Source organism: Rhipicephalus microplus, chromosome 1, assembly GCF_043290135.1.
Source record: "Rhipicephalus microplus isolate Deutch F79 chromosome 1, USDA_Rmic, whole genome shotgun sequence".
NCBI lineage: Eukaryota > Metazoa > Arthropoda > Arachnida > Ixodida > Ixodidae > Rhipicephalus > Rhipicephalus microplus.
In genome coordinates, this window is record NC_134700.1 from 135,185,635 (window position 1) to 135,762,350 (window position 576,716).

The following is a 576,716-nucleotide window of genomic DNA, read 5'->3' on the forward strand; positions in this document are numbered from 1 at the left end:
ATTCATGAATGTTGCCGTACTCTATTGGCTAGTCTACAGATCCCTGCCGCTAAATGCGCACTGTAAGTCTTGGACATACTAAAACCAATTCTTGCCGGACTTCAGTAACAAGATGCCGCACCATAGACCACATCAGTCTTTTCGAGAAGAAGTCAAGCGTACTTCTATAATTAAGTGGAACGCTAGAGGTCTACAGTCAAAAATTCCTGAGTTTCGACAGTTCGTTTTCGAGAATCAGTCTCCCATCATCGTCATTTGTGAACCGCATTTTTCGAAAATACCACGACTGTCGGGCTATGAATCCTTCGTTTCGTCACCGTGCATTGAGCGAAGTCAAGTTGCTGTGTACATCCGTAAAGAACTCACTTATGTTCGCCAAAGAGTAGAGTCTCATAATGAAAATCACTACGTGTGCCTATATGTTAAAAAGAAGAAATTGTCGTTTACGCTGATAGACGTATATATAGTGCCGTCACATCGACTGGATCAACAGATAATTATGACATATCTGCAACGACTCCTGAACCTCGGATATTGATGGGTGACTTCAATGCCCACCATCCACTGTGGGGAAGCATCAGGACAAATCGAAAAGGCACAAACCTAGTTGATCTCGCATCAGAGCACGGGCTTCAGGTGCTGAACGACGGCAGCTCTACTTATCTCCGAGGAGTAACTTATAGCAGTTGCCTGGACTTGACATTAGTGTCACATAGCATTGTCACGAGAGTCCAATGGTTCACGGATATTGAAACCCACGGCAGCGACCATATCCCCACGTACGTGACAGTCAGAGGCCTGGACAATTCTTCTTCCCCTGGACACTCAAGTGCAAGTGCATGCGCGAACCACCGGAATACATTGAAGAAGTGATTTGTTGTGCGATGGAGACTTTTACGAAGATATGTCTGAAAGAATCGAGGCGATCCGCACTTGACCAAGAGTTGGAACAACTACGAGCGGTCTGCCGACGTGCCGAAAGACGATACATACGCACGAAATCTATGACCTTGAAGAATCCAGACGCATTCACAAGAAAATCCAGCGTCGAATGCACAAACTCCAGGAGGAACGATGGAAGAGTTTTTGTGACTCACTAGACCAGCGAAAGCCTTTGTCGCCCGTATGGAGGACTCTTCGAGGTATTCATTCACATCCGCAACAGCATCATCGCTTCGGCGCTCTGGCGCTACATCAACGTCGCTCACAGCTTGATGTTTCTGGTGAACTTTGTGCAAAGATCGCTGGCGACATCTTTATACCGATCGATCTATTGCCACAGGACTCTCCCGTCACACGAGATTAGCAAATGGAGGTTGCATTCACTATGAAAGAGCTTCATGCGGCATTGAACGTATGCAGACGCTCATCGTCCCCAGGTCCGGATGAAGTTACCTATACTGCCCTACGTCACCTAGGCCCGCAGGTCCAGCGCTGTCTCCAGGACATTTTCAATAAGTCTTGGCATGATGAAATGGTGCCTTATGAGTGGAAGTGTAGTCGACTGGTGCCTTTGTTGAAGCCCGGAAAGTCTCCATTACTTTAGGCATCATACCGGCCTATAGCACTAACAAGCTGCGTCGGCAATGTCATAGAGAGGATGCTGCTTACACGCATGAAATGGTACCTGGAACGTTATAACATCTATCCTGATGCTATGGAAGGCTTTCGATGAGGTCGGTTCTCTATTGATAGCGTCATTGACTTAGTGCCCTCTGTTCAGCAACAGAAAGCTAAGAAGCGGCTGTCAGTAGCTCTGTTCCTAGACGTGAAAGGTACCTATGACAACGGGACCCTTGAGGCTGTTCTCAATGCTCTTGAAGCAGCTGAACTTGGAGGTCGTGTCTTTGTATGGGTAAGAAGCTAACTTACAAAGAGATCAATGTTTGTTTCTAACTGAAGATGGGCCTACGAATAAGCATTTCACAAGTTGTGGGGTGCCACAAGGCGGCGTTTTAGTCCGACTCTTTTCAACCTGGTTCTGGTGAGGCTCACCGAAATGCTACCACAGACAGCTTATATATCTCTCTGCGCTGTGATATATGCATTTGGGCGTCCTGCATGACACGGCCTCAAGTGCGCGCAAGGATACAGAAAGCGGCAACGATGACATCGACATACCTTTGCCAGCAAGGGTTGACTACCGCCACAGAAGAATGCGCAGCGGTGGCATTTACACGCAAACCGATGTCTTTTTACCCATTGTGCATCGATGGCAGAGTGATCGCATATAAGAGCAGTCATAGATTCCTAGGTGTCATCGTAGATCGTGACCTAATCTGGAGCCCGCATATCGCACACCTGAAGAAAAAGCTCATTGGCATTGAGAATGTATTCAAGTTCGTCGCCGGAAAATCATGGGACCCATCCGTGCACTCCATGTTACAGCTTTATACAGCCCTCTTTCTCGCAATTCTCCGGTACAGCCTTCCTGTCCTGTCCAACACGTGCAAGACAAACATCCATGAACTACAAAGCGTACAAGCACAAGCACTTCGGACATGTCTTTGCCTTCGAAGATCCTCATTGACTGTGGCAACTATTGTCATCGCACAAGAACAGCCGGTCACAACGCATATCATTGTCGAGACGCTGAGAGCATACATTCGGCATTTATCACGGCTACCATCACATCATTTAGCGTCTTTGATAGTGCGAAGGCCCCATAATTCGTTCTGCGGTATTGTGACAAAACATCAGGACATATTACCGTCTGGCTTCAAACTTGCGACGCATCCAGCAGCTGCGTTATGAAGTATCCGTCAACCTGACGTGTGCTTATCAGTTACTGGAATCGTTAAGAAGGCAGGCATGTCACCTCTAGCCCTGAAGGATTTGACTTTGCGACCGTTGGACGAATGGTACTTCGACCGCATACATGTTTACACCGATGGCTCCACTAATTACAACATCTCTACAGGAGCAATGGTTTTTCCATCTGATAATATATTGCTTCAATACAAGTTCTCTCACACCACGACGTCGACAGCAGCAGAGCTCGCAGCGCTTCAAAGGGCAGTAAAGTACATTGTTCGGCAGCAACCTAACCAGTCGGCCATATTTTGCGACTCGTGGTCAGCCTTACAGACACTACGGTTTGCTATGCAGCACGGGTTACACGAACAATTCGTATATCAGATAAGACGCAACTACCACGGAGCGCTCAAGGAAGGTCGCGATATTCCAATTCAGTGGTTGCCAAGTCATTGCGGAATTGTCGGCAATGACCGCGCGGATGAAGCTGCTCGATCGAGTCATGACCAAGACCTGCGTACGCCCATACCACTCTTGAGAACTGACGCTGCAAGACGACTACAATAACTTACTCGCCGTACAACTCTCGTACAATGAAATACACCGGGTTTCTCCAACACGGACCTGTATTCGATCGACCCAAACTTGCAACTTCGTTTGCCATACGGGCTCCCACGATGCGCTGAAACTTTACTGTGTTGCATGAGGTTGGGCGTGGCATTTACGAATGCGTACTCTTGTCTCCTTGGAATGGCGAGCACTTCGGCATGCAACATCTGCGCCTGCGAGGAAATGCTCGAGCACATTCTATGTCATTGCCCAGCATACCAGTCTGAACGACGTATTATGGAAGGAGAGCTCCGTCAGCTGGATTCACGGCCGCTTACAAAAGAGAAGATCCTGGGACCATGTCGGACAGTCTCCCATACACGCAAAGCCACGAAAGCCCTCTTGCACTTCTTAAGGACCACCAGACTTCACGACCGCTTGTGAAAGAACAGTGTGACACCATGCTGTGTAGTCTCGAGCTGACTATTCATCCTTCTATTTCTTACTCCTCTTCTTTTCTATTTCCTTTCTATTATTCTCTCTTTCCCCCACCCCAAGTGTAGGGTAGCCAACCGAGCGAAGCTTGGTTAACCACCCTGCCTTTCCTCTCTATTTATCTCTCTCTCTTCTTTAAGTTTTTTGCATTTTGTTAGTTAATTGAGACAAATACACGAATGCAGTTTATTAGGAAACGCCTTTGTCTCTTACACAATCACATTTGCTGTGTTTAGAGGTTTTTTATTAGAGATAATGTTGAATGTATTCATCACTGCAAAGTTCATACAAATTGGCACGTTTATATTAATCACAAGAGTAATGTTACAAAGCTATATTCCCGATAGGTATTGATTTTCGTATACTAAAGACCATATGTTTGATATGCCTGCCTGATATAGATATGCTCGTGATGCACCGATTTATCCGCGAAATTATCTACCTTTTCATACTATATGACATTTATCCTACGAAATATAAAACACACTGTTTTCTTTACAAAATTATTGCGTACGGTATCCGCGGCTTTACCAATATTTCACGCTAACAGGCTTAGCATGGCTACCAACCATGTCATTTTGAAATAAGTTGCTGAAGGTTCCATGTGTACCGACACCTACTTCGTTTTCCAGGGGTTTATGGGGTATTAGTGACTAAAATATACAAGAATTGTTGCATTCTTATCCCGTTTGCTTGGCCTTTACCATTTTAATAAGGCCTCTAGTAGCGGAGTCCGTGTAACAGCTGCTACTAACTTGCAGAAAGTAACAAAATATATTGTTTAGCAAACCAGTGCAACGACTACCAAAATGTTTTGTCAGGTGATAAGAAGAGTTTATTAATATTGATGTGGTCTGAATATGTGCAAGTTAGAAGGGTGAAAAATACTTTTCATATAGGGCAAGTTGATTAATCATCTATGATATTTATAAATCGTGCAAACAGTTCAATGCCTATCTGATTTGTACTTAGCACTATCAGATCACACCTAGGAAATCTCCTGGACGAGAAAAGTCTTCCTATGCAATTCTTAGTATTCAATAAACGATAAAATTGTCCTAATTTTTTTACTGATGTGAAAAAATTTGTAAATATTTCTACGAGAATATGGCGGTCCTCTTATGCGCCGCACACACTCTGCAAAAATGAGAAGCCTTGCCTGAAGTTACCTTCAGGCAAGGCTTGCTGTTCAAGTACTTGCTGTTCAAGTACTTGCTGTTCTCTTCCAGTGTCGCAATGCGACACCGGAAGAGAACAGCAAGTACTTGTGCAGCAAAATACCACTTTTTGTCGGCAAGATCAAAAAATCTCGTCAAGACAGCACCGCTTTTTTTCAAGAGCGCAGCGTCGGTCCTCTAGAAAAGAAAGGTCATTGCAAACTGCACACGTCTAGAACATTGTTGAGGTTAAAAAGTAACGATGCACACGTGTTGTGCTGTCTGTGCTTCTCAACAAGAAAAAAGCGAGACACACATAGCTTAGACGTTCGACTAACATTTAGAGGGTGCCAGACTCCTTCCTGAGGCGCCCTCATGAATAATGTATATAAGTAGCCCTCTGCCGGGAAAGCAGAATATCAGTGGTGCGAACAAGGCAGCAGAAAGATATATACAACTAGCAATACAGAAATGTTGATGTGCAACCTCTGCCGAGCATCTAGAACACATCAAGAAATTCAAAACTCCGAGCTCGTCCGTCCTACTCGATAAAAGACGTAGGTGATCGACACTGTCCGAGGTGTCGCTCACACTTTCGAATGTATGTCGCAAATCTGTCTGACCGTAAAATGTCCACGTTTCCTACATATCAACACTGCTTCATCGAGATCCCTTTTTCCCTCCTTGAAGCTTTGTAACTATTGTATATAAGTATAAAGACATGCAATGTTCATCACTGAATGGAACTGAGTGCAATTTTATTGTTTCGTCACAATACATTATGATTCGAGGTGAAGGCAAAAATCAATTGAATATCACTGCTGTTTGATTGCGTGCCACTGGTGTAAATAAACTACGGTCGTAATCAATACTGCGTTAAAAAATAAAGCTTGAGAAGACAAGCACAGTTACCAGCGGACGTGTTCGGTAAACACAAACTGTTCGGCTCTCCTCATTTAAGAGCTCAAGGCCAATGGTCTTACTTACGAAATGCTGTAACGTCCTGTGTTCATGCATGTTACTGTGTGATTAATCCGGATAAACTTACTCATAAAACAGTCAAGACATAAGGCCTAGGTAATAACTTTATCCTGCTGCTTTGCCGTAGATCTTGTTGCAGGCAGTTGGTATTCGCTAGAGAAAAAAAAGCGCCTTTATAAGTTCTATAAAACAAACGCAAAAATATATCCTTGAGATTCTCATATTGTTCTTCCCCAAAAAGAAAAACAAACGCCTAAAAAAGCCGAGCATTTTAAAAACAAAAAAAATTCCATTTTCACACGCACGATCGGACACTTTGGAGCCAAGAGCTCTTTGAAGAAATGGAAGATAAACGCCAGGCATGCGTGTTAGGCGCAGCACATTTGTAGCGAAAGGTGGAAGAGCGGCCTTTCAGAGCCTTTCTAAACAGCCATTGCGTACCTGCCGCAAGCACACTTCCTGCGTACCCACTACGGCATTATTAATAATAATTTAAGGGTGTTAAACTGGCATTCCCTACGCTGTCCTTCGTCATTCTTCTGAGAAACGTGGTGTCCACTGACCACTTGGAACAAATATTGTGCCAATAATTCTTGCAGTGGCGGACGACGATGAGAAACTATGTCTGAAGTGAGTATGCAGCACAGTTAACAGCTGAACAAGAACAAGCTTTTATGGTGGGTTGTTGCATTGGACGAACCACTCGTTACGCAATTAAGATTTGCAGTTCTGAAACGCTTTATAAGTCGCATTAACCATGATTGCTTTCCTTTCCTGAGACGTCCTGCGGAGTGTTTTTTTTTTAACGTTTGAATTTGAACTCTCATTGCATCCGTTATCTTTTACCACCTAAATCGTTTTTTCTTCTTTTTACTCTTCTCAAGTATCGTCTATCGGAGCACCAGTTCACCCAAATCAAGTTATTTTTAGTTCTGTGCATTTATCGCGGGCTTTCTCAGCATGCAAACTTCATTGACATCTAAATTTTACTAACTTGCTGAATAAATGTTATATAAATGAGTAAACGAATGCAGGAATGAGTAGCTTTATTTCTCCCTTATTAAACGAAAGAGGTCAATGTGAAAAAGGACGAAGCGAAACTTCTTGGAGCACGCCTCCTCGACGCTCTCAGGCCACTCCAGGATGGCCTACTGAACGTCAGGCCTCGAGCTACGCAAGGCTACCTCCCACTGTTCTTCATTAGAGATTAGGTGTTTCAGAAAAAAAAGGAAGAGGATGTTGGGGGCAGCGCCACGTGGTGTGGTTTCTGTTTGCCCTGTAAGAGACACAAATTACAAAGAGAGAGAAAGATAACTGTTGTATTAATGCGGTGTAGGAAGCAAGGGGAACAAAAAGTGCGAGCATACATCACTTTTCTAGGTAGAAGTAGATTCTACGTAGAAGGTGGTATAAAACTGCGCGTGAGTTGATGGAAGCTTTTTACATTAAAAAATAGAGAAAGGTGTATCGGTGACACGTCGGTGACGTTGTCTATATCGGAGAAAAATTTGTTGGATAGCTGAATAGCATAAGGCTGTATGAAGACTGTGCATGTCTGTATGTTGTTTCTTAAGCATTGATTTGCGCTCGGTCTACTTGAGTAGAAAGTGCCACTTGTGCTTGGCAATGTGAAATCCTTCACTCTGTAATTTTGATATTTGCGGCCAAATTATGTCGATAATTAGGTGTACAGCAGTCGCCCCGGAATTTCGTACCTGCGTGATGAGTCGCGTATCAGTGGCGGAATAGTTAGAAGCTCTAATTGGTAGTGTGTGCAAATGTCACAGAAATAACTAGGTTAATCTCGTGCTGTAAAAGGCGCCTTCTACATGAAAGAAGATACGGAGTGTAAATCTTCGGCCACTGGCACGAGCCGCCTCGTTCGCGGCAAGGCCCGATCGCGCGGGAGTCTAAACTATTCCTATGTTTTATCGAGGGTATGGGCAAAAATCAGAGGCAGGCTTTGCTTACAAACCCTGTCTGCTCCGAAATATTATCTGATGGTAAAGAGCTAACTTCTCCAAAATCATCGCGTCAGTCGTTGTGAGAATGATAGAAAAATCAAGGATGGTGAGAGTACATTTTGTAATAAATAGTTTTAATTCTACGTGAGAGTCTTACCCGGGCGGCCTGTGTGGCAAGCATATGCGCTACTGCAGAGTCGCGTCATAGCTAGGAAAGGCTTACCGAAAACTACGGTTGTTCCCTCCCATTGTGGGATTCGATGTCATGCGAAGAATCTAGCAAATTCGAGCGACACGTTTGTATTTTAGGCAAATGATGTCATCCATGTTGTAGCGTATAGGTCAATATATGTCAGATGTTTTTCATGCAGGCATGCATGTACAATCTGAAATACACCATGATAGTTTAACGCGCATTCTGGTTTGCACAATGAATGGCCTGCCATTTGCGTTCTTAACGCATTCATGTCACGTCTTACCAATTTACTCAATGAAACGCCCACAAGAACACTGTGAACATCACAGGCGAATCAAGCCGGAAATGCCATTCGCGTCCTAACTTCATGCCAACACTTGTCATTCTACCTCGTCATACAATCACACCACAGAATACCAGTTCTGTTGTATAATAATCCAGTGAGGGCCGCAAGTGCACTATTTGTCACATGCAAGTCAAAATATTGGCGCCTTGTGTTGTGAGCCGGCAAGCCGTGGTTCGCCAAAAAGGGCGAAGAGGACAAAGACAAAGGTGTGTTAGATCTTCGCTCACGATACACGCTCGTGTCTTTCTGTCTCGCTGTTCTCGTCTTGTCTCTACAGCCCTTAGTACGTGACAAACAGGTGAAGTTGCCGGGTATTCTACACACCTTACCCCTCCGAATAGCAAGAACTCAAGCGTCGTACCAGTGGTCACTCCTGTGACAACGCCAGCAGAAGACTTTATTTATTTATTTATTTACTTATTTATACATACTGCAGCCCCTATTAGGGCTATTGCAGGAGTGGACATACAAATGATCAGGTGATAACAAGCAGAAACAAAAACATGAGCATATGGCACAAATTTGTGGTTCATAGTACTACACAAGGTACAGAATGAACAGAGCAAGAGCACAGAAAGCAAAAGAACATGGAAATATCTACTTAACACGCATGTGATATTGCACTCAGAAACTGCTCCAAAGGGAGCCCGCGGGTATCGCCGGATAGCAAGTTCCAGAGCGCAATAGTGAAGGGAAAAAAACTATACTTAAACAAATCAGTTTTGGGGTGAAGTGGCGTAATATTTAGCGCATGTTGACTCCTGGTGTGAACAGAGGGTGGTGTGGCAAACTGCAGATACCTATGGAGCGAGGGCAAGCGCGGCGAATTAATCAAGGTGTACAGGAGGTTTAAGCATTCTGAATGACGCCTGGCAGATAAAGGAGTTAAACCCAAAGGTGCTAAGTTGGACGTAGGCGAAAAATCCCGGTCATATCTTCGGCAGATAAAACGGACGGCTTTTTTTGTATGGATTCTAGTTTTGCAGTGTCGGACGCTTTGTGTGGATTCCACACGACACAACCGTATTCGAGTAATGGCCGTACTAACGTTTTAAATGTTAAGAGCTTGGTTTCTTTTGGTGCTAACTGGAGACGGCGCTGTAAGTAACCTAATCTCTTCAGGGCTTTATTATACGTAATATCAATGTGTTTGGACCAGGACATGTTGTGAGTGAAATGAAGGCCGAGGTACTTATATTCCATTTTTCTTGTTAAATGACAACCATCGAATGAGTAGGGAAATAGATGAGCGGATGACCGAGTAGAAAATGTCATGCACACAGTTTTTTGGAAATTTACGTTCATTTGCCAGGCTTGGCACCAAGTGCAAAAACTGGAAAATGAGTTGTTCAGTTTCTCGTGATCCTCAGCAGAAGTGATTTTTTGATAAATCACGCAGTCATCGGCGTATAGCCTAATCTGAGACGTTATGTTACCGGATATGTCATTAATAAATAATAAGAAAAGAAGGGGTCCAAGTACTGAGCCCTGCGGAACACCTGAAGTTACATCAGCGGTACTGGATGCCGTTTTTTTTTTTTTTTTTTTTTTTTATTCAAGTACCCTAAAGGCCTGGGTAGGCATTACATAGGGGAGTTGTAGCACAATAAAGCTGTTACAATTACAGTGTATAATTTGAATAACAAATACAAACGATTGATATAAATATGCACATACATATGTAGAGATATTATTACTTAACAGTACAGAGATGCTCCAGCATGCCAAGTCCAGCATGCCATGAAATAACTGGCTTTTAAGCGGGATTATCAGCCATCCAGTCAACTTTCCCGCATTTCGTATGGTCAAGCTTTGTGGCGACTGGTTACAACTGCAATTCCGCAGCCCACCGTGGCCCCGGCCACACTGAAGACAGTTCCATCGGCCCCATGTTACAGCGTACCTCGCCTAGCCTCGCGGAAATTGGATGTGGGCGTGTTTCAGATCAACGTCCTCTCTGCTTACACTGTGGCGAAGCCGGGCATATATACCGACATTGCTCTTAACGACAACTCAGACTACATGGATTTTTGACGAACTCACCGCCACCCTGGTTCGGTCAGCAGCGCGGACCTTTGTCATTCTAGCTTGTACCAGTCACGCTCCCCATCATCACGTCAATTTTTTTCTAATCGTCGTACCTAATAGAGCGAGGCTTAGGGTTTGTCACCCAGCCCACGCCGGGAAAACTAATCACAGCGACCGTCGGGGGCCAGGCCACTCATACTAGCTCAAAGTACTGCCATCGACGCATCCGCGAATCGACGACTCCCCGCAACGACGACACCAACTAGTTCCGCAAAGATTTCGTTAGACATTCGAGTGCTACTAGACGGTCGCAAAGCCGGTGCTTCAGTGAACATGGTTCGAATTTTTCTATAAGTGAAAAACAGGCCACCCTCCTGGCTCCCTGCTACTACTACTACGACGACGACTACTACTACTACTACTACTACTAGTACTTTCGCGGACGCATGACCCACGGCTCAAGAAGCTTCGCAATTAAAGAGAACTCCGCATAACACTACTACATACATCGGAACGCACGGCCCACAGCATAAGGAGCTTCGCCTCTAAAGATTTCTGTAGTGGAAGCTACCACAATGCTTTGGCGGCAATATTAATGCCACATTTTGCCCTCCAAATGTCTAAGAAACAAGCTATTTTCAGAAGGTGCCCATTTAGACATCAAGTGGCTTTGACCAGCCACACTGAAGGCTACGTTAATCGTAAATGGAAAGATAGTTCTTTCTGAGGAAATAACTGACAGTGATGAATATCGGTGTCTTATTCTCCAATAGCACTTGCCATGAATTCATCACTTACTTAAAAAAACTAGAAACAGAAGGACGCATTGTGATCATTTTTTGACCAGCAAGACTTGCCACGGTAAAATTGCTGTGCGTGTGAAGAAATAGCTCCTTCTTAATTGCCGAACGCCAGGAGTTCATCATGGCCCCAGCAAGATGCTGCCACAGTCGCGATTTTACGGTGGGTACGGCTTCACTCTTTGGCAATAATTTGCACTCCAGCAATATTTTAGGGTCGAAGCTCCTTATTGCGGCATCCGTTCGTCCCTCGTAATCGTAGTAGTAGTCGTAGTGTGTAACCAGTCTTACCTTTTGACCTCCAAGGTGGTGCCGGTGAGAGATTTCTTCTGTGCGTTGTTGAACAATAAAAAAATTGGCAGCATATCCACGGAGTGAATAATGGAGAGTGGGGCGAAGCATTCGTCCGTCCATTCGTTTTTGCTTCCGTCCTTCCATGCGTCCGTCTGTGTGACCGTCCATGCGTGTCATGTTCTCACATGACACGCATCTATCCTGTTTGCACCAGTCACATACCTTCGTAATCCATTGGCGTCACGTAATACCACACTTGGTATATGTGAGGCTAGCGAAACCGCCGTGAGCGCATGATCAGTGTGGTATGTAGTAATGTTGTTACATGACACCATGTCATGATTATCATGTCTGCATCTGTCATTTACCTATATCGCTCGTTCGCGTCGCGTAATACCGAGTTTGGTATATGGGAAGCTAGCTAAACAGCCGCGAGCCCATGATGAGCGTGGCATGTAGTGATGTTGTTACACTATATGCATCTCATGATTATCATGTTTGCACCAGTTACGTACCTTCGTAATCTATTCACTTACTGTAATACCAAGTTTGGTATTTGTGACGCTAGCGAAATGGCCGTGAGCGCGTCATGAGCGTGGCATGTAGTCATGTTGTTACATGACACGCAAGTCACGATTTTTATGTTATAGTCTGTCGCTTGTGTTCGTCATGTAATCATGTCATACCATACCTGTTTCGCAACATGTTATGTGAACGAGACCACCGCTAGAGCAGCAAGACCATGAAATGTAAATCATAACATTCATGACATACATATCATGATTTTCATGTTATGACTAGTCAAATATGTTTTTTATACAGTCATGTTATGCCATACCAAGTTTGCTATCGATACCATTATCGAAACGACCAGGAGAGCTAAAAGTCGTACGCGGCTAGATAGATAGATAGATAGATAGATAGATAGATAGATAGATAGATAGATAGATAGATAGATAGATAGATAGATAGATAGATAGATAGATAGATAGATACGCTCAAAGTCACCGAAGTTCACTAAGAAATGATTCGCATTTAGAACAGAGGTTGCTAGGGAAACCAGTCTGTAGGGGCTCAGCTTCCCCACACTGCTAGGTGGAGTCCCTATTCAAGTACCCCATTGGTCATCGCCGCTGTCCTGGCACGCTGTACCGTAGCTCGTTGGGCCGGAAGGTCCTGGCATGCCTGCCAAGCTGGGCTACCTCCCAGTCTTCTCTAGTTGGATTTGAGTTCGTGGCTAAAGAAAGAATGAGCTGACATGTCCATACCAGGTGGTATGGTTCAGCCACCTCCGCACAGTACTGGCAGTAGCCGGAAAAGGAAGAGTCAAACCCTTACGGACGCAGCCTCTCATTGCGAATGGCTGGCAGGCTGCGTGCGTACGACTGCTGCGGACGCCTAACTAAATCCGTCTAATGACTTAAGTGTCTGCAGACAGTTTTGGCGTCTCTAAATGAAGGAGAACAACGAGGCCGACCCAGTATACAATGAAATCTATGAAATTTTTGTGCCTTTGCGTTGTTTTTCGGATTGCCCAGTTCTTAGTCGCACGAAAACGTACAATTTCGCGTAGTAACGCGTGCAGAAGCTCTATCCATCTAGCTTTGGCTGTGCTGCCTCAGAGGGGTCACGAAGCCGGTTTCGCCGCGCTTCCTTTTTCTTCAGTCTCTTTCTTCAGCAGTAGCTTTTAGGGGATTTGAATAGCCACGGCAACTCTGCCACCCGCACACTCTGCGCTCATCCTTTTCCCTGGAAAAGTCACGATAAAGAACAAATCAGGAAATAATCCCTTGCAAAAGTATAAAGCATTCGTCACAGTAGCATTCTGTGGGGATGCATGCGAAATCGAGGCGTTGCGTCAAGCACTGGCGTCGACTTCAACGTCTGCATGCGTGTGTGTGAATGCGTGCGTTTATATGTGCGAGCTAATGTTGCGTGCTTTTAGCGACGAGCGCTGGGCATTGGCCCACTCTTGATTATTCACTTTGCGGAGATGAATGAATGGAGGAACTTTGTAGTTCTGAGAAACGTGACTATCGCGCAGTGGGCGTCTCCCGTGTTAGGACGTGCAGGCTAAGGTGACTAGCACATCTGTTGACGACCCGAAGCTGATTCTCCTTGTTGGGGCTTCTGTTGGCAGAGTACTATTTCGCATGGTTGGCCGTATTGCTGCCCAGTAACGATGGGCATCACCAGAGCATATGCTGTAAGTTAGCTGCTTACGCACAAAGGGGGCATGAGAGAGGGAGAGAATAAAATGAGGGAAAAGCAGGGAGGTTAAACAGAAAATGGAGCATCCGGTTTGCTACCCTGCACTGGGGGAAGGGGGAACGGGGAAGAAAGATGGGAAAGAAAGCGAAGAGGGAAATAGACGCGCGCAAAAAGAGGGGGGGGGGAGCTGGGGGGCTACAGTCTATACGATAGGCCGCTGCCACGCAAAAAGTTCAAGAAGGCCTTCACTGATTTTCTGTGAGCACACAAATCATGTAGTCTTTCCGGCACTGATTGTTCAGACAAAGGTCTGTCGTCAAGGTGAGCTAACGCAGCAGCTTGTTGCCATCTTTCAACGCTGTAACGAGGGCAGTGACAGAGAACGTGCTCTATAGTTTCATCGCTGCCGCAATGGCCGCAAGCAGCACTGTCTTCAATGCCAATTCGGAAAGCGAAAACTTTGGTGAAGGCGACACCAAGACGAGACGTGTCCAGTCTATGCAGTCGCGTGTGCCGGAAGCACTCGGCGTTCTACAGTGATTTTAATTCTTTATTAGCGATTTTTCGGATTGTCATTGCAGCATCAGTCCTTGAAAATCGTATAGATTCTTCTTCGCCATCTTCGTGTGCTGATCGAGCAGCTGCATTGGCATGTTCGTTGCCCAATATGCCGCAGTGACTTGGAAGCCACTGAAACGTGATTCTGTGTCCTTCGTCAAAGAGGTGGTGAAGCAGCTCTCTAATTTCCAGCTCTAGTTGTTTATGAGGTCCCCGGCGTAAGACGAATATTAAACACTGTAGTGCTGCCTTAGAGTCCGTGAACACGCTCCATTTCTTGGCTTTCTGCTGGTAATTGCCTTGAATTGCGCTACGTAGAGCAGCAAGTTTCGCAGCTGTCGATGATGTGTGGTGGGATAACCGAAACTTCACCGTCGTCGCTGTTGCAGGAAAGATCACTGACCCTGCAGACCCATCCGCTTTAGTTCAAGCGTCAGTATATAGATGAGTATGCTCACTTTACTTCTCATATAACAAGAGAACAGAAAGCTGCTTTAGCGCTGAAGACGAGAGCCGGGCTTTTGGCCCTATGCCTGGAACAGTGAGTTCAACATTTGCATAGGTCATACTCCATGGGGGAGTTGAAATTCTGGATTGAGTTGTTTATCCCGTAGGAATGCGTGTGCGATATGACAAGACTGTCTGGCCAAATGAGGCCCAAGGTCGGGCTTCTGGCAGTGAAGCTAGATGATGGGCAGGGGCACGAGTAAGATGCCTCACGTGTGCTCTGAGCACATCCATCATGATTTGCGTCTTCAGCGGGTAGTCATTAGCGATCTCGATTGTCTCAGCTGTAGATGAACATCGCGGTAGCCCCAGACAAACTCGCAGAGCCATAGCCTGGATGCTTTCGAGAGTCCAAATGCTGGTTCTACAGGTATTGGTCAACACAGGCAAACTGTAGCGCAAATAGCCAAGAAAAAGCGTCTTGTACAATTGCATCACTGCATGTACTGAAGTCCCCCAGGTTTTTCCTCCAAGATACTTGAATAAGTTAGCAATTTATGTCAGCCTCTTCTTCAAGTGGGCCACATGTGGGCCCCATCAGAGGTCTCTATCAATGAATACGCTTAGCAATCTGTGCGTCCAGACATATGGTATGACTTGGCCGTCGATAGATATAGCGTATGGTATCATTGGCTTTCGACTAAAAGCAATCAATACGCATTTCGCTGGCGAGATTATCCGACCCTGGTCCTTGAGGTACACTGATACCAACGTCACAGCTTTCTGAAGTCTTGCGCGTACCTGAAGTCTTGTCACGCCAGATGCCCAGACGAAGATGTCGTCAGCGTACTTAAATAACTTGACCACACTTGGTAGTCGTTCTACCAGACCAATGAGAACGAGGTTGAAGAGGGTTAGACTCAAGACGCCACCTTGTGGAACTCCACGATGCGTTGGGTGTTGGGGGGTCGGGCCATCTGCAGTGTTCACAAATAAGGTCCGCCCTTGTAAATAACTGCGTGTCCAACAATACAGTTGCTCGCCTAGGCCCACTGACTCAATGGGTTCGAGGATGGCGTCATGTAGAACGTTGTCGTATGCTTCTTTAATGTCAAGGAACATGGCAGCAGATAGTCGTTTACATGCATTTTGTTGCTGGACTTATGTGACGAGATCTATAACATTGTCGATTGAACATCGGTGACGACGAAAACCAGCAATGGCGTTCGGATATATCTCATAGTATTTCAGGTACCATTCAAGCCTGGCCAAGATCATTCTCTCCATTACCTATTCTACGCAACCCGAAAGTGCGATCGGTCGGTGAGAGGCAATGTCCAGGGGAGATTAGCCAGGCTTAAGAATCGGTACCAAGCGGCTAGTCTTCCAATCTTGCGGAACGACGCCAGCTTGCCAGAAATTGTTGAAGACGTTAAGGAGTGCTTCTCGTGCCCGTTTACCAAGGTTGCACAGCGTCCTGTATGAGATGTCATCCGGGCCAGTCGACGACGACTTATTACACAACAGGAGCGCAGCATCGAGCTCCTGTGATGTAATCGGTAGATCCATGCGTGGGTCCCGTGAGTGAGGGTTATGATTCACTGTATGTAGGCTTGTGTACGCTGTCTGGCCCACGGTCATAGCGCAGAAATCTTCTGCTACCTCAATATCGTGCTGGCGATAAAAAAGTGCAAGTGCTTTGAAGGAAAAACGATGAAAGAGTGCAAGGGCTTTGAAGGGAAAACTCTGCTCTGGAACAGAACGTAGGCCTCGCACAATTCTCCATATCTGAGACAGTGGTTTATGAGAATCTAGCGACGCACAAATTTTGCTCCATCGTTGGGTGCCTAATTTGTCGAGGCGCCGTTCTATCTTCTTTTGGATGCGCCGGGCTGTTCGTAGATCGTCGGTGGAATTATCGTCGGTATCGTCTTTCGGCACGACAGCGGATCGCGCGAAGTCGCTCCAGCTGGCATGAGCCAGCTGGAGCGACTCCAGGGGGCATGAGCTGGATGTGTAAGTGTCGGGGTAAAGCTTATGTAAGAAGGCCTGATTTCGATATACATCTGTTTATAAGAGTCTAAGCGTTATGGCCTGTACTATTTGCAGTTTTCTTTGAGGAGTCTGGTAGAGCCTCATTCTAAGGAAAAGAGCTTCGCTAACTCATTGTATGGGGTGCGCTGACCTCTATTGTATAAAGTTGTGGGCTGGGTAGAAGCACCGTGGGCGTGGAATTTCAATTTTCACGCTTTGATGTGGACCAGCTCATAGAGGTTGGTGGGGCCCAGTAGATGGCGTAATTTTTTTTCTAATTTGAATGCTAATTTCTAATTTGAATTTGAATTTGAATTCAACTTACCTTCTTTGAAGCTTTGCTGTAGCGTAAAATTGTTTCCTTCATCTCTGTCTAATCATAAAAAAGCACCATCTTTAAACTTATGTATTTCGTGAATTCAGAATACCTATGATAATGTAAAGAGACAATGCTTCAAGAGCAAAAAAAAAAATCAAAGTAGTTCAAGTCCATTTCAATATGTTATCAACACGAGCACGAACAGCTTTAAGTTCTGGCAAAGCAGCATTTGATGAGAAGTACAAATGAGTAGGCAGTGGGTTTCATGTAAACGTCTCTACCATTTTTGCGTGCTTTTAACACACCCATTTGATACATGAGCATGGATAAGAGCCTAAGTAGGGCTTTCGAAAAATTTTTGTAGAGCGCATATAGTCTATTTTAATGTTTTAGCCGAAATGCCCACAAAGGCACATATTTATTTATTTATAAAATAATTTGATTATTTGTTTTTCAGAAGTATTGTGCTTTGCAAAAAGGCACGTAGGCAGGGCGTTAAAGCTTGGAAAAAATCTTTGTTATTACAAAATAGACGTATATTCTATTAATTTAGTGTCTATAATAAAGAAACTTATCATGAAGCTTACCATGATTTGGGATGTAGATTACTGTACTTCATGTTATTGGACAACAATGTTTCAAAACTTGAGGGCTTCTACTTCGTTCCCTAGTTCCACCAGCACCCGTAAAAGTGCTGCCTTCTCTTGAAAGTCGTACCTAACCAATAGTTCCTTGCTTTGTTCTGTTAATATGTACGCCCCGCAGTGCCCATTCATTGGATGTTTATTTTTTGTACTGAATGGAATTGCCATGTATATTGTATTTTGTTCGTGTGTTATATTGTACTGTGTTCCCGGAAGTGGTACTTTTGTAATTCACTGCTCTGTTTTTTTTCACCCACTCCTGCTATAGCCTTTAATGGGCTGCAGTATGTGAATAAAATAAAAAAAAATAAAAAAGAACTGTTAGGGGCCGCGAAGTCAGATGTGCCGGCTAGCATGTGCCGCTGCGCTGTCCTGGCAGGAGCAACCAGTTGGCCTAGGGAGCCTTCATGTGCGCGCCAGCTCTGGAGGCGGGCGTACATGAACGCTTCTTGTTGGTGACTATAAAATTAAACCACAGGGATTTGACAGGGGACAAGATGTGAAGAGCGAATGAAGGAAAGAACATGCGAAGTTTAAGTGGCTTTTCTTGTGTTCGCAATTTTCTTTTCAGACTGTTGACTGTCAGGAATGAGCGGGATCTACGCGATTCAACTATCGAATTCATCAGTGAGTCGATGTGTGTGGCCGGCACGGAATGTGCCTGCGGGCTCTTGCTTGCAATGTTTTCTAGCTGTGAGGTCGCGTTGTATTTGGACCCCTTCGCCGACGCCATGGGGATTTGTTGGTAGAGGCTGCTAGAAAGCGGTGGCAGAATTTTCCTAATTATTACCCCGATAGTTTATGTTAGAAAGCTGATTTATCACAGCGGAGTTTCAAGAAGGTCAAGTGGACATCGCAGTCCATGGTATATTGCCGCAACAACCGAAAAGCTTAGGGAAATATTGGGTTACGTCTGCCGGCGGTATGGAAAACGCGTGTGGTTCTGCCGAAAGAAGGCATTCAATGAATTCTTTCGCTTCTTGTTCAGAAAGAAGGGGAACGTACGCGCCACTGGGATGATTGTTTCTCCACGGAGCGTAAACAGGCGTTCGGAAAACTGAGTGAGAGATCGCTGGACGCAAACGAAGGTGAATGCCGTGGTAAATAAACGCTGGCTTCAACAAGACTCTGGCACTTCTTTCGCGTTGCCCACAAGCACTTGATCATCTAGAGGCTGTCGACACCAACAACCAAAAATAACCTTGTAGAGGGCGAGAGTAGAGACGTGAGACGACGTCGAAGGTGGCTAACAGGGCTTTGCTGACATTGCCACTATATATCAGGACAGAAGTGGAGCCACGGCGGCAGCCGGCGTCCGACACGTTAGGCGTGGGAGCTCGTTCTGTTGTCCCGCAGCTCGAGCTATGCTCAGCAGCGCGAGAGGCGCGGCGGTGAGGAAATGATTATGATGATAATGGCACTACCGGGCTCCCCCCCCCCCCCCCCCTAGCGTTTTGCGCAATTCGAAAGTATATGCGAAAAGAATGAGAGCGACAAATACTATATACATGAACGGCAATCCGTAAGGTGTCCATTGAGAAGTCCAGGTTGTCAACGTGGGTAAGCCTTTGGCTACTAGAGGGTCTCTGGTGGGTGGGTCTGGGAATGGCGCAGCGAACGAGGGCCATGACGAAAGCATGGTGTCGTAAGGAGCGAGCGAAACGGATTGCGTGGAAATGATCCATGGGCCGAGAAACTTCGCAGTGCTGCGCAATGAAATGGGTACACACACAAGCTCATGCGGTGCTGGCGATTCTTGCACACACTTCGGCCAAGATGTCGAGAAAAAAGACTGGCACGTTTGCATAGCACGTCTAGGCCAGATGGTTTAGCATGGCGTCGGTGCAAACGTCGCCGAGAGTGGTGGGCGACGCAGGTAGCATGTCGACGGTGCTGGTAACAGCCCTGGTGATGGCAGATTACTGGCTACTGTTTTTATCTTGTCTGTCGCGTGAGCAGGCGAGCTGCAAATACCCAAGAAACACGAAATGTCGCAAAAGCTTCTCAATACGACTACAAAGGTATACGGATACCTAGGTATATTATGTGACGTTGAACAAGCATTTTTAACAAGAAGTTTTTAGAAGATGTTGAGAAAACGTTCGGTAAATGAAGTCTTTTTCAAAATTTATTAAACGTTATTTGCTAGAACTCTAGGTATAATTCATGGATGAAGACTCGATTTTCCATACCACTTACGCAGGGTGTTTTCTACGTTTATTTTTTAAAGCAAAATAATATTTGCTTTACATATTTATGTAAAGTATATTTTTACATAATTTTACAAATTTTTAACTGTTATAACAAAGCTCTCTGGTCAGCATTAAGAAATTAAGATGCGCAAATGCGGTGTGCGTCAGCGCGGCTAGAACAATTTTACTTGTTTGAATTGTTATCCGTGGTCAAGCCCGCTTCTCGAAAGGTTGGGTTCAATTTCTCTCATGTTTTAGGTTCACTTGCGCTTTGTTTTCGTGTTTTGTGTTCTGCCAGTGCTGATTGTGAAGATGCGGTATACTCAAGTGAGGACATGTGGCTTCGTATCGTGGAGCTCTCGCCAGGTATGTACCACAGTGCTGCAGTCAACGCTTTGTTACTACCTCGTTCACGATGCTTTTCCTGCCATGTGCACGATGAGTGAGCTTTTGTTTACGTGGCAACACAGCTTTAAATGCGAAGCATTTCTTAGCGAACTTCGGCGAATTTCAGCGTATCTATGTATCTATCTATCTATCTAGCCGCCTACGACTTTTAGCTCTTCTGGCTGTTTCAATAATGATACCGATATGGTATGGCATAACATGACTGTATGAAGAAGAGATTTGACTAGTCATAACAAGAAAATAATGATATGTGTCGCGAATGTCATTACTTATATAACTGATATGGTAAGGCATGATTCAATGGTGAACACAAGCGACAGAGCCTAACATGAAAATCATGACATCCGTGTCATGCAACAACATGACTACTGGTCACGCTCATGATGTGCTCGTGGCCGTTTCGCAAGCGTCACATATACCAAATTTGGCATGACAGTACGTGAAGGGATAACGAAGGTATGTGACAGGTTGAAACATGATAATCATGAGATGCATGCCGTGTAACAACATGACAACATGCCGCGCTCATAGTGCGCTGGCGGCCCCTTTCGCTAGCTTCACTTACACAACATTTGGTATTGCGGGACGTGAATGGATGGCGAAGGTATGATACTGGTGCAAACATCATAATCATGAGATGCGTGTCATGTAACAACATGATATATAAGCTACGCTCATGATGTGCTCGCGGCCGTTTCGCTAGCTTCACATGTACCAAACTCGGTATTACGTGACGCGAACGGACGACATAATAAATGACACATCCAAACATGATAATCACAAAGTGCGTGACATGGAACAACATGACTACATGCCACACTGATGATGCTCTCGCGGCCGCTTCGTTAGCATCACATATCCCAAATTTGGTATTACGTGACGCCAATGGATGACGAAGGTATGTGACTGGTGCAAACAAGATAATCATGAGATGAGTGTTGTGTGAGAACATGACTGCATGCCACAGTCAAGGCACCAATACATTTCAACGTGACGTGTTGCCCGTGTTCGCCAGCGTTCATTTCGTCGTGTCAAGCTGGCGTTGCAACGCCAGGCGCTGGTCCTGCCATTTACTCAATGGCGGGCTCCGCGCTGAGTTGCTTTGACGCATGCGTGCGCAAGTGCATACTCTTTCAAGTTTCTTATGTGCGTCGTAGCGAGCTATACTAACTCAAGCAAGTTCCAGCCTCGTATAAGCGATAACTTTGACATAGGTGACTGTGTTAGCCCAAATCAGCGCATTCTCGAAAGAGCAGCAACGCCTCCGGTATTCATCCACTTTTTAGCTGTGTTTGAAACGTAGTAGGCATTGAAATTCTCCACCCTTACAACAGGCGCAAAAGGGCACAAATGTTTCTGCGTGAAATAGGCTTGCAGTGACGCGTGATGCCGGGGTAATTGAATTTATTTCGTAGATAAAGCATTTATAGGTCTGAAACCGCACGTGCCACACTTCAGAACAAGAACATTATCATAATTATGCATATAAGGTACATTAAAATCGAGAAGTGAAGATTATGTTCATTATAATGAGGTCCTAATCTCAATCAATTATTCACGAGTGAGGACAGCTGCCGCCACTGAGTGCACGAAACTGCATTTTCACGCCATTAATAATGCACAGAAGACTGTTAACCGAGCGAATTATCTCTTGATAGAAATACTGTGGGCACATTCATCATGGTGACAAGCTCAGTGTTTTTTTTTTATTTTTCTCAGGTTCATAGGGCAATTAGGGCTTCATTTTTGTGCTTTGAGGAGCAAGCATGACCTAAGATGCCTTTTTTGTGTATGTATTAGTGCCGTGTGTGCACGTGAGAGAGTATTAGCCGTAGTAGTTTCTATCTGACGTGAACCGATAATATATGTAACATGAAATAGAATAAATTTTGCTTGGTTCAATAGGACAATATTGTGCTTCAGTCATTAGTCAGTTACAACCTATAATAAACACGCGCTCCGCCCAGTAATACAGCATGTCTGTCATTTACCTGTGCAAAAAAGCAATGAATGCTGATTTTCGCTTCAATAACAAGCCCATTTTTGCTAATAATGAAAATAGTACGCCTATTATGAATTAAGACTTCGTCGTTTCTTGATAGCATGTTACGTTTGGCTGTGCAGTGAAGTCAGAACTTTTGGTGAAGTTCGTCAAAAAGTGAATTATCACGTGTATGCGTGGCCAAATCATACGCCTGAAATTTGTGAAAGGTCCTTCCTGATGCCACGTAAGTAAGCCATTACAATTAGTGGGAAGTCTTTTGATGATTCTGCCTGGGTGGGATGGTGACCACAGTCGGCGGAGCTCACACTTATTCTTAGGCTGTTACCAGCTACAGTAATGACATTAAAGTGGTGCATGCAGTGGCTATCTTCTAACACGTGTTTGGATATATAAGAAGTTTCCATGCTTACTAGATATTTCATTGAGATTGGGAGCCTACGTCTTCCGTCTAGCGCAATGTAAAAGTGAAAGTGTTCGTGAGGATTCTGGTGGAACTGCCTATGAAAAATAAGTGCTAGGAAACACAAATATCGAAGGCCGCCGTTGTTGTGTACTGGGAAAAGTGAGAAGTGAAATATTTATGACGTCCGTTGAGAGTGTATACAATGAGCACGGAAACGTCGTGGTATTGAATTACGGACATCTTGCGAGGACAAAGTTTTTGTTAGTTTTCAGTCCAGCTGTTATAGTTGAGTTTTGCTGTGTACCGTAAATACCGAATATCACCAGCACGAGCTGGCGTGAGCTCTATCACCACCCAAGCGCTAGGTGTGTATGATCGGTCTTTCCAGGCCAAGAGACTCCCTAATGAATTGTCAATATTAATGGCGAGCTAGTGAACACCTGGGTAAAAAAAATCACAGCATATCCACGAAGTGAATGTTGATGAGTCGGGCGAAGCGCTGAAGGGCTATATATAAAAATACTGTACATATTTCTGCAAGAAATTCTACAATACGTAAGTGGTAGCTTTACGTCGCTTTCCTTCTCTCTTCATTTTAACGGCGTTATGGTTGTTGAAGGGGTCGATCGGTGATGGGGCATAGTGGGATGCTTCGGAAGACGAAGTAGTGGGCAGTATACAAAGGTGGAACTATAGGTGGTCACGTAAAAACAATGAATGGACACTGTCAGACAATTTATGGTTCTTTAGCGCAACCTGGGTACAATCAAACAACCACCTTGCATTTAATAACGGCTACTTCTCAACAGTAATTGCTTCATGGTCGGTGAAGTGGTGGATGGGTGATGAGGCGTAGTGGGATGTTTGCAAGGACGAAGTACTGGGCAGCTGACAAAGGTAGAACTATAGGCGGTCACGTACATACATACATACATACATACATACATACATACATACATACATACATACATACATACATACATACATACATACATACATACATACATACATACATACATACATACATACATACATACATACATACATACAAGGAATGAACTGACCCACGCTTTTAGGAGCTTCGTCCTTAATGATAAAATCACTCTAACTACGCGACCGACCACGAGTCATGGTCATTTTTAGGGGTGAAGCTTCTTATAGCGGCACCTGTTCATCCCTCGTAGTCGTTGTAGTAGTGTGTAACAAGTGTAACATTTTGACCTTCAAGGTGATGCCGGTGTGAGATTTCTTCTGTGCGTTGTTGAACAATAAATAGTGCTCAATGTACATGCCAATGGCTGCTAAGGAGGAATGAGAGACAGGAGAATTCGGCTTTCGGTTAACGCGTACGCTGCAAATTTTTTATGGTTCAAAAACGCACAGAATACAAGAAAGGGTTGCTACGTTATACTCGCTGGGCGTAACCTCCTAGGTTTTAGAAAGGTTTAGCGAGCATTGGGCCGCAGTGCCATGAATACAGTGAACTAGTGTATACTATGAACTCGAGGTGGTTAAAGGTGGGAAGTAGACACGAAGCGCAAGCCATAAAAAAGTGTGTGTGTGCATCCTCTCGTTCCGTCATTGGAATGTCCGCTGTATGGCAGTTCTTCTATATGAGGAATATATAATGAAAAGATGCTAATTGGTGGTACTTAGAGCGTCGTATACGTGGACGAACGGACACACAGACAGATGCATGGATGGACGCATGAACGGACGCAGGGGCGGATGCATGGACAAACGCAGGGACGGACGCACGGACAGACGCACGCATGGAGGGGCGGATTGACGCATGGACGGTCACACATACAGACGCATGGACAGACGGAGGCAAGAACGATTGGACGGACGAATGCTTCGCCCCACTGTCCATCATTCACTCCGTGGATATGCTGCTAATTTTTTTTTCTCAAACTCGCTCAAGCAGTCAAGCTATGACGTATCCAAGCCGCCCAACTATGGGTACGCCTGAATTGTCATGCGTGATTTGTCGATGACGTGTCAACGCGTCGTTTCGTTTTCAAAGACTTAGCTTACCTCGACTTGGCTGAAGTCGAAAAAGCGACATGTGCATGGCCCAAAGTACTTGCATAAGAAGCTCTGGAAACGTGCTTTGACTTTAGTAAAATAGTTTAGTGTGCTAGAAAGCAGTGGTACGGCACTGCAGGCTTAACAAACACAACATTGTATTTCTACTAAAGGCAGCCCTTTTCAGTACGGCTGGCGTTAGACTAGCTTATATAGGCTATCACGATCACAGCCACTCTTTAGAGCCTGTCGTACAGGCTCTACAGGCTCTGTCGTACGGACGCACAGATGGCTGCACGGACAGATGAACACATGGACGGACACAGGAGCAGATGCATGGACGAAAGCAGGGACGGACGCACAGATGAACGTGCAGACGCATGAACAGACGCATGCATGGACGGGCGGATGTACGCACGGGCGGCCACACATGTGCACGCAAGGATGGATAGAAGCAAGAACGAATGGACGGACGGATGCTTCGCCCCACTATCCATCATTCACTCCGTGGATATGCTGGCATTTTTTGTTTTATTTTTTAGCTTGGTTTCAAGTTAGGAAAATTCAGGTCGTTTCTTTTGTTTCATTTTTTTTCGCTCGGTTTTAAGTTAGGACAGATACAGTGACCACCTGGCGAAGGTTGTGTGTTTTCGGCAATTGCCGAAGACAATGGTGTCCACGACAATATTCACCCCCACCTGAGTGAAATGTGACCACCTCGAAATCGTTAATGCTATAAAGGAATTAAAAATCATTTGAGACAGAATGGTACCCGCAGTTCATGGCATTGAATCCCGGCTTCGGTGGCTGCATTTTAAATGGAGGTGAAACCTCTGCAAGCCCGTGTGCTGAGATTTAGGTGCACGCTGAAGAATCACAGGTGGTCGAAATTTCCGCAGCCCAACACCACGGTGTCTCTCATATTCATATGGTGCTTTTGAGACGTTCAATTTCACATACCAACCAACGGATCAATCAACCGAGTGTGTTTGACTTTCTCTCACTCTAACGACCAAACCAACTTACATCCGAATTTGTACGTTTGCATTTGGTGGACCAATATCCACAAATTTCACCAAGAAGTAGCTTCAGTGTGAAGTGTTGTGTAACATCAAGAAAACATTGCGCAGAACAGTGAAGCTAAATGCAGACTGCACTGCGGAGTTCACTGATATTTAAAATTTAATGTTAAAAACAGTGGACATAGGGCACAGTCGAGGAAGACTTCGGATTTTGCATTGATCTAAAGGTTCCTGGTTATAACCCGGGTTTCGGCATCAATGTAAAATCTGAAGACTTCTTTCGTAGAAAACTGGCTTCAAAGGACTAATATGCCTGGAGGTGAAGAGCAGAGCGTCTCGTCGTTCGTCCATTGCGGCACAGATCCAAGAACCACCTCACGTGCCACGCCCATCCCTCGTCTTTCTCTTCCTCGACTGCGCCCTATGTTCACTGGTTTTAACAGTCCCGGCCCACGAATTGCTGCGGACGCAATTCTAGGAAAGACAAGTGTTGAATGGGTCGCCTTACAGTTTTGCCATCTGCTAGCTTTAGGCGACATGCACGAAGAATGCCATCGTGTCCCGTACTGTTCTTCAAAACGCGTGCGAATTTCCAACACAACTTGGGCAGAGCATCATCGCGCACTATCACTATATTGCCTTACGCAATACTAGTAATAAAGTTTCAGACTAACCACTTATTATGAAGGAGTACAACTTTTCTTGACTCGTCGGCGATGCTAAGGAGCACACTTATAAATGAAAATTGAAGAAGACAGGCCTTTATCAAAGCGGCCATATTGTCGTGTTGCCCATCACTCACATAACTTGTAATGCCCCAGATTCACGCAAACTGTCAATAACGCTCCATATTCATTTCAATCTCTTCCATATGCCTACTCATTCTCCTCTATGGTGGAGAAGCATAAACCTTAAGGGATCACCACTTTATTACTACCATCGCCATCATTCCGCGCCTTTATGTCTTCGCACCTATATACTCGTTTCGTGCACCTGCCTCACGTAGCCTTTACGAAGCGACGCCCTCCATCGTTATTGTTCTATAGGCTACAGACACGCCACACATGCTTTCTCTCGTGGAGGCTCATTAGCAAACTATGAGTCATATTGCGTTATAGCATACTGTCGGGTATGAGTAAAAGCTAAATGGAACCCAACTAGGAAACATGATGAGTTTCTTTGGCAGTGCTTTCATGAACGGCTTAGCAAAGAAACGCCCAAGAAACGCATATGCATGCAGTAAAGCCTGCTCGAGCGAGATACTTCATCACACAGATATTTATACGAGGAAGGTATTATACGAAACCGCCATTTGGTATTTGGACTTGTTGCTAAGTAGGTCGCACGAGCCTCCTCAAAAAAGAAGTAAAATGAAGATGCATATCAACCTGAAAGGCAACACAGAGGCTGAAATAAGAAGTTTTTTTGCTTTAGGCGCGTACATATATGTTATATTTCTAGCTGAGCTCTGGATTTAGGCATGAAATAAAAAATGCTGCTTTGTTTTAATATGGAAGCTGTTTGGGAATTCAGGCGGAATATGAGAGGCACTAGAGTGATAGCAGCACAAATGATTCACTCGTATTATTGCTTTCTCTTCTCTATGCACATGCATTTTCTGGTAAGCATACAGTCTTTATGTTTGTCAAAACTTGGGCATTGCACGAAACTATATAATTCATCAGTCTATGTTCTTTTTAGGCAGCTCTCGTCCGCCTATCCTCGCAGTTTGTGCGCCTTATGCACTTACGTTTTAACCATACCTTCAACATTAGGTGTAATGTATAGTACTGTTAAGGTTTTTTTTTTAGTGCTCCTTGAGGCTATTTGTTTTCAAGAAGAATCCCACTGCACTGTTAGTCAAAAAGCCTCATGTTTTGCCAATTCTTACGATATAATATATGTGCCACAATGTGTGTTATCTTTTACGGACTAACTTCACTGAGTTTTGTATTCAATATTTACCCGTAATCTCTATGTTTCTGTGTTTGCAACATCGCTTATTGCGTTTATAGTGCCTGGAATGCTAAAGATAATCAACGTAACACCCACCGACGACAATTCTTCCAGAGCGCACATCTTCGTTAGATAAAAAAAGCTCCTCTAAGCGAATGCATTTCGCTGTATGGCCTACATATAGCTGATTGAATACATTTTAGAATACATCATTATTCTAAAAAGTACGGTGAAGCAGTTTTGCATTAACGTTTTCCCGGCGAAATGAACAGTATATTTTGAGAGAAGCACAACCTTGCCGACTTCTTCTTTCGTCATGCCTTTAATTAGTACAACGAGTCTGCAAGGTAGTGAAGTGTTCCATCTTGCGCCGTCCCGACGCGTTTTTTATCAGTCTTTTATCATGCACGCTGAGCCATCTCCGACACGTGGGGATCACGTACCGACGGCTGCCACGACAAGCATCAGCGCATACCGAAGAAGTTCGCATACATTTTAGCACACGAGCGGAAGCAGAGGAAGAGGTACCCATCAGTACACAATAGTCTGAGTAGAGAACAAGCGGTGATATTGAGAATACTACAAGCCGGAACTTACCCGCACGGAACATTTATGCACGCCATGTATCCAGGAACATTCAGGCGGGACTGCAAGTTTTTCCCTACAGACATGCGCAACACTTTGCGCCACATGGTGCTAGAGTGTAGCAATAATCTGCACATACCATTTTCGTCACCGCCAAGTGCAAACGCGAACGAAGAGAAAGAAACGGATGAAGAGGAAGCATTCGAAGACCAGTGGGAGGCTTTGCTCGTGACGCAGGACTCTGACAACGAGCTACGATTGCTGAACCGGGCTCGAGCGGTGGCAGCAAGCCATGGCTACCTAGACTGAAAAGGCCACCCACCTTTCGGCTGAACTACAAAGAAGCAGGTTCAAATAAAGTTGATTTCCTTTATTCATTGTGCCAATGCTCCTACGCATCCCATGTTTCTGCAAAAACTGATATACCTATGGACATTTTCTATCGGCATATGAAGGAGAATTTATTTCATGATAATTTTTTACTATTATAGTTCAAGTTCGTTATTGTTATTTCTATCACGCATGGGCATTATATTCGCTTCTTTCAGAAGGAAAGCAAACTCCTTCCACCGCATGCATTTTATTCAGTAGTCACATACACTGACAACACAAAAACGTCACATTATCGCCGCAATGATCAAACAATGAATGCGACAGCAATCACGTGGAATGTTACGCTGAGAACGGCAAGCAGATCAAAACATGCAGAGTGCTGCTCAGGCACAAACGATGAACGAAAAGACACATAGTACGAGAGCAAAGCATGGCCTCCGGGACAACGGGTGCGTGGCGAGTTTTTCTCCAGTCGTCCAACGTTTTTAGGTACTGTTGCGGCCGTCCCAATTGCATGGAGAGAGCGTGTTTCCTAAGGTGGGCGTGGTACGCTCTTTTCTCTCAACCGCGGCGTTGCTTCCCAAGGTAGAAAAGGCTGCCGCGCTGTTGGCGAAGCTTGCGTGTGACGAGAAAAAAAGTGGTTTTGTGCTTTTATAAAACTTCGCACTCATTTGGGAATGTCAGGACAAGGCGTGCGATGGGCCATGTCAATGCTTGGACGCATTAATTCTGAAATAGACATTTTTTGTGGTAGAATTGCGCCGTCTATAACAGAAAACTTACAACTGCGTAGCCTCTGCAAGAGATCCGCATGTACCAAAAACTTGCAGTACTTCGAAGTTTGCAGGATGTATAGTTTCGAGGGCACTGGCGAAGAAAAAAATGACAGCGCAATCAACAGGCGAAGTCAGAAGAGTGCCTCGTTCTACGATTACGGGTTACACTCGTTTAAAGGGGTCGGTTTTTTGTTTGCTTTCATGAAACTCGCGCTGCTTTACATTGTAATGCCGTTTCAAGAATCGTCTGTCGAGGCACAAAAGGAAGACACAAGAAGGAGGATGCAGGGGGTCGCCATGTATCTAGACCATGTCAAAACTGAACGTCACTGGTTCGGCGACAACCACGATCTGATTACAGGCCCGTTTCAGTCACCTATGGTCACCCATTCCCACTGAGAATTTTACGGTGTTAAGTGGATACGTTTGGCAATATAAAAAAGAAAATATAAATGTTTTGCTTCTTAAACAAGTCCGCAACACGCGTTCAGAGCTGGATGTACCTAGTATGAAACAACGCGGTATTGCATAGCAGTGACAGTTTGCTATTTTTAACTGTAGTGCTTCAGTTGACCATCTCATAAATATAAGTACGTGATATAATAGTGAATTCTTATTCATGGTACAACAGCAACACAATGAAGTAACGATACTTACTGCACTTTTCCCCATACAAATCTCCAGAGAAAGGGAGTAATACTACAATAATACTTGAATCGTTCATAATATTTGAATCGAGGTATTTAGTACCGAGACAAAACGTACTGTAACGAAACAAAAACGCAATACTGCCACTGACGAATTGATGCCTCCTTACTGCACCTAACAAGAAAATGAACCTATCAGAAGAATGCAGCAGTTCCCAAGATTTTCTTCGTAAATTGGGCCAATAAAAATTGCAGCCTCAGTACGAAAAACTCTTTCCATCAGTTCAGCCACAAGATCCTGCTGTGACTCTCATTTGTAAGTGAAAAAAAAAACTGGCAGTGGCTTAGCTCAGCTATGCAAGGATAAACGCAGCGTTAGCAAAGGTTCACCTCATTATTCTTAGCTTTCCAGGTATCATGCTTACAGCTGTTCCAATGACACACACACGGTATACGTATTATGTGGCACATGTATATTTATTTTGCTGGGAAACTACTTCTGGATCCGATGGGTTAAGCTTCTCCGCTCTACAGCACCGTTGAGCAGCATTTGCACTCTCCTTCTCCATGGCTATACCACAGTGGCAAACGTCAGTCAGGGGCGCTATCAAGCGGCTCCAGCGCAGTGTCAGATTGCGACTGCACAGGCAAGGCGCGCGCGTCGGCATCCATATGTCTACCAAGGCTATAACCCTCTGAAAAGCGTACACCGGCGGCGGCGAGTCGCGCGCGGCCGCGGCCGAGTGCGAGCGAGGTGCCGGCTCCGGTGCGCGACACCACTGATCGTCGGCGCAGCGCATCAAATTGCGCGCACACCGGCGGCGATTCACGTGTGGCGGCGGCGGATTATCGTTGCGCATGCGCAGACCAGTGCCACGCAAAATTGGCTCAGCGAGGCCAGTGTAGCTAACGCTACAAAAAAGCAAAAAACCATGCGCATGCCGGAAGCCCGTGCGCTCTGCTCTATTCCATGGTCTGAGCTACCGGTGGAACTCTCACTCAATGCGTCCTCTCGCGGTAGCTGGGTGCATGAGGCGATACTTGTTGGTTTTGCGGGGAAGCACGGTGATTGGGACGGCTGGAAAGAAAGACGCTGCACTCCCGCCATCTCGGAGGACATGAGCAAAGTAATGACGTTCACCGCTCAAACCTTAACGTGCCGCCCAAACAAAAATGGCGCTCAAGACGTAGTCAGAGGTGCAGATGAGTACAAGCTACCAAGTCTCTCTGATGTTATACTTCGCTCTATATAAAAAGCACGCTCTTTTCACAACGGCATCTGCGCAGCGAGAAAAAGTGACCTTTGTGGGCTCGGCAACTAACGCCATCGTTCCTGGAAAAGCTGAAGACACACGATTCTCTATACACCCAAAGATAAGAGCGCGCGCACGCTTACAACTTCCCCTCTTCAAGCGTACGGCAGAGGAAGCGTGTGTCCGCGCATTGCAATAACCTAGGGGCTGAGCACGGGCGGCTTTTTTTCTCTCTTAATTTTTAATAAATACAAATACGTATACATATACGTTGAATGACGATCGCGCAGACGGTGACAGCGAAAAACCAGCTGAAACTGTCCTTATATTTGCTACTGCGATAAAAAGGGCAGATATAAATTATCTTTGTAGCAACAACTCACTGAAATTCGCCGACATTTTCCCAGTTTACCGCCCTGGGCATGTGTTGTGAAGCCTCAATATAAAACTATAAATGCGTATACGTATACATATTTATAAATTTATTACGTGTACACATACGGTGAATGATGGTGGTATCGACGGTGACAGCAAAAAACCAGCTGAGACTGTCCATATAATTGCTATCACAACAAAAAAGGGCAGCTATAAATTTTCTTTGTAGCAGCGTATCACTGAAATTCGCAGTCTTTTTCCCAGTTTATCCGCTTTGAGCACATGTTGTGAAGCCTCAACATAAAAATGAACATCGTACAATTTTAAAGCATGACAAGAGGAAAGGAAAAATAGGCCCCTCCATTTCCTTTGGGTCGCGGGTCCCACTAATTACCGAGCTATATTCTTCAATGAACCCTGAACAATAGCGTAAATGACGTGAGTTTTTATCTAAACTTCACTAATTACACATGCTGTTTGGTTGCACCATAGATTGATTTTTCTTTGAAACGACTCCTGTAAGTATGAAAGAAGGACTGAAATGTAAAATGAGGGATCATTTCTCTTTGTTAGACACAGTATTATGAGAAGTAACAGTCAACAACGCCAAAGAAAATTAAGGGGATGTTGTTAGAAGTGATTGCAGTGTAAATGTGAAGAAAAAAGTTGGACAAAAAGATAACTTTCCGCCAGCAGTGACCCAACCTGCAACTCTCGAATAACATTTGCGATGCTATACCACTGAATTCTGTTGACGGTCGTCCCTGCGTCCTATTTATACAAGCAAAAAAACGTGGGAGCAGCCGTCTCGGTGCCAGTAACCTATATGGTATACTTTTTTTCCGCCCCTCGGCGACACGTAGCGGGTGATCTTATTATAAGCTGGCAGAATGTCAAATGCTCCCTCGCTACTTCCTGAAGGTGAACGTGCTCTGCCAGAACGAGGATTTCGCTATGAATGAAGAAAATAGGTGCAAATTTAAGCGGTCACATTCTTTGTTAGATATTGAATGAGAGCTGACACACAAAAGGAAAGGATGTCAAGGAGAGAAACGGAGATCTCTCTCTTTTCTTCGCAGATACATTATGATTACTTCTTTTACACTCGCCATATGAGGGCTACTGGGGTGCTGACTGATGGTACCACGTTTAAAAGCACATATATGCACGATGGAGTGCACGCTGGGATGACGGTGGCCGTAGCTCAATAGTAGAGCCTCGAACAAGCTATTCGAAGGTAGAAACTTTGGTTTCAACTTTCCAACGTACGGTTTCGAGTTCTTCGCCATTGATATCTAGCATTTCAATATTAGCATACTATGATTCAAGCTGCTTTATCGGTATTGTGCAAAAGAATATCTATTTAGTGTACTTGATAAGTCGGTCCTCATGCAGTTCCAGCCATTGCTGTCAATTTGTGGTAACTATTGTACACGTGTTTTTTTTATTTACATTCGTCAGGTTAACCTAGCCAATGTCAGCTTTTTCTTGATGGTCACGCGTTAAAAGTACCCATTCGTGTTTCCGCCGTTGCTGAGTAGATATGAAGTATGCACGTTACATACCGGCATACCAGTGGCACATACTCCACCACGTGTGTGTGCAACTGTCTGGTGAAAAGCGTGTTTGGCGACGCACGTGGCGGGATTGGGACGTATTTTATGTCATTACCAAATTTCGTATTGGTGAAACTATCTCAGCATTTTATACTAATTTTTACTTACCTTAAATTAAGAGGGCGGGGGGTCGTGCGAGTGCCCCGACTTGGAGATCTAGTTAGGTAAATAAAGAAAGAGAGAGAAAATAAGGAGAAAAGCGGAGAGGTTGATCAGGGCTAAGGTGCCAAAAGTGCTTGCAGTACGCAAAAAATGCTTAGCATTTAAAAATAAATTGAATTAACTTGTATTGAGCCCTCTCGTCGTACCGAAACACATATTCAGATGGTGCTTGTTACAGATAAAAGTGGAATGTGGTAACTGCGCAGGCAAATTAATGCACGCAGAATGTGTAACACACGCTACCAGTTTTCCTAAATTCATTTCATGTATGCGAATAACATCTGCTCGAGCACTGCGCAAAGATTTCATTTGGTCCTCCTACGCTATGTATGAGAGTAATATCTTGCTTTTCCAGTTTTTTATTCCTTGTGTGCCCCGGAAGGAAAACCAATTCTTTCTTGATTCTTGTGTTACCAATTAGGTGTGTTTAAACTTTAACATTTTTTGTTGGCTATCTAGAACACATTTATATATTTACATTTCCAAGCCATGTTTGTAAAATACCAATATTTGCCTACGTCCCGCAACAAACTATAGTATGCTGTCGGGAAGGAATGATAATCACCTAAAACAAGGTTCCAGAATCTACCTAAGTCAAGATATGACAACTATAAGAGCATATAGCTTAGAAGCTTTTTAGATCCAATTTTATAATTGTTGAATTTGCGATAAAAACATTTTATGCTAAATTGGGAGCAGAGAAGTTGTGCAGACACTACATTAGGTTGACATCTTATGAAAAAATTCGTGACCAACCTATGGTGTACCATACGGAACCCATAAGTGAGGTTATGATATAGTGGAAGAATTCGTGACGAACTTATAGTGTACTATACGGAACCCATAAGTGTGGTTATGATATAGTCTTCGCGTGTGAACTCTTACGTTCTGATCGCAGCAGTGTGACCCAGTTAAGCGACAGATCATTCCGAATTCTCCACGGCGGAAAACATATTCTTCTTAATTAGTGGCCGTGTCGACGACACCCGAATTGTTTGGAAAAGCGATGGCGCGTCGTTTCCCAGGCTGGATAAGTTTGGCTTCCTAATGCGCACCGCAAGATTAATGAATGGTGTTCCGGCCTCCGTGAGAGACAGCACGCCCCGGGCATCTGTAACATCTCAAGCCATTACTCTTTTTTTTTACGAGGACATCTTCTATGCAGTAAATTTACGACTGCAACACAAATGAGCTCCCCCACAGCGGTGCTCTAGTGGGTACTCGGCTGCTGACCCGCAGGTCGCGGGATCGAATCCACCCGGCTGCGTGACTGCATTTTTGATGAAGGCGAAAATGATGTGAGCCCATGTGCTCATGTTTGCGTGCACGTTAAAGAATCCCAGGTGGTCCGAACTTCCGGAGCCCTCTGCTATGGCGTCTGTCATATTCATAAGTTGGTTTTGGGACGTTACACCCCCCATTTGAATCAACACAAGTAAGCTCGCTCCAAATTATGGCTTTCTTCAAGACGTATTCATTAAGGCATAAGCCTTAGATGCCTCCATAAACGCGAAATTGACAGCCGGTCAACACCACGAGGCTTTCAGCAAATGGTCACCACGCAATTATGTTCCATAACGGGACGTTACTGGATGATGGATTCAAACGACATTGTCACCAGGTTAATGGTACGATGATCGCACAGGCTATTCGAAAGCAAATAAGAGGCAGGAAACTTGCAACGCCTCCAATCTTGGAGGCCGTGCAATAGCATATTAAGTACAGAATACTTTCGGAAGGGGTAGGGAGCGCTGAACACATAGACTGAAAAGGAAAAAAAAAACGAATAGTCAGGCTTCCAACATTTCCTTCTTCTCAGGCGATGTGAGTGTTTTTAATTACGCACTCTTGAGATATATATATATATATATATATATATATATATATATATATATATATATATATATGTATAGTGGGAGTAATAATTCAATGGGCCAGTTAGTCTTCGTGAAGGTATGGGATATGGCACAACGGGAGCGTTGTCAACAAGGATAAATATATTTATTTCCCAACAGTTTCGGGAGGGGACCTCCCTTCATCAGGGGATGAGTTATACTGTGTTCATAACTCATCCCCTGATGAAGGCAGGTCCCCTCCCGAAACTGTTGGGAAATAAATATATTTATCCTTGTTGACAACGCTCCCGTTGTGCTATATATATATATATATATATATATATATATATATATATATATATATATATATATATATATATATATATATATATATATATATATATATATATATATATATATATATATATATATATATATAAAGATGCAAAGAAATGCAGGGAGCTTAACCAGACGCACATCCGGTATTCTACCCTGCACTGGGGAAGGGATAAAAGGGGGAAAAGAGGTTGTAGAGAGATAAGAAGGTACACACAATCACGAGCACACTCGGGACTCGGGGGAGCACACACAGTCTACAGGCCGTCGCTCAGGTTTGTTGACCTTAAGTAAAGTAGGAGTGCTTCAGTCGCTTTCTGCGAAAGTTATATCTTTACTATAGATGTCAACTATACGGTGTTCCTCTACGGCAACATAGGAGTAATAATGCGATACATCTGTTTATTTTGAGTGGCAGAGTAGTATATACAAATATAGCTCGTTTTGAAGGAAATAATTGACTAACTTGAGTTTTCTTAAGCTGCTGTGCAATTTTCATTCTGGTAAATGAAGCTGATGAGCTTCCATACTACCAAGAAGTGAATGCGAAATGACTGAAAGTCGCGAATTTCTCTTCCTACGACGTTAATTGAGAAAGAGAGACAACATACAGATGAATGAAAAGCGTATTACTGATGTAAACGAAATGAGCAGTATACTAAGCGATAATCACATTCCGGTGTTCTTTTGAATTAACTTACTAGCATAAATCAGACGTTGCATGAGTTGTCCATGTACAGTGTGTTAGAGTGTGTTTGTTTCCTGAAAAGAGATCTTCCCATCAATACAAACATTGCATGTCTTCTTTTCGCTGACTGTGTTTCGAATAAAATTTAGAACTTCAACAAAATATAAACAAGTTATGGTTGGAGTTCTCTCCCATCTTTTATACACCACTTTGCTTCATCGCACGAAGATATTTCTGAATGTATATCTTTGAACATATTTTGATTTCGATCAAAATACACAGCAGAATTCTACCGTTTCAGTATGATGCATCGTGTGCGGTAATCACGAGGATGTGGCAGTGTACTGTGTTCATGAAATTTCTGGTAGGCACAATGCGATTATTGCTGTACAATAAACTTGACAAGTCAGGCTTGTATTCCTGCTCTCACTCCCAATAGTGAATCAGCGGGTGGTTCTTGGTGGTTCCCTGCCGCGACGCCCCTTTTCCCGTGAGAGCGAAAGGGTGTAAAGCCATGTGTTCAGATTTAGATGTGTGTTAAAAACGCCAGATGGTGTAAAACTCTGTAACCTCACACAATTGCGTCAGTTAACCATCATATTGTTGTTTCAGGGACGTAAAACACCAACAGTTGATGATGACGATGATGATGCCTCAACCATGACCTAACGTTTTTATTTTTTGTGTTAATATATTGTTAATATCACTATCATTGCTGTCTTTATTAAATAATTCAATCTGGTTTTGCATTCCTGAAAATGATAAACATTGCTTTCCGTGGTAAGTTCGTCTACCTCATGTTTATTTATTTATTTATTTATTTATTTAATTATTTAACATACCTTACAGGTTCTCGTTAGAGCATAGGGTAAGGGGGGCTTACAGAAAAAAAGAAAGAAAAATGAGAACGTATACAGTTCAAATATACAAATAAATGCAACATGACAGTGACACTAATCACAGTAATAGTACAATGAAAATATAGTCACCAAGTATATGCACCTCCATACAAATGCCTATGAAGTGATGCTAGATGTAATGAGAGAGTAGTTTTTCGCGAAACGCGTTGTTGTTAGTGACTGAAACTATCTCGTCGGGAAGATCATTCCACAGTGAGATTACCTGTGGCAAAGCAGATAAGTTGAACGCGCGTGTTCTGCCGAAAATACGCTTAAAGCTGCGCTGATTTCGCATGCGTGCAGACATGCGATCCGGTGTGTGTAGAGGGAAAGTGCATTGATTTCTGCTATTAATGTACTTGTGAAACAATACAAGGAGGGCTATCTTGCGGCGGATATCCAATGGTTGTAAACTGATCTCGCGTTTAATTTGAGGTACACTGCTGTGACATTGGTAGTTGCGAGTGATGAAGCGGGCTGCCCTGTTTTGAATGGCTTCGATCATCTGTATTAAATAGTTTTGATAAGGTGACCAAACTGGTGAGGCATATTCTAACTGTGGACGTACGAATGTTAAATAGGCTAATTTGCGGACGCTCGATGTGGAGCATTGGAGATTTCGACGTAAATAACCTAGTGTTTTGGATGCCTTGGAACAAATGGAAGTTATGTGGGAAGACCATGAAAGTTTAGAGTCAATAATAACACCTAGATATTTGTATGATGTGGTTCGAGATAGTTCACTATTTTTAATTTTGTATGAAAAAGTGGAAATCGAGGTTTTTAGGGAAACCGACATTATTTTACATTTTGAAGTGTTCAAGCTCATTAACCACTTATTACACCAACTGCAAACGAAGTCTAGGTCACCTTGAAGGGCCTGATGATCAGAGGGAGATGTTATGGTTCGATAAATGACACAGTCGTCCGCAAACAGGCGTATACGGGATGAAATGTTAATCGGCAGATCGTTGATGAAGATTAAAAAGGGTAGAGGACCAAGGACGCTACCCTGCGGCACTCCTGAAGTGACTTCTGCGATATCTGAATAAGAATCATTTGCGAATGTGAGCTGTTCACGAAATGAAAGAAAATTTCGAAGCCATGGTAGCGTTAAGCAGTCCAATTTAAGAGAAGACAGTTTGGAAATCAGACGACAATGGGCGACACGGTCAAAGGCCTTCGAAAAATCGAGGAAAGCGCAATCTGTCTGTGTGTTCATGTCTAAGTTAGTCTGTAGATCTGTCCTGAATTCAAGTAGTTGTGTATCGCAAGAGAAACCTTTCCTAAAGCCATGTTGGGTGGAACTAAAAAAATTGTTTGATTCAAGATTACTGTAAATGTGAGAAGCAATGATATGTTCAAGTAATTTACAGCTGATAGAGGTTAACGAGATGGGACGATAATTTTCAACCTGATCTTTACATCCTGCTTTAAATATGGGAATAACTTTTGCGACTTTCCAGTCCCTAGGAAGCTGACCGGTACACAAAGTCTGTCTGAAAATGTGAAATAATATTTGAGAGGACATGGGAATTGTATTTTTAGTATCTTTGAATTGATATTATCTAGACCACTAGAAGTAGAAACTTTGAGGTTGCTGATTAGTTTAGTGATGCCCTCAATGTTAATATCTATGGGTGCCATGAAAGGGTAATCAAGTTCCGGAAACTCAGGAATGCTAGAATGATCTTCCCGTGTGAAAACAGAAGAAAAAAATGTGTTAAATGCAATCGCACACAGGTCTCTTGGGAGAGGTAATTGATTTTTGCCTTTCAAAGTAGTATTTGTCACAGCAGAAGCAGGTGATAATTGTTGCCAAAATTTTCTGGGATTGCATTTTAATAATGATGGTAGGTCATGTATAAAATACTTGTGTTTAGCAGTGAATAACGCCAAAGTATAACTTTTAAGACATTCCTTATATGAATTCCAAGCAGAGGCACTGCAAGCGTGCATCGCAGTCCTATACAGCCTTTTTTTTCGATTTCTCAAAGCTCGCAAATATTTGTTAAACCATGGGTTTCTTTTATCATTAGCTATGGCAATTTCAGGGACGTATTTGTCAACTAATAAGGTAATCTCCTCTGTAAACAATGACCCATTATCGTCAACGGTACGACTTGACAATGAGGGCAAGAATGTGCTGTGATAGAATTCTTTCAAGTCAGAATTCCTACAACTATAATTGGCCTTACTGTAGTCTCTAATAACTTTTGTAGTTTTACCCGCAACTTTGAGAGGAATGTTTATTGTTAATTGAATGAGCTCATGGTCACTAAACCCTTCAAAGCAAAACATTTCACCTACATTATCAGGATCTGAGGTAAGTAATAAATCCAAAATATTATTGCGCCGTGTTGGCTGGTTGAATATTTGAGCGAAATTAAAATCAAGGGCAAAATTCACAAAGTCGAGAGACATTTTTGAAGTGGATGAACAATTGATCCAATCAATTTGTGGTAAATTGAAGTCACCAAACAGATAGACATTATTAGTGCGGCATTTCTCAATAGCTAATGTGGTGCTGCTGCGAAGTTGATCTATAAATGATGGTTCAGAATCGGGAGGACGGTAACATACGCCTACTAGTATTTTAGTGGCACAAATCGTGCACGTGACCCAGACAATTTCTATGTTTGAGTTTGTATTGATGACAAAAGTAGGTATAGATTTTTTTATAACAATAAGGACACCTCCCCCACGTTTGCTTTGACGATCACGTCGGAAGACGTTATAATCGGCATTCCCGTGAAGAATTTCACTCTGATCAACATCCTGAGTAAGCTACGTTTCAGTGAGCAGGAGGACATCAGTTAGGCTATCTTCTAAGAATGAACAAATGAGATCACGCTTGTGCAGTAAACTGCGAATGTTAGTAAAGGAAACACATACAGCCGGTGCAGATTTACTCCGAATTTTTCTAGAGACATGCGCACGCCTATGTCTCAGCTATCTAGCAGACAGCTTGACTGCGTGAGTAGCACTATCATATATGTACGTTTTATCGCCCATGCGCAGACGATCAACGACGAGCTTGTAGGGCTTGTTTTCACTTTTGGCAAATTCAATTAGCTTTCTTCTGGCTGGTAGCGTGGGTAAAGAGAAATCTTCGCGTACTGAAAATGTCGATCCCTTTAGTTTATGAGCTGAAGCAAGAACGCTCTGCTTATTTTTGAAAAAAGCAAATTTTGCTATTATAGGCCGGTATTTGCCAACAGTAAAGCGACCCAGTCTGTGAACTCGTTCAAATTGCGTGGCACTTGTATTCTTCTGTAGTTTCTCCGAGCAAAATTTAATCACCTTCTGCTCAGATGCATTCCAATCCTCATTTTCATCATCTTCTATTCCAAAAATAGCAAGTTACAGAGTTTGTTTTCCGTGTCACCACATCGGGATGTGATTTCCACGAGTTTCTTAGAGATGGAGGACATAGCGGAACTCGAAGTGGCATCTGTGGTATATGAGGAGTGTAGACTACCTTCTAGCTTCGACACCCTCTCTGAAAGAAGCTTTACCTCAGCGTTCGTGTTTATATGGCCTTGTTTTATGCCCCTGACCACCTCAAGTAAAGCAGTTTGAGTAGCTTCAATTCGACGCACTGTTTCGAGTACCGCACTATCGATTTGGGCTCAAATGTAGAAGAACTGGTATTACCTTCGAGTACTGACACTCTCTCCGATATGCCTTTCAAATCAGCTTCTATGCGCTGTACAGTCGACAAAACACTACTCAACATATTTTCCATTTTGGCTCCAGGCCCGGGATTTAACTCGACGTCACCCGACAACACAAGCAACAACCCTAAGTACGCTGAGTGCACAATTGACAGGCAAGATAACACTCGTTTCATAGCACTGCAAAGTTCAGGTACCCACAAAAGCGTTTGGAGGGACCCTCCAACTCTTTTCACGACCTCATTGTTTTACATTTTTTTGTAGCTGGTTGCCTACACCTAAAGCACTAGAAGATAAGTACACTAGAAAAAAAAGTGCCGCTAGAACGGCAGCGAAAGGGGTAAGCAGCTCATTGATATTCACTGTATTCATGTCAAAATACAATGAAATGAATGTCTACCCTGAACTGAGTTTTTGCGGGGTCATCTGACCGTCCTCCTCTCACCCTGTGACGTCGGATGGCTGCCCAATGAAATGAACTGCAAGCACTACTAAGACCGTAGGTTAAAAAAAATCTTGATTTGTTATCCTGCCACCGTGGCTGTGGGCTATACAGGAAGCTTGCATGCCGCATATCTCGTTATTTCCAACCTTCCCGCGTGTTTCCAACGTATTGAAGACGCCGTTCAGAATGTAACAAATAACGGGGCACTTGAAGTGTGAACGGAACATGTGAAACGAGGCAGCTCGCGAACGCATCTATAATATTTTGTAGCTCTTACATATTTTTCTTTTAAATGCGAAGCGTTTCTCAGTGAACTTCGGCGACATTGAGATTATCTATCTATCTATCTATCTATCTATATATTTATCTATCTATCTATCTATCTATCTATCTATCTATCTATCTATCTATCTATCTATCTATCTATCTATCTATCTATCTATCTATCTATCTATCTATCTAATCTATCTACGACATTTAGCTCTACTGGCCATTTCAATAATGGTATCGATACCAAACTTGGTGTGGCATAACATGACTGTATGAAAAACAAGTTCGACTAGTCATAACATGAAAATCAAGGCACGTATTTCATGAATGTCATAATTTACATTTCAAGGTCCTGCAGCAATAGTATTGCGGTGGCTTCGTTCACGTGGCATGTTGCAAAACTGGTATGGTATGACATGGTTGCATGGCGAGAACAAGTGACAGACCCTAACTAGAAAACCAGTACATGCATGCCATGTAACAACATGACTACATGTCTCGCTCATGATGCGCTTGCGGCCGTTTTGCTAGCGTCACATATACCAAATTTGGTATAACACTACGTGAATGGATGACGAAGATATGTGACTGGTGCAAACATGATAATCTAGAAACGCGTGTCATGTAACAACATGACTACATGCTACGCTCGTGATGCGCTCGCAGCCGTTTCGCTATCTTCAGATGTAACAAACTCGGTAATACGCTACGTGAACGGATGACATAGGTAGCTGACACATCAAAACATGATAATCACGACATGCGTGTCATGTAATAAAATGACTACAAGCTATACTGATGATGCGCTCACGGTCGTTCCGCTAGCTTCACATATGCCAAGTTTGGTAGCACGTGTTGCAATAGATGACGAAGGTATGTGACTGGTGTGAACTTGATAATCATAAGACTCAAGTCACGTTAGAAAATTACTACATGCCAAAGTCAAGGCGTTAATACATTTCGACTTGACGCTGCGCACGTGCTCGCTGGCGTTCATTTCGCCGCGTCACGCCGGTGTTGTCACGCCGGGTGTCGGTCCTGCCATATACTTAGGCGCAGGCGCGCGCTGCGTTGCGTTGCTTTGACGCATGAGCTTTTCAGCGCGTCAGGCGTCCCTCCGTCAAGAAAAGAGAGAGACGGAGTGTTGTCTGGGCAACGCATTGGCGAGAAATGCAGCATGTCGCATTTCACGCCGGTTGCCGTCAGGCCGCGCAGACGGACGTAGGTCGCGCCTGGCGTAAGACTATTGAGTGCCCAAGATTTGCTAACGTAACGTCGCTGTGCCCAGCGTGCGCGCACGTCAACGCTACATTGGAGTATATTGGGCACTTCTTGATGCGATCGTGGCCGTTTTGCCAGCTCCACATATACGAAATTTGGTGTAACGTGAAGTCAGGTGATGACTAAATATATTACTCGTGCAAACATGATAATCCTGACACGCGTATCATGGCCCCGCCGCGGTGGTCTAGTGGCTAAGGTACTCGGCTACTGACCCGCAGGTCACGGGTTCGATTCCCGGCTGCGGCGGCTGCATTTCCGATGGAGGTGGAAATGTTGTAGGCCCGTGTACTCAGGTTTGGGTTCACGTTAAAGAACCCCAGGTGGTCAAAATTTCCGGAGCCCTCCACTACGGCATCTCTCATAATCAAATGGTGGTTTTGGGACGTTAAACCCCTCAAATCAATCAACACGCGTATGATGTAACCACATGACGACATGCCACGCTCATAGTGTGCTCACGGCTGTTTCGCTAGCTCCACATATACTAAATTTGATATCACGTGACATGAATAGATGAAAAAGGTATATGACACAACCAAACATGATAACCATGACTTGGAAGTCATGTAAAGCGTCATTTACATACACCTTCTAACGTTGCGCTAATTTTAAAGTGACATATCAAAATATTTCAATCGTGCTTCGCATTTCATCGGTTCCCACTGCACGTGGGATCTGCCAATTTTTTAGTTTCTTTAAACAACGGCGCCTGGCACAGCCTCGGCGTATTTCGTGCAGCACCATGGCGATCAGCGCACTTTTTTAGCGCCTTCAAGTTTTCAAGCTGAAGGGGTTGGATGGGTTTATTTTCTTCAGCGTTCCGTGAAAACCATGAGAAAGAAAAAAAACCAATAGTAATCCCTATTTTGATAGAATGCCGTGATTAAATTCAACGTTACATTTATCCAATGAAAGTCTTGCGCTCTCCGGCGTCGTATCCACTCACAATAATTCTGGCTTGAACCAATGGTCAGTCAACACCGATGGTTTGAAGCGTTAGAGGGCCCCTTTTTATGAAAAACGAATACTCAGAGGAACACCAGGAAAACTTTGCTTCGGCCCACGTCATTGCAAAACATGACCAGTAATACGGCTTGCGCAGTATCGATAAAAATATGATAAAAATATGTTAAGTAAGCTAACTAGTGTAAGAAAAACCACACGGATATGTTCAGGAGCACAATGGTTTTCATAAACTTTTCAAAGACACCACCATGCCTGATGGAATTATCTGACGTAATTCACCACCTCTTCATTTTATTTCACACCATAACCTCGCTTGAAAGAACTGTTTGAAGAACCAGGGGGGTTCGCTTCATTGCCGCGATCCTCATATGAGTGCAAACGAAGCTAAAGGTTAACGTAGCATTCAAGCATTAATTGCACGGGTGCTCTCGAAACAGCCTTCAAAAGAACTTTGTATCAGCTGACGAATTCTGCGTTCAAGCTCTCATGCCCATCTACCGTGACTTCACCGGAGGAATGGCGGTCGTTCCGTGCATGATTAGGCAGGATGTTTTTCGCACGCGCATTTCAATGCAGATAGCAAGCGACGGTTAGATTTCTGAGGCTCAGAATAGCACGCTCGAGTTCAGTCTTCGAGACGTCCATTTGAGACCCGTGTATATAAAGAGGACTCAAAACTAACTGACGCTTCATAAGTTCGCATTCATCAACCTGGATTGGGCCTGAGTGCCGGTCGTATTCCCTTCACGTTATCATCGAATCTGGTTATGGCAGAGCGCATTTCGCTCGATTTGCCAGTTTCATCTGTTTCAGTGCTACGTGAGACCGTATGCGCGAAAGTGCTCGCAACAATAAAAATAAGCCCCCTTTAAAGCAGTAAAGGTGGTGCCCTGAGAGTCGCAATTTCACTGTGGGTGTTCAGGACGCACGCATTATCCGATGGAGATTTATGGCATGCTACGCATCGTGGCGTAAGCTTCCGAAGACCCGTGCTTGCACACACGGAGAACTCAGGAGTTCGAAATAAATGACATTTCTGTGCCCAAATTGCGTAAAATTGTGCTAATAAAAATATGTGATGTGAACACAGTTTATTTAATATATAAGGTGGTATTTACATTGTTTCTGCGATAACACTCTAAAAATTTTCGAGGTGACAAACTTCCGCTTCCACTCTGCCAATCACTTTCATTGGGTGTTTGTCAAGTGCATATTGATGCCAACAACAACCCTGACAACTCATTTGCGGTCTGTACTGATGTACCAAATATTAATTGTTTCTTTTGGAAGGTATCCAGCTGCAACAAATGACAACTAAAGCTCGAAGGCTTTTTTGAGTGAAACTTAAAGTATAGAGCCAGACATTTTTGTAAAATTATCTCACTTGATTTCACTTTTGCGCATCTACAATATCATGCAGGTCGGTGAATTACTGGCTTTGGAAGTATATGAATTTCTGAGCAGGTCGAAATTTTCCATCCTTTCAATTCCGACAGAGAGTATGCTATTAAATCATAATAATCCCTTTGACTACGCCCACTTTAAGGCCATAGCCTCTGCAATGATCCGCCTGTTAAATCCAGCCGTGCTTGATGCGGCTACGTAAGTCCAGCAAATTTCTTAACATCCTCTTTCCCCCTAACTTTCCACCTGCATTTCTCGTGATTATCTTCTGGAATCCAGTCCGCGCTCATGATCAGCAGCAGCTATCTTGCCTTCAACCTACACACCTCGCCAGTGCCCGTTTCCTCATCTCGATTTCACTAACATTTCCTTAACAGGCATTCGTCTTCTGATTCAGTCCACTGTCTCCTTGTCTCATAGGATAAACTTATGCTATCTTTTCGATGGCTAACTGCATGTTCTCAATGCATGTTTAACCCTCATCAATAGCCCTGAGGTTTCTGTCCCGTAGGCAAGTACCAATGGCATATGGAGTTGATTTATATTTTTCTTTTGCGATATATTGTAAAAAGGGTATTCATGATTTGAGAATGCATCCTAAATGAAAAAACTCCATATGGCGGATTCATTTGATATGTGTTCATGTTGATATTGCTGATCATGGAGGGCTCCGGAAATAGCAATGTGCACATATTCTTTCTGAATGATACATCTTTTGGAAATTAACACAAAAGACCAGACGAGAAAGCTAAAAAGCTAAAAGGAACAGGGCCCGTTTTCAGAAAAATAACGCTTATTGCAAAAGTGTTTGAAAGACAGAAAGAAAATTGCATCATCTCTCGCTAAATGGAACCATGTGTAGATAGATGCAAAGCAGTAGGCGCTGACCCTTGCCCTGGTGGCGATATTGACGTTGGCGCTCATCGCGGCTTTGCGTAGTATAGAAACCTGGGAGGCGCCAGGCACGCAATGTTAGACCGGTGTGTCCCATTGGAACATTCCAATCGCTACTGATCGGCAATGACAGAAAGAAGATTCCGATCAGGCACAGAGACGCGCAGTATGCTTTTGGTTAAAGTGCACGCGGCGAATTTTTATTGTTAAACAACGCACAGATGTAATCTCTCACCAGCATTACCTTGCCCCGCCGCGGTGATCTAGTGGCTAAGGTACTCGGCTGCTGACCCGCACGTCGCGGGTTCGAATCCCGGCTGCGGCGGCTGCATTTCCGATGGAGGCGGAAATGTTGTAGGCTCGTGTACTCAGATTTGGGTGCACGTTAAAGAACCCCAGGTGGTCGAAATTTCCGGAGCCCTCCACTACGGCGTCTATCATAACCATATGGTGGTTTTGGGACGTTAAACCCCACATATCAATCACCAGCATTACCTTAAAAGTTAAGATCAAGTGCCACTACATAAGAGGAGGCCAAAGAACGATTGCGCTGCATGACCAGTCGGTTGAATAAATCAGGAAACTCGCTGGCAGACGCCCCCTGCATTGATGTTGTGAGGCGAGAGAGGGGTGGACTGCGCATGTGCAATGGGAGTATTAATAGACAGTTATAGTTTAACGTTGCATAATAGCGTAGGTTAAGGGAATGACGTTACCGTGGAGCAAACGTTCATTGTGGGAAACGTCTTATAGTTTAGCGGTATAGCGTTTACGTGGTTTACGTGCCGCAGCTGGGATGGTGGCGCCACCTTTTAAATGGTTAATAAGATAAACAGTGAAAATAAAAAGAAAACGAGAATGTTTGCCTATGCCACCGCGTGAAGCATTGTTAGAAGTTTATTTTATAGCTAATAAAAGTAAATAAATATAAACCATGCACCAAACGCGAAAACATCTTTGTTGCTGATTTGTTTACATCGATATTGTAGTTAGGCATAGGCTCGTTCGAAATTGGAAGCTATCTCAAAAACTACGCCAACTTATCCGTAATACTCGGTCATCGAAGCTAACTGAAGGCAAGCGAAGCCACTTTAAAGAGTCGTTTGTGGCGGACAAGGTGAATCTTTCAACAACTCCGCCAAAATCACTTCGAAGCGGGCATTCGAAAGCGCCCTTATGTTTTCGTACACTACGTACACCTACGCTACTGCGGTAACGTGAAATCTAAAAATACCGCACGTACGGGAAGCTGTACGGTTGACGTACGTATCTGTGCATGTGCACTTCGATTTCGGTATCACGGTACACCCGGCAACCCGGTAAACCCGGTATACTAGAACTCTTTATAACCGCTAGAAGAAATGCCGAGAGGAGAGAGAGGGCCAGCGAGCATAGCAGAGGAAAAGGGGGGGGGGGGACGTGCATGCGCAAAAAGGGTGGTCACTCCACACACTGCGCTGAGCTCAACCATCAGAAGCTTCTCATCTCTGAACACTCGAAAGAACCACGTGCCTTGTGAATCAACATTATGTCAAGCATGCGAAAAGAAGGTGACCATGTTGTATATTTTTTTCTGTGATATGTTCTGAAATGACCCTAAATATGTATAAAAACGTTACACACACAGGCATAAGTAGAGCAGTTGCAGATGTTAATATTGTTGGTCTTTTATGCGCAGACGAGCAAACTGCCGGGCTTCTTCTGCTCGCTGAAGGTAGGCGGCCACGTCTAGGTTGTTTTCATCGGTGACATTAGGCAGCATGGCGTGCAGGGTAGTAACGGCATCCCTCCCATGGACGAGATTAAATGGTGTCATTTTAGTGGTCTCCTGCACCGCGGTGTTGTAGGCGAAGACCACGTAAGGCAGAATTAAGTCCCAAGTCTTGTGTTCTGTGTCCACGTACATAGCGAGCATATCGGCAATGGTCTTGTTCAAGCGTTCCGCGAGACCATTTGTCTGCGGATGGTACGCAGTTGTTCTTCGGTGATCTGTATGACTGTAATGTAAGATTGCCTGAGTAAGATCAGCCGTAAACGCTGTTCCCCTGTCTGTTATTAGTACCTCAGGTGCGCCATGACGGAGGAGAATTGATTCGACAAAAAATTTGGCAACTTCGACGGCTGTGCCGTTCGGGAGGGCCTTAGCTTCAGCATATCGGGTAAGGTAATCAGTGGCCACTATGATCCACTTGTTACCGGATGTTGACGTGGGGAAAGGTCCAAGCAGGTCCATACCAATCTGTTGGAATGGTCTCGACGGGGGTTCAATTGGCTTGAGAAATCCAGCTGGTTTTGTTGGAGGTCTCTTCCGGCGCTGACATTCGCGGCAACTCTTGACGTACCGCGCAACATCTGAGGAGAGGTGGGGCCAGTAGTATTGTTCTTGAATTCTGTGGTGTGTGCGTGTAAAACCGAGGTGGCCTGCAGTGGGTTCGTCATGTAACGCTTGTAAAATTTCTTCTCTGAGGCTGCTTGGGACGACAAGAAGGTAAGCTGCCTTATTCGGTGCGAAGTTCTTTTTAACTACTACCCCATTTTGCACACAGAAGGAGGATATCCCACGCTTGAACAGTGCAGGCGGTATGGAGGCCTTTCCTTCGATGTGGTTGATCAACTATTGTAGGATCGGGTCGGAGCGCTGCTGTAATGCAAATGTGCTGCTGCTGATAGGCCCAAGAAAGGCATCGTCGTCTTCATGGCTTGGTGGTGCGCCGACAGGGGCTCTTGAGAGGCAGTCTGCGTCGGAGTGCTTACGACCAGGTGTGTAGACTACCTTCACGTCAAACTCTTGAAGCCGTAGGCTCCATCGAGCGAGGCGGCCAGAAGGGTCTTTCAAACTGGCCAACCAGCACAACGCATGATGGTCCGTTACGACCTTGAAGGGTCTGCCATATAAGTATGGGCGGAATTTCGAGGTGGCCCATACTATCGCAAGACACTCCTTCTCAGACGTGGAATAGTTCACTTCCGCTTTCGACAGTGAGCGGCTTGCATACGTGATGACGCGCTCGCAGCCCTTGTGCTTCTGAACGAGAACGGCACCTAAGCCGATGCTCCTGGCGTCTGTATGTATCTCAGTTTCGGCATTTTCATCAAAGTTACCCAGCACAGGCGGCGACAGTAAACGTTGTTGAAGTTCTTTGAATGCCTCACGTTGCTCAGCTTTCCATTCGAAAGGGGCGTCCGACTTGGTGAGCTGCGTCAAAGGGGCAGCAATGTGTGAGAAGTTCTTGACGAAGCGTCGGTAATAGGCGCACAGTCCTAAGAATCGGCGCACTGCTCTCTTATCTTGCGGTTGAGGAAACTGTGCGATAGCGGCTGTCTTCTCGGGATCTGGTCTTACGCCATCTTTGCTTATAACATGGCCAAGGAACTGTAGTTCTTCATAGGCAAAATGGCATTTTTCTTGCTTCAGTGTCAGCCCTGATGACTTAACTGCGTCCAGTACCGTCCGGAGCCTTTTCAGGTGGTCGCTAAAGTTGGAGGCGAAGACGACCACATCGTCCAGGTATACGAGACATATTTGCCACTTGAGACCTGCCAGTACTGTGTCCATTAGACGCTGGAAGGTTGCTGGAGCGAAACAAAGTCTAAATGGCATCACTTTGAACTCATACAATCCATCCGGCGTGATGAAGGTGGTCTTTTCTCGGTCTCTTTCATCAACCTGATTTTACCAATACCCTGTCTTCAGATCAATGAACGAGATGTACCTTGCATCACTAAGACTATCTAGGGTATCGTTGATCCTTGGTGAAGGGTACACGTCCTTCTTGGTTACACTATTCAACCGTCGGTAATCGACGCAAAACCGAAGACTTCCGTCTTTCTTTTGGACAAGGACGACTGGTGGCGCCCATGGGCTTTTCGATGGCTGAATTACATCGTCGTGTAACATTTCCTCAACTTGCTCCCAGATGGCCTAACGTTCACGTGCCGACACACGATAAGGGCTTTGATGGAGAGGGTGGATGTCTTCTTGTGTTATGATTCGATGCTTTGCCAGAGAAGTGTGTCGGACCTGTGAAGAAGTGGCGAAACAGTCGTCATAACGTCGAAGGAGGTTCTGGAGCAGTTGCTGCTTGCATTGAGGCAAGGAAGGGTTAATGCCGAATGACAGCTGCGAGTTGTGGGTCTGTGGGGTGATGGTCGCTGGATTCGAGAGGGCGAGGGTGTCACTGACTTCTGCGATTTCATCGAGAAAGGCAATGGTCGTGCCTTTGGCCAGATGACGGTGTTCTTGGCTGAAATTTGTTAGCAGCACTGGGCCCTGTCCATTCCGGAAGTCCGCAATGCCTCTTGCGATTGCGATATCATGGCCAAGCAAAAGCTGTGTGTTACCTTCGACGACGCCATGAGCATTTTCGGTAGTACCAGTTGTTACGGGGATTAGGGTTGTTGATCGGGGTGGGACGCTCACGTCATTCTCGAGCACACGGAGGGCTGCGCGATTATGTGGTGCCGAGTGTGAATTTATGGCTTCATCCGAGGAAAGTGATGGATCTGGACGCCAGGTCAATAACCGCGTGATGTTGAGTCAAGAAGTCCATGCCAAGAATGACGTCACGGGAGCACTGTGGGAGCACCAAGAAAGTGGCAAGGTATGTGTGACCATCGAATGTCACCCTTGCAGTACATGGCCCCGATGGGGTGAGGAGGTGGCCTCCCGCTGTGCGGATCTGCGGGCCGTCCCAAGCCGTCTTAACCTTCTTCAGTTGTGCTGTCAATGGCCCGCTGATGACCGAGTAGTCAGCTCTTGTGTCAATCAAGGCAGTTACCGGGTGGCCGTCGATAGATACTTCAAAATCGGTGGCACGTGGGCTGGAGTTGCGCGTTGGTTTTGGGTTCGGGTCACGGCTTCGTCTTGTTGCTTCGTTTTGCTTCGTCTCGCGGCTTGGGTTGTTGTGCGTTGTCGTCGTCGTAGATAATGTGCTGTCGTCATATATGGTCGTCGGTGGAGGGTCTTCAGCTTTTCCTCTTGAAGCAACCTCACCTCCAAAGGTTGCTGGTTTTAGTTTCCCCCACGGGGGCTTGGGGACCTTCTTCGTTCGTTGTTGCTGCGGTTCGGTGACGTGAAGCGTGGGGATGGCGGTGATGGAGAACGGCTGGACAAGTACTCTGTATGGCGCAAGTAGTCTTCGATTGCCGGAGGTCGTTGTCCAGGGCGTGGCCGTGGTGCCTGAGATGAGAAGCTATGCAGTCCCATCCGCCTGTAGGGGCAGTGTCGAAGAATGTGGCCGGCCTCACCGCAGTGAAAGCATAGGGGACGGTCGTCGCATTTTCTTTGTCTCGGACGTCTCTCGTATGTAGGGTGGGCGGGTAAGGACGGACGGCTATTTGGGGCTGCAGCGTACCGTCGAGGACTGGGCTCGTTTCGTCGGGGTGGCCTAGTGTTCACTGCAGTGGCGTAAGTCATTGCTTCGGCCTCTGTTCGAGTCGTCGCTGATGAAGAGCCAAGCGCCTGCTGAACTTCATCACGCACTATGCCCAAGAGAGATGCTCCTTGGGGGGGTAGGAGGTAGCAATCGGCGTAGTTCTTCCTTAACCACTTCTCGAATAGCTTCCCGCAGATCGTTGGTGGTTAGCCCACCTCGAATCGGTTCTGGGTAGAGCGAGCTGAGCTGAAACGGGCGGTTGTATTGCCGAGTCCGGGCGTCCAGGGTCTTTTCTATGGTGTGCACTTCTTCAGTAAATTCGGCGACTGTTTTAGGAGGGTTCCTTATGAGACCGGCGAAAAGCGACTCCTTCACCCCTCGCATTAGGTACCCGACCTTTTTGTCTTCGGTCATGTCTTGGTCCGCTCGCCTAAAAAGACGTTTCATTTCTTCGACGTACACGTTTAGGGTCTCATTGGGCTGTTGGGTCCTTGATTCTAGCAGCAGCTGGGCCCTTTCTTTTTGCATGATGCTGGTGAAGGTCCTGAGCAACTCATTCTTCAGAAATACCCAGGTGGTCAGTGTGGTCTCATGGTTTTCATACCACGTTTTGGCGGGACCATGCAGGGAAAAGTAAACGTATCGCAGCTTCATTTCTTCATCCCACCTGTTTATGGTAGCCACGCGCTCGAATTGGTCAAGCCATTCTTCTGGGTCTTCAGCGGCATAACCATGGAAAGTTGGGGGCACCCGCGGCTGCTGCAGCATGACAGGGGTAGGTGATTGCTGAGTGCTCATGGTGGCTGTGGAAGCGTCCTTTCGTGGTCGCGTGGGGTCCGGTAGTGGTCCCAGCTCAGGTGGCAGGTTTCGGAGGCGGCGACTGCTTCGAGTATCTGTGTCTTCAGCGTCCTCCTTCTCTGCAGTGGCTGTTTTAAGGTCGTTTTTGTGCATTACCCCGCACCTCCACCAGAATGTCACGTAAGAGTGAGGGTAGCCCAAAGACAGGAGACCGGGAGGTTAGTTGAAATAGAAGGAGATCCGTTTATTTGGCGGACTTGCGCCCACTAAAGGAAAACAGACACACCGGCTTAGCGGGAGGCGAACAGCGCGTTCGACGGCCGTCGGGTAACAGAAAATGTCCCACTGGAACGCAAGGCGCGTTCGACGGCCATCGGGTAACAGAAAACACGATAGTTCTCCTTTTAAACGCCCGTCACACAGCTGTTAGTAATATCAATTAGATATAAAAGCTAGTGGTAGATATAAATAGCTTGCCGTTTGAAAGTTGAAACACCTACTATCAGTGGCTAACGCCTCGCCTTCACGACGCGGAGGTACGTCTCACATTTGATTCCGCGCGCCGAAGTCTTTCTCAAAATTTTCCTTTCTTACATATATATATCTTTATATGTATATATACATATATATAACTCATCCCCTCATCCCCTGATGAAGGGAGGTCCCCTCCCGAAACTGTTGGGAAATAAATATATTTATCCTTGTTGACAACGCTCCCGTTGTGCCATATCCCATACCTACATATATATATATATATATATATATATATATATATATATATATATATATATATATATATATATAAAGACAGGCTTGGTGGTTGAGTGGCCGTAGCGTTGCATATAGTCAAGTAGATCCTCCGTGAGCGGTCACAACGTTGTTTATTTCGATGTTTCGGCCTAGAGTCTGGCCTTCATCTGGATCTGGCCTTCATCAGGAATCCCCATGAAGGCCAGACTCTAGGACGGAGGATCTACATGACTATATATATATATATATATATATATATATATATATATATATATATATATATATATATATATATATATATATATATATATATATATATATATATATATATATATATATATATATATATATAGTCAAGTAGATCCTCCGTGAGCGGTCAAGAAAAAAAGAAACATTTTGAGAAAAAAGACTTCGGCGTATATATATATATATATATATATATATATATATATATATATATATATATAGTGGGAGTAATAATTCAATGGGCCAGTTAGTCTTCGTGAAGGTATGGGATATGGCACAACGGGAGCGTTGTCAACAAGGATAAATATATTTATTTCCCAACAGTTTCGGGAGGGTCCCCTCCCGAAACTGTTGGGAAATAAATATATTTATCCTTGTTGACAACGCTCCCGTTGTGTCCCCTCCCGAAACTGTTGGGAAATAAATATATTTATCCTTGTTGACAACGCTCCCGTTGTGCCATATCCCATACCTATATATATATATATATATATATATATATATATATATATATATATATATATATATATATATATATATATATATACGGTCGGTGAGTGACGGCTACGTCGACGTGAACGCCGACGCTGGCGGCAATATTCAGCCGTGATTGTTTATATATTTGCTATTGCTATAAAAAGAAACTCGGCCAATTGTGTTAGAGGGCCTGTTGTTAGTTAAGGTATCCCATAGTTATCCAAAAGTACTTTTCAACGGGCAGCTGTGATTTCGGCCCATAGGGCACAATTTCTGAGAAATGTGTTCTACAAAACACTATAAGGAATATTACCACGCACGTGTGACAGATTTCGACGGATTGTCATTACGGCCGCTTTTTTACCGTTTCCAATATGTTGAAGTTGTTAACCCTCGCTATTCATTTATTCGTAAATATTTGGTGTTGACAAATATCATAATAATCGTCGAATAAGCAGCATGTCATTTTGCCACTCCAAGGTATACGGTTAGCAGACAAAAAAGTGTAGGTAGAAGAGAGAAGTAAGGCGAAAACCGAGCACTTGTACTGCCTCTTCATTATGTCTGCGCCCTGTTTTCTGTTGTGCTATCATCTAAAACCAACTCCTCAGCTTCAAGTTTAACATAGCTCCGTTGCATTGTAAAGGCTACATAGTTTCATATTTCGCACTGTTGTCGCGCATGCGGCAAAAATCTATGAAAAAGTTCTGCCTCTGAAAACGGTAATTGTTAGCCATTACACGCCCGGGTTTGAGTCCTTTAATGTATGTTTAACCGAAATTCCAATCACAGGGGTCATACAGGCCCTCGGCAGCTTGTGATGGAGTGACACGTATTAGTGGCCATTGCTGTTTGCGCAGACCTCACCCGTTGTCAAAGGCCTACATGCTGCAATGCTATACGTCTGTCTTCCTTCAAAGAATCTATTGAAAGGTAGCATCTGCGCCTACCTTTCTACTTATATTTATGAACCATTTTTTTTAAAACGTCCATCTGAATGTCTCGGAAGAACGTGGTAGCTGTGCTCTTCTGCGTCTCGGTTTTAGTTTCAGCGTTCTATTTTAATGAATCGCGTTACTTCGCATTTAACACTATAATCGAAAGCAACGTGAGAAGTCCAGACAGGCTCCACTGCGCTCTTTGACGTTGTGTTTGTTCTCTCCTGTTCTCTCTTTCTCTCTTTCTTTACTCTGATTTCACTCTCCCTATCTAATCCTCCTGCGCAGGTGGCATGCCGGTTATGCCAAACTGGTTAAATTCCCCGTCTTTCATTCCTTTCTTGCTTTCTTTCATTATAGCGTTTATTTTTTTACTATGCCTAGCTTTAACGTAGAGCCATTATTTGGGCCTTCGTGGTTCGGACAATACGGGCTGTTTCAAGAACTGTGTCCGGAAGTCATTAAATATCCAGAAAACGCACTACCGTTTTTCTGCCTTCGAAATTGCTGCTTTAGATTTTAGGGACACGCCTCTTAAGGATGTTAATTAAATCGTTCGGCACAGTAACAAGGATCCCTACAGTACTTAACTGCCTGATTGGTGGATTTGTATGCTTAGGTATAATAGAATAATCGTTAAAAAGAAACTCAGCCAATTGTGTTAGTGGGCCTATTGTAAGTTATATTGTAAGACGTATATTGTAAGACGTATATATAAGTGTATTGTAAGACATATGCGAATAACCCATTGCAGCTTTGAGTGTTCGAAAGGCGGCCCGTGGCCCTTCTTCTGGCACAATTTGATGCAACCGAGTTCAATGACTGAATAAAAACCGAGGCACGGATCAGCGTTACATAGAGACACCTAGACTGCCGTCACTGTTCGAGCAGTAATTATGGAGGTATAGATGCTCTCTGTCAGTCTAGAAATGTGCGCTCTGCGCGCTATAATCGGAAGTGCAGCCAGCGCATGCGCAGGAAGAGAGTTCGTCGTTGAGATAATGATGCTTGTTCATTCTGGGTGGCTTAGTTGCGTTCTCTTGCGTTCTTGTTTCGGTTTTGCAGCTAAGTTCAGGTGCATTTCATTACTTCAAAACTAGTGCTTGCGGACGCTTTTTAAATGATACAATTGGTTCTTGGCATTAAGAAACTACATTTCTCACATTGGCATAACCACCTTACTCCTTCAATGCCGACTACTATAGGTTTCTTAATTACTTTGGAAGTGATGTATTTATTTTATTAAGATGCCACCAGCTACAACAGAAGTTTTTGTAAAGCCCCGAACAAGCATCGCGTTTGCCTAATTATTGAGGATTTTTACGACGCATAACCTAAAACACCCTCTACAGGTAATTGAAAAAAAAAACAATGTCCAAAATTTTTTTCCTGTTCATGAGCATCGTAGAAACCTTCCTGAGTGGCTCAAAAAGGCCTGAAGCGTCTCAATTACGCACGATGTTGGAAAACATTAGGCGCCGTAATAAAGAAATAGTGATGAGCACGCCTTCCCGAAAGTGTTTTTTTTTTGTGCCCGATTTTATCTGTGGTGCTTCAAATTTGCAGCTTTCTGTGACCTAGACGTTGAGAACGACACTGAGTGGCCTTGCAGACATCTTTCAAGCCTAAGTGAATTTTTTGTTGTGTGTCCTTCAGACGTCACATTGTTTAGACTTAGCCGGGAGAAAACGAGACGCATGATAAAACGAGACATTTTGACGTACTTGCTACTGACAACGAAACTGATTTTCTTCCAGTCTTTATTTAACCGAAATGTGGCGCCAGTCGGTTCTTTTCTTTTGATGAAAAAATACCTCTGAATTTTTTGGAAGAGTTTGGAGTAAGAGTTCGGAAGAGTTTGGAAGAGTTTGGATGTAAGGTTGTGTTTTTTTTGAGAGGGAGAAGACGACCCGCCATAAAACTGAAATATTGCTTTCAGAAATTTCCGCAGGCTGGTACGAAGGTACTCCTGCATCAGCAGAGCGAAGTAAGTATTCATGTTGTTGTGGCGCTGTCCCCTATATTCTGCCAAAAATCATAATAGTAAGTGCAGTTGGTTTTATAGGGGCCAAACGCAAAAAATGGCGTCGAGACACCGCAGCGTTTGCTAAGAGAATTGTCATTACGTTGGAACTACGAGTAGAATTTTTTTATACGCCGCAAATGTACTATGGCAAAATTTAACAATATTTGGAATAACAGCGCAATGAACAAAGTCCTACATTCCATTCATTACCGCAATTTAAAGTTGCAATTTATTTATATTAGGAATTCCATCTAAAATCTAAACATTGGCAGATCCTACGTACAGTGGAAATCGATGATATGCGAAGAACGATGAGAAATGTTGATATGTCCTATGTGAAATAAGCACAACGTTACAAAGTGGAAGTAAATAATGCCGTACATGACTTCCGTGTCATGATCATCATGTTTGGATGTGTCGTATACCTTCGGCATCCGCTCACGTAACATGATACTATATTTATTATATATGGAGAGCTAGCGCAATGACCGCAAACACGCTATGAGTGTGGCATGTTGTCGCGTTTTTACATGACGTGCGCTTCGGAATTATCATGTTCGTACCAGTCATACAATTTGTCATCTATTGACTTCACGTAACACCAAATTTGGTACATGTGAAGCAAGAAAAAATTGGTAGATGCCACGTACTGTAGGAATCAATCATATGCGAAGCATGAATAATAAAGGTTGATGTGTCACTCTAAAATCAGCACAGCGCTACAAGGTGGAGGTAAATGATGCCATACATGACTTCCATGTCATTATTATCATGTTTGGACGTGTTGTTTACCTTCGTCATCTATTCACGTAACGTGATACCGAATTTAGTATATGTGAAGCTAGCGAAACCGCCGTGACCATGCTGTCAGCGTGGTATGTCGTAATGTTCTTACAGGAGACGCGTGTCAGGATTATCATGTTTGCCCAAGTCATATAATTTGTCATCCATTGACGTCACGTAGCACCAAAATTGGTATATGTGTAGCTAGCCAAACAGCCGTGAGCGCATCATGAAGTTCCCAATATACTCCAATGTATACCGTTGACGCGCGCGCATGCTGGGCACAGCGACGCTACGTTTGCAAAACGCGAGCACTCTATAGTCGGACGCCTGGAGCGACCGGTGCGACCAGCATCCATCGGCGCGGCCCGACGGCAACCGGCGCGAAATTCGCACCGATGCGTTATCCGATGCGTCTCCCTCTTTTCGACACTCAAGGACGTTGGCCAAGCTGAAACGCGCATGAGTCAAACTCAGTGCGGCACACGCATGCGAGTATATGGCAAAACCGGCGCCTGGCGTCGCAACGCCGGCGTGATGCGACGAAATGAACCCCGGCGAGCACGCGCAACACCTCACATTGAAATGTTTTGGCACCTTGACTGTGTCATATAGTCATGTTCTCACATGACACGCATCATATGATAATTTTGTTTGCACCAGTCACTTACCTTGATTTGTGGGGTTTAACGTCCCAAAACCACCATTTGATTATGAGAGACGCCGTAGTGGAGGGCTCCGGAAATTTTGACCACCTGGGGTTTTTTAACATGCACCCAAATCTGAGTACACGGGCCTACAACATTTCCGCCTCCATTGGAAATGCAGCCGCCGCAGCCGGGAATCGAACCCGCGACCTGCGGGTCAGCAGCCGAGTACCTTAGCCACTAGACCACCGTGGCGGAGCCCAGTCACTTACCTTGGTCATTCATTGACGTCACGTAATACCAAACTTGGCATATGTAAAGCTAGCGAAACGGCCACCAGCGCATCATGAGCATGGCATGTATTAATGTTGTTAAATGACACGCATCTCATGATTATGTGTTCACCAGTCACATACATTCGTCATTCAATACTGTAATACCAAATATGGTATTTGTGATGCTAGCGAAACGGCCGCGAGCGCATCATGAGCATGGCATGTGGTCATGTTGTTACATGACGCGCATGTTATTATTTTTTGTTATAGTCTGTAGCTTGTGCTCGCCATGCAATTATGTCATACCATACCAGTGTTGCAACATATCATGTGAACGAAACCACCCCAAGACCTGCAGGACCATAAAATGCAAATCATGACATTCATCGCATACGTGTCATGATTTTCATGTTATAACTAGTCAAATATTTTTTCTCATACAGACATGTTATGCCATACCAAGTTTGGTATTGATATAATTATTGTAACGGGCAGGAGAGCTAAAAGTCGTAGGCGGCTAGATAGATAGATGCGCTCAGTCGCCGAAGTCCGCTAAGAAATGCTTCGCATTTAAATATTGGCAGATCGCACGTACAATTAGAGTCAATGATATGTGAAGCATGAATGAGAAATTTTTATATGTCCCTTTGAAATGAGCACAACGTTAGGAGGTGGAGGTAAATGATGCTGTACATGACTTCAGTTTTATGGTTATCCTGTTTGGGTGTGTCGTTTATCTTCGTCATCTATGAAGGAAGACGAAGTTTTTCCTGAGTGGAACGCCAGTTTCAGTCTCTGGTATTTTTTCTCGCTTTTCACTGGTGCTTGTGAAAGGCGCCTTTCTTCTGCCTGCGGAAATGGATGTAGAATCACCAGGGCCTCCACCCCTACCTTCCGCGTTGTCTGTGGCCACTCTAAGAAAGCGCTCCGGCCACCCAAGGGACGTCGACAGTGAGGAAACGCTGATATACTCTATGGCCAGTGATGAGAGCTCTGACGAAAGTGACTTTGTGCCCGTGGCAAGACGCAAGGCGAAGAGGAGGCTGCTTACGACATCTCCTTCCCAAAGTAAGCCCACCGCGAATATTCAAGAGTCACCGGTTCAAACTATTTTGTTTGTCCCGATGAATGCCGCTGACAGCATGAACCGACTTAATCGCCAAGCCACGTCTATATCACTTCAGGCGCTCGTTCCGGGACGAAACAGACGTGAGGATCAATGACCGCAAGAACGTTCTGGCGATAGACGTTACACAACGTACTGCTCTCGACGTATTGACCAAGGTGAATATGCTGGGGAACATCAACGTATGTTCTTTCATACCAGATGGCAAGGACTCTAGGACAGGCGTTATCTACGACGTCGACACTTCTATCAGCGATATTGATTTTCCCATTCTAATCAAACCAGTGACGGAAGCTACTATAATCTTGCAAGCCCGCCGTCTCAGGAACTCACGATGCGTTAAACTAGTTTTCAAGAGTGACAGTCTCCCAACTCAAGTAAGAGTTGGTCATTTTCGACACACAGTACGGCCGTTCGTGCCGAAACTTCTTCAGTGTTGGAAGTGCCGTGAAATAGGACACGTGAGCGCTGTTTGCACAAGTTCTGCTGTGTGCTCCCGATGCTTGGAGTCGCACAACACAGAAGCCTGCCATGCAGAGCATCGCAAATGCGGCAATTGCCAAGGTCCTCACGAGGCGTCATCAAAGCAGTGCCCAAATGTGAAGAAGGAGATGCAAGTGCTGAGGCAGATGGTCAGAGACAGTTCCACCCACTGGGAGGCTGCTGCCAAAGTGCGACGTTGGTGTTCGCGCCATTAGAATACTCCTAGGGCATCCTCTGCCAAGGCCAGGGATACACCGCTACCCAGTATCACGCACTCACCACCACAAGCATCAACTAGTGCCAACAACTACCATCCTCAGAAAGACACAAGAAACTTTGACCCTGACGCGTGGCCAGCGCTGCCGTCCGTGACATCGCCAGTAGAGCCACAGCATCGCGCGCTGAAAGCTACTTCAGAGCGAGTAAGTCGTGACAGTTAAGATAACGAAATAATAGACGTGATTAAGACCCTCATGAAGACAATTCGAGTACTCCTGAATAAGATTCAGACTCCAGCTTCCCACAGCGCTCTTCAAATGTTGAACTCTTTGAAGCCGGTGCTATCAAATCTATAGAAGCACCCTGGCTTTTTCTCTGCAGCCCTTTTTCTCTGTGCCTCTGCTCGCAAGTGCACTCGCCCGTGCTCCTGGTCGGGTAATGCGACGACCGGCCACTGAAGGCGGCAAGTGGTACTGGTTGAAAGTCATGCCGCCTTTTCTGTTTCTTATAAGATCACTGGCGCTTGCTTCCTAGTCGACACAGGAGCCCAGGTTAGCGTCATCCCGGCCTCGTGTGCAGATCGCCGTCGCGACGAACAGACCTGCCCACTCCAAGCGATCAATAATCCCGCCAATCGCACATACGGCCAACGCTCTCTTACACTTTACCTTGGACTACGCCGTACGTTCCGCTGGATTTTCATCCTCGCTGACGTCACGCAAGCTGTTCTTGGAGCTGACTTCCTCAGTTTTTTCAACCTTGCTGTGGACAAGCATGCTCATCGCCTCATTGATCTCAACACCCGCCTCTCCATCAATGGTGTACTCTGTACTTCCTCGCCAACGAGACTGCGAGCTCTCACACCTGTTCGCCGTATGCAAAAATACTCGACGACTTTACCAGCATCACGAAGCCGCACACCAGAGAGTCACCAGTGAAGCATTCCATCACTCACCACATTGTGACCACTGGACTTCCCGTTTTTACACGACCCCGTCGACTATCTGGAGAACGCCTCGCCACCGCCCGCCGTGAGTTTGAGCACATGCTTGAACTCGGCATTCTGCGGCCTTCCTCCAGCAACTGTGCGCCGCAACTCCACATGGTGCCGAAGAAAGATCCTGGTGACTGGAGACCATGTGGGGGTTACCGTGCTCTCAATGCCCACACCTTAGCAGACCGCTATCCATTTCCTCACATACAGGATTTCACATCAAATTTGGCTGGGTGCACAATCTTCTCTAAGATTGACTTAGTGAAGGCTTACCATCAGATTCCTGTAGAACCCACCAACATTCCGAAGACAGTCATCACCACTCCATTTGGTCTGTTTGAATATGCTAGGATGCCTTTTGGATTGCGAAACTCTGCACAGACCTTTCAGCACACTATCAACAAGGTCACGCGCGGTCTCGATTGCGTATTTGCCTACCTTGATGACCTCCTTGTAGCAAGCTCATCCGGCCCTGAGCATGAAGCCCACCTGCGCACCCTGTTCCACCACCTGGATGATTACGGCCTCGTAATTATTCCCAATAAGTGCCTCTTCGGCGTCGCTACAATAGCGTTCCTAGGCCACCTTGTCGCTCCAAAGGGTTTCCAACCACTTGCCAGCAAAGTGAAGGTTTTCAAGACTTTCCACCCCCGACTTCACTAAAGAGACTCCGAGAATTTCTGGGTCTACTAAACTTCCGTCGCCACTTTCTTCCAAAGTGCACCACATTCCTAAAGCCCTTGACCGACCTATTGGCTAAAAAGAAAGACCCGGCTGTGCCACTGGAGTGGCCCAAGGACGCTGCATCTGCCTTAGGCACTGCCAAGAAGGCTCTGGCAGACGCTACCACGCTCATACATCCCGTCCCTGTTGCCCCAATTTGTCTCATCACCGATGCAACAACCGTGGCAGTTGGCGCCGTTCTCGAGCAACACGTATCCGGTTGGCAGACCCTTGGGTTTTTCTCGCAAAAACTGAAGCCACCGGAGACAAAATACAGTACGTTTGCCCGAGAACTCCTCGCGGTATACCGCGCCATCAAACATTTTCGTCATTTATTGGAGGGCCGCGACTTTTACGTCGTTACAGACCTCAAGCCCCTGACGTTTGCCTTCCTTCGCAATCAAAGCAATTATACTGCTTGGGAGATCCGTCAACTATGCTTTATTTCCGAGTTCACTGTGGATCTCAGACACGTACATGGGCTGGAAAACGCTGCTGCTGATGCACTATCCCGCATCGATGTCTTGTCGACCCAGCCACCACTAGACATGGAAGAGCTAGCAGCTGCCCAAAGCAACAATCCTGAGCTGCATCGTCTTCGCTCTTTATCCACGTTTCTATCGTTCACGGAGTGCCCGCTTCCATTTTCTACCTCATTGATAACGTGCGAAACGTCTACTGGTGTTCCTCGGCCTTTCGTGCCTTCAGCTTTTCGTCGTGCAATTTTTGATCAATTGCACAGCATGAGCCATCCTGGTATTCGTGCAACCCAGAAGCTAGTCGCATCTCGTTTCCTTTGGCCAAGCATCAAAGCTGATGTCCGACGCTGGGCGCGAATCTGCCTTGAGTGCCAGCGCGTTAAAGTTCACCATCACACTGTCACGGCAACATCCTCGTTTCGGCCTCCGGACGCAAGGTTTTCTCACGTCCATCTCAACATCGTCGGTCCTCTTCCGTCATCGCATAGAGCCTGTTACCTGCTGACATGTGTGGATCGCTTCACCAGATGGCCGGAAGCGTTTCCCATTTCCGACATTACACCACCAACAGTTGCCAAGGCTTTCACAAACAGCTGGGTGTCGCGCTTTGGATGCCCTTCTGTCGTCACCACTGATCGCGGTCGTCAGTTTCAATCAGCCCTTTTCACCGCACTTGCCAATATCCTGGGCATTCGACACATCCACACAACTGCCTACCATTCTTTCGCCAATGGCATGGTCGAACGGCTTCATCGACAACTGAAAGCTGCCCTCACTGCTCACCAGCCAAGGGAACGTTGGCTCGACTACCTCCCCTTCGTATTTCTGGGCATCCGATCAGCATTGAAAGTGGATCTCGGCTGCTCATCAGCCGAACTAGTCTATGGCGTTTTCCTGCGTCTTCCAGGAGAATTCTTCGAGCCATCATCGCCACCTTCCACTCACGATATGCCTCCACGTACATTCGAGAGCTGCGCACCACGTTTCGGGACCTTGCTCCTGTGATTCCTGCCGACCGACACCACCCAGTCTGTCTTCGTCACTCAGGATCTGCATTACTGCAGTCACGTCTTCGTTCGGCGTGACCAAATACGGCCACCACTAACACCAGCCTATGATGGCTCATTCCGCGTACTCCATCGTACACCTAAGACGTTCACGCTGGACATCAATGGCCATCAAGACGTTGTGGCTGCTGATCGACTGAAACCTGCGTATATCGCCGCTCTCGCGGCCGCGGGGTTTCAATCTAAAGCCTGGATGCCAACATCCAAGCATGTTCACTGGGCAACTTCTCTGGTGATTCCTACGGCTCTCGCTCTATGGGAAGGGGGGGGATGGGAGCCCTGTATCGCCTCAATGCGCCGCTCGTCAAAGAAGAAGCTGGCAGTTGGGCCGCGCGGCGGGTGCAGCGCGATAATAAAAAAATCAGTTCAAAAACTGAACGCTGTCAGGGCTGGATCTTTCCCGTGTTAGCTCCGACAGCCGCATCGCGCTTGCCAGCTGTTTAAGAAAGGTGATGGAGAGAATGGTGCTGACTCGCCTGGAGTGGTACCTGGAACATAATATATACCCGATGCTCTGACCGGCTTCGGAGTGGACGGTCTTTCATAGACAATTTTGTTGATCTTCTCATGTCTGTACAGCAGCAGAAAAGCCTAAAGAGATTATCAGTGGCACTTTTCTTGGATATAAAGGCTGCGTATGACAATGTACTACATGAAACCATTCTGGACGCCTTGGGCAGTATTGGATCGGGAGGCCGCGTTTACCATTGAATCTACAGCTATTTGAAGGACAGAACCTTCTTAGTTCAGACAGAAGATGGTTCAACAAGGTACCATCCTACCTACCGCGGCGTACCTAGGTGGGGTCCTAAGCCCCATATTTTTCAACCTTGCGCTCATCGGCCTCGCTGACGTCCTGCCACACTCCGTGCATCTGTCGATATACGCAGACGACATCTTCATCTGAGCATCAGGAGTCACGCGTCTACACGTAAGAGCCTGGCTTCAGACAGCGGCTACACTGACGTCAAACTACCTTCAAGGACGAGGACTGGAGCTGTCATCTGAGAAATGCTCCCTGGTTGCGTTCGCGCGCAAGACAATGACGCCATACCACATCAGAAAAAATGGACACACGATCAGCTATCGGCAGACCCACCGTTTTCTGGGATTAATAATAGATCTTGACTTGTCTTGGAGCCCTCATATCGCTCACATGAAGAAGGAACTTATCATGATCACCCACGTCCTAAGGTTTTTTGTGGGAAAACCATGGAGTGCATCGGTACGAGCCATGCTTCAACCAACGTTGCTAGATACTTTTTTCAGTTTGCAAACTGCGGCGCCGCGAGTGTCACCCAACGTGTCACCCTTCCCTGTACCGGTCAAAAAGCCGCAAGCGCGCCCCCTCTCGGCGGTGCCGTCTGACAACGGCACCGACGCTGTCAGCGTTGGCGTGATCTGCATGGTGCCGGGTGTTTTTTAATGTCTTCAACTCAGTCATCGCTTTCCCTGTGAGCTACGCAGCTCACATGTGTCATGTGACGGTTCTTGAATGTGAGAAAGCATGCCTCGCTGCTTTGTGACTGGTTGCCGAAGTGGGTACGATTCAAAAAAATCCGCAGCCGAAAAGAGACATTTTTAGATGCGAAGCATCTTATACTCGCGCCTTGTAGTGCGCCGTCCGCACCGCTTCTCGAACATTCGACAGCTGACGCGCGCGCATGCGCCGTCGCGCCGTCGCCCACTCTTCCACCATCTGTGCATCCCTTCCTCCTCTACACACCGCGCGCGCTTCACTCCTCCACCATCTGTGCACCCTTCCTCCTCTACACACCGCGTTCGACATCTACAATTCTCCTGATTCTCCAGTGGACGCGCATGTGGCGTCGCGCTTCGAGAACATTCAACAGCTGACAGTGCATGCGCCGTCGAGCTGTATATATACTCAAGGTCGGCGCTCGCTCGCTCAGTTGCCGCTCGCCCCGCCGCGGTGGTCTAGTGGCTAAGGTACTCGGCTGCTGACCCGCAGGTCGCGGGTTCAAATCCCGGCTGCGGCGGCTGCATTTCCGATGGAGGCGGAAATGTCGAGGCCCGTGTGCGCAGATTTGGGTGCACGTTAAAGAACCCAGGTGGTCAAAATTTCCGGAGCCCTCTGCTACGGCGTCTCTCATAATCATATGGTGGTTTTGGGACGTTAAACCCCACAAATCAATCAATCAGTTGCCGCTCGTCGGTTGGTTTGTACGGCGCGTCGACGTCCAAGGTCGCGGTGAAATGCATTCCAACGAATCCACAAACACAATGATCGACGTCCCTTCGACCAGCGCCACCCTTTCGCATACGTGTGTACGTGTTCACTCATTTAACACCCCCTCCTACAACCACGTTAACCAATTTAGCCATCGACCCAAGTAAGTCGCAATTTAACACCCCATTTCACAACCACGTTAACCAATTTAGCCATCGACCCAAGTAAGTCGCACTTTAATACCCCGTTAACCAATTATATGCTCCGCATCCTCCTCAGTGTTCCCCCGAGGGAAGCTGCGGGCAATTTTTTTCATGCCTATCGCTGACGAGGTGCGCCTTCAGAGATTTCAACCATAAATTAGAAAGCAAGGAAAAGGTGGCTGTAGCAAACAAAAAAGCACGTCTCCTGTAACTCTGGCTCTTGCCTTTGAATAAAAGTGGCTTCCAGTTTTTTTGTTTCAGTGTTCAGTAAATTGTGTTTAATTTGACTTTGTTCAGTGTTCAATATATTGTGTTTATTTGACTTTGTGTTCTCGTCATCTCGCGCATTTTATAGCCTTAAAAAGGCCAAATTTTTATTGAAGTAGCTCGGTATCTTTCTTCTAAAATAATGCGAATCAAACGATTCAGTTATCTGGAACGAACAAGTCGTTCTGGGCTTTACACTTTAACATATCCGCCGTCATTAGATGGCTGTAGTACGTGGCTCATCGTACAATATTATCGAAGGTTCTACGGGCCAAAACCACGATATGATTATGAGGCACGTCGTAGTGAAGGGCTTTGGAAATTTTAACCACCTGGGGTTTCTCTAACGTGCACCTGAATCGAAGTGCATAGCATAGAAAGATACTGAACTACTTCAATATAAATTTGGCCTTTTTAAGGCTATAAAAAGCGCGAGATGACGAGAACACAAAGTCAAATTAAACACAATCTATTGAACCCTGAACAAAGTCAAATTAAAGACAATTTACTGAACACTAAAACAAACAAACTGGAAGCCACTTTTCTTCAAAGGCAAGAGCCAGAGTTAGAGGAGACGTGCTTTTTTGTTTGCTACAGCCACTTTTTCTTTGCTTACTAATTTATGGTTGAAATCTGTGAAGGCGCACCTCGTCAGCGGGAGGCTTGAAAAAATGTCTCTTTTCGGCCGCGGATTTCGTCGAATCGTACCCACTTCGGCAACCAGTCACAAAGCAGCGAGGCATGTTTTCTCACATTCAAGAACCGTCACATGACACATGTGAGCTGTGTAGCTCACAGGGAAAGCGATGGCTGAGTTGAAGACATTAAAAAATACCCGGCACCATGCAGATCACGCCAACGCTTACAGCGTCGGTGCCGTTGTCAGACGGCACCGCCGAGAGGGGGCGCGCTTGCGGCTTTTTGACCGGTACAGGGAAGGGTGACAATCGCGGCGCCGCAGTTTGCAAACTGAAAAAAAGTATCTAGTAATGTTGGCTTCAACTGTATGCTGCACTTTTGCTTGGCTTCATGCGCTACAGCCTACCTGTGCTTGGCAAGGCCCACATAACAAACGTACGCGTCCTCCAGTCATTACAAGCTCAAGCACTGAGAATATGTCTCGGGCTTCCGAGATGCGCATCCTCAGCAGCGACTGTCGCAATCGCTCATGAACACGCTATCACAACCTACATTCGTGTCGATGCTTTAAGAACGCACTTAAGACATTCCACCCGGATTCAATCGCATCACCTCGCCTCCCTTCCAACTTCCAGGCCACGCTCTGCGTTCTGCTCTATTATTGCCTCACATCACACGGTGATTCCCATGAACTTCATGCACGCAGCAAGAGCGTCGTTACCATTGTGGTGTCTACATCCACTGAAAGCCCTGATAACCATCCCCGGAATAAAAAAGAAAAATTTGTCAAATTTGGCCCTAAAACAAACAACATTACTGATTCTGCATGAGAAACACAGTAGAAGCATTCACATTTACACGGATGGGTCGGTCACTTCAACAAGTTCAACAGGCAGAGTGGTAATTCCGGAAAAAATCCATCACGATAAAGTTCAGGACCTCGCATCTGACATCATCCACGGCGGCAGAACTCGCCACTATTCGTGCCGCTCTGGAGTTCCTAGTAGAAGAACCGCAGCAGACATGGTCAATCTTCTCCGACTCCAAAGCAGCCCTCCAGGGCGTTGCCTCGCCGTATCGTCATGAACCAAACAAACAGCTGATTGCTGAAATACGACTGCTTCATCACCGTGCTATAGAGAAACAACATGACATAGCGTATCAATAGACACCAGGCCACTGCAGCATTGATGGAAACGACCGTGCAGATTAAGCAGCCCGATCCGCTCATGAGGATGCCCCTCTTGCAGCTATACCATTATCAAGAACGAACGCCGCTGCAAGGCTTAGATCACTTGCACGAGAACTCACACTCACTCAGTGGAATTCACTGACATTCACCAACGTCCGCCTTCATAATTTGGACCCACACCTACAGCTCCGTCTTCCATCAGGATCAACCTGAGCTGAGGAGGCACTTTTGTGCCGTCTGTGCATTAGGCTGGCCTTTACGAATGCTTATTCGTTTCGAACCGGAATGGCCAGCAGCCCGACATGTGACAACTGTGGCTGCGCAGAGATTTTCTCCCGTATTTTCTGCAAGTGTCCTCGCATCAGTGTGCCAAGAAAAGAACTGTCGAAAGTTTTAGATAGACTACACAATCGCCAATTGTCGGAAGAAAGGGTATTAGGACACTGGCCGAGACCGTTCTCTGCACGCAAGACATTGAGATCGTTGTTGCGCTTTCTGCGGGCAAGTGGTCTTAGAGACAGACTCTACGCAGCTTCGTGGATCGTCTGATGACCTTCTCTCTTCTTTTTTTTTTCCTTCGACGTCTCTTTTCTCTCATCTTTTATCCCCCTTATCCCCCTTCATGACTTCTTTGAGCAAACACGTACACGGACACAAGGAAAAGAGGCAAACAACACGGGCGCATGCTTGCCTCTTTTCCTTGTGTCCGTGTACGTGTTTGCGCAAAGAAGTCATCAATGAGTACGAACTCGCCCAACTTTCAGTAATGTTGCCCGTTATCCCCTTCCCCAGTACAGGCCAGCCAGCCGGTCTGACAACTGGCTAACCTCCCTCTTCTTCCTCTTTCAATCCTCCTCCTCTTCCTCTTTCAATCCTCCTCCTCCTCCTCCTTCGTCATCTATTCACGTCCCGTGATACCAAATTTAGTACATGTGAAGCTAGCGAAACGGCCATGACCATGCTATTAGCGTGGTATGTTGTCATGTTCTTACATGATACGCGTGTCAGGATTATCATGTCAGCACCAGTCATATATTTCATCATCCATTCACGTCCCGTAACACCAAGTTTGGTATATGTGTAGCTAGCAAAATTGGGGTGAGCGCATCTTGAAGGGTCCAATATATTCCAATGTAGCGTTGACGCGCGCGCACGCTGGGCACTGTCAGGCTACGTTAGCAAAACGCGAGCACTAATAGGGAGACGCAAGGCGCGACCAGCGTCCGTCGGCGCGCCTGAACGGCAACCGGCGCGAATGCGACACGCTGCATATAGCGCCAATGCCATAGAGTAATGTTATTTTATGCCTATGCTTTACCCAGACAAAACTGCGTCTCGCTGCTTTCGTGACGGACGGACGCCGGACACGATGAAACGCGCATGCGTCAAAGCAACGCAGTGCGGCGTGCGTGGCGAGTACATTGGCAGGACTGGCGCCTGGCGCGACAACACCGGCATTACGCGACAAAATGAACGCCGGCGAGCGCGCGCACCATGTCATAATGAAACCTAATGTGCCTTGACTGGGGCATGTAATCATGTTCTCACATCACACCCATCTCATGATTATCATGTTTGCACCAGTCACATACCTTCGTCATCCATTGGCACCACGTAATATCAAATTTGGCATATGTGAAGCTATTGAAACGGCCACGAGCGCACGATGAGCGTAGCATGTAGTCATGTTTCATGACACGCATCTCGTCTTTATCATGTTCGCACCAGTATCATACCTTCGTCATCCATTCACGTCTCGTAATACCAAATTTGGTATAAGTGAAGCTAGCGAAACGGTCGCCAGCGTATCATGAGCGTGGCATGTGTTCATGTCGTTACATGACATGTATCTAAATATTAGCATGCTTGCACCAGCCACATACCTTTGTCATCCGTTCAAGTTCCGTAATACCTAATTTGGTATATGTGACGCTAGCGAAAGAGTGGCGAGCGCATCATGAGTGTGGCATGTAGTCATGTTGTTACATGACACGAATGTCATGATTTTCATATTAGGGTCTGTCGCTTGCGTTCGCCAAGTAATCATACCATGCCATACCAGTTTTGCAACATGCCATGTGAACAAAACAACCGCAAGAACTTCAGGACCATAAAATGTAAATCATGGCACTCATGATAGACATGCCATGATTTTCATGTTATGACTAGGCAATTATGTTCTTCATACAGTCATGTTAAGCCATACCAAGTTTGGTATTGATACCATTATGCAAACGGCCAGTAGAGCTAAACGTCCCAGGCGGCTAGATAGATAGATAGATAGATAGATAGATAGATAGATAGATAGATAGATAGATAGATAGATAGATAGATAGATAGATAGATAGATAGATAGATAAATAGATAGATAGATAGATAGATAGATAGATAGATAGATAGATAGATAGATAGATAGATAGATAGATAGATAGATAGATAGATAGATAGATACGGTCAAAGTCACCGAAGTTCGCTAAGAAATGCTTCCCATTTAAAAAAAAACGTTTTCAGTTCTAGTAAAAACTCGCAATATGTCGGAGCAGGTAACTGCCCGTAGTTCTTGCAGCATTATCATTATAATGTCATAATTCATCATCATCACGACTCCACCATTTCTCATACAAGGATTATCGATGTCACCTAAGAGGTTTCCCTGAGACGCTTGGCTTGACGTTTGAAACGTGAAGCAATCTGTGGGTTGTGACGGTTCCCATGCGTATTTATCGAACTATAATTAAGTTTCACAAATACGCATTGCAAGAGGAACGAAACGTTTCGTCGACCAACAAATAGCAGATGCAGTGAATAAAAAAAAAATTTCCAGGTCTTGATCTCAACGCAGTTGCGGACCACCACAGTGCCAGGCTCGGCTAGCTTTGTATGGGAGAAAGCGTGAAGGGAAGGTCCATGAAGACATCGTGGGCGTTTATAGAGTTGGTTGGATAGCTGCTTACTCGACAACTTGGTGCAACCCACCTCGGGGGGCAGGCCATGAGTCTGGCAGCGTCAAGCTTATAAAACTAATTCGCCTAATGAAGGAGCTTCAAGTGCGTATAAGCTTGACACTTTCAGTTGCTTGTCTATGGCCACGCGGTGATTCTTTTTAACGCAATACAGGGAAAAAGCTCGTTTCGCGGGAATCGCGAAGTTGGCGTAAGTGTCACCGCTGTGTTTATTTGTTTATTCATTTGTTTCTTTATTATTTGATATTTTTTAGTGCAACCAGCATCGTACAAGTGGGCCTTTTCTTGGGGGTGGGGGTGAAAAAAATCCCGAGCATTTCCCCGAGGGTGAACATGGTTAAGTGCGAGAGCACGGGGTGATGCTATGAGGGTGAGTAAAGTTAAAATCCGTTGGCATTCGCCAGTGAATTAACGTAAACTCTCCCGTGTTATCACATTGTGATTCCCAGGAACCATTAGAGTCTCTCGGGAATTCTTGGTGAGTTTACGCGTATATGTGAGAGTAAATTCGCAATATAATGATGCTTATCTCCGCGGCCTGCTTTGCCCGCTTTCGCTTGGCCTCACATGCTCTTTGCCGCGCTGCCTTGTCTTCAACTGGCGCGACATCTTCAACGACGCGTGCAATGCTCGCATTCGATTGCGTTGTACTCATTGTTGGAGGTATCGAAGTCAAGGTTGATGCCTGCGATGGATCCATACCTATGACGACTTGCCGATCTCGAGCAAGTCGTGGCTGCGCGGGCGCGCGGAGCCACGGAGCGGAGGCCGGAGCGCGCGCAATCACGTGGTGTGTGACGTCACTGCGCCGTTGCTACAGACGCTCTTCTTCGCTCCTCAGACCGTTGCTAGGGGAGAGGAGAAGGCGCACCACGGACGGCGGATTCAGGGTTGCTTATAAAGTGCATTCGCACTTGAAAAACACTGTTATAGGCACTCAGCAATGTAGTTTGCAAGAACCGATGGTATAGTGCCAAACCTCACAGCCTAGCGAGTAGACACAGCAAAACCGGGCCCGCCACGGCGTAGCCAAAGGAGTAGACGCAGCAAAAGTGAACTTGCCAGGGTACATTTTTTAGAGGCGAAGCTCCTTAAAGCGGCACCCGTTCGTACCTCGTCCAAGTACGTAACATGTCTTACGCTTTGACCTGCAAGGTGGTGCCGATGGGAGATTTCTCCGGTGCGTTGTTGAACAATAAAAAACTTGCAGTGTGCGCGTTAGCTAAAAGCCAAGTTCTCCTGTCTTTCATTCCACATTAACAGCCGTTAGTATGTACGTTGAGCTCTATCTGATAAGAAAAGGTTGTTACATTATACTCGCTGGGCGTAACCTCCTTGGTTTTAGAAAGGTTTAGCGAGTGTTTGGCCGCAGTGCCATGAATACAGTGAACTAGTATATACCACGAACTCGAGGTGGTTAAAGGTGGGAAGTAGACACGAAGCGCAAGCCGTAAGAAAGTGTATGTGTGGCACCTCTCGTTTAGTCCTTAGAATGTCCGCTAGATGGTGGTGCTTCTATATGCGGGATATATGATGAAAAGATACGAGATGGTGGTACTTGGAGTGTTGACTAGATGACCAACGGACACATAGACAGATCCATGGACAGACGCACGGATGGCTGCACAGACGGATAGACGCATGAACGGACGCAGGGGCCGATGCATGGACGAACGCAGGAACGGACGCAGAGATGGACGTGTGGACGCACGAACAGACGCACGCACAGACGGTCACACAGACAGACGCACGGACGGAGGGAAGCAAGAACGAATGAACGGACGTATGCTTCACCCCTTTCTCCATTGTTCACCCAGCGGTTATGCTGCCATTTTTTTAAGTTGTCTACAGGGGGGTCATGCATGACTATGGGAGCACCCAGGAAGCGTTCTTTCGAAACGTGCCAAAAAGGGCACTGACACTTCAGCATGTCGATGTGCTCAGAGAGAGTTTTATTTTCATGGTATAACTGGTGGTCAGTATCAACAATGCAGAGGCAGCCCAAAAGAGCTCCGTCGCGCCCTCTGGTCCAGTGTCGGGTGCCTATACAGTTGAAAAAATAGTACAACCACGGCGTACTGCAGGGTGAGTGCATAGGCTCTACGGACAACATAATCGTATTGTTCAGCAGCTCTCATAGACCCAGAACTGTGTGCTACGGACCTAGGCTTGTCAGATTCTCCCTGACCATTCATGCTTATCTTTCTTACTCCTCTTCTTTTCTATCTCTTTCCTTTCTATTATTCTCCCTTTCCTGCCCCCAAGTGTAGGGTAGCCAACCGAGCCAAGCTTGGTTAACCTCCCTGCCTTTCCTCGCTATTTACCTCTCTCTCTCTCTCTCTGTCCCAGACGCACATCAATGCGTGCTATGAGTGTGGGAGGCTGGGACATTGATTCGACGTGTGCCCCAACCCTAAGGCCAAGATTTGCTGTTGACGCGCAGGCAACAACTCTCATCGTTACCATCTATATGAGCCGCAGTCTCAGCTGTGTGGCAAGGGTCACTTCACGGCAGACAGCAGCTGCAAGGCGAGACATACAAGACTCCGTACATAGGCGTCGCCAACTATAGAGCGAAGACGACGAGAACAGGAAGCGGCCGAAGTGGTCGGCAGTGGATATAAAAGCAGCTTCAGCCCAGGAGGCGACGCAGGTTACTATGATCATTGACCAGCGTTGGACAATATTCCATGCAGTGAAAGCACAACAGGTCGCTCCACTAGCCGAGATGTGAGAGGTGGCCGGGAGAACACCTTCCCCGCTCTGCCAGCCGGACACCGACGCTGAGAGGCACGTCGAAGACGCGTGGTCGCGCCCATCTACGTGCCACAGCTTTGAACCATCAACAAAATCAGAAAGAAGCACACGTGGCGACAGTCGCAACAAGGGCACATAGGCCCCGAGCAACAGGTGAGAGGAATGGATGTATAGCTGCTTTTCCCGCTGGCAGCGTCGCTTTCGCGGATCATCGTCTTGGTCCTGCCGTGGGTGACTGCGGTGGAAGTGAGCTTCTGCACGCGATAGAGAGAGCGCTGGAACAACGCTTAAGACCGTTAGAATTGATAATTGCCGAGCTACTATAACGCTGTCCTTATGGAAAAAATCTCAATTGAAAGATGAGGTTTCACGCCCGCAACATTCGCAGCAACACTTGATGCTGTTGCCACCTCCGTTGCCTCGATAATACGATAGCCGTTCGAAAAAGGGACAGAAGGCCGCTACGATTGCCCACGTACCGCAAAAGGATTGCACTGTATCATGCAAGACTCGAACCTCCTCAGCGCTGCAGCCGTTAAAGAAACTACTGATAGCGTAATCGGGTCTCTAATGGAGAGGCGATTAAGCTGTCGCGATCTGCACTTGAAGATGAAGCTCAAGTGTCCTCTTTTATTTTCAAATTAAAAACAGGGCGAACATGGGCTTATATAAGTACCGCAAGCGACATACGCAAAACAAAAATGTTGTTGTTTGGTTTGGAATACACAGTAAAAATGAATAAATATCAATTGATAAACACGTTTCAAGTCATTGCATTACACGACTAATTATTTAACAGTGCCAGCCTAGTCTACAGGGAAGTGTAACCTAGTTTACAGTATCAGGCACAAGAAAGCCTCGGCCCATGTTGAAAGTACGCATGAAATACTGCTTTCACATCAAATATATCACATGGGTGACACTTCATGACGTGCATCTGGGCAAGCCCAACGAGTTCGGCAGTGTTTCAATAAATCGACAGCTTGCATTGTAAGGAACGTGATGCAAAAGGTGAGTGACATCCTCTATTTTTCTCACTTGTTGTCTGTAGTGATTAATAAACACAAGTCGAGGTTTTGAGGAAACGTCCGAGATTGACAGTGCAGGTTATGAACGTGTCTGCATGCTGTCTATTGTTTATCTAAAAAATTTCTTGATTTTTCAGCTGAAACAACGCGTGGCGATTTCCTTTGTTCTGCGTCAATATATTTTTGCTTAAGAATTATTTACACTTGATTATGCATTTTTACAATCTACAATATGCGTGAGTTTCAATTTAGCCCCTCTGCAGTCTCCGTTTCGCACTCTGTTTTTATCGCTACGATTTCTGCGGGGAAAAACGCATGCTATAGGCAGTTTATTTACATCAAACCAGAATTTCATAATGGATTACCCGGACAGAACCCCCGTTCAAGAGGAATATTAAATAGCGGACAGCTAATAATTTAGGTCACGGTTGTAAGAGCTTTCTTCGGCGTATAGCTACCACTGAGATTGCTGTTTCGCACCGTCAAACCGTCTTTTCAAAATCCAACATCGATTCACAAACTTCTGCTTGCTGAAAACGCGCGTGCTAACCGCCTTCGTGCTGGGTGGAAAAACTAATGCAAGCCACCTCATGACAGGCAATGGCAAACTAATTGTAGGACCATGCGGAACGCTCACCACTCGCTTTATTTATGTGAAGTGAGCCCAGGTGAAGCCCTTTTCTTTCTATGAACCAGTCAAATCGGCACTACTTGGCCAAGATATAATATGTATTGTCAGACTAGGCAATGTTGTTGGTTTACTAATAGTGCAAACTTGATTTATACGGTAAACAGCCGCAATGTTTGATTGACCTTTTTTTTAAGCTGCGGATTGCAACCGCTGTCTTCTCTGATAGTGACGCAAATTACAGGTCCGGCCGCACAGAACAGTGGCAGGACCAAACTATTGTACATCATTCTTATTTTCAATATGTGCATATATTGGTGCGTGTTGAATGGGGCAGTGTAGAGCCCCATGACAAGCCGTGCGGTACTATAGACTACTACTAATATATTAGTAGTAGCCTATACTAACGCACGGTGAGCCATGGAACCTATATTATAATATTGGTTCCGCCTAAGTTATTTTGCAAGCGTATTCACTGTGCCATAGAACCTCATTCTATAGCCAGCAATACTTGTCGCAGACTGCTATTCAGTAGTCTTACAAACGTATTGTTCTGTCAAACGGCACTGCCTCCATTACAACTCCCTGTAGTATTTAGAAATACGTTGCGCCAATAAAAGGGTTCCAGAAAATTTCCGCCGTTGTGGGCGAAAAGGATATCGAATTTTCTCTGACCGCCACTGGTCGATAGTGTGTTTGTTGATGTTTTGAAGTGGCGGAGCCTCTTCCGCAATAATAATAGTGCTTAGATGGGAAAAAAAAAGACTAGTTGAATTTCAAGGGGAACTTGGGAACGGCTGGCAGTTATATCGAATTACTTGGTATAGAAATTTGATAACTTTTGCAATTCTTTTTAGTCATCTTTATGAAACATGCTTACATCTCTGGTGCAGACGTCTTGCTTCAACCACCACGGCGGGAGTGTGTTACTTAAAAAAAAATCACCGCCCAAGCATTTCGTCGTAATGGTTACCCAGCGAAAGCTGAACCGTGTGGTCCCGGTGTTTAACAATAGGTTCAACGTGACGTTATAACGAAGCGTTTCACAGTTACTAGTTACATGTTCATGCTTTTTAAATAAATTAAACAGCCGTTCCATTGGATTTAGCACAATGTTTATTTCACACGCCGCACATTGTTTCTCGCAAGAGAATGGTCATGGAGAGATGTAATCAGTGGTTAAAAGCTTTGGCAGTGTCTTAATCGCAATGGTTGTTCCCGAACCACAAACGCCGCAGTCAAAGCCATTAGGCCGCTGAAGAAACTCCCCCCGAAAACGGTGTTTGCCAGGACGAACGCCGAAAATATTTATTGATTACTTCCATCTTGCGGGAGAAAACGGTTTGGGTCCTAAAGTACAGGCCCGTTGAACTGTGCGCTCGAGGGTCTAGAGAGGCCCGTCGTAGGCAGAGGGCATCACCCCGCAGTATTTTGGTGTGGAAAAGAGACAAGCTGAAAAGGAGGGGAGGAAATTTTGCGGCACCATCCAACATGAAGTGGAACAAAGTAAGGGGTCCGCCACAGTGCAGGCTAGAGATCACATAGTGGTCTCGGTACTCGATGAAGTTAGGACAAAACATGCCTTCTCGACGCGTCGTGAAGAAAATGTTGACATTCGCAAAAAATCTGAAATTGTAAATGCATGTGATTATCTTCACTAGTACTGTAACACTACCAGTGCTCCCAGACGTTGCACTGCGTTGCCAGGACCGTGCGTCAAGCACTGCTGACACTTCTTATTCAAGAGCGGCTAGCGAACGCCAGTAGTGTTTCAGTGCCTTCATAATCCTGCTTGGTTATGGTGGAGTGCCGTAATCTGTCTTCTCAGTGTACACGTACCTTGAAAGGACAGGGTAAGCAAAAATGTTGCAAGAAGTAATTCTTTAAGTTGTTTGAAATCTGGTGCATTTTAAATGCCAAGCATTACTTAGCGAACTTCGGCGACTTTGAGTCTATCTCTCTATCTAGCTGCCTAGGATGTTTAGTTCTTCTGGCCGTCTCGATGATGATATTCATACACGAATTGGTATGGCACAATATGAATGTATGGCGAGCATATAACACAAGTGATAACAAGTGATAACATGAAATCATGACATGTATGTAATAAATGTTATAATTTACAATTCATGGCCTTGCTGCCGTTGAGGTGGTTCCCTTGACATGACATTTTGCAAAACGGATATGGTATGACATGACTGAATAGCGAACATGAGTGACCGACCCTAACGTGGAAATCGTAACATACATTTCATGATTTTCGTGTTATGACTAGTCATGACTACACGCCACGCTCATAGTGCACTCGCGATTGTTTCGCTAGCTTCACATATACAAAATTTGGTATGTCGTGACGCGAATGGCCGACGAAGGTAAAGGACACGTCTAAATAAGATAATCATGATATGCGTGTCATGTAAAACATGACTACATGCTACGCTCAAAGCGCGCTCGCAGCCGTTTCACTAGCTCCCATATACATTTGTTATCAGGTGACGTGAATAGACAATGAAGGTAAATTGCACGTCCAAACATGATGATCTTAATAGGCGTTTCATGGGGAAAATGATTACATGCTATGCTCATAGTGTGCTGGCGGCTGTTTCGCTTGCTCCACATGTACGAAGTTTGGTATTAGGTGACATGAACAGACGACGAAGGTAAATGACACATTCAAACATAATAATCTTGGCATGAAAATCATCTATGGCATAATATACGCCCACCTCATAACGTTTTGCTCCTTTTTATGTGACATATCAAGCTTTCTCATTCGTGCTTTACATATCATCTACTCCCACAGTTGGGGGATCTGCCATTATTTTGTACCAGATTCACTCATTACTTTGTTTCTTCTAAAAACTTTTCTACGATTTTTTATCCCAAAATGACATATTTCAAAATTTGTGTGGTGGCCTGCCGTGCCCTCCCCCCCCCCTTTCCTACATATATATCAATGAATTCTTTCCAATTCAAGCTTATAAACGTAAAGACAAGTTGCATACAGTTTGCACACTGTGGTGCATTTGGCCCATACAGAAGAGAATGTGCCCTGAACTACGAAATTGAAAGAAAGCAGAGGCATCAGGCTTTCTGTCAAAAAATCTGTATCTGGTCGGGGAGTGTTTGGTGATGTTATCATTGACAAGCCCCAAAAGAATTATGGTCGCGTCATTTAAAAATGGAGGCAGCTTTGAGGACATGAGAAGAGCTCTTCGAGGAAAATAATTTCTCATCGCATCCATTGTATACCAATCAATACCACGGGCTTTGCTTGAAGGGCACTGAAGCATAGTTTTAATTCAACAAAGCCCAGTTGATTGGTGAACCATTCGGTCACCAAGAACACTTTCCAGCGTCTGTTATTGAGTAAGGCTGTTCAGCCAACTTATCTTGCACTAAGTCATCCAGAAATACTTGCTCAATATCTCCGTGAGAAAACTCAAACGATAACAAGTAGTTGCATTGTCGTGTGAGAAAACGCTCCAAATAACGCTTTTCTTTAGCATGAGACACTCTAAATATGCACTTTAGGTGCTGTGCTCATCTTTATTGATGGCAGTATAGCTAGCGTGAATGTACTGAACTCTTCTGGAACTCCGACTGGGCACTGCACAGCCCAGGGCTTACACAACCTCGAACTGCGTCGATAATATGGTGCCGACACGGCTGCATAGCAAGCGAGAAATGAGGCTTGCCAGGCACCTCACTTCAACGCAATAATAATAATAATAATAATAATAATAATAATAATAATAATAATAATAATAATAATGTTGACGTTTATTTTGCTGGTGCCCATTGAATAGGTCCGTCGATTGACTGTTATTTTGTTGTACTTTTTAAATGATAGAGATTTTGAACACTAAATTTGATTATCTCAACCATGCTTTTTTACACTTGTGTTTCTTTTTCTGAACAACCAAAGTATCTAGAATCTTACATTTCGGCCAATATTCAGATAACCTAATATGGGATATGATGAAGCATATATATTGCTGTGTGACGAAGCACTCTTCTGCAACACATCTAAAGCTATTATGGAGTGATAATTAGGCAGCTGAAACAACAAATTCCCAAAAAACGAGCATTACAGTATTCAGTGCTAAATCTACTTCAGTAAGTAGAAGGCTCATGATCTCAATAGTAGTAAGATAAATACTGTATGTTGCATGGTTATGGAGGAAAGATACATATTGATTGATATGTGGGGTTTAACGTCCCAAAACCACCATATGATTATGAGAGACGCCGTAGTGGAGGGCTCCGGAAATTTCGACCACCTGGGGTTCTTTAACGTGCAACCAAATCTGAGCACACGGGCCTACAACATTTCCGCCTCCATCGGAAATGCAGCCGCCGCAGCCGGGATTTGAACCCGCGACCTTCGGGTCAGCAGCCGAGTACCTTAGCCACTAGACCACCGCGGCGGGGCGAGGAAAGATACATAAACTTCACCTAAAATACCTGGTGGCCATATGGCTTGCCCTGTTTCCTTAAGCAAATTATCACAAGCATTTGTGCCAGTGGCGCTTGTGCACCAATCTGGGCAAGCTCATAGGTGCGCCTTTTATCAGGGGCCGAGCGCCACTCTAGTCGGCACAACACGCACATCTCACCTATTTTAGACCCCTCGTTAACACGCTAGGAATGAAATGCTCATACTGAAGTAATTATTCGTTGAATTTCACCATCCCAAATTGCGAAGTGCAAACTGACCTCTACCTGCGGTTTTATTCGCATGTATCTAAAATTTTCGCTCATAATCCACGCTGCTTCCGCTGACACCGTGCTCACTGTAGCGTTATGATATGTTTTCCACTAGATGGACATAGCTGTCCATTTTAGGGGCGAAAATCCTTATAGCGGCACCCGTTCGTCCCCCGTAGTATGTAACAAGTATAACATTTTGACCTCCAAGTTGGTGCCGGTGAGAGACTTCTGTGCGTTGTTGAACAATAAAAATAGTGCTCAATATACATGTCAATGGCTGCCAATGGGGTATGAGAGACAGGAGCATTCCGCTTTTATTTAACGCACAGGCTGCGATCACCATTAGCAGCCGTTGGCATGTACATTGAGCACTATCTGACAAGAAAGGGTTGCTACGTTATACTCGCTGGGTGTAACTTCCTTAGCTTTAGAAAGGTTTATCGAGCGTTGAGCCGCAGGGCCATGAATACAATGAACTTGTATATACCATGAATGAACTCGAGGTGGTTAAAAATGGGAAGTAGATACAAGGCGCAAGCCGTAAGAAAGTAAAAGCCGAATTCTCCACCTCTCATTTCCCATTAGCAGCGATTGGCATGTACATTGAGCACTATCTGACTGAAAAAGTTTGCTACGTCATACTCGCTGGGCGCAACCTCCTTGGTTTTCGAAAGGTTTAGCGAGCGTTCGGCCGCAGTGCCATGAATAGAGTGAACTAGTACATACCTTGAACTCGAGGTGGTTAAAGGTGGGAAGTGGACCCGAAGCGCAAGCCGTAAGAAAATGTGCTTGTGCCACCTCTCGTTTAGTCCTTGGAATGTCCGCTGAATGGCGGTGCTTCTATATGGTGAATATATGATGAAAAGATGCGAGATGGTGGTACTTGTAGTGTTGAATAGATGGACGAACGGACACATAGACAGATGCATGGATGGACGCATGAACGGACGCAGCAGTGGCTGCATGGACGAACCCAGAGACGGACGAACGAACAGATGCCCGCACGGACGGGCTGATGGACGCATGGAGGGCACGGACGGACGCATGGACAGACGGAAGCAAGAACGAATGGACGGACGAAATCTTCGCCCCACTCTCTATCATTCACTCTGTGGATATGCTGCCATTTTTATTAGAACTGTTTGAAAGTTCCTGTGTGTTTTTGGCGGCGATGGCTGCCCTATTTTAGCCTTTTTCGATGTAGTTTTAGGCCTCACAAATGCGCCTACAAATCTCCGAATGGGCTTGTTTTCCTATGAACACCTGTCGAACAAAATGCATTATTGGGCCCTGAAACACTTTTAAAGTAACAGTGGAATGAATTCACTAGAGGAGCTGTTTGCCTCACGAATTCAACGCTGGAAATTTTTTCAGAATCCGTCCCGTGCGAATGTAATGACAAAAGTTTGTCGCACGCTGCAATTGCATTTTACTTCTTTCGTCCCATCGAAAGCGCTGGAAGCTAAGCAGGGAAGGGTGGCTGGAGCAAAGAAACTACGTCACCCATGCCTCGTGACCTTGAGCCCTTTTTTTTCTTTTTTTTTAATGCGCGGTTTTTTCAGTGTGATCGCGCGTGCATGCGTGCACAAGTAGCAGCCTCCCGCGGCGCTTTTTGCTCACTGACGAATAGAAGAAGGAAGGAAAACAGGCGGAAAACAACGCCAGGGAGGTAACCAGCCTATATGCAGCCAGTCCGCTACCCTGCGCATGGGAGGGAGATGAGGGAGATGAAAGATAGAGAGCAGAGAGGGAAGAGCGATAAACACAGCACATTCGGCCACTCAGTCATTCGGCCCCTCAGGCACACTCAGTCATAGTCCAGTCTTGTCTTTCGCGGTGTGACACATTGCTTTTACAGCCGCTTGTGCAAGTCCGTGTCATGTAGGAATTTCAACAGAGCTTTTGTCGCCTTCTGTTGCAATGTCTTCTCTCTGCTCACTGACGGTTTTTCACTCACAATCAGCAGATGCGACGCCAACGGCGGAATTTCTGCGACACAAGCTGTCTAACGCTATCGCAATAAAATGAGAAAGGAGAAGACTGTGCCCTTTCCGTCAGCTAGGCCACCCGTTGCTGTCTCCACCATTTAAACTGATTTTAACACGCGTCCGGTCATCAAAGTGTGCTGATTGCTCAACTTCCTCGAAAGCGTGTGCCTGTGTGTGCGGGACTGTGATCCCGGCGCTGGACGTGAACGGCATTTAGTGATGGCAGTGAAACATTCCTTACTGTGAACGCGTTGATTCCGTTATTGGTGACTCGAGCAAACTTGCTCCTGCATGACTGAGTGCCCGCTGAACACTTGTTTCGACACAGCGGGAAATCGAATGGTAAGTGTTGCTTCTCAGTTTCGAGTCGCCCCGCCGTGAATTTTCAGGCGAAGTGCAGCAAGCGACTAACTTGCGTTCGTAGCTGTTGCCTCCGCTCCTTCTCGCCCCTCGCGCAGCGATCATAGAAGTTGGATTGCACTCAGTTACTTCGATCGGTTGGCGTGTCAACTACGTGAAAGATAAAGAGGGCAAGTTTGGACGGACCGAGACTGGAAGCCGTAGTGAGCTGCGCCGGACAAGTCAACCATGCATTCTGTCGATGATGACTTAATCGGGCAACACATGTTTTGCGCAGCTCTGCTCTGTGCTAACACGGGCATTTCAAGTTGCGCAAAATTTTTTCAGCGTTTTCCTAAGGCAACTGGTGAGCACAAGAATTTCGACTCATTATTTGGGCAGGTATTGATTTTGCATGTGTAACATATGAATAGACCCTGTTTTCTGCATACTTGACTGGACTGACAGAAGTTCAGTGTCACTTGATTAATTGGTGAAGACAGCAGCCAAGCTACTGTAAAGAAAATTCGTGTGTTGAAACGCTTGATTTCGAGTTGGCTTGGCTACATAGTTTTAGATTCTTTTATATCCGGTCTGTAGGTTAAATGATGTCAAGTTATCTTAGGTTGCTTCCTGCTCATAAAATTCTTGTAGCAGCAGTTTGAAAATTTGTGAGTCTTTACTTCTAATAGTGTCACTAAAGTACACGTGATGTAATAAATGCCTGTAAAAATTATTACACAGATTGTCGTGGACCCATTGTTTTGACAAATGAGCTTTTTTTTGTCAAGGCAACGCTGCGGCTCTCACGAAGACAAGTCATTTTGTCAAAACACTGTTTTCGGTGACGTTCTTTCTCTAAAAATTTTTAATTGTTCGAAGCCTCTCCGTTCCTCTGAACTTTAGTTTCGTTTGGTACTCATGTTCTGTAAAAAAAAAAACTATGCCCATCGACATAACAAACACGATTGAGTCGAATACAACGTCTCCTACTCGCGATTGTTGATTTTCGCATTGTTCGGATATTCTGGAAGGTACGTTTCGTCATTATTTCCCTATGTCACTTGTAAATTAAAACTTCTTTTATAGATTGACAACTTCACACTACGTGCCTGTCTGTTTTTGATACAAAACGTCCATAAAAAAGTTCAAATTATGTGTGCCACTCGAGTTTCGTCTTACTGAGAAATCAGTCAGCCTAACTTTCGCCTCTTCAAAAAACACGAGCATAATTAAAGTTAAAAAGATTAACAAAATTTTACGAAAGGCCACCTCTCCCGATCGGCCAGCCGTCCTGAACGAAGGCATCAGGGCATATCGCTGGCATGCGAAGTGGCAATGGAGGGCTTCTACGTCAATCCTTCTTCTCTTGACTTTTCGACCTTTCCCTCTACTTTTGGACGTCACCACTGAAGTCATGAAGTACATTTTCGGTTTCCGATATATTTCTAGTATGATTCCCGGCCACCGCCAGTGATAAATACGGCACTGCCGCTTCCGAGAGCGAATACTTGTGTCGTATATGAAGTTTCCGCTCTATTACCCAGGCGTGTACTAGTGCGCAATGTGTCACCTGGAAAGTATAATAAATAGCATTAGGCGAACACACTTGTGATGCCTGAAGCGCGTTTAAGAAGCTTTTGTGAAGCCACAGGCGTCACACGGCCAGTCTGTTGAAGTGCGAATGTGCCACGATAAAGAATGTTTGTAATCGGTATTTGCTTCCCGAGAAGCTTCAAGTGTGGGAGAGTGCTTTGAGAAAGTATACACTGTAAGAATCTCCTTGATTAATATGCGAATTAAGGCCAAGTTTGGTCACATTTAAATCGGTTCATACGTGCCCACCTCAGAACGTTGTACTATATATGGTTACGGTGTTCGGCTGTTGAACCCTGTCCGTAGCGAGTCACGAGTTGGGCCGCGGCCGCCATTCGGTGGAAAACAAAGGCTGTAGAAGCTCTTGTAATTTGCGGTATGGCGTTGAAGAACACCAGACTACCAGATTAATCTATTAAAGTGGGTCTCGTAGTAGAGTTTTGGTAAATGGATGCCCACATTTTTATGTTATTATTAGTTGTCATACTGAATTTCTTTGTGCTTTTCTTCAGTCCTAGTGCCGACTTGGCGCATTTTCAGCATGTGGCATTACTGCAAAGTCTTGCTTTCTAAACTTCTTGCTTGATACAGTGATGAAGTACCATAAGCGTCCTCGTTCTGCTGCCTTAACAGGAATGAAAACTCATCGAGGCAGAAAATATTACTCAGGGTACTTTCAATAATAGTTTTGCATTACACACTTTCTCCATGTCTGTGACGAAAAATAACTTACCGGGGTCTAATCATGTTATTAGGTTGCATTTAACTGACAACTGCCAATGAATTTTGCTACAGAGATATGGTTATGGCGATAAGTGACAGTTCTCTGCTACGTGACAGCGGGTATCGTGAAGCACGGACATTTTGCGGTGTTGCTACTTAATTAGGGACATATATGAGAAGTTGCACGTTCCTGTATTCCATGGGAATAGTGTCAGCCATTGGAAGATGCGGGGGCTGTACTAGGTTAATTCAGACATACTAGTGCAAATCAGCTCAAGATAGTTCTTATGGCAGACGGATTGTAAAAAAAAGTTACTAAATTTATTTTTTTAATTATTATATTTATTTGGGCATATTCACAAAATACCCACGAAGAGGCAAAAGATAGAATATATCGTGACATGGCCCACTCTTCGTGAGGCACCCTCGGCAGGTAGATCAGAACAGTACATAGAAATATTCAACAACCTACGTACACTCCAATAAATAAACGAGAAAATCTACGAGCAGACGAATACCAGTTAAATAATAAAACAAAGCTGTTCTTTAGCGAATTATGCATAGGTATTTCATTGTGAACACGATTGACATATATTGAAATACATACGAATGAAGTGTATTAGAAAAAGCAATGATGAAAAAAACAATCATTTTGGTAAATATGTTAATTACGTTACCTATCTTCTGCACACGCACCTTACAAGTGGGTTTAGATTAATGCATTCGTAGTTCGCTTCCTGAGTTTTGTCACGTTTCTGGTCTCCATAGCGTTTTCAATTGCTTCAGGAGTGTTGTCGCACAGTAGAACAATTTGGTATTATAAGGCTGAAAAGGAAAGCTGCACAACCAATGAACATTATTACCATCAAAGAAAACTAGTGTTCTGCAAGGACATAACACAGTTAATCTCTTATTGTGGCTTACTTCTGTAACCCACTATTAGGCTTCTCGCCTTCACCTTGTACACGAACGTAGAAATAATGAGTTTATAGTACGAGTATATATATATATATATATATATATATTACCCGTAATACATTCATACCAACCGGCCCTGTTGAACATGATTGCATTACTTATTTTTCTATATGGCTGCAACTGATCTGGGAATTCGTTACACCGTAAAATACATCTAAGGTTTTACGACTCAACACTGCGTATCATTAAGAGGTATTCTGGAGTGTTTGGTTCTAAAAATGTTCACTTGTGCCATATTGTGCTATATTGACGTGCACTGACATTGCACAGAACACGGGTGTCTAGAATTTTGCCTCAATCGAAATATCATCACTGCGGCCAGGATTAAAATTGGAGCATTCAGGTTAGCCACCGAGTACTGGAACTACTGTTCTATCTAGGTGAAGAATTTGTTATGAAGTAAACACTGATGCACGATGATGTGGTGTTTGAAAGCACGTTTCTCGCCATATCACAAGACTCTCGACTGAATTTCCACGTCCCAAAGAAAAGGAGAGCTCTGTTGCGAATTATGTAATTTTATGCTATACATAGCTTCACATAGGCATATATGCGTCTTACAGTGCCCCACCTTGTCGGCACTTAGTATGTACTTCTTTTCGATAAGAACGCCCTGGAGCTGCATGTGCTGATGAAGTTATTCTAGACAGATTCATAGATAGCTGCCTCGTGGGTGTAAAAACGTACAGTACGAAGCGGCAGCTTTGAGCGATGTCTTTCATTATGCAGCTTACAATATCTGGAGAAGCTTTGTCTGCAGGCAGCCGGCTCAGCTTATTATTCTCAAAGAGAATCTTGGCCCTCCTTTTTTTGTTCAGACAAAGATACATCAGCCCTAAATATATAGGCAACGACTACTGCACTGAGATGAGATTCACGTTCCTACCTAACAATAAATGAAGATAAGTTGCAGTGCATCAAAACAGAGAGTAATGATTACTATTATCCAGCTTAGCGCTGTCAGTCGCATTTTGATTCTTTTGAAAAGTATCGTTTGGAAATTAACAGTTGCTTCTTTTGGTGTACACTGTCAGTGGCAGGTGCCCCATCTTATAAGCTAAAGAATATTACCTTCCTAAATGGTAATAGTTGCAGAGATGTTCAATGTTTGTGAGATCAATATTGTTGAGGATGCTCAGCACCCCAGGTAACCGTAAGCTTCTGCACATAACGCACCTGCTCCGTTTGCATAAAAAATACAAACAATGAGTTATTAAACGGAGGTTATTAATTGCTAGGGGCGCCTCATTTACGTCCTAACTTCCGTAGCAGTCTCCAGCGAAGACGCTTCAATGGTATACAACACAACACCTGATATCACACTGCTAAGAAATTTCAAAGCAAACTGACGTTAACTGACGTAAATATTAACACATTTCACGGCAATAATTATTCGATAAATACGTTATTTAACATCGTATCATTCAGGCCATGCCCCTTGTCTTGAGTCTTTCATGCGGAAGATAAGGAACGAAAAGAAACTAGAAGAACAGAATAATGTAAGAGGGCACCAGCGAGTATTTCTTGTACTCCGAGAGTGGCAGAATAATGAGACAGTCACTGGAGGAGACAAACATTTGATGTTATGCCAGCAAAGCAAGTTAGATCAAACACGTTCTCATTGCTAATTCAATATAAGCGTCATTTTAAATGGTATTTTAGCACAAAGCACGACCAAGATCGTTATAAGTTTTCTTTACTTCGAAAAGCACCTTATCAATATTTCGGTTTTAGCTTATGGTATGAGTCAATAATGGTGATAGACCGAGTTATATGCTACAACTACGTTTACCTCGATTCGTCTAGCGAAAAGCACAGTTTTCAGTGGTCCCCCAACATTTATTATTTTTTATATGGAAAGGCGACTGAGTAGGCATTTGCTACATAAACAAGTTTCACTTCTTCGCTGCCTTCTGAGTGACCAGTCAGCCAGCACTAAACCCTGTTAAACTATCTGATAAACGAATAGAAAAATGTCTGTAAACGCGTTATATGTGCACACGAATAGTAACGAGAGCCTTTTTGTAGACTTGGGAACATGCAGGAACCCTCACGTGCTGAGACTATACCCAAACACTAAAGCTCGCTTTCAGGATAGCAGGAAATACGTGATCAGTCAGGTCTTTCATCAGCTAGTTCTTACCGCGGTTCATAAAATAGTATATCTTAAACTTAGCCTACTATAAAGTGTTGAAAGTTTGTTACGTGTTTAGAGCCGTCGCTGGCTAACCTCGCAGTGATTGTCCCGGAAGTTGCCCACTGTCTACACGCAAAGCTACGTGCGTTTAAGGCACGCTCAAACAAACTGCTGCCGGTCTGGTCAAAGCACGGTTCGCTCAGTGGTTTTCTGCGCGGCCCCGGCGCTCGGCGCTTAACAAAGGATATCTAGTGCATGAACGTTAAATGGTGGCACACTATTCACAACTCACAACGCACACGCACGTCGTAGCCTCGGCGCATGGGAGTGTCCGTCGGTGATAAGAACGCTGAAAGGTACGTGAGGACACACTCAGAAAAGTTGCGAGCCCTGCGCCACTCCTTTGACGCTCATCTCAAAAATGTGGTTAACGTTGCTTCAGGCAGCCTTGTGTACAGATTGTCATTGTGAAGTTTTTGGCTGAATGCAGGGTATTTTCGTTATTCTGCCTACAAAGACGCCACATTTGACTTTGATGTCATTTTACAATAGACTGAAAAAAAATACTTCGCTCTGTAATACGAAAGTTGCAAGTCTAATGAAATCAGCAGTTGTAAGTATAGCGGCTTGAGTCACTTATGCGAGCTTCAGTCACAGGGTAGCTTCCCAGTGGTTCAACGAAACTGCGAATGGTGACGATTCGCAAACTTTGAAAAGAAGTAGTATTCTGATAGACATGAACTCTTATTGACATTGCTGTAAAAAAATTGCTAAACGCACTTCAATTTTTATAGTCTGAGTTCATGTGGAACTTTAAATAATTGAAGTTTCGAAAGGCAGACGAGTAGGCGTGACTAATTCTATTTTTTTCCTAAGAGACCCCGTAGATGCATCATATACTGTGAATTGATTGATTTATGTTTAAAATTTAACGTCCCGAAACCATTATATGATTATGAGAGATGCCGTAGTGGAGGGATCTAGAAATTTGACCACCCGGGATTTTTAACGTGCACCGAAATCTGAGCACACTGGCCTAGAGAATATTTGCCAGCATCGAAAATTGAGCCGCCGCAGCCGGGATTCAATCCCGCAAACTGAGGGTCAGCAGCCGAGTACCTTAGCCACTAGACCACTGTGTCAGGCCCACTGTACATTTGTCCCATAAAGTTATTCAGCTGCGATAAAGAAATAATTGACACCCCTTTATTTAATGCCCAGCGAAGTTGACTAGGATGCCAGAACTAAAACATGCACTTCTCATGAACTAAATGAAGTTTTTTCGGTAAAGTTCTTTCTTGTTCACCAGCGGAGCGCATTTTTTTCAAATGCTTTTCACTTGAGACGCGGCCATGTTATTCACTCACAAACTTCAGTAGATTTTGGTTAGATGATAATCTGGTGATTGCATCTTTCTAGACTTCAGTAGGGCTTTCGACAATGTTTATTACTGACAACCAATATTCAAACTGGATCTCTATAAATCAGAACAGAGAGCTACTGAAATGAATGTAGTGTTTTTATATAACCCAGTAGAGAGCATTGCAGCTAACAATAACAATACATCAGCTGCTGTAGTTCAGGCAGGGAACCCCAGTGTCTATTCCTCAGCCCACTTCTATTTCTAACTAACGCTAACTGACGATAGTGACCTCACGTTCTCATTCTTTTGTATATTAATATTTTTAACAAATGATTGCGTTGGTTTTTGTGGGAAAAGAGACGATAACGACAATTCAAGGCTCCATTGTGACCTTGACACGATATTAGCCCAGGGCATCTCTTGGCGTATGGATTCAAATATCGGTAAATGTAAAGTAATTTCTGTGGCAAGAGTTACGGACATGTCGTTAACACTCGTGCACCAGGTAAATAACGGCCCGCTTGATTTCTTCAGGTCTTTTAAAAATACTGTGGTATTCTTATTACATCAAACCTGTGTGAGGCAACGCACATTGAATACGTTACTGCCAATGCCTATCGAATGTTGAAACAAAGTTGTTTCCGCGCACGGCATGCTGGCTACATACGTCTTAACTTCTCAAATCACCATCTGCACTAAACTGCTCTTGTGTGCAACATTACTACATGTTGTAAACAAGATTATTACACGTTGTATACATGTTGTATACATGTTGTAACCACCGCCGGACGACAGCGTACCACCCACAGACCAACGGCCTCACCGAGCGGCTAAACAAGACGACCGCCGACATGCTGGCAATGTACGTCGATATCGAACACAAGACGTGGGACGCCATTCTTCCGTACGTGACCTTCGCATACAACACGGCGGTGCAGGAGACGACGCAGATATCTCCATATAAATTGGTCTACTGAAGGAGCCTGGCAACGACGCTCGATGCTTGTTACCCAACGTCATCAACGAAGAAAACCTCGATGTGAGTGAGTACCTTTAACGCGCCAAAGAAGCCCGACAACTCGCGCATCTCCGTATCAAGAATCAACAGACGACCGACAGCTGCCGTTACTATCTTCGAAGACGCTTCGTGGAATACCAGCCCGGTGAACGTGTTTGGGTATAGACGCCGATACGCCGACGTGGACTAAGTGAAAAGCTTCTGCGACGGTACTTCGGACTATACAGGGTGGTTCGACGTCTCGGCCCACTTGATTACGAAGTTGTTTCCGGCGGCATCACGAACTCTCAACGACGTCGATCGCGACCTGAAGTCGTCCATGTCGCGCGCCTCAAGCCGTTTCATGCGCGTTAACAAACTGAAACAGTGTTTTTTGTATTATTATTATTGTATCGTAATTTCTTCATTGTACTTTCTTGCATTATTGTTGTACCTTAAACTTTAGTTAAGCATCGGGATGATGCCTTTTTCAAAGGGGGGCAATGCCACGTTCCGTTTCTCAAGTTTTGTTATCGCCCCAAAACACTACACAATTCTCAGCGCAAAACGCGCGTGCAGTTTTCGAGAAGCTTTTGGACTTCAGTAAATCATTTTGATAAGATCACGCCCACTCTGCAAACTGTACAGATTGCTCTGGAACCTATGCCACCGCCAGCGATAACGCTAGAACATTCGATGGCAAGAGTATAAATGCTGACGCACTTCGCTGCTTGTCAGTAGTTGATCGACGGCCGACGCTCCGGTCACTGCTATCTGGTGCCGGGGCATTCGCTTCTCGGCTTTTGGATTTCACGGTCAGACCAGGTCCTGTCGGCTACGCCGCTTCGTGCGAGCGACTGCCACCTTTGGGTCTCGGGCCCTCCAGCCCGGAGCCCCCAGCCCTATGCCAGGAGGAGCACGGTTGCCGGTCCACGCTACCTTCCCGGAGCCCGCCTGCAGCCCACCCGACTCCACCTGATCCCGAGCGGCGTCTCCCCAGGCTTAGCCGCAGATTTACCAGAGTGCAGCTCGACTGCACGCTACTAGTTTTCTACAAGTCACGCCCCCTTCTGCTGGCGATGGCCCCTCCAGAATGGTGGCCACTACCGACCTACCAGTACGGGAAAACTGCTTCCTCTTCACAGCGCCAGACGGCGACGTATCCCTTGATGATCTTAAAGACGCTATTGAATTAGAAGCTGGTGATGATAGTGTTTTTGTTATGCAGCATATGGGCGGGGCCAAGTTTCTCGTCTGTACACGTAACGCCAGCGAGGCAACAAAGTTAATGGTGGCGGAAGGTTTCAAAGTTAATGAAGTAAGCGTACCGGTTGAGGCCGTTGGGCCTCCGGTCACGTACGTCAACGTCTACCGATACCCCGCCTACCTGTCTGACGAGATAATTGGCAACGCCCTAGCACAGTATGGTAAGGTGCGGGGAATATCGTTTGCCACTGTGGCCACCCGCCAAAATAATTGAACGGTGTCAGAGTCGTAAAAATCGAAATGAGTAAGCCGGTGCCCAACTTTGCGACCATTGCGGGGCACCGGGTCATGTTCGAATATAGAGGCATGAGGCGGGTGTGCGCGCGATGTAGTAAGGTGGGCCACATGGCGACCGCATGCTCCGAACCATACTGCAAACGATGCGGAACTTTCGGTCATGAAACTGAGGGCTGTTCAGCCGAATGTAAGCGTTGCGGGGGTTACCACGGAACGAAAGAATGTTTTAGGAGGCGCTCTTACGCGTCAGCCGCTCGTGGGTTCCCCTCGGTATCGGACCTCGCGTCTAACTCGGTCCAGCCGAGTGGCTCCCCGTCGCAGAAGCCAGGCGAACCCCCCTCTCGCTTACTAGTGCTCGTACCCAGGACCACGACCCGCGCCCCCCCCCAAGGCCTCCCTCCCCCCAAGGCCGCGAAACGGATGCCAGCTTGCTCACAGGAAGCACTGCGGCGGATTCATCCGCCAACGAGGAAGACAAGACGGAGAAGACTGACGATGCCGCCGCCATGTCATCGGAAACGGAATCGAACGACCTCGAATCGAAACCGTCTCGGCCCAATCGTCCCCGTCTATGCCATTCGTCCCCCCGTCAGACCAAGATGAAGGCCGCAACTTCCCGGTGCTTGCCGAAACTTCAAAGCGAAATGAGCCCCCCCCCCCCCAACCGCCTGCCAGACACCCGTTAACGTGTTGGGCCGAGTGTGCGCCCAGGACTTGGACGACGCTACCAATGACCCCGCCAGGGACGAATTGCCCGTCGTTAGCCGCGTGTATTACGCGCTCCCTGACAACCAAGACCGTGCTCAACTAAACCAGCCCCTCTCCTTTGAGCCCCCCTCCGGTAAACCGTCGCCCTACACAGACCGCCAACTTGACCCACTCGCGTCCCAGCGGGTGCCAGGCCGAGAGCAGAGAGCTTGTTCACGCTCGAGCCGACGCCAGAGAGAGAACAGGAAAGAAACGAGAGGGAGAGCCACAAGCAGAGAGGCGCGACAACGCCGAATATGGCCAGAAGCGACGGCGAGCGACAGCGATGCCCCTCCAAAGGCGAAGACGCAGAAGCTCGGCCAAAGCGCCGCAGGCAAAGGGGAACCGCCCCCTAAAGCCAGCGAGCCGACCTGATAACACCTTCGCTTCGTTACAGATGGCAGTGCCCGTGCGCGCCGGCGCCACCGTTTACTCTTTCCTGTTTCACTCCTCCATGCGCTGCTTCCCCTTGCCCCCACCCCTCTCTTCCACACATTCACGTACCCCCCTCGCTTCCACTCCACCATAGTGCGACTGATGGCTGACCGAATCCGTTTCGCCACTTGGAATGTTCGCGGTTTCCGCGACACGACGAAACAAACCGAGGTTGTTTCCTTTGCGAAAGCCCGCAGCATCGACTTGTTGTTCGTCCAGGAGACAAATTTCCGATTCCCCCTCGACGTCGCTCGTTTCCGCAGCCTCTGTCACGTCGAAGCCTTCTTCTCATTGACGAGGACCAGGTCATGCGGGGTTGGGGTTGTGTTCGTCACCGGGAGGTTTAGGCAAAAAGCCCATTGCGTGTTTGACGCTGACGGTCGCACATTAATGCTTGACATCTTCATCGATGGGCAGAAATTCCGGTTTGTGAACGTGTACGCGCCAGTAACTAGATCGGAGACGAACCCCTTTTTCAGGGAGCTTGGCGAGTACCTGCTGGCCCCCCTCCCGCACGTAGTCCTTGGAGACTTTAATTGTGTGGTCGACACTGCGAGGGATATGCGGGGACCAAGTTGCGGAGGCTCAGCCTACCGTGCAAAAGAACTGATCAAAGTTCTCGAACGCCTCCGACTTTCAGACACATGGGTCCGCCTCCACGACGACTACTTCGGCCCCACCCGCTTGTCGAAGGTCACCGCTAGCCGGCTAGACCGCGCGTACTTACTGGAGCTCCTACTTCCATCCTTAACAGCGTGCGATGTGGTCCCGTTGCCACCCCCTCTGGCCGCTCTGTCTGATCACGCGCCACTGCTAATAACCCTCCGTGCAAAGCCTGGCCCCAAACCAGCCGACGCATCGTGGTGCCTGGATTCTGCCCTACTAAAGGATCCGGTGTCTGCACCACAGATCGAGACGCTCATAGAGGCCTCGATTAGAGCGTCCCCCCGCGTAACATCGACTACCTGCGACGACCTCAAGGAGGCCTGGAAGGTGCTCCTCCAAGACGAAGGCCGTAAAAGGAAAAAAGCGCTTGACGTCCTAGATGAACGAGTTACTGCGCAGAATGCGTATCATTCAGAGTGCTGACACCCTCACCTCCTGTACACGAGATTACCTAGCCTCGCTCAAGGTGCAGTACGAACGGCTTCTTCGGGCAGCTACTGGCGAAAAGCGCGCGACTTGGGCCGCCTCGAACGAGCGGCCAGAGGTAGTCTCGCGCGAAGTAAGGGGAATCGGCTCTGCGCGTATTGCAGAACTAAAGCGCCCAGATGATACCCTCGCGACAGACCCTGTCGAGTTCGAGGCGTTGTTGAATACCTCTAGGGCGTCCTCTCCGGCAACGCTGAGCAGGAGTTCTGTCTCGGCTGCCCCCGACCTTGGTTCTTTCGACGGCTCCGTGGTCTGCAGAAACAGCTCGAACCTCTGCTTGAAAAGGCTCCAGTTCTTTGCTGTACTTCCCGAGAGCACCAATGGCTGCGGTGGCTTCAGTAGTTCCATCATGGAGGTGCACGGTGACGCCCCTCTGCCTGTTGTCACTGCTTTGGCGAACGCGATCCCACTTCTGACACCATGTTCCGGTGTCCAGCAGTAAACCCGCAGCCTTGAAGCAACAATGAAGAAAAACCTTCATTTGTGGCAGCGTGCCGATATATATATCGTGGGGCAGCTGCATTATCACAGCCAAGCGGTACAGAACAGTGATAAGCAAAAGGCAGATACAAAAAGGCGCATGCGCAGGCAGCTAACACGATACAGGAACCGCCAACGCAAACGCATCATAAAAAGTACTAACATCCGTTTTTTGGTATGTTAGGCTAGCATGCATAGCCTGAAATGTGATGCACGAAAACAACTTTACTTTTAAGAAATACCGTATAACTGGAACAGCAAGTTCACATTATATAGTCACTATTGTGTTTCAGTCCTCCGCTTTACACAGTTTACATTTCATAATCAAGAGTTTTGGTTGGTCTCATATTCCGTTTTTATTCTGTAGTTTTTGTACGTCTTTTAAATGTAGTCACTCCCCTATAGTCTGCCACATGGCCCACAGGTAAATAAACTAATTAAAATATAGGTTACGGCAAATCTAACAGCACCATAGCCATAACACTGAGCAGCTGACATGAATTTCTACCTGAAATAAAACCGGCGAATCTGTTTCTAGCTCTGGTTTGAGCCATCGACCAATATTTCTTAATCAACATTTCAAAACGTCTCTGAATACAATAAAATAGCCTTCGTTTCAGCGAAAAGTCAAAATGTTCATGGAGGTCCCTGTTCGTATTTGATAAATCGTATAAAAACAGAATTCGATATGTTCACTTCAGTTTGGAATGTGCTGCCATCAGAATTTGTTTCGTGATGCTAAAAAGACTTTAAAAACCGCACCTTATTTCAGTGAAGCACTTGGCACCGGCCAGTTTGAACTGTGGCAGAAAACTGCCAATAAAACAATACAGCAGAAAGTGAAAGGCTGCAAGCAACCGCGGGAAACATGCATGCCCCTGACTCCGTGTACACAGGCACAAACACAGGCACATACAGACATGCTCCTGCACTAAAACGCATACACGTACACGCCCATACAAACAACCACTTGCGCGTGTGCACTCACGCACAAACATACAAACGCACAAACACGCACTTGCACACACTTCTGTGTGGCCATGTTCAAGTGTGCCTGTGACGCTGGCGATCGAACAAGTAGGCGGTGGAAAACCGCCTATACATATGGAGTAGTTTATACGTACATGACAGTTTTTATAACTTTGACAGTCTTTGTTTGCTGTTGCATGACTGTCTACGGTAAGAGTGACAGATAACTTGTCTGGTGCCTTCCACAATCGCGGTAGGCGGTGCTGTCAGGCATCGAAAAGCATCAAACAAAGCTGTATTCCTTAAGAGTGCTAAAGAAACTTAAGTGGTGGCACATTTGTGTCGATTTTTCGTATTGCAGATGATGAACTAGTATTAAATTTGATGCATCGAAACAATAATGCCGTAAACGTGGCATGTTCCGCATAGCACTTAAAAAGTATATAAATGTTCATCAAAGACAAACGAACAAATAAATAAATGTGTGCACGGAGAGTCAGAGTAGGTAACTTGTACTTAAATAACAATTTATTAGCAGCAACTATCGGTAGCAAATACATGCGCAAGTACTTAAGCGAAATACAGTGCACAAACTTGACAGGTCATGTGTGTGTAGTTGCAGGTTGTTTGCCTTATTCGGCTTGTCTCGTAAGATTCATGGACGACAAGTCAACATCACTGTATTCGTATTTCTTGTTCATTTGCAACAGAGATATGGTTGGCGGAAATTCATTTCTATCGTTTAAAACGTCAGAATGCTATTTTAATTTTATTGCTTCTTGACAGCCCACCTTCAAAGCCGTTTTGTGAATTGTCTACAGCAAACAGTTCTTCATATAAGAAACCGTGCTGAAGGAAAAAAAAAACGAGTTAGACGAAAGGTATGGATGTTAACTAGTTTGACATAACTGCTATGCTACCCTGCGCAAGGAGAAACTGCGCACTCTGATGAAAGGGCCCAATAGTCTTTTGTAACTACGCCTTCAAACAAAACATTTTTATAGTGACAAGTGCATTAAGGAAATAAAAACCAGTATGTTTGTTGCCATCACTTTATCATGCAGAAACTGGATTCCATCCTTTATTGAAAAGCCTTTATTGGAAAGCCTTCTAGTGCGTCTCTTTTCGTATGCGAGTAATCATTGTTCTACTTTCAAGGCAGCGCAGTAACGTTTTTTTTTCTTTATTTGCACTTGTTTATAGCACAAACGTACGTTCGCGTCAATGCATCAACCAACGCACACTTATTTACATGAGGTCTGTAGTGAACACGCATGTTATTTTATTTTGTTTCTTATTTTCATTCGCCCTCTTCTGTGTGTGTGTTTTTTTCTTTTTTATCTGAGGGTGCTGATTGCAGACACACAAGCAGCTTTTCAGGTCACATTAGTGCGGAAAAGCGCTTAGAAAAATTTCTGAGCAAGTCTGTTTCGCCCGAATTACCATTACAAGGCAACGCAGAGCAAGCGCACGAGGCCCTCCAAAGCTCGTTCGGCACCTTGTTCCAGCGAAAAAGAGCAGAAAAAAAAAATACGCCGACAATGAAAGGCTGCAATTTGTAAACCTGTGTAAACAAGCACGGCTACATGTATAGTTGAGTACTGACAAAATACTTCCACCAATCACGTGAAAGGATCGAGTTGACTAGCATAAAAAAATGAAACGGGTGTTTTCAAAGTGAGTGAGAGCAAAATATCAGAGATGTTTGTGTTTACCGAACACCTTCTGATGGTTCGATACCATGACTACGTTCTTATTGTACTCACAGAAGAATTTCTGGGTGCCGTACGGTCAGCATTCGCTATAAAGATGCTAAGCACTTTTTTGCGTACTGACTGCAATTTTTTGTATCTGTCTTTCTGTCTGTCTGTCCATTCGCCTGTCTGTCTCTCCGTCCGTCCGTCCGTCTGTCTGTCTGTCTGTCTGTCGGTCGGTCGGTCGGTCGGTCGGTCTGTCTGTCTGTCTGTCTGTTTGTCTGTATGTCTGTCCGTCCGTCTGTCTGTCTGTTTGTCTGTCCGTCCGTCCGTCCGTCTGTCCGTCTGCCTGTCTGTCTGCCTGTCTGTCTGTCTGTCTTTCTGCCTGTCTCTCTATACATTTTTCCGTCTGTCTGTCTGTCTGTCTGCCTGTCTGCCTGTCTGTCTGTCGCTCTATATATTTTTTCCGTCTGTCTGTCTGTCTGTCTGTCCGTCCGTCTGTCTGCCTGTCTGTCTGTCTGTCTGTCTGTCCGTCCGTCCGTTTGTCTGTCTGCCTGCCTGCCTGTCTGTCTGTCTGTCTGTCTGTCTGTCTGTCTGTCTGCCTGTCTGTCTGTCTGTCTGTCTGTCTGTCTCTCTCTATATTTTTTCCGTCTGTCTGTCTGTCTGTCTGTCTGTTTGTCTGTCCGTCCGTCCGTCCATCTGTCTGTCTGTCTGCCTCTCTATATATTTTTCCGTCTGTCTGTCTGTCTGTCTGTCTGTTTGTCTGTCTGTCCGTCCGTCCGTCCGTCCGTCTGTCTGCCTGTCTCTCTGTCTGTCTGTCTGTCTGTCTGTCTGTCTGTCTGTCTGTCTGTCTGTCTGTCTGTTTTTCTGTCTGTCTGTCTGTCTGTCTGTCTGTCTGTCTGCCTGTCTCTCAATATATTTTTCCGTCTGTCTGTCTGTCTGTCTGTCTTTATGTCTGTCTGTCAGTCTCTCTGTCTGTCAGTCTCTCTGTCTGTCTCTTTATTTGCCTGTCCATCCGTCTGCCTGCCTGCCTGCCTGCCTGCCTGCCTGTCTGTCTGTGTGTCTGTCTGTGTGTCTGTCTGTCCGTCTGTTTGTCCGTCCGTTTGTCTGTTTGTCTGCCTGTCTCTCTATATATTTTTTCTCTCTGTCTGTCTGTCCGTCTGTCTGTCTGTCTGTCTGTTTATATATTTTTCCGTCTGTCTGTCTGTCTGTCTGTCTGTCTCTCTATATTTTTTCTGTCTGTCCGTCCGTCTGTCTGTCTGTCTGTCTGTCTGCCTGTCTGTCCGTCTGTCCATCTGTTTTTCTGTCTGCCTGTCTTTCTATCTGTCTGTCTGTCCTCTGTCCGTCCGTCCATCTGTCTGTCTGCCTGCCTGTCTCTCTATATATTTTTTCCGTCTGTCTGTCTGTCTCTATCTATCTATCTATCTATCTATCTATCTATCTATCTATCTATCTATCTATCTATCTATATATTTATTTATCTATCTATCTATCTATCTATCTATCTATCTATCTATCTATCTATCTATCTATCTATCTATCTATCTATCTATCTATCTATCTATCTATCTATCTATCTATCTATCTATATGTCTGTATATCCACCAATCTATCCGTCCAGGTTCTCTCGTGGTCACCGCATTAACTTTCAGTAAATAAAAATTGCTGTGGGTGGGAGGGTAACATGATTTCACGTACCTGGCTCACAGTTCATGTGTAATAACATTTTAATGTGCCAATCCTAGAAGTACTATTTGGGGTTTTACGTTCTAAAACTAAGAGCGATGATGAGAAACGACGTAGCGGAGGACTCTAGAAATTTGGACCATCTGGTTCTTTAACATGCCCTGACATCGCATACTAAACAGGCATCTACCATTTCGCCTTTATCAAATGCGAACGCCACGTCTGGGATCGACCACATGACCTCTGGGTGAACAGCAAAACAGCCTAACCACTGAACCGCCTAGTTGTAGAGATGCGCCATATCTTGAAATTTCGAGCAATAAAAAATATTTTTTTTCATGCTTCCATTCGAGATTTTGAAAAAAATAGAAAAGAACAACACTGTCGAAATTTGGGCTTGTTGGTGCATTGTGACGACAGAAAATAGCGCAAATAAACGGCGACACAAGACGAGGACTTTTAGCGCCTGTGCCGTGTGTCCTCGTCTTGTGTCCCCGTTTCTTTGCGCTATTTTCTGTCGTCAGAAAAGAACAAATTTCTTTAGCATATGTCAATAATTAGGCACCTTTAAAAGCAATTGCTTGTTATTATTTACATAAGAAAAATCAAATGCTTTATGTCTTTTCATAAATGAATCCGGCATTTGACAGAGCGAAGGTAGGCCAAAAACATAACTGCGTACTCATTTAGCCCTCTGTGATAGGTGCAGCTTCCTAATATTGCTATGGCAGTTGAAACAGAAAATCCAAAAATGTCTATTTTGTCATGGCGTCGACTATGGAAACATTGTTAAATATGGTAAAAATATTAAGTACAAACCCTTATTCAGGGTCAGCATCACTGGCTTCAACTTTAGATTTCTTCATAGTGTTAAGTTTTCGCATTCAGAAGAGCGTTCCTGCTGTTGCATTGCTTACAGACAGCGAGTCCTCGTTTTTCGCCAACGATGTCCCCGACCACTAAGTGCATCCACATGTCAGAACTTTGCCTAACCATTGTAAATCTGCTTGCACGCGGATTCATAAGCGGACTTTCGCGACAGGTCACAAAAGTGTACAAGAAAAAGTCAAAACTTAACATTGACGGGTAGCAAAACATCAGAAACCATCCCAAACAAGCCCGAACACCCCTCGCCCCCCCCCCCCAAAAAAAAAACGAAGCTTCTTTGTGGACTCAAGCTAATCTGGCGCTGGAGGTGACTTTGTGTGATGTCGACGGCAACCGGTCAGCCGTGGTTTTGTGTTCAGCATGGTGTTCTGGTGTCATGTGTGACGTTTTGGGTTCACGTTCAACGCTGGTTGTTGCCATTGCTTTATTTCTGTACGTTTTATCCTACGAAAATTTTGGCAAGTTCTAGGGGCGAAGCTCCTTATAAGGCGTGGGTCTGTCCATACGTTGTATGTACGTAGTCGTACGTCGCCACCGGTAGCATATACCCGCTCCAGAGCGGGTATGTGCCACAGGGGATGCGAGATGAGAGATGGTGGTACTTGGAGTGTTCACTAGGTAGGCTCATGGAAGGACGGACAGACAGACTAGCAGACGGACGGATGGATGAATAGACGCACAGACGTACGGGCAGATGGACGCATGAACAGACCGAGAGATGGACGGACCGACTCATAGACGGACGCATTCACAAACTGACGGACGCATTGACAGACAGACGAACGCATGAATGAACGCACAGATGGTCGCACGGATTGATGCAAGCAAGAACGAACGGAAAGGCGGAAGCACGAACGGGCTGAAGGATGCTTCGCTCCATTCATCATCATTGACTCCGTGGATATGCTGGGATTTGTTTTCTTTGTGCACCAAAAAATTTTGCTAAAAACCATTTCTTTTAGAGTTTTTCGTTTTTTTCCTCAATTAGCATATCTACCTAGGCGGACAATGTGAGAAGCCTGGAGCGTACGTTGTCAATTTTTTTTTTGCTGCTGGACACGTATGGCACATACCCCTATACTTGTGGCGGATATGTTTCATGTGTATTTGACAGTTTATGTTTGCCTACAGAGAAAGATTGAGCCTATACATTGGTAAACTCGTTGCGAGAGCGTTGAAAAACTAACATTCGCAGTGTGTCCGAAAAATGCGAACAATGAATGTTATCGTTTCAGCAAGAATGGAATCCAGTAGGCTTGGGCGAGTATTCAAATGCTTCGAATATTCGAACGAATAGTTTAGTATTCGAACTCGCTTCGATTCGAATTTAAATCATCGAATATTTTCGAAGTATTCGTAAAGAACAAATAAATGTATTAATCTGCATGGCACCGCTTGTAAAGGTGGTTTCTTTGCAATGTGAAAGTGCTGAACCATGAAAACATTTAGTCAGGGGAAATTTGCTTTGCCGCGAAGCCCCCTAAAAATTTAAGGGGACCCTGCAACATTTACTGAACATGGTCAGAAAACGCCGCCGATCGGTAGTCGAGGCTGCCGAGAACACGCAAGGTAAATATAGCGCAGCCTGCTGCTTGTCATTGACAATAAATATTCAAAGCTAGAAATTGCTTTCTTTCCTCGGCAATTGACACTACAGGCTCAAAGTTCACTTGTCACAGCCATGAAGGAATATTCAGCTCTGGTCACAGCCATTGGCCGATTTGAGCATGCTGCGCTGTCGTTTCCGGAACCGCCGCGGGAGGTCGCCGCTTGCCTGCGAGTACTTGCGCGATCGCACTGAAAAGCTGCGTATTCGAAGAAAAAAAAAGAGTTGCTCAAGGTGAAAAGGCGCGCGTGACATTTTTTTTCGTCACAATCTTTTTTTCCGTGCCATTCGTCCCTGCTTAACTTCCAGCTATTTCGTTGGGACGATGAGAGAGAATGCAATTGCAGCGTGCGACAAACTTTTGGAACTCCGCTCGTACTGGACTGATTCCAGAAACTTTGCGGCGGTAACTTTGTGAGGCAACAAGCACATTTACTGGCTCCATGGCTAGTTGAAGAAGTGTTGCAGGGCCCCTTTGAAAAAACATGTTACCCTCAAATAAATTCTTCATTTTATTAAGCTTGTTATGACGGCGTATATATTCCAACTATAATAAATTTTAAAACCTTAAGTATCTCATTACTCGCATCCTACCTAAACAACTACTCAAGGTTGTTTAGACTTCCTTTGAACAATAAAAATGGCGTTTGCGTAGAGCCAATATTTCAATTCAAAAGAAATATTGTGCAATTTAGTTAGGTCATAATAAATATTCTTTTTTTATATGTCATACCTATCATTCGAATTCGATTCGAAATTATTCGATCAAAATCACTATTCACTTCGAATTCGCTTCGAACCTAAAATTGACTATTTGCACAAGCCTAGAATCCAGCCATTCTGCGTGATAATGAAGTGCTCTACCACAGTGTAAACCAGGTCTCGGAACTCCTTTAGAAACAGACCTTCTGCAGGGTTATTGCTTATGAAACGTCAATTGGGTTGCACTGCAAGCTATCCAATTTCATAAATAATGCTTATGTACTCATATAATAACAGCCGTCATGTCGGGTTAATGCCGATAGTTAATAGGCGTCCACCATTGATGATTTATGTAGCATTTTCAAGGCCTACTGTTTCCTAAATATCAGCCTACGGCTTCTGGTGTTGCCAAAACCAATGTTGTTATTGTAATCTATACACAAAGTAAACAAGTGTTTATATAAAACATCACCGACTGTTCAAAATAAATCTATTCGTACATGTGTACTTGACATTAGCACCTATTTGGTAAAGTTTCACTAAAACACTTGCACTATCTCCCGCTAATTAGAACCATGCGTGGATGTGAAGCAGCGGGCGCAAATGATTCCATTGGTGGCGGCGTTGACGCAAGCGCTCATGGCGACGTTGCCCAGGAGTGAAACCTGGGGAGGTGCAGAGCATGCAATGGTGGTGGACTAGTGTTCCTTACTGGAACATGACGATTGCTGCTGACGAGCAACAAAAGATAGAAGACTCCGATCGGACAAGAAGACCAGCAGTCCTCTATCAGTTAGGCACACGGTGCGAAGTTTTATTGCTCAACAACGCACAGGAGAAATAGCCCAATGGCGTATACTTACTTAAAAGTCTTTTTTTTTTCAAATTCAGCGCGTATATATGCGGCGTGGTTAAGAAAGCTATGCAGAGCAAGAAGCTCCGAGCCGAGAGAAGGGGGCGCATAGGAAAGAAAAAGATGGGATGGGAACGCACAATAGGGAGAGGGGTGGCGGGGAGGGGGTAGACGCTGCAGGATAAGGGACCCATGCCATAAGCTGCTTGGCATCTAAGCAAATACAATACAGTCGCCTTCTCTCTACATGCTTCGCATAACATTGATTGCCAAGGTACACGAGGGATATCTGCCGAGTTTTAAAGACGATGGTCTTTCTTGGGGTAATTCGAGGCAAAAATTTTGGTCTGTCTGTCTGTCACTCTTTCTGTCTATAATATTGTCTGTTTGTCCACCGAAACGATACCCCAAACAGCCAATATCTAACCCCATCCGCAGGGTCCACAAATACTGCTCACGTTTTAGCGTTCAAACTTAAGGAACTGTCAATTAAAAAGCAATTTTCGCGCATATCTGGAAGGTCAATCCAAACAAACTGGCCAGTGAATCTGCTGTTAAAGAAAAACTGCAGTTGTTTTGGTTCCTTCTTCTTCTTGTTTTGTTATACTGATCAACTTTGTTGATTATATATTGAAAATGCATCATTCTTTTCGACTACCCATTAGAGTATGGAATAAAGTCACAATACTGCGTTTTAGGAATGTCATAGAATTCTTGAAATGTCTTAGCAATATGGCGAATGGGATGGCTGGTAAATCAAGCCTCATCAGCAAACAGTGCGGTACCATCGTATTCCTAAAGACCTCATTTAAAAACAGTTGCAATGAAAACTACATAAAAGCTGACTTACAGTTTTCTTAAAACGCTCGCTACTTTCTGAATACTGAAAATGAGTTCTCTAAGCCTGTCTAGCTTTCACCGGCTTTATCTTTGACACGATGAAGGTTTTGGTAAGCAAGAGTGATAATATTCGAAATGTTACAGGGAATGAAACTGAAATGTGTACTTTAGCAATGGGAGACTATCGAATTCGTAACAAAAGTATCATTCCATGTGTGCTGCTTTAATGTTGCATATATTTTACTGCACTTGCAATATGGTACTTCATTTCTCGTCGTAGGCGTCACGCATTTTTTCGTGTTTGCGTTTCGCTTTTTATTGGTGCAACGCCGTTTCATGTTTTCTTTTTCTTGTGTGTTGTTCTCCCGCTTGTTTGGTGAGGGCCAACGATGTGGAAGAAAACGCGCCGTGACACTAGATGCGCCGACAGGAAATGTATGTGAAAGCGCCGAACGCCTTCGACGCGCCACTCTCCCCTCATTTCTATGCATGCCGAAGCCGTGCACGACGAGTCCTGTAAACAAAGGCGTGAAAAAGTGAAGTTGCCTCTTGAACAATGGTTGGTGTGGTAAAAAAAAGAATGACCTTGAGTACAGAATCACTCATATATGTATAATATGATCGAATTGATCTCAAATAAAAGCAATATCGGTGTTATCTCAAGGAGCCCGGTGTGAAGGTGACCCACGCGTGTAGTCTTCCAGGGGCCGCCCCAAAGCTTGTCTTTCAGAGTACTTCGGGCATTGCGCTGATACGACACCCTTGCTTCTTATACTTTTTTTTCATCAGCCGTAGAAGATGCACGTGCCTTTGCTGTGTATGGCGCTACGTCACACCGAAACTGACCACGGGGACAGATAAAGGGTGTGTGCTCCCCCTTTCAAAATAGGGCCGAAGCTGCCTAAATCACTTCCAGTAGTCCGTGGAGTGGCTGAAAGAAACAGACTCGCTGCCTTCATGCAAAGAAACAGAAATGAACTGAAATACAAATAAATGACACGGAAGCCATTCTTTATTTCCCAAAGCAAGCAGCCTTGTGGGGTGCTTGGATGACAAGTCGATATCTGCGCCGACCAGGAACGGCCACTCTTAGGTGTATCAACGAGAACCACTTTTCCTCGACTCATCTTCCGATAGTTTCTTCTTACGCTTGCTTATTTTTACTGCGTAATATTGCAGAAAAGTCACTGTTCATGCCAGAAAATAATGAAAGCACAGCTTAATATAACATGCGTCATAGTGATGCAGCGTAAAACTAGATGGCCTCCTTCAAAGCACAGCACTAGATGTGATGTGTTTAATATAACGTTCTGAGGTTCCTTGACAAAATTCAACAAGGACACAATCAACATAGGTCAGATTAACCTTAACCTAGTTACATTCACTTTCCATTCCTGCAGGATTTCTAGACATAACATGTCAAGATGGCCTCCTTCAAAGCAGAGTACTAGGTGTGATGTGTTTTTTATAACGTTCTGAGGTTCCTTGACAAAAATCAATAAAGATACAATCATAAATGGTCAGATAAACTTTAACCTAGTTACATTCACTTTCCATTCCCAGGATTTCTAGACATAACATGTCGCGCCATTTCTCGGTGGCGGCCGGTCACTCCACCGTAACGGAACGGGACGCACACACACAAAAAAAGATCATAAGTCATGAACGAGACGCGATATTGTAAACGACTCCCAGTTTATGATACTAGAGAATCACCAAAACAATTTAACGTAACTTTAACAACGTGCCACTAAGTGCCTTCCTTCCCAGACAATCTGAATATTTTTCTACACAGCGTATGGGAGCGGCAACAACTTAGGCACACATTGGCTCCTTTATACTTCGATTTAAAAGTTTAGAAAAAAATATTTCAAAAACAAATCCCGGTTTTGAATTGGCCGATAAACGCTCTTTCAAATTATACTCTAAGTTACTGTGTAGCTAAAGCTACGTAGCTTGCTCAATCTTTTTTGTCGGCCGTATAAACCATTTTCGTAACTATAGAGCTGGCTGTTTTGCAATGCGCCCTGCATATTAGAGAAGCCAGCTTACAATCAGTAAACACCATATTGCGTTGTTTGCTTACGCTCTGACATGGAAAACGCATACATCTGTAAATAGGACCTCATTTCCACTTAAAAGAACGGCAGGTGCAGCCATTAGGAGGGCGAATCTGCACTGCAGGGAAACAAATTACGGATTACGAAAAGGGCCTATTTGTTGTTTTCATGGGCAACATCTGCATCGGGATGTTTGAGAACGGCTTGTGACTCTCACGATTTTTTAATTGCATTTACTTTGTCTCAAGTTTACATTATCACATATCACCCGTGTAAAAAATCACGAGGTTGGAACTGCAGTTCATGGATCAGATAGGGGACTAAGGATGGCTGCAGGAAAAATAGAATGGTTCGTGAGTAATGTCAATCGGAAACACCGTATCATGCAAGAATAGCTTAAATGTAAATTATTTTTATTGAATTTCAGTGACTTTGAGCGTATCTGCCAATCTAGCAGCCGGCAACGTTCTGTTCTCCAGATCATATCATTCATGACGTTTGTATCAAAATTGGTGTGGCGTAACGTGACTGCATGACGATCATTAATGACAGGTCATTGTAAAATCACTACTTGCTTGTTACGAACACCGTTGTTTTTATGTCATGGTTATGGCGCTCTAGCGGCCGTAACGCTTACTTTATATTTACCAAAATTGATGCAATGATACATTTGTGCATGACTTACATGAATGACAGGTGTTAACGCCAAAATTGAGACGTATACGTCATGTAACATGACATAAATACCATGCACATGTTGCGAACGTGGTCATTTATGTATCTTGACATGTGAAATTTGAAATTGGGTGACGTGATTGTATAACAATTATTGCAGGCGTTATCATGATAATCATGACATCTATGGGATATAAAACATGATTTGCATGCCATCTTCATGGTGAACTCACGACCACGTCGCTAGCTTGTACATCAATATCCATACTGCGTGATATGACGGTAAGAATACATGTCTTACTATTATGTCTAGACATGTATATTATAACATACATGTTATATAAAACATGACTTAGTCCTTTCGGGCTGCTTTTCATTACACCAGTGGGGTATGCGTAAACAAAAAAAAGCCAAATACGTTACTTGTTACTCAAAGATAAACTAAAGGCGTTACCGCCCTGCATTACGTGCAAAAAAAAGTAGCGCGTAACCGTTACAGTTACCAAAAAAAGTAATGGACGGTTACCTTTGCCGTTGCTCCGCAATTATCACTTCTAAAATGGGTATTTGCGCGAAGATCTCCAATGGAAATTTGTAAAATCAAATTCAGGTTTCGTATAAACTTTCTAAACTAAACTAGATTATACCTGAAATGCTCACTTGGCGACAAAATTTTGCAGAGATGTACCGAAACGTAGCAATGTTTGGTTGCCTGTAGAGGTAAAAGTTCAAGCGATGGCTTTTCGCTCCACGCCATTTTTCTCAAGGTAGCCTTATGCACAATGGGAGATACATTCAGATATCCAAAAGAAAGCATCATGGAACTCTCAAGAAATTTACTGTAATCGGTCTTTTCTGATTCATAACAGCACACTCACTGGAGATCACTCTGATATTTTCCACCAGACGCCGTAGAGACAATCAGAAAGGCCTGCATTGGCACCTTCTATTATTTACTTTTTTTAGGTGGAAAGTTTGTACTGGTAAAGTATATGCATAAATTTTGTAGAAGTGAAAAAATGCACTTATTGACATATTTACAAAAAGGTATGTGCGTAAACGTTTTGTGTTCATTTCAACTTTTAGAGTTACCACGAAAGCTTGCGATGGTTCCTGATGAGGTGTTCAACCCTCAGCTTGTGCTGAGGAGTTCAGTAACCAAAAACGTAGCTGCCGTCAGAGAGACCAATAAGTAAAGTTTCTTTTGAAAACAAAGATGGCAAGTCTAATCAATGCTCTATGAACTATAACGCATCAAATCTAACGAAACAGTGCATATTTGAACATTTTTCAAAATAATTTTCTGAGCTTTACAAGTTCCAAACAACTTTATTTGCTGCTTGCTGTGCATGCATTTAATGCACAAAAGGTGTTCCTTGTAACGGTAACATTTGCGTTTTATCGATCGTTATTATGCATAATATATTAAACATCAGTGGTTAATCTTTTCTACAACATATTTTCAATCAATCCTAAAACGACACTCCGGTACGCTAAGCTTACCACATCAATTTGACGTTTGTGACGTCTGGCTAGCTCTTGGCATAAGTGGCTGGTAATACGAAAAACGAGCGTGACCTACAGAGATTCGTGTCCAGCGCTTCACCATTTGTCACTCTGGGATATCTGTTCTTTTCGCCCTTGACACTCAGCCGTACCTGAGAGTAAAGAGTCAGTTTTTTTATAAGCATAACTTGCATTGACGTCAAGTTGCCACAACGTTCAGCTACCAGTAAGTTTAGCTTCTCGGTGAACTCTTGCTCGACCACCCGGAGCAAGAAACAGTGACATGAGATTAGTGCCACTGCGCCTCCTAGTTCTGTGTGTACCCCTTTGGCGTTGCTGGCTAGCGCACGAAAGTAGGGAAAGCACAAAAGAATGCAAGAGGTGAACGACTCACTGTCGTCCTATGCACTGGTGCTCTCCAATTCGATAATAAGTCATGGTGACCGCCATCTTCTAGCACTCAGCTCAGAGAACCTGTCTGTGACGTCACGTGTAAGTTATGTACGCGCAAGGCGCGCTCGGTGCACATGCAGAGTAGAGTTCCTGCATATGCCACAGTAACTCTAGTGCGGAGCGTCGAATCACTTGCCTAACAGTCGTGGTCGCAGATTTAGTAAGGTGTGCGTGCGAAAAATGAGTAATAAAAATTGCTTGTGGAATGTTGGTACCTACAATCTGACGTATTTTTTTTGTCGGCAAAAATTTTACGCGGTCGTTGGAATAGTTGCGGCAGCTTACGCACATGTGGCATCTGGATCCTGTCTGACAACGTGGAAAATCTGGTACTTGTGCATTGTAATTTATTTCATAAGTGTGAGATGCATCTTTCAAACTTGGAACGCTAGATGCTAAAGAATTTGAACGCTATTCTAGGAAGTCTTTAACGCTGTCAGCTTAATAAGAGAAGTGCTTTTGTGTACACTCGACAAATTTCGATAAGTCAAGAGCAACTCCGAACTGAAGAAAGTACGGCCAGCCTTAATCGCACCATCTAGAATTTTTGTGTTGCAAATGATTTAGTTTCCTGGGTAAGCAATAATGCAAACTGACGAAAGCAGAATGTTATCCTAACAATAAATAGGTTCTTGTTCACAAGTGTAATGTTCATATAAAATGTTTGTATCAAATGTTTGCTCACAACTAGAAAAGCTAAAATGACGCGTGAAATGCTTGCAGTGAGTTTTGAAATTCCTGCAGTGTGTTTTTAAAAGCCTCCCATCCTTCTCTGGAATGTAGAAGGGTGAATATCCTTGGAGTTATAAAAGCAGTTTAGGAGCTCGAGGTTTTGCTAAACAAAAACATGCTCGTGGGGACGTTTATTCAAAGCCTACGTAAGAGGCCACTCGCTATTTGGCAGTGTACATTAGAACACCATAGAGTTCCCTGTAGTTACTGTCGACTGTTTCAGGTATAAGTGCCTAGATACCAGTGCTACAATAGTGCGGGGCTATCATTCCTGCTTGACTTGAAGACAATGTCCAGGTTGCGATTAGAGACCATGACCACCACTCACAGCGCAAAAGCGAGAGTTTACTGACCCCCTTCCCCTACTCCATTTTTTTATAGCGACACTCAAGGCCATGTGTGGCCTGCTTGCTCGGCGGGGTGTACGAAATCCCGCTTAGTTGCAGTATGGTTTATATGGGCCAAACAAGCCGCTGCATGAATGACAGAATTAGGGAGCGTGAAGTTTCTGCGAAAAGTAAACTTTCGGCATGTTTAGCTGTGCACTGGGGTTCCTGCAAGTGTGCGTTTTCCAGTGTATCCGTTTCACATATCAGTCACATATAAACCTTCCTCATTCGTGCTTCGCATATAATCGATTCCCAATGTACGTGGGATCTGCCAGTTTATTTCTTTTTGAAATCTTGAACAGAATGCGACGAGAACAAGGCTGTTGAAAAAAAAAAAGGTGCAAAAACGTTCTAACAATGCACAAAGCCGGTGGGACCTTCATTTGGGCAAAATACTTTATGTTCAACTATATTTAGGTTACGCAGACATTTTGTCAATTCGACATTCCAATGTTTTGCTACTTCATTTTATACCATTTCAATTTCCAGTTTTTCTTAAATTCGGCTTTTCATGGTGTTTTAAAATTAAGCGTTCCGATAATTCGTTCTTTTGAATTTCGTCGTTTTGAATGCCGATCAAAGTGCTGAAAATCCGAATTATACCGAAGGCTGAACTATCAAAGGGCCGATGGTCAGAACACACGAAAATATAACGACTTATAAACAAAATGCCGAAAAATCAAAACGCCCAAAACACATAACGCTGAAGACCCTGTGAAATTTCATTATTGATTTAGAGTTTCATTAGTTTGGAGAGAAATGTATGAAGATGTAGTGCGATGTGCTCCCAAAAATGAAAAGCAAAAACTTTCAAGGACGCTTGATTTTCGCTTCCCAAGGTAGTAGGCTGTAGCGTAATCAGGCCCCATGCACATCACCTTCTCAACTGCTAACCTGGCCTACGTTTTCAGTCCGCGCCTCAACCATGCTGTGACAAAACGAATGAATGCGCCCGTGACATTGGCGTTTCAAGCTATCCTATAGAATGCCTACAGCGAGTACAGTTAGGTGCACGCGAGAATTCATATGGCGAAATAGTGAAGGACCCACTACGCATCCTTAAGGTAACACGCTCACCTACGCAGCTGATTACTTTGCTGATGCTTTAGCAGCTGATGATGTATAAATAAGCCTAAGTTTAAAATAAACGCTCTTTAAAGCACCCTGTCATTGTACAATTTAGTTTTTTGACACCCATGGCGAGTCTACGCTTCTGCGAGATAACACTAGAGGCGTTAAGGGGGCTCGTTTTACAAAATCACAATTTAAAAACAGGCAGACAGATGTGGGTGCTGTGAGGCCATGAACTGTAGATTTCGGTGGAAGCTATTTATGCTGACAGGATTTTCCTGCGTGCTTGGCATTTTACACTTCGCTCATGCCCACTGGAGGGATTGGCCATTAAACCGGTGGTTGATATAAAGAGTAAAAGTTAACCAGAATAGGTGTAACTATCTTGTGCATGGGGCGTCATTGTCTTCTCCTGGTCCAATTCTTGTAATCCACACTAGCGCGCTACACATTTGCATACCGTTTCCTTTATTCAAAAGCAGTTTCAAGACATTTTGTGGCTGTGTGGTAGAACACCCGTTTGCCAGAAAGCCTGGGTTTGATTATCACTCAATGGCAGTCTTTAAATGCCTATTTTATTTATTTTATTTTTCTAACTTCTTCGATCGTGGGCGAGAAGATGCTTTGCTCACAACCAAATATACCGACACCTTAGTACTGCGAACCGAGCAGACTGATGCCGTCGCGTTAGACTTCTTTGGCAGCTGCTCTGTTCTATTGGGAAAATGCGAAAACCTAAGAAGGCGACAACCAAAAATAAATTATTTTTTTATATCATGTACAGCCCGTATAGCCCAATAAGTGGGGGTCGCCGTGATATATGCTCACTGCGTCTGCGCACCATTGCGCTTATATTTTATTGCTACTTTTGCAATAAATCAGTTAAAATCGGTGCCTGTCTGTTCTCTGTCTCTCATGTGTGTACGTCTTTTGTAGCGCCAAAATTGATTGATTGAATTGTGGGGTTTAACGTCCCAACACCACCATATAATTTACGTCCAGATTGTAATGACGTGCTTATTTTGATTGATATGTAGGGTTTAAAGTCCCAGACCACCATTTGATTATGAGAGACGCCGCAGTGGAGGGTTCCGAAAATTTCTATCACCTGGGGTTCATTAACGTGCACCCGAATCTTAGCACACGGGCCTACGACATTTCCGCCTCCATCGGAAGTGTAGCCGCCGCAACCGGAATTTGATCCCGCGACCTGCGGGTCAGCAACCGAGTACCTTAGCCACTTTACCACCGCGGCGGGGTGTGTGCTTATTTTAAAGCGGCATATCATCATTCCTTACTTTTGCGTCACTTGCCATTAATTCTCACTGTACGTGGGATCTGCCAATTTCTTTTTATTTCGACTTCCTCTTTTTCTGCTCCATGTCAACTGCTGGGGCACCAGAAGCTTGACGTCGATCTTCGTTATTACAGTGTATTGATCAGGGGCGCAAATAACGTAGTGGAGTCCTTGAGCTCCCCCCCCCCCTACACGTGCCAGCTCTTCTGGGGAACTTTGACAAAATTTAATTTCATGTTGTCATTAAATAAAAAGTGACCTTGTTGGTTTGTGAGCATTTTTAACTCGTATTTTAAAGTACTATATGAGAAAACGAGAAGACGACCACCGATTACGGGTGATATTGGTTTTGCAGAGTATTGACAGCACGGTCAAAAGAATATTTCTACAATATGTAAAATAGAGCAAGTAAAGTATTGATTAAATGGAGAAGAAAGAACAGGAGTAACGAGAAGAAGAAGTGAACAGTTAGTGTGAACGAGCACAATACGAAGTCGTAATTATAGTTCACAACCACGGATGTAGTCCGGTCGTGCTGAAGTAGCACGATGAGGCTTTCGTTGTCTCATAGGCATATGAAATCGAGTGCCATGGTTCTGCAAGCGTTCTCAATATGAACGGGCTTCTTATATAAAAAAAAAAACTCGAGCACAAAGTAATATTATTTGACAACACGACAACACGATATCATGGACAACACGGAGTAGCAGTCTCTGGAAATAGGTGTATACCACGAGGCAGCTGAACGCACATTAAATTTGCATTCAAACCAAGTATGCGAAATATTGCATGGCATATGAGCACATTCTTCTTCTCGCTCTTTCCATTAAAATTCACTGAAAAAATCGTATCAAAATTTCCTGAAAACTTTAATGTTTAGAAACCTGTTCGTTGTACTGAACCGCACCACTCCTTGAGTAGGTTAGTAACATCTGCTTTCTTGTTTTAATCATGCTTGGCTGCTTCTTATATTGCTCGGACTAAAAGGGTACCACCGATGATACGTTCAACCTGCTCGTTTTTACCAACGTAAACACCGCCAACGTCGTAATTAAGGACTGTCGCCGCCTTAAGCAAGCGAAGAGTCGGTGCATTCCACAGCACTTATATTGTCTCCCCAACCCCTCCGACGCGTCTTCTTGCGATGAAACTTCTTAGTCGGTCGTCTACATCTGAATATGTCATGCGCATTATCCAGGTCGAACACGAGGCTGTGTGACCGGCTCACAACAAACAAACGTTGACCGATATACTGGTGCCCTCTGTCTCCTTCACCCAGGCCGTCGTCCGCCTGGAATTCGCTAATTTGGGTCTGTGTCTGAGTTTTTTTGCGCCATGAACAATACTTATGCTCCCGTTAGCCTCTGTAGAGCCAACACGCCGCCGTAGATACCCCCCTCGTTCCAGAAACCCATCTGCATGGCGTACACCAAATTATAATCAAATCTGCTTCCGGTGTGGTCGTGCAGGCCACAGTGCTCGTTACTATCGTAGCCAGTGGTGGTTTACGTCTTTTAACCCGTGTTCCACTCCCAACGACCCCTTCCGCCGAATGCAGCACCGTTATTCGTACCGCACCGAGTCTTTGGCGTTCAACACTCCCGAGAACTACGGCCACACGTCCTCGTCACCAGGGACTCCAAGCCGTCCACCTCGTATCCCACACCTCCACCTAAATTGTTACATCGCAATAACACTATCAGTCGCGAGCCAAAAAAATAAAAATTGGCAGATACCACGTACCTGGAAATCGACGCTATGCGAAGCACGCGGAAGGAAGGTGACCATGTTTCAATTTTTCTTATTGAGCGACACGGCATGAAATGACGCTAAATATATCTACAAATTTTACATGCACATACATAGGTTGAAGAGTTGGACACGTTCAATTAACCGGTTGTTCGCACTTGCACAACGATGTCAACTGCGACAAGCGTATTAGCAACTCCATAAGCTGATATAAAGCGCTGATCCTCACGAGAATGTTGGCCCTGCACATTGTTACATAAATCAATATCAACGCATGGCAACTAACCACAATTTATGTTCACGCGCACTTACGACTGTATCAAAAGAGTAAATATGTAATGCTAATAAAATTGGGTAAGCAGCACTGCAACCACTGTTGACGTTTCACGAAGATTAGCGTCCATTTTAAAAGTAGTTCTGAGACCTGGCGTAGCTCTGTGGTAAAATGCATTATTGCGACGCAGAATGTTTGGGTTCGATTCCAGCTGGGACCCTGACATGCATTCTTGCATTCGTCGGGTTGACGCTATTGATGTCGAATATTTCGTAACGCTCGAGCCTTAGAATTCCCAATGTGTGTTCTCATCGTTCCTGGGTAGATACTAAGTGTCAATCACTTGTGGTACATACCAACATACCAGTGGCACATACCCATTCATATGTATGCGCCTCTGTCTGACGGGAAGTGTTTAACGACATACGCAAGGGGATTGTAACATTGTTCATGTCTTCACCAGCGCGTCACATTCGTCAGACCATCTTATCCTCCCATGCTAATTTTGGTTCACGCCAAGTTAAGGGAGTGGCCACGAGAGCACCCAAACGTAAGCGGCTAGATAGATAGATAGATAGATAGATAGATAGATAGATAGATAGATAGATAGATAGATAGATAGATAGATAGATAGATAGATAGATAGATAGATAGATAGATTCGCTCAAAGTCGCAGAAGTTCGATAAGAAATTCTTCGCGTTTATTACAGCAAAGCAAACATCTTCAACTTTCTACTAGGCGCGTTTTAAGGTATGTTGTTTCACTACACAGTGATAAAGTCAGTGAGACCACGTAACAATATGAACATCATGTGAGATATATAAAATATATATATATATATATATATATATATATATATATATATATATAGATATATATATATATATTATGTGTGTGTGCGTGTGTAAATTAACATGCGCCACTTAACACGCTTTGATGAAATTTAGTGTCAAAATAGTGTTTGCTCGGTACAACAGGTACATGAAATGCCTAAAATAGGTGTGGCGGTACTAACACACCACCGTTCCTCAAAAGAGAAAACCGAAAGCATCCTGCAAGGTTAGAGCAAGCTCACGGCCAGCGTAAGCGATTACGTGGAGCGCTAAAGAAGGATGCGCTCAGCAAGAAAGCCTACACAACTCCCTTGTACAGTGCGTATTCTGAGAGCATTCAACATGGGTGAATGCCACCTGCAGCGATCGGTGAAAATGGGATCTCGGTAAGGACGCTGGTGCTATAAATTCCCGATGGTCGGTCACTTTGGCCTGGAGCTGCGAGAACTCGTGCTGCCATATAACCGGCCACGTATATCTACAACCTCGTGTGATCACCTCCAAGCAGTAGAGAACTCTCAGACTATTCATCTTCCAACCCCGGAAGTCTGGATCGTGATCTTTTTTTTTTCTTTCTCTTTTTCGTGTCTGTCTATTGAATCGGATCAGAAAGAGGCTCTGAAACACAATACCGCTGGCATAAAAAAAAGGGGAGGGTTCTGCGAAACAAACCCACAAAAGTCAGTGGTCATCTCCTGCATTTATCAATACAGGAAATGCTTCAGGATTGTGCGAGATGTTTAGAAGGCATGTTTGTTTGGTTAGATCTCGAACCGTTTTGGAAAATGCATTCAAGTCAGAGTCGCTGCACTGGGCCTGATATTTGTGTGCAAATGCACCCGTGCAACCCGGAAAAGTTTTTTCGTGCTGTTTAGAAGGTATCGTGCGAAATATATTGCTAGTATTGATGTTTCGGGATCGATGCTGGCCGTTTATAATAGATACAATGAAGTGGTTTAAAACAATATTAGTTTTAGAGTTTAGAGTCTCGAAAACCACCAAACATATATCAGAGACGCCGCAGTGGCGAATACGGGAAATTTTGAGCACCTGAGGTTCTTTAAGATAAACATAAATCTATATAAGCAAATAGGACGCAAGCATTTTCGAATCCATAGAAAATCTGGCTGCCATGGCTGGGATTCAATTCCTCGAACTGCGGTGGGTCAGCAGCCGAGCGCATTAGCCACAAAACCATCGTGATGACTCTAAGTGGTCCAATGAATGTCGCCTTTTTCGCAGTGCTGCTGATTACTCCTCACATTCGCGTCCAGAAGCATAAATGTCTAGACTACGTTTACATTCGCGAGTAGTGGTATAGCCTCGATAATCTTCTGCACATTCCAACTGATTAACGTCGCGTGAGATTGCACTTTGCTTTATTTAACCTAAGGTCGCAAGCATGGTTGCTGGTTGTGATTTACCACTTTCTGGTTGCCACCCCACTCCAAGCTCAATATTTCTTTAAGCTTGAAAATTCGTAGCATAGCACCACGTACGAAACACACGCAGTAGCTCGCGTGCCTTTTTAAACGTGAAATAAAGACGATTAGTCTTTCTTGCGATACTTCAACCCAGAAATTTCTGGGTCTGTCTGCCTATCTGCCGGTTCGGTCACACAATGCAGCCATGAAAGCGAAAGTTTAACCCCTTGCTGAACGACCACCCATCTTGATCTCCTCGCCATGTTCATACTAGTGAACATTGTCAATAAAAATAAATAACACGATGGCCTGGGGAGCCATAGCTGGAAGGCTTGTGGCAGATGCAGTGGTCATGACGACAGGTCGAGTCCGGCTTCGCAACTTCATAATTGCAAGAAGACCCAGCACCTCCACCAATTATAATAAAGAACTGAGACAGTCAGAACTCTTATTCGAGACCAGGTAGGAGCGTAGGCCTAGTTAGCGAAATCAGTGACAACGTCCGGGCTGAGCGTCTCGTGCTTAGAACTGAAAATGTGTTTGCCGAGCTTTGCGTGACCCACTACACTCATCATTACAATGACGCATATTTGGGGTAAAAGAATATGGGGGCATTACGTAGTGTGGTAATTTATTTCTAAAATACATAGATACGTAATTTCTAAGGCTGCAGTGCTTATTACGCAGTGCTGGCAATGCGACGCTATGACCGAGAAAACGGGTGTTTCCTACGCTTCAATAAATCTACATGGTGCTTTCACCTACCAGTGGCTTTGCATTCGATAGAAACTTCGTTTCTTCAAATTACTGCTAGATGAGGTCCATATCTTATGCAATGCCCACTCACCAATTTTGTCGCGCAGAATTTCGCATAAACGTTTTATTCTTTCTCTCCAGACAGAGACTATCATCTTTCAAAGTCCTTTGCCAGCGAAGCACACCGATACGCAGCCATTGTTTTGTTTTCTAGAGGATAAGGAGGGTTGTGGATTGTTGACACCCACGTGAAAGTCATTTTGCAGTCAGTAAGCTGCCAACATGTCATGTATACAATATACAAGACGTGGTTGCTTTTGCCGTATGTGGCCTGTGAATTATCAGAGAGGAGACAATGGAAAAAAAAATTCAACATGTATTCATGACTGCATAAGCTAAGTTTTCGTATAGCTCAGTGTAGTAGACACAAGAACAACTTTATTGAGGCAAGGACAACGTCGTTTTTACAATGCTACAGTGTATAACACCAGTGCGTATACTCTCATACACACGGATAGAAGAAACACTGGAATGAGCAAGAACGTGTAAGCTTTTTTTGCTATTTTTGACTCAGCCTCATAAGTAACCGTGACGAAATTCGGATCGAAAACAAATGTCCCCACCTCCCCAAAAGAAATCGTGAGGAAATGCGAATACATTTATTGTGCGGAAAAAAGGGTACCGGTTTCGTTAGATATTTGCCTCTACTGACTTCTGCCATTGCTTCGAGAGGCGTCCAGCCTGGGTACGGTCGAGGCTGAAGAGTGACCAACGGAGGAGTGCGACGCCAGTATTCACGGCTCGGCATTGGCAAGCACATATTTCCGGGTGTTCTTGAGAGGTGCCCAGGCAGCGAACGGTCTGGAGAAAGGCACGAGAGGATGGCAGAGGGTGGCGCAAAGAGGAGAGAGGGTGAACGGCGAAAGAAGAAGACGCGAAGCACAGCCTCTACCCTCTCCTGCACTTTCTTAAGCCACTTGCTCCGTAATCTAGGGGTGAGGATAAGCGCGCGCTCCCACATCTGTTGGTATGGGAGAGTGAATAGAGCGGAGAGATAACATCTGCCGGTGCGGGGGCACCACCGCGGGCAACGCCGGATGCCTGACATAGAAATGCATGACGTAGTTATAGCACGAGAACACAACGACGATAAAGGGACAAGTCATCGTTCTGTTCTCGCCCCAATTTCTCACACTTCTGAGTTAAGATAGTAATGCATTCGCATTTAAAACTTAGGCCTAGGATCCTACTGCATGCATTCGGAATCCGCCTAAGCAGTGGCAGCAATCCTTCCCCCACACGCTATTAAAAGAAAAAGCTACACTCATGAAAATTATCTTAACGAGTCCACCTCCTTATTATTAGATGCCCACTCTTGATGATGATCTTTTGTACAAGACTCATCAGATTACGAGAAAAAAGCAGGCGAAGCCATTTCCTGTTCCAGACAAAGCCAACCCGCAGAAGCCCCTAAATCAACGATCTGATTGCGCGTGTGGAGCACTGTGTCAACCTGATGGGACCGTGCTTACTAACCTAAGTACCACTAAATCGTTATCAATTACTCTTTTAGTACCTCGCTCCTTTTGCTTGCCGCTTCTGCTACGGCGTAGACCAGCGTGTACACCCCTGTTGCCACTGTGTACACTTCTGCGGTCGCGCTCAAGCTGGCCTCTCCGGGCATCTGGTGATTCCAATAATGCTCATAAGATGGCGCATCGCACCCAAGGCGCATAGAGTTCTTGTATATGCTACCTTTAGGTAGCAGAGTTGCTCCAAGGTGCCATCTTGGGTTCAAATGTCTTGCGGGAAAGCCGCTCACCACCAGCGTAGGAGTAGCGTTCACGCTTCAGAGTACCAGCGTTGCTTTATTTATTATTTTCGCTTTCTTTTCTCTCCATTTTTATAAAAGTTCAAGTAAAACTCAGTTGCTCTGGTCACGCCTGGAAGTTTTGATTTTATGTTGACGTTTTTGGCACGTAATAATGAAAAAAACGTGTGTCAGCTTGTTGAACCAGTGATACATATTTACATTTATTGTAGGCCACATGTTAGCTTCGGCTTCTTTTGCGCTGCTTTCCCATTTACACGTATAAAATTATTTTTCACACTTGATCGCTATGAGGGAGTTAGGGATACAATATTTTCATTGCATTGGGCTCGTTCGTTAATTGTGTGAGCTAACCAGCTAAAGCTATGTAGTCTCCAACTGAATCGAGCTGGATAGCGATCGAGAGTGGCCGTGCGACGCCCGCCTTACGAGCGACTCTCGTATTACGCTCGTATTACAATCGCGGATCACGACAGTTGATGTGAGTAGTTCTTCAACAACGCTGTCGTGTCCAACATTCTTTTCACTTAAGGTTTCAAAGCTACATTCAATTCACGAGTTAACCGAGATGTGGCTATAAGAGGGAAAAAAAGAGAAAAGTGAGCCCTGTAACTGCCTGCATCAGGTGCGACACCTCAACAGTAGCTCACAAGCGATGGGGGTGAGGAGAGATTAAAAGAACAGAATGAAAGGTATATATATATATATATATATATATATATATATATATATATATATATATATATATATATATATATATATATATATATATATATATATATATAGAGAGAGAGAGAGAGAGAGAGAGAGAGAGATGCGCTGGGACAGCGAGCGAGGACATATCGAGGGGATATGAGAGAAAGGAAAGATGGAAACTCGGTAGCAGGAGTCCGAGGACGGGGCACCACTTGCAAGAGCTCTTGTCGGCGTCAGGAGATGACGTAGGGCACGTCCAGTAGGTCAGAGCTGCGCTGTCGTCAGAGATTGGCGTCAGGATATGACGTAGGGCCAGCCTAGTCAGCCAGAGCTACACTGGCGTCGGAGATCGCGAGGGCACAACCGGTCGGCACGGAATCCAGCGAGCGGGTCCCCACGACCTCTAAAGGTGCAGAGAGGGACAGGTGGAGGATTGGAATGCCTACAAAATCATCACTGGAGATCTACCAAACTTTATAGCAGCAAATTGCAAAAAAAAAGTTTTACGATAATTTTCAGGGTAGTTCTCTGCTGTTTGAGGCCATAACGGGAGTATTGCGGACTAAGACGTACCATGCCAAATACGAAAGCACAGACACGGTATGTAGTGCATGTGGAGAAGAGGAGTAAACGGGTGAACATTGGATAATGTTCTGTAAAGAGCTCCACCCTAAAGTCCAAGATAATAACGTGGAATTTTTCAAAGAATTTGGGGCTTAGGGACAGTGAAGGCAAAATACACTTTAAATTGGTAGAAATAACCAGGAGAAGGCTAACTGATTGGTGGCTACAATCAAGGCACGAGTGAAATTCAATCCTTAAACACAAAGTGAGAGTACTTAACTTTATAGATAGGTGGCATGATCTAAAGGGCACAGCCGGATACATCCATCTATCCAACCATTTCGTTGGATAAATGGATGTATACGGTTTTCGATCACCCACGCGCTCGCCTCCTTGAAGTTGCTTTGTAATACAAAAAGGTGAGGAGAAAAGTGTGGCGGCGTAACTGTATCTCATTGAGGTTGTCACCTCGACAATGCCACATGGTGTATGGGTTGTGGGAAAGAGAAAGGAATGGGAAGTAGAGCAAAATAGAAGACTGTCAGTGCTGTCTGGCCTGGCCACACGTGAACACGTGCCACCTCCGAGCCGGGAAGAGAGAAAAAACTGTCAGACAGGCTGGCAGGGCTAGGATGGTAGTTTTATAGGCACAGCAGCACGTGACAAGTTCCTACGATGAGTATTACGAGCGAGTAACATTGTCCTGCCAAGTCGCCTCACCTGCCTGCTCTCAACTCTCCTGAAGAAGGCTTGATACTGTCAAAATTCGGGCTTGTTGGTGCATTGTGACGACAGAAAATAGCGCAAAGAAACGGGGACACAAGACACAAGTGCCGTGTGTCCTCGTCTTGTGTCCCCGTTTCTTTGCGCTATTTTCTGTCGTCAAGGCTTGATAGTTCCAGGTCTGCCATTTATGAGCGTTAGTAATTTGACGCACAGCAGCAGCCAGTGTCGCTAAAGAGGCAGGTGGTTAGCGTACTGATCGACGTGGCCAAAACTGCGAAGTGGTGGCAGTGGAACGTGCCCAACAATGCTGTCTTCGACGCACCTATCATGCGCCGGCTTGTTAACATGCATTCCTTTAGAAATGGTCTTGCCAAGAAAATGTCCCATGCACCTCAGAGGAAGCTCCTCATATAGCATTTTGGAGATTTGGCAGTAATTTTTTCCCATGTCCTTCCTACAGGCTAGAGCATACTATCGGTCGGATCAACCTCTCTGCCTTTCTGCGAATAAACCTCTCCCTCTGTAGAAACAGAGCACGTCAATTTATTTGTGATGCAAGACGCCTGTACCTGGTTGCGTTATTTCTCTGAGTCCAAAAAATCTTGTGAAATAGTTCTCAAAAAATCACGTCCCTACATGCACCGAAAAACAGTTATCATCCGCCGTCATACGTGTTCGGACACTTAAATCAAAGAATGGTGTCGCCATTCGAAAGAACGCAGCAGCGAAGGTTATGGCGCATAAACACGACACAATACCAGTTCAAGCAGGACAAAGTCTTTTAAAGCCAAAGAGCAATATTTGCCTTGGTCCAGCCTTTCATGCCCAGCATTCATGGCAGCACTTGTGGGAATTGCGTATGGGTGTGCACCGCCGACATTGAGTAAATGTCACTGTTCACTACTAACCTACTAAAACGAAGGCAACAGCCAGCTGAACAATCAGGTAAGTGCCACCAAAATCCATCACCTAATCAGAAATCTATCGCCATCATTACAGAATATATGCTACAGTAATTGAGTATTTACCACTACATAAACTTCCAATAAAAGAAATAACTTGGCAGAGAAAAAGTCAATGAAAGAGAGTGATAGAAGAGGGAGAGGAAAAACATAGAAGGAAAAAATATTGAAGGACTCTGCCATGTTCTTTTCTCTAGGTTTTTTTTGTTTGTGGTATTTTTCTATTCTTTCTTTCTTTTTTCGATTTGCTGTCAGCAATCGCGTGGCAGATGATAGAGTGTAAGGAGGACAGGCCACTGCCACCATTGGCACTTACAAGGCACGGATTGAGGGATAGACGGATGCGAGTATGATACATGAAAATCTTGCGAGCCAAGCGCACAACCTCTGATGTGTGGCATCAAAATAGAACGCAGTCGACTCTAGCAGCGAACAGGTGAAATCTCGAAGCGTAAAACCCGGTGGCCGGATGTCGCTTGAGCGGGAGTATGCGTTTGAGTTTCAGTTTTTTGCTCTCGAAAAAGATGTTACATCAATAACATATATACAAGCAAGGGTTGCCAAGTAAGAATCTGTAATGGGACCCTTGAATAATTATACAACTACAGAGAGTAATGACTAAAACAGATAGTGAACGGTTGTAAGGTCGCGCTTTGCGTGACAATCGACACCCCTTTCTTTCCTGGTAACAAGTCTTCCTGAGAAACAAAGCTGGCCCGGCGTGGAACCCTCTTCCTCGCTTACCTGAAGAATTCTCGAGAAACGGCGCTACAGCTTACTCTGCCTTCCCAGGTCCTTTCACGAAACTGCTTGTCCAGTGTCGACGAGGACCACGGGCAGTGAGCACGCGAGAATAAAAGGAGCGCCCGGGAAAAGACCAGACGTCTTTTGCTACTAGGAGAGCTTGCCAGGTAGACACCGGCACGGGCCCTTGGGCCCCCTGCGGGTCGTGCTTTTGCTGTCATGTTTGCGTTGTAAATTGTAGTGTACATAAAGTTGCATTAGTAAAACGTCCAGTGATGAAGGTATCTCCCTAAGGGGTAAAGTCACGAAGACGGCACCGATAATCCTTGAGAAGTAACGAACCTGGCTTTGCTTCGCTACTAAGAACCTGGTCCGAACCATATACCGAGCTTGGACGAAAATATGCTGGTGCAGCCGCACAGATTACCCGCTCTCTGAACGACCACTGTACGAGCAGTAGGGACAAGGCGACCCGAGGACGCCACAACAAAGTAGCATCAAGCTCTAAAGCAGCAGCAGCGGCGAACAGCTAGCCTCACTTGCAGCGCATCGTGAGCGCCGAGAGCAGCCGTCCCCGCCAGGACCGCACCGAGAGGCTTTCCGGCGGACATCCAAGCACCGATCACCAACGTGACGCCAGCTAGCTTTTCAGCCAGAACGACAGACACCAGTGCCGAGAGCACCACTGATCGAAGTCCGACAAAGCGGTGGACACATTCCTCACGAGCTCTGTGTTGTTTGGGCTGGCCAAGCTGATATTCTGACTAGATACGGGAATATAAATCCTGAGAAGGACTGCGAAAGCATGCTGGAAAATGAGAGCGGAAACGGTGGGGTTGACCAAAATCATGACACGCCCGGCTCCTCCATTTCCGAGATCGAAATGGACTACAAGCTCAAGCTCGCCACCCCGCCGCGCTGGTCTAGTGGCTAAGGTACTCGGCTGCTGACCCGCAGGTCGCGGGTTCAAATCCCGGCTGCGGCGGCTGCATTTCCAATCGAGGCGGAAATGTTGTAGGCCTGTGTGCTCAGATTTGGGTGCACGTTAAAGAACCCCAGGTGGTAGAAAATTCCGGCGCCCTCCACTACGGCGTCTCTCATAATCATATGGTGGTTTTGGGACGTTAAACCCCACATATTATCATCAGGCTCAAGCTCGCCGAAGAAAAGTTGTGGCAGCTTGAGATTCAGTTGCAGATCATCCAAATTCAGAGAGATAGCCCACCGCGAACGCAAGACGTCGGAGGTGATTCGATGTCCCAGAGCGATCAAATGAAGCTCCTTGGACACTATGCACAAATGCGGTCAAAGGCATGCCAAAAATTCCCTGCCGACTACGAAGTACCCGTCTGGTTCGAGTCAGTAGAGAGCTCGTTGGAGGCTTACAGCATGCTGAGGGAATGCTGGGGTCGAATCATTTTCCCATTGATCACCCAACGCGTGCCATACTTTTTCACGTGGCTCACACCCGAGCAACATCGTGATTACGACACCCTCAAAAACGTCGTACTTGAGGAGCTGAAACTGTCAGCAGTAGAATACCAGAGGTGGTTCCTCGTGCTCAATAAACGCTACCGGAAGACATGGAGGGCTTTCGTGACCCACGTAGAGAGTTATTTGAACCTCTACGTAGAGGCCCACGAGGCCCACAGTGCCTGCACTTTCAGAACCTGGGGTAGCTTTTGGTCGCCGACTAGATAAAAGCCGGTTTAACCAAAGAGGCGGGAAATATGTTAAACTGTGGGAAGTTAAAGCCTGGCTGACAGCCACTGAACTAGCTCGTTAAGTTCAGACGTTCGAACAGGATACCAGGGAAGGTAGCGCCTGCAGAAAAGTGGGAGCCGCGAGCAGAGAAGAACCGGTCCGTGAAAGGTTCGAGGGGCTCAGCAAACAAAAGTTCTTTCAACGCGCGGAGACTCAGGCGCGAAGGTACAAAAGAGGTATGCCTTCCTGGTGAGCCGAGAACCAGTCGCACTAGCAAGGGTGCCCCAGCTGCGGCATCATGAAGACATCTATCTGCTCACTAGTGACGACACAAAGAACCCCGAATGTAGAAAGCGCACGAAGATGGTATTGGCACCCGTTTCAATTAGCAGTGATGAGGTTCTTTCAGTGCTCCAGGCGCTACAGCTGAACTTCGAAGAGAAACGGTTGGACGCGATTATCGTCACAGGCGCATACACCACGGTTGTGCGAGAAAGCAGCGTACCAAAGCACCTCGTTAAGCCAACGGTACCGTAAAGTCAATATCTGCCTTCGGCGTGAAGAAGGCGAAGCTCACTGTAGTTCTTCTCGTGATACATAGTTGATATTCCTCTATTGAAGACTGCTTAGCTCCTTAATATCTGCTTACTATCCGCTGCCATATGGAAACAGCTGCGTGCCCCTCACAAGGTGAACAGGGGGGTACACGTCATCGTGGTTCAGGCACGTGCCCGACCAAACGCCGGCAAAGAAAGGCTGTGTAATGCCAGGCGAAACGCGCTAGTCACTAGGGCGATGACAATCCTGGTCACTCCAAGCCTTCGAACACCGTACGTGTTCTCCACCACACGCCCATTGTAGCTGTGCGTGCGTGCTTGGCGCAAATCCAAGATGATACCCCGGGGCGATCACCATCGGTAGAGATCGGTTTGCACCAGCGCAGACGCGGTGGGCTACCACTGAACGCGGGCATCTGCAATAATTAGGGCCTTAAAATAATTCCAGGCATGTGCTTTTAGAGCTGGAGTAACCGTCATCGCGAACCACTACCCGCTCTCACATCTTACATGCAGCATGTCCTAAGGCGTAAAGCTGACACGTTGGTGTGGGTGAGGGACCAGCCCGGGCACCATCAGCGTCCGATGGTCTTTTGACAGGAAAGGTTCTCTGGACCCTGGTACTTTCGTGCGGTTGGTGTGTTGCAATGTGAACTTTCGACCATAGGACTGACTGCCGTCACATGATCTTAAACTGAGTGTGTGCGCTGCCTCACGGCAAGTTGAGCGTGCACGCGGACATGTTATTTTTTTGTTCCTCAGGTGGTGTAGCCTTTGGTGCGAACTTTTTTTTATCGCTTCGTTACATTCTGTCACCGATGAACGAATCTTGGGTGAAAGGGGCAAGGTCACGCTCGGCGTGACATTCCCCGCCCCCTTCCTTCTTGGCTACACGCTTTCCCGAGAAACAGAGCCAGCTCGGCGTGGCACCCTCTTCCTCGCTTGGCGCACGCATGCCCGAAAAACGGCGCCGCAGCTTACTCTGCCTCTCGAGCTCCTCCCACGAAACTTCTTGTCCATTTGCGAGGAGGGCCACGGGCAGCAGGGACGTGAAAATAAAAGGAATGCCCGGGAAAACCACGCCGAGCTTCCTCTGTTTCTAGGGAAGGAGTGTTACGAAGAAGGAAGGGGGCAGGGGATGTCACGCATAGCGCGGAAAAAATTTACTACGGTATTTGTTGTTGAATACTCAAGAAGTAAGTTAGCGGTGACGGTTATGTCGACGTCGAGTAAAATCATTAGTTCCTTTTGTAATCGAAATTTGTAAAGAGTTGCATTTTTAGGAGGATTGCAAAAAACAATTATCTACCACCACGTAAAGTCACTAATGCCGATCGGCGGCGAAAGCTGCACTTCCACTGGGAGGCGGCACTCACCAGCGCCGAGCTGGCCGACAAGCTTTGGGCCGTCCGGCAAGCTGAAGATGCCACCCGGTACCTAGAACTTTGAGCGGTCACCTGAGGCACCACCATCATAATCGACGGAAAAAGAGAAGGAACAGGGGTTAATCCCCTGTTCCCCCACCTCACCTGGTGAAAACTGCCGGACTTTAAATAAACTTTATTCATTCATTCATTCAATAATGTGGCCAAACAACATAAGCTTGTCACTTTCTGCATGGGGTCAGACTAACTATTACCATTTCGTGTCCCGTATCCTTCTCTCTCAGTGCCGGTCTCATGGAAGTTGGGGACTGTGCCACCTTTATCTTCGATAGTAGCAAATGTGTTCGGCTGGCAATGTCAAAAGTGTACCGTCTCTTATACGAGCTTCTCTGACAATGCCGCGTACATTATCGCATTCGTGCTTCAGCGTTCCAGGCTTATCGAAAACCTCAAAAATGGTTACGTCAGGTTGACTAACTAAATTTAAAAACACCAGGCATGCGTGGAAGCAGCAGCGCAGTCTCAGCCAACACTAGAAGAGAGGCCTTTCAGAGCCTTTTCTAAACACTAATTGGGTAACTGCTGCAAGTACACTTGCTTGATACCCATTACGGCTTTAATCTTGAAGAATTTTTGGGTAGTTGACCGGAATTCGCTACGCTATTTTTCGTCATTCTTCGGAGAAGCGTGGTATCCGCTGAGCACTTGAAAGGAATTTTGTGTCAATTATTCATGCAATGGCCGACAACAATTAGGAATTATGCCTGAAGTGGGATGGCGCCCCAGTGAACAGGTGAACAAGAACGAGCTTTTGTAATGGGTTGAAGCATTGAACAACCAACTCGTTGCACTAATAGCATTGTGCGACGACTGGTAGTTCTTTCGCTGTTTTCAAACGGTTTATTAGTCGTATTAACGAGATTGCTTTACCGACATCAAGCCTGCCTAAGGAAAGTTTTTTCTGCAGCATATTGAGCACTCAAATAAAAACATACGCTGCGGTAAATTGAACTTTGAGAGTATGTTGTATTGGATCATACCGATGAAGTGACAGGCGTGTGCGAGGAGGTTTAATGAAAGAGAACGACGCAGAAGCAATTTTGTTGGATTGCTTTCACCTGAGTTGCTCTTGTACGCTTATGCAGCCAGTCGCTTACGAAGACCAGACGCTTATGCAGCCGCCTGTTCGATGAACCAGAGAGCCCATACCACGCTTCTGAACTTGACATCATAGCGGTAGTTAGACCAGTTAAAAACTTTTCTCTGTAGATTTAGGGTTAAAGCTTCACGATGGTTACCGACACTGTCACCTTTCACTGGCTTCCTACAAAAAAGAACTCAAGGCCGATTTTCCCTGGTGGGCTGTCATACGGCGGGATTACACCTATTTTATTGTCCATCGCAGCAGCACTCATGATCAACCCGCTGACTGCCTTTTACAGCGAAAGCTGTTATGGGATCAAAACTTGGGTCACGTGCCACCGTTGTTGTCCGCCACCGCCGCCGTTGTCCACAATCACATTGCACTAAATTATAAAAAAAGACGCCTAGTACCAATGACAAAGTTAAGCTCGAAGCCAGGTCAACTGGGTGCCAGCTCATTCTACCACTGAGCTACGCTGGTGCTTCAGACATGCTGGCAAAGCGTTTTAAAACACCTATCGTTGAAATACAGAAAAAAAGAAAAGTACTTTTGTATTAGCTACAGAAGTCAGCTAAATCAAAACGTTACGTTTTGTCCCGTGCTTCAATTTTTCCCACCCCACCCTAAACATGCTACAAATATCACTACATCATAATATGCAGCCCACTTTCATAATAATTAGGATACGCTACCATACAGCAATCCTGCTGTAGGCGTGGCAATATTTTTCCTAGCGACGTGTTTAAAATATAGACTGTTGTCATTGTCGGTGAAGTTACGCGAAGCCACATAACAACAGACCTTTTAAGAACTTTCAGAAGAGTGGATTGTACACATCATTAATTAACTTAGAGCCTATGTTATAACATGAGCTTTGTGTTTGCGCGAACTACCCTTTGTACACAAGGTATTCTTGTACTGATATTTTTTACACCATTAGAAATGTGGACAGCATGAGAAGCTAAGTGACCACCGCTTTCGCGTTACTCTTATGCAAACATAGCGTAGTCACCAATCTTTAAAAGTGCTACAGAAATGTATTATGATTGACTACGAAGCGAGAAAAATTTTCCATAAAGTTGGCGGTTTTATGGCCATGCTCGAAGCTCACTTGTCTTCGACATTTCTTGAGTTTGCGGCGTCGCTTGTTCACGTGTGCCAAATCTTCGTCTAACTTTTTGAAAAGTAAAGAAACGCCCCATGAATAAGCTGCCAACATTGTAACATTCAGGCCGAATAGTTCAACCGTTTTTCAAAAGCCACAAATCTTGATTGTGACAGCGATTCTCACACGCCCCAAAGAATTCTTCGAATTCGTAGATCATTGGGCGGAACACAGTAATTCAATCTAGTAGTATTTGCCACTTTTATGAACTTAGGCAAACAAGGCCTGGTTTAGCTGTGAAATTTTAAGGTAGATCGAATGGCTCTACTTATTTTTCACCAGTAAGTGCATTCAGCACAATCGTACTTAAGTGAAATGCTGCGCATAAGGCTTCTAGTATTACCATAGCATATACAAAGAAACCACATTAAATTAGTGAACGAGTGGAAGCACTGTTTTCTTTGAGAAGGAGGCTAAATTACACTAGGCCAGTAAAAACATTCTGTCATTTTTTTTCGTATAAAGTGCCGATAAATCTCCATTCATTCTGAATAAGAATAATCACTACGTCATGAAAGAGCCCTCTTATTTTAGAATCAACGTTTATGAAATACGTCACTTTTGTTATTCGACTACTAGACGTGGCCCGTAGGGGAAGTTTGGGAGTTTGTACCGTGCAAACAGGGGGACTTTCAGCTTTGTTTCACGTCTTGGAAATACTGATGTTGAATTCAGCTATACCTTCTGGAAACCATGTCGTCATTTGGCAAAAAAAAAATATTGACCTTTTACATGTAACAGAAACGTGAAACCTCTAAATGTAAGCCTATGCGGTAGTGTATAGTTGCCTCTACATTTTGGTGAGCTGACCAATACTCTCCAAATATCTGAACAGTAGATTCATCACACGTCTCTGTTGCGTTAGGTAGGTCAAAGAGCCCAAGCCGCAGTCAAATGTTGAAGTTCGTCGGGTTAGCGAATGCAAGTTGTTCCGAACTGAACTTTCCCACTTCTACGTCCCCTTCTTTCTCCCCTTCGTGTTTCTGTCAATGGCTAAAGCAATGGCCGTTCCCACCCCCTTTTCTCCCTCTCCCTGCTTCGTAGGTGAGGCTACAAAAGAGGCTGGCGCGGGACAGTAAAGGTTCATCTCGTTGCCTTAGTCTGCGGTGGTCTGCGTATGCTTGCCGTGGCAGAGCGGCTAGCTATGTAACACAAGTAATGTTCATATAGCACCCGCTGATCAGCATACGCTCGACACTCAAACAATGTTCGACACTTACTATGAAGCCACACCTATTGCAGCTCATTTAAAAGCAAGAAGGTAACATTTTTGTACCATGTAAAATCTAGAAAATCATCATTCTACGACAAATAATGAGCCTAAATAAAGTGTAATTGACTACCGCAATGAACGAACAGACAGACAAATAAAACTTGTAGAAGATGTAGGAGCAATATGTTGAATTGAGGAGAAAGGGGGATCGTGCCGCAAGAAACGACAGGCGAGGTAGCTGCGATAAAAGGCGTCTCGAGGAGGCCCGTAACAAATGTGATAGGTCTAAGGGCTGTGATGTGAATGAAGACAGATCGCCTTTGTGGACACGAAGCGCCCACTGAGTCCATGCTTTGGCAATTACAGAGCCCGAAATTCTTGCCACGGCCGACAAGAAATAAAATTGTGGTTGTTTCCACAGCACGCCCAGAAACTGGCTGATGGTGAATTTAATATCATCGTAGTTAGGGTGTCATTATCTCTTGGGCAACGTGGCAGTATAGGTTCTGTCAATTCTATTGAAGTGAACAGCGATACGCGTGAAGAGCTTCTAAAGGTCTTCTTTTCTTTTGGCCCGGTGACATATCCGAAAGAAAAAAAAAAGATATTCTTCAGGTACGAAGACAAAACGAAGCATTATTCCTTTCCTCGTTTGGTTCAGATTAGGAGGCAGGCGCACTATAAAGAGTAAATCCACTCATTCGCATGAATGCTCGAGCACTTCTTAGCCGGTGAAACGGGTCAGCATAGAGCAGAAAAAAAGAGGAACACTGGTTAATATAAAGGATTCAAAATGTTCGATCATACGCACTGAATTGAACGTTCTCGTAAAGATTGAATGGTTGGAATGCTAACGCATACTAGAGCGGGCAGTGCTCTGTGTAAGACGTTGACAAATACTTCAGTTGTACGAACGCATTACTTGCGAGTTTGTGAGAATCCATGTTTGCCTTGCCACCACTTGTTCATTAAAGCGATACCTCTTACTGTGGGCAAATGAAAAATTAAAGGAGAAAGAATAGCAGTAGGGGAGCTAGGCTGCTTAAACAGTTGCAGTTAATGATGTGCAAGTTCAGCGCCTGATCTTTTTGCTTCCAACGATTTATTTTACAAGCTCTTTTGCTCTTACTCTTTTGTTCTCCTAGGGCTGAGATGTATTCCGCCGGTGTCAGCTGAATCCTTGAACAGCAAGCCTTACGCAATTTTGTATTACCTTGCCTGCTTCCTTTATTTCAACGAGAATATAGTACGGGGCATGCGGCAAATATCTGTTTTCAAGGGAAGTTTCTAATAGCTTACCTGTGAAGCATTTGCAAAGAATAATGCCAAGGAATATATAGAGGAAGTTATTAGACCAATTTTAATGTAAATGTAAAGAAAGAAAAGTGGGTGAAAAGATAACTTGCCGTGAGCAAAAACTGACAATTTATCTTTTCACTCACTTTTCTTCCATCACATTTACATTAAAAATGGTCTAATGACTTCGTCTATACATTCCTTGGCATTATTGTCGTTCAGACCTCCTTATTATTGTGTCGAAACACGAATCAACGAGCCCTTAAGTATGCACTTATTTTCCTCATATATATAAATATAAATATATATATATATATATATCTATATATATATATATATATATATATTCACTTATTTATTCATGTATTTAGGGAATAAACACTTTTGTTGGTTTGGCACTGTATATTTTCTCTAACGTTTCGTCTGGTCGACAGGACTTCATAGATGCTACTATACAATATATATATTTAAGGCTCATATGCAGAAGAATACCTTCGATTGCCCCAAGGTTATAAGTATAAAAGTAGATGCGCTTTCACATGCCTTGAAAAAGACTTGGCTCCCGTCCAAACGTCGGCTGAATCAATAGTTGGTATGTTAAAGCGCATCAACTTCAATATATATATATATATATATATATATATATATATATATATATATATATATATATATATATATATGCACGAACAATGTCTCGATTGTAGTAAAATATTATGATATCAAAACCACGATTGAATAACAATTGTTACAATGTGATAAGCATATTTCTCTCTGCCGGTAAGGACATTGCGAGTTACTGTAGTATAATTGGAAGCGTCAATATATTGGCGATCATTTATAATATAGCCTGGGATAGCTAGTCGGAAAGCCTATCGGCTTAGGATGTCACGCGAAAAAATCTAGAAATAATAATAACCAACCAAATTGTTCTGTGACACAAACCGTTATTTCCGGGTCATGTTTCTTGGATGATGAATTTTAACATCAGTAATGCTTCTTGAAAGCACTTCTTGGCATTAATGTGCTGTAGAACTCAGCATTCAATTAGTAAGCCCGTGTTCTCGGTGGTTAAAATTTTGAAAAAGACTGCCATGGCGTGTTTGAAAAGAAAAGAAGCGAAATTGATAACCTTCTCTTTGTTTGATCTTCCTCACAACCTTTCCGCTCCTAAATGAAGCCCTTCAGTTGACTTCACTTTGACAGAGCAACATTGTGCTCGACTGAAGCAGCGAGTCGTCATGTATAAATACATCCTGTTTGAAGAGAAAACAAGCCTAAGGTCGTCCATGCAATGAAATGTTCCACCACGAACAACGCCAAGATGACTCTATCTGCGGGTAACCTTCGCTCGTCCCATCTCGTACAGGGTCGATCCTTGCGTGGCTGGCTGAAGATTTATGCCCGCTATATAGACGAGTGAAAATGAAGCCCTTCAAGGGCTTTTCGCCGTGCTTAGGCATGATACGACGTGTTGTAGGGTCTACGAAGCGGAGGATGCGCGTGTACTGTAGATGTTTGCAGCGTGCCTGCGGACTTCAATAGACGGCGCCTCGTGGCTGACATATTTCATTTACGTACAAAAGCAAGCTCAATCAACAACCAGAGTCATCAAGTGGTAAACAACAACATGGCGGCGAGCATGATATTCAAATCAATGGTGGACACATAGGTTGCTTTTCTGTGTTTAAAAAAAAGGGCAAATGCAAAAATATAAGCTAGGCTGAATTTCACGGGATTATAAAGCTCACCTAAGTATTATATCTTCTAAAATAGCTGGGACAAAAATGGGGCAATTCCTCGTTGTAAAGTGCTGCAACTGTTTGTGTCACATTCAGCCTCATTCATTACATCAGTGCTGTGCCAACAACCGTGACTAAATCAACCAACGTGATATCATACAACCTCTTTATTTGTGCTTAGCTGCTTTGCTGCCATGTTTAGGTTCCACATTTAGGCGCTAGGGAAACTTCGCACTTAGTGAAAGCAGGAAGTTTCATAAGACGAAACTCTAATATAAAGTGTAAGAGGCCAACTTTCTCATTTCTTTTTGCCTCCTAGAATTTCATTTCCAGTTTAGCGCTACATTATCGTTACCTTTTTACGCTCGAATATGATCTATTTGAAGTGGATGGCATATGAAATGATGATATTGGGTACCGGTATGTTCATAGAAAAAAATTGGCTGACCTCACGTACAGCCGTGGCCACGCCTGTGTGAGAGCACGCGAACAGCCAGTTATTGCTCTGCGGGGCAAAACCTTGGGACAGTATCAGGCTCTGACGTGGTCAGCCTGACAACTAGGCCGCGCATGCTCCTGATGTACCACTTCAGAGCCTGAAACTGTATCAAGGTTTTGGCCCGCCGAGCAAAAACTGGCTGTTAGAGCACTCTACACAGACGTGACCGCGACTGTACAGTGGGGATCGTTGATATGCGAAGCATGCATTAGGAAGGTTGATATGCCACTTTAAAATCAGCACAACGTTACGAGGTGGAAGTAATTTATGCCTTACATGACGTCCATGTCTTGATTATCATACTTTGACGTGTCATTTACTTTTGTCGTCTATTCACGTCATGTGATACCAAATTAGGTATATCTGGAGCTAGCAAAACGGCTGCGAGCTCGCTATGAGCGTAGCATGTAGCCATATTTTACGTGTCATGCACGTTATGATTATCATGTTCGGACGTGTCACTTACCTTCGTCGTCACATAATACTAAATTCGATATATGTGAACCTAGCGAAACGACCATGACTGCATTATGAGCGTAACATGTAGTCATGTTTTTACATGACACGCATCTTATGATTATCATGTTTGCGCCGGTCAGATACCGTCGTCATCCATTCGCGTGACCTAATACCAAATTTGGTATGTGTGAAGTTAGTAAAACGGCCGCGAGCGCAATATGAGCGTAACATGTAGTCTGGTTATTACATTTGACGCATGTCATGATTGTCATGTTTGGACGTGGCATTAATTTTCAACGTCCGTTCACATTGCGTAATATCGAATTTGGTATATGGGAAACTGCCGAAATGACCGGCGACCACATCATGAGCGTGGCATGTTTTCATGTTCCTGCATGGCACACATGTCATGTTCAGCCTGTTTGCACCAGTCAAATGCCTTCGTTATCTATTCATGTCACGTAATTCCAAATTTTGTGCATGTGTAGGTGGCGAAACGACCACGAGTGCATTAAGGGTGCGGCATGTAGTCATGTTTTTTGATGACCCACATGTGTTAATTTCCACGTTAGGGACTGTCACTTATGTTCGCCATGCAGGCATGCCATACCATACCAGTTTTTCGATATGTCATGTGAACGAAACCACCCCAGGAGCAGCGAGATTCTGACATGTAAATCATGATATTCATGACATACATGTCTGGATTTTTATGTTATGACTAATCACTTATGTTCGCAAGCAATGAGAGCTAGAAGTCGTAGGTGGATAGATAGATAGATACACAGACAGATAGATAGATCGATAGATAGATAGATAGATAGATAGATAGATAGATAGATAGATAGATAGATAGATAGATAGATAGATAGATAGATAGATAGATAGATAGATAGATATGATGACTGCTGGAAGTCCGCTAAGAAATGCTTTGCATTTAATTGTTCTCAAACGTTTCATTTTTTTCTTTCTTATGAAAGTATTGTATCACCATAGGGAGTGGTGCCCAGAGGTCCAGGGTTGAGGGAGCTCAATGGTAATGTGATTGTTACGTTCATCATGTCGCAAGGCGTGTGAAACAAGGTGGATGGAGTATACGCCGTTCGAGACAAAAAATGCAAGTATGTTAGGCGATAAATGCCCATGACACACATGTACAATAGCACACGCCCGTGCTCAAAGTTCATAAATTAACCAAATAAATATGAAGCCTCGCAGACGTCTCTGAAGTATTCGATTGCTTTGTGACGTGACGCTCTTTTTGTCGTTCCCGCAACACCATCGCTTTTGTGCGACGGCCAACAGCCTCGTGCAGGACGACCCAGAGGTCTTGGGCGAAACGGCACGTAGTAGGCACCAATAGCTCAATAGATGCCATTGTCGGTTGCTCTGGGGTATCGAAAACGCTCAGTCTCGCAAAGATGATGGGTGGCAAGCCGTTCCAAGACAAAAGTAACCTTGACGAAAATGCATTTGAACGTGATAGCCTTAGCTCGTGTCGCCGGGATTTCGCTGTCAGCGTCGCCACCGTTGGTTGTGAACGAAAGTTTGAGAAAAAAGCGAATAAAAATAAGAATAAAATGTTCGGTTCAATTAGGGATCGAACACGGGCTGTTTGCATGGCAAGCAGATGTCCTACCACAAAGCCACGTTGTTAGTTGCAGCTGCTATGGAAAAAAAAACTGCGTAAATGCCATGTAGTGGTACGAGTCTCACTAATGCATTTCTTTCGACAGGTGTCACGACCAAAACAAGCCTATTCAGCTATTTTTAGGCGCATTTGGGAGCCCACCTAAAAATGTACAACTACGTTTATATAGCGGAGAGCATCATTCCTCTCCAGAGACGTTGACCAAGCTAACAGCAAACGCTAGGTAATGCGTTGCCATCTGTGAGACATTGTGAGAGATTCTCTACAGCCTTATTAGATGGCAAGCGCACGGCTTGTATACTGGAGGCCATGTGACTCTTGCTTCAGATCGAGAACCTGTATGTACTATTCGCACGCGCGTGTGTGCGTGTGCCATCTGTGAGACATTGAAGAAGTGTCTCGGCTACAGCAGTGCGTCGTTCTTGCAGAGGGAAGTGGCCACACTGCACAGTCCCTGTATTACTGTTAGCCCTGAGAACGAACACCGGTGTCGCTGCGGTCACGGCGATGTGACGTCATGGTACGAACTCACCTGCTCCACCGGCGTTTGTAGCCTTTTTCTGCGTCCGCCGTGTACACACTCTTTAGCAATACGTTGGTGATCATTTCTCGATTTCGTGACGCGAATTTCTCAACATACAAGGTGAAAGGTTTCACCACTAGTGAAAGTTTTTAAAGCTGTAAGAATTTTCCATATTTAGCTTGAAATAGGTAGACTCCTGTCCGAACGGAAGATTTATGGTGAACATGGTGATGCAGGAAAAGAGGCTCATTGTTTTTAAGGCGTACACTACAGAATGGGTACTAAGAAAATAAGCTAAGTAGTACTAACGCTATTACAACTAGGCATCGACTACGGGACTACATGTCCGTGCCTAAGTATGAGAAATGAAATTGAGACATTTTCGATTCACTAACTTCGTTGGGCTTTGCCGTGCAAGTAACGCCTGCATCTCTGAATGAACTAAATGATCAGACAGACGTGCGTTTTCTCTATTACATTACATAATTATGACTGTCATGCGCCCTAACGTAGCACATTCGTTAAACAAACAATATACCACTGCGCATACACAATGATTTCAGATATATGGAGATATTTCCGTTCACTGGGATCATATCAACAGGTTTGTTCTCAACAGTCGCCAGGGATTATGCACTTCTATACCCTGATTTGCGTGCAATGCTGGAGTGTTCTACCGCTGCGTGACAAATGCTTATGGGAGCTTTACGTGGGAGCACCACTGATAGCCATGATTTAAACACAAATATCAGAAATTCGAAATGAACTCTTTCAATCTCATGTTCGGTAACCCTCAAAATTTTTCCCGTGCAGAGAGAAAAATTAACATTTCAAGTAGGTGCCCTCCCCCAATCCAGAAAAATTAAGCGTATCGGCTTCTAGACCAATGTATTAACTAAATGACCTTGGTCTCAATGAGGCGACGACTGGTCTCGCACGTCGTGTCCACCAACAGGTAATCAACTGCAAGAAAACATAACATATGAGGTGGCTATAAAAACTGGTATTTAGGAGTGTAACCACACCGTTGCTATGATTCTGTACGAAGACAGAATCTGACCGTAATAGGAATTTCCGCACCTAACATCAACCACACTTAACCTCGATAATTTTATACAATAAAAGGTTCGAAGTAATTACGAGACAAACATAAATTTAAACTACATGTTGAGTGAGCAAGTACACGAGAAAAACACACAACAGTGGCGGCGGTATTCTAGGGCGAGTGCCTTCCGGTATATGCTGCGATACTCAATGCTGCATGCGAGCGCGGGGCTTGGTGCATGTGTGAAAGCGCTGTCCGCAGATACGCGAATTTATCAGGTACAAATTATTCTAGCAGAAGAAAAGCCCTGGTACCTCTGAAAAGAATCACGCATACACATATCAACCTTATAATCTAAATAAATGTGGCGTCTTCATTCCTTCTCAAAATAACATGGTTATGCGTCAATAAGTTTGTTGCATCCAAACTGAAGCGTTTTCTTGATTTCCACACCCATCGAAATGTCCGTATGCTCAGATTTAGGCGCACGTTTACGAACCCCAGGTAGACAAAATTTTCGGAGCCCTCCACTACAGCGTCTCTCATAATAATATGGTGGTTTTCAATCAGCTGTCGGAATGCAGCTGTCGTCGCCTCGAATGTAATCCATCATTGGGGTTAGCGGTGCGACACAGACCTTTTCACTCGTCTCCCATTGAGTCAGCAGTATTTAAGTAATTTCTATTTCATAACTCGATTGATAAAAGATACAGTGTTTGAACTATTTTATGTTAATGATAACACCGTCAGTTCTCATGTCAGTATATGCATATGTATACTTACATATTTGCATACAGTACCTATACCTTATACAAAACACTAGGAGCGTTCACAGCATGGCCCAAGCAGCCCCGCCGCGGTGGTCTAGTGGCTAAGGTACTCGGCTGCTGACCCGCAGGTCGCGGGTTCAAATCCCGGCTGCGGCGGCTGCATTTCCGATGGAGGCGGAAATGTCGAGGCCCGTGTGCTCAGATTTGGGTGCACGTTAAAGAACCCCAGGTGGTCAAAATTTCCGGAGCTCTCCACTACGGCGTCTCTCATAATCATATGGTGGTTTTGGGACGTTAAACCCCACAAATCAATCAGCATGGCCCAAGCACCATATATAATTCACCACAGTAAAGCAAAATGAAACTAGTGTAAAAAATCTTATCATTACGCACACTAACACGTGCACTTCACAGTGAACAATCCAAACAATATAAGCACAATCCAAAGAAATGGTATGTTCAAGAAACTTGGCGTCAGTCTACACATGAAGGTTAGACAGTAGGTACCATTAACTTTATATTTAGAATGACTGCCAGTTGGGCGTGTTGGTTAAGGTTCATGATGAAACAAGCGCTAACTGTTGAACACACTCAGAGAGGACACAGACGAGCGCTTTGCCTGTGTCCTCTCTGAGTGTGTGTAATTTTTAGCGCTTGTTTCATCATGAACAATAGAACTACTGTTACCTTTACGAAGTATGCAACCATCCTGGTAGGCATCTTGTGTTTTGTGTTGCATTAGTTTGACCTATGGCATCAAAACTTGTGTAATATGGTCATGAGTTCAGTTTTTGCATAAAAGTCCAAATGAGGCCTGCTGAGTTGGTTGTATGTCTGCTTACCACAGATCGAAAAAGTGTTCAGTCATGCCAACAAACTACCAAAACTTCATTCATATATGGCTTAACATGTTTACTCGCACATATCTGAAAAATAACGTAACTTTCTGGAAAAACTTAGCCTTGGGAACTTGTCGGCATTATCACACAGCTGCAATACACCGATGCTTCTGTTTTGCATAATTAGTATAGATGTACTTACAATACTTCCATGCTAGCAAATGTCATCTGTAACATGAGAAGTTACTCTTTCACTCCTCACTTCATAGCTTATGCATATTTACAACTATAAAAAGTCTTCCCAGTACCCGGCTTGCATAATCATCTTTAAATTAAGCAATCAGGGGCCTAAAATTTAACAACTCCTTTATATAGCAGATTGTGGCTTTGCATATTGGATCCTGGTATGCCATGTGGCTGAAACTGATTTGACTACGAATAATGTACACAGTGTAAAGCAGTCAGGACTTTAGTTCATAGTTAAAAAACACGATGACAAGCCCAGATTGAAATAGAAATGAACAGAACAGAGCAATGCAGTACTAGAAGCTGATATTTATCACGTGTATGGTTATTTTTGTCACGTTCGTACTCATTCTGCGACTGCATGATACTTTTTTCTCGTAATTTTTTGTACTGTGTTTGTGTATTTTTTGTGGTTGTCATCACACTTACCTTTCTAGTAGTGCATTTTCCTGTGTATTTTATTCTCATTTCACTGTGATTAGGCCTGTTGTCCGCTCTTCCTTTAACGCTTAGTGCACATCAACTTCCCTAACTGTTTATCTTAGGATTAGGTTTGCTGAATAAAGCCAGGTCAACTTATGGTCGTTTCTAACAGTGTGAAATTATCAAATGGACACGCTATTGGACAGGTTCCATACAGTACCATGCATAACACTCTGCATGTATAACATAACACAGTGCGTATATTACCCCAAGTGTAGTGAGATTTACGAAATGTTCGAGTTAATGCATAGTGAGGCATATGGAAGCGTTCCCGTAATATACTGTCTTGTACACAAACAAGTTGGTGAGCAACTCCCGCTGATTTGCCATATATGTCTTCCTGAACATGACACAAAAAATACCATTAGGCATTTTTATCTCTAAATATGAATGTCTTTCCACAGATTAACACTTGACAGTACTATTGGAGGCTTTCTAACATGAAACACAATTTCAAGAAGAATAAATGCTTGAAATACATGTCCTTAGAATTTCTTGCACATTATTGAGCTCCAGGTGGTCACAATTTCTGGAGCCCTCCACAACAGTGTATCTGATGATCAAATGATGGCTATTTGACGTTGAACACCATCTTATCGATCAACCTCAGCTACTCTATTTAGAACTATCATTAAGTGACTGGTTATTGATTCATGGCGAAGATAAAATACACACTTGTAATGATGGCAGAAGAGGAGCTGGACACAATACTAGACGTTTTTACTTAGCCAGAAATTGTGCCAACAATCAGAATAATCTGCACTGACCACAAGCACTATAGTAACATAACGTAAAACAAAATAACCAGAGGGAAGGAACAATATGGCTCAAAAAGGGTTCAACAGATTGAACTTGCTGATACATAACAAATAAAAAAGCATTGCATAAGTCACACATCTCTTAAACGTCAAAATTGTTACATGTAACCGAGGCAACTTCCACTGATGAAAACTACTGAAGTGACAATACGTACCATAAAATGCACGTGCTTAATCAAAAACACATTGTCACTAAACACATGTCTGTCACATCATATGTTGATGATTATGTCACTTTAAAATGATATATCTTTATAGCTAAATCAATGCAAGCTTATGATGCTAAGGTACTTTGATATGCAATTCAATGTTTTCTCTACGACGCACACCAAGTGCACGAAATGCAAAATTATTACAATAAAGTCTTTTTACATCATTATTCTGGGCATGGGTAGAGAACAAAAGGAAAAAAATTTGGCCTTAATCATACTTCATCACATGGCAGCACGATAACAGTGGCCTGTTTTTTTGATGTTGTTTTGCTTAAGTGTATATACTCCCTGAATCCACTGCTTCATTCATGCTTTATGGAAACTGAACAAATGATGTCAAACAAACATCCGTTTTTTAAGGTGCACTAGCTTGAAGTTGCTGATCGCGCGAAACTTGTGCGATATGCACAGGGTATTCAAAACACGCATCGTCGATCGTTTCTTGACCTTACCGATTCTTATTCTTTTCATTGCTCTTTTCACGCAACGTAAAGTGCAAAACGCCGCCTACTGCATCTCGAGAGACAATAAGAAGGCGCGAACCGAAGAAACATAAGTATTACCTACCATTTCTGTTACTGCATAGCCACGAACGGGGCGCGCCCATCAGCTGCTTGGTTGTACACAACGGCATGCTTGCTTGAGTCACAGGCCCATTGCCATACCATCACACTCGCATGGTGGTGTGTTGCACTGCCGTTAAAACCGTACATTTCACGTCTAGCGACGAGAACACAGTAACGCTGTCGCACAAAACACGCGCACACAATTGCGACACATAGCGGAGTAGATCTACTGCGTCGTTCAGAAGGCGAAGATTATCCCGTGACAGCTTCGCACTTGGCTATCCCTCACGCACGCTGCTGGTAAAGTATCCACCGGCATTTTGTCATGAGCCTCCACGTGTGCAAGGGTGCGACTGGTGTGACGCCTCTTTCATTCTCGCAAAGGCCGCCGGTGTTCGGTGGTGGATGGCGGTGGTGGAAAACATTTTATTTGAAATGACCAGAGAGCACTTGTGCGCCTGAGTGACAGTTCCTAGTTCGGGACGCCATTGGAGAAAACCGCTGCTTGGGCGCGCGCCACCAAGGAGCGTTGCGCATGCTAAAGCAGCCGAGCAGGTACTCCTCCTAAGCCTCTCCAGATGGAATGGGTAAGGGGGTTGAGAAAGAGAGTGGAATATGATTGATTGATATGTGGGGTTTAACGTCCCAAAACCACCATATGATTATGAGAGATGCCGTAGTGGAGGGCTCCGGAAATTTAGACCACCTGGGGTTCTTTAACGTGCACCCAAATCTGAGCACACGGGCCTCCTTCATTTCCGCCTCCATCGGAAATGCAGCCGCCGCAGCCGGGATGCGAACCCGCGACCTGCGGGTCAGCAGCCGAGTACCTTAGCCACTAGACCACCGCGGCGGGGCAAAGAGAGTGGAATAGCGGGAAACGAAGCCACAACCTGAAAGGTGTCGGCTAACACTTTACAAGTTGAACACGTGCCTGAGATTTCCGCTATGAAGTGCCGGGCGACCGCTGGGCTAAGGAAAGTGTTAGTCTGAACGTGGCGTAGCAGTCATTCGTCCGCTTTCGGCAGACCACGTGCGGAGCTAGGGTAAAGTCGGCGCGAACTGCGATAATAATCTACAATATCCCGGTAGCGTGTCAGACTGGAGTTCCCAGGATCAAACTCAGGACATGGAAGGCCAGCGGCCCGGATGGAAGAAGCGTGGGCAGCGGCATTTGCCGCTTTGTTGCCAGGAATACGTCCGTAGCCTGGAGTTCATACTGCTCTTACGAGTGAGGCATAAAGCGCCAGGAAGTGGCTTGAAGAATACGAGCAGCCAATGGGGTGATGTGACGCTGGATGTATTGAGAACAGGCTGAGCGCAAGTCTGTTAAGATAAAGTGAGCAGTGTGATGGGAGGCAGCCAAAGTGATGGCAACCTTCTCTGCATGAGTTGCACTGTCGGCCCTAAAGGAGAAGCCATCGACGTGGCAGCCCTCTGTGATCACAGTGGTCGTAGAAAGGACCGAGGTGGAAGGGCCCGAGACGTCTACATAGAATACGCTGGGGTGATCGGAGTGAGGCGAGTGAAGGGCAGCAGTATGCGCTTGCCTACGACTGGTGTGTTATTCGGGGTCCATTTTAAGGGGTAGTGGCTCCACCCATTACTTCTGGCGCCATAGTTCCGGTACTGGGGATGGAGGTACCGGGTCAGTGACTGTGTTGAAACCAAGTCTGTGGAGCAGGTGGCGCCTCGAAGGCGTCTGGAATAGACAATTGAGCTGGTTGATGTGATGGGCTTCCCGCAGCTCCGCGAAGAAATTGTGCACTCCCAGAGCCGAAAGCCGCTATTGGAAGTGTCAATGGGAAGGTCCAGCGCTCATTTATACACGGAGCATAGAAGAGTATCAAGTTGGTGTTTGTGGTGACGACGCAGGCGAATGTAGGGTGAGGCATAGAGGACTTGACTGGTCACAAACAATCGGGCCAGCCGGAGGGAGTGGGTCCCTCGGAGGCCACCACGTTTGGTAGATACCCGCCGGATCATACGACTCACTTGTTCGCTGGTGCGTCGGAGGGAGGATATGGTGCCCTTATGGTCGAATGAGTACTAGAGGTGCAACCTGAGAATCGAAAGGACTTGGACAGACGGGACAGGGCCTTAGAGGAGATATATCTGGGTTGGTGGCAGGCGCGAAGCCGATAGAAGGGCCGATTTGGTGAGAGAGCAAGCCAGGCCGCAAAACGCGGCGTAAATGTGCACCAGAAGGGCAGCCTGTTGTAACGTTCCTCAATTTGAGCCGGAGAGCCTGTGTTGGTTCATATTGTTATATCATCGACATAAAGCGCATGTTGCACCCCCTCGACCTCATTTAGGAGGGATGGGAACTTCATCATGGCCAAGTTAAACAAGAGGGGTGACAAGGCGGCACTTGAGGCGTACCACCTGGGCCGAGTTGGAACGGACCGTGTTCTTTAGAGTCGACACGGAGATAGACCACATGATTACAGAGAAAAGCGCGAATTTAGTTGAAGGTCTTCTGTCCATAACATGTAGTAGAAAGATTAGCATGAATGCTACTATGTTTAACTTTATCGAACGCGCATCGGAAATCGAGAGCTGGTACGGATTTTTCATTGTAGCGCACAGTAGTGAGTTGTATTATATCGTGATGCAGCTGGAGCCGGAAATCCTGTGCCAGTAGATGTAGGCGAAAGCCAAACATCGTGTCGCTAAAGGCTCCCCTGGACTACTAGTAGCATGAAAGGCGTTCGCGGACCATAGTGTGCATAAGTTTTTCGGTGCAAGAGGTGAGAGAGATGAGTCTCAGAGCCTCAATGTCAACTGGCGTACCTGGCTTGGGTATGAATGTGAGCATAGAAGTGATCCATTCTGCTGGAAGCGGTGCGCCATCACATACAGAGTTGATGAGGTGGAGTAGCGATATCAGAGCCTGGTAGGGAAGATTGGCTAGGAGCGATACTGTTATGCCATCCCGCCCAGGAGCCGTGCCCCGTCACATTTTCACCAGCGCTGCCCGCAAGTCGGGGAGCGAGTAGGAAGCCTAAAGTTTGGAGTTGGGGGAACATTTTTGCCAGCGCTGCCCGCAAGTCCGGGAGCGAGTACGAAGCCTGAAGTTTGGAGTTGGGGGAACGAAATGTAAGGTCTGGCATCGTGGACAGGGGGGCGAGTGAGCCTTTCCCCTCTAAAAGCATGGCTTCCAAGAAACCAGCGCCCAAGAGTCGAGGGTCAGCGCCTTGCGATGCTCGTATAAGAACGCGCTGACAGACACCACCCCCGCTCCCCGAAACCATTCAGGGTACAAAGCCGTAGTCACCACGTTCACCATCGTTTTAAAGACCAACGCGGCTGCCTCCGACCAGCGGGGTGCTAGCAAGCGGCGTCAAAGCGTCCTGCGTGTTGACACCAATACATCTCGGTAGAAGTGTCCACGGAGCGGCTGTCGGGCCAGGCGGTATACTACGTCAAGGCATGGGCCCTCTAGCTGACCGACTGCACTTGGTAGCTTTATCCGGGGAGCTGAGCGACGGCACCATTGGATGTTTAAAGGTTTTTTTTTCAATGTGCTTCTCAGAATGTTGGTGTTTGCCGTTCCTTTTTTGTCTCTCTATCTTGGACAAGTGGCAAAAGACTGCAGGGGAAAAGGGAGCGGTAGAGAGGAGAGGCCACCAGCATTCGAACTTACCATAGGTCCAATAAGTGGACTAAATGTTTTTGAGTGGCCGCAAGGAGAATGGGGAGGGGGAATCTTGGGGTTAAAACTTGGCTCCTGACTCCTGACTGGGGTTTTAGTCGCAGCAAAGAGTGCTGTGCACTATTGGCTCTGTCGAGGTAACAGGCGACAGTCCAAAGTGTTTGTTCTCTTGTCTTGTAAATTTGTATATATTGTACTTGTGCACATCGGCGCTAGCTCTGTGCCAGTGAGAGAAAAGACGACGACGTTCATGTGTCACGCTCTTAGTTTCCTGGTTTCTGTGCTGCAGCTGTCTTGCCTGCCCTGGCGAATTTCTTGCTGAAACTCCTCCGAATAACACGCTTGTTACATTTGGTGGAGCGTTGCTGGGTCGTTCCCCTTTTCGTCCTGGAGCTCCGCAACCGGGAATTACCGTCTGCCCCAAAAACGGCCGAGCACACCGCTCCTTCCGAAGCACCACCTACGGTCATGTGTGCTGGGACGCTTCGTCAACATGACCCTCCGATGTTCAGCGACACCGACGAACTTGACGTCGAAGACTGGGTGGTAGAGTTTGAGAGTGTTAGCGGTCCCAACAAATGGGATGACCCTGCTCAGTTGACGTGCGTCAGCTTTTATCTGACCGATGTGGCGAAGCTATGGTACTACAACCATGAAGCCGAGTTCACCACCTGGTCGAAATTCAAGCAAATCATCGCTTCGTTCTTCGGTCGGCCTGGATTGCGGAGGCTTTGCACCGGACATCGCCTCCGCGGCAGAGTGCAAAGAAACGGCGAGATATTTACGAGTTATATTGAGGATATCATCGACCTGTGTAAGCGCGTGAATGCATCTATGGTGGAGTCTGACAAAATAAGGCACATACTAAACGGCAAAGATGTCGATGCAATTTATATGCTGGTAGCCAAGTGCCCTCAGACAGTAGCGCAAGTCATTGAAACGTGCCAAAGCTTTGACGAGCTGCTAAAAAAGCACCTTTCTGTCCGTCACGCCGGAACTCCCACCGTGGAACTCTCATCTTTGGAAGCTAAGAGCACTGGCCCTGAATATTCTACCTTACTGCCGCAAATTAAGCAATACATCTGTGAGGAAGTGGCTGGTCAGCTCTCTATTGTCACGTCTATCACCGAGAGTCCCAAGGCACTGGATCACTCGCTCTGTCGTGTCATTAAAACTCAAGTTGCTGAGGCAGTTCCACCTCCTGTAACACCAGCGCTTTGGCGAGTACGTTGTAGCATATGCCAGTCGTACCCTCACAAAGACGGAGTCAAATTACTCCGTCACAGAAAAGGAGTGTTTGGCCATTGTTTTGGCAATCGGTAAATATCGCACCTACCTTTATGGGGGTCTGTTTGATGTTACCGACCAACACGCACTATGCTGGGGGTCATCCTTGAAAGACCTGACTGGACGCCTGGCTCACTGGGCTTTATGGCTACATAAGTATGATATACTTGTGATTTATCGCTCTGGACGAAAACACTCGGACGCTGACGCCCTATCTCGATCGCCACTGCCTTGCGACTCTGCCGGCTCACCAGCTTCCACTTGTTATACATCATCTCTTACCGAAATTGACATGCCGGAAGAACAGCGCAAAGATCCCTGGATCGCTTCCCTGTCTGACATTTTGTCTCAACGGGCCCCAAATTCCACCTCACACACCCTACGTCGTCAAGTCCAACTCTCCGCACTTCGTGAATGCTTGCTGTATCGTCGCATTGACCTGACCAACGGCCGCATGTGGCTCCCCGTGTGCCCCCGTCATTTTCACGTGGACATTTGCAGTGTCTTCCACGACAACCCTCATTGCAGTAACGCTGGCACGTTCAAGACGTACTCGCGTCTTCGCCTGAGGTACTACTGGTGAGGCTTGCATCGATACGATCGCTGGTACGTTCAGCCATGCCCTGTGTGCCAACGTCGCAAAGTTCCTACTCGCAGCACCGCTGGGCTTCTACAGCCATTGCCCTGCCCTGTCCGATCATTCGACTGCGTCTGAGTCGATCTCCTAAGTCCACTCCCGACCACTATTGAAAGCAACCGCTGGATAATAGTCGCCATCAACCACCTCACACGGTACGCAGGAACATCTGCGCTACCAGCCACCACCGCAAAAGACGTCGCGTGGTTCCTTATTCGTCATCTCATTCTGCGCTATGGGGCCCCACATGAATTACTTAGTTACCGTGGCCGCGTCTTCCTCTCAAATGCCATCGAGGTTCTCCTTAAAAATGCCACATTGTACACCACACCGCTTCCGCATACCCTCTTCAGACTAACGGCATCACGGAACGCTTCAGTCGTACCCTTGCCGACATGCTGACAATCTACATGTCAGAAGACCACACAAACTAGGACCACGTACTCCCTTTCACAATCTATGCTTACAACTCTGCGTCCCAAACTACCACTGGCTTCTCTGCCTTTTCTCCTGTATGAACCTGAACCTTCATGCTCTGTGGACACCATTCTGCTGCACCAACGGGACGTTTTTGACGGCAAACCCATCTCTCAAGCTGCTGCTTACGCTGAATACTGCCGTAAACTGGCTCGCTCGTTCACCACGCAAAGCCAGTGGCACCGAAAATTCCGTCACGACACTTCTGCTTCTGATGCCCATTACTCTCCGGAAAAGCTGGTTTGGCTTTGGGTCCCATCCACAACTCTCGCACTTTCCACCAAGCTTTTGTCACGGTACCACGGTCCTTACCACGTACTGGAGCAGACATCGCCTCTAAACTACGTCGTTGAGCTGGTCGACCCATCACCCGATCATTGCTGTCTAGGCCGCGAAACAGTTCACGTCATGGGACAGAAACCCTGGTACTACCCATTTATAGCGTCTTTTCTATAAGTCACCATCGCCAAGATGACTTCTCTTTGTGCGGGGAGGAAATTGTACCGGTGCACATCGGCGCTAGTTCTGTGCCAGTGAGAGAAGAGACGACGACGTTCGTGTGTCGTGCTCTCGGTCTCCTGTTTTCTGTGCTGTAGCTGTCTTGCTTGCTCTGGCGAATTTCTTGCTGAAACTCCTTCGACAAACAAGCTTGTTACAAGATATATATATATATATATATATATATATATATATATATATATATATATATATAGCGTATGAACCAGGCCACGTCTCCCGTTCATCATAGCGTCACAAGAGTTGACAAGATGAAGACATCCCGGCCACTTCATCAGTGTCTCATCATTGATGCAGTTCCCCACAAGGCACCCTCGCCATAGATCAACTACTGGATCATCTCCTGGCCGCACACAGCAACCAGCACCATGACAAAACCGTCGGCTGACCTTGACATCCACAAGTACACCGGATCAGCGAACGACAGACCCGTACAGGACTGGTTCAACGTATTCGAGCTCCACGCCACTGCTGCATCCTGATCGGAACGGGAGATGATCACCAACTTCACTGAGTACATTTCCGGTGAGACATTTAAGTTTACACCTCACCAACATCTTCGAAAATGACGAGTCATAGCAAAAGATCAAAGGAGAGATGATCAATCGTTTTAACGAATATGATCAAGACCAACTTATTCCCGATCATCTGGAGAAAACCGCACACTATCGTCAATTTCTTAAGCAGTCCTCAAGCATTCGAAAGCCCAATGTGAATCGTCAACTGCCACAAGACGAAGTTGCACATGAGTTTACTTTCAGAAGACCATGCGTGTTTAGAGAAAAACCTAACCATCAAGCGCGCCTTCCTTCTGCACGAAAGTCGGCATTTAGAAAGTCCTCTCTCCAGCATATGATGCGAGGCGTTGCTCACCAACCTGATGCTGTTAATTCTTCGTCTCGCATACGTGGTCCACCACGCGGTTTTTCATCACGAGGCTCTTCAAGCGCTCCTATCGCTCACCATTTGCCTCATATGGACGCCGCGACCACGGTAGACGACCTGACGCTTCACGAAAATACCCTGTCAAGCCATGCTATTTTCGAACGGGTTCATTCATCACCGTGCGGTGCATTCACACTAGACAGTAAAATGAAGCAGAAGGCTCAGACAAATGGAACGTCACACGCTGTCAAGCGCAAGAGCCTTTCGTAGTGAACAGTGCAGAGGAAGCCCCCAAACACTTTTTTGTCGATTCTTGTGCACCACATTCATTTTCTTTTCAGAATCACGACAACCCTACGACTACCAACTATTTATTGGTCACTACGGCGTCTCTCATAATCATATAGTGGTTTTGGGACGTTAAACCCCACATATCATCATCATCATATTTATTGGTCACACCAACTATCAAAGAAAAGCAGGCTCCTGTTACTAAAGAGTGCCACCTCGTCAGATTCCGCAACATCAACAGTGGCATCAAGAACTCAAAGAACTCCGGAGACTACGGCAGTTACATCAAGCACTACTGCGAACTACAATAAGATCACAAGCAGATTTGCGGCTTAAGGATGGTCGTCCGGAACGACACCAATTAAAGGAAAGACCAAGTCAACATGTGAGCCATATTCGTAAAAGGAAATGCCAAGGAAGTCTCCTGTACCATATATCAAGGCATCATGTACAGTCCTACTGACGGAGATACCACCACGGAAAACCACGAAACAGACTGAACGCTACCATTTCAAAATGCAGGAACGCAGACATCGTGGGCCGGATTCACAAAACTCACTTACGAAAACATTTTTGCGCAAGACAAATTTTGTTGCGTAAGTCGATTCAAGATACGAAAAAACGTCGTAAGAGGCCATCGTCACATCGGCCGCTGCAAATAAAGCGCGCTGTGACTGCCTGGGAACATGTCAGCGATGGTGATGCAGTTGCTATATTTGCTTACGTCACCGAAAAGTGCTCGTAAGTGGATTCACGAAGCGAAATTGTGCGTAAAAACAGCATGGCTGAGAGAAAATCCTCAGAGTGGTCCGGACCACTCTTAGGAACAATGTGGCTACTTAGAACCTGCTGCCGCGCCGGTATACTTTGGTGCCCTGGCTGGTTTTGAGTTAATTCATGCCCATTAAGGGCTGCCTGATGACTGCTGGTGCGTTTTTATTTCTTTCGGCGCTTTGAGCTTCGCGTGTTGTTTCCCTTGTACGCAGTGGATGGTGTTGACAACCACCATCGTCCAATAAGTTCGAAGTCGCAGTAATTGAAGAATTCTATTGGGCGTCAATGGCATAAAACTACGCATGTAAAGATTTGTGGTTGGATGAAAACCAATGTGATGCGTGAATGGTCGGTGCATTCAAACGCGGCATGGCATAGGATCAACCTTATTTGTTATGTTGTTGTGTTGCGCCCCATCTCATCCAATTAAAAGTGCGACTCGAAATTCATGCCTCATTGGTGGAAATTACCACCAAAGAGGTTAATGGGAGCACAATCTTTGCACGCTATTGGAAATAAAAATGAGAGAAAGTTTTCAGTGAGTGGTTCATAAAGTTTGTGCTCTAGTGTACTTTCATTGGCTCTAACTGTCCAATGGTTGCGATCTCTGAAATACAACTGTCGATAGACTTTGGGACGATCTGAAACAAAGCGTACTTTGTAAACCAAAGCGTATTAGGGGTGCGCGTGATTACGCATGGAACTACACACAAATCATACATCTTCACCTTCACTGTTCAGACACCGATATGGACCGTAATAATATGGCAAGCAATTGGAATGAAATGACCCTAGTAACTTTGTATGACACCGAAAATATGCAAACCCTCACGATTCTGGAGCAAATCTTGGCTGAATTCATCCCTGCGTCAATTACCAGCCATTTAACTTGGCGCACGAAAGTCATTCAAAGGTAGAGCGAGCCACTGACATGTATTTTGTGCGACGCAGCGACCACTTGACCTGAGAATAATAGCGTTGCGAAGGCGAATACCCTGTCGCATGGTCTGATCGAAGCAGACGACAAACGCGAGCAGACGACGGCTTGGCCGACAGGCACAGCTTGTGATTGGTTGTGAAGCAATACCCTCTACATCAGTTCACTCCGTGACGTTGCCAAAACACTTCTTTCATCTGGCACGCCTGTCCTGTTCGTCATATTACCCCCCTCGCACATAAGAAAAAAATTTTTCACGCCGTGAAAATAGTTCAAGTACTTTCTAAGAGCTCTCTTATGTGCTGCGCAGTTGTCGAAAACAAGATGGCGTCGTAAACAGCGTATCGGTCGGTGCGACTTTCAGCAAACGCTTCTCGCACTAGTTACTTCAGCGTTTGACCGGATGTGTTGTGACTACAGCAGCTCTTTCGGTGCGTGTAAGCAGTGCGGAAAGCTGTGGCAGTGCAATGGTGTACGGTGAAGCGCAGCGAAGCCTGTGCGTCGGTGTGGTTATCAAGCGGGGATCGGCGTCGATGTATCGACGGCAACTAGCTCTCGAGACGCCTGCAATGTGTGTTTGTTTGCCGGTAACAGTTCGTTCGCTTGACATTCCAGTCTCTCAGTTGGGTGCTGTGCGACATTTCGGATTGACAGCATTGTGACACGTTACTTGAGTGACCCCAAGTACGTACGGAAACGTATGAACTACGCGCTCGGTTCTTGCTTCGCCACTAGTTAGCCCGTACGCTTCTATTTACTTGAGAGCAATGTACTGTTCGGGAGTGAAACGATGTTCGTTGTGAAGAGTGGTGCTGTGTTGACGTTCCGAGACTTGTGAACAAGCTGTGCTCTTGTGACCTAAAATTGAAAGACAGAGTTGATAACTGTTTTGCCCTGCGAAGTTGTGGTGGGGCAGCTTGGCACTTTTGTTTGTTAAGTCGTCACTTCTCCTTTTGTGATAACCATAGTCCTAGCGCTGTGATCAACCAAAACTGCGAGATGCTACATTCTGTTCTGGATCGTGTTACTTTGGAAGCGCGCCTTGACAGTTCTTCGGTAACAACTTGAGAGTTTTATGTGGCAGCGAGAGCCCGTGAACGTCATGCTTCCCTGCGGCCCGCAGAAAAAGCAAAGATTTCACCGGTGCCTTGCTTTGGATGAAATTGTAGGCCAATATCGCCTAACTACAGGTTTCCGAGTTCGTCTGGCAATCGTTTTGCACGGCACTAGAGCCTTGACAACAGCCGGTCATGGCCAGTTCTTACACTTTATCAATGGACGTGCACGCCTGGCCAGCCCTTCATTGCTGTCATTGGCAGCTTCCAGTCTGCAGAAGCCCTTTGCCTGTTGGCCGTACTTGGTTCCTCATGACACCGACGGCTACTAAATGCTGCCATCGGTGAGTTCACCTGGCAGAACTAAATTTCACCAGTACTATAATTCACGCAGTTCTATAACGTGTGCAAGTTTTTAAGCCCATCAGATGTAATGTTTCTCTATTGTAAGTTGAAGCATGAAAAATTTACTACTACTGTTATATACATACATATATTATAGATTAAATACATAAAAAGTTTTGTGATGTGATACAAGTGAGCTCTTGTTTGATTATGCGGTTGGGCCTGTCGATTGACCACGTTTGATAGTTGGAAAGTTAATGTGAATTTATTCTTCAGGAGCCAGGTTGCACTTAAAAAATTTATGTTATTTTGGAAAATTAGTTTTATAGACGATTACCACTGTGGTAGTACTATACTTCAGTAGGACATATATATTGCGGTACGTAAATTTTACATGAGGCTTCAGTTTATTTCAAAGTGATAATAGCAGATTTTGGTCACTTTAACGAAGTGATAGCTTCCACAAACAAGTATTAGAAGTGAGTGCTTTTAATGATTGTTTTTAAATATCTTGTTTTTGGCTCTTCACAGATCACAGAGATTGGTTTTTAAAGGTCCTGTGATGCATCGGTTGCACATTCTGGCACATGAATCCTCATCATTACTTGGAGCACCTGTACAAAAATAGGAAGGACACGTTCTCCCTAACTGTGCAAGCCTATGTCACTGCTGGGACTGTTATCATTCAGCGGATGTGGCGTGGAAGCATGCATGGCAGCCTCATCTGGAAGGACTGCGATCTGCTTGGGAGCTTCGAGGGCACAAAAATGCCTAACGGCTGGCTGCAAGGTTAGTTTTTCTTTAATACATACGATTACGTGAACACCACTTACTCTGCACAAACTGAAAACCCAAGCATGGTTGCTTTCAGTGGATACCTGTAATATTCTTACACATAATTCTTATTTAACATTTATAGAACTAAATTGCAAGATAATTGACAATGTTGAAAGCTGAAAGCATGCAGCTTATGAATGAAACTCCAATAATTGGAGACTCAAAAGCTTGTGCTTTGAAACGAGCAAAAATACTTAGATTCCTTATTGAGCTCTCGAGCTTGTGACTCCCCCTGTGGGTCAAGAGCTCTGGAAGGAAATAGCAAGTGGGTGAAAATTGCCTGGCTGTTCACAACTTTTAAGGAGAAAGACCTATTAAAGAAGCCTCAGATGACATAGGGCCACTAACTGCATCTTTTACCTAATGTAGCTCTTTCTCTCTCGGTGCTGTTGCTAGTGTTTCAGCCGAACATGTTCACCACGATTGCATAGTGATATATATTTTTCTACAAATTGTACCTGACCTAAGTATGCATTGTTGATCTCTAAAGGTGACGTTCAGTGTGTTTCAAAGCCATGGCTTCTCATTTCTCTGTCTGTGGCTAGCCTATTTCAGCAGCAGAGTGATGCAGCTAGCACACATGCAATCCAAGTCATGGAGCGCTCCTTTGGTGTTCTGTGCAGGACGCAGCATATCCATACGGCAAAACACTGGTATCAACAATAATGGTCAGTGTTGGTGGCACCTGTAGGAGCCCGTTGTGTTTGTTGCGTATGATTATTTCCCCTGATGAAGTGCATTATTGAAAGGTATTTTCATTTAGAATAATAGATGTCAGCAACAAGCACACTCATAATCCACAAGTTCTTTGTGTGTTCTAGACTGCCCATTTGCTCCTATATGCGGTATGGTGAGCTGGCTATGTTAGACAGCCTTAAAGTTATGAACATTGGCTGTTGTGTTGTAATGCAGTCGAACTTGTGTTTCTTAGTGAACTTATTTGTGGTCTACTTCTCGCACCTAGTGTAAAGTCGAAATAGAAGAAACTCTATTGGCTTTTTATGCCTGTCAGAAGTTTCATGCCTTCATCTATAACATTGTAGTTTTGCTCTTGTATCATATTAAATATATTTTCAGTCTTCACTGTTTGTGTGTGTGTGTGTTGAGGCTTGTCATTGGCTTCTGAAAATGCAATATCTGTAAATATGAGCACATAAGTGACAACTATACACTCTTGCATGTAACATGGTTGTAACAATGATCTGTATTTTTCTAAGTTCCAGCAGTAACAAGGGGTTCAGTGCTCCACGGTCATGTACTGTGTATCAAGAACAGAGCACAGAAGACCATTAAGTATAAAGGGACTGCCAGTGACTGTTCTCCTGCTCAAAGTTTACAACAGCAGAAAGAGCACATTGTGATGTCAGGAGCAGCTGCTGCTTAACTTCGTAGCAGTGCATTATTCAGCAGTTCATTTGTTTGCATTCGAAATTATTTAAATTTTGCAAGGAAGATACCAAACTATGACACTAATTTAAAGGCTGCTGTAGTGTTAGTGGGCAAATATTTTTGAGCTGAAGTTTTTAACATGTGTGTTAAGTGCCTGCGTGCCTCTACATTTACATGCCAGAAATCACAGCATCCATGGTCGCCAATGGTAACTGTGTTTGCATTCTTTGTAGTACAAGAAGTAAAGCCATAAATGCAGTAATCATGTACTTATTCGATGTAATCCTTCAGTGTACACTCATTTGTATAGCACCAGTGATGCCATGAGTGTATAAGCTCTGGGAAGTGAATCTATGTGAATTATTTTATTTGGAAGGAAGAGGATCATCACTACTCCTAGTATATCTTAACAGTATATTTTAGTGCTTGGGTATTATCCCTCTGCCTGTCCGTCCTTCAACAGTCTACTTATCTACTGTGTAAGTGTAACTTTTTAAATGTATACTTTGCTCGGATAGGTTTGTTCATAATGTGATGCAAGTGACTTATCATCTATGCAGCTCTACTCAGACTAGAAATAAAAGTATTTATTTTCATATGTAGCTATAGCATGCATTCACTTGTGTTTTTCTAGGTGCCTGTACAATTGTTTAGCCCTACAAAAGTGCTGGTATACTCTAATATTGAATCTGGCATCTTAAAATAGTTTGTTAGTGGAAGTAAAAAGGTGTTTACAACCAATATTACTATCCTCAGATGAACTGTGAAAACTCTGTGGAAATTTATTTACATTTTTTGAACTTTGTGAAGGCAAATGTTATGTTCTTTTATTGTGGTCCCTGTTTCATGCAAATGACACATAATTACTTTGCAGTGGCATAGTATTAGTTGTTATTTTACACATATGTGCTGAGCAACATCGCAGTTGAGGCCAGCAGCAACACATACATGCAGTGCACTGGAGCATCACCTCACATAATGTACAGTCTTTGCCCACCAGTAAACTCAATATTTTTCAAGCAGACTAATAGACAGCTGTATGGGAACTGTGTTGATGTGCAAACTATGAAGTCTTCTTGAGGAGTGTTTTTCATCATTTTTGTCCAAGTGAAGTAGCTACCCAAGGCCACAACTAGTGGGAATGTGGTGGTTTCCTCTCTCCAAAAGCACTCTTACCAGCTGCCTCAATGTTAGCACGGGGTGAATTCACGAACTGGAAAAATAATTGGTCTTTGTTTTCTTGGCCGAAAGAGTCACTTCAAGCGTTGAGCCACAACGACGCACAAGAATAGAAACTTTTAGTTAAATAAAGTTGATTGTACTTTTGAGAAGTGTTTTGGGGAAACGAAATGGCACCTATAGCTGTCAATATAATCACTGTTTGCACCAAGGAGCTTAGTAGCTTATAATTGTGTTATTCATGTATTGTCTAGAATTTACTCGCGCTGTGCCAACTTTCAGCCCAAGTGTCTTAACATGCTTTGTTAGTGGGTTGTGAATGAGCCAAGCTATGTAAATAAACAGTGTGATATTGCAACCATATACAAAATATTGATGCACAGCCCTTTTGTTTAGCATGACATCGTCAAGGGTTTAATTCCTGCGTTTTTTATAAAAACTGCTTGTCACTGGGCAGCAGCGGAAAACTATGCATCAAGCTTTTGCTAGATGGTTCGAGAAACACCGTGTTCAGACATAACAGTGCCGGTAGATTTCTCTCGTAAGTTACTTTCTGTAGTATATTCAAACTGAGTGTATTATAATTGTTGTTTTATAGCCATTAATTTTATTATTTACACCTGAGTGTATGTATGTATGGATGTACATATGTATATGTGTGTGTGCGTGTATGTATGTATGTATGTATGTATGTATGTATGTATGTATGTATGTATGTATGTATGTATGTATGTATGTATGTATGTATGTATGTATGTATGTATGTATGTATGTATCTTTTAAATGAGAATCCGCTTATCATTGGTGAGTAAGTTTGGTAATGATTTGGCTGAACTTGTTTCTAGTTATTTCTTTTTTGAGCCATTATACATTTCAATTTGTTTTGTACTGCATAAAAATAAATTAGCCTTACACAGAATATGTGTGTTCGGAAAAGTTGTTTCATTTACCAACCTACAGTCATCGGCAAGAAATTGGGTAAAATGGAACGAACCTGCGAAGATTAGTTTAGAGCATAGCTACTCTAAATGGCATATCTCGTACACATTGCGTTGGTTGAACGTGTCGATTTCAACCTTTCAATTTTAATCAGAATAAGCAAGCGGTCACCCGTGGTTGTATATGTGTGTGATATTTATGCATACTGTGATACCGGTTCGCAATTACAATTAAGGTCACAAACTTAGTCAAGCTGAATACACGAATTTCGTCCATGCACCTTTCATCTGCACTGGAACTGTTGTTAATATAAAATAAACTTCAGTTTAGAAATTCATTCTAGTAACCAAACGCAGGGTATCTCTTTATCACACAAATCAAATTGCCATTGTTTTGTTCCATTCTGCACAATAGGGGACCCTCTCAGCAGAACTCCATTAACTGCTATTGTTCATTTTAAGCATTGACAGCGACATTACACTGAAGCGTGCAGCATGACAAATAGCGGGAGAGAAGACACAAAATAATCACTCTATTCGCGTCAGCTCTAACTGTCCGTGCTCTTTGGTCTTGCTGCATGTGATGATGCCCACCAAATTAGCACGAAAGCGTGTCCCTACAAAGGCAGTCAACTTGGCTGCAAGCAGTTAGCTCACTGCATGTGTAGATTTTCTTCAAAACACCGTGAAGACTGATTGCTGGTCGAATATCCACACACGTGAACAGTAATATACCAGGTATGATATTGGTATTTCAGCACTGGACACTTTTGCGATAAGAGAGGATGGAGGAGAAAATTATGAACCCTGAATTCTTTAATTTTTGAAGGAGCACAGTACAGCGCTTTTGGGTTAAAAGGGGAGTGAAAGAAGCAAGTGCGAAAGCCTACTTCTAAAACAATTCGTACCCGCCACCACGCATAATGTCAGGCCGGGCAACCTCTTGAAAAAAAAAAAAGTGCTCAGTGATTCTGCGAATCGAACCAAGTACCTCCTAGATTGTAGTTGAGCGCTGTAACCGCTCGTCCACTGCAGCAGTGATTGCATTCGCCATATTGCTGATATATCGTCATTTCTTCGAATGAAGCCAAATGCAAAAACGTCCGGTGAAACTTTGTCAAAAATAGAAAGATAGTTAGAATGCGTTTGCCCAAGGTTACTAGAAGATAGGAACCGCCACGTGTGACTGTATAACCGTGCGCTATTTATTCTTGTACATACTCTCATGACGTTGGGATAGCCGGCTCTAACGTAGGCTACCTTCTCATAGTTTGCCAAATATAAATAAGAAAATAAAAATATATATATCGGCCTGTGACAACGCTAATCAACTATTATGAGTTCACTGTCACTAGTGTCACTTTCACTAGATGAATGCTCAGTTTGCTTCCATTATCGTTATTTAGGAAAGTTTTCGCTCATTAACTCAACTCTCCTAATTAGCATTGATTCTCACATCTAAGGACAGTCACACTTCATCTCGCTTTCTGAGTGGCTGTCACTCCCATATAACGCGTACTCCACTTTTTTATGCTCTCCGAGCATCTGGCGCTGCTTTGCGGAGACTTTCCTTGACGTCTGCTCGGCCAGAAAATTGTCTTTATTATCTATCAATTTCAAGCTTTCGCGAAGCCGAAACGAGAGTCTCTCTCTCTCTCTCTTTTCATCCTTTTCGCACGTGTGATAACGTCTCTCGACCTCAAGACTCGTATACACGTCCCTTGCTTTGTTTGCGCACTCAAACAACGCTGGACGAAATATTTGCACCGTTCCCCGCCGCGGTGGTCTAGTGGCTAAGGTACTCGGCTGCTGACCCGCAGGGCGCGGGTTCGAATCCCGGCTGCGGCGGCTGCATTTCCGATGGAGGCGGAAATGTTGTAGGCCCGTGTGCTCAAATTTGGGTGCACGTTAAAGAACCCCAGGTGGTCTAAATTTCCGGAGCCCTCCACTACGGCGTCTCTCATAATAATATAGTGGTTTTGGGACGTTAAACCTCACATATCAATCAATCAATATTTGCACCGTGTTTTGTGAAAAGCATTAGCACTGAGACACCTCCCGACGAGTCTCCCTCATTTTACGTAGACATATACCTAAGCGTAAGCGTACGCACGTTCTCGCATTCCGGCTTTATAAAAATGCTGCGGTGCATGGAACCAGCGAAATTGCGCTCACAATTTCATTTGATTACTGCTGTTATCTATTTCCGCACAATTCGTCTGCAGCCACCAAAGTCGCTCATGTGTCTTGTAATAAAGAGTATTGTAACAAAAGCTGCCTTTGACTATAGGTACAAAACACCCTTACGTTCACCACTATACCACGCTAGATTGCACCGAATTAGTTAAGTAGCAGCGCAGCTTCAATGAAATGTAAGGTAACTAGTCGCGTTAAATAGGGGAAGACATTCGAGGCACATTTTCAAACATTGCATGCATCGATTTATGTGTGGTTTCATTTATGTGGTGCACCTGGAGTGTTGTTTACTTGTACTTGGCGAGATAGCGCATGGATTGCTCGATTACTTAAGGCTATCGAGCAATTTCGTTTTTAGCTACAGTCGTTGATGAAAGGCGAGTGTTTGGCTTTGTACAGCCCGCCAAAACGCCTATTACAACGTACGCGGCATCCCGTAAGCACTGTAGCAGACGCTCGCGGAACTGAAACTTATATGCAGCAAATTATTGGCTATCATCGTATACTCTCGATGCTAGACGCTTTGCGTGCTACCTTCATATTATCGGCACAAACTTCTTTCTTTCCTTGTCGTTTCATCGGCTATTGTGTGTCCTCCTTGCCCTCTTAAGTGCCGAATAAGTTAAATTCATACCCACGCTATAGTAATCCCTCCAGATAAGAGAATGTTTGGCTAAGAAAATGCGTAGCCAAAGAGAAAGCTTTGTGAATTCGGCCCCGTATCTTCAACTTTGATTCTCGCAAACGTAAGCTGGAAGCAATGCTTCTGTCTCAGCCATGACACAGAATACAGCACCCACGACAAAAAATTCGGCGCCTACGACGTCCGACCTTCAAAGGCTACCAGGACGTCCAACCTTGTTCATTCTTCGCAGCTGCTGAAGCCGTGTCATGGTCAGTGCAGTTGTGCAAGACGCAGTTACCATTTCCAGAACGCCACAGTCAGCCTCGCCCACCGGAACTCCTGCGTTAACCGGACTGCTGCACTCTCTCCTGAAGTCTTTGAAAGTTTACGGAACTCCTCTGGAGCATAGAACCTATTGTGAATTTTGACATTTGAGACTTTTCAGCCTCCCCTTGTTTACTTTTTCTTGTTCGTAATTCATGCCTTCTTTTGTGGAGGAGGGAGAATCGTATGAAGTATGAAGCGATGGTTGGTAGAGGCCGAGAAGGAAGAACAGCAGATTGGAATAAACATGGCGTATGAACCAGGCCACGTCTGCCACACTAATATATATATATATATATATATATATATATATATATATATATATATATATATATATATATATATATATATATAGAGAGAGAGAGAGAGAGAGAGAGAGAGAGAGAGAGATATGGTGGGAGTAATAATTCAATGGGCCAGTTAGTCTTCTAGAACGTATGGGATATGGCACAACGGGAGCGTTGTCAACAAGGATAAATATATTTATTTCCCAACAGTTTCGGGAGGGGTCCTCCCTTCATCAGGGGATGAGTTGGCTGGTTATTTTTACACCCACTTTTCTTTCTTCTTATTTACATTCCATTAGTTCTAATAACTTCCTTTATACATTCCTTGGCATTACTCTCTGTTAGATCTCATTAATATTGTGTCAAAACACGGAAAAACAAGCCCTTAGATATACACTTCTTTCCCTTATATATATATATATATATATAGATATATATATAAATATAGTGGGAGTAATAATTGAATGGGCCAGTTAGTCTTCGTGAAGGTGTGGGATATGGCAATCCCGAAACTGTTGGGAAATAAATATATTTATCCTTTTTGACAACGCTCTCGTTGTGCCATATCCCATATATATATATATATATATATATATATATATATATATATATATATATATATATATATATATATATATATATATAGTTGTTGCGAGCTAAGTTGGAAGGACTGGTCTCCTTCCTTGGCGAGCAGCAGCGGCGGAGACGAGGCAAGACGAACACAATCAACCTTGCACTCCCTTCTGTGGCGGCGGCAGCTACGCTGCTGATAGAGCTCCGCTCTATACAACAGAGGGAGTGAGCCGAAGGTTGAAATTTTTTGCAGAATACGTGTATTCCGGCCCAACGGTGTCGACCTTGCGACATATGTATTGGTCGCAGTAGTCCCGCGCGAGTTCGTTCGTCGTGCCCTGATATGAATGCAAATCCCGACGCAGTTGATGCTGTGTTTTTCTACGCGTGCAGAATGGGCCAAAAAGGCTCTGGAAGATTCTCCACGTGCTCTTGGAGCCCATCTGACCTTTTGTTTTTGTGCAGTTGTCGGTCTAATTTGGGTTTGTAAGCTGCACAAAATACGCAGCCGCTTCTGTGGTGAGGGCTTCCAGGCGAAAGCGGAGTATACGGTTTAGCTTGTATTGCTTCCAGCGTCGTATTAAGCCACGGCGAGCATCCCAGAGATGCAGGAGATATGAGTCCATAGCGGGAGTCACGTGAGTTATAGCAAGTGTCTGAGTATGCGATTGTTGTGTACGAAGGGCATAGGATGTCCACGCAGCTTATTGCTTGAGGTAGGAAAACGGGGAAGGGTTGGGACCTGAACTCTGGTCTAGGTTGTGAGACGGGCCTGTCCCCAGTATTGGCCCATTTTCTGACGCGTTGTGAAGATAATACACAGCAGAAAATGATCGCTACCTTAGGTTCTTTGAGATTCTCCCGCGTAGCATCGCGGATGTTACGGGTGAAGGATAAATTGGGAGAAGTATCACTCGACACCGAGTCACCAGAACATGTCAGATGTACCGTATTAGTGAGAAACGTCAGACAGAGCGACGAAATGAGGTCCTAAAGCTCTCGGCCCCAGGTCTTCTCATAGCGGTAGCCCCAGTGAGGGCTGGGGGCATTAAAGTTTCCGACAGTCACAAGGAGTTGATGGGCCGCAGTACGCACCGCCTGATGGAAGAGTTGCGCGAGGGATACTCCCGAACGATGAGGGGAGCGGTACACATTGAAATACGAATCGACGGTTGTTCCCTCCGCTGAGGGAGCACTTAAACCATGCAGTAGTCGTACGGGAGGTTCAGATCTACATCGATCTGATTCGCCGTGTACGTCTTATGCACAATGAGGGAAGTGGTGGTGCCTACACGTAGGGGTAGTATCGGCAAATGGCCGGTATGGGCCAGATTTCTGCAGCGCTAAAAAGGCCGGCTGAGAGCAGAGAGATTGAACAAATCGAGAAAGTTGTCTACTTTTTCACCTGTTCCCGAAACCTTCAGAGTTCCACGGCAGCACTTTGAATTTTGAAGGTGATATTAAATGAAGTTAACATTTGGTAGCTATCATGAATATCCTAGATTTTAGATGTCCTCCTTCATGTCCTGTTCCGAAGCTTTGAGAGACAGGAAGAGGTATGGAAACTTAGTTATAGGGGGTCTCGGTGGCTGTGGCCACCTTGCGGAACCGTGGAGCGGAACCGGTACTAATTTGTGAAGGAGAAGGGGACCGCGACGTTTTGGATTCAAAGTGAGTGGTCGCCCAGGCCTAGAAAGCCTGCACATTCCAGCTACTATTCTGTGCACGAAAAACGTGGAGATATGCTGTAGGAGGAGAATTTCAAGGCAGGAAACGCACTCCTCAAGTGACAAAGTTTGATCTAAGGGCAGTGGAGCCGGAGGTTCCCCAGGAGCCAACGGCGCCACCGACAAGGGAGCGGCAACTGCGGGAGGCGTCGGAGTGTTCGGTTTGGGCGAAGCCTGTTGGCTTAGCTTGGAGGTGCTGGCCGGAATGGCCATCTGGGCAGGGGCGTCGGGACCGGACGCTTGCGGAGTGCGCTGTCGCATGCAAGCAACTTGTTTGGTTACTGATACGATTTGCCGATGAAGGTCCACGCTCTGCTTGCGCATGGCCGCAAAATCTGGAAAGGAAGAAGCAGCAGGAGGCGAAAAAAAATCCTGAGAGCAGCAACTACTACCCAACCACTTACCTATGGTGGGGCCGTCAAGACAGTTAGCGGCGGAAATTCTTGAGTGTGGGCTGGGCGCGATGAACCAGGTTGTTTTGGAGAGGCATCTTTCTTGTTGTGGAGTGGTGGTGACGTGGACCTGCGAGAAGGTGCCGAGGTCGGCGTGGATCTCCGGTAATTGCACGTCCAGTCAACGGCCCCAGTCTCGTCAGTACCTTGGCAGAGCAGGAGGCACTTGAGGTGGCAGTCGTGTACGCTAAGGCCTTCGGCAGCGAGAGTGCCACACATGGAACAGCGGTCCGGGTTAGGGTGGGGGCATACAGACGGCCGATGGCCAATGGTGCTGCATCTAGTGCATGCGGGAACTGTCTTCTTATATGGTCGAATGCACGTCACCGCACAGTGGTAGACAAAGGATCGCGGGAGCTTCGTGCCCTCGAAGGTCACCACCACCACCGTGGAGTCACCGAGTTTACGAACTGCAAGGACAGTTCCTTCGTCCCAGTGTAGTTCTGACTTAATATTTTGAGAGGTATTGGCAGAGTTGATGGTAATGACACCCCTGCACGTTTCGCCGGAAAGCTTGGTGCGACCTCGAACGGGAAATGCTGATCCCGCAACAGCAGCTGGAAGTCTCTGAGGAGTTTTTGAGCTTTGGGAGGCTCGCTTGTGCTGCAGACGATGATGTTCTGTTCCCAGATCGGCTATACTTGAGGGCGGTGGTCGGGTCTCACAGGTAGGCCCGAATCGCGTCGCCCACACGATTAGCAGGTGCGAAACCCACAAGAAACGTGCGGCTTGAGGACAACGATGTAATTGTGTGTCGAAGGGCGCTTTATCTCACTTCGTAGCGGCCGCTTGAGAAGGATCACGTTATCCGTCCTTCCTTTCTTTTTTTTTTCTTTTTAAAGACGATAGTCTTTCTTAGGAACCTTCAACGCAAACAATTAAGGTCTGCCTGTCTGTACATTTGCCTGTTTGTGCACCCTTAACGATACCCTAAACGGCACGAAAGAGACAAAGCGGTACTTCAAACGGCCGACCTGATCCGCAGCGCCTACCAATATTGCTCATGGTTCAGCGCTCATACTTGTGCGGCTGTCAATTAAAAAGCAATTATTGCGCATATCTGGGGCACTGGAAGAACACGCCATTATTATGTATGTTTATTTTGCCAGAAAAGGCATTCATAAGTATTTTTAAGGATCGTAGCCTTTAAAACGCTGCGCTGGCCATGCAATGCTTGCACGAAACGGCAAGTGTTTTGAACGTTTTGCTAAAACTACACGGTTGTGGCACCTACCCGTCGTCTTGCTTTCTACACCTTATCACCTCAGAGACGGGCACGCGTTTTCCAAGATAACTGCCAGATAGCGCTCATGTCTCACGTGTGACGTGACTTGATGCGCTCGTTTGCCTCCGCTGCACGCTCGATGCACTCTAACGCAGTGCCTCCGGAATACCATTCACCGATTTTCTCGCGCAGAACATCAAATAAACGTTTTGTTCACTCTAACCAGACGCAAGATTATCGTCTTTCGACGATATTTGCGGGGTAACACGGAGATACGGGGCCAATTTTTCTCTGAATTTTCTCAGCAATTGGTTTTGTTCTTTGCGTTGAGGCATACAGCGCCTGCCTGATTCGTTATCCTAAAGAGTTTACAGAGTGTGCACGAAACGCCGATCATCCGCATCGATGGTTCGAAGGCACCTCCTCTAGCGTTATATTGGTTTGATGGTAAAACTACATTAGCGAACTAATTCTGTCGTCGATGTGCTGCATCAGCCCGAACAAAACGGTCCGTAGTGATTTCTGCAGCAATCCGTACAATACATATTCAGTCGAGGACACGAAGAAATAAATAATTGATTAGTACGTTCTTGAAATTACTGAGCATTTTTAGAAATTTGTGCTTTCATGTGACAGCACACTCAATTACCCCGCACAGCAGATTGCATGCCCGCCATCACTGAAGGTATAGTGCAAATAACTTCGGAAACAAACAAAAAAAAAACATGGGAGAGCAGGTGAAATTGGCAGTTTTCTGTTGGGTCTTTTTTATAAAGAATAATGTCAGACAGTGAATTTACCTCCTTTCTACCGTCTTTTCTTCTTGTTATTTTCTAAGAAAGTAAAATCTAGGACGCAGAACCATAATACTCTTTTTTTCTTACCTCGTAAGAGGCTTTGGTCAAAATGAAGGTAGTATTACGCCCTTAAAACTCCCAATTCCGCTAGCTTGTGTTTACACAGTGCCATAGTGAGAGGGAACTTTACATAATAGGGAAGCCGGATTATTTTGAGTATATATAGGTTCAGCGTCAAGTAGAACTTCTGTTATGTTCTATTGGCTCAGTGAGAACGTATACGAATGGTCTGTACGGCGACATATGAGATGCTAACAGCGGAAAGCTTTCGAAGCGTTAAGGTGAACTTTGACAATTCATCACCATGCACACTTCTGTAAAACTGAATTGGCGAACCCGTCCGTGGGGATGACTGGACGTCGCGTCGCATACCATTGTGAATCCTTTCCGTGGTTACCGTTCCAACGGTAGCATAGAGTCAATTGGTATAGGCGTGCATGCAGGGTTTGGGTTTGCAAGGGGAAATTGCCGCTCTTCTAGCAACCTGACGAAGGCGCCAATTGTTGTACCTCCTACCTTTGCTCAGTAAGCCTTGTAACGTCAACTGTTTAATACACCGAGTTATTGTGGTTATACATCCGTTGGACAATAATGGCGAACGAAAAGTACTGATAACTGTATTATTACTACATTTACTTCTGAAAAGTCAAAATTTAAAAGGACACTGCTGTGCAAAGAGCGTCATCGCATCATTTTCATTTTTGTGTCCACTGCGCATCTTAGTTTCTTTCTGACTTGATCAACGACGCAGAGAGGTTGGCGGTGCGATAAAACTTAGTCCCCCCCCCCCCCGGCTCCTTCTTTGTTATACATAGCATGCAAAGTAACGTGGATGGCACACATTTCTCGTTTTTTCGAGTCTAAAAATAGGTTGATGTGACTCCCTTTTCTGTTTACTCCCAGTTGTTGGAAATTCACTAGAAGAAAGACAAAAAACACACAAAAGGCGCCTTTTTTATCTTTTCTACATGTACTTTTTGTGCGGGCTTCGCTGAAGAGCACGTGGCCATAAAGTATTCTTCGAGGTCATACAAGACGAGAAAAAATACCCCGAACAGGAAGAGCAATTGTTTCATGCGGAAAAGCGGCCACCACTGTAGCAAAAGACGGATTGCGCCGGAAAGCGTCTCCCACCGTATTTGTTCCTCTTTTTTTTTGCCTGTTACTGCCGAAAGAAGTGAGAAGGCTGCTTTACAGTGGCATTGATTTTTCTCGCCCACGGGCAGTGAGGTGCAAATGTTCATTTTATCGCCATGGCATTCTCCGCCATGCTTAAATTGGCACTTCCTGCTAATGTGTAAGATAAATGACCGCACTGAAGAAACAAAACGAGAGAGGTAAGGGGCTGAAAGATGTGAAAAGCACAGGAAGGGTTCCCGTGCGGCCGAAAATTGTCGAGGACAATATATACCGACCATTCTTACTGAGGGCGGATCACCCTTAGCGCCTTCGAGGAGCAGCCATATATATATATATATATATATATATATATATATATATATATATATATATATATATATATATATATATAGCGTGAAAGCTCACGACGAACTCTTAAGCTTGGTTACGCTACGGAAAAGAATAGGGAGAAGTAAAAATGTGAAAAAGAAAGGATGGGAGGAAAGAAGCAAGAAGCCTTGTATGACCTGACGCGTGCGAGTTTGTGCCACTAGTCAAATGCGTTTGCACAATCCCGTAATCCTCACAAAGGCCTGCTGATTTGTGGGCCGACGATCGATGAGGACGGTGTGCTAGCAGCGCCTGCACGGGAAGTGGCCGACTGTCCAGTCATCTCTATATAAAGAATTCTTTCCACTGAGAGTGTAACACAATGTTAATTTAATGCTAGTCTGGCTAAACCAGGTCAAGTTTGATTTCGCTACGGTCAAGTTTTCACCTGCAACACTAAATTGTGTCGCTCTTGCCATCGGTGTTTTTGTCGCCATGTTCTTGCGGTGCTCACTTGAACTGATAAAAAGAGGCCGTCCTGTTTTTTATTGATTTTTAAGTCATAACATGAACAGTGTGAATGTTGACAAGAACAATACAGGCGAAACAGTACAATGTGTCATTATTTTGCTTGCAATAAGGAATTGGGACAATATTTAGAACATGATGTACGTTTTCTGGAAAGGTGTACGACCAAATGCGTTGAGAGTTTTTCAGAATATACCTTCTTTTTTTTTTCCAAATCATCAAAACCAACAGCTTCGAAAGTAACGAAACACAATGTTTATGCTTATTTTGTTCTTTGCAGCATGGGAACTATATTTAAAAAAGAAAAAAAACTGACGGGAAACTTTTTCTTAACTAACACGACAAGCAATTATATCTATTGTAGAAAAATGTGACACTTCTTTTTTAGCAAAAGATAACGCCACTGCCATGGGAATATTTCACTCAATTCCACGAACATACAGTTGCTGGTTTCTAAGAAACAAAAAAAAATTTACACCACAGCCCAAAATTTAGTACTCAAACACACCGAGGTAAGAAACAACACAGTTTGAAATATACAAACTGAAGGCCATGAGATTTCTTGCCAAACACGCTAATTTTCACGATGAAATGTTCGACAGCTAGAGAGACATCTAGCTGAACCCAAGATGGCCGCTTTACCTTACCATTCACTCCTATTGAGTCAAGAGGAGGGAAGGGGTGGACGGTTCATTCATTTTTTATAGACATATTCTGACTGAAAACACAGAGGCGAGCAACCTAATGAACAGATAAGTGACATTGCTTTCTGTATTACGTGATAAATGTAAAGAAAATAACTGTGGAGGAAAACACAACTTTCCCATATTACAATTGATAGTTTCGCGTCATGGTGGTGCCACTGAGGAGTAGGCAGTGTCCGCAGCTGCTGACCAAGGCGCATGCTGCGGTGCGCTGCCACGTGCGAGATAAATATTATGATGTTTTCAACAGCTTATCCAGACTAGTTGCAATCAATCATGCGCTACAATATGTTATCCGCTTCGGGTCAAAAGTATTCTGAATGTTTATGTACGCATAAAACACATTTCAGTGGTGAAGCTCCTTAGGGTCAAGCCATGTCCTCTGTTTGTCGGCGTATCACGCTATAGTATCGACAGCCATACGATATGCATATAGATATTCGTATAGATATCCCTATTGGTATGAATATGCATATGCTAATTCATATGGATATTCATTCGCGTATTGTTGTGGATATCCGCATGAAGGTCCGTATTAATGTTGCTATGCATAACCAAATTATTATGCATCTCTATATGAATATTCATATCGACCTCTCAACACCATATGCGCATTGTAATTATTAATTAACTTTATATATTTTCTGCACACTTATTCTTACGTCTTTTCATGACCGAGTAGGCAATGTACTGGGTTTAATGACCCACTCGTCACCATTCGCTTCGTGAATATGCTGTGATAGTACTACTGTTTGAGCATACCATTTTCGCCTGGTGCGGTCTGAGCCACCATAATACACCTTTCCTCAATTTTTGTTAGTATGGGAACCGTCCACGGACCAGAAGGAGCTGCGGCCTTCGCCCTGTTCCCCGTCCATTCCTGCCAGATACACCCACTCGAGCAGGCAGGAAGGCGCGCGCATCGCGTTTCATTTCGACTGATTGTATCTCATTATTGTTTTTTTATCCACTATGCTGTGCGTTCTGGCGCTGCAGTCAAACTGGAAAACTTGACTGTAGGGTCAAGTTGTCCACTGGGGTCACCGAATACAACACCATTACGTCATTTGCACCACAAGTTAGGTAACGCAGTACGTATGAAACAGCTTCGGGCAATAATAAGTGGTCATAATTTTCGGCGCTTCCATTGCTCCTTAACTCTCTGAATGCGCAACGGTCGCTGGCGATATTAGTGCTTCACGAACACGGAGCACATACCGGAATCTTCGAAATTGGCTCAGCCAGGTGCTGCAAACCTACCAGTCGTCCCCATTCTATTGTCATGTACACCGACAACACGCCAGCTCTTTGCAAGCGAAAAGTTTTTTAGACTGATGACAGAAAAGCAAAAACTTGGGCACTGTGATTGCGTCTCAGTGTCGCAGTACCCGCGCAGGCGCGTCTATAATGGCGTTGAGTGGATCACGAGAGCATGACGTTAATTAAGTTCAGCAACGTGCTGAAGTGACTCAGATGGTGAGTTTTCCTACATATTGTACACAGTGTCACCACTTTGCAAGTCACTAATCGCTAAGTTTGCGGCACACAGTTAACCTGGCGTGGTGTGCGACAAAAAAAACGTTTATACAACCATGGCCGTGCCACTTGGGTCTTAAAGGGTAGGCTGTTGAACAGGCAGACGACTTTCGCTGTCCACTGGAGCTTTAGTGATGTAGAATGGATGTACCCAAATATACTGTTTGCTGGTGCCATGTGTCATCAAAGAATGCTACGTACAATGGACGCGGGAAGCCGCACACTCGTTTGGCTGAGTCACTGCAATTTGTAGCGATTTGCATGAATAACTTTTCAACAAGCTACACACCTCACACTGACAGTAATGTTGGCATGTATAGGATCATTAGCCCCTCTTTTACGGGTTGAATAGCTTTCTAGAAAATCATCGGTTTCCAAGCCTTTTCAAACGGCGGGAAATAAACAAGATTAAGCGGTAGCAATTAACAATATATCACGGACGCGGACGTCACTAACCATACTGAATGTTCGAGCCAACTACAACACACGAACGTTCGACTACAAAAAGTTTTCTTAACATTAAACTCGAACATCTTTTTTGAACGACGCTTGACAAGCTAGAGCTGACATTTTTAACGCAAGTTTCAAAGAGAACTATCGACAGTACTTTATGTGTGATATTGCGCTTTATTGAGGGATGTTTTATCTCTTTCTTTTAGAGTATTACACTTTTCGCAGAAAACAGAGTTTCATTGGATAAATGGCAAACTCTTTTTCTGAAAAGTATTTTCTCACACTAAAAAACCGGAGGTGACCACCATGCAGTAAGGGTCCACACTGTAAACAAAAATATGCCTAGTTGGGAAGAATCGGGGACTGATGCACCCGCTCAGCTCCGGTGGCCTCACTCAAACCGGTTTGTACCGGAGCTTATGCATTTGTTTTCCAACATTTTCCTCCGGTGGGTGCCGGACGAAAAAAAAAAACCGGGGGACAACGGGGCCAATCCCCTGGTTATGCATCGTGGTTGTTCCGGAAATCATCCGGCACAACACTTTTGCGCCTGTAGATGCTCCTCAATTGGTCTTGCTCATCGCTCAGTGGCATTCAGTGGCTGTTCGAGGAGTGACGTGGGCAGGCTGGCCGCCGGGAGGCCGTTCCCCAGAAACCAACATGGCACAGACCAAGCCGGCCGGTGCAATGAGGATTGTGCCAAGCGTTTGGCGACGCTCAAAAAAAAAAAGGAAATCGTTCTGTGCACATTCTGGATATCACAAGCGTCTACAAACAGCAATGAAGGTTATCATCAACAGAAGGGAGTTATGCGAACGGTAATCGTGTGATGGTTCCTGGCAGCGAACGACATATTGTGATCTCCCGAGGGGTGAGAGACTCAGCGGTCGCTGGCGCAGTGCAAAACTGCTGAATGAGTTCTTCTTGAATTATCTGTGTCATCTGACTTATATGTCACATAGTGCAAAGATAGATAATGGTGGTCTGATGAAAACAGGTTATCAATAATCGGCTAAATTTACAGGACGTTAGTAAACGTCTAGGAAATTTCGATAAATCGTTGTTTGCAAGTCAATTCCTAATTTAATTTCGGCAATTTTACTCACACCATAATATTATTTAGAGCGCTGATTAGATATACAATATTCGAAAATTTCATATCCATGAGTCATAAATAGGCGATAAATAAGCAAACATAACAGGCTAAAAAATCTTTTTGTTTTGTCATCATACAAAAGCGGTAGTATTTGTCCACTTTCAATATTAACAAACACCGGGTCATGGTCTACCACTACTTATAATTTATTTTGATCTATCATGTAAGCTGTAATAATAAAACTTGAATAACTGAAATCAGCGTTGATTCTTTTTAATTGAAGTGAAATGAGCTAAGGCTTGGTGTACACTTTTAAAACTTATACACGCACATATTTTGGTGATTTTCTTATTTTGTAAGTGTTATTTGAAATATTGACCTTCAGGGTTGTCCTGCTGTTAAAACATGAAAGAGAGGGAAGAAAGTAGCTGACGAGACCAGGGACGACTAATGGGTAAAGAAGGAATGATCGAATAGCTAGGCGAAACATATTGTAGAGCTTAGAAGAGCTGAGCGTTGGGCGAGTTGGTATTTCATTGTAGAAGAAGTGTCACGCAAAAAAAAGGACAAGAAGCAAGAGAGCACAGATAGGCACAGCCTGTGCTATTATTATTTTTTTGCCATATTTTGCTCAAAACATCCCCCACAAAGGTTCTGGGACGCCCGACGTTTCTGTGTAAAAGGTGCGGGGTTAAAGACTTCTTTCTGCAGCCCGTTTGACTGCACAGCTCAGCGTAGGACGGAGGGGCATGGTTATGAGAGTAAGAGAGAAAAGAGGGGCCGCCGCTTCGAAAAACTAGCCGTATTTTCAGATTTTATCATGGGAGAGAGTAATACACACTGCAGCACTTTTCTTCTTTTCAGCCCCGCTGGCATGGCTGTAATAGCGATTTTCTTTGGGGGAGGGAGTCAAGTATTTCTGATAAAAGAGGTGAAACTCAAAATGTTCGCTGTCCTGTCCAACTTCTCTCTGAAAAGGATAACACTTTTTTCTCTCTCCCTCTCTTACGAGCAGGGCTCGATTACCAGAAGCAACAACGCTAGCCTGTGAGCAGGACAGGGGAAAAGAGAACTCCTCGAATCCTGGTGACCTCTTCATGACGTCTCTATGAATCACCTTCCATGACCTCCGACGTATCCATGGACTTGCAAGATACGTAAACTGCTCGACCCTCACTCATTTACGCCAGTACTTGATAAAACTGCAGTTGGAATAGGCAGCTTGATGTTAGTACTTTTTATTGCTAAGTTAATTTGTTATACATTGGTGAACATTTTCTTTATTTTTTCATAAAGCTACTCGTTTTGAAGCAATACATACTCATGCAATAACTATACTTTGAGAAACGTTCACTACGACAACCAGCCGAACAGAGTGGGCAGTAGTAATTAAAAACTGACAACATATCCACGGAGTGAATGATGGAGAGAGGGGCGAAGAATTCGTCCGTCCATGCGTCCGTCTGTGTGACCGTCCGTGCGTCTGTTCGTGCGCCCGTCTCTGCGTTCGTTCATGCATCTGCCTCTGCGTCCGTGCATGCGTCCATCCATGCATCTGTCTGTGTGGCCGTCCGTCCATCTATTCAACACTCCAAGTCCCACCATCTCGCATTTTTTATCATATATTCCCCATATAGAAGCACCGCCATTCAGTGGACATTCCAAGGACTAAGCTAGAGGTGGCACACGCACACTTTCTTACGGCTTGGGCTTCGGGTCTACTTTCCACCTTCAACCACCTTGAGTTCATGGTATATACTATTTCACTGTATTCATGACACTGCTGCCCAATGCTCGCTAAACCTTTCTAAAACCAAGGAGGTTACGCCAAGCGAGTATAACGTAGCAACCTTTTCCTGTCAGATAGTGCTCAATGTACATGCCAGTGGCTGCTAATGTGAAATGAGAGACAGGAGGATTCAGCTTTTAATTTCTTACGGCTTGCACTTCGTATCTGCTTCCCCCCTTTAACCACCTCGACTTCATTCATGGTATATACTAGTTCATTGTATTCATGGCCCTGCGGCTCAACGCTCGCTAAACCTTTCTAAAACTAAGGAGGTTACACCCAGCGAGCATAATGTAGCAACCCTTTCTTGTCCGATAGTGCTCAATGTACATGCCAGTGGCTGCTAATAGGGATCGCAGCGTGCGCGAGAACTAAAAGCCAAATGCTACTGTCTCTTATTCCCCATTAGCAGCCATTGACTTGTACATTGAGCACTATTTTTATTGGTAAACAACGCACAGAAGAAATCTTTCACCGGCACCACCTTTGTGGTCAAATGTTATACCCATTTCGGGTATATGCCACTGGTGGTTACGTACTACGAAGCCCCCAAAGAAGGCGCTAGCCTTCGACGTAGTCGTCCCCGAGGGAACTAGTCCCGAAGACGTCGTCGACGCGACGTCTTCAATAGTAGGAATCGAAGAAGTATACTGCGATCAGAACTTTGGAGGCCGGAACTACCATGTTACCGTCAACAGTGAGGCCACACTGGCCCAAATCGTAGACACCTCGCACCTTATCATCCGAGGAGAGCGCGTCGCCATCGTACCCCTGGGACCCCAAGTGACCCAAGTGACCGTCCTGTTCCTGCCGTGCCGCGTACCCAGCGAAGTCCTCGCACAAGCACTCTCTCCCTACGGGAAGGTGCTGCACATCACCAGAGGACTCATGGGATCGCGCCCAACCGTGACCACTGGGACGCGATACGTCCGCATGGAAATGAAGGCTTCGTCACCGGTGCCCAACTACCTCAAGGTCGCGGGCCATCGAGTAACCTGTGACTATAAAGGCATCCAGCGAGTGTGTCGTCGATGTGGAGACAGTGGGCACTTCCGCATGAGCTGTACAGCTCCGTTTTGTGGAAGGTGCGGCGTTTATGGCCACGACGGGAAAGGCTGCTCGCTGCCATGTCGCCGTTGTGGGGACCCGCATGCAACCGTGGCCTGCACCATCAGGCCATCGTATTCCTAGGATGCCGATGGTGAGAAATCCTAGGGTGCCGAGGCAGCACCCAAGGATTTCCCTCCACTTCAACCAGGAACGCCATCTAAGAACAAGTGCGACGATTCATCAACGCGAGCCGTGGTAACCGACCACGACCAAGGTGTGCCAATCGCGACGCTGCACCAGACGCCCACTGCGTTCCCAACGATTCCGGGCCTGGTAATCCCTCCAGGTACTAAAAACGTAAGTTCTCCGCGTCCCGTGGCCCTTTCTGAGGAATCTCAGGCCAAGCCCTCGTCAGACGAAGCGCCTCGTGAGGACGGCGTCTCGGATGGGAATATTGCATCTGAGGCTCCTCGCGTTGCTGCTCTGTCGACAAGTTCAGGTGTCGTCGAGGAGTCTACATCTCAAGACGACGACGCCTGCATCTACGAGGACTCCAACAGCACCGCGAGTGAGGCGCCCCTACAAATTGACGAAGACACCAGCCCCAGTGACAAAAGCCAGGACAGTGGAGACGTCTTTGTACCATCCTCGCTCAAAAACCAGGACACCAAACGCTACCGGATAACCACTCGTGACTTAGAAGCCCCACCAGAGACAGAAGTCCCCTGCGGACGTCGACGCGATCCCGGAAGCCCCGAACCTCCGGTGGATCGCCCGGCCGGAAAAAATGACTCAGCCACTTGCGGGGCATTGGCTCCCGCACCTGATGAAGGTACCCCTGAATTTGCGTGATCCTATACTATGTTTTCATTTTCCCCATGGCTATTACTCTAAAAGTTAATACTTTTAACGTTCAAGGTTTCCGAAATCCACAAAAACAGGCTAAGGTATTGGCTTTTGCACGTTCAGTGCACTATGATTTGCTGTTCGTGCCGTGAGTGAGTAAAAACTTTATTGAACATGTCCGGCGTCATATAGCGGGGTGGGGCTACAAGCACCCCGGCCTAGGGGACGGCCTCGAGTCCTTGGACCCGGGCGGCATCTTGGGCTTGCCGGACGGCCCACAGTTGATCGGCAAGGTCGTGGCTGAGCAGAGCCGCCTCCCATCGCGCCTCGCGGTTCGAGACTGCCATGTCTACCGGGTTCGTAGGGGACTGCTGCGCGTTACCGGTACACTTCCACAGCATGTGCTGCAGCGTTGCTCTGGCTCCGCACGCCTTACACGCGTCCGACGTATAAATGCCTGGGTAGCAGAGGCGAAGGATCACCGGATTCGGGTACGTGTGTGTCTGTAGTTGTCTCCAGGCAACCTGCTGTTTCTTGTTTAGTTTGGCGTGTGGTGGTGGATATTTGCATCTGTTCAGTCTGTAGTGTTGCGTGATGTCTCTGAAAGTGGTCATGCGATCCCCCCACGTCCATTCCCGCATCGCTGTCGAAGTGTGCGAGACATCGGGACTGTCGGCAGGCGTCGCAGCTCGGCGTGTAAGTCCTCGAGCCGTGGCGTGGGCAGTCGCGTTGCCCGCAAGCGGAGGGTCCGTGTGGGTGGGGGTCCATACGAGGAAACTGTCGTTTTTGCGGCAGATGTTGCGTTCGTGAATTTGGAGAATGCGGGCTGCTTCGCGGGAGATCCGGCCGCTGCCGTAGTTGCGTATTGCCGCCTACGAGTCGCCTATTATCACTTCGGCGTCCGTGGTGGCTATCGCGAGGGCTATGACAGCTTCTTCGGCCGCCTCCGTGTCTTCCGTGCCTATCGTCGCACTCGTGACGCAAGTTCCTACATGATCCGTGATCGCGACCGCGAAGCCGCGGTGGCAGTCGTAAAGGGCCGCGTCCACGTAAACTGTGTCTTTGCTATTGCCGAATTTCTTTTCAAGGTCTTGGGCGCGCCTGTTGCGCCGACCGATGTGATGTGTCGGGTGCATGTTCTTAGGCAACGGCATAACGACGATGTGCTCGCGAATACGTCTGGGTATCCCGACGTTTTCGTCGCGCTGCGTATGGTAGTTCATACCCAGTGTCTCGAGAATGTGTCGACCAGTTCTGGTCTTCGCCAGACGTTCGTACTGGGCGATGTTGTGTGCTTCGATTATCTCATCTAGAGTATTGTGCAACCCCAGCTCGAGAAATTTTTCCGTGCTGGTATTGGCTTGTAATCCGATTGCGCGTTTGTACGCCTTGTGGATGAGACAATCTAGTTTGGTGCGTTCAGTCACCTGCCACTTGAGGTAGGAGGCGACGTACGTTATATGGTTCATAGCGAAAGCATGTACCAGGCGAATGGTATTGCTTTCCTTCATTCCGCTATGCCGATTTGTTATTCGTTTCAGCAACCGAATTGTTTCATTGACCGCACCCTCTAGTCTGCGAACGGTTTCGCCGTTGTGGCCGTTGGCGGACAGGCGCAAGCCCAGTACCCTAATGGTGTTAACTTGTGGGATGACAGCGCCGTCTGATGTGCGTACACTAATTTCTCTATATGCGCACTCGAATGCGGAATCGGCGTTCTTGGGTTTACGGCCCCAGCGCGATGGTCTATAGAGCAGGAGCTCCGATTTAGCGGCGGAACATTCGAGGCCAGTGTTGCGAAGGTAGTCCTGCACCACGTCGACGGCTTCCTGCAGCGTTTGCTCTACGTGGCCGTCATTTCCCTCGGCAACCCAGAGGGTGATATCATTGGCGTACAAGCTATGGTGGAGGCCTTCTATCTCAGCGAGTTTTCGGGGTAATTCGACCAGCACGAGGTTAAAGAGCATGGGCGAGATTACGGAGCCCTGCGGCGTGCCCGTACAACCCATGTATATGTCCTGCGATTCTAGTCCGCCGATCGCTAATCGGGCCCGGTGGCCCGTAAGAAAATCCCGTACGTAGTGGTACGTTCTCTGGCCCAGTCCCAATGCTCGTATACTTTCAAGTATCGCAGCATGGCTAACGTTGTCGAACGCCTTTTTGAGGTCGAGCACGAGTTTCGCTTTGGTGGATCGTGTGGGATTGTCTACGATATCGTGCTTGAGTTGAAGCATAACGTCCTGCGTGGAAAGGTTACGACGGAACCCCAGCATCGTGTGTGGGAGCATGTTTCGGTCCTCGAGGTAGTTGGTAAGGCGAGCGAGAACCACATGTTCCATGACCTTACCAACGCAGGACGTCAGGGATATCGGTCGAAGGTTGTCGATCTGTACTCGTTTGCCCGGTTTGGGGATGATAATTATGTGCGCCGTTTTCCACGAGTTTGGTATAGCGCCCGCATTCCAGCACTCGTTCATGTAAGCCGTCAGTTGTTCTATCGGCTCATCGTCCAAGTTACGTAGCGCTTTGTTGGTTATCCCGTCCGGGCCTGGCGCCGACTTTGTGTTGAGCCTGTGCAGCACCGCCCTCACCTCTGCAACGCTGAAGTCCTCGTCTAGCTCCGCGTTACCCTCACCCTCCCAGGCGTATGCCGAGTGCGCGAGGTGCCTTTGTAGTCGTGCAGCAACTTGCTAAGCTTATGTGCGTGCGATGTTTTCGTCTCCTCTGTATCCAAGAGGTGCCGTAGGAGATGCCACGTCTTGGCCCGTCCCAGCTGGTTCTCCATCCCATTGCAGATCTCTTCCCATTGCGTTTTGCATACCTGTAACGCGTGCTCTTCCATGTCCTTGCTTAGCCGTGCTATGCGTCTTCGCAGCGTTCGATTGTTGCGTTGACGCTTCCACCTGTCTTGCAGGCTGCGCTTGGCTTCCCACATGTGTAGGAGTTTGCTGTCTACCACTTCGAGCTGTGCTTCTGGCGGAACCTCCCGCGTCGCCGTTTCTAAATCGCCCTTGAGCGTCGCAGTCCAGCTATCTATATCCTCAATAGCCGCATTGCCACGATTCTGCTCTTTCCGGACTTGGCGAAACGCGTCCCAATCCACCAGCCGGTGGTTCTTGCCCTTGGTACCTTCCCGATGAACGCGGTGCTGAGGTTCAGCGTCGACCTGGATCTCGATCACTGAGTGATCGCTACCCAGGTCCTCCTGTGTATTGTGCCATCGCGCGCTAGCAACGTTCTTGGTAAATGTGAGGTCGGGTGAGGTGTCTGCACATACACTGTTCCCCTTGCGCGTAGGCGCGGAAGGGTCTGTGATGAGCTCGAGGCTCTCATTCTGCGCATAGTCCCAAAGGCGCTTACCTTTTGGCGTTTCGTAGCCGTACCCCCACGCCGCATGGGGCGCGTTGAAGTCGCCCGCGATGAGCAAGGACCCGTCGGCAGCTGCCTCGCACGCCTCTCGCAGTAACGTGCTAAAGCGGTGTCTGGCTTTGGGTCTGCTATACACGTTCAGCACAAACAGGCCGGGGCCGCGCCCTTTCGTCGGGATGAGCTCTATGAATACATGCGGTATGCTAACGTTCATAAGTTCGCGTCGCGCCACGGTGAGGTTGCGTCGCACTAGCGTTGCAGCGGCCGGTGGGGCTCCCGCGGTCACAGCTTCGTCTATAGATTTGTACCCCGCCAGCTTGACCGGGTCATTGGTTTCTTGCAATAGTATTACGTCCGGTCGTTGCCAGCTACGTAAGAATTGTTGGAGAAGCGCCCGTTTCCTCCTGTACCCCCTGCAGTTCCACTGCCAGATAGTGAACGTGTTCCGTGTGTTATGCTGTTGTGGGCGTTGTGTTTGTGTGGTTTCGTGTCGAGCCATGGTGAATGTACGTGTTATGGTTTGCCGTCCGGCTGATCCTGCGCCTCTTCGTCGGGTAACGGCCTTAAGTACGGTTTCCCAGTCGTTCGTACTGGGCGACCCACTGCGCCCGGAAGTCGCATTTCGATATTGTCTATGCGCGTTTGCAGCGTCGCGACCATTTTTGTGAGCTGAGATATTGCAATGCTCAACTGTTCGGTTTGTGCGGTTTGGTGAGCGATTGCGTTGTTAAGTTGCGCGGTTTGCTGCGCGTGTTGGGTCATCATCGCGTCTACCTTGTCGTCGAGTCTATCGACTCGTTCGCGGAGTTTCTCCTCGCGTTTCTGCGATTTGACGTCGAATTGTTCCGGGTTAAGTGCCTTAGCTTTGGTGGGTGCGGGGTGCGCGTCTTGAGCCTCCATGACTTCCTCCACTTTCTCGGCTGTACTAGCAGCCGCGTCGGCTGCGGCGGGTTTAATTGGAGAAGGAGGAGGAAAGAGAATTGTCGGGGCCTCCCCCTTCAACGTGGCAATTTCGTTTCTTAACCTTGCATTTTCCTGCTTTAGTTCTTGGATTATTGATTCGAATTGATCCAATCGTTTCTGCACTAGACTTTCTGGGTCGCTGTTGCGTTTGTAAGCAGAGCTGCCGCGTCTGTCTACATCTGGGTTTCTATCAATGGCAGTCTCTGTTCGCCTTAGCGGTGCGCTGGGTGCGTGTCCGGAGGCGACGTCCACCCACCTCAATTTATGGGGGTCAACCTCTCCTCCGCCTTTGGTTGCAGCTGTGTGGTTGGCTCGGGCCGTCGACGTGCTGCGAGGCTTCGCTGAACGGGGTCGGGAGACGCTGCGAGAGCGGGCTCGAGAACGAGAACGGGAGCGAGTGCGGCTCCGCGCGCGGGTCTCCCTCGAGGCCGATCGACTGTTGCCGCGACGTCGTCTCGGTGCGTGGCGTCGTCCGTAGCCCTCCTCCCCGTCGTTGACGGTGCTGCAACTGCTGTAGGCGGCCTCAGCCTCCTCGCGCATTCTGCGTTCCCACTGTCGGCGCTTGACTAGGTAGGGTGTGTTGTACTTAGCTTTGCAGTTGCGGTCTCCGGTGAGGTGAACCTTTCCGCACAGTTGGCACACTGGCTCGCACCGATGATCGTCGGGCGGGTTGCCGCATCCGCATCCACGGCACTTCTTGTCGTTCGGGTTGGGGCACACGTCGGCCCTGTGTCCCAGACGACCACACTCGTAGCACATATCGATATGTTTCTTGTAAAGAGTGCACCTTATCACCATCCCGCCGTAGTTCACGTAACGAGGCGCGTAGTAGCCGTCGAAAAGGATTATCACGTTGGTCGTCTTTCCCATGCGCTTGGCATGCAGGACGTTCGGGTTGCGGTGGTTAACCAGACTTCTCACGACGTCCGCCGGCTTTGCGTCTAGCGATATGCCCCTGATGAGGCCTTTGGACGTGTTCTCCGGAGCCGCTCTGTAGGCACTCGCTTCGAACTCACGGTCGCCAATTCGCAGCTTGCAAATGCCTCCATATCGTCTAGCACGATCTTCTGACGGCGTGCTTACCACAATAACGTTTTGTCGCTCATTGAGACAGACACTGTCCTCCTCGGCTACCTCGCGCCCCACCCCTGCAGCGTTGCGTATGCAGCAGTGGACGCGGTCCTTCTGGTAGTGGGATACGTTGAAGCCATCCTGGGGTCGCACGATGATCTTGTAGTTATCCGTTGGCAGGTTGGGCATCCGGCTCGTCATGGTGCTCTTCCGCACGTACTGCGTCGCTTTCTGTATAAACACCGCCTTCTCGGTAGACGCTGGCATTGCTTGCTGGTTCTTCGCCGGGTCGGCGTCTCCACCCGCCTTCTTGGTGTTTCGTTTGATCTCGCACCATCCCTGCTCTTTTCCGAACTCTGTCGGTGATATCTCCTCCCCTTCGACTTGCACGAATTCCATTTCGGGCGCCGGTGCAGCGGATGGGGCACCCGCTTGCTCCGACGACTTGTCAGGCCTACCGTGCCTTGTCTACTATCTTGACTGTGGTGCCAGCGTGGCGGTACGGGCAATCTTCGAAAAGTGACCGAAACACGGGCTCACCTGCACAAATGGTATCGCGAGAGACCGCAGGACTTTCGCAGTCACTTGGGAATACTCTGAACTGAATGGCTGGAAAGAAATCGCCGAAAACCATAGAAAATCTGCGGAGCCGATGCGACGCGCGTCCGCACACCGTGGCCCCCTAGCGGCCAACCCCTGTTCGTGCAAGAAACAAATTTTTTCAAGCTTTCTGATGTACTCGCTTTCAAGCGCGCGTTCAATTTTGATTGTTTCTTTTGATACGCCAGCACGCATTCGACTGGCGTCGGAGTCGTTATTTTTAACCGAGGTCTTTTACGTGACCATCATGTTTCCTTCGATGCCTTTGAACGCGTGCTGGCGTTCGACTGCACCTTTTTTTTCGTTAAGAATAAGATTTGTTGCCGTGTATGCCCCAGCGGCACGCGAGAACTCAATCGCGTTCTGCCAATCTATTGATGCGTTCCTTTTGAATTCCCGACATGTGGTACTTTTAGGGGATTTCAATTGTGTCTTAGACTCACTCGCAGACGTTCGAGGTCCGGGTCGCGGCCGGTCAAATTGGAATGCCAGAGAACCCGAACGTCTAGTTCAGCAATTGGCATTGAGTGACATTCATCAAAGTGTGCATGGCAGTAATTATGCCTATACTTGGCGTCGAGCAGCGTCGAGCAGCCGAATTGATCGCGTGTATGCATCCCCCAGTCTCATTACCTACGTTCACGACACCGGGGTAATGTCATTGCCACCGACACCAGTGTACATTAGCGACCATCGGCCGGTTATGTTATCTCTCCGCCTGCCAGCGGGGACGCCAACGGTTCACCGACCATGGCATCTCGATTGCCGCGTCCTCCAGGACTATCAGGCTACGGAGAAATTATCCCGAGCGTTACGCGCATCGCTCATTGGGGCCGATGTAGCTGATTGAGATCGCCTCAAAGAACAGTGGCGGCATCATTGCAGTGCGTCAGGCAGAGGACTTTGCACCCGTATGTCGAAAGATGCGTCATTGTTAATCCAGAAGATACGCATTGCCAATCGAGATCCCAGTCCTTCCACTGTAATGCGGGCATGGCAAGAGGAGCTCGTTGAACGGTACCAGCGTATTATGCGCGCTTCTTCACTCTCGGCTGCAGCTTGGCGCTGTAGACGTTCACCCTGTGCGCACCCTGAGGTACTAAGGTATGCACGCAGAGCTCTGCTTTGTCCACCAGGCTGGCCTGCCCACTCGCTGAACTCTATCACTCCAGCTACTGCGGGTACGCGCGACTTTCAGGAATTCACTCAACACTTTGAGTCAATAGCTAAATCTGGTGCTAATGTCTGTTACCCAAGATCCGTTTCTTCGCATCCTCTGCTAACAGATTTACCTCATGATTCCAACATGTCAAATGACGTCCTCCTATTACCGCCATTTGATGACGAAATCAAAGGCGCATTAGACGCAATGAAAAAGGGATCGGCCCCAGGGCCTGACGGACTCCCTGCAGAATTTTATGTACAGTTCTGGCCTATCATTGGTCCAACTATGTTACGCGTCATTCGCAAGTGTTTCCAAGATATTACACTTCCAACTTCTTTCCACAAAGGCCGTATAACACTAGTTTCCAAGAAAGACCCAATGTCCACGCGACCAGAGGATTGGCGCCCTATTACCCTGCTCAATGTAGATTACAAGCTCTTGGCTCACATTTTGGTGCGCCGAATCAGTCCATTTCTTGCAACATTAATCACTCCCCACCAGGTCTGTTCTGTTCCGGGCCGAGAAATACACATCCATACGTGGTTAACGCGTGACATCATTCAATACATCATTAGCCGATGTGCGCAAGGACTGGTGGTTTCATTAGATCAAGAGAAAGCTTTTGATTTAATAGAACATGGCTACATACTAAATGTTTTACATGCATACGGATTCCCGGATATGTTCATTGACCTTATCAACGCGATGTACGCTAATTTAGAAAGTACCCTTTACTTAGATTCCCGTGAGAGTCACGCATTTAGACTCACGCGTGGGGTCCGTCAAGGGTGTCTCCTCTCCCCAGTGTTATTTATCCTTGCATTAGAGCCCTTCTTAAGGGCCGTTGAACATCACCCGCAGATTCGTGGCTTACCTCTACCCGGTAACACTCAAGTAAAGGTCGCTGCATATGCAGATGATATCACTCTATATATACATAATGAACAGTCGCTGCAGCATGCTCTTGATACATTCCATGATTTCGGTATTATCTCCGGTGCAAGGTTAAACTTTTCTAAAAGTCAGTATTTTTTCATTGGCAACCCCAGCGGTCGTATCAACATCACGTCACCTTTACAGTGGTCTCCTGAGATTTCAATACTCGGAGTTACTTTCACTGTATTTGGTATACAGGATAGCATCTGGTCATCCGTTGTACAAACTCTTCTAAATGATATCAAAGCATCCAGGTACTTCGAATTCCCCCTCTTGGAACGCCGATATTTAACTCAAACGGTGTACCTAGGAAAATTTTGGTACCTTTGCCATTCTGTTAAACCACCGCTCCACGTCTGCAGGAAAGTGCAAAGCTGCATCAGTTCATTTTTTTTGGTCTGGTGGCACAGAATTGTTATCGCGTTGATCTCAACCGCGAGATCACAATTGTTGATCTCAACCGCGAGATCAAGGCGGTTTTGCATTCGCCGACGTTTCCGTCGCGACTTCTACATTGTGCCTCCGCACTCTATTGCGAATACTAAGCAATGATGACATGCCCGCTCAGACATTGGCTCGCTACCATCTGGGGCCATCACTACGTGTCTTCTTGCCGGATAGCCAAATAAACAAAGGTCCCCAATCAACTGAATTACCATCTTTGTATCAAGCCCTTCTGGCATTTCACCGACGTTTGGAAGCTACGTGCCCAGAGATAGAGGTGGCCGATTCTAGAGTGGTGGACACAATGGCCACCCTTCTACGGCCCTTGGTGTCCCAGCATCGTCAATCTGTATATAACCGCGCTTGGAAACCAATAACTGCCGCAGTGTTGCCAGGACATCTCAGAGACTTTGTCTGGAGGTTGGGCTGGGGCTTGCTCCCCACGCGAGATTGGTTGCAGCGATGGCAGGTGGTTCGCACTCCCACTTGCCCTAACTGCGTCATGGTAGAGACCAATCGACATGCGACGTTTGAAAGTGTGGTTTGCCGCCTTTTTTGGCGTGCGGTAAATGCTGGTTTTCGGGGACAGGGTGTGCGAACTGTTAGTCGTGAAATATAGATGTGCCGAAGTGTATGTGCCCTGTTACTGGAATGGTGTGAAGCCTTTGTGTTCTGTACATGTTTAAATAAACTTTTTTTAAACAAGGAGCTTCGCCCCAAAAAGACTTTGCCGACTTTCCTGAAAGATTACTTTGCAATGCAGAATGAAGGTACGCCTTTTTTAAAGACAGGCCGCAAACATACAAACTGTAAGGGTCTAATTTGCTTGCAGTATGACGATTGGCATCAACTGAAATGCGCGTGTAGTATCTTCGATATTATATAATAAAGTTAGAATAATGATCTGGAGAGGCATTTGTGATGTTTTCTTAAACTGTACCAAAATTCTGTCATTTTATTGGAAAAACAATGCTTTCCAATGTTTACAACTGTATAACTATCGTTTTATAGGTATTTGGGAAACTTTAGTTTGTTTTGAACTTTGTCGCGTCATGGAAGTGTGTTTTTATGGCGTACCGGCTGTCTTACACTGGGGTAAATAGAATCGGCTTCCTCATATTGAACGCTAGTCCTGTGTTTTTGTATTTGTTTAGTCAGTTTATGAGGTTAGTTATTCTCGTTTACTCGCAGACTGTACAGAATTTAACGAGTACCCGTAGCTTCAGTAGTCACAGATTTCGTGGCGCTCCCATTATTTGCAGTTTCCATATGCAATTATGCTTTTGCTCAATTATGCCGGGAGCAATCAGCTGAACGCTTGGGCCATCAATGAAGCTGATGAATGGTCTTTCGGGGATCGTAAACAGTTGTTCTCGGTGGCCACGCTTTCTTCGTTCCTCATGTATCTTTTTGTAGCATTGTGGGCTTCATTTTGAAGGGTTGCGCTTGAAACTTGAGTGCTGTTAATTTATTGGGATCTGTCTTCTTTTGATATATTTTGGTGGCTTTTTGCAAGTATGTTTCTTCTTGTCTTCTTTTCCCAAATGATGAACGATAAAGCAGAAATGTAGCATATTTTGAATAATACAAAAAATAAGAACTCAAGTGTTTTCTTGATTTTTATCTGTTAGAGCTCTATGAAAAAAATACACAGTAGCTCTGTAGTGCTTGCATGAGAATTGAGAATTCCTTCATATAACTTACGCGTGACGACGATCAGCATAGAATAAAGAAGCAAGGACTTTTTATATTATACTCATACATCTCACTCCAATCTCATCCAGAAGAAGTAAAAACATTCGTAAAATACTCAGGAAGTGCCCGCAAAAGGTTGGGATAGAGGGATTGAAAAACCTGCGAAAAATGCTCCGGAGGTTCTACGTAATCACTTCGGCCAGCTGGAGCAAAAGGCCGGTAAAAACTGCTCCGGCGGTGCCACGCAGTTACTCCGGCTGGCCGGAGTGAAATATTAGGGAGAAATGCTCCGGATGTGCCACGCAATCGCTCCTGTCAGCAGGAGTAAACACTTTGCTCTGGAGGTCCGAAGCAAAAGTTACTACGAATAGGCGGGTCGCTAGAGGACAAGCGTTTTACTCTGACCTGGGAGTAATTTTTTTAGAGTGTATAGATCACTTTCGGTGCGAGTACATCCCTTCATTTCTATAGTCCTAAAAGTTAGCTTCTGATACATTAGGCTTTCCTGCATAATTAAGATATTATTAACATATTAGGGGCATACATACTTTTATCTCCATAAAAATATATCAGGCTCATCATCTCGTGCGTCATGGGGGCGACGGCAACCGGAAGAAAGCAAACGAAACATGTCACATTTAGGCTGAAATGAAGTAGCGTAATCTCTGTCACATTATCAAATGCATTATATTCGCCATTGAAAATTTTACATGTGGAACTCAAGTGTTCCAAGAGAAAAAAAAATCAAGAAAAGGTGGTTACCTGGGATGACTATACTGCAGTCGAAAGAGTTGCATAGTCGTTGTGATCTTTAATATTTTTTTGTCTGCATACGTTTGTTTCTCGCTTTTTGTCTCGATCTACTATGCACTACTGTCACACAGACGCATACTGTGCGACCTACGAAGCAATTTTTCTTCTGAATGATTGTCCTTCCCATCTTCTTCCCTCATTAAATAAAGCAGTAAGGTTCAGTTGATGGATTAACGGACAAGATATAGTGGCACTATAATACCATTCGGACAAGGAAAGCACTTCTGTTCTCTGTATGCGATATGAAAACACACTGCCCTTCAAGTCCACTTAAAGGCCGAGAGCTTAGTTTGGCCATTTATTTGCAGCGATAAAACACTACGTGATGTTAGTTCTCCACGACGGTGCCAAAACTTGTAGGCTTTAACCATCCCATCTGCACCCCACCCCTCTTTCTCTTTACATTTTGCAAAAGCCGTTATGACACTTCTTTCACAAAGCAGGAAGTTGACACACTTTTCTTATTTTCTTCCCTTTGACTCTTGCGGTGAGATACCAATCCATCAGTAAGTACCGCCTGGCTTCTTCAGAAGTGCTAAGGCGGCAAATGTGTCAGCGAAACTCGACAGTGATGGACAATCATAGAAAGACGTGCGTGACAACAGGTTAGGTTGCGAAAATCTACGCAGCGACAAGATAAACTTTACTACGGTACTCACGGTGCAATTCCAATATTGTACAGTATATCGTACCATAAGTAAAGGAACGCTTTCTTTCTGAAGGAAACGTATGCAACAAAGACCACCAGCGCTTTTCATGCGTCTTACGTTCTGTGACTTACTGAGTTGTAGTCATACAAAAAACGCTTTTATTAACTGGGCTGCCTCCAGATCTTCAACCAAACGTACGTAACAATATGTATGGAGAAATATACACGTGTGGTGTTGTAATGCACTGAGCTAATTTTCCTGCTCACTCATGCACGACGCAAAGATGCCTTCACTGAATACGCCATGAATGATGTTCTCATTAGAGGACGTATAACAGAGTAGTAAAATTTGCAATCTTTGGTATTTGGCTCTATGTATATTTGAAGTCCCCTGAGTAACTTAGGAGATTATCTGTAATACATCATTAATGAACTGGACAAGTAGAGCAGCAAGATAGGTCATAACATTAATCTGCAAAAAATTAAGTGATGTGCAAAAACGTCGAAAGAGAACAGCGTTTCGAGATACGTAGCAGTGCAATTGAAGTTATAAAAGAGTATGCCTACTTAGGACAGCTAGTAACTGCGGAACCAAACCACGACATTGAAATGACTAGAAGAATAAGAATGGGGTGAATCACATTAAGCAAGCATTCCAAAATCATAAATGGTAAGTTGCCACTATCCATCAAAGGAAGGTATGTAAGAGCTGCAACTTAGCGATACTTACATATGAAGAAGAGATCTGGAGGATTACAAAGAGAGTTAAACTTAAGTTCAGAACAATGCAGCCGAGAATTGAAAGGAAAGTGGTAGGTGTAAACCTAAGAGACAAGAATAGAACGGAGTGTATAGGGGAACAAACGGGCGTAGGACATTTTAATCGAACTTCAGAAAAAATTATCATGGTCAAGATATCAAGCGCGAAGGATAGATAACCACTAGTCATTAAGGATCACAAACTCGGTTCCAAGAGAAGGCCAGAAGATAAAGGAGAGACTGGAATATAAGTCGGTGCATGATGTTAGAAAGTTAGAGGGTATAAAGGAGCAGCAGCAGACACAGGACCGAGTTGATCAGCGGAACATGGAAGGAGCCTTTGTCCTGCAGTGGAAATAGTCAGGCTGATAATGACATTGATCATGATGATAGTAAGCAATGTAAGGCGTCACCAAGACATCGGAGAAAAAGAGATACACACACGTTCACGCGTATCCCCCCCCCAATAAACGCATACACACAGCGTCTGTTGTAGTGGTGCCTTACACTTCAAAATACGTTAAGCCATCGTTCATCATCATCATCATCATCATCATCATCATCATCATCATCATCATCAGCCTGACTACGTCCACTGCAGGACAAAGGCCTCTCCCATGTTCCGCCAGTTAACCCGGTCCTGTGCTTGCTGCTGCCAATTTATACCCGCCAACTTCTTAATGTCATCTGCCCACCTAATCTTCTGTCTCCCCCTAACCCGCTTCCCTTCTCTGGGAATCCAGTCAGTTACCCTTAATGACCAGCGGTTATCCTGTCTACGCGCTACATGCCCTGCCCATGTCCATTTCTTCTTGATTTCAGCTATGATATCCTTAACCCCCGTTTGTTCCCTAATCCACTCTGCTCTCTTCTTGTCTCTTAAGGTTACACCTGCCATTTTTCTTTCCATTGCTCGCTGCGTCGTCCTCAATTTATGCTGAACCCTCTTTGTAAGTCTCCAGGTTGCTGCTCCGTAGCTAAGTACCGGCAAGATACAGCTGTTATATACCTTCCTCTTGAGGGATAGTGGCAATCTACCTGTCATAATTTGAGAGTGCTTGCCGAATGTGCTCCACCCCATTCTTATTCTTCTAATTACTTCAATCTCGTGGTTCGGCTCTGCGGTTATTACCTGCCCTAAGTAGACATAGTCTTTTACAACTTCAAGCGCACTATTACCTATCTCGAAGCGCTGCTCCATGCCGAGGTTGTTGTACATTACTTTCGTTTTCTGCAGATTAATTTTAAGACCCACCTTTCTGCTCTCCTTCTCTAACTCCTTAGTCATGAGTTGCAATTCGTCCCCTGAGTTACTCAGCAATGCAAGGTCATCGGCGAAGCGCAGGTTACTAAGGTATTCTCCATTGACTCTTATCCCTAACTGTTCCCATTCTAGGCTTCTGAAAACCTCCTGTAAGCACGCGGTAAATAGCATTGGGGAAATTGTGTCCCCCTGCCTTACACCCTTCTTGATTGGTATTCTGTTGCTTTCTTTATGAAGCACTATGGTAGCAGTTGATCCCCTGTAGACTTCTTCCAGAATGTTTATATATACTTTATCTACGCCCTGATTCCGCAGTGTTTGCATGACGGCTGATATTTCTACTGAATCAAACGCCTTCTCGTAATCTATGAAGGCTATGTAGAGTGGTTGGTTATACTCTGAGCATTTCTCTAAGCCATCGTTATCAGTCGGCAATCTTTACTTATCTCTCCGTCTGCTACTAGTTGGCGATTCGTCATTATTGTTGCGTTTGCGAAATTTTATACCGACGAAATTGGTGCGTATAGAGGCTTGGACACAAGATTTAATCTATGAGAATTTTACTGCATTTCGGTAAAATGAAGTAAAGTGATTTATATGTTTGTAAACCATACTAGTTTTACTTAGCCGACATATCTTTATTCGTTGTTCCTTACCCTCTCCGTCTGGCTGAGAACGTGGGCGTGAATTTGAGCCTAGAGCCCAAGGGCTCCTGGCTGACACCCAAGCATGGGATCCGTACCACTGAAGCCACCAAATTTTCAAAATAAGATTTTTTTATTCTTCTTTTTCTTGGGTTATGACAACGTCTTTTTCAAATGGGCTAAAATACAGAAACAATATGACATTAAGAAAGATCAGCCTCCCAGCCTCAAGTGTGGTCATTTTTACTGGTATATTATCTTTGTGTTCAGCGCTAGCATCTAATAGCAACTCACAGTTGTCACATATGTTTCAGTTTTTAGTTCCCACTCATATATCTTTACTCAGGTTTACCTAGGATCCGGAACGAAAGGTTATAAAAATGAATGAAATGGTGGACACCCTGGTAAAAGCTGCCTTCAGTGTTCCGATACTTTCAAATATTTCCACGTCAACACTCATATTACATAACTGATTTCAAAGGATTGCCATATCCTAAGAATCTGGTAAAACATCACTCACTCACATAAACTAATATCGATACCTCTTGTTTCCTGGCGTACGATTTTCGGTTCCACATGTGAGTGTGGAGTCATTTTACAAAATTACGCTGTCGAGTACTAAAATAAATTATTCTTTGCATAGAGATTGTCTGGCTGCTTCCCTTTTTGTCATCTTGTAACAAGAATGAAACAAGCGACTATTTTTTATTGTGTAGCCAAGCAAATTCACTGTACAAAAACATTTTTAACGCGGCCTACAATAAAATTATGCTCAATTCATTATTTTTAAAATTCTCTTGGAAGCGACCTTATAATCAGTTCCGCAGCAGAAAAGTTCTTAATGAAATGAGGACGGCTTTTATCTCAAGTATCGAAATCGGTACAAATAATTTCTTCTAACAAATTCAGGCATACACTGTGTTAGATTTATAATTAATATACATCCCTAAATCTAATTATTTGTTTGGAGGCGAGTTAGCCAAATTAGGTAATAACCACAAATATCAGCCATCATCATCATCATCAACAACAACACACTTAAATTCCGGTCTCATAGGAGATTACCATTGCCATGTTAATTTCCCAATTTATTTCAGTTTGATACTTTTTGCATTGCTATTTCAAATCTACCATTTTATTTTTTCTGCAGAACATGAATGTTTTGAAATAGCCAAGGCGCTTCATACTTTTTCCCCAACAAAGCTGTTTTAGCGGAACAGAACGTAACACTACTAGGTTTAACAAATCCCCGAGTCCAAAACAACGGCTTTGGTCATCACCTTGTCAGCGTTTTGGCAAGCAGTGCCCGAGTGATCAAAGTTTCTGATCTTTTCCCTCCTGTGGCGTCTGTCAGCGTTAAAAGAAAGAGAATTACATTTTTCTGTCTGATCGTGCCAACGAACCGATACCTGTTTGTCACATTGAATTTGCTCAACTACCCTTATCGAAGGTTGGGTTGTGCTGTATGCAAGCGTCTCGAAGAATACATTGCTGTCTTCGGTACGTATAAACCTATTCTATGTTTGTAACCAGCTGCCGGCGAGGTTGACACACTGAGGCGCTTACAGCGACGTCACGACGCGCAGCCTCCACTCAGCTCAAAGGTCGCCACGACTACGAGGCTGCTTTGCAGCTGCCGTGCCAGTTGTCACGTGATCATAGAGAATGATGGCAAGCTTTGAGCTGGGCCGAGCCTGAGCAGCACGATGTCGCTGCAAGAGCCTCAATATGTCGACGACGCTGACCGCTGTTTACAAAAATGGAGTACGGCTATAGAAGGAGGTAGCACACAATTTTGAAGACGATAGTTTTTTGGGGACCTTCGACGGAAAAATTTATCGGTCTGTCTGTCGGTCCGTACATTTGTCTGTTTGTCCGCCCTAACAATACCTCAAACGGCACCAAACGGCCAACCTTATCCGCAGCGCGCACCAATATTGCTCAATGTTTAGCGTTCATAGTTGTGCAATTGTCAATTAAAAAAGCAAATATTGCACACATCTGAGGCGCCATAACAACACGTCAGTGTTTTGTATGTCTGCCTTTATACTAGAAGAGGCGCACACAAGTAACTCTAAGGACTGTAGCGTTTATTGCGCTGCGCTGACAGTGCAACGCGATGCTCAAGATGTTGTTTCCGACGCTTTGCTACGACGACACGGTGATGGCACCTGCCCGTCACTTTGAATTCTACACCTTATCACCTCCAAGACTGGCACGCATCTTTCTCCGCGGTTACGCATGCCTTTGTTTTCGAAGATAACTGCCAGATGGCGCTCGTGTGTAACGTGCCTAGATGCGCTTGTTCGCCTCCGCTACACGCTCGAGGCACTTCAACGCAGCGCCTGCAGAATACCATTAACCAATTTTCTTGCGCATACCGTCAAATAAACGTTTTGTTCACTCTCTCCAGACGTAAGACTGTCGTTTTTCGACGTCATTTACAGCGTAATATGTGTATTCGGGCCTTTTTTTTTCAGTTTTTTGCAGTGCGGTAAATGCATGTACAGTGAAGGATTTAACTTCGATAACGAGAGGTGCATCGCCATTCATTTATTGTCTAGGCGCAAATGCATTGCACGTTGACATTATATTCCGACACCAACACTGAAGGTGGTTCAAAACAAACAAGAAAACTTTATTGGCATGGCGCCTGAAACTGGGCGCATATAATCACTCGAACGGTACTACACTTCAATACGGTATACGTTTGTTTACAGTAGCAGTCCCTGGAAACGGGTATAATGTGAGCAAATTTCAGACATAAATACAAGTGTTTTCTCTCATGCAGCATCAATGTATGTATTTACAGAAAAAAGAGAAAGGACAGAGCATCAAAGCATATATATTAATTTTCGCTCTCGGATTATTTGGCTTTGGTTATATATTTAATTATTGTACGTTGACACAGATATATAGAGCTCTTAATTCAAATCGACTACAAAAGGAATGAATATAGCTAAATATACAATAGCTATATTTCAGAGCATTCATACTGTGTGGCAACAGTAAATCAGCAATCTGCTTTGCCTTTTAAAACAATTCGTAGTATTTGCATCGCCAAATGTAACACAATGATAGACTAAATTGTGAGATTGTACCATATAAGAGGAAATATGGTTAAATATGTCCCCATTTACTGAGCAGGACTCAGATCTTTACACTGTCACACCACCAAAATATTTTTATTACTATAAGTTGCTCATGCGCTTTTCACATCAAATACTGTTAAGGGAAGGAACAAATAAGCACCACTTCAAGCGCAACAGTTTGAAAGTTGCTACCAGAGTCTTTCCTCTGGTGCTATATATTTACAGCATTATGTCAGTCTCTCAGAATGCCCTTCGCATGACGACGCTCCTTAAAGCACACTAGTTTACCTGAGCAGATGCTGAATATTTTAGGAATCTTCTGCTGAACAATGCGTGTTTTCAACTACTACACGTGTAACTCATATACCAACTGTACTCGGCGACTTGTCTTTGCAGTGGAGCAAAGGCTACAGAGCCAAATTGCGGGCATCCTACCATCAATGAATGTAGTTCCACATCAGTGCCCGCATTTACACGATTAAGTATAGAAAGTCCAACTTCATTTTCTACGTGGAGCTATTTGAGGCTAGGCGCAGCTCCCACCATTCTATAGATAGCCGTATTTACTTATTCCTTGTGACTTCGCGTTTTTGAACGCAGGAGAAAGTACCGCCTTTTTACGTGCGCCTCAAATGCTAAGCGGCGTCGGCATATACATGAAACGCTGTTGGTGCACCCCTGTCACTTTCCAGAACATTACGAGACGCGCGCCTAAACGGACTACTTCACGTAGTACTGCATGAACAGCAGCTTGGTTTCCGTAGCTTTCTATTCAGTGCCAAGAAATGTCACCGAGTATAGAATCATTATGTGCCGATTCATTTGTTTTTTTTTTCTATTAAACCATTTCACGTCACATGAAACGTGCTGACAGGCAGATGCTACATTTCGGTTGTAATGGTAAGAAGCAACCGTTCAAAATCTGCTAAACGAACATCAGCTCTATATTGTGTGGCTTGCTAATCCAGAAGGTAGTACTTCATCTAGACTGTTTAACAAAAGAATCAGATAACAGAAACTCTGGAAACACACACAAGAACCTCAAGAACCTTTAGCGCCTGTACAGTGCACTCAAAATAAAGCTCAAGCTGTGATAAAGTACTACATTTCATAAGTGTCAAACACACTGTATACATTGACCTGGGAAGTAATGAATTATGTACACAATAGGATGCATACTCACCTAAAGTTTCTTGTTGTATGCTCCTTAATATTGGCTGGTCACGATAGCAATTTTCGTGTCGCGTACCATGTTTGAATGAAATATTGTAACGCTTGAATATGATATTTTCTGGCGTAAGAGAGGTCCTTCATTTAGAAAATACAGGGCCTGCTTTCTGATTACATTGAATATTCACACACACACAACACTAAGTACTGATCAACATTACTTCATCACGCAAAAGGTTTTGTTTTTTTTTTGTGCGTCCACGTTACCTGTCGATGCTTGCACCACATGCTGAAGACCTTGAAGCATCGGGAAGAGGAGCACCAATAACTCGGTTGTACCTTATTAGAGCGCTCTTCATTTCTGCTACGAAGATACAGACTGCAATTGAGCAGCGTCACACGGTTTACTGTACAATATATAGAAACGACACCTTAAAATACTCATGATCAACATTAATTCAAAATAACGTCTCGCTCGCGGCAGCAAAGCTAATGTTCTGAACGAACATCAGACAAATTTATTTACACCACTTTAAAATGTTCCTGCACGCCTGTATTAAAGTAAATGCTCTTGAAAATGACAATAGTTGAGTAAATTGATCATGCAGACGTGAACAACCTAATATACACTGTTATTGTAAATAGTCGTCACCCTTTATTCGGCGACCACACAGAAATACTGACGTACTCTGCTATCACAACAAAACACTACTAGCAGTTCGTGCTCCAGCGCCACTGCATAATAAAAATATACAATGCGTATTCATCTGATCACTGTATTCTCTTTAGAAGTACAATCACTGTGGTGGAAAATTTCAGAACACTATCCATGTTCTTTGAAGCTCTAAACCAGCACAATTACTAACAGCACAATTACTAACAACGAAACTCACAAGAAAAAAGTGCTGCCTTTATATGCCACATTCCAATGAGAAGACTGTTTCTATGTTAACTTTTCAGGACTTAGGAGAGTGGGGTAAATACTTATATACTTATATATCTACGTTTATTTGCCACTGTCCCTCTCTCTGTACTATAAAAGCTGTGGCTGGTAACTTCTTTAGGAGAGACACTTTACAACATGCTTTACACGAACGCTTGTCGATGTATAACAGACTATAGCAGCCAGCTTCCGTTATCAATGCGTGATATGTCGCTGAATTCCAGCAGTACACTACATTTGATTATGGCGCGAAAGTGCGCGTAATCATTAGAAAATAAAATTAGCTGGTCATGATGGGGAGAAATGTAGGAGGCAGGGGTGGCTTGAGACAAAGAAATTCATCTCTTCCCTACGTATAAATATTTCCTTCTGTGATTTCTTCTAAAGGGTTCAGTTCACAATATACTGTGCCTTTTAAGCACTTACTTGATGCTTAGAGTGTGACAATCTGAGCGAGCTGATTATTCACCGAAATGTACAATTTCGTACGATATACATTCACTGAAATATTGCGCTTTTCATCAGGATTCGCCCGATGTTGATTACAATCAGTTGCCCTTGCGCCACTAAAATCTACCATCATCGATTACATTCATGCTTATTAAATTTTAGTGTAAACAGAAAAAAAAACAAAAACGTGGGAATAATTGAATAGGTGTACAGGAACGTTTACCACTGTCAATATTATTTCAAAACATTGACAGTAAGAAATACTGGCAACTGGAAAAGCAGTCGTTTTAACTCGACGAAATCGGCGTTGCGCAGACGATCATACCGTCTGAGAACTTAACCATGTAACTAGTTCCGGGGCCCTGCAAAGCACTGCTGCTTATCTCTGCTCGCGACATACAACTCCGATGAATCCGCCATGGGGCACAAGATCACGATCAGGGGGCTAGGTGGGAGCAACTTCAATGCTTGTACACTCTAAAACTGCGGAGTGTGTCGCAGGAGTAAAAAGGTCAAGCTACTCTTCAGAGTGTTCTTCTACTATAGCAAAGCATCAGATAGAGTGAAATTTATTTTCACTCTGCATAAAACGAAAAAGTGAAACTGCTTTTTACTCTACCTATCTTTGAGAGAGTATACTCTCCATATACTCTTCAGGCATGAGAGAGTATAACGCGGTTATACTCTTGATCTTGATTACATTCAGATGCCTCAGCACAGCGCGAGTGATCAGCACCACTTAATAAACAGACACATACGCAGTAAAACGTAGTGCATTTGTTTGTTGAGGCGTTAAACACGATTAACAAAAATAACAGTGTTTTCAATGCGTGCCAGTTAATTTCATGGCACTTGAAGGCGCTAGGAACTCCTAATATCCGCGTTTTTAGCTTCGGATCTTGGCAGTGATATAAGCGAATACTATCTTATTCAATCGGTTACGATCGAAACTCGACGCACTTGGCTGTGACAGTCGTGATATTCATGTTTTTTGCTACGACCATCGCAGACAAAGATGCTGTCGTAAGCCCAACGCACGGTACGGCTACAGTTGTGGCTTTCATCGTAGAACGGGAATAAGTACGGCAAAAATAATGACCGAAAGTATGTCCTAGGGGTAGAAAAAGAAAACCTAATTGTTTACTGTACACTTCAGAAGTGCGATGTTTTTTACGCAGATTTGACTAACCACTTCGCCAGTCAGTGGAAATGCCGTTTATATAATTGTTTGCGCTGATCTTTTTCCTTCTGTTAAAAAGTGTGTCGGAGAGATGTTTTGATCTCACGAAGCAGAGAACAAACGCAATAAACACGTTACCTACAGTCTGGTTGGTTTTGATAACAGTGGAAACACCCAAAACTGCACCTCTAAACAAGAAAATGCAGACAGATCACAACATTACCTATGAAAAGAACAATTTTACACTAACGTACCGTTTTTCAGTGTGGGATGGTGGTTACCGTGTCAGGCTCGCTATGTGCAGTGCGTCTAAAGGTCAAAGGTTTGAGTCCCACTCAGTATTTTTTTACCTTTTCTTTTTTTGTAATGCTCGTAATTAGCCATCCTAGCCACCCGCGCGTGAGGAAATCCGCCAAGAACAATTAAAAAGCCCAGTTTCGGCCATTTTTTTTTCACGAGTTGCACTACTACTCTTTTCCGTGGGCTCATGCTACTCTGCTTCGAGCGGCGTTACGTTACTCTGTTGAGGTGGAGTGCTTTGACGGGTTCTGGAGGAATAACTGTGCTCTGCCTGAACAAGAGGTTATTTAATCTGGAAAAGAGAGTGAAATATTGGACAAGACAGTACTTTTCCAAAGAGAGTGCCGCGCACTATTTTAGTTTTTAGAGTGTAGGCCTTCTTTGACAACTATAAAGCTGCTCTTTCTCTAGCCTGAAGTGAGTAAAGAAACCTTGGAGTCGGCGCCTGTTATTGGCCAACTCGTCTTACGTTGAGGAGCATTTCTTGTAGCGAATTTCACGCTTATTTCAAGTGAACAGAAGGCAACATATCACCAAACCAGCCGCTTATTGTGGCTCGTTCTTGACGTAATGCTCGCACACATATGTGCACACAATGTCTGGCAGTTGCCTTCTCGCTACTTATTAAAAACAAACTCATAACTTGGTCGTCGTAGCAACGATTCTCCGGACTGGACGTAGGCAGTCAATTGACAACCGCTGTCTAAGCTCGGTGAGCCGTAATTGCCAGTGGTGTCCTGGACGACGGGCTCTATACCCTCAGTGACCAGGGAGCATTAAATTTATTAATGTTGTGCTTCTTTGAAATGGGTGTAACCATGAATTTCAGACAAAGACTCCTTGATTATTCTTATTTTCACTTTTTTTGTCACCATCCTCTCCAAGCACTCACGAAAACACAACAAAGCTAATCGTAAGAAATGATTCAAGATCACTACGTAGTGAAACTTTTACAAAATGAGCGACAGCAGCATTGTTTTCCCTGTTTGACCGGCCCTGTCATCATCCACAATGTTTTGTCGAAGCGGCCTAGCCGAGCTGGGCAGTTTCGGCAAGGCGGCATAAGCAATCAATCAGTGCCATATTAAACAGGGTTATCGGTGAAGGGTAGCTGGGCGTAGGAGCCGTTGCTGGGTCGCTTATTCTGCTGCGACGGGAAACGGCTGCCCGTCGATGGCAGGCACGAAGTGGTCGTGCTGGTGGTGAAACTGACGCAGCTTCCGCGTTGCGTGGCCAGCGGCTTGTGCGCACGGCCGTAGCCCAGTGCCTGGCGGCAACGGTCGCTCCCGCGACGAAGGGCCCGCATAGTTTTCCACCGCTCCAAGTGATGACGCACAGAGTTGCGAACCTGCGTGACATATATATGATTGGCGTGTGTCCTGTTTTGACGCATTGTGCAGTATACAATTATTGACAGATTGGAAGCACAACTCTTGAAATACACGTATACGTTAGAAGTGTGGCAGCTTGGGCTAGTGAGTATGGCATGACGATAGTTATAGCCCGAGAACAGAACGATGACAAAGAGACAAGAAGGACATGAAGGACAAGAGCGCTCTTGTCCTTCGTGTCCTTGTTGTCTCTTTGTCGTCGTTCTGTTCGCGCGCTATAACTATCGCTACGTATACCTTTGGCCAACAGAAAGCATTAAACGAAGCGATATGCAGGATAGTCAGGAGGAAGGAAGCAAATTATGTAATTCTGTTTGTGGCTTTATCGAGCACGACGAGTATTGTTTAGTGGCGATCTCATAATCGACCTATGAGAAACCTCATGTACAACTCCTTTTTCTTTTCTTAGGTTCTAAAGTCCCAAAACCACCATATGATAACGAGAGACGTCGTAGTGAAAGGCTTCAAAAATTTCAACAATCTAGGGTTCTCTGACGCGCACCCAAATCGGAGAGGCACCAAAGGCGTGTTTTTAACCTCGAATTCAGCTGCCAATATTGTTGCATGACAGTGTACTCATATACAGGTTGTACCAAATGTTACGCAACACTATTTAAAAATGGAGGGACGTCGTTACTTGAAGCACACCTTGTGCACATTGTTATCAGCGTACTGTACTAGGCACTACTACTTTTTTAATATTGAGGTTTAGTCACTCAGCCTTTACTACGTTCATAGGTTGACAGTTACCCACCTAACTATGAAAACGTCAATTCGCGGTATGTAGGCCTGTTGAAATGACTTCCAATCACACTAATATTAGCAATGTATTGATTAGGTGGGCATTTTTTCGATTGATGAAAGAGAACATAAAATATGAAAAATGACACCTTATCCACGGAGCGAATGATGTAGAGTGAAGCGAAGCTGGGTTCGCATGCCGCTGCCACGCCACTTCGGCCTCCCGTCCTCGTACGCCGGAATCTTGTCGGCTATGCCGCGCAGCTTCACGACACGTTTCTGCTTTGAATGCTCGCACATCGGGGTTCCGTCTTCGAGCGCGAGCTGCCGCTGCCTTGCGCTAACGCCGCTCTGCTGCCTTGTTCATCCGCTGACCTTCGTCAAAATGGCTTTTATTTTAACACCGCGCCCCCTAGCAAACGGCGCCGCCGACGAACACGCGATTTGCAAACGCCTTCGTGTGACGTCATTTTATTTTCTCGCGCGCTCGCACATCGGGGTTCCGTGTTCGAGCGCGAGCCACCACCGCCTTGCGCGTATCATACTTTTGATGGACAAACCGTGAATCATCCGCTGGCCGCATCCATCCGTCGGCTGTCTGTCTGTCTGTTTGCTGCACGAACGGACGGACGGACAGAAGGATGCATGGATGAACGCAGGAATGGGCACACGGGTGGACGCACGAGAGGATGGACGAACGGACGCATGGACGGATGCATGAATGGCCAAACGCACGTATGGACGAATGGACGCACGAATGAATGGATGAATGCACGGACGGACGCAAGGACGAACGCACAGACGGACGCATGGATGGACGAACAGACGCATGGATGAACGCAGTGATGGACGCATGGACGAATGGCTGGACGGATGCACAAATGTACGCACGGACGGACGGAAGCAAGAACGAATGGGCGTAAGCAATAATGAACGAAATGATGGACGCTTCGCACCACTCATCATCACTCACTCCATGAATATGATGCAATTTTTATTATTTATCATACAAGTAATGTCCTTTAGTTCCGTACCATTTGTATTTTTCAGCGTATATGCAATTCGTCATATGTTGAAGTACCGCCCTCTACGGCCGATTCAAGAACAAGGGGTGGCTACATACTATGACGACGGGACGCTCTGCCCACGCCTTAAGAGGCTCCGCTCCTAAAAAATAACTCTTGACTAAGCTCCCACACGCGAAAGGCGGGATCGCATAGTCTTGACTTGTTATTTCAAAGCTACCGTGTTTGAGAACGCTGGTTCCTGATGCGTGGCACTCTATACTCGGCGACAGCTTTTCTTGACATGGAGCGAAGGCTATGGAGGCGGGGCCTCCACACATTTGTGTTACTACGCAAGTAGTCCGGCAGCTTGCAGACGATTTCGGTTCCAGTTTCGGTTTTCGCTTGCTCGCTGCGCTAGTGTGTTTATAGCAAAATGTATGCATGCAAAATGAGAACGTCAGAGTTAAACTTTGATGAGAGTGCATACATGCAGCTAGTTACTGTGCTGTTTATATACTGGTACCTATAAAATTTTCCGTTGTTAAGAACGTTTTGCCAGCATTATTCAGCCTTTATAACAGTGTAGTTTACGTTCCGTGTTCAGCCCAGTATATATGGGTACGCGCCACACGTGATCGAATGTTGACGTTTACGGTATTGAGCCCTGGTACAGGCGAAATGGAAGGCCGGTTGCAGCACGATCCGGCCACGGGCCTGTCTTGTTTCAGTTTTGCTGTATTCGGTTTACGCCCTCAAAGGCTGTCAGCAATGATCGGCGCAGACTGCGTCTCAGTGTTCGAGAAGCCTCACAATTGTTGTAGATCGTTAAGATTGCGCGCAAGACGTGAACAGTGAAGCTTATTTCAGAGCTTGCGCGGCCACCAGTGATAAGGCTGGAAAGTTCGATGCGTGATGTATAAAAGACGGCGCGTCCCAACGATGAGCAGCTTTTCCACGGCCGATGCTTACTGCAAGAGCAAGCAGCAGACGCAGCCGGCGTGCGGAAAACGTGGTGCCGTCCAAGAAATAAAAAAGAAAAAAAACTAGGGTGCACGATAATTTCTTTTCCATGAACAGCGTCCCATACTTGTTCTATCCTTATAATAAAGAAAGTTTAATTTATTCGGGCCAAGTAGCTATTAGAATTAGAAAATAAAATAGGTACTATTTCCTGGCGCGCGCGCATGCAGGCGGTTCGGCTCTATAGCTTCCACAGTGTTGTCAAGAAAAGCTGTCGCTGAGTATAGGGACATGTATTTTGTCTGACTTTGTAAACATTCTTTATAACTAAAAAAAGGCCATAATGTACGTTGTGAAAATAACACACCAAGAAGCCATTGAACATGCCGGTGTGTGCCTCACTGACATTTCAATGATTACGTGAGGACTTGTTAAGTGAGAATTATATTTAGAAGAAGCTAACTAAGCAATATTAAAAAAGTTAGGTGTGGGTGCTAGAGTTTAAAGGGAACAATATGACCCAGGTGTGCTTTGCGTAAGGGTGTTCCTTTTTATTTTAAATTTTGCAGAGTGGTATTTGGAGACCCCGTAAAATATGAAGATAATAAAGTGGCGTACAGCATGGGACTGACATTATTTAGTGAGAGAATAACATAATATTATTGAGCAAGCACAAACTGCCATGCATCTCGAGGTAGACTTCCGCTGATTCGTTTCTGGCAAGATGATGATTTCCTTTTAGAAAAAAAAACTAGATATCTGGGCGGCAAAGTACACAATGATGTGGATATACTCGTTGGGTTGAAAAAGGAAGACATGCTACATCTGTTACTCACGACATGAAAAAAATTTGCGGACGGTGCTACTACTCTTTGTGTTATTAGCAAGGGATGATTGTGCCTTTGATGCCAATACCACATCTTTATTGTCGCTTCAAGCTCTGGATGCCCTTTAACGATGCCGCTGAGGTCTGCTGCATTTGCGCCCGGTAATAAGTAGACCTATTTTGATCTCTTTGAACTTATCTCAGCCATTACCCCAACCCTAGTGTTTAGCAGATGTAACAAGAGCTGCGACACGCCAGTCCACAATAAATCTTATACAGCGTTAGGTAGTACTTTAGAAAATATAGTAATTTTGATGCGGCACCTTCTTAAAGACGATAGTCTTTCTTGGGGACCTTCGACGAAAAAATTTTGGTCTGTCTGTCTGTACATTTGTCTGTTTGTACGTTCCTAACGATACGGCATCAAACAGCCAACCCCATCCGCAGCGCCCAACAATGCTGCTCAAGCTTTAGCGCATATATAGTTGTGCGATTGGCAATTAAAAACCAAATATTGCGCATATCTGAGGCGCCATAACAACGCGTCTATGTTTGGTATGTCTGCCTTTATACTAGAAGAGGCACATGCAAGTAACTTTAAGGACTGTAGCGTTTATCGCACTGGGCTGACAGTGCAAACGCGTTGCTCAACAGAGGTAAGTGTTTGCAGCAATTTGCTACGACGACACGGTGGTGGCACCTGCCCGTCGCTTTGCATTCTACACCTTCTCACCTCCCAGAGTGGCGCGCATCTTTCACCGCGGGCACGCATGCCTTCGTTTTCGAAGATGACTGCCAGATGGCACTCGTGTCTAACGTGCGTCGAAGCGCTCGTTTGCCTCCGCTACACGCTCGAAGAACTAAAACGCAGCGCCTCCATAATACCATTCACGGATTTTCTTGCGCAGAACATTAAATAAACGTTTTGTTCAATCTTTCCAGACGCAAGACTATCATCTTGCGACGACATTTGCAGTGTGAAATGCAGATTCGGGCCAATTTTTGTTATGATACTTTCATTAAAGGTCTGTCATTTTGATCGCTGACGTTGCCTGCGTGGGTCATGACGTTATGGAGCCACTGAACTTTATGACGTCGTTTAACCACACACAAACTAATTATTACATTACATTTATTAAAACTAATTAGTACAAACCGACAGACATTGAAGAAATTGGCGAAAATGTCTCCAGAAAAAGGTCGCCGCTTCCCGATCATTCTGAAACTATAGAGACAAGCGAAAAAGTCGGTAGGTGCAGTGCTGTTAAAAAAATTGACGGCCTAACTGCATGCTTCGCTGGCAAAGCTACTCAAAAAACGATAGTCTTCATGTATAGAGCGAGAGAGAAAAAAACGGTGATTTGACGTTCTGCACGAGAAAATAGGTGAGTTTGCGCTGTGTGAGATATGGATGCCATCTAGCAGTAATTTGAAGAAACAATGGAACGCAGTGCCACACCGTGTAATTTTAGTGAAACGTAGGAAATACCCCGTTTACGGTCATAGCGTCGCATTGCCAGCGCTGCATAATAAGCACCGATGTCTTTACAATTACGCATCTATGCACTGTAGAAGGAAAGTGCAACACTGCTTAATGCTTGCGCATTGATGTTGCTCTCAAATATGCATAATATTAGGTTTTTATTCACAATTTTCACTAGTATGAACGCAGACAGAAGATGGGTGGTCATTCAGCAAGGGCTTAGACTTTTGCTCTATAACTGAATTGAGCAACACAGACATAGAAGCACGCAGAGACTGATAGGGTGAAATTTCTGCTTTGAAGTATTTCAAGTATCTTTGAAAAAGAATGATTATCAGCATATAGAAACAGCAGTTGATTCGGCAATATAAAAAGGCGTTTCCGATTCGCACCTCTGATTGCTTCGTTGGTAAAGCAAGTTTGTCGTTTGCAGGGTCTAGTTTCATAAACATAAAAAAACACTGGAAACAGCTATACGTATTAGGGTCCCCAGATGATTCGCACGCAAAATAATAACGGATAAGAGCCTCGCGTATTATTTTATGCAAACAATAATTATTTTTTTTTGTATCACAGGTATTTTGCTCTTCATCACAACCCAACAAAATAAAATATTTCCTCGGAGATGTCATAAGTCTGGCGTATAAAAATATATCCAGTTTTGTCTCAGAAATTTAATGAACTTAATATGAAAGAGAGAGAGAGAGAAGAAGACAGTATTAGATATGTAGGGAGGTTAACTAGACTGAGTCGAGGAATAAGGAAGAATATTAATAAACAAACACAGGGTGAAGGGCAATATTAACTAGCAAGCCACAATCCTGTAACGTTCTGAATGTGAAAACAGGCCGTAAGATTATTCACTTCGTACTGCGGGATGTATACATATGCTGACAAATGTGAAGTTTCCACAAGTGCACAATATGAACGTATCGAAGGAGACGAATTGTGGCACAAGATATTTACCAGAAAATTAGAGGCATAGGGTAGAAAGATAGTGCGTTTATTCGCTTACTGCGCTTCGACATACAATTGTTGTAAAATCAAACCTGTTTAAAAAACGAAACATTGACCTAAAAAGTAGTCTAGTTAAGAAAAATTATTTCACTCTTCATAGCAAAGTACTCACCTCGCCATTTAGGAAGCAGTACAGCACGGCGACTGTGAAACCCTGCATAAGATAAATATTTTTTTCGAGATATAAGTCGTTGAATAAATAATCGGGAAACCCACAGTTCACCTTCGCCAAAGAAAGCAAACAGAGCAAAGCTAAACATGCGAAGGACATCTTTCATAGCGTATTCTAGTATATTCATTATTAATATCCTACTACTGTAGAACACAGCAATGCATTCAAGACCGTCGTCTTATATTTCTCAGCATTTAAGCGACATGAACGTACAAACACTCATTTCTAGAAGAAAGTTTTCTGTTTCAGATGCGAGCACTACAAGGAGCATCTTTGGCAAATCTCTGAGGAGCCCAATCGACCCAGTATGGATTGCTCTTGCTCAAATGCATGGCCTAAGCGAAAATCAATACTCAGCTGCAGTAGTGCGATCACCGTTCAGGAGGCACTTCTTTTCATCGAGCCTCAACAAACACTTCCCCCGATTCGGCCAAAGTGTCTACTATCTCGTACACCACTACACCATTCTCGCATCCCGTCCACGTCGTTACCTCTGCGGGTGATGAATGGAATCCCGTCGTATCAGCCACTTTGGACTGCTTCATTTTGTCATTTCATCGTTTTGATTGTTTACTTTCTGTGTAATCTTGAGCATGGGAAGTCACACATCCTTAATACAGGGCCGGTACACAACTGCGTGATAGATATAAAGGACCTGCGAGTATGATGCATCTGCATAATCACTTTGTGTATAACGCCTCTGATGTATTTTCAGCGCAGATAATGCGCACGTCGTGCAAAGGAGTACGTGTGTAAGTCTGTTGGATTATGATAACGAAAAAGAAAACGGCGCAAAGTAGACTGGATGACGAAGAGGCACAAACCAAGTGCCCATGGTCATTGGTCTGTCTGCTTAGTGCTATTTACATTCTTGTCGTGCAAGTTTCGGTGACGTGTGAAAAACATGTCATGGAAGAAGCAACAAAAGAAAAAGGCAGGTGGGTTATCAAGAAAGACATCAGGTTGGCTACCCTACACTGGAGGAATAGAGAAGACGAAAAAAAGATGAAAAAGAGGGAAGAGAAGGACTAAACATGCCGATATTACTAATACGTTAACTGCCTGTACTTAAAACTTATTTTAATCGAGGCAAACATTTATAAGGTATTGGTCATGCAAAAATTGGTTGACTTGGCAATCTATAAGAGGACTCCTCAAAACTGTTAAACTTTCTTTTCTGTTTTTCTTCTTTGCAATATCCTTTTATATCACGTAGCACGTCATATCCGTGACGGAAATACGTCAACGGAGCCATGATGCACCCCGGCATAAAACACTTTCGTCTTAAATGTAGCAGTTTTTCCGAAGAGCGAAGCTCCATGTTAACGGGATGCAAATGACTACGTGACTGATCTCGCTGCAGGCTTTCATAAAGCCGGTATGGCGGAGAACTATTTTTAAAACCAGTAAAGTGCTCCGCCCACGAGCCTGCACACGCAGCTAACGCGTGAACGTGGAGGTGACGCACATGGTGCAGTAAGCTGAGACGCACGAGAAGTAGCCGCTTACGTTGGTTACCTGTTTCTCTATGCTCACTTTCTCCGTACTGTCCGCATTGCAAACGCGGGAGGAATTATGCAAGATGCAACTCCAACGTCAAAAGTTCTTGCGTCGGCCACAGAGTCCGTTTCGGAAAGTCGGGAAACTGACCTAGTTCTAAAAGCGTTCGGGTAGGAAGCATTGACGCAGCGGGGAGTTTCGACGGCGACGGAAGGGTGTTGGCCTAACGAGTTTCGCTCCAAAAATGACAAGCTTGTTGAACAAGACATAATTTATAGCCACCCATTTCTTCAATCGCTACTTCAGTACACCAGGCAAAAGCTACAACACACGCTGCATGACTGATGCCATTTACCTTGTTGCTTTCACATCATAGACTTATAATCTTTGCCGCAAATAAACTTCACACGACTAACGGAGAGACGTCGGAGAGCAAGGCGATAAATCACGCACATGAGTGCTTTGCAACAAATACACTAAGTTCGATTCACTTCAGTTCAAAAACCTCTTACCTGTGTGGAGAGCAGAGTTATTTGGAGATAGGTGAAGATGATCCTGGCAGTCTTGTGCTGCGGCGTCCAAATCACCAGAATGTAGCTTACGCCCAGCAGAGGGATCAACACGAGCAGTGCCTTAGCCGCTTTCCTGCACGCAGAATGTTCGAGGCACACGTTGTTGCGTAAAATACTACACGACGCAGAAAAGACATGAGCCATGAAAAAGCCTTAGTAACGTGCCCGATATCTTCTTGTCGCCTTAACACAAATCCTTTCTGAGGAAACATGTACGTTACTATAACAATTGTGAATTAAAGAACAAAACTTTCATTCACCGTACCGTTGCACTGACCTCCCGCGCACTCGAAGATGCAAGCCCCTCTGGCCTTCCTGGAGTTTTGTGCTTCCGCGGACCTCGCCACCTTCTAGGCAGACGTTTTGGTCCCGTGCTACCATCTGCGCTGACGAGACTCTCTTGTCATGCCTTTCACTATTTTTTTCTCTCTTATTTCCTTCCTATCATCTTTACATCTTCGATCCCGTCTCTAAAGGTGTTGAGCCATTCCTCCACGATGAAAGGTAGAAAATAATGTCCTTTCCATGTCTTCCTGTTTCATTAACCTCTCTCTCTCTGACCCGATGGGAAATTGACACTTGTGTTTGTAGAATACCTCACACTTGCAAAAAGCCGCTCTTCCTCGGTTCAGCAAAATTGTCACGCTTTAGCTCAAACCTTTTTTCAACTAATATATGCACTGCTTAGGAGAGTTTGCCGGTCTTATGTAGCACCAGCTTCTAATTACCAGTGTTATTTTATTATTGCGATAGGAAATATACTGACATTCTCGGCTGGATTATGCCGCTGGTGTCGGCGTTGACGTCATCCACTGTATATGTATACGTCTCTCTCTCTCTCTTTATATATATATATATATATATATGAAACGAAAGAAAGAAAATACCCAGTAAAAAGGACTCCGGCGCGCGGAGTCGAAAGTGGGACCTCCACGTAATGAATGCGAGGTGTTAACCACTGATCCACCGAGAGGTAACTCCTTCAACATTATTCTGCCGCTTACCATTGTTGGCGGGCATCTCGGGGGGGGGGGGGGGGACTGTTGCATTTTCAGCAATATGAGCAAAATGGCGCAATGAGCGTGCGGCAGCTCTCATCTCTCACGTGTACTTTGGCCCATGGAGAGGAGGGCAATGAACCTTCTCGCGCGCGGCCTTATCTCCCGGTCTTGGCTGGCGTTGGACTTGCACTGGGACGATTCTGTTGTAGTTGCGGGGCGCACAAAGGTCACAATAATCGCTGCACAGCTTCCGTTTGGGAAAAGGGCGCGCTTTTCCGACACAGTGAAGTAATTACTGAGACACTTGTTTGCGTTCATCTGTACTCTTGAGTACGCTTCGTGCGTCATTTGTGCAAGAGAAACGTGGGGCACGTTTCGATCTGCTTTGCATTCTTTGCGTGACCTTCCAATTCGTTGCTATCGTGTTCATTGCTTCGCCTTTGCAGCAAAGGTGTGATTTTTTTTGTTAGAAGCGCCGCCATGAGGTCTCTACTCGATTGCACGTGCCAATATCTGATATATTGTTGTTTATATTGGTTCACCTACGTCGTTTCATGTCCGACAAATGTTCACGCAGAATGGGCTCACCGGTACTGCTGTGATTCCACCGAAGTTGCAGCGCGGAGCTTAGTGATCAGAACCCACATGATGTGGCTCAAGAAGAATATATTTGTCTGGAAGTAAAAATATAAAAATAATGTTTCACTCTGCTAACGCAACCACATTCAAAAGCTAGTAGTCGAAAAACATGAAATAAATAAATCAAATTTCCCATGTCTTTGTGCACAAAAAGCAACTCGTACCGATTTAGCAAATATAACTCATTACATTATACGATACTGAATAGTGCCAGGACATGCTGTGAACTGGATCAGATGAACGAAGACGCAAGTTTTAAGTATTAGTGTCAGACTTGACTCGACGAAAACCGCCGACTACTGTGCATGAAGACAACTCAAAAGAAACGACCATCGTGCATCTAGCATACAACCATGGAATAGCGTACTCCCTACTAAAAGATCGGCACTGTTTCTGAAGGCAACTTTACTATTGTTTTGAACGATAGCTTCTTTCGCACAACATTCCAGATGATGGTATCACGATGATTAAAACAGGTCTAGTAGGTCGAGGCTGCGCATGTAATGTCAAAACCGACATGTGTACATGAGTTCCGTTTAGAGAGAGCTGGTCAGTTACTTTTTGTAGACCAGCTTTGATGAAAATTGGATAAGTCAATTGGTACTCAGACAAGCACCATTTGCTTGGGTTCCACCATTTGTCTTCTCTTTAAGACCTCCGAGCATTGGAGACCATCAAACGCTATTTTCTATTTTTCAAGAAAGTATGTCAACTGCACATTCTTGCGCAATCGAAACGCTTCAGTTTACACAGTTGGCACGTCTTTGAGTCATCAGTGAATGCTGCGCTTTTTCTCTGGAACTAAACGCTCTCATAACGCAGAAACGTCTACATTTTTTTATGAGAAGTTGTATTGGGGTATTTAGACGCATTGAGCAATGAACATACAGGCAATAAACACAAGACGCTATGCTAACGGACTGCCCTGTTACATTTGCTGAGCAGTGTATGGCGAACTGACCCAATATTTAGTTGCAAATGGTGTAAAAAGTCGAGAGATAGCAAATTAGCCGTATCAAGTATAAGTTGTATCTTACCAGCAGAACAAGGATGACGGGCCCGATGAATATGAGGTCGTAGATATCCTTGAGCTGCCATATGCACCTGCGTCAAAGATGTGTTCTGTCGCGTTTTTAAGAATAGCAAGAATTCGCATCATAGGTAAGTGTCATAGGTATGCAAGCCTTATCAACACGCACGAACGCAAGACTTTAATAATTTTTGTCTGAATACCCACCCCTTCAGTCACAGAGTCAAAAATATTCACTAAAGGCAAGTAAAGGACATAGAAATAAATGCTCAGGACAACACAACGGTGTGCACAGAGATAAGATAGCTAAAGAATGCTTCAGGATATTTTGTTGTGCACGTAGAACGCTAAACATTTAAAAAAGGAAAAAGTGAGAACGTAGCGATTTGAGGGAGCGAATAACGAGAAACACCTTTCTATGAAGCAGCTACATGACGCGGGCAGACGCTCGCGTTTATACCTAAAGTGAAATTCACTGATGTCAAAAATTGTACCTTTATTACAAATTGTCGTTGACAAAATATAATTCCCGATTGTTGCGCAAAGATTATTAGATTGTAGATTTTAAAAGAGACTCCGTTTAGCTATGAATTGTTTTTTACAGCTTTGTGATAACACAGTCTGCATCCATTTGGAGCACTAGCTATACAGTGTAATATCAGGTTGTCACGCCAAGGAGTCCTCGTTTTCCGTAAACTTTCATATACATGCTCTATGATATACAGTTCCGAACTAGCAAAGCGTACGCGAATGCCCATATATCGCGAGTTCCATTTTCGTACTTCCCAGCCCATAAACCTGCCTATGTCTTCACGTACATAAAAAAAGACGGCGATCCTACACGTGCAGCTTTATGTGTCAAAAGGGCAAGACGTGACAAGTTGGCAAGACATACATTAGAAACAATTCCTAATTTATATAATTGTATATATATATGTATATATATATATATATATATATATATATATATATATATATATATATATATATATTTGTTGTTTCAAGCCCCAAACCAAACAAACATGCTATACCACTGGCTCCATCGGCACATCTTCTCCAAGAATTTTAATCTTGTCGGCTTCTGCAATAAATATTTCTTGCTAAGAAGTTGCTACATTTCGATAGTGTAGTCTATCGTGAAGTGCCGTCAGTAAACTTTGGCTCAATTTGAAGGTAATCAGAGTTTAAACATCGTAGTAAGATATTATTGCGCCTTGCACAAATACTTGCGTTGCACACTACAACGGCCTTCTTTAGAATAATGTACAACAATTTCCAGGTTTTTCTAAAATTAACGCTGCTTATTAAGCATCTCTTGCGTGCGCTGCCAGGTGACTTCCGGAACAATGTCCGATGGTAATGTACGGACCCCTGTATCAGTACTCACATCCCTCCAGACAAGTTTGGATCATTGTGGTTGGGGCTCAAATATGCCTTGGTGATCGCCCACACGGACACGATTACTAGAGGCATTCCTGCAACAAAATAGAATTTACCGAGATGTAAGGAAGTGGTAGTAAAACAATCTGCCAGGAAAAATATGTATATTTACGTCACGTAAATGATAGACATACCTTTCCCTCGTTGTGATTAACCCGATTCAAAACTTCGCTAGTAAAGTTGATTGTAATAACAAATCATTAGTTATGTTGCTTGATCAGTGGAAGGCCGGTTTTGCGAGTGCAAGTGATGTTTATTTGGTGGGAACTACTAACGTCAACTACTTCATTCACGAGCTTCGAAATGTTTCGCACAACGGTTGGCCCACACATGATCTAACGCATATTTAAATTTGTTTAATTTATCGTGATGATTTATCTTCGTTATTGTTAAAGCTTCTCATCATATATAGTACCTTCCTTAGAATTTAAGTTTACCAAAGGAGTCGTTATAGCAATATAACATCAATGCAAAAGAAAATAAGAAAACACTAACTAGTAGGCACAATCTATGATACTGCGTTTTTAGCTTGTTCGTATTTGTGTTTTCTTGCGAGCTCTCAGTTCGTTGGGTGACTGGTACATGGCGTTATTTGAGTACAACTCTGCAGAAATCATAGTTATAGGTCACGATTTGGTAAGCAAGATGACAAAGTATTTTGCTGCGGAAAACCTCAACCTATGATAGAGTATATTTGAATTGAACATAAACCCATCCACCCGGGCTATCGTTTACACGTGTACACGATTGCGCGAAGCCTTGAGGTGTATAGACAACATGAGAGAGGCATGTGTGTTCATGATAGAGATAATTAAATGGCAGTTGTAGGATAGGTGGTGGAGGAGTAGTTATAAACAACGGAAATAATTCTATGAAAACAATGTTTAGTCTTCTGCAAAGCGCAGATAGTTAAACAACGAATACAAACGAATTATTCAATAGGAAGGAGAGCATGTGTCACATCAAGGGGGCAGTAGGGAACATAAGGAAAAAGAAACCATGTTGACCTCGACTTTTTAGGACTCCGTAACACATGAAAGTAAACTCTGTCCTTACAGGAAAAGTTGAAGCTTTACTGTACATTCATATAAGAAAACTTGCGCAATATCTATTGATGTTTGGCCGCTACAGTGCCACTGAACTTGGATGCGCTCACATTGCCACATACATAATGGTACACCATTATCGTGCGAGTAACGTCCATGATCAACGATTAGGTCAGCCCCTTGGCAGTTGTAGTATGTAACGGTGACTGCGTGATAAGAAAAATGTTGCGTGCCACCCTGAAAAACGTCGCAGATTGGGGACCGAGATTGGACTATAGTGGTCTTCCCGTGGTGTGTCATCAAGTTATTGAACACCTCAGCCAGACTAGAGGAAAGCTCAACGTGCGTTGTGTCCTTTCGGTATCCGTCTAGCGGCTAAGGTACTCGGCTGCTGACCCGCTGGTCGCGGGATCAAATCACGGCTGCGGCGGCTGCATTTTCGATGGAGGCGAAAATGCTGTAGGCCCGTGTGCTCAAGTTTTGGTGCATGTTAAAGAAACCCAGGTGGTTAAAGTTTCCGAAGCCGTCCACTAGGGCGTCTCTCATAATCATATGACAGTTTTGAGACGTTAAACTCGACATATCAATCAATCAAATCATTCTTGTATCTGGGCTGCGATTTTTCTCAGGACGAGATTATACACAGGAAATTCGGCCTTATAGCCCGCGAGGCAGGCGCGCATCACAGAGTTAAGCTAGATTTGGTATAAATAAATGCTGTATTAATCATATCTGTCGCTTTACGCTCTAAAACCATGATATTATCTGAGATATGCTGTAGTGGAGGGCTCTGAAAATTTGCATCAAGGGACGTTCTTTGGTGCATTGATATCGTAGAGTGCACGGGCGTCCATCATTTTTTTCCTTGATCGAACTGCGACCAGCATGGCCGTGATCGAACTCGTGATTTTTATGTGAGCAGAGGTACCTCATAACCACTGCTCTGCTACAGCAGACTGAGTACGATGAGTGAGACTGACTTACTTCGTTTTAGTGCTCCCACAGTCAACAACACCCCACTATACAAGAGTATTACTGAGATGAACTTGTGTGATATATAAGGTGGTGTTGCATTAGTATCTAGAATGTGAGGTCATGGCGCAGTGGAAAGCGTGCCCGGCAGAATGTGAGGTCATGGCGTGGTGAATAGCGTGCCCGGCATATGCCCGGCACGCTATCCACTGCGCCATGACCTCACATTCTAGATACTATGCAACACCGCCTTATATATCATATGTTCTCGAGGACCGATAGGCAATGGGTCTGAATCATGTAGATGAATTTTATTGTTTGCTATTTTATTATGCTCATTTTCTCGACGTTACCTTTGTCCCAAAATTACGTCAATGATGTATTGGTGGGCACCACCATAAAACGCCTTCATGTTCAAAAAGGTTTTTGGGTGGCTTCCATCCATCCGTCCGTCATTCTGTCCATTCGTCCCTGAGTCCGTCCGTGGGTCCACCCGTCTGTCTTTCCATGCATGCTTCCATCTGTCCGTCCCTGCTTTCATCAGTCTGTACATCCATGCTTTCGTCGGTCCGTCCGATAGTTTTTTTGTTCTTCTGTCCATCCGTCCGTGCGTCCATCCATCTGTCTGTTAATCCGTGCTTCTGTTCGTGCTTCCGCCCATCCGTCAGTGTTTTTGTCTCTCTGTCCTTGCTTTCGTCTATTGGTCCGTCCATGAATTCATCTGCCTGCCTGTCTGTCTGTCTGTCAGTCTGTCTGTATGTCTGTCTGTCTGTCTATCTGTATGTCTGTATGTATGTATGTATGTATGTATGTATGTATGTATGTATGTATGTATGTATGTATGTATGTATGTATGTATGTATGTATGTATGTCCATTCGTCCGTCCGTCCGTGTGTCTGTCACTCACACTAGCGCCCACTCTGAGTGAGTCATACAAATAGGCTGTTAGGAACCGATCAGAAAACACATGCATCGACAGACCCACGGCTTAAGAAGCATAGCCCCTAAAAACGAAAATAAACAAAACAGCAGCGTCAGCTTTGAACTCACCCCATCCAATGGCTGCGTAGACGTGAGCACGAACCATCTCCACGGAGAACGTCTTGACGACCAGAATAAATAGGTAGAGGCCCTCGACGAACATCCAAAAAAAGTTAGTTCCCATGAGGTATGTGAGCACCACGTACATGAAGCAGGCACTCTGCAGGTAAGAATACGCTAATCATGTAATATACGACAGATGGTGGAAGTGCGACAATTCAAAAATGAAAAAAAAAACCAAATTGCTCATTCAAGGCGTAAAAAAGTGAAGATACTTGCCCCAATTTTTTATGAGCAGTGGTACATAATTAATCTACTCACATTAGTATCGCATCGTAATAATTTGAAACTCTTGCGAAGAGTCCAATCTTTGTTTGAAGAGCATTTTCTTCTAGTAATATTGATATCTAACATTACAATAGTCATTGTGATGCATGTTTACGGTTTATTGTGCGTAGTTCAATATATATTGGTCTCACAAAATTTTTATCACTATTTTTATTAATATAATAACTCCTAACATGTTCTATGTAGTATCTCAAAGATTTTTTGTGCTACATAAAAAGCAGTTGAAGAAATTACTTAAGTTGTGAAAGCACAATGGGTGTGATCTACTTTTACGTATTGTATACTGTTAGTCCCTTTCCTGTTCTTTGTTTATTTACTACCTACATAGAAGCAATGATGTAAGTTATTCGTCCGTTCATTGGCAAATCCTCGAAAAAAAGTTCTTTTGGGACCATGCAACCACATCGCTGTAATCAGCCATGGCAGTCCAAAACGAAGTCTCTGAAGAGATGAATAGGCCCGTTTCTGTGTATTACGGAATGTGTACAAAAATAATTTATTAACAACAACAACAGCAACAATAATTATAAGAATAATAAAAACATTGGGGTAATAGTAATAATATAATATTATCACAAAAATAATAGACTATTACAATAAACAGCTGATTTTTTTAGTTCAGAAGGACCTTTTTCTTCCGAAGGCAATGTGCGACAGTTAGCTTTTATACGAGCTTATTAGCGAAACCAACAGCCTAAGTGCTCCAGCGTTAGACATTAGTTACATTATTTGCGCATGTTTTGGTCCACCACTTTCGTAATAAATAGTCCTTGCAACCGCAAACGGGCTTAACAAACGTTAAAGGAGCTATTCGGCACAGGTGAACGGTCTGCTTCGTAACCTTCGCAGCAGCGAAGGGTTTCTTGTTAAAAGCGGTATGATAATATGGCAGGGCACAAGTTGCATTCCAGTTGACGGCTGTAGGAAGATGCTCAGTGGCGATTCGCCTGCTCTTCGGTTTCACTGGCGTACGCGGAAAAGCGAGGCTTGGTGTTTCCAGCGTACAGCTTGCTGAGCGTCCCTGGCTGGAAAGCATATCTTGAAACCTTTATTTGGAGATCAGTGGTGACCTCTCCACTTCGTCGTTCCCTATTTCTGGCCCTTTCCTCTTTTCTTCATACCATAATTAACATTTTTGGCCCTTTTGCGAGTATACTATTCGCCAGGAGATCGAGCTACAGAGGACAGCACCGTCATCGCGCTAGTGTGAATAGGTAGCCGGTAGCGCACTTACAAATTAACGCAGCGAAGCCCTTTTGCCAGCGGTGTGAGTCGATCGTCGACTCATAACATGCGTTGACTGCAGCCTACTCGTAAAATGTATGTTGTCCAATTGACGAATGGATACACGAAGGTGGCGCACCGTTACTAATACTTGCGAACAAAAATGGAATTGGTCAATGAATGGAATGTTTGCTTTTGGCGGATGTTTGCATTTTCAAATTTCGTCGCGTTTATTGTACTTTTATTTGTAAGCATTGACCTCGTGTGCCTCCCACTCTGCACTGCTATAGTGCAACTTAATTCAATATTTGCTTCAAGCATGCTGGCCTTGGATGCTAAAAATACAAAAAAAAATTCTATACTCTATAGGGCAATGAGCTAAAGTTACCACACAATTTTTATTCACTTTTTTGTTAAATGAACATAAGACAGTTGACAAGCTTATTCAGGAAAGCTACGTGGTTTAGAGCGCTTTAGGGCACCTGTACCAAATAGCGGTATAAAAAGGTAACAGTTCAGCACACACTTTTTGTCGAATAATTATCTGCCCTACAGGGCTGCAACAAAGAATCAAACTTTTGAAGGACAAACTTATATTTTTTTTCAAGCAAATAAAGTTCACTTCTTTCTAGAGTCTATAACGATGCCACAAAAACGCTGAAGATAATGTGAAGAAATTGGCTTATGCGTGAAAATATACGACACACCTCTGAGGCTAGACTTGTGGATAAATTTTGACCATGTGTGTTTGTTAACGTGAATCAAAGTATAAGCTTGTAGCGCCCTCGTTCGGGCGGCGCGCAAACCGGAGAGCGCGCGATGGCGACTGAAGAAAATAAAGAAGGCGCTAGGCCGTGGCACGTGAAGCCACGGCTCACGTTCTGGGCTGGCATCGGTTATCGTTCAGGCGTGTCTCTCTTTCACTCCTGTGGCATAAACCTACAAGTGGTGACCCGGACGAAGACAATGACTGACTCGAATGCAACCTCAACCGAACAAGCCTCACGTCCGCAGGACGTCTAGGCCGTGCAACTGCGTCTCCCATCTTTCTGGCCACAGGACCCGCAAGTTTGTTTTCATCAGGTCGAGGCGCAATTCTCCCTGTACCACATCGCCTCGGAAACGACACGCTACTACCACGTAGCCTCCGTCCTTCCTCCTGACGTTGCCAGCGAGCTCTCCGACGTCCTCTCCAACGCGTCGGACACTACGCCATATCAGCACCTCAAAACCAAGGTGCTGGAACGATTCATGCCTTCGGAACGCGTCCGCCCACAGCAGCTTCTTGCAGAGGGGGACCTTGGCGACAGGCGCCCCTCCCAACTACTGCGCCGAATGCGACAGCTTCTTGGGAAACACGACGTCTCTGCCCACTCAGCGTTGCTTCGCGAGCTCTTCCTCCAACGCCTTTCTCAGCCAATCCGCCTCGTCCTCGCGGCGGCCGGCGACGTCAATCTTGACCGCCTGGCGGAGCTCGCCGATCAGGTTCATGAAGCGGCCTCCCCATCTGTCAACGCTGTCTTACCACCAGCAGTATCGGGCGCCAGGTTCCTTATAGATACGGGCGCGGAAATTAGCGTTGTGCCCCCGACTAAGGCTGATCGTTCAAAGTCACAGGGGCAAGTGCTACGTGCTGCCAACGCCTCGTCTATAGCAACGTATGGGCTCCGATCTCTCACCTTCGACTTCGGCCTTCGCTGAATTTTCCGGTGGGTTTTCGTCATCGCAGACGTGGTTCAACCGATCATTGGCTCGGACTTCCTCTCATACTTCGATTTGGACGTCAGCGTGCGGCGGCGCCGCCTCATAGATGGTAAGACTCGTCTCTCCATCTCGGGAGTCCTGTCCGACATCGCTCCAATGGCCATCCGCGTGCTGATACCTCCCTCACCGTTCGAAAAAATCTTGGCGAGTTTCCCGGAGTTAACTAAACCGTGCAACCTCACTCAGCCGCCAAAACATACGGTGACACACCACATCGTCACCCGAGGTCCACCGGCAGCCACTCGACCACGCCGCCTGTTCGGAGACCGCCTAGCTATTGCTAAACGGGAGTTTGACCACATGCTGCAGCTCGGCATTATTCGCCCGTCGTCAAGCGCTTGGGCTTCCCCGCTGCATTTGGCGCCAAAGCGTGATCCTGGTCACTGGCGTCCTTGTGGGGACTATCGAACGTTGAACGCCAAGACTGTCCACGACAGCTGTCCTCTACCTCACATCCAGGATTTTACATCGCGCCTCGACGGCTGCACAATTTTCAGCAAAGTGGACCTTGTTAAGGCGTACCACCAGATTCCTGTCGAGCCCGCCGACATACCTAAGACCGCCATCACGACACCCTTTGGGTTGTTTGAATACGTGCGGATGCCTTTTGGACTCTGCAATTCGGCTCAAACGTTCCAGCGGTTCATTTCTGAGGTCACACGGGGTCTTCCTACTGTGTTTGCGTACCTTGGCGATGTCCTCATCACCAGCCGCACACCTGAAGATCATGAGCACCATCTACGCGCTCTGTTTCAACGTCTTCAGCAGTACGGCCTCGTTGTGAACGCCTCTAAGTGTACTTTCGGCGCATCTGAGCTCGAGTTCTTGGGCCATCACATATCATCCAAAGGAATACGCCCTCTCCGGTCCCACGTTAAAGCAATTCAGGATTATCCTAAGCCTACAACACTGCGCCAATTACGCCAATTCCTGGGGCTTGTGAATTTTTACAGGCGCTTCATACCACACTGTGCCGAACTGCTACGACCGCTCACCGACCTCCTTCGGTCGACCGCCGGCCCGTCCTCCGCCATTCCTTGGTCGTCAGAGGCCCAGGCCGCCTTTGCTGCTGCTAAGCAAGCAGTCGCTAACGCCGTGCTTCTCATTCATCTACGCAGCAACGCCCCTACTCAGTTGATGGTGGACGCATCCAGCGTGGCCGTCGGAGCCGTCTTACAGCAGTGCATTAACTCCGAGTGGAGACCTGGAGACCGCCCTAGAAAGCCTCTCATCTACGACTTATCTTCCGTTGGAATACCACAAACGGCATGTCACATTCCGACTTCCAGTCTACACGGGGGGCCCTGTAGCGCCCTCGTTCGGGCGGCGCGCAAACCAGAGAGCGCGCGATGGCGACAGAAGAAATAAAGAAGGCACTAGGCCGTGGCACGTGAAGCCACGGCTCACGTTCCGGGCTGGCATCGGTTATGGTTCAGGCGTGTCTCTCTTTCGCTCCTGTGGCATAAACCTACAAGCTCATGGGTGTGTCTGTATATATTTGCCTCATGTTGAAATTGCGCATGGCGACTCGGGTTTAATCTCCTTCGTGCCATTCCATTTTGTGCTCTCCTTAAGGGACAACCCATGTGCCGAAGTATCAGAATTTACTTGCCAGAAACATTTCGCTATATTAGAACCACGGCCGTTCTGTAAAAGGTTATCTCGAATACAAAGCTGATCGCCTAAGCGATAAGCCACAGCACCACACTTAGACACATAAGATGAAGCAATATTTCGTTGGTCCCTTTGTGGCTAAAATGCTGCATTCGCACGACAACGAACCTTCCTTATATTTAAGACAACGGCAAAGGCACTTTACGATGTGCTTCAAGTACTAAACGGCACCTACACTGGAATGGTCCTGGCGAACAAAGAGTACTACAAGAATACACAGCACTCTTGGCAGGTGCACGAACAGATCTTACTGCTGCTCATACATAGCCGAGCAAGCCCAAATGCTTCTGTAAATAGCGCTAGGCAAACGTAAAAACAGTGAAACTTGCGCTAGCAGGGCAGGACTAGCCACCTTTTTAGGATGGATATAGAGTACGCGCACCTGCTAGCTTTATGTGGCAAGCTGACGATGCAGGGGGCGTGCTTTAGCCAGTGGCCACCAGGCGTCCAGGCGGCGACTCCGCTTGATCTCGGGCGAATAAGGGGCTGTGTTCTGCTCTACTTCCGACTCCCCTTTGCCCACGTGACCTTGATTTCTCTCTGCTACACTACAAATGGCTATGCTTTAGATTACACTCTTCCTTTCTCCTTTCCTCTCTCAATGTCAGATCACTGCCTCTCGCCTTGACGTTCTTTCCTCTCATCGCTCTCTCATGCAATACAAGGCTATGCGATGCAAGTATTGCCCCCGTGGCGCCACGAAAGACTTCACCCCCTTTCCTACTCTTTTTTTCCTCTGCCCTCGTGAAATGGCTTCACTTCTTCTGAGTTCTCTTTTCTTCCACAATGCTATGCTATAATTTCGGATGACCATGCTCTAGATCTTTTTGTCAGCGTGACGCCAACTGACGACATGACTTTATATAAGATGAGTGTAGACGATAGCCCGGGCCCTTCGCGAATAAATTAGTACTTGAAAGCCATGCTGTGCTAAAATATCATTGCGTAGTTTGGTGGTATTGGACGTACATCTACTAGCGATGCTCGAAACATACATGACAGTGTTTTTAGGTAAAAAAACATTCTGGAGGCAATGAACACGCTTCTACACACATTACACTGAACAACATATCGACCATCACTGCTACATGGAAAGGCTTGTTTCTTTACTATTTGTGACAAACTCGACCAGTTCCTCAAGGATAGTAGAAGCGTGAGAGAAAAGGAACATAATTTAGAACCACGCCGCCTGTAATACAGTAAAAACGCTCATCAGCAATGAACAAAAAAGAAATCTTGATCCTAAAAATAAGACTACCTCATCTTTTTGAAACGTTCATACAAAAACTGACGCTTTCAAATGGCCAAAACCAATCTCGTGTTCGGCACCTGAGCAGAAACAGGTAACATACTATAATTGCGTTAGAAGGAAGTCAGTCTCCGTTACTGAACTATTCTGCTGACGCAGAAGAAGTTAGGAGCCTAAACCACAGATGGTAGCGCCAGTTGCTGAAAGGTAGTCACAAGCAGAGGCCATATTTTAGGCAACTGCCTACTTTGTTCCGTGCGTTCATATCGTGCCCCTTCAATCCATGAGCATAAAGGTTCATGAGGTGTTCTTGATTATTGTAGATCGTTCTGTTAGGATTGAAGACTGGTAGACGAAGTTAGTAAAAGCACACAAAATGGCTCTTATGCTGATCATAGGCACGAGCCCCGGCACGCTTAATGCATCATCGTCAGAAGAAACTCTCTGTCTCGACTTTATTGCCGACGCAGTCTAATCAAGTGCCGCGACTATAAAAAAGAAAGAAAAAAAGAAAAAAAGAGTGCTGGCCTGTAAATATTAGCATCACTTTTTGTGCACTAGCACGTTCCTCTGAGCAGTTCTAATTTCCTCCACACCGGTGGATAATAAGCGAGCGAGTAATAAGTGTTCATTTGAAGGTCGTGCAGAAGATAGACAGCGCTTTGTAAGCATTAAAAAAAGCAGTCACCACCAAGATATCACAGCTGAACGCTCATGCACCACGCATGCACGTCCGCATGTACGGATGTTAATTGCTGTGACAGCACAAAAAATCGCAAGTAAAAAAGCAAACATAAATATTACAGTCAAGGAAAAAAAGTCATCGTATTCTCAAAGGGTGCCAGCACTTGATTGTCCTGCAAGAACAAGTCAAACATTTTTCGCGTTTTACAGTCAAAAAAGGGCTGAAGAGACATAAAACCGACCATTTCCGATACGTTGGCGCCGCCCCATATGTTCATATTTGACACCGAACAGATCATAAATTTTTTGAACGTCTCACTGACTCGTTTCCTACTTTTACTGCATTATTCGAGGTGAAACACAGCGTGCCAGAAGAAAAAAACTGACTGCAGCTTCAACCGTTCGAATAGAAACGCGGAGCTTCGCACACGCAAGTTGGTTGCCAGATCATAGAGAGCGCTGCCCACTGATCATTATGGCGGCGCCACCTTAAAAATCACCGCATATACAGGGAATGAATGATGAGTGGGGAAAGTTATTGTCCGTTTGTGCTTCCTTCTGTCAGTGCTTTCGTCCATCCGCCCATTGGTGTTTCCGTCTGTCCGTCTGCCCATTTGTCCATATGTGATTGCGTCCACCCATCCGTTCGTGCTTCCGTCCGTCCTTGTTTTCATCTGCTTGTCCGTTGTTACGACCGGCCCTAGGGAACCAAGCAAGAGGAGTTGCGGGGAGAACCGGTTCTTGACCGACTGCGTCGTCGACCCCCACCTCCCCATTCAGGCTCTCCCTCTCGCCGGGAGAATTCCGGAATCTGCTGTGCATTCGTGACCATGTTTGGGCATTTTTTAGGGCGCCGTGACCATATATGGACATCGTGTTAGGTTGTGCCACTCCATGTGTTGTGAGGTGTGTTTCCCCCTCCCTCGTGGCCGAGGTGCCGGGGCCACCGTATTGGCTGACGATGCGGACAATGCGCCCAGTGTCGACAACGCGGCGCTATAATATGCCGAAGACGTTTTGTATCGCTCTATCTTCTCTCTTTGGATCAGTTGATCACTTCTCCACGTGTAAATAAATCTCTGTTGTTCGTTCGGGCGCTTCTTCTCGCTGAATTGTCGGACGATGGATCCTGCGACGGGGCCAGCTACCGAAAACGAGACCGGCAGGACCTGGAGTCCCAACAACTTGATGGCAGTGGCGGGATGCCGATAACCCCGAAAGCGACCACTGGACGGAGTGAGCCCGAAGTCCAACAACGGGTCGACAGGAGAAGGATGACACGAGCTCATCGACTTCTAGAGGGAATCGAACGGCACTTTTGAGAGGTACGACGCCGGAGACATGACTGCGAACTGGGTGAGTGCCGGCTTTCTCTGTTAAATTTTACCAGGCATTTACTCTACGTGTTAAGTAAAAGCTGGTAGAGAGGGGCTGTCTTGGTCATTGGGTTAACAGGTAACTTTCGTCAGGCAGAAATTGCGTGATAGCTTGGTTAAGCTCTTTCTGTCAGTGCCGTCAAGGTTAACAGTGGCAGGGCAGGATTCCGTATAAGAGCTTTTTGAAGCTTTATTTGTAGACTAAGTTAACAGAAAACTTGAGGCAAGGCAGGAACCTAGAGCTGTCGTTGTCGTCAAGGTTAATTAGTTGCAGGACAGGAATCTTTGTGGAACAGAGACAGCGGTTCTAGAGGCAGCCATGAATCTGAAATCCCTGCGAAAGTCCATGTTGTTGCTACTTGCAAGGGAGTTGAATCTGGAGGTGTCGGACTCTCAAAGAAAGCCAGAGCTGATAGAGGCGATTGTCGCATTGGGGGCGGAGGATGACGAGCTGTCAGAATGTGTCGAGGAGATTCAGGAGAGGCAAGCGGCAGAGGCCGAAAGAAAGGCGGCCGCGGCCGAGGCTGCAGAAGCCGAGGCAGATAAGATGCGAAAGCACGAGCTTGAAATGAAGCGCCTCGAGCTAGAGATTAGCCATAATAGTAGAGCAGGAGGCAGCGAAGCATCCGGTACAGCAGAGCGGGTCAGGTTCAAAATGACGGAATTAATGAGATCGTACAAGCTAGGGCAGGACATTGGGCTGTTCCTCGTCAACTTTGAGAGAACTTGTAAAAGGCAAGGTTTCAGCCAGGATACATGGCCTCAACGCTTGTTGTCCCTGCTTCCGGGGGAGGCCTCAGAAGTAATCGCGCGCCTCACGAAAGAGGAGGCTGACGAGTACAGTGAGGTAAAGTCGAGCCTTCTCAAGAAATACAGGTTGTCAGCGGAAGGTTTCAGACAAAAATTTCGCAACGCCGTAAAAGAGAACAATGATTCATACCCGGAGTTTGCTTACAAGTTAATGGCCAACATGGGGGAGTGGCTCAAACAGGCAAAGACGTATGGGAATCATGACAAGGTGCTAGAGTGTATCGGTCTGGAACAATTCTATCAAAGGTTACCAGAAAAGGTGAGGTTCTGGGTGCAGGATAGAACGGACGTGAACACCGTAACAAAAGCGGCAGAGCTCGCTGAAGAATTTGTTATGCGCCGCGCCCTCGGGGCAAACAGCGAGCCTAAAAGGGAAAAATTCCTACTACCGATTAAGGCGCCGTTTAGAAAACAACCGACAAGTCTCGCACAAAAGGGTGAGGAAAACAAGGCATCTAATCATGGGGCGTCGGCAGAGGCAAGCAAAAGGAAATTTGAGGCGAAAAAACCGGCGGCTTGTTTCAATTGCCACGAAACAGGGCACTTGCGAAACATTGTCCGAACGAAAAGGTGGCCTTTTTATCTATAAATGAAGCCGACGAGAACATGAAGTTGTTAGAGCCCTATATGTACGACCTCACCATGAACGGCAAGCAGTGTCAGGTTCTTAGAGACTCCGCAGCCACTATGGACGTAGTTCATCCGTCCTTTGTTCAGTCCGGACAGTATTCAGGAGACTGTGCCTGGATTAGACAAGCCGTAGAAGCAAACAGTCAGTGCCTTCTGGTAGCTAAAGTTGTCCTTAAAGGCGCATTTGGTACGTTGGAAACGGAAGCCGCGGTATCGCCATATCTACCCCCTCAGTATCCTTACTTATTTTCAAATAAGTCAGATCAAATGCTGAAGGAGAAAGGTCTAACGTTGGGAGAAGGCACAGTGCAGGCACTGACTAGATCGAAGGCACGTGCGCTGGCTGCAAGAGCAACATTCACTGAGGCAAACAAGCCTCAAATCGACAACGGGCCTGGTTGCGAGTTGGACACCACGGTAACAAATTGACTTGTGCGAGAACAGGCTGCAGAAGCCGTAGTCGCGGAGGCAACCATTCCTAAAGGCGACGATGAACCTCCTCCCGAATTAGAAGGGGTCAATTACGCCTCGTTGACCGAGCAAATAGAAAATGCCGTTGCTCCCAAGCCGATTCCTGGTAGTACAGAGGATAGCACAGAGGGTGACACATTCCAGGTAGCAGGAACTACAAAAGAGTTGTGTGTCATGCCAACTTCAGATAATTTCAGTCAGCTGCTGCAGGTGAGCCCCGCTTCATTAATAACCGAACAAAAGGGTGACCCGACGCTTAAGCAATTCCAGGACAGTTCGAAAGAGGGAATCGCCAAACGAAATGTGAGATTCCAAGAGAGGAGCGGCATACTCTATCGAAAATATCTAGATAGGCGAGGAGTATAGTTTGACCAGGTAGTCGTACCTCAGGCGTATCGTCAGGATTTGCTTAGTTTGGTGCATGGAGAATCATGGTCAGGCCACTTAGGCGTAAAGAAGATGAAAAATCGTCTTTTACAGGAATACTACTGGCCTGGATGCTTTAAAGATGTAGAGAGGTTTGTAAAATCTTGCGATGTGTGTCAGCGAGTGGGTAAGCCGGGAGATAAGGCGAAATTTCCAATGAAGCTGGTACCCGTAATCACGGAGCCCTTTCGTCGGTTGGTAATTGACACAGTAGGTCCTTTGCCCAAGACAACTTCAGGCTACCGTCACATCCTGACCTTAATCTGCCCAGCCACTAAATTTCCAGAGGTGGTACCGCTAAAAGAGCTAAATTCCGTGGAAGTAGTGAACGCTCTTCTGTCCGTGTTTGCCCGGGTAGGCTTTCCTGCCGAGATACAATCAGACCAGGGCACCATTTTCACGAGTGCCTTAACGACAACCTTTCTAGAGCGGTGTGACGTGAAATTATTGCATAGTTCAGTCTACCATCCGCAGTCGAACTCGATAGAAAAGCTTCACTCCGTGATGAAGCGAGTGTTAAGAGCCTTATGTTTTGAACGAAAAACTGACTGGGAAATGTGCTTACCTGCAACGATGTTTGCACTAAGAAATGCACCACATGAGACCACAGGGTTTACGCCAGCGGAACTTGTTTACGGCCGCAGACTGCGGTCTCCTCTTCGTATGCTGAGAGAGTCGTGGGAAGGTCAGGGTGATGATCCTGTAGTATTGGAATATGTCCTCACCTTATTAGATCGTCTAACAAAAGTCCAAGAACTGACCGAGAGTGCGTTGACCAAAGCACAGCAGAAGGCTAAGCTTTACTACGATCGGACAGATAAAGTGCGACACTTTGCTGTAGGAGACAGGGTCATGTTGTTGAGGCCCTCCCAAAAGAATAAGCTTGAAGTGCAATGGGTCGGCCCGGCCGAAGTTACTCGAAAATTTCTGACACCAACTATGTGATAAAATTACCAGGTAGTCGTAAGGTACACCAGGTGTATCATAGAAACTTACTCAAACCCTATAAAGATAGAGAAGCCATCGTGAGCATGACTTTAAATGTTCCGGAAGAGGTTCCGGCAGAAATTCCTCAATTAGCCTCCGAATCAGACGAAGTCCCGATCAAAAAAAGAGTTGAGGATTTAGTATCAAAGTCACAGCTGACAGTGAAGCAGAAGCAGGAATTGCGTGGTCTTTTGACCGAGTTTCAGGACAGATTTGTAAGCGAGCCAGGCCGGACATCCGTCCTCACTCATGACATAGAGCTTACATCGTTGGAACCGGTAAGATCTAAGACGTATCGGGTGTCACCTCGCCGGCTTGAGCTAATAAAAGCAGAGGTTAACAGGATGCTGGAAATGGGCATGATTGAGCCGTGTGAAAGTGATTACACTTCCCGTTAATTCTTGTGGAGGTACCCGGCAAAGATCCGCGTCCTTGCGTAGACTATCGTAAGTTAAAGCTCATCACCAAGGATCAGACATACCCAATTCCCCACATTGAGGAACGCGTCGAGAGGGTAAGCAGCGCGGAATTTATCTCAGCGCTAGACCTAGTGAGAGGTTACTGGCAGGTGCCGCTCACCGAGAGGGCGAGCCGGTATGCTGCATTTATTTCACCATTGGGGACATTCCGCCCTAATGTGTTGAGTTTCGGCCTAAAGAACGCGCCTTACTGTTTTTCAAACTTAATGGATAAGGTTTTGCGGGGTCAAGAGGACTTCGCATTGCCTTACTTGGACGACGTCGCCGTGTTTTCTTCGTCCTGGCCAGAACACTTGACGCATTTGAGAGCAGTACTGACACGCCTACGCGAAGCAGGTTTAACGGTAAAGGCGCCCAAGTGTCAGCTAGCACAAGCAGAGGTACTCTAACTCTATCTCGGGTTATCGGTCGAGGGCATCGCCATCCCTCTCAAATGAAAGTGGCAGCTATCCGAGACTTTCCCCAGCCCCGAACAAAAACCGATATTCGGGCTTTTCTTGGAATAGCTGGTTACTATCGTAAGTACATCCCTAGATATTCCGACATTGCCAGCACTCTTACTGACGCGTTGCGCAAGACCGAGCCCCAATTGGTCGACTGGGATGAGGAGAAAGAAAAGGCTTTCCGCGTTTTGAAAGCGGCCTTGTCGAGCCAACCTTTGCTTAGTTCACCGGACTACTCGAGGCCTTTCATAGTCCAATGCGACGCTAGTGATAGAGGCATAGGGGCAGTTCTTAGTCAAAGGGATGAGGGGGATGAAGAGCATCCCGTCCTCTATGTTAGCCGGAAACTCACCCTTCGCGAGCAAGTTTACAGCGCTAGCGAAAAGGAATGTGCGTGCTTGGTTTGGGCAGTCCCGAAACTGGCTTGTTATATTGCCGGAAGCAAGTTCATTGTGGAAGTGGACCATTGTCCTCTCACCTGGCTACAGACCATGTCCTCTAAGAACGGCCGCCTGCTGCGTTGGAGCCTCGTTTTGCAACAATATACGTTTGAAATACGCTACAAAAAGGGTGTACTCCATGGCAACGCTGATGGTTTAAGTCGATGTCCCTGACGCGAGAGGATGTCTCGAGAACTCTGGAGTTTTTTTTCCTGACCTAGACAAGGGATAGTGATTGTTTTTTTTTTACTCTTTTAGGTGTACTTGTTTGAAAACGTTGAAGACACGGCTATCCAGGGTTTCGGGTTCGGTGTGCTTCCAGTGTTGTTGTTTTGTGTCACCTTAACGTATGAGTAACATTTTGAATAAATTGTGTATTTCCTTTAATATCAGTTAAAGGGGAAAATTGCCTGGTGGAGTTTGGCGGAATTGTCCGGCGCTCGCCGGCTGAGCAGTTGTGTTTTTCATGTGCGTATGTGATGTCTGTTGAGCCCACAATGAAGCAGGTTGTGCCCTCTACTTCATCAAGATGGTCGTCAGCAAACCGACTGCCGGCGCTGATCTCTCCGGACAGTAGCTGCAAACCTCAGCCCCCCCCCCCCCCCCCCCGCGCGAGAGACTGTTACGACCGGCCCTAGGGAACCAAGCAAGAGGAGTTGCGGGGAGAACCGGTTCTTGACCGACTGCGTCGTCGACCCCCACCTCCCCATTCAGGCTCTCTCTCTCGCCGGGAGAATTCCGGAATCTGCTTTGCGTTCGTGACCATGTTTGGGCATTTTTTAGGGCGCCGTGACCATATATGGACATCGTGTTAGGTTCTGCAACTCCATGTGTTGTGAGGTGTGTTTCCCCCTCCCTCGTGGCCGAGGTGCCGGGGCCACCGTATTGGCTGACGATGCGGACAATGCGCCCAGTGTCGACAACGTGGCGCTATAAAATGCCGAAGACGTTTTGTATCGCTCTCTCTTCTCTCTTTGGATCAGTTGATCACTTCTCCACATGTAAATAAATCTCTGTTGTTCGTTCGGGCGCTTCTTCTCGCTGAATTGTCGGACGATGGATCCTGAGACGGGGCCAGCTACCGAAAACGAGACCGGCAGGACCCGGTGTCCCAACACCGTTCATGCTTACGTCAATCCGTCTGCCCGTGTTTCCACCCGTCTCCTCGTCCTTGCTTGCGTCTGTGCATCCATCCGTGCTTCTGTTCGTTTGTGAGTGCTCTGTCCGTCTGTCTGTCCATGCGTCCCTCCGTCCGTACTTCCATCCATCCGTGGTTTCGCCTGTCTGTCCATCCGTGCTTTCGTGCGTGCGTGCTTACGTCCGTCTGACTGCCTCTCCATACGTCCACTCATCTGGCTGTGTTTGTCTGTCCGTCTATTTGTCTGTCTGTCTCTCTGTCTGTCTCGATGGAGGCGAAGACTCTGTAGGCCCGTGTGCTCAGATTTCGGGGCACGCCAACGAACCGCAGGTGGTCAAAATTTCCGGAGCCCTTCACTACGGTGTCTCTCATAGGCACATTGTGGTTGGGGACGATAAACCCCACATATTGATGAATATCCATCTGTCAGTCTGTTTGTCCGTCGGGTCGTATATGTCCGTCTCTTCATTCGTCCGTCAACTATACCCCATCGTGACCAATACGAAAACCACTGATGCCGTCTAGTGATAATAATAAAGAGGATAGTGTTTCTTGGGGACTTTCATAGCAAGTATTTTCATCTGTCTGTCTGTCTGTCTGTCTGTCTGTTTGTCTGTCTGTCTGTACATTTTTCTGTTTGTCCACCCTAACGGTACCCTGAACGACACCAAAATGACCAAACAATACTCCAAACGGCCGACCCCATCCACAGCGCACACCAATATCACTCAAAGTTCAGCGTTCATGCTTCTGCGATTGTCAATTAAAAAGCAATTATTCCGCATATTTGAGGCACCATAAAACACGTCAATATTATGTATGTGTATTTTTTACTAGAAAAGGCATACATAGGTAATTTTAAGGATCGTAGCCTTTGTAACCCTGCACTGACCATGGAATGCTTGCACGAAACGGCAAGTTTTTCTAATGCTTTGCTTGGACAATCCGGTAGTTGCGCCTACGTGTCGCCTTGCGTTCTACACCTCAGAAATGGGCGCGCACGGCGTGCGCCCTGTTTTCCAGGATAACTGCCAGATATCGCTCATGTATCACGTGTGACGTGACTTGATGCGCTCTTTCGCCCCCGCTGCACGCTCGAGGCACTCTAACGCCGCGCCTACAGAATACCATTCAGCAATTTTCTTGCGCAGAACATCAAATCAACGTTTTGTTGCCTCTCTACAGACGCAAGATTATCGTATTTCGACACACTTGTGGTGTAACATGCAGATACGGGGCCAATTTTTTTTCTAAGTACATATACACGCAACGCCATCTATTGACCTATTAATAAACTGGGGGTGGCTACTTACTACTACTACTACTACTTCTACTGCTACTAGTACAATAACTTCTACTACTACTACTACTACTACTACTACTACTACTACTACTAATACTACTACTACTACTACTACTACAACTACTCATACTAATACTACTACTACTACAGAGGACAAAACAACCCACAACCTGAGGATCCTCGTCCCTAAAAGGTCTATAGCTATAGGTGCGCTATACGTGCAGTATATGTGAACACTGGTGGTTCGGTACGATTGGAAGGTACGACAATGATGACGTCAACTGTCATCGTGAGAGAAGCTTTGGCTTAAAAATTTTTACAGGAAAGAACTTCGTGTGCGTATGCAGTAAGCTTAGTTGGTCGGGCTACATTTTGTTCTTCCGTCTGTCTCAATTTTTGCGGCTCTGAATGCATATCCTGAATGTACAGAATAAGAACAAACTCATTTTATAACATAAAATCTAGCTGTACTTTGGTACGCTGCACACCAGCTGCTGTTGCGTGCGGTCGTCTCGGTCATGCGGAGAACAAAGTAAGACTCGTCACACTCTTCGAACAAGCCCTGAAGCTCCGGAGGCATGCCATTTGTTTGTGTGGAGAACAAATACCCAGTGTCTCCCGGCAACCACATTAAAAATAGGACAGCTTCTATAAAGCAAAATGAGATTTTATTTTTTGTGTGATGGCGCACTGCTGTCGGCAAGCTTCATCTTAAGCATAGACGATAACGCCCAGTTTAATAACGTCGGCAGCCCTGCAGACCGCTTACACTCGCCGGCCTGTTCGTCCCCTCGGGCAAAGTCGCTGCTGACTTGTGAGTCAGACGAAGGAGTACTTAAGGAACGGAACAAACAGAAAGAATGCAGAGAAAGCAGCAAGCAAAGCATCGCAGGCGTCATGACTGCAGGAAGACTGTATTTCTTCTTCCTTTCTTACTGTATGCCATCTTGTGTGAGACTGACAGGGTAAACATGCCGATATGCAGGCCATGGTTCTTTTTGCGACAGAATTATCTTCGTTTCCGGGTGTAATAATGAAATGAAAGAAATCCTGCGTGTGCGACACGTTTACTTTGATATTGTTAAATACTAAATTATTTTTCATGAGCTCTGATACGCCAATTTCGTTCTTACGATTTTGTCAATCACATGCTCATACTCCAGACACAATACAAAATACTCTTGAAGGATACCACAAAAGAAAATGTTGGCACTAAGATCTTCTCATACGCTATTTGTGGAATATTCGTCAGTATACATGGGTTCTTAGGTGGGAGAGATCGCTCATGAACATTCGTGAACACCCGCAGATCACGGGATTAAGTCCCGCCTGCGGCGGCTGCATTTTTGATTAAGGCGAAATTGCTATGGCCCGTGTGCTCAGATTTGGGTGCACATCAAAGAACCCCAAGTGGTGGAAATTTTCGGAGCCGTGTACACTACGGCGTCTATCATATTCATATGGTGGTTTTGGGACGTTGAACCCCACATATCAATCAAACAATCAATGCTCATGAACCAAGCTCTGGCCTGTGTGGTAGCGTATTTTGTTCTGCTCTGCCTTATCCTTTATTATTATGCTTCTTGCATTTTTAGATAACACATAAAGAAAGGCCTGGTTATCTTCTTACAACTAAATACTCTTGCTTCATGATATAGAAACGATAGAGGGCGATTTCAAAGAGCAAGTTAAGAGATTCTTTGTGTGCGAAAACACACAATAGTTTGATCATCCGAACGGGCAAACGAAAACAAAGATTCATGCAATAAGAACAACGCTTTAAAAACAACTGCATTATTGCACAGGGAACCTAAAAAAACTCAGATAAGCAATCAGTAAGTTAAATAATATAGGTGCCATCTCTGATTACGGCAGTTTTTAAAACTGTTTCATTTCAGGAACGAGACATCACAAATTTCAGCATCGCTCGAATGGTTTACAGCGAAAGCTGTTATGAGATCGAAACTCGGGTAACACGCGGTGTCATAGTTGTCCGCCGCCAGTACCACCGCCATCGCTGATGTCCGTAACCACTGTCACATGAAATAAGGGAAAAATCACAGCATATTCAAGGAATGAATGATAAAGAGTGGAGTGAAGGGTCCATTAATCCGTCCGAGCTTCCGTCCGTGCGTGTGTCCGTCTGTTCGTGCGTCAACTTGTGCATGCGTGCATTCGTCCGTCCGTGTATATGTCGTATGTCTGTCTGTCTGATTCTCTGTCTCCACGCCCATGCGTCCGTCCGTCCATCTAGTGAACACTGGAAGTACCACCATCTCGCTTCTTTTTATCATATACAAGTACCGCCATCCAGTGGACAATCCAAGGACTAAAGGAAAGTACGTACCACATTTCTGCTTTCAGCGCTTTGTTAACACCGAGAGCTTGATAACGATGCCTTGCTACATGACGCTACGTTTTTGGTGACATGTGAACATGCGAATATGTGCCCGAGGGTGATTATGTGCCACTAGTATGTGGATATGTGCCACAGGCTATGCACTACCAAAACTGGAGACGCACAAGCTACGCCGTAAGGAGCTTCACCCCCAAAAAAGATCGCCCGCAGCTTCCCTCGGGGGAACACTGAGGAGGATGCGGAGCATATAATTGGTTAACGGAGTGTTAAAGTGCGACTTACTTGGGTCGATGGCTAAATTGGTTAACGTGGTTGTGAAATGGGGTGTTAAATTGCGACTTACTTGGGTCGATGGCTAAATTGGTTAACGTGGTTGTAGGAGGGGGTGTTAAATGAGTGAACACGTACACACGTATGCGAAAGGGCGGCGCTGGTCGAAGGGACGTCGATCATTGTGTTTGTGGATTCGTTGGCATTCATTTCACCGCGACATTGGACGTCGACGCGCCGTACAAACCAACCAACGAGCGGCAACTGAGCGAGCGAGCGCCGACCTTGAGTATATATATAGCGCGACGGCGCATGCACTGTCAGCTGTTGAATGTTCTCGAAGCGCGACGGCACATGCGCGTCCACTGGAGAATCAGGAGAATTGTAGAATGTTCTCGAAAGGGAGAAGTGTGCGCGGCACAGATGGTGGGTGACGGTGCATGCACGCGTCAGCTGTCGAATGTTCGAGAAGGGGGAGAAGCGCAACGGCGCATGCGCGCGCGTCAGCTGCCGATGTTCTCGAAGCGTGACGGCGCATGCGCGCTACATTATACACCAAGCGAATGTTCGTGAAGAGGAGAAGCGCACGCTGTGTGTAGAGGAGGAAGAGTGCACAGATGGTGGAGGAGGGAAGCGCGCGCGGTGTGTAAAGGAGGAAGGGATGCACAAATGGTGGAAGGAGGAGGAGGAAGCTTGCGGACGGCGCCGCACTACAAGCCTCGAGTATTAGATGCCCCGCATCTAAAAAACATATTACCATGGACACAGTAGGGCTCGACCGCCCTACACGCGGAGAATAGCTCAATGGTAGAATAGTGGGTTGGCACGCAGGAGACACAGTCTGCTGCGTGCCAACCCACTATTCTACCATTGAGCTATGAAGGTGCTTGGGACTTGTTCGCAAACTCGCATTAGGCAGGCTTGATGTCAGGAAAGGAATCGCGTTAATATGAGTAATATAGCGTTTTAGAATAGTAAAAGACCAACCAGGAGAAACATGATGCAAATAGCGTTTAGAGAAGGTCATCCAATGCTTCAACTCATTACAAAAGCTTGTTCTTGATCACCTATTAACTGTGGTGCACACCCACTCAGGCATAATTTCTCATCGTCGTCAACCACTGCATAAACTATTGGCACAAAAACCTGGCAAGAGTTTAGTGGATTCCGCGCTTCTCAGAAGAATGACGAAGGATAGAATAACAAATGCCAGCGTACTACTCAGAAATTATTATTAATAATGCCGTAGTGGGTACCTAGCAAGTGTGGTTGCAGCAGTTATCCAATTAGTGTTCAAAAGAGGCTCTGAAAGGCCGCTCTTTTAGCTTTCGCTGTAACTGCGCTGCGCCTTCCGCACAGGGCTGGTGTTTTTGTTTTATAAAAAAACACGCACCAGTCACCCCAAAACAACTGTTTTTAGACAATACCACCTTTCCGTCGCTTACTCTAACATTTATCGGTACTTTAAGCTAGATTCGGGATTTCCGACGACTTCGTCCAGTATGTCTTAATAATACAGACACCTCAGTTATCTCTAGCCAGAGTTAAAAAGTATGCTGACGCAATCTATGACGACGCGACGAAATGCGTGTTGCTTACTAAGACCTAGAACATGTCAAGCTACTTTTCTTGGTGGCCCAATTAAGAAAGCTTACTTGACTAACTGTTGAAGCAACGAATCTGCATTCTAAGCCAAAAGAGAGCAACGGTGGTATAGCGGTTGCTCCCCAACAATGTCTTTGGACAAAAAACAATGAGCCAGCTGTTGAAGAACTCAACACTATTCACAAGCTGCTAAAGAGCATAAATTTGGGAGTTAAAAACGCCACAACTAAGGTTAGACTGTAATTACCCACACTGTAAGAGAATTAAATGTAGCTAGAATTGCCACTCACCTACAAGCTGATGCATGCGCAGTCTTTTGTCCAACGAGCGAACATGTTTTCAGATAGCTGAAGACGCGTTTACGTTGTGTTTGTTCAATCCAGCAGAAAAATGCACAACAACGTTGCACTCTTCAAAGATAAATATACACTAACCTTCATCACGAATAAGTAGAAACGCAAATCTGCGACACACATGCACGATCAAAACATAGCACACCAGCTCGCCCGTCTATGGGCTCGCCAACTACAAGCATATCAATATGAGTAGTGCGAACGCAAATCTAGCTGCGCCAAAAAAAGAAAAAAAACGAGTGATGGCGGCATAGGCGTAAGCGCAATGCTTTCAGCGTTCTCTTAATACATTTATTTAAAAAAAATTAGTTAGACTAAAACACATATATATTCAAGAAAAAATTGAGTTTACTTTTTTAGTGCTAATACCCACAAATATTAAATCATGATCCCTTTGTGAAATACATCGCTTGCTATACCCGCGCCACATTTGTAGTTAGGGCGCACATGGCGCATGTTTGTCTTTCTGCCCTTCAAACTAGACATTCAAGGGTCCTACAAAGTGTTGCAGCTGATGAAAGGCACGTGTGGGTCTGCTTTTTTTTTCTGTGGTCTTTACTTTTTCGCCTCGTTTTGCACGTGTTTCGGTGTTTGATCGGCTTTGAGGGCCTTTCCTAGCAGACAAACGATGCGTCTAGGCTTTGTTTTTCAATAGCATCCTCGTTTTAAACGTGTTTCGGCGTTTGATCCGCTTTGACGTGTCAGCTCTCTCTATGCTGCTCCTGCGTGTGTTAGGTGTTTGCGGTGGCTGTAATCTCAAGCTTTCTGTGTTCAGCCAGCGCTGCTGTTTCATTAACTGCGGATGCTGAAATGAATCACTGTTTTGCTTTGGGTGAAGTTTGGCAAACAGAACAAATAATAATGTGGCCCAAAAATATTATTCTGGGTGGCATGCATATTTGTGTGCAATGTCCTTCAGAGGAGTAACCGTTGCGTGACGAGAGCATATACAGCGGTTCCTCCTTCCGCTGCTCCCTTACAAATTTAAGACTAATGCAATTGCTCCCCCGTTTATAAACATGTCGGCCATTTTGTTCCGCTTTGTCGTTCCGGGGAGTAACAGTTGGTCTGAAGGACTAAAAGCAGCCGTTGTTCCCTTTTCGGCCGTTTTTGGCTTAGAGTGTGGCCACAAAAGTCTAACGAGAATGGCATAGATTCTCACAAATTACAAAAAAAAGCTGTCTAGGAATAGATTTAGCAGGAAAGTGAGACATGTCTTCAAAGAGGCCGTTGAGTGTTTTTGTGCACTGTTTCGGCACAAGGGCGAAGGAATGAATCCTACATTCACAAATTGCAATATCCCGCGAGGAAAGGCAAGCAGCTCAAGTTTTGGCGTGTGCAGGTAAAAAAAATAAGCACGTACAAAACTAGCATACGTGCTACGAGTGCGGACTAACAACTGTCAAAGCTCGACACAGTAATTACGCTCCTCAAACAGACAAATGCACGAAACGAACGCACAATACACACAGGGCAAGCAGGAACAACTGTCCTAAGTCTTAGTTCATTGTGGAATTACTTTCGCACTGGGAGTGACACTCGTGCTCTCCCCAATTAGGAGAGAAACGTGGGCGCACGAGAGAACATGCCCTACGAAGGTGCGCGTGCATTAACAACGTGAAGGGCGATGAGCTTAAGAGCGCATCCAACACGCGATTTCGCGCCAACTCATTGCTGACGACGAAAATGCGCCGACGTTGTGAAGCTCTGTGAAGCACCAAACAGTATATGTACATAAATAGGTTTTCCTTAGCAAGCTAGACAACGTGCGTGCAGTGGCCTATAGTAGTATTGAGCCGCGCCCTGTGGAGACGTAGGTCGCACGTTCGACATGTGGCCGATGATTTTTTTCTTTTGTCTGTTAGTATATATGTTACATCACATCCGTGACGGAAATACGTCCGCGGAAGCGTGGTAGATCCCGACATAAAACACTATCGGGTTAAAATAACGCACGAAATACCTGCATGTGAAGTGTGTTTGCTGTGATCCCTGGCAATACACGTGTAAAAGAACACGCCAGTTGTCTGGGTGGCCAGGCTCGACAGAATAGTGACGATGGTCGTTGCTGTGCGATGACACGTTTTGCAAGCGCCATCCCAAGGCATAACCGCAACAGCTATTTAGGGTTGCCGTCAACGGCAGTTACAAAGAGCATCGTTTTTACGTTGTGCGTAAGCATAAATGTCACTTAGTAAAATAACACCGAATGGTAGTATTTCTTCAAGTCATCTATTGCAGCATCCCTAATAATTATATTGTGGTTTCGAGACGTGAACTAACAGATATTTCATATTACGAAAGCAATCCTTCAGACAATGGCGTCTATGTAAGTGATGAACATACTCATAAAAAATAAATTTGCAGCAGGACAGTCGTTTGCTTGCAAGGCCGAGTGTTTCAATTTCGTCCCAAAAGGGTACTTACACTTGTCCCAGATAAAACAATGCCTGCCTACACCAACACTCATGCTACCTAAATGCTTTAGCAGTGAACAGAAAAATCAACGTCTCAATGTTGAAACAGCTATTTAGACACTGCTGTCGTACTAGAATTTGCTCGAAATGTATCATGTATTTCACAAACGTAAAGAGGTAAATTACATTGTGCACCGCATTGTGAAGCTGTTTATATTACAAATGACGCATTCCTATTCTCATTCGAACAATAACCGCTTCACTAAGCAACTAAGCTTCAGAAAGAGTACCGGGCAAAAAAAAAAGTATATTACCAAGTTTTTTGCTGTTAGGAAAAGCCCTAGATGCAGATGCTTCCTCTGTGAAATTCGATAAACGACATCACGGTTTTTTTTTATGCGTCAATGTTTTACCACGCATTTTGTTGGCATAATATAGCACCCATGAAGGGATGGTGCTGAAAACGTGATGCGTTCCCATAACGAGAACGAAGATCAGACTGAGTCGATGGGTAACATACTTTGAGAGAAGAGTAAGTTTTGCTAGAACGGTACCATTCAAGCGAGCAATGCGTGGCACGTTTTTTTAAAAGCTTGTTTAAAGTAAACTGACTTCTGCACCCGTAGTAACACCTCGCAGGCTCCTCCATCATACAACCCTTCGGTAAGGCGAGATACCAGCGAAAAGTGAATCGACACTCTTTCATCTCGTATTTCAAATGTTACTGACGACAGTGCTAACCCCAACTAGTGCATCAGGAAAAGTAGCACCAGGAGGCTTCCAGTTCAGGTTATGAAAGCAATCTACTCACGTACATCTTTGTGAGCGCGATGTATGCGTTGGGCATACTTGCCAGTTCCGCCTTTAGTAATAAGCGGATTTTTTTTTTTTTGCAGAGTTGCTGTAGAAGTTTTCCCTCGCTTGTCGCGTTTTCGAGGCCTATTTGCCGTAATTGTGCCAATAAAGTTATTTTAGTGATTATCAGGCTGACTAGTCGTGCGTTGGTCACTCGGTAATAACGCGCTCGTCAATGACATAGAATCCCTCAGCACTGATGTCAAATATACGCTGACGAACTCAGAATACTAAACGTTAATTCTGCATGTGCTAACGTGAATTCAACCGAACAGAGACTACCCTACAGACAACGTAAAAAATGATTATATGCTTACGTTCATATTTGCCATTCTGTCACTGTACACAAAAGTTGAAGTGTGGTTTTTGGAACTCTCCTTTGTATTTCAATGGCATATTTGATTATCATTAAAATACGTTTCTAGGCTGAAAAAACATAAGTTTGAGCTGCTCTAGAGAATAATTGCGACAGTCACGCCACTTTTGTTTTTTAAAGAAGGAGGTTTTTTTGTAGTGATTATTTCTTTTTTAGCTCGGTAGCATGTGGAAACTCTTACGCGGGGCAATTTTTTTAGGTGTATGGGGACAAGGCAGTCACAGCACCTGCTACACAAAACTTCTCAGATCATGTTGCTAATACGGGCTTAGATTTCAGAACACCATAGCATACAGACTTAGTCTTTATTGTCACCCAAATCTCCCTAAAATAATAGACAGAAGAAATTATTGATGCGTGTTAGACTTACGTACAACGAAACCGGTAAAGCCTTGGTTCCATGGAATCCATGAGGGGGTTGGAGAGAATGCTCGGAGGACTTACGCTTCGCGAAGCGACAGTATCCGCTAAATATTATTACGACTTAGACAGCTAGGCAGACATATACACTGGTCAAAGGTCAAATTGTCAGAAAGTTTGTTACCCATACAAAAAGCCGGTGCTCGGAGACGAGGAATACGCGTACAAAAGTTTGCTATCTTGTGCATGACGCAGCAGCATAAAAAAATGCGCAGCTTAGTCATTTCCGATTTTTTATATCAGAAATTTGATCCTAACATTCTGCATCCAGCTATTGTGCTTTCCCTCACAAGGATTCTTATCCCATAGCACAAATAGACAGCCTTAAAATTACAAATTACGCACACGGAAAAAATTATGTGCGCTCAGAAAGCGTCACTCACCTTATGGTATGAAGGTGAAGGAACCGACTGCAGAGTTGCTGTCGTCATCCACGTGATGGAAATGAGAAAGTAGGTGACCATTAGGTTAACGTGTATAGTGTTCCGCAGACACCGCAGCTCCCTGGATATTTCGTGGAAGGAAAAACATTGATGTTTATACTATTTATTCCATCATCGTGTTTGGTGCATTTTGTTATACATGTGATCTGAGATAAAGGTTTCAGCGCTTTAAATGTATATGCATGCTCTTTTTAGATGAGAACAATATTGCCACAACTATGACCATTCCTACCTTGTTCCTTATCTGATGTCTAACGTCACAAAACCGCGATATGATTATTTTATACACTGTAAGGAAGGTCTCCAGAAATTTCGGCCACCTGATGTTCTGAAATGTGCACTGACATCGCAGAATGCTTGAGACTGTACCAATCCGCATTCATTAAAATGCGACCGCGGCAGCAAAGTCGAACCCGCGACCTTCAGAGAAGCCGAGCACCGTAGCCAGTGTTGCACCGTGGTGAACTAATACGACCTTTTTTAAACGCAAACTTAGGTGGGGAATCACTGCTTTTATCCAAGTAATGGAAAGGAAGAAGTAGGCGACCATGAGGTTAAAGTGACTTCACCCTTTGCGGGGACGGATGAATAACCGCTGTATATCAAAAATACCTAGCGCTACATTAAGAATATCAAGAATCAACGGGTTGGGCTTAACAAAGAATTGAAAGCAAGTTCTCTGTACAGGCTGCATAATTATCATTGACATCCGAGATAAGGACTATGATCGCGGAATAACGACACACCACCTTCCCGCTTTCCAACAGAATTCATGATTTGGGAGGGCGCTCGTGACCAGTCCCCTCTAGTTTTCTCGAGATGACGTCACTGCTTATATGACAGAAGGGTGCCCAATCAACGCTCAGCAGATTCCTCGTGCGCCACGAAAAATGTGAACGGGCACGTCGTAGGCGTATGTTTTTTGTACATCTGAATTTAATCAGATTTTTTGTTATTCAGGCTTCTGAGTGAAGCCTTAACTAAGCATGCAGTTTCCTTTTATACGCTTACTGAAAATGCAACGTAGTGTTAATGATAACAATATAACTTAAGCGTCACATTTCTACTCTCCTAAAAACGTTGTGCTTGACGATGGTTCTCAGTCTGTGATTAGCGTCACTCAAAGAATAAGTTGTAATCTGTAGTTTAGAGACCACAACGAGTTTCAGCAAAAGTATTACTGACTGTTTACTGCTTATATACCACATACTTTCAGGTTGTCTGCTGGTCCTTTTCCTTTATCAACTCTACTAGAAGCTACCCTTACTCGTTCAAGCTGCACGTTTGCCCCACCACGGTGGTCTAGTGGCTAAGCTATTCGGCTGCTGACACGCATGTCGCGAGATGAAATTCTTGCTGCGGCAGCTGCATTTTCAATGGAGGTGAAAATGCTGTAGGCCCGAGTGCTCAGATTTGGAACCACGTTAAAGCAGTTCAGGTGGACGAAATTTTTAGAGTCCTCCACCACGGCGTCTCTGATAATCATATGATATTTTAAGGAGGTTAAACCCCACATATCAATCAAAGCTGAGTGTTTATAAATGTAATCGCCAAGGCGAAAAAGTGGTTGTCGAAGAAAAAATAAGAAGTAGCTGAAATACGTTACTCGAACTGCTGCTTCGTGAACTTTACACGTTGCCCTTTATCTGGCTTCCAATTCAACATGACATATATATCGGGAAAGTTACCAGCTTTCAAACCTTAAAATTGTTGTCTGTTAAAATGCACTTAGGAAAACAACTTCATGAGACACGAATAGAGGGAATGCTAATGTGTGTGATGTTTGCCAGAACCATCGCTTCAGCAGTCTATGTGAGCGCCTCGAAGAGTTTAATACTTCGACCAACCACAATGTATTATTTTTTGCTCAACTCACAAGCTAGACTTGTTTTTCTCTGTCTTTGAAAATATTTATTTTCTTCGTCAACCGGTATTATAATTTATCTTTACTGCGGTGTATATAAGCTATACTCACTTGTAGTAAAGGAAGATCCACAAGGCGATGCTGAGGGCACACAAAGACATCCCGTAGCCGATGTAGTACAGAGTAGTTCCATCTATCTGGAGTGAAAAGGGCAAGTGAGGCCAAAGAGATTCCTAAAATTAAAATAGGAGACTGTTGCAGCGGTCATTCAGTGACCATGAGAATGATGGGCATAGTACACGCGTTTCTTTAGTCTTCTTAATTGCGGAACTTGAATCCCACTTGTGGCTTCATTTATTGCTGTGTATTAGTTTTGTTTCAAGGGCTAGAACAGACCGTTGTTAACTTCCTGACTCCATTTTAAATTGTAAGCCTGAAAGATTCGGGTGGTGAAGCGGAAGTGCTGAATAATTGCTGTTTTTTTCGTGACAAAACAGCTTCAAGCCACGCGAACAAACTGAGCCAGAAGTACGAAGAAAAGACAAATTCGTGTACTACCCATCATTGCCATAATCACTGAAGCACCATGCGTTGCAGCTCCCATATACACTGGCACCAGACTTCTCGCTAGTGTATTTATGAGTAACTATATGGGTGAGGCATCCTCTATGGAATCATTTTCTGGAAGTATTTTGATCTAGAAGTGTAAGTGAAGGTTATTTGTCTATTTGTTTATTTTTTTATTTATTTCAACATACTGCAGCCCTGCAGGGCTATCACAGGAGTAGGCAAATGCATACATAGAAGAGCATAACAAGTGCGCTCCACATCAATGTTTAGTAATATGCAATAAATATTCATCCAGTGATAAAGATCAAACGTCACCAGGCGAAGAATTCCACATTTCAATAGAATTAACAAAAAAAACTGTATTTAAACGCCATCGTACGGTGAGCGAAAGTAGACATGTTTAACTCATGGTAATTTCATGTGGTCGTTGGTCTAGCGTGTGCTATATATTTGCTGAGTAGAGGGAACCGTGGGCAATTAATTAAGGTATAAAGAAACTTCAAACATTCAACGTGTTGACGGGAAGATAGACTGGTAAGCTGTAAGATAGGAAGATTGGAACTTGGTGAAAAATACCTGTCAAAGCGATGATAAATGAAGCGTACAGCTTTCTTCTGAACAGATTCTATTCTGTTGATGTCCGAAATTTTTTGGGGGTTCCACACAACAGATGCATATTCCAATATTGGAGGAAGCAGTGTTTTATAAGTGAGGAGCCGTATGCTGAGACGTGTTACCCTATGTGTTACCCTTCTGTGTTACCCTCTTATAAATCGTAAGTTTCCTGAAATTCAATCCTGTTATATTTGTGCCTATTTTCTTTTTCGCGGTGTTCTAACCAAACTCACACTCATGTGAATGGTAAAGGCAGATAATATTTCATTTACGATAGATCCCGTGAACTGGCCATGTCTCAAACGTTAAGCATTAACCCTGCACTCAACCCGATAGCACTAAAGGGCTCGTTCCGCCGAAATTCCGGCATTAGCTTTGGTGACAGCGTCGGCATCCTTGGTTCCGATTTTGACATCAGCGTCGTCAGTCAGCATTTTCTTTCAAAATAGTCGTTAAAGAAGCATTAAAAATTGGCGCCAGCTGGAATCGAACTCCGCACTTATATGTGACAGGCAGTTGTTTGCAGGCAAACGCATCTATTACTGTGCGGCTATGGCGTAAAATTGTACCAAGCGTCAATACTTGTGATTTGTACAACGAGTGGTTTGTTTAAAGGTTGGCGAGTTACAACGCATATTGGCACGAAAATTATGATTATGAACAGCAACCTTTCGTTTAGTGCGAATTCGGAGAACTCGCAAGCAGACCAATTATGCCGTAGGGGCCAATTCCCAGATATGCTTGCAGCAGGAATTAGACAATAGTTTCAAAGGGCCATTTTGTAGGAGCACAGACGCTCCTTTTATTGCGTGAAGGTTGGGTGTCCCGAGTCAAGTGAAGCCATGCTGTCGATTTGGAGGGTGATGCGAAGATGATCGCATTGACAAGTTTTCGCGATACATACATACATACATACATACATACATACATACATACATACATACATACATACATACATACATACATACATACACACATACATACATACAAGCATACACACATACATACATACAAGCATACACACATACATACGTACATACATACATACATACATACGTACGTAAGTACATACATACATACATACATACATACATACATACATGCATGCATGCATGCATGCATGCATGCATACATACATACATACATACATACATACATACATGCATACATACATGCATACATGCATGCATACATGCATACATACATGCATACATGCATACATGCATACATACATACATACATACATACATACATACATACATACATACATACATACATACATACATACATACATACATACATACATACATACATACATACATACATACATACATACATACATACATGCTCGATTCCAGGAAGGAAGGGTGAATTGATGCGCCCCTTTTTCTTTAAAGGCACCTCGATGCCACTAGATATTAAAGCCAAGTTAAGCTACACACCGGGGTGGTATTTCTTGTACTGATATTAAACGTAGTAATTATGAAATAAAAATTATAGCAGATCAAAAACTACTTGCCTTTTGCGGCAACAGCGGCTATGCATGCACCAACGCAATATTCGCGTTATGCTCTATGCACTGAGCTGGAGCTGGGGAAAAGGTCTCCCAAAAAAGAGCAGGCGCCAGTATGGCTTCTTGCGTCCTTAAGCTGCCATAGTGTATATGGACCATAATACTATGTAAATATGAACTCGCTGCTGTAAACACGATATATAGCTACTACCCAGCCGGCTCTGAATGGTGGTAAACATTGACCCAGTTGCGCTATTCACAACGCCGAAAAAACGCCGTCTGTGTACTTTTCCTGGTCCTGGTGGGCAGTGTCCCGAACGTAAGGCTGACGGTCTATATGCAACCGTATGAAAGAGCACAGCCTTATCTTACACTTCAGTCTGTGAGATCTGATGTGTAGAGGATTTACAAAGATTGAGAAACCAGAGAATTTGGTGTTTGGTAGAGTAACATATTTTATAAAAAGAAGAAAGGCAACAAGGGGAAGATGGTCGCTTCCGATGTGAAATTTGTAAACAGGGGGTGGGCGATGGAGGGAGTGATTTCAAGGCAGCCTTGAAATAATTTTTGACTTTGAAAAAGACAAGTACACTGGCCAAAACATCGGCGCCAGCACTGAACGCCTGCTTACAAATTCTTATTCCATATGTATAGGTGCACTTTGACAGTGCTGCCCGCGCTTTTCTCGAAACGTGGCAGATGGCCAATGCAACCGAGACGTCACATGAAGATATAAGCTGCCCCATGAACTCGTCCGTACTGCTCAAATATAGAGTGAAAGAAGGGTCGTAATTAGGAAGGGGTGAAAAACAAAACAGTGCTTAGACTACAAAATATGCGGAAAGTTTTAAAGCACCACTAGTGCTCTGTTCTGTCTCCAAGCATCCGGTTGTTCCTGCCATGCAACCGCATCTTGACGTTTTGACTTACCAAAACTGGATCTGGGCGGAAAGCGGGTACTTTACCAGTGCAAATGGCCTATTTATTATGAAACACCAAGTCGGCTGCCCGCGCCCTGTCAACCACTACGCTGCTGCATTCTGTCGACAACAGCTTTCATTCTCGGAATTCCATGTTCAGCAGACTCTCAGCCAGATGGGAACAATCATTCGCCTAACTGACATTTCGAAAAATCACCTTTGTCGGAACAAAGGATTCTGGATCATTGGCCGAGCCCATCCTCAGCCCAGAAGGCTATGAAAGCTTATCTGCGCTTTTTGCGGACAACTGGCCTCAGAGAGAGTCTTTAGTGTCTTATACTCTTTGATATTGCCTTTCCTCTGTCGCATTTTTTTTTAAATTTCTCTCTTTCTTCGCAACATTTCTTTTTAACGTTTTTTATTCCCCTCACCCCCTCCTTCACCAGCACAGGGTAGCCAGCCGGTCTAAGAATTGGCTAACCACCCTGTCTTTCCACTTAAAGTTTCTTTCACCTCTTCCTTGAAAAAATAGCAATATTGGGTTGTTGACCTCCTTCAGAAATAAAACACAGATCCCGGATTTTGAAGGTAATGTAACGTCAGCATCAATGTCCAAGTGAGCTTCTTAAACGCTCTTTTATAATCATAATTTCACCAAGGTAGACATGTTTTTTTTTTTTTGCTAATGCGTCAAATGTAAGATTATGTCTCAGATTTATACAATTTTCACACAACAAAATCTGCAATGTGAAGAACTTGATTCTTATAAGCCATATATAAATATCTAGTATTGTTATGAAAATATCACACTGTATGGGCCAAATGTCCTAAACTAAGCTAATCTCTCTGTGCCTTCTTTCTAGGGGTTTCTGCCGGTGTACTTGCTCCGCTGGTATCACTATCTAAATGCAGTTCACTTTAATACAGTCTCTTCGAATGGACACTTACTCCGTGACAATATACAGCGGTCCCGCCACCCAATAAGCGCCTGATGTTTATGCATATCACCTCACATCCTCTGATTGCACAATGGTAAAAGTGACTCAAGCGAATTAGTCACGCTCTGGTTTATTATATTAGCAAGAGTTTCCCAGGGGCACAAAACGCGGCAAATTCCCATTAGATATTTGCAGGCTGGATTCGTTGTAAATATTCAGTAAATCATATGAGCTTAAACTAAAACGCAGGCATTTTTCAGTTCGTGTCTATCTTCTTCCCATTCAAGTCCAGATAATTTTTTGACTCATTACTGAGTTTTTTTTTTACTGAGTGTTCCTTCGAAAGAGCCACATTTATTAAGAGTTTCGTAAACATTGGCAGTGTGAAAAGAACACTAAACTTGCTTCATTTCTCAACGTGTTATTCAGTCTCAGCACAACCTCTACACTCCACTACAACAGAGGGCAATGTTGGCAGTTCTCTTTTGTTATGTTGCGCGCAAGTGAGACTGAACATATTTATTTTTTCAAACTCCTAGTGTGTGCAAGCAATTGTACTAGAGATCCTAATGGTCGGTGCTCATTTTACTGTTTGAGAGCGAGGTCATAAAAGAGCCGGAACATTCAACTTCAAGGTGCTGGAACTTTCATTGAGCCCTGCTTTGCATGTCATTCAGACGCAGTGCCTCTGAAGGGGCACAAGAGCGTTTGTGTACACTCAGTAACTCGCGACGCTCGAAAGCGCACGTAAGTCGAAAGCGCACGTGATGCAATCACGTGCGCTTTCCAATAACGTGTCGCTTTCTGGTACCTTTTTATCGAAGTCGTGAAGAAAATAGCAGATCCTCGGTAGAGTAATTAGGACGATATGCTGTTATGTTGAATTGTGGTAAATTAGTAGGTTATAGCAGTGTTAACTGAAATACACTTTTGTTCTTGTTTGGCAGATAGTTATAAAATGTACACTATGTATCACAAATGTATATTTTTCTGTTTAATTATCAATAGTCAGGACACAATACCTAAGTGTTATTTACCAGTGTTAATAAAGATCCGTACGCATTGCCGAAATTCAAGTTAGTGTGCTTATACAATTCCCCGTTTCTTCAGTGCGGGCACCAGGAAAAATGTGAACGTGAGACTTCTGGCTGATTATTTAGGTAGTTAATTATTTGCTTAACTCCTACGCGGAAGAGTTTCATCGTCATTTAAAGAAGGAAACCCATTGCAGTAAACCTAATTAAGGGAGGATGATGGCATAGGTCAGTTCTGAACTTGAACTGGGTAGAAAAAACATTCACAGCACTTACACACAAAAGACGACATGCGATTAAGCCGCTGCTTTACACTCACCGGCCTTTCAACTTCGAAGAGTGGAACGCAATGGGAGTAATCCGATTTGCTGGCCCAGACGCCCGCGATCGAGCAGAAGCGTGACGCGTTTTCTGCGTGGTCAAATAAGAGGACAGCATGAGAGATGCGCGACACTGGACCATGCAAGCCGGCCATAACAAGCTATTTTGAACAAAGCCCACAAGACAGAGCAGCGTTTTTAGAAGACGCAGACCGTTCTTCCCTGAACTTGGAGCATTTCTGACGCTCGACGTACATTCAACTTGCTCGCTGGCAAATGACCGGAATTACTTAAACATATAGGGATGTATGAATTCAGCTTTAAATTCTTTTCCGTTTGTCCGCTAGACCAATTTGAAGATATTTGTATGTTTGAGTGAGAGTGAGTGAGTGATCGATCGAGCAAGCGAGCGAGCGAAGGAAATTTATTCGGCCGGCAATGTACGCGATAAAACTGAACGTCATTTGACCAGGCTCACACAAGTTTAACCATATGGTTAAACGTGTTTGAGGTTCACAGATAACGTTCGATTTCTTTTTCCTTTCTTCTCGCAGCGCACTCGTGTCCTGTAAGGCCACTCGATGCTTCAAAGAGCTTCCGTAAAGCATCATCATGAGTCTTTTGTTAAACAAATGAGGTTCTAGAAATATTATTCATAAGGTCCTGTACTGACTAGTACAAGTTCTCCTTCACAAAGCAGGTGACGAGTTTCTGTCAGTGAACACGATCATACTTACTCAAATATATTGTGTCATCCTTATGAATAACTACGCACGTGAGCTGGATATTACGGAAAAGCTACGCTGGCTCCGCCATACTCACGGGTTGTGTCGTAGTGGACTCCATTAAGAGTGGCGAAGCATGGAATGGATGATGTGTGAGCGGCTGGCGTGCGAGGCCAGCACGAGAGGCCGTCCCATGTTGGCAGGCAACTCAGCACAGTATCCACTTTTGCATCTTTTCCAGCGTGCAAAACAGGAAGGTCGAGAAAGAAAACAGAACAAAGGAAAATTAGTACATAACAAAATCGGCCGGCTACTTAAGAATTCTCCCAGCCGAATGATGATGATTGAAAGCAGCGGCACTGTTTTAACTTTCTATGGCCCTTCACAGACAGAGAAGCCTCGTTGATTTTCTTGGAAGTTCTTGGTGCATTATCCGTGGCAATCTTTCAACTTCGCAACACGTTTCAATTTAATTTAGGTGCACTATCTAGGCTCAAAATTATTTTGTGCGCTACTTAGAATGTGAAAACAGTAAAAAACAGGGACCCAAAGGAGTAAGGCAACGCATAAGTGGCATGCTCATACACACAGCAGGGTATATATACTGCATTACTGTTACGCATAAATAAATACTGTTAACGCATAATACATTAACTGAAAATATTTTATTGAACAAATCACGCTTCTATGCTCAAAACTCCTTGTTGAAATGCAAGAGTAGACATTAACGTACTAGGCCATTTGAAGGAACTCGACTGTTTTTCCTGACAAAAAAAAAAAAAGATTCGGCAGATCCCATGTACCTTGGGAATCGACGTTATGCGAAGCATGTGGAAATAAGGTGACTATGTTGCCATTTTTTGTCGAGCGACACATCATGAGGTGGCGCTAAACATATGTACAAATTTTGAAAGCACATACATATGTTGAAGAGTGGCAGATGTTTATATAACCAGTTGTTGTCACCTGCGCAACGATGCCAGCTGGAACATGCGTATTAGCAATACTAGTAGCTTATATTAAGTGCAGATGCTCGCGAGGATGCTGGCCCTGAACACCGCCACATAAATCAACTACAGCACGCAGCAACTAACCACAAGGGACGTTAGCCCGACGTGATGACTGTATCAAAGGAGTACATAAGCAATGTTAATAAACCTGAGTAGGCAGCACTACAACCACTATGGACGTTTCACGAAGATTAGCGTCTATTTGAGAAGTAGTTCCGAGAATTGTCATAGTTCTGTGGTAAAATGCTTCATTTCTATCCAGAATGCTTGGGTTCAGTTCCAGCTTGGACCCTGACATTTATTATTTGCATTCGTCCGGTCAACGGTACTTATGTCAGGCACTTCATAACGCTGGCTCGTGGAAATAGCCCATGTGTGTATGAAAACAGATTCCACAAGACACTGCTTCACTTCATAAACAAAACCAGCCTAACAGCACGCATCTAACAAAAGTAATAAGCCTTAAAGGCAAGTCTTTGTCGCAATAAAAAAGGTCTTTGTCAGTCCTGAGTACATTCTAAGTGTCAATCACGTGAGGCACACACCCGCATACTAGCAGCACATACCCCCCCCCCCCCCCCCCCCATAGGTTTGTGCCACTGTCCGGCGGGAAGTTCTTGACGACGTATGCGATGGGATTGTGACATTATTCATATCTTGACCAGCGCGTCATATTTGTCAAATCATCTTACACTCCCATGCTTATTTTGATTGACTCCAAGTTAAGGGAGTGTCCACTAGAGCACCCAAAAATAAGCGGTTAGATAGACAGATAGACAGATAGATACGCTTAAAGTCGCCGAAGTTCATTAAGAAACACTTCGCGTTTAAAATGTTAATGTTCGGATCACACAACAATCTAAATTAAGAGAGCAGCCACCACAGTCACCACTCATTAAGTCAGTAAAAATTGTGCTCTTCTAGTGTTTGTCTCTTTAAAGACGATCGTCTTTCTTGGGGATCTTTGACGCAAAAATTCTGGTCTGTCTGTCCATTTGTTTGTTTGTTTAGAAAAAGTTTATTTACGGCATGTACAGAACACAAAGACTTCATACCATTCCAGTATGTGTGTCTTCTTACTAGAAGAGGCATACATGAGTAATTCTAAGGACCACAGCGTTTATCACCCCGCGCTGACCATGAAACGCTTGCCAGAAAAGGCAAGTGTTTCCAACGCTAAGACGACACGGTGGTGGCAGCTACCCGTCGCCTTGCGATATACACCTTATCACCTCTGAGACGGGTGCGCACGCTCGGCTTAGAGTCGCGCGCTTCGTTTTCCAAGGTAACTGACAAATAGCGCTCATGTCTCGCGCGTTACGTGGTTGGCGCTCGTTCGTCTCCGCTGCACGCTCGAAGCACCCTAACGAAGCGCCTCCAGAATACCATTCACCAATTTTCTTGCGCCGAACATCAAATAAACGTTTTATTCACTCTTCATAGACGCAAGACTATCATCCTGGACGATATTTGCACGTTGACATGCAGACACAGGGCATATTTTTTTCTGTAAATTATGGTGTATACTTACATTTTTTGAAGTGTATAACGTTCGCACACAAACAGCGACGATCAACGCAAGGTGTACATAGTTATAATCGTATTTGGGAAATATTGACACTATTTCTTGCTTGCTTTAAAACTAAGTGCAGGTTCTCAAAAAAGACTTCACTTACGTGCGCGATTACAACAAAATGATCTTGGTCTTTTGACAGCAGAATAGATGCCTGAATAATGCATTTACCTCTAAAGTTTGAAATATTTATATGTTATGTCTAACGAAACGTGTGATAGCTTTATCATTGACGCATTCATGCCTCACTGGTGGCTTTCGGTAAATATATTGTGCCAATAGCGAAGAAGACTGTTTTTTGTAGCGCTTGCTTGAGCATAGCGCACATGTCAGTAATAGTTGCAGCATAGAAAAAAATAGACAACTTGAACAGATACACCACGCTCCCAAACGTTTCTGAACATAAGACTTCGCATGATGAGAAAGATATCCAACATTGACCAATCTGTAGGCCATTCGCACCATCCGCTTAAGTCGACGAAATCGCAAGAAACATTCCAATATGATCACAAACGCCCATGAAGAATCAAAAGCACGAAGCTCCTCCACTTCTGACAAATACCACAAATCGACATTGCGCATCACTACACAGGCAAGAGTATAACAATGCTCTGAAAGACGCCAACTGTGTGATGGAAACAAGACCTCACAAATCGCGAATACGCCGTGTTCCAAAAAAAAAAAGAAGCTCCAACAACTGAATTACGGCAAACCAGCCAAAGGAATACAAAAAAACGAAGCAATACAGATCGAACGAGAAAGGACGGAGAGCTTGCTAGAAGACATTCCGACGCGCCTGCATGGTAATGGTGTTTTATCGTATGCCCTGCAATGTTTGTCCACACACAGAAGTCCCTGACATTCAATACAAAAAGATGGTGAAAGAACTGAGCATACGCTCGGCACCCAGCTATTTCTAATGACATAGTATGTGCACAGACAGGATGAGCTCGGTAAGACAGCCCGTGTCAAATGACATCCTGTGTACGTGCGATTTTACATCTGTATAGCTATTTCGTTAAGCAAATACAGTACGGTTGAGCGAGTGTGACGTTGTGCCAATGCGACAGCCTCGTTATTTTTTTCGTGCCTTGTCTGGCGCTCTCGAGTTTCTAACACAGTGTGTACCAATCCAGGGTGACTGACAAGAAACTTTTTCTGTACTCATTTCCGGAGGCTAACCTTACTTCTGGACATACTTAATTCTTTAGTGACTCCCTGCAACACCAGCTGTACAGCACACAGAACAGGGCACCAACTTGTGTGTTTGCTACTGCTTCTGTAATCAGACATTTGCAATCGTCTGTGAGTAGGAAGTTACTCCGTGTTTTTGTTGTTTTTTGCTTTAACTACGAGTGAAATTTATTTGGCGAGTGCTATATCGATTATAGACGGCTTGATGATCCACCTCCGTATTTACTGCATCTTCATAATACTGAAAGAATGCTATCCAGTCGAACTCAAACTATTTGCATCAATAAATACAATTGATGTTAATCAACTTTTGCTGTAGATTGTTTTTCTATTCTTGAATTGAAAGAGTAAATCATGTAACAGCTCTCCAAACGTACTTTTAACAAAATGTGAAGGACGAGCCTAACAGTTCCAAAGTATTTCTAGAAATAACTTAAAGTTTTTTTTGTTTTTTTTAAATTCACTCCCGTATTCACAAACGCTCCTTCACTCAAGGGTTCCCCTTGAATTGACGAAGTTATGGCGGAGCGTGCTCCTCCACTCAAGGAGCCACTGCATTTCATGAATGCTCCTCCCCACTTCCTTCGCCAAGGGAGGCCTTGGTAATGCTCCCTTTACTTGAATGGACTGCATGGGCCGAGAAAAGCGCCTGATAACGAGAATATTTATAATTGTGGTTAAAAAATGCCCATCTCTGTACAATAAATGAACGATTTTCTTAATTGTTCTTTTTTATGAATGGACATTACAACAAAATACATTCATTTAGAGTGGAAGCGTGCTTTCCGTAAGCCTTGAGCCGGAAGAGCTTGCGAAACCCCCGCTTCAAGTCCGGCAACAGGCGCACCCAGGCAGCTGAACGCATAGAGTTTTTTAATATACACCATAGGGAACTCTGGCGCTAGTGTCTATGTGAGCTGCAACGAACGGTGCTTCAGCGAGCAAGGGAATGATGGGTAGTACACACATTTGTCTAATCTTCGTACTTCTGGCCTGCTTTTGGCTCCGTGAGTGTTCGTGTGGCTTGGAGCTCTTTTCTCACGAAACAAAAATCTGCAAATATTAGCGGTTGTGCTTCACCACCTTATTTTTTTAAACTTAACTTTCAAAACTGGGTCACAAATTTCAAAAGGGTTGTATCTTGCTTTCAAAACAAAACCGAAATACAGGAATAAACAAAGGCTCAAGTACGATTAACCACCCGCATGTACGAGGACTAGGCAAAGTGTGTACTACCCATCATTGCCATGGTCGCTGAATGATCGCAACGACAGAGACCCCTCTAATTAATTTTAGGAAACTCTATGCGCTGAATGAACAGCTGATGGCGTTTCGTTTGCTGCTGAACGTTTATACATGCTTAGTTTATTACGTCTCAAATGAGTCTAATAATTGCAGTTTAAATTTATGGGAGTGTCTGAGGTTCTGTTGTTTGAAACCCTACTTTCGCTCGGCTGACACGAACAACATGAGTGATGACGGGAAGCACAACAGACGGTTTGTTTCTTTGTTTTGCTTTCGCTTTGCTGACAGACTTCTGGTCACTAGTGTAGCCAACGAACATATAACGCGGTGGTGTGGGCAATTTTTACTATATCACAATACATTGACATTTTGGCTTTTGTTTGCAGCATAAGATTGCTAGTGATACCTTTTTAAAATGATCGTGGTGTCAATGCTGCATTCCAAATTCTCGGCAGTACATAATTTATAGGACATGTTTTATTCTTTTGGAAATCATAAACTTGAAGCCACTTCTGAATTTTAGCGCTACTCTGTCTTAAAAACGACCGTGTGCGTTCCCTAAACCTTATAGAAAGTGTCGTCAAAAAGCAGAGTATTTTACTCTTCTGATTTTACAAAGAGTAGTGCAACAAAGTGGTAAAAAGTGCTCAAGAGTATTGCAGTGATTGTGGATACATCTGGTCAGAACTCTGTAAATAAAATATCCGCTAGTGTTGCAACCTTAGCTCTTTCCAAGTTAGAAATATGCCATCTCAGTTTTGTGAAAGGGTAGTGGTGCTGCTGTAAATGAAACAAGTTTGATTTTTGTAGAACTGCCTTCCTGTGGAATCGGAGAAGTGGTTTTTGTGATCCTGACTCGTAGTGAAAGGAAAGGAAAATAGAATGAAAAGAACGGCAGGAAGGTTAACAAGTCGATAGGCAGCCGGATTGCTACCCTGCGCATGGGAGGGGGATGGGGAAGATGAAAGACAGAGAAAAGAGAGGGAAGAGAGATAAACACAGCACATTAGGCAGCACACGCGCGCACACTCAGTCATAGTCGAGTCTTGTCTTTCGTGGTGCGTGACATTCCTGCTACAGCCACTTGTTCAAGTTCGTGCCACGTAAAAATTTCAACAGTGCTTTTGTCACCTTCGTTTGCAATGTCCTCTCTCTGGCACTTGAAAGAATAGTGTCCACAGACACTTGGCTGTTATCAATGCGCGCAAGAACGGACGCCAGTGACTGTCTCTGGATGTTATACAACGGACAGTCGCACAGGATGCAGTGTAGCGTCTTTTCGCAACGACAGGCATTGCAAAGAGCGTTCTCGGCCATTCCTTTGACAAATGAATACGATTTTGTAAATGCCACCCCCAGCCATAAGAGATGAAGTAGGGTAGCTTATATTCGGTCGAGCCCAGAGGGCATGAAGAGCCATCGGAGAGGACAGGTGGTGTTGACGATTCGTCTCGTTGCTTGGTGGGCACCATAGTGAAAACGGGATTTCACGCGCAAGTCGTCGAAGATTACTGGCTGCATCGGTCCGCGAAAGTGGTATGGCTTCTTCTCGTGTTCCTTCAATACCGCCCGTGCGGCGGTATTGGCGTGTTCGTTCCCTATGACGCCGCAGTGACTTGGCAGCCACTGAAACGTCATTTGATGCCCTTTCTCGTGTGAAGTGTGGAGAAGGCATCGAATTTTGAAAACAAGCTGTTGGTACGGCGCGGAACGCAGTAATGAGAGCACAGATTGTAGGGCAGCTTTTGAGTCACGGAAAATCGACCATTGTTGCCGTGGCTCCTGATTGACCACACAAAGTGCAGCGTGCAAAGCAGCTAGTTCCGCTGCTGTAGATGCCGTGGAGTGGTCAGTCCTAAAGCTGTTGGTAACACTTCTTGCTGGGACAACTACTGCACCTGACGAACACTGGCGGTTCGTGGAGCCATCGGTATATATATGTACACTTACTGAATATTTCACCTGCAAAAGAAGAGACAGTTGTTTCAGCACGGGCGATGAAAGCTCAGATTTCCTCCGGATCTCTGGTAAGCTATGATGCACTGTGAATGGAATAAGACACCAAGGGTGTGTCGATGGTTTAGATGCAGGAGTGAAGCCCGAGGGAAGTTTCTCGTTGTACACAGTCATTTTAGCGAACGATACTTGGCGCCTCTCTGAAGGCAACAGTGCAAGGTGATGACAGGGAGCACGTGCAAAGTATCTGATGTGCGTTCTCAGGACTTCTACAACAATGTAAGCTTGTATCGGATAGTCACCAGCAATTGCAATTGTTGCCTCCATTGACGTACATCTTGGCAGACCAAGGCACACTCTTAGTGCTTGGGCTTGTACTGCCTGTAGAACACGAACATTGGTCTTGCTGGTATTGCTAAGCACGGGCAAGCTATACCTCAGGAAACCGAGAAAGAGGGCTCTGTAGAGTTCCATCATTGTGTCTACTGACATCCCCCACGTCTTTCCTGCCAGGAACTTGAACAATTGGGAAATAGCGGGCAGGCACTTCTTCATATAGGCCACACACGGACTCCAATAGAGGTGCCTATCAATAACGATGCCCAAAAACCAGTGGGTTCTGGCATAAGAAATGGGTCGTCCGCAGAATGAGATGACATAAGGGGTCATTGCTTTGTGATTGAAGGCCATCAGTGTGAATTATTCTGGTGATATACCGAGACCTTGTTTTAACAAGTAGTTGGCAATCATAGTTGCTGCTCTTTGAAGCCGGAAACGTATCTGAGGACGTCCAACTGCCGAAGTCCAGACACAGTGTCGTCTGCGTATATAGAGATCCTAATGGTACTTGGCAAGTATTCAGCAAGGCCAATTAGTGCAAGATTGAGTAACGTCGGGCTAAGAACTCCGCCTTGAGGAACACCCTTGGAAGTATAGCGTCGCGTAGTTGGGTCATCTTCTGTTAACACAAAGAATGATCTTGCAGCCAGGTAACTCGAAATCCACCGAAAGAGTCAACCACCAAGGTCAACCACCGCAAGAGTACCCAAAATAGCTTCATGTAGCACATTATCATAAGTGCCTTTCACAACTAGAAGCGAAGCTGTAGATAGTCTCGTACTGAAAAGACAAACATGATGATATTTAAGTAATTATATTTGAACAAAGAAGAAATAGCGGATGGCAGAACGAACCTTTATTACATGTGGCTGATGAAGAGCAATGTTGCAAACATAAGAATGCAACTGCAAAGTGTTCATCAATCAAACATATGCAACCTACACACTGTCAAGATAAAGCTCGAGCTCGTAGGACATCATAAAATAGATCGAGGTAGTAGACACCATAGCGTGCCTAATGCAGTGGAGCTGCACACGTTCACTGAAGATTTTGCCCTTGTGTATACAGTCGTGCAACCTCTACAATGTATTGCTAATACGGCTGGTTTTAAGGGACCTTTCCTCTGTGTTCTTCTGTCGGCAGCCTGACCCCAGCACAAAACAGAAAAAAATATTATTAAGAAACGCAATTCCTAGACCAGCAAAGCAGCGCTTTTCTTTACTTTTAGTGGTACAGACATTATTTAATGTTTCTTGCGTTAAAAAACAGACATGGCTGAGTTATGGAGCTTTCAATATTTTTACACGACCTTGGCTCACGCACTTGGGTAGCTGACCAGGCATATAGTTATATAATTTCATTATCTAATTGCATGCATCAAAGGCGTAGCCAGCAATATTTCTTCGGGGGGGGGGGAGTCAACCATAAAAAACTTATAATCTATCTACTGTATTTCTATTTCATATTTTTGCGTTTTTATACAGCACTCCATGGATTCTTGCCTACATGCACGGTTCACAGAGCACGAACCTCTGCTTGATTTCCTAAAGCTGGGTTTGGCTGTTCATTGATATTGTGAGCTGCATAGACACTGTATATTGAAGCTATGTTTCACCACTTTGTAGCAACAACATCACACTCATTGGGCCCAATTGCATTGTGTTTTGTTTTTCCTAAACTGTCTCTAATAGTGATCCGACCTAAGCAGAGTAAAATGAACAAAAAAAGAAAGAAACCAGAGAACTTACCCTCTCGTTGATACAGACAATCATCTAACGAAGGTTTGCTTCGCCGTATATTTGCTAGGGTAGCAAAGACTCACCGGAGAGGAAGCCACTCAGGAGTACGGTCAATGCAGGACATCGAAAGTTTGCTATTGCGTTTCCTCGTTTGTCAAGCATTCGCGTCACGCTTTACTTGATGCGGTGTGCGCGCTTCATCGAAACACTTGAAAGCCCCGGCGTGCGCAGTAAGTCTTGGAACACTCGCACGATGAGTATACGCACACCCGGCGGCACGTAATCCACTGGTTCATGCACCGGACACATCACGGCACTAGAGCCCACTCCTTTTAGCAACACGCCCGCCTATCCCGGCCCCACAGTAGCCCTTGCCGAACCATTCAAAGACAGCTCCGTAGTAAACGCGTACCGTCATTGTCAAAAGAACGCGGCGGTGGCAGCCTACTTGATCGAGAAACGCCGTCAAAGTGAGACGGGCTCTGCCATGGACGCGATGCTGGCGCAAATATTTCACTCGAGGGACGATTCAAGGTAGCTCGATCGCTTCCTTGACAATCTCGAGGAAACGCTCAATATTTTTTCAAGTGAAGGAAGCGTTTCAAGTGAAGGGTGGTTTGTGAATTAGAAAACACCACTCAAGGAGCGTTTCGAGGGAAGGGTCGAGTCAAGGAACGTTTGTCAATACAGGGGTAAGTATCAAATAATCACTTAACATGCTAGAATTTCACCTATTGATATTGTTGCTTTAATTACGTGACGCGTAAATATGCAAATTTAGGGCTTATCGCTCCATTCCTTTCAGTTACAGTCCTGTTTCTCTACCGCTTTAGTATTACAAGCAAGATGCCCATGAGCGCGTGATTTCAATTACCTAAGTACTTTTTCATTGTATTTACGAGTTTGTTTCCCGTTACTTTGTATTTCTTTCTTTTACTTTGTGTTTTCGAGACTTCACAGAGGCGCTCTCTGCCTGTCTTCATAAATAGAAAACTCCCATGCATTTCCGCGACGGTGAACATGGTTAAGTGCGAATGCACGGTGTGATGCTATGAGGGGGAGTTAAGTTAAAATCCATCGGCATTCGCCAGTGAGTTAACGTAAACTCCCCCGTCTGATCATATTGCAATTCTCAGGAACCATTACACCCTCTCGAGAAATCTTGGTGAGTTTACGCGTAGATGGGAGAGTAAATTCGCACTATAATGATGTTTATGTCCGTGGCCCGCTTCGCCCGCTTGCGCTCGGCATCACGGGCCCTTCACCGCACTGCCTTGTCTTCAACCGGCGCGACATCTTCAACGACGCGTGCAATGCACGGATTCGACTGCGTTGTACTCGTTGTTAGAGGTATGACAGTTGACGTTGATGCCTGGAATGGATTCATACCTATGACGGCTTGCCGATATCGAGCAAGTCGTAGCTGCGCGGGCGCGCGCAGCCACGGAGTGAAGGCCGGAGCGCGCGCAATCACGTGGTGTGTGACGTCGCTGCGCCGTTGCTACAGACGCTCCTCTCTGCTCCTTGCGCCGTTGCAAGGGGAGAGGAGGAGGCGCACCGCGGACGGCGGATTCAGGGTCGCTTATATAGTGCATTCGCACTTATAAATTCGCAGATCCCACGTACAGTGGGAATCGATGATATGCGAAGCACAAATGATAATTGTTGATATATCACTTAAAAATCAGCAAAACGTTACGAAGTGGAGGTAAAGGATGCCGTACATGACTTCCCTGTCACGGTTATCATGTTTGGATGTGTCGTTTATCTTCGTAATCTGTTCACGTCACGTGATGCCAAATTTAGTATATGCGGAGCTAGCAAAACGGCCACGGGCACATCATGAAGGACCCAATATACTGCAACGTAGCACTGACGCGCGCGCACGATGGGTACAGCAACGCTGCGTTAGCGAAACGCGAGCATTTATAGTCTGACACCAGGCGTGACCAGCGTTCATCGGCAACCGGCAGGAAATGTGACATGCTGCACTTTGCGCTGATACGTTACCTAGACAACACTGCGCCTCCATCTTTTCGTAATGGAGGGACGCCGGACGTGATGACACGAGCATGCGTGAAAGCAACGCAGCGTGGTGGCGCCTGTGAGTATTTATTTATTTATTTATTTGTTTCGGTTACCCTCAGGGCACATAAAGGCATTACAGAGGAATGGGTAACCATGAATGAAAAAATTAATGAGAAGGTGAGTGACCATGAATAGTTTCAAACCATGCATTAATTTCAAAATACCCGCAAAATGAAGTACAAGTGGATACATGGGAAAAAAATCGTTTTTTTTTCACAAGAGCGGCTCTATCATGACTATCAGAAAACTATTTTGCAAAGGTGTCATTTAGTACCATGCAACATTCTTCATTGCAAATAGCGCAGCCATCAGAAGCTGTAAAAGATATGGTAGTTTTCTTTTTTATTTAAATGGTGCTTCAAAATTTTGATGGATTAGTAGAAAGAAGTGATGGTAGATAAGTATAAAAAAATACGGCTTTTGCCTCTTTTAACGCGATGCGACATGCATGCAGTGCGTGAGAATAAGCATTCCAACGGATAGATGTTTGAATGCGTTTCTCAAGGCGAAAGAGGCGTTTTTTCTTGTTTGATAATTTTTTTAGTGTCGTCGAAAACCACGGGGAACGTTTCCGCTCGGGAAGCCTGCGTAGTGGAATATACCTAGCAACAAGTGGCGTGGCTTTATTTTCAAACAAGTTCCAATTATCTTCTACGGTACAGCTGAAAAATTCTGGCACGTACTGTTCAATGAACAGTGCAAGCTCATTATTAATTGCTGTGTATTCACCTCTCGCATATTTTTCTGATAAAGTTTGGAGTGCTTTTCTGGCGTGTAACGTGGTCCTTTACAAAAAAATGTAAAAGACAGTGATCGATTATTTCGGGTAAACAAGTTATTGAGTGTAATAAGTTAGGGTTGTTGACGAGTATGAGGCCGAGTGTATTTCACCAAGTAGCGCTAGTTCTAGTAGGTCAAGAAACAAGGTGCGTAAAATTAAAATTTAAGCAAAAGGTAATAAAAAAAAAGTCGCTTTCAGTAGACGAACCCACAACAGAGGAATATTGCGAAGCCCAATTTATTTTAGGAAAATTAAAATCACCCAGGAGAAGCAAAGGCGAGTTGGAAAATTCTGAGACACAATGAAGAAAATTAAGAACGTCATGAAGTTCATCGTAGAAAGCAGTTGTTGCATTTGGCGGACGATAACAAGCAAAGAGCAATATGTTTCGTTGATTTAGGACAGCACGTACGCATAATAATTCTAAGGATGTGGTAAATGCAATCCTAGCAGACACTATATTAGCGGCAACGGCAATCAGTACGCCACCACCCGGTTTCATATCATGGTCTTGACAACATTAATATTGATTGTTTTATATGTGGGGTTTAACGTCCCCAAACCACCATTTGATTATGAGAGACGCCGTAGTGAAGGGCTCCGAAAATTTCGACCACCTGGGGTTCTTTAACGTGCACCCAAATCTGAGCACATGGGCGTACAACATTTCCGCCTCCATCGGAAAGCACAACATAATTCTTCTCACACTGAAACAACTCCTCACTCAAAATTTTACCGGTACACCAGGTCTCCGTCAATTCAATCACGTGAGTGGCACATGAATCAAGAATATGGGCTAGAGCATCACGTTTATTGAATAAACTGCGTACATTTGACACCGAAAAGGATAAGCCTTCAGAATACTGTCTGCGTGGCTGATTTCCAACTTTGTCAATAAAAAGAACCGCCAGAACAGCAGTTTGCAGCAGCAGACGATAGTTCCGTGTTACTTAGAGCATTGCCGAAATGCAATTCACAGACACTGTTGGCGTCGGGAGGTGTAGACGTAAAACTTTTAGTTGATTAATAACTTGTACCTCACAGAAAAAAAATGCGCCGCTTCTCTTGCCAAAATCGTACAGCTTTATCCTGACAGTTCTGGTTGTCTTACAAAAATCTTCGCTTACGGAAACACCAATTGCTTTAAACTTACTTTTATGGTAGTATATGGCAGGGCCGGTGCCTCACGTGGCAAAGCCGGCGTGACGTGACGAAATGAATGCCGGCGAGCACGCGCACCATTTCACGTCGAATTGTATTGGTGTAGTCATGTTCTCACATGACACGCGTCTTCTGATTATTATGTTTGCACCAGTGACATACCTTCGTCATCCATTGGCGTCACGTAAAGCGAGTTTGGTACAAGGGAAGAAAGCGAAACATCCGCGAAAGCATCAATAGCGTAGCATGTAGTCATGTTGTTACATGACCCGCATCTAATGTTTATTGTGTTTGCACCAGCATCATACTTTGGCCAACCATTCACGTCCCGTAATACCAAATTTGGTATAAGTGAAGCTAGCGAAACGGCGGACAGCACATCATGAGCGTGGCATGTAGTCATGCTATTACATGACATGCATCTCATGATTATCATGTTTGCACCAGTCACATACCTTCGTCATTTATTCACGTACCGTAATACGAAGTTTGGTATATGTGACGCTAGCGAAACGGACGCGAGCACATCATGAGCGTGGAACGTAGTCATGTTGTTACATGACACGTATGTCATGATTTTTATGTTAGGGTCTGTCACTTGTGTTCACCATGCAATCATCTTACACCATACCGGTTTGGCAACATGCCATGCGAACGAAACCACCGCAAGAACTGCAGGACCAAGAAATATAAATCATGACATTCATGACATACATGTCATCATTTTCATCTTTCGACTATCCAAATATGTTCTTCATATAGTCATGCTACGCTATACCAAGTTTGGCATCGATACCATAATCGCAATGGCCAGGAGAGCTAAACGTCCTAGATAGATAGACAGATAAATAGATAGATAGATAGATAGATAGATAGATAGATAGATAGATAGATAGATAGATAGATAGATAGATAGATAGATAGATAGATAGATACGCTCAAAGTCGCCGTAGTTCACTGAGAAATGCTTCGCATTTAAAAATGAAGCAGCTGTGTGAACGTTACCATTTCATTCAAATGTGTTTATTTGTGCTAGCCGCTAACGCTTGTTGAACTTTTGGTTCACGGCGACAGAAATTATATAATAATTTTTTGCTGATTCGCATAGCTTCCTTGTACAAAAATAAGCCATTAGGATTGGCTTTTGCATGCTCACTCGATTGTACGAGTAAACTAATGAGTGAAAAAGGTGCTTTTTGTTGTGGGTATGTGCCATTTTGATGGCCCCATACCCAGTAAAGTTCGCTCTATAATAACAGCCCGCTCTATGATAAATAATTGTCGAGAAAGTTAATTAATTCTTATCCGTGCGTGACTTACGCTCTGATATGACATTTACCTAATACAACTTCCAACTTTAACCCATACCTTCTTTTTATGGTACTAGGATTATAGGATTAGGATGTTGTAGGTAACCGGAGGATTCAGTCTTGTTTATTTTCCAGGCAATCGCCCCACCCTGTTTTCTTTTTGCTAATTGTATCTGATGTATTTTTGTTTGGTTGTTTTTTCAGTAAGAACTGGCAGGCTCTTAAAAAATGCCCACATAGCACGACGTAATCCTGCATAAGCCAGTGGCCTCTGTGCTATACTACTTTTAGTATTGTGCCGGTACCTCTCTCTCACTGCACCACACCTCAAACACAATTGTCACTTATGTGTGGGGTATTATCACAACTATCTCACAATTATGTTTGGGGTATTGTGCAGTGAGACTGAGGTACCGGAGTGGGTTGACGCCATCGCTCTAATTCGAAGAGTGAGGGTTAGGGCAAAGAACCTGCTGTATTCGAGCAAATAATGAACAAGAGATGACTATGAGTATACAAAATTTTTCTTAAGGGGGTTTCCAGCGTTTATTGGGGTTCTATATCGTTCGAGAAAATTCTCAATTTTCCGGCTGACTGGCGGTCAATTTCGAAAGGATTCCAGAAAAAGAAAATGTGTGTTCAGAAAAAGTTGTTAACGATTTAGAGCACTTGGCACTCTACTATGGGAGAGCTGAAATGTCACTACGTGCTGGAGCCATAAAAATTCGATTGAATGGAGGTATTTAGTGCGTATAACTTTTTTATAGTCAGAGCCATGTACCACAGCAAGTATTACGTTTCTAGGGTGAAGTGCACTAGGCGTGTTGGCTTATCATGTCGTCATCACTGTGCATCACCACTAAGTTGCGTAAGTTTCACTACTAAGTAATGCCTAAGTGTTAATATGAGTTAACTGTTCACCATTCCTGCCTGAAACATTGCTTGCTTTAGCAGCGGCGTCAGAATCCCCTTTTAAATTTACTAAGGCGCTTAAGATTCTTATCTAAAACCAGAGACACAAACCGGGATTCCAGGTTAGGTCATCCATGTGAATCAGTAATTCTCGAAACACATCTGCAAAGTGATGGTGCGTTAGTGGGCAGCGGGCAAGTAAAAATTTCGCTGTGGTAAACACAACGAACACTTGATGCTCCCCCCTTCCACGGGTTTTACGTTTGAGGATCTAAACACCCTTCCTTAATGCCCCATTTTGTATACGCTGAGCAATAGTCAAACTGTAATTAGAATCAATTATGTGGTTTGCACTTCAAAAGCTTGCACATTATAAAAAGGCGAGCTGCACTACGTAATCTAAGATCGTGCCTCATTACTTGATACAATTTAACGTGCGCATGTCTAACAGTAAATGCCTCTTTTTGCTGGTGAAAATGCGACCACCATTGGTTAGTATCGAACACTCAGCTGCTTCGATCAAAACGCAACCTCAAGAGAACAGGAATGAACATGAACTAAAAAAGTCAGGTTAGTAGATAGTTTTAGTTTGACGTATTTATGTACCACTCTGCTCCGAGTTAGCCGGCTCAGTGGTAGCGGAGTGGTGGATGATTTTCTTGTTTTATTTATGTGTTTTTCATTCCAGAGAGGAAGTTTCACAGTTGCAGCACCCTTTAGCCAAGCTTAGCATCGTGAAATAAATTTACACACCACTTTTACAAATCGAAATATGTATACATTACGCTCTTGTTCACAAATTTTTTACACTTCTTGCTATAATGTGTTAGCAATTATTTTCATCAAATAAAAATAACGCGTCGATTTAAAAAAAGCAACGCGATAGTCCGCGATGGTGCATTCCAGAGTGCGAGTGACAATGCGCGCCATATTCCCCTTCCGCTTGCGACAACGGCAGCGACACTCTGCGCTCCACTTAGCCAGCCCGTAAGCGGAGCGTGAACCGCACTCGGCTAACCCGCTTACGGCCGTAGTGGAGGGCGCATGCACACTCACGTTCTCGCTCCACAAAGCTGCTGAGCTTGAGTGTACTAGACATCTAGTACACTCTAGCTTAGCAGAATGTAAAAACGCCAAGCTAAAACGCAATAGTGTTTATATGTCAGTCAGTTAAGCAGAAAAGTTATGAAAACGAAGTGGGGCCTGTCACGTTCGACGGCGTTTCTTTCTTATATTACAAGCTATAGTGCCCCATAACTAATAGCAAGCCTGAAGTACTGACGAATATTGCAAGCGTAAATAAATACCACAGCATATCTACGGAGTGCATGATGATGAGTAAGGCGAAGCATCCGTCAGCCCGCCCGTGCTCCCGTTCATCCGTGCGTCCGTCTGTGCGACCGTCCATGCGGCCGTTCATCCGTCCGTGCGTCTGTCCATATGTGCGTTCATCCGTCCGCCGTCCCTGCGTCTTTTCGTGCATCCGTCCGTCTGCCTGTGTGACCGTCCGTCCGTCCGTGCGTCCTTCCCCACGTTCGTCCGTGCGTCCTTCTGACCGTCCGTACATCGTCAGTCCGCGCGTACGTCCATTCATGCGTCCGCCTGTGCTTCCGTTCATCTGTCCTTGCATGCATCTCTCTGTCTATCCGTCCGGCTGCCCGTGCATCTGTCCATCCGTCCGTCCATGTAGTGAACACTCCAAGTACCGCCATCTCGCATCTTTTCATCATATATTCATCATAGAAGTACCGCCATGCAGCGGACATTGCAAGGATTAAACGAGAGGTGGCGCGGATGGACACGTGCACTCTCTTGCGGCCTGCGCTTAGTGTCTAGTTCATAAAACTGCAGCTCAGAAAGTTTCATTGTCGCAAACGTCAAAAACATTTTAACAGAACGTTTTCTTCTCAGACATACAATAACAATGATGACTAAACAGACTTCATTTACATGAACAAGGGTATGGGATGACGTGGAAAGAACATGTACATTTGATTGTTCACACAAGCACAGCCACACAAAAGTGTAGCACAAAAGGACAGATACACATATGAAAATTGCAAGGCAAACAAGAGGCAAAAATGAAACATGAATATGCACATTTCACATATTTACATGTTGGCATGTCATTTCTGCCCGCGCATCGACACATCAGCCTACCAATACCAGGCCGGCCGAAAGACAAGTTTATCTCGTTCATTACAGACCGACACAAAAGCGCAAGACCAGTGCCGAAGGAATGCGTCTTCACCGAGGAAGAAGAGCTCCTCCGACAAAACAAACAGCAGCTCCGAGTACAATCACTCTAGGATAGGGAAGAGCACGCGGCGGTGGCGGCCCGCTGCAACCGCCTCGCAGCGGTTGCGCCAGAGGCAGAAACAATCGGCAACAATGAGAAGACTATCGAAGCGGCCTCGAGAACAACGCCCAGGCGAAACGAGGTGATTTACTCTGAGGCAGCGAAATCGATCATGTACGGCTCTCCGAAAAACACGAGATATGACACTATGCCTCAGAAAATGCGGATTTGTTTCCCGACGGGTGCAGTTCAGGCATGTTGCTGACTGGACCATCGTGCACCTTTCGCGGTGATCGAGAGTGGGAAGTACACCACCCCATCTCAGGCACCACATGAAGTCTCGGAGGTGTCCAGGCAGAAAAGAAGCTGTTAACATGCTCCAAGACATCCGATTAGAGCGAGAACGGCCTGCTGGGCGAACCAACGGAAGCAACAATGCAGCAGTTGTCTCAACTGTATGGTTGTTCAACACATCTATGTCAGGACAGGTCGACTGGACATGGGGAAAAATACAAAAGTTTGTGCATAAAACAAAGAAATTGTTATTGGCTGTCGCCCCCTATTTAGGTGCACATTATGCATCAAATGCCGAAGGTAAGTATCAAGAAAGTAATATGGAAGCGTTCGTGCGGAAGATTCCTCCACTGGCACTAGGTGCAAAAGCAAGCGCAGTGCGAGCTGCCGACAGCGTATGGACACTGAAAGAAAACCAAAGCCTACCTGATAACGCTGCTGTCCCAGTGCCTACGTGAGACCAACTCAGTGCCGCCTGACTAAAAAAAAAAGAACACAAAGCTGACTACAGTGATCGGACAATACGTAAATACGGTTGCACGACGTGAGAAAGGTGCGAAATGTGACCTCAAAATACAGTCTGCACAAGGTACCTCCGCTCAAGAAGCAGAAAGTCGAAATCCCGTACGCCCTGAATTTTCAGTCTTACATCTCCGAAACGTTTAACCAAACGGATTCAAAAATGCCGTAGTGGTTGTATAAAATACCTAAAATACGAAGGGACATGGCAGGCTGAATAGAAAAAAAAAGCGCTAAGCCGGAAGTTTGGAGAGCCAATGAAGAAATACCGGGATTTGGAAATGTTTGACCCTGTACCTGTGACGTTGCCATACGGGAAAAATACACGTAGGCTGCGTGAAAGGCTATCTTCACCTGAAAGGTATACGGGTATGTCGTCAGTGAAAGCTGTGACTTTCACGACACTGTTACCAGGAAGTGCAAGAACCCAGACGCGTGAATCCACGTCAACAGCACACAAATATGGCTCTATATAGGCTGAGGACAAATAGCACAAGAGACAATGGACATCCCTGACAGACCCCACGTGCTGTGGAAAAGGCAGCACTTTCCAAGCCATCCAGAACTACCGTGCTTTTAGACCATCATTTCTAATCATTTCCACAAACGAATGAGGAAAGCTAAAGGCTGTAAGCACATTAAACATATACGTGTGCTCTAGTCGGTCAAACGCTTTTTCTTGATTCAAAGACACAAGGATACCACGCGCAGACCGTGACAGAGTATATGCTATGATATCATGTGTATTATTCAACAAGCAGTGTACTTATAGTCCAGTCACTGATGAAGCCTATAGTGAAGTTCCACCAAGTCTTTTAACAGGCCCCTCAAACGTTGAACCATTACCATCGCAAATATCTTATAGTCAACACTGAAGAGCATGATAGGTCTCAAATCTCCAGGATTAACAGAGAAAGCATCACTTTTCGAGATAAGCACAATGCTTCGTCTCGAGAACTGAATGGAATGACACCGTCTTCATAACATCGCCGGATAACCGCGGTAAAGGTAGCACCAGTCTCATTCCAAATAGTTGAGTAAAACTCAACAGGAAAACCGTCGGGTCCACGGGCCGTTCCACGTTTCATATATTTCAGTGCCGCCTTTACCTCTTCAGCCAACAGAGAGATGTGCAGGCAATCAGCAGCTTGTGAGGAATATGGAGCAAGGCCCCGCCGCGGTGGTCTAGTGGCTAAGGTACTCGGCTGCTGACCCGCAGGTCGCGGGTTCAAATCCCGGCTGCGGCGGCTGCATTTCCGATGGAGGCGGAAATGTCGTAAGCCCGTGTGCTCAGACTTGGGTGCACGTTAAAGAACCCCAGGTGGTCGAAATTTCCGGAGCCCTCCACTACGGCGTCTCTCATAATCATATGGTGGTTTTGGGACGTCAAACCCCACAAATCAATCATTTCTGTTGGATATTGTTTAACTACTAGCGATTAATTTTAGTCAGCGGCGCTTACGTCACCGGGTCATTTCCAAAATGTCGCACTCATGAGACCGGTCATGTGGTACATTTACCTTAATTTCTCGTAAATAGGGCCCAGGTGTAGGTAATAATGCTGTTTAGGACGTTGTCATACATTGAGTTTTCCCTCTGAAATAGAGTGTTATTTGCCTTTCGTTGCCCTTTAACTTTGTAGTTCAACAATATACGCAAACCCTCTTACCAACTAACATCAAGACTAGTTTGCGTCACAGAAATTTGGTAAATACCAAAAGTCACAACGAATTAAGAGGGTAACATTCTGGCCCCGCCGCGGTGGTCTAAAGGCTAAGGTACTCGGCTGCTGACCCGCAGGTCGCGGGATCGAATCCCGGCTGCGGTGGCTGCATTTCCGATGGAAACGGAAATGTTGTAGGCCCGTGTGAAGTGACGACCGCGAGCCGAGGACGTACAACGAGACTAATGAGTGGTAAAGGCAACGGGCACTACGAGAATAATCTGGAATGATGGAAGGCTATTCGCCAACAACGACGGGCCCGTAGATCTATGAAAGGCGCTTACGCTCGGTTTCAGCTTGAGTTTCTGGCTCCGCAGCTTGGAAGATGCAGTTGTGGCTAGGACTGTTAGTGGTTCATCTGGAACCTACGTGGGCTGAGAATCAACGTAGAAATAGCCTAACATTCACTCAGCTCAAGCCTAACTACAACCTCGCCCCGCCTCCGAAGTTCACGGGATCGAATTTCAGTAGTGGCTACTGCATTTCTGATGGAAACGGAAATGCCGGAGGTCCGTGTGCTCAGATTTGGGTGCACGATAAAGAACCCCACGTAATCGAAATTCCTCGAGTCCTGCACTACGGCGTCTTTTATAATCATATGGTAGTTTTGGGACGTTAAGCCCCACATATCAATAAATTAGCTACAACCTTTTTTTTTATTTTACTATCAGCCCTATTTGGGCTATAACAGGGGTGGAAAAAACCAATATACATACAGAAAAATAGGTACTCCCTATACAACTTGTAATATACATGGCAATGAATGGCAAGAAACAGCCAAAGCAATCTGCTCTTGAGAACATAGAATAAGCAAAATATAAACTATACGTCTTTATACACGCCATCCTTTAGGCCCTTCAAGAAAGAAGGTACACATTCTGTTAAGACAGTGGAATTCGGCAGCCTGTTCCACTCACTGATCACCCGCGGAAAGAAAGTGAACTTAAAACAATCGTTGTGTGATCTGGGAGGGGGATGTACATGTTATGCCGGTGCCTTGACGTTTCCCCAGTTTTTATATACATATAGTTGGATTTGTCTATTTTTACTTGTTCTTTAATGATTAAAAAGAGTAATTGAAGTCTTTCATACTCTGTCCTTTGTTCTAGTGGTTCAAGGTGGGCCAGCTTGCAAAGCTGAGTTGGGGAGTGGCAGCGATGGTAATTTGTTAATTATGAAACGTGACGCCAATCTTCGTATTCTATCTAGCTTAGTGCGATTACTTGTTGTGTACGGATCCCATACCACCTTTGCGTACTCCATAATAGGCCGTACGAGAGCCTTGTAAGCCAAGAATTTGATAGAAAAGCACGCACTTAACCTGCAACAACAGCAATGGAAAGAGAAATGCGCGCAGATGGATGGTCAGCTCACTACGAGTCGCAGATGGCAGATACTGCGGTACCTCATAGATCCCGCGAACACCAAGACCTCACAGAGGCAAGGCATATGCAAAATCATACACGCTTACGAGGGAACGGAGCAAGATTTCCTACGGGAAGCAGAACTCCATTACATATCCCGAACGCCCCCACAAGTACATCCGGACTACAGGGGAGAAGGCAACGCCATCCTAAACGCAGAATTCTCAATTTCCGTAATCGAGGCGGCCCTCGTCAAACTCTATACCAAGTCAGCCCCAGGGCTAGATCGAATATCGAACAGGGCACTGCACAACCTCGATTACAGATCGCTAAAGAAACTTAAAGATTATATTAACGAGTGTTGGGTGCGTGGAAAGTTACCCCAGACATGGAAAGAAGCGCAGACCATACTTATACCGAAACCCGGCAAGAAATCGCAGCTGCAGAACCTGCGCCCTATCTCCCTAACATCATGAGTAGGTAAACTGATGGAACATGCGTTCCTCAATAAACTAACAGATTACCTCGAAGACAACAACCTATTACCACACACAATGATTGGGTTCAGAAGACATCTCTCCACACAGAATGCTCTTCTGCAACTAAGACATCAAATCATAGAAAATCCTGCGTGCTCAACGAGAGCCATCCTTGGCCTGGACCTGAAGAAGGCCTTCGATAACGTTCATCACGATGCCATATTGCGACAAATAGACAGGTTGAACCTCGGAATGCGAGTGTACAACTACGTCCGAGACTTCCTCATGGGAAGAACTGCACGCATGCGAGTGGGACAGCTAGAATCAAATCAAATCAACATTGGAAGCTCGGGTACACCGCAGGGCTCGGTGACCTCGCCGATGCTCTTCAACCTCGTCCTGCTGGGGTTACCCGAGCGATTACATCAAATTGATGGACTGCATCACACGCTATAGGCGGATGATATTACAATCTGGACGACAACTGGCAGTGACGGAGAGATCGAGGATCACTTACAGGCGGCCATAGAATGCATTGAACATTACCTCGTTGGCACGGGACTTACCTGTTCGGCCGAAAAATCCGAATTACTGTTATATAGACCGGTTAAAAAGGGACGCCCGCCCAAAAACTACGTACCTTCAGAAAATCAAGAAATCAAGCTAACATCATCAAACGGCTCACCAATCCCAATGATAAAGAAGATCCGGGTACTGGGGATGATGATTGAACAGAACGGTGGAAATGGTGAAGCACTGCGCAAGATAATGGCAAAGGCCACCAGCATGATGCAACTTATCCGACGCATCACGAACAAACATGCGGGCATGCGCGAAGGCAGCGTCATGCGACTCATACAAGCCTTTGTTATTTCACAACTAATGTACATGGCACCGTTTCACAAATGGACAGTTGCGGAAAAAGACAAGCTTAACGCCCTGATACGCAAGACGTACAAGTTCGCGTTGGGACTGGCACCCGGAGTTAGCACCAGCAAACTCCTAGAGCTAGGGTTGCATAAAACCCTCGAAGAACTCGTGGAGGCGTAACAAGTTTCCCAGCTCGAGCACTTATCCAAGACCCGCCCAGGCCGACACCTACTCGAAAACTTGGCATCACGTACCATACGCAGCATGGCATCAAAGTCGAAATTCCAAGATCAGTACGCGAGCAAGTATACGTACTCCCATTGCCTCGCAACATGCACCCCCAACACCATACGGGACGGCATAAAGCCAGGGCACAACGGATTACTCAAAGCTATTCCAACGACACTGAAGCGGTTTTCACTGATGCTGCGCGTTATACCAATAAAAAGAGTTTTGTGGCGGTAGTTAGCGGCCATCGTGGCAAGTACATCACAAGCCTCACTGTGAACACGGCACACGCTGAAGCGGCAGAGGAAGCAGCTATAGCACTGGCCCTCACACAGACCAATGCCACATACGTTATAAGTGATTCGCAAACAGCAATTCGCAATTTTGCCAACGGACGCATCTCGCAAGAAGTGTTAACCATACTCCAACGACATGCCATACATCCAGGAGAGGTCGACTACGATAACCGAAGGCACCTGTTATGGATCCCGGCACATACCGGACTGAGCACCCCCAACGAAGCGGCTCACCGCGTTGCTCGAGGCCTCACTCACCGAGCATCGCCGGAGGACGACGAGCCCCCGCGGGGAACCGCAAACATCTGGGCATGGGAGGATCGTATGACCAGGTTTCACGACATCACCAGACATTACCAGTTACAAAGACGCATTTACCGATCTCCTCACGAAAGGCTAAACAGAACGCAAGTGGTACACTTCCGACAATTACAAACAGATTCATACAGAAACCCTAGACTCATGCACGCCATGTATCAAGACATATACACTACAAACAGATGCACGTCATGTGGCGAGATTGCCACCCTTAGTCACATGCTGTGGGAGTGTCAGGGCCTAATAAACAATTCGAAGAGTGCTGATTCATCTCACTCTTCCACCGCCAGCCTCCGCTCGCGTTAGAAGGCCGCACTGTTCAGCTCGAACCTTACAGCACAACTCTGGGCCGTCCAGCGTGCCGAGGAAGCCGCTTCGAGACAAGGTCTCGGAACCACATCCGCGGTGGGTGCCCAGGCCCATTAAAGAACGCCGGACTCGAATCGTCTGGATTCGACAAATAAAGTTTATTTTCTTCTTCAGGCTCCTCAAGTGTGGCCACGCAATCTAGAACGTATGAAGTACTGCGTCCTCAAAAGAAAACGACACGAGTCAAGACACCAGACCACTGGGAAAAAGAGAGCCTGTCCGATGATTTAGTAGATGCGCAATCGGAAGACGCTACTCACGTCACGCCGGTCACTACGTCAGATGGAGCAACTTCAGATGAACAGCCCGCTCAGACGCAACATGAACACCCAAATGGTAGTTCCACGGAAACGCCCAGGGATTTTTCTTCACTAGTAGGCAGCATCAAAACTCGACATTATTGCAGCGCATCAATGGCGTCCGAGAAGCGCCAAACGCCGGACGACCAGGTACCCATTACAAGAGGCATAGCAGAGAGCACTGCTTTGATTTCCTCTGCCACGACAGCGACAGACGCCAGTGACAGCACACCAAACGCTAACCTTGAAATGTCGACAACCTTGAAGAATATGAACGCTACGCCTTCGACATCGATGAAGCAGCTAAGAAGCCGACCACCAACGTGGAGCAAACCGGCGGACACCGAGGTTTCTATTAAAGCCGCACGATCTGCAGACGTATCGAATCCATAGAGTTCACAATGCCGATCCAAGCCAGGCAGTGGGAGCAGCGCCAGCGACTCCGCTAAACAGGGAACATTTAGAAACCCCGCGTGGGATCACCGCCACGGCAAACGTCACCAACTGTGAGCGACGACGGTATATACTTTTAGCATTTGGCTCTCCTTTCTCTTACCTTTTCTTTCCTTTAAGCAACTTCCCCACCTTTCTTTCAACAATGGCATCACTTTCTTTTATGTCGTTCAGTCTTCGCGGTTTTCGAAATCCGGTGAAGCAGCAGGCAGTACTGGACATCGCGCGGGTGCATCGCGTTTACATGCTTTTTTTGCGGGAGACAAACTTTCGTACTAAGCTTGACGTTGCAGAGTTTCAGAAAAGGTTTCATGTAGAGGCCTTCTTCTTACTAACAGATGCGCGTGCACGTGGCACAGGAGTTGTTTTCATGAACGCGACGCTGAGGAGGGGTGCTCACTGTCTCGTTGACACCGAAGGCCGCATCGTAACAGTAGATGTGGTACTCAACTGATTTGTCAACGTATATGCGCCCGTAACGAGGTCAGAAACGAACGGCTTCTATAAAGGTGTTGGAAATTTTTTTGATCGAGCTGATATCATAAGTGCTTGTCGGAGATTTCAACTGCATGCTCGATACTACACGAGACGTCAGGGGTCCCGACCAAGGCGCCAAGAATCATTACGCCAGAGAACTACAGCAATTAGTTCAAGATCTCAAGCTTTTAGATGAGTGGTTAACAGTACATGGAGTCGGGTTCGTCACAACCCACGCTTCTGGCATTCAGAAAAGCCGAATTGATAGAGTTTATGTGTCCGAAGACTTTTTAGTGAACCTACAAGCATGTGAGGTGGTCCAGCTTGCGCCAAGCCAGCAGAAACTCAGCGATCATGCTCCGTTACTCTTCACGTTTAACGTGAGCACAACAACGAGAATCCACAAATCATGGTGGATGGACCCCACTATGTATTCTTCATGAAAACGAAAGCATTTCCGTACTTCAAACTGAGCTGGCGGCCTCACTGGCAGAAGTGGGTTGCATAACTTCGACTACATGGGACCACTTAAAATCTCGTTGGCGCCTCATAGCTCAACAGGCAGGAAATGCGCGCCTCGCTCGCCTCACGGCCAAGATGAATGAGATTCTCCGACGCATTCAAATTATTGAAGGAGGTGGGTCAACTACGTTCGCTATGCTCGAAAACCTTAAAGCACAAAAAATTAGGTATCAAAATCTTCTAAAGCAGAGGTCCCAGGCTACAAGGCTCGCAAGATAAATGCATTTATCGACAGATGAAATTGAAACCTTGAAATATGTGCAAAAAAAACCGACATCGCCGATGCCAGCCCCACTACATCGATGAGACACTGAAAGAGGATGGTACTATTGTTAATGACCCGGACGAAGTTCAAAAAGTTTTCCAAGCCTACTTTACGAAACTGTTTACTGCAGACCATGACGCATAGGACGACGAGTTTACTGCTAAACTCTCAGCCTTCTGCGAAGGTTTGCGATCGCTAGGCTTGGAGGACTGTTTAGTATTATATGCAGAAACTGATAAAGAAGAAGTTTGGTACGCCCTAAAATCAAGGAATATGTCCACGTCACCAGGCCCAGACGGAATACTCACGGGATTTTATCTGCGTTTCTTTGATATCCTTGGTGATGCGATCAGCGATCTCGTGAATATTTGGTTCCGTGATGGCCATAAACCGCAGTTCGTCAGCGAAGGAAGGGTGATTCTATTACTGAAAGAGGGTATGGAGCCGTCAGATCCTAAATCGTGAATGCCCATTACCCTTCTAAACACAGACTATAAGTTAGTAGCCACGCTGCTATCACGGCGTCTGCGGCCTTTTTTGGAAGAGATTGTGTCCCCCTCACAGTAATGTGCAGTACTAGGACGTTCCGTCTTTGTACCTCTTACAATCATCAGAGACCTCTTTGAATATGCCAAAGAAAAACAAATCTCGGTAGTATATATTTCTCTTGATCAGGCCAAAGCATTTGATAGAGTTGAACATGGGTATCTTTTCGCTATTTTGCGTATATTTGGCCTCCCAGAGCAGTATGTGCGACTGGTAGAAATACTTTATCAGGACTTCTCAAGCTGTCTTTATTTCAACAACGAAGTGACCAGAAGCTTTGCAATTCAAAAAGGGGTGAAGCAAGGCGGTTCGTTGTCTCCGGTATTATTCATTTTGTCTCTACAGCATTTGACTAGAAATGTTGCAAACTGCGAGCGCATAGTGGGTTTCCCGATGCCAGGCAAGGAAACCTTCAAAATTGTCGCATACGCCGATGATATTTCGGTAGTTTTTCGTAACTTGTCTAGCTATAGTACATTCCTTGACATTTTGCTGAGTATTCCTACCTGTCTGGTGCTCTTTTAAACACCACCAAATGTAAGGCATTGCACTTTGGAGGCTTCAAAGAACTATTGCCAGGAGGTTTAGAATACGGTGAAGCTGTTAAGGTGTAAGGCGTTTACTTTGAGGAAGGAGATGTATCAAAAAAGACCTGGGATGACGTGCTTAGGAGATCTACGAATGTCATAGCAGCAGCCACTCATTTTAACCTGTCACTAACAGCAAAAGCAACAGTGATTAAGACACAGGCATGCGCTTTTGCGTTTTACATAGCACACATCGCCCTGCTACCTCGCCGTGTTGCAGGACGCCTCGCTGCTATGGCGGGTACCTTCATCTGGGGAGGAAAACCAGCAAAGGTACGGAGGAAATTTTTACAGCTTCCCACAAACCGTGGAGGCTTGAGTCTCCCACTTATACAAACGTTCATGAGAGCGCTGGCTGCAAAAACAACACAGAAGCTGTTCGACGACAGCAACTACCCAGGGTACATGCTCATGATGTACTAGATCAGTACACTAAAAGGTACTTTCACGACCAATCTGTACATCGGATCATGAGCAGAAATTCCGCTTAAATTTTACAGAGCTGCCAGTGGCTTAAAAAGATCAGTGGAATCAATAGGTTCATGCAGTCTGGAAGATGTTTCATCGCAAGAAATAAGCGAATTGGTGACAAGTAGGGCACTAAGCAAAGAGGAAGAAACAACATCCTGCACGAAAAAACGGAAACGATGGCGTCGCAATTGCGTACCTAATCAGGTTCGCGAACTTGATTGGTTGAGAAGATGGAGGGCATTGCCTACGCGTGACCGGTTAGCACATTGGGGAGTCGTTCCAAATGACCAACAACCAAATGACCGCTGCTCAAACTGTGGCAAAAAAGAGACGACCCAACATGCTCTGTTTCAGTGCTCGGTGGTGATGGGCGTCTGGCACATGGTGCAACGCTTTTTTGGCTTTCGCACGGCGCGCATGGGAACAGAGCGTGGGCTGTTTGCAAGACTGTTTGCAACCTTTTCTGTCTTACGTCCAAACGAATACTAGCGCGACGAAAACAGGGACGTGAAAGAAAAGACAAACTACAGCGCTGACTCACAACTAAAATTTATTCCTAAAAGAAGCAGAATATACGATATCTTAAAAAAGCAACGCACAGACGAGAAAAGAACCATTGCGCAAGCTCAAAATGACAAAACACTGTAGATCACTATGTGGCTAATGAAACAGGCAAGCGACCTGTGTGATATAAAACTTCTGCACCTGATAGTGTTAGGGAAGCCTGGCGGATGCAATTATCACCTTCCAGTGACACCTAGGGATTACTTAGAAAAAGTTTATGACACACAAAAAGCTCACGGTAGAAGAAATCTTTGGCATCAGAAGGGGCCATTGGGCAAGTTGGTGCACTTCCAAGTACCAATAAAGGTTGCATCAGAAAGGACTATTTCAAAAGTTGGTGCACTTCCAAGTGCACCATCTCGCCCAATAGTCCCTTCTGATGTGCACAAAGTGCGTCCTTCTGTTACTAGTTTTTTAGTAAGCATCAAATTCAAGGCAAAATTTATTAGAGGTTAAGTCACCGATACTCGTCTCTGTAAATTGTTTCAACAGAAACAACTATCTTTTTATATATGATGACGTGCGCGGGTTTCCTCCTCAATTCGAATGAGTGCGCGCGTGCTGCTTCTCTAGTCAGGCCGTGGAGGTGGCTACGTACTACTACGACGCACTACTACGACGACAACTACTACTCCTACTACTACGTACATCGCGCACGCGCAACCCACGGCTCAAGGAGCTTCGCCCCCAAAACCTGCTTTTAGTTTCGTATCTTGATTGACATGCTTGGGATGAATTTAAAAGACAAGGTGATGTATGCCGCTTCCAAGCACGCATTTAACAAACGCACTCTGAAATTGTTTCATTGCACTGAACAAGCGTTGCTTTCAGATGTCACTCCCATTTACTGGGAAAATCACTCTCAAATTCCAACTATGAAGCCATTGCGTGCTCAACAAGCGGACAAGCAAATGACTATTTTAATGCTACTGTTATTTGAGATTACCACATATACAGTAAGATATCACTTGAAAGAACGTCAGCTCAAGCAACTACTTGGTTGTGCGAACTTTCAATAAATCACCCGCCGAAGCTATCTTGGATCCAATTCTAACGAGTTTCAGTTTAACTAAACTTGTGCAGAGCACATATCCTTTTTATAGACGCATTTTGTGACAATATATCCAGTGTTTCTAACGTCGTGATGACGGAAAATTGCCTGAAAAATTGGGTACAGACAGCAATCCGCGTTTGGGAAATACGTCGCCTGTGACTCACTTGTTAAGGCAGGTGTAGTATTTTAGGAACAAGTAACCCATGTTTAGGAAGCGCCGAGAACTTCAGCCAAAGAACACCTGATGTACTTAGAAAAGTGGTCTTACTCTATCTACTTAACATAGTGGTGATGTCGCATAATGTGAGTGAGAGCTTCGACACGATGACTCTAGTCATGACTACTGCATAATAACTACTGAAGTGTAGTAAAAGATTACATTCTCAAAACGTGCTAAAGAAGTCAAGATTCAAATTCTAATTGATAGCACTGCAAATAAGAGGATGCGATTTTTACTTGAACGACCCTTGATTGTTTTTTGTTTTCTTTGCTCATAATGACAAGTTGCGATATTGTTATTTAGGTTTATCAAAATTTTACTATACCGAACATGTTCCTAGGGTCCACTTCTTGAAGAATTCGACTGGTAGTTCAAAAGCTTGATACCTTCGGTGTAATAAATTCCGCTTCTTGAATCTGTTTTAAACAATTCAGTTAACGTTCTTTTGTCGAGGCGATGTCCCTAATATTATCACAAGTCCAACGCATTTCATATTTCAAGAAAGCGCTCCTATATTATAGTGCAAGTCTTTCCAGTGTGTTATATTGTTCTTTTTCAACAAATTAAGGTCCTCGCATCGAACGCGAAATATTCCGCACAGGCATGCCCATGCTTCCATCGAGTAAAACTGAAATCATTGCTCTACGTCTTTCCTAGAGCAAATGAACTGGTACGGTAATAAAAGGACAATACGATAACACTCGTGAGTCCCAAGATTGAAATAACCACGGTAGTGCAAAAGAGGGGACATCATAACAGTCATTATTAGAACGACAATACTGAAACGAAGGCATTTCTAAGAATCCTAGTCACGCCAGTCTTTTCCTGAGCCAATCTATAACATGGTTAGGAAAACTCAAGCTAATCCTGTCCACCTGTCCGGGGTTGCTTGCTTTCGATGTACCGTAAATGAGGCAATCCCCCAGATTACACTTGGAATCGTATCCCGAGTACTGCCGATCACGCTTAAGCAGCCTTCTTCGAAGAACCCCTCGCATGGCCCAACTACATCGAGAACGTTCGCAAGAAAACCGACGGTTTGAATAGGTACGCTCATGCTGGGAATACTGGATCGTGAGAGCATAGCCATTCTGGTGTTAAAAGGGCAGGCGGAACTTGAGACGTGTTGGAGTTAATCAATATAATTCCGATATATTTCGGCACGTACGCGACATTTACAAAATGTACACATATAAGTGGATGAAAGCATGGGTAGTGCGTTCGACAGATATCGAGATTTCGCCACCCTAATGTAGTGCACTTACGGCATAAGAGCACACGAAGCAGCAGCCCGACTTGACGGTGCAAGAAAAGGGCAGCAACGCGAACTGCATCAGCGCACTTTGGAAGCACCGGGCAGTGGACGATGACAATTGCGGAAATGCACCACGAAACCTAACGGTAATCAGAGCTTCTAGGAAAGCATGGTAAATAAATACGGTCGATGTTGCCTATAAGTCATTGGATCTATGGCGGCAACTTTCAGAAAAGCGACCGAATCTAAACCAAAGAAGGTGGCTGTATAAGTTTTGTAAAAGTTTCACAAATAGAACGTGTGCTGTGAGGAAATTTCGAATCGACAGGAGGAGGAGCGAGAGAGAAACAGTTTAATTTAAGTGAAAAATACCGCAAGTTACAAAGAAATATAAAAGCACTTCCAAGGAGCAAACGTTAGGGGAAGGTGAACGAAGCTACATGAAAGTGTGGCCACAGAACGCTATACTTACGTGGATTGACCGACTTTATTTCACACTGTTTTTCAGAGGCATTGGGCTTACAGAGACGTGGATTGACCGACTTTATTTCACACTGTTTTTCAGAGGCATTGGGCTTACAGACAAAGATGCAGTTTTTGTGCCTGAAAATTATATAGCAATTTTTATCAAAAAAGTTGCAACTTCCCTTTACTACACATTGAGTCAACCTCTTCAGAAAACTGCTGTGCTTACTTATCAATTTAGTTTTAACGTAAGCATGGACGCTTTATTGCTTAAGAAAAGTTGATGATGTGATATAGGTCATACGGCTTTAAATGAAAAACAAAAACAGTGTGGGAAGCTATTGATTATAAGGCAAGAGTCACTGCGAGGGCAATGAATGGCAGCATATCTTTAAGTTTTACACAATTTTATCGCTTCCATCTTACAGCTCTATTCACTGTAAGTGCTGCCAGCGCTTCAGCTTTGCTAGATGACTTATAGAAATATCGCGACGCCTGTGCAGAACGCGCCGCACAATCACTGCAATGCCTAGGAACGCGAATTCTCTATAGGCTGCTGGTTACTATATCGTGGCAATTGATACAACCACAATAGGAAGGCACCCACTAATACATTTATGACCACAAGTTTGGTGACCTAAAGAAGAACTTATTACCCGTGCCATTATTCGTCATTCTGCCGAGAATCATTGCACCCGCTGCACATCTGTGAGATATTATGCGGACTTCCTTTCTGATGTGGCTGATGGATGGATTTATGGATGAAGATCGTTAGTTTTTCGAAACGCGCTTTAGCACGTTGCTGACCACTCTACGTCAGAACAGAAAGAACAAGTCTTTATAATGGCACTTTGACTTGGGTGGGTTGGTACCCACTCGTATACGCTTCAGCGCAATGTATGTGAAGATCAAGGAGATGCACAGAACACAGACGAGTGCTGATATACAACTGAGTTCAATTGAACATCAACAAGCATTTTTATGCGCCCGTACCTGCCTGTGTTAACCAATATGCAGAAGATCAAGATAAAAGACGATGAAACGAACCAAATATATATAAGCAAAAAAAGCACAAATGCTTGCATCTGGACTAAATGTCACAGTTAATGCACACTTATATTGCATAAAGCAAACTAATCTTCGAAACCATGATGGCACGGTGATTTACACTCTAAAAACGGCACCTTATAAGTAAAAGCCGACGAAGCGCAGGGCGTGAAATGTTTAACTTGTCCTGGTGATAACTAAATGGGGTGCCTAAAAATTGAGTAAAAAAACACGTGAGGATGAAACAACAATATACGACAACCAAAAGAGCAGTTACTAAAGAAAACAACGTTCTTGTGCTCTCGCCAAACCAGCGCTATACATAACCAAAACCATGCAGAAGCAAATAACAGATACCCAGGAAAGAACCAAGGAAAAAAGAACCCGGTACCGGAGAGTCAAACCATGCTCTGTGGAAAACGAAATTTAGCATTTAAACCGAGGCTGGTTTCAGGCTTACGGGACGGCTTTGTGCTCTCCCGTAGTAGAGTACCTCGTATTCTAAATTCTTAACAACTATTTCTAAACACACATGTACTAATTTGTGTCATTTGTGTACAATAGACCAAAACACACGCAAAAGCTTCTGAGAGCAAAACTACACGTACAACTAAAAAGTCAACCTCAACTTCCGTTAGGGTAACAGAAGGTATGTTTACAAAATAATCGCCAGCATTTGTCAATGAAGAATGCTTCAGCAAGCCCATTTTCAGACCTCTTTTCTGCTCTTTCAGAAAAAATGGCAGCATATACACGGGGTGAATGATGGAGAGTGGAGCGAAGCATCCGTCCGTCCATTCGTTCTTGCTTCCGTCCGTCTATGCGTCCGTCTGTGTGACCATCCATGCGTCCATCCGCCCGTCCATGCGTGCGTCTGTTCGTGCGACCACACGTCCATCCTTGCGCCCGTCCCTGCGTTTGTCCATGCATCCACCCCTGTGTCCGTCCATGCGTCCATCCGTCTGTGCAGCCATCCGTGCGTCCGTCCATGCATATGTCTGTGTGTCCGTTCGTCCATCTAGTCAACACTCCAAGCACAACCATCTCGCATCTTTTCATCGTATATGCGTCCGTCTGTGTGGCCGTCCATGCGTCCGTCCGTGCGTGCGACTGTTCATGCGTTCGCACGTCTATCTGTGCGTCCGTCCCTGCGTTCATCCATGCATCCGCCCCTGCGTCCGTACATGCGTCCATCCATCCGTACAGCCATTCGTGCGTCCGTCCATGCATCTCTCTGTGCGTCCGTTCGTTCATCTAGTCAACACTCCAAGTATCACCATCTCTTATCCTTTCATCATATATTCCGCATATAGAAGCACCGCCATCTAGCGGACATTCAAAAGACTAAACGAGAGGTGGCACACGCCCACTTTCTTACGGCTTGCGCTTCGTGCCAACTTCCCACCTTTAACCACCTCGAGTTCATGGTATGTACTAGTTTACTGTATTCATGGCACTGCGTACCAAAGCTCGCTAAACCTTTCTAAAACCAAGGAGGTTACGCCCAGTGAGTATAACCTATCAACCCTTTCTTGTCAGACAGTGCTCAATGTACATGCCAATGGCTGCTAGGGGAGTGAGAGACAGGAGAATTCGGCTTTTATGTAACGCGCACGCTGCGAGTTTTTCATTGTTCTACAACGCACAAAAGAAATCTTCCACCAGCACCACCTTGCAGGTCAAAGCGTAAGACTGGTTACGCACTACGACTGCGACGAAAGATGAACGGGTGCCGCTTTATGGAGCTTCGCCTGTAAAATTTAGAGCCATTGAAATTTGGTGTGCAGCCACTACGCTTACAGTGCTCGGCTATGTAGCTACCAGCGTTATTGCGTACTTCCCAGTTGTGCTCTATTACGCTTTCATTAAATCACCTGCCCATCAGCCCTATGCAACAGTGGCCACAACTTAGGGGAATGTCATAAAACACATTTTGTGAATCTGTTTTTGTGTTGACTTGAGCATTATAGTAACGCTTTGTGATTCAGTCATGCTGCACAATTTATCATGCTGCACAAGAAGACAACATGAACATCGAGCTTCAACGCTATCCTCTTATTATTCCGAGAAATTTTGTGCATGTAGTGAATCACTTGTGCCTTTTACATTCGATTCTCTCGTTCTTCTCCCCCTCCAGGCCGCTTAGACTTTTGAAGCAACAACTCGGAAACCTCAGACACCAGGAACAGTGGGTACCGTGCACTGCTCAAATGTGTTACCTGATCTTTGAAGCTTGCATTCGTGTAATTTTAACACAATTTTATTAACGCGGACTGGAGACGATTCATTACTATTCCTTTCTTGACGAGTTTCGAATGAGCGCTTTCAAAGAGAAGTAGGCCTTTCTTTGACTTCAGACTGAATTTCCAGCAGATTTTCTCTGAACTGAACTGCTGGCTGAAGTACATAAATTGTAGCCTATTCTGTTCCGGCAGGTCTCACGTGAAATTAAGACCAGCCCCGTATTTTACGAAAGTAAGAGGGCTCCAGTTTAAATAGAAAATGATCATGCGATGTTCTTTAATTTGTTTTCTTTGCCCCGCCACGGTGGCCTAGTGGCTAAGGCGCTCGGCTGCTGACCCGCTGGTCACGGGATTGATTTTCGGCTGCGGCGGCTGCATTTTCGTTGGAGGCGAAAATGTTGTAGGTCCGTGTGCTCCGATTTGGGTGCACGTTAAAGAACCCCACGTGGTTATAATTTCCGGAGCCCTCCACTACGGCGTCTCTCATAATCATATAGTGGTTTTGGGACGTTAAATCCCACATATCACTCAATTATTTTGTTTTTTCTTACATCACGCGAGAACGTATACGGATATCGGCGCTGGTGGTGTCCATATACGTCATGAAACATATGATGAAAATTGGCTGCTGTTGTGATCTCGTGATAGCATTAGCGGTAAAAAGGCAAATGGCCCAGAAAAGTGCTAAGGTAGAAGATGCAAAATATCTATGTACACGGATGCTGCTAAACTCCACGTTGCAACAGTGGCACTTACTAGTCTCCTTCTTAATTTTAAACCATGTATGCAGCCGTGAAAACAAGTCCACTTTTAGAAATGTCAACTTCAGAGACACCCCATGTTGACGAACGTTTCGGTCTAGTTAAGTTTTCTACTTCACTGTTACAATGCCTATTCAAGCATTATAAATATATTAGTCGTCTTTACTTCCATCTCTGCAGCATAGTGCATTCCTAAAGGAATGCTAAATGCTGATAATGCGTCGATGTTGATAGCTGTTATAGTGGTCTATAAACCTCGCAGTGTTACTTTTCTGCCATGAAAATGCTCACTTTAAAATAAAATCACGTTTCAGTAGTCCACATCATGTTAACACACTTCACGTTATCCGCCTCAAAGCGCAAACTTCACGTCACTGTTTCAGTGCGCAACGTTGCTAGGTTTTACTGCGTGATCGCGGGCACTAGTAGCAGCAGAGCAAAAGAAGCGGGAGCCACAGCGGCAACAACGACCGTTCAGACACTTTTCGCAGTGGCGTCCGAGATGGCAGACGTGCTTGGTTAAACTTGGCCTTGCTTGATGTCACGACGGGTTTAGTTTAAACAGGCGAAAATGAATCTTTTCAACCAATTGCGCTAAGCCGCGCAGTGACGTCTGGTGTTTTTTTATAAATCAAACAGAAGCGAAGACGGTACATTTTAATACATCTCTTGATGGACGGTAGGTTCTTTTCTATTGGAGATTGTTTAACTACTAGCGATTAATTTTAGTCAGTGGCGCTTACGTCAGCGGGTCAGTTCCAAAATGTCGCACTCATGAGACCGGTCATGTGGTACACTTACCTTAATTTCTCGTGAATAGGGTGCAGCTGTTGGTAATATTGCTGTTTAGGACGTTGTCATACACTGAGTTTTCACTCTGAAATAGAGTGTTATTTGGCTTTCGTTTCCCTTCAACCTTGAAGTTCAACAATATACGCAAACCCTCTTACCAACTAACATCAAGACTAGTTTGCGTCACAGAAATTTGGTAAATACCAAAATTCACAACGAATTAAGAGGGTAACATTCTGGCCCCGCCGCGGTGGTCTAAAGGCTAAGGTACTCGGCTGCTGACCCGCAGGTCGCGGGATCGAAACCCGGCTGCGGTGGCTGCATTTCCGATGGAGGCGGAAATGTTGTAGGCCCGTGTGAAGTGACGACCGCGAGCCGAGGACGTACAACGAGACTAATGAGTGGTAAGGACAACGGGCACTACGAGAATAATTTGGAGTGATGGAAGGCTATTCGTCAACAACGACGATCAGTATATCTATGAAAGGCGCGTGCGCTCAGATTCAGCTTCAGTTTCTGGCTCTGCATTTTGGAAGACGCAGTTGTGGCTATGACTGTTAGTGGTTCATCTGGAACCTCCGTGGGCTGAGAATCAACGTAGAAATAGCCTAACATTCACTTAGCTCAAGCCTAACTACAACGTCGCCCCGCCCCCGCAGGTGGCGGGATCGAATTTCAGCAGCGGCTACTGCATTTCTGATGGAAGCGGAAATGCTGGAGGTCCGTGTGCTCAAATTTGGGTGCACGATAAAGAGCCCCAGGTAGTCGAAATTCCTGGATGCCTGCACTACGGCGTCTTTTATAATCATATGTTAGTTTTGGGACGTTAAGCCCCACATATCAATAAATTAGCTACAACCTAAAAGCAACCTAACTGGTTAAAACCTAGAAACTACCTCGTGTAGTGAACAAGAGAGAGAACAACAGACAACACCCTTTCGTTGGGCAAGCTGTTCTTAATATATGTTCTTATCCCACCGTTTCTTTAGTATAGCATGCGTGCCATGGAGAGTGTCCGTGTCATTTTTTGTCATCACACTCGGCCATGACTGCGAGCCTCCTGTGGATGGCAATATAGCTGTTTTGCAGTGGCCGGACGCGTCCACGCCGTGACTTGGTTTGTAAATGTTGCGATGGTCCGTTGTGGTCATGCTGCGGCTCTGCTTGGAGATATGTGAGTATGTTTTCTAGCGGGCGTAATCGGCTTTGTCGCTGTGGTCAATCTCGACCACAGTGCGACGTCTTCTGAAAACTTACATACGCTTGTTCTAGTGGGCGGCTTCTAGTGGTTCGCGGTGGTTGGTCTAGGCCACGCTGTAAATTTTTTGGTGAATAAAAAATTCAAAACACAATCAATGGGTTTAAAACACTTGAAAACTGAGAAAGTATACTTGAAGCCTCCAAAAGAATACCGTTTAGTCGGCACTCGAGGAACGCAATGTAATCATCGACGAATACAAACACTCCCTTCAAAATCCTATCTTGAAGGAGCCCGTTCAAAACCCTGTCGTGCATAGCCAAAAAAGGTCACTGGGAATCGAAGTGATTGACTAATTTATAGATATAACACTCTCTTGAATAGAAGTCGAACAAATCCATTCAGTTGGCGCTGACGCACTTATCAGGTCCGTGTCGGGCCTGATAAGTGCGACTCATCCATGTATCTCCCCAGCAAAGAGCGCTATTTAATTTTCAGCAGATAGAAGTCTTGAACTCTGTCACGTGGTCATGATTATCACTGCGCATGCGCATAGTTTGTTTCAAAAAGCGTAGGGTCCTTTTCCAATAAAGCAGTTTTTAGTCTGTGGTCGTCCTGTCTTTTTCGTTTTCGGGTCTAGTATTTAGCGCAGTTACAGTTTTTCTAAATATCTTATGAACTGACCCCCCCCCCCCCCCCTATCGTACGCTTCTTGAGATCATAAGTCTTTTATGTCTATTGAGAAGCCTACTATGCGCTTATCCCGGTTATTATTTACAAACTTGACCACTGGTTCTGCGTTACTTACCAAAAAAAAAAGGTCGTAAATAACTAGAAGCTTTAGCTACCTCTGTAAAAATGAAGCAACAAACTTCTGCCAAAAGTCAACTAGAAGCCAACTTTGTGCACTTGTAGAATGCAAGTGCTACACGAAAAGACACCCGATCTGCCAGAAAATAGCAGGGACAACTACTGTAAGTGGTTACGAACGGAAGGAAAAAGTGTCTACACGTAAGTGTTCCTCCTTACGAAGATACCTCGACAGGTCTGTGCAGGGGTTGGGGGTGGGGAGATTGACGTTACTACAGGAAGTGCAGTGGCCCAGCGGTAATCATGCTTACGTTTCTATAGTTGCCCTGCATTTGGATTTTATTACAACGCACACAACTTCGAAGTGCCTGTGAGCGTTCCTAAAGGGGGCAGATGCCTCGACGACGCGAGATCAATCGTTTGTTTTTCAGTTACCGACACGACAGTCTGAAGTGTCCGAAAAACAAAAGCCGATTTTACTATCACTGACACGTATTGCTTCAACATTTGTGCATTTAATCTTTTCTCGCGACATCTTGCACCGCATTTCATTTCACATATTTTGTATTTTAGCCAAGCTCAATAATTCAGAGTCGCTCGTTAGGCGCGATGACAGTTACAACATGTTTTAATGAAATATAAAGGCAGTTTTCTAAGCAAGGGGATACGTTTGGGCTAAGTTACGTTCTATACTTCAGTTTTCCGTCGTTTTGACTTTTACGTTATAAAGAACGTTGACGCCAGTTTCATGGAAGATCATCCAAGCTAGAAGAAATACCAAGGAATATATTAACCCAATGTACATGAGGCACAACAATTCGCTCTTGTGAAAAATGTCTCCTTTGGGTCACATGAAAGCAGAGAGAAAAACTTCATCTGCTGCCTTTATAGTATAGCCGCGACAGGCGTTGTACTGAATCGCGGTAGTAAGTTGAAAAATACCGGGCGCCGAATGATTAATGGATTAAGCTCGGTGCACTAAGGACGCTGAATATGCGGCATTTCAATTGCTGAGAGATTATTCACTGCCCACTTCTACCTTCAAATTTGTTTGCAACGCCTTATTTTCAACGCTAAACACACATAGTGCTTTCTTTCAGAGTATGTTTTCTTTGCGTGAAAAATATGTTTATAATTACCTGCGATGTCGTGTATGAATGGTTTTTTTTTGTGTCACTGCCCGCCCATGGTGTGGAAATGCAAGCAGTGAAACGAAGCTTTCTCATTAGTTATAGGGATAACTTATGGTGTGGTATCTTTCGCCGTCAGTTTCCTTAGGACCTCGTTAACCAAAGTGTTCACGTGAACTGCGATGCACTGGTTGACAGCCACGCACTTTATCACAGTCTTCTTCACCTTGTTCTTGTTGTTTCTCTTTATTTCAAGTTACTTCGTGATAATAGAGTTCTGATGCAGTTCTACAGTACCAAGGATCGTCCGCGCCGAGGCCAGAACGCCTAATCTCCTTTACAAAGAAAGATAACAACAGATTATAAAAGATATTCTATGAAATAAACCTAAATCTTGTGATATCCCCTACATAAGAGTCTGTGGGCCTCTTTCCCATTCAGTTCTTCAATTAACATTGTAACCTTATATTCTCTCTACTCATAATTATTCTGAAATGCAGTTAATAATGCCAAACTTGGACCCACATGACTTTCGAAGGGCCGAATAGAACAGGTATTAGAGGTTGAGTTATAAGTGTCCTACCGCATTTATTTGCATAATTACGCAGCTAACCTGAAAAGCCAGTGTTCTGACCAAAGGCGACTGCCTGCGTTGCCGCCATCGTCTAATGAAGAGGCTGGACCTCATGCATCACCGCGCGCATCGTCCTTTATCTGTGACTTCAATTCTATGACCATGTTGCCCACCGATGACCATGGAGAACAAATTAGCCAATGGGTGTATCCTCAATTATATGCAAGTGCATAGGCAGGGTCTGATAAAATGGAATGCAAGTTTTGATACTCATTTAAGTTTGATTTTTATATATTCTTTTTAGCGATCTCGCCTTTGTGCAGAATGCTAACAGAACAAGATGAAGAACACAATGTATACTATAGGACCAGTGAATATTCCATATTCATCTTGTCTTTCTCTAAGGATTGCCATATTACACAGCATAGGCTGAAGCATCCAACACAAACTATAATCGGCGACATCTTTTCTTGGTTTTGGAGCGAAGGCTACAGAGCCTAACCGTCAGTGAACGTAGTTTCCCAACAGCGCCCCTTATTTTCACGGTAAAATATAGAAGTTCTTCGTTTATTTTTTTACGTGAAGCTATTACAGTACGCAGCTTCAACCATTAAGATAGTCGTATTTACTTAATTTATTCCTTGTGAGATCGCGATTTAAACGCGCGAGAAAGTCCCGCCTTTTTACGTGCACCTCAAACGCTAAGCGGTGTCTGCGTCTACATGAAACGCTGACGGTGCGCCCCTGTCACTTTCTATAGCGTTCCGAGATGCGCACCAAAACGAACTAGTTCGCGTAGTTCTTCATGTTCAGAAACTCCGTCCTCGCAGCTTTCCCTTCAGTGCCAAAAAAAGTTGTTGCCGAGTATAGCAACTGTTGTCCATGAACTGCAATGTCAACCTGCAGTCATAGTAAAAATTTATATGCGCATTGAAAAAATTATACACGACCGAACGAACAATAACAGTTACATAAAAACAAGAAAAGTGTAGCTGACAACTGAAATAACTTGCTCATTTTGCGAAGAAACATTAGTGAGTGCCTCAAATTTATAGGCATTCCACAAAATATAGAATAAGAAATAAAGGGACGTCGCTTTTAAAACACACATTACCAATCTTCCTGAGATAAAACATTGTATGCCTCTTGAAAGTTCATCCCGCTCAAATATGAGTTTAAAAAACCGGCGCTGAAAATTCCTGTAATGAATTTCGAGTAATATTCCATATAAAAATGTGATATGCGATGTAGTTAGTGATTAGAGAAAAGTTTAAAAAGCAAACTTCCAGTTGCTGCAGAACGTTACTAAAATTGTGGGAAGTATCAAGAGCCAGTGCACCGGCAGCTCGAGTTGCACACTACAATTTGAAACAGTGGCATCGGTACTGAATCACGGATTTCAAACGAAACAGTGTTAGGCGAACAACAAAAAAAAAAAGAAGGGCGGGGTGTTGAATCGCGTTGGCAACCTGTTTCCTTATGTAAAAATTCCAGTAGAGTCATTTGAAAAATAAAATTGAAAAAATTTACGATCTATCAACCTACCCGTGATACATTTGTGATGCAGGTGGTCACTCTATACGTTCTCATATCCTGTCTATGAGTATTGACTTTTTTTAAGGAGAAGAACACGAAGTGTCTGCAAGGCAGAACGCTTGTGACTACTATTCCACTAGTTTTTTACTATTTCTTCGTGCATCGCTGAATCTCTGCCTAGTTGTCGAACCGATGCAATTATAAACGTTCCCGTGCCTACGGCGGGAATGGCGGCGGCCGCTGCGGCTATCCCCAGAGAGCGGTATAGACTTCGTAGAGCCGCGGACAGGGACGACACCTGTGTCTACTCGCTCAGCAGTGACGAACGGTCTGAGGACGACTTTCAACACGTACAAAGACTTAAGGCGAAGCGCAGAAACACTGGGTCTTCCCTAACTTCAGACAAGTCTACCGTGTTAACTACTCAAAATATCACAGCCAGTACAATTATTTTGGTACCAGAGATTGCAAACGATAACTTGAGGCGACTTAACTGACGATAGGTCGTGGTACTTCTCGAGGCGATGGTGCCAAACGAAGTAAGGTACGTGAGACTCAACTCACAAAAAACTATTCTTGCTATCTACGTTGAACACTAGACTGCACTGCGCACAATGAGTAAAATTACGGAATTTGACAGCACAAAATTTCACTCGTACATCCTATTCAGCACTGGTACTACTATTAGTGTCATCTATGATATCGACATCTCTGTTTCGAACACATACTTTACCAGTCTTGTGAAACCAGTTGTTGATGGCGTCAAAATCACACATATATGTCGCATAGACACATCTCGCTGTATAAAACAAACATTCAAGGGAGAATCTCTTCCCTCGCATGTCAAGGTCGGCCACTTTCGGCGTCCTGTACGACCGTTCATTCTGAGGCCACATCAATGCCTCAATTGTTTGAGGTTTGGACACGTGAGCACCGTGTGTTAGAGCACGATAATTTTCTCACGCTGCGTTGAACCACATGCTACAAACTCCTGCGCCGCCATGGTACTCAAGTGCCGCAATTGCCCCAGGTTTCGCAACGCTTCGTCAAATGACTGCCCCAAGAGACAGAAGGCAAAGGACATTCTTAAGCAGATGATACGAGACCGGTCGTCTTGTCGGGAAGCTGTTGCTGTCGTAAGAATGCAGCACTCCACGCCGTAGTCAAGAGACTCTGTGACACGTAGTTCACAGAAGACACGACATCTTTTGCTTCCTATACCAAACGGGTGGACGTCAATTTCTGGGAGCAGGACAACACCAGAACGTATGGACAGTGATAATTGCCCGGCATTGCCAAAGCTGCAGCCAGAGCCACAACCACAGCCAGAACAACAACCACAGTCAATGCCACAGCGCAGCCCACAGCGAATCGAATGGTCGCAGCAGACAGAGCCAACATTGACCGAGTCAACAGCAGCACTGGTTAACCACGCCATGTCTGAAGAAGACCAGGACACCCCTGCGACGCTATAATCTCTCATGGACCCCATATTTATGCTTTTACAAAAGCTGAATACTCCGTCAGCCCAAACAGCCCTGACACTGCTGGAGCTTCTTAATCCAGTTTTTTCAGCGTTTCACTTGCCCCCATGGATCGCCCTCGACGCTCTCAAATTAGAGCTACAATTTCCCTGTTGAGTGTCTGAACATTGATGTCGTGTTGGTCAGAAACGTTTCAGGCCTCAGTGACTGGCTGACACATATTTGTGCGTGAACTGCTCTCCTTCCCTCCTCTCTTTCTCTTTTTAATGCCCTTCCCCTTATCCCCCTGCAGGGTAGCCAAGCGGATGCTAATCTGGTTGACCTCCCTGCTTTCCTCTTCTTTTTTCTTCTTTCGCTTTTCAAGAAGAGCCGCCATTCAGAAGGGTCAGATATCTATTTTTGTTAGTGGTGCCAATCGATTAATGACACTGGATAACGTTTTGGCGAAAGGTTATACTACGTGCTAGGGTTAGGCCATCACAGCTATTTGCGACGCTGAGCAACCCGAGAAACCATAACAACGTGTTTCAGTGCATGTTTGGTCGTTTTGGCGTGATTGGCAGTGATGTCTCGATGTCGCGAGAAACGTCTTCTGCATCGCTTATGAAGAGCGCGTCGCCTGCTCTTGACATAGCGCATGCTGATCGAGGCACTCACGTAAGACGTTCTTTAGCATAATGGAATCGTGTCGCCGCACTTAGGTAGATTATGTGGCCCTCCGTCGGTTCCGCCGAGATATGTGCTATAGGCCATTCGTGTGCGCGGGCAAACGTAAACCTCTTCAGGTGGTAACTTAGTCCAGGCTCCGAGTTTCGCCAAACGACTGAAAACCTGGAGCACGCATAATGTGATTGCACAGTGTTCGTGCATACTGGGGAAGACGCGCTGTGCGTACTTCTCTCGCACGGGTTAGAAAACAACCGTAGTAGAGGTGCGCAGAATTTTGCCCATGACCCGAAAAACACGGTTCTAGGCAGGCAACTAAACCAGTTTTGCTATTCTTCCAAATTACACGGACCAGACGAGTTGCGTGAATTCAGAAAGTACTTAATGTATCTAAGCGCCCAGTCCGTCTATTTGGCTGAGCATTTGTCATTTTATTTAGACTCAGTGGAGAGTATACATAAAAGTAAAAGCAGGCTAAGCAAGACCTCTACGCGTCCTGCATAAAAATAAAGAAAAATCTGAAGCTCAGCAAAATTTTGGGAAATGGCCACCTTAAAACCTTTGCTTTGTGCATGCCTCTTCCGCTAGTTTGATTTACCACAATGCCTGCCGCAATGCCCAGCTATTCCCTTCCTCCGTACCAGAAGTTAGAACTTAATTCCTGCGCTTATTAGTGCCACACTTTAATGTCTATGGTTATCAACAAAACTCGTATGTTCATATACAAGGAACAATTGATGTTGCAGAAGAAAAGATCCGGCGGAAGAGATCAAACTAGAAAAGCTCAGATTGCCGTAGCCGAAGCGGCTGACAGCCGATAAACCCTCGAACGAGATACCATCAGGTGTTGGACAATGGTGCGTAAAAATAAATATACGCATACGCATGTGCCTGGCACACCTTTCACTGCCTCATTTCTATATGTGCATTAGCACCAAGTTATTCTCGTGAGGCGCTTTGACTGTACTCCACTAGCTTTAAACGTGTCGCCCTGCATCGCGTTTCGCATTTCTTGCAGTGGCCTCCATGTTGAAGTACAAACATTGTGGTAGGCAACGGACAAGATGTAACGCTGAAGTTATCAGTTCATCATATGCACGTCCTTTCTTTTTTGACGGACAAAAAGTATTACAATAACGTTTTGGGGAACCTTTATCACCCATAAATCTGCCAATCGCAACAATATTAGGCTTGTTTAACGCCAAGAGACACGCATTATTGGAGCACCGGTAGGCTAGTAATCTACGTTCATGAAATCACGTGAAAACTGTCAATAATTTATTCCTCTTCTTAAGCTGTATATTTTATATCAGGTGGTCCAGCTACTCTACTAATTGGTTGTCACCGTAAGCGTTATTGTGCACTCTCCGCTATCCTCTAATTTCAACTTGGGCACTGCAGTAACTCAGTGAATTCGGCGCTCGGCTGCCGAAGAAAAATGTGAGACTCTCTTGGGCTGTGCAATTAGTACCTTATATATAGGTCAGCAGCCTCGATCACACTACAGCCATGAGTCTAAGTGAGTCAGTGCTGTTAAGAAGTAGTTTGGTGAGTTCGACTGAGCACAGTTGAAAAGTGTTTTCGTGATGCTGAGTGAGCTGTAAGCTTTTAGATGCGGAGCATCTAATACTCGAGGCTTGTAGTGCGGCGCCGTCCGCAAGCTTCCTCCTCCTTCTTCCACCATCTGTGCATCCCTTCCTCCTCTACACACCGCGCGCGCTTCACTCCTCCACCATCTGTGCACCCTTCCTCCTCTACACACCGCGTGCGCTTCTCCTCTTCACGAACATTCGCTAGCTGTATAATGTAGCGCGCATGCGCCGTCACGCTTCGAGAACATCGGCAGCTGACGCGCGCGCATGCGCCGTTGCGCTTCTCTCTCTTCTCGAACATTCGACAGCTGACAGTGCATGCGCCGTCGCGCTGTATATATACTCAAGGTCGGCGCTCGCTCGCTCAGTTGCCGCTCGTCGGTTGGTTTGTACGGCGCGTCGACGTCCAAGGTCGCGGTGAAATTAATTCCAACGAATCCACAAACACAATGATCGACGTCCCTTCGACCAGCGCCGCCCTTTCGCATACGTATGTACGTGTTCACTCATTTAACACCCCCTCCTGCAACCACGTTAACCAATTTAGCCATCGACCCAAGTAAGTCGCAATTTAACACCCCATTTCACAACCACGTTAACCAATTTAGCCATCGACCCAAGTAAGTCGCACTTTAACACCCCGTTATATGCTCCGCATCCTCCTCAGTGTTCCCCCGAGGGAAGCTGCGGGCAATTTTTTTTGCCGGTCTTTTGTTCGACTTATACTCAAATTTAGCATTACTGCTGACCTTACGTCGGCTCAAGTTTATACTCACGCCGACTCACACACAGCTTAAAGCAGCAGTGTTCTCTTGCAAGCTCAAGATTCATTGATCAGAGGCTTGAACTTCAAAGTAAAAGGCATACCTTAACCTCCCCCCCTCCAGAAAATCTTACCAGAAAAATATTGATAAAAATGTCTTGTGCTATACACAATTTTCAATAGAAGTGGCCTTACTAGATTGCAGCAACTGATATCACGTATGCTAAGGTACTAGATCAAAAGACGCCCCGACCACAGCCCCAATTGCGCGAGGTATAGGTGTTAATGAGCAGTGATATCGTTTTTGAAACAGCCAATTGTTCGCTAATTGACTCATTTCAGCTCACTCAGACTTACTCAGACTCAGCTAGGGTCGTGAGTCTGAGTCCAAGTGAGTAACGTTTTGTTATGCCAGAGCTCGAGTGAGTTTATCTGAGAATTATTTTAGTGAAATTGAGTCAAAGTGGGTCTGGTTGAGGTAAATTTTGGTGAATGTGAGTCCGAGTGTGTCTGAACAGCAATAAAAATGAATTCGTAATTGAGTCTGATTGAGGTCACAGATTTTTTCAACCTATGATTATTATTATATTACTGATGCACCAGTATTATTACAATACTTGTGCATCTCTTCCCTGTAAAGCAATGTTAAGAAATTGTATACGTAAAACATTTTCTGCCGGAGCTGTTATATAAAGCAAGATGATAAACAAACAGCAGCACTGCACTGTGACCATTACTGTGTCTTCTCTTACAAAAATGATGTAGGACATGGAAAAAAAAATCTATAAAGGCTCCCCAAAACCACGTACTGCTAGTTATTGAGGCAACAACAACGCCGACCACTTACTTACTCAACGTGCACGCTAGACAAGGAGATAAAAAAAGTCCAGTTAACATCTTCAATAACGCACAGAAGGTACTAAGAAGAAGTTCTTCCGCAAATTACTCTCTCTGCAACACTTCAACGCCGACGGCTGCAGCTCACTTTGTATTGCATTAGGTTATACAGCTGGTCACCACGCTTCCTTCAAGACATAAGAAGGCACAGAGTGCCAAACACGCAAGTACCTCAGCGTTCTCATTCGATTGTATTGTTCCTCGCTAACTTAAATTTCTCCACGTCCCGTGGCACCACACGACCAACGGCATCGGCGTGCCTTCAACGAAGCAACAATGCCATGTGGTGACGTCCTCTTGCGACGTCATAGGACGAAGCGATCACGTGTCGTCCCGATAAAAAATTCGATGACGTCCCCCTTTCACGTAATCTCTGACTACATTGGGAATTTATATGGTTACGCCACAACGTGCCCTCGTCGTCGACGTCTGTCCTGTGGATAATCGCAACACTTCATTCGCATGCCGTATTTCTCTCAAGGGTCCCCTCAACGATGCCCTTAATTGAATTTGGCTCCTTAGTGAACATGAATGTTGCATTTAACCTACAGAATCACTCTTGCCTCATTATTACAGATACACACCAACAGAGCTCTTTGCAGACGCATCATGTACATAGAATGGAATAGCAGGTGCGTTTCTGCCTCTCAAGCTGTCCTAAGCTGTCGCAATCTTAACGTTCTTCTCTCGAGTCGGATCCTTGTTTCAAGTTCACGAAACAAGTATTCATTGTAAATGCGGCTCGCGATCCTGTAGGGTCACAATGAAGGCACAGTGAGGGCTTGTCATCTCTTCTTCTTTCACTATCTGAAATCATCACCGCTATGTAGTGATTTTCGTTAAAAAACGTTTCCAACTTGCTCGGCTAGCAATTTTACTGGGGAGCTGGCTATCCCGAGTTTCTAACTACTCTTTCCTCTTACTTTTCCAGCTTAAAATAAGTTCTTATTCGTGATATGTTTTCAGAAAGGAGAATGATAGAAAAGTGTATTCTTGTATATAGTTGCAAGGGCTAAACTGCGCTTGTTGATTTGTGGGGTTTAACGTCCCAAAACCACCATATGATTATGTGAGACGCCGTAGTGGAGGGCTCCGGAAATTTCGACCACCTGGGGTTCTTTAACGTGCACCCAAATCTGAGCACACGGGCCTACAACATTTCCGCCTCCATCGGAAATGCAGCCGCCGCAACCGGGATTAAACTGCGCTTGTTATAATCAGCAAGTTGCGGCATAGAATTTTAAAAGTTGTAGCTTACTTCTTAGCTAAACGCTAGATTAACCAACGACAGTTCTTCATAATTGTGCTCAGGAATGTTTTTGCAATGAACTTGATCAAAGAAACAACTGTATGTTTTGTATAACAAAGACCAAAACATAACGAAACTCCAGTTGCAAGCGTATAGGATGCTCAAAGAGTATAGTGAACACCAGATAAAGAACTTCCCGTTATCGCCTGCTCGACTTATTTCCAGGAGTCACGTTTCTTTTCAGTTTAACACAGAGTCGGAGAGTATTGGTTATTCATGTCTACAGTAGCCAATATTGACTTGCACGAATGGGCGACTCAGAACGCCGGGCAGAAAGTATATATCAATTCGTGCCACGACTTGTCGTAATGGCGATTTAGCCTTTACATTTACTGGGACGTGGGCGCAGAGCACCCCATTGATCAGGTTTGCCGCATAGATGGGGCGCAGCACTCAATTTTGGTGTAATAGTTATGAGAAGCACATTTGCTGATTCTGAGTAACCGCCTGATTGGGTACTAGTAGAATCTTCCGCTAAGGTCTAATGGAGTGAAGTGCTTATAAGCTCTGCTATATGAGCAATCTGTAGTGTTCCAGACGTAAATGTACTGTTAAATACGTTCTTTTGCAATGGCTTCGTTTCGTTGATATTAGAGCAACGCAGTCACCTCAATATTCATGTGAGTCTATTAGCCACCCCACATCCCCATGACAACAAGAATTGTTCACACGAAACTGTAGTGCTGCTGTAGTGTATCAACCCATGGTCATAAGTTTGGCGCTCGATAGCAGTAGCCAGTCAAACGATACTATTTCAATAAAAAGATTATAAAAGGATCTAAATGTTATGACTGAAGAAATTCACAGCATTTTCACGGAGTGAAGGGTAATGAGCCAGCGAAGCATCTGTTCGTGTGTCCATCCAGCCATCCCTCTGCCTGTCTCTGCATTCGTCCATGCATCCGTCCATCCGTGCGTCCATCTGCGCCTCCATCCATCCATGCATCCGTCCACCAGTGCGTGCATCCAGCGATTCATCTGTGCGTCCTTCAGTGCATCCGTTAGTTTGTGCGTCAGTCCATGCTTCCGTCCGTCCGTCCGTCCGTCTGTCTGTCTGTCTGTCTGTCTGTCTGTCTGTCTGTCTGTCTGTCTGTCTGTCTGTCGACGAGCAAGAGCCGCTGCCACCCTCCGCGCCCGCTGCTCCACTTCGTCCATACCCAAGCAACAATCATACACGTACGGCGTCGATCCAAGAGAGGCAGGATCTCGTTCCCCGCGTACACAGGCACAGCCCGCGCAGCAGCTAATCTGAGAGTAGCAGTATGACACCTTCATAAATATTCTCACTCAACTGCAGTTTGTAGCCCCGCCGCGGTGGTCTAGTGGCTAAGGTACTCTGCTGCTGACCCGCAGGTCGTGGGTTCGAATCTTCGCTGCGGTGGCTGCATTTCCGGTGGAGGCGGAAATGTTGTAGGCCCATGTGCTCAGATTTGGGTGCACATTAAAAAAACCCAGGTGGTCGAAATTTCCGGAGCCCTTCACTACGGCGTCTCTCATAATCATATAGTGGCTTTGGGACGGTAAACACCACATATCAATCAATTATTTGCAGTTTGTATGTGCTTCTATGAGACAGCACCATCTACTTTACTGTTCGGGAGCTACTGCTGGTTATTCCTGACACGGAACAAGGTTAGGCTAAGTGGAGACTCTAAAATGGCATCGCGGTACTAGTACGCGGGGACCTAATCAAAGGCACAAAAGAAGAGGAAATATAAGTGCAGATTTGAGTATGTAGCGAAGATAGCGCTATACAAACAGCTTGTCCGACAAGCACGTGTGGTTCTCCATCTCTTTTCATTGGAATGTAATGAAGTATACTTTGCAGATGCGCAGGGACTTGATGAGAAGACGACAGCCCACAAGTACGCCAAATGTTTGTCTTTTCAGCGCGACGTTTTATCATCAATGGCAGTGGGCAGCAGCATATTCAAGAAAAATATTTTGATAGGAGCGCCAACGTTCATGCAAACGTAATGACAAACGCCAGGTTTGTATGTGCCGTGAGTTTCTTCAACTTGCTTATAGCATGAAACTCTTCTGTAAAAGTCCGTAGCGCGTACACACGGAAAAAAAGAAAAGAATTGATTTTCATTCTTCAGTGCAGTATTATGCTGAGAGTGAATCTGCTAATTGCCGACTGCACGCATTTGACATACTTAATCCTCAGGCTTATACCGAGTTAAAAGCTTGACTGCACTAAATGGCACCAAAACGATGTTATTTGATCTACTTAAAATTGTTGTACATGTGAAGGTCTGTATGGCAGAGAACAGTTCTTTTTTACCGTAAGCTACATTGGTCGAGGTTCAGTTGTTTCACGTGGCTTGCAGTGATCACTTTTGCACAAGCGCGAGGAACAGTGACGTCACCAGGCACAAAGCTGGCGAACCAAGAAGGCCTGGCAGCTCCTGGAGTGAGCTTTAATTAGTAGGATGGCGCTTGAGCCGCGTGATATCACTAGCTCGCAAGCATGTGTATCTGTATTATTCGTCCATTCACCCGTTATTTGTCCATCCGTCCATCCATCTGTGGTTCATTCATCCTTCCGTGGTTCATCTATCCGTCCATCCGTCCATCTGTGGTTCATTTATCCGTCTGTCCTGCCGTCCATCTATCCATGATTTGCCCGTTCATTCGTCCGTTCTTGGTTCACTTGTCTATTCGCTCGTTCATCTGTTGTTTGTTTATACATTCATCCGTGCTTCATCCATTCGTAAGTCCGTCCATGGTTAGTTCATGCGTCCGTTCGTCTGTTCATCTGTGTTCGTCTATCCCCCCGTTCATTTGTGGTTTGTCCGTCCAGTCCAACCGTCCCATTGTGGTTCGTTCGTGCATGCTTAGTCCACACGTCCTTATGTCTGTGGTTCACCCATTCGTCCATCCAACCATGGTTCGTCCCTCCATTCATTTGTGGCTCGTCCATCTGTTCATCCATGCTTCGTCGGTTTATCCGTGGTTCAATCATCCATCCGTTCGTCCTTGGTTTGTCCGTGGTTCGTTCGTCTGTCCAACCATGGTTTGTTTGCCCATACGTAATTCACGGCGCGTTACACATATTATGGCGTAGCCAAGCGAAGCCGCTGCTTTTTGAACGTCTAAGTATTTGATTTTCTGAAAGCCAGCAACGCTGGAAAATGGTTTCGTAGGTCCTGCCAAGTCTTTTTTTATTTTCATCAATTGGAAAGAAAGATTGCATTTATTTGGAATCAAAAACGCCAGTCCTGCGTGGAAGGCGCAGCACAGTCACAGCGAAAGCTAGAAGAGTGTTCTTTCAGAGCCTTTTTTGAACACTCATTGGTAACTGCTGCAAGCACACTTCCTGATGCCCGCTGTGGCATTATTAATAAAAATTTTAGTGACCAACATTTGCTATGCTATATTTTCGCATTGTTCTCAGATGAGTGGTATCCACTAAACAATTATGAGGAGTTTTATGCCAATTGTTCATGCAGTGGCTGACGACGATGAGGAATAATGTCTGAAGTGGGTATGCGCCACAGTTAATAGCTGAAAAAAATAAGCTTTTGTAATGGGTTCGAGCATTAGATCACGCACTCGTTACGCTATTCGCATTGTGCGGCGACTGCTTGTTCTTTTGCTGTTTAAAAGCGCTTTATAAATCGTATTAACGCGATTGCTTTCCCGACATCAATCTGCCCTAAGGCAAGTTTACCAACAAGCCGCAAGCGCCAGTGTAGGTCCGTGAGAGAATACTGGCCTGGCACCCAGCAGACTCGGATTAGAGCCCCACAGTGTCATTGGTACTAAGTTTGTTTTCTAATTTTGCGTGATGTGGTTACAAACACCGGTGGTGGCGGAAAATTACGGCGCTATACGAGAGAGCTGAGTGGTTATCTTATAACAGCTTTCGCTGTAATAACATGTAGTACACGGCGAGCATAATTAGACGTATCGCGAGGGAAACTGGGCACAGGCAATGCGACACAGGATGGGCGTTGACATTCAATTGGCATAACTATGGCGCCTTCATAATACTTGAAAAGGTAAGATTGCAGTTATCAACGTGAATATAGGCGTAAAATCAATTACGTTGTGCTCTTCGAAAACGTTGACAATATTCCAGCTATATTTCAACGTTAAAAACTGAGAAATTCACTAAAATTGGGCTTTGAAATGTAGTGAAAAAAAGCGCAAAATTAACTATAAAACGTCAAAACCAGCTTATAGGGAAGACCAGAATGTATCATTCTTGTTGGTGCGTAGTTTAAAGAACAGGTGGTTTCCTGTGTATAACATGCCTGTATTTTATCTACATTGTCGTTCAACTGTTTTTAGGGGTGAAGCTCCTTACGGCATGGGTCATACGTCCCGTGTCGTCGTAGTAGCCAGTTGCATTGCATTGCACTTCAATGAAAAAAAAAAAACGTGTCACAGCATATCCTCGAAGCAAACGATGACGAGTAGGGTGAAGCGTCCGTCAGTTCTTTCGTTCTTCCGTGTGTCTGTCCGTGCATTTATTCATCCGTCCATCAATCCGCGTGTGAGTCTGTCCGTTCATGCGTCCGTCCATCCATACGTCCCTTTCAGGTGTTCTGGCCTCGTACTTCTTAACGATGTTGAGCTTCCGGGCGACGCACCTGTACCCCTATTACAACGAGTTCGGGCTGCGGTGAGCTTCGCCCCACTTGTCAGGTCATTCACTTCATGAATATGCTGTGATTTTCCCCTTGTTTTACTCATCTGGTGAACATGAGGATTTGGAGGTATATCCTTGCTGTTTTGAAACATTTTTTATTCCGTTGCAACTACTTTTCTGAAACTGCAGGTGCGTGGTAAATAAATAAATAGCCATAAAAACTAAGTAAACCTCACCTAATCGACGAGACTATCGCGATTACAAAACTAAAGAAAACAATGTTATTAGTTAAACTCAGCCAGTATACTGCTGCGAGGAAGTAAACCTGAGTGATGCCACACACTGACCCTCTCACGTGAGGAGGGCTTCACCACAATCCGGTTAATGGTCCTTTCTCATGGGTGGCTCAAAATTTGGGGACAACCTTTCGAGTTACAGTGAATGGTGTGAGATAAGAGGATCATTCGCAAGGCCTTGAGTAAGCGCTGGTTTTCGTCACTTGTCCACTCTTGGGTAGAGTGAACTGCTGCGCATAAAAGCTGTTTGATTTGCGCACAGGTGACACTCAGGACCGTCCTTTGCCATGGCACGATTACTGCGGTAGTGGTGAAAACTTTTGCGAATTATAAATATCAGCTTTCTTAAAGGCCCCTTGGCATAAGTCATGAAATTAGAAGTGAGGCTCCTAAACAAATCTTTCCGTGTTCAACAGTAAAAGCTATCATACTTGTATACCAGTAGGTGCCACATATAGTGGGTGATCTATTCACCCTAACTGACTATTCACCTTTTCACCATCGGTGCACTGAAAATCAAGGTAGCAGTTAGTTCAACAAGTGTGCCATAGAAATCAATGCCAGTAAAACGATGGCTGGGTCCTGTTGGTTCATGTGTGTCACGGACGGCTATTTTTGGTGACACCGCGTCACGGCAATTAACGGGCGCCGTACTCCCCGACTGACCGTGAGAAACGGCGGCGCATGAAAGGGGTCCGAGAAGGGCAAAATGGGGTGCTCGTCTCAGAACGTCGCCGCCGACAGTTAATCCTTTTGTAACTGTGGCGACGTCTGCAAGGTCGTAGAAGGCCGCGGTATACCCCGAACAAGGATTAGACTACAAGACGCCCCGACTGAGAGCTAAGTGGTTGACCGTTCCCACGGGGAAAAGCGTGGGAAACGCTCTGGTGGCCCAGCCGTATGACAACAACCCGACAGGTTGTCACTCTGGCTAGTTGCGGGCCCTCTCCTAATTAAAAAGGGGTGGGGTCAAAATATTTTTGGGGCGGAGTTTCCCATCAATTAAACGCGCATGATTGGACCCAGGTAGAGGTCTCTTGTCCCCAAAGAAGAGAGCGAGGAGACACGAGGGGGATTTAAGCGCAGGATTTCGCCCTGATAGGCAGACTGGTCGCTGACCAAGATGGTGTAGAAACAGATCAACAATCATCTCTTCTAGAAGTTTTTAGTGTGGCTCTGTATCGGCTGGCCACCTAAGCTTAGCCGTTCATCTAGTTGTGACGCGATATTAACGTCTGCAACGTAGACATCGGGTCTTCGCCTCGAGTTAGCTCAACCTGCTCGAAGTCACCTGCAAGCACTAGCCTCCCGGAGCCACCAGCGTTGCAACACCGCCGACATCGCAGTCGTGCCAGAACTCTCTTCGACTTCTCGCATCCGATCGTCAGGGACGCAACGCTGCCGGTCATCACACGTATGCCTTCACCTGTTTATATCTTCGAACTTTCTCCTCCGTCGTTCAATTCTTGTTAGTTTTTGTAGTTTGTAATAGTTCTCTCTCGTAAGCTGATTTATTTCTCTGTTATATATTTCTTTAGTTGTATCAAGTTTCGATGTATTTTGTTAGTTGTATTGAAGTGTTGTATTAGATCCCGTGTTGCAGCAATATCACTAGAGTAAAGTTTGTTTTGTTTTCCCACGTCTCTGATCTCTTCACTGTCTCTGCTTGCGTGCGGAACGAACCAACCTGCTGTCATTCCCGTCGCCGACTTCGCGCTGGCGACGCTAGAGTGGCAGCTTGTAACAATGTGGAACTCTTGAATCTGAATGTTATAAAATAAAATCAACGAAAAAAATGCCGAGACAAACGAAGTCAATGAGACATGCGCTTTGTCTCAATTACTTGTGTTTGTCTCAGCATCTTTCTTCTCAATTTTGTTTTTAACAACCACATATGCAAGGCTTTCACGCCCTACAGATGTTGGGTGAGAGTGCCAGTACTCAGCACCGGTCTCGTAACAATGAAGGAGGCAACAATTAAACCAACAGCAAATCGTTGCGAAGCACTGGCGGTGAGCCGAATACACCGAGTATGTACACCTAGAGAACGCTAGGAAACGGCAAAAGACAATGGCAGCTGTGAGTAGACCCTGAAGAGACCAAATCACTGCTCTAACAAGAACGCACTTGTAGTTGCATCGGATGTCTTAACGCTTGCTTTCCACGCAAGTTTTTGTTTCTGGGGTTTAAACGTCCGTGTCCTGTTCGTGACTGCCTGTTCTTTAACTTGAGCCTCTCTGCACTCAGAACGAACGTGTAAACAGCCTAGCACCGCCCACCTAAAGCCTTGAAACACCTTCGTCTTATAGCAAAGGCCTACGAGGGACACAAATGAATCAGATTACAAATTATGATTGTCCAGTTTCATTGTTTCAAGCTTTGCCGGCCTAGAAGAAGCTTTGGCACTTTTTTAGGACATTATGATTCATTACTCCATAATGCAACTTCTGGACCTCAGTAATGGCTCTAGGCAACCAGTTCAGGCGATTTGCTTTAGAGAATATTGTTTTTTTTTTGTTATTGATGCACACAATGCGACAGTCCGTAGCAAACGATGTGTGTCCAACGCGTACGATGCCGATGAAGTTTCGGATTCAGATTTTTCTGCACGGCTCCAGTATGCTACGAAATACCAACGACCTCAGCTGCAGACGCTATCAATGTATATTAAATGCATTCATGCACTACACATAGAATTATTATTCTTGATGACGATTTCAGTAAAATGTTACAGTGTCTGCTCTAGGCGCTTTTTTTACAAATTTCATGAATATTCGGCTGGTCTCTCACCTCATGTTTACCGTTAAAGCACGTCTGAAGCTTTCGCTGGAAGTCCAAGCCAACACAAATAAATGGCCAGGTTACTTGTGCGTTCAGTGACTATTCCGTTAGTGCATTTAAGGTTTACACAACTTTTGGAAAAACAAATTCATCCGAGCATTTGCGGGAAAACCCTCTTTTGTTCATATTGTTCATTAGTCTGCCTTCTTCGGTGCAAAAGAGTGTAGACGCACCATTTCAGGGGCGAACCATCACGCATTATCTACGAGGTCATCAAATTCACATACTGTAATTTCAAGGCGCTCAACATTGTATTCTATGAAATAAAATGAAGTGAAATGTTGTTTTTTTTGTGTTGCAGCAAATAAGTAGGATTAGTATGTAATTAGTTACTAGCTTATTTCGCGTGCAGTGACGTTTCAATTTGACATAGAAAGAATAGAATAATAGTTTCCGAATATGCACGGAAGTAGGCTTTCGTTGCAGTCTTCTTACCGGGAAAAGAGCAGTAATACTATTGGCGTAGCTTCGTCATCACAGCACGTCGAATAACCTCGCACAAATTAGTGCTTTCACCAAATCGGTCGGCTAGAATCCTACGCAGCGCACTGAGGTTAACTTGATTGGTACTGACTACGCAGAATGTCCAATTCCTTTAATGAACTATGCACCTTGCTCTCTTTCTGCCGCAAGCTGAGATAAGTAGCACAAACAAGCTGCGCGAACAAACGTAGCCAGCGCTGCGGAATTAGGGGGCAACCAGCTTCATTGATTGATTGATTGATATGTGGGGTTTAACGTCCCAAAACCACTATATGATTATGAGAGACGCCGTAGTGAAGGACTCCGGAAATTTTGACCACCTGGGGTTCTTTAACGTGCACCCAAATCTGAGCACACGGGCCTACAACATTTCCGCCTCCATCGGAAATGCAGCCGCCGCAGCCGGGATTCGAACCCGCACCCTGCGGGTCAGCAGCCGAGTACCTTAGCCACTAGACCACCGCGGCGGGGCAACCAGCTTCATTGAAGTGACTAGAAGATATGGAAAAAGAGCACCCTTGCTTTAGAGAACCATACAGCCTGCATTTAATTATGTGTCCGAACGTGTACTAGCTGTACGAAAATACGTCGCATTTGTACAACAATGGCGTTAATGAGCAACACGGACTTGAAATGAGGCAAGCAAAGTAATGGCACATATTTCCACAACTCGCAACAAACTCCATATGAATAAATAGACTTTATTTAAAGTCCGGCAGTTTTACCATGTGAGGTGGGGGAAGAGGGAATAAACCCCTGTCCCTTTCCACTCTCCGTTGATTATGATGGTGGTACCTCTGGTGATCGCTTGAAGTCCTTGCACTTGGCGGCATCTTCAGCTTGCCGGATGGCCCAAAGCTTGTCGGCTAGCTCGTCGCTTGTGAGGGCCGCCTCCCAGCGGCAGCGCTGCTGACACCGCCGATCGGCAACAGTGGCCGCGATAAGGCGTTTTCTGTTATGACTGTAAATGGGCCCTATGGTCAGCCTGACCTTTCAAAGCAAGAGTTCACTCCCGGAAATTGAATTCAAGAATAGCATTTTGTCAACCCATCGTACAAGCTTTTCTATCCTACCTAATAAAGCACTGCTTGGTCAGGTTCTGTGTTTCTGTGAAGAAAACCTAAAATAAAAGATCTGGGGAGTTGGGGCTTTGTGAGCGCATTCATTTTTAAACAAATAGAATATATTCACCTTCGTGGTTGTCGGAGCCAGTGTATCCTCTTAAGTTCCAGTGACCCTAAATAAACCCACTGCTTAGAACAAGTGTAGTCAATTCTGAAGAAAACACATTTTACCTTCACGTTGAATTCTTCTCGTTTTCCCAACATTGAGGCCGACGGGACGGCTTTAGGCTCTCCTATAGTAGAGTACCCCGTACTCTAAGTCGTTACCCACTTTGTCTAACCCCTTTCCACGTGACCACGGGACGGCGTTTTACTCTCCCATAGCAGAGAACCAGGTACTGTAAATTTTAAAAAGCTTTCTCTAAACAAACAAAGCAATACTTAAGCTCAACGAGACAGTGCTCCATGTCGGGTATCCATCACACACGGCGTGTTTGAAAATTGTGTTTTCTGAAAACAGCAACGTTTAGGGGCGAAGCTCCTTAAGCCATCGGTCGTGCATCCACAATGTATGTAGTGGTAGTAGTACTAGTAAGATTAGTAGTAGTAGTAGTAGTAGTAGTAGTAGTAGTAGTAGTAGTAGTAGTGATAGTAATAGTAGCAGGTAGCACCTCTCATTTAGTCCTTGGAATGTCGGCTGGATGGTGGTACTTCTATACAATGAATATATTGTCACGGGGTCGTGACGTGGCCGAAGACAGGAGGCTTCTTGTTGGAATTTAACTGTTTATTTGGGCGAACCTGTGCCCGGTAAACAGAAAGTCCAATTACAGCAGCAGTCTCGCACAGATAGCAGTCTCAGACTGATAGCGGCGAACGAAGCGTCGGCCTTCGATCAACAACTGACAAGCGGCGAAGCGCGTCGGCATTTATACTCCCGCCGTCGAATGTTCTAGCGCTATCGCTGGCGGCGGCGTGCGTTCCAGAACAATCTGTACCATTCGCACAGTGGGCGTGATCTTATCGAAATGATCTACTACAGTCCGGAACCCTCTAGAAAACTGCAGGCGCGGTTTGCGCTGAGAATCGTGTGGTGTTTTGGGACGATAACAAAAACTTGGGAAATGGAACGTGGCATTGCCCCCCTCTGAAAAAGGCATCGTCTCGATGCTTTAACTAAAGATGAAGGTACAATAATAATGCAAGAAAGTACAATGAATAAATTACGATACAACAATAATACAAAAAAAACACGGGTTCAGTTTGTCAACGCGCATGAAACGGCTTGAGGCGCGCGACATGGACGACTTCAGGTCGCGATCGGCGTCGTTGAGAGTTCGTGATGCCGTCGGGGACAACCTCGTAATCAAGTGGGCCGAGACGTCGAACCACCCTGTACGGTCCGAAGTACCGTCGCAGAAGCTTTTCACTTAGTCCACGTCGGCGTATCGGCGTCCACACCCAAACACGTTCACCGGGCTGGTATTCCACGAAGCGTCGTCGAAGGTTGTAACGGTGGCTGTCGGTCGTCTGTTGATTCTTGATACGGAGCCGCGCAAGTTGTCGGGCTTCTTCGGCGCGATGAAGGTACTCGCTCACATCGAGGTTTTCTTCGTCGGTGACGTTGGGTAACATGGCATCGAGCGTCGTTGCCGGGCTCCTTCCGTAGACCAATTTGTATGGAGATATCTGCGTCGTCTCCTGCACCGCCGTGTTGTATGCGAAGGTCACATACGGAAGAATGGCATCCCACGTCTTGTGTTCGACATCGACGTACATTGACAGCATGTCGGCGATCGTCTTGTTAAGCCGCTCGGTGAGGCCGTTGGTCTGTGGGTGGTACGCTGTCGTCCGGCGGTGGTTTGTTTGGCTGTATGCCAAGATCGCTTGAGTTAAGTCGGCAGTGAATGCCGTTCCTCTGTCGGTGATAAGGACCTCCGGGGCGCCGTGACGTAGAACGATATTTTCGACGAAGAACTTAGCTACCTCGGATGCACTGCCTTTTGGCAGGGCTTTTGTCTCGGCGTAGCGGGTGAGGTAGTCGGTGGCTACCACGATCCACTTGTTTCCGAAAGCCGACGTCGGGAACGGCCCCAATAGGTCCATACCAATCTGCTGCAAAGGTCGGCAAGGTGGATTAATTGGCTGCAGAAGTACCGCTGGCCTTGTCGGCGGTGTCTTGCGTCGCTGACAGTCCCGGCATGTCCTCACATAACGAGTGACGTCGGTTGTAAGACGCGGCCAGTAGTACCTTTCTTGTATCCTCGCGAGCGTGCGAGAAACACCGAGGTGCCCTGCCGTCGGATCGTCGTGCAGGGCCTGCAGGAGTTCTGGTCGCAGAGCTGAAGGCACCACAAGGAGATACTTAGCCCGAAGCGGTGAAAAGTTTTTCTTTTGTAGAAGACCGTTTCGTAGAAAAAACGACGCAAGTGCGCGCTTGGATACCTTCGGGACTTCGGCGGTCCTGCCTTCGAGGTATTCTATTAGGGCCTTAAGTTCCTGGTCGGCCCGCTGTCGTTCAGCGAAGTCGTCGGTAGTTATCGTTCCCAAGAAGTAGTCGTCATCCGGGTCGTCGGGTAGCGGTTGGTCGACAGGCGCACGAGAGAGACAGTCGGCGTCGGAGTGTTTTTTGCCGGACTTGTAAATGACAGTAATGTCATATTCTTGAAGTCTCAGGCTCCATCGTGCGAGGCGACCTGAAGGGTCCTTCAAAGTGGCTAGCCAACACAAGGCGTGGTGGTCGCTCACAACTTTGAAGGGCCTGCCGTAGAGGTATGGGCGAAATTTCGACGTAGCCCAGATGATGGCGAGGCACTACTTTTCTGTTGTGGAATAATTTGCTTCTGCTTTGGATAGCGATCGGCTGGCGTAACTAATAACCCTTTCAAGTCCGTCAGCCCTCTGCACAAGAACGGCGCCAAGACCTACGCTGCTTGCGTCAGTATGTATTTCTGTCTCGGCGAATTCGTCGAAATGGGCAAGTAACGGAGGCGTCTGGAGGCGATGTTTAAGCTCCTGGAAAGCGTGTTCCTGCGGCGTTTCCCACTTGAACTCCACGTCGGCCTTGGTAAGGTTAGTGAGAGGATCGGCGATGCGGGCGAAGTTTTTCACGAACCGCCTATAATAGGCGCACAGGCCCAGAAATCGGCGCACGGCTTTCTTGTCAGTGGGCGGCGGGAATTTGGCGATGGCGGCTGTTTTCCGTGGATCAGGACGAACTCCAGACTTGCTGATAACGTGCCCCAGAAACAAGAGCTCTTCATACGCAAATCTACACTTTTCTGGCTTCAGTGTGAGTCCGGAAGTCTTGATGGCTTGAAGTACAGCTTCAAGGCGCCGAAGATGCTCGTCGAAACTCGATGAAAACACGACGACGTCGTCCAAGTACACAAGGCAAGTCTGCCACTTCAATCCTGCCAGTACTGTATCCATAACGCGTTGAAAAGTTGCAGGCGCTGAGCAAAGGCCGAAGGGCATCACCTTAAACTCGAAGAGGCCGTCTGGTGTTATAAACGCCGTCTTCTCTCGGTCTCTTTCGTCGACTTCGATTTGCCAATAGCCAGTCTTGAGGTCCATTGACGAAAAGTACATGGCGTTATGGAGCCGATCAAGTGCGTCGTCTATTCGTGGGAGAGGATACACGTCCTTTCTTGTGATTTTGTTCAGGCGGCGATAATCGACGCAGAAACGTAGGGTCCCATCCTTTTTCTTCACTAACACCACGGGGGATGCCCATGGGCTCTTGGACGGCTGGATAATATCATCCCGCAGCATTTCATCAACTTGTCTCTTGATGGCCTCACGTTCACGCGTCGAAACCCTGTACGGACTCTGACGGAGTGGTCTGGCATTTTCTTCGGTTATGATGCGATGTTTCGTGATTGGGGTCTGCCGAATTTTCGATGACGACGAAAAGCAATCTTCGTATTGCAGGAGCAGGGCCTTGAGCTGTTCTTGCTTATCGTTCGGAAGTCTGGGATTGACGTCGAAAGCTATGGGAGGGGCTTGGTTCCTCTGAGCAGGTTCCGCAGAATCGGCGAGGGCGAAAGCACTGGTGGCTTCGACAATTTCTTCGATGTATGCGGCCGTTGTTCCCTTGTTCACATGTTTGTACTCATTGCTGAAATTTGTGAGCATAACCGTTGCTTTGCCTCCCCGCAACTCTGCAATTCCTCTTGCGACGCAAATATTTCGGGTGACCAACAGATGCTGACTGCCTTCAACGAAGCCTTCGAAGTCAGGTGATTCAGGAGCACCGACTGAAATAATGACGCTTGAGCGAGGCGGAATGGTGACTTGTTCTTCCAGCACATTCAAGGCATGGTGTCCAGACGGCGTGCGCGGTGGTAGTGCTTCTTCTGTGGATAACGTTATCGACTTTGTTTTTAGGTTGATGACAGCACCATGGAGGCATAAGAAGTCCATGCCAAGGATGACATCTCTCGAGCAACGCTGTAGGACTACGAAGTCTGTAGGATAAATACGGCCGTTAATGGTGACTCTCGCTGTGCAGATTCCTGCAGGCGTTACGAGATGACCTCCGGCTGTGCGGATTTCAGGGCCTTTCCAAGCTGTCCTAACTTTCTTTAACTTCGCGGCGAATGACCCACTGATGACAGAATAGTCGGCTCCAGTATCGATGAGAGCGGTCACACTGTGGCCGTCGATAAAAACGTTGAGGTCGCTAATTCGCCGTCTCGCATTACAGTTAGGGCGTGGCGTCGGGTCACGGCTGCGTCGGCTTGTTCCGCTGCTTCCATGTTGCGTCGTCAGGCCACCTTCGGTAAGTGAGCTTTCGCCGTCAGGGCTTTGCCTGGTTGGCGTTGTGTTCGGAAAGCTCCGTCGTGGCGTCGTCGTCGTCGGAGGATCTTCGGTAGTTCGTCGCACAGCAACCGCACCTCCACCGGTTGCTGCGCTTAGTTTCCCGGATACGGGCTAAGAGACCGGCCCCGCGTTGGGCCAGAGTACTGTCGGTGGTGCGGTGACGTGCGGCGGCTGGGCGACGGCGAACGCGAAGGGCTTCGTGGTGTCCACCGAGTTCCTGTCAGGTAGTCGCCGATGTCACGTCGTCGTTCTCCTGGCTGTGGGCGCGGTGCATTGACGGCGAAGCCACGCAATCCCATCTGTCGGTACTGGCAACGGCGGTATGTGTGTCCGGCCTCGCCGCAGTGGTAGCAGAGCGGGCGATGGTCAGGGGTGCGCCAGACGTCAGTCTTCCTCGGTGCACTGCGCTGGGCCGCTGGCGAACGGTATGACGTCGGTGGGGGTGGTGGCGGCGGTGACGTCTGTCGACGGAAGTGCGATGGGGCGGCGTTTTGGCGTGGACGGGGAGGAGCGTTGTGGCGCAGTGCAGCGGCGTAGCTCATAGCTTCCGGCTCGGGCAGCGGTGCGTGGGGAATTTGAAGCGATTGCCGAACTTCTTCTCGCACAATGTCGGCGATCGAATCCACTTGAGGCTGCGCCGAAGGCAACAGCTTGCGCAGCTCTTCCCGCACGATCGCTCGGATCGTTTCACGCAGGTCTCCGGAGTTACTGGCTTGAGCAGCAGCGCAGTCTGCAGTCAGGCGACGATTATACTGTCTGGTGCGCATGTCCAGGGTCTTTTCAATAGTGGTCGCTTCGGCTACAAATTCTTGGACGGTTTTCGGTGGGTTTCTTATCAGCCCCGCGAAGAGCTCCTGTTTGACCCCTCGCATGAGGAAACGAACTTTTTTCTCCTCAGGCATGTCTGGATCAGCGTGACGGAATAGTCGGGTCATTTCTTCGGTGAAAATGGCGACATTTTCATTTGGTAGCTGAACCCGGGTCTCTAATAAAACAGCGGCCCTCTCTTTTCGAGCGACGCTAGCGAACGTTTGCAGGAATGCGCCGCAGAAAACATCCCACGTTCGGAGCGTGGACTCCCGATTTTCGAGCCAGGTCCTTGCGGTGTCTTCTAAATAGAAGAACACACGACGCAGCTTTTCGTCATGGTCCCAGTGGTTGAGGGCGGCCACACGGTCGTATGTCTCTAGCCAGGACTCCGGGTCTTCGAACGATGACCCATGGAAAATTGGTGGTTCCCTGGGTTGATGCATGACCATCGTGGGCTGGGACGCTGCGGTTGTCATTGTCGCTGCAGTCGCGGTCATGGCCTTGGTCTTCCGCGGCTTGTCGTGTAGAAGCCCGTACTCCGGTGGTACCCCTTGATGTCGGCGGCTTGTTCGCTGCTCCTGGTTGGCGTCGGTGTCTTCTCCGCGACGTGGGCTGGGTTCACGGCTTGACGGGGGCGTCCGGTACATGAACGAAGCAGCACCTCCACCAAATGTCACGGGGTCGTGACGTGGCCGAAGACAGAAGGCTTCTTGTTGGAATTTAACTGTTTATTTGGGCGAACCTGTGCCCGGTAAACAGAAAGTCCAATTACAGCAGCAGTCTCGCACAGATAGCAGTCTCAGACTGATAGCGGCGAACGGAGCGTCGGCCTTCGACCAACAACTGACAAGCGGCGAAGCGCGTCGGCATTTATACTCCCGCCGTCGAATGTTCTAGCGCTATCGCTGGCGGCGGCGTGCGTTCCAGAACAATCTGTACCATTCGCACAGTGGGCGTGATCTTATCGAAATGATCTACTACAGTCCAGAACCCTCTAGAAAACTGCAGGCGCGGTGTGCGCTGAGAATCGTGTGGTGTTTTGGGACGATAACAAAAACTTGGGAAATGGAACGTGGCAATATAAAAAGATGCCGGATGGTGGTACTTGAAGTGTTAGCTGGATGGATGGACGGATGCATGTACGGACGGACGCACAGGCCGACAAACAGGCAGACCGACGGATTAACGAACATGCAGACGAACGGACAGACCGACAGATGAACGGAGGGATGAACGGATGCATGGGCGCATGGACGAATGAACGAAGGCACTGAAAGCGAACGGATCGACGCATGGATGGACGGACGCATGGATGATTGCACGAACGGAAGCATGGACAGACGGAAGCGCGGGCTGACTGACGTGTGGACGCTTCACCCAATCTTCATCATTTCCTCCGTGGATATGCTATCATTAAGTTTTTCATCCTTATGGTACGTGAGACCGACTTCCGTAGTTTATTTTTACCAAGTATGTTTGACAATACTACTGAATTGTCTCTTATGGAGACGTCATAAAGTTCATTGGGAACAGTAGATAAATTTCGCCTGTTTCTATTTTTTTTCATTGCTCATTTCAAATGAACCTTTTTCTCTTTGCTTCCCCGCCGCTGTGGTCTAGTGGCTAATGTACTCGGCTGCTGATCCGCAGATCGCCGGATCGAATCCCGGCTGCGGCAGCTGCATTTTTGGCGGAGGCAAGTCTGCTGTAGGCCCCTGTGCTCAGATTTGGGTGCACGTTAAAGAACCACAGGTAGTCGAAATTTCCAGAGCCCACCAGTACGGCCTCTTTTATAATCATATGGGGGTTTTGGGACGTCAAACCCTACACATCAATCAATCAATCAATCATTCTCGTTTCTTGTTTTGCCGAGCGCGAAATAAAGAAAAATGAAATAATTTGATCTGGCATTGCTTACTTTGGTCAGAAGATTAATTGATTGATATGTAGGGTTTAACGTCCCAAAACCACCATATGATTATGACGGACGCCGTAGTGGAGGGCTCCGGAAATTTAGACCACCTGGGGTTCTTTAACGTGCACCCAAATCTGAGCACACGGGCCTACAACATTTCCGCCTCCATCGGAAATGCAGCCGCCGCAGCCGGGATTTGAACCCGCGACCTGCGGGTCAGTAGCCGAGTACCTTAGCCACTAGACCACCGCGGCGCGGCCTTTGGTCAGAAGAAGATACAGAATAATAAAAAAAAACTCCCAAGCATTTCCCCGAGGGTGAGCATGGTTAAGTGCGAATGCACGGGGTGAAGCTATGAGGGGGATTAAAGTTAAAATCCGTTGGCATTCGCCAGTGAGTTAACGTAAACTCCCCCGTGTGATCATATTGCGATTCTCAGGAACCATTACACCCTCTCTGCAAATCTTGGTGAGTTTACGCGTATAAATGAGAGTAAATTTGCACTATATTGATGTTTATGTGTTCTTTAATTCGCAGGACATGTGTACTGTATATGTAATTCATACTAAATGTTATATTAATTTATTTTAATATTTACTTCGCCGTTTATATAATACGTGTTTAGTATTCACACTATTTATTTATTATTTCACACTATGGTACCTACGGTCTTATGGTTCCTGGGAATCGCAATGTGATCACACGGGGGAGTTTACGTTAACTCACTGGCGAATGCCAACAGATTTCAACTTTACTCCCCCTCATAGCATCACCCCGTGCATTCGCACTTGGTCATGTTCACCCTCGGGGAAATGTTTGGGAGTTTGATTACTGATGATGATGATGATTAAAGTGTAATTGATGAATTGAAGTGTTATTTGTTATGATGCATTTTTATACACACACATTTATACACAAAGTATTATTTATTTACACTTCGCAATTTCGTACGATGCATAAATAGCACACATCGCGAGCGCGTCACACACACACACACACACGCACACACACACATCCACAAAACACATGTCACTACAGATCAGCACCTATTGGTGTTATCATTGTGGCTCACAGTTACTAACAACGCTTTATGATCGGAGAAATGCTGCACAGCGCGCCGGGACGTCACGGCGCAGAAAGCGGTGCGGGAGCCGGCGCGGGCGCGCGCAGCCATGGAGCGCGCGCCATCACGTGGTGTGTGATGTCGCTGCGCCATTGCTACAGACGCTCCTCTCCGCTCCTCGTGCTGTCACTAGCGGAGAGGAGGAGGCGCACCACGGATGGCGGATTTAGAGTCGTTTATAAAGTGCATTCGAACACAAAAGACGTCTTCACCTCCCTGAAAAGAATTGCGAAAAAATGCGAAAGCATCTCTTGCCCCGGAAGAGGGTACCGTTACCGTCAGACATTCGCCTTCCCTGACTTCTGCCATCGCCTTCAGAGGTACCGTGCCAGCGAACGTTCGAAAATGAGGAGCGAGCGAATGGGAGAGTAGAGCGCCGGCGTTCTCGGATTGGCGTTGGCGTGTCAGAGCGGTGTCTCGAGCACACAATTCCGGATGTCCTTGCGAGGCACCCAACCAGCGAACGGTTGAGAGTGAGGCGCAAGCAAATGGGAGAGCGGGGTGCAGAGAAGAGGGAGAGTGAACAGCGAGAGAAGGAGCAGTAAAGCACTGCACATCGCCTCTCCTACACACACTCGTACCACTTTCTCCAGTTGCTAGGCGTGAGGATAAGCGCGCGAGCCTGCAGCTGTTGCTATGGTAGAAGGAGTGAGAGCGATGAGATAACACCTGCCGGCGCGCGGACGCCGCAGGCAATGCTGGATTCTGACATAGCCCGAGTGAAAAATGCATTTGCACTTTAAAAAATTTCAACATATCCACGAAGTGAATGATGAGGAAAGACCTTGGTCCACAGGTGAAATCCCGTAAACAGTGAATGCTCTGTAGATAATCGTCATCACATAAAGACATGACACAAGAGTTTTGGTGTGACTGTAATACACGTTATACACACATTGTCTATTGTGCACATATCGTTGTACTATATACTGATATTTACATACCGATGCAAAATATATATATTGTTCAAGAGCATATTTACGAATGACCTAAGCTCTGTGGTACGTTTTCATTTTAGTATAATGGCTTTGTGATCGGTAAAGTACAAAGCCAGATGACGTAGTGGAAAGTTCAAGAAGGGTCCTGACGGTGAGCCCACGCTGCAACCACATCGCGAGCCCTCCGCGGCGACACTTCGGCTTCTGCTGTATTCAAAGTTCGTAGTGGTTTCGACGCGTACTGAGTGTTGTCCGGCAAAAGCGAAAGGAAGCGCGCCAAGCGCGAAGGCTATATATAGGCGTGGCCACCTAGCGGTCTCCTACCAAACTAAAGCACGCACCGAGAGGGGAGCAAGCGTCACCTGAGTGGGGACAGCGTGAGCACAGCTGTGCTTCTAGCGGGAGTAATGAGCACTAGCGTACACACCTTACGGCCGGGATAGACTGCACCTGCGCGTGCTTCTTTTCTTACGGCCTTCTCACCCCTCGCGAATACAATGGCAGAGTTTCTGAGTAAGTTTCGCCTCCCGGCGGCGGAAGGAGCGCAGCGACCCTGACGTTGCATCTTTTACGCCGTGCACACGGCACAAGGTAGTTTGTGTATGTGAAGCCATTGAACAAGGGTTCTCGACGAAGAGTAGTAGGGAGATTATTAGAGAAATCGAAGATAAAGGGAGGTTCATCTACTAAAAGAAAACTAATTTAGCATACGGCTTGCCGCTTAATGAAGGTATGTATGTGCTCGTGCATAATACAAGCTGAAGCTCAGTGAAAGTGCGGAAGAATCGGCTAATGAGAGGCATAATTCAGAAGGCATAAAGCACTGGCAACGATCAGGGAGATAGAAGAACAGTGCTGCACCTGTTCTGCAATCAGAGAGCACTAAACACATTTGACCCTCGGTCTTGTCGGACAAGGACTTCGCATAAGCGAGGTCGGTCACGGAATAACGGGCGCGCCTTCCCTTTTCTAGCTACTTTCTATTTTTCCTTATTTTTCCATGTACATTTGGAGTATTTTCAGGACTAATAGCTGCTGCCTGCAGCCTGACAACCATTTAAATACGTATGTGTGTTGTATATCTAATGACAAAAAAAAACTGTGTATAACGAGAAAGAAAGTAATAAAAAAAAGGAGAGGGCTTTTGCTTCTGACTAACGTCTTCGGAAAGCACGCAGAGAGAGTGGTGGTGTGCATGGTCAAGGTGTTAACACCACCTCAAAATATTGAATCCGGAGACCCCAAGCCCTTTTAACTTTTTTTGCACTGCAAGCCACGTCCACGAAGATTCCGAACGATCGTACGTAACTGCTTACGCTCGCAAGCTGCTTGCCCCGCAACTACAACTGTAGTGCCAATGAGTTCTGCGCTATCTTTCTAGTTTCTAGAATAACATGTTTAGAATTGAAAATTGACAACATTACAACTTTTCGGCAAGTAAGGAGCTGTTTTTCTGAAAAATCTGTATAAATTATCTTGTGGCTCATTGCTATAAGCACGTTGTTGTGAATTGCCTTTTATCTCTAGCGTGGCTTGCTTTATCCTGGTATGTACCCACCACGGCTGCATTTCATTTGGTGTTTTGTGAGTGTTTAGTCTACGGTATTTTTTTAGTCGAGAAGACAGTCGCACAACCTTCACTTCGCGCGTTACGCGTATGTATATATATTAGCTGCGTGAAAGTACATTGCTGTGTTCCGTCACGGCCGCTCGATCACCGTGGTTCCGTATTGCAAGTCCCGTTCGGGGAAAACACCAGGTGTTCCTTCTCACCAATTCCCAAACAATACTGAGCTGTGCGGCAAGTGACAACAGAATATTGCGAGAGACAATCTCATCATTAACGACAAGTCTGCGTTGATAGTTGTATGTAGCAGACACTCGCGCGATGGAGACTACATGCCTACGTTTCACATCAGAAAACATATTCCTGACTGCGCGCGCGCCTACTCTTTCCGAGAACTGTCCTTTCTACATAACTTCAAGAGCATCAAAGCCTCGCAAAGATCCTGGTTCACAAGTATAGCCCGTACTTCAAACATCAAGGAAGCGAAAAGCGGAGACCAACGAAAGAAATCTGGATGTTTCAACTTCCAAAGACGATTTCACTGAACAAAAAGCAGCAAGTGTTTGCACGCGAATAATAAACAGTGACGCTCGTCGGGCGTGTCGATACCAGACTATGATAAAACGATGGTGCTCCCAAGTGTCGCACCATCGTTCAAAATGTAAGAAAGTGCAGCGATTGCTGAAATTAGAAAAAAATATGTTCCAATATTATCGCGAAAGCAAGCACCACGCATGCTTTATGAAAATTGCAGCAGATGCACAGAAAAGAGAAAAAAGGTCGTGTTTCTTTTGCATCAAATAGAATGTGACGTAAGAAAACATTCAGCACACCCAGACAATTTTGTAAGGTGTGTGGTATGCCGCTTTCTGTCACAAAGACGCTACGATCATGCGCGCACTTCAGGGCCTCTGGCACTGCCAGCAAAGTGCACTCTTCAGAGCTGTATAGGTTCAAGCCCAGCATCATCAGGTATGAGCGATGCGATAAACAATTTGTACGTCTTCAATGATTAGGCAACTTGTTTTTCAACGCGCGGTGAGTGGATAAGCGTGCCCGAACTCATGTGTTCGCGCAATGCACGGAGCGGTGGAGATGGCAGGGTCGCAGTGCCCTCCTCAAAGGAGTGGCGAGAGGCATGTACTACGCACGTTGCGAAGGCCGTAAGAATGGAGCACGCAGGAGCAGTCCAGCCTGGCCGGCACACTGGCGCAACGACGAGAGACAACCTCTCAGCGAAAGGAGCAAGCTCCTAAAAGGAAACTCACCTGCGCTTCGGTTTACGTCAGACAAGTAGCACTGTATCTCCGCGGCTGATGGCGTCGGTAGAAAAACTGAAGAGTCATTGAGTAGTGGTAGGAGACCCCAAGTGGGTGAAGACGATGATGCGTTCACGCTGTGTGGCTCCTCCCCGGAAGCTGATGACAACACAGGAACTTCCACTTGTGGAAGCACCAAGGTTTCGGAGCTAACGCTCCCGTTAGTCGCTTCAGGTGAGGACACGTTACCGACCGACGTCTGAGCATGGCCGGTCGTCACTGCTCCTTCGGCCATTTTCTGCGGCAGAAAATGAAAAGCGCATTAGCAATCAAAAATTACTCTCCATACACAAATAATAACCGCCACGCTGGTGTCACTGCAAAGGTGATCTAAAGTAGAGTTACTGCATACAGTCCAACAAGAGTGTAGTAGAAGCGTTTTGGGTAGGCAGAAAAGCCAGATTCGTGGAACGTTTCCAACGAACCGGGTCGGACGAAGAAAACTTAATTGTGGAGCTGTAAAAGCCTTCTTCTAACGAAACCGCTCAGCCAACTCTGCTGATGTCAGCGTACTAAAATCTCATTGAAACTTCCATCATGGCAGAAAAGTGCTGGTTGGGCTGAGAGAGTCTTACAATTGACGCTATATAAACCTTCCTCTGTTTCTAAACCACAGAGTTGCAGGAATGCGCAAAGCGTTTTAACCAGCCCGCATGCGTGCGGCATATCCCATGGCGGCAGGGAATACGTTGGGTGATTAGTGGCTAGATGCAAAGGCCCGAATCAAAATTTGGCTGTCGAAGCATTTCTTGCACTTGAATATAATAGGCATGCTGAGAGTTGATTTCATTATGCTTGTCGTGGTTAATACGTTTTTTTTAACATCTCAAGGCAGAGGAAAGATTTTAAAGTGAAAACTGTAATTCGGAAATGTGCAGCAGAAAGGTAGACAGCACGCCTTTCTTAGTAGGAAATTATTTTGCACGAAAAACTCATTCATTTTATTTATTATTATTTATTTATTTTATTTGTACATACTGCAGGCCCTAATCGGGCCCATACAGGAGTGGATGCATAAAGGTATTATGAGACATAACAACGCTCCACAAAAAAAAGAAAGAAAGTATTGACACACATAGGATACTTCAGGACTCACTTGTATACATTTTTAGAAAAATCAATGTCTTCTAGACCGTTGACAAAAGATTCCAGCGTAGAACAATTCACAGCATGGACTGGCAGCTTATTCCAAAACTAATGGCCATAGGGAATAAAGAATACTTATGTGTATTGACACAGCTAGCAGGTGGAAAGATGACCTTATTATGGTTTGTCCTGGGCGAGTGTTTAAATGGATCCTGTAAGTACATATTGCGCGGTATCTTAAAATGACCGTGATAGAGTAAGTATAGGAGCTTTAACCTAGAAATTATTCTTCGTTTGGAAAGTGGCGGAAGATCTGAGGTTCAAAAGGAGGACCAGAAATTTTCCAGTGCGAAGATTTTACCTACTCCACTAATCCCGAGGGGAACATTTCGCAGTGCAGCATTGAATCTAAAACTCGCAGTACAAGTAAAACTATAGATTAGAAGAAGGCCGTGCACAAACCCGTAATGTGGCAGAAGGGTCAAGCAAGAAATAAATTTATCTGCCTATCTGTACTCAAAAGAGTCGATGACAGTTGACTCTTTCTTGCTTGTATGAAATTTCTCCCCCCTGAAGAGCATCGTGGTAAAGATTAACAGTGCGAGGCACAGAAGCGCGGAAATGCAGGTAAGGTTGAAATGACAGAGTGAGAGAATCGACCGTTCGCGTGGATCTTTCACTTTCCGATTCCTGCTCTAGGTATGTTTCGGCACAAGGCCGCTATCCGAAAAGAAGTTCCGGGAAACATGGCTGATGGTTTCGTACATCCACAAGGCCACAAAATTTCCAGCTGAGCTACCCGAAGGCGACAGGACTTCACGGCTGCCTGCATACTACCAGCGCGAGTTCAAGTTGCGTTTTATAACTGTTCATGCCATTTCCTTTCTTCTTTTCTTCTTTTCAAGGACGAAGCTCCGTAAGCCATCGGTCATGCGTCTTCGATGTATGCAGTAGTTGTAGTAGTCGTCGTTGCAGCAGTTGTAGTAGGTAGCCACCTCAAGGGCCAGACTAGAGGAGTGCCACGTGCGCACTCTTTTGTATTGAGGTGGAAACGCATGCACGCTAATCATAAATAAAAAGATAGTTTTTGTGTTGAAATAACTAACAGAGCCGAGTACCCGTGACCTAATCTCTAAATACGTTTTCCTTGAATTTGATGCTTACTGAATAAAAAACTAGTAACAGGGCGACGCAAAGGTTGCCATGTTCAACTTGCTGGGCGTAAGCGCATCGGTTTTATACTCGGCGACAACTTTTTTAGTGGCGAAACTTCTTATAGCGGCACCCGTTCGTGCCTCATAGCCGTTTTAGTAAGTAACAAGTATAACATTTTGACATACAACATGGTGCCAGTGAGAGATTTCTTCTGTGCGTTGTTGAACAATGAAAGATAGTGCTTAATGTACATGTGAATGACTGCTAAGGGGGAATGAGAGAAAAGAGCATTCGGCTTTTAGTTAACGCGCACGCTGCGATGCCCATTAGCACCCATTGGTTTGTGCATTGAGAACTATCTGACAGGAAAAGGTTGTTACGTCATACTCGCTGGGTGTACCTTATTTAGTTTTAGAAAGGTTTAGCGAGTGTTGAGCCGCAGTGCCATGAATACAATGAGCTGGTATGTACCATGACCTCGATGTGGTTAAAGGTGGGAAGTATATACGAAGCGCAAGCCATAAGAAAGTAAATCCCGAATTCTCCTCTCTCTCATTTCCCATTAGCAGCCATTGTCATGTACATTGAGCACAATCTGACAGAAAAAGGTTGCTACGTTATACTCGCTGGGCGCTTGGTTTTAGAAAGGTTTAACGAGCGATGGGCCACAGTGCCATGAATACAGTGAACTAGTATATACCATGAATTCAAGGTGGTTGAAGGTGGGAAGTAGACCCGAAGCGCAAGCCGTAAGAAAGTGTGTGTGTGCCACCTCTAGTTTAGTCCTTGGAATGTCCACTGAACGGCGGTGCTTCTGTATGGGGAATATATGATAAAAAGATGCGAGATGATGGGACTTGGAGTGTTGAATAGATGGACGAACGGACTCACAGACAGATGCATGGATGGACGCATGAACGGACGCAGGGGCGAATGCATGAACGAACGCAGGGACTGGCACACGAACAGACGCATGGACGGTCACACAGACGGACGCATGGACGAACGAATGCGTCGCTTCAATCTCCATCATTCACTCCGTGGATATGCTGCCATTTTTTTCGCACTGAAGGGAAAGCTACGGAGGCGGAGCTTCTGCACATGTAGCACTGCGCGAAGTTGTCCGTCTTGGCGCGCGACTCGTAACGCTATGGAAAGTGACGGCGTCTCACCATTAGCATTTCGTGTGGACGCAGATGCCGCTTAGCGTTTGAGGTGCACGTAAAAGGGCACGACCTTCACGCACGTTCGAAAATGCGAAGTCACCACGAATAAATAAATACCACTATCCTAATGGTGAGAGCTGTGTCCTCTCTCAAAAAGCTCCGGGTAGGAAATAAAAATCACGGCATATCTACGGAGTGCATGATGATAAGTGGGGCGAAGCGTTCGTCCATTCGTTCGTATTGGCTTCCGTTCATGCGTGCGTCCGTCCAAGGACTAAACGAGAGGTGGCACTCACACACTTACGGCATGCACTTCATGTCTACTTCCCACCTTTCGCCGCCTCTAGCTCATGGCTATATACTAGTGCACTATATTCATAGCACTGCGGCCCCAGCCACGCAAAGCATTGCAAAAACCAGGAAGGTTACGCCCGGTGAGTTTAACGTGACAGCCCTTTCTGGTCAGATAGTGCTTAAAGTGCGTCCTTCTGATACTATATTTTTTAGTAAGCATCAAATTGAAGGCAAATTTTATTGGAGTTGAAGTCATCAATATTCATCTTTGTAAGATATTTAACCAGAAAGAACTATCTTTATTTATGATTGACATGCGCGGATTTCCTCCTAAATTGAAAAGGGTGTGCGCTTGCGCTCCTCTAGTGTAGACGGGAAGGTGGCTACCTACTGCTACTACTACGACGACATACATCGTGGACGCACGACCCAAGGTATAGGGAGCTTCGCCCCCAAAATGGGGAGCTTCTATATTTCACGGTGAAAATACGGGTGCTGTCGTGGAACTACATTCACTGGTGGTAGGATGCCCGCGACTTGGCTCTGTTGCCTGCACTCCAATGCCAAGAAAAGTTGTCGCAGAGTATAGCAAGGTTTAGCGAGGGTTGGGCCACAGTGCCATGAACTAGTGGCAGTTAAAAGTAGGAACTAGGCACGAACTGCAGGCCGTAAGAGAGTGCGCGCGTGCCGCTCCTCTCGTCCTGCCCGGCCATCTCTCGTTTAGTCTTTGGAATGTCCACTGGATGGCAGTACTTTTATATGATCTATATATGATGAAAAGATGCGAGATAGCGGTACTTGAAGTGTTTACTAGATGGTCAGACGGATGAACAGACCCATCAGCGAACGGATGAATGGACGGACGGAATGACAGACAGATGGACGGACAGACGCATGAACGAACGCAGGAACGGACGCACGAACGAACGCTCGGCCAGACGGATGGACGCACAGATGGACGGCCGCAGGTATGGATGCACGAGCGGATGAACGGTCACACAGAAGGGCGTTCGAAAGGGCGGAAGCAAAAAGAAACGAATGGATGGAAGCGCGGACGGACTGACGTATGCTTCGCCCCACTCATCTTCATACATTCCCTGGATATCCTGGTAGTTTTTTTTCCAGTTTTTTCTCTGTCTAATGTTGCCCACTTCTTCCATCTGACCTGTAGGGTAGTCAACCGCATCAAGCTTAGTTAAACTCCCTGCCTTTATGCTGTGTTTATTTATTTCTTTCTGCTCACTCAATCGTTCTGTTAGCTGTTGAACAAATGTGGTTTGTTTCAATGTCTCGCATCAGCGTACATACCAGGCCAACTTGACGCCTCCTGAACGTGCGCTTTCGAGAGCACTGTCATGCGCCATTCACCACAAATGTAAACCACCTCGCTCACATCATTGTTCTTAGTTCGACAATGTGAATGCATATTATTTGGGTGGAGGGAACTGTATACCATACCGGAAGTCGAATTCTCCCACCCTCGGTTTATCAACGGTTACTGTCAGGAAATGTCATTCACATTTAGAAAGACTGCGTATCTCAGTTTACGCGTGTGGAAAGTTTGCGCCATCTGTAAGTCAGAATAAACTGCCCAGCACTTTCACTGTTCGTCTTTATTGATTTTATGTCCAACGGCTTTTGCTTACGCCCAAGCTTAATCAGATCAACTCGCAAGCAAGCTGCATCTTGGTCCTCTAACGAAACTGCCACAAAGGTCTATTCATGAATTACCGAAACGCCTAAGTTGAACGTTGTTTATTTTCCTTCTTTGAATAAACTGTATGACTACTCAACGTTTAGTTTTCTCTCTTTTTTCATTTTTCTAGTACCTAACATACCACTATACGGCATCAAACTCAATGACCGGCCTCATCTTCTTCAGTTCGTCTTGTTGCTGAATAAAGTAAGTTGCCAATCAACTGTGAGATTGTTAACAAAAATCATTGTGAATCTTGTTCTACACGCGAAATAAGCGTACGAAAGAAAGTGCGCAAGCGCGCAAAATATTTTAGTTATAAACTATTGCAATGACAGAAACAACTGGTTCTATATTATAAACAGAAACTCGTGACCTATGATGAAACTCCAGAACAACTATGCAGCAGAATGCTTTAATGACCGTTGCGCCACTGAGTATGCTGAAATATCTGGAGCACACTATGCTTCTAGTTTCAGTTTGTTTATTTCATTCAATGATAGCATAACAGAGTGACATTTTTCATTCTCTAACAGAATGAACGGTATTAGCGTTCTAGCGTTTCGCACTAAACTTTCGACACCTTTACGTTCAACTCTTTACTTAAAACTTCTCTTTACTTAAAACTTACCTTAAAACTTCTCTGTTCGGACAGACTACAGCGAATATATATATCTTTTTTTTCAACTTCTCACAAGTTCTTCTGATTGTACTTGTCACGCTATCTGTTCTGAATTTGGCAACGCATCTGAGGATGCGTGAAGAAAACCTCCTAAACCGGCACTAGCTATAGCTAGAAAATGTCATAAAAAGAACTCTCCTAAACTACCCGCATAATCACACTATATAGTAGCCCAACCACCTCGTGCATTCTCATGCATGAAGCTGGTATTTATCAAAACATGAACTGTCGACATGTGGTATAGTGCGTAGGCGTTTCACATTTCTGATTTTCCGAAAAGGCAGAGTTAGACAGCCGCCATCACCAAACAACCGCCTACACGACAAACCTCTTTCATGCCGAAGAGACGACATGTATACTACAAAGCTCGCATTTAGCGGTGCGGGACTGTGGCATGAAAAATTTCTATTTTGAAAGCGTAATGTCACTTTTTTATTTTTGACGAAACCAATGATTTGCGTAGGCACGCACCAAACCATACCATACATTACCACCGAATATAAACAGAACTTGTCTGTAGTGCGCACGCGCTGCAGCTGATAGCAGATGCTCCTTCGGCAAACTATGCTGCCTTCATTCGTGAATAGCTGTCATTTGAAAAAAAACGAGAGCTAAAATAACTAAAAGACGTAAAGTATAGAGCCGATTCGCAGGCAGAGCTGTGCTCACAAGTTTTAAACTAGGACTGTTTTAACTGCAGAAATGCTAATAAGCGGTAGAGAGAGAAATGTAAAAAAAAATACGAAAAGTTTAACCAGGAGAAACTCTAATTGGCCGCCCTCCACTTGCGAAGGGTAAAGTGGGTGCTCAAAGATCAAGAATAAGGAGAAAACGACGCCAATATCTCGCGGCCAACCAACATGTGGTAGATGAAGCTACGGTGCACAATTTTTCTCCGATGACGAACCAGCGAAGGCTGAAGTGGCTTTCGGAAATAGCTAACTTCACGTACAAATGCTGTAACTTGACAGGGGCAAGGGGAGTCATATATACTTTGTTAGTAGTTCGTGCACGTTACGCCAGTTTAATTGTTTGTGAGGGTACGAGCTGCTTCTTTTCGCTGTGATGTACATTTTGCATTCTTGCACAACATCCGTGTTGAAAAGCACCCAAGTTCAACCTTGAGGTTGTTGGCAGTACTATATATTATTTTTATGTCGTCCACCTGTCACTTCAACCACAGGTGTACACAATCCATCGCTTCGATCTGATTCTCGCTTGCAATTTTCCTGCAGTTCAACGCTACAATGAATGAAGAGACCATGAAACATTAGATATTTCTCTGTCATTTCACAACACAAACAGAAAGCCTACCTGAGGCAGAGTGATACCAAGCGCGCTCCTAAATACCTTTCGTGACGTCGAACGTTGATGGCGACCACTGCGATTGCCGGAGTTGTGGTTTTTTTTTTCGTTACTTGAGAGTTTCAAAGCACGAATAACGTACAAATAGTTCCATGGGAAATGATTTGTGACGTCTGTCGCTTTAAACAGGCAGCGCACTTTTATAGTAAATTATGTCTACAACTCCAGAAATAGTTGCACGGGCTAAATATGCAGGCAGTTCGACTACTGATTAAATCTCGTCTTTATTTCAATCCATCAATACTTATGTCACTCTATTTTTCTTTTCTTCATTCGCACATTTCTTACTGTATTACTTCATGGGGTAACACATACACCTCTCATCTTACTTCAGTTCAGACAATTCAAAACCAAGCGATGAGAATTCTCACGTCAAGCCCATATCTCTCTAACGCTAAGTCACTACTTCACGAAAACAATATATTAACTGTATCTGAGCTAGTTAAATATAACCTTGGTATTTATATATATAGAACTATTAATAACCAACTTCCACACTTTACTACCATTTTCTCAAATACCAATGTCACAAGGTTTGCCCTTAACAATAACTTTCTACTGCCGAAAGTTCGCACCAATTATGGCAAACAAACCATTCATTTTTCTGGAATTTCTTATTGGAATAATTTACCTTCCGACATTAAAGTATGCCGTTCCCTGAAGGTAATTAAATCGAAGTTAAAAAATCATATCATATCAACTAACTAGCCTGTTTTGCTGTTTCCTAATTGATTCCTGTTTATTGTGAATTGCGTTCTGTAATCACTTGTCATTGAAGTTAGCGAAGGGTATTCTTGCTTTTAAATTGTTTCTGTGAGATTAAAAGGGTATATTCTTACTTTATTTGTTTCCATTGCATTTTACTGTAGCTCTGTCTCCCTGCATTGTACATCACAATCATTCTCAATTCTACATTGTACAAGAGGTCCCCTTGCAGTCTCTAACTATGGGACCTCTTTCTGTATATCATGCACATGTATTCTTCTTCATTTAGCACAATAAAACCTTCTGTTCTGTTCTATTCTTTTCTGTTCTGTAACATCAGCCTGTTTGTACTCAGTCCTGCGATTGCATACTTCACTTAGATCATATATAAAGGCTTCTATTAAATTCAATATTTCACCTCTTCGGTATATTGGCTCATCTGTGTACGTGTCATTAGACACTGCTGCCGATATACGTAGCAGAAAATGTTGCTTCATAACGGAGTGCCCTATCGAGCTATTATCTGGTAGTTACGCGATCATTATAATGCTGTACTGTTGCTGCGCATTGAAAACTTCGTTTCCAAAGACTTTTGCGCTATTAACAACTGGATCATTTTCCTAATTTGAAAGCACTTGTGAATTTGGGAAACACCGGTAACAAAAAAGGCAATAACAGTTGCTAGTGTATTAGGACGAACAGTACGAAACTACATCGGAGCAATAGAGCCTTGAATAAAACACCTAAATAGGCTTTAAGCCCTAATTACACATGCCAATAAAAGGAACTTGGCGTTTTGATAGAATAGCCCAGCTTGCAGACTTCACCAACGGGCAATAGGTCTTTCAGAATACCAACCGGGGACACGAAAGGAGTGCTTAGTTTGCAGGCTGGCTAACTTAAGTAGTTAATCTGGTGGTCTTTGCGCACAATCAACATATTCAAACTCGCTCCCACTACAACGCAACGATCCAGTCCGCTCAACGTGACCCAATGCGAACAATATGGTCCCTTGAATTAAGCTCATTACAGCAGCCATAAGGAAAGATTCAACTTTTGTTATTCTTTGACATGAGAGCCATCTAGTGGCACGGCACTTGTGGTATTTTGTTATACAGTGTATAATTCGTACAGTTCAGTCCGATAGATGCAACGTGGCCACAAGCAGGAGCTTGGCCGGCCGCCTGTGTTTCGGGCGCGAAGCAGCGTAGGATCTCGGCTTGTCGGCGTGTGATGTCATCATGTTTGTTTCGTGCAGTGACGGCCCTCACAGAAACTGATATTAGGCACACACAAAAAAAAAATCGGGCAAGTCTCGGTGCTCTTCACTCGTCCACTAGAAGTTAAAACGGCAGCAGTTAGCCCACCAGTGAGAGAGAGAGAGAGAGATAAATAGAGAGGAAAGGCGGGGAGGTCAACCAAGCTTGGCTCGATTAGCCCACCAAGTAGCCAATTAAATAATGGAGCTAAAACACGCTTCCCTACATGCAATAGAAAACTGGTTCCGGGAAGATAGGAAAGAATAAGAAGCCTTTTCTAGCATCAGGTGCATCCCGACGCAGTTTTTCGACGACGTTAGTGAAGCGAAAACACCCTTTCTATACATGCCGCGATGGGTACTCGGCACTTCCAGTGCCTGGTGAAAATGTTTATTTTTTTGAAAGCATACGTAGCTCTTCCGCATTTCTTTCATAATTTTGTCAATTCATTTATTCATTCATTCATTCATTCATTCATTCGGTCATTCATTCGTTCATTCTTCCTTCGCATTTAAACTCTTTAGGAGCAATGGCACGTTACAAATATTCACAAGTTTCGTAGACTGTCACGCCGCTCCACGGCCACCAGCGTAATTTTTTCAAAAATATTGGAGTAGCGGTAGGGCATCGGCGTTCATAGCAGGTGCATATACGTCTTGCCTGGCGTTGGGCTTTACCTAGAGCGTTTCTGTTGTAGCTACTGGATGCACAAAGGTCACTGCAGTCATTGTACAGACTTCGTTTGCGAAAAGGGCGTGTTTTTAGGGGCGAAGCTCCTTATAGCGGCACCCGTTTGTCCTTCGTCGCCGTTGCAGTGTGTAACAAGTATAACATTTTGACCTCTAAGGTGATGCTGGTGAGAGATTTCTTCTTTGCGTTATTGAACAATAGAAGTTGCACATGCCAATGGCTACTAAGGGGGAATGAGAGACAGGAGCATTCAGAATTCAATTAACGCACACGCTGCGATCCCCGTTAGCAGCCATTGGCATATGCATTGAGCACTATCTGACAAGAAAGGGTTGCTACGTAATACTCGCTGTGTGTAACACCTTAGTTTTTAAAAGGTTTAGCGAGCGTTGAGCCGCAGTGCCATGAATACAATGAACTAGTATATACCATGAACTCGAGGTGGTTAAAGGTGAAAAGTAGACACGAAGTGCAAGCCGTAAGAAAATAAAAGCCGAATTCCCCTGTCTCTCATTTCCCTTTAGCAGCCATTGGCTTGCACATTGAACACTATCCGACAGGAAAAGGTTGCTACGTTATACTCGCTGGGCACTTGGTTTTGAAAAGGTTTAGCGAGCGTTGGGCCGCAGTGCCATGAATACAGTGAACTAGTATATACCATTAACTCGAGGTAGTTAAAGGTGGGAAGTAGACCCGAAGCGCAAGCCGTAAGAAAGTGTGTGTGTGCCGCCTCTCGTTTAGTCCTTGGAGTGTCCGCTGGATGGCGGTGCTAAATGGGGAATATATATGCCTTATATATGATCTATCTATATATATATGATATATAAGTGCCTGATATATGATCAGGCACTACCAGCATTATTGTACGCAGATGATATAGTGCTAATGGCCAACAACAAGGAAGATTTGCAGAGATTGATGGGCATCTGCGATAATGAGGGAGATAGGTTAGATTTTAGATTCAGTAGGGAAAAATCAGCAGTCATGATTTTCAATGACAACGAAGGTAGTGAGCTTAGAATACAGGAGGTCACGCTAGAGATAACAGATAAATACAAATATCTGGGCGTATGGATAAGCAATGGGACCGAGTATCTGAGGGAACACGAAATATACGTGACGACCAAAGGTAACAGGAATGCAGCAGTCATGAAAAATAGGGCACTGTGGAATTAGAATAGGTATGATGTTGTGAGAGGAATATGGAAAGGGGTCATGGTTCCTGGGCTGACGTTCAGCAATGCGGTCTTGTGCATGAGATCAGAAGTTCAAGCAAGATTAGAAATTAAGCAACGTGGAATAGGTAGGCTTGCTTTAGGAGCTCACGGGAATACACCAAATGAGGGAGTACAAGGTGATATGGGATGGACATCATTTGAGGGCAGGGAAGCTAGCAGCAAGATAAAACTTGAGAAGCGATTGAGAGAAATGGGGGAAGAGCGTTGGGCTAGGAAGGTTTTCAGCTATTTGTACATGAAGAATGTCGATACAAAATGGAGGAAGCGAACCAGGAAGTTGACTGGTAAATACTTAGAAAACAGCAGGTGGCCAAACCAAAAAGAACTATCGGTTAAGAAAAAAAAAGTGAAGGAAACGGAGACTGACATGTGGAGAATGGGCATGATTAAGAAGTCCGCACTAGAGATCTATCGAACTTTTAGGCAGGAAATTGCCAAGGAAAGGATCTATGATAATACTCGGGGTAGTTCTCTACTGTTTGAGGCCAGGACGGGAGTACTGCGAACCAAGACATATCGGGCCAAATACGAAGGGGTCGACACAGTATGCAGTGCGTGTGGAGAGGAAGAAGAAACTGCCGAACACTTGATAATGTTCTGTAAAGGGCTTCACCCTATAGTTCAGGATGATGGCGCAGAGTTTTTCAAAGCACTGGGATTTAGGGACAGCGAGGGCAAAATAGACTTTAAGCGGGTAGACTTAACTAGAAGGAGGTTATCTGATTGGTGGCTAAAGTCAAGGCACGAGTGAAAATTAAACCCTTCACTGCGAAGTACGAATCCTCAACTTCACTATTTAAAGGGAAAAAAAAAGATAAATGTAATGGTTAGTTCACTAAGTATTACGGCTAGGTGGCGTTAGCCACCGCCCGATCTAAAGGGTACAGCCACATCCATCCATCCATCCATCCATCCATATGATGAAAAGATGCGAGATGGTGGTACTCCTTATGGCGTGGCTTGGGCGTCCCTCGTAGTACGTAACCACCAGTGGCACATACCTGAAATAGGTATAACACTTGACCTCCAAGGTAGTGCCGGTGAGAGATTTCTTCTGTGCGTTGTTTAACAATAAAAAATAGTGCTCAATGTACATGCCAACGGCTGCTAATGGGGAATGAGAGACAGGAACATTTGGCTTTTAGTCAACGCGCACGCTGCGATCCCCATTAGCAGCCATTGGCATGTACATTGAGCACTATCAGACGAGAAAGGGTTGCTACATTATACTCGCTGGGTGTAACCTCCTTAGTTTTAGAAAGGTTTAGCGAGCGTTGAGCCGAAGGGCCATGAATACAATGAACTAGTAAATACCATGAATGAATTCGAGGTGGTTAAAAGGGGGAAGCAGATATGAAGCGCAAGCCATAAGAAATTAAAAGCTGGATCCCCCTGTCTCTCATTTCACATTAGCAGCCACTGGCATGTACATTGAGCACTATCTGACAGGAAAAGGTTGCTACGTTATACTCGCTGGGCGTAACCTCCTAGGTTTTGGAAAGGTTTAGCGAGCATTTGGTCGCAGTGCCATGAATTCAGTGAACTAGTATATACCATGACCTCAAGGTGGTTGAAGGTGGGAAGTAGACCCGAAGCGCAAGCTGTAAGAAAGTGTGCGTGTGCTACCTCTCGTTTAGTCCTTGGAATGTCCACTCAATGGCGGTGCTTCTATACGGGGAGTATATGATAACAAGATGCGAGATGGTGGGACTTGGAGTGTTGAATAGATGGACGAACGGACACACAGACAGACGCATGGATGGACGCGTGAACGGACGCAGGGGCGGATGCATGGACGAACGCAGGGACGGACGCACGAACAGACGCACGTACGGACGGGTGGATGGACGCATGGACGGTCACCCAGACGGACGCACGAACGGACGGGAGCAAGAACGAATGGACAGACGAATGCTTCGCCCCACACTTCATCATTCACTCCGTGGATATGCTGCCTTTTTTTTAGACTCAGGGAAGTAAGAACTGATACGTTTATTCGCAATCATCTGAACCTTTGAGTACGCTCCGTGCCACATTTTGCGTGAGAAACGCGGGGCACGTTTTGATCTGCATACCATTCGGCACTGACCTTGCGATTTGTTGCTATCTCGTTCATTGCTTCGCCTTTGCAGCAAAGCCGTGACGTTTTTCGAATATGTGTCAAAAATATCGGTTACAGACCTTCATGCCCCAACAAGTGATGTGTTTAGAATTCAGAACCTCTTCGAGGCATCGTATCCGAGTTTTTGAAGCATCTAAGTGGCGCATAATATTCGACTGCGAAAAGTGTAAAGCCATTGCTTAGCAAAAAAATGGCAGATCCCACGTACCTGGGGATCCACGTTATGCGAAGCACGCGGAGGTGAGGTAACCATGTTTAAATTTTTTTATTGAACGACACGTAATGAAATGACGTTAAATATATGTATACAAAGGTTGCTTGCCCAGGCATATGTTGAATATTTGCAGATGTTTATATAACCAGTTGTTTGCACTTGCGCAACGATGTCAACTGGAAGGGGCGTTTTAGCAACACCACAAGCTGATATGAAGCGCTGATGCTCGTGATGATGCTGGCCCTGGACACTGCTGCATAATCAACTTCAGCACAGAGCAGCTAACCACAATGGACGTTAACCGGACGTGACGGCTATATGAATGGTGTACATATGTAATGTTTTTGAAATTGGGTAGGTAGAACTGCAACTATAATTGACGTTTCACGAAGATTAGCGTCTATATTTGAAAATTAGTTCCGAGACCTGGCGTATTAGTGTGGTAAATGCTAGACTGCCACACAGAATTTTTGGGTTCGATGTTTGCTGGAACCCTGAACTTTACTATTTGCACTCGTAGGGGGGTCAACGCTGCGTGTGTCACATTTTTCTTAACAATAATATTTACTGTGTGCCTTCATTAGGTCAACGATACCGCTGTCGGGTTTTGCTTAACGCTGATGCATTAACATTACCCTTGTGTTTTCACGTCATTCCTGGGTAGATACTAAGTGTCTATCGCCTGTGGCACATACCCGCATACCAAAGGCACATACCCGCCCGTGGGTATGTGCTAGTGTATGGCGGGAAGGGTTTGCAGACCTACGCGACGGGGTTGCGACATTATTCATGTCTTGACCAGCGCGTGAAATTCCTAAAGCCATCTTAACCTCGCATGCTAATTTTGGTTCACGCCAAGTTAAGGGGATGAACAGAGCACCAAACGTAAGCGGCTAGATAGATAAATACGATTAAAGTCGCTGAAGTTTGCTAAAAAACGGTTCACATTTTCAAAAGAAGCGGGGCAGGCCGCATATGTGCTCAGCGACTCCGACCTTAACCGATACTCTCTGTGGGCCGCCTATAGGCGATGAAACTTGCGAATAAAGTTGCCATGCACATAAATTCCGTGGAAGCCATTGGTTCGCATACCAAAGTATAAAGTTTTTGAAAAATGTGTGATGAATGCCCTAGAAATATTCATTCTTCCTGAAATTATGTAAGCGTGATTATTCGTTAGTGCGTATGTATACGCTCTTGACTAGGACACAACTTAGTTGTTAGGAAATTAGTTACTTCGCTCATGAACTTTACACCGAGATAGTGGAGCGTCTGTTAACCACGGCAAAGCTCAAGCGCTTCGTCTGAGAAGCTTAAAATCGTTTAAACAACGGCTAATAGTCAAGGCTGCTGTTGTTTCACCACAGTACGAATTCTCGCTTATTTTATGCTGAACAAGGAAGCTGAACTGAAACCGTGACCATTGTGCCTTTAGCTGACAAGCATGACTGACGGCACTTCGACACCAGGCGAGCAGGCCTTAATCAATATTCTTTATCAGGTCGCTTATGTTTCTCGCTTAGGGCTTATGCGACAGTGAAGTGTAAAGTTCACGGAAGCTGCGGGTATTAGCACACTTCGCCAAAATTGTACACTCCAGCAGTTCAATTTTCCTCGGTGGCACTGGATGAAACTTTCTCCAGCGTAAAAAATAAAAGCGTGTGCGATTGGTGCTTCGTATTAGAGCTCAGATATGCGGGCTTTCAGTACTTCATTGCAGTCAGATGTTTGGCTGTGTTTTGCAAGATTATGCCGTCTAGCTCACATAACTGGTCTTCTAATTAAAGTGTTGATTTATGCTCAAGCCTGTTGCGCCATTGTAATAGCAATCTAGAAAGAATAGAGAATTATGTTTGCGTTTCTATTCTTCCCAGAAATTTCCAACGCATTCATTTATTTTTTGAAGGCAGTTATCAAATTCCTAAACGAAACTGCATGCGCTCTGTGTTTGGTAAGAGTCATTCAAGTCACTTGCACCTAATATTAGGGATCTGATTCAACCGTGTTGTGGGCTCGACGGCAGCGGCGAACCGATGGTTTGGTGCTGATGCAATCGAGGCATTACTCAGCCAACAGAGTGCTCTGAACCACCTATGCAATTTCGTCACGATGAAATCTACATAGGAAGCGATGACAACAAAAGAAAGGGAAGAGTGTCGCAAAACGGTGAGATAGTTGTAAATATAGAACAACTCAGGAAAGAACTCAACGCAACCAGACTAGCTCCAAGCTCGCTTTGTGTAAGGAGAGCAAACAAAATGGCAGCATATCCACGGAGTGAATGATGGAGAGTGGGGCGAAGCATTCGTCCGTCCATGCGTCCGTCTGTGTGACCGTCCATGCGTCTGGTCGTGCGCCCGTCCCTGCGTTTGTTCATGCATTCACTCCTGCGTCCGTTCATGCGTCCATCCATGCATCTGTCTGTGTGTCCGTTCGTCCATCTATTCAACACTTCAAGTCCCACCATCTCGCATCTTTTTATCATATATTCTCCATATAGAAGCACCCCCATTCAGTGGACATTCCAAGGACTAAACGAGAAGTGGCACGCGCACACTTTCTTACGGCTTGCGCTTCGGGTCTACTTCCCACCTTCAACCACCTTGAGTTCATGGTATATACTAGTTCATTGTATTCATGGCCCTGCGGCTCAACGCTCGCTAAACCTTTCTAAAACTAAGGAGGTTACACCCAGCGAGTATATTGTAGCAACCCTTTCTTGTCCGATAGTGCACAATATGCATGCCAATGGCTGCTAATGGGTATCGCAGCGTGTGCGTTCAATAAAACCCGAATGCTCCTGTCTCTCATTCCCCATTAGCAGCCATTGGCATGTACATTGAGCACAATTTTTTATTGTAAACAACGCACAGAAGAAATCACTCACCGGCACCATTGGAGGTCAAATGTTATACCTATATCGGGTATGTGCCACTTGTGGTTACGTACTACGAGAGGCGTCCAAGCCACGCCACAAGGAGCCGACGAAGAGGAAGTGATCCTGTTGACGTCCCTGCGTGTTCCACGTCAGGGACGTCCTCCTGATCTAGTCATGGCGCCATCGACGTCGTGGACGCCTTCGAAGGCCCAGGCCTTCGACGTTGTCGTCCCTGCGGGGACTAGTCTTGAGACCGTCGTCAACGCGACGGCCTCAATAGTTCGCCGCTCAGAGGTACACTGCGTTCAGCACATGGGAGGCATGAACGTCCAAGTAACTGTCAAGAGCATGGCTTCTATGACTCTCATCGTCGACGCTGGCTACCTGACCATCGGTGGCGAGCGTATCCCTGTCGTTCCCGTCGGCCCGATGGTAACTAACGTCGTCTGCCTGTTTTTACTTGCCTTCGTCTCTAACGAGGTACTCGTCCAGGCTTTGTCCCCATACGGCAAGGTATTGACTGTGACCGCTGGCATCATGAGCGCAAGACGCGGAGTTCTCACAGGCACACGCTATGTCCGGATGGAAATGAGTCCCACTAATCGCGTCTGTAACTATCTTCGCGTTTCTGGTCATCGAGTCACCTTCGACTACCGCGGTCTGCAACGTGTTTGTCGTCAATGTGGCTCTAGTGGTCATTATCAAGCACAGTGCACAGCACCATTCTGTGGTCGCTGTGGTGTGCACGGACACGAAAGCGAAGGTTGCGACCGCCCCTGCCGATGTTGTGGAGATAACCACCCTACCACCGTCGGCCATGTGCGTATTCTATTGCTACTGCGGAGACCTTTCCTGCCCTACCGTCCGTGTCACCAACGGCAACAGATGAGCGAGAACCAGGAGCTGTACTAGAAGAACGCCAGAATACGATTCTGAGAGCTCCATTAAACAATGAAGAAGTGTGCAGCTTGGCCGACCCGAGCGTGCCACGTCTGCCAATCTCAGCGATAGAAACAGCCACAGCGATTGACCTCGCGTCTGTCCCAGGCAAACATGTCATGCCATGTTCGACGCCAAAGCAAGCGGAGAAAAAAACGCCGGTAGACACCAAGGCACCAGACTCATCGTTAAACCTAGCAGCTGAGCGCCCAGAATACGCCGACGTTGCGAGATCTACGGGCGCTGGTGTCTCGCCAGGAGCAGAATTGAAACCGAATGAGCAAAGCCCATTGGATCATTCCGAAAACCAGGCTCGTGATTTCCTTGAAAAAGTAGCAAGACGCCATGGGAGTTCTTTACTGACGCGTCTCGATAAGCAATCTGTGCTCAAGGTCGTTGGAAGCGGCGACAACGTTAACGCTGCAGCCCTACCACCATCTGATTTGTCCGACAGCAGCTTCAGCCTCGAAGTCGACAGTAGCATCGGACTCCCTTCTAGCCCCGACGGATGTGACGTAGAAATGCAAGCCCCGCGAGAGGTCAAGTGTGCTCACAAGTCTGGCACCAGCTCGGACGGCACCCAAGATAGCCGCTCCGAGTTCCACCAAACGTAGAAACCTCGACCCTCTTCTAGAGAGTCGAATTGTGCTGTGTAGTGTACGTACTCCAGTTCCCCAGGACAGATCCCCGGGGTATACCGAATCGAAAAACACGACCAGGTCAGTCACCCACCTTTTTTCAGTATGGCTGACACCCTGAAAATTCTTTCTTTAAATGTTCAAGAGTTCCGTAACCCAGTAAAGCAAGCCGAGGTTATCAGCATAGCCCGCGCAGAACATTGTGATATTCTGTGTTTACAAGAAACAAATTTTTTCACCATTGGCCACGTTCGTGCATTCAAACGCGCATTTAATTTAGACTGTTATTTTTCCTTCGCGACATCTCGTTCCACTGAAGTTGGAATTAATATTTTTAACCGCGCTTTTCTGCGCAATCATCATGTTTTCTATGACGGGATTGGACGGGTATTGGCTTTTGACTGCGTCCTATCATGCTTCAAGCTGCGTGTTTTGTGTATTTATGGGCCAGCATAAGCAGCGATGTCTAACAATTTTTTCCGTGACCTGGACGTGTATTTTCTAAACGGTCGTCATGTCATACTCACTGGAGACTCTAATTGTGTATTAGACACGCGAGCTGACGTGCAAGGTCCAGGATGGGGTCGCTCTGATTGGAACGCGCGAGAGCTGCGTCACCTAGTGCAACATTTCTCTTCGACAGATACGTACAGACTAGTGCATGGACCACAGTATGCCTGGACTTGGCGGCGTAGCGCGTCGTCTAGTTGTTTGGATCGTTTCTATGTGCCGAGCGCGCTAGCTTCTTACGTATCGCACTCTGATGTAGTAACATTACCATCATCGCCTGTTTATACATCAGGCAACCGACCAGTGACGCTCGAAGCTCACTTTCCCTTTTCTTCATCAGTGAAATCTTGGCGTCTTGACATCCGCATTCTGCACGACGCGCGTACACGCTCCAGTTTATGTAAAATCCTGCGCGCCTCTCTTTTGGGATGCGGTCCGGAGGTGTGGGACGCGCTCAAGACGCAGTGGCGTTTACACTGCTCAGTAGCAGGGTGGGCCCTTAGACGCCGTACGTCCGAAGAACTAGTGGACACTGCCACAAAGCTGCGTATTGCTCTTCGGGTTGATCGACTAACTCCCTTGATGCGCGCATGGCAGCGAGAGTTAAGGGGTCGTTTTCAACGCCTCATTGCAGCTTCATCATTCACAGCGGCTGCTTGGCGTTGGAGACGTAATCCTTGCGCTCATCCTGAGGTTCTACGCTTTGCGAAAAGCTCGCTTCTCAACCCGTCGAGTCGACTAGGAACTCTGGCTGCCAGATTCTTACACACAGCCTTACCACCGACACGTGATCAATTAGTTTTCCTAGCTCACTTTGCCAACATGGCTCGTACGACAATGTCATCACATTGCGGTACCACCGAGACAGCCACAATGTTAAGTAGGCTCCCTCAAATTTCATCTGAAGTAGCTGAACAACTGTGCACAAGTCCGTCAGCTGACGAAGTGAAAGAGGCACTGTCTTCCATGAAGCGTGGCTCGGCCCCCGGGCCGGATGGGTTGCCTGTTGAGTTTTATTCAATGTTTTGGGACGACATTGGTGCTCTTTTCACCTCTGTTATTTGCCGCTGTTTCGAAAACTTTGAATTTCCTGATAGCTTTCGCGATGGTCGAATTGTTTTAATACCTAAACATGACCCATCGTCAGTTCGCACAGAGGAGTGGCGACCAATAACGCTCCTCAGCGTTGATTATAAAAATTTCGCGGCAGTTATCACTCGGCGTTTGAGAAGCCTGATGCCCTCCTTAACAGGTCATCATCAGGCGTGCTCTATTCCTGGAAGAGAAATCCACAGTCTCTCCTTTGTTACGCGCGATATGGTTGCGTACACGTTAACTAGATCAGCTCGGGGACTCTCGGTTTCACTTGACCAGGAAAAGGCATGCGATTGCCTCGAACATAGCTTTGTGTTTAGCGTAATGGCAGCATTTGGCTTCTCACAAAACTTCGTCGCGCTACTCAGAAACGCATACCGAAATATACGCAGCACGTTATTTCTTGATGGTTTAGAGAGTGCGCCATTTCCGGTTACTCGTGGTGTTCGCCAGGGGTGTCCTTTATCCCCTGCACTTTTTGTATTCAGCCTCGAACCATTCCTTCAATCGCTAATCGCTGATCCCTACGTTAGAGGCCTTACTCTTCCAGGGAGTGGTACTGTGACAGTGACAGCATTTGCTGATGACATCACGTTGTGTTTGAAGAATGAGGACAGTTTATCCCGTAGCCTTCGACTTTTTACTACGTATGGCACGATTTCAGGTGCTGCGTTAAATTTTTCCAAATGTCGATATTTATTCATTGGTTCACCAGACGCAAGTCTAATTTCCTTTTTCGGTCTTCAAAAAAGTGACCCTATTCGCACTCTGGGGCTTGATTATACTTGCTACGGCATATCAGCCTCCTTGTGGAATTCAGTACTCGAAGATGTAAAACGACACGTCCGGGAAGCACAAGAGTATGATTTACCGACGCTCGAAAGAAGGTATTTAGCACAGACGGTGTTTTGTGGCCATGCATGGTATATATCTCATGTCTTACAGCCCCCATTACAAATCACCAGGTCGTTGCAATCCCTCATTGGCTCTTTTTTCTGGTCGGGTGGAACAGAGCTGGTTTGCCGAGCAGCTCTTGGGCAACCGAGAAACTGCAGTGGATTCGCATTCTCATCCGTCTCTATTCGCTGCCGGCTACTTGACCTACGATTCTTACTTCGGTTGTTGCATGGTGATCAGTGCCCCGCGCGTGATCTTGCCTGCTATTTCTTAGGCACCAAGTTATTTACTACCAGATGCACGGCTTAATTCTTCACCGCAAACACTTCACGTACCTGCATTTTACTCAACGGCAGTAGCATTTTATCGAAACGCGCAGCAGGTTTGTCCCGATGTGGGCATTCTTGAAAGCCGCAGTGTAGATACAATGGCGGCTCTTCTGCTTCCTCTGGTTCCTCCAGCCCGTCTAGCACGATCGAAACATGTCTCGTGGAGCGCGGTAACGGCATCATTTTTGCTTGGTCACCTCCGTGACTTTATGTGGCGTCTTGGATGGAGAGTACTCCCAACACGGGACAGACTGGAGAGGTGGGGCATGGTCCCATCTTCCACTTGTCCTAACTGCCCGTTACAGGAGTCTAACCAGCATGTGCTGCAGCAATGTGTCATTGCAAAGGTGTTTTGGAAGTCAGTTAACACTAGTTTTCGTGGTCTAGGTGTTAATCGCTTCGTAACATCTGGTCGCTGCTCGCGTAGTCGCTTTGCACGCCTTCTAATAGCTGCGGGAGCTTTTTGTTTATGGCGTAATAGGTGCGAAGCTGTTGCGGCAGGTCATCGTCGTCGTGCTCTTTTTCCGATTCTGGAACGCCTCTACTCTGAACTCTTATCGTTTCTGTCGGAGGAATTGTTCTTCCTTGGGTAGGAAGAATATCTGCTGCAATGGTCGTGCCGCTTTCTGTCCGTAGTTGACAGACGCGTTCGATTAGTCTTCCACCTGGCCTGGTTCCTATAGGCAGGTCACCTGTCAATGTCTGATGGGTGCATGTAATCACTATGTGTTTACTATTTTTACGTGTTTGTGTGTGTTCCATATGGGTGTGAGCTCTCCTATATATGCACTTCATTCTAACGCTGTAAGTTATGTAACTTTTATGAATATTGATACCTGTTGTACATATTTTCTAAAATCTTCACCAAGTCTTGTAAATTCTGTACATATATCATCATGTACATTGTCCATATTGTGATTAGTGCATTTATGTAGTGTATGTACAGTTGTTAGTACAATGGACTATGGACATCCTACAGACTTGGACACTTTCGTTTAAATGTGCAGTGTATGTTGTGCTTTGTCTTTTGTTTGTTATTGTGCCTGTTATACAGACGCTTGTCTCTTAGGTTTGTTGCGTCCCATGAAAGAATAAACTTTTTCTAAACAGGACCTTCGCCCCTAAAAAGAAATTTACACCATCTCCCGCTAAAGGGGACCATGTTCGGACGCAAAGTAATGGGCACTAACACTCACACTGACGGCGACATTGGAGCTGGTGCTCATCGCGGGGTTGCGCGAGGCGAGAAACCTGGGAAGAGGGTGCAATACACAAGCTATGGACCGGTGTTTCTTACTGGAGCATCCCAATCGCTACAAATGGGCAATGAGGAACAGCTTACTCAAATGGGACACAGAAAACGACCGTACACACTTAGTTAACGCGCACGCTGCGAATCTTGGTTGTTGAACAACGCACAGGAGAAATCTACGACTGGCTCTACTTTGAAGGTCAGAATGCAGTGCCTATATATACGGGGTGGCCAGTGAACGGTTGTGTAGCGCGAACAGTCATTTTTTTTAAATCAGCAAACTCACTGGTGGACGCTGACAGCGTCGGCGCTGTGAGGTGGGAGAGAGGGAAACGTAGGAGACGAGAGAGAGGAGGAGGACGCGCATGCGCAATGGTGGTGTAAACGCCGCTGGGAGGTATGTCTAGAGAATAGAAATAGGAAGAGCGAACGTAGGCTAGCAGCGCTGCCTGCGTAGGCGCTGTGAGGCAAGAGGGGAATTGTAGGAGAAAGAGAGACGTGAGGAGACGGGCTTGCGCAGTGAGGCTGTGAACGCCGCTTGGAGAGATATCTAGAGGAAAGAAAAGGCGAGCGAGCGTAGGCTAGCAGCGCTGCCTGCGTAGGCGCTGTGAGGCAAGAGGGGAATTGTAGGAGAAAGAGAGACGTGAGGAGACGGGCTTGCGCAGTGAGGCTGTGAACGCCGCTTGGAGAGATATCTAGAGGAGAGAAAAGGCGAGCGAGCGTAGGCTAGCAGCGCTGCCTGCGTAGGCGCTGTGAGGCAAGAGGGGAATTGTAGGAGAAAGAGAGACGTGAGGAGACGGGCTTGCGCAGTGAGGCTGTGAACGCCGCTTGGAGAGATATCTAGAGGAAAGAAAAGGCGAGGGAGCGTAGGCTAGCAGACGCTGCCTCCGATAGCGTTGCGAGGTGAGAAAGGGGAGCGTAGGATAGGAGAGCGGGAGAGCAGAGCGCATGCGCATTGAGGGCGGTCACGCGGTGCAGCGGATTTAGCTAGACCATAAGATGAATCGTGTCTAAAAGCGGATCAACTCCTTGTAACATGTGTGAACCATTGCGCTACAGTGAGACAGCAATGTACGAAAGTTCGTGTGCCATTGGCCTCGAGGACGTACCGTGGCACCACCTACGTGATGACATTTCTCATAGGATGTCGGATTGACTTTGACTGCTAGACTACCGTATTTTCTGCGCTTTTGCTGTGGTTACCATGCGTAATTCGCATTGTATTGAAGCTCAGCCTTTAAAAAAAGCGGTAAAACCTGATACTACGGGCAAGCACAATATGAATCGGGGCCCCCGTTGGCACTCTCGTGTCTAATTGGCATCGTAAAATCACGACTAAAACCCCGTGCAGCCATGGGAGATCATGTAAGTGGTGTCGGATTGCAAGGCTGCCGTATTCCACAACTACGCATTCTATCGGTGACGTCAAAACGATCGCAGCACAGGCCTCTCTAGTGGAGGCCCTCATGGCCAATACTGATGGTTGCAACCTGGCGCGAGATATCTGAAAGGTTTAAAGATGGTTACTGCGTGTGTGGGGGGAGGGGTTTTTATGCTGAGTCAATAGCAGGGAGTCATAAAAATTTGTGATGTATGCTTCTGTACTTCAACAAAGAATACATCCTATGTTAGGGCTGACGGAATGCAGAGGACACATGATATATCCTTTGTGACATGCATGCAGTGCTTGCTGATATCAAATGTGAAATATTAGTATTAAATCGGTGTTTCAGTGTATATTTTCCACGACAGTTATTGCAATACCTCAGAGTAGGTCTTCTAAAATATAAAGAGAGTATTTTCCAGAGAGATATGGGTCGCTTATGGGAGCAATAAAACCCCACAAGAACAGTCAAGAAAAACAGTGAGTTGGTTTAGATCAACAAACTACACTCTGATAACTGTAATGTCATAGGTTTTGCTATTATAGGCCCAATATTAGCGGAGAAAAAGAAGGCTGATCTTTCATTTTACATTTTCGCGACGAATTTTCTGTGCGTGACGTCCAAAGCTTTTAATAGTATTTTTGTATTTGCACAACAATGAATCGATGACATATTATGAAACTTCGTAAGCTATGTCTATGGCACTCGATGGCAATGTGGCTATTCTTTGTCAATAAGAAGCTACGTAGCACCCAGTAGGCGTCTTAGAATGTCTTTTACGTCACAGTGTTTAGTACGAAAACTTATAGGAAGCGTTTCTACCCGCTTTTTCTTTTCGCTTGTTTTTCTCGCTTTCCAAGTACCGTGTTGAGAAAAGAGTAGAGTGATCATGGCATTGCAAAATTTTACTTTACTAATACGTGTAAAATTGTTTTGCTCTTTAGTATCTCCTAAAAGTGACGTTATTGCATGAAAAAGTAGCCCTTTCTTCCGAGTTACTGCTCTTCCGAGCATTAACTGCTCTACTGCTCTTCCGAGTTACTCTCTTAATGGGATAAATGTCATAACAAATAAATGTTACTTTTTGCACCTACACAATAAGAACTAAATATTGTAACTTTTACTAGAGATGTGAAAATTCAAAGTTATTGGTCACCACATATAACCTTCAGAACTTGTTAACACCTCCAGAATGATGTTATAGTTAAATTCACCGAAAGTAGTCGTGTCAATCAGGAGAAACCTCGTTTAACCTTGTAGTTTAGACCCTATTTATAGGCTCACATGTTCACCTTGTCAATCATTCAATGTTGAATAAACAACGCTTGTATGGACCTAGATAATGAATTACTCAATGCGGTGCGTAATGTCATATTTTAGAGGGCCGCAACTTTGAGTAACACAAGCTGAAGTCAACCTTCTGGCCCGTGACAGACAGAAAGAAATGCAGAGTCGTACTTTATTCGCAAGTTTACTAAACTTTAGTAAACCTTTCAAACCACCCACGTCATTCCATCCGCCTCCTTAGGGGTGCAACGTCCACAGCAGGCAATGAATAGATTTGAAAAGCACTGACAAGTCGAGATAAAAGTTACCATAGAAGTACCGTTTATTTTATCGACAAATATGTAGCCTAATTCAAAAGAAGATGTATTATGAGTAGAGTTTTGTCAGCGAACAATAAATCAAACCATTCTTTGTAACGACGACCATAAAGATAAGAACACACCTTTCTCCCTTCCTTCATTATTGAGTGACGAATACGTTGCACATAAATAACAAGTTAGGATACAATCCTTGCAACAAGCATATAGCTAAAGTAGATATAGGTTTCTGGCTTTATACAGAAGAATTAGAGAATATTTTGTAGCCAACAATCCAGCGCGAATATTGAACGTTGTCTCAGTTTTTCCCTGCAGTCGTCGAACGAGCTCGATTGATATCTCATATGGAAACAGTCTAACTTTAATACATTCTGGTAACAATGAACAGTCCAGCTGCATTCCTTATTGCAAAACCCAGTGCCACTGGGTACCAGCGTCCAGCGCCATGCCTGATTATGGACCCATATCGCCCTGGTACTGGAATGCTGGAGTGGCGTGTTACCAGTAGTGGCATTACCTGGAGTGGCATGTTACTATCAATGGTGGGCAGTATGAAAGGCATGCTAGTTACACGTTTGCCAACAGCCATGCAACTTCACCCCTCCATATTCACCGGCACACCATGCGTTAAATTGCGATGCCTCGGTGGGTACCAGCCTGCCGGTGGAGGGAGCAACCGTGAGTGGTAATCATATTCGAGATAATAGCTTTGAAAGTAGAGCTTTTGATCTGCAAATATAATTAAAAATGACTACCTAATGCGTGAAAGCACTAGCTTAAAAGCAGTCCGATGTATCTATTGCATCAGCCTGAAATATTTTTTGCCAGACGAGGTCTAATGGTTGCGATTTTGGTACAATGTAGACATCAACTGCAACGCTGGCAATGACAACTGGTCATACTGGTGCCATACTTATCATAAATTCGTAAGGATTGCGACCCGTTCAAGGAGGTATATAACGCGTTCAGTTGCCACTCAGATGAGATGAATGCTTGTTTGAAACCTAACAGGGTGCTTTTTTTTCTACATCGTGATGACTCTGCCAGGTAATGAATATTTATGGGCTGGAGCAGGTAAATTTGTAAAATCAGATTTTGTTAGGTCAAGTGTTAACTGTGGTTGGGTCTGCAAGGGAAATACGAATAAGTGCAATTAACACAACACATGAATCAATGTTACAGGATAGATAGATAGATAGATAGATAGATAGATAGATAGATAGATAGATAGATAGATAGATAGATAGATAGATAGATAGATAGATAGATAGATAGATAGATAGATAGATAGATAGATAGATAGATAGATAGACAGACAGTATTTCAAGAAACGCAGGTGTTATGACGTAAACCAGATCATGCAACGCTCGTGTGTCAACAACATCCACAACACATTGTGCGCAGTTTTTGTAGAGTGTCATAAGACTGTTGAAACGAGCGCAAAGATGGGAAGGCTGTAAAGTGAATTATCTTCATGGTAACTATATACGTGGTTGTGATAGCTTCACAATGCCTCTTCTGAAAACTAAGCAGCGTGAGCACAAAAATGTTATAGGAGTGTGTAATGACTTCAGCCAACACCTGTGCAAGCTTTGCGAATGGGCACACATATCATCCAGAGCTCCCAAACTTTTTTTTTACCTGTTCAACTACGATGAACAAAGGCAAAGAAACTTCACACTCAAAAAGTACGAAGCGGGCTCGATTTCGAAAGAATTATAACACAGACGCCTGAGCGAAATTTCGGGAATGTCGTCGCCAGCTGTTCCACGTGGAGTGGCAGTCGCAAATTAATATCTTGCCAGCTAGCGTAGAAATCTGTGCCTGCTGTGAAGAGGGCTGTGGCGACATACTTTGCGTGCCGCTTCAAACCAGGCCCATTCATGGAGAGTTTAAAGAGGTCTCAAGCTCATGCAATGCGTTCAGCACGCAAACTTATTTAAAAAAAAGTAAGAAACTGAGACCTGTTATGTTGCTCTTCTGTTACCTTTTTGTTTATTTGAAGCGATATATTTCCATGGCTTCAATTTTGTTTTTGCTTTTTTGATGCCTCCAAAAAACTGCTTCGTCGAGGACCACGGTGTATGTTCAGGCATCTTCTTCAGGATGAAAAACCAATTTCTTTTGGGGAGAACTGGAGGGTAAACCAAGTCCAGCGATGTGTAGACTTGGAGTTGAAAGAGCGGCCGTCTCATATTGTGTGGGTTCTCGCCCCACGGCAACCACGACAGTGTTGGTGTTTGCGTACCATAGGACTGCAGACTTGAAGATATCGAAGAAATCTAACCACAAGTTCTTCTTTTGAAACTCATAGACGCAATATTCTCCTCGCTACTGGAGTGCTTATCGGAAAACAAACGAGGCGCGGGTATATTCACGAGGGTTGTAATTGAATTCTAACGAAAAAAAAAGCTACAGCAGTAAACTTTGCACGACTGCAACCAAAGTCGCGTGGTTTTCAATCAGCACAATCCAAATAAAACCATTTCATTACCAAAGACGGCTATTCACGTTTGTTTACAGCCTAACCATAATTACGTATAGCATTACTCGAAGGCAGTTTAAACGTAAGAAGGAGGAGAAAGAAATCCAGGCGCTTGTGCTCGACTTGCGATATATTAGCGGAGAATAACTTTGGCAAGATGTGTTATCCGGGAGTTATCTGAATTTTTAAGGACGTTCCATATTCTAATTATACGACGGGCGCAGACGCTTCTAACGTATCTGCAGATCCCATTAACATGAAATGATGCATAAGATAAATGTTTTATTGTGTTCACGCTGATGAAGTCTACGCAAAGCCATTGAAAGCTTGTGTAGAAGCTTAAACGTGGCGGCCTGAAGGTACGCCAGTGAAGTCGGCGCGATACTTTTGGGCGTTTTCATAGATTACTTAAGCATTAAAGCACACCTTACACACAGCAAGAATATAAAGGCGACATACTTCTAAAAAGGTTCCGGTCAATGTTATCTGATTACCACAGATTGGATCGAAAAAGCACACGTGCGTTTGTGCCTGTGTGTCTGTGTCAAGCGTGCGTGCGTGCGTGTGTGTGTGTGTGTGTGTGTGTTTGTAGTGTGTGTGTGTGTGTGAGTGTTTGTGTGTGTGTGCGTGTGTGTGTGTGTGCGTGTGTGTGTGTGTGTGTGTGTGTGTGTGTGTGTGTGCGTGCGTGCGTGCGTGCGTGTTGTGCATTTCTGATTCTGTGTTTCAAGGTGTTCTTCATGGCAGCACCACTGAAAAATAGGCCTTGTCATGTGATCAATGCTTTATTGATAATGCGGCTATCTAGACTCTTAAGACCAAGAAAATATAAGAATGCATGCCTATAAAAGTTAGCACGTAGTGAACAAAGAAGCCATATTTCATAGAAGGAACTCATTATAAGCTAGCTTTTGCCGAAGCTTTTGTGAATGGCTTCCATTCAAGGTTTTGAGATATGTCTACTGCGCACCCATTGCTTTGATTTTGGAATATACACTGCGATTTCTTTCTTTCTTCCTTAGCTTTCTTTTTAAGTGGGTGCAAATTAGCATCAGCATAGTTGAGTGTTCGCTAACTGGCGACCACAAATTCGCCATCGAGTTGAGAGTCAGCGGATATGCCGGGAAAGTCATTTCATGGCTTTCTTTTTTTCTCTTCAGCAGCATAGCTGCTTGCGCTATGAATAACTTGTGCTCCACAGTGACACACTGCGGAGGTGGGTTGCACCACAGAAACTAGGCAGGCCCCACTACTGAGTGCAACTGGTGCGAGAGTTAAACGAAAAGTCTGGTTGGCTAAATGAAGATCGAAAGTGAAACGCGTGAGAGTGAAAAGAAAGGGAAAGGAAGAGAACAAATATATAATCCGATAGGGAGGCCTAGAGAGACACAGACGGAGAGGCAAGGAAATGGGAAAAATAATACGAAACGTAAAAGAAATATAAAATAGTGAACGTGATATCAAGAGAAAGAGATAACAACAAAAGGAAAAGCAAGGGAAAGATTCTAAGAAAAAGAAAACAATTTATACAGAGAGAGCATGAGAGAAATAAGGGGAAGCCAGAACAAAAAATAGATAAAGCGGGAATGGGAAAAAATAGGTAGAAAGAGATAGAAGAAGAGGAAAATGAACAATAAATAAATAAACTTAGGTGGAAATGAAAGAAAATAAAAAGAAGCATGGAAGGACTCCGCTCTTCCCTCACGCTTCACAACACTATCGCGAAGCGGCCGTACTAGTCTTTTCTTTGCTTTATGGCATTGCGAATGCGCCAGTTAACTGCGCGAAAGTAAACAACACGGTGTCTGTGATATCTTGACAATAAATGAAGAAATTTATGTCTTAGCAAAGTCAATGCCTGGGGTATTTTCTGAAACATTCTCGTCGGATGGCATCAAAAGTACCCGATTAGTGTTCATAACAACACATCGCAATACTCATCCAGCGATCATCCCAACACGTGTTCGGTAGTAAATTTTCGCAGTGTCGCAATTTCACCAAGGCGCAAAGTTTTTTCATGTCTGCACTGGAGTTTGCTCTAGGGAGGCCTTTCAGTCTGGTTCCAAGCAATATTTTCAAAGAAGCGCCCATTGTGTCTATATTTGTTTCTTTCTGAATGTGCTTGTTCTTTTGGCGCGACGTTGAATATTTAATCAAGACATGCACCAACTAGTCCAACAGCGAGTTCTGCTTTTGTTTATAGTTATCCACCTTTATAGACCTTTTCACTCAAAGCTTTCTGGGCTGTTGTTAGCGCGCGAGACCCCTCAAGAAATGCACTGCCGAGGCTGTGACATTGACTTTAGTTCTGTCGTGCAACAGCCCAGAAAGGAGCAAATCCTCCTCTCTGTAAAAAAGGTCCATACTTGCTTGGATAACCCATTCACGCACATTTCAAGCCCTTCAGACCTTGATGGTGATCACAGTGGCCAGCATCACCAAGTGACTTATTTTAACAATCAGGAAGCTGTTTTAGCTATCCATAATTTCAACCCTCCCCAAAATGTCGCTGCGCTATTGCCACAGCTAAGACAAACGCCATAGTTACGAAAACACCGGGCACAACCTTGCGACCACCACAGTGACATGACGCCAAGCCGTGCATGCAGCCACCGCCGGGCGTGTGCATGTGGCGCATGCATGGTAACAAGCGATCACGCCACCACGCTCACTCAGTAGTTGCCAAAGCCCGAATGAAAATGGCTCGTACTGGCGAGGAAGTGACCTGTCTTAGCGGTGCAATGCTTGCAGCTAAGCGGGATAGATAGCGGTAACGTCAAAGTGACGCTTAATACGGTTCCAGTGTGCTAGCGAATGAGAGTCATTATCACTGGTGCGAACCAGCTTCCCGGCCTCTTCAGTTCTACGTCTCCAGAGCAAGGTACGCTAATTTTAAACATTTAATGAGTCACATTTACAGTGGTTGTGTCGGCTACTCAACAGATATCTGTAAGACTCCTCTGCTATTTAAACTATATCCTTTCCATATTGGTAGTTCCTTTGTCTTCCTTAGCCCTTAGTGAAAATAACTGGTTTTTGTCTATCCCAAGTTTCTTTTTCACCGCTTTGACGTATCCTTTGTTCTTTTGAGCATGTTCAATTCTCTCCCTGTTATACTTCCTTACATTGAATAACTTTCGCTTAATAATCAACTTCGAAAGCTCTGCAAGTTCTCTTTTGTCTGTCGTGGTTATGACCTTTATGTTTTGATGTTTCTTAATGAGATTCTTTGTTTCCTGGTACAGCCTGTAAATTTCCTGGTGTCCTGTTTAACTACCGTACATCCAACTTCCACTGCACACTCCATAATAATACTCGTCAGATAATCATTTATTTCGTCATCGCTAAGGCTAGTTTCCTCGACAAGAAATCTACAGCGGATCAAGTGCCACCGTAGTGCTTCATAAAGAAAGCAACAAAATAATAATAAATAGGTGTAACAAAAGGGGACACGATCTACTCAATGCTACTTACCACGCGCACAGGAGGTTTTCAGAGGCATAGAATGAAAAGAGTTAGGGATACGAAATAATGCAGGGTAGGTTAGGAATTAGCAATTCTACAATTACTATTCATTGCTCAGTTGCTAGTCGGAGGAATTGCAACTCATGATTACTGAATTGAACAAGGAGAGCAGAATGGGGGGTCTTGAAATAATCTGCAAGAAATGAAAGTAATTTACAACTTCTGGAGATAACAGCGCTTTGAGATAGGCAATAGTGCACTTGAAATTGTAGAGGACTACGTCCACTTTCGACAGGTAATAACCATGGAGCCGAACATCCAGATATAAGTAACTAGATGTATGAGAATGAAATGGAACTCATTTGGCGAGCACTCTCAAATCATGACTGGTAGATTGCCGGTATTCATTTAGAAACAGGTACCAGCTGCATCTTGCCGGTAATTACCTACGAAGCAGAAGCCTGGAGACTTACGAAGAAGGCTCAGCTTAACTTGAGGATGATGCAGCGAGCGATGGAACGAAAATTGATACGTGGAATCTTAAGAAACAAAAAGAGAGCAGAGTGCATCTAGGAACAAACCGGTGATAAAAATATTATAGTTAAAATCAAGAAGAAGAAATGAAAATCGGCCGGACATGCAGTGCATAGGCGAAGTCAACGCTTGTCATTAAGGATAATTGACTGGATTTCCAGAGAAGGAAAGCGGGTTAAGGGGTGACAGAAAGTTATGGGGGCAGACCAGACTAGGACGTTTGGGCGTAAGCATTGATCGAGTTGACTGGTGGAATATAGGATGGGCCTTTGACCTGCAGTGGACGTAGTTAGGCTGGTAGTGGTGGTGGTGGTGGTGGTGGTGGTGGTGATGATGATAATGATTATGATGATCATGATGATGATGATGACAAATCACAGTGACCGTCCGTCATTCCGCGCCCGGAAACGGTGAAATTTTGTCCTCCACCCGTCAGAATCTCTCAGCAGTCCCCTTATGGCCCAGCGACGCAGAGCAACAGTTGGGCAGCCAAAGCTGTGGCCTTGGTTTCTTACTCGCTCTCATTAACCATGTTATCGATGAGCATAAAAAACAAAAAAATGAAAACAAAACGACACGTGACATATAGAGTCAGTCCACTGGACAGCAGCTGTCACCAAGCCCTCTGTCAAATATACAAAATTTCGTATCAATTTTACGCTTTATATCGATGGAAGGCTTCGTGTTATGTCAATGAAACACTACTGGACCAACGTCTTTGAATTGGTCGTTCATAAATCCTCGAGCCTTTTAAAAAATACATTGCATACTTCACATTAATGCTAGAACTACGCAACACATATTTCTCTCCGATAACCTTCGTTTCATGTTTACAAGACACGCATAACATAACCAGGGCCGATGGCTACACAGCGAATAAAGTACACCAGGGAACATAACCGGTCATCTCGTAAATCAGAGGGCATTTAAAACAATACACTGCGATCTGGTATTATCTTTCTAGCCGGGCAACATGTCTTGTCTTACAAGTGCAGAATTCATCAAGAAGCCAAATAACTGAAGACGAGCAAATACGCCTTTAGCCGTATTACCCCGATTCTCTTTTTCAAACGCTGACAGGTTCGTTTTTCACCTGGAATAAAATGCGATATGCCCGCAGCTTCCGCTTCTCTTTTGGTGCTCAACGCCTGTCGACGTCGAGAAACGATATCCGCTGCTTGACGACGCTTTTACAGCAAACGAAGCAGCCACGTGATAAACGCCTTCCGACAGTGTTCAACTCATTATTTTTCTTCCTCACTTACCAGGAGAAAAAAAAGAACGCTCTTGCAAAGTGCACACGTAAAATGCATAAACAAATATGCGTAATCAAAAAGACTGGATGACACTCGCTTTTTTGCGCTTATCAGCGCTAAGCTACGCCTCACTGAAATCGATAGAGGCTAGCCATTCTGAACAGTTCAATGTCTCCATCTTTTCTCTTCCTTTACTTGTACATTGCCAAGCTGTTTTTGTGGCATTATATTGCACAAGATTTTGTTATGCCGGTGACCATCTAAGAATAGAAGTTTATGTTTCTTTATTATATGAGCTGGAAGAATTTCTGATTCTATTTTTGTTTATAAAAAAATCGCGAAACCCGCGTACAATGGGAATCGGTGATATGCGAAGCACGAATGAGCAGAGGTGATACGTCACATTAAAATCAGCGCAACGTTAAGAGACGGAGGGAAATTATGCTGTGCATCACTTTCACGTCATGAGTATCGTGTATGGACATCATATTTACCTTCGTCATCCATTACAGTCACCCGATACCTACTTTGGTATATATGGAGCAAGCGAAACGGCCGCCAGCGCGACATGAGCGAAGCATGTAGTCATGTTTTACATAAATTCCATATCATGATTATCATATTTGGACGTGTATTACACATTCATCGTCCATTCACTTCACGTGATACCAATTTTGGTATATGTGAAACTAGTTAAACAGGCGCGAGAACGATATGAGCGTACCATGTACTCATGTTTTACATGAAACGCAAGTTATGATTATCAGGTTTGGACGTGTCATTTACTTTCGTCGTTTATTAACTTCCCGTTATACCAAATTTGGCACATGTGGAGGTAGCGCAATGGCGGCAAGCGCGTCATGAAGTGAATAATATACTCTGACGCAACGTTGATGCACGCGCTGGCTGGGAGCAGCGACGCAACGCTGGCAAAACACGAGCACTCTATAGTGTGACGCCAAGCACAACCGGCGCGACCAGCTTTCGTTGGCGTGGTCATGTGGGAACTGGCGCGAAATGCGACATGCTGCATTTCGCGCCGACGACGTCACTTAGGCTGCTCCACGTCTGCCTCTCTTCGTGACGGAGGGACGCCGCGTACGCTCAAACGCGCATGCGTCAAAGCAACGCAGCGTGGCCCATGCCTGCGAGTATATGGCATGCAGATCCACAATGAAGGTCAGTGGACAGATCCACTGATCCCTACTAAAGGTATATCGGTGCCTGGTGCGGCATCGCCAGCGTGAGGCGGTAAAACTAACGCTGTCTAAGTGTATTGGTGCCTTGAGTGTGGTGTGTATTAATGTTCTCACATGACACGCATCTCATGATTATCATGTTTGCTCCAGTGACATACCTTCGTCATCCATCCATGGCCTGTAATACTGAATTTGGTTTAGGAGAAGCTAGCGAAACGGACGCCAGCGCATGATGAACATAACATAGTGTGATGTTACATGACACGCATCTTATGATTATCATGTTTGCACCAGTCACATACCTTCATCATCCATTTACGTCCCGTAATACCAAATTCAGTATATGCAAAGCTAGCGAAAGAGCCCCTAGCACATCATGGGTGTGGCATGTAGTCATGTTGTTACATGACACGTATATCATGATTTTCATGTTAGGGTCTTTCGCTTGTGTTCGCCGTGCAGTCATGTCATACCATACTAGTTTTGCAACACGCCTTGTGAACGAAACCTCCACAAGAGCTGCAGGACCATGAAATGTTTATTATGACATTTATGACATACATATCATGATTTTCATGTTATGACTAGTGAAATATTTTCTTTATACAGTCGTGTTATGCCATACCAAGTTTAGTATGGACACAAATATTAAAACTTCCACGAGAGCTCAAAGTCATAGGCGGCTATATAGATAGATAGATCGATAGATAGATAGATAGATATATAGATAGATAGATAGATAGATAGATAGATAGATAGACAGATAGATAGATAGATAGATAGATAGATAGATAGATAGATAGATAGATAGATAGATAGATAGATAGATAGATAGATAGTGTAGAGTAGCAGGCTAGAGCAAGCTATCGCTCAGGTCGACCTCTCTGCCTTTTTGTAAAAAACTTACCTCCCTCCTCCCTCCTAGATAGATAGATAGATAGGTAGATAGATAGATAGATAGATAGATAGATAGATAGATAGATAGATAGATAGATAGATAGATAGATAGATAGATAGATAGATAGATACGCTCAAAGTCGCGGAAGTTGGCCAAGAAATGCTTCGCGTGTGAAAGAAAATAGAAGTATCTTACAAAATTCGGGAAATAAAATAAACATATTTGTTCAGAAGAAGTTCAAATAACGTCTGTTTATTTGCTATGAGCACAAGAAATGCAGCTTCGCACTTGTGAAGCCAAGCCTGAAGGAAGAGCGGAGCTGCGTGGCCTCTCTTTTACAGCAAAAGCTGTTATCACAACTTGGGTCACGTGGCACCATAGATATCCGCCGCCGCCGCTGCCGGTGTCCGTAACAACATTACACGAACTAGAAAGAAAACCTAGCGCCAATGACACAACTGGGTCTCGAACCCCACTCCGCTGGGTGCGAGCCCAGTATTCTACCACTGAGGTACGCCAACACTTGTGACTTGTTGGCAAGCTTGCCTTAGGAAGCTTGATGTCGAGAAAGCAATCACGTTATTACGGCCTATAAAACGATTCGAAACTGCGAAAGACAAAATTGGCAGATCCCACGTACAGTGGGAAGCGATTATATGCGAAGCATAAATTGTAAATGTTGTTTTGTCACTTTAAAATCAGTGAAACGTTATGAGGTGGAGGTAAATGATGCCGTACATGACTTCCGTGCTATGATTATTATGTTTGGATGTGTCGTTTAACTTCGTTTCCTATTCACGTCACGTGATACCAAATTTTGTATATGTGAAGCAAGCGAAACGGCCAGGAGCACGCTATGAGCGTGGTAGGTTGTCACGTTCTTACGTGACACACGTGTCAGGATTATCATGTTTGCCCCAGTCATATAATTTGTCATCCAATGACGTCACGTAGCACAAAATTTATTATATGTGGAACTAGCGAAACGGCAGCGAGCGCATAATGAAGGGCCCAATATACTCCAATGTAGCGTTGACGCGCGCGCACGCTGGGCACAGCGACGCGACGTTAGCAATACGCGAGCAGTCTATAATCTGACGCCAGGCACGACTAGCGTCCGTGGGCGCAGTTCGATGGCAACCGGCGCAAAATGCGACATGTTTAATATCTTGCCAGAGAGCGTAGTAGAGAGCGTAATAGCGTAATATCGTAGAGAGCGTCATATCGTTCCAGAGAGCGTAATATTTTGCGAGAAAGCGTAAGTTATATCTTGCCAGAGAGCGTAGAAATCTTTGAATTCTGTGAAGCGGTCCGCGGCACCATACTTCGCGTGCCGCTTCAAACCGGGCCCATTGATGGAGAATTCAGAGAGGTCTCAAACTGATGCATTGCGTAGAGTGCGCAAGTTCATTAAAAAAAGAGAGAAGAAAAGAAGACCTGTTAGGTAGCTCTCCTGTTACTTTATTTTTTATTTGAAGAAATATATTTCCACTCTTTCAATTTTGTTTCTGATTTTTTGGTACCTCCTGAAACTCTTTCATTGAGCAACTTGGTGTACGTTCAGACATCTTCTTCAGGATGAAAAACCAAATTCTTTTAAGGAGAACTGGAGGGTAAATTAAGTTCAGCGATGTGTACACTTAGAGTTGAAAGGGCGGCCGTCTCATATTAGGTGTGTCCTTGCCTCGTGGCAACCGCGACAGTGTTCGTGTTTGCAAAACACAAGACTGCAAACATGAAAAGATTTGAAAATTGTAACACCAAGTTATTCTTTTGAAACTCATAGACGGAATACTCTTCTCGCTACTGGAGTGCTTCACAGAAAACAAACTAGAGGCGGGTAAATTCACGAGGGTTATAATTTAATTCTAACGCAAAAAAAAGCTACAGCAGTAGCCTTGGCACCACTGTAACCAAAATAGCTAGGTTTTCAATCAGCACAAGCCAATTAAAACCGTTTCATTACAAAAGACGGCTAATCACGTTTGTTTACAAGCTAACCACAATTAGGCATAGCAATACTCGAAGGCAGATTAAAGCGAAGAATGAGAAGAAAGAAATCAAGGCGCTTGTGCTCGTCTTGCAATATTTTAGCGGAGAATCACTTTGCCAAGATGTTATCTTGTAGTTTTCTGAATTTGTAGGGAAGTTTCATATTGTAATTATACGACAAAGGCAGACACTTCTAACGTATCTGCAGATTCTGTTAACATGCAACGATGCCTAAGATAAATGTGTTATTGTGTTCACGGTGATAAAGTCTACAAAAACCCATTGAAAGCATGAGAAGCTCAAACCTTGTGGCCTGAAGGTACGCCAGTGAAGCTGGAGCAATACATTTTGGAATTCTTTAGAATACTTATGAATAGAAAACGCACCTTTCACACAGCAAGAATATAAAGGCGACGTACCTCCAATAAGGACACAGCTAAAGTCACTTGTTTACCACAAATTGTTTCAAAAAGCGCGCATGCGTTCTTGCCTGTGTGTGTGTGTTTCAGTTTGTATGTGTGTTTGTTTGTGTTTGTGTCTGTTTAATGCATTTCTGATTTTGTATTCCGGAGTGTTCTTTGTAACAGCACCACTACAAATTGTGCGTTGTTATGTCATGAATGCTTTAATGATATTGGAGCTATAGAGACTCTTACGACCAAGAAAATATAGAGAGACATGCTTATGAAAGTTAGAACGTGGTGAACATAAAAGTTTTGGCTCATAGAAAGAACTTGTTGGAAGCTAATTTTTACTGAAGCTTTTGTGAATGGCTTTTATTCAATGTTTTGAGAGGAGATGTCTACTGCGCACACATTGCTTTGATTTTGGACTATATACTGCAATTTCTTTCTTTTTTTGGTGGTTTATTTTTATGAGGGTGCAAATTATAACCCGCATGGTTCAACCTGGCGACCACAATTTTGTATTAGAGTTAAGAGTCAGTGGATGTGCCGTGAAGGCCATTTGTTGGCTTTTTGTTTCTTTAGTAGCATTGCTGTTTGAGCTACGGATAACTTGTGCTCCCTCGTGACACACTGCGGAGGTGGGTTGCACCACAGAAATCGGGCAGGCCCCGCTAGTGAGTGCGACTGGTGCGAGCGTTAAACGAAAGGTCCGGTTGCCTAAGTGGAGAATGTGAAATGTGCGAGAGTGAAAAGAAAGAGAAAAGACGAGAAAAAATGCATAAACCGATAGAGATGCCTAGAAAGACACCAACAGAGGGACAAAAAATGAAAAGAAAACAACGACACGAAAATAAAAATAACAAAATTGAGAACACAACATCAAGAGAAAGAACGAGAGAGTAACAAAGGCAAAAGCAATAGAGAGATTCCAAGAAAAGCAAAACGATATATACAGAAAGAGTAAGACAGAAATAAGGGGAAGACAGGAGAGAATAGATAAAGCGTGAACGGGAAAGAATATGTAAAAAGAGGAAGAATAGAAAAAAGAGAGGAAAATATATAAAAAAAACAGGTAAAAAAGAAAGAAAATAAAATGAAGCATGGAAAGACTCCGCTCTTCCCTGACGCTTCGCAACACTAGCGCGAAGAGGCTGCACTTGTTTTTCTTTGCTTTATAGCACTGCAAATGTGCCAGTTAACTGCTCGAAAGTAAACAATACGGTGTCTGTGAAAGTTTGACAATAAATGGAAAAATGATGTGTCTTCTTGTAGCAAAGTCTATGGCTGTGGCATTTTCTCGAACATATCCGTCAATGGCATCTAAACTGCCGATGGATGTTAATAATGACACATCGCAATGCTCATCTCGCGACAATCCCAACACGTGTTCGGTAGTGAATTTTTGCAGTGTCGCAATTTCACCGACGAGTAAATTGTGCCATGGCGGCACTTGCAGTTTGCTTTAGGGAGGCATTTCAATCCACTTTCATCAAATATTTTCGAGAGCTCTTCATATAAAGTGAGCGATATTTATACTTCCCTGGAGAACGCATCCACGCGGATTTCAAGTTCTTCAGACGTTGATCGCGATCACAGTAGCCAGCATCACCAAGTAACCTACTTTAACAACGAGGAAGCTGTTCTAGCTATTCGTTTTTCAAGCCTCTTACAAAACGCCGATGTGGCGTAGCCATAGCAACAACCAACGCTATAGTTCCGAGAACACCGGGCGCAACATCACTATCACCGCAGTGACATGACGCCACGCCGTGCATGCAGCAACCACCGTGCTTGCGCATGCGGCGCATTCATGGTAACGAGCGAACGCGCTAGCACGCTCGCTGGGCAGTTGCCATAGGCCGAATGATGATGGTTCGTACTGCCGAGCAAGTGGCCGATCTTCGCGAAGAAATGCTTGCTGCTAAGCGTGAGAGGCAGCGCCAAGGTCGATCCGACGCCCAATACGGCGCCAGTCTGCCAACGAAAGAGAGTCATAAGCATAGGTGCCAATCAGCTTCCCTGCCTCTTCAGTTTTGCGTCTCCAGAGCAAGCTAAGCTAATTTTTATCACACTCACACTCACAGTGGTTGTCCGGCTACTGTACAGATCTCTGTAAAACTGCACATCTATTTAAACTATATCCTATCCATATTGGTAGTTACATTGTCTTTCTTGGTTCTTAGTGCGTACATCTGCTTGCTTGCTTGCTTGTTTCTTTCTTTTGTGGCTCTCACATCTGCTTTTGCCTATCCCAAGTTTCTTCTTCATCGCTTTGAGGCACCCTTTGTTTTTTAGAGCGTGTTCGATTCTCTTCATGTTATACCTTCTTACATCGAAAACCTAATGCTTAGTAATCAAATTTAAAAGCTCCGCTAATTCTATCTTGTCTGTTGTATTTGAGGCTTTCATGTTTTGACGCTTTTATTTGAGGTTCTTCGTATCCCGTAACAGATTTCCAGTGTCCTGTCTAACTATCGTGCCTTCAACTTCCACTGCACACTCCGTAATGATACTCTTCAGATTATCATTCATAGCGTCAACGCTAGGGCGGGTTTCCTCGACAAGAGATCTACAACGGATCACCTGCCACCGTAGTGCTCCATAGAGAAAGCGACAGAATAATTATAATTTAGAATGCAAGTCAAGGGGATACAAAATACTCAATGCGAGTTACCGCGCGCTTACAAGAGGTTTTCAGAGGCATACAATAGGAAGAGTTAGGAATAAGGCTCAACGCAGGGTACCTTGAGAATTCGCGCCTCGCCGATTGCATTGCATTGCTAATTTACTCGGGGGACGAATTGCAACTCATGATTAGGAATTTAGACAAGGAGAGTAGAAAAGTATGTCTTGAAATTGTTCTGCAAAAGAAAAAAAACGATAGTAATTAACATTCTCGTAGATAACAGTGCTTCGAGATACGTAATGGTACACTTGAAGTTGTAAAAGACTACGTCTACTTAGGACAAGTAATAACCGTGGAGCTAAATATCGTGATTGAAGTAACTGACAGAATAAGAATGGAGCTAAGCACATTTTGAAAACACTCTCAAATCATCACTGGTAGATTGCCAGTATCCTTTTAGAGAAATGTATACAACAGCTGCATCTTCCCAATTGGACCAAAATGTTAACTGTAACAGAAAAAATACTTGCCTTTAGTGCAGTCAGAAGATTTGACGGTAATTTTGCTCGAACGCGAGAACAAAATCATGCGCACGCTGAAATCCCGTGCGCTATGCTTTCTGCCGTGGTCTCCGCCACTCGAGGAACCCACATTAAGTACACCTTCTCGTGGTAGCCGAGCGCGTGAAGCAATCCTCGCTGTTTTTGCTGGGGAACTTTGGGATGCAGACGACCAGAGAGAACCGCGCCACACGCTCAAAATCTCGGAGGCCATGCTTTTACGCCATGGTCACAAAAATTGGCAGGTCCCACGTAAAGTGGCAATCGAGGGTATGCGAAGCACGAATAAGAAATGTTGATATGTCGCTTTAAAAAAAGCACAACGTTACGAGGTGGAGGTAAATTATGCCGCAAATGACTTCCATGTCATGATTATCATGTTTAGATGTGTCGTTTACCTTCGTTTTCTATTCACGTTACGTGATACCAAATTTTGTATATGTGGAACAAGCGAAACGGACAGGAGCACGCTATGAGCGTGGTATGTTGTCACGTTCTTACGTGACCTGCGTGTCGGGATTATCATGTTTGCACCAGTCATATAATTCATCATCCATTGACGTCACGTAACACAAAACTTGGTATATGTGGAACTAGCGAAACGGCAGCGAGCGCATAATGAAGGACCCAATGTACTTGAATGTAGCGTTGACACGCGCGCACGCTGGGCACAGCGACGCGACGTTAGCAACGTGCGAGAACTCTATAGCCTGACGCCAGGCGCGACCAGCGTCCGTCGGCGCAGCCCGACGGCTACCGGCACGAAATGCGGCATGCTGCATTTCGCGCCGACGCGTTACTTTGACAACACTGCGTCTCCCTCTTTTCGTGACGGAGGAACGCCGGACGCACTGAAACGCTCATGCGTCAAAGCAACGCAGAGTGGCGCGCACCTGCGAGTATATGCAACACCACCTAGACTATGTCGTTAGTCTAGGTGGTGTTGAACATGCGAACGAAACCACCACAAGAGTTGTAAGACCATGACATGTATATCATGACATTAACGACATACATGCCATGATTTACATGTTATGACTAGTGAAATATGTTCTTCATAGAGTCTTGTTACGTCATACCAAGTTTCTTATCGATACCTTTGTCGAAATGGTTAGGAGGGCTCTAAGTCGTAGGTTGCTAGATAGATAGATAGATAGATAGATAGATAGATAGATAGATAGATAGATAGATAGATAGATAGATAGATAGATAGATAGATAGATAGATAGATAGATAGATAGATAGATAGATAGATAGATAGATAGATAGATAGATAGATAGATAGATAGATACGCTCAAAGTCGACGAAGTTCGCAAAGAAATTCTTCGCATTTAAAAGTGTAGAAAGCCTATTGCCAATGGCTAGAACGGCAAACGATTGAAGCTCGACTACGAGAGGAGGCGACAAAGAACCAAAACCAAGATTTATATAGGATTTTTTTTCAAATTGTCATAGTTTTATATATGTCAAAGTTAACTATACATGTACATTACGGTTTATCTGAGAGTTGGCTTAATGGCCAATTGTCGCATTCTTTGGTCGAGGGATTAAAATGGGTGTTGGGGGCGCAGCAAGGCAATCTGCTATCAAGGCCTGTGTTTAGTTCAGCGCATTGCCGGGTCACTGAAGCATCGCTCACTTTTGTTTTCTGGTTTCATGCTTAACTTTCGCAGTTTATTTGCCTATGTGCTATTCCCTAGCGTGCCATTTCAGAGCTAAACTAGCACTCACAAAATGTGTAAATAGCCGCTCCTGTGACTGCTGACTTCATTCGCTGGCGCACGACCTTTGGTGACGGTAAATACAACATGTTAAGCAACAAGGCTCTGTGCTCTACGGCTGCGGAAGCAATATCTGAAGGATGCTGTCTCGCTGAAGTGGTTTTCCCGGATGGGGCAATGTGAGTTTTCGAAGTATAGTGCTATGGTGCTGGTGATAACACAATTTATGCATCTGCAAAGTTTTTGGTGTGTGTTGCAAGTACGCTATTTGTCTAATAGAACAACCCCGTTTCCTCAATTGTTCCTGTTGGTCTTTTTTTATCTCGCGCACGCAATTCTCGAGCCATAGGTTGCAATCAAATTGCGTACTTATAGCAGCCCGTAAAAGGTCAGCAATTAAAAAAAATTCGAATACGCACCATGTAGGGCAAATGCACGTTTTCACTACCGCTTCTGATTGTGACGTCACAATCACACAAACACACACACACACACATATAAATATATATATATATATATTGCAGTTAGTCAACTACTATTTACAAGGGCTTGTATAAAATTTACGCTTCCACTTTACATATAGTTTGGCGCAACAGCCAAAAGATTTGCCTAGTTGAAAAGATTCCTGCTTGACGAGAACTCCGTGGTGACCCGTGGGAGAGGGACAAATTTTTCGTAAGCGCTATTTTGTTTTTTAAATGTCTATTTTCTTGTAGCTTTGTACTATAAAAAAAGAGGGATGCAGGTTTCTTTGATTGAGCTTGTAAATGAGAGCCCGATTCTCGCTCCAAGCACTGCAAGAAATTGCAGCATGCATGAAAGAGTTCCACAGATGAATCTTATAATACCATCTGGAGTGTAACATCCCAAAACCACGATTTGATTATGAGGGACGCCGTACTAGTATAGTCAAAAGTTAGTGGACTCCGTCCAGTGGACTCCGGACGCTTGCATTTCGTTGAATGAGCCGAGCACATTGAAAGCTTGAAAAAAGTGCGCAGTCACGCGCAAGTCATCCTAATAAACGGCAGCTTGTCGAACTCCAGGAGATAAACCGAAACAACACAGAACAAAGATGCTTTTGCACCACGTCGCACCCTTCTCATAATGAACCGACGACACGCATTTGCTTCTAATTCAACGTGCGCCGTTACCCAAATGCAATAAACAAAACGCATTCAACGAAATGTAGGCAGGCGCAGTTAGCTGCGACAAAGTTCGTCGCGTGAAGGTGGCTTCATCGTGAAGCGTACGAGTCGCCTACACTTGGCAAGCGGCTGCTAGCGAGAACGTTTCAAAAACTACATTGTTACGAAACGCGGCCATTTGTGGGAACACGAATACGATTGATATTACACGTCTTATTTTGCTTAGAAACGACAATGCAAACATGTGTTTCGGGAGGAGCAGCCGGAGCACAAGGTGGAAACGTCATCAGCTTGAAAAAAATAATTAAGTTTAAAAGTTTACGGCTTATCTCTCTTCCTTCAGCATTCTGGTTCCTCTCTGTGTTCAGCAACGGACGCAGCAATACGTCGGCATTGCGGTTGTCAGCCAATACAAGCTTCACGTCGATACGCCTTACGTGTATGCATACGGAAACACATGCGGACTGTGCGTACAAGGCCGCGCTAAGCCTCTAACATGTCGGTATGCACACGATGGCCGACAGATGGCAGCCATTTTGCATTAGGTATGTTACATTTCTGAGCATGAATTACGACAGCGTCAGCCCTGGATTTACACATCTGCTTCACCTGTACGCAAAATCTGAAGCCGCGAAAAGCCTTGCAACAGAAGCTACGACGGGCGGCGATCTATAGCTGGCTCCACGGGCGTGCGAATTTAAATGTTCAAGAGACCAGGACAGTCACGGAATATATTCAGTTAAAACATGCTATAGGCGACGTTCTACGTGCCATGAGTAGAAGTAGGCAATACAGCTTTGACGTCGTGAGACGTCATCGTCCAAAAGAACGGGACACTCTGCCCACAACATAGTGCGAAGACGAAGTTTTTTTGGCTACACATCAAACGGAAATGGCAACATCGCGTCACCACGAATCATTCACAGCCTGTTAAAGTTGGCGCGCACGGCTCATTCTGAGTATGAGTGAGAAATACTTTAAATAGCGTATTCATCGAAAATCGAGCCGGCGCAGGAAACGAATACAACATTTGCAGGGAAGTAATTAGAGACGTATCACCACTACGGCTGATGAAATTGTGATGTATATCAGCCTTATTAGAAAGACACGGAAAATAAATGTAAAAGAGTTACTTTTTGGGCGAACCTTTTCATAGGAGATAAAGGAGTATTTAAAAAGAGAAACTTAGAGACTTAGTATAGCCAAAACGATTCTGAGGCAGAGTATGAAAAAAAAAAGGGATGTCAATGTTCGAATACGCCATGAAATGTAAAGAGGGTGCAGTTTAGATTAGAAGACTTTTATTTTGTAAAGCTCAATCTGTTGCAGTGTGAATTCAGAATTTTACTGCAGAGTAAAACGTTTCAGTTCACAGCAATGCCTTAACATGCACTTAAGTACAGTATAGCAGCACTGTTAGCTAGCGCTGGATGATTTTGTCTGTTGTTTATAGTAGAAACGAACGAAAAAATTGTATATTGACTAGTGGGTTACGGCTCTGTTTATGAAACTATTATGTTGATAATATGCGCTCATGGCATTGCCGGTACTAAAAGTGTGACGGGAACTTATATTTGAAGCGGACGATTGCATTGCGGTTCACGTATTGAACATGAATGCTTCAAGTCATGCACAAACAGAATTACGTCTCAGAAGCAAAACTATTGAACTATATCTGCCATATTGTATTCATAGACGCCAACGGTTTCAAAGTCATGAAGGTGTCACACAATCAGGTAATCTTGGATATCACGTTAAGATAAATAAGAGTGACGCATACCAGGCGTGGCAGTCACGGCTCTCTTATAGGAGATCAACCCAAACTTCTATTATTTCGAATGCATATGGGAGCGTTGCTTCTATTGCGACTGCAAATATATGGACACCCTCGACTGGATTTTACCGCCGGCGCCGACGTGGACGTCGGCATCGACGTCGGCACTGTATATGTATACGTATCAATATGTACGAAAATGAAAGCAAGAAAAAAAAATCCCAGAAAAAGACTGTGGCGCGCGAAGTCGAACGTGGGACCTCTGCGTCATGAATGTGAGGCGTTAAACACTGAGTCACGAAGAGGTTTTTCTTTCTTTATTTAAGAGCTACCGAGAGGTACCTCTTTCAACGTTCAAATGGCAAGCTATTTATATCTACTACTTACCACTGTTGAGAGGCATCTCGGGGGGGAACTGTCGCGTTTTCAGCGTTATCAGCAAAATTGAGCAGTGAGTGCGCGGCGCCTCTCAACTCTCACGCGGTCTTTGGCCCGCGTAGAGATTAGGGGGTGTACACTCGATCTCGCGCATTTATCTTGTAGTGGGTAAAATCGTATGTCTTGGCTAGCCTTTGAGTTTCGCCGGGACGATTCTTTTGTAGTTACCGGGCGCAGAAAGGTCACTGCAATCGTTGCACAGCATCTGTTCACAAAAAGGGCACGCTTTTCAGACACAGCGAAGTAACAACTGAGAAGTTATTCATGTTAATCTGTACCTCTTTGTACGTTACGTGCGTTCTTTGTGCTTGAGAAGCGCGGCGCACGTTTAGACCTGCTTTCCATTCTGTGCGCGACCTTTCAATTTGTTGCTATCGTGTTCATTGGTTCGCCTTTGTGGCAGAGCTGTCATTTTTTGTTTTAGGGGTGAAGCTCTATATAGCAGCACACGTTCATCCCCCGTAGTATGTAACAAGTATAACATTTTGACCTCCAAGGTGGTGCCGGTGAGAGACTTCTTCTGTGCGTTGTTGAACAATAAAAAATAGTGCTCAATGTACATGCCAATGGGGAATGAGAGACAGGAGCATTCGGCTTTTAATTAACGCGCAGGCTGCGATCACCATTAGCAGCCATTGGCATGTACATTGAGCCCTATCTGACAGGAAAGGGTTGCTACGTTATACTCGCTGGGTGTAATCTCCTTAGCTTTAGAAAGGTTTAGCTAGCGTTGAACCGCAGTGCCATGAATACAATGAACTTGTATATACCACGAATGAACTCGAGGTGGTTAAAAATGGGAAGTAGATACGAAGCGCAAGCCCTAAGAAAGCAAAATCCGAATTCCCCGCCTCTCATTTCCCATTAGCAGCCATTGGCATGTACATTGAGCACTATCTGACTAAAAAAGTTTGCTACGTCATACTCGCTGGGCGTAACCTTCTTGGTCTTCGAAAGGTTCAGCGAGCGTTCGGCCGCAGTGCCATGAATACAGTGAACTAGTATATATCATGAACTCGAGGTGGATAAAGGTGGGAAGTGGACCCGAAGCGCAAGCCGTAAGAAAGTGTGCGTGTGCCACCTCTCGTTTAGTCCTTGGAATGTCTGCTGGATGGCGGTGCTTCTATATGGGAATATATGATGAAAAGATGCGAGATGGTGGTACTTGGAGTGTTGAATAGATGGACGAATGGACACATAGACAGATGCATGGATCGACGCATGAACGGACGCAGGGGCGGCCGCGTGGACGAACGCAGGGACGGACGCACGAACAGACGCACGCACGGACGGGCTGATGGACACATGAACGGTCACACTGACGGACGCATGGACGGAAGGAAGCAAGAACGAATGAACGGACGAATTCTTCACCCCACTCTCCATTATTCACTACGTGGATATGCTGGCATTTTTTTTGTATAGCTACTGGAAATGTGGTCATACCGCTCAGATTAAAAGGACATTTTCTTAGAATAAAGCACTTGTTCTGTTTTTGGGCTGAGGATAATGACTAGGCTGAGCATTCTGTTGTGTCAAACAGAATGAGACACTCAAGGCTGCTGAATACCCTTTTTTAGGAGACCTTTGTATAAATGAGAATTGTACTTAAAAAGTAAATCTGCAAACTCGAAAGCTAACATTCTTCGTTAACGGCCACCGTTCCCTGCATCAGAGCTCCCATAATTCAAACGAGCAGGAAGGGCCAAGCCACATTTTGCCACTTGTTTTTTTATCAAAATGCAATAACGCGCGCAGCTCACAAGTGTACATGTTCTTTTTTTTTGGGGGGGGGGGAGGAGAGGAAGTAGAAGGTGGGTTTACCTTCCATATGTATACCATATGAACAAGACTACACGTTACTTTTAACTTTGCTTTGCAGTGGTCCTTGAATCAAACTATTATTAGTTTATTTATTTATTTATTCAATATACCTTACAGGCCCACTGAAGGGCATTGAGTAAGGTGGGCATCAGTATACAAACAAAATAACAATAAAGGAGAAATGCAGGCAAAAAAATCTATATATATATATATATAAAGATTACAAAAATCAAGGTGCAACAGCGTTAAACAATATTAGAGTGCAACACAATCAGGTTGTCACCAAAACCTTCACGGTTAGAAATGGATACAACATGATCCGGAAGATCGTTCCAATATGCATTGGCTCAAGGTAGTGATGATAAGTGTATAGAGTTAGCTGCTCTTCGAGAAAAATTTCTGGTAATGAAGCCGTCTCCCACTGTTAAATGAAAGTCTACGAAGTAACATAGGTTTAGCACGTGAAGCTGTCGAAGTTCGGGTATTCTCGAGCACACATTCTTGGTATAAGCTTTGAAAAATTTCAAAAGAAAGACGAACGTCACGAACCTCTGCCAAATAGAGTGTATTGACAAAGCGTGGACGCAATCAAATAAAGTATATATGAAGGAAGCTGTTCTAGAACTCGAGCTCAAGACATCCTTACCCTGTCAGTGAACTATATGGTGTAAGCACTGTATGGTCCAGTGTAAATAAGCGCAAAAACAGGTAGGTATTGTAAGGACGCGAACAAGAACTGACATAAAACTGACTATTTTATCGGAAAGAAACAAGACTGTGTACAAAAAAGGTACAACTGTCCCATGTATGAGCAAAATGCACTGCGCTGTAAGTTTACATTGATGGGAAGGTTGGATTACTCCCCTATATTATTCAATGATTGCTGTTTTTCACTCCTTACAGGTGATGTCACTCAAGTCCTATGTGGCTTTGGCAAGCCTGGTATGTGTGCTACTTTCTTGTGAAATGAGCAATAAAGATTATATTATCATTATTATTATTATTATTATTATTATTATTATTCATTTGCTTTCAAAATCAATTGAAAGCAATGGTTACGAATGCACCCCTACTTTTTCATGCCTGTGAATGCGCCTCCTGTAAGTGTACTCCCATTGAATATCTTAATTCTATAAAATATCTTGGTTTATTCTTCGATAGCAACCTGTCCTGGAATCATCATTTGGCTTACATTTGTGACAGACTACGAAAAATCTCGTGGTTACTTTTCAATACTAGATCAATTGCACCCACCAATATTAAAGTGACAATCATGCTTGCTCTTGCGTATAGTATCCTACAATATGGCATCACTTTATTTGCTTTCTGTTCTTCGTGATGGCAGCGTCGGGTTGACAATATTGTTACGCACAAGGAGGACCAGGACGTATACGGCTGAAGGGGCCGTTTATTTTGGTCGCGAAGAGAAGCGCCGAAGCGGCCAACAGGTTGATGATTGCAGTGTCGTCGTCTTCCTTCTTTCTCCAGATTGGGCAGCCAGCATGTTCACCTATCTTCGTTTTCTTCCCAGGCATGCGCAGCATTCCTCCCCTCACAGACGAAGCCCGCCGGGCGAGGTAATTGATTCACTTTGGTGTGTACAACTTCAGTCGAGCGACATGAACTGCTTGGGCTTTAGCGGCTCTTTTACCACTTCTCGTGAGGCGAGCTATTGCGTATGTAACTCCAGTGATTTTGTTCAGAACAACAAACGGTCCGTCATATGTGGCTAAGAACTTTTCGCATAACCTGCGTCTTCGTACCGCAGTCCAGAGCCACACTAAGTCGCCTGGATGGTAAATTACAGGCCGGTGGTGGACGTCGTAGCGTGCCTTCGATTTTTCCTGTGATGCCAAAGTGCGTAGACAACCAATACGGCGCGCCTCTTCTGCAAGGCAGAGGATTTCATCGACTGAGAGGTTCTCGTGCGCCGAGAATGGCAAAACTGTGTCGAGTGTGTGCCGTGGTGGTAGTGCGTACATAAAAAAAAAGGGGCTATAGCCTGTTGTCTCGTGCTTGGCGGTGTTGAACACTTAGGTTATAAATGGTAGCACGTCATCCCAGTTGTTGTGGTCGGATGCCACATACATAGAGATCATGTTTATAATTGTGCGGTTGGTGCGCTCCGTGAGCCCATTTGTTTGCAAATTTTATGGTGACGAGTGACGAAGGCGGGACTCACTTAATCGAAGCAGCACTTCTACTATATCTGCTGTAAATTGTCGTCCACGATCATTGATGATCACGTGAGGTGGGCCATGTCGGAGGATAACGTGCTGCAGCAGGAACACAGAAACGTCACTGGCAGTTGCGGTTGGTATGGCCGCCGTCTCGCAGTAAGGCGTGAGGTAATCGACGCATACAATTATCCAGCGATTGCCCTTAGCCAATTTTGGAAAAGGGCCCACGAGGTCAATGCCCACTCGTTGGAAAGGTGTTCTTGGAGATGGCAAGAGCTGTAGAAAACCAGCCGGAGCAGTAGATGGGCGTTTCTGGCGTTGACACTGCATGCAGCATGCCACATACATCTCGACTGACTGTCGCATTCCCGGCCAATAAAAACGTTCCTTGGCCCGGTAAGGCGTCCGTGCAGAACCTAAATGTTCGGACGTAGGATCGTCGTGCATAGCACTTAATATCGCTGTCCGAAGGCTTTCCGGCACTACCAAGAGGAAACGTGCGCCAGTGCTGGAAAAGTTCTTCTTATACAGGAGTCCGTCGCGTACACAGAAATGGCATGCCATAGGAGCTGTGCAGAGCGATGATAGCCTGGTGTCCTTTCGCTGTTCATCTTTGAAAGTACTGAGGTCGGAAAACTTTGGTGACACAGAAGCTACGAGGTGGTCGAGGTCATCGGCGTCACATTCTGTAGAGCTCAGTGGCATGCGCGACAGGCAATCTGCGTTGGCGTGTCGTTGACCACTTTTGTACGAGACTATAAAGTTATACTCTTGGAGCCGAAGTGCCCAGCGTGCTACGCGGCCGCAAGGGTCCCGAAGGTTGACGAGCCAACACAATCAGTGGTGGTTGGTGACGACTGTAAAAGGGCGTCCATATAGGTAAGACCGAAACCACTGAATCGCAAATACTACCGCGAGGCATTCTAGGGTCGATCAGACGATCGTGTGGAGTGTTGTGGCGGGCCATAGTACGTTGCTCGCGGGTCATCGCGAAGTCGTTTGGAAGGCCGTGCAAAGTGTGGTGGGTAGCCATACTGTGGGGCTACAATTCGACGGTTGCAAAATCGCGAAATATGTCCTGGTACACCACAGGAGTAGCAAATTGTGAGAGGTCGAAACTCTCTTTGTTCGTCGATGAATCGAAGATCGTCTTTTCGGGCGTAGTGGGTCGTTTCGTTTTGTATATCATAGGGATAGACCGGGCGTCGCGAAGAAGGCGGATGTTGGGGGCGCCCAGCATGGCGAGAAGCTGGCAAGCGTGGTACTCTCCTTGGCTGTGGGGGTGCACTGTACTGAACAGTTGCTGCACAAGTCATTGATTGCCAAGGGGTCATAGAAGGCGGTGGCGCATCACAGCCTCACGTGGCACATATACCGAATGTTGGTCGTTTATATAATGGTGATAAACTGCTGAATGCGTCTGTTCTCTATACAAAAATGTTCTTCACGAACAATCTCTCGAATCGTCGAGGACAGGTCTGGGCAGGTGCTCGTGTCGATGCTGGCAACCGTTGTAACATTTGTGAGCCGGCCGAACTTTGGAGCAATCCTGCGCATTTTGAGCTGTTCGAAAGTTCGGGAATGCCCAATGACGTAGAACACCGAGCTCAGGTGCTGTTTTCCGATGAGAAAATTATAGACATTCTCGGCTATGCCTTTCAGCAAATATCCTACTTTGTCTTCTTCTAGCATCTTATGATTGACCACCTTGCAGAGCTTCAGCACATCCTCTGTGTACGTGGTACATGTCTCACCTGGAAGCTGCGCGCGTTGAGACAATGTCTGCTCTGCCCGTTTCCTTTTGACCGTCGAGTTGCCGAAACACGCTTTCAGCTCTGCAACAAAAACGTCGTACGTCGTCAGTGTGTCCTCGTGGTTTTCGTACCACATAGCGCAGTATCCGTAAGGCAAAAGACCGCGTTGCTGAGCTGAGCGGCGGCATCCCAGCCGTTGGACTTGCTGACTCGCTTGTACTGGACGAGCCACGCGTCGACAACCTCTCCCGATTTTCCTCCGAAGGTTGGCGGGACTCGGTAGTAAGGCACGGAACTCATTGGAGTTGGCCTTGAAGCGTTAGATGGCTGATCTTGAGCCATTACGATCGGCGCAGGCGGGAGTTTGGCAAGGCGGCGGCTGCGGCGTAGTCCAGGTAGTAAAGCTCCCGTCGTTGGGCTTGTCTTACCCAGCACGCTTCCACCAATCTGTTACGCACAAGGAAGACCAGGACGTATGCGGCTGAAGGGGCTGTTTATTTTGGTCGCGAAGAGAAGCGCTGGAGCGGCCAACAGGTTGACGATTGCAGTGTCATCGTCTTCCTTCTTTCTCCAGCTTGGGTTGGTTGATTGGTTGGTCGTTCCTCAGAGTCCTGGCGCAACCCACCACGGGGGATCGGCCATGAAACGGACGGTGCCTCATTTGTGAGGTGGAGTTGTTTTACCACCCTGATTATTTTGATAACGATGTTTAAACAAAGAACCAATTGGAAAACGATAGATTAGAAATAAAATAGAGGTAATAAAAAGAACGAACAGGGTAATATAATTTGAAATGAAGTGAATTAATGCCTCAGCTGAACATTTTAATCGTTTTGTTGCCTTTAGAAAGTCGCATACGGCCTCGCAAACATTCCTGTGGCTAAATCCCTTTTCAGTTGCTCCAATGTAGAGCACCACCAGAAGGAATAAATTTAGAGCCAACCTACGGAGAGGATCTTCTAACAGTGTTCTCCGTTGGTTTGTGTATAACCTGCATGTTAAGAGGAAATGGTGAAGGAATTCACTCTCGTTGCAGTGGAGGCATAGGGAAGACATTGCCAGACCAGACCTGTGTGCCGCCAGCATGTTCACCTATCTTAATTTTCTTCCCAGGCATGCGCAACATTATTTTAAAAAGTATGTTGAAATCTATTGTGTAGTATCGTTTTTCAACAGACAATGTAAATTTATTTTCTCTACTTCGTCTGCAGTTTTTCAAAGCGTCCTTTAAAAAAACTGTTGTATTACGGCATTTCTGGGGCTCTCAGTTCAAAAACGAATGCATTACCCCTCGTATATTTAGAAAAACTGCCCGCTTTTCTGTACCATTTGTCAAAACACAAAATGGCAAAGCTACTAGAAAGGTCTATGTCCCTACTGTTTTTAATGACATCCCTGACAGTCTTTTTTCGGCAACGACTAAACGCAGTCTACAGAAGAGCCTAAGGTCTCTTTAATGTTGCATTAGTTACCGCATTATTATTTTTTCTAGTTTCTTGCATACTGGGTATAATCTGTTTAAAATTTGTCATTGATGGTCTTTACATTTCTGATGTTTAGGTAGTATTGCTTTAGCTAATTTGATTCTCGATTGTTATTGTGTTTATATGTAGCGTAAATGAGTTACATGTATTCTTTCTCTGATTGTTTACATGAAAAGATTTCAATATATATGTGATCTCTCGTCTGCCGATGTCCCGGGCCAAGTCCTCCAAGCCACTGTCTGGCTTTGACAGGCCTGTTATTTGTTTTCTACAACTCAAGACGACAATAAAGATTATTATTATTAATGTTATTATTATTATTATTATTATTATTATTATTATTATTATTATTATTATTATTATTATTATTATTATTATTATTATTATTATTATTATTATTATTATTATTATTATTATTATTATTATTATTATTATTATTATATTAAATTTCTGCTGTTCGGTCCATGTTCCCCAAACCAAACGCTGTTAGCGTACCAGCGTATCTACAAAGTGCTGATAATGTCTTACCAGCTGCGTAGCGGGTAGCTCGCTTCTTCGCGGAATAAAGATTGTGGTAATGTCCGGTGATGCTTCTCACGGTGAACAGTGGTGGCAGCGAATACTGCACAGTGCCGTGCTAGCGTACTAACTCAGAGCTGTCTAAAGGACCCGTATGGCAGCGGAGGGGCTTGGCATCTCTCTCCCGATGGTGCAGCAACCAGCGTCAGTTTTGTACCAATCTTGAGAACCTTCGTAAACTTATTCATTCTATGCTAAAGTGGGTGCTTTTCTATTCAACAAAAATTATCGTGATATATGATGTCATAGGTGTTATATTCAACAGAAATTCTCGTTTTGTGCATGTGAGCGTTATTCAGAAGCTATAGTTTCTACGGTGACAGCTGACAAAATTCAATGGCGGCATTTCTTAGCATTACCTAACGGGCTATAGTATTATGCAGAACACTCGCCTCTGTATATCGAAGCCATGCAGCCTCAAATCCTGTGGCTTGAGACTTCATTTCTTTTTTTTTCGAGAATTTCTCTCCTTTCTTTGCTTTGTACATTGCTCTTTGTGTCATTCTTTCTGCGCTTGCCCGCTCCACCATCATGGTTATTACAGGCCTGGCCACACAAATCGGTGCACGTTTCTCAGAGGAGAGAAGAAGAGGACGACAAGGAAGAGAAGCACAAAGACGATGGACGGAACGCGTGCCAGTTTACGATGATGATGATATTTGGGTCACGATATTTTGAGTCGCGCTAAAATAGCCTAGCTGTTGGAAACCTTGAGTGTACAATAGACGTCTAGCAGACTGGCCACTCGCATGTAGGTTGTATATAGAATTGAGCGACTTTCGTATAGGTGTCTGCATCGAAGCAAGCCAGATAGAGATCGCCCAGGCAACAATGCCACTTGTCACGCGCACATAGTTTAAATAATCGGTGCACTGAGCGGGTCAGTTCGCCCAACTACGCACGTCCCAAAGTTCGGGCCTCCAAGAACACGAGCTGTGCCAAGTAAATGGGTGTTTCTAGTATAGGCTGAACTTTTTCTGCCGTTCCGACATTCCACGAAAGCGCATAGAAGGCTTCCGGACTATCCGTGAGCATCAAGCTTGTTCGTTACCTTCGCATAGGGGCGTGCCTTTTTGTCTGAAGAACATGGTGTGCAATGTAAGCAATTTAGATGCGGCTCCAACGAACGCAGTGCACGTCCTTGCGCGCTGAAGCACATCACGTGTTCGCTGTCGAACGTTGTTCCTCAAATTGCGTCTCTGTGCGTATTATCTAATTGCCTAAATCACTAATGGTCGTGAGCGCAGCGCACCTTATCCTGGTATCGGTGATGGCCTATATGTATGGTCCACACCCACTTCGCGCAAATGACCAATTAAGAAAAGAATTATTTATGGATAAACGTGTCACACGAATTGTATAACTGCATTCAAACTTTTTCTTTAGCTACAAAGTGAGGGTTCAGTCAATTCGACGTATACCATTGCAGTCGTTTATTCTAAGAATTCTGTAGTTTGTTTTTCTTTCGTTTACTGTGCTAACAGCATGCGCCTATTCCAGGTCCAGCGTATATTTTAGGGCCATCTTTTTTTTAGATAACGGTTTTACAGAAGAATTACCGCACCGGGACATAATACAAGTAGGTGAATTCGTAGCTCCCCTATAGGCAAAACAACATAGAGTTCGAAAGGTGTATATAAATCTTACCTATTAATGATGCCTAAGATGCCGTGATTTCTTTACCTTAATTAACAATATTATCAATACCTTTCAGCATAAAGAACGGCTAATAATATATCTATGGAAACCAAAGCACCCATAGCGTTACAACGTTTACCCGCTTTCTTCCTACTTTTCCACGTATATTCTTCAATCGCATGGTGACTCCAAATATGCGATAAGATGTGCTCTGTAAACAAAACAAAATGAAAATGAATGGTGGCGCTTTAACAAATAGCGCCTTCTCTGCACCGTAAGACACCGTAAACATGATTTGACTCTCCCGCGTACACTGCTGGGCTAAAAATTGTCACGGTTAAATATAATATGAGGTAGAAAACTCGCACTGCATAAAACAAATTACTGTCACACGCTGTTTCAGTTTACCTTTGAGCGGGTTAAGAAAAGCTTCACCGCCTTCGCGTACAATAGCCTGCTCTTCTGGCCAAACAGTAGGCGGACTACAAAGGGGCCCTGCATGAACGTCGCGCCTCATTATTTAAACGACTCTGGGACTGTGAGTTGCGAACGATTTCCGGCACACGAAAGGGCAATGTCTTATCTATACAGCGGACTTCTCAAATGGAACTTTAAATAAAGGACCGTTTTCGGGGTTATCGTTTCTATACCGAGAAGGCGTTGTGAAAACATCTAACGTTCCGCTCACGCTGAACTAAACGGAATACTAAATACTATTGCATAAAGTATGCTTCACTCATAAAGGAAAAACATATTTGCGAGAAGCTGTTTTCTTTCATCGTAAAAGTAATATTGTGCCCTTTGCTGTACATTGTTGGCATCCCAATTTTAAAGTGCGTGCCTATCCTACAGAGCGGCGAAGGCACATTCTTGTATTAGGGCGTACGTGGGAGTTCAAAGTTATTCCTATGTGTAGCATATAAATGTATTCCAGTACAGTTCATCGAAAAACAAAAATTAAAGAAAAAGCCGGCGCTTATTTAACGAAGTATACCGTTCCTTCTAAACATGTATATGAAAGAGTTTTTATTAAAACACAATGAAAGTGCCGATGGGATGTTTTCCTTTTAGTAAAAATGCGTTCGACAGATGTTTGCTGAATAAGAATATTGAGCTTCTGTTTTATGCAATATCACATAATAACGCGAAAAAAACTGACGCCTCAGTTGAAGTTTAAGGCGCGAATACGACACGGAACAAAGAGAAAACGCTAACACACGGAGCTTTGTGTGTGTGTGTGTGTGTGTTTTGTTTCTCTTCATCCATGTCGTATTCGCGCCTTACACTTCAACTATGTTAAACCAACAAGCACACTCTGTCATTCTCACACAATGCCTCACGTGGCAACTGCACTGGTGGGCTTGTGAACCTTTGGAATTTTAATATTTGGAATTGTAATGCAATAGCTTCCAATAGCCCCCATCAGTGAAAAGACAATTTGAATTGAAGAGATTGCGTCGGCTGCATAAACTCATGAGCGACAAAAAATCTGGATGAATGTAAAGAATAAAAGTCAGAATTCTAGCGAGAATCGCAGAAAAATTCACCACTGAAGGGCTTGATGTTTAGCCGTAACTATAGGTTGTGCGGGATCGGCGCTGTCAAAACCTCAATAATAGTACGTTTTGAGGAGTGCCCCTGGGTGCCACGTATAGCGTCTCAGTGCTCCACGCAAATAATGTCACAATCCTGTACGGCTCTAGAGGTTGGCGCCTCGGGGTTTTTCAATGGGCTGGTTCACTGTCTTGTGCTCTCGGCCATAACTCAAGGTTGATAGCTCAGACCAAGCTCGTATCCAGCAATTTTTTTTCAGTAGGGACCCACTTGCAGAAGTTTCTGACAATTTCAGAAAAAAAAAAACACATACTTTTTGGTGAAACAACCCCACACATCGAAATTTCCGTGGTAGCCCGGGCCCTTTGGGCACTCCCCCGGGCTGCGGGCCTGGCGCCGACGTTCCAAGAAATCATAAGGTGTGAGCCATTGATCCAGCGGTGCTGCGCGTGCCATTCTTCAAAATGAAGCTAAGCCTCATTTCAAACATTTTATTACAGAAAACCTGGTATGAGATTACAACATGGTTCATTTGCGGTGCCGTAGTTGTGCACCGCAGTCGAAGCCGCCGGTGCACGTAACCAGTATAGAAATAATAGAAAAGTTAATACCACTAGAAGCAAATGCCACCTCGTAGCGCATGATCGGTTCCATCACTGAAGCAGACTGCAGGGCATCTCTAATGAGCTCGTAAGAATTATTATTTAGTGTGAGCATGCAGAAAACAGGCTACAACGGTCTAACTTAGTTTTCTTTGGTATCGATGACGACTCTGCAGAGAGCTGGACCGCATCAGAGCTCAAAGTAATAAATTTTTTGCAGACAAGCTGGGAATAAAAACATGTGGTGCGCCGTTCGAATGTGTGCATCAGCTAGGCAAATATAATGCTGATAAGCACTGGCCTCCCATAGCCAAATTCACATTCTTTGAAGAAGAACAAGAGGTTCTTAGAGCTGCGCATAAGCTTAAAGGCTCAACATTCTCCATTCGCGAATACTTCTCTTTTACCTCTCGGCAAGCTAGAAGAAACCTGATAGAGTTTGGCAAGGCTCAAAAGAAACCATGCAAGTTATCTTTTGATAAGCTGTTGATGGGTTAATCTACTTACGTCTACGATATTGTCACGTCATATCGTAGTAGAATAAATGGGTGGAGAGACACACACTGATTAAGGGCCATCATGAATCAACACCGAATCCCGCCATATCTCCTATATCATTATTGTTTACTAACATCCGAAGTCTTGCTTCATTGATAAATATATTTTCTTCCTTTCTTGAAGATGCCGATTCTGATATTGTTGTTCTTACCGAAACTAAGATTCATCCAGATATTTCTAATTATGAACTGTTTTCACTTTGTGAGCACTTACAATATGTATCGATGCGACCACCCTAACAGATGAGGTGGCACTGTCTTAGTTGGTATCAAATAGATATTTACTTCCTATTGTCTTTCCTCGTACTCAAATGTTGAGATTGTTTGGGCCGTCTATCAAACTTGTTCCGTAAAAGCGCTGGCCGGCACTTGCTATCATCCCCCAACGAACACTTCATCATCGACCTTCGTGACAATATTTCTAATGCACTTAACGCCTGCCAGGCGGATATGGTTTATAATTTGGGTGGCTTTAATTTGCCGCACATTGATTGGAAAAAGCTAACCTCACCTTGCCAAATTGCATAAGCTTTCATTAGTTTATTCCTGTACTTCAATTCTCCCCAGGCTGTCCACCAACCTAATTGCGGATATAATCTACTTGACTTGGCATTTACAAACAACTTGGAAACACTAGAGCAATTAGTTTCTATGGTTTTAGCGACCATTATCTGCTCCCATTAAAAAAAATTCCGTTGCCTTTTACGGGCATGGTAAACAAAACTGTTCAAAATTATATCAAAGATGACTACACTATATTGAACACTGAATTAGAATTCTTTTTATATAAAAATTTTTTTCTGCACAGTTGAACGGTCGAGAAGAACTAGGTGGTGTTTTGTTACAAATTATGCCCGTAAGTAAACCAGTGCATCCCGTCAAATGAAATAAATAATAATATATTGAGCCTCTGGTTCACAAATTTCCCTAAGTGATTTAGAAACAAAAAGAAACGCGTTTCCAGGCGTGCCAAACAAGTGGGTAGCGCGGTGATATTGGGCAAGAGACAGTGAGTGTTTGAAAACTTACAACTAGTCTTTGAGCACTGCAAAAAATAAGTACTGTGTCCACGATCTCCCATCTTTGCTGAATTTTGACCCTAAAAATATTTGGCTAGAGATATCCCCGTACCGCGACACTGATAACATTTCATTACACGACAGCGACAACGTAGCCATTCCTGATAATGAGTGTCCTTCAAGCTTCAATACATACATTTTATCTACTTTTTGTGAAAAAGATTGTTCTAACTTTCCTGAATTTCCTGACTTTGAGTATAGTATATAGAGCCCGTCGATATCTCCATTGACGGCATCATTAAACTCATGAATAATCTTAAGTTATCTAATGTTTGTGGCGTTGATGGTATCAACTCCAAAATGCTAAAGAACACCGTCACTACGTAAAGAAAAATGCTATAACACATTTTCAGGCTGTCATTAACATCAGGAGAGCTGCCGTCTCAATGAATGATTGCGAAAGTTCTCCTGATATTGTGAAAGTTGTCCTAAAAAGCGGTGACAAACACTCACACGATAAGTATAGACCGATTTCACTAGCCTGCACTTTTCGTAAAATGCTCAAGCACGTCATTGCATCAGACATATACAATCATCTAGAATATATTAAATTTTTTCACCAATCAAATCGGTTTAGGGGGAGTTTTTTATGTGTGGCACAGCTCTTCAAATTTACAACAGACATGCATTTCAACATATACAGTAGCTTACAGATTGATAGTATATTTCTTGATTTTTTAAGGCGTTTCACCGTGTAGCCCAGTGCCATTTCATTTCAAAGCTAGTTGCTCTCAAATTGAATTCGAAGTAACTAACAAGGCTTTGGAATTTCCTTTCAAACCGCCAGCAGTTCACAATCGCTAACAACCTCCCGTCATCATTATGCTATGTTACCTTCGGTGTACCGCAAGGTACCGTTCTAGAGCTACTACCATTCCTAATATATATCAAGGACCTCCCGAATAACATAGCTTCCCGTGTACGACTGCCCGCAGATCATTACGCCCTATACCGCCCCATAAACAGCCCCGACGACCTTCAGATTATTCAGAACGATCTTCAGCCAATTTTCTAATGATGTGAAACATAGTAATGACCTTCAAATAATCTAAATGCAAGGTAATCGCTTCTACTCAAAAGTACTCAGTTTGTAATTTTTCTTATCGCACAAGTCACAACCGAATTTCTCCTCTCACTATATACAAGTACTTAGGAGTCCATCTCACGTCACAACCATATGTGTTAACGCTTCGTAGTCACTGGGGTACGTATACGTCAAATCTTGCGAAATTCTCCTTCCAACATCCGAAAGCTAGATTTTCAGACATTTTTTCGCACGCAACTCGAATACGTCTCTCCAATATGGTTCCCCTCAAATAATACCTTAATCAATTTATCGGAATCAGTACGAAATAGGTCCGCTGGATTTATCTCTCATAACTATTCTTACAAATCCAGCATCTCACGTATGAAACAAGATCTTCCACTTCCTACATTCACTGCTCATCTGGATTTTGCGCTCATGTATTTGCTTCACAAGTACACTTGTTCCAATAAACAGTCTTCCTTGAGGCTTCAAGTTTCACCTTGAACATCTCGCAGATTACATAATCACCTCAGTTTCACTAGCATGTACGGAAGCACTCAAGCACCCAATTCGTCAGCGCTTCCTCATGCTATCCGATTGCGAAATTAACTTCCGGATTCTATTGCATCTGAAAAAAATTCTGATAAATTTTGTCTATATATCATTTCACTATACTTTCCATGAACTTGTCAAAGTGTGCTATTTTTTCTATATTTTTTTCTAGTTATGCATGTTTTATTGGTTGCTATTTATGAGTTTGTTATTTGTTTTCGCTCATTCCTTGCATGCTGTTTTTTCTTCGAATTGCCTGAGCGTGTCACAAAATATATCGCTTCATGTTGTGTGTAACCTGTTTTAGCTGTACATGCGTTGATGTACTCTTTTCCTCCTTTTTTATTAACCTGTATTTTACTTAATTAAAAAGGTATGTGTGTACCTTAATTCCTTTCATTCTTTATAATAGTATGTATTCACTATGTGTGATAATTTCTTTTGTGATGCCCCCCTTACTTTGTGGCCTGTAAAAGCTTTTTAATTAAAATAAATATTAAACCACCAAGCCTACGCGGAATGTGCAGCACTGTCACAGCGAAAACTGGAAGAGCAGCCTTTCTGACCCTTTTCTGAAGACTCTTTGGGTAACTGATACAAGGGCACTTGCTGGGTACCCACTATGCCATAAATAATTATAATTTTTGTGTAGGAGGCCGACGTTCAATATGCTATGTCATTTTTCGGAGAAGTGTGATTTGGGCTACACACGTACATAGAAATTTGTGCTATTTTGATGCAGTGGCTGACGTTGATGAAGATTTACGTCTGAATGGGGGTATGCGTCACAGTCAATACGTGATCAAGAACACGTTTTCTAATGAGTTGGATCATTAGGTGACCAATTCGTTACGCAATGTGGGTGACCCATTCGTCAGGCCATTGACGTCGTGTGACGTATGGTTGTTCCTTCGATGCTCTAAAACATTTTACTACTCATAATAACGTTATTCTTTCCCCGGCATCAAGCCTGCCTAAGGCCAGTTTGGAAAAAAGTTCCAAGCCCAGGCGTGGCTTTGTGGCAGAGTACTAGGCTGGCACGCGACCTATGTTCTGATTTTATAACAACTTTCGCTGTAAATTCTGTGTAAATAATATTCTTAAGCGGCGTCTGAGTCTACACGAAACACTGATGGCACACCCCCGCCACCTTCCACGTTGGGGTTTTCTTCCACAGCATTACGAGGCACGCGCCAAAATGGAGTACACTTCGCGTAGTGGAACATGTGCGCCACCTCCACCCACGCAGTTTTCTTTTCTGTGCCAAGAAACGTTGCCGTCGAGTAAAGCTGCGTAGATTTCCCGCGCGAACGCTGGGAGCAATCATCATGTTTTACACACGAAAACGTAGGCAAGGACCAGCACCTATAGCTGAAGAGAAAACAAATAAAAGTTCTCATGGTATCAGCTACAAAGGTCGGCAAAGTCAAAACGTCGTGTTTGGCCCCGTGTCTCATTTTACCGCACCTATACCGTATTATGTCATTCCGACTACAAACAATGAAAGTGATCGTTATTCATGAAACATTATTTACACCTAATTCAGGCTATATATTGTATTGTTTCGCGTGTCGAGCGCGCAAGCCTCCAATGACCTAAATATGATTGCGCTGTGGCAAAACAAGACAACCAACTTGCAAAACAAAAGTAACGAAACCAAAATAAAAGGCAAGAATCTCATTAAACACATCATTTTCTTTTATAAAGTATTGATGTGGGTAACAAAAACACGAAGTCTTATGTTATTTACGTTATGATTTTACATAATTTAAAGTTAAAAGTTTCGTACCAAAAAACAACGTAACGACAAGTTGAAAACTTCCCTATATATCCGTCTTTTGCTGACACGCTGTGTATTTAGCGAATAAAACCTGCAGGAAAGTTGAGATTTTGGTTTTCATATGACCCCAGTATCACTTTTCTTACATGCCTAAGCTTCTAAAGACTGTCTGAACGGTGCTCGACTCTAAAGCTAATCAACATAACTGAAGTGTGTTGATGGGTATTTGATGCTATCGTAGAGGCAACGCACACTAGAAACCATAAACTTCCTTGCAAATAGGCTATCACAGTAAGGTGAGATAATTTTACACATAGCCGTTGCAAGAACATTTCTATGATGCCACATAGTAAACAAACCGCATTTTCCGGCAAGGTATTTAGATTAGGTTAATTATTCCTAACAATCACCCAGGTAACGCATTATTATATCATCGACGTCTATTGCTGATATATAAAACTGTCGGTGCAGGGGGCCACCGGCCTGCAGAGCCGGTCTCCTTGGCTTCCAACATTAAAAAACATCCTACGCTGAGAATTTTCTTAAGAGAACATTTGGGCAAATCACCATGCGGAAATTATCTTAAGCAGCGCCAGCTTGTCAATGAGGTAACGCTCTTGCCAAAAAAATAAAAAATCTGCAGTTTCAGGTCGTTTGAACTCCGTACGTTTAACACATCGCGGCCTACAGAGGAGAACGATAAGTTGGTAAGGAAGAAAGGCAGCGTCTTTTTGGCCGTGTTTTCATTCTTCCCCACCAATGACGCGCTGCCCTTTGTAAGATGTTGAAACCACTAGCCCAACAAGGCAACAAGAGACTGTGATGAGCACATGGCCCAATTTGCCGGTACGTTGAATCTTCTTGAGAGTGTCGGCTCACTATGTCATCAGGACGTACAACAGTCTCTCTGCAACGTTTCGCGTGGCTGAAGGAATGCATGCTAGCATCCATTCAGAGGCTTAGAGGGGGCTGGTCGGACGCTTTAAGCGAGATTCACACGCGAGGGCGAACTCCGCTGCTCCATAGACGGAATTGGTTTATTCCACGTGATTGCTTTATTCGGGTGCAGTAGCGGACGCGTCGCATGCACACAGCCGGAGCTACACTTGCGGAATCCTCGTGCATACTCTCGACTCCTATGCTTATGCAGCGCGCTTATGTGGTCATGCAGTGAAAATTCATGCAATGAGAATTCACCACCAAAACCGCCAAAAAGAACTCGCCTCTTCCACTGTTACACGAAACACATTCTGTCATTGCCGCAAAAATAAACATGTGGATTTTAAGCCGGCAGCCTGCTTCCCAGCCACGCCGATCGGACCAATGTTGGCAGGTTTGACGCTAAATCCTGTGGATCGAGAGATTGTAAAACAGAGAGATCGGAATAGCAACGACACATTTCCATGCGTGCCGCGAGCAGAGGAGAGCGGATGAAGCGAGGACGGCAAGTTTTCAATTACGGGCACGTCACGTGATGCACCGTCCGCTGCGAAAATTTCTCCTCAGTTCCCTCGTGTAAATCCTCCTTTGTAACAGTAATGGTGGGCGAAATGTTGGCGCGTCGAGACATGTCTCGTTTGCAACGCTTTTCCGTTTACGCGTTAAGCATCGCTAGTCATCGATTAGTTTAAGGGGCCCATGTTTGAATGGCATGGGCCTTTCAGTCGTTATAAGTGATTTTCCGCATACAGGCGAATGTTTATTCTTTGCATGCTATTTAAGACAAATGACGGCTCGTTCACACAAATTTCTGCCAACGAACAATAAAGACGCATTGAAGTCCCCGGTTAACGGTTAGAGTTTTAATCTGTTTAAACTTTCACTAAACTTGTATTCTTCGGATTGACTGTTAAGCTGTTGAAAATTAAAAAAAAATAAAAACTAAGCGTGACTTTAAGCTGTCGCATTTAGGATGCTCTTGCGTCCACTTCCCAGAGTTTGGAGCTACTTTTGGTAAATAAGATAAGTTTGTAAATCTTAACTAGAACCAACGTCTGTACAAATCTACGTTGCTACTCCACACTTTTTTTTCCCAGATTGTGTCACTAACGCACTTTGCACAGCCATATATACGTAGCGAAGATAATGGGATAATTCAACAACAGTCCATCAAAGTAATCCTCAACGCATAATCCTACAACTGCTGATTGTGATATCTCAATAAAAACACCAATAATCATGTACATGGTCCTTACAGGTCCACCATTCAAATTATACCTCCCAATTGACACTTGCACCCTCTCACACTTTGACACATTCCTATATTTATACTTTCACACTGCCGCGCTATGCTGTGAAGAAAACCTCGCTCTTCTTGACAACGGGACGACTACACTAGAAGCTTTTCTGTAATGTCGTCCTGAAAAGTCATCGAGAATTCTAAGAGCCAAGGCATTGCTAAATTTCTGAATGACAGACTTGCATGAGCAGTTGTAGACTGTGATGTCGTTTACCACACAAAGCTGCTGCTCTGCGCTGCCACGTTATGTGTGTGCGTGTGTACAATTCCACTGTTTTTATCTTCCTGTCTCTTCTTTCAACCTCCGCCATACCATCCTCCTGTGAAGGGTAGCCTACCGGCTATGTTGAACTGGTTAACATCGCTCCCTTTCCTATCACTCATTTTTCTTCTTTCATTTTAACAGACCTAATGGCTGTTAGTATACAGACAAAGGTATAAATAAAAATGAGCTCCCTTTTTTGCATAATTTTTATTACAACGTGTAGCCTGGCCTGGAACCGTGTGCAGGTCTTTACTGCAGGCCTTTGGTGCAAGTGACCCATTCATTGGCAGTTAGAGCACTGCATTTATTATTGGTATTTAAAATCACCAATACAAGAAAAAAATGAAATACGAGAACCGACCGTTGAAGCATACAGACAAGATGTTTCGGCTTCCCCAACGAAAACCTTGCTCTTAACAGCTGCGGTCACAGGAAACAAAACATAATTTTTTATCTCTCACTGTTGGGGCTCTTATTTCACCTGTTATCATAGTGCATACCGGGTAGACGTGCTTTCCCTAAACCACCATTTACTTTGAGATCATACGCTTATAAAGTAGATGTAACATTGCGTGATGTGACATAAAGGTCAGTATTGTCATAAACACAGTGGAACGCGACAAAGCAGTTTTTCGGGCAATGGAGTAAGAATATACCCGCATATGTTATGAGGGAAAAATAAACGGGATATATACATGGCCATAAAGCGCAAACAAGCCCAACCGATTACCCCATACCATTTTTATGCTGCGCAACATTTGATTATTCTTGAAGGATTCTACACAGGGGCCAGCCAGCGCATCGTCACTGCGACAACGCCCACAACTATAGCGTGATAGTCCGCTCAAATTGTGGTCACGGCAAAATTTCGTGGCCTGAAGGAGCTATTTTAATAGTTGCGTTGGAACTACAGAAAACAACGAAATATAGAATAGTTTAAGATTACTGCTGGAGACAGTGAGACTTTTACGGCTGGCCGCGCTGGTTACTGCTCGCTTTACGTGCTGCTAACTATTCTAACGCGCTTTCTATTTTGGCACTTTCGTGCTGAAGCTTTTCACGATAACATGCTCCGACCACAGTTTCTTAGAACAAAACTGACTAGGATGTTCCGCTCGCGTAGTACACGTGTCAACCGAACAAATTTGTTTCTTAAAATATTGCGACATAAACACGTCTCCCCCTCCCCCGCTTCGCGTCGTAAGAGAGCATGCTATAAAGGAAAAGCAAGACTTTAAGGGTTCCTTCAAGAGCACCTTAGCACGCCCACGTGTTAGAGACGCAAACACCTAGCCTTTATAAAGCTTTAACTGCTGAGTTTGTGCCTCATGCACCAATACAGCTACATCGAATTTTTGCCGCATTGCCCTCGCCAATCTATAAAACGCTGCAGAAACGGCGATAGGACCGCTCTCCAAATGAAATTGTATGGGACAGCGGATTGGCGTCGCAAGAACAGAAGTTCCTTTTTTAAGACGGCGAAATGCGACACGAGATACTCCAGAAAGAAATCGAGAACGGCAGCTGTATGATGGGAGTTCTCGACAAAAGCGCTGCGCTCAAGGTTTCCTTCTTGTTATTGAATATATATATATATATATATATATATATATATATATATATATATATATATATATATATATATATATATATATATATATATATATATATATATATATATGCTCCTTGCAGCTAAGAGGCTGCCCCTAGTGCATCCGTATTGAGTTCGAACTTAGTTGCTGAAGCTTACGATGGCAGCGTGAGGAGTTCTGCGCCGATGGTGGCTCACTCGTTGATTAGAAAGTGGGTGTGTCGTCGACAAATTGATCTCACGACATTGCTGCAGAAAGACATTTTTTTTGCAAAAAAAATTTCTCCCGATGCCCCTCTGAGTGATACGTTTTATGATGTAATTGCATTGACAGTGGCACCTTTTTATCTTCACTTTTTCAGTGAAATGTAGCAGGAGCATTTGAAGTTAGTGTTACTGCAAAACTAAAACTGAGAAAAAAATAATGAAAAGGTAGATTTTGAGAGATATACTGGGGTCCGTATGCAAGAACCTGAGCTAGGGCCATGTAACAGATTCTAAGGCAATAGCGCTAAAGTCCTCGTTTCGCAGACATTTCTGTGTCATCGTCGGTGCTGACGGCTAGGAGTGAGAAATAATCATATTTTGCATGAACAAAATATTGAGAACGAGTCAAGTAGCAAATATTTCTAGGTTGGAGAGAGGATTAAACCTGGCCATTCGCGTGGAAAGCAGGCGTCTGGCTGGAAATACAGTGAAAGTAACTTCCTCTTCTGGGAAATGCCGTGAAGATAACTTGTGCTTTGCAAACACACGCGTGTTGTACATATCTTTCAGAATACATGTAATATTGCAGTAGTATTGCGTGGTACAAGCATGCATAGCCATCGTTTTCAGAGCATTTGATTATGATAACTAAGTCATAGCTAGAGCTGGTTACCCTTACAAAAGACACATGCATCATTGCTCGTATTCCCTTAAATCCACTTGGAGGGTGCATAATAAGTTCGCAAACGTTTCACGCATATTATTGCCTGTAGTTAAAAGAAAGCTACCCATTCCACAGAATGCAGCCATATAGGCGAAAGCTTGACTCACACTTTCGGGTTTATCAATTACGTCGTTGTAATTCATGATTTAAACATCTCAAATACCATCATACAATAAACAGAATCCATCAAGTATATTTGAAACAGGCACAGCGGCCACAATATCGCTATCGCGTTCAACTTTCAAAGGTGAAGCTTAAGGGTCACCCTATCTTTTAAAAGACACCCCTTGGGGGTAAAAAGACTAAGCGGTGGTGGAGCACTCCGTCCTTCTTGGCGCGTTTCTGCCGCAAAAATGTTTTTCTTACTTTTTTTTTTCGAACGTCCAGTTCAGTTTAGGTGAAAGCTTCTTTGCACCGCTCTGACGTATGAAATCAACGATACAAACGTCGGGAAATCACTAATTCCGCAAGGACACTATGCTCATATCGAGAATCAGTATTACCGTTGGCACACAGTAGACGTCAATATACCACGTATCGTATGTGATTTAGTTATACAAAAAACAAAAAATGATGTCTGTGATTGGAAATTGATGAGTAGAAAGATACTTAATTCGGTTCTATAACGCAATTTCAATTCACTTTTCTATTTTAGACTTCGCATTTCTATAAGGAAAACGACACGAAATGAATAACCTTGCAATGGCTCCAACGTGCGAATGCTCATGAATAACCATTAAAAAACCTGGCACCTAATTCACGATACTTTCATTCGTGAGCGCTGCTCCCCGTTAGTCAGCCGGCTTCCGTAATGGTGTGCGGGACAGCACGATTGAGTACGACACTTGTGTAACGTCTTTTTTTTATTTAGCTCCTTCTTCAAATACGTCTTCTCAAGTTTATACATGTACCGGAAGGACACATGTAATGCGACAATTGACCATGAGCCTACAACGCAAGCACGACAAACGGAGCACGTCGATATGCAAAAACATTTGCATAACGGCTAGCTAGTACAGGTTTACGATCAAGCTTGCACTCAACTAATAGTGGTAGCTGAGGCAAAACATACACACAGAAGGGCGAAAATTCATTCGACAACGCTCTATTTACATTACGCTTCAGCGATTACTAATCACTTCCGCCTTCTTGAAGTATGCAGGCGCGGTGCATGCTCCACAAGTTCAATTAGAATGTTCGAGGCCGAAAACGCGGCTTGAATAACGAAAACCAAGATGTACTACCCATGCTACTGCGTCGCACGCGTGCCTTGCATTTTATTGCGAACGCAGGGATAGGTGAGTTCACTGTTGCAATGCCAGATCGTTTTATTGCTTTGTAGAGGAAATGCTCGCAGGTAATCAGAGCGAGATGCAAAGGTACATGCAGTCCGATTTGGAGGGTTGAAATGGAGACACAGATTTACTTTTATCACCCGAACCTTTCCAAACGTCAGGCGAAGGAAAACAACAAAGTGAAAAGGCCGGTTATCGCATCTTCAATGAGTTATTTAGCAACCACAAGTGTCACAATTTTTCAATAACATGACGGCGAAAGGAATCTTGGTACTTGAGTCTCTTTGTGCACAGCGGTCCCGATACGATTGCCTATATCTTCTCGATAGCTGGCTGGCGTACATTCGCCCATGAAACGACCCCGCAGGATATATCAATGTCGCATTCAGTGTTTGTGACTGCTACACAATTTAGAAAATGCTCGTTTCACTTTCCTTTATCATACATTCTAAAATCTTTCTGAGTGTTTTTCCTGTAGTAAAATGAAAGAAAAATTGACGTCGTTTCCGTAGTACCATTATGGGCCTTGAAGAAGTGCATTCCGCGTCTTTAATTAGGGCTTCCTTGATTGCTGCGCACGGCGAGAAAACAGTTTTCTTGAGAACTCGCTTTATTGTTACCGTACACACGCGGTAAAATTCTACTTTGTGCCGCGTTGAAGTTGAAAATTGAAGAAACTAAGAAAAAAGTACCAACACCTTATTATTATAGAGAATGAATCAAACTAATAAAGAAACGTAATGAGGCTCCTAACTAGGCTCATTTCAATATAAGAGAAAGATGCATTCATGCGCCCATGTGAAGCCACCAGCTCGAATGACAATCCGAACGGACTTTTCTGAGTATACAAAAAAAAAACCTTGCTGATCGCTAAACTTTTTTTTTGTGCGTGATTTCGAGCCGGAACCAATGGATCTTCAGGTTAACCTTAACCATTTGAGTTAACTAGCTGAGAAGCAGATCACAGCACGAGGGCGTAGTATTCATCAACTCAAAGCACACAGAAAATAAACTCTTTTATGATTTAAAAAACTTTCTTTCGAAGAATTTGTCCGTGTTTATTTTGCAGCTTCGTTTATACAGAAAAAAATAGGGTTGATTCTTGTTTTTTTTTCTTTCGTAAGGGTACTTTCACTTGCACAAAACTGATTCACCACGAACTTGGGTAATTTTTTTTCTACTTTAAACGTTCAGCTCACCATCCGCGAAGCTTCCTGAAGCCCCCTCCTAGCGTCAAAAAAAGCTAAATGTATGCTCATCATCAAAACCATGAAAAAATTGAAATCTTGTACCCGTTGCTTTCGATGTCAGACAGGTAGTTAACGCCATTTTTGGAGCGGAAAAGCGAGCGCAGGCACGATTGTATGTCCTTCATCATGATGACAGACCATTTTCGGAATTCCGCGACATAAACCACTGCGCCTGAAGTCGACTAATGCTCTATTGACACTCTGATGCATGACCATAATACAGAGATTGCACGGAAACTCACGTTGATCACTTGCTCTATATTTATGTAGGCTGGTGCTTCATTCGTTCGCTATTTCTTTTAACATTTTCGCCCTTTTGCTTGTGCCCTGGTCCAGAAGAGCAAACGAAAACTATATATATAAGTACTCCTCAGCTTCACCTACCTACCTCTTCTCTTTGTTCTCAATAACGCTATTAAAAAAGTCAACGTCTCAGAAGGGAAAGTTTTGGTAAGGGGTAGTATTTTTTTCAGGGCAGGTCTAAACTTTGCTTTGCTCCTGCCACGTTTTGTGTGCAATCGTTTTTCAACTCTTCAAGCATACAAAGTCCTCTGATATTCTGTCTTGTTTAAACGTTTGGTTCAAGGTGGTGACCGGCAAGCTTCGCTGTTATTGCTGACGATGCATTCATGTCTCTAAACTAGCTGTGGTAAGCAGTGCGTCTTCACTGTGTCCTCGTTGCCAGCGTCAAGAGGGTGCGTTGCTTTTACTTGAGTAACACTTGAGTAACAGCAGTAGTAGCAGTTGCAGTGGTAGTAGTTACTGCATGCAGAACGAGTAGTCGTAGAAGTAGCAGTAGTAGTAGTAACAATAGCAATAATAGTAGTAGAAGCAGTGCTAGTGGAAGTGACAAGAATTCGTTAGGCCCTCTTGAATTAGGATTCATCTGGTGTTAATTACTAGTGCATACACAGAATTAAACGATTTGTGGTATTCATCGCCCTCCTGATATCCAGTGGCTTTTTTGATAATACTTACCAGTTCAGTTATGACCATATCCTCGACAGCGCAGAATAATTCTTGAGGAATCAATGTTCCGGGCACTCATTGGCCTTCTCTTAGGTATTTCCCTACTAATTCACCGATTTGTAGGGTATTACTTCCATTTTCCTCGTTGCAGAACTCGATACAATTGGTTGATAAGAATACGCGACAGAACTCTATGCTTGACCTAGTGTTTATCAGTGACAGTCTTGCTAACCTATGCGTTATATACAATATATTAGAGGGGATATCGGACAATGACGCGGTCTTTGTACACATTAAATGTCCAATCCCGCAGGAACATTTTAGCTACTTCACATTTCGCGATTTCAACAAAGCTGATTACACGTCTATCTCTGATACTTTGGCGGAAAATTTTGAGCATTTTTTGTTTCTTCGTACCACGTCTCTTGTTGACAATCTCATTTTGTCAGTTATTTTGAGTCATTAGTGAAGTTTGGCATGAATGATTACATTCCTTTAGAAACGAAAAAAAAACGAATAACAAGGTGCTTGTATTAGCTCAGATATACTGCACTTTTGTCGCCGTGTTGCCACACTGCGTACAACCAGATACGCTAACCCTGTGCTTCAAGCTTCCTTTGAGAAAGACAAGGCAGAACTTCGCGCTGCCACAAAAAATGTCAAAGACTTTTACTTTCCTGCACAACTTCCTTCGTTACTTAGATACAATCCTCGCAGATCTTGGACTGCATTCAGTCTTGCTTAATACAACCACTTCCTTTTTCATGATTATTGATACCATTACAAAGGACTCCAATGTAGTTTCTAATCCACTTAACTCAATTTTTTCACCCCAGACAACCATGCTGTTCCAATAATTATACACGATGTACAAATTAATAAACTAGGTGACATTGTGAGGTGACAATACACCTCTGAAGGTGTATTGAACCTAATCTTGAATCTCGACACAAAGAAATGTCGCGGTTCAGACGGCATACCGAATTCTTTTCTTGTTAGATATTCCGCGTGGACAGCCCGTTACCTTACAATGATCTTACAGAAATCTCTAACTGCAGCGAAGTACCATCTTTTTGAAAAACAGTGTAGGTATTGCCTTTTAGAATTCTGTTGATAGGCAAGTCTTATCTAGAACAAGCCTACACCTCTCACACCACAGTCATGCAAGATCCTGTAGCATATTATTCACAATCGTATCATAGAAATCCTCGACTCAAATGAAGTTCTAACGTCAGCTCAGCACGGTTTCCATCGTCGCTACTGCACTGTTGTTACACAATTAGTTGATTTCGTTCATGGCGTCGCCTCTAACCTATAGATACAGAAAATCAAATAGGTGTCATTGTCATTGACTTCTCTGAAGCGTCCGACTGTGTACTTCATTATAAGTTGCCAGTGAAACTTGATTCTATTCTATACTCAATCAGTCCCGTCTTGCTTCTTGAATCGCCAGTTCTCTTCATTCTCGCTCACATATTGTTTCTTTCAATTAAGTAGAGTCATTCCTTGTTTCCGTCACGTGAGGTGTTCCGCAGGGAGTTGTACATGGCCCGGTATTGTTCCTCATATATAAAAATGATTTACCACACTGCACCCCATCTAAAATAAGGGTCTGTGCTGACGATCGCGTATTGCACGAATCCTTCAATTCTGCGGAAGATCATCACCATCATTCACAGTAGTTCATTTCTTTCAGCGCTTGGTGCAAAACATGGCAGATGAACGTCAATTGCATTAAAACGGTCGTCATGCCATTTGCCAATGGGCAGATCTCGTTTTCATTCGATTATAATCGGGATGACACACAACCTAAGAGTGTCACAATATAAATATCTTGGTGTGATTCTTAGAAAAAATATTTCCTGGGCTACATAGTGGGGCAGCGCAAGACTACGAGTATTTACGACAGAAGGAGCGCTGCAGCGCTCTTTCTGTCCGTGGCTCTTCTTCTGTAGTTACGTCGTAACTACTTGTAGTCTTTCGCTGCGCAAATATGTTGATTACCGATCACCAACTAGACCAAGCATCTGTGTTATCAAAATCATTCCTGGGCTAACCACATCAAATACATCAGTATGAAAGCTCCGAAAAAATAGGTTATCTGTGCCGTAATTTGGATAAATCCTCCCGAGATACCAAACTAATTCTGTATGAGACGTTCATTCGGACCATTTTGGAATATGTGTCTGTAGTTTGGTACCCTCACAAGCAAGATAACCTAAAAATACTCGACAGCGTCCCTCGTAAAGTCATCCACTTCATATGCCGTAACTATAACTACATTATCTCACGCTCACAGGCCCTGCAATACTAAACATTGTGTCATTGCATTAATGTTACCGTATTGAATCTCCAAAATTATTATATAGGGTTATCAAGTCCTCCACTGGCATACTTGGCGATAACAGCACAGCGTTTATGGATGAAACTTGTACGCGCAGCTCCCACAATTTGAACACAAAGCCTTTATTTGCTGGTACAAACACATTCAAATTTAGTTTTTTTTCCCGCGTACTATAGAGCTCTGGAATTCCCCACCGGAGAGAATTCGCTTACTACTAATAAGGACATTTATTGATTCCGCTCCTAACTACTTCGAACATATGTATATTCTTGTTTGTGATATGCGAAGTGTTGTTCTCTTGCGTATCGCTGTAACATATTTCAATTTTATATGCCTGTTTTTTGCTCTGTTCCTTTTTTCCTGTATTACTCATCCTCTCCTGATATAACCCTGTACTTGGGCTGCAGTATATTCAAATACAAATAAATAAAAATAAATATAGTTGTAGTAGTAGCAGTGGCAGTAATAATAGTTATTGTTGTAGAAGAGGAAGTAGCAGTCATAGTATTAGTAGTAGTAGTAGTAGTAGTAGTGGCAGTAGCAGTAGTAGTGGCAGTAGTAGTAACAGTGGAAGTCGTCTTGTATTAGCTGGCGTCACGCAGGTCAAGTGAGCAGAGGGGGAATCCAATAAAGATTTAAAAGATGATGACAAACAAACTAATGATGATTACGATGATTCTTATGGTGGTGTTTCATATAATTACCAGGAGACTTACGACACCACGTGATCTTGCTGGCAATGATTAAGACTAGCGCGCTTGAAGCTTCGCTGCCTAACCATCTTAAAAACCCAAATTGGGCTGATTTGTTTTATAAATCTGTTCTCGTATGGTTCTTTCCGGCTCTCTGTTTGCCGAACGCGGCCCAACCTAAGTGGTATCATTCGTCCTGCATTGGCGACCTCAGTGAGGTCCTCTGTGTGAACTGTTGGTTGCAGGCAACGCAGCCTGCGTGTAAAGGTGGGTGACCTTGACATTGAGGCTTAAAACCGGGCTGTCACGCTGTGGAGATGGGCGCGCGGGCTGCTGCGTTATAGCTCAGCCCCTGCTTTCACGAGGGAAAGCAGCTTGACAGTTTGCAGGCATTATTGTGGCTGCGTGCTATATGCCCCCCACCCCTCTCGTCTGTTTGCAATGCACGAACTTCGCGAAGGCGCTTATAGGGCCTTTTACAGACTGTAATCCACTGAGAAGACAATTTTTTTACAGACTGTAATCTACTGAGAAGACAATCTCGTGCACTCGTAGAATGCTGCCTTCATTCGCCTCTATATATGTGCATAGGAGGCCTGGTACGTGAATTTGTTTAGGCCTAATGACATAAATTATAGATAAAAAATTGTGTAGTTCGGTGTCGCTACATTACTCAAGAAGGCATTTGTATAAATTTTTGGGGCTGGTGGTGCACTTCTCCTCTTCCTAGCAAATTGTTCTCAGTATAGAAATCTATAGCTGAAAAAAAGAAATCTACGCAATGTTTCTCTTCCGCTAACCGTCGAAAAATTGATAACTATGATCATACAACATAGCGTGTCAGCTAAACAATATGTTACCTTGAGTCTAAAAGTTCGCTTTCCGCAATAAACGCGAATGCTGCATTTTATCACCGAAAGCCGTCGTCTTGGACTCATAAGAGCGTTTTAGTGAAGGCCGAAGGAGCCATAAACCCGGAAGTATCGCCGGTAAAGCATGTCCTTTATATTTCGTTCTCACTACGTCGAGTTTTGATAGTTTTTTTGGCAGCGAGCAGGCTGAAGGCGTTAGGCAAAAGGCAAAATTAAGAAATACATCTCAAAATAGAAGGTTGCAAAAAGAAACGTTAAGCGCTTTTTTTAGCGAGTGGCATCATCACTGTCAGTAATTACCGTGTGAGCTTCACCAGTCACTCGGGCAATCTGAGCACTGCTTCTATGATCGTGCCTGAGAACTTCTTAGCAACGTCAAAGTATTGCGACAGGTTACTCTGCAAGAGTGACCCGCAATAAATTAAAAGTGTATCGTCAAGGAGAATGCATATCAGCGCATGCGCGAAAGTAATTGCGCAGCATAGGCATCTGCGTGTCGCTGCAGTAGCTTTGTTGAGAAGCATTGTGCATTTTAACATATTCAAATTATTGCATACTGGCAAGAAATGTTGAACATTCACCTATTACAATAACGCGTATTAGTAAAAATATGATAGCATCATCTTAAAATTATTCTATATTAAAGATCAGTCTGATCATTAGCGCATTAACATTATTTCTGCCTGCTTTAACGCACGTGAAAGCTGTTGTCATGGATGTTTTCTTATTGGTAGTGCATTTTTCTAATTTTTTTCTTCTTCACCTCCGGAAGCATGTGTTTTGGCCATATTCTTTTTTTAGAGGGAGTTCCCCTAACCTGCTTCCTCATTTTACACTGTTTGCTGCAGTAAGGTACTGAGAAAAAAACCACGCGTAGACCAAACCTATAGTCAATCCTTCGTTGTTGGTAAATATTCTTGCTCTATTTTCGTGAGACGGGTTATGAAACTGCGCACAATGATCCAGTAAACCTTTGAATGCCTGAATAGTGAAACTTCTGAAGAAAATAAATATTCCAACCTCTCCTTTCATACATTTATTTAAACAAAAGAAATATTGTTTTCATTTTCCAGGCCTAAATAAGAACCTTTAAATGATTCCACTGTTGTATTATCTGAAATTCTACTTCAATGCAAACATTTATGTATGTCACAAGTTCCCCACTTCCAACAGAAGCGAGGACCCTGCAATGAAAAACATCCATCAGAACTACGCAACACGTCGTGTGCCACTTTTGATTATAGAACTTGCGTCAGCCAGGCAAAAAAGAAGGAAAAAGTGAGCGCTCTTGCGCGCTCTCCGCCATCAGCTACAAAGAGGTTGGTTCTAGCCTAAAATACATTACACAAGATAGCGCTACATCGTTCATGGTGAAACCCATACGTTCTTCGGGAATGCTTGACAGTCATCATTAAAGGCGGCACGCAGTACGTTACTAGCTTGCTGATGACATGTGGGGTATTACGTCTCAAAACCACGATGTGAATATGAGAGAAGACATTGTGGACAGCTCCGAAAATTTCGGCCATCTGGGGCTCTTTAACATGCACCCAGATCAGAGCACACAGGACGAGGGAAAATAGCGCTAAAAACTGGGACAGAAAAGAGCACCTGTGTCGTGTGCCCTCTTCTTGTGTCCCCGTTTTTTTTTTCGCGCCACTTTCAGTCGTCACAATGCACCAACAAGCCCAAATTTCGACCATGCTGAGCCCACGGGCCAACAGCATATCTGCCTCTTTCGGAAATGCAGCCGACGCAACCGGGATTCGATAGCGAAGTCGCAACAACGGCTGTTAAACGTTAGTCCTTGACGGTATACCATTGAGAACTTCAACTTTGAAATATTCTTGCTTGGGTGCGAAAAAAAAACACACACACACACAAGAGGTTAAGGCTATGTAAGGCTGACACTTGGGTTCGAATTATTCGATTGTTTTATAATTTGCGTTGTTCATTATTTGCTGTGCTGTACTCTTTCTCACAAAACTTGGTGGGAAAAACTGATAAGAATTGCTTTCCTTACGACTTTATAGAGGTGCACTCAGTGCAGCGCATAGCTGTATTCAACATGCCAAAAATATAAACTTCAGCGCGTATTTACTCTCTGTACCTCTTGATTTTGTCCTGAGCCTGAATAAAGTTGTCCTTTATTATTGTTTTTCTGCGGGTCCGATATCTAGCGCCAGACTTCTTAAAGTCAAAACTGAAACACGCAGGCGCGATAGTTTGATAACAATGACTCCAAGAAAAAGTCACAACTGCACGCAATGATTTTAGGGTCCGCTCAGCAATTACTTCATGCTAAAGGAAATTTGTGAACTTAAGTTTGTAAAGTATGTTTCCTCATTCTTTAATACTGCACGGAGAAGTTTATTATGAAATGACGAAGACGCCTTATGCGACTGGAAGCAATCACGTGGAGTTATTCATCCACATCTGGGGTTTTAATTTTCGTAGATTTGCCAACAATCATAAGTCCATATCTCAAGTCACGTCGTTTCATGCTGGCTGAACTATTTGATTTGTCCAAATCAAGTGGGGAATTTCTACGTTTATTATTCCAGAAAACCTGCAGTCATACGCTAAAAGTAGCGACAAATAGTCGTAAAGAACGTTTTCCTTCGTTTTGAAAGTGCTTACTTGAACACTTCGCAGTAACTTAGAACATTAGTTCTACTTTAATCATCTTGTGTGCCCGAGAGACATAGCACAGGTGATCAGAAAATTCTGCAATTGTGGTGTTTCCTTTTTTTTTTCTTCAGAGTGAAAAACTAAGTCGGCATCTGTTAAAGAGCCTACTTGACGTGAGTGAACGGCACGTGTGTCGTCGTTGTACTTGAACTTGCGAGATACTCAGTATGCCGCAGCATCTCAGGCCCAAGTAGAAAATTGAATAATGAAACCTGTACACGCGAAGGCACTTTATTCCCTGCAGACGAGCAACGTCCATAAACTACCCTATGACTATGAGAGACGCCGTAGTGGAGGGCTCCGGAAATATCAACCACCTGGGGTTCTTCGACGTACGCCCACATCTGAGCAAACGAGTCCACAGCATTTTCACCTCCATCGAAAATTCAGCCGCCACCGTGGGGATTTCAGTCCGAGACCTGCGGGTCAGCAGCCGAGTACCTTAGCCGCTAGGCCAACGCGGCGGGACAGAAGTTCTCGGACAGAGTTATATAGTTTCTGTTCTCATTATATTTTTTACAAAACTCTGAATACTTCACTGCGAACTTCCCCACCGTTACTATTAAGCGCAGTAACATTGGAAGGAAAGAATTACCATACTTTTGTTTATGGTTAAAACGTTTGTGTACATTACTTTATGATTGTCTAAGTTTATTCCTTCTTAATCCATTTAATTATGTCTGCATTCTATATTTTTGGTTGTACAAATTTAGGATTGTACAAGAAAAATTGTATCATGACACATGTTTGCATGAAGTCACCGCTATACAATGGCTTACAGATTCATTTCATAGTGCAGTTCCTCTCAACTGAAGCGCACCGTCTGTTATCTACTCTCTATTTTGTGCCATATGTTAGGTAACACCGTGTTAGTTCGAGGGGTCAAGTTTGCAGCCACATTTCGAACGACGCTGTCTGCTAGCAGCTCGTGTGCTCAGATGTATAAGCAGGTTAACCCCACGTCGTCGAACTATCGGGCCCTCCGCTATAGCATCTCTCACAATCACAACGTGCTTTTTGAATGAAAAACCACCAACCATTATTATAAGAAGTATCACCACTTTCTGTTTATACAGAGAAGGCTGAGTAGTAAGAAAAAAGCTCGAAAAAAAAAACAATGGGACAAATTGACCTTCGCTACAATGTAACAAACACAGAACTCAATATTTAATAATGCCACCATTTCAGTCTTGGGTCATTAAACATAGGCCAACCCCTTCAAACTATGCTTTCGGTCGAGCCTTTCAACAGAGTGAAATGTTTCCTCGGCTTTCGTATAAATGACCTCATTAGAAAGCATGAACACATAACCAATAATTGTGGAAGGCTTCAGCGCCACGTCGGTTTGAAGCCACTGCTGAACACCGGGACCACACGTTCCAGCTTTCACCGGTTAACTATTTGTACGGAGTGCTTGGGTAGTGATTTCTTAGTTACAGATCTCTGCTGACCCAATCCAGGTGGAGCAATTTACACAGCCGCTGGCAAAGTTATTCTTATAGAGAGAATGTATCTGTTATGCCAAGACGTCTTTAAAGTCCCCTAAAGGGTTGTGAAAAAGAGGCCATGGCAATATAATACAGCAATGTTGGAATAATTCCAAATGTCTTCCAGGCAAATTGTAGTCATACACAGTTAAAATTAAGAAAGAATACATAGACGCATACCGCATGCCTATACAAGCCAAAGAGAAATAGTGTGCTGTATGTGCCTTATCGTGAAATAAAGTATGTTGACAAACAGTATATATTTATCATGTGTGTTCAAAAGAGAGTGAATATTATTGGACGGTTTGTTTGCTTTTTTGACAGCCTAATAAACCGACAGACAGCGCTGCTAGAGAAAAGGCTTAAGGGACTATACCTTGCATGTTTTGACGGTAGGAAATAAAATATGAAATCAATAGGTAAAAACGAAAGATTGAAAATACACCCTATGTTGTTCATTCATTGCGATGACCTCCATATCAGGCCGACTTATGCTGTAAAAGGTATACAAGGGCTCTTTGGTTAACTTCCAGCGAGTTATAAGGCAACGTGCTGTTAGGCCGGCTGCCACCAAAAAGGTTCCTGTACACTGACCAGCAAGACTACGAGAAACACTCACTATTACTTCCAGGATTACAAAAAATAGGCCTCCCAATGCATCGGGAAGTTACCGCCTCTGTGACTCATTTAGTAAATCATCGTTTATGTTTTCCCAAGGTTGAGGTTTAGTACCTATCAGCGGCAAATTGATTTTTCAAACGTTTTTAATCATGTCAAATTATTTTATAAGTAATATACAGCAAATAAAATATACAAACAATATTCCAATTTTCTTCACTAGCTTCATTGTCTACTAGATTTATTAAGATGTGATCTCAAAATCAGATATTGCACGAAGCAGAAAATGAACAAAGGTATTTTGCACAAAGCCGGACGAAAAAAATCTAGGCAGCTTCACACTGATGGAGTCAAGTCTTAAGCAAGTGTGGAAGTTGTATTTGAATCTATTTCTTTCTTTCAATCTTAATTTTCACTTTTTTAACGCTTTATTTTTTTCGTCTTATTTACCACAGTTTATTTCTATGACTTTCATACACCATATATTTTTTTTATCAGGCGTCATTTGTAACATACTTCACTTTCTTCTCTTTTTCTCGATTCCTTACTTCCACATTCTTTCCACCTCTTTTTAAATGCGAAGCATTTCTTAGCTAAGTGCGCCGAATTTGAGCGTATCTATCTATCTATCTATCTATCTATCTATCTATCTATCTATCTATCTATCTATCTATCTATCTATCTATCTATCTATCTATCTATCTATCTATCTATCTATCTATCTATCTATCTATCTATCTATCTATTGTCATGGCCAAGAAGGATGCTGGTGCTTGTGCGCGCGGGTAGCTAGAGCAAAGAAAAGAAGAACGAAGTCAGAATAAGAACAGCGATCCAGGATCGGGTGTTGTCTCTTGTTCTCTGTCTAGTACATCACAATGGCGCAGTCCGACAAGTGAACCCTCTGCAGAAAGCCACCGGTACGTGTCTTCGTGGTTCGTCGGCAGCGCGGGCTTCTTCATCAAGGAACGCCGTTCACGCTTTCTTAGCGATGGGGTCCCACCCGTCGCTTCAGCCACCCTTCAGAACACCTGTGGACGGCGTCCAGGCCTTCCCTGTAATTCTAGGCCATGACCTGATTGAAGCCCTGCCACCGTTTCCCGGCAGGGATCCACACCGGCTCCTGTCCCTTGGGAATGCCGTTCACGTTTCCCATGGCCTACATTGCCGTTGCGGTACTCTTTCAACAAACAAGCAGCCACGGAAAACCGTTTAGGCTTCCCTGCACGTCTACCTAACCAGGGTGAGTGCTACAATTGCTACTTACTCAAAGACCACGATCACTGGCTCTTCGGGCTTAACGCCTCACAGCACCGTGGACCTGCGGCGTACCATTGCGCTACTCCGCGTCGAGACTAACGTACTGACAGCGTTGATCGCCGAGAGTAATCCTACAATGTTGCCAGCTTTGCGTGACATTAACGCAGTGTTTGATGTAGCTGCCTAATACGACCTTTAGGCAAGCACACCGAAGCAACGCAGGCAGCTTCGGTCTTCTCTCATCGAGCTCTCACACAGCTCGACTGCTTCGCGTTGGCGATCTCTGCGTTGCCACCTGCCACCCCACAATCACCAGCCGTCTGGGAACTACCGGAATTCCACGGAATCCAGAACGACACCGACAGCTGGGTGGAAACCGTCAACGCGCTAGCAATGCGCGCGGCCTGGACAGAGAATCAGAAATTGTATGTGGCCATAGACCGTCTTCGGGAAGGTGCAGCGGCGTGGCACCGGTATGAAGGCTGGGAGCAGCAGTAATGGGCGGAGTGGAGCTGCAAGCTCAAAGCTGCTTTTGGTTGTAATCCTTACCACCTCACCACCAACACCCCGTCTAACCTGGCCAGTATCGAGGAGCGAGCTCCAGAGGCTTGCCACCACGAGGCTGCAGCTTACCACACGAGACGTTAGACATTTTGTCGATACCCGAAGCAAGTTCACTGCGGCCAGAGGCCGCTACCGAAGACGGACCTCTTGAAGGGCGTTGCTCCAACGAAACAGCTGCAGAGAATCATCTCGACTGTGCTGCATTGCCCTCCACTGACGCACCCCCATTCGCACACCGAGCTGAAGTGGAGCAACACCTCGAATGTTCCTCGGAGCCCTCCAGCCGCGCGGCAGAAAGCTTCTCCGCCTGTCCTACGAATGACGTCAGACGGAAATGTGACACGCCACTGCTGCTCTCAGTACCTCAGTACCCGCGTCGATACGCGACGCTATCATGTCAGTGGAAGAGGCTGATACCAGTTCTCATACAGCTCAGTTAGAGAAGCCAGCCCCAATATCACCTTTCCTGAGGCAAGTGGAGACACCAGCATCACCTATGCTTGAACCGCCTATGGTCATGGCGCCGGTAGAGCCCGAGATAACCACTGCTGGTCTCACCGACCAAGATCATGAGGAGAAAGTTGGCGCTCAAGATGCAGACAGCAGCCAATACGATGACAGCTTCACAAAATGTCCTGCCGCAGATGCCAAAACCGGCCGTAAATTATGTTGTCTGCCACACATCTCAGAAGTTGCGTACCCATTCTCGAAACAAGCCAAGGTACCCAGCGCGTCTTTTGGGATACTCCTTCGGCTACCCTCATCCGGATTTTAACGTCTGCCGCTTATTTTGCGGCCCGTCCGAAGCGCGCTGTAAGGTGCATGTTTAGCTGCTTCCCACAGAGAGCCTGCATGGCCGAGACCGACCACAACGATGCAGCCAGTCTCGACCTCCCGCAAGACTTGTGGAAGACTCTGGCACCCAGTTTCAGCATGGCCAAGGCCGACCCCCTAGATGCAGCCAGTATATCGACCGCCAGATCTATCTTTGGGATACCGGGACCAAATAGCGGCACGGCCGAGAGCGTCGGCTGCAACGGGACAGCCAGTGCCGGCCGCCTGAGTCCACAGCACTTTTTTAAGAGACATCGTGGCGTGCAAAAGAGCGACCAGCTCGAGGCAGCCTGTGCCGTCCACCAGAGACGCTTCCCCCAGACCGTCGCTTCATGTTGCATTGTGGTCCGGGCTTACCACCACGATGCAGCCAAGCCCGCCCACCAGGAACATTGCCGCCAGCTCCGCGCGCGCGCAGTCATGGCCGAGTGTCATGACCAAGAAAGACGCTGGCGCTTCGGCGCGCGGGTAGCTAGAGCAAAGAAGAGAATAACGAAGTCAGAATAAGAACAGCTGGCTCAGGATCGGGTGTTGTCTCTTGTTCTCTGTCTAGTACATCACACTATCTATCTATCTATCTATCTATCTATCTATCTATCTATCTATCTATCTATCTATCTATCTATCTATCTATCTATCTATCTATCTATCTATCTATCTATCTATCTATCTATCTATCTATCTATCTATCTAGCCGCCCATGACTTTCAGCTCTGCCGGCCATTTCGTTAATGGTAGCGATACCACATTTGGTACGGCGTAACATGACTGTATGAACGTGCATAACTGAGTAGTCATGACATGACTATCATGGCATGTACGTCATGAATGTCATGATTTACATTTCATGGTCTTGCTTCTGCAGCGTTGGTTTCGTTCACATGGCATGTTGAAAAACTAATACGGTATCACATGACTGCATGCCGGATACAAGTACCAGACCATACCGTCCAAATCATGGCGTGCACGTCATGTAAGTCATGAGGCATGACTACACGCCACGCTCATGGTGCGCTCGTGGTCGTTTCGCTAGCTTCACTTATACCAAACTTGGCATTACTGGACCTGAACTCATAACAAAGGTGCAAACATCTGACTGGTGCAAACAAAATAGTTATAAGATGCGCGACACATTAGAACATGACAACATGTCATGCTCATGATGCGCTCACGGCAGTTTCGCTAGCTTCCCATATTCCCAAGTTGGTATTACGTGACACAGACGGCTGACAAATGATTACTGGAGTTTAACGTCCCAAAACCACCATATGATTGAGAGAAGCCGTAGTGGAGGGCTCCGGAAATTTCGACCACCTGGGGTTCTTTACGTGCATACAAATCTGAGCACACGGGCCCGAACGGACGACAAAGGTAAATGAAACGTCAGAACATCATAATCATGACATGCGCGTCATGTAACAACGTTACTACATGCTACACTCATAGTGTACTCATGGTTGTTCCGCTAGCTTCACATATACCAAATTTGGTGTTACGTCTCGTGAGTGGATAACGAAGGTATTTGACTGGTGCAAACATGATAATTATGACAGGCGTGTGATGTAAGAACATGACAACATACCACGCTCATGATGCGCTTATGGCCGTTTCGCTAACTCAACATACATTCAACTTGGTATTACGTGAGGTGTATGAATAACCAAGGTATATGACACGTCCAAACATGATAATCATGACATGCGCGTTATGTAACATGACTACATGCCACGCTGATGATGCACTCGTGGCCGTTTCGCTAGCTCCATATACTAAATTTGTGAATTGATAACGAAGGCTAATGACACGTCCAAACATGTTGATCTGGACATGCGTGTCATGTAAAACATGACGACTTGCTTGCGGCTGTTTCGCTAGCTTGACATATACGAAATTTCGTACCACGTGACGTGAATAGAAGACGAAGGTAAATAACACGTCCGAACGTGATAATCATGAGAAGGAAGACATGTACTTATAATTTACGTCTGCCTCGTAACGTTAGTTGTGCTAATTTTCAAGTGAAATATCAACCATCCTCATTCGTGCTTCTCATATCATCGATCCCCACAGTACGTGGGATCTGCGAAATTTTTGTCTACGGCTTACTCTCTTGTTTTTCTATTTTCGCTATTTTTTTCTCTTTCTGATTTTTCTTCCTTTCCATCTATTTATCTCTCACACTCTCTGTATTAGCTACGGTTTCGCCCTAGTTGTTCCATATTTTTCAGATATAGGTGTTCTGAACCCCAATATGAGCCTCTTCACTGCAGAGGCACAGGCGATATTATCGGCCATGAAACCTATAAAAGAATTGAAACTCTTAAAAACTGCAGTATATACTGATTCTCCAAGCGTGGTAACAGCTCTGAAATTCCACGAAATCTATCCTTGTCTCTGTCTACTGACTTCTATGCACGATCTATGAACAGCAACAGCCTGTCATAGTCTTCTGGGTGCCAGGGCGTTGCGAGACTCAAGGACTTGTGCTGGGGAACAAGCTCGCTGTTTCCGCCCACCAAAATGTCACAATCAATACATCTATATCTGTCCCTGCACTTTACCTCAAACCCTTAAATAAACGATAGCTCAGGAATTACTGGAAGTATTTACGGGATAACGAAACAAAAAATAAACTTCTACTCATCAAGCCACAAATTGTGAATTGGCCACCAATATTGAAATCGTGCTATACAGAATTAGCACTTACCGGTTTAAGAATAGAACATACACACAGCATACACTCGCACCTTTTGTCCGGTGACGATCCACCTCTCTGTGAAATGTGCGGTGAACCACTCACTGTTCTTCATGTTTTAATGAAGTGCAAAGAACTGGATGTATTTCGAGGAAAACACTTTCCGTTTCCCTATCGAATTACCTTGCACCCATCGATATTTACAGGTAGGGAACCGTCTTTTAGTTGTCAATCGTTCCTTGCTATTTAAAGTATGTAAATAGATTTCAGGTCAGCTTCAGGCTTCTGTGCAGGCCGACCTCTCTGAGAAGAGGTCGCTGCTGTGATGGATTGGCAGGACAAAGCATTTGCCTTGCAGCCCTTGGACACCAGGGCGTAGACGACAGAGGCATTTGTGGTAATGCCATACATGTCTACCATGGTTTTTGTTATCATGAACTTTCACCATTCACTTATAATACACAAGTTTCACGTCATGGACTTGATTTTAATACTTCTATGTTTTTACGCGCCTTAGCACGAGGAACTTCGGGCCCTTATACAGCCACTTATCATAACCATTGTTCACATCTCTAGTTCAATAACCTGGCGCTCTTTGGCCATTGAATGGCCATTGCACCCCAAAACACCACAAATCATCAACATCATTTATGCCAAGGCTTTCTCTCTTCTTAAATCACTCTGACTTCTCTCCTGCTCTCCCTCTCTTCTCTTTCTCACCCCCTTTCAGTATTACATTAGACGATGCAGGGCTATCTTTTGCCCTCCTAGCGTGCCTTTATAACCAAATGGTTACAATATTCGCTTAAAGATTGTGGGTCATCATAGATATCATCATCGACTTCTCGCTACAGTGAGGGCAAAGGCAGCTCCCATATTCCACCAGTGAATCATATCAATTCACTTTTCCCGATATGAAATCAACGCCTTGCTGTCTAAAGGTATGAAGACATTTATGTCATAACTATATAATGATCCGGATTATCGCCACGAGCGCATTTCTAGGCTTAACTGTTGTGCTTTTCGCCTTCCGTTCTGAAAGAGAGACTAGGAAACGCTACTACATAGACAGCGGCTGGGTGTTGCAAACAAGCGACAATACCTATGCAAGATTGGACAAGAGCAAAATCTTAACTGCAATCTGTGTAACACGCCAGAGACTATTAATCACTTTCTGTGTATGTGCCCTTTACACGCAGCTGAAACACAATCTCTTGAGCGCCTCACAGATGACCTACACTGCTGACTCTTTTCAGATCAGAAACTTTTGGGCACTTGGAAACATGTGGACCACGCCCAAAGCAGATAAAATGGCGTGCTCGCATTTCTAAGCAAGACAGGTTTAGGTTCCCGTCTTTAGAGCATCGGCTTATGTAGAGACATGTGCATGTCCTACACGACCGGCACATTGTGTGCAGTGACTCATTGTGCTATACCACAATCACTTCTCATCACACCCTCCTCTTTCTTTCCCGTTTTCCCTTGCCCTCGTGAGGAGTAGCAGGTTAGAAACCCGTTTTCCAGGCCGAATTCTCCCCCTCCTTCTCAATAAAAACCTTCTTCTCCTTCATCCGCCAGTGATGCCGGTCATGGGCTTGCTGCAACCTTATTATGCTCGCAAACTTCCTATGATCATCTGCCCAGCCAACTTTCTGCCTCGCCTTCGCACGCTTGCCTTTTCTTGGCATCAACAGTTCCCTGTCCACCTTCTTCAATATTCATCCTCCTTCACAGTTACCCTTTTTGATCAGCGGATATCTTGCCACTGCGCTACATGTCTAGCTCGTGTCCATTTCTCCTTGATTTGTAGTGAGAAATCCTTCAAATTTTTTTGTTCTCGGACTCACTCTGCTCTTTTATAGTCAATCAGGATTATCCATACCTGTCAAGAGAATCTCTCCGCGTAAAGAAATATTTTCGGTGAAATTCTCTTCCTTTCTTCCTCTGTATTCCTTCTTGTGCTCATCCAAGTTATTGCACTCAATGCCCGACAAATCGGCGCAGAGGGAGAACGCGGGATGGGCGCACGTGTTCGAGAAGCGAAGCATCAGATGAGGTGCTCGTCGGGAGCACGCGCGGGACGAGGTATGGCGTTACACGTGCCAGAAAGGTACAAATCATTTATGAAGGTGATAGTTTATGTGAAAGCGTAAGCGAATATATAAAAGCGTAACAGCTCCGCTGTGAAATGAAGTTTGACGCCAATCTCTGCACTCACTGTGAAGAAGTTTCTTAAACTTGCTTGAGTTAGACAAGTTTTCTGCAATATAACCCTTCCGCTGGAGTAAATCCATATACACTTCAACAGCATTCTTGAAGCCTGTTTCGGCCAGTTGAATGTTTACGCTTCTCGTGGGTTTGAGAAACCCAGGATAAGCTTTTCGAGTCGCATTAAAACTGTCTCAAATTTTCCGAGAAGCTCAATTTTATGGCGACCTATGTCTCAACAGGCACACTCAGCCCTTTTCCAGGAAGGCGCTTCGAAAGAAATCCTGAAACATTGAATCGAGGTGGTGGGGTGCGAGCACGCTCTGACACTGCACGGGGACGCGTTAACGAAGAGACAGCGTCTGCACGTGACCCGCCAACAAATTATACCAGAGCGTACGAATGAACGGCATTTGTGCGACGGCGGGACCGTTGCTAATCAAGACTCATGGCCGGAGCGTGCCCTGCGCAAATGTGTGAAGACGAACCGAATCGCCGACTGCTATTTCCAGTTCGACGGGTGTCTCAGTCAGTGAATGGCTCACCCGACTACTGTAGCTAGCCGTAACGGCCACACTGATGACTCGGCAGAGTGAGGTGGGTGATTGAATCAAATCAAATCAAATCAAAACTTTATTTCAGGAATGCATACATTTACACGAATAAAATTCTACAGTGCAGAGGAGGTCCCGAAGTTAGAAAACGGTCGGGGGGGACCTCCGTTAGAGAATAAGTCAAGTGCGATAACAATGCAGCAAGCAGTGAAAAACACTTTGTACGAAATAAACAAAGAATGGTTAAAATTTCATAACAACAAGGCAAGAAAAGTTCTGTGTAACAGCAAGTGGTATAGTGAGTAAAAGAAATACTAAAATTAGGAGTAAGGCACGATGGCAGAGTTTAGAAAACACGTTTTGGGATTAGGTACTCTTTAAACATTTTGCGAAACGAATAGAATGTGGGACATAACTTTATTTCAAGTGGTATGTTGTTCCATACGGATACACCTGTAAATTTAGGAGTTAGTTTTCCATAATTGCTATGCACTTTAGGGAGAAGGAAATTGTGACAGGCTGAAAACCTGGTGTTATTAGTATTAACAAGATGTTGTGTGGATAGCCCTGAAACACATAGACCATGATAAATGAGGCGGTACATCAATATAGCTAACTTTAGAGTGAATAAAAGATTAATTGGAAGCACAGAAAAATAAGTAAAGAGTGGCGCAGAAGGCGATTGAAATGGAGCGAAGGCGATCAGACGTTGTGCCCGTTTCTGAAGATGTAGAAGGGGCTCCAGGTTACTGGCATATGTATTACCCCAGGATGAAATGCAATAGGAAAGATGGCTATGAATATATGCATAGTATAATGATAAAATAATGCGTGACTGAAAATAAGGGCGGGCTTTAATGAGAACATGAATGCCAAAAGAATCTTTTTTTAATATTGAGAGTACATGATAGTTATATTTCAAATGCTTGTCTAGTATTACGCCTAAGAACTTCACATGATCCGATACGGAAATAATATGGTTGTTAAGAGATACGGAAACTGGTGAGGGAAATGTGTTCTGTGCGGATGAAAACACCACAAATGTAGTTTTAGAGGGATTCATATAAAAATGATTGTTAACACACTATTGATAAATATTACAGAGATCGGAGTTTAAGCTACTTTCAAGTTCAGCAGTTGTTTTCTGGGATGTAAAAATAGTAGTGTCATCGGCGTAAAGAAGACAGTTAGTATAGTTAAGGGAACTAGGTAGGCCGTTAATAAAAAGTAGGAATAGAAGAATCACTGAATTAACATCTGAATTAAATCACTGAATTCACTGAAATCACTGAAATCACTGAATTAAGATCTAATGAGGACAATGTTGTTGTTACAGTAGCTGTTGGCGAATATTATCTGGTACTGAAGAGGCCAAGCCAACACGTACGCATTTAAACACTGCTGGTAATCATACAGCAACACAAGAAAGCATGTCCAATAGCTAGGCGATACAACATACGCGACGATCTAGAAGGCTTTGGTGTATGTGGTGGCCACGTTCCTCTCAAGCTGCTAAATGTAATTTTTTCGCCCTGTCTCCTCGCAACAATTTCGCAAAATAAACTCCATTCAAATAATGAATCATTTCATTATCTCTATTGCATCCAACATTTTCTATCTCCAACAGTACGATCTAATATTCAGAACTAGACAATATTAAGAACTAGCTATTATTAGAACTACCTAATGTTAAGCACTACTTTCAGTGTATGTGAAAATGCGGTAAATGACCATGCGCGGAAGTATTCGTCATGCAGCGTTACAATATACCTATAGATTAACGCTGAACATACATTGTGCCCCAGCTATCATACGCAGGGTTTGAAAATATGCCGACACAAGCAGCGACGACGCGACCAAATGCATGCTGCTTATCGTTGCTAGAGTAAGTCAGACTAATTTTGTGTTCTGATTATGTCTTTAGATATGCCCTTTTAATTAGGAAAGTTATGAAAGAACGAAGGTAAGAGAAAATTACATTAAGAAAATTGTAGATTGGTTTGCAAAACGTCTGCTTAGACAGTTTCTGACTTATAAGGTAATTATTGGTGTTCTGGCAGTCTTTTCTCTGTTGCTCTCTCGCTGACTATAAATGCAAACGAAATAAAATGTCACAGTTTTGGCACAACACCGAAGCAACGAATGTGATAGCAACATATCGAAGTAAAGACAGGATATTTGCGAACCATACAAAATGTAGTGAACATGGTTGTTTGCGCTTGAAGTGAAAGTAGTTCAGGAACTGCTTGACGTCCGACAGGAGACGAAGTGCAATTTCAGCATAGAAAAATGCAACAAATCACTGGTTTTTACGTCGAAGTACATTAAAGTTGATGTCCTCCGTTACTATCACAGGTAGATGTTTTAGGCACGCCATACGGAAGTTCCGCAGCAAAAATTTCATGACGTCAGTCTGCAACATTCTTGGTGAGATGTGCGCTGTTGCGATGACGAAGTCATGTGATGTTTATGTGGGACAACACATGTGGGGCAGATAGTCGACATTGTCCGTCCAAATGTAGAGGCAGTGCGCATTTTGATGGAAACCGCATTCACAATCCCGACAGGACCAACAACGACCACAAGAGCCCTGGATTTGATGGGAGTAATTCTTTCTGTTGCTTTAGAGTGAGAGTGGAGCAAGACACATTTTGGATTACCCCTTCGATCCAACTGTATGTGCCTAAGTGAACCACCCTCCATCGATCAAGCCATCGGACACGTCAATGTTTGAGAAAGCGTGTGTGGCTTGTCCAAGCATAGTGCATGCTTCGTTCAAGAATGTTTCTTTAAGTTCATTGACAGTAAGTCAATAGTAAATGGTATATAGTGCCACGTTCCTTCCTCAATTTTTATTATTACCCCGTAAAGCTGCACGCGATTCTCAGCGCAAACCGCATCTACAGAGTTCGAGAAGCTTGAGGCCATACGTAGATCATTTTGTTGAGATTAAATCCACGTTGTGAGCGTTTCAGATTACTCTGGAATCTACGTCGCTGCTAGTGATAACGCTAGAATGTTCTATGGCGTGCGTGAAAATGCCGACACGCTTCGCCGCTTGTTGGTTGATCAACGGCCGACGCTGCATTCACCACTATTGGTGCAAATGTGCTACCGTAACCCGACTTTCTGTTTATACCAAACCACCTCAGTGCTGAAAGTGCATGAAGTCAGGTCACGCAAGTGGTGTGTGCACGAACTCTACTGTCTGTTCCCGGTGCACTGGGCACCAAAACAAAGACACGTGCCAGGTCACGACTATGAAGTGCTCAAATTGCTATCGGCCACACGATACTTCTTCGAAGAACTGTCCTTTTATTTGTAAGGAGGTAACAATACTCAACAAAAGGGCTAGAAATGACATCTCACACCAAAAAGCAGCATTCATTACGCGACGGCGGTCCCGTCGGCGGCGCTACACCAAAGCCACCAAGACCTCCTCGCCTCGCGAAGCACATCCAAAACCACCTCCACCTCCCCCGCTCTCGCCAAGCGCTGTCGGTTCTAAGAACAAAGGCGCTTCTGCTAGCAGTGGAGCTGACGCTTCATCCTTATCCCCTAATCAGAACGCAGGAGAATTTTAAAGTAAAATGATGCCTCTACCAGCAGTGAAGGTGACGATTGGCCGAAACTCCCAAAAATACATGCGCCTGATGAGAAGCATCATACCTCGACAGTGAGGGACACTTCATCGGTACCTCAAAACTTGGCGAACGAAGGACAACTTATCAGCATGGTCGGCACACTGGTCAGTGCTATGCGCGCGCTGCTGAGCAAGATGCAGACACCGACCGCTGAAAGCGTGTCGCAACAGCTTGACACTATCACTCCAGTTCTCCTAAGCCTTCAGAAGTCTGCTGCTTGAGAACGCAAGCGGCACAATCATGGCTTCACCATCGGCAAGATTTTGAATGCATGGTACCGCACATATAAGTTAGTGCAACGAATGTGTTCAATTGATTAAGACACGGATGTGACTCACCGTCTGTGATCTTAAGCACATAGCTGCCGTTTTGTCAACTGAACGAGTGACATTTCTCCCCTCTCTCGCTCTTTTATTCCCTTTACTCCTCCCCAGTGCAAGATAGCCTACCAGGCTCATCCATGGTTAACCTCTCTGCCTTTCTTTATTCCTCATCTCTCTCTCTCTCCGTTTATCGGGCGCAGGTTCGCTCAAGCAACAGTCTGATCTGACCATCAGCCACATGACTCATCAGCCACGTCAGTTTGATCTGACCATGAGCCTCCTGCCTTCAGCCACGTCATGAGCCCGTGACAATATACATAGCTCGCCGTTAGTGATATGGACAGCATGAGTGAGCGGCGTGACACGCAGAAAAGAAAAGGCAGGCGGTCGCGATGTCGGAGATCTAGTGGGGGTTGAAGAGAAGTATCATCATTGACCTCCAGGACTGATCAAGTGGGACGCTACGCGCAACATAAGGTAGTCACCATGACGTAGTCTGAGAGATTTATATCAGCAACATTGAATGTACGTGGCCTCAGGTGATTGTAGCAACAGGCACAGCTCCGTAGACTTTTCACTCGAAAGCGTCTCAACTTGGTCGCCATTCAGGAGACAAAGATTGAGAAAAAGGAGGAGGCGGAAAGGGCAGTGTGACCCTTTCTGTGTGAGCGTGATGTGTGCGTTTTACATTAAAGATGATTATCTGTGGGCTGTTGGCTGTTTCTGAGAAAGGGCCTGCCATGTTCGGCAATAAGTTATTTTGTTGATAAGGAGGGTAGATACGTATGTTGTGATCTTGTGGTGCAGGGAACGCCTTGACCAATTATGAACCTTCGAATCGCGGCTGCGGCGGCTGCATTTTCTATGCAGACGAAAATGCTGTAGGCCTGTGTGCTCAGATTTGAGCACACGTTAAAGAACCCCAGGTGGTCCGAATTTCTGGAGCCCTCCACTACGGCGTCTCTCATAATCACATGATGGTTTACCGACGTTAAGCCCCACATGTCAATCATCAATCGATCAATCGAACTACCAACCTATATGCGTTTATTGAGATTTCTAAGAGACCTAATTTATTTGAAAATACGTCCAGTGTAAAACTCCGACCCTGTCACTATGCAGACGGGTGACTGAAACAGTGTATGTGACCTTACTGGTCGTAGCAATCTTTATGGTTCCCCAGACAGGAGTGCCGAGCTTTTATCCGGAATTGTTCACAATGCGGGGCTCATTGACAATAAAGTGTGGGGCGAAGGAACTGCATATACGAAAATTCGGGGAAGTTATCATGCCCACCTTGACCGGATTCACGTGTCGTCATCACTCCTTTCTCGCCAAATGCCCTGTAGCAATGCAGCAGTGTCGTTCTCAGGTCAATGTATTGTTATTGCACAAATTATTGCAAATTGTAGAAATTGATTCCGACCACAGTGGGCCCTTTTGAAGGTAAAGACAGAGCTCCTATGCAATCAGGAATTGATCAGTCATGTGCGGAAAACATTGACGCAGTCTTTCTCAAGAGCTCTGTACATATAGAAGCTGCTTGGAAGCTATTTAAGCAAGAAGTTTGTGTTACAGCCTTATTTATTGCAGCTAATACTTCCTTCTATAGGAAGAACGAGAAAAAATAGACTGCCTAAAAGCTTTTGCAACCTTTGTGAAGTGCCCCGCCACGGTGGTCTAGTGGCTAAGGTACTCGGCTGCTGACCCGCATGTCGCGGGTTCAAATCCCAGCTGCGGCGGCTGCATTTCCTATGGAGGCGGAAATGTTGTAGGCCCATGTACTCAGATTTGGGTGCACGTTAAAGAACCCCAGGTGGTCGAAATTTCCGGAGCCCTTCACTACGGCGTCTCTCATAATCATATGGTGGTTTTGTGACGTTAAACCCCACAAATCTAATCTAATCTAACCTTTGTGAGACGGAACGCGAGACACCGGGATTGTATATCAGTGAAATTATCGATAATAAATGTCCACTTCAATGGTATGATGCCGCTCGCTACAAGAGTGCACGTATTAAATCTCAAATTATGAAAACTTTAACAGGGAACAGCGAATAAACAAAGCTTTACTCGATAAAAAAACGCCATGCAAATTTTAAAGTAATGCCGTACCTATACGCCAATGGTGTTTTTGTAACAGACGCGTAAGAGACATAACGTCAACATTAGAAAAGTACTATAAAAGTTTATTTGGTGCTCGCTCCAACTCTGATGTCGACCTCACCGCTAGTTTTGTTTCCCTTTTGAGCCAATTAAATGGCAATCATTGTGCAGCCATTAGCTTTCCTATTACAGTGGAACTAGTTAACCACACAATCGGCAGCTAACGTTTATCTAAGACCCCTGGCCTTGACGGCAATTCTGCTGATATTTACAAAATTGCAAAAATATTCACTCTCCTATTTAGCTGGATATCCTTGAAATAATTGCCCCGCCACGGTGGTCTAGTGGCTAAGGTACTCGGCTGCTGACCCGCAGGGCGCGGGTTCGAATCCCGGCTGCGGCGGCTGCATTTCCGATGGAGGCGGAAATGTTGTAGGCCCGTGTGCTCAGATTTGGGTGCACGTTAAAGAACCCCAGGTGGTCTAAATTTCCGGAGCCCTCCACTACGGCGTCTCTCATAATCATATAGTGGTTTTGGGACGTTAAACCCCAAAAATCAATCATCAATAAATCCTTGAAATAAGTTGTGACTTGGAGACAATTCCGAGGTCTTTTTGCAAGAGCAGCAGTTTTGATACCAAACAAATTTGAACAAAAACAAAACTTTGCTTTGTTTGGAGTTACATGCCAATATCACTGTCAAACGTTACCTAAAATTTTTCGCCAAAGTATTATCAAATAGGTTTCAATTTTGCGATGTTCATTCTCATTGGGTCCCACCAAACATTCTAGATTAAGGGCTGATCTATACAAAACAATATACACGTTGCCCCTACTGTTCTTCAGTACTGTTATGGACATCAAAACAGCTTGCAATGTTACAGGTAGACTTTACAAAAGCCTTCGATTGTGCTAGTCATTCATTTCTTTTTTCCCCTCTTGAGCTTGCCAATGCTGGCACTGTTGTACGTAAAAGCGTTATACTTTGCAATAATCAGTCTTCGACCCGTCTTAGTGTTAATGGCAAGCTGTCGAAATCAGTTTCGCTTTGTTCCTCTGTGAAGAATGCTGCCTCATGTACCCACTTCTGTTTGCTCTTTATCTAGAACCACTGTGCTTGAGTAGATTACGATCAAGTAGTATTCGTGGCTTCGTTGTATTCTGAACTCAAAAAAGACAGGGAGAGAAAGAATAAGAGGAAGACGCGGGGAGGTTAAACTAGAAGAACTGGTTTGCTACCCTGTACAGGGATCAGTAAATAAGGATAGGAAATGGGATAGAGATAGATAGATATAGAATAATTTAGGGAAAAAATACATATGCATACACATGCCCACACATGCAGGGCGTTCCCATCTCAGTCATTTGGAGAAGCTGGTTGAACGCAAGAAGCGCAGGAGCGCCGTCACAGCCTTATGAACTCAAATGAAAGTATTTGCTTATGCATATGACACAGCAGTCTTTCGCACAGATAAAACAATTATAGAACATTTGTTATCGGCTATAAAAAAACTGACATGGTAAGATGGGCTCATTTGAACGCCTCGATGAGTTCATGATTATGGTTTGGCTTGTGCGTACTTCGCCTAGCAATTATGCAGGAATTAATTGGACAAGAACTCTGCCAACGTATCTCGACGTACCGTTAGATGCTTGTAGTTTTAGTGCGCCCTACTAGTAGCAGCGCGCCTCTCAACTACGACAAGCCCTGACATTTGTTCCCCATCACTTATCAGTATCTGGGAGAGCTGAAGCTTGCAATATCTTTCTAGCAACAAAGGTCTGCTGCGTATTGAAACTTATTCATTGTACAACAATTTCATCGGATTTTCGCAACTTTCAGGCAGTCTCCTACTTTGAGCCCATCTGTTTTGACAAAATTTTCGGGCCCGTTTGTGCTGGTTGGTTAGAATTAAAATATTTTTATGTATAGCAAGCTGTTTTCCCTTTTTTTTTTTAATCCGTGATACCTATGCTTTGAGTTATTCATACTTGCAGGTTATTTTTTATTGCTTTCCTGTCTTCGTTGTTTCTTTAAAATTTTTCTTGCGCCCGTGTTTGGGGAGATTCAAGCTGAAAGTTTGTTCTAAAGTTAATAAAGATCGCTTTTCTATATAATACTTGCATGCAGTGTCTCGCAAAGTATAATTCAAGGATTTACTATTTATGCTTTTTTCCGCCTCTATTGTATCGTTCATTGTACTCCAATCTGCCAGGTCATGATGTGTTTAAAGGAGTGAGCGCAATGTCAAAAGAATTTTTTATAATGTACACACTGAAACGCTGCCGAGAAAACATGGTTAAAAGAAGAGCTACTTTTGTTTCTTGACTTAACTGCCGCCATTGTGATGTACCGGAGATGATAAAACACTGTATGTTAGTGAGCTTCGTTGCAAAAACGCAATTTCGTTCGAAGATGTTCGTCACCGGACTGTGAAAAAAAATTTAACATCAATTTTTACACTATACGTTATCTTCTGCCAACATAACTTGATGAAGTAAATAGCAATATATTTTTCCTCACGGGGAAGTGATTTTAGGTGAAAAGAAAAGGGGGAGGACACCTCAACAGTAGCTCACGAGAGATGGGGGTATAGAAGAGATTAAAAGGATGGGATTAAAAGGTAGAGAGATAAAGATAGAGGAAGGAGAGAGTGAGGCGCAGGGAGAGCGAACGACGGAAGTAGGGAGAAGACAGGAAAGATGGACACAATTGGAGAAGTCACAGGATGGGGCACCACTGGCGAGAGCTCTTGTTTATGCACAACCCATGGAAGACGCGTGTGTAAGACCACAATGCAGAACCCACTTTTTCTTCGATATCGGACTTCATTAGAATGGCTGTTCACCTAAAAGACATTTAAGAAGAAATGAACCTCAAACCAGACTGGTACCGCATGTCGGAAGTTGCTTGGCCTCCCCACCTTTTTTCTGAATAATGTGATTTGAAGATCTCTCGCTGCTCTAGTGAGCTTCATTACTCGTCGGGTGTTTCTTCAGTAACGCTAAAACACTTATTGTCACTGTGTGATTGTAATTCAGTTTCACCTTCTTAGTACCATAAAATGTTCATTCTAACACACATTGTAATAAATACCACGACAGAAAAAAAATGGTGTGACATAGCTGGTTGATGCAGTGCGTTAATGAGCGAGAAATCAAAGCTTCGAGTCCCCAATGAGTATTTTTGATTTTTTTTATTGCGAATGCATTTCGTAGTCGGGCTGTGTCAGGAATCCGGCGGCGGTGTTCATGGCGGCGGCCGCGCGCCAGCAGGTGTTATCTCTCTGCTCTCACTTCCTGTTTTATTGGAACAGCTACGGGCGTGCGCTCTTATCCTCCCCCCTAGCAACCGGGGCATGTGATGCGAGAGAGTGTAGGAAAGGATAGGTGCAGTGCTTCGCCACTCCTTTCGTCATTTGCCCTCTCTTCTCTCTGCGCCCCACTCTCCCGTTCACTCGCACCTCACTCTCGACCATTCGCAGGCTGGGCTCCTCTCAGGGCGATGGCTAGAAGTCGGTGAAGGGATGTCTGACGGCAACGGTAGCTGGCCTCTCCTGACGCAACAAATGCATGCGCATTTCTTCATGATTTCCTTTGGGGAGGGAGGAGAATTAGTTTCCAATTTATTTGATGTGCTTTTTTATAACTATATGCATACATATACATACCCGCTACATGACGGCGACGGCATGGCAAAAATCAGCTGAGAGTGTTCATATAATTGCTAACGCATTCAAATTGTGTGACGTGACAAGCTCACTGGCGCGCCTGCGCACGCCATGATTGATGCTCTCTAACGTTCCGAGTATGAACTATACGCTTCCCTTGCTCCGGTTCATGTCAGAGATAAGCGGATACAGCTGTTATCACTTTTGTGGCTGATAGCGAAAGGGGTTCCTCACAAAGCCACCACCATCGTCGCGGCCCGGTCGAGACAGCACAGAAGGGCAAATGCTGTGACCATTCGTACGCAGATCGCAATGGAGCGCTTTACCCGCCGTGCAAACTCGCGCGCGAGTTCGCTTGTCACGTGGTATTTTTTCTTTTTTTTATTTGGCGGGCATTTGTAGTTAGCACAACACTGAAAATCACCAGATAAAGAGCTATAAACTGTCTCGTCGGACGTTTTGCAAACCGATAAACAATTTTCTCAGTGGAATTTGAGGCCGAACTTTGTGGCTTATTGTGTATGTATGAATATTATATATATGCGTGTGTGTCACGGTGTGTGTGGGTAGAGAGACAGCAACAGGGGCAGTAAGGCAGCATTATGCTCCAAGAAACAGGGATTCGCGAGCGCGCAGAAATACGGTTCGCGAAGGTGTGAGGTGGTCATGTGCATATTTCTGTATACAATTTCTCAATGAGAGATTTCTGCCAATATCGTAGACATGTCCGTAATCAACAGTCTATACCATTTCAATCGCATCAATTATCAATATGGCCTCTCATCTTTAGATGTGATATTCCATTGTGGCCTATATATGAACGCACGACCATCCTCGTTGCTTGTAGAAATAGGACTGTTACGCTACAAAGTTCAAGAATAAAGGTGTGATTCATGGCATGGCGGAAGAAATTGCTTTGAAGGGAGAATTGTGCAATGCCATACAGAGGGCAATGAACAAAACAAGAAAAGCAGCGCATCAAGCAAGTAGATGTGAACCATTGCTGGCCCCAATTTTCTCCATTAAGCAAGGCATCCTAATTAATTTTTTCCACGCCGATTGTCAAAACAAACAAACAAAACAAATAAATGTTTATATAAAAATAAATTCATGAGTCATAAATATCTCCTCCCCACAGATACTGCTCATTACCATGCATACGGAATCATGACGTCCAGATTTAGCAGCAATTAGGACTTGAAGGACTTGAAGAATTACAGGCCGATCAGCTTGCTCTCTGTAGTATACACGCTATTCACAAAGGTAATTGCTAACAAAATAAAGAAAACATTAGAATTCAATCAACCAAAGGAACAAGCAGGATTTCGAACAGGCTACTCAACAATTGACCACATTCATACTATCAATCACGTAATAGAGAAATGCTCAGAGTATAACCAACCACTATACATAGCCTTCATAGATTACGAAAAGGCGTTTGATTCAGTAGAAATATCAGCCGTAATGCAGACACTGCGGAATCAGCGCGTAGATGAAGTATATAAAAACATTATGGAAGAAATCTACAGGGGATCAACTGCTACCATAGTGCTTCATAAAAAAAGCAACAGAATACCAATTAAGAAGGGTGTAAGGCAGGGGGACACAATCTCCCCAATGCTATTTACCGCGTGCTTACAGGAGGTTTTCAGAAGCCTAGAATGGGAACAGTTAGGGATGAGAGTTAATGGAGAATACCTTAGTAACCTGCGCTTCGCCGATGACATTGCATTGCTGAGTAACTCAGAGGACGAATTGCAACTCATGTTACGGAGTTAGACAAGGAGAGCAGAAAGGTGGGTCTTGAAATTATTCTGCAGAAAACGAAAGTAACGTACAACAACCTCGGAAAGGAGCAGCGCTTCGAGATAGGTAATAGTGCATTTGAAGTTGTAAAAGACTATGTCTACTTAGGGCGGGTAATAACCGCAGAGCCTAACCACGAGATTGAAGTAACTAGAAGAATAAGAATGGGGTGGACACCTTCGGCAAGCACTCTCAAATTATGACAGGTAGATTGCCACTATCCCTCAAGAGGAAGGTATATAACAGCTTTATCTTGCCAGTACTTAGCTACGGAGCTGAAACCTGGAGACTTACAAAGAGGGTTCAGCTTAAATTGAGGACGACGCAGCGAGCAATGGAAAGAAAAATGGTAGGTGTAACCTTAAGAGACAAATAGAGAGCAGAGTGGATTAGGGGACAAACGGGGGTTAAGGATATCATAGTTAAAATAAAGAAGAGGAAATGGACATGGGCCGGGCATGTAGCGCGTAGACAGGATAACCGCTGGTCATTAAAGGTAACTAACTGGATTCCCAGAGAAGGGAAGCGGGTTAGGGGAAGACAGGAGGTTAGGTGGGCAGATGAGATTAAGAAGTTTGCGGGTATAAATTGGCAGCAGCAAGTACGGGACCGGGTTAACTAGCGGAACATGGGAGAGGCCTTTGTCCTGCAGTAGACGTAGTCAGGCTGCTGCTGCTGATGATGATGATAATGTAGTCTGTCTGTCATTTTAGTCTGCCACTCTTAATAAAAAACACGCATTTAGGCGAAATGAATGATGACAAGTGGGTGAAGGGAAGTCTTATGGTCAAGTTGTCGAATAGTATGAAGGGCAGGTCCTTCTAGGTGTTTTTTTTTTGCTATTTTGTCGCAATTATGATTCTTGTTCCTCTTATGAAAACCTTCTTTTTCGCATACGCACATACGTTCTGACTGCACAAAGGGCTTTCTATATACCATGACAGCGAATATTTAACTTCGACGACCAAACGAGATGTTAGGGTGCATATTCTGCGCATTGAAGTCACCGACTATAAGGTTTGTGCTTCTAGGGATTCCTTATTGTTCTTACACAATTATAACTGGCAATAGTCTAGTTTTAAACCTTTTTTTTCTTCGTCTTACATTCAAGAATATCCCCTTGACAGACATGGCTGGACAAACCTCAACTCCAACGTGGTTTGATCTTAAAGGTGGCGTAATATAATTCATGTATGCGTACCAACTAGCCTGAATGTTTTCCTTAATTAAGCAATGTTCGCGCTTATAACAAAAAAGAGAAAAAGAATCAAACCGTTCAGTTTTCGTACAACCATTTGAAGCCATTAAGCAAAGACAGGAAAAGTGAAACTTTGTTTCTCAATGTATCTTCTTTTTGTTGCAAGGCTTTGCCCCACCACGGTGGTCTAGTGGCTAAGGTTTTCGGCTGCTTATCCGCAGGTCACGGGATCGAATCCCGGCTGCGGCGGCTGCATTTGCGATCAAGGCGGAAATGCTGTAGGCCCGTGTGCTCAGATTTGGGTGGACGTTAAAGAACCTCGGACGGTCAAAATTTCCAGAGCCCTCCACAACGGCGTCTCTCATAATCAAATGGTGGTTTTGGGACGTTAAAGCGCACATATCATTGATGCAAGGCACTCCACGTGATCTAGTGCTCAGGCACAGCAAAGTCGCAAGAGTGCTTGGGCAACGTGTCACTTGCAGACGTAAGGTCACTGACGAATCTGTGGTGTGATTTCCTTGTTTTCTAAACCTCTTTTAACTCAGCGATGCGCAAAGTTTCTATCAGAACATTAAAAAGGTTAAAAAAGTCTAACCAATCCACTACAACCGCACACGCATTGAGCTGTCATGTTTGAAAAAGAAGCAGTTGAAGTTACTGCTCGTAACTAAGCGGAGAATGGATCAGTATGAGCAAGCACTGCCTATGTGACATCACCTTTTAAGTGCTTTCTCAACTAGCTTCATATACCGAAAATCACAAATGGTGCAAAACATGATCACCAGTATTATCATCATAATATTTGTCATAATCAGGAACAGCATCAATAAAAATCTAGAAATCATAAAGTAAGCTTTCAGACATTTTCAGACTCGATGCATTAGAAATGTTGCGCACCATCATGGAATGAATTCATGATTTGCGAGTTCAACTTACTTTTTTTTGATGTTGCACTCAAAATGGTCTCGAAAAAGCTTGCCAATCTTCGCACTTATGTCAAAGCTCCCATGTTGATTTTGTTTTTTGACACTCACGAAAGAATTTGACAAGGCAAGCTTCGCTGGCTCTCTCTGCTCATGAATGCTTGGATGTATTGCGCAAACGTTCTGTCCCTGACGCACACGCGTGGGTGCGTTGTGAGGATTTCACTGACATCTGTACTGTCGAACAGATGCGTGAAATCCATGTCACGGCGAAATGCGCCCACAGCGTTATGCCCGAGGAAAAAATAGAGAGACTTGCGCCGCTTTAGCGTGCAGCAGTGACTCATTGAACTAGTCATTATAACTGCTTTCACCATCACACGCATTCGTTGTAGTGAGATGACACGAAGCTAAATAGATGAAAAAAAAACAAGTATACGGAATACGCGACAGTCGTTTCCGCAGTTTTTTTTTTTTTGTTCCAAAGAGTTACGACTACAGCGAAAGGCAGGTGCGGCACAGGACGTGAGAGCAGTTGATTGTGGAAGTGAGGACGCTCTATAGTTTACTATTTACCCGACAACGCTGAATTTACAAAGGGAGCACCTAACATGGCATAAAGTAGAGTAAATGTGTTTTGCAATAAAGAAGAATTACTATCATAGAACCCCTATCGCCTAGCAGATACGGCGGTGAAAAAAATCCTAAATGTTGAACTGCAGAGCTAGGACACATACAGGACAGAGAAGCGCAGACGCAGCATACGACAAGTGCCAACGATGAGCGGGCACTTTCCTGTGTGTGCGTACACTCTGTCTCGTTAGTATTTCGTGCTCTGCAGTTTACCATGGTGAACCAACTAGCCCAGCAACGAATACGCCTATGGTCCTTTCAAGAGATTTGATGCTGTGCTTTGTTTCTTGCTACCACGCTCAACAACATAAACGATTGTAATACAAGCATGCCGACGCATCTCTTGTAGTAAAAAAAAAAAAAGTCGGACTTCACTTTACGAAATCGTTAGTTCTCAAGAACCGGCTCAAAGTCAGTACTCAGAGCTAAATGACACCCAACACGACCCAGAGCGTCTCGATTTTCCGCAAACGGCACGTTCGCGTTTTGACAAATTTACGAGCATGTACGGCAAATACGCTATATATATACAATGGCGTTGCCCAAGCTATCATATTCATCCAGACCCTTCGCGATTGTCTTGCAGCTAAAGGAGTACCCGAACGTCGCCCTTGACCAGCGTATTGATGAGTGTGTGTCTGCTCGTTTCCCTTTGTTTTACCTTAATACAGCGGTAGCGACGGACCAGAGATGAGAAAAGCACATTGTAGACAGCTTTATGTCTGTTCTTTGCCATGTAATTCAGTCCGCGCAACTCAGATAGCCGTCTAAGTGCCACCGGTATGTGCCATCTTGAAACCAAATCTTTTTTTTTTTTTCAGTTCCACTGCCCCGTCGGTGACTTCGCTGGGTACACCTTACAAACTCTGTATTGCTAGCTTATACAACGGGCTGCGAAAAAAAAAATAGCTAGTTCGATTCTTGTCAAATGTGAGTGAACTGTGGAGTATATATGCGCTAGCACTCACCTGCGTTTATTTTGTACTGATTATGTCCTTTTTCTGTTCTTGTATGGCATTATCTTGGCCCTTTTTGATGTTTTCATGTGGGCATTTCATATATTATTTTGTTCTTTTGAGCCACTGATTTCTTTCGTGATTATCTTTTTTTTGTATCTAAGGTCTCATTGTCCTTTTTGCTGCACCAGACACAGCGCTCGCGTTTCTGCCGCTTTTCTGGCTCTCATCTCACCGTGTTGGTCTAGTGGCTATGGTACTCGGCTGCTTACCCCCAGGTCGCGTGATCGAACGCCGCGTGACCAAGGCAAGAATGCTGTAGGCCCATGTGCTCGAATTCGGGCCCACGTTAAAGAACCCCAGGTGTTGAAAATTTTCGGAGCCCTCAAATACAGCGTTTCTGAAAATCATATAGTGGTTTTGGAACGTTAAACCACACCCCACATAATAATTAATCAATCACTGGTGCTCCAAGCGTGCCGCCAGTGCGGCTGATGTTTATCAGAAGTGGGACATGCGTGACGCCAAAGCGAAGCATGAGCCATCGTGATATCAGCGGCAAACATGAGACTTTCACAGTGCAGTCCCTTGAGCTGCTCAGCAGTTGAAAGCTTCCGCTATTGCTTCGCTCTCTCCGAATGATGTTTTTGTGCACCAAGGTTTCGTACAGTCTACACATTCTGCAGCACGCTAGCTGGTTTCACTCGCAAGTTGTGCAAAAAGTGCACGATGGTGTTAGATAGACGTCCTGCAGGCCAAATGTTGAGACAAGGGTTGTGTGCATCGCGATAATATGCAAATTCACACGTCACTTGTTTCACAGCGAGTCCCCATCGAAAATAACAATGCAGTCGTTCTTCGAACAACGTACTCGCCCAATCTCATTTGAAGAAAGTTTAGGTTATCACCTATTCTAAACTTTGTCACGAGAAGAGACAAATTTTCTACCACTGAAATACATGGAACTGAATGACTTGCTCAAGGTCCGATAAGTTGAAGTTCCGACAGAAGCTTTGTTCTACAGCTACTTCGTAGAATCGCAGGAGCGATAACGTGCGAATGCGTGTGTGCACAGGAGTACTGCATACAAAATAACCAGGCAAGCTTTCCTTTATGTCGTAACATTAGCACGCTGAATAATAGTGTGACGTATATTTAAGGGAGGAGGGGTGATTCAAACGCGTCCGCAAATCTCCGCGTGCACTCTGTACGCGTATGTACACGCTTGCATATACAACCTCACCCACAAACAAAGAAAAGGAATGTCGCCCCCTTTTGCCTGGTAAAAAAATTCCGGCAACGCCCCTGAATCCGAGAACTTTTTGACTTTGGCTCGTTCATATACCTACAGCCACACAACAGCTGCGCGAAACGACGTTGGAAACATATGCCGGCTATATACTATACGACACGGGTCATCTTAGAGCAGCCATACGTTGGCTTTCTTCGTGAAACTCGAGCTTACCGAGAGGCGTCAAGCTGCCATTGAACGGCGTAGATTGGGGGCGACCGGTCCTGAACCCTCAGCAGCGATCATGTTTCTCATGCTTCACAATGTGTACACGCATGAAGGGAGGCTCATATTGTTAGCCTCTTCACGGAGTCTGCACATCAAAATAGCCTGATGTCGTAGATAGGACGCATCCCCTTGCGAATAAATACTCCTTAAGAAATTGTCACGTTAATCATAGGGAACAAAAAAACAGCTTTCAATACGTTAACGACGTACGCGAACATCAGTAAGGTGAGACGAAGCAGTCATAGGCTCGAGCTAATGTTGGAGCACGTTGTAAATTCAAGCTATAAGGGTAAGTGTACACTATGCTTTGCGTCTTACGAAACTTTAAGCGCACGTGCAGCCGTAAGCGTTCACATCAGTGCCACAAGCCAGAAGTTGGGTAATTTTACTTGTACGAAGCATTTTTCAGTGACCTTCGGCGGCTTTGAGCGTATCTATCTATCTAGCCGCTTACGTTTGGGTGCTCTCGTAGTCACCCCCTTAAATTGGCGAGAACCAAAATTAGCATAGGAGGGTAAGATGGTGTGACGAATATGACGCGCTGGTCAAGACATGAATGATATTACAATCGCGTCGCGTACGTCGTCCAAACACTTTTCGCCAGACAGTGGCACATACCCACGGGCGTGTGTGTGCCGCTGGTATGCGGTTGTGTGCCCCAGGTCATTGACACTTAGTATCTTTTCAGGAACGACGAGAACACACACGGGTGATTTTAATGTGTGAGCGTTCAGAAATACCCGACATTGTTAGCGTCCACCTGACCATTGCAAAGAATAAATGTCAGGGTTTCAGCTGGAATCGAACCCAAACATTCTGCTTGGCAATGAAGCATTTTGCCACGAGGCTACGCCAGGTCTCAGAAGTACTTTCCAAATAGACGCTAATCTTCGTGAAACGTCTATATTGGTCGCAGTGCTGCCTACCAAAGTTTATAAACATTACATATACATTCCTTTGGTACAGGCATCACGCCGTGTTAACATCAATTGTGGCTAGTTTTCATGCGCTGAAGTTGATTTATGTAAGTGTCCAGGACCAGCATCCTCGCGAGCATAAGCGCTTCATATCAGCTCCTGGTGTTGCTAATACGGATGTTCCAGTTCGCACCATTGTGCAAGTGTGCAATTTCAAAGAACTACTTACATGAACATATGAAACTCTTCAACATATGCATGTGCTGCGAAATTTGTACATATGTTTAGCGTCATTTCATGACGTATCGCTCAATGACAAAAAAATGCAACACTGTCAGCTTCCCTCCACATGCTTCGCATAACGTCGATTCCCAGGTACGTGAGATCTGCCGAATTTTTCTCTGGGTAGAAGATGATATAATGAAGTCTGAGAACTAGCTATGCCGTCTCAGTTCAATCATAAAACCGTATGCGACAAATCCTAGTTTGTAATTTATTCGGTACCATAGCGCTCAACCGTATGCTCAGTAAACTTCAAGTATTGATAAAAGAGATAATGTGCAGGATATAAATTAATGCTTTCTGTCCATCCCGTCACCCATGCATCGGTCCGTTTGTGCGCGCGTCTGTGTGGTTTGTCATATACTGTATTGTCTTCCGTCTAATGATTGTATATAGACTGATAAAAAAACATGCGCTTATTTTTGCGTTTGTTGGCACATATTCTGCAAAGAACAATTGGACAACAAGAAAAATTGTTTTTTTCTGTTTTGTTACTGAGTGGTTGTATGGGTGATCAGTGATTTGTATAAGCGTGCTGACGCTCAAAGTAAAACTGCAATGACGTTACCAGCTGAAGCGAGTAACGTTCGCCGACAGCGGGATTCTTCAAATCTCGTTGGTCATGATCTCTGAAACTTCGTAGAATATTCGTAAACACGCGCCGTACTATTTCTTTGGTTACACTGAAAGTCTTTCAAAGGTTTTCTTGAAGAAGCAGTTTAAGAACCGTTGTTATTGTCGATGAGATGAAAAAAACAAAACATACAGGTAATCAAATATTCTCAATAGACAGCTTGAGATTAGGCAAAAAGAAGTAAGAAAATGATACGAGATTTCGCTAGTCGCTAAATACACTATAAGCTTGGGCCATTAAATTAAAAATGGTGTTGATAGTTTTATACAGATTCTGAAGTTTAGAATAGGACAAAAAATAGTACTGAATTGTCTTTCGCCTACAGACTGTATATGGACTGAAAAAAAAAACACCTCTTTTTTACTAATGCTGACACATATTCCACAGAACACAATTGTAAAAAAATAACATGTGTTTTCTTTTACGTTTGTTTATAGAGAATCTATGAAATTCAATTCACCAAATCATATATGTACATTGGATATTTTTATTTACACATAAAAAATGTCTTATTTTCGATAAAATACTGAATTAAGGAAAAAAGAATTGGCAGTCAATCCACGAAGTGATTGCTGATGATCAAGTGAACTGCGTCCTAAGGCATACAATGTCGGTATGTTCAAGTCACGAATTATTATAAATGATAAACAGATAGATGAACACACGCACAGACGCACGGTCGGGTGGAAGGACGTACAGATCGACAAACAGAAGCACGCACAAACTAACAGATGCACGGATGGCGGTATCGACAGATGTATGGAAGAGTGTGGTCCATTTTTAAACTGTATGCACGCTATGAACGCTTTATGTATGGTTTTTGCAAGAACGTATACATGCCACAGTCAAGGCGCCAATACATTTCGAAGTGACGCGGTGCGTGTGCTCACCGCCGTTCACTTCGTCGGGTCACGCCGGCGTAGCCACGCCAGGCACTGGTCCTGCCGCGCTGCGTTGCTTCGACGCATGCGCGTTTTAGCGCTTCCGGCGCCCTATGTCACGAAAAGAGGGAGACGCAGTGTTGTCTGGGTAACGAATTGGCGCGAAATGCAGCATGTCACATTTCGCGCCCGTTGCCATCGGGCCGCGCCGACAGATGGTGGTCGTGCGGGTAGCACCTGGTTTTCACACTATAGAGTGCTCGCGTTTTGCTAACGTAGCGTCGCTGGGCAAGCACGTCAAAGCTACGTTGGAGTATATTGAGCTCTTCATGATGTGGTCATGTCCGTTTTTCTAGCTCCACATATACTGAATTTACGTGACGTCAATGAATGACAAAATATATGACTGGTGCAAACATAATCTTAACACGCGTGTGATGTAAGGACATGGCAACATGTACCGCTAACAGCCTGCTCGCTGCCGTTTCGCTAGCTCCACATGTACTAAATTTAGTATGACGTGACATGAATAGGTGACAAAGGTAAACGACACATACAAACATGATAATCAAGACACGGAAGTCATGTGCGGCATCATTTACCTCCACCTCGTAACGTTGTGCTGATTAAAGTGGCATATCAACATTTCTCAATCGTGCTTCACATATCATTGATTCGCACTGTACATGGGATCTGCCAATTTTTTCGATTATGATCTTTTAAAAATTGAGCTTCATACTTTGCATCTGTTGACGTTATCTTGAGGGGTATTAGGCACGCCTAAAGACTTTTTATGGGTGGCTACTCTTGCTGCGGTAGGTATTATGCCAACCAATATGCGTTGACAATACTTAGAAGCTAGTGTAAGTTACGAGCCTCTTTGGGGTACGTTATGCTAACATCCAGGGAAGGAAAGGGCGTTGCTGGTCATCGTTAATATGTGTCCACGTGCATTCTTTGACAGTCGCGGCCCCATGAATTGTGAGGCCCACGGCACGGCTTTTTGCTTGCCAATAGTAGAGTACCAAGTACTCTGTATTGTTAATAACTTCATCTAAACTGACAGCTATGCGAGCAGCACTCCCGGATTCACACCATGTTTGTAAGCTTGTTTTTTTGGTACCTTGGTGAAGAGCTAGATGTAAGTACTCTGACTAGTTTAGTGCGCATAACACACTTTAGTACAACATATTCCGCACTCAGCACTTCCAAAAAATGGCACTTTGATTAGCAAAAGTGTTGTGGCACAGATCGCACTTCTACATTCGCATTTTCAAAGGCATTTCGGGGGGTCTGTCATTTACTGTGCAAGGCCAGAAGCATAATTAAATCTGAAGGCATGCATGCCTTGCTTTTAACAGAAAGAAAACACATGTCATGTGAACTTAATGGCAATGCCTTTTTCAAGACTCTCTACGATTGCGAAAGTATTTATCCATAGTCAGCTCAGAGCTGACGATTCTTTATTGTATCATGTGGGTGCATTTTGTGGTACGCTTGTCGGTTACATTACGTGAACAGTCTTGATATCCAAGGAAATAAAGGAAAACACCGTAAGCTTTCTTAATGCGTTTTTAAGGCGCTAGCACACTCAGTTTTTGTGTTACGTCAAAAAAACTTGGAATTTCTTGGAGTGGCATTCTCAGTTGTAGAATAATAACAAATCAACCGGCTAACTATACTGCTCTACCCACTTTCCCCTCCTTTTTTTCTTTCTTTCTGATTTTAAGTTTTTTTCTTTTTTTTTGAAAGGCTTTATGTTTTCTTTTTAATAGTTTCGTCTGTAGGCACGCACAGTGTGTAAAATTGCGTCTAACGTTTGTGTAAATTATGTTGATGCGATTTCGAAGTTTTAGCGTTGAAGTGTGTCGAGTGTTTGCGTTTACTGGTTAAATGAATTCGCCGTTGCTAAAGGCTTTGGGGAAACCATGAAGGCGTGCCTGAGTATTTGAGGCGTTACGACGCTCGCCTTCAGGTCTTGGGTACGCTGATTCGAATCTCGCCTCTGTAGGAAATATTTTCTGCAAAGACTTTTCTGACTGACATGCTTTGGTCGCAAATAACACAAACACAAAGTAAAGAAACACTCAACGACAAGCACAAGTGGCACTTCCAACTAAAGTACACCGGGTGCAAATCGAGACTTAATTAACAAAATACAGACATGCGCAGTCTTCCCACAGCCTTACGCTATCCAGCTAAAAACAATCGCTTCTCCGATAAGTACAACGTCACCGATAGTTTGCTTATACCAACTTTCGCCTTTCTTCTTTATTTATTATGTTTTCATCAACTCACGCGCAGTTTTATACCTACTTCTACCTAGCATTTTAAACTCCTTAAAACGTGCTACACACCCGCAGGCTTTACAATGCGTAGGCAAATGCACGAAGCCATCTTACATTAAATTTAATTCATGCTCCCTAACCCGTCCATTAGTACCAACTAGGCCAACAATCAGTTCTGTTACAAAGTATTTTTCTGTTGCACTTTCTTTTCCCCTCTCTTAGCACTCGTTATCCCACCCATCCGAGTTACTGGATACTACGCCGTATAGTACGGCATGCCAGTTCATGATGATTATCTTCTATCTGGGACACACCGCAAACCTCAAGCTCATAAGCCTTCGGAAGTTCAGTTTTATTGACACGTTTTTAGGGTACTTGTGCTGCAGTGGTTACCATGGTCAGCTGCAAAGCCGAAGGTCACTAGTTCGATCTAGGCTGCGGCATTCACATTTTGATGAAATAAGAATGCTGGAGCTTTGCATACTGTGCGATGTCATTGCGAGTTAACCCTTTGACTGCCAGGTTTATGGGGCAATGTGGCACTCTCTCTACAGTTTTTTCTTTGTTTTTTGTATATTGCGCAGAGGTCTATTACTAGCAACGCACCTGAATGCTCTCCAGAACCCGTTAGATGATTTATTGTGAAGTGTATCATGAAATAAACTTGACTTAACTCAATACAAGGGAAGCAGGAGTTATAAATAGGCGCATTAGCAGCTAATTCGACTGCCACCGTGTTCACAATGTCGTTCAACTATGGTGCTCTCAAAAACAGAGGACCAAATAAAGGGACACCTCGCAGCTGGAGCATACATAGACAGGCAGCCAGAATTCACCGTGGCCCAGCTGGGGAGACCCCGACGACGGAAGCGACTCTACATCGGTTTAAAAAAAATGCGTGTCATTTCTCTTGATTTTTTTTTGCTCTTCAAATTTTTTTGTGATATTTATAGAGGGCAGGACTTGCTCAAAATTTTTTTTAACAAAGCTTGTCCAGCTAGCGGCAGGGGCAGACTTTAAAAAGCGAAACCAGTGTACTCGGGATCGGCAGGGCTAAGTAAACAAATGTAGATATTGCTGCAAGACAACATCACGCTGAAGAAGCAAGAGAGGCAGCGAGAGAGAAGAAAGACAACGTGATTCTGGGTTGCAAGGGTGCACTCTCGCTTCTTCGGGGCTCCAATATATTTACGTGGGTTTGAGCAGCCACATAAATTGTCCTCAGTGTGAAATTTGACTGTCTTTGTAGGGACCAAAGAGCCAAATAGAACTTATATTATTATATACGCTGTATTCTGCAAGTGTTACGTTCATATAACGCTTAGACAGTCAGTATTCAATTGCTCGTTCAAGTAGCAAGAAATATATAAATGTCAGTGCACCTAATTACGTCACCAGTACCAAGTATGAAAAAACTCAGACACTCACTAATATGTTTCATTTCATTTTAAAATGTATAATTGTCATACAAGTATTTTTTTATTACGCTATAGAACCGAGCACACGAAGCGCACCATGCATTTCTCGCTTTCAAATCACTTTTGCTAAGCAACTGTTCAAAGCACATAACGCTATGCTATGATTATGAGGCTATAAATTAGCCATCCAGATGGCTTTGTCAGGCGACAAGCTTGATTAATGGACCAACGTTGTGAAGACGACAGAAGCAGCATCAGGAAAACGCTGAACACAATGGCATCATGCAATACGCTTGCAAAACACCGAGTACTAAGAACTTGCGCAGGAAAAAAGCTAGCGGTGCAGTCGTTTCTTTGTTGTTTTATTAGCCCATGTGTGCGTTGCAACTCTGAAAGCTACGGGAAACGAAGTACGGTACATTATAGATAAAAATCAGCAATATTTTACGTTATGTGACAAGTTCCCATTGTAGAACTTATGGACGTCTGCCAGCAGTTATTGAAGCGCAAAGATGAGCGTGGAAATAAATAGCATATCAGCAATTTTTCCTTCCGTGAAAACGCACCAGAAGATGAAAATTGTCGAATAATGTAATTTGAATGAAGTTCCGTTGGAATCGTCTTTATTGCCATTTCGCCAGTACACATAAAAAATAATACTGGAATTTCATCATGTCCGCGTCAGTTTTCCCGTCCAATATATTGTAACGGGGATTATTTAATAAGTTAACGCCGGTTGGGCTAACACTGTACACAGTGTGCAAGGATGAAGGACTACAGGGCAGTCTATACACAGCCCCACAACAACATCGTCGTCTTCATACCTTCTGCGTCATTTCCGCACCCGTGCCTGAGGTACCATTCTATACCCGTGACATTACCCCGGGGGGCAAAGCACCGTCCCTGTGCCTGCTGTTATTAGACGGACAGGTCACTGTGATAGAGCTTCAGGCGAGAAACATGCGCACTGCCTCCTCTGGGTGTAACGGTGGGGCTCGTAGTAGGAGAAATTTCATAGGTGACAGGTGTGACTTGGGGCAGAACTTGGTAAGACCCAACGTGTTGCAATAAATGTTTCTCGCACAGGCTAACACGACGGGATGGGAGCCACAAGAGAGCCCGGAGAAAAATGGACAATATGAAAATGTGACATTTCTAACGAGTGTAACTGCTGAGCAGACCATTGTGGCCCGACCGAACTCTGGCGAAATTTTTCAAGACGTAAAAGCGGATGGAGGTTAATGGAAGCCAACGGCGCACACATAACTAACTCTCAAATCACTCGTGAATGCAATCGAGCGCTTTACGCATTCTTTTCTTATATGAGAAGTACTTGCCTCTGTTATGCCCCGCCGCAATGGTTTAGTAGCTAAGGTCATGGGAACCGCTGCTGACCCGCTGGTCGCGGCAACAAATCCCGACGGCGGCGGCTACATTTTAGGTGGAGACGGAAATGCAGTAGGCCCATGTGCTAATACTTAATGCATGTTAAAGAACCCGAGGTGGCCGAAATTTCCGGAGTCCTCTACTACGGTGTCTCTCATACCTATGGGGTGGTTTTTGGACGTTAAACTTCACAAAAAAATAATCAAATCCATTCTTGATGTGGTGAGAAAGATGGCGACAATGTTCAAGTATTTTTCAGACAATAGTTATTATAACTTCACAGATTCAACTATCCTTACTTTTCCTGAATTCAGGATCAAGAATTACTTAAACGTTAACAAACACCGACCTGGTTTCCTGTAGGAGAAATAAACTAGAGAAGCGTCTGATTGGAGGCTAGTTGGTAAAATTATGCAACGCAGCGTGTGCCTAAGCCTTAAAACCACGAAGATGCGTGATAGTGTGATAGAAGAAGCCTCGAATTTCGCCTGTGTAGGACCGCCATGTGTATTGTGGTCTGCGATCGTCTTGTGCACTTCGTTCCCGTGTCTCGTTTTCAGCACAGTTTCATTTTCGTAACTATCTCCCCAACTAGCCCCCCCCCCCTCCCATCATAATTTTCTCAAGCAGAGCTGGTGTCAGGTTTGTCTGTTCTGTTCTGTTCTGTTTTAACTGTTTTGCTGTGGACAGGTTGAGGTGCACATTGCCTCGGCTACTCCGTATCACAAAGTTCTGCAGCGAAAAGAAAAGAATAATACAGAACGGTACCCAAAAATTAACAATACGTAAAAAAAAAACATAATAGCACACTGAAACCAGTTCAAATATCATGCCAATACACAGTTTTCTTAGAACAGTTCACACAGTCATAAGCTATTTACACGCACACCTTACTATTCTACTGTCAGTATATACATGACCACATTTACATATACTCATCTCTGGCTGTCTATCATAGGCGCTTGTCCAGTCCGGTCTCCACTAAAAAGTCTGCCAGGAAGATTATTGCCTTTTTCTGGAGATGCATCTCAGGCCATGTTCCAAGTAGTTTCTTTATTGTTAGGGGCCGTCTGTCCAAACTTGCTAATTTGTTCTTTAATTTTTCTTTTTCATTCGCGTACTTAACCTACTCCAAAAAATATGGCGAACATTTTCTTCTGAATGACCACAATGGCATTCCGGTGAGTTGGATCGATGTATCTTGTGCAGGAAGTTGTTTGTGTATGCTACTTCCAATCGAAGTCGGTAGATTAATGTCTCTAGATGTCGTGGGAGGTCTGCCGCTATGGAAAAGTTTCTGTGTGGATCAACTTCGTAAAGTACTGTTTCCTTTGAATTAGGGCTCTCAAACCACTTCTCCATCTACCAATGTTTAGCTCCTTGCGTTATAAAATGTCGAATATCCGCCCCAGACGTAGGGGTGGCGCAATACCGCCCTTCCTTCAATGCTTTCTTCGCGAGGCTATCAGCCTCTTCATTTCCCTTTACTTCAATGTGGCTGGGTATTCATTGGAATACGATGTTTTGACCCTGCGATGAAGCATATTCCACAGTTTCGGCGATACATTGTGCTATTTCACCATTTTTGTAAGGTGATCTGACATTTCTGATTAGCTGAAGAGCAGGTTTGCTATAAGTGCATATCACCCACTTTCGTGGCTCAGGATTCTCGCAAATAAGCTTAATTTCTTCAAAGATAGCCACCAATTCTGCTGTTGTCGATGAAGATTTGTGCGATAAATTTATACATTTTCTTTTTCTGAATTTCGGATATAAAGACCGCACAGGCTGACGCTTCTTCAGTGAATGATCCGTTTGTATATATCTTCGTTTTTTCCATTATGCATTACATGAAGCTGATAAAGTGCCATCTGTGCTGCTACTAGAGGTGTCATGTCTGCTTTCTTCTCTATGCCGTCTATTTTGCGAAAAACGTTGAGAATTGGCAGCGTCCAAAGTGGTTTTGAAGGTTTTCATTGTTTAAATTCTGGTACTACTGCTTGAAATGATGATATAGTATCCTGTAGTCTCGTTGCCGTCCTTTGTGTTAGCGCACCAGATAAAATGACTTTCGTGTTGCGTGAAAAATTCCAAATAAAGTCAGGTTTGTCACTACTGGCGCATGATTTTAGTGGTGCAAGCCCAGAGTGACATTCCTGTTTCTTTTTCCAAGATTTTTCTGTACACGAACGTCTAACAGGTTTCCAAATATTCGTGAAAGGTCTTTAAGAAATTGAACTTGATTATCTTAGTTATTTCGGTATGACATGTACTATATCGTAGCGTAACTTTCTCTAAAGACAAGGGTACTATGCTTACCAGGATGATTTGTAAGAATTAATGTGAAGGACGATAGTGCTGATATTGTTTCTTTAAACAGTATTCATTCTTGTTTTTTTCTTTTTGTGCCTAAAAATTCTTTGTTGTTTTATTTATTTTTCTCATGGGTGCTAAATATTGGTTGTGTCTAAAAAAGCGTTTGATAATATTGGTTTATTCATATCAGTTGGGCCTAAAACAGAGCTGTAGAATATTAGCCACGCATCTTCCCCTTCAGCTAGCCAAGGGTCAAACTATTTACTTATTTACTTATGGCATACAGAGACCAGGCAAAACGTTCGAGCTTCGCGTCGTTAACAAAGCGGCACATAACACGATATGCAAAGTGTATTCTTAACAAACGTACAAATAGAACCCCCTGTTATAAACAAAGCATGAACAGTAAACCGGATACGTTGCTGTTAGCTTTAAGCATTGTGTCGCAACGCTTTATGACAGTTACGTTTTGAAAGACTTTCTGAATCGCTAAAGCTCGTGTAGATAGCCACTAATGACCCTGAGGTCATCAGGCGCTAATGACCACACTTGTAGATTTGCGCATGGTGCTGTACGAAGTGCAAGACGCTATACCAGGGAGGGTCGTGGTGAGCGAAAGCTCAAACCCGAAAAGATCAATGCAAGAACGAGAGATGAGTTTTCCTTCCACCCTTGATGAATGTGGCTCGCGGCTTTGCGTTAAAATGTTTGCCCAGATTATTCATTTTCTTCTTTGAATATACTACAGGGGAAAAAAAGCAACGTCTGAACTCAAAACACCTAGTTTTTTCGAAAAATCTGTGCACGCTTGTGGGCACAGTGGTTAAAGGGTAACATTGTGAATACTGTAAAACGTAGTGACAACTTTACAGCGAAACCTGTAATGAAGTCACAAAAGAAGAAGCGTTTTTGGCGACCACCACCGGTGTTCGTAAACACTTCAAATAAAAATTAGGGTTGGAAATTCGTTCAAGTCTGGGTGTTCTTCTAGGCAGCCTAGTATTCTACTAACGCCCTAAAAACTTCGCAAAGTAACGACACTCTCCTACCTCCCCTATCGTATCTCGAGTGGACGGACGAAAGAAAAACTTTATTAAAAATAAAAAAAACACCCTGCAGGATTACCGGCTCGGGCTCAGGCCGCCCCGATGTTTTGTGTGGTGAGGCGTAGCCTTTCCACCACTGTCAGGGCTCGCTGGATTGCCCACAGTTGGTCGTGAAGATCTGAGCTAGTCAGCGCACTTAGCCAACGCTCCTCGAGAAGGTCCAGTTTTATAATGTCCTCTCGGTATATTACTGTGACCTGTGTGCATTGCCAATAGAATAAGTGCCATATCTGCGTGTTCGTACTTACAGAGGGTTAGCACGAACACGCAGACAATACCCACTTGTTTGTGGGTATTCTCGGAAATTTAGTCTGTTTAGGTGTACTTTGAAAATGTTCTGGTTTGCAATCTTCACCAGTATGTTTCTTGAGATCTGTCTAGCTGTTTGTGAGGTGGCGGATATTCTTCTCGTTGTCGCTTATAATGTGCCAATATGTCATGGTACTTGACCAGTCTGTCTCTATCATCTTGTATCACATATGCATCATTGTCATCACTTCCACCGTCCCCATCGCCTCCACTGGAGTCGTCCCCCCTTCTGTGGTTGGTGCGGGGGGCCGGGCCGTCACTGTCCGAGCCGTGGTGGGTTAGTTCTCGCACAGTTCGGTGGGCCTTCTCGTTGAAGTTTTGAGGAATGGTCGTGTCTTCGCTGTTTAATTCCCCCATGTGCGCCAGAATTCACTTGAGGTATTTGGGTACAATTTTGCCATTCCGGAAGTCTTCTGCTCTGTGGTTCAGGATCTTGGCTGCTTCGATGCAGACCCATTCTTTTGTGAAATTACTAATGGCCAACTTGTAGTGACTGATTAATTATCTGCCGTGTTTTCGACCATTGAGTACGGCCAGTGCAACAGCCTCTTCGCACTATCTTTTCGAACACGGCACCCCCTAACTTCCTCCTGTGTAGCAGACGCTCTTTCGTGACGAGAGCATGGAGTAACACTCTATGGCGAGAAAGCTTGCTCGGCATGCAGCGCACTGAGAGCATTCGCGCCAGCTGTCTAACCGATCCTATGATTATCCTAACGAGTGTAACGTTGGCCCATGACAGCTCTGTTAAGGCCTCGATTGAGTCACTCGGAGTTGCAGTGACTGGGTGTTAATTTTGTGCGCACCACTCCTTAAGATTCATGTTTTTAAACGTAAAATGCGATTGTTAGTGTTAACCCCCGTTTTTTTTCGCCCATCCTTTAGCGCATCTCCTAGTAATTTTCACACTGTAAATAGCATCGTTAAAACGCGCATGTTCGGTTGCTAAGGCTTATCTTTTTATTAGCTGGCGCGATAACACCCGAAGAGACACCTTGCTGAGCGCTTAGGTGGTGCAAGATTGATCGTATATAAGCTATACATATGTGCACAGAGCATTCACAATCACTAAAGTCCAGCGGAAGGAACAACTCGTGTGAACGATGTCGACGCGAGACGGTGATGTCACCTATGGCCAATTTCAGCGTTTGGTGAGGCGTATAAAGCTTTCACTTTAATAAAGTGTTGAAGGCGTACACCCTTTACGATTGATGCATTCGAACAGCTGTGGTTGTTTTGTGATGTGGTTAGGCGCGCCAATCAAATTTGGAAGGTGGGCCTTGCGGACGTATCTCACATACAACTATAGAGCTAAAAAGAATGAGCTTGCGTATGAATGAACTAGCGTTCTACCATACGTTATTTCTTCGCGAGAGCTCTAGTCGAGAATATAAACCACCACACGAAATCGCAAATAAACTATCACGTAAAATGGCAGCTATGTGTGAAGTTTTCAAGTGATGCACGCACGTGCTGGCACGAAGGATGCACGTTTCAATAGCTGCCTTGGCATTTGTGAGTCTCCCGGCTGATTGGTCAACGTAAAAAAGCCACAGAGAGTAATTTACTTTGATATATACGAACACGCAACAAAAACCAACGGAAAGCACCAATCCTAATGTGGGTTGCTGATCTCAAGTTTTATTTATTCAAAACAGCAGTGCGAAAAATCTGAAGTTTGATGATCACGAATTTAAGCAACTTTTTGAAAAATCTCTTTAATTTCATGCTCAAGAGCCCGGTCCTCCGCAACTACTTAAGGCTGTCCCAAAGACCCACGACGCGGCGGTGAAGTTATATATGCCTCCCGGTCTGTACGTGGGAGCAGCCCACGATCTTTCCCCTGATACCTGGGGCGAAATCATTCAGGACTCCAATAAAGTTTTTAATCCGTCCATCCATTTACGCGTGCATGCTAAGTGCACAAACCAGTACCGCCAACTCAAACCAGTCATCGCGTAACGACAGGCAAAACACTCATATAAGCATGTGTTGTTGACAAAAAAACAGCCACCGCAGAAGTGTTTCTCAAACATTATTGAGATATTGCGACGTCCTGCACAAGTAACTGGGACTTGCGTACTGTGTTAGAGCAAGCATTGAATTGGGCAAACATCGAACAATACTTATAGTGAGAGGCGTGCAACTTACATAGCAAAGAGGACTCGAAAATATTGACTTGAAGTTTTCACTGCCGATTTTATAGAAACATGTCTTATGTCGCAACTCGATTCGTTTAACGGGTGGTATCATAGAAGGTTTTCGGCCGTCACTAGACTTGTTCTGGCATCAGAAGGCGCATCAACCACCCGTGGCAACTAGGAGCGATGTCATTCCTAGGTGAGAAGAATTTAACAGCACAGCGCATAAGGAAGGACAAGTTTGCATCCGCCAAAACATATGCGCTCTGCCCCAAGGCTTCCACGCCTCGAGAGCAAAGATGGTTGTCTAGAGCGACTGTAAAGAAACGAACACTGCGAGTGTGGTCCCGCGTGACGGCATCTGGCCAATACCGACGCGGTTCTTGCCTCGGAGAGGTCTGTGGAGGCGAAAAGAGAGGAGGTGCTAGTATAAATACATACGTCGCTACTTTGCGAAGTTTTAGTGGCTTTATATTCTACCGTTGAGTTATGCCAGCGCCCGAAAGCCCTTCGCAGAAAGACTATATACAGGCTCTATGTTGGGAAACAACCACGTTAACATACGTAATAGGACATTGTAGAACACTAGAATATACCATTCAGGCATCGCACAATGCGAATTCTGTAACGAGGCGTGACAAAATATACGTATTGCGCAGCAAGTGTGGTATTTAAAGTGCACGACCGATTAGGAGAGGCTCAGCCGAAATTCTTCATTTGTCATGAGCCACGGCATGAAGAAACTGCACATAAGGCCTCACAGAAGCGTAGCGGCTACCTTGCTTTTCTAAAGAATGACGAATAATGGCGTAGTAGAATTTTACGAACTTGACTGAAATTATGTTCTAAGGGCATAGTTGGTACTTTTCAAGCGTCTTTGCGTCAATAGCACCAATACAGTATAAAATGCGTTGTATAAATGCAGCTCATCGAGCTTGCCCTTTGACTGCGCTGCGCTTTCCACGTTGGCCAGTTTTTTTCACTTATTATTACTTATGAAGCTCTAGAAGGTGTTCTCCATGATAATTTGCGTCTTGAGGTTCTCAATCGCTTCAAAACGATGCACAATTAGCACGTGAATGGACAATCGCATATTTATTCTCGGTCCTAGAATGTCTTCATCCACGCAACAAGTTTCACAACTTATAATACTTATACCCATGAAACATCTGCACTTATGTGAAGAGATTACCCAGTTGATGACATAACCGTCACTGGGCACTTGCCCACTCTTCAAGCGAATTCAGCTGTGATGAGAGAAATTATGTTAGATACAAAAACTGGAGAAACACATCAAAATACGGAAATCATACAACCAGTAACGTCTATTATTAATTGCAATGCGAGCAATACTATTTATCTACCTGCCACAGTGGTCTAGTTCTTATCGTGCTCGACTACCTTCCCGCAGGTTGCGGGATCGCATTCCGGCTGTTGCACCCGCCTTTCTATGGAGGCAAAAAAGCTTGAAGGACGTGTACTTAGGATTAGGTATACGTTAAAAAACGTGAAAAGGTTGAACTTCACTGAGCCTTCCACTGGATTATCTCTCATAATCATATCGTGGTTTCCGGACGTGAAACAGTGACAAATGTGCAATAATTACCTATCTGATTTAGCTCATGTTGGTAGCGTTGCTATCGAACAGAAAATTTGATCACAATTCTGATCAAAGCAATATCACTTGACTTCTCTTTTTGCACACACTCTGCACTGCTAAGAGAAAAGTTGTCAGCAGGCTTTAAACGGTTAGTATATTCTCGTTGAAAAGAAATTGTGTGCACAGGCATAATAGCATTGAATATACGTTTGTCTTTTTTTCTTTGTTCGTGAATTCAATATAACTTTCATTGCATTGGATAACCGGTTCCTACGCAGTCAGCCTTCCAATGCATTCACATCTAAAGTTAGTACTACGCTTATTATCACCATTTTCTCTTGTTCTGTCCTTCCGAAAGAACACGCTGGCGTTGAGTTATTCAGTGGTAACTGCCACCATGTTTCTTCCGCATATTTTGATTTTGTTACTGTTATGCGATTAACATTGCATAATCAAGAACTATAATTAAAAATGTCAAATCCCACGTAAAGAGGGAATCAATGATATGCATAGCACGAATAAGAAATGTTGATGTGTCACTTTAAAATCAGCACAACATTACAAGGTGGAGGTAAACGATGCTGTGTATGACTTCAATGTCATGATTATCATGTTTGGATGTGTCGTTTACCTTCGTCATCTATTCACGTCACGTGATACCAAATTTAGTATATGTGTGTGTGAGAGAGAGAGAGAGTGAGAAAGGAAAGGCCGGGACGTTAACCAGATATTAGCATCTGGTTTGCTAGGCAGTGCTGGGGACGGGGAAGTAGGGGCAAGGAAGAGGAGGTAGATAGAGAAAAAAAAAACGCACGCGCACTCATAAGAAAACGAAAACACACACAAGAAGGGCTAGCGAAACGGCCGCGAGAACGCTATAAGCGTGGTATGTTGCAAAGTTAATACATGAAACGTGTGTCAAAATTATCATGTTTGCACCAGTCATATATTTCGTCTTGCAGTAACGTCAGGTAACACCAAATTTGGTATATTTGGAGCCAGCGAAACGGTCGCAAGCGCATCATGAAGGGCCCAATATACTCCAATGTAACGTTGACTCGCGCGCACGCTGGGCACAACGACGTTACGTCAGCAAAGCGTGGGAACTCTATATAGTCTAACGCCAGGCGCGACCAGCGTCCGTCAGCGGGGATCGACGGCAAACGGCACGAAATGCGACATGCTGCATTTCGCCCCGCTACGATAACCAGGCAACACTGCGTCTCCTTCTTTTCGTGACGAAGCACGGAAAAAGAAAAGATAGAAGAGGGCATGCCCAGCCGGCTGAGCCGGCACGCTACGTGAAAAGTATGTAGGAACTGACACCTAGGCGGCCACATTCACTGGGCGCGGTGTTTCTATCGTTGCGTGTTGCGCAGTGTCGTGCGCATGAAGAAAGGAATAAAAAACAAACAAACTTAGGAGAGGCCTTGACGTCCCTCGTTGTCAAGCCGTGGTGAAGCCGGAAGCCGGCCATATTGACTGGGCAAATTCTCCTCTCTTGTTCACAACCACATGTAAAGTAGAAAGCGCGACTCTCCCTCCGGCTCGGTAAGCGTGTGAGCTGCCCAGCGCGCGTGTCGGGGCGCTCCGAAAGTAATGGAACGGGGCTGAACACTCTAGGGCCAGCGCGACACCTTCGGTGAAATTATCTCGTCCGAGTATTAACAGCGGGTAAGTTCTCGCCGACAAGGAAGCAACTACAAGAGAACACGCGTTGGAAACACTTGCCTATTCGTGCAAGCGTTTCATTATCAGCGTAGCGTGATAAACGCTACGGTCCTTAGAATTACTTATGTACGCCTTTTCTAGTACAAAGGCACACATACAAAATATTGACGTGTTATGATGGTGCCTCAGATATGCGCAATAATCGCTTTTAGGGCCGAAGCTCCTGATAGCGGCATCTGTTCGTTCCTCGTAGCCGTTGTAGTGTGTAACACGTATAAAATTTTGACCTCTAAGACGGTGCTGGTGAGAGATTGATTTCTTCTGTGCGTTGTTGAACAATAAAAAATAGTGCTTAATGTACATGCCAATGGCTGTTAATAGAGAATGAGAGACAGGAGCGTTCGGCTTTCAGTTATCGCGCACGCTGCGATCCATATTAGCAGTCATTGGCATGTATATTGAGCACTATCTGACACGAAAGGCTTGCTACGTTATACTCGCTGGTTGTAACTTCCTTATTTTTAGAAAGCTTTAGTGAGCCTTCAGCCGCAGTGACATGAATACAATGAACTAGTATATACCGTGAATGAACTCGAGGTGGTTAAAGGTGGGATGTAGACACGAAGTGCAAGCCATAAGAAAGTGTGCGTCTGCCTCCTCTCGTTCAGTCCTTGGAATGTCGGCTGCATCGCGGTGCTTCTGTATGGGGAATATATGATGAAAAGATGCGAGATGGTGGTATTCGGAGTGTTGAATAGGTGGACGAACGGGCACACAGACAGATGCATGAATGGACGCATGAACGGACGCAGGGGCGGATGCATGAAAGAACGCAGGGACGGACGCATGAACAGACGCACGCATGGATGGGCGGATGGACGCATGGACGGTTACACAGCTTGACGCATGGACGGACGGAAGCAAGAACCAACGGAAGGACGAATGCTTCGCCCCACTTTCCATCATTCACTACGTGGATATGCTGCCATTTATTTTTGTTTTTTTTCTTTTTTTGTCGATACGTAATGCTCCCACTTTAATGCTTCATTTATCATTGCCAGGAACCGGAGCTTCATTCACCTACTTCAGAGCACCGCACTTCAGTTGCTACAAGCATGCGCAACGTCCATGCAGGGAAAAGTTTACCGAGGCAAACGTGAAAGGCGGTAGCATGATATGACCAATCGCCTCAATAAAAAAATTGAATTACTATAATAGCAACGGTGATCGCCGGGAAGCCCCCATTTGAAATAGTGTGAGTTCGTAGAAAATAGCGCGCACAAGTAGACATGTGACCGACGCACCCATGGAGGCCGCATTTCTTCGCGCTTTCTGGCGCCGATGTTTTTGAATGGTGAAGGTGTTCAAGCCAACATCATATAACAATGGTGGAAAGACCAAAAGGACAGGTTTCAGCTCTCCCATAGTAGATCGCCGAGTGCTCTAAATCGTTAACGAATTCTTTTTAACGTAAATCAAAGTTTTCCAAACACAAATTTTGCGAGGTCTCAGGGAGTGTGAGACCCACGTGACGGCTTTATTCTCTCTCATAGTATAGTACCAAGTACTCTAAATCGTTGAGCACTTTCTCTAGATAATCGTTAAACACTTTTTCTAAACATCCTCCTTTCTCCGCGTGCTACATCATGCCAAGTGTCCGACAGCCATGCTTTTTTCTGTTGGACGTGGAGAGAAATGCTTGGCTTCAAGCTATCCCACGAGGGCATTTCACGCAGTGATACCCGACAGGATATGTATCCATATATTTAGAGATTTTTTAATTCTTCTGTAGATTTAGTGCCTTTTTATTAAATCTAGGTGTTTTCTAAGGCACTAGAATTGTCGCATTACGTTACCTTTTAAATGCTTAGTTTAATAATCACTCCTTTCCAACTAGAAAGCTGTAAAAGCATTGGTTTTGACTATATCATTCCCTTTCGATTTAAAACCATCTCGGTGTTCCGCTGGCCCGAATGAAGGGGGTAGTAGTTCTGTAACACGAGATTGTTATATGCTGAATACTGGGGTAAAAAACCATGTTGTCGTAACAAATAAGCATGCGCACGCATATCATGAGCGCTTTGGGTAATTGTCGCTCTGTGAAATATATATACATTTTGTCTTGTAGTGCGAATAAACAGGTAACTACGCCGGCTGCGGGCCCTCGCCGAGCAATGTATTTGTGTCATTTAACGTAACTCTGAGGCTTAGAGAGGAAAAACGCGAAACTTTGATTGGGAAGGGGATACGGGTTCAAATATGACAACGGCGTGACACAAAGAGACATGAAGTCTTGTTCAGGAATTTCAGTGTTTCCGTTGTGTCCTTTACATTAGAGCGCAAAGGTCACTAAAATATTTCGCAAAAGGGAGCTGACCAATAATTCAGATTAAAAGGTGTAGCTGTCAGTCAGTTAACCAAGTTTTTCATAAATATACTAAATATAGTGCAACAATGATTACAAATCTAGAAAATTAAGAATGGTCCATCACCTCAGAAGCTGCAGCTCCAAAAAAGGTGCTATATACTCACGACTGATTGAAATGGTCACACCTATGCCTTAAATTCATTTGGAACGTGAACATCAGAGAAAAGACTGCCTCTGTGGTAACCGGTGCCATCTGCAAGCAGTGTAAATGCAACTCCACAGACTATGCAGAAGAAAGACATTAAAGGTGGTTAATATGGCTCTTTTCACTATTAACACGATTTAGAAGAGCTTGACCACAGAGCGCACTGCCTCAATACTCAACTTGCTGTCAATGAACCCAAAAAATGACACTAAACATATCTAAGAATTTTTTTATTGCAATCTAGATAAACTATGTTCGATTTGGTCTCTGAGATTTGTTTTCTACATGTTAATATGTGCAACCGTCCTCTGATTCCAAGGGTGTTATGCAGCAAGCTATTGTGACAATAAAAATGACATTCTCAATATTCGATGCAAGAAACAAAACATAAGCATGGAAAAACAAAAATTCAATGTCCTTCGTTGCAGATACCAAACCCGCCTCCGAAGGTGGTTTCACGCCTATAGGCGTGAAACTTCACAGTGATATATCACTGTGGCGTTTTTTTTATTGTTGGTGGCGATTTCGTGCGTATCTCCTAATGAATAATTTTGACGGAACAGCTCTTCGAAGCCTATCTCTACGCATAGTGTGTATTATGATTCGCGCATTTTTAAAAGTACCTTTTTTTGCACACGCAGGTTTACATATTATTTGGTGTCGTATGGTTTCTTACAAGAGTGAAGCTACGGGGAGAATTCTTCACTTGTTCCCGAGAAAGCTTCCCAAAGACGAAACATTGCACTTTGCCTCCATCACAGACTCTTACAACACAAGTAGAAGCAAGCGCAACACTCCGGAATACCAGAACACCATGCCCGCACGGACACAAGGTGTGACGTCACGCAACCATCGAAAATGACTTAATATCCTAGCCGGTGTCGTCTAATCTCGCACTTGCTATGCTATGACATCTTTCGTGCATAATTGCTGACATTTTCAGTAGGTCTCGTATACTCTGCACATACAATGTCATGTATAGTATGCATATTGTGTAAAGTGTATCTTAGTCCTTAGTGTATCTTACTGTATCTTAGTCCTTAGTAGCACGTGTTATGAACACGCTATGGGCTTGGACATTACGTTACAAGTTTTCATGTTCATTGTGCTTAGTCATTAGTTTATGTTATTGTGCCTGTTGTGCAGACAATGTATCCATGTGTTTGTTGCGCTCCAGTATATAATAAACTTTTACCAAAGGGAAACAGAAATACATGAATCACCAGCATGTGCCGGCACGCGCTATCTACGTCCTAATATTTGCTCTCAGGACTGGTGCGCCTCTTTCCCCAGCGTCTTCCGCAATAACTTGGATTGGTGAAAGAACGAGTACGCAAACAGAGAGATCAAAATTCTAGACTAGACAAAAATATTCCTCCTCGCGAGGATGCCAACGAACTGTCGTATTCCCGATTCAAAGGCGAGTGTTCTAACCCCTCGGCTATCCAGACACGCTAGTAGAGTACAGCTCAGCCTGGTATTGTACAGTGAGGCAAGGCGGCGAAGAATGGGCGGGAAGGGGAGCGCTGGGCTCGTGAGGAGGAGGAAGAATGAGGGATGATGAGAGAGCGTAGAACATAACATAGAACGGGCGAGAGAGGAAAAGAAACAGGTATTGAATACCGGAAAAGAAGCAGATATAAGGAAAGATGGAAAAGGACTCAAAGCAGGAAGTAAGCGAGAGAAGGAGAAAGTGTGCGAAATAAAGAAATAGAAATAAGCAGAGGACACAAGATCAAAGAGAGAATGAAAAAAAATAGTGGAAGAAATCTAAAAAAAAATACAAAACAGCGAGCTTTAGTACAAGACATAGGTGCCCATCAGCTATGCTGTCTCTTTACCATTACACCTAGTGTGCAAGCCATGCTAATTTTTTGTCGCGTACAACACGACCACCGTAATCTGCGAGTCGTAACAGGCTTCACTCGAATTAATTAGTGTCACATGTGGAACCGACGGAGCTTCCACACGTCTAGCCGCGTTTGCAGGTAATCTGCATTTTCCCTCCCCTTCACAACTGTGCTTATCGAAGCGTTACGGCTACTTCCCCGTTTTCTTACCGCTTTGCATTTGTGAATCCTCGTGGATCGCTTCACTGCAGATTTACGTCGCTGCCGCCTGGGAGTCGTTTGACATTCAGCACTTATCTGGCAATATTTTAAATGCCTTGCCCGTTCGTGGACGCTAATTGAGCTCACTCGCGCGTAGTATTCCGCAAGCGTTGGCTTGTTGTAAGCTCCAGATACTTATCGCTCAGTGGAAATGCTATAAATGTGCATTTAAAGACTTGCGGTCTAGTGCTGTTATCACGTTTAGCGTACAAATGGGCAGATCCGGACTGGCCGTTTATTGGGGCCATGCATGCAGACACAAATATATTACCCGGTCTAGCGTACTTTGGCAATATCGCATATATGTAAGCAATATTCACCACAGACTCGGGCTTGCCGTGGAGTTTATTCAAGGACCAACGCTGTCACGTTACGTTAAGAAAACATTTACGTACTACAACTAAACGATAGAAATACATCGGTGCGAATTTTAGGTTTAAGCCAGGATGTGACTATAAGAGAGACACCGGAGGGCTTCAAAAATTTCTACCAGGTCGGGTTATTTCACGAGCACCTTAATCTCAGAATCGGGTCATCAAGCAATTCGCTTCCATCGCAATACGACAGCCGTGGTAGAAAATTAGATCTCACGACCTTTGTGTCAGCAGTCGAGCACTAGAGCCATGAGGAGAGCGCAGCGGGTCAATTTAGGAAAAATTCCAAAGAAGTGCGCTCTGGCAATAACCGAATAACTATAATTTTTATTATAAGTTTTCAGCTGAAAGCTCATTTTTCAATCCTGAGTTTCTTTTTTGTATCATTTTGACGGCATTATTTTTGATACGTACAGCCTCATCAATTCACACGCAAATTCCCATGTCATAATGACAAAGAAAACAGCAAGTCCATGTGCTTAGAGGACACAACGTTGACAAAGTTGCCACATCATGTCGCCGCATTTTCTTGCGACCATTAGTGACAATGCTGGGTAGAGTTCAACTGAATGGCCAGCAAATGCACAAAGTTGTGGTCGATAATTTTCCTAAAGGCAACTCGAGCCACTCGACAATGAGTGACATTTACCTATGTACTAGAGCCCGTATTCCATCTTTATCATGCGATTGTTCGGGCAACGATTCCCCTCACAGACGAAAGCGACTCATGTTTGAATTGTTTTTACTAGAAATTATGAGCGAATTGTGATAGAAAACATCATAAGCGGAGCTTCTGATCATTCACACTGAGTACTTGAGAACGACTGCCTTTAGAGATTGAGCGAGAGTTTCTTTTTTGTAAGCTGGCACCCATGTTTAGCGCAAGCATGTTTATTTTTTAATCGTTTATCACCTTTCTGCGTGACAAGTGCAGAAAGTACGAGCTCTTGTTCACCACGGCCGATGGCGATCCAACACTCTCGGCAAAATTGCTGAAATGACAGGCCGGCAGCACAACCCACGCGACTTGTGGCCTGTATCAAAGGACGCTAGCACGGGAGAGAAATATTCTGGGGCTGATTCTCAGACCTTTTCTCTCAAGATTGTATTTCCCCATCACTGAGAATGATCGGCTAATTATATATTTCGTTTCGTGATTTTCAGAAAAAAAAAACTATTACGAAAATTCTTAGCGTATGGAGTACTTTGGGGACACACGCTCTGGTCTGTAGTGAGAGCGCCAGGACAGCTGTCTTTCTTTTTTTTTAAATGATACTCTCGTAGAAATGACGCATGCATATTGAAGCTTCATAATGGTTAGCCAAGAAACTAAACAAAAAGGAAACGAAAACAGCAAGCCAAACTCACCTGTGATGATGTCACACTACGGGGCACGCACAACAGGAACAGCAGCTGGAAACTATGCAGCACGAGGCGTGGACCTATTCTGAGTCCTTGGCCAGGTGACACCAAATTGCACATGTGCCTCAAGGGATGCGCAAAGTTTCCTGTTTCTTTTTTTTTTACTCGAAGCTGCAAGATTTAGTTCCACACAAGTGCATACAGAACCGGAGCATGAAACTTCTTTTCGTCGATATACGTAGAACTTACACGGCGATGTACGAGACGGACTGGAATTGCATGTGCCGGCAAAACAAAAACGACCCAACAAGCGATATGCTTTGCTGGCTTACCGAAAGTCAGCCGACTACGCACGCCACGATCAATTCATCGTAGAGTTCTGGAATACTCGACTCCCTAACAAGCATTTCAACAGAATATAAGGAGTAGGTGAAAGCTCATAGCAGTTTGGTTCAATTAGTTTTGGAACACCGAGTTAATTATGAACTTATTTGTTGCGAAACACGAACGAAAACTTCAGGCGCTGTGCCAACGCACAAAGGCAATACTTGAGTATTCACGACTCAGTGCGCGTTTCGATCACACACAGAAACACACGTGCCATTTTGCAATTCTGCTCCGTTGGATCAGATGCGCTCGACTTTCAGATGCGCCTCGCTTCCGGTGCCATCGTGATTCTTGCGAAACTGATATTACAACACGAGGCTGGGAGCAAGTAGGAGCAAGTACTTCGAACAACTTGCTAACGTATGGTGTTGCTTCAGTTATCTCCAAACTCCCCCAAGATTGTGATGGGTGGTGCCGTTTATAATATTCATCCAGCGTAAAGGTATAAACCTCACTAGACAAACACGATATCCGATGCTCCGGTATAACGGATGAGTGTTACTGTGGTTATTATGAATCCGCGTTTGCGCGAAGCAAGCATCACAGGTCATATAGCAAAAAACGAGCAAGATGGCTTTACTCTCCTGGAATGGAGCACCACTAACGGCATCGGCACATCAAACAACAGGACTTGCGGTCACTTTTCGTCGTCTTCTTTTTTTCTTTCACCTGGAGAAATCGTCCCAGATAATTCTAAACTTTGCCCAGTCCTACACTTAGAGTTGCGCTTTACACCTCACTGTCTTGTAGACTCGTGATCGTTGTTCAAATGAAGAGGATGATAAAGCAGACGCCGACGTCTTCCCGTAAGCGGCATTCGGAAAAAGAGCGCGCACGAGACGATGTGATGGCCTCCGAGTCGGATGACCGCAGCCTCCACTCTGACCCGCGCTGCGAGCGCGCGCCGACTATTGTGCGCGATTCTCCTCTGACGGAGCACCCCTCTTCCTCTGCCCTTCGCAACGCGGTGTACAACAACGAACAAGTGCGCGCGTGTAGTTCGAGTTCGCGCCGGCGTCGTGGGTCTTTAACGCACAGCGCACCTAACGTGCAATGCCGTGGGAGGGCAGCACTTTGATAGAGAGTGTGAAAGAACGAAAGAACACGACCAACAGGCACCGGGTCCCACGAACTAGCGCTGGAACCGTGGCGCCATCTGTGCGGGGATTTCATTCCGGTGCGGGAAACATGCTAGCTTGTGTGTGTGTGTGTGTGTGTGTGTGTGTGTGTGTGTGTGTGTGTGTGTGTGTTTCAATATGCAGCGGGAAGTTCTATCGGTTTATTATTAAATGAAGCTCCACTTACCCTTTTTTCTGTCGTCAACCATCTCTTTGAGGGAACAGAGTAAGTAAGCCCTATACCCAACATGTATTTTAGGTGACATTTATGTACCCTTTTCTCCATAACCATAACAGTTACACTAATTATTTTACTATATTTGTGATCATGAGTTCTTCCTTTTCTTACTGAAGCGAATTTAGCACTGAAACCTGTCATGCTCATTTTTTATCATTTTTTACTCTAGATATCTAATTACAACTTGATAATACTTTTTAGATGTCATGTTGCAGAAGAGAACTTTTTTATACAACAATAATTCTGCTTCAGTATATTTACTTTTTTGTTATATAATTATTGGCTGAGAACTATATTTCTAGATACTGTGGTTGTTGAGATAAAAGAACATAAGTTCAAAGAAAAACATGTTTGAAGATAACCGCTTTTAAAGCCGAAAATATGCAGTACTTCAAAAATACAACGAGACAACAGCAAACTGACGGATCCGTTCAATAGGCACCTGCCAGATACTCATCACCAAATAATTTTTTTTCTTTTTTTTAATGAAACAACTTGCCTGGCGAGCCTCTTTTGTGGCCTGCAATGAAGTCGTGTCAGCACAGCACTTTCTACGCAGTTCGAGAGTACTTAGGCCTTGCACTGTGCAGTGCCCTGCCGAAATTCCAAACTAGTTCAGGACAACTTCACGGGTTATGTTGCCACCCATAGAAGTGTATACAGCATTGGAGTGCATATTTATAGTGTTTGGTTCACGAGGGAAACATTGCTTTTGGACCGAGCTCCCACATGGTTCCCATGGAGGCATTTAGCAAGTAATTGTGGATGAGTTAGTTCCAGATAATTTGACTTAACAGCCTCAATAACATATGCTGGAAGCTGTTCTTCATGAACAAATGGTTCACCATTCAAGTGGGATTCGTTGAATTTACGTCATGTTTCGGCGTTCTTCTAGCAAAGGCTGTTAGATTGGTTGGTATCCTTTGTTGCCATGTGAAAATATGTGGATCAGGTGTGGCTTTTCTCGTGTCATTCAAGCTGGTTCTATTTCTTTTAATGACCCAAGCCTAATATATTGGTGCTTGCGAATGATGATTGATATGTGGGGTTTACCGTCCCAAAACAATCATTTGATTATGAGAGAAGCCGTAGTGGAGGGCTCCGGAAATTTCGACCACCTGGGGTTCTTACACGTGCACCCAAATCTGAGCACACGGGCCTACAACATTTCCGCCTCCATCGGAAATGCAGCCGCCGCAGCCGGGATACGAACCCGCGACCTGTGGGTCAGCAGCTGAGTACCTTAGCCACTAGACCACCGCGGCGGGGCAGCCAATGATGACACCACCATAACAGTGCCGACCAGATATAGATTTTCCGACAGAAAGGTTTATGCCTCTGCTTTATTTCGTATTCACAGTTGCGTGCCTATTCTTTTCAGAATCTGCCAAGTGCTCTCCAGCTTGCAAACTGTAGCTTCTTCATATTGCTAGGCGCTTCAACTGCCCGAAATTCCTTCCTACGTAAGCATGGCAGCTTGGTAGGCCCCCGAAAAAGGTTTGATTTATGTCATTTTCAGAAAAAATATCTAATAAGACAAACAAATGACCAATTCTAACTGATAAATGGCTGCACATTTCAAATAAATCAAAAAGAAAAAAATTATATATTTGATATTATTGTTTATCGTGTCCTCTTAATGAAAACAGTGGTGGTTATAGATGAAGAGAGTACTTACGTTCGGAAACAGCTTCATCTTCAACTAGAAGCATGGTGCGATTGAAACAAGGTGGTTGAAGGAGGGCGAACTTTTCATCTTGTAAGAAACATAGGAATTTCGTTTTGTATGGCCGTTGGCCACGGGACCCTGAATCCCCATTTCCGTCTTGGACGTAGCCAAGGGGGAAATGATTAGGGGCGGAGACTTCAACCTCCTCTCCCCACCACCAAAATTTTCAATTTTGAAGTTTTGCTGCGTATATGCACATTTTGGTCCAGTCATGTACGCTGAAGACAGTGTACTCATTTGCACACATGAGTCTACGAGGAAAGCTGTCGTTTAGCTGGCAAAGATATGAATGTATTTAAACGAAAAAAAGACAAATTATACGCTTCTTCATTGTTGGCACAAAGTAACAGTTTCGACGCATGTGTGCTACAGATATAGGGTGAACCTATGGATTGATTGATTGTGGGGCTTAACGTCCCAAAACCACCATATGATTATGAGAGATGTCGTAAAGGAGGGCTGCAAAAAATTTCACCACCTGGGCTTCTTTAACGTGCACCCGAATCTGAGCGCACAGCCTTACAACATTTCCGCCTCCATCGGTAATGCAGCCGCCGCAGCCGGGATTCGATCCCCCGATCTGCGAGTCAGCAGCCGAGTACCTTAGCCACTAAACCACCGTGGCGAGGCAAGGGTGAACCTATTGAATACGTGAATAGTGTCACATATGTGGCGAAACACACATATATAGGTCCTTCAATTGACCAGAATTTAAATTGAAAATGCATACTGAGTCGTTATGTAAAAGGCTCAGCCGTGTTTGCTTAGTGATATTTAAAAGTAGACATTTTTTTATGCACCAACTTTATGGAAGATATATTTTGCGTTTTTTTCATGGTCAGTTCTTATGCTGCATTGGACCATGAGGACATACGTATGATCCTTACTTAAAGCCACTGGTAGCGTTGCAGAAGCGAGTATTGTAAGTTTTGTTGTGCTCAAGTTATGCCGCTTCTTCAAACCGCTCTTTAACAAACTCCAAATGATGCCTCTTAGCTTGCTCGTAGACTGTAAAACTACAACTGTAGTTTATAAATTTCTGAAAAACAACAGTCTCCCTAGTTCACTATTTGTTTCCTCCCGGCTCAGCGCAGGAGGATATGATGCTGGCAACGTCTTTGAGCCACTTTCAAAAAATGTGCATGCCAGAACACCAATGCGTAGAGTTAGTTTCTTTAGCAGAAAATATGCCAGCCTATATAAAACAATGTAAAAAGCGTCTGGTTACCCGAGAACACTATATAACTCCCCGTATTATTGTTTTTAGTCTCATTGAAGCGTGTGGTCACTACCTGGAAATAAAAAAAAGTAAACAGTTCAAATCAGAGTTTTGTATATGTATATCCGTAAACATTTCTTGTGGCTCCAAACCAGCCTAATGTTAAGAGTACGGGTGTTTTTTAATGTGTTTATTGATTATTTTTTATTGGGAGATAAAATTCAGTTTACTTTATTTCTAATGAATTCCTTTATATGCGACTGCTTGAACCACATGACGTCTGTATAGCTAGAAAAACCAACGCCGACATCTTTATTTCATCATCCCGGCCTTCTTAGAGTTAGCGCGTGAGTTAAGTTATTGTTAAGAATGATAGTTCTTTATAAGCAATAAAACAGAAACTATACATTACAGCCACGCTTACTCGTCATTTATATTGCTTCAGTATATATATAGCTCTCGTTGACATGCCGGTAATCTTCCTTAGGCTTTTCCTTTACCGAGGAACATCCGCAGGACCATTATTGACTCCGAGTGCAGTGCAGGCACTAATCTCCAAGGCTGCGCTTCCTTGATGCTGCTCGTTGCGACTCTGCTGCATCTGAGTGATCTAACAGCCTCAGCTGGTTTTGAATATTGAGAAGGGAAGAACGCAGTTAACGCACTGTGTGAAAAACACAGATATATTTTTCCAGCTGGTAGATTAAGATAAAAGAATTTTTTGTTTCGCAAATTCTGCGGCGTTAATTCTCGTTTTTTATCTGGCACATACCTCGCGCTGGTATGTGCCAGACAATTAGAACAAGCCCCAATACTCGTCTTTCTGTAATAATCAAGAAAGGTCCGTGGATGTAAATGAACGTGCCATGGAAACTAGGCAAACCAAATTGTCCTCGGGTCCACTAAAGCGTCCCGAAACGGAGAATGCTTTGAAAGCGTGCATACTGCCCGAGTGGCTCTTCAAGATAATGCACAGAATTATGAGCGCATGTGGCAAGCCAGTCAAGATGATGGATGTCCTGGTGAAAGACCGAATGCTGCTGAAATAGAAAAGGTTCTATGAGCATGAGCTACATTCAAAGGAAGCTTTCTGTAACTGTCTGTACCTTTCATGAAACTTCTAAGCCCTTCGGTCTCATCCATCAAAATTGTGTGTCATCTCTCTGCCATGTATTTTAAAAAGTCACCGTGATATCTACCAAGTGAATGATGTTAGAGGAGCTTCTTTGGAGGTGCATGGTTTTTCTTGGTGAGACCATTTCTGTAGAAATGTTTGTTGACAAGCCGGCGCATGATGTGTACAGTACGTCGAAGGCAGCGATGTCAAGCATTTTCCATGGCCAGCACTGCACGGTGTCTGCCACGTCGGTCGGCACGCTAACCACTTGCCCCTTTATGTCAGACTGTTCGCTGCCGCGAGTGAAGTGGTTAACGCTCATATACAATAGACGTGAAGCTATTAGGCGTTGTTCAATGGGCTTGAGGCAGGAATGTGAACGGGCTTGGGGGGATATTGGAACCTTTGTGTAACACATGCGACGTGCTGCCGTGCCTACGAAGCGATGAGAACGAAGTGGACAAAAGCGTGAGGAGGCGACTGCGGGGGCCATCTAACACCAACACGTTTTAGGAAGCCTTTATGTACGCGACCGCATGAAGGCTCTCTAATGCTCTGAATGGTGGCGCACCAACAAGTGATCATTGTCGGAATCACTGCCTTGAGCGGCGAATGGAGAAATGTACACCACGAACACTGGCGTATGCACTGGCTGCCTACGCCACCGGACTACGTGCCAAGCTTGTGATGCTAAGTACCAACATCAGAAGCTTGCCGAGCGAGCTCCTAAAAACATTTCACGATTTATAGCATTACGGATAATCTAATATAGAGAGCGATAAGCTCTGCACACCAGCCAACGACACCTATAGCAAATTACTGGCTACGCATCTTCGCTAGTTATCGGCCTCCCCAGAGTGTTTACTGGCACTGTGCGAAACCCTGCTATATGAATACTCGGATGGCCCATTTTTGCTTGACTGGTCAGGCATCGTCACAAAGCGTAAGTGGAGAGCTTTTTTTTTGTGGTTGTCTTCTTTTTCATATGCGATGGATGAGGGAATTTCTTACCAAGTGAGAGCTGTTACGCAAAATTTGAAGTTCTTGATTTGAGATGCAATTATTTTCACAAGACAAAGACAACTTTCAGTATAAATAGTCTCACTTCTTCGCTGTTTTACCGGATCCTTAGCTTACTATACTATATAAGGTGGTTACACTTCCCTCCTGTTGAATCGTTAAATTGAAATACGGGCTGTTTAGGGGCAAATAGTGTTAGCCACAAAACTTTTCTATGCATTGTGTGTCTTTTCTATGCATTGTGTGCGTAACGCATCACGTGTTTTATTTCAAGCGTATGTTTACAGAAGTGGGTGTCAGTTCCGATATTGCCCGATTCTCCACTGAATACGAAAAAAAGAAAACTATTGCAGCGGGCCGGCTACGAGACAACAAGAGGAACAAGAGTGCGCGGGCACTGATGGTGTGCGCAGTAGTTATGACGAAAATAACAAAACAAGCTGAAATGGCGAAAAACAATGATTTTGTTCGCATATAACGCTGTTGTATCGTCCTGTTTCTGAGATATTTGCACTCTCAGATTGGACAAGCTTACTAGTTACTCCAACAACAAAACCGCCGACGCGAGCGTCATCGCGACGGGGAACGGGCTTACGTGTGACAATGTACACAGGTGGAGAATATGCCGGTTGACTTTCACGTGCCTATTGCGTTGCCATTGACGTGCATCATAAGTGAAAGCTTTTCTGTAAACCAGTGGAGAGGTATGGTCAAGATAGAATAAAGCTATACACACAACCTCAAAGATTAACTTGAACGTTTTATAAAAGGCAGTGGTACAACATATCCGAAGGACTTGTTTAACGATAGCAAGAATAGGCGATAGCTTGACCAAGGCAAGTCCACCTTCTCCCCTGTTTCTTTAATCTGTGCGAAGTGGAGTTGGTTGAATTGTTTTCGCGTGGGTTTAATCATACCTTATATAAGTCTCTGCGTGCGTTTGGGTGTGTGCTGTCCATATGCATATGCGAAATGGAAAAACTTCTTGGCTGAGGGGAGTTTATACGTCCCCGATTCTCCCCCCCCCCCCCCCCCCACGTCGGCTTTCTTCTGGTTATACCAGTGTTGGCTACACGCACGTGGATTGCCCCAATTAGCGCGGGTGAATGCGGGGGTCAACGCGGATCAGCCCAAGTGAACGTATGAGAGCGCAGTGTCGCATCAGTTGTGCAGCACCTGTTACCTCCCGTTTAGCCTATATGTGCTATCACGTGTATTCTGGCTAAAGTAACCACCAACATACGCATTGTGCTACCTGATTGAACCATATGGCATCAAGCTTCAGTTGTAAGATTTTCTCTACCATTGAGACGAAGAACTTTTTTTTGCCTCCTCGCACGAAACGACGAAAACTGGGTTGATTCTTCAACGCTTGTATTAAAAAACAGCGAGAATTTCCTGCTTTATTATAACAAGTAAGACAATTAATCTTGCCCAACCATGTGTAATCTTCACGAGGATGCGTATCTAAGGGCACCTTCACAAAGTGCCCCACACCTACTACACTTACACGAATATCCTTTTTCTTTGTTTTTTATTGTAATAAAGAAGTACAATACATTGTTTATTACTTATACAAGGTGCTTTTAGTACAATATCATCATCATCATCACCATTTTAATCGTGGTAATGATAATCATCAGCCTGATTACCCCCACTGCAGGACAAAGGCTTCTCCCATGTTTCGCTAGTCAACACGGTTCTGTGCTTGCTGCTGCCACTTTATAGCTGCAAACTTCCTGATTTCATCTACCCTTCTAACTTTCTGTCTCCTCCTCTCCCACTCCTCCTCCTCTCCTCTCCCACTTGCTTTCTGTTGGAATCCAGTCAGTCACCCTGAATGAGCAGTGGTTGTCCTGCCTACGAGCTGCATGCCCATTATATTGAACATTATAAAAGACACCCTAGATAACTGTAGCGAAGAGGCTGCCTGCTTCCATTTCTCTTCGCTCACGTTTACCTCAGCTTATCTATGTTAATTTTCTTGTCGAATTGCCAAAAACATTATGAATGGTTATATTAGTATGACACAAGGGGTACATTACCAGATCATTTATAAGAATACCATCTCCTAATCTTAGTGTACTAGTTGGCTTTTTTTTTCTGTTTAAAGGACTCCTCATTGCTTGTTGGACAGGATTAGAAAAGGCTGCCGATCAGTGCTCCAGGCTTCCTTCACTATGTAAACCGAACATAGCGCTGCACACAGCATAGAACTGAATATTAAGTTTCAAATTGAGTTATTAATCGCTCACTTTCCTATCAGTAAAAGATTTCATGAGCGCCATTGACTCACTAATTTGGCTTATGGCTATGGGATAATTTGGTATCAGCAAGCTGCATGATTACCGCGGCAACCGGGAGGTGCCATGACGTGTCCGCGCAGAGTGCTTTAGTGTTCTACTAAGTAGCGATTACTCAGAGTGTGTAGCTCACGTCAAATACACGCCCTGCCGCGGTCGTCTAGGGGCTAAGGTACTCGCATGCTGACCCGCAGGTCTCGGGATCGGATCCCGGCAGCGGCTCCTGTTTTTCGATATAGGCGAAAATGCTGCAGGCCCATGTGCTCAAATTCCGGTGCACGTTGAAGAACCCCTCAGGTGGTCTAGATTGCCGGAGCCCTCCACTACGGCGTCTCTGATAATCACATGATGGTTTTAGGACGTAAAATTCTCATATCAATCAATCAACGCCAAAGACACTTTCAAAACTTTTGGACAAGTGATTAAGTTTGCTCATGAGCTTCCCGCTGGTGACAGACTTCAGTTTTTAGATATTCTTTTCGCAAATAACCAAATCCATCTCTGCAGGATGAATGACCTTCGCGTCCAGAAAGAATTTTCGCCATTTCATTCTGCCCATTGAAAGAATGTGAAGAGAGCGATAGTATACTGCTATTTTGCAGATGGTTCGAAATAAATCCTCGTCAACTGCAGTTAAAGAGAGCTTTGAGCTGCAAGTTTTGGGACTTGTTTCCACAGGTATCTTTTCATTGCTTTTAGGACCTGTTTACGAAGCATTACTGCTGAACGTTTGGTGTGATGCTTTCAGAAGAATTCAATTCAGTGGCGAGTGCGCGCTTGTCGGTGTCATACTTCTCTTCTTGTTCTCTGTCTTAATGGTTGTGCCATCAGTTCAAGTTCAGCACCAGAATGACTCTAATCTGGACTGATATATTTTGAAACCTACCAACTTTCGTTCTACGGTAATTTTCAAATTTTTAGCGTATGATGGCCAGGCTGGGCTTTTCAATGAAAAAAAAAACGCTCGAGAGGAGTCCTGTCTTAAGCTTAACAGGCAATAAAATTATGCGAGTGTTATATAGTAATGTATCAGAACTTAATTCTTTCGGAAGCCTCATGCCGGTTGAAACAGGTAGGTGGGCCCTATACGGGCCATGGCTGTGTTTTCGAGACCCTCTTTACATGGGGCGTGCGACTAACTCCTATAACTGATCACACGCTTCTCGGATAAGAGAAGCTTTCGACAGCTGTCAATCCAGAAAACAGTGCAATCATATACTGATGTCATTTGATGATTACTCAGGAAAGTGTTGCAGGTTGCCTTTACGTTTGAACAAGTGGGAGGCGACCGTGTCAAATACTGACCAAGTGCAGCAACAGGCCCTGGTAAGCTAGAGGATCCGGTTGGCTTGAGTATTCTGAGACAACCCACTTTCAGTTTTGAATTGTTTTCCTTGATAGTTGCTTGATTGAATGCGTTTCTATTTTGTACTAGGTTCAATTTGTTGGATGTTTATATAGATTTTTTAAATCCTAAAGCGTTCCCTTAAGTGTACCCGTACAGTCACCACTGTGAGACCTTAGCCTATGAACATATTTTGCTTTTCCGCTAAGGAATCGTTGTCCCTAAGCGTGAGAACGAACACACGAAGAAAATGTTTCTCATGAAAATTCAAATTGTTTATAAAGCCGAAGTAAACCCACATGAATGATAGATCACAATTGCGTGATATTGTTATGAGGAGAAATATGTCCCACAACAACTCCCTCCCAAAGTGTACGCTATACAACGCTAATTACCCTACGCACGTTTCACCGTTTCAGAGGCAGATAGTGAAATTCTGATTGCAACAAATACTGGTAACGGCCTGGGAAAATTCTTCCCCTCGACTTCAGTCTTGCAGTATTTTTTAAAAATATTTGTCTTTCTTGGTATGCCTTACTGCAGAAAGTTTGGTCTGTGACTGTTGCTCTGTCTGTGCGTCTGTCTGTTTCGATTTAGCCACCCGAGCGAAAGTTGCACTCTTTGCTTAACACCCACCCTCCTTGATCTGTTGGATGCTTTCATACTAGGCAGCATTGTCCATCAAAAAGCAAATACTGCGAATATTGGGGCGCACCAATGATACTTGATTATTAGTGATGCGCCTAAAAATGCGCCTCACCATATTGGGGGAGCCCAGAATGGATGGTGCGCCACCAATGCATGAGTGTTGGTGGTGCGCCTAAATCTAGTGTTTGTCTATAATTATAATATAAAATTATAAAGTTATAAAGAGGCCCTGCTACACTATTTGAGCATGTATTTTTCATTTGTTCTTCAGGCGCTCTGGAACGCGCCGATATCGTTCCGCGAATGGCAACGCCGAAATCGACGCTGTTATAATTCTAATTCACGGGAGAAACTACCTTGGTTTCAGAGTGTGACGACACACATAGGCTATTTTCGTTATGGGAAGTGACGTAATGTCATGTGATGTGAATACCGTTTACTTTTGATTGGCTGAACGCGAGAAATAGCGTGCAATATTCATATGGTGGTAGCTAGGTCGTACGAGCGAATGCTAAAAACACCAAGAACCTTTTTTGTACTTTCTCAGAAAGAAATCATTCCTGTTTCGGAATGATGCATTTGTAGAACAGCAAACACAACACAGCCTGCGACCGAGGCTATGGTACGCCAGCAAGCAACTAAAGATGGAAAGGCATGCCCAGTTTTTAGCGAGCCAACAATGCGATGGGCGGTGGGCCCCGGCATTGACGTAGAACGAGTTTTGCATGCAAGTTGAGAAGTAACCCTGCCCAAAGAGTATGTGCGCATTCTACACAGTGACCATGGGAGCGTCTTTCAAGGTTCCAATCTACGCACGTGGTTCATAGTAACCATGCTAACGACGCCGTCAAAAAAAGTGGTAGTGAGGTATTGTGTGAAAACCACCATGAGGTGACATTTCCAAAATGTATTTATGAGACGCACACTGTGACTTTCGACGTCAGCAGGCGAGTGAAATCCGAAAGGAAACGCTTTTCCTCGTCGTCTGCTGAGGTTGTGAACTTTGAGGACACATAACTTCTTTGTCCGTGCACCGATTTCCCTCATTCTTATTGCATTCGTCTCATTAATCATCGGTACGTGTGTTCTAATGCTAAATAAGGCAGTTCAAAAAGTGTCGCAGGGCCATTTTAAGTAATGTTTGAATGACACAATAATATATGAGTACCTTCCTATATGACCGCCCTTATAACTGCATCATTGTTTCTACACGTAAACACTCCAATATACTTTTTATGGGTGGCAACTGTAGAACGGACTATTTATTTCATCTTCAAAGAACATAGTAGAAGCTTTGCAATGAACAACTATGGCAACACAGAGAAAGGATAATTAGAAAATGAACAAAGAGAAAGACAAAGAACAAAGCACAAGGAAAAGAACGAAGAAAACTTGCACTCTACTCTCAGTTTACCAGCAGGGCCTAGTTTTACAGTCTCAAAGACCAATTAACAACAAAGGCAGACGAAGAATTCACCGCTACGAAAAGCAGCTCGAATATGTGCAGCTGGACAGGGGTACATGTATCACACAGAAATACAGCGTCACCTGCTCTACGTTCACGCAATCCCATAATAAATGCTGATACCCTTCCACATACACCACCTTGCACCCTAGGATAGGTGCGCTATACGTTTATTATAAATATTGATGTCACCAACGTCCACCTTCGTAAATTGGACCCACACGTACAGCTTTGTCTTCCATCAGGAATAAAGAGAGCTGAGGAGACACTTTTGTGCTGTCTGTGGATTGGGGTGGCCTTTACGAATGCTTATTCACTTCGAATCAGAATGGCCAGCAGCCCGACATGCGACAACTGTAGCTGCGCGGAGACATTCTACCATATTCTGTGCGAGTGTCCTCACTGCAGTGCGCCAAGAAAAGAACTGTCGAAAGCTTCAGATAGACTAGACATTCGCCAAATGTGGGAAGAAAGGGTATTAAGACACTGGCCGAGATGGTCCTCGGCACGCAAGGCACTGGGAGCGTTGTTGCGCTTCTGGCGGGAAAGTGGTCTTATATACAGGCTGTAAGCAGCGTCGTAGATCGTACTCTCGCCCTTCTTTTTTTTTCTCTTCTTCAACGTCTCTTTTTTCTCATCTTTTATTTCCTTATCCCCTTCCCTAGCACAGTATCAAAATCTGGTCTGAGAACTAGCTAACCTCCTTGGCCTTCCTCTTTCAATCATTCTCCTCCTCCTGCTTGGTGTCGCACATGAGGGAACCACACTGCGTCGTACCAAGTACTCACCCTTCCAGTGGTTGTTGCCAATAACTACATGCTTTCGTTCTTCCTATTTCGATACCTTCAAACATTTGGAACACCGTTTTCATTCTCACAGCAGTAATATTGTCTTGGAACTGGCCAACGAGCCTGTCCTTCCGCCTTCCTTCCTTCCTTCCTTAATTCCTTCCAACCTTCCTTTCTTCCTTCCTTCCTTCCTTCCTTCCTTCCTTCCTTCCTTCCTTCCTTGTTTTGACAAAATCATAGTAATCAGCAGCATGCATGAGTAAAATGAAGTAATTTTCCTTTCTTTGTGTAGCGGGATCATGTCGACATGAAAAGCACAGATTTCTTTGTCACTGATACTTCGTAGCATTCTTCAGTATGTGTGACGAAAATTGTAAATATTCTGTGCCTGTTCAGTTGCACTACTTCTGCCCACATTCTTGTACGCAAGACTTTTGCAATAATAATTATGGCATTTATCGGTCATATATTCACATAACTTGGTCATCAAATTTCGTTTGCTCAAACCTAATGTGTCCAGCTTGTGTTCTAATTTATTGTACTAGTATATTAGTAGCAGAGCTGTGTCCAACTGCCGTTGGTTATGAGCCGTTGATAGAAAACTATCTATATTTACCAGCACGTGCCATATTCACTTTCTTTTTTTTATCTGAAGCATTCTTTAGCGAACTTCAGCGACTTTGAGCTTTATCTATCTATCTATCTATCTATCTATCTATCTATCTATCTATCTATCTATCTATCTATCTATCTATCTATCTATCTCTCTATCTATCTATCTATCTATCTATCTATCTATCTATCTATCTATCTATCCATCTATCTATCTATCTATCTATCTATCTATCTATCTATCTATCTATCTATCTATCTATCTATCTATCTATCTATCTATCTATCTATCTATCTAGCTTCCTAGGACTTTTTGCTCTCCTGTCCGCTCAATAATGGTATCGATACCAAACTGGGTATAGCATTAAAGGACTGTGTGAATAACAAATTTGACTAGTCGTAACATGAAAATCATGACATGTATGGTATGAATGCCGTGATTTACATTTCATGGTCCTGCAGCTCTTGCAGTGGCTTCGTTCCCATGGCATGTCGCAAAACTGGTGTGGTATGGCATGATTGTATGGCGAGCACAAGCGGCAGACCCTAACAGGAAAATTATGATATGCGTGTCATGTAACAGCATGACTACATGCCACGCTCATAATGCGCTCGTGGCCGTTCGATTGATTGATATGTGGGGTTTAACATCCAAAAACCACCATATGATTATGAGAGACGCCGTAGTGGAGGGCTCCGGAAATTTCGACCACTTGCGGTTCTTCAACGTGCACCAAAATCTGAGCACACGGGCCTACAATACTTCCGCTTCCATCGGAAATGCAGCCGCCGCATCCGGGATGCGATCCCGCGACCTTTGGGTCAGCAGCCGAGTACCTTAGCCACTTAACCACCGCGGCGCGGCCTCGTGGCCGTTTCGCTAGTGTCACATATACCAAATATGGTATTACGGGACGTGAATGGATGAAGATGGTATAATACTAGTGCAAACATGATAATCATAAGATGCGTGTCATGTAACAACATGACTACATTCTACGCTCATGTTGTGCTGGTGGCTGTTTCGCTAGCTTCACATGTACAAAGCTTGGTTTTACGTGACGCGAATGGACGACCCAGGTGAATGACACATACAAACATGATAATCACGACATGCGTGTCATGTAACAACATGACTACATGCCACACTGATGATGCGCCCGTGGCCGTTTCACATATACAAAATTTGGCATCCGCAACACTGTGGACGAACTCATCAAAGTGCACCGCACAGCACAGATTTATAGACTTCGCGCTAGCAACACCGGCCGCTGGATACTCGCTCGCATATGACTCACTGCCTGGCCATCAGGCACAGACCCGGTTTCTTTATCTCTGATTTTGCGTCGACGTTTTCTCATCAAATCACTGCCCAAAAACATGGTTCCAAGAGCCCGCGATGGTAGACCGGTGGGCACGAGCCCAAGCCTTTCACGACGCATACGCCTCGCGGTGCGATGCGGCTTACGTGGACGCGGCCGCTACTCCTCTCAAGCAAGCGCGTACGCACTTAGCGTAAAAACTACTCGCACCGCCCTCAACACCGACGCAATCTTACGAGTAGCCGGCTCTGTCCGTTTCCTCTACCCCGCCGAAGCCGAGGAAGCGGCCATAGCTCTCGCGGTTTCCTCTGGGTTCACTAGGATCCTTAGCGACTCGAAAACTGCTTTCTCCAATTTCGCTCGTGGTACCGTTGCTCCCAGTACCTTACGACTCCTTCAGTCCCTCACCTATCTCGAAGACGAGGATCCACCTTTCATATCTCTCGTCTGTATCCCGGAGCACTCAAGGAATCCAGGGAACGAGGCCGCCCACCAACAAGCTCGAGAATTCGTCAACTGATCGGTTGGCCCCGCAATGAACACAGATAACATCAGCGAGCGTCTCGTACCCTATGACGGAATTGCTCAGCACTATCGCCTGGAACGTCGAAGAAAACCACCGCCGCATCCCAAACTCACGACACCACAAGAAATTACATGGCACGGCCTACAAGCGAACTCGGTCTCATATACGCACACATTTACCCCGATATGTTCAGTCCGCATTGCTCAAAGTGTGGCTCCGTCACCTCCCCCTCTCATATACTATAGGACTGTAGTGACGATTCACCCCCGCCTGATCTCTTGACCACTTCTTCGTCCGAGGTGTGGGAAAGTGTACTCTGCGATACGAGCCTAGAAGTACAGCTCCGGGTCATACAGCGAGCTGAGGTGGTGGCGGCAAGGCACTGCCTGACCACCATTCCTCTGTAAATTGTTTTCTCTTAAATGAAGTTGTTTCTCTCTCTTCTTGCTTCAAGTTGCAGAAATAATGCTTGTGAATTGACTTGTGTAGTGGACGCAGCACGTTTTCGCTCTGAATGTTTAATAGTTGAAATAACTTTTACGAGTTTGCCACTCAATATTCATATATAATTTCAATGAAATCTTTTCTTATGTTTGGAACAAAGGCATACGTTACAAAAAAAGTTGATGTTAGTGAAGCATTCGGGGAAAAGGGTACTGTGTCATATTTTTTTATTGTTCGGAACATTGTGAAATGGCGCTGAAGGTATGTTGTACGCACAGGCGTTTTTCAATTAGTCGTGTTCTGACTGTTGTGTAACAATGTCAACAGCAACTTCAGTATTAGCAATACTAGAAGCAGTAGGCTTACATGTAGCACTTATGCCAGTGAAGATGGCGGCCCTGGACACTTCTAGATAAATGCGCTTCAGTTGATGGTGCTTCGCTACGATTGTAGTTAACCTGATGTGACGGCTGTATGAAGTACGTATAAACTGTTTATACCATCGCATAGCTTACACTGCAAGAACAATTGACGTTTCACGAATATTAGGTCTATTTTAAAGGCAGTTCTTAGACTTGGCATGGCTTTGTGGTGCAATACGTGATTGTCATGCGGAAAATAGGGGTTCATTATTTGCTGGGAACGTTGATTCCTTCCTTCAGTTTGTTGAGTGAACGCTGCCGATGCCAGCTTTTAGGGTCGAAGCATAGAGAAACATACTATATAAAGAGTGGCCACTCAAGCCTCTTCGCGGCCTAGCAAGATAGGCTCTGTCCAGCCGCTAGATGGCGTGCCCATACTCGCTTCTACTCTTCTGTCACGGCATATATTAGTCGCCCCAGGAGGTCACTGAAAACATACGTTTGGCATCCAATTTTTGAAAAGAAGAAACTTAATTGATTTGTACAATTTTCCACATTCGCTTTACAATGTGTCCCACTGAGGACGTTTAATGCTTTACCACAAAATTCAATAATGTTTTTTACTAGAAAGCCTTGTTTTTCTGCATTTGTTTTGCACAAAGGGCATAAGTTCATGTGATTTAGATGTGCTGTAGATATATTCCTTTTGAGCACGGGTGGATCTGTAGCCTAGTGGTAAAGACACTCGTTTTCGGAGGATGAAGGTACGGATTCAAATCCCAGCATCGGAAAGAAAAAAATGTGCTATTTTATTTATCCGAAAAACATTATCGGGTCTCACCAGCCACTCGTGGCGCTGAAAGCAGCGCAGTAGCTGGACCGCGGAGCCCCTACGGGAGTGTCCGCTTTTTATGTATGTTTCTCTATGGGTGAAGCTCTTTAGGGTTAACCTAGTTGGCGTCCGTCCGGCTCCACAGAATCCAAACTGACAGTGAACACCGCTCAACAAAAACAAAGATATATGTGTAAACAACTTACTGACACGTTATGTCTTCAACTATGCAAAAGCACAATACATATTACTCACGCGGTTCATCTGTGCATTCATCTGTCCATCCTCGGATTCGCGGGTCTATCTATCTGTCCTTCCGCTCGTGTGCCTTACCATCTGTGCATACGTCCGCCTCTAAGTCCATCCATGCGTCCGTTCGTCCTTTATACTAGCCGAGCGACTTTAACGTAGACATTATGGACATTAGGGCCTGTAGCTTCGCCAACTCACCTTTTTTCACTTTGTGGAGATGCACTCATTTTCTAACCGAATTTGAGTTAATATTACCAGAATTTGTTTGCCCCATTCTTCGCTTGATATAACTGTCAGCTGTCTTCTTTGCATTGCACTTAAGTACAGGTGACCTTAACTCCACGTGACCGCTGTATAGTAGCAGTACATACGTAATGTTTAAAAAATCGGATAGTCGTCACTGAATCACCAATAGACGCTTCACGAACATTACGTTCTATTTGAAAAGCACTTAGAGACCTGGCGTGGCTCAGGTAGAATACTTTGTTGCCATGCACAATGCGCGGGTTTGATTCCTGCTGGCACCTCGAGGTTCTTTTTTGACATTCGTCGAGTCAACGCAGCCGATGTAAGCCTTTTCTTAACACTAACGCGTTAAAATAGTCCCTGTGTGTTACCGCCATTCCTGGTAGAGATAGGAAGTGTAAATCAAGTGCCGCGCATACGCACATACCATTGGCACTTACCCGGAAGTGCCAATCTCCTGTAGCGCATACCCGCATATAAGTGGCACATTCTCGTACGTGGGTATGTGCATGTCACTGTTTGACGCAAAGTGTTGGACGACGCATGCGACAACATTGTGACATCATTGATATCATGACCAGCGAGTCGGATTCGTTAAGCTATCTTTCTCTCCCGTACTAGTTTTCGTTTACCCCAAGGTAAGGGCGTGATAACGAGACCATTGAGGCGTAGGTGGCTAGATAGATAAATAGATAGATAGATAGATAGATAGATAGATAGATGGATGGATAGATAGATAGATAGATAGATAGATAGATAGATAGATAGATAGATAGATAGATAGATAGATAGATAGATAGATAGACAGATAGATGAGCTTCACTATATGGCACTTTCCTACAATGTCGTAAACTCTACGTGACGGCATATGCCCCGCCGTGGTGGCTAAGGTGCTCTAGTGGCTAAGGTGCTCGGCTGCTGATCCGCAGGTCGCGGGATGGAATCCCGGCTGTGGCGGCTGCATTTCCAATAGAGGCAGAAATGTTGTAGGCCCGTGTGCTCAGATTTGGCTGCACATTAAAGAACCCCAAGTGGTTGAAAGTTTGGGAGCCCTCCAGTATGGCATCTCTCTTAATCTTATGGTGGTTTTGGCACGTTAAACCCTACATATCAATCAATCAGTCAATCAATCAATCGACGTGACGGCAAACACAGCAGGGGTACAGTCAGCCAAAACTTAAGCTATTTTGCATGAGTGACAGTTTTTTACTCCTCAAATACATCCAGAAAAGGTAAAGAAAAGACAAGTGGATAGTGGATGCTGTTGTGACCGGAGCCGGAGCTGACAAGTTAGCGGCGCTCTTTGGATCTTCAAACAAGTAGCCGACCAGCCGGCTGCCTATGACCGCCAGGCATTGTCCCTACTAGCCGGTGGGTGAGACATCGTGTTGCCTCGAGGTGGCACAGCGTCTCACCCATATTTTCAACACCATAACAAGAAGTCGATATTTTTTAAGTGTGCCTTTATACTGGAAAAGGCACACATAAGTAATTCTAAGGACCATAGCGTTTATGACGCTGCGCTGACAGCGCAACGCGATGCACAAAATATTAGCCGATTCCACGTACAGTGGGAATCGATGATATGCAAAGCACGAATGAGGTAGGGTGATAGGTCCTTTTAAAATCAGCACAACGTTAGGAGCCGGAGGTAAATTATGCCATACATGACGTCTATGCCATGATTATCATCTTCGGACTTTTCATTTACCTTCGTCACCTATTAAAGTTACCTGATACGAAATTTGATACCTACAGAGCTAGCGCAACGGCATCGATCGTGCCATGAAGGGCCAATTATACTCCGACGCAACGTTGGCGCACGCGCAGGCTGGGTGCAGCGACACCATGTTAGCAAAACACGAGCACTCTATAGTGTGACGCCATGCGTGACCGGAGCGACCAGCGTCCGTCGGCGTGGCCCGGTGGAGACCGGCGCGAAATGTGACAATCTGAATTTCGTGCTGACGACGTTACTTAGACAGCACCACGTCTGCCTCTCTTCGTGATGGAGGCACGCCGTGTGCGCTCAAACACGCATGCTTCAAAGCACCGCATTGCGGCATGTACCAGCGAGTATATGGCATGCAGATCCACAATGAAGGTCAGTGGGTAAATCCACTGATCTCTATACCAGGGGGATATCGGGACCTGGCGTGGCTTCGCCGGTGTGACGTGATTGAACGAACGCCGGCGAGCACGAACGCCGGTTCCCGTCGAAGTGTATTGGCGCCTTGAGTATGGCATGTAATCATGTTATTACATGACACACATCTCGTCATTACCATGTTTGCGCCAGTCACATATTTTCATCATCCATTCACGTGACATTACACCAAATTTTCATATATGTGAAGCTGGCAAAATGGCCGCGAGCACATCTTTAGCGTAGCGTGTAGTGACGTTTTTACATGACATGCATCTCATGATTATCGTGCTTGCACCAGTCACATACCTTCGTCATCCATTCACGTCCCGTAATACCGAATTTTGTTTATGAGAAGCTGAGGAAACACCGCAAGCGCATCATGAGCATGGCATGTAGTCATGTTGTTGCATGACACGCATGCCATGACTTTGATGTAAGGGTCTGTCGCTTGTGTTCGCCATGCAGTGATGTCATACCATACCAGTTTTGCAACATATGATGTGAATAAAACCACCGCAAGAGCAGCAAGAGCATGACATGTAAATCATGGCATTTATGACATACATGTCATGATTTTCATGTCATGACTAGTCAGTTATATTCGCCATAGAGTGATGTTATAATATACCAAGTTTAATATCCATATCATTATCCAAACGGCAAGGGGAGCTAAAGGTTGTAGGCGGCTAGATAGATAGATAGATAGATAGATAGATAGATAGATAGATAGATAGATAGATAGATAGATAGATAGATACGCTCAAAGTCGCTGAAGTTCACCAAGTAATGCTTCGCATTCAAAAGGCAAGTATTTCCAGCGATTTGCATAGACGACACGGTGGTGGCACCTGCCCGCTGCTTTGCGTTCTACAACTTATACCCTCCGATACAGGCGCACATCTTTCTCCGTGGGGGCGCACGCCTTCCTTCTTTTTCGACGATGACTACCAGATGGCGCTCACGTTTAACGTGCCTCGAGGTGCTCGTTCGCCATCGCTGCACAGATCAAGACTCTAACGCAGCGCTTCCAGAACACAATTCACCAATTTTCTCGAGCAGAACATCAAATAAGCGTTTTCTTCACTCTTTCTAGACGCAAAACTATCGTCTTTCTATGCCATTAGCAGTGAAACATGCATATACAGCGTCAATTTTTCTTTACTCTCCCACGTTTATTACCCATGTGATTAGAAGCCCATTGCCTCTGTGTTATCATCATTCTAGGTAGGTATGAAGTGTCAACACCTGCGGCTTATACCCACCTGCAGCTATGTGCCCCTCTCAGGCGAAAGGCATTTCAACTCATACGCGACGGGATAGTAGCATAATTCATGTCATGACCAGTGATTCGTATTCGTCAAACCAACTTGCCCTCACATACTAATTTTTGTTTACCTCAAGTAATTGGGGTGTTGACAAGAACACCCAGAAGTAAGCGCAGGATAGATAAATATATTGATACGAAGATAGACACCAAAAGCGCTTGAAGTAAGCATAGAAGTACTTCCCATTTAATAACCTACCTGATTAGCAGCTATTCAAAGTGTGGGTATGTATGCCTAAATGGTAGTGAACGAACAGGTTGCGTTGTTACTGAATAAATGAGCACGGTATATTGAATAAAGCTAAATTACGCGTGCGGTCTGGCTAAACTTTTGATGATGATGATGATGATGATGATGATGATGATGATGATGATGATGATGATGATGCCTCCACTATGGCTCTTGTCCACTCAGGATATTGGCCAAGAATGGAGGATATAGAATTTAAGGCCTTTCGAATGATACCTAATCTTAACCGAAGCAGGGTAAAGCACACGTAAATGCAGAAAAAGTGCAATAATTCCTTTTTGATATTTTCGACCAAACCGAATAATATATATATATATATATATATATATATATATATATATATATATATATTGAATTGCAATTGTAGTAATTTCGAACACGTTTAAAATGCATGTTTACATTTTGCCTAATAATATTATAGTAACAAATATGCAAATAAGAATTTGGAGGCGCATTTGTTTTGTTTCATGAATATAATTGCAAACGGCATCAAAGGCATTCCTGTAGCTGTAGGCCAGAACTAAAGCACCGATGGAGAGTATATTCTCAAAGGTGAAGAGCCGCCCAAGGTTAGCAAATGGGATGATAAGGAGATGTTTTCTTAATAGTCTGCAATGGCAACATAACAAAAAATAAAGCTCTATTGAATTCACATCTGTACAAAAGCTGCATGGGGTGCTATTCCCAGACCAGCCCTATTTGGGTATAGATTTAAAGGTGACACATGACATTGTAATCTTTTTAGGATGACTTCCAGTTGTTTATTATGACACCAGTAGGATTTCCATCGATGGAGTGGTTCTTAAGAGAAAGGAAGAGAAAAGTGAGCCCCATTATTGTCTGCTTCAGTGAGCGACACCACCACAGAGCTCACAAAGGGATGGGGGTAAGGAGAGATAAAAGGGTAGAAGTAAAGGTATAGGAAAGAGGAAGAAGAAGCAACAACAAACTGAGGGGATAGGAGAGACAGGAAAGATGGAAGAACGGTCCCTGGAGTCCGAGGACGGGGTACACTTGCGAGAGATGTTGTCGGCGTCAGTAGATGGCGTAGAGCAGGACCAGTAAATCAGAGCTGCGCTGTCGTCGAAGGTCGTCGACGACAGGAGATGACGTAGGGCGAGCCCAGTAGGCCAGAGCTACGATGACGCCGAAGGTCGCGAGCGCGCGGAGCGCGCGGGCGCACAACCGGTCGGCACGAAATCCAGGGAGCGTCCCTGATTTCCATCGATATTTCAAATGTCTAAATTCAATGCATGGTGTTACTGATGCTATGACACTAGCTCTGAGTGAAAATTTTCGATATCTTTTCGCCGTTAAACTGGCCAGCACCAGAAGCACAGAGTGCATTGGACCATTTATGCCATTCTGAGCTATCGAGTCCGCCAATTCATTAAATTTTCACCCGCAATGTTCAGGTACACATAATAATTTTAACAGCTTTTGTACAGTGATCTTCTTCATCCTCCCCCTTATCATCCATCGCTGTTGCCATTTTATGAAATGAATCGTACTCGAAGGTTATGAAAACCTACCACATTTATTAAAAATTTTGTCTTTTATTTTCTTGGGAAAAACTTTTAAAAGTAATTTGAAACTATCTGCTGCTTCACACTTCGAACTTATGAACAATTTTTTGTAGTAGCGAGGAACTGTTTGTTTCATGGCTGATCTCCCGTGGTGGGTTGCGCCAAAATAATAGAGGCAATCAATCAGTCAATCAATTGTTCAATCGATCAATCAATGAATCAGTGTCTGTGGTGCTTGGCTGTGGAAGAGGAAGACAAGGATTCGCTACCGACTGCGGCTATAGCATTTTGATGGGACGATGATGTCGGATTCCCTTGTTGCGTATGATTTCTGGCCCGTTCAAAACTGCCGAAATAAGTGGAGCCGTTCTTTACGGAGCCTCCCAAAGCTTAGGTGGCCTTGGTACGATAAACCACTATAACAAACCAGTCAACGATCTTCTGTTTCCTACAAATTTATACCTTTTGATGCGCCTCTAGCGAGCTTTCTTTTGATGATAAGTCCAACTTGGGTCCAAATAGTGACTCCCATTAACGCTAAGAAGAAGCAAGATTCTCGTACAAAGAAAACGTGATTTTCTCCTCTCTCTATTCATTTCCATGTTTGGTAGCTTAGATAACTGAAAACGACGAGCTTCAATAATGGATGTATAATAAAACAACTGTATTTTTTTATTACTCCACGCCGTCTGATTCTAGACAGTTAGCAATATCCCATTATCAAAAATAACTCGTTTGGCCAAGCTCCATGTCTCTTTTTCTTTTTTTTTGTTGTAACAGTGAGTGCATTACCCGTTGATACATTGTTACACTGAAAGTAGAATCATCCGGGCAACGTTGACGCCTTCAGTAAAGCTCAATGAACTTGTTTTAAACGAGACGCCGTTGTCTGATTTTCGAAAGTGCGTTGGCCTCCCTCCACGTGGCTTGAGTCGTTGACACCGTATCCCGTGGGTGCGCTTTGGATGTGAAACCATGATGGCTATGCACCGGGACGACTTCACGAACGAGAACGCGATATCCCCAAGATGAAAGCTTATAGCTTTGTTATTTCCTGTCTTTCCGGCTGAATTATCCTTTTTTTTGGCAGAGTCGCCTCGGTGAAACTTCTATTCCCTTGTGGTTTTATTGCCAAATGGCGCTGTGCTGCCATTAAACAATATTAATGGAATGTGTCTGAAAAATGGATTGTCTGCTATGCGATGGAAAGCATAAACTCGGAGCATAATGCAGGGAAACGCTTTTTTAATATTTCTTCGTGTGTTATGGAAGTGCGTGTAGGACTTTCTTTCGTGCAGATAGGGAAGGTATACATAAAGATTATGCCCGTTTCTTGGTCTAGTCAACTACAGCTTTTGTAAGTTTAAAACAATAAGTTATGCGCTCCCTGAAGATAGCTTGTGCAAGAACATGGTGGGAACATGTGGAATATATAAAAATATTGAGCAAGAGGAAAGCTTATCGCTGTGTGTATAAGAACAATAAAAACATCATCTTAAGTTTTTGGTAATACACTTAAACAATAAATAGCTGAATATTAGCCTCAGGTGATTTTGAAGACACTCAGTGTGGTCGTTCAGCGCCTTCTTTCAATCTCAAGAGACTATCATTGAACAATATGTTGCATGTTTGTGTACACCCAGCACACCCATTATGCTTCCTTTCAGCTGTTAGAGAAGTGGGTGATATCCACAATAAATGAGGTGAGAAGAGTGGGAACCCAAAGACTTGCATGGTTCAAGTTCTCAATATTTTTTAACACAAGAGTATTTTATGCCGGGATCAACGACGACTCCGCTGGCGTACTTCTGTCACGGAAGTTACGTTGAAAATATATAAGATATTTCAAAGAAAACAATGGAAGGCACACATCTGTTTCGCGGAATCGAAACAACATTTTTTTTTATTCTCAGCGGGCGGCGCTAACCACTACGTCAAAAACTTGGGTTGTGTGGTTCGCCAACGGCAAGCTATTTCTATACACCACACACCGTTTGTCAGTCTTCAGTGCTTAAAAAATTTAGCTGGTTTCTGTTATCAGTGGTGAGTTGACATAACGGTCTCCCGTGAGACGTGCTCTCAAGGTGACTGCTTCACAAAGCGCTGCCCCCACGGTCCCACGGAACGTGTCTCTCCTGCGCGCGCGTTTATCTCACTGGCCATTCGCGGGCGAACGAATATCTCTTCGCAAGCTGCCACGGCCGCGTTCACTAAAGCAGCGCGCTGCTGACACAGAACGCAGGAAGAATTGTGGCAATCGTTAGTTCGCGCTCGTCTTGCTTATGGCAATTTCGCGCGTGCTTTCTACTTAAGGTGTGCGCTGCAAAATTTGAGCTGCTTGCCGTTCCTAACGCGACTTTGTTGTTTGTTGCTGTTGCATGACCAATGCAAAACAAAGGCTCAACTACCTTTTTAAAGACGCATTTAAAGACGCAATTAAGGACGCATACAAGGGGATAAGTCACGTTTTGTAACTTCGTAATGAGGCAAGATACACTAATTCTTCCTACGTTTAGGCACGTATCTTTTGTCGAACTTTTCAGGCGTTTTAGTGCACAGCCTTCAGATATCTGCTCATGGTTGATGTTAGATTTGCAGTGGTCTTGTTTCATGAGCATAACGTGAATTTTACCATTTCGCGGCGTTTCACTGATTGTGTAGTCGTCACTTGCACAAACACAGAAGTTGACTGGAGTCAGAAAACAACAGAAACTGTAACAAAAACTCCTGCAAAGATTGAAACCCGTAACGTTTCGCTGGGATTCCTCCACGTATCTCCGTGCTTCGCAGCAGAGAACGTCGAAAGACGATTGGCTCCTGTCTGGAGGCGCTGCGTGAGATATAGCGTCTTCTGGCGGCAATGTGAAGAAAATAATGTTCTTTTAGAATACAATAACACTGATAGGTAACAGCGAATGGTCGTTTTAGTTCAAGCCCCTGAATGTTTTGGTGAAGCGTAAGAAACGGCCACTTTTTCATTCGTACCATAGCATTGGCAGTGCAGAGGGATAAACACGTCAGTATTTAGAATTACGTATCTATGCATTTTTTAAACAAAAAGACACTGCCTAAAACTTATGCATTGATATTGCGCCTGAAATATGGGTAATATTAGCATTTTATTGAAAGTATTTACCAATAAGCATGCAGTCACCATATCAAGATGGTGGGCGTTTATCAAGTGGTTAAAGTTTTGCCGGGTGGCTGAAGTGTTACAGAGAAACCAACAGACAGACAGACAGACAGACAGACAGACAGACAGACAGACAGACAGACAGACAGACAGACAGACAGACAGACAGACAGACAGACAGACAGACAGACAAGCAGGCAGGCAGGCAGGCAGGCAGGCAGGCAGGCAGGCAGGCAGGCAGGCTGGCGGGCAGGCAGGTAGGTTAATATTATTGCATTAATATATCACAGGAGCCCATCGTATTTAAAATAGTGAGCATATGCTACTGCTAAAAGATATCAAGGCATTAATTTATTTTTTAGGGTTGTGTGACTAACCAACAGACCTCACGATTGCACAGAACATGTTTCTGTATTAGGGATAATAATGTTACAGCGCGCCGTGGACAAAAGCACGCGTGAGGCTATCCGGAGATAATGAAGAAAACCGAAGAGTCTGCACGAGAGGCTGCTCAGCCATCTTTGGCTGCTGTTGCAGATCATTCAACCAAGTACTTGTCTCTGGAACATTTGATGAAATCTCCACATGTGGTGGGGATGTAACGTGAGCTGGCAAGAGAAAGATAGAATGAAGCAAAGAAAACGCAGGAAGGTTAACCAGGCTGAATCTGGTATCCTATCTGTCATGGGTGATGGGGTAAAGAGAAGGATAATAATACAGAAGAAAACAGAGGTAAAGTGACGCAATAGCACGTATAGTATCGTGCACGCATTCGCACAATGCCATACAACGGAACACTTAGAGAGTACGGGCCAGCTTCGACAGTCTTAGATGAAGTACACTGCAATCCATGGTGTTAAAAAAAAGCTTACAAGGACTGGCTCCAAGGGGTCAGGAACTTGCAGTGGGCTGCGAGCTGATGGTGTGATCAATCCTGTGAGGAGTGTGTGCATTGTGCTTATCAACGGTCTCAACACAGCGATGTCACGCAGATCTTCGTCACGGAGATCTTTAGTCGAACCTTTTGTCGTCATTCTGTGGGCTTGGCGTTGTGTTGAGGACGGCTACTTGACATCCGCTATCATTTTCCTCCCCTCTGCGTCTTTTGGGCCCTTCAAATTCGGCTTGTCGGCGGGCTGTGGTAGTGGCAGAGGCCGGAAAAGAAAAGTGGGGTGGTCAATTGTATTATGTGATAGCCCAAAGTGTTCGGAGGTATTTCTAGACCTTCGTCGGTGTCGCGGACGCCGTTTTCGCTTACTGACACTATAAGCAGCTTCTGTATGTGTGGAGCTATTCTTTGCCATCTGTTGATTGCGCTCCATTTTTACTTGACTGCCGGAAAGTCTCTTGATGAAGCTTCATGCAATCCGTGGGAGTTGGAACATTTCAGGGTAGTTGTTTGACGGTATTCTGCACTGTGATACTCCGTACATCAGGGCCGAATCACCACGTCCCCATTAACTCAGATTGGATGATTCACTTTCTGACACTTGTGGTATTGTGATGGTTTCGGTGTAATCACGTGTCGACCGGGTCTTACCTTCATGTGAGATGGCGTAGTGTCGCCTCTGAAGCTGACCTTCACGCGACGCGACTTAACCTACCGTGATACCTGGACGATCTTTTTTTTTTATTCATATACCCTAAAGGCCCATTTGGGCATTACATAGGGGGTAGTTACAATACAGCAGGGTTATGTGCAAAACAGAAATATTTACACAGAACACGAAAAAAATAATAAAAAGGTAAATGCAGAAACAAATTTCGCACCAAAGAACACATAGTAATGTAGCACTCAGTATGGCATGAAACGATGAGTGCGATAACTGATGTAATATTGGCACTAGACTAAACAAAAAAGCCACAAAATGTTACGGTTCTACATTCCACATCTCTATTATTCTGCGGACAAACGTGTCGTGATCACGCACAGTTACAACATCACTTGGTAGTTTATTCCAATGATAAATCGCAAGAAACAATGGTGAGTCACGAAGGAAGTTAGTACGGGCAAACATGGGCTGTATTTTGCAAGCATGATCCACACGTGGAAAAATGCGATGAGCTGGTTTAATCTGTGAATGTAAGAAAGATGACTCACTGAAATAAAGCTTGCGGAAATGAGACAGCAGTGCAATAAGCCTACGTATTTTGAGAGTCGGTAATTTCATCATCATCATCATCAACATGATCGTCATCATCATCATCATCATCAGCCTGACTACGTTCACTGCAGGACAAAGGCCTCTCCCATGTTCCGCCAGTTAACCCGGTCCTGTGATTGCTGCTGCCAATTTATACTTGCAAACTTCTTAATCCCATCTGCCCACCTTACCTTCTGCCTCACCCTTACCCGCTTTCCTTCTCTGGAAATCCCGTTAGTTACCCTTAACGACCAGCAGTTATCCTGCCTAAGCGCTACATGTCATGCCCATGTCCATTTCTTCTTCTTGATTTCAGCTATGATATCCTTGACCCCCGTTTGTTCCCTAATCCACTCTGCTCTATTCTTGTCTCTTAAGGTTACACCTACCATTTTTCTTTCCATTGCTCGCTGCGTCGTCCTCAATTTAAGCTGAACCCTCTTTGTAAGTCTCCAGGTTTCTGCTCCGTAGCTAAGTACTGGCAAGATACAGCTGTTATATACCTTTCTCTTGAGGGAAAGTGGCAATCTACCTGTCATAATTTGAGAGTGCTTGCCAAATGTGCTCCACACCATTCTTATTTATCTAGTTACTTCAATCTCGTGGTTCGGCTCCGCGGTTATTACCTGCCCTAAGTAGACATTATCTTCTATAACTTGAAGTGCACTATTACCTATCTCGAAGCGCTGCTCTTTTCCGAGGTTGTTGTACATTACTTTCGTTTTCTGCAGATTCATTTTAAGACCTACCTTTCTGCTCTCCTTGTTTAACTACGTAATCATGAGTTGCAATTCGTCCCCTGAGTTACTCAGCAATGCAATGTCATCGGCGAAGCGCAGGTTACTAAGGTACTCTCCATTAACTCTTATCCCAAACTGTTCCCATTCTAGGCTTCTGAAAACCTCCTGTAAGCACGGGGTAAATAGCATTGGGGAGATTGTGTCCCCCTGCCTTACACCCTTCTTGATTGGTATTCTGTTGCTTTCTTTATGAAGCACTATGGTAGCAGTTGATCCCCTGTAGATTTTTTCCAGAATGTTTATATATACTTCATCGACGCCCTGATTCCGCAGTGTCTGCATGACGGCTGATATTTCTACTGAATCAAACGCCTTCTCGTAATCTATGAAGGCTGTGTATAGTGGTTGGTTATATTCTGAGCATTTCTCTATAACCTCATTTCAACGGTAATTTCAACGACGTTTTATTGGCTGTTATGGTATATAGCCGAGAATATTTTCCTGTGATAAAGCGGGCTGCTTTGTTTTGAATGGCCTCAAGTTTATGAATAAGGTATTGCTGGTTTAGATTCCAATTAAGGGCAGCGTATTCCATTTTCGAGCGATTTAAGGTTGTGTATGCGAGAAGTTTGGCGGATTGGTTAGCAGAGTGCAAATTTCGTTTAATAAATCCTTGAGCTTCTAAAGCCTTACTGACTATTGCCTCAACATGAGCATTACATGAGAGGTTGTGTGCAAGATGAACTTCTAAGTATTTTATTGTGTTCACATTTTCCACAAGCCTATTGTTTATCATGTATTATTGCAGCTCAGGTTTTGTAGTTTTTGAAATTGAATATACTTTGTTTTTGAAACATCAATTTCCATTTGCCATTGGCAGCATCATCGGGTGATTTGGTTAATGTCAGACTGCAGCGCACTCGTATCAATATGACTAGTAATTTGTCTATAAATTACACGATCGTCTGCAAAAAGTCTGATTGGGGATGACAATTGGTTACTTTTATCATTAACGTAAATGAGGAATAGGATTGGCCCTAGCACGGTACCTTGCGGAACACCTGATTTTACCTTTACTAATAGAGGCAAGGTATTGTTAACAAAAACAGACTGATAGCGATCGGACAGAAAATTAGCAACCCATGTTGCTGTGATCACTTGCTTCTTTTATGAGCATCAGAACATTGGCTCATGGAATTGAGATGTCAACGTTGTATGAATTTTCGCAAAACGTGCTAGAACAACTATAGCTATCTTGTCACGCCCGTCAACCACGCAGCCACCTTACTCGTATGCCCCGTGCCACCGTTTCACTCTCGGTTATCTTCACTAACATTCGCAGCTTCCTTCCGCAACGTGTAGTAGTGCCGAATATGGTGTCATCATCTGATAGTAATGTAATTGTTCTAACCGAAACATGGCTTTCCAGTGAAATCGCTGATGCTGAAATTTCGAACATCTTTCCCAACTTTGACATTTTCAAAAAAGACAGGCACGGTGGCAGAGGTGGTGGGGTATTAGTCGCCGTTCATACTGAATTATTCTGTTGCCCTGTCAATATATCAAGTGACCTCAAAATTTTGTGGCTAATCTGCCGTACGAAACTTTCGTGTATTATTCTTGGTTTGTGCTACAGGCCCCCTATTGATCATCCCAATTTTCCCAGCAAACTTAACAATATTTTGAGTGATTTAGCCAAGCGGCACCCTAATGCATGCATCTTGCTTTTTGGTGACTTTATTACCTCAGTATTGATTGATCTTCTATGCCATTAGCTACAGGTAACTCGGAGGCTGTTGAATTTCTGGACTTCTGCCTTAACCATAATCTGACCCAACTGATAAAAGAACAAACTTTTGCCACGGTATATTGTGCCAACACGCTTGGCCTTATTCTGACATCGCATCCCGAATCCATGTCATCAATTAGGTACCTTAAAGAAATAAGCGACCATAAACAATTCAAGCGACATTTTTTCTGAAACGACCTTTTCACCATTCCACAGCAAAAAAAAAAAATTCGCCTTTACAATAACGGTAACAACTCGGCCATAAACGACGAACTGCATGAATTCTAAAGGTCATACGAGTCGACATTTATCAATCGCTGTGTGCAACAGAACTGGTCATATTTTCAGGGCAAGATGAATGTTTTCGCAGACAAATATATTCAAGTCACCACTATTCCTTCTATTCGTCATAAGTCGTCGTATATCAAAATCCTTGAAACACTTGAGAACAAAAAGAAGCGGCTCTTTCGTACCGCAAAGTTTAAACCAAATGCCAACTCGTGGGCAGATACAGTTAGGCTGAACGCGCGTATCTCACAAAAGTTTGTCAACGTAAACATTCCTTTTTTCACTCAGACCTTCCCCGCATGATAACTGATAACCCCCGCAAATTCTGGCACATCATTAACCCTCAGCCCAACCACACCATTCGTGTCTATACGGATCAGGGTGATATCCTTTCAGATTCTGAGTGCGCTAATACATTCAACGCCGCGTTTTCATCCGTTTTCACACATGAACCAGACGCCCCCCTACCTGAGTGCCCTACTCCTATTATGTCAATAATGCCGGCTATAAATTTCTTGGCCGAAGGTGTCGCATCACTGATGGAAATTGCAAAGGTTTTTTCGTCCGCAGGTGTTGATGACGTCACTTCTAAACTTCTAAAGAACATTAAGCATATTTCTGCCGCAGTCTTAACCTTCTTGTTCTCGCGGTCTCTATCATCAGGCACTCAACCGAACGAATGGAAAGTGGAAAAGGTCGTTCCCGTCTACAAGACAGGTAACAGAGTTTCACCATTGAACTGCCAGCCCATCTCCACAACCAGCATACCAAGTAAAGTTATGGAACATATCATCTACACTAACATCATGAACTTCCTCAATTGCAACAGCTTTTTCAATTCATCACAGTAGGGTTTTTGCAAGGGCCTGTCCTGTGAAACACAGCTCACTCTTTTTATTCATGATCTGCATTCCAACATGAACTCTAATATACAGGTAGACGCAATATTCCTTGACTATGCTAAAGCCTTCGACAAGGTACTACACCGACGCTTGCTGTTAAAACTTTCCCACTTAGGTTTGCATCCAGATGACATACAATGGTTTAAAAAATTCCTTACTAATCGGTCTCAGTGTGTGCGCATCAATACCATAGCCTCTAACCCGGTCCCTGTATCCTCCGGCATCCCCCAGGGTTCTGTGCTGGGTCCTCTATTGTTCCTGATATATATCAATGATCTGCCACTAAATGTTACTTGCTCTATTCGTATATTCGCAGATGACTGCCTTATTTACCAGTCAATAAGAAATACCTCCAACCAGGCTATGCTGCGGAGCAGTTTATCTAAAATCCTGAGTTGGTGCGATCACTGGCTTATGGTCCAAAATCCCAGTAAAGTAAATTAATCTCCGTCACCCGCTCATAAAGCCCTCTCCTCTATTCGTACAAAATTGCTAGCACTCCTGTTGAATCTGTTAGTACGTTCAAATATCTCGGTGTAACTATCTCCAAAGATCTCAATTGGTTTCCGCATGTGTCCAAAGTCATTTCATCCAGTAACAAAGCCCTAGACTTTCTCAGACGTCATTTACGCAGTTCTCCTTCTCACGTTAAGGTTATCGCATACAAATCTTTAATTCGACCAAAACTTGAATACGCTTCCACAATCTGGAATCCTCATCAATCGTATCTCATAGACGCAATAGAAATGGTGCAGAACCACGCCATCAGGTTCATTCACTAATCATATTCGTATAGCGTTAGTGTATACTCATCAAAGGCGGCAACTGGCCTGCCCGCCCTTTCTTGTCGCTGTCGCACTGCCAGCTTATCCCTGTTTCACAAAATGTATTACAGTTCACTCAATCGGCCACCTTACATCTCACCGCCTGCTCGCATATCCCTTCGTACAGGCCATTGCTTAAGTTTTGCTCGTCCTCAAATCCGTACTCTCACCTTCTCGTCTTCTTTTTTCCCACGCACCATTGTAGACTGAAACGGCCATCCCTACGCCTTCGTTGCCACCACCAACCCAGATGCTTTCATTGATGCTGTAAAAGTTCACCTCTCATCCTGAATGGTCATGTATCATATATCCTTACTGTACACCCACCCCTTATGTAATGCCCCCACTTGGGGCCTTTAAGGAAATAAAGTGAGAGTGAAAGTGAAGGTGAAAGTGAAAGTATATTACACCAACGACCAAGTCCTTGCTCAGCTGAATATGAGCGTTTATCTTGATACTATCTAGTTCTGCGTTGCAGGTCAGAGATGGGATAGACCGGTGTTTTACGTTGGCAGACAGGACATTTTTGTGGGGGTTTACTAGTACATCTTTGATTTCGTTTGACGCCAAAGACTCGAGTTTTCTCGAGATGGTCTGCCGATTCAGGTGCCTCAAGATGCCAGATGGCGTGACTGGCACAATAAGCACGGCGTAGGTGTTAGAAGTCACCTTATGCTTCAGAGTAGATGCTGCTGAAGGCGGTGAAGCAACGAGCGATTTTAATTTTGGGTTCGACTGTAAACTTGGGTGAAATCATCATCGGCATCTTCGCTGCTCGCCAAAAACAGCTCGGTGGACTTACTGCCACGGCGTCGCTGAGTTCCCTGTTCTGTTTTTTTTTATCTGAACACTGACGGTGGCGGCATGCCTGAAGTATGCACACGCGAGTCTGCTTGCAACGTGGCCAAATAAAACACTGATTGCCATGCGAGGAACACTAAAAAAAAATGCGAAAAGTGCCCGGTAAACAAAGCATCGTGCACACACAGTGATGTCGAGTAACTTAAAGCAGATATTACTTGTAGTAAAATGTATTGTGAATGGAAAGAAAGAGAAGTGAATTAAAAGATAACTTGCCGCAGGTGGACACCGATCCTTCTGGACAGACATTCAGGCGCAATGGAGATCCTCACGTTTATGGCGCATTGTTGAAATACACTCGTTTCTGCTAATATGCTTAAAAACATGTACCTTTATTTAACTATATTACTGCATCACTATTATTTTGATAACAGTTCAAGTTCTGCTGCATAAACGCTAATATGGGGATGCGGTACGAGAATTTCAAGTTCGATAGATAAATAAAAACTGTCAAAGAAGTGCCTGGAGTACGCTAAAAATGCTTCCAAATAATAGTCGCAGTAACAGCTGTTATTATTTACACTTTCCATAAGATTTTGCATGCTGTTAGGAAGACACCTCCTTGTTTAGTTGAAATGATTACCGATAAAAACACTCACTATTTCTCACAACCTAGTTTCACTGCTCAATAGGCTTGTGCGCTATACAACGTTATGATATTCAAGAATGACCAATAGCTTTTCCTGATAACATCAAGGTAACTTCACGATGATTCAATTTCTGACAGCTGTTTGAAGAGCACATTTTCAGTGTCGAGCTGGCACAGTTGTTAGTACGTGACCGTCCTGTGTATGCTAATTTCGATCGTGCTTTCTGCTTGAGGTATGCGCTGCAACTTTCGATATACTTGCGGTTCCTAACGTGGCTTTCAAATGTGTTGCTGTTGCTAAAACTATGGGCAATAAACGCTGAACTGTCTTTGTAAAGAGCCCCGCCGCAGTGGTCTAGTGGCTAAGGTACTCGGCTGCTGACCCGCAGGTCGTGGTATTGAATCCCGGCTGCAGTGGCTGCATTTATGATGGAGGCGGAAATGTTGTAGATCCGTGTGCTAAGATTTGGGTGGAAGTTAAAGGACCCAGGTGGTCGGAATTTCCGGAGCCCTCCACTACGGCATGCTTAATAATCATTTGTTGGTTTTGAAGCGTTAACCCCATATATCAATCAATATCTCTGTAAAGACACGTTTCGTTTCGTGTTGTACCGGTTCCTATATAGAAAGGTCAGCCATGTTTTCCTTTTGATCATTTAGATCTGCGGGACAGAATTGAACTTGGACTGAATTGCACTTGAACAGAAGTGATTATCTTGTGCAGCATTGTTGCATTAAGCCCACTACTGAAACCCATGAAGTCCGGAATTTTGTGTATCTGTTTGTTATGTTTTGATGTTTTTACGCCCGACTTCCCCAATCACGAGCCTTGCATTAAGATGCATGTGGTCAAGAGCGACCTATGAGGACCAATAAATGTGGTTTAGCGTTACAACACTCACACGAGCTCACACAAACACACACGCAAACACAATGACACACACACACAAACACACACACACAAACACAAACACACACGCACGCACGCACGCACGCACGCACGCATGCACCCAGAGAATGCTAGAAACATTCTTGGTAAAATAGCAGCCACAATGCTAGGTAAATTGTGGGACTTCTCAGCAGATAGGTGTTGCTTTAAATTTGACTACTTTGTTGATGCACTAAATAGGTAATAGAAAGACGTACGCACGGCGTTATTCAAACAAATGTTTCTAACCCCCCAAAATTTAAGAATGTGCACTTAATATTACTTTCACTTCACTTATACTGACAACTTCATCATACCAAAACATATCCAGGTTATTTGCTTAATACACTTGAAGATTCCTTATGTTGAATTTATAGCTCTACCTGCCACTGCAGTCCAGCTTCCAAAGGTGAGACGTATGTCATCTCAAAGGACGTCATGTAGGCGGGCGAGGAATTTTTAAAAGTCATTCTATTCGAAGAATTCTTTGATGGCCACCAGATTTATTCTGAAGACGCTCTCGCCTGGTCTGTCTGCGACGAATTCCCGTTCGGCTAATTAACGCACCAAGCAAGGAATTCGCAGCCTAGATCTCTCACACGACAAACGACAATGCTACGCAACTCTCGAGTACGCTAATTACCGTACGCTCATTTTCAGCATGTCTATGTCGCATTGAGCAACGAAGGTCGAGAAACGAATATCTAAGGGGCCAAAACACTAATTATTGAAATATCCCGGTCGTTTACCGGTATTGTTCCTCCTGAAAAAGAAACTAGGACCAACTTTAAGTCTGGTAACACAAATCCAAAACAGTGTGATCTATTAAAAACAATGTTAATATTGACCATACACATAATGAAAAAAACACAAGATGGTCTGCGCCTGAAGAGTATAGATTATATTTTTGTGCGCGGTTTTCATTTTGCGAGAGATGCATGTGGCTACTCTTCGTGCATGCTGAAGATTGCTGTGTATTTCAAATCTCATATTTCGCGCATGGGAGGGCTATTGTTGCTTCGCAGTTGCTCCGTCTTCATTAGTGTACATTTAGGAAACACTTACCTAAATAAGTTGGGTTCCTTCGTCGTTTTCGCACTATAGCAAAGTTTATGATTTTTAGTTTTCGGAAGATGAATTAAGTGATGCTTTCAACAATGGTAGGATATCAACTGTGTGTGCACTAGCCGCATCGTCAAGGTAATATTCTGGTATACCTGGGATTGCAAGAAAGCTTCAGAAGTGCAGCCGAATCTGCTCATACTCCGAGGTATGCATAAATATATGGGATAAGTCAGTACAGAACAGCTGGCAGTACTTTCCCCGAAAGAAAAAATGCTAATAACCATGGATGTATTTCTGCGTGTAGGAAAGTCTATCACTTTAATTACTTTTTAGAGAATACACAACTCTTCGATCTGTCTTCAAGAAGTTACTTCTTATACGTAACCCTAAACCTAGAGAGCCTAATTTACATTATTTTATCTTAATTAACAAAAAGGTGGCTTTATGGCTATGTAAATTTTTGCGAAAACTTAAAAGTTTTTTTGGTCTTTAAGAGTATGGAGCACACCCCTTAGCGAAATCAACAGGATGTCAGGGTTATCATCCTATCCTACCTCAAATTTCTGAATTTTGCCACGAATGTTTCAACTTTCCCGACAAGCTTGGAAGTTTCACTCAAAATTTGTCGTACATCTAGCAAGCAGGTTGATTAGATTCGTGTTGGTTAACAAGGGTTTCTAAGTATCATTTTATTTTGAAGAGCATAGACTTGGTGCTTGAGTTTTGTGTTATGCTTTTTTGTATACTCTTGTGATTGTTGTCTAATTCGTGATAATTTTTGTGCAAGAGTACAGAAGGAGCTGGCGTCTCACACTCGCTATCTCTAACCTATCGTTACATATGTTTATTAACAAGAAGGCCATGAGCAAGGTCTCCTGAAAGCTTAGATCAAGCATGCCCCAAAGGGCATCAAATAATCAAGTTGCAGCTTAAGCCCCACAAAACAACGCACATCATAACTCATGCAGTAGCTCCGACGCTTTAACCTCACGTCAATTTTTATGTTAAACATAATAAAAAGTGAACGAAATCTTTGTTTGCTTTCGACAATGAGCGAGCAATCAAGTTTTCATTGACCATAATGAAGCAATCTGGAATCAAACCCCTCTAGCATATAGAGTATGAAGTTATTACCAGTAGCGTTGACTTTATCGTGTAGGAACGTCTAAGACTTCTAGTTTAGTGGACACACACGACAGAGCAGCTCGCAAGACATGTAGATCTACCGAAAAGAAGAATGGAAGGAACAGAAGAAATGTAAGCTAGTCGTTTCATTTTTGGCTACCCCAAAGGGTGACAATTTTTATAACTAACAAATAACCAATATAAACGTTATCAAAGGGGCTGGGCCCATTTATGTAGGTACCCTCTGCTCAAGTATATAGTGCTGGGACACCGCCTGAACCTAGTCACTCACTTTTTGCTTAGAGTTAGGCGATACCACATAAAAAAGTGCTTTGACTGGCACCATTCTTGGTAAACTGTTCATCTTGTTCGCTCAATCACTGGCGCTCTTCTACGAAGCTGAAAATAGAAAGCGCCATCGTTCCCCGTACAATAGGCTGAAACTCGATCTTCCCTTTGTGTTTTCTCTTGGGAGCCCCAAAAAGTGCATTCTACGCAAAAGGGGCCACTGTTAGTTCTGCTTGCTCTACCAGCGCTCGATATCAGTTCTCGGCAACATATCGTGAGAAATCTGCGCTATATCGACCAGGAGGCGAGAAGCTTTGATGGCACCTCTTGTAGTGGAGACACATGCGGTTGGCGTTGGAGAATTGGTCGTTTCTGATTTTGTTGTGAGGTAGCTTCTCCCTTCAAAGCATCCGCTTTCTTTAGCGGACATTATTTTCTCACTTGTAGAAAACAAAAAGGCAGACAACTTTGCGGTTTGCGCAAGCCCCGGGTTCTGTCCAGATCAGATTTTGAGGCACGAACAAGTTGTCGTCTATGTCACTGGATGCGCCAGCATTGCGTGTGTCAGAACGAGTGATGTCAGCAAGAAGAAAATTCTGGCATAAATAGTTTAATGTTTCCACATATTTCATAGCGCTATGAAAGACAGAGTTGGCAAACAGAAGACATACGAGAGTCAGGTAGATACAACAGAAAAAACGAGTATTCTAGCTTATACTGGCCCAGAAGGTACGAGGAGGCCTAAAAGTGCAGAATTTTGACAGAAATAACGAGCAAACGCATGAACATTACCCGAATTAGTCACCACTGCAGCTCATTTTCACTAGGCAAACCCACTATTATGCAAACCCACTGTTAATAATGAAGGAAAATGAAAGACATCAACAGAAAGATGAACGGGATCTGATACATTTATTTGAATGCCCTGCAGTAACCATGTCCTCCGGTTAAATGTAAGCTAAAATGACGTAACATATCAGAACTTTCATAATACCTTTAATTGCAACCCTGTGGCATGTAAAAAGTTTGAGAGTCGATGAGATCGCGCATAGTTGACCTCCTGGTTCTATGTTGTGGTTGAAGCCTCGAATAAAGTTAGATGAAAGTAGCACCCGTCCCGTCGACCCGTCCTGTGAACTGCTAAGCGTATCTATCTATCTATCTATCTATCTATCTATCTATCTATCTATCTATCTATCTATCTATCTATCTATCTATCTATCTATCTATCTATCTATCTATCTATCTATCTATCTATCTATCTATCTATCTATCTATCTATCTATCTATCTATCTATCTATCTATCTATCTATCTATCTATCTATCTATCTATGTAGCCGCCTATGGCTCTGAGCTCTCCTGGTCGTTTTGACAATGGTATCGATACTAAACTTGCTATAGCATAACATGACTGTATGAAGAACATATTTTACTAGTTCTAACATGAAAATTATGACATGAATGTCATGATTTACATTTCGTGGTCGCCCCGCCGCGGTGGTCTAGTGGCTAAGGTACTCGGCTGCTGACCCGCACGTCGCGGGTTCGAATCCCGGCTGCGGCGGCTGCATTTCCGATGGAGGCGGAGATGTTGTAGGCCCATGTACTCGGATTTTGGTGCACGTTAAAGAACCCCAGGTGGTCGAAATTTCCGGAGCCCTCCACTACGGCGTCTCTCATAATCATATGGTGGTTTTGGGACGTTAAACCCCACATATCAATCAAATCATACATTTCGTGGTCCTGCAGCTTTTGTGATGGTTTCGCTCACAGGGCATGTTGGAAAACTATTATAGTGTGACATGATTGCCTTACTAACAGAAGCGATAGGCCCTAACATGAAAATCATCACATGCGTGTCATGTAACAACATCAGTACATGTCACGCTCATAATGCACTCGCGGCTGTTTCGCTAGCGTCACGTATACCAAATTTGTTATTAAAGTACGTCAAAGGATGACAAAGGTATGTGACTGGTGCAAACATGATAATCATGAGATGCGTGCCATGTAACAACATGACTACATTCTACGCTCATGCTCGTGGCCTTTTTGCCAACTTCACTTACACCAAATTTTATATTACGGGACGCGAATGGATTACGATGGTATGTACGGGTGCAACCATGATAAACATGACATGCGTGTCATTAAACAACATGATTACATGCTACGCTCATGATGCACTCGCAGCCGTTTCGCTAGTTTCACATGTACCGAACTCGGTATTACGCGACGCCAATGGATGGCGAAGGTGTGACTGGTGCAAATATAGTAAGCATGAGATGCGTGTCATGTGAGAACCTGACTACATGCCAGTGTCAAGGCGCCAATACATTCTGACATGACGCGGTGTGCGTGCTCACCAGCATCCTTTCGTTCCGTCACGCCGGCCTTGCCGCGCCAGGCACCGGTCCTGCCATATGGGTGGGCTCGTCAGCTGCGCCATGGTCCAGCGGGTAACACCGTTTGCGTTTATCGCGCAGGTCTTTGCGGCAATCAGCCTCGTCGACGCCTGCGGCAATGCGACATGCGCTTTGCACACTGGAAGCCCCGGAAATCCAGGAGCCAGTGCGCACGCGCTGTCTGCCGGATGCTCACTGTATTTGGGAGCACCAGACCGAACAGCTGGACCGAAAGATGGCGCCTTCATCATTTCTACCGAGGGACTCTTGGAACCTACGGCATCTCCGAGATCATCAACATCAGCCTTTCCATCGCTTATAAAGGACCACACCCTGCAACCGGCGCTTTGTGGGCTCGTCAGCTGTGCCATGGTCTAGCGGGTAACACCGTTTGCGTTTATCGCGCAGGTACGCCATTACGATTCTCTTTTTGCTAAGAAGACTAGCAATCGTTACCTGGTGTAGCTGGCGAGCCTCCGCTGCCTTGCGTTGTTATTGTGTGATTGTGTGAACATTGTGCATGAGCTGTTGTTGCTGTCAGGCGACATAGAGGAAAACCCCGGTCCAACCACACGTAGCTCTATTACCCAGAGTGACCAGACGATGTATGCTTTGCTAACAACCTTAGAAGCTGGCCAGGCCACCATCCTGGCTGAACCGAAGGCTATCAATACTCGCTTTGACTAGCACGGAACAAACCCTTGCCAATTTTGTTGCGCGGAATGCGCAGGCGGAAGACCAGTGCAAATCGCTACCCGATATGCGGTCTGATGTAGACGTTCTACTCCGCTCATCCGCCCAGACATCAGATAGCATCGCCGGCATTGAGGAAAGGTTCAATGACGCAGAGGATAGGTTGCGTCGCTGCAACCTTGTCTTCTATGGCATCAGTGAAGGCGAGTCTGAATCCTGGAGTGATAGCGAAAAACCGGTCACAGATATTTGCAATAAAATTTTGAAGATAGCACTCGAACCTAAAGATATTCACAGAGCATATCGTACCGGCAAAATTGCTCGTGACAAAAACGCCCCATTATTGTTAATTTCTCTTCTTTTAAGACTAAAGATGATATTTTATCTAAGGCCTTCAAGCTCAAGGGCACAACAGTCAGTATCTCTGAGGATTTCTGTGCCGCCACTCGTTCAATACATCGCGAGCTTGTTCGTTTTGCCCGAGAACAGTAGGTTCCTTTCAAGCTACGCTACAAAAAACTAATAATCGACATGAAAACTTACTACTATGACACCGCTGATAAGGTGGTTAAAGAAAGAACAGCATGAACGAGCCAGCAAGAAAATAATATAACGGAGCCTTGTTTTTCTAAATCACACCCCTACAACACACCGAAACGCATGTCGCTACGCCCTAACGACGTCACATACTCGATTCTTTGCACTAACATTCGCAGTATAAGTCCAAAGCGTGAAGAAGTATCCGCCGTCATTCAATCATGTTTTGTGATATTGTCGTTCTTAGCGAAACATGGCTTTCATCGCATATTTCTGACGCGGAAGTTGCTCCGTACATGCCTGCATTTGCCGTTTGCCGCCGTGATCGTTTGCTAAGCCGAGGTGGTGGAGTTCCTATTGGAATAAAGAATTCGATTATTCACTTTAAAATAGAACACGAGAGCCCCCTAGAGATAATGTACGTAGCATGTTGAACGCTATCAGGACTTACCATAATTGGAGCGCGCTATCGCCCCCCACAACCAGACGCCGATTTTTGCAGGCTCCTTAACGACTCTCTCGACTTCATAAGCAAAAAATTACGGCATATTCACGGGGTGAATGATGATGAATGGGCGAAGCTCCGGAGGGATTCATCGGTAAACTGTGAATCTTCCGTGTTATTCGCCCAGTCGATCATCATGTAAAGACGTGAGAAACGCTGTGTGTGTATATACACAAATCAACTTTTATTTGTTCTTAGACGATGGATGGCTTGCGATGTCCCTTGCCTCGCGCGCTCGCACATCGGGATTCTGTCTGCGAGCGCGCGCTGCTGCCGCCTTGCGCTCTCTCCGCTGTGCAGCCTTATCCATCCGGCGACTCCGAGCGCGCGCCAACAGCGAACGGATTTTATTACAACGCTCCCCCTAGCGTACGTCGCCGCACTAAATCGAACGATTGCCTTCAACCAATGACACGCGTCATATGTGACATCATTCCTATTTTATAAGATCTCGCGTCTTTCATCAACTACAAGTACCGCTTTCTAGTTTATAACATCTTGCATCTTTTCATCATCAGCTACAAGTACCACCATCTAGTAAACACTACAAGAACTAAACGAGAGGTGGCTACATACAGGAGACGGTACCGCCTTCTAGTGAACACTGCAAGAACTAAACTAGAGGTGGCTACATACAGGAGACGGTGCCGCCATCTAGTGAACACTGCAAGAACTAAACTAGAGGTGGCTACATACAGGCTACAGGGGACGCACAGCCCACGCCCTAAGGAGCTTCGCCCCTAAAAGTATCCCCTAGCTAACCTAATAATGTGCGGTGATTTTAACTACCCTACCATTGATTGTAGTGACCAATATCGCGTAACTATCGGTGAACCCGGCCAGTTCTTAAGCATCCTACAGAATTTTCAACTAACACAAATCATAACCCAAGCTACCAGACAGACCACAAATACCGCAAACATTCTTGACCTAATTCTAACGTCTGACCCGAGCGGTATCCAGTCAGTACATTACCTTAAGGAAATAAGTGATCATAAAGTTATCCTAGCGTTTTTTTTTCTCAGCATTTCAGAGAGAAAAACCAGTAGCAAAACGAATAAGACTTTACGACAAGGAAAATTATAAAAAAATCACGGCTGGGCTACAAAGCTTCATCTTTTCTTTTGAAGAAGGTTCCCATGACCGCTCTGTAGATCACAACTGGAACTTGTTTTCGGAGAAAATTCAAGAATTAACTGATAAATATGTTCCAACAGTAAAAATTAAAAGCAAACAATCGGCACCGTGATTTTCTGGCTCAATTAGCAAAGAAATACGCAGAAAGAAGCGACTGTTTAGAAAAGCCAAAGCCAGAAATAGTCCGTCCGCATGGCAGGCATATCAAGGCTCAGTAAAGAAGCTAACGAAAACAATTCGTATTGCCAAGCGAAATTTTTTTCAGACAACATTGCCTAATAGGCTACAAACTAACCAAAACAATTTTGGAAAGCTATAAACCCGTCTCCTGCCCCCTCAATAAGATCGTATAACGATCAAAACGTAGAACTTAGCGATAGTGAGACAGCCGCAGTACTCAACGTGGCGTTCTCCTCGGTTTTCATGAAAGAAGCCAGCATGAGCACCCCCATTTCCTCGGATCTGGTCATTAATGAACAAATGCCCCCGATAATATTTTCAGCTCAAGGAATAATGAACATAATTAATAAAATGAAACTATCATCTGCTACGGGACCGGACGGAATCAACTCTAAAATGCTGAAAAATTCCAAAGAACCAATTAGTACCATGCTCACTTTGCTATTTTCCCAATCATTAACGTCAAGGTGTATCCCCATTAAATGGAAGCTAGGCAAGATTGTTCCGACCTTTAAAAGCGGCAATAGGTCATCACCGTTGAACTATCGCCCCATTTCAATTACGTCCGTACCATCAAAAATATTGGAACATATAATTTTTTCGCACATCATTAATCACCTCGAACGCCATAACATTCTCTCCACATCGCAACATGGTTTTCGCAAGGGGCTGTCCTGCGAAACGCAGCTTGCTTCATTTACACATGATTTACACTTAAACCTTGACAGAAACATCTAAACAGACGTAATTTTCCTAGATTTTGAAAAGGCATTCGACAAGGTACCCAACCGTCGCTTAATGTATAGACTATCACTGCTGAATCTTCACCCATTTGCACTTAATTGGATCAAAAACTTCCTCCTGGAACGAAAGCAATTTGTCGAAATAAATAGCGCACAGTCTACCACAGCACCTGTTCTGTCCGGTGTACCATAGGGTAAAGTACTCGGGCGGGCCGTTGCTATTTTTAATTTATGTTAATGATCTACCGTCTGACATTTCTAAAACATTCGCCTATTTGCGGATGATTGTGTGTTATATTCCAAAATTACATGTAAGCAAGACCAAATTAATCTACAATCTGATTTTTTTCGTATTGAAAATTGGTGTAAAACTTGGCAAATGTCCTTAAACGTACCAAAATGCAAACTAATGTCATTTTCCCGGCTTGCATGCCAATTATTTCACAATTACACCCTTAAAGGCTCTTCATTACAATCCACAAAAGAGTACAAGTACTTAGTCGTCCATATCACCAACAATCTATCTTGGACAGTACACGTGTACAAAGTAATCGCCAGCGCCAGTAGATCACTCGGGTATCTGCAGCGCACGATTAAATTTGCTCCTTCAGACTTAAAATTGTTGGCCCATAAAACCCTTATCCGTCCAAAACTAGAATATGCAGCCGCTATATGGGACCCGCACCAACGTTACCTCATCGACAACATAGAAGCCGTCCGAAACCGGGCTATTAGATTTGCTTTCGCTGATTTTTCTTCATACACTAGCGTCACAAATCTCAAGTCGCGTGCTTCCCTCCCTCCCCTCAACAACCGTCGGAAACTAGCAAGGCTGGCATTATTCCATAGGTTTCATTACTCATTATCACCAAACTCCTACGTCACGCCAAAATCGCATGTATACACTCGCACCAAAAACGAACATCAAGTTTCATACCCCCGCCCACGAACTAACACTTTCGCGCAATCCTTTTTTGTTCGGTCAGCCAAAGACTGGAACAATCTTCCCGCTCACGTGGCACAGACCAAAGACCTTGACCAGATTAAATCGCTGCTTACCGCACCCGGAATTGTGTAATATCCTCATGTCCTTTTTATGGTTCCCGTTTTTCTGACTTTCATTGTTGTCAGTGCAAGCGAAGTAATGGAGCGTTGCCTTCTGACATCATATTGTTTTCTATTTTTACCAAATTTATAGCTACCTAGCTCATTGCCGTTGTTTGCATTCTGACTTGTATGTTTGCACCATTGTACTGCTGTGAAGCGCGGTTATCCAAGCTGTTTAAACTCTGATTGGTCCCAATGTAAAACATGTAGCGTGTCCGGCCATGTAGTTTCTTTTATGCTTCTTCACTCAATTATTGTTGCAACGGTCTTGTATATAGTTATGTTGGTAGCACACCTCCCCCTCACCCCTACCCTCGTTTTTTGTTCTAGTCTGTCACTTGTACCACCCCTCATGTGATGCCTCCTTCTAGGAGGCCCTTGAGGTATGAAAATAAATAAATAAATAAATAAATAAATAAATAAATGCTCGCAGACACGCGCTGCGCTGCGTTGCTTTGAAGTCTGCGCGTTTCAGCGCGTTCGGCGTCCGTCCGTCACGAAAAAAGGGAGACGCAGTGTTGTCTAGGTAACGCATCCACATATAGTAATGTTATTCTACGGCATCAGCGCGAAATGCAGCATGTCGCATTTCGCGTCGGTTACCGTCGGGCCGCGCCGGCGGACTCTGGTCGCGCCTAGCCTCAGACTAAACAGTGATCGCGTTTCGCTAAGGTAGCGCCGCTGTGCCCAGCGTGTGCGCGCGTCAACGCTACATTGGAGTATATCAGGCTCTTCATGATACGCTCGCGGCCGTTTTGCTAGCTTCACATACCAAGTTTGGTGTTAAGTGATGTCAGTGGATAACGAAATATATGACTGGTGTAAACATGGTAATCCTGACACGCGTGCAATGTAAGAACATGACAACATACCACGCTCATAACGCGCTCGCGACCGTTTCGCTAGCTCCACACATACTAAATTTGATATCACGTGACGTGAATGAATGACGAAGGTAAAGGACTCACTCAAATGATAATAATGACATGGAAGTCATAAACAGCTTCATTCACCTCCCCCTCGTAACGTTGTGCTCATTTTAAAGTGGCATGTCAACATTTCTGATTCAAGCTTCGCATATCATTGATTCCCACTGTACGTGCACGGAATCTGCCAATTTTTTTCTATGGAGCAAGTGCCATAAGTTTACCAGGGGAGCTTACAGCGTCCCCTCTAACTCATGCCTATCAGTAAACATTCAGGCCGTGCATAGACTAAGTGCGTTGAGCCGTGTGTGAGTAGAATCGAGTATAAACGTAAGCCGATATCAGGCTAATAGTAGTGCTGTGACGTGAGTAGGTAAAACCACAGGTCCACAATGAAAGGTGAATCTGTCCCAGACTGACTTTCATTTTAGGGATCACTCGAACTCGCCAATATTTTCCAGAGCTGGACTCACTCGGAGTCAGCCTCACTAAAGTATTTCTCAACTGGATTTACTCGGACTGACACTCACCAAAGTATTGCTCAGCTGTACTCACGGCTTATTTGGAGCCTGAGTGATCGGGCGTGAGTTGATCATGATTGAGTTTGGCGACCTATGTTGCATAGAGAGTTGAAAAATTTGTAAATTGGAGGTGTGCTGAAGTGGTGTTTGGACAAGCGAACTTGTCTAACTCAAGACTGACGAAGAGCCTTGAGAAAAATGCAGCCTGCTTACGTAGAACACATCCCCTGTTTAACAATTTGGCATTGCAAGTTTCAGCCTGCCGTTTTTGGCCCTTGTTTTAGATTTCCGTTGAGGGCTGCGATGTAAACTCGCCGTCGAAAAAAGCGTTGGCGTATTAACAGGCCGAACTGACAACTTAGTGCAGGTATCTTTCCCGTTTGTTGTTTTAGATACGAAGCATTTTTTGGTCGTATCTGTGCCCGTCGTACCCTCACGTGTTCGTTCCACCCACTGCGCATGCGCCAAGTCTCCCCCTCCCCTCCTCTTCCGGTGAAGCTGGCGTGAGCACTGTCTGCGCTTCGTTCCTCTTCTTCCGTTTCTCTGTGTCCACCCCAGCTGTGTATATATTGCGGCTGTTGCACTTCTTCGCAACGGCGCTATCGAAGACCAGCGCTGGATAGGGGGCGCACCCAAAAGGTGCACGTGGTGGCGAGTAGCGGCAGAACTAAACCGCTTGCGCACAGAACGCCTTGGAATTTAGAGAACGGAAGCAGTACCTTTGGGCTGTTGTATCAAAATAACATGCTAATATGTAGTGGCGGCGTACTGAACTGCAATACCATGAGGCGAGATGGCGCTGTTAGTCTATCATCGTCATTAAACAGACGCATTTTCTTTCTGCTGCGGGTGAGGGGCTCACTGCTGGTTCGCGCTGCTCGCTTTCTTTGGTGTTTTGTCTGGTTTTTCTGTTGCAAAATCGCGGCTTGCGTGTGTAATTATCGCTAGGTGAAGTAACTCGCCTCGAACAACAAAAACAACGTCAATCAAGAAAGGTTTGCATCGTTTATTACGTGTGTCCAAGCCGGTACAATCAATTAATTGGTCGGGCTCGAACAAAACAAGTCACTCACACATATCAAAAGCCTTCAACCCTTGTGTAAAGACTCTGGAAAGCTAACAAGCATATGCATATAACTCAACATTGAGATCACTGGGTGAACGTCACTCTCATTGTGTTGCGGCTTCGAGTTTATCAGCGTGGCTTCAGGACAAGGGTCCGATTCTGCCGTCACATGCAGCACTTGCCAAGTAGTGTTCATCTTGAAGTGAAATGAATGCATGGTGTGTAATCAGGAAGGAAACTTGCACGTTGCAATGAATAGCTGGCGCAGTGAAGTTTTGGTAAATTTGTTAAATAAAAAATCGCGGATGCGTGCAGTTGTGAATATTTATCGCTCTGCATTGTTAAATTGAAAACTTCACAAATGTGCAATGTTGCGTAGTGTCAATAAAGTAGGCAATAGTTTTAATTCTCAGCCATAAGCCCATATCATTCGTAATATGTATTTCGGTGATGGGCCTAAAAATATTTCAGACTTGTTTCATTTATTGTTAGAGTTAAGTTGAACAGTTACTACAGCTATAATTTCTCCTCACAAGTAATGACTAGTCGGCGGAGTATGCAGCGAACATGTATGCTAAAGGAACATAGTTATGAGGTGTGTGCTTGAGATCGAAAAGACCCAGTTCTAAGAAAAAAAGTTGAGGCACGCATTGCACATTTTTGTTGTTTGTACATCTTTGTAGTTTCTCTTACAGTACACTAAACAACTGCTCAGCTCTAAGCAGAATTTCTTTTCTACATAGATACATCGATAGAACTTGAGCACTTTCATGCAAGCAAGCACTCATGAAATCAATTGGTGGCACATGATGTAACTCTGTCCAAATACTGGATCAATAAAGGTCACATTCATTAAACACTTGTTATTGTGTTCCCTTCTTCAGCATACTTGTCCTTGAAAGCTGAAGTTGTTTTTCCCTGCTACTTTTAGAGGTTAGGACTTTAAATACATACTATCTCGAAGTGCGGCTGTGGATAAGTCAAAATCATGTATGTTTCAACTACCTATACCATTTCCTAGATTTATTTCATGACGGTTCTGCACATAATTTCACTTCATAGTGGTTAACACTATAGCCACGACAACTTAATCTATACAGAATCAGATGTGCTGAAAGGAATCTCGGACGTTTCTCTGCTATATGGAAAAAAACACTACCACAACTTATGAACACAATATTACTCGTCACGACAGCATCACGTTTATGAGGAAGCTGTGCTACAAGTGCTCATCACCTTTATAATTTACTATTTTTGGAGCCCATTGAACATATGTGCAAAGCTAATTCAATTAAGTGCAGCCTTATGAGCTTTGGTGCATCTTTTTGTAAACTTGTATGTGCTAAACACAGTTAATTAGGACAGAACAGTTTTTTGTGTAGCTTGTAACCTGTATCACAAGGCACAAGTAAATGTCGGAAAGCCTTTTATTGCCCTTCCCCGTGGAGGTGTTCATTCTGTAATGCAAATAATAATTTCTTATAATTTACATAAAAACCATGAAGTAATCATAAGTCGTACAGTAATGGGCAAATGTAAAGTGATTCTGGCTTCCAGGGGTTAAAGCAAATAACATTGTGGCCTCGCAGGAGACAAAACTGCTTGTCCAACATTTGCTTTGAAACCTCGTGTTCACAGAATTTTCATATTTTCAAGCTTCCATTTTTATGGGTCGCTTTGGTTCACCTGCACCAATGGAAACTGGATCACAGCTGTGCACGATAAGTTCGGAACTTGTGCAGCATGGGTTCAGCTGTGCGACATCGCAAGTAAATGACAAGGTGGAATCCTTATTTCTGTTCGCCTAATTTCATTAGCTGCAAACATCTTGACAAAACACGCCACGTTTTTAGAGGCGAGTACGGCACCAACGTCTAATGTTATGTCGTTTGTTAAGCTGTGCATGCGGCTGCACTAAACCAGTGCCATCAGAGTAGGATGTACAGGAAAATCATGAACTAGTTTTAGTGATCAACCTCTTCTGCGCTTTTTTAAACGAATGGCATGGTTTAGAGGACGTCATTGCTGCACCACTGAAATGAATGGTGATGTGCAGCACCTCGTAAAATGGTTCATGTGGTGCAGGCAAATAGAAGAAACCCTTAAGCACACGAGCGTCTTAGCGCTTCACCTCACCGAATTTGGTAATAACCGCGAAGCCGAAGCTCGAGATTGATGTAGTTAGAAGAATAAGAATAGGGTGGAGCACACTTGGCAAGCACTCTCAAATTATGACAGGTAGATTGCCACTATCCCTCAAAAGAAAGGTATATAACAGCTGTATCTTGCCAGTACTTAGCTACAGAGCAGAAACCTGGAGACTTACAAAAAGGGTTCAGCTTAAATTGAGGACGACGCAGCGAGCAACGGAAAGAAAAATGGTAGGTGTAACCTTAACAGACAAGAAGAGAGCAGAGTGGATTAGGGAACAAATGGGGGTTTAGGGTATCATAGTTGAAATCAGGAAGAGGAAATGAACATGGGTTGGGTATGTAGCACGTAGACAGGATAACTGCTGCTAATTAAGGGTAACTAACTGGATTCCCAGAGAATGGAAGCGGGTTAGGGGGAGACAGAAGGTTAGGTGGGCAGATGAGATTAAGAAGTTCGCGGGTATAAATTGGCAGCAGCAAGCACAAGACTGGGTTAACTGGCGGAACATGGGAAAGGCCTTTGTCCTTCAGTAGACGTAGCAAGGCTGCTGCTGCTGCTGATGATGATGATGACGATGATGATTATGATGAATATTGGCCACTGTGGCTGGCCAATATTCATCAGTTGTTGAGCTCAGCAGTGTCACACAATCTAAGTAATAGTGTTACAGTTTTATCGTTGTTGAGGTGCAGATTTCATGCCACGGTACAGCCAATGCTTATGGCCAATCTAAAGCACCCCTCCATGATATGCCCGGTAAAACATTCACAAATATAGCATTGCATGTGTGAGGTTCGAGATGACCTGTTGTAGTGCACATTCCGATGTTTTGACGTGCTTGTAGAGTGGATTTTCGCGGGTAGTCATCCTGTCGTCGCCTGGCAGCCTGGAAAAACAAGTAACATCACCAGATATTGATAAGCATGATCAATGCATAATATATTCCAAAGTAAATAAATAAACTCGGCTAACTAGTAAAGAGCAGTATTTGGTACATATATGTAATGGTACGTCATAACACATGTATCACTCGGGGCTGCTTCTTCACGAGGCATTTTATGTACCAGCTTCCTTGCCTATTGTACATCACTGCTTCCATGCCAGCCAGGAGGCCGTGGCAGAAAAAAGAAGTATTTCTGATTTAGGTGACGCTTTTTTGTAATGCTATAGCAAAACCACACCCATAATAATGTGATACTTCTCAAGTGCGACTGCGGTAATCTATAAATTCCTAGGTTCTTTGCACTAATATATGGGCTAGCTACGAAGACACATTCGAGACGACACTGATGTATTTGCCTTCTTTCATCGCAGCAGCCTGGTTTGTGTTACCTGGCGACACAATTTAGGAAACTATTGAATCAGGGACTCGTTCCCTCGTGAAGCCACGCCGCAAGTAACGCACGTTTTTCTGGTGATGGATTGACACGTTAAAAATTTTTAAAATTTAATATCGCAATGCGCTGCCGCCATGTGATGCCTAGGCAGTCATTGGCAAACAAAAATAACTGCATATGTTGAAATGAACCAACTCGCCAAGCAAGCAATCGTCCTTAAAAAACTGTAGTGGTTTCGACTCACCGGCCCATGATTCTCGCGCTTGCAACGTGTATTCGTCCGATGAAAGCTTTCATGGTCGCTTCGTTCTCCGGAAGTCACTTGAATTCCCTTCGGGAAAGCATTTGAACGAGTCAAAATAAACAGAACGAAAGAGAGTGTGTCAGTCGGCAGTGGCTCGAAATATTTACAGCGAAACGAAACAGTGCGAGAGGCATCTGAACGTACCGCGAGTCGTTACCAGCCGTCGCTACCGTTCGCCGCTGTATATTTTGAAAGGAGGATAATGATGTCAATAGGCTGCTGCTGACTACAGGTCAGCTGGAGCAAAAACTATTACAAAAGATTGATGACGCAGCAAATGTACAAGGAAAATCACTTGCTATAAGAACGAATTGTTCTTTTATGTGTAGTGCTACGCGAAGATGTATTATTTGAAGAATTTAGAACTAGAACCTAGCCCCGACGCGCGCCTCTTCAACAAAGTGCATTAGCGTGAATGGCGGCGCCCAAGTGCTGCATAAAGGATGGGTCAGTACATCCACTTCGGGTGTTTGAAGCCGAAGCACACCGTGGTTGATTTTTCCACCCCCTAAAGTTGATCACTTGATCTTGAGAGTTTCCGGGGCCTGGCTTGCACATAGAGAAAGATACTATATAAAGAGTGGCCACTCGAGCCTTTTGACGGCCCAGCAAAAAAGGGTGCGACCAACCGCTAAATGCCATACCCATGCTCGCTTCTACTCCTTTTTCAAGACATGTTTAGCCACCTCGGAAGGACAACAGAAACCCTAGATTTCTGTAAAGAAGAAAATCTATAGATTCACGCGATTTTTCATATCCGCTGTACATCGTGTCTCGCGAAGCAAGTTTACTGCTTTAACACAAAAATCCATAACATGGCAAGAAAATGTTGTGTCTCTCTAAATTTATTTTGCACAAAGGGTGCAAAGTCATGTGTTTTAGATGCACTATACATTTATTCCCTTTGCGGAAGCATGGGTGTGTAGCCTAGTGGTAAAGACACTAGCTTTCGAAGCATGGATGATTCAAATCGCAGCAATTGAAAGAAAAGTTTCTGTTATTTTAATTATATTGAAGACATTAATGAGTCTGGCCAGCCACTCGTGGCGCTGAAAGCAGCAAAGTAGCGCGGCCGCAAGGCCCCTACGGAAGTGTCCGCTCTTCACATAAGTATGTTTCTCTATGGCTTGCGCCCATATGACTGGCCGCAGTGTACCGCAGTGGAAGCGCATACGAGTGTTGTTCGCGTGTTTGATCCAATCGCAAACAGCTCGAGAAGCTATTACTTCAGTATTACTGTGCTGTGGAAAAACTGTTGGTCCGAAGGGTGACCTGTATGGTTTAACGTCCCAAAATTATCATATGAATATGAGAGACGACGTAGTGGAAATCTCCGGAAATATAGACCACCTGGGGTTCATTAACCTTCCCCGAGATCAAAGCACACGAGCCTACAGCAATTTCACCTACACCGAAAATGCAGCCGCTGGAGCCAGGATTCGATTACGCAACCTGCGGGTCAGCAGCTGAGCACCTTAACCACTAGGCAAACCGTGGGGCATGGTGTGAAGGTTACGCACAAAGGAAATCACTAGAAAACGGAGAAGAGGTGTGAAAAAGCGGTCTGCGCTTATATGCTTATGGCGTCGAGTAGATGCCATAAGTATATAAGCGTGATGTGCCGTGATGCCGATCCCCTCGTCAACATTTTCTCTCTATAGGTACCTCCCTGGGTACCTACAGCAGTTATCGTGCTGCAGCGCGGTTTGTTGATGGCTCGTCATCTGTTGCCGTGCACGATGTTGAAAAGGAAGCGGGGTGTATTTCTGTTGTGCTACTTTACCGATTTTATCGGAACTGGAAAGCCTCGCTTGTTTACTCGATACAGGACCTGAAAAACAAGATGTCTGACGCGTCAACCTATCACGTATTTTCATCAACAGTGATAGCACTGCGTACTCCGGCTGCCCGCCTTGTCCTGCGAGGGCACGTTATGTTTCTTTCACCACCATTTTCGCGGCCTAACAACAAAGCAGCTCATGCAGCGCGGCTCCCCAAGCGTTTTAAGGAGTGTTGATGTTGAGGCTGTTTTATTGAAATTTGTGGAAACAGCTGAGAGAAAAAAATCTGCGAGAATGAGACTTCGCGTTGTGGGCACCACAGTAAGGTTGGTAACATCTTTTTCCTACGTTTTGATGATAATTTTTTACCTTCTACTTCACTCCAATAGTTCTACGCTAAGTACAGCGGAGTTCCTTAAAATGATGGAGACTCTTTTTGGGGAATCAATCCATCAATGTTCAAGAAAAACCTAACCCCCAACATTAACCAATCGGAATGCTAATCTACTGGATACTTATTTGCGCTATATTTCATAATGCGATTGAACCAAGAATATTTAACATCCGCTTTCACAGTTTTCTTCTATGCAACACCCTGATTTTCACGGTCGCCATCACAATTTAATCCACCTCTCTGACACGCCTATTGTGCACGCAAGGGTAGTGGACAAGTTTTTATGTAGAGTAATCAAGGTAAGCTAACTTCGTTTGCAGGTACGTGTTTGAGTACAGCACTTACCCGTAATGAAGTTACGTATGAAGACGCAAATAGCATCGAGGTTCAAGTCGCTTTCGTTTATCTGCGCCAGCTGAACACGCGGGTGATTTTTGGAAAATCTCAATATGCGTTATCAATTTAAAGTAAGAACTTTCGGCAAACAAACACCCTGACGCTCTGCTCCCTTTTCGTGGGCTGCTAAATCAACGCACCTCACCAGCAGCTGATAATTGTTCAAACCTGTATCGTGAGGCAAATGCATGAGGAAACAACACGTCAGCGGTTGGCGACGTAGTGTTATGCCTGCGAGTCCACAGCGAACGTCCGTGCCTTTGAAAAAGGCAATCTGTGTCAAGGCCTGCCCGCCTGACGCGAACAACTCAACGGCGTAAACACGCGCGGCGCCTTTCTGGCACGCACGCGCAGTGAGTCACCTCCGCAAGCGAGCCCGTCGAGTAAACAACCGGCGTCTTCCTGTCTGGCGGCTGACGCGATGCGCGGCGACGTCACTAGTCCTTGGGTGCAGCCACCTGCAGCGCAGCCTCTCCAGATTTGATGAGAAAGAAGGACGTGGCCCAGCGGCGACCTCATTGGAGGATTCTGACCTTGCGACCAGCGGCGCTTCTGGTTGGACATTTGGATTGGACCCGGGGCATATAAAATAAGCCCTGCGGCGCGTCGAGAGCGGACACCTTTGACAGGAGACCCATTTGAGAGCAGACCTATGTGTTAGAGAGGAGAGCTCGGCTCTTCGAGTCTCTGTCGGCCCCAGTGCCGAATTTGTAACGCCTCTGTATATATGCTGTACATAAGCCTTGTTTAACTCACCGTCGTCTCGTCCGCTCGTCTATCAGCTCTGCGCAGAAGCAGTCGCGAGCTGAGAAACCTACGCTACCAAACGGCTGGTGACCTTCCCTGCGGAGTTCGAAGCAGTGGCGCCTTCGGGACCGTGTTGGCGTCGCCGTCTTTCGAAACAGTGGTTTCAGCGGTGAGATTTTGAGGCGCCCTTCGTAACGTCGTCGGAGGCGCGCGTCGTAACAGTGGTTGGCAGCTGCGGGATCGGCCGGAGTCAGCGACACCGATGCGGTGAGTGCCTGATGTTTTCCCCTCAGTTCACCAGACTGCTCTAGCTCAGGTTGTAGTAGTTTAGAGAAGTGCTGTGTGAAGCATTGAAGCGAGCTTTGTTCGTTTCAAGCCAAGTCGAAGCGCTTTGAAACCAAAGTTAATGCGGAGTGGGTAAACACGGGAGTGTTAAAAATTGCTTGAGCGTCTTGCTAGTTGACTTATAGTGGGAACGGCAAGTAAATTGTTAACAGGGGCAAACAGCAAGAGGCTAGTGTAACTCATCGAAATTTGTGAGGAACACGGCATTACCTTGGGCCGTGGGAAGCGAAAGCAAGCGATCCTTGAGATCATGAAGGATGAGGGAGTGTCGGCTGAGGAAGCCGATGAGGCCTGGGTGGATATCAAAGCACTCCGCGAGGAGGCAGAAAGGCGAGAAGCTCGCGAACGTAAAGAAGCTGAAAGGCGAGAAGTTCATGAAGAAGCTGAAAGGCGAAAAGCTCGCGAACGTGAAGAAGCTGAAAGGCGAGAAGTTCGTGAAGAAGCTGAAAGGCGAGAAGCTCGCGAACGTGAAGAAGCTGAAAGGCGAGAAGTTCGTGAAGAAGCTGAAAGGCGAGAACGTCGCGAGCGCGAGGAGGCCGAGAGACAGGAGCACCTCGAGTTGAAACGAATAGAATTGGAAAATCCTACAGTGTTCGCAGGCGCCTAGCGTAGCTTCTCCGACGGTGCAGGTCAGCGGTTATAGAATTCGGGACCAACTGCCCCCGTTCGTAGTAGGCGAGGATATGGCGAAGTATCTCGTCAAGTTTGAACACGTCTGTGAGCGAAACGCTTTGGAGCGGTCTCTTTGGGCACAGAACCTGTTAGCTTTTCTTCCCGGCGAAGTGTCCGACGAGATAACTTGCTTGTTGAGGGAAGCGTTTGAGAGCTCTGACGAGGTTAAGGAAGTGCTCTTGAGACGTTATAAGTTGTCACCCGAGGCTTTCAGGCAAAGGTTCCGGTATGCTAAAAAGGGGAATGAGTCACATGTTCACTTCGTGTTTCGTCTTGAAGCTGATTTAATCGAATGGCTCAAGGGCGAAGGTGTTTATGACGACCGCGATAAAGTGGTGGAATGCGTTGCATTGGAGCAATTCTACCGCTGCATCGAGGAGGATGTCAAACTTTGGCTGCAGGATAAACTTGGGGAAGTACAGCTAAACAAGGCAGCAGAGTTAGCTGAGGAGTATTTTACTCGCCGAAAGTTGCATAGCAGGGCAGTGCGCGTGGAAAAGGATGAAAGAAAAGAGGGATTTTCAAAGAAACCTGATCAACGGAAACCGGCTCCGCACCGTAATTTCAAGAAGGACCCGTCTCTTACGAAGGACAGTGTAGGGGAAGGGCAAACAGAAGCGGAGAAATCGAGTGAGGTTTCTACCACACGGGCGTTTGAATCACGGAAGCCGCTAACCTGCTACAACTGCAAAAAGGAAGGACACATCGCGATAAACTGTCAGGAAAAGTTTGCTTTCGCAACAATCCGAGAATCAGAAAAAAATATGCGGTTGTTGGAGCCGTATCTCCAAGAAATAAGGGCGAATGGGAAAACGTGCCGAGCACTTAGAGACTCAGCGGCAACCATGGATGTTGTCCATCCTTCATTGGTGTCTCCGGATGACTATGCAGGAGAATGCGCGCGGATCAGGCAAGTCGCCGAGGAGCAGAGTGTTTGGTTACCAATCGCTACGATTGTCATTGAAGGCCCGTTCGGTAAGCTTCGCACCGAAGCGGCTGTGTCTGCCGCGCTTCCCGATCGTTTTCCTTATCTTTTCTCCAACAACTCAGAGCAGCTTCTTAAAGAGCAGGGTAAATCGCTCTTCCCCAACTTAGCGTACATGGCCCTCACGCGATCGCAAGCGCTGAAGCTTTCGCAGGAGCTTGATCTTGTTCAATGCGGTGAACTCTCAAGTGACCTTGTCAGCGGGTCGACGGAACCTCGGAGAGGAAGTTTTCCGCGTGAGTCATGTGAGCAGTCACGCGAGCGGCCCTTCGCCGAAGCGACCGGCGCGGTTTCCGTAGGAGGGGGAGACGACATGGCGCCATTGAGTCAGAGCGAGAGGGGCACAACGCTCTCGCCTGTAGCGGTAAGTTGGAGTGAGCTGTCGAGAGTTGATCAAGAGAAGCTCATTCGAGAGCAGCGTGAGGACCTCTCGATTGAAACGCTAGTGGAAAGCCACATGAAAGCTGCACAAGTGTTGTCGAAGGAGTACGACAAATCGGTGAAGAAGAGCGCTTTTGAAGTAGGAAGTCAGGTAGTGCTGCTGCGGCCGTTCAAAAGGAACAAGCTTGAGATTCATTGGGAAGGGCCCGCCAAAGTATTATCGAAGCTTTCCGATACGAATTATGAAGTGAAATTAGGAAGGCGGCAGAACAAAATTTACAACTAGATGAAACCCTACGTTCAACATCAAGCGGTCGTAAATCAGCTGTTGAATGCTTCAGAGGAAGAGGAAGCAGAAATTTTGAGGTCTAGTGATGTAATCGAAAAAGGATCGGAGGTAATGTTGGAGCAGTTGAACCTAGAGCCTAGGTTAGGTGAAGTCCAAAAGGAGGACCTGATAAACATTGTTTTGGTGTTTGAAGACGTGTTTTCGGACTGTCACGGAACACGACGGTGATCGAACACGATACCGAGCTAACTTGTGAGGAGCCAATCCCTAGCAAGCCGTATCGTTGTTCTCCTGTGGAACGTCGCAAGTATGAGCAGCTGTTTGTACCGCATAGGTATCGTCGCCTAAAAGTGGCCGGTTACTGAGATGGAGCGTGATACTCCGACAGCGCAACTTTGACGTTCGCTAAAAAAACGAAAGCTAAACGCTAATGCAGGTGAATTGAGCAGTGCGTTCTAGCTAGTACCCTCTCAACTTTTCGGTTTCTCGCTGGCAATTCGGGGCAAAATTATGACCTCATCACGACCTTTGCTGAGCGCTCTCGCTCAGAGTGATCTCAATGAGCCAACTTTATGTTGTATTTGAATTCGTTACGTTGTTGTACGTGGGGAAAAAATTGAGTTGTCATTTTAAGAGTCATGTGTCCCACATGTGCCTCTTGATGTAGAGGGAACGAAATTCCGATAGACACGTATCTAGGCATATGATGTACTATACTTTGTCTGGTGTTCTGTCGGGTGACCGAGGGCACTTGCTTGTGTCGTGTGTTGTCTGTGTTCGAACCGTTCTTGGCAAGTTGCAGAACCATCGACAAGTGCTGAAACGAAGGATTGTCAGAAGAGACGAGCGAAGCTGGTCGACAAGTTGTGGCGACAAGCCAGTGGAGCTGGGATCCATCCTCAATAATGGGATGTGTTCCCGGGACAGAGTCTGGAGCTGCATTCTCCCCATGGCTCTGGAGGCGAACCTGGAGGGACCTGGCGAACGAGTGCGCCTGACATACGAGCCACGTGGAAGCAGCTCGTCTTTTCGGCGCGTTGTCTGGCGGCGGGGGGGCTGTTATGCCTGCGAGTCCACAGCGAACGTCCGTGCCTCTGAAAAAGGCAATCTGTGTCAAGGCCTGCCCGCCTGACGCGAACAACTCAACGGCGTAAACACGCGCGGCGCCTTTCTGGCACGCACGCGCAGTGAGTCACCTCCGCAAGCGAGCCCGTCGAGTAAACAACCGGCGTCTTCCTGTCTGGCGGCTGACGCAATACGCGGCGACGTCACTAGTCCTTGGGTGCAGCCACCTGCAGCGCAGCCTCTCCAGATTTGATGAGAAAGAAGGACGTGGCCCAGCGGCGACCTCATTGGAGGATTCTGACCTTGCGACCAGCGGCGCTTCTGGTTGGACATTTGGATTGGACCCGGGGCATATAAAATAAGCCCTGCGGCGCGTCGAGAGCGGACACCTTTGACAGGAGACCCATTTGAGAGCAGACCTATGTGTTAGAGAGGAGAGCTCGGCTCTTCGAGTCTCTGTCGGCCCCAGTGCCGAATTCGTAACGCCTCTGTATATATGCTGTACATAAACCTTGTTTATCTCACCGTCGTCTCGTCCGCTTGTCTATCAGTTCTGCGCAGAAGCAGTCGCGAGCTAAGAAACCTACGCTACCAAACGGCTGGTGACCTTCCCTGCGGAGTTCAAAGCAGTGGCGCCTTCGGGACCGTGTTGGCGTCGCCGTCTTTCGCAACAGTAGTCAATAGGTACCAAAGAGGATTAAAAAAAAGTGCTGGAGTGAAAGCTCCCGCCATGCCTTGCCAGCAGAAGTGAAACCAGCTTTTGCGACTGCCAAGGTGGCAGAAACTGTCTCTTTTCTGATAGTGCCCACTTAGGGATAAAGTGAATTTAATATGTTGGTGTAAATTCTACATTAGTTTTATATAAAACATAGTTGTTCCCGAACAAATAACATACGTAACCGAGTATCAGGGACTAAATTTCCCAAGAACTTTGCCTCCATTTAGAGGCTCACCAAGGATAATTAGAAACACTAAGACGCACTTGCAGCAGTATGTGCCCCGAAAAACTTTCGGCATTACACTCGTTAGGCGTGAGAGGAAAACACTGTGTTTTCGATGTTTTGTTTGTGTATGTACGAGTCAAGAGTGCAATAAAATTCCCTTTTGTCACGGAACGGTGATACTTTATCATGCCCCTAGTAAGATGGTCGCCACCACCATCTTGCCAGAGACACGCCTTCACTCCTAGGCAATGATTTACGCTCCAGCAATTTTTAAACCTCCTTCGTATGTACCCGGGCATGCGGGTGGCACATTCCGGAAGTGCATGAACGGGTGCTGCCTGGCGCACGTGAACACTCCATATATAGAGGGACACAGGTATGCAGAAACCAGCACGGCTCCTTCAGCAAGGAGCTTCCTTTGCCTGCTGCCCCGTGCTTTTTGGGAGGCCGGTGGGTTCCAGCTTCGTCAAGCGATGTTCCCTTCAATGAAGAATTGAAAAGTCTGATAACAAACAGCAACTGCTCGTATTAGATGTTTTTAGCCTTAACGGCACATCGCAATAGGCGCAATTCTGCGCGGGTACTGGCATGTTAGCTGTAAACTGCGCGTGCGCGTGCCCAAAGTACATGGCCGCTCCACTGAAGGCGTTTGCCGTCCACCTTTAATCTATCAAGTAGCCATTGAGCCCTCTGTAGCTCACTAGCTTCTGACTGGTACATTTATTTGTTTAGGAATGATGTTGTAGAGCTTCGATAGCAAAATTGTTGTCTCAGTTAGGCGTTTTTGACAGGCTTACTCGTATATTTCATGCGGTAGGCTTAGTGATCGTCACTCTGAAATCATTGTGGACATAAATTATGTGTTTGCTAGTTGCTTTCATCCTCAATACATTTCGCCACCTATCGTTCTAACAGCTCTGGCACAAGCTACCCAAAAATACCGAACGCCTTTGCTTTACCGGAATAAGAGACAGACTGAAAACCTCTATTCTGCATTTCTCCACCTACCAGTTCATTGCGCGTGGCATGAACGGAAACAGAAAGCGGCAGTCAAAAAAAAAGAAGCCTGCCAAATCTTCCGCAGCCGGCAGGGTGCACTGAAAAAGCATTATTGCACATTTTGAAATAGACAGAAAAAAACGCAGCAAGAGAACGGAAACTGTTTCTCGTCTTCAGCATAATTGTATCATCACGTTCTGTGAGCAAAATTGGGAAGCTAAAATTGAGAAATATATTTGTCTGTGGTCTTTCTTTTCATACATCTGAAGTTCTAACAAGACACGCATCCCATAACTATAATAATGAATGCACCAGTCATATACCTTCGTCATGCGTTCACGATCCGTACTACTGAATTTGATATATGGGAAACTAGCGAAATGACCGCGAGCGTACCATGAGCGTGGCGTGTAGTCATGACTCATGACTTACATGACATGCACATCATGATTTCTAAGTTTGGGTCTCTCACTTGTGTTCACCATGCAGTCATGTCATAGCATACCAGTTTTGCAATATGCCATGTGAACGAAACCACCGCAAGAGCAGCAAAACTATGAACCGTACATCATGACATTCATAAGAGACATTTTATGATGATTATGTTATGACTAGTCAATTATGCTCGTCATACAGTCATGTTATGCCATATCAAATTTAGTATTAATACCGTTAACGAAATAGCCAGGAGAGCTAAAAGTCATATGTGGCTAGTTGATAGACAGATAGATAGATAGATAGATAGATAGATAGATAGATAGATAGATAGATAGATAAATAGATACGCTCAAAGTCGATGAAGTTCGCTAAGAAATGCTTCGCACTTATAACAGATGGGAGTAAGTTCAATGTTGTGCAAGAACATCCAACGAGATAAGTCTTGCAACGAACCAACAGTGGTGACCGACGTTACTCGTAGGTCACCAAGTTACTTAACAAACGAACATCTTTGTTTTGAAAGCTTTTTTGAGGCGATTCGACAAATTACTCGCTATTCATATCCCGACGCGGTTATTGCACACTCCTCGATCATTATTTGTATGCAAATGTCTTCTGATAGGAAGACGAGCAGTATAAAGTTTTTCGCAAGAAGTTGGTTACATTATTTTAGTTACTGCATTAAATTATTCTACAAATAAAAGTAGAGCACAAATAACGATAGGACACAGGAAACAAGTTGACAGGATAAAACGTCAACAACCAACTGATTTATTTAGGAAAGAATTGTAGGGAGAAATGCGGAACTTAGGTCACAAACACTGCTGCGCACATCACAAAGCAGTTCATATCATAACTAAAGCCTATGAAAAACTATATCATATTGCTGTATAGCAATTGATATTCGCGCTCCCGCAAACGCAAATAGCATATTGCTATGCCGCAATATGCTATAGTTTTTTAGATGTTTTAGTTTTGATAACTTCATTGCGATGTCCGCCGCGCTTGTGACGTATGTTCCGCATTTCTCCCTGCAAATATTTCCTAAATAAATCAGTTGGTAGTGAGCGTTTTATCCAGTTTACTTGTTTCCAGTGTCCCGTATTTATTCCCGCTCTACTTTTATCTTTAGACATGCACCAACTCGCCCAGCAACGGAATATAATAAGTTATTCAGCTCATTAACGCTAAAAAAAATATGCTCGCGCTCGCAATCACTTTATGATGCCTGCTTGTTTTTGTCAGGAATATTTGAGCAGGTGCAACCACACAAGGTCGATTGGCCCTATACTCTCGTCTCAAGCGGAAGCCCTATTTGCTCAATAAATATGCACCATTGCTTGAGAATGACGAGAGATAACCCAATGCAGAAGTTAAGCGATTGAAAAAGCCATGCAGTAATTAGATTTGTCCAAGGACAATTTTGTTTATTGAGTAATAAAAAGAGAAAGTATGCAAGGGTTAGATCCCTGCCAAATATGCTCATCACACGCAAAAACAGGATCAGTGAAGTGTTCTGTACATTAGACATCTTGTTTTTGCTATCTCCATGCATATTAGGCCAGTTAAGCTTAGTTTATAGGTCGTATAAATGATCGTTGTTCTGAGAACGCGTATGAAAGTGTAAAGAAACCCCGCTGTGGATTACATTATGTGTATTTGCACTGCACGACGAAGTAAGAAATTGTTGTGTCAATAGAAAAGTTGGGTAGGGAGAATCGACTTGTGCTGGAAAGGGGTATCATCGCTATGTTAAAACAACGGGACTGATTAAATTATCAACTCCGCACTGTTGGTTGATTACAAAGACTGGCTTGTCCTACTTCTGTACATTTTAGTTGATATTTCGAATTAATCAGGTTGACAAGTTTTAGATGCTTTAAACAAGAAAGAAAAGGAAGAGATGTGGTGGGTTTCGCTGAGAGGGGGCTGAACATATTAACCTTGAAAAAACTGATTTAACGCATTATATATACTTATTGCCTCACGCAGTAATCATTCCAGTTTTTTTTTCGAATACGCCAAGTACGCAATCACTGTGCCAACCTTGTTTTAGCCATGACACCCATTTGTTTTCTTTTTGGAATACGGCAAGCATGACTACAGATAGAGATTGGTCGCTGAGGGCATAAAATTTTCGAGAAACATTAATAAAGGGAACTACAGGGCTAATGTCTATCATACCTGCAACACTGGCATTTCAACCAACATGGGATTGATGTGTAGTACACAGATTTGTGTTTGCTTCGTACTTTCAGCTCAAGTTTCTCAGTGGTGCCCCGAACCGCATCGTCGCAAGAAAAAGTTCAAGAGATATTCAGAAGTTCCATGTCATCTTGTTAACCTTTTTGTGCTCACCGCTTTAAATAGCCTCACAAAGTTCAGAACCATTCATTCTTTTGTCGGAAACAAAAGTCAAAACACAACAATAAACAAAGCCTTTAGTGCATTAACAGCCGTAAGCTTGAACATTCGGTGAATCTGTCTACCACCCATCGTTCCTACATTGGCTGAAGGATCGCAGATCTAGAGTTTGCTCTTGATAATTGTGGAGAACTTCATGGTGGACTGGAGCCCAAGGACGGGTAGCACAGTCAGAAAAACGCCACGTACAGCGCGCTTCATAAAACGGTACTGCGTTCTATCCCGATATTCCCGTGAGTGCATGTGTCACTACTGTGTCCGTTTAGCACACAATAGAGGTCTGTGCCCGGTACATTGTGGTACTCTGTGGCAGTAAATGAATGTCATCGAAACACCACTCCTGATTTACATTTGGTGTGAGCCGAAAACAGCAATCTATTCGGTGGTTACCTCGCACAGGGACTCTACGGGCCTCTGTATGACTGGAGGGCGCCTGTGAAAATGCTAACTTCGCTTGTGAACTCTCCTTCTCGCGGGTGACGGCAACGTATGTCTGAGCTTTCTCAGCATCGACTATTTTTCATTGTTCTGTTTCACCATGCCGGAAGATTAGTCGAGGAGTGCTTTTCAGTAAGCTTCAATTACTGAGTTTCTATCAGCGCTTTCAAATCTTTTCCTTTATGTTAACCTGGCTCATAAGGCAGCCCTAACAGTACAATCCGTGACATGGTTGAGACGTTTTTCTATCCCATAGTACTAACCATCACCAGGATAGATGACATTGCCTTTCTTTATTGGAGTGTCTTAGCGATACTTTGCTATCAATAATGCCGTTTTAGTGGACCTTCGAAATACACTTGTTGACAGCTTGAGAGCAGAGCAAAGAGTGACTGTTACTGAGCAGTGAAAAGAGGCGCACCGGTTCACTCTGAAGAGAAGAAAGAGAAGGACATGAAACCTTATTGAACTAAAAAGATCGTACGTCACAAGATCTCCACATGAACCCACTGAGCTGTTTAATGAGCTCACAGAGTTCCCTGATTTCACCAGCCCTCTCAGTGGTGATTGGCCTGACCGGGTCAATCCAGCGCAATAGAATCTCCCACTCCACCCGGGGGGGGGGGAGGGGGGTTTTCGCTTCTCGCTTGGAAACGTGAGCCGAACATTCGAAAAAATTTTGGTGGGATAGCTTGGGTGTATATTTACCGAGCAAAGGAACGGGTGTGTAGCTCCCACGGATGAATGAGGGAAAGTAAATAAGAAGAAGCGAAGGTTTACAAATGTGCTGCCAAAATATTTGGTCATAGTTGCCAAGGGTAGTGGGGGTTGAATTGAACTTTCGTAAGTACTTCACTTGTCGGTGAACGAGGAAAGTTGAGAGTGAAAAATGACTTGACTCCTCAATTATATCGCTGTCAGTTGGTCACTAAGTCCGTTAACCAGAACAGCAGTAAAATTTTACAGCAGTTGGTTAAGAAGTCCATTTAATTATGTCATAAAATTACCTTGATGAAGTTACAGGCTTGAAATTTAATATGTACGCAGCGTATTTAGCACGAGGAACGCACGCTAGGGCGAACACAAATTTATTATTCATTTAGGGCATGTTCTAGGCAAAGGACGCCTAGTACTTTGTCATACAAACGCTAAACTTGTATGAACCGATATTCTGCGAAATTTATACAGGAAGACCATTATGATGTACGAACGCAGCAAGGTGGAAGACCTTAGAGTTATTTGAAAAACCAAATACGGCAGAAAACAGGTGCGAAATGTCGCACAACAATCGCAGCGCAAAATACAAGCTCTAAACTCACTTAAATGAAAATTGTTACCAAAAAGTGCGATAAACGTCAGATGAACACACGTCTGAATACGTATACTAGTGTTAAATGCAAATCACAATGGTTTGAGAGGTTAGCACACACAGGCTTCGAAAAACTCGCTGATGGTAACGAGAAGCTTATTTTTGTTTTCACAAATATGTATCGCCTGTATCATAAGTATTCGGTGAGTTAGCTTAAGGTGTGGCGCTGCTGACTGAGGACGGGGTTCAATTGATGGCCACGTCTGTTCAACGTGACCACAATGCAAAACCATTCAAACGCTTGTATTGAGGTGAACGCTGGGGAACTCGAGGAGGCCACAATTAATGCGTAAATTCACATCCAGCGTGTCAAATATTGGAATGGTGGGTTAAGCAGGTGAAGCCTCATAACAATTTTTACCTGCCGAACTATAAACGCTGAGAGGAAGACCTCCGGTAACAAAAGAACCTGCTACAGCAGTCTGCCCAGTCATCGCCAAAGCAACTGCCACAGTTTCTTAATCTGTAGCTCAGCGACAGCATTTTAAACACATTGAAATGGGCGAGCATTGCGCTTATTGTCGATTCAGAATAGGCATCTTCCAGGTTGTCACACTCTCGCGGCGGCCGCTTCCTTTTCTAAGTAGCCTAGATCCAATCGCTGCCTACGTAGTGGTTCTTTTGCTGCAGTATACGACAAATTGAGCATCAACCTGCTTCGCTGTGCTAAGCTAGGCAGAACTTAGTGCAAGCTTCCCGACTTTTTTTTTCGAAGCTGCAATATTTATGACTTACCCATGTCTGAAGGCATTACCCATGCCTGTACGTATCCCTATAGCTACTCGCGATGCAACCGAATCACACATTCAGTTACTTTGTCTTCCACTTAAAGCATTTACTGCCTTTTATACCCGTTAATGTTTAGATCATCACTTTAGCACGGGATGTGCTGGCGGTGTCCTAGACAGGCGATTCCCATGCGCACGCGCATTTTCACTGATTCTCGAGCTGCTGCACGAGCGTTCATGACCGGGTCAGTCTGTGAGCAGGTGGCCCATCTTCTTACCAAAAGACCACATTGCACGGAAATCGACGGCCACATCACCTGATTTCCTGCCAACATGGGCAAGAATGTCCTCCCTGTTATCCCCAATGCCAATGAGCTTGCCCATGCCCGAGCACGCGAACTGTCCCACCGTGACGGGCAATCGGCATCTAATTTTGGGGATGGCATCCGGCAGCTTGATTCGCTCCTCACCTTTAACGAAATTTGCAAAAATTATCAATTGGCCAGGCGTAGCTTTCCGCTCCCACACCCGCAACTCTCTAGGGCCCAGTCAGTCACTTTAAGAATGCTGCAAACGGGTACTTACCCGTCGCCTTTAGTGTACAGCAAGTTTATCGACAGCATAAAGCCATAATGCCCTCATTGCGAAGAGAGACGTTGCACGTTACCCCACATGCTCTGGCAATGCGCGGCGCTGCGCGATGGCGAGCCTCTCAGCACAGAAGCTGCCTGGAGGACGGCAATTACCAGCTCGGACCGAGAGGTCCAAATCCGGGCTGTCCAGAGGGCCCGCAATTTGGCGGAGGGGCTCGCTCTTCCGGTCCCCACGTGGGTGCGGCCCGCAGCCGACCCTCCCCCTTGAGGGGAATCGGCTCCCCAGGACAATTTGTAAATAAAGTTCGTTGACTGACTGACTAGACAGTCCGACTACCATGTACGTATTTGTGGCATAAAAGAGCAATACCCGACATGAACGGGGCAAGAATAATATGCTACATTAGGTCGCTTCAATTATTATGACACACCCAGCCTGCTTTAAGCACGATTGTGAATTCCAAGCTACATGAAGGCAAATAACCCATCCTGCTACTGACAGATGCAGGGTTCTGTGGGCCTTCGCTGGTAATATGCTCTTGTCAGGTCATGTGGGTATTTTAGAGGTGAAGTAGGTGCTTGCGACAGCCTGATTATGAATAACGTGTAACATATACTCGTATTTTGTTCTAATATTAAACCTTACCTGTGGCAACATAGCTGGAGTGGTGCAACACAAGCAGCGTGTAAAAAATGCCCACGCTTCCACCAAAACCTGTTTTTACAACTCAGCTCGGTACTATCCAAAAGTTTATGAAAAAAAACTTTCACTGACCAATATGGTGCTTTCTAATGCGAATTTTTAGCGCTGCTTTTTAGGTGCTTTGATTATGCAATAAATTGAGCGAAATCCTTTGTGTGAAACGTTGCACTGTCAGTGTGGTGTGCAATACGCATCTCCCCCTTCTCTCTCTTTTTCATGCTTCCTTATTCCCTACTTCCCACGTGTAGGGCAGCAATCTGGACAAAGTCCAGTTAACTTTCCTACTTATTTTATATTCTATCTCTATCTCTTAAGCGAAATATTTTTGAGAGACACATGAATGTATACACACTTGCGTACCACGTCATGCATACATAGCCGACCACCTCATCAGGACAAGCGTAGCCAGCCGCAGTGCAGGAACCAGCCATACATGCGCAGGAGCTCTGACGGAAGGGCCAGCGCATGAATCAGAGGAACAAAACGGTCTTAGAGGTGAGAAGCCCGTGATATCAAAAAATTCTTTCTTGTTCTCACTCTATTCTGTCCTCGTTCGCACAAGCGGTTACGTGAATGGTGACGCCGCTCAAGGCTGGAACATGTGCCTAAGAGCTGCGCTTTGAAGACTCACAGGGGGTCCCTTATACATCCACCTGAATCAATCCCAAGGCAAAGGCCATCTTCTTTTTCTGCTCAGTAATTCTACTGATCCTCTCGCACCCTTCCCTGAAATACTGCTGCGACTAACGTGATTTTCTACTGACTCGAGGATCCCAAGCTTCGCTAACTTTCTGTTTTGTCCCTTCTTTTGCCACTATGGTCGAGCCACCTGTGATCAAAGGTTGGTGCCATGCGATGATGTAATCATGTGACCTCACTCCATGGAAGTCATATTGACGTCATAACAACGTCTCTAAATATGAAGATTTGTGACGTCATGATGAAACTAAGTGGTGACGTCATTCCGTGATGGTGATTTTTTTTTTCATAATAGATGTTGACGCCTACCCACTAGAGCGCCAAGGCTCATGTTCAATTCTGGGGTTTCATAATAAATCTAGGCAGTTCGCCGTGATAACAACCTCCAAGATATGTAGGCTTGACAATAACGTGCTTCTGGAGCAAAAAAAAATTGCACGGATTCATGTGGATCTATACACGTAACAATCAGCAAGAAATTAATTTCACTGAGTGTAAGTTTAGCACGAGTTTCATTTCATTTCATTCATTTCATTTATTTATACTGTTAGCCCAGAAGTGGGCCGTTACAGGGTGGAAGTACAAACAAATATTTGCAAAAAAGAAGTACCGTACAGGTCTCGAGATAATTTCTCGGTATTATTGTGACCAGCAACTCGAAGTTATACATAACATACATAAATGGAACACACATGCGATGCAATACATACGCGCAGAACAGCACATGACGCATTTGAGGCGGCACTTTTGCACCGCGCTGAAGATTTGAAAGACAACTACTGCAGGATCATGCAACCAACAAAAGGTACACACACACGCAAAAAAAAAAACATATGTCACTGTTATTCGGAAAATAAACGTTTTAGATTCTGTTCAAATGATGTAAGCGAGGAACAACCAATTATAGACTCTGGCAGCATATTCCAATCTTCAATAGCACGTGGAAAGTAACTGAACTTAAAGCAATCGTTACGTGGGACTAGGGGTGGTATATACATGTCTAATCAGTTGCATGCCGGTATTACGCTATGGCGTCTCTTGACAAAAGCAGGCCTGTTTGTGTTGTGCAACAAGCAAATTTAGCAGTCGCTGTTTTCGAAACACCCATGCCGGTGCTGGTTGCAAAAGTTTTTGACTTAATCTGCGAACTGCGATTAAGTGTTCAGCATCCGTCTAAAGCCACTTATTTTTCAGATGCTTTAGGTGGTTGTTTCAGAGAAAGTTATTTTCTTTTGGTCGTGGCAGCTATGATTATTTTTAAAAATTTCACTTGCTTCGCAGAAAAGGATGCTGGCTATTTTTTTCCTAGCCATTAGAAAAGCTTGGAAGTCAAAATGTCAGTACATTCCACATACTCGTTTTAATTTGCGAAACAAAACTAAATACCTAACGTGAGGGATCTGCGTGGGCGCACATACGTACATCCGATTATTTTAATGATGTAGTGTTTGATCTGAAGTGCGTAATTGAAGGCTTGCTAGTTTCACAAGACGAGATCATTAAGTGAGTGAGTTTGAGAAAAAAGAAATGCCTGGCAGAACAATGCCGTGAAGCCTCAGTGCCTGAAGTTTTCTACCGAAGTTTGGAGAAAACTACTCGAATTACGTGGCCCAAAATAAACTTGTCTAATCATGTTGGTGCTACCTGACACGCAATAAATTGTGGTTGCAAACGATTAATGACAAAGTTTGTTGAGCTAAGGACAACGTATGGTATCACGACGGAAATGACAAGAAAATATCTTATCTTTATATAAGCGAGTTCAGTGCTGCTCAACACAAAAAGAAACTGTATCAGTTTAACTTCACAACGACAGTTCATCAAAAATCACAAAACGAAACAACTGACAGAAAAAACGTACGCGTGTTGCCTCACCTGTATTGGTACTTTCGGCTTAATCTTCTGTGCTAGACCACGAAAGTTTTGATGCGGATATCATCGTCGCATTTAGCGGCCTGAAAGTTTACGAACTCGGGAAGGATGGCATACTCCGTAACGCGGGGTCGTGTGACGTGTAGCCCTCGGCGGGAAGACGTATTTAGTCCCTTGTGCAGGTACACCCTTAGCAACACCATATGTGTGTCGGAAATACGTAAATGAAAGATTGGTGGACCCAGGCATCAAATACTTTCCTGTTAAATGTTTGTAAAACGTAGTGAAGCTACAGCAGCCAGGATATGGTACGCGTCTGCTCCGATGTCTCTTTGGTAATCCGCCGTTAATGCAAGCTAAACTAGCTTTTTTTTATTTTCATTTAGTGGCAAAGATCCTCTTAGTCTAAGCTTGTCCTGATTGCAGCGTAACCGATAGAAGAAGAGACGAGGAAAAAAAAGGCAGTATTTCCCGAACAGTATAATACACCGCCGTGGTGGTCAAGTGGCTAAGGTACTCGGCTGCTGACGCGCAGGTGGCGGGATCGAATCCCGGCTGCGGCGGCTGCATTTCCGATGGAGGCGGAATTGTTGTAGGCCCGTGTGCTCAGATTTGGGTGCACATTAAAGAATGCCAGGTGGTCTAAATATCCGGAGCCCTCCACTAAGGCGTCTCTCATATACATATGGTGATATAGGGACGTTAAACCCCACATATCAATCAATCAATCAATCAATCAATCTCGAACAGTATAATAGACGGCACTGCCTCATGGAGTACATAGAAACTGCAGTTGAGGGAGGTTATTTTTGATGGCTCTGTACCGCTACTCTCTAATTTGCTGCTGCGAGGGTTGTGCCTTGGTGCGCGAGGAAAGAGTGCTTCTCTTAGTCTTTCGGAAAGTCGCCTTACGTGGCCGATTCTTGGTGGGGCATGGACGAAGCAGAACGGCGGGCACATTGAAGACTCTTGCGCTCGGCTTCCTTGGCTCGCGTTTCGTAGGTGTTACCCGCGTGCCGTCTGCATGCTCAAATGCGATCGGACAACATGAATGCATGCAAAGACGAATGAACATACGGGTAGACAAATAGACAGGCCGACATGTAGACGAATGGATAGGCGGACGCACAGACATCAGGCAGAGATACAGGCGATCAGATGGACAGAAAGGCAGACAAAAAGCCGGATGCACGTATGGACGGACCCACGGACGAATGAACGAATGGACGCATGAATGGACATACGGACCAAGGCACGGACGGATGCATGGACACACGGACGCTTCGCCCTACTCACAATCATTCACTCCGTGGATGTGCTGGTAATGTTTAATTGCGTTTTACAAATATCTCAACAGAGGGTAGGTAAAAGTGGTTATTTTTGAGTAAATCTCCCTGCTTTCACCTTTCTCTATTCATAATATGCCTAATTACCACCACGTATTTTGGCGACACAGCTACAAGTAATTCAAACTCATGAAGTAACATGCTGAATTTATAGCGATGTGTAATGAATGATGTATATGGCTAACCTTTCTTTGTTCTTTGTAGGTTCCTGTTGTGATCACTCTTTTTCTCCTCCTCTTTGACCTGTACAAGTAAAAAAGTATTGCTAGTATATATTTATTCCGCAGCGCACGCAACCGCGCGACTAATTGTGAACCACATGACCTAATTCTTTGCAAGATCAAGCGACAAACGTGAACAACGTCGTATGAATCGTTATTGATGGTAAAGTGCTATCTTGAAAAGAAAATCCCCTGGTGGGTACATCACACCTTGAATGTAGCTGGGCAGCGGTGCACCGGTCATCTACCGGTTACCATATCTGAAGTGGGAGTTCCCTCTCTGGGAGGAATCTTCGTTACTAAGTGTAGTTTTGTTCGATGTTGATTAGATGATATGTTATTTCTGCTTAATGTATTAAGTTTGTGTATCGGTAAATTATTTTTATGAAGCTCCTAAAAGAGAGCGAAATACATTTTATGTAAGTAAAGGCATTCTGGGCTTCAGACCAGTGTTGGCAGAGGAGAGAATCCATCAAATCACCGAGGAGTAAAAAAAAACATTTTTGTGGCACCGACTCCTCGAAATATGCACACGAAGCCACTGAAGGAAGGCGTACACCAAGAGCGATAGCGATCCTAAAGGAGATCAAGCATCATTTCCAATCGGTCTGATTTGTTAATGCGGCAGAACATGAACGTTCATCACACTGTGCTATGGTAGCAATCGATAACCGAAGTCAAATCATTTCCTCGGCCTCCCTGTCTGAGACCAACTCTTTTAAAGATGAGCAAGTTGCTTTTGCATTGGCAATCTCGGATGACAAGAAGACGCAAATATACTCAGATTCTAGATCGGCAGTCAGGGCGTTTCTCTCGGGCCCCATAGTAGAAAAGTCACATGACGTTCTTAAAATCAGAACTGTAACTATGCGCACGATCGCTTGGGTTCCGGCTCGCCTACTTCTAAATTTAGACTCGCTCAGCAACCTCGACGACATAACCCAATCCCAAGCGCGCGTAATAACTCTCTGCGCGGGTGCAGAAGCCTTGTCGCAGTGTGGGGTTCTAGAGTTCCGAGACATTTCATTCACATTTAATTAACTCACAAACCACAGGCGATGACTCTCAGGGCGCTACAAAATAAGTATTATCCAAATCTCGCTTTCATGCCCTGCAGTTCACAACTGACTTCCGGTCGCAGTGCCCTCGCTGCGGAGAACGTTCGAATTAGAGCACATGCTTTGGAGGTGCCGCTCGTTACGACGGGATAAGGACCTCCAGAGGTCGGCAAAACTTCTGGAGCTCATTCAGACTCACTCCATAAACATGTTTTGCGCTTTGGACTCCTTCGTAATCACATTCATTAAAGTTATCTTGAGACGGACTCACTCGGGCTTACACTCACGAAAGCTTTTTTTTTTCAACCGAACTCACTCGGACTCAAACTCACAAAAAACATTTGTGACCTGAACTCACTCAGACAGACACATGGCTTGGTCTGAGTATGAGCAAGTCCTAATGAGTCCACTCATGAATCCATTAGTCTTCAATTAACTCTTTCAAACTTGGGTTCTATGCTCTTAACACAAATATTTCACGTACTCGTTGCTCTTCTTGGGGCCGATTGATACAATACCTTAGAATGCGAGTAAGTTATGAGTAAGGTTATTTTTCTTGGAAGAGATGACAAAATAACATATATATTTATCAAGAACTTCCTCGTAATAACTGGCGAGGGGCTGATCAAGACAACCTTCTACTTAATTCGCGTCTCTGACCAATAAATATTGAAGTGGTGTATGAAGGACACCGCCTTCAGATATGCTGAAGAAGTCGTGAGTCTAGGGAAGGCTGAGAGTAGTGCTGAACAGTGTATACATAGGACCATAAGCCAGAAAAAGAAAGTGGAATTTACTCAGGCTATATCAAAAAATATATATTCCACTTTGGGCTCACTCAGGCTCATGCTTGCAAAAATATTCCTGAGCCGAACTCACACAAACATTCGCCAAAATTTTCTTACCCGCACTCAGTCGGACTCAGCTTCACCAAACTTTTTTTGGTCTGGACTCACTCAGACTCAGACCCACGGCTCGATCAGAGTCTAAGGGAATCCGAGTGAGTCGACTCCTTAGTGAGTTTGCTGTTCTGTGAGGACCTCACAGAGCAGAAATGGAGCTCGGCTCTCAAGAGCTCGGAACATCACCATCAACTTTGAGCTGTCCAGAGAGCTGGCGAAGCGGAGGTTAGGCTAGGTCTAGCTGTATCTACATAGGAGCAGTCGCCGGTGTCGCCCTAAGAGGCGGTACTTCTCCAGATCTTTAAATAAAGTTCTTCTTGCCTTAAAAGACGCAATTACGCGATGCCTGTCTGGGTTCCGATGGGCGGTATGTTGCGCAAGAATCTATCTATCTATCTATCTATCTATCTATCTATCTACCTATCTATTTATCTATATATATATATATATATATATATATATATATATATATATATATATATATATATATATATATATATCTGCCTCTATGTCTGTCTGTCTGTCTGTCTGTCTGTCTATTTGTCTATCTACTCAAATAGATAGATAGATAGATAGATATTAGTGTGCACCAAAGTTGTCATAGGAACAGATGTGCGACAGTTATGATTTACATGTCATGACATGTGGAAGTCATGTTTCTTACATTATAAAACCCTTTCCACTTGTCACGCGAGGCACATTACAGCAAAACACGTCCCGTTATATACGGGTAAGTGCCATTGGTCATTAGGTGCGTGTCAACCCAGAGACAGAGAGAATAGAGATTGGAGCTTACTACACGACGGTTAAAGGGGCCTGTAAATCCGGCTTAAGCATCAGTAGAATTGCTGATGAAAGCAAATAGCACTATGACTATTGTGGTGCTTATGACATGCACCGGAATAGTCATACAGTCGGGTGCTTATGACATGCACATTATTGCTTTGCAGTGGGTTATTCTTTGTTATCAACCTCATATATATGCTCTAGCGGGAGTATTCTACATACTTTTTGCATTCTAGTGCAGGTTACGTGCCTGGTCAGCCATTGATACTCGTAAAACTACTATATTTACTCGATTCAACTCAAAACATTTGACTAAAAAAAGAAATATGCCATGGGCTGCTTTACAAAAAACTGATTCCACCATGCCTGATGTCTGGCTAACTTTTCTTTTGAAAATCAAAAAGGGCCATTTTTCTTTGAGAGAAGGCCGGGTCTGTATCCTTTTAACTAATGGCAATGGTAAGAAATGATTTGAGAGCGTTTATACTAAAAGTTACGCCAAATATATTTCAACTCACATGGAGCCTCGTTGCGGCTGAAACGATGGTCTGTTAGCCCCCTGTTTTGTTGATCTAGTAAAACACAATTGCTTTTTGGCCTGAATCGCACTATTTCGTGTCATCTCGAGCCTCCTGAGGTCCGCCTTGATTGCTTACTGAGTTTCTCATTTTTGAATGCATTGTAAACTTTGTCGAAAAAATAACCTAACATAGAGCACTTTTGCCGAAACCTTTCCTTCTAAATGTGGGGCGCTAGGCAGAAAGTCTTCTGTCCTACTAGCCATGACTGCGAGTACTTGCAATGTATATGGAGCGGGTTATTAAGCATGATACGACGCAGGGTTGTACAAACGACTCCTCTTGTCCGCAGAACTCATCAGAGTGAGTGCACGCAGTCGCGAAGATTTCTCATTAAATTTTAGGCGGGACTCTTCCAAGCAACGTGATTCCCAGAGAGAAATCACTTTCTTTCACGTTGCAGAACTTCTCATCAGGAAGAAAGACCAGCGCTGTGTGAAAGATTGCATTACCATGCAGTCTTTCTTCGTGGTGTACACTTAAGCGCACGTGCTCAAAACAAGTTTAAAGCCTTCGTCTTTTCTTCACAGGGTAAGTAGAAGTTCCGAAAGTATCGCAACTATTCATAACTGCGTTGTACTATGCACAACATAGTATAAGGAGTAACGAACAATGAACATCGATGCTGAAACAATTAAGTTTGGGGTATAGTGCAGCGAGATAGAGTACCGGAACAACACTGCAAGTGGAATAGCACAAAGGCCACCGTCTTATGCAGATTACGTCACGCTATTCACGATTTTTATTTTAAAAGCCTGCTCGTGCTTAGTTAAAAAACGAAGGACATTAGCTACAACTAGCAAAAAGAAAACCGGGCGGGGCAATTGCCTGTAAATTATGCAAGGCTATATTCGCCGGCTACCTACAACATCCTCAACCTTCCTCAACTCAGCTGAAACCCAAAGAAAAATGTCACTATTCTCCCATATCTAAGCCTGTTAGTTTTGAACGAAGCAGTCGAGCAAGGTTATTCAACGTGAAAATCATTCCAGGAGTATTTCTTTGGGACATTTATTTGAATACTGTTAATAAATGTTTTCTCGATACACTAGAAACGAAGGTAGTCAGCAACACTCGCGACATCAAAGGGAGCATTTGCAGTGAATAAAGGCCGTTGATCTATTGCGGTGCTCATTTAGTTATTGTTTCGTTATACCTAGAAACAAAAGTGAAGACAGATGATGTCTTGATAACTATTAATACTCGCGATTGCCAAGAGAAATGCAATGTGCTGCGACCACAGTAGAAGGACTAATGAAAGAGCCATGTGAGGACTTTAGGCGTAAAAGCCATAAATTATACCCCTAAGCGCCAGTTCTAAATGTTGAGACAAAAACAGTGGGTGATAGCCACCGTGGAGATGTTCGCCAGGTAGCTTGTTACAAAACCTGCTGGCCGCCTAAAAGCACTGCCCGTTTTTATATTACGGTCGAAGCACTGCAGGGACTGGTCTTTTTGATGTGTGATTTTTCGGCATGGTCTTGGCTTGTTTTAATGTGATGTAGTCATCGTGATTTTTCATAAACGAGTATGCATTAAAAAATTGGCAGATTCCGCGTACTGCGTAAACCGATGATATGCGAAGCACGAATGAGAAAAGTTGATATGTCACTTTAAAATCAGTACAAAGTTACGAGGTGGAAGTAAATTATGCCGTACATGGCTTCCATTGCATGATTACCTTGTTTGGTTGTGTTGCTTACCTTCGTTATGCATTAACACCACGTGATACCAAGTTTAGTATATGTGCAGCTAACAAAGCGGCCGCGAGCACGCTATGAGCGTGCTTTGTTGTCACGTTCTTACACAACATGCTTGTCAGGATTATCATGTTTGCACCAGTAATGTATTTCATCATCCATTGACGTCACGTCACACCAAATTTGGTATATGTGGAGCGAGCAAAACAGCCGCGAGCGCATCATGAAGGACCGAATATACTCCAATGTAGCGTTGACGCGCGTGCGTGCTGGTTACAGCGACGCTACGTAAGCAAAATGCGAGCACTCTATAGTCTGACGCGAGGCGCCGCCAGCGCTCGTCGGCGCGGCTCGACGGCAACCGACGCGAAATGTGACATGCTGCATTTCGCGCCGATGCGTTACCCAGACAGCACTGCGTCTCCCTCTTTTCGTGATGAAGGGACGCCGGACGTGCTGAAACGTGCATGCGTCAAAGCAACGTAGCGGGGCGCGTGCCTGCGAGTATATGGCTCGAACGGCGCCTGGCGCGACAACGCCCTCGTGACGCGACGAAATGAACTCCAGCGAGCACGCGCAGCGCGTCACAACGAAACGTATTGGCACCTTGACTGTGGCATGCAGCCATGTTCTAACGTGACACGCATCTCATGATTATCATGTTTGCATCAGTGACATACCTTCGTCATCCACTGGCGTCACGGAATACCAAATTTGGCATATGTGAAGCTAGCGAAACGACCGTGAGGGCATCACGAGTGTGGCATGTCCTCCTGTTACATAACACGCATGTCATGATTTTATAGTTCGGGACTTTCGCTTGTGTTCGCCATGCAATCATGCCATACCATACTAGTTTTGCATCATGCATATGAACAAAATCACCGCAAGAGCTCCAGGGCCGTGAAATGTAAATCATGGCATTCATAACGTACATGTCATAATTTTCCTGTTACGACAAGCTAAATATGTTCTTCACGCAGTCATATTATTACGTAAAATGAGACGGGACGTGATTACTTGCCAGTGTATTTACACCTGTAAAATGAGAACGCAGCACACAGAGCGAGTTAACCAGTCCTCTTCGTCATCTTCCGTCCATAGAATGGTTCATCCTTCATGCGATAGCTGCGTAGCATTACCCCTTGGGTTTAAAAGCACCGGCTCGGTGCACATTATATGTGTTCTTCAGAAGGAGGGTGGTATGGTTTCAACTTACTGACGTGGACTACGTCACTGGTGGTGTTTGCAGATAGGTTAGTCCCGGAGGATAGAATGACCTCATAGATAACGTCAGTTACCCGTCGTATGATACGGTAAGGTCCCTTGTACTGAAATAGCAACTCCTCTGACAACCCAACATGGCGAACTGGGCATTAGAAAAGAACTAGAGAAACAGGTGAGGAGTCAACGTCGACATGATTGCTGTCGTAGAGAGCCTTCTAGGTTGCTTGTGAAGCCAACAGCCTAAAGCGGGCAATCTGACGTGCGTGGGTGGCACGAGCGACAGCATCACGTGCGTATTCACTCGGTGGAGGTGTAGTAGTCGGTAGTAGGGTGCTGAGTGGTAAGGTCGGATTACGGCCATAGAACATATAAAAAGTGAGTAACCTGTGGTATCATGACGATATCAATTATAGGCGAACGTCACGTGAGGTAGCACTAGATCCCAGTCATGATGGTCAGATGAGACATACATCGAGAGCATGTCCGTGAGGGTGCGATTTAGGCGTTCCGTTAGACCATTTGTTGGAGGATGGTAGGAAGTGGTCACTGTGTTGCGTTGAGGAAGAGCGCAAAAGGTCGTCGAGTACGCGTGACAAAAACGGGCGTCCACGATCGCTGAGCAATTGCCACGGAGCATCATGGTGTAGAAGTACATCGTGGAACAAAAAGTCGGCAACGTCAGTAGCAGTGCTGGTGGGGAGTGCTCTAGTGATGACAAACCTGGTCGCATGATCTATAGCAACGGCGACCCACTTGTTCCCAGAGTTTGATTCAGGGAACGGTCCGAGGAGGTCTACACCAACACAGAAGAAAGGTTCGGTAGGGATGGAGATCGGGTGAACGAGTCCAGCAGGTGGTGGGGGCAGGTCATTTTCGACGTGTGCATTTATTGCAGGAGGCCACGCAATGTCGAACGGACCGCGCGAGACCACGTGAAAAGAAGCGGCGCCAAGACGTGGTCGCACGTACGAGATACGCCCAAGTGGCCGGCAGTTGGTTCGTCGTGAAGTTCATGCAGTACCGCTGAACGGAGATGGTTAGGCATGACTAGAAGTAGCTCAGGGCCATCTGGCTGAAGGCTACGACGGTACACCGTGTCATTTAGGAGAACGAACATGCGGAGTGACACGTCGTTAGGGTCAGATTCCAGACAGGCCATGAGTGACCGCAAGGAAGGATCATGACGCTGTTCGTCACCAAGCTGACGAAACCTAGATATGGACATGACGCTGGTGCCAGGCTCGCCGACCAATTCATCTGGTTGGTCAACAGGGTAGCGGGACAAGCAATCGGAGTCCAAATGAAGGCGTCCAGACTTGTAAGCAGCTGAGTAGGAATACTCCTGAAGACGGAACGCCCAAAGACCAAATCGTCTAGAAGGGTCCTTCAGTGAAGAAAGCCAACAGAGAGCGTGATGATCTGTGACGACAAGGAACGGGTGGCCATACAAGTAAGGACAAAATTTCGAAACCGCCCAGACAATGGCAAGAAATTCTCGTTCTCTTATAGAGTAGTTACACTCAGATTTTGAATAGAGACGACTTTCATATGCAATTACACAATCAGTGTTCGCTGATTTTGGGCCAAAACTGCACCGATGCTGGGACCGCTAGCGTCTGTGCGCACTTCTGTATGAGCACCTGGGTCGAAATGTGCAACTAGTGGTGGTGTCGTTAGAGCGGTGATTAGCTTGAAGAGAACCCCAACAAGCACTAGCTTGAAGAAGACCCCAACAAAATGGGACGTCACGTTTGATAAGGTCTGTGAGTGGACGTGCGAGTGGCACAGAGTCTTTCACGAACTGGCGAAAGTAAGAGCATAAGCCCATGAAACTGCGAACATCATGAATAGAGCGCGGAACGAAATGTTCGTTAGTGCGCCTACTTTAGCCGGGTCTGGTGGTACATCGGAAGCGTCAACAAGGTGGCCCAACACAGTAATTTGACGAATACCGAAGCGGCACTTCGAGGAATTCAGCTGGAGGCCGGCATGTCGGAATGTTGATAGAATGGTCGAAATGCGTTCAGGGTGGGTGCCGGAGGTGGGTGAAAAGATTGTCACGTCATCTAAGTAACACAAGCACGTCGCCCATTTAAATCCTTGAAGCAGCCTGTCCATCATTCTCTCGAAGGTTGCTAGGGCATCGCAGAGACCAAACAGCATGACCTTGAATCGGTAAAGGTCGTCGGGGGTAACGAATGCAGTTTTTTTACGATACTTTTCATCTACAGCAATTTGCCAGTAGTAAGATCGAGAGAGATCAAGGTCGAGAGATGAAAAAAAGGTGGCGCCATAGAGACAGTCAAGTGGGTCTTCAATACGTGAAAGAGGATACACGTTTTTCTTGGTTGTTTTGTTTAGGTGCCAATAATCAATACAGAAATGCCAGGAGCCGTCGTCCTTATTTTTACCCAGACCACTGGGGAGGCCCAAGGACTTGAAGATGGTTCGATGATGTCTTTCACTAGCATGTTGTCCACTTCCTTTTGAACCACTGCTCGTTCTGATCTGGGCACGCGGTAAGGCCCACGGCGGATGAGCGCAGAGTCACCAGCGTTAGTTCAGTGTTTGACAATATTAGTCTGGCCCAATTAACGATCACAGATATCAAAAATGTCACCATAAGAGGCCAAAACGTGGCAGAGAGCGTCGGCCTGATCAGGCAAAAGGTCTGGTCCAATCATATTTCGAAATATGGCTTCGGCAGAGCCGAGTAACTGTGAGATTTCGGCTTGGTCCGGAACATTTACAGCGACAACGTTTATTTCATCCTCCCCTATGGCAGTGAGTTGAGCGACATCTGGTAGGGCAACACTTGAGGATTGAGGCCAAAATATAGGAGTGGAATAAACACACAGTTGTACACTATAGTGGCGATGGTAAGTGGCACTGTAACGCAGTGCGTCAGTCGTGCGTCTGTAGACTCCCGCTCCCCGTCGCCGCTACGCCACCAATCCCGCTCTCCGCCACCTCGGTGCTTTTCTTCGCCGATCTTCTTCGGACGATCGAAGCAGGAAAACTAGATATTGCAGCTTATGGAGGTGAAGCTGCAATACCAAAGACGCCCGGAAACCCTCTGCTGACACTACCCAGCACCTGAACCACAATTATGTTACGTAAAATGAGACGGGACGTGGCTATTTGCCAGTGTTCTTACAGCCATGAAATCAGAGCGCAGCACACATAGTGAGCGAAACAGTCCTCTTCGTCGTCTTCTGTCTACAGAATGGTTCACCCTTCATGCGATAGCTACCAAACTATATTATGCCATACAAAGTTTTGTATCAATGCCATTATCGAAACAGCTAGGATAGCTATATTATACTATACCAAAATTGGTATCGATACCATTAAGGAACCGGCTAGGATAGCTAAAAGTCGTAGGCGGCTAGATAGATAGATAGATAGATAGATAGAGAGATAGATAGATAGATAGATAGATAGATAGACAGATAGATAGATAGATAGATAGATAGATAGAAAAGCTCAGAGTCGCTGAAGTTTGATAATAAATGCTTCGCATTTAAAACCTGCTTAGTGTCAGTACTCACCAGTGTGCCATACCAGCCTATTATAAGCTGAGGTTCACTATTACTTCCTAAAACTATAAGTTTCGCTTACCATTGGTGTCAGAATCCCTCACGAAGAAGCTCACGTTTCTTGAGTAAAACCATTAGCACTGTAAAACCATTAGCACAAGCATATGTCTTTATAATGAAAACATTTATTTGAAGCACGCATTTTTTGAAACTCTTGAAACATATTGAAGACTGAGGGCGAGTGAACCAGTAAAGAGAACACATTTTGCTTTGGGAAACACCGGCGCAATGCTCCGCAGCTCCCTAGATGGCATGGTATGGAACAGTAAATGCTCTCTTTTTTCACGTAACGTAGTGCTTCCCTCAAATTTTTGTTCTCGTGGGTCATTTTGTGCTGTGGTTAATCACTTATTACACCTTATGTAATTGTTATAGAAGCGTAACTCCGTGCGAAAATGGGTTTTTTTCTTGCAGCCTCCTGTACAACACCCTCCAACCTGTTTACTGTCAAGACACTTTATTACTGGAATGGGTTTTTTTATGATCTGTCACGTGCGCTAGCTGTCCAAATAAGACTAACATTTAGGGAAAGATGGAAGCTTTAAGTAGTAACAAAACCATAGATAAGGAAATTGCAGCCGAGTAAAATTTTAAAAGAAACCTGGCTGCGCCAAGGAAGAAATAGTGCGCAAATATTGTCCCCCATAATAAGTTTTTAGTGTACATATGCAAGAGTATTCCGAATACTGAAAGACGTGCCTAAAATGGAGATCATCGCAGATATTCAATTTACCCGTTGACAACGTAGAGACACCTATTAGTTCAAGGAGTGCTAAAAAAAGCACCTTCTGGCAACATAAGTACAAAACTTTCTGTTCGCACATATCTCAAGTTTGGATTTCCCACATACTGGTGGTTTCAACAAATTGAACGAAAAGCAGTTGAAGTGTTGGAGCTATGCTTTCTATTTCTGCTAAGTAAATAGGGGAAGCATTACCGCTAAGCCCCGAAAACAAATATTTGTGATGTAATAAGTGTCGAGAAATGCCGAGTTGAGCTACCGGTATTTATCAATTTTCATATCTCGAAAAAATATCAATGATAGATATTTGTGCCAGCTTGTACTGATTTTTAATATATGATCATACCCTTTCTGCCCAGGAAGTTTGAGCTGATATAGAGCACTGAAGAGATCATGAGCTTATTGTAATAAATGCAAAGCATTTCTTTGCATACGACAAACACTTTTGATATCTATCTATCTATCTATCTATCTATCTATCTATCTATCTATCTATCTATCTATCTATCTATCTATCTATCTATCTATCTATCTGACTATCTATCTATCTGACTATCTATCTATCTATCTATCTATCTATCTATCTATCTATCTATCTATCTATCTATCTATCTATCTATCTATCTATTTAGCTATCTATCTATCTATCTATCTATTTATCTATCTATCTATCTATCTATTCGCCTATGTCTAGGTGCTATCATGATCTTGCCCTAACTTTAATACACCAAAATTAGTACGTTAGGATTACCATGGTTTGACAAATATGACGCGCTGGCCATGGCAGAAATAATGTCACAATCTCGTCGCGTACGTCATCAAACACTTTCCAAGAATACTGACACATATCCGGCGGTGGGCCTGTGCCACCGGTATGCAGGCATGTGCCACAGGTGATAGTAATTTTATATCTACCCAGGAACGATGGGAACAGGCATGGGTAATTTTAACGCTCGAGCATTAGGAAAAATGATGATAGGCAGCATTGACCGCACAAAAGCAAACAATCATTGTCAGTTTCCTAGCAGGAACCAAACCCTAGCATTCTGAGTAGCAATGCAGTATTCTAGAACAGAGTCACGCCTGCCCTTGGATATATTCTTTATGTAGACCCTAATGTTCGTGTAACATGCAATTTGGCTGCAGTACTGACTATACACTATTTTTATTATTACGAATGTATTCCTAAAATACAGCCGTCATGTCGGAATAACGAAATTTTTAGTGAAGCGCCATCCGATGAAGCTGATTTGAATAGCAGCTGTTCATGCTCACCAGCGCAGGCAGCGGTGCTTTAGATCAGCCTACCGTTTCTCGAGTTACTAATATCCATTTGTCTTTTGACATCGTGTGCAAATAAACACTACTAATATAAAACGTTAGCAACTGTTCAACGTACGTGTGCATTCGTGCATATATTTATAGCCACTTCATGAAGTCTCGCTGAATAAAAAATAATAACACATTCATCTTCCATACACAAACTTCTTAAAACAATGATTGCCAAGGTACATACGTGGGATCTGCCGAAATTTTTTCATCGGATGTCATCAGTTGTCTATCGGCAACATTTTTGGTTATCACTATATACACGCTAATGCATAAACAAAACGTGTTACGTGTAAGCATTTATTTCAAACCTGTGGACGCTTGACTGTATAATGATGCATTGGTATGATCGTATCAGTAGAAATGAGTACTGAGAATTAGTTGTCCTTGGTGTTCTAGGTATTCATTAAACTTACGTGAAAGCCTAAAATATCAAATATTGTGCCTGTTTACTTACCAATATATGGGCAAATTGAACGAGTTCTTTTTGTTCTGTTAGGCACAGGGATTACGTTTCCTACAGTATGCGGAGCGTATTAACTCTACTAGGAAGTTTTGAGTTATCCCCGTGTTATCTGCACGGAAACTTTAACAGAGCTGTCGAAATATCAAACAATGGCTTTTGAACATGGGCTTTCTTAGAAAATCACATCACGTGACTCATAATATGTATACGTGTTGCGACTCTGCTTGCGTAGTAGCTGACACAACGCAACGCACAATGGGTCTCGGTATATGTACCATTCGGTATACACTTGGGCAAATTGGCAGATAGAAACCCATTGTGATAGGTAGTCCATGGTTGAGGGAACACCTCCTGGCGAGCGAAGAGATGGAATAAAATCTTTATTAGAAGTTTTGCACGAGAAGAGCGGTAAGTGGGATCTTTAGTCCGCGACACATTGGTGCGAAACGCTGTCCTTGCTCATTTTACGAGGGCTTCCTGGGTCTTCTTGTCCGAGCTGGACATAGATTCTTTCCAGCCTTTATTGTTGTGTTGTGTCCTGGGTTGCAGATATGGATTAAGTCAACGTTTCTACACCATGATGTAAAGGGTGGCTGTTTTATTGGCACAGAACCGAACGTGTGCTGAGTGTTTGTCGGGATCCATCTTAGAAAGTGTGTATGGATTGGGGCAGGAGAGGTCGTCTAGGTGACGCAGCGTTACCTGTTTCCTTCCCGACATTTGAACCCTGGGGGCGCAAGTTTGTGTCTTTCAAGTCTATGGTGTTGCAGAACGTCTGTATACGTGAAAAGCGGGTCCACATGCATGGCGAAGTTGGGTGCGATATGATGAGGTTGGAGGTATGGGAGAGTAATTCTCGGGCGGAGGCCTGGTGATCTCATTGCCTCTAACTCCGTATTGGCTGGGTTTTTATATCAGCTGTTTACATTCTTCTTCTCAACGTGGGGCCGATAGATGTGTTCGAAGCCCAATGGGCGCAATTCAGTCCTTACCGAAATTTTGTTGGGTCGCTTGTGAATCTGTAAGACGGAAGACGGACCCGTAATTCCGCAAGACGAGGGAAATTTCTTCTTCTTATATGCTAGTTGTGTCTGTATGCTTGGCTATAATGCAACTATTCTGTTTTCATTGATGAACGATGCTTGCCGGGTATTTGAATTTCACTGGTTGGGCTGTATCAACAAAAAAGCACCCTCAGTGTCTGAGTACTTGGCGTGAGGTTCGGCCTGTACCTGACTTCGATGTTCAACAAACTTTGAATGCATGTGCGTTGTAGAATGTATGTTGCGTTGTAGGTTTGATGATTAAGTACTGCCTCCAATAATGTAGAACACCTTGTTTCCCCCTCCTCTGAATGGGGGCTCCTATAACACGTTTGATAGAGTTTGCCGTCCCGTTTTATTGATGACCAGGTGCATTATTTGATTTGTGTGGTGTGCTTGGAATAGTTCAGACGCGGTATTGCAGAGCCCCATTTTAAGCAGACTGTTCGTGATTGCCCACGGGGAAATGTTTGGAGCCTTCTTTAGAGTATTTGGGGTTGTCTGCTTTCGAAATCATCAGGCAAGGAAAGCTACAGGTTACGAGACGGACAGCAAGTGCCTCAATGAGTCGCATTATGTTGCGTTCTTTCATCCCTCATCGCAGGTTGGCCACGCGAATAGTCTTGCGAGAGAGAAAGGGTGTTCCAATTTTATGTGTGGCAAATCAGTTGTTGCCCCGACTATTGAAGTGGGTGCCCAGAATTTGTTTGGTTTCAACTTTTTTTGTTACAGTGAAAGCTGTTATGGGATCACAACTCGGGTAACGCGCAGCGCCGTAGTCGTCCGCCATCGCCTGTGTCCGTAACCACATCATCATCATCATTAGCCTGACTAAGTCCACTGCAGGACAATGGCCTCTCCCATGTTCCGCCAGTCAACTCAGTCCTGTGCTTGCGGCTGCCTATTTATTCCCTGAAACTTCTTAATCTCATTTGCCCACCTAACCTTTTGTCTCCCCCTAACCCACTTGCCTTCTCGGGGAATTCAGTTTGTTACCCTTAATGACCAGTGGTTATCCTATCTACGTGCTACATGCCCGGCCAATGTCCATTTCCTCTTCTTGATTTCAACTATGATATCCTTAACGCGCGTTTGTTCTCTAATCCACTCTGCTCTCTACTTGTCTCTTAAGGTTAAACCGACCGTTTTGCTTTCCGTTGCTCGCTGCTTCGTCCTCAACTTAAGCTGACCCCTCTTTGTAAGTCTCCAGGTCTCTGCTCCATAACTAAGTACCGCCAAGATGCAGTTGTTATATACCTTCCTCTTGAGGGATAGTGGCAGTCTAGCTGTAATGATTTGAGAGTGCTTGGCAACCGTAACCACATCGCATGAAATTAAATAAAAAACCTAACACCAATTATACAAAAGGGCTCGAACCCCAGGCCACTGGGTAACAGCCCAGTTTTCTACCACTGAGCCATGCCGGATGCTTGGAACATGTTCGCAAACTTGCTTTAAGCAGGCTTGACGTCGGGAAAGCACTCGCTTTAACATGACTATATTATAAAGTGTTTTAAAAAAGCGAAAGAACGAGCAGGCGTCGCACAATGAGAATAGCGTAAACGAGTGGGTCGTCCAATGCTCCAACCCAATACAAGAGATTGTTTTTGTTCGGATATTAACTGTGACGCATACCAACTTCAGGCATAATTCCATATCGTCGTCAGCCACTGCATGACGAATTGGCACGAAATTCTTCGCAAGAGTTTGCGGATACTACGTTTCTCAGAAGAATGACGAAAATAGCGCAGCGAATGCCGGCTCACTACCCTACAATTTCTATTATTAGTGCCATAGTGGGCATCAAGCAAGTGTGCTTGCAGCAGTTACCCAATGAGTGATTATAAAAGGCTCTGAAAGGCCCCTGTCTAGCTTTCGCTGTGAGTGTGCTGCGCCTTCCACGCAGGCCTGGTGTTTTTTTTTATGTTCCCTTTAAATGTACGCTGATGAATGTATTGTCAGATTCTTATTTTTGTATACAAAGATTTTGGATTCGGTGGGGAGGCACTCCAGACCACTTTTGCACCGTATCTTTTCTACGACAGAGGCAGCCTCTTGAAGCGCTTCTTCTTTATGACCGATGTTGCCAGAGTGGCTCTAGACTGTGATTCCATCAGCATAGATGGTGTAGCGTACTCATGAATTTTATTTCAGGGCCTCCGAGAGGCGCATTAGGGAGATATTGAAGAGCATTGGGGAAACGATAGCTCCTTAAAGAGTACCAAAATCACCCATGGTGATGGGCTGCAATTAAGGGTCCCCTACCCGTCTGTCGGTAAGAAATTTCACAATTGTGCATATAAGTTTGGACCAAGGTGGAGTTCATTTAAGCTTTGCGAGATGGTGAAGCACTGAACTTTGTCAAAAATCCTCTTGAAATCAGTTGAAAGAATGGCCACTTGCGCTTCTGTTGTTTCACTGGGTCTGTTGACTTCCTCATGTTCTATTTGGAGGAGGACGTTCTGTGTGGATAGATAGCGACAAAAGCGGCCTATAGTGTCAGACAGGTGATTCTGTTCTTTTAGGTATACGGTTAGGTCCATTTGTATGGCCTCCTTTATCACATTACGGGTCCATGATTGAGGGATTATCAATGTTTCGCGCATTGCCGGCTTGCCTGATGAAAGTAAGCTCCGCCAATTTCCACTCTACTAGAACCAACGCGGCGTCCCAATACTGGTTCATTTTACCTATCAGCAATTGAATCAGGTTGTCGCTTAGGTTAAAGAGAGGCTCTATCGATACGTGATCAAGTGCGGGGCTGTTCCCGGCCTCATGTTTTGTATCGCCGCTTTAACTGCGATGACCATAAGTGCTACTGCAAGTTCTGGATTACCAGGGACATTACGCAGGGGTACGGGTGCGTGATTCTTAAGTTACGGCTCGCTAGCTGACGTGAAAGGGAAGCAAGTTGGCCCTGATTTTGGTGTGTATATGCGTTGATTTTCCACGCATTTGTTTATGTATACGTTGTAGTGAATCGATTGGCAATCAATTGAAGAATTCGAATATAAATAGTATCTGAAGTTGAACATCCCCAAACCACGATATGAATATGAGGAACGCTGTAGTGAAGTAATCCGGAAAGTTCGCAGCACTCAACTCACATCGCAGTACATGGGTCTGTACCGTTTGACCTATGTCAGAATGCGACTAGTGACTGGGACGAATCTGTGACATTCCGGTCAGCAGGCGATAACCAAAACTGCGATACCACTACGGCGAACTCAGAGGAAGCAACAGTGCAACGCAAGGGCGTAATCGGGCAGGCCCCATTCACGTCACAGTCTAACTCTCTTGCCGCACTTTGTTTATCGGTAAGCACCTCTAACGTGCTGTGATGGGGGGTCCGTGTTCTGGCCTGCCCCTGTGAACTCTCGTAAGGCGTCTGTACTTGCGGCTCCTCAGGCAAGTTGGTGGACGGGCTGCTTACGTCGTCTTTCTCAGAAGAGCAGAAAAGTATTTACGCTTACTTAATCGCTCTTGTCAAGACCTAAGAGGATGGTCGGCCGCGCAGCCTGCCGAATGAACACATTGTAAAGCAAACACCAAGCATGGGTGTTGGCTCACTGTCCGTGAAAGCTTGACACATTTTTCTCCCTTTGTGTGCGTCTCGCCACTGGGCGCCTATTACTGAAAAGGCCCGGCAGGTGCGTAGGTCAGTGCAACACATCCCCGGCAGAATTCTCGTTAACAGCTCTTCGTCGACGACTGTGAGTCATAAGAGCATATACCGCTTTAATCGCGCTATTGTTTATGACAGCATAAAATGACACGGAATAAATGATTCCTAAGTTACGTGGTTGCTACACCATTTTATATTTGCGTTATCTTCATTTTCCTCCCTCATTGAGGCTGCATTGGCAGCAGCATGCAATTTTAAAAGTTAAAGCACCATGATAGGCATTGTAATCTTCAGATAGTAATTCATGAAAGCTCAGCGACTCATCCGTCAGGGGGCCTACCCTTGAAAGGGAAAGTTTATTGATGAATGTTTCACATCCCCGTCCGCGTGGTTCAAGGCTGGCTTTAGCAATCGAGGAGCGCATACTGTATAAAAACAGGGGTCTTGAGAGCATCAAATCATATCACAGAAGCAGTGACTACACAATGCAGAATACTAAATAAAAGATGGTGGAGTATGAATCAAAACATCATATCAATGAAGTGAGCCCACTTCCAAAAAACGTAATTTAAGGTGTGGCATAAACTTTCAACAGACATGACCAGAAGAACTAGAACGAAATAGCTTCCTATGTTGTTTAAGTGCTTGTGTTCAGCCACTTAGGTTGCTCTAATATCTGTTTTAATTTTAAGCCCCGGAACTATAGGACGGGAGCAACACGCGGATTGAACAACTGTGTCATATTGTCGATTTACCTGAATGCTGCAGCGACAACCTAGTCACTAGAATATCACTTTGTTGCCTTCTAACATGAGGTTATGGTATACTTGCCTCATTTCCGCAACACGATGCTCATGTAAATAGTGTTTATATGATAGATACCACAATCGGTAGTTAGGACGCTGCAAAAAAATTGCACCAGTGGCGATAAATAGTACACTTGGTTACTGCTATAGTAGTTTAATGCGCAGCTGGTTTATCTTTGAACAGCCCTACCAGACGGCTTCTCCAGCCGCTCAAGTTGGTGACTACCTAACCCAGTTATAATGAAATGCTAACTTGGGTTGCGGTAGCCCTAGCCACTTCAAAAGATTTCAATGACCGTGCTCGCAATATAGCTTACTAATAAAGTTGTAAGCTGCCCTCCAAATTAAAGTTTTCATACTTAACGGACCATGAGTAGTTAAAACCTCCCATACAAATTAATGATGCAAACTTGTGTGAACTCAAGTTGAGGGCTTGCCCTTTGAAGGTAGAGTATGCGAAAACTCTCTTTGCGTAAAAGTTCATTTGATTGCATGCAACACTGGTATTATGAATGCGAGACGAAGTCAAGAATCCAAATTTGTACATGAACGTTCATCTAACTTTAAAAGAATTGCGATTTCGGCTAGGTAGTACAAAACAATCTTTTCACTTTGGCTCATGCCTCGATCTTGTGCACCTCTACTTGCAGGAATTGGAGAGCGAAAAAAAAAATCTGGTGAGCGAAAAAAAATGAATTCAGTGAATCTAGCCGCTTTTGGACTTCTACATTTATTTTCATTTGCTACTATTTTTGTTCTCGAATAGGGATCGATTATCATGACATGACTTTTTAATTGTAACTAGAAGTGCATATACCCCCATGATTCGTGACGGCTGTATTATGCCGCAAGAAGCCACGCATATATAGCGGATCCTTGTGATTACTTTTCAGGCACTTTAAATAAGTGATCCACGAGGTGAAAGCACTTTACTCTTTTTTCGCCATCGGGATAGCTGTCGATTCAACAGGAGTGCACCTTATTCCCCCCCCCCCCAAAATAAAAAAACATAATATAAATGCCTGCACAATCATCAAAGTTTGTATGGGAGAAAATAGATGAGTTCCTTTCAAGTGTTTTTGTTGAGTGTAGTGAGAGCAGCATCAGGAATAGTTTTCGGTCACGCAGGGCGACGAGCAGCCATCGTTGCTTGTGCGAGACCCAAGAGCTTGAAGATGCTCATTCCGTTGAGGCTGAATAGAAACAAGAAACGAGATGACGTGCAAGGAACACTATTGCTGCTTCCTATTTATGAGAACCCACCGGGGCAAATTGAGCTGTAAGCTACCAACAAACGAACAAAAAATGAAGAATAAATATTTTGAGAGCTGTGACTAGACTGGGAAAACAACTAACAGAAAACACGTAATGCTGATGTCAGTAGTCACCATGGAGCTAGTTTGAGATGCACTAAACAAGAATAGACATAAATTTTCAGGGGTTGCTGCAATAACTGCATTTTTTTGTCATTTCCTTGATACTGTCGAGTCAGTCACGAATTGATCTCCACTCATACGAATACAACTTAGCTAAAGCGAAACGATAATAACTACCACGTATTTAAGTATACCCTCTGCACTTGTGTTTCACTCATGATCGCACCATGTGTACGCTACGTTGTCAGTGTGTAATGGCAATCAGAATGCGGCTCTTCTTGCAACGCGTTTGCGTACTCTGTGAAACACTTTCAAGCTCCTGGTGTTGTGAAAGCTTTCAACAACATTAGCCTGACTACGCCCCCTGCAACACAATATCCTCTCCCATGTTTCACCAATCAACCCCTTCCTATATGCTTTCTGCTGTCGCGGTATACCTGATATCTTCGTAATCTGATCTAGCAACCCAACTCTCTGTCTCTTGTTCGCGCACTTGCCTGCTGTGGGAATCCAGTCAGTTACGCTTAATGACAATCTGTAATCTAACTACGTGCTGCGTGACCCGCCCACGTTTATTTCTTCTTCCTGGTCCGCCTTTTCATTACCCCAGCGTAGGGTAGCAAACCATGTGTTAAGAAAAGGCCGAGCCGCCGTTTCTATGGCCAAGCCCACCGTCGACCTTTCTTTTATTTCTAACAGCGATCTAATTCCCTGATGATGATAACGTCGTTCCTCGTCTCCTACACAATTTGCAACAACATTCGCATCCCCACAGTGGCGCCTCGTCAAAAAAAAAAAAAACGAATGTTCACACGACTTCCAAGTAGAAATAGTTCGTCCGTATAAGTAAGAAGTTGAAATCAATCCACGTGAAATGATCCGTGTTGGCTCTTGCGTCTGGTTTCTCGACGGTTGTTGAAAATTGTGTAGAAGACGAGAAGCGACGTTGTCATCATCGGGGAGTTAGATCGCTGTTAGCAATAAGAAATAACAAATAGCAATGAAATAACAAATACAATGCTAAAAATACTTCACAGGGAATATCCGAATGATCTGTTAGGTCTCGTCAATTATTCCCTTAGAAGAGCATGGATCCCTTCTGAATGGAAGATTTCGAAAATTATACCATTGCTTAAGAAACAGGGGGCAGGCTATAAATTTAGACAACATACGACCGATAGCCTTAACATCTAATGTAGTAAAACTTATTGAAAGGGTACTTCATGGTCGTATAATTAGGTTTATTAACGAGAAACAACTGTTGAGTTCTTCTCAAATTGGCTTTAGATCTGGATATTCCATATGGCATGCACATGTAGATCTGGAAAGTCGTATTCATATTGCCCGTCACAAAAAGCACTTTGCGGCTTCAGTAACGTTAGACATATGTAAAGCATATGATAGTGTAGAGTATTCTATCTTGACTAATCAGTTATGGAGTCATGGACTTCCACCTTATATAGTAGCATGGGTGACGGAATTTTTAAGTAGAAGAAAATTCTATTGTTATCAAGGCGGTTTCTCTTCCTGTAAGCACAAGCAAACCCGAGGTGTACCTCAGGGGTCAGTACTTTCCCCGCTTTTATTCAACATATTGCTTAGTACCATCCCCGTTCATCCAGATGTGAAAACCTATGTTTATGCCGATGACATTGTTTTCTTTGCTACGGCACATGACTTCCACTGTCTCTACACTACCTTGCAAGCATATCTTAATAAAATAGAACATTGGCTGGATGGATTGATGTTGAACCTGAATACCGGTAAATGTGCTATTCTCGTTTTTCCAATCAAAGATCCCGTGCACATATCTATTAATTACAAGCTTCAAGATATCCCACAAGTACAATCATTGAAATATCTTGGAGTTATGTATAATTAACATCTAAATTGGCGCCCTCACATTGAATACACCGCGACAAAAGCAGTACGCGCGATGGGCGTATTGCGGAGGTTGAGGAATTGTAGATCAGGTATGAGAAGAAAGGCACTTTTGATTATATATAAAATTTATGTCCGACCTGTGTTGGAGTTTGGCTGCATTCTTTTTTCTGGTGCGCCAGCCTACAAACTTCGGCCGCTTGTTCTGTTGGAAAGAGAGGCTTTACGGCTCTGCTTAGGACTTCCAAAGTATACTGCAAATGCAGTGTTATACCTTGAAGCACGAATACCAACCTTATTATGTCGCTTTACCATTCTTACTGTGCAGACCTTTTTACGACTATATGAAGCACCGTTTAACCCTGAACAAATTATTTTTATTTCCAATGGGCCCGCCGTGGTGGTCTAGTGGCTAAGGTACTCGGCTGCTGACCCGCAGGGCGCGGGTTCGAATCCCGGCTGCGGCGGCTGCATTTCCGATGGAGGCGGAAATGTTGTAGGCCCGTGTGCTCAGATTTGGGTGCACGTTAAGAACCCCAGGTGGTCTAAATTTCCGGAGCCCTCCACTACGGCGTCTCTCATAATCATAGTGGTTTTGGGACGTTAAACCCCACATATCAATCAATTTTATTTCCAATCCTGACCTATTCTTCTCCGTGCATTGGCCCAGATTTAACAAACCACAAATAGTATTTGTTCAATCGTTACTTGAGCCTCTAAATGTACACGTTCGTGATCTGATTCCTTTAACTGAGCAACAAAATTCTCCAGAAATTATTTACCATGATATCTTCCCAACTCACGCTAAGCTATTACCTACAGGCATTTTAAATGGTTTATTTCAGGACCCTTTAAGTACTCTGCCAACAAATGTCATTATAGCAACGGACGCATCTCAATCCGGCAGTGGGCTTCGCTATGGGGGTGGTGGCTTCACAAAATTTCCCAGGCTGCAGATTCGGTTCATAAGTCGTGAAGTCCACTCTGTTTCGCCTCTGAAGGTATCTCTATCGCCTATTGGTACCGAAATCAAAATGTAGAGAACAGGACGAGCCCGACGTGCTCATGGTGAAGCCCACCCGTTCGCCTCTTCTTTATTCGAAATCACAGCTCTCCTCCGAAAGATGATAGTGGCACTCCTCCTCGCTCAAGCAATATTTAACACCCTCAGCGCCCCCACATTGGTATATGATGATAAGCGCTGACACATAGGTGTGTTACAAGTGCATTTCAATCATTAGAAAGTATTCCTAAAAGTTCTAAGTGAGTTCTAGCATAGTGTCATGTGGGTAACCTCCTTTACTTCATCGTCCAGCGGTGTTTCTGGCGCTTGTGCCACGTTCTTGCTATTGAATGCATTGACATTGATACACCTGCATTCTCGCTGAGCAGGTTTCCTTGTTATATAAATTCTATTTAGAGGCGCTTCCAGAAAAATATTGTGTAACTCTTTCTCAGGCATTTTTTCTTCGCTTTCTTTTCTTGGCTACAATTATTTTGAATTCACCTCACCTATCTTGATTTCACCTATGTTGAATTCCTCGTCTCATCGTATCCCTTCACCGCTGTGACACTGTCTTGGCGTTTCGTAGCTTCGCGGTAATCAGCAGTACCACACACATTCTCTTCAATCTTGATCTGTGCACCTTTCTCAATGAGCAGAAGCGTGGTGCAGTACAATGACCTTGCTTTTTTATCGTCCTGGTCTTTCTTTTCGCTCTATGAGTTAGCCTTCATTTTCTTTTGTTAGACTCTTGTATGCACAGAAGACTTTTTAACGTCTCACTCTTTCAGCTTTTGCTTGGACGCACTCTAACATTCCGTGGGTGGCCTTTTGGATATAGAAAGTCCTCTCCCTTTTCAATCATGGGAATACCTTCCACCTCGTACGCCGGAGTTGTTGTAGACTTATTTTCGATGTTCTCATAGATATTGCAAGCTGATGACAGTTATAAAGGCGTGGGCCAGATCTTAGGAAGTAGCCGTTGATATGTGGGGGCTTGGATACTCGTTACGGTAGTGAAATCAGTGAATTTTCGGCTTCCAACACGTTTAGCAATTCGTTGTGAGTCTGAGTCGTCTAGCTTCCGAAGGACAAAATTGCTGCTGAAGAAGCAGAGGCTAGATGATGGCACCACAGACGAAGATTGCACGTTAGCTTGTACTTCTGACCTACTCCTTTGCCTCATGGCGTCCAAACGAGCTTGCCGAGCATGTAATACGTCTGCGATCTTATAGTCCCCTCTGACCTTGGCTAGAATAATCTGCTGTTCGTAAAGCTCTACTTCGCCCGTATCAGTTTCCAAGCGATCGATATGAACTGCGTCTTCCACTTCCTTGTCAATTTCTTTAGATATCTTGTAATGTTCAGTACAAATTTGATGAATATCTCGTGACTCACATACTGATGGACGCTCCACGCGTATTTCACGTTCAATGTTGGTAATGGCTTCCATGACAGCCTTGTGCATTTGATTCCGCCTTGCGAATAGGACCTTCATTTTCGGTCCAGTGTCGGAAACGTGATAAGATAAATCACTGGCTGGTCACGTCATGAGGCGAAGTCGCAGACCCCACGGTATCCGTCACAAATGCTTCGTAGCATGAAGTCTCAAGCGATGCCGAGATGTTAGGTTTCGTGATCTGGTAGTTGGGAACGGTTTGGCTTCGCACATCAGCTTCAACCAACGGCGGCATCAAGACAGTCTCCCGGGCTTTAAACGTGGTCGAAAAATCGTAAAGTCCACTTGCTCTCACCTCCTAAGGTCCTTTCTTTTGGGTTTCGCACCAAAATGTTAAGAAACGGATGAGCCAACGCCACCAAGGCAAAATGCACTGTTGACCTCTCCTTTATTCTTGTTCTTGTTCTTGTTGCCCTTCACTTGTGGCTGCTAACAGTTATCTCATTCCCGGTGATAATAACATTGCTCCTCGTCGTCTGCACAATTTCGAACACCAGGCATGTGCCTGGTTAACATCCCTGCCTTCTCTCTTGTTCTTGTCCTTCATTTCTTCTTGGTGTCAACTATAATATCTTTAACCCCAGTTTGTTCCCTGACCTTCTGTGCTCTCTTCTTGTATCTCAAGGTTACACCTGCCATTTTTCTTTCCATTGCTTGCTGCGCCATCCTCAATTTAATCTGAACCTTCCCTGTAAGCTTCTGTGTTTTCGCTCCGTAGAAGCAGGCGTTGCAGTAGTTATTCGCAATTTAACGATGTGAATACACACCTAAAGCAGAAATTATTTCACGTACAGTGATATCAATTAAGTGTGCAGCAACGAAAAGGATGATGTAGAGTGTAGTAAACGGGAAAAGCAATGTGTTGGTGTACTGTCCTGAGTATTTATGAAAATTCTGATTATTGGGAGGTATCCAGCAGTAAATCCGTGAAGTGGACTTTCACAGCTTTTTAAGCATCCCCGCTGTCTGTACCTGTACAAGGCAGAAATAAAAACTTGAATTTGAAAATATTAAAAGAAGAATGGTGCACAAGTACGTCCCCCCCCCCCTTTCTGTGAGCAATTCACCACAAGTTAAGATTGGGATAATGAATTAAATCCCGATGGTTCAGATGGTCACGACAACACGTTGAAGGACTGCACAGGCCCGTTTGCTCACTTCCTGGCAAACTTCTGTTTAGTTACACACTGACACTTATTTACAAAAAAAAAAGGCGAGGGTGGCCACTTAACCGACCGCACATATAGGCACTGGGCTGTATTAACGTCGCGTTATTTGCCAAGCCCTTCGTATACTGCCCACATCCACACCAACTTCTCGATGTGGTATCAACCTTGGATCAGAGTCTGCGCTAAGCACAACCTCTGTCCACCTCAACGTAGTATCAACCTTGGATCAGAGTCGAATCGTCTACACCACCTGTCCTCTTTGATGTCTCTTCGCATGCCCACTAGGCTCGACCAAAGAGAAGCCACCCTTCTTGATCGCTTCTGGCTAGGAGTGGCATTTACAAAACCTTATTCATTTGTCATAGGAATGGCGGACAACGATCTCTGCGATGCCTGTCATTGCGAACAGACGCTACACCACATCCGGTGCGACTGTCCGTTGCATTACATCCAGAGACAGTCACTGGCATCCGTTCTTGCGCGCAACGACAACAGCCAAATGTCTGTGGACACTATTCTGTCGAGTGCCCGAGAGAAGACATTGCAACAGAAGGTGACAAAAGGTCTGTTGAAATTCCTGCGTGACACGGACTTGAACAAGTGGCTGTAACAGCAATGTCACACACCCCGAACGACAAGACTAGACAATGGCTGAGTGTGCGCGCGTGTGCTGCCGAATGTACTGTGTTTATCTCTCTTCCTTCTCTGCTATGTATATTTCATCTCCCCAATCCCCCTCTCATGCGCAGGGTAGCAAACTGGCTGCCTATAGGCTGGTTAACCTCCCCTCCATTCTTTTTCTCCTATTTTCGTTCCTTCCTCGGAACAGAGTCTGCGCTAAGCATGACCTCATTCCCGTCTTCCCGATCTCCTTCTCGAGCACCAAGCTCCCTTTCTCTCCATTCCTCTTCATTCGTGTCGGTCCCCTGCTCTACAAGTGGCAGATTAGAGTGGGCGCCGCCGCATGGTGTGGCGACGCATGCTCATTTCGCCATCTTGCCGGTAATGCTGAAAACACGATAGTCCCCCCTCCCTCCCCAGAAATGCCCGCGAGCAGTGGTAAGTGGTAGATATAAATAGCTTGCCGTTCGAACGGTGCAGAACGTGCTCTTCGGTAGTTCACTGGTTAACGCCTCGCACTCACGATTGAGAGGGCATAAGTTCGGTTTCGAGTGCCGGAGTCTTTTTCTGTGTTTTGTTTTTGCATTCATATATATATAGACACGTATACATATAGGAGGGGGTGACACCGATGACGACTTCGACGCCGACACCAGCGGCAAAGTTCAGCTGAGAGCGTCCACATAATTGATCTCGCAACAAAAGGACGAGAAATGCTTAGAGGAATAAAGAGAAACCGGGAAGCTCGACCAGCTCCAGTATTTCTTCAGTCTTGACACCATGCACTAGTAAGAAGTGAAGCTGCCATAAGTTTTCCAAAGGCCCTGCTTAAAGCGACAATATTGGAAATGTTATAGGCAGAGTGTAATTGTGAGCATGTGGCTGTGAATAATGCCGGTGGCTTTGCAGACCAGTATGCTGCTGCTCCTAAAGCCCTTTGAGCTTGGCTGGAACGAAATCTTTTTTATTTCAATTCTTCTCGTAGTTAGCTATACGTCATTGCCCGGTCCTAATGCTGCCCGTGTACATGTAACAGCTTTTTTTCTTTTCTTTGGATGATGGATATTTGCCCTAAACTTATCTGCGCCACTGTAGTGACTATACTAACGCTATTAATAAGAATACAACATATACATAAAAATCAGTCCGACAGAGTGATAACCACACATAAGTATATTTGATAAATTGGGAAGATGCTAAAATGCGAAAATGATTTTTCAATAATAATTTGAAATTGTAATCTGAAATATTACCTCAAATGATGCTTCATTCTTACGCTCGCGAATGGTCCGTGCTGGTCGTCCAGACGCAGATTCTACCATGCCCCTGTGATGCATACCATAAAAATTACAAAGCCTACCTAGAAGAAAATCTGGCGCTGTTATCGGTCAGTCACCATGAGATTTATGAGTAGTACACAAGTTTGCCAAATATCCATCCTTGCGGATTCAAATGCACTTGTGTTTTCGTTATTGTGGGTTTTTGGTTTTGTTTCGAATAAAAAGAAGGAGCCATTGTGAACTTTGTGACCCAATTTGAATCAGTCAGCTTAATAAGGTTAAAATGGTGAAGCGCGACTTCGGACCGTTTGCTGATCGTCTTCAGATGACGACCATCGGCCAATAATTTGGTCCCTGCCCCCGGCACGCCACCTTTTGGTTCACTTATATATCTTCACATTTACATTAAAATTGCTTCTAATACCATTCCTTATACCTTCCTTGGCATGACTTTCTGTTAAATCTCATTTATACTGCGTGTAAGAAAGAAAACGATTCCTTAAACATAAAATTATTACCATTGTTATAGGTATGGTGTCGTAAGGGTTGGAATGCGTCGTGATGGTTCCTTCATAGTTGACGTTTTGCTGTGGCATAATGCTGGTGTACACGGCTATGCTTCTGTTTTTGTCTCCGAATATTACGATGGCTTTGTTTAGGCACAGCTTAAAGCGCCTACATTTGTGACTACGATACAAATGCTTTTTTCGCCTTTTTTCACTACGCCTTTCACATCTCTGGCGACAATTTTGTTAGTAATCTTCGAACGAGTTATAAAAAGTGTCTTCGTTGAATAAAACTTCATTGCACTACCGAGGCTGTCACACAGATGTAAGTGGAAATTTCTAAAACGTTTAATTATATCTTATTTGGCTCAGGATATATGGACAAGGAATTTCATTACTCTTAGTACAGCTGACATGCAAGCCTATTCGCCTATGGTAGCAGGCCGGTAAATGCTTCAAGATTTTGCGTTTATCCCCACACGTGAAGAAGAAAACGATCAACGTCTGCCGTCAAAAACATATGCTTAGTCGGGTACCCTGTGATTCGGCCAGAGGGCAGGGCAGTTGTAGAACTGGAAGTATAGCGGAATGAAGGCTCTCAACCACAGTTAATGAGTGATTCGCACATAGTCACCGTGCTTCGCTGACTGCGATGGCCGTGAATCTTCTTCGGTGATCTAACAATGCTCTAGCTTTATTTCCCGAACTTCACAATTTTTTCCTAGATTAATAGTCGCGAACGATGTTTGTTCCTTCAGCCGCCATAACCAGTCTCTGAAACATCCTTGAATTTCACAAAACTTTGAAACATCATCGCCATGAAACTTCGTATCTTTGACGCACAGAATAAAAGAAGCTGTCAGCAGTTGCTACACACGTGAACCTATTTGTTTGTTTCGTTTTGGCATGTACTATCTTTCCGGTGTACAACAGCCTTGAATGCGAGCCATGCTCGTAAAATCGCATCAATCATTTCTCTGCGTGCGTTCACTGCTATGGGACGCATTCTCATTTTTTTCACGCCTTGTTTTTGCTGCGGTTTACCGAGATGTCCAGTGCAGCTGTCACGTGCACGCCCAAGATAGATTACCTGTTACCTTCTCGTTTCTCGGAAGCACGTTACATTTTGGCTGGACTCGTTGTTACGAAGAAGACGAAGAATGAACCCTGAGTCACTTGTCTGACGAAGCAATCGTGGAAGAAGACTGCGTTCGTGCCTGCGCCTGCGTTCCTTGTTTCATCCTCAGGGTGGCGGTCAAGTAGCCGGCGGTTACTTTTATTTTATTAGACCTACCTCTTGTTCCGCAACTGTTGTAGTGCATTGATAAGTGTAACTTCTTCTTATTTCATGTCTGTTTCTTCTCTGGGCCAGAGGCCTGCCCTCTGGTCAGCCTCTGGTCAGCCTCTGTTCCCCCTCAAGATCTTCCCCTGGAGTTGTTTCTCCACAATGGAACCCGTAGAGTTCCTGTCGCTTTGGTGCCGACCACCGGTGGGTTCATCCGCATGAAAAATTCCAAGACAATCCAAACGGAACTTAGTGCGATCACTCCCCACTCTCTACTGATAACAGAAGTTCGTCAGTTTGGACGCGAGAGGATACTATGCTGCTCAACAGACAAGGCTTGCATCCAAGATCTTCTGAAGTGCACTACTTTTGCATCACATCTGGTGAGCTCTTTTATCCCACCTCATCTAGCTTGCTGCAAAGGATTGGTTCGGGGGGTAGACGCAAGTCTAAGCCCAGCAGAAGTCTTAGACATCTTTTCCCCAGCAGGTGTTATTTCTGTTTACCGCTGTACCAAACAGGAAAACCAACAGAAAGTTCCCACTGAAACTGTAATTGCCGCATTCGCTGGAACAGATTGCCCTTCGGAGATCAAGGCATGGCCACTTATCTATAAGGTCCCCGTCCGCTGCAATGTGCTAAATGTTGGCGCTTTGGGGACAGTACTAAAGGTTGTCGATCGGAGACTCGATGCCGCATATGCGGGGCCATATACGGGGCTGGTCGTAGTACTGCTGAGTGTCAATCAGACAATAAGACATGCTGTTTGTGCAAGGAAAATCACGCTGCAGACAATCCTATCTGTCCTGCAAGATCAAAGGAACTTCAGGTAATTGAAATCATTGAAAGGAGACGATGCTCTCGTAGAGAAGCAATTGCAGAAATTCAAAGCAGGAATCAGGGTTATGCCGGCATAGCAGCTCGTCCACCTCTTTTTATGGATGCATCACATTCTCAGTCCATTTCTGCTATGGTAGAAAAGGCCGTAGAAAAAGTATTAGAAAAATCTTTACTCAATCTGTCCGACTCACTCAATAGTATTATGGATTCACAGATGTCGGGTGCATCTGATCGAATAACTAAGCGTATCCAACCTCCTAGTGCCTCAAATAGTAAACCTGCCGCACATCAGTCAGATGTCTCTATCGATAATGAGGCAATGCCTTCCAGATCTAACAACTCTGAACAGGAAGGTATATTTAATTCAGATTCAATAAGTAATCGGGATGTAGATATGAATGCTCGCCTTTTGAAACGCACCAGATCACCCACTAGTAAACTTAATAATTCTTCTCATCAAAAAACAAAAAAGTGTGTGAAGGAACCCAGGACTAAAGCGGACTTCTTAAAATATAGTGTCTTAGATCAAGCAGTTGCTACTGCTTGCTTATCATCATAGGGTGCCTTAGAGTACTTCAGTGGAACTGCCGTTCAATTCTCTCTGCAACTACAGACTTATTATACCTAATTTCTCAACAGTCTCCAGACGTCATAATTTTACAAGAAACTTGGCTGTCTGCTGATCAAAACTTCTATTTAAAAAACTATCAGTGCTTTCGACTGGACCGAGACTCACGTCGTGGAGGATTAATGTTTTCCTATTTATTCAAAATTTATCATAAAGCACACTTAATTTACCAACAAGTATCACACGATTATGAAGTATTGGTTCTGGAAATTCACTTTTCCGGACGCGCGCTACTATCTATAGTCAACAACTACTTTCCGGCTGAAATACAAGATGAAAGAGCCCTTGACGTGACTGTGAGTTTTTGCAGAAACCGTATACTATTTGCGGGAGACTTCAGTTCCCATCACGTTTCATGGGGATTCCGCACTGATTCATCAGGAAAACGGTTGTGGGACTGGACTAATCGGAATGACCTTATTTGTTGGAACTCCAGAGTTCCGACGTTCGTTCGATGTAATTCGAGGTCCGTCTTAGATTTGACATTTGCTAGCTCAAGTGTAACAATATCATTTTGGACTGTTCTTGATACCGCTACAAGTAGTCATCACTGCCCCCTGGTATTTGAAGTCAGCATTCCTTTAGTGATGGTAGATCGCCAGGTGCAAAGTTTTGTAAACTACTCTAAATTCAAAAAGAACTTACAGTCAACGCTGTCTTCCTTGCCCAATATGGAAGCAAATATGAAAGCTAGGAGCCTTTGTTCCACCCTAAGGTGTACAATAAAAAAATCACAGTTCACTATATCTTCAACAAAGGGAAAATTCATATTTGCCTGGTGGAATTTGGATTGCGCCAGAGATTATAGACGCCGCAACGCTGAATGGAAAAAAAACTCCTTACTAACCAATGTCCGACTAATTGGAGAAATTATTTATTTGCTAAAGCTACCTTTAAGAGAACAGTTTCATTAGCGAAAGACGATTATGAAGAAAAACAGTACAGCTATCTATCTAAGAGCGGCAACAAGACAGCTCTATTCAGATTTCTCCGTAATCGTAAAGCTAATACAGCACACGTAAATATTGACTCAGTTATTTTTTCTCCAACTGAGTTGGAAGATACATTAACTTAAGTTGCATTAGGATTGGAGAAGAGATTTACATCACAAATCAAAATAAAGTGTGCAAAACCATCATTCGGAAATGATTTTATTGAAGTAAGTAGGGATGAACTTGCGCACGTCGTTCATATTCTGCCAAACACAGGTACTGGACCAGATGACGTAACTTCAGAAATGTTAAAAATATTATTCGACATCTCTCCTGAAGACGTCCTTAACGTTGTCAACTATTCACTAGAAAATAGTTGGATACCTCCTGACTGAAGACCTGCAAAAATAATACCGCTTCTTAAAACACAGGGACCAGGAATGCAGATAGATAACATTAGGCCAATCGCTTTAACATCACACGTAGTTGAGTTAATAGAAAGAATACTTTACATTAGAGTTACGAAGTTCATAACAGACAATCCAATACTCAGTGCGTGCCAGATTGGATTTAGACCAGGTTACTCTATAAGGTGGGCGCACGTTGATTCAGAGGCTCGTATTAAGCTTGCTCGCCACAGACGACAATATGCAGCCCTAGTAACACTTGATTTAGCCAAGGCATATGACAGTGTAGAACATCCTATTCTTATCAATGTCCTAAGAGAGGTTACGTTCCCGCAGTACATAACACATCGGATATACAAATTTTTAAAAGACAGAAAATTTTATTGCTTCCAACGAGGTGTTTCAACGCCGAAGTATAGCCAAACGAGAGGTGTTCCTCAAGGCTCTGTTCTATCGCCTGTGCTATTTACCATTTTATTAAGTTCAATACCACTGAGTGATAAGGTACAAGTATATGTGTATGCAGATGATATCGCGTTCTTTGCATCTGACAGCGATATTTATTTACCACATTCGACTTTACAGTGTTATTTAGCAACATTGGAAACCTGGTTTCAGAAAATTCATATGAACCTGAACGTAACTAAAAGTGCTATAATAGTTTTTCCATTGGACGCACCAGTTACTATTTCTCTTCAGTACCATCAAGAAATAATTCCCCAGGTTAACTGTAATAAATATCTGGGTGTACTGTACGATCAAAAACAGGGCTGGCGTGACCACATATAATATATTAAAATTAAGGCTACACGCGCTGTTGGAATAAGTAGGCTTGGCCACCTCCATTCCGGTCTTCGCAGAGATACGTTGATCATGATTTATCGCATGTACGTTCGTCTGATTTTTGAATTCGGATGTGTACTATTCTCTGGTGGACCAGCATACAAAATAAACCCCCTGATTCTCTTAGAGCGGGAAGCTCTGTGTAGTTGTTTAGGTGTGCCAAAATTCACAGCTAACATTGTTTTGTATCAAGGAGCTCAGATACCCACCCTTGCTTGCAGATTTCGTATTTTGACAGTAAAAACTTATTTAAAATTTTCTGAATCCACTTTTAGAAGGCGACAGTTTGTATTCTTTGCCGAGCCTGGTGTCGTTTTCAATGAGCGTTGGTCCCGTGTATATATACCCCAAGTGCTATTTGTTCAAACACTTCTAGATGCTTTAAAAGTTATTATATTCGAGATCACACCATCTGTCAAACCAATCGGCCAAGTGCAAATAAAGTTTGACGATGTCTTCCCCATGAACGCTAAACACTTGCCCTCTAAATATTTGATTGGTTTATTAGAACAACACCTGTCTCAATTAGGTACTAATATAATAATTGCAACGGATGCATCTATGAGTGGCGAGAAGGCAGGTGTGGGTATTTTTTCTCTCTAATTATTCTGGTCATTTTCATTACGCCTCCCAGATTATACACCAATATTTGAAGCGGATTTAATGGCCGTTATACTAGCTATTCATAAACTTCCTGCGACTCATTCGACAGCTGTGATAGTGTCTGACTCGTATTCCGTGTGTTCATTATTATCATCGTCGTCGACATCAGCAGTACTAGAAACTTTTAAATCATTAATCCCAGCAAACATTCGTCTAGTGCGAATGATATGGGTGCCAGGCCATCGTAGTATATTTATAAACGAGATGGCTGACACACTTGCGCGAACATCTCTTGATCTTCCGATTGTGCCAATCATGCCTCCTATAGCTTATGTAACAGCAGCGAGGTTTAAAAACTTTCCCTTCTTGAAGACGCATAAAAAATCATGATGCCGAATCCAGATTTCTCGCACCTGCACTTCACATGGAATAATAACTGGTGTCCCACGCGTAAATTGGAAGTCTTGATAACAAAATTAAGTTGCCGTGTACCACCTCTTAATTTATACTTAAACAGGTCTGGTCTGTAACCATCCCCTCAGCGCTCAAGCTGTAACGAACCTGAACATATCGACCATTTTCTTATCACATGTCACCGTTTCAAAAATCAAAGAAAAAACTGCTTCGAAATTTTATTCAAAAAAGTAGGAATATCACCAAATACTCCCAATATTTTGTCTTTTGGGGCCACTTCATTGGGACACAGCAACAGGAACATCTGCGGGGCTCTCTGCGAATTCAAATATAACACAAACAGATTACCTTGCTGAGTCAGCGATCAGCTCTCGAATTTTACTAGCCACACTACCACTTATTATTGAGCTGATACACTGCAATGATTCAACTTTCAGGAGAATTTCATATGACAATTCCACCTCAGATATTCAGCAAATTCTATTATTTCTCCCCCCCCTTTTCTTTTTTTCTTTTTTTACATTGCGCCAAATTAATTTCACAGTCCAAACACAGTAATCATATTCTCCTAGTCTAGAAAGTCTGAAGGTATTGACTTGCATTAACCACCGGCTTCTTGGCCAATCCCCCTTAGTGGGTGAGAGCCACAAAAGAAAGCAACAAGCAAGCAAGCAATCAAGCAAGCAAGCAAGCAAGCAAGCAATGCGCACTATATTTGAAATATTCCAAAGGCACAGTACCATTACAACATATGCCGGTCAAGGTACTTTATTACAAAAATTCCTTTTATTTTTATCAATATCTTTAGCCGTGATCTGTATAAAGGTAAAAAAATCACAGCATATCCACGGACTGAATCATGAGGAGTGGGGCAAAGCATCCATCAGTTCGCCTGCGCTTCCGTCCGTCCATGCATCCGTCCATCCATTCTTCCTTCCATGCGACCATTCGGGCGTCCGTCCATGCCTTCATCCATCCGTCCGTCCGTGCGTTCACCTGTGCGTCCATCCTTCCGTGCATATATATGTCTGTCTGTCCGTCCACCCCCGCGAACATCCATTCGTACGTCTGCTTGTCTGTCTGTCTCTGTCTGTCTGGCTGTCTTTCTGTGCGTCCTCTCGTACGTGCGTCCGCCCATCTAGCGAACAGTCCAAGTACCACCATCTCGCATCTTTTCATTATATATTCATCATATAGAAGTACCACGAGCCTGCGGACATTCCAAGGTCTAAACAAGAGGTGGCTACCTACTACTATTACGACTACTACTACTACTACTAGTACTACTACTACTTCTACTACTACTACTACTACTACTACTACTACTACTACTACTACTACTACTACTACTACTACTACTACTACTACTACTACTACTACTACTTACGTCGCGCAGGCACGACCCACTGCATAAAAGCTTCACCCCTAAAAAGCAAACTTGCAGACTATACTCGCATGTTACCCAGACTCCTGAAATAATTGCGGTGGTAAGTTAAAGTTTGTGAAGCCTTGAACCATGCAGATCAGGCATAAGACTCGCGGTTCGCCCTTTGTTTGCCATCACCAGTTTTTAAGTACATACATACATACATACATACATACATACATACATACATACATACATACGTACGTACATACATACATACATACATACATACATACATACATACATACATACATACATACATACATACATACATACATACATACATACGTGGATTTCCGGCTGCTTCGTTTAGACGCCCCCCATCACACTGCTCTTCCCTTTGTAGGTGCTATCACCAGTCGCCACGCATCTGCTTCTTGTTACCGGTGTGTCGCCTTCTGCCAACACATCAACGGCATGCTGATTCCGGCACTTCAATATTGCTCTGACCACTATTGACCAAACAACTGGCTAAGTGGATTTCATATCGCCACTGTCTCTCTCTCTGTGCCTTGTTACGCGAAGCTTGGTTTCAGATGGTGGACGGACAGTGACATCGTCAGCAAGATCATTAACGCCGCTAGACTTTTTCTCCGTCATTTTTCAGATTGCTTGAACTGTAATGCCTATATAAAATCACCTGTGTCATTTTGTTTCCGATGCGTTGAATCGGTGGCTAATGTACTAGGCTGCTGTCCCGAAGGTAGCAAGCTTTGATGCCAGTGTTGAGAATTGCATTTTGATGACGGCGATATGCAAGAGGCCCATGTACAGTGACATATCAGTGCACGCTATACAGAACACCAGATGGTCAAAATTTCTGGTGTCTTTGACAGCGGTGTTTCTCATAATCTTATCTTTGCTTTGAGAAGCTAAACCCCTGATATTATTATTATGTCGCATTTTGTCCAGTCGTCAGATAGTGGCATTGTCATAATAACAGAAAGGTGGCTAACTATCGACGTCAGCAACACGGAAGTTGTCACTGATCTACCGGATTTCTGTGTTTATCGAAAACGCCAAAGAAGCGCTCTCGGAGGTAGTGTCCTCACTGCAGTCAGTAATCACTCATACCAATGTTCTGTAATGAACTCTGGCACAGATTTAAAAGCTGTAAAGTGCATTGATTCAAGCCATGCTGTAATCCGTATAAGGTTTTTATAAGGTTTTTGCTCTAGGCCCTTTCATAACAATTTTATCTTTTCTAGCACACTTAATGATAGTATTCAGCTGCTTACGTTGACGCGTCCTAAAGCCGAAGTTGTTCTCTTTAGTTGTTTGAGTTTTCTATGCATTAACTGGGAGACGACACTTGTACAGCTAGACCGAGAGAATCTAGATATTCTGTTCTGGTTAGTCTTCATTAAAACCTAACACAGTAACTCCACCAAAACGTCTCACGCGTGACTCATGTAACAATATAGAACCTGTCTTTGACCCATTATCTCCGTGAGATCAACAATTACCAAAGGCGTACCTGCACAAATAAGTATCAGCCCTATTGCCCCAAACAAAAGAAAACATCAACATCACAGAAAGGAGTAACTATGAGGTTTTAATAACAAAGTTACACTATTTTTCTAGAGATTTAAGTGTAATTTGTGCTGCAGCTCTGTTCAGGAGAATTTCCATATTTTCAAGTAAAAGGCGGTGCTGACTCACACTCCTATGTTTGAATGCACTTATTTATTTTTTTATTTATTTTATTTAATATTACTGTCAACCCTCGCTTGAGGGTCATAACAGGGAGGAAGTACAATATGAGTACAAACAGAAGGAGGTCTTTCTGAAGTGGACGAGGGAATAACCGCCACCATAGCTCCGTGTTAGAGCATAGGATGCTTTGTTCGATGGCCGCAGGTTTAGATGCTATTGGTGGCAAGTTACCTTTCCGTTTCTTTATTTTTTTCTTCACAATCGCTATCACAACTATTTGCCTTTGTCCAAAGTCATAATACGTACCGCATCAAACCATGGGCGAACACTTATCCATTTCATGTACTTCCACTTCAACGTCTCCAGAACCAAGCCATTCGCATCCTAACAAACAGTATCCATTCACCAACGTGTCTCCACTTTTTCTGCAACATAGCGTACCAACAGTCTGTAATTTATTGAAATATAAATCGGGAATTCTCGTATTTAGGTGTGTTAACGCTTCCGTAATAGCGAATGTCTTGCACGAAGTTTATTTGGTAAACGCTAACACCACAAGATTCACCTCTAACAACACTTTTTGGTACAACATAAAGACAATAACTACGGCAAACACACTAACATGTTTGCTGCCATACATTTCTGAAATTCATTACCACTATGCACTTAACAGTTGCCAGTCAACACTTTTAAAAAAGAACTTCATCTCATTTCGCAATCATAACTAATCTGTATTCCTGTTTTGGTATTATCTTACATTTTGAGCTATTACTATACAAGTTTTTTATATTTATTACTGATCTATATTTGAGTAGTCTGGTGCATTTTTCCTTAAAGTCCGTTTTGTTCAACACTCTACTGCGATTTTTTTTATTCCTATGTATAATTACTGAAAGTTGTTTTATTGCCATTTCTACTGGAACTTATATACATTGTTTGCCTTGTCTGTATTTTTATTATAATAACTTGCTGCTTTTTGTTGCCACTTTGTTGTATTTATAAACATGTATATTTTTCACAGGAGGTGTCTTTTCATCTTTTTGCTATAGGACCTCCTTCTGCTTATACTAACCGCAATGCATTTATATATTCACCAACAAATAGACGTTTTTGACTGATTTGTTGAATATCATCCCCTTTAATTTCATAGGCTTCATATTGTATTTGTTCTTATTATTTATATTCAATTGAAACTTCTATACATTACGGATGAGGTGACGTACAAATAACCGCCATGGAGGCCTAAAGCATAGGGCGCCCCGCCGCGGTGGTCTAGTGGCTAAGGTACTCGGCTGCTGACCCGCCGAGCGCGGGTTCGTATCCCGGCGGCGGCGGCTGCATTTCCGATGGAGGCGGAAATGTTGTAGGCCCGTGTGCTCAGATTTGGGTGCACGTTAAAGAACCCCAGGTGGTCTAAATTTCCGGAGCCCTCCACTACGGCATCTCTCATAATCATATAGTGGTTTTGGGACGTTAAACCCCACATATCAATCAATTAAAGCATAGGGCATTAAGCTGCTGACCCGAAGGTGGCGGGGTAAAATCGCTGCCGCAGCGGCCACAGTTTCCATGGAGGCGCAAATGCTTGAAACCCGCGTGCTTTGACTTAGGTGCGTGGTGAATACCCTCAGGTGGCTGAAATTTCCGGAGAACTGAACTGGGATTTTCTCCTAATCACACGGTGGTTTGGGGACGTTAAAACTCAACAATAGTTATTATTACATAATTATAGTCGTAATCCAGAAAAAAAAGAAAAACACTGAATACGGCGTAATCCCTTTGCCAGAAAGCCTATAGCCCATCTTGGCAAATTCCAGTAGAAGTAAACTAAAATTAATAAAGAGTGCTTGCTGCTCTAGCAGATCAGTGCGGACATGACAGGTATGCAACTGTTTCCAAAGAGCACGGGAGTTATGTTGTTTAACTCTTTTTCAGGTGCCGGGACTTTCTGACGAGCGCATAATATTCTACTGTGAAACTTCATGTGCTTCTTTAAAGACTAAAATGTGTGGCTATTTAGGGCCTATCGAAACAATACAGAGAGCTTCTTTATTTGTTTTGTTCGCGTGCGCGCGCGCGCGTTTGTGTGTGTGTGTGTGTGTGTGTGTGTGTGTGTGTGTGTTTCTGTTGGTGGTGATGTTGCCACAAGCGGAGTTAGCCTGGCTGACCTGGAGGGCGATTGATTCATCTGAGCGACTCTTACCACGCAGTTCGGTTCACCATACATCGCTTATTGCAGTCTCTCGTCGCAAACGTAAGAGTATGTTTGCCACTTTTGTTCGCACAAGGCCCACACTTGCCGAAAACATCTTCGTAGCATCCTTTGAAACACGCTGTTTCTATCCAAATTATCCATTAGTCTTTTCCTTTTAAATCAAAAACGCTTGCACGAGCACACACACACACACACACACACACACACACACGCACATATATATATATACATATATATTGTCGCAGTGCAACGCGAACAGATGACAGCAGCTTACGGCAGTGAAAAGAGCGTATTCAGGATCAGCTGTACAGCAAGATGCCTGCTTCGTTGTCGTCCCGATCAACCACCTGACCCACTAGCCGGAATCTACAAAACGTTCCTATCATCGTTCTTTTTCATATAAACACGTGTCACTTGCCCCTCCTTATAAGAGCATCGCCCCGATGCTGATTCAGACGCACAGTATATTTTTTTTAACGTGCAGTCAGTCACTCACATACGGCTTCATACGCACTACATAAACAAGTCCAGGCTGGTGCTGGCGACGCCTCGGGCGTTGGGGACTGTCGGAGACAACCTCGTAGGTGACGTCACTTAGCTGGCGCGATACTCGGTATGGCCCGAAATATCGCCTTAGCAGCTTTTCGGACAGTCCACGTTTTCGAACGGGTGTCCAAACCCACACTCTGTCACCGATTCTGTACGTTACAGTTCTAAGGCGAGCATTGTAGCGGCCTGCGTCGTAGTCTTGTCGCTGGTGGATCCGTAAACGGGCGAGCTGTCTAGCTTCTTCCGCGCGTTCAGTGAACACGTCAGCGCCTGTGTCGGTAGCGTCCCATTCATGTGGCAACATCGCATCCAGCATAGTCCGTACCTCCCGTCCGTGAACCAAGCTGAATGGAGTTATGCGAGTCGTCTCTTGTTTAGCCGTATTGTATGCGAACGTGATATAGGGTAAAATCTCGTCCCAATTCTTATGTTGGACATCCACGTACATCGACAGCATGTCTTCAATCGTCTTGTTGAGGCGCTCCGTTAGTCCATTTGTTTGCGGGTGGTACGCAGTGGTCTTACGGTGAGTCGTTCCACTAAGCATCAGGACGTGGTCTAAAATAGCTGCCGTAAATGCTGTTCCGCGGTCCGTGATAACGATAGTCGGAGCACCGTGGCGTAGCACAATATTTTCTATGAAAAATCTCGCCACTTCCACTGCGGTGCTCTTTTAGATAGCTTTTGTTTCGGCATACCTGGTTAGGTAGTCTGTTGCGACTATAACCCAGCGATTCCCTGCAGTAGAAGTAGGAAGGGGTCCCAAAATATCCATTCCTATCTGTTCAAACGGTGTACGTGGAACCTGAACTGGTTGCAGCTGACCGGCGGGTCTCTTTGGAGGTGACTTGCGTCGCTGGCAATCGATGCAAGTGTGAACGTGGTGCTTGACGGCTGTTGTGAGTCGTGGCCAGTAGTATCCCTGCTGTACTCTTGCCAACGTGCGAGTGTGGCCTAAATGGCCAGACGTCGGCTCATTGTGACATGCTTGGAGCACTTCAGGTCGAAGGGGTGCAGGAATAACGAGCAAATAGGGAGCTCCGATGGACGAAAAGTTTCTCTTGTAGAGGACGCCATTGCGTAAGCAAAACGACGATAATGTCCTTGCAAAGACTCTAGGTGCCCTCGAAGAACGTCCATCCACGTAATTAATCAAATCAAGCAATTCAGGGTCATTTCGTTGTTGTTGAGCAATCGTGGACGCGTCGAGAACACCAAGGAAGGCCATATCGTCGTCGTCAGAAAGAGAAGCTGACTGTACTGGTGATCGAGACAGGCAGTCGTCGTCCGTATGGCGCTTCCCAGACTTGTGTATGACCGTCATATCAAACTCTTGTAACTTCAGACTCCACCGTGCTAATCGGCCGGTTGGATTTCTTAAATTAGTCAACCAACAAAGGGAATGATGGTCACTTATAACTTTGAAAGGGCGGCCATACAAGTACGGGCGAAATTTCATAACTTCCCAGACCACGGCGAGGCATTCTTTCTCAGTTGTTGAATAATTGGCCTCAGCGCGTGTTAGCGTCCTGCTTGCCTAGGCGATCACTCGTTCCGTGTCTTCTTGCCACTGCAAAAGCACAGCTCCGAGGCCTACATTGCTTGCGTCAGTGTGAAGCAGTGTTGGCGCTTGTTCGTCGAAGTGAGCAAGCACTGGAGGTGTTTGAAGACGTTGGCGGAGGTCATTCAACGCTGCTTGCTGTTCGTGATTCCACTCAAAGGTGGCGTCGTCTCTAGTGAGGCGAGTTAACGGCGACGCAATCCGTGCGAAGTCGGCGATGAACCGGCGATAGTAGGCGCATAGGCCCAGAAAGCGCCTGACAGCTTTCTTATCGGACGGTACTGGGAACTGTGCCACGGCCGCAAGTTTTTCGGGATCAGGCCGAACGCCGGTACAGCTGACGACATGACCGAGAAACAGCAGTTCTTCAAAACAAAAGTGGCATTTCTCTGGTTTCAATGTGAGGCCTGCGGAGCGTATGGCTCGTAAAACAACTTCTAGCCTCTTGAGATGCTCGTGAAATGTTGGGGAAAACACTATGACGTCGTCTAGATAAACTAAACAGGTCTTCCATTTTAACCCTGAAAGTACAGTGTCCATGAGCCTTTGAAAAGTAGCGGGCGCTGAGCACAGACCAAACGGTAGAACTTTAAATTCATATAAACCATCCGGCGTCACAAAAGCGGTTTTTTCCGGATCTCTTGGGTCTACCTCGATCTGTCAATACCCACTACTGAGGCCCATTGAAGAAAAGTAGCGAGCGTTTCGTAGCCTATCGAGGGAGTCATCAATACGTGGAAGCGGATACACATCTTTCTTAGTCACTTGATTCAGCTTCCTGTAATCCACGCAAAAACGCAGGGCACCGTCCTTTTTCTTGACTAATACTACAGGCGATGCCCACGGGCTCTGTGATGGCTGAGTCACATCCTCTTCAAGCATTTTAGCGACTTGTTGTTGTATCACTTCCCATTCTTTTGGAGCCACACGATAAGGATTCTGGTGTATAGGCCTTGCTGCGTCGTGGGTAATTATTCGATGCTTTGTTAGCGGCATTCGACCGACCCGTGATGTCGATGAAAAGCAGTCCTTGAATTCGGCTATCAGCTCAAGAAGTCTCGTTCGTTCGTCCCTTGACAACGTAGTACCAACGTCAAGATTAGGTAGTGATTCTTCTTGAGGTGCTTCGTCTAGGGCCGATAAACTGCCTTAGATTTCCGCAGTAGTGTCAAAGTAAGCGACGGCTGTACCCTTCGGGAGATGTCGGCGCTCAGTGCTGAAGTTAGTGAGCAGCACGTTTGTGCGTCCAGCAGTGACAGTGACAAGACCTCGAGCAACTGAAATACCGTGGCTAAATATCAGTGAGCTTATTTGGTCAGCAATGCCGTTGCCGTCAAACGGCTCATCCCCTGCCACCAAAACAAGCGTACACGATCGTGGCGGGACGACCACATCGTCATCCGTCAGACGCAAAGGCCCTGAACAAGACGTATGTCTCGGCTCTGAACAATCGACTAAAGTAGGGCTGTTGTTGTGAAATGTAATGACACTGTCAGGGATGTTGATCACGGTGCCATGTTCTTTCAAGAAATCCATTCCGATAATCATGTCTTTACAGCATGAAGCGAGAACGACAAACGTCGCCACGAAAGTAGAGCCACCGATGTCGAGCCTTGCTGTGCACATTCCGACAGGCATCAGTAATTGGCCGCCTGCCGTCCTTAAGTGAGGTCCCGTCCACGCTGTCTTTACTTTCTTGAGGCGTACGGCAAGGTCATCACTGATAATAGAGAAGTCAGCCCCGGTGTCGACTAAAGCTTTGACTTGCTGTCCATCCACAAGAACGGTAAGGCCTGGGGTCACAGTTTTGTCACAGTTTTGTCGGCTTTACAGCGTCCTGAGGTGGGAGTAATGGGGGCTTTTTTTCTTCGTCTTAACAGCCTGCAACCTGACCCCCTGAGGTCGCCGCCTTCAGTTTTCCCGGTGTGGGCTGGGTGACCTCGCTCCTCTGGTGTCGGCAAAAGTGCGGCGCTGCAACGAAGGTGACTGGGCAGGAGAAGGAGAGCGTGGTCGATGTCGGAAGACCGGCTCGTAATCAGTTATAGCCTCGTCATCATTGTTACGGCAGCCATCGAATGGGTGTCGGGGTACCGGAGGTCCTTGAGAACCGACATCTCCACGGCGGGATACGTACTGGTTGGCATGTCAAATGTCATACCGTGGCCTGAAAGGGCGAGACGGATCGGCGTGGTGCCAGCAATAGCGGGCTATGTGGCCTACACCTCCGCAGTTGAAACAAAGTGGACGCCTGTCGGCAGTGCGCCAGGTGTCTGTTCGGCGAAGCTGTGGTTGCCGTGATGACTCCTCACGCGACGAAGGCCATGGCAAGCCAGAAGACGACTGGTCGTATGGGGGCTGGATGTATGGGCGCCACGATGTCTCCCCTTGTGGTGGTGACCAAGGAACAGTTGCAGGTGGCGGGTAGTATGAAGGCGGAGCGGGTGGGGAGCTTCGAAGGGCGGCGGCGTACGTCATGGGACGTTGTTCGGGGGCAGGATCAGCTGTCGAGAATGCTTGGCGGATTTCGTCACGGACGACTTCAGCGACAGATGCCATGGGTGTATCCACTACCGGAGTCCGCTGCCTTTGCAATTCTTCACGAACAATCTCTCTAATCATGTCCCGTAAGGAGCTATGGCTGTCAAACGTCACAGCGGCGACCTGAGTTTGGGGGCTGCTGCACAAGCGGTCATATTGTCGGCAGCGTTGGTGATGGGCCCGCTCGATAGCCGACGCTTCTTTGATGAAGTTCTCTACAGTGCTTGGCGGGTTGCGCAAAAGTCCGGCGAACAGCTGCTCTTTCACGCCACGCATGAGGTAGCGCAACTTCCTATCTTCAGTCATCTGCGGGTCAGCCCTCCGAAATCAACGTGTCATGTCTTTGGCGAACATGGCGACCGTTTCATTGGGTTTTTGGACCCTCAGCTCTAGTAGTTGGTGGGCGCGGTCCCGTCTGTCGACATTGGCAAAAGTTTCAACCATCTTCTGGTGAAAGTCAGTCCATGTGGACAGGTTGCCTTCTCTGTTCTCGTACCAAGTACGAGCACTGTCATCGAGATAGAAGTAGGCCCGGCCGAGCTTTTCCTGAGCAGACCAGTGGTTGATCTTCGCAACACGGTCATAGTGGTCTAACCAGTCTTCTACATCTTCGTGTGCGCCACCACCAAAGCGCTTAGGCTCCAGCGATTGAAAAAACGTTACCTGGGATGGAGCGGGAGGACTGGTGCCGAGAAGTACAGGCTGGGTGCTGGTGCTGGCCATTTCGAGATGTCTGGTAGAGGTTTTCTGCGAGGGGTTGCAGTCTGAAGGAATACCTCGTATCCGACGACTGAATCGATGGACAGGGGTTGCAGTGGGCACGTCCGGGCTGGTTGAACGGCTCCCACTAGGAGTGTGAAGCATCGGGCAGCGTCACGGCCCAGCACCTCCACCAGTGTCGCAGTGCAACGCGAACAGATGACAGCAGCTTACGGCAGCGAAAAGAGAGTATTCAGGATCAGCTGTACAGCAAGATGCCTGCTTCGTTGTCGTCCCGATCAACCACCTGACCCACTAGCTGGAATTTACAAAACGTTCCTATCATCGTTCTTTTTCATATAAACACGTGTCAATATATATATATATATATATATATATATATATATATATATATATATATATATTGTTCCTCCAAGTTTTCACAGAATAATAATGAGATCTAACAGACAATAATACCAAGGAATGTATAGGAAAAGTTATTAAACCAATTGTAATGTAAATGTGAAGGAAGTTAAGCACTTTTTTCCCTTATTCATTAACTAGGGTGTCGTACTGGCAGACTTGATGCCGTTAAGTTGTATACGAGGGACTATTGGTCAGTTGCCAGCTCGTAATAAGCTCACGTGCTACGTGACGCCAAACAAGCTCATCATGATTGTGCCACACTCGCCTCCATGGCTACAGTTGGCGCTAACTGACCCTCTCACGTTTAAATTCACTTATAAACCCAATAAAGTGGCTGGGGGGATGGCCGCCGTCGTAGCACAGTAGTAGATCATCGAACGCATTACTTGAAGGTCGAGGGGTTGGTTCCTGCTCACGTCAAGTTATCTTTTCACCCACTTTTTATTCTTCACATTTACAATAAAATTGGTTTAATAACTTCCCGTATACAATCCTTGGCATTATTGTCTGTTAGTTCTCATTGATATATATATATATATATATATATATATATATATATATATATATATATATATATATATATATATATATATATATATATATATATATATATATATATATATATATATATATATATATTCATATATATATATACCGCTGAATATCTGCAATTTCATTGCATTTGGTGCACGTTGGTGAAAGAGCTCCCGTGACTCTGAATAACCATGCAAGAGTACATGCCGATCGTATTCATATTCTTGATATAAGAGTTGACTCGGCTCAATGAAGGCCTCTGGTGAGTGAATGCTGATGGGAAAAATTCCTTAGAACACGGCTACGGCATTGAGTAGTCTGTTTTGGTAGTTCTCGGTTCATAGGAGCTCTAATTGTCGGTTGTCTTGAAAGTGCTTTGTTGGCTGTCTTTAAGTGTAGCTTTCATTTTCCTTATTCCAGACGTCTTCACTTCACCGCTGTACTGTGTTCTTTTTTTTAGAGGGGGAAGGAGGGAAGGAAGCTTCTTCAGGCCCTTCAGTCTTTCCGGTCATTGCTTATGCAAACTCGAAGCGTGAAAAACTTTCTAGTTTCCGCTGCAACAGCAGTTTGCGACGTTCCTAAGCTCGATCGGCGGTGCATGGAAGAAGCGTCAAGGGTCTTCCGCAATCGTGGTCCGCGTGGTTCGAAAGAAAATGAAAAAGAAGAGTGATGGCGTGGACGACTGAGCCCTGAGAGAGCAGCCTCGGCGCTGCAGGGGCTGACACGAATCAAGATAAACTACCTCTGTGGTGAGGACGTTTCTAGTTGCAGGATATCGCTGCCCTTGTCTGTGTCACAAGCAGCAAGAAGTGTAGCATTCATAAAGAAAAAATCGAGCAGGAGAGTAGTGCCACCGTGACAAATCCGGCTAGCCACCATACGTTATCAATGAGATAAGCAGGCCTACTCTATCTCTGACTTCACTTTATATCCCCGCTTCTCGGGTCACGGAAGAATTTTTCTCCGGAAACGGCCATCATTATGGACACCTTGGGACATATTGCCGTCTCTAATGCCTCCCAAGCATTCTTGCGTGACGCAGCGCCACAGCGGCCGCGCTACAAGCTACCACCGAACACGTGTTGCATGTACAGATAAACTGCCTCTGCAGCACCCGTAATTTCGGAGCTTGCCCTTGATAACGACTGCTCATGACACATGAACGAATCGCGAAATGCATCCGTCGGCCAGCAGTGGCTGGCATGCCGCAGCAATTCACTGCAGCCATTCGTCGTTAGACGGGACACAGGTAGGCATGACCAAACTTTCTTTTATAGCACAAACGTTCAGCGTGATTGTTGCGCTTAGTTAAGACATATTGTGCCATAAAGTGTTATTGTTGGTTCATGACTAGTCACTGTATAACAAATACTACACAAAAAATCTGGGCTAGCTACGCAGTTGTGGTATCATGATTGAGAAAACACGTAGATGCGGGCCCTCCGCTGCTCCAGTTCCTCCTCCTCACGTTGACATCAGTCCTCGTTAATATCGTATCCATTTGAAACTCTGTTGTTAAACTTTAGTTAAAAGGGTTATTATTCCTTCACTCTCACTATGACTTTTCTTTTTCATCCTCCCTTTCTTACAGCCTTCCTATACTCTACTATCGACATGGTATGCTTCCTTTGTCTAATTTATCCTTTTTTTATTGCTTCCTATATCTCTGTATGTTTTTCTCATTTTATCACAGATATTAAAAGGGAGATACGGTTCCCACAATTGTTTATTCTGCAATAGTGAGTTGACAGCTGAGTAGTTGCGAAGCTCTCTTTCAGACCGTGGTTAGGCGGGTTCGAGTCGCACTTATAGCCAAAAACATTTTAATCTGTTTGTGCTAATCATCTCAACTTCTCTTCTCTTGTCCTCATCGTTTCTATCCGCCCACGTGTTGCTATAGGTGACGCAATTCCTGCGCACGCCACTAGTTTTAGCTGAAAGTTGAATAGCTCCGGTGTTATAAAACAGGTTGCAGTAATTAGGGCAGGTTGATTTGTGTTTTTAGTGTCAAAGCTGTTCCTGGCCGGGGCTTTCGTGCCTGACAACCATCGTAGACCATAGATATGCGTGGGGTTTATCCACTATGGAATTAGGCCACTGCTCCAACCGCCTTCCCTACTCGCTACTTTAACACCACCTCCTCTCGCCCACTTCTGATCCCGCCAATTTTCGCAGTTGTGTCACGCACCTTACTCCGCGTCATTCTAATTTTGTCTTGCTCAATCCCAGTTTACGTAACCCCCCTGCACGCCGCCAGCTTCATAACTTGTGGGGTTTAACGTCCCGGAACCACAATATGATATATGAGACGCCGTAGTGCAGGGCTCTGGAAATTTCGAGCACCAGGGTTTCTTTAACGTGCCCCCAAATCTGAGCACATGGGCCTACAGCATTTCCGCCTCCATCGGAAATGCAACCGCCGATGTCGGGATTACGCCGCCGGCTTCGCTGTTTCGTTAGTGTCCATAGAGGAGAGTCGACTGAATTTTGCTTTACTTTAAAAACATGGCATTAAAATAACGGCTATGATATAGGTTAGGTGAATACACACGCTAACATTTAACGACTCTTCACAGGATTGTTTATTCGAGTGGAGTGATTTTCAGCCATGAGTATTTCTCGAACCGCTTGCGAATCAGTTGGAATCATGAGGAACACATATTAGTGTGAGAAAATGGAAGGTTTATAAACTAACGCCAGGTGCATCCAAAGACAGGTGTCTCACCTCTTCCTTGCAGATATGGCTCACACTTAAGTGCCATGCCACTTCCATCTCAGCAGCCGTGAAGAAGTTGCGCGATCTGCAGATATTCAACCAGTTTTCAGCCTAGAAACTTTGCAAGCCTAGAAAAAGCATGCTCGCGTGCGTACGATCAATAAAACTGCAACAATAGCTTTACATCCTTCATATAAAAAAGGGGGCACGTAAAATAGCTATGCCACATTGCGGAAAGGTCACGCGAAAAAGCATGAGAAAAAAAGGGTCGTTCATCACACGACATGACGTCTTCATAAAAAGGGTTTTGTTTTTTCTGAAATACCACGTTGAGTCCGCCGAGCTTTATTCAAGAACCGCTGTTCTAGTGGGTTCCGTGGCATTCATAAGAAATCATGGTCCCCGCATCTTTTCTAGTGTGCAACCCTTTTGTCATTATAGAGCCCGCAACCAAACTAAAAGCCTTCTTAAAACCATACTTGTGCAATGATTGCTTGATCAGTTACATTTCAGATGTGGACACAAATAATTTTTACTTCAAGGCACAATTGTATACCGTCTCTACTTCACTGTCAATGCAGGCTAATTATGGTTTGCCTGAAAACCGGTCGTTTTGAACACTTTTCCATGCACAGTCGAGACGAAGCAAGCAAGAATATTTTTGTCAGGAGGTTATGCATTGTGAACCAAACTTAAAAGGTTCGTTCTTTTGTAAGCTCGTTAAAAGCCATAGGCTGACTACAATTGAGCGCTTTGGTCCTTTATTTTTGTAAAAAGCGTTCTTCGTAAAAACGCTTCTCCGCCGAAAGTGAATAAATGAAATGTTGAGAAGGCTGACACAATAGCGAGAGGATAGGAGAGACGACACACGAGTGCTGTGCCGTCATGGTTATGGCACGAATAGGCGGAGGCTTCACTGTCTACACGCCCACTCAGTCCACTATTCAAAGCCAGGGTACTGCAGCGTGCAGTGCTGTAGTTGGTGAAGCACTCACTTTAATGTTCGGAAGATTCATGTGCGGACGCCGCAACTGAGGTTCAAGAGAGCGTAGACCACAGAGAAAACTTGCCCGAAATCGTCGGACAAAACCGAATGCGTAAAACGAATACGAGCGTTGAATACATGTTTATCGCTATATACAGCCGCACATTTTTGTGCGTAACATAAACAATGGAAACAACGAATATTCAGCAAGCATAGAGGACGCCGCTGCAGTCAAACTGGCATCAAATAAGCTTTACATCATGAGAGGTGTAGGGGTTAGACAGATATGTGTGGTTTAATGCCCTAAATTTATCATAAAATTTAAAGAAATGCCGCAGCGAAGCATCCGGCAATTTAGATCACCTGGATTCACCGAGTGGGCCAACTCGAGCAATTTTTAGAGGTCAATGAATATCAATGAAGTTCACTGTGTACGTTCATTCGTACGTTTGCCCTATTCATGCCAAATTGCAAACATTAGAGTTTTGCCGATTCTTTTCGAATAGATTTTATAGCTTGCCTCAAAACGCTCACCTCGCTTGCCAGAGTTAATGGCAACATTGTGCGTGTGAAGTTGAGTTTTGTCTGGTGGAAGTGAGAGAACTGATGTGCTACTGCAGCGTGTGCTTGTCTGCTATGGATTTACCTGGCGCTTCCTTTGTTGAGTGGACGATTTCCTTTTTCGTGTTGGTGGGCGTGCGATAGGTGACAAGTGGTGTTGCGTTGTGAGCTACATACGATCCGCCATATATTCACCATAACAACGTAAGTGTTTAAGCTGATCGCGGCAGACGGTGCGGACAGTATGTGCCATCTGGCGGGCAGTATGAGAAATTAGGCAGATTCAGGCAAATGATTACGTCACATGTAGAAGCACACTCGGTTTGATTTCGGTTTTGGTATTACGGGTTTTCGGTAATTAATTAAGATTTTCGAATATTTGTTGCCATTTCAGCTATCGGGCACGTGACAAAGGTGTTTCGGGAACATAAAAGTGTCATTATCCTCACATGTTCAAAAAATCGCAATAATTGGCCTTTAACGTGCATCAAAATCTGATCACACGGACCTACAACTTTTTTTCTTCCATAGAAAATGCAGCCACCACAGCCGGGATTCGTGCCACGACCTGTGGCTTAGCAGCAAAATACCTCAGTTACTGGTGCATTGTGGAGGCGGCGACAGGTATAGAGGTCTGACTATAGTGACGTTGGATGTAGGTTTGACATTGCGGTATGTTTATACATTGGTTATGTTTACTTTGAAACACACTATTCATGAAATGTGTATTTTGGTTATCCCTAAGGTATAAATGATACAAGAAGCATTACTCCTATATTACAGCGACGTTTTGACGAAATAAAAAGGCTTCCACGCGGCCACGATCATTTAAGTATAATTTTCTCATTCACAAGTAGTAATAGCAGCTATAGTATTTAGGCGCAAGTCGGTAACGACTCACACCAGCGTCTGTCCCTCAGCGCACTGGAACGGTGCCCGTCATGACCTCTCCCTCCTACTCTCTCCCAGCAATGGCGTGATTGTTCAGCTAGTGTAAAAAATGAAAGAAAAAGACATGGCATAGTCACCGAATGGGTACGGGCTTTCAAGGAACTTACTTGTAAATCTACAAAATCTGCTTCAATTTTTTCACAATTATTTTTCGAGTAGTGAGAAAGAGATAGTTCAGCGGAATCTTTACCTATTTATTTATATTTTATTTATTTATTTTATGAATGCTTAGCTTCCAGCAACAAAGCATAAAAGAAAAGGTTTACGATAGACGGAAAGACAATACAGCAGGGGATAAAGTTCGCAGACTAGTTGATAAAGGAGCGTAGGCACCAAAATCTTGCATGAAGATATCACACGTTCTGAGAGGCAGGCAACGTCAAAGGGACGAAATGAGTTGTTGAGACGCGATGACAGAATCATGTTGAGTGGGGTGCGATCCCGTTAGTAAATCAATGGGCGGTCTGTAGTATTTCACAGTTGCATCACAAGTTCTATTGAGTAAAATTATTGCTATATGCGAATGTGTCTATATCTAGAGTAATGTAAAGATATATGAATATTTGTTATAGGTTGATGTGCCGTATTTGTAAATGCACATTGTTTATACCTCGCCTTTTCTTACACCAATCATATTCTTGGTCATTAAAGGAAACAATCTGTAATACTGACTGAAAATTTACGGCTGTAAGCAAGAGGGGCTTCTTGAGCGGCGTTGTCTCTCTCTCTCTGTCTATTTTGTTTTCTACACTTTTACATTGAGCACTAATTTATGCTGCAATCGCGGAAGATTAACTCATCAGAATATCAGCAGCACTGTTCAACTCTCCGCCTCTTTCAGTCGTTGTTAGCGTTCACGTGGCGCGCAGCACGACCCTCGCCACGCTTGGCGCGAGAAGTTTCTTTGTATAGTGTTTCTAATCGCTTAGAAATAGTTCATGCAAGGTTGCTCAATGGACTCCTTTGAAAAAGTTGTTAAACTATTATTAGAGAGCAAACTAAAAACTTTATTGTTACAAACTGATATCTTGCCATATCAACTCGGTAAATGCTGTTGCATTCAACCCCCGTTAATTGAGGAAAATCACATAATTCGGACTTTTTATCTGGTCCAGACTGACGTATTACTTGTTTATTGGCACAAAGCTCTCGTTAACTTGGTCATTATTTATCTCACCCCGAATCGTTTCGACTATTTCAAAAGCGCGCCCAGAACGCAGCACCGCAAATGTGCGACGCAACAAAGCGAGAATGGTGTTCGTGAACAGCCAGAACCACCACTTCTTGCCCACCAAGAGGCGGCACTCAGTAGCATCGTTTTGACTTTGGGTTTTAAGTTACAAAAAGCCAGAAATACCACTTCTCGCCCACCAAGCGATGGCACACAGTAGCATCGTTTTGACTTTGTGTTTTAAGTTACAAAACCGACACATGCATGGTGGAAGCTGCGGACGATGGAAGCTGTTCACGATGAATTCATTTCAAGATGGTCCCCACAATGACCTAAAACACGCTGTCTGCATTGTGGCAGGCGTATTATCAGCTACCCGATATTTTTCTTCTGTTAAAAAATCAGCATAACGCACGTGTGGTAGTGTTGTTGGTAGCGGTACGTGTCAAGGAACAACTGAAATGCACGCTTAAGGTGATAAGTGGGGTTGAACGCGCCAAAACCACCGGCTGATTATGAGACATCGTAGTAGAGGGCTTCGATAGTTTCGACCACCTGGGGTTTTTTAACGTGCACCCAAATGTGAGCATACGGGCCTACAACATTATGACCTCCAGCGAGAAGGCAGCCGCCGTAGCCGGGATTCGATGCCGCGACCTGCTGGACAGCAGCCGAGTACCTTAGCCGCTGGACCACTGCAGCGGGGTGAAAGGCACTCTTTGACTCATGAAACGGGGGTCGTTATCCGCGTACAAGTCACGAATTTCGCAATAAGCAGCGTTCACAGTGCTCGAATGCAAAATTAGCACTGGATTTACGCATTCATCAGGGGATGTGCAGCGCATCGAGGCCCATAGGATGGCTTAGGGCCCTTCCTTAGTAAAGTGCTCTAAATTGATCATCACTCTTAAAAATTACATGCCATAATGTAGAGGTCTAATAGACGACTGGTTATTGCTCTGGATTTTCGTATTCATAAATGTCATAATACAGTGATCTAACAGACACTTCTTTATTGCTCTCTTGATACTTCGGGTAATTCGACCTCTGCAGACGGATTCGAACAATTTTCAGATATTTATTTATTTTTACTTATTCAAAATACCTTACAGGCCCACTGAAGGGCATTGAGTAAGGGGGGCATCAGTATACAAACGAAATAACAATAAAGGAGAAAATCAGACGAAAAAATATATACATATATAAAAGATTACAAAAACAGCAACAGCGTTATACGATGCTAGAGTGCAACAAAATCAGGTTGTCACGAAAAATTTCATGGTTACAAATGAATACAACATGATCCAGAAGGCCGTTCCAATATGCAATGGCTCGAGGTAGTGATGATAAGTTAAATGCCTGCGTGTGACCATGAATGCGCATAAAACTACGGGCATTGTGAATGCGCTGGGAAGTGCGCGCAGGAGAATAAAGTGGCAAACAGTAAATTTCGTTACTATAAATGTACCTATGAAACAGACATAAAAGAGCAATGTTGCGGCGTATTTCTATTGACTGAAATGTAAGGTCTTGTTTTATTAGGGTAATACTTGAATGATAGTCGTAGTTTCCGGAGATGAATCTCGCTGCCCTATTCTGGACGGCTTCCAACATACGTACCAAGTAATCTTGATATGGTGACCATGTGGATGATGCATACTCTAGCTGTGGGCGAACATAAGTAATATATGATAATGCGCGTACGTCAGAAGGACCGTTGCGCAAGTTTCAGCGGAGATATCTGAGAGATTGAGATGCTTTCGATGATACAGCTGCTATATGCGTAGTCCAGGATAGATCCCATGTAAGGTGAATGGTTAAATCCGCATTAACATCATCGTTTATTTCTTTATTCGTACCTCAAGGGTTCAGAAGGGACATCACCTAAAGGTTAGCAAAAGTAAAAAGATATATAACAAGTGGAAAAACAACAGCTACAGAAAACAGTAGTAGTACACCTATGATCACGACGAACGGCTCTCTAATGCAGTTTTAACTTGGCCATAATTAGTTGGCATGTGGGCGGGCAGGTATTTTTAGTCTTGCACCATCTGACGAAACAAAAATAACTTGTGGCAGGTCATTGTTCGAGTGCGTATGGTATCAAAGACATTTGGATGACAACGATGCGATGTATGATTAGCTTGCTGATGCGTACTTTGTCCAGTGGCAAGGAATAAATGCGCTTATACTGCGTGTGCAGACGTGAAATTTAACGACCAGAGGCAGGATGAGCAAGGTTAAGGTTAGTTTTAGTGCTGATAACCATGCGTTAGTCAAGTAATTGCAGAGAATGAATCTAGAAGCATGGTTCTAGATAAATACCAGCATATTAGTGAAATCACCTTGATGAGGATCAAAATTTGCATTAGCATACTGAAGTTTAGGTTTTACTAGTGTTTCATAAGTGATTAGTTCAGGTCGGTGCCAAGGCAAGGTTGTGAAGAAGATTATCGAAGACTCGAATAGCAGAATTGGCAATGTTATTATTGTGCAATTACCAAGGTATGTTGCATAAACATTATTACCCAATTATTTATTGACGTTTGCAGTGGCTACGGCGTAATTGCCTAGAGTGTAAATGTTACCTATGTAGTCCTTATGGATGAGAAACAATCATTACACAGGTCGTGTTAATATTTAGGGAAAATAGGCAGTTTTCACACCACTCGTGTTTAATATTTCGATCTCTCTGGCAAACTGAAGAATGTAAAGCGTGCGATACAGGGGGATTTAGTAAACAGTTATTAGCGAATAGCATAATATTAGAGGTGATATTACGTGACAGGTTGTCAATATAAATTGAAAAATGCAGGGGGCAGCATAGCACAATACTTCGTGGAACGCCGGAATTAACTCGATAGAGGGGAGCCTTGCAGGTGTTAGCAACAACAAATTGCCGTTGATGGGTTAACCGTTCACGAATATAGTTCAGCACAGGGGGATCTAACTTAAGACATGAAACTTGAAGCAGTAAATGACGATGTCAAACTTCACAAAATGCTTTTTTGAGGTCAAGGAAAATGGCATCAATGGAAATAATATTGTCAAACTGCCATTTAATGTCATAGAGAAAGAGGGTTAATTAATTTACGACGATGGCTGGGACTAAACCATGCTGATTAGAATGAAAATGTTCTCACAAGACATATAAAGTGCGAGTTAAAAAAACACGTTATGGTTCCTTATTTTAGAGCAGACACTGGTGAATTATATAGGAGGGCAATTGTTAGGATACAACTGATGGCCTCTTTTTAAGGACAGGAACAACCTTTCCAACTCACCAGTCTTCTACAACCCAACCTGTATATATTGATAGTTGAATAAATACAGATTATATAGGACTGATTACTTACGTAGTATGTTTAAACACCTTGGTGTTGATACCTTGTGTTCAAACCGCTAACGATTTTTTCAGTCTGTCGATGATATGCACAGTAACTCTTGGACTAAATGTAACACAACTCACAACTGAAGGGGCCTTGGACAAGACTGCCAGAACGTTCTGAGTGGTTTTAGGGCTTACAAATCAGTGAATGGTAATGTTTAGTACATTGCGACACTTTCTTTACTTAAAGTATCGCTATTAAATCAAGAGAAGTGTTTACCCTTCATCGCCTTTACCAAACTTCCAGAATTGCTTGGGGTTCTTACGTGGCAGTGTTACTATTGGTAGCTTTGAAAGGGAGCCACAATTCATACCAAGAATAGCCAAAGAAGCTACATCATTTCACTTTGTCGTGAAAGTTCTGATCTGATAGTGTTAAGTTGTATTATATTATGGCCAGAGGTTTTATTAGTTGAACAAAATACGTTTTTGAATCTAAGAATGCAGATGCAGCATGGACTTTTTCTTTTAGCTTGTTCTGTAGGGCCTAAGTGTGTTGCAGATATATCACTTATTTATTTGTTTATTTGCCGCCAGGACGGGATCATTACAGTGGCTAGTGGATAAAACAAAAACAAAAGAAAGTAACAGAATACAGGTACTAAAAATGAACCACTAATACACTCACGCTGTGGTGATGCCTGCCTCGAAAATGTTGATTGTCCACACTTGACCAGTGACCAGGGTGATTTCACTGCGCGTGAAATGCTACCGTGAATAATTCTGTGATAAGTTCAACTAGCACAAGTTTTGAGGCGCTCAAAAAGGCGAAAGGAAAAAGGCTGAATTTCTTGGCCTAATGGCCATACTACTATACCAGGGGGACTGTAACTCAAAAAAAGAACATCACTTCCACATTGCATGAAATGTGAACGTAATCATAGCAAGTGATGGAATAATGCTGCCATAATAATAAGCTAAATAAGCAGACTCACAGTGTTTTTGCCAACACGAATACCCTTTCATTTCCTGGCACTCAGTTCCAGGATTCGTTTTATCACTATATGGCTCGGCCACTACGTTGGAATTATTGCCACTTGAAAATTTCTCCATTGACTCTTATAGTACTGGACAGTACAAATTTAGTGATATGCAGGATATAAATCTTGCCAGAGACCAAGTAATTTTAGAACATAATAAAAACTGTGGGAGCGAACGTCAAACGTCAAAGCACTTCTTCGTGGAAGCCGATCACAGGAATTGGTTGATTGATTTAGCACAATAATATGTCTACGTATTTTGTACTTTTTGTAAAGTTCGCCCAATATCACCCACCTTGGTGTCAGCACTGATAAATATGGACGCCATTATAGATAGCAGACAGCCCTTTGCCCACTTAATTGCCGAAATGCACGCAACTTCATCATTCCGTCTTCCAAGGTGCACATGCGTTGCGGGAAATGGGGCGTGCTGCGACGTGCACCAGGCTGCTGCTGGTCCGAGAGTATGAACGCGTGCATCGGCTTACGCCACTGAAGAGGTTGAGAACAGTCAGCGATCTTTAGGCCACCTTCTTGATTTACAATAAATAATTAGAATATGAATTAGAATGACTGCTACCCAGCCCTTAAGGATTAGGCCACAAGTTGTGCCATATATCTATAAGGTCTCGCACAACCTCAAGAAAGTCGCGGCCAGACACGGCGTACCGATGCTGTTTTCTGCACCAGAAAAAATGGGAAGACTGTGCCAACGTGTGTGCGATAGGAAAAAGCGTGGCTGCCAAAAGAAACATGAGAGGGCCTTTGTTAAGTGTTTCATGGGGGTTGTGTACTCCATACCCTTATTGTGTGGAAAAGAGAACATTGGCTAAACCGAACGGTGTATTAATGACTGATTAAGGGAACACGTATAAAAATTAACAAAAAGAGATGAAAAGTATGCGCACCTGATTGCACATGTCATCTCGTGTGGTTGTGACGCACAATTTTCTTAGACGAAGATTCTAGGCCGAAGCGCAAGTAAAACTGCACGTGAAGTGTTAAAGGCCTTTTTCATTGAAAAAAAAAAATCAAGATCACTGTGTAAGCGCCCCTTCAATTTAGTTGTTACCAAACGAACTTTAGTTTATTGCTCTGAGGCTATGACATTGATTAACTGTACGTTTGATATGGTATGCTGTTGGCATTCTGATGTGTGTGTGCGCACAATGTGTTCTGTATATATTCAAGCCTTCGAGCTATGAATAAATCAGTTGGAAGTGGGCGCTGTGTATGTTTGATGTATGGGTGTGTGCGTGTGTGAGTGATCGTGTCAAGTTTTCGCGCTCGAATTAACTTTTCGAAATAAATATAGTTTTTTTTCAGTAAATATGGTCATATTGAACACTTGAAGCCTTTTAAGACTAAGCGCATTCGTGACAATAAGTCTTTGCTGACACCGTAAACAGTTCCTTCATTATTTTGCATGTGTTTAAAAAAAAGATGTTCTGTTTCCCTTCAATATTGCTGGCTTCAATATCACGGGTCGATATCGGCCTTGTTTGTGGGAGCCCATCCTGGTCCGCCTCCGTCCAGTAGTACGTGGCTATAGATTGTACGGCTGCTAAACCAAAGGTCGCTGGTCAGATTCCAGCCGTGGCGGTCGCATTCCAATGAAGGCGAATGTGTACAGGCTCGCATGCCGTGCGATGCGATTGCAGCGTGAAAACTCCAGGTGGCCAAACATCGCAGTGTTTTTCGTAATCATATCGTGGTGTTGAGACGTAAAACCACACCTAATATTAAAAGGACCCTAGCCTGTGCGCACGCTCAAAAACTATTTTGAAATAATGAATACACAAATGGAGGTCGTGCAGACATCAAGTATTACTTTAACGCGATACCGTTCTAAAGCTCGTTTTGCAGAAGTTTTGATGTGGGCGTCAGCGTCGTTCGTTATGAGCACAAATTCATTCATTCATTTATTGACTTTATTACCTCAAATTTCCCAGTTATGGTATTACATCAGGGAGTGGGTGATAGGAAGGCTAATAATATAAGGGTTGTTATAATTTGATGGTTTCGATTAGCCACGTCCCTATTGCAAAAACCAGCGCCACTGAGTACCAGTGTCCAGCGCCATGCCTGATTATGGGCCCAGTATGGCGCTGGTACCAGCGCCTCCCAGCGCAGGTACTGGGACGCTGGAGCGCTCCCAGTTTTCTGCGCAAAATGGCTTCACAGGGTTCAAACGGTGGTGCCCATTGGCCATAAATAAATATAAATATAAGTAAAACAGCGCACACTCATAATAAAAATAAAAAATTAACTTAAAAAAATAAAACGCCACTAGACGAGATTCGAACTCGCCACTTCCTTTTGAACTGACTACGCTACCCACTACGCCACTCCAGAATGTGCAAGTAAGGTTGTAAAATGACTATCCGCCGAACGCGCCGTTCAACTTATTGTTTATAAGTCGCACAGTCTACCCTGACACAATATTCCTTTCCAAATAACAATTGCGTCTTGATTTGACAGTGACGAAGGGCTTCCTGGCACCGAATGACGTGCAGATATTAGCAAGACTGCAAAGTGTTTTGAAGCATCTACATCTTAACTCTGAAAAATCTCAAATTGACTGGAGGAGCAGCCAAAGATTGTCAGCTGTTGCTGCCGATAGTCTTTTTTCCTTTGATAGTCGTTTCTAGCACTTGCTACTGGTCCACGAGTGCAGATGATTTACATGTCTTGTTTGGTAGATATCCACGCGCACGAGTGAACATTCAGTATTTTTCTTTCGCGCAAGCGACGGTGTAGCAGTACACAACTGGCGTGCCAAATTACACATTTGCAGTTGTATCAATACCTGCAACTAAGAAACCGCCGAAGAAATGACTAATGCAATCCGCTGAAAAAGTATCCCAGTGTGTTAGTTTACTAACACGTACCAAATTACCAACTCAAAATTGCGTGTTCTTACGTACGAGTCAAAGAAGTACCGGCTCCTGCGCTCAGAAGGAAGCTTTCGATGACAGCCTACGTTGCTGAAAGCAAGACACATCGATCGCCGCCGCTCCTTGTGTGGGCACCGCACACGCGGATAAATTGTTGATTTAGGCTCGGGGATGTCTAAACTGTACTTTACAGTCATTCTTACACTTTAGAAATGTGCCTACCTAAAGTAAAAAGCGCCGGCAGCAGGTACACCAACGCGGGCGGTACGATAGGCCTCGCTGGGACGGGGCACTGGGTAAGGATGCTTTCGATGCGTTACCCAGTGTCGCGATGCTTGAAGTTCCCTCATTTCAGCTTCGCAATATTTCTAACTGTTACCTAAACTGTACCTGAAGTAAGTGTAAGGTCAATAAATGCCAGAAATGCATTTACGGAGTGGCGATGCCGAGTGACAGCTGTTTTTCTAGCCTCCGCTGGCAGTATAAAGTGGGCGTTCCAGTGCACAGATATATGCAGTTATAACAATACCGACATTAAAAAAGAAACACCCATAGAAATACCAATGAAATCCGCTGAAAACGTACGCCAGAGAGTCAGTTCACAAAGGCGTATCAAATTACCAACTGAAAATTGCGTGTTGTTACATATCAGTCAGAGAAGTACCGGCTAAGTGCGGCCGGCAGCTTTCGGTGACAGCCTGCGTAGCTGAAAGCGCGACGTTCGATCGTCAGCGCTCTTTGTGCAAACATCGATACAAGACAAAATAGTTGATTTACATTTATGGATGTGTTAACTATACTTTACAGTTATTCTCACACTTTAAAGTTGTGTGTACACGAAGCAAGAAGCGCCGGTAGCACATATACAAGCGCGGCTGGCACGACAGGTTTAATGCTCGCTGGGCCGGGCACTGTGTAAGACCGCTCTCGGCGCGGTGAGTTGTGATTGTTGGAGATTCTGCATTTGAACTTCGGAACGTTTCTAACTCTTACCTTAAGTAAGTAGAAGAATAAGCATGGCCAGACATACATTTATGCGGTGTGGCGGAACCGAACGACCGCTTTTTTCTCGCCTCCGCTGGGAAACTGCGCGAAGCGATCAATAGAGCTCACTTACGTTTCGTCAACTTTGCGGCAAAAACAATTTCCTGTTTCTGTTTGGAGTGGCGTGCAGCTTGAGGCTTACAAACACTGGAACTTGGAATCGTTACAGGACTACACGGATGATGCGAATATGGCCGGTATACGCGGGCGCATAGGCGAAAAAGGTGCATTATAATTGCTGCGATACGTACGTGTGCCGCAAAAATTACGTATGCTCGGTATCTGTTAGGGTAGCATCTTTCCGTGCCGTCGAATCAAGCGTTTTATATTCAACGACACCGAAACATACCACGGCACACGCTACAATAACATGCACGTTGCGCTGGTAGAAACAGTGCGTGCTCCAGTATTCACCAGCGCTTGCCAGTGAAAATTCCAGCGCTTCGCAGTGCGCACCAGCATCACAGTAGTTGAGCCAGCGCCCCTACCACTGCGACACAGCTTTTTCCCAGTGCGCCCAGCGAAGTGCCAGAGATTACAAGCGTGTACCAGTTTCTCCAGCGTGTACCAGTGTCAAAAAACGTACTGGCATCACGCTGTTTTTCCAATAGGGGTACTTGAAAACTTGGGTGTCGTTGAAAGTCATGACATCAGTGGGCAGGTCATTCCAGTCTTGTGCTGTGCGCAGGAGAAACGATAGGTGGAAGGTGGCGGTTTGGGCTTGCACTGGATAGGCTGCGTTACAGTGACTGTGGGGTATGAGGTGGCCTCTTATGATGTATGGGTTATCTAAAGGCAAATAACAGAAGAATATACGACGAAGGCTAAGACGTGCCATTTCATGGCGTTTATCGAGGCCGGATAAGTGAACTTTGCTTTTAGTGCCAAGAAGCTTAAGGTGTATAAATAGTTAGAATGAATCGCGCCACACGGTTCTGCACAGACTCGAGCGCGTTATTGTGATTACTGTGGTGAGGATCGAAAATCGCATGCACATACTCTAGCTTTGGTCGGACAAAGGTATCGAAGGCAACTTGTTCAATAGACGGGGCATCGAGCGAAAGGTCACGGCGTAAGTACCCTGCAGAGTAGGATTAGCACAGTTTATGGTGTGGGTAATATGACACGTCCAAGTTAGGTCACACGATATGGTAAAACCAAGATAATTAAACGAATAAACTGTAAGAATATGGTTGGTGTTGATATTGTAGGTATAAAAACGTAATGAAGACGATGGTGGACAATCATGAACACAGTTTTAGAACCATTCATGGACATGGGCCAAAATTCACACCACTTTTGTATGCGGGTGATCACGTTGTAATATGGAATTGTATCTAGGTTAGTGATTGCGCGGTATACAACACAATCATTGGCGAAGAAACGAATGTGAGAAGAAATGCTTGAAGGGAGGTCCTTATGTATATAAAACAGAGCAGGAGGCTAAGTACAGTACCTTGCGGTACACCTGAAAGAATGGGTGTCAAGGATGAAGAGTATAAGTTCCCATGAACGAATTGGTGACGCTCGGTTAAGAAGCTTCGAATCAAGTTTAAAACACATGGGTGGATGTTAAGACTGGATAATATTGATACAAGACAACCCTAGGGAACCTTGTCGAATGCCTTTTCAAAATCGAAGAATACTGTTTCAGTAGGAATAGTATGGTGTAAGTGTACGTGTAAATCATGCAGATAAAGAGAAAATTGATTGTCACAGGAGTAATTTTCGCGAAAAGCATGCTGACTTAGGTGAAAGAAATTTACATATGTTAAAAAGTTAGCAGTATGAGAGTATATGATATGCTTCATTATTTTACTAGTGACACTTTTTATGAAGTTGGGATGGTGGTTACCCGGCCATGTTCTGTTTTTTTTCTTGAAGACTGAGATGACCTTCGCCTTGGTCACTTGCCAGTCATAAGGAACTGGACCACTATCGAGCGAGTCCTGAAATATGAGTGATGAAAATAGTCTACACACATGTTTAGTATTTTAGGCGCTTTAGTGTTGCCACCATCCGCTGCTGTAGATAAAGATTTATTCTATGAGGCAATGACATTGATAATGCCATGTGAATCAAATGTGATGTATCGTATTAGCGGATACGTGGAAAATAGGAGCACGGGTAAATCCTCGGGTGGCTCATTAGTAGAAACTGTGCTAAAAAACGTGTTCAGTATAAGGAACTTCAATATAAGGAATAGGAAGTCAGGAGCTGTCATTAGGTGAAATTTTCATAAAGTGACGAGGACCAATTGTTTTCCAAAATCGCTTGAGGTTGGTTTACAACATGACTGGCATGGTGCTAGCAAAAAACTGGCACTTAGATAGGATGGTTACCTTATAATGTGCTTACTACACTGCGTAATACGTTTGCCATGTAAAAGCACAGTCAAATCATTTAGCGGCTCGAAATGAATGCTTTTTTTCTTATTATTTAGCTGTTTGAGGGATACACTGAACCATGGGGAATTTATTTGAACTGCTATTGTAATGGTCGAGATAGAAACACTTATAAGACGATGCAACTCTGTTTTGAAAAGAAACCTATTCGACTGGAGAAACTTTAGTGAGAAGTTAGCGGCAGAAGTGTCAGAATATTCTGTTATTTCTTAGTTTATGCTAACAGTCTGCTTTATCGTGAAGGGTAAACGTTTTTCTAATTTTTTTCTTTAATACGTTACAAGAAAATGAGGTGTGAACTGTTAGGTGATCGCTCAAGCCCTCTTATTGTGTTATAAGTGACCGAAAATTGAGGAAGATGGCAATAAATACATTAATGCTAAAAAACCTGGAGAGAAGTGGGGACCGAATGAGGGTTGGCGGGGTCTGAGTGGGGATCGAGCCCTGGTCGTTTGTGAAGCAAGCGGATTTTTTACCACATGTCCACGCCTCTGCTTGTGAAAACAGTGAAAAGAACTTCCTCTGCCTGGAAATGCAGTGAAAGTAACACACATGCTTCACAAACACATGCATTCTGTATTTATTCTTCACAATGCACCATGAAATATTGCAGTATTGCACTATCCTAATGGCTCCGTGGATGAAAGCCGGT

The 576,716-nt window shown here is 44.6% G+C and overlaps 1 protein-coding gene and 1 long non-coding RNA gene across 2 annotated transcripts; one reads left to right on the forward strand and one right to left on the reverse strand.

The window, feature by feature from the left end:
* Positions 1 to 151,375: 151,375 nt before the first annotated feature.
* Positions 151,376 to 155,571, forward strand: LOC142798855 (uncharacterized). The gene is made up of 3 exons (XR_012893902.1): positions 151,376 to 151,814; positions 152,347 to 152,604; positions 153,198 to 155,571. It is a non-coding gene; the product is annotated as an uncharacterized LOC142798855 (long non-coding RNA).
* A 40,574-nt stretch (positions 155,572 to 196,145) lies between these two features.
* On the reverse strand, positions 196,146 to 443,314 carry LOC119177851 (diuretic hormone receptor). The gene is made up of 13 exons (XM_075887402.1): positions 442,918 to 443,314; positions 315,041 to 315,329; positions 245,362 to 245,496; positions 244,539 to 244,630; positions 238,741 to 238,826; positions 236,706 to 236,826; positions 212,231 to 212,381; positions 209,109 to 209,196; positions 207,729 to 207,795; positions 206,641 to 206,726; positions 204,992 to 205,124; positions 202,920 to 202,961; positions 196,146 to 196,730 (listed from the first exon to the last, which is right to left on the reverse strand). Exons 1-13 carry the CDS (start codon positions 443,029 to 443,031, stop codon positions 196,467 to 196,469), a joined length of 1,668 nt encoding a protein of 555 aa, XP_075743517.1. The 5' UTR covers positions 443,032 to 443,314; the 3' UTR covers positions 196,146 to 196,466.
* Between the last annotated feature and the right edge of the window lie 133,402 nt (positions 443,315 to 576,716).

Coding starts and splice junctions, on each gene's coding strand:
- LOC119177851 (XM_075887402.1), bottom strand. CDS start 443,031: ATGTGCAATTTGGTGTCACCTGGCCAAGGACTCAGAATAGGTCCACGC. Junction 245,497..315,040: donor TGACGTAAACCGAAGCGCAG/GTGAGTTTCCTT, acceptor ACGCTGGAAAAG/ATGCAAAAGTGGATACTGTG. Junction 205,125..206,640: donor GTGGAATCACAGCAGTACCG/GTGAGCCCATTC, acceptor TTCTGCGTGCAG/GAAAGCGGCTAAGGCACTGC.